The 513,478-nt window shown below is 36.9% G+C and overlaps 9 protein-coding genes and 11 pseudogenes across 20 annotated transcripts; all 20 read left to right on the top strand.

The window, feature by feature from the left end:
* Positions 1-3,754: 3,754 nt before the first annotated feature.
* Positions 3,755-4,690, top strand: LOC306639027 (olfactory receptor 5L1-like; the record flags this gene model as incomplete). The annotated part of the gene is made up of 1 exon (XM_079102469.1): positions 3,755-4,690. The coding sequence occupies one exon, from the start codon at positions 3,755-3,757 to the stop codon at positions 4,688-4,690; it is 936 nt and encodes a 311-aa protein (XP_078958595.1).
* A 71,877-nt stretch (positions 4,691-76,567) lies between these two features.
* LOC306639122 (olfactory receptor 4C45-like) lies at positions 76,568-77,491 on the top strand (annotated as a pseudogene). Its single transcript has one exon. The product of its transcript is annotated as an olfactory receptor 4C45-like (transcript).
* Positions 77,492-92,742: 15,251 nt separating this feature from the next.
* On the top strand, positions 92,743-96,392 carry LOC306639794 (olfactory receptor 4A47-like; annotated as a pseudogene). Its single transcript has 2 exons — positions 92,743-92,748; positions 95,535-96,392. The product of its transcript is annotated as an olfactory receptor 4A47-like (transcript).
* Positions 96,393-109,037: 12,645 nt separating this feature from the next.
* LOC306639139 (olfactory receptor 4A47-like) lies at positions 109,038-109,958 on the top strand (the record flags this gene model as incomplete). Its single annotated transcript, XM_079102555.1, has 1 exon — positions 109,038-109,958. One exon carries the CDS (start codon positions 109,038-109,040, stop codon positions 109,956-109,958), a length of 921 nt encoding a protein of 306 aa, XP_078958681.1.
* A 17,754-nt stretch (positions 109,959-127,712) lies between these two features.
* LOC306639796 (olfactory receptor 4A5-like) lies at positions 127,713-471,523 on the top strand (the record flags this gene model as incomplete). The annotated part of the gene is made up of 2 exons (XM_079103526.1): positions 127,713-128,246; positions 471,125-471,523. 2 exons carry the CDS (start codon positions 127,713-127,715, stop codon positions 471,521-471,523), a joined length of 933 nt encoding a protein of 310 aa, XP_078959652.1.
* On the top strand, positions 139,206-147,168 carry LOC306638478 (olfactory receptor 4A16-like; annotated as a pseudogene). Its single transcript has 2 exons — positions 139,206-140,154; positions 146,237-147,168. The product of its transcript is annotated as an olfactory receptor 4A16-like (transcript).
* On the top strand, positions 168,232-169,164 carry LOC306639050 (olfactory receptor 4A16-like; annotated as a pseudogene). The gene has a single exon. The product of its transcript is annotated as an olfactory receptor 4A16-like (transcript).
* LOC306639168 (olfactory receptor 4C6-like) lies at positions 182,512-183,420 on the top strand (the record flags this gene model as incomplete). Its single annotated transcript, XM_079102573.1, has 1 exon — positions 182,512-183,420. The coding sequence occupies one exon, from the start codon at positions 182,512-182,514 to the stop codon at positions 183,418-183,420; it is 909 nt and encodes a 302-aa protein (XP_078958699.1).
* Positions 205,174-206,080, top strand: LOC306639173 (olfactory receptor 4C6-like; annotated as a pseudogene). The gene has a single exon. The product of its transcript is annotated as an olfactory receptor 4C6-like (transcript).
* LOC306639172 (olfactory receptor 4C6-like) lies at positions 227,871-228,773 on the top strand (annotated as a pseudogene). The gene has a single exon. The product of its transcript is annotated as an olfactory receptor 4C6-like (transcript).
* Positions 250,523-251,431, top strand: LOC306639171 (olfactory receptor 4C6-like; the record flags this gene model as incomplete). Its single annotated transcript, XM_079102575.1, has 1 exon — positions 250,523-251,431. One exon carries the CDS (start codon positions 250,523-250,525, stop codon positions 251,429-251,431), a length of 909 nt encoding a protein of 302 aa, XP_078958701.1.
* LOC306638480 (olfactory receptor 4C6-like) lies at positions 273,286-274,069 on the top strand (annotated as a pseudogene). The gene has a single exon. The product of its transcript is annotated as an olfactory receptor 4C6-like (transcript).
* On the top strand, positions 283,575-284,386 carry LOC306638481 (olfactory receptor 4C15-like; annotated as a pseudogene). The gene has a single exon. The product of its transcript is annotated as an olfactory receptor 4C15-like (transcript).
* LOC306639018 (olfactory receptor 4C15-like) lies at positions 293,096-294,031 on the top strand (the record flags this gene model as incomplete). Its single annotated transcript, XM_079102461.1, has 1 exon — positions 293,096-294,031. The coding sequence occupies one exon, from the start codon at positions 293,096-293,098 to the stop codon at positions 294,029-294,031; it is 936 nt and encodes a 311-aa protein (XP_078958587.1).
* LOC306638482 (olfactory receptor 4C15-like) lies at positions 305,862-306,790 on the top strand (annotated as a pseudogene). The gene has a single exon. The product of its transcript is annotated as an olfactory receptor 4C15-like (transcript).
* LOC306638483 (olfactory receptor 4C15-like) lies at positions 316,274-332,515 on the top strand (annotated as a pseudogene). Its single transcript has 2 exons — positions 316,274-316,354; positions 331,749-332,515. The product of its transcript is annotated as an olfactory receptor 4C15-like (transcript).
* On the top strand, positions 395,735-396,664 carry LOC306639064 (olfactory receptor 4C15-like; the record flags this gene model as incomplete). The annotated part of the gene is made up of 1 exon (XM_079102503.1): positions 395,735-396,664. One exon carries the CDS (start codon positions 395,735-395,737, stop codon positions 396,662-396,664), a length of 930 nt encoding a protein of 309 aa, XP_078958629.1.
* LOC306638484 (partitioning defective 6 homolog gamma-like) lies at positions 397,210-398,771 on the top strand (annotated as a pseudogene). The gene is made up of 2 exons: positions 397,210-397,262; positions 397,684-398,771. The product of its transcript is annotated as a partitioning defective 6 homolog gamma-like (transcript).
* LOC306639233 (olfactory receptor 4C15-like) lies at positions 439,704-440,645 on the top strand (the record flags this gene model as incomplete). Its single annotated transcript, XM_079102629.1, has 1 exon — positions 439,704-440,645. The coding sequence occupies exon 1, from the start codon at positions 439,710-439,712 to the stop codon at positions 440,643-440,645; it is 936 nt and encodes a 311-aa protein (XP_078958755.1). The 5' UTR covers positions 439,704-439,709.
* An 11,126-nt stretch (positions 471,524-482,649) lies between the features above and the next one.
* Positions 482,650-483,582, top strand: LOC306639245 (olfactory receptor 4C15-like; the record flags this gene model as incomplete). Its single annotated transcript, XM_079102640.1, has 1 exon — positions 482,650-483,582. The coding sequence occupies exon 1, from the start codon at positions 482,659-482,661 to the stop codon at positions 483,580-483,582; it is 924 nt and encodes a 307-aa protein (XP_078958766.1). The 5' UTR covers positions 482,650-482,658.
* Between the last annotated feature and the right edge of the window lie 29,896 nt (positions 483,583-513,478).

The following is a 513,478-nucleotide window of genomic DNA, read 5'->3' on the forward strand; positions in this document are numbered from 1 at the left end:
CAGGCCTCTAGGATCTGGCATTTAGTCCACCCTTTCCATATATACATGAGTAGATGCTCAGGATTTCCCCTGCCAAATGTTCTTTCTCCTTCATCAGTTTCCAAAGCTCCTGGCTGGCTCATCAATTATTTCAGGAAAATCAGGTGTATGCAAACCAGCCATAAAAGGTAGAAGGTGCAGAGAGATTGATGAAAGAGGCAGTTAAACAGAATTACATGGAGTCCAAATCAGTTCATTAGGTACTTATGAATGGAGGAAGTCTTGGATGGCAGCAAGTCAGTCTCCATGGCAAGACAAAAGCATCATACACTAAAATAGACACAGGTGGTTCAGCTACATTCCAGCCAACCAGAATGTAGCTGTAACTCCTCAAAACAGAACAAATACTATTAATAGGTTAAAAGTCAGTTAAGAAAAATCCAAGACTTCAGTTGTGGTCATGAATGTTTTGATGAATATCTTAACTTATATTTCTTATCCAATACAGTTTGAAATGCATGCCAGGGATACCTGATGGGCAAGTTGACAGTTCCAAGCAAGATAGCTACACTCACGTCAAGCTGGATACCTACAGCTGAGGCAATCACAGTGTCATCTAGGCTGAAGCCCAGCTCAATCCCCATACTTAACATTGAGCAAAGGAAAGGAGAAATTCCTGGACAGAAATACCAAATGCCCTATTATTCCCAAAATAATAATATCTATTCTTCCCTCTTCCAATCCTTCCTTCCTTTCCTCTTCTTTTCTTTCCTTTTTCTTTTTCTTTTTTTTTTTTTTTTTTTTTATTCCTAGGTGAGCTCTCACTATGTTGTCCAGGCTGATCTCAAACTGCTGGGCTCAAGAGATACTATTGATCCATGTACCTGGAACTCCAAGTCCATGCCTCCATTTTAAGCCATCAATATCCATTCTTAATCAGAATTTGAAGGTATACATACAAGCAAGAGATAGTAACTTGCTGACAGAAAGCAAAAATAAAAATTAAAAGAACCAGATTCAGATACAACATATATGTTAGAAATATATGACAATCAATCTAAAAATAGTTATAATTTCTGTATGCACTAATGAAACAGGTAGGCATCATGCATGAGTATATAGGGAATTTCAAAAAATAGTCATGAAAATTATAATTAGAAATTAAACTAAAAAGAAAACCAAGAAAGAAAGCATTTAAGGAGAATAGTAGTAGTTCCAACATAACCAAGTAGTATTTTAATGAAATTAAAGACAGATCAATATAGCCCGCTTCAAATGAAAAAGAGGTAAAAGAGTAAAGACCACACCTAAGAGCAGTGTAGTAACATCAAGGAATAAGAATAACTATAATTGGTTTTCCTTCAAGGTAAAGAGGTCAAGACAGAGGAAATGTATGTAGAAACTCAGCTAAGAATTTTTCTCAAATTAATCAAAAACAAAACAAAACAAAAAAAGCAAAAATCATCAAGATAAGCAATAAGAGTTCATATACAAGCAGAAAGAATACACTCACAAACTCAGGAAGAAGTTTTAAATAAAAATAGAAAATATTGAAAGGAAGAATCATGACATAGACAGTAGGACTTGTCACTCATAACACTACTGATGTTTCACACTGGACAGTTTTCCATGGGGACCACTACACCGTATCCTTTGAATATGAGCTGCATCCCTGTCTTCTACACACTAGATGACAATAGAATGAAATGTAGGAACTAGAGAAAGGCTGAAAAATTATTTAAGTTTATGACATGTGCAAAGAAGACTCAAAAATTAGCCCCAATACAATATTTCAAGTTGCCCTTTTGTTTGATTTACAGATTTTTACTCAAGATGATAATTCACTATATGCTGGGTTTATGTAAACTTTCCTTTTGTATGTGAAAATGAAATAGGTGTTTGAATAGATAAACAAACTATCTCCTTGGTTCTTCTGAAAACTTCGGCAGATTGACTTTAGAAATATATTGTATAGAAGTTGAAAATATATAAAATATATTTATATGACATTGCTTTTGGATCATGTATACCTTAAAAACCCACATGTATATCCAGTGATACATAAAGACAAGTACAACAGCAGCTTGCTGGCTCTTATCAAGTGTGAAGGGCGCTCACCTAGCAGAGTTCACCGAGTGATTCCCCTGGATGCCTTCCAGCATTGGACCACCACTAGCAGAAATGCATTTCCTATACTGGGGCTGGTTCTGTGTTTCCCCTATATTCAGCCATGTAGTATAAAACCAGGAACCAGAAGAATAATACTTGTACTTCATGATTTAGAATAGCTTTAGACACATAATGTGTACCCCAAAGTGTGATTTTTAATTAGAATTTCTTATTAGTAAGTTCATTATGATAGTTGAAGGAATTTTGGTGTGATTTAAAGTGCCTGACCTGCTGGAAAGTAAAGGACTTTAATAATATAATAAGAAAGTGAATGATTATAAGAAATACACATGTCACTTCAGAATGGAAGCATAAACTCTGAGTCATGTATTTGATATGTGGTTATAGAATTCCAAAAAAGGATTAGAAGTCTGAAAGGAGGCATGTTTGGGTTTAAACAGTTATTTTTTGAATTAGAGTAGCTTGATGAAATACTCAGCTAATTCCACAGAGATTAATTATATTTCCTGTCTTACTTCACATGCCCTTTGTGCCATTTGTATTTGGTTGAACCACAGACATTAATAACAGTTTTACTTCAGGGACCCATTTCCCAGGAGTTTAAAGTGTAGTATAAATCTCTAACCATATACTACTCACCTGCCATCCTTAGGACCTAGGAGGAAATGCTGGTACCTCAGGTTTGTTAGCTGAAACTAGATTCTGGTTATTTGAAAAGGAAATTAAAATATTTTCTGAGAAAAAAAAAATTATTTTAAAATATGTTGAACTCATCTCTCATACAAATAGAATGTTTATGAGAGCTATTTCTTGTATGCTTAATATATAAAATGTGTTTGTCTTTTAGTTTTAGAGGAAGCTGATGGGAATGATTTTCTGTGTATAACATCAAACATTGAATGTATGAAAGATAAAGTAGTAAATGGTAGACTTTGTCTTATCCCTTTCTCTGTCTCTCCTTTTAATATATCTAAACCTTTACTAAGAATAATAGTTCTTCTAAACAAAAGGATGACTTATATTTTATTATTTTATGGATTAAGACTTCAGATGCATATTGCCTACTTACTTTCCAAATAAGTTTGTATAAGAATTCATCTTTATAAGTCATCAGCAATACTGAACATTAATTAATAAAAGTACTATCAATTTTATAAGCAAAATTACTATGATTTTCAGGGTTCCTTTTAACATTTATTCATTCTACATATTTCTGAATTTAAATGACCTATCTTCCTGAGTCTCTAATTGCCCAAATTTGTCATGTTTCTCAATAGTAGCGGTCTGCCATTGTGCTTAGATGCAACATACTAAATATTACAGGGAGTACTATGTAGCTTTGAAATTTAACATGGAGTCTATTTCAAAGTCCCTGGAGTGACCTAACTTAACAGACCACCTAAACCTACTCTGGGAGAAAAAGTTGGAAATAAATATGATTCTCCTGATGAATAAGTTAGTTTAGAACGGTGGCATTCACTGAGATACTTAACTTTTCCTTGATAGTTAAATATTCTAAGGTCAATGATATATTTTTATATCATGTTAAATTTTTCTGATATTAATATAAACTTCTTTTCTCTTTTATTCTCTCTCCAGAAAAAAATACAGAACAGATTATCTTCCCAACCTGACTCAAGCAGGAATGGTGGAAGAAAATTGCACCACAGTGACAGAATTCATTCTGCTGGGGTTGTCAGATGTCCCCGAGCTGAGAGTCCTTCTCCCTCTGACATTCCTTCTCATCTATGGAGTCACTGTTTTGGCCAACCTGGGCATGATTGCACTGATTCAGTTAAGCTCCCAACTTCACATGCCCATGTACTTTTTCCTCAGCCACTTGTCCTTTGTAGACTTTTGCTACTCCACCACAATCGTTCCAAAGATGTTGGCCAACATCTTCAGCAAGGACAAAACCATCTCTTTCCTAGGGTGCTTGGTGCAGTTCTACTTCTTTTGTACATGTGTGGTCACTGAGGTCTTCCTCTTGGCAGTTATGGCTTATGACCGCTTCTTGGCCATCTGCAACCCTCTCCTCTATATGGTGACTATGTCCCAGAAGCTTCGCGTGGAGTTGGTTTCCAGTTGCTACCTCTGTGGAATGGTGTGTTCTCTGATTCACTTGTGTTTAGTTCTTGAAATCTCATCCTACAAATCAAATGTGGTTGATCATTTCTTTTGTGATCTACCACCTATCTTTTCTCTTGCTTGCTCGGATGTGTCAATTAATGAACTCATGGTATTCATTGTGCCCACTGTGAATGAGGTCATTACCATCACCATCATCCTCACCTCCTACCTGTTCATCCTCATCACCATCCTGAAGATGCGCTCTGCAGAGGGGAGGCACAAAGCTTTTTCCACCTGTGCCTCCCACCTCATAGCCATCGTCGTCTTCCATGGAACCATCCTGTTCACTTATTGCCAGCCCAGTCTAGCCCACAGTCGAGATGCTGACAAAGTGCCCACAGTGTTCTACACTGTAGTGATTCCCATGCTGAACCCCCTGATCTACAGTCTAAGGAACAAGGATGTGAAAGAAGCGCTCAAAAAAATGGTAGGATCCAAATTATTTTCTTAACAGTTATTTTCTTAGGTAGATTTCAGGGTTGCATAAGAAAACTTTAAAGGCAATTATATGTGAATGAATGTAGAGAAATATTAAATGGGGAAATATTTTAGGAACCAGGGGATTATGTGTGCTTTCTGGGGACCACTTTCCTGTATGTTAATCCATGTATTATACTGGTTATTGTTTAATTGACTGTTCTACCTTACTTGCTCTTCTTCAATCTCCACCTGGATTGAATGGATTTGTAAGATGGTATAATTAGACCCCATTACTTGGTCTGACATAGGCACAACAAATTCCCATCAAAGTGCATATTGAAATGTTTTTCCATCATCCTTGATGCATATAGCCATTTTTACTAAGTAGAATTCACTTATATTAGAGGAAAAATTATATTTATTTAATAGTCTATGCTTTTTCTTCATAATATGCTATTAGTCTCCAATGTGCTCATATGTATTTCTGGATATCACTTTTAGTAATTTTCCACTATTTTCTATTTTATTACTTCTTCCGCTGTGAGATTACAATTTTGGAACATTTGTAAACATTCACATCTGCAAACAACTTTACATTCTCTACATTTATGGCAAAATAGTTATGAAAATTAAATAGTTTTAAATCCTTACCAGTGTACATGATATGTTAAAACCAATTAATAAACTATTATATTATTATCATTTTTATTGCTTTACTTTTACCTTTTGCTTCAAATTTTATATTTATTCCTGATTAAACAATTAAATTATGTGTTTGATGCCCTACTTTTTACGGTTTCAAAATCTTTGTTAATATTTTTTATTATTTTTATCTGCCAGAAATGATGCCATTTGTTCATTACCTTTTCTAAATCAAAACTCTATCCTAAACCCATTGTATTAGTTTCCTATGGTTTCAGAAAATAATTATCACAAATGTAATGGTTTAAAACTATGGAATTCATTCTCTCACAATTCTGGAAGTCAGAAATCTGAAATTCATATCACTGGGACAAAATCAAGGTGTGAGCCCCCTCAAGGGCTCAGGAGTTTCTAGAAGAGAGTCTATTCTTTGCTGCTCCAACTTCTGGTAGCAGCAGTCATTCCGTGACAGTTCATCCAACTAGACAAACTTCTTCAAAACTCCCTCAGCTCCACCTTCATTGCATCTTCTCCTGTGTGGTGTGTGTGTGTGTGTGTGTGTGTGTGTGTGTGTGTGTGTGTGTTTGAGAGAGAGAGAGAGAGAGAGAGAGAGAGAACTTTTTGCTTCCCTCTTACTGGCAAGATATCTCCTTGAGATTACATTTACAGTACCTCCCAAACCTGCAGGTATTCCAGATACTCTCCCTGATATCAGAGATGGGAAGATTTGAAAAGATGTTTAATATGAATGTGAAGTCAAGTGAGCATGAATATATAGAGGAAGCTCTAATGTGGAAAAGAAAAATAAAGAGGATACAGAGCTTCACCTCCAGATAAATGAGACAACCTTTACTGAAAGAGCTCTCAAAATTGCCCACAAACAAAAGAATGGCTTACACTTTTATGGAGCAGCTGAATCAGGAAGGCTCTAGTAATTTTTTTTTTTTTTTTTTTTTTTGTCAATTCCTTTAATTGTCCTTTAATTCTCCATGAAAGAGACTCTTGAGTCTCTCTGCATGGTCCTACTCTACATGATGTTTATGGTTGATTTAATTATGAACAGGGGGATAAGAAAAGGCACGATTCACACAGTGTGAGAGTGGGGAAGTAGAAAAAGACTGTTAGCAGCAAATTATAAATGAAGGCCTGAGAGTTGGTCTGCCATTTTACCCTCTGTTTAGTCCCTGTCTCATCCCTGTAAAGGTCCTTCATCTAATCATGTTTTCAAATAAACTTTTCCAAACAGGGTAGCAATTATAGTTTCCAGGATTATGCCTGATTCCCCCAACTTTGTCTTCAAGTTCAACACATACATCTTTTAAAGGCTAAGGCATAAGATAACTTTCCTTGTTTCTACATTAATACTGCATTTGTTTTCCTATTCTCTTACGATTGCATTGCTACTTATTTGTGTCTCTATTTTCATGAGTCATTTGTTTAAATGAAACATAGACCTTTGTTACTGTAGTGAATTGGGATGAACATTTGACAAGAGGTTCAAGACCTGTGACCATGTTCTGACACCTGATGAATGACTTTGAGCAAGATGCTTAAATTCAACCCAAGTTCTCTCACATATAATCTGCAAATAAGCTGCTAGCTTCAGACTGCTATTTTGAATTTAAATACTATAATAATAATAATACTAATGACAACAATGACAATGATAATGCCTTCAAAGATCTGGAAAAAAATGCACTCTGATTGATTATTACAAGAAATATTTAAGGTTCAGGGTTATTTGTTATCTATCTAAACAATTTCTATATCCCTGTAATACACAGCTACTCATTTTTTTCTGTCCTGTAAATATTTATATATTGAGATAAAATTGACAAAGATTGTGTATCTTCAAGGTGTACAACTTGATAGTGTAATACACATACAGAGTGTAAAGTAACCACCATAATGTAAATTACTTTATACATAATCCATACATTCATTACCTCACATAGTTATAATTTTTTTTTTTCTTTTCCTTTTTTCTTCTCTTTTTCTCTTCTTTCTGTTCTATGGTGAAAACAGTATGTGCCCAATAAGCAAATTTCAAGTATGCGATGTAATACTATTTACTATTTGATTGTTATACATAAAAAATCACTGACTGAAAGAAGAAGTTAAGTTCTGCTTATGATGAGAATTTAGCATTCAATTGATTTTCAAATGTTTGAACTGGGATGAGATTTTATATATCCCTTGTGAGATCTTGCATGTGAAGATTAATAAAAGAGAAACTTCTTTCACCTTTTCCAAAAAGGACAGTGTTTCTCTGCCTTGACACTACTGACATTTTGAAACAGACCATTCGGTGCTGTGGGAATTGATCCTATGCTTTATAGGATGTTTAGCAGAATCTGGGACCCCTTCTCATCAGATGCCAGGGCACAGCAGCACACACATTTGTGACAAGCAAGGAAATCTCCGCAGATACTGCCACATCTCTCCTACAGCACAAGTGTCCTTGCACCAGTGGAGGTCCACTGGTCTAGAGAGCATCGGAATGTGTTCCTGAAAGCTCAGTCCATGTCCCCAGTGCCAATTCAGGTCCATTTAATAATGAGGACGTTGTTTAGAGAAAAAGGAAAAAGGTGTTCTATTGCTTTGCTAGCAAAGGAGAAACTAAGGGGACTCCTGTCCCAGAGGCTGTGATTCTGCCCATCAGGAGGAACAGGGGGTGCTCTGGTAGGGGTCCCAGGGCGACCTGAGCCTGATGGTGTGTAAGACATTGACTTCTTAGATCCCCTGGCAGACATCGTCTTCCTGTGGTGCTTGTGTTCAAGGACCATTAGCTGGGGGAAGAAAGATACCACTGTGTGCCTGATCTTGTTAGGGAGGGAGAGAGGGGAGAAGAGAGAGAGAGGAAAACAAACACCTCCTTTTAAAAAGCAGCCTCCAAGCAATGAGGGTTATATTCAAAAAGTGAAGTGGCAACCATTACAAGTGGAAGAATTCCACAGTCTCTTCAGAGGAGCCCTCGACATTGAATTCCCTATGTATTAGAATCCTTGCAGCTATCCAGCCACCATCATTTTAGCTGTTAGATATTAGAATGTGTAGATTTTTTTCTCCCTAAATCTACAATCTCCTAAATCTATCAGAGATCCTGGATTTTAGTGAAAATGAAGACTTCACATAAGACTAGATTCCCACCTCATCCATTTTCTCTGGGTTCTTGTTTTGCAAACTTTAAAGAATAAAATCCACAGTCAGGGAAGAGAAACGTAAATGAAGCAGAATTTATTTAAGCAAGAGGAGATAGAACTCTGACCATGTGAGAAGAGGCCTGATAGCAGAAAAAACCCTTTTGGTGTGCCAGTTTATGACTTTTGTGTGGTTCTGGGCAGACCATGGAGCAAAATGTATGTTAAGCAGGCCTTGAAAAGTATTAGGGCTATCACCTTCTTTTCCATCCAGAGTCACCCCACCTTCTGTTTTCTACCTCTGAGGCAAAGGAGTTGGCTGGAGGTGTTCCCACACGTGAGTCTCAAGGTCTTTCATGTAACCGTGGTCCACTTTATGCTTCAAATGCAGCCCTTGCTGCTCTGCCTCTGCAACTTATTTTTAAATAGACATGTTTCTTTCTCTTCCTCTCTCCCTGCTCCTCCCTAATCTCTCCCCATCCCTAATCTCAGAGAGAAACAGAATCACCTTTCTTCCCCATCCTAGGCAGAATTATCTGTCCCTGAGCACACACCCACCATAGGAAAGAAGTCATCCAGATTTTGGGGAAGGTACCAGAAGACCTCAGAAATGACTATCTCCCAAGTTAACAAGTGAATTACAACTCCCAAGAGAGAACATGTGGAATGTACCCTTTTGAGTCACCTCTTGAAAAGCCACCTGTCCCTGCCAATGGACAGAAACACAGCCTTTAGCACAGGAGTCCCCTGTGTTTCTTCTTTGCTAGCAAAGCACTAACTTCTTTTTCCTTTTTCTCAAAATCCATGTCCTCATTATTGGATTGGCACTGGGGACAAGGACCAAGTTTTCAGCAATATTTACATTTGAAGTAGGCCTTGATGGGGTTCACTGAAAGCAAAGAATAACCCAAATGGGAGCAGGTCTCACAGAAGGGATGAAGGATGCCTTTTATTAATCAGCAGAATCAAGCAATCAAGTATCAGAGGGGCACATTTTCAGGAGAGAAAATGGAGATTGATAACAAGTGGGGTGGGCCTGATCTTTATAGGGTTTAAGTGAGAAGTGAATCATGGCAAAAATTGCCTCAGTTGGGTAGTCATGGGGAACAGTTGTGCAAGTTCAAATCTCAAATCAGGAGGAAAAGTTGAAATAGTTCAAAACCCACTGTTGCTAGGAAAAGGTGAATGTCCAGAACCAGAGTCCATCGTTTGCCTTCCCCCACCCCCATCCCCCCATCCAGTCACATTATTTTCCTTTCTCCCTGGGGATTGTTTTTCCCCTTTTTCTTGGGGGTTGCTATTTTTCATAGCCTTCACTCATTAAAACGTCTACTGCTTAGACTCCAGGCACGGTAGAATGAGGCACTGTATCAAAACTACCTAATCACTTTACCATGTATTCTGTTTTCTCTTCATTCATTAGGACTTCAGGCAAACCTCATTTAAATGTGAATAATAATCAGTCTCCATATCCTATGAAAGTATTCGTTAGCACAAAAAGACCAGGACAGACACAAACCTCACAAATCATCTCAGCTGTTTATTCAGGAATAAAGTTTCACACCAAAACAGGAGGTGTGGGGATGAAATGGCACCCGTGGAAGCAATTTCCTGGTGGAAAATGAGCAACTGAACAAAGAAAGGGACTGGATTAATACAAATTATTTTGAGGGGTGGTCTAGTGAGCATACCAGTTTTCTTGGTCACTCCAGAATTTGAACATTTTGGGTTGGGAATCTGTCTGGGGAGGAATTACTTTGAAGGAGATGAATGCCCCCTAGAGACTGTTACTTTAGGGGTGAAAAAACACCCCCTCCCTTTCTGGAGCCAGCACCTGGAAAACATTTTTCTTGGGAGATGAAGGCTGTCAATACACGGCTGCCTTTTCACTCCCTTTTCTCAGGTCACATAGTCTTGGGGACCTTTTCATTTTCCATATTACTGAAGCCAGAATTGGGGACAGGCAGTTAATGTAGAAATAGGGGATCTGGTCAAATCAAGGAAATGAAGGCCGTGAAAGTCATCTGCCTCTGGAAGTTGTGAAAGAATGAACATTTTTTTAAGCTGTTTTAAAGAGTGAACATTTTTTAAGCTGTTTTATCTCAACTCCCTAAGGTCTCCCACCCATTGTCTTAACTCCCTAAGGTCACCCTCCCAGTTATCTTAACTCCCTAAGGTCACCCTCCCAGTGATGGGAGCAAAGCCCCTAAAGCTGTTCCAGGAAATAGCCCCAAACAGAGAGTAAAAGAGTAAATTGAGCCAGATAACTAGATAGTGCTCAAACAGTAGGATTACCAGAAACTATTGACCAGAATCTACGCCCTGTTGTAAAACATTGTAAAACATGTTGTATGTTATCAGACAACTCAGACCCTCTTTGGAATTTCCCAGCAGCTTTGTTCCCCCATTTTTCTTTTTTTTTTCCTTTGTCTCCCTTTCATGTGCGACCCCTCCCGATGTGTGGTTTTCTGCCTTTATAAACTTGTAAGATTTTCTGCTAGGGACCCGACCCTTGGACTCCTGCGTGAGTCACGAGTCGGGTCCCAGCGCGCTGGAATAAACACCTCTTGCGGTTTGCATCAAGTGACGCCTCCTGCGGTTGATTGGGGTTGCCGTCGGTCCGAGGGATAGCGTCGGGGTCTCCTTTTTGGAGGTCCTTCAGTTGGAGACTGCATCTGGGAGAATGGAATATCAAAGATCTGAAGAGCCCATTGATTATGAAATTTACCTGCCCTTGTCAGGAACTACAGACAAGAAGCTGCTAATTAATGCCCCCTGGGTCCTTGCTGAATCACTTTGGTCCTCCCCCTGCCCCATCCCCTTCTCACTTATTACATCTCACCTGTAAAACTAGGCCTAGTCACAGAGGCAGGAAGGACAAATAAGCGGGGAGAGAACTGTAGAAGAAAAAAGACCTTAGCCTATAAAAGCTTTAGGGTGCACTCCCTTCTTGGAACTTTAGAACATCAGCCATGGCCCCCTTCTCCCTCCCAGGAGAAGTCTGTATTATTACTACTTTTAAATAAAACCTGCTTAATATGGTTACCTTGGCGTGCTTCGCTAGTGTTCAAACTTCAACATTAGAGGGAGCAGAACTCGTTACCACTAAACAGTGGTATCATTACTTGCCATGGCATTTCTCCAGCATTCATTATTTGGGAGATTCCCAACAAACATCTTAGTGGTATTGACTCAGACTGCTAACTTTTGCGTACTGCCTTGTTAGGTAGTAGGTAGCAGTGAGCAGTAAATGCTTGATAAGTCATAAATTGTTCTTAAAATTGCTTTAGGATCCTTCTCTAAACTCTTAAGAAGTCAAATGGTGGTAGTTAACTTGTAGAAAATTAACAGAAGCAAGAGAGCTAGATGGAAACCACACCAAGAGAACAGGATTAATGGGACTAACTCTTGACAGGGTCCACTGAGGTTGGTGTAAACTTAGGAGTTACGGCTATAAGTGTCTCCAATTATCTGTGAAGGAAGATTCCTTTACTAGTATAGGTGCACAAATGTAACTTCTGACCAGGTGTTGATGAAAAGGGAGCTAAACCGTGGCCATGACAGGATGCATTTAGGGCATGGAAGATTTCAGGCCTAAATAGCTGATTCCAGGTAGGTTAACAACCAATCGGGAGCTAACAAGCCAATGCCTAGCATTCAAAACCATATATGTCAAAATGTTAAGACCTGAGTACCATAAGCCAATGGAAACATGCCAAACCACACATGTTGGAAGATCAGCCAACTGTGTACTTTGTTTTGTTCAAATTTCCCGCTCTACTGTGGAGCTCATAAAAATCTTACTGATCAAGACTCGGGGCTCTCAGCCAGTACCTACTGTGTCAGTGAACGCTGTGAGTCCAAGCTCAAGCTTGCAATAAAGACCCTTTTGCTTTTGCATCGGAGATGGCTCCCTGGTGGTCTTTGGTGATTCATGATCTGGGCACAACAGTTGACTCCAGGGCCCACATTAATATGGGATTGTCTTCTAGATGAAGCACACCTAAATATGATGGCCACCATAACAGTTCTGGAGAGGACCAACTGAGGTCAAATTCTCTACTGACCAACATGAAGGAGGAGTTGAACACCTGATTGGCAAAGAATACAGAAGGTGGTCCCCAGCTCTGCTGGTAAATATCAAACAGTAACAAATTTGGAGATATCATTATCTCCTTTGTCACTATCTGCTTGGAGATGTCCCACTCTCTTAAGAGTGCTATCTGCTTAAGCCTCACTTTGCTTCTACTTTCCTTTCACTCATGAGAAAGTTCTCTTGCAGGAATTCTGGTGTCTGAGTTTAAATTTTCTTTTATGGGAACACAAGAACCGAGGTTTGAATTTTCAGCTCCCTGCTTTCCTGTGACAACCTGTTTTTTTTTTTTTCTTTTTTTTTTCTTTTTGCTCCATTTTTCTGCCTTTTCTTTAAAATTTCTGCTCATATTCAGAGATTTTAGAGACAGAACTTTCAAAACAATGAAGTTTCTTCTGTTTTCCTTCAAATCTGGCTTGAATTTAAACTTCTTATCTACCAACTTGACTCTGAATAGAGCAGTGAGCACTATTGTTATTGAAAGCTCAGCCCTTGTCCCTGATGCCAATTTAATAACAGGGAGTTTTGAAAAAAATGAAAAAGAACTTGTATTGCTTTGCTAGCAAAATAAAAGCACAATGAACTACTGGCCCAGAGACTGTGATTCTACTCATTAGGGAGAGGAGAATTTTTAAAGAAGCGACCCATTCTCGGTGTTCCCTTTGTGGGGTTATGATTCACTTGTTAATTTTGGAGATAGCCATTCCTTAGATTTTCTGGTGCCAACCCTGAGGTCTGAATTACTTGGTTCCTTGGTGGGTGTGTGCTCAGAGATATATAATTCAGCCTAGGATGGGAAAAAGGTAATATTGTTCCCCACCCTACTCCCAGGTTAGGGAGAGGGAGTGGGAGAAGAGAAAAAGAAAACATCCTGTCCATTTTAAAATAATGTCAGTGGCAGAGCAGCGAGGACTACATTTAAAGCATGAGGTGGACCAAGGTTACACTATGGCCCAGACCCTTTCCTCTTTGGGCAGAATCTTGTACTGCCCAATACCAAAGATGGATATAAGCTGTCTTTTCTGCCAGTAAAACTTAATAATCAGTTTGTGGATGTGAAAAGAATGACCATTTCTAATGGATATGGAAAATGAAAAAAATCCCCAAGATAATGTGGCCTGAGAAAAGGGAGTGAAAATTCAGCCATGCATTGACAGCCTTCATCTCCTAGACAAATGTTTTCCAGGTGTTGACTCCAGAAAGAGAGGAGGTGTTTTATCACCTCTAAAGTAACAGTCTCTAAGAGGCATTAATCTCCTTCAAAGTAAATCCTCTCCAGACACTGCCCACAGATTCCTGACCCCAAAAAGTTGAAATTCTAGAGTGTCCAAGAAAACTGGTATGCTCAGTAGACCACCCCTCAAAATAACTTGTATTACTCCAGTCCCTTTCTTTGTTAGTGGCTCATTTTCCACCAGGAAAGTGGGTCCACTGGTGCCTATCACCCTTGCATCCCCCATTATAGTTTGGATGTTAGGTGTCCCCCAGAAGTTCACAGGAAGGTTCATAGGAGAAATGATTGGGTTGTAAAAATCTTAACCCAATCAGTTAATTAATCTATGATGGGATTAATTGAAGTCAGGGAGGTGGGAATTGGGGCGTGACTATGGGGTATACATTTTGTATATGGAGAGTGGAGTCTCTCTCTGCTTCCTGATCACTGTGACATAAGCTGCTTCCCTACACCACCCTCTCCTGCCATGATGTTCTGCCTTGCCTTGAGCCCGAAAGAATGGAGCCAGGTTCCTATGGACTCAGATCTCTGAAACTGTGAGCCCTCCAATAAACTTTTCCTCCTCTATAATTGTGCTGGTCAGATCCTTTTAGTCACAGCAGTGAAATAACTCGCTAAAACACCTATTTCAGTATGAAACTTCATTCCTTAATAAACAGCTGAGACGATTCATGAGGTTTGTGTCTGCCCTGGTCTTTTTGTGCTAGCAGTTTGTTCACTGACCTGGAATCAAGAGCAAGGTAATATCCCCGCAACCCCTTCCCTTCCCCGGCAAATAAACAGCTGATGAGGCCTGGAGAGTGACTGTGACCTGCCAGCACCTCTAAGGCCCTCTGAAGGTTGGGAGGACTTCCAGCCACTGCTCACAGGAACTATGGTTGAATCTCCAAACTGACTGCATTTCCCTTTCCTGTTGAAAGTAGGCCTCTCCTGCCCTTTGCTGTCCACTTTATGCAGAAGACATTTGATGCAAGATGTGGATGGAGGGCCCAAGACAACTCAGCCCAGTTGGCCAGGGCAAATGTCTGGTGCTGTATGAAGGTCTTAGGTCTGAAATCTAACTCTGACAGCCCTTAGGAGTACCAGATATCATTTGCTATGTGGGAGAAGTTTGGTGCCTGAGACAGGAGGAAGGCTCAAAAGCAACTGAAGGCATCTGTCTGGGGCAACTCCTAGTGTTGTAGGTAGGGCTGTTGGCTTCAGATTTCTGAAGCCCTCAGGGGTACCAGATATCAACCATCTACTAAATTTTGCAGCTTTGTGCCATGTGAACAGTAAAGGGATTTATATCAAACTTGTTGTTGGCATTAAATAAGGCCTACTTCTCTCCCTCCTGAATCTTCTCTTCGCTTGGGCACTCAGCAAACTTCATGAATCAGGGACCTACTCGCCATTTTGCTTCTGCAACCACCACTGGCCTTCTCATCTCCTCAGCGAGGTAAGACTCTATTTATTAACCAGGACCATGTTTCTTATTCATTTCCTAACTTCTGGACAGAGACTCTGCCCTTAGGTTAACCAGGACCCTGACCCTTACCACTGGTATTGAGGAAAAGACTTTTCTCAGTCAATCATGGGGAAGTCCAGTCCAAGACTGGCACATACAGAGGCATAGAGTTCAGGGAACACTTTGCTCTTCATTGTCACCTTCTCTCTCAAACCTCTCCAAAGATGGGAACTACCCAATTGATTCTCAGAGATACCCCCATGGGCTGTCTCCACCAATTTTAAAACACTTTATTCCCATACTGATCTTGAAATTAAATGCCTCATTAGACTCAGTACTCACATCTGGTCACAGTACAAATTTGAAAGCCAGCACACATGGCCCAAATATGAAATGCTCAATAAAGAGAATTTACAAGCTTTAGAAAAATATTTAACCCCAAATGGCAGGTAGTTGGAACTCCTGTATCTCCAGACTTTTCTCCTCCTCCACTTAAACTCCTTCCTATATCAACCTTGTACAACTTTGGAGTTACCAGCTACAAATTGACAATCCCTTTCCTCATTCACAGTCCTGGAAATGGTTGATAATCCCCCTCCTTACAGATCCTGGGGCCCCATAGTCTTCCCTAAGGCCTCTTTCTCCCCTTTGAGTTCCCCCCACCAAAGCCCCATCACATCCCCATTAGATCCTTCTCAAAGTCCTACACCTCCTCCATCAGACTCCCCTTCACAATCTCCACACTCTCCCTTCCCTTTGCCATCGCTTTCCTGTATATGGTCAAAACGCTACCAGCAGGGCTTTTGTTTCCTCTCTGGGAAACAACAGGGACTGAAGGAACTGTCCAAGTCTATATCCCCTTATCCATGACAGATATGTTCCAAATAGAAGACAAATTAGGCTTATTTTCTGAAAACCCTGCCAAGCATAGGAAGGAATTCACCCATCTGACTCAGGCCTATCATCTCACTTGGGCAGACATATTATATATTAACTTCCACCCTGAACCATGATAGGCACACCTGTACCTGGCAAACTACTAGAGATCATGTAAATCTCTTGCATGGAGAAACCGTGAAATCCACCCAGCAGCCAATGCTGCTCTTCCCTCAGTTGAACCTGATTGAACTTACCAACTTCAAGACCTGGGAGTTATCAGGTTACAGCATAAGGTCACTTGCCTCCTTGAGGGAATTTCAAAAAATTCTCACACCTGAGTAAACTAGGAAAAGATAAAGGAAATTACCCAGGGAACTGATGAGAATCCTGCCCTTTTTTTGGCCCATCTTACGGAGGCAGTTACAATATACATATTTGGACGTCAACAGCCCTAGTGACTGACACCCTTAACATTTTAATTTCATTGAACGGTCTACACCTGACACCTACAAGAAACTCAGACACTTAGAGAAGAGTGCCAAAGCTTTCCTGAAGCAATTTCTAAATTCTCCTTTCAAGACCTTTAGCGAAGCAAAGGTAAGGCCAAACAGAAGAAAGAAAAGCATCAGCTCCTAGCCTCAGTTACCCATAGAACCCCATCCCCCCAAAAGCCACTGCTGCTCATGGCCTCAGAGACCCTCTAACACATCTCAAGGGCCCTGTTTCCAATGTGGACAAACTGGACATTAGGCAAAATCTTGTCAAAATCCAAGGCCCTCCACCAAGCCATGTCTTAAATGTGGGCATGGGGACACTGGAATGTGGACTGTTTCCAGGGAAAAGCACCCCTCCCCTCAAGTCCCCTAACACCTCCAAGGAACCCTAAGTTACAGGAATGGTGAATGGTCATGCAGCAGGTAAATATTCCCCTTCTGAAGATATTTTTCAGGGCACAACTAACAAGTAAAATGTCTTCACTTAACTCTAACCAACCCAATAGTCAGTGGCATGTCTCAAGAATAATGTTTCATAATTTTCTGCTTCCTAACCTGATCAGATTATCAACAGGGGTGGGTGGAAGGTTAAAAAATCCCGGGCAACAATTTCTCTGGTCAGGCACACTGAAGCCAGCATTGAGATGTAAACTGCAAAAGTCTACAGGTCCAGCAGTAGACCAAACTGGGGATAAAGGAAAAAAAAAAAAAAAAAAAGTGTCCCTTTTAACATCTGGGCTGCAACACAGAAATTGGTTGCATGACTTTCGACTTTCTCTTTCTTTCTCTCTCTCTCATCCCCCCGCCTTTTTCTTCTTGCCCTCTCATGCTTTTTTACTGAAATAATTAATGATCTTGTATTTTTTTTTGGCTAGGACTCTTGTTTTTCTTAAATTCCTTTTCTAATCAGTCCTATTTTTATTCAATTCTAGAGTCCTTAAAACATCTATAATCTTGCAATGGAGATTTCATGTACAAAAAACTACAAGGCCCTGCTTTTAAGTTATGTGTATACTGTACTATCTGTCAATATACATGTGCTTGCATCCATATATCATGTACATAATATCAAAATTGGCATATAGATAATGAGAAGTCATAAATTAAATTCAAAACTATGGATCCAAATACCTTTAATTCATGTGATTTAAACTGTTCAATTTAAATTGGGTAAACAAATGATGGTAAACTGTCTTTAAAATTACTTAACTCATAAGTCTCTCTATGTGCTCAAATTAATATGATGTTTATTTGAAAATGTCTTATATCCATCTAGGACTTTCCTTCAACATGGAAGAGATGGTAAATACTGTTTAATATATTTGTCTAATATCTTAGGTTTTACATAAAAAAATAAGTAAATTGGATTTGACATATATGGGAATACTTATGAATGTGTTTGCTAGAGACATCTGACAATTTTCAAAGTTAAAATGCTAATGGTTAATGTAACATCAAGTACTCCTAACTTCTTGAATTCCATGAGTTGATATACTTGAGCATTTTTTGTGTTTTCATAAATTGGTAAATGTGATGGACTGTCAGATCTGACTCCATGAGAATGTTATAGGCCAGACTCTAAGGGAAATGACTAAACAGACTCCATTTTGCTCTGAGACTTCATGTTATGTAGGAAATAAGCTTATCCCATGGGAACTCCATGCCTCTGTGCCCATCATCAGTTACTTGGTGTGACATGTTTAATAATATACAATGGCAACTCCTATGTAGTAAGGACTTGCTCTCTTTTGATTCCTATTGCTCCTAAACAATGTGCCATATAAACAGTAATTGTGTGGATGTTAGCAACCATTCTTTAGTTTGTACCTAGGTAAGGGTCATTCTGACCCACTTCCCCTCTGTCAATGATCTCATGATGTTAATGTGTAATTTCAAAACATAGCAACAGACACTTATGATTAATGTGATTTTTTGGTATAAGAACCCCTACAACCCTGTGGTCGGGGCTGTTCTCCCAATAGCCATTTTTGGGGGCATTGTGTGAGACAGTCAGCTGGTCAGCTTAATAAAGACTCTCAAATTAGTAGTTCTCAGTGGTGATCAGTCTGTTCTTAAGTTGCGCCCCATAACAGTAAACAATCAGATGTAATTCTATGCACAAAGGATTCAAAAGTTTCAACTGTGCTTCAATTAGTGTTTTATAAATAATAGAAAGCAATTCTTATCAAAATGGAGCAATCTATCTAAATTCAAAAATTTCATAAGGGTTATTTCAGGGTATAAACCAAAAGAAGGGTCAACAGATAGGAAAGATAAATTAGAAGGTTCTAAGTATAAAAGTATATTTAAATAGAAGAAAGTATTTCTGGGTAAAAATGTCTTTGTGTGATAAAATAAACAACACAAAGGTCTATGTAAGTAAAACACAATCTTAAACAAGTTTATGTGTAACTGAGTTGGTTATATGTATGTGAAACAATCAGTTCAAGCTTTTAAATGTTTTTCTGTAAGGCCAAACACTAATGTACTGATATAAAACCAAGGCTTAATCTATATTTTAAACTGACAAAAGTTTTCTAAAACATTAATTTACTTACTGAGTCTAAATTTTCCTTTAAAAATTAAACTTGGTTAATATGTAAACATCAGTACGATAGTTGTGGTACTGTTACTCTTCTTTGTATATTGAATGTGTTCGTATCTTCCAAGTATTCAGGTCTTTAAAAAAGGAAATTTAAAGAACATCTTCATTAAGCTGCCGATTTTAAAGTTATAAGAATAACACATTTAATTGGGGATTTAGTCATATAATTTAATGTTTTGTAAATGTTACTTTTTACATTGGGATAAAAATATAAGTGAATTTCTAAAAGATAATAACAGCCTAATCTGTTTAACAGTTAATATAATAAAACATAACATGAAAGTTAAAAGTTCTCTGTCTTTCTTTAAGTTAAGTTATGTTTTAAATATAATTTTAACTAATGTTCATAAGATTTGGAAACAATATATGCAAACTTTGTTAATGAATTTAAGAAAGAGGTGACAATCAGCTTCAAAACTAGAATACTTTACCTAAAATTCACCAGGAGCCCCATCTAATTTAAGATAAGGCTCTGCCTACCACCATACTACATGTTTGATTGGCTCCAAAATAGGCCAGACTTCAGCTCATTTAAAGTTGTGTTCAGAAAATTGATGTTTGTTGTAAAGATTACTATGATCTTAAACAGGGATAAATTGTATAATGTAGCAGAAACTCATGACAGCTATTTCACAAACTGAAAATGTTTTTACCCTTCTAAATTTTATTTTGTATTTTTCTTATAAACACTATAGCTGTTGCTTGTTAATTTTTTGTGAGGTATGCTTCAAAAACACACAACCTAGGCTAATTTGAGATAACAAGTAATCACCTACAAGAGAGATAGGATATGAGACGCACATCTAGTACTAATAAAGACCCCAATTAAATATAAGTAAATGACAGTGCAGTTATGGACATTGAAGTTAAAGTCTAGTACTCTTACTTTAAGACTGGTGAAATTGGCTTGCTAGATATTTAACACCAAGGCTTAAATTCTGAGGTTAAAATAAAAGGGCCAAGAAAACTAATATTTGACTTTTGCCCTCTGAGTCAGCTTAAAACCAGGGAACAAGAGAACTTCTCTAAGAAGCTTTGCAACTCTGGGCCACATGACCTCCCAATCAGGCAGATTAATGATACCACTGAAGAACAGAAAGCCAAACAGTTGACCTGCTGCAAATAGAAGGGTCATTGGAGAAGAGAGACATCTCTGATGCTTCTGAGGGAAATAACTTCATCAAGGAGACCCTAACCCAATCTAGCAAGCAGATGACACTAATAGAGCTAAGAAGCTGCTCTTAAGTTCACCAAGAGTGACCCTTATGGGAGCTTAGCTGACTCTTAACAGCAGATAGGGACAAGGTCAATTTTACCAGCTTGATCTTAAATATCTAGTAAAAACAGTTATAATCAAAATACAGCCAGACCTGGATACTTAGAAGAAAAATAATAGTTCTTTTAAATAAACCACAAGTTGTACACTGTGTCAGTCCCACAGTCCTGATACCTCCAAACTTCTGAGGTTTTCTTCTTTGCAAGGCTCATATTTCACCCTGCCTACTAAAATTATACTTGCCTCTTGAACTTATTTCCTTATTCCTCAAACTGATATTTAACCCCATAACCAAAACCTACCCATTGCAATAGCAGCACACACTAGACTAGTACAACCCCCAAATTATTCCCTTACTAATAAGGCTAGAAATACCCACCAGGATTAAAGAATTCTTTCTCACAGCATGTGTATTTAATCCTTACATTTTATTGTCTAAACCTATCCAGGTACAATATAATATAATAATATAATATCCCACAAAACATGTATTACATTAAATATGAGAATCTGATTGGTTCTTGACTAGAAATAACAGGACCCTCAATTTTGTTACATGCTAAAATCATTTTCTGAACACTGATAAGTCTTCCATGCTGGAATTATACCCTTAGCATTAGCAAGCTATTAGTCTTCATTCTTATGTTATAATTGTTTCCCCTAACCTAACAAACTATTTAATCTTTAGATATAACTATAATGTTTGTCTTCTCCCTATTTTATTTTTACAGTTTTTCAATAAAGTGTTCAACTTAGCCATAACTGCTCGGAGACATCCTAGAACATCCCTCCTCCCACTGCTCATTGCCTGAATTCCTGGAGCAGCATAAAGAGAGCTAACACTACTCAAGATGATCTCAGTACTTCTCTCACACAGCCCCCTCTGCAAGACCCCATATTCACTTCCAGAATTCTGAAAGGTCATCCAATCCCCCACATCACCTCCATCCAGCTTTAAGAAGTTAAAAAAGTCATCATTCAAATTCACTTTTCCTTTCAGAGTCTGAAATAATAGATATGGAAAATGACCACCCCTCAAAATAAATTATATAAACCCAGTCCCTTTCTTTGTTCAGTGGCTCATTTTCCACCAGGAAAGTGGATCCACGGGTACCATTTCATCCCTGTTTTGGTGTGAAACTTTGTTCCTGAATAAACAGCTGAGATGATTTGTGAGATTTGCATCCTGTTGGTCTTTTTGTGTTAACAACAAAGACAGCAAAGATGCTTTATTTAAAGGACAGGACAGAGAGGAGATCCAAAATGGTGGACTAGAGGGAGGCTGCAAGTGGGTGTGAGAGCCACTTGCTATGGCTCACCAAGCCAACATGTCTGGCTCTCACTGAACTGGAGCAAACATCAAACTTTGAAGGACCCCGTCTACCAGCAGAGATGGGAAGCTGAGAAATTTTGAAAGCCAAAAGAAACAATTGTTCAGTTTTCCTTTGGGGCTTTCCTTCTTACTATGTGTTTTCTCACATCTCTACCATCTTTGAAAACAAACATTTTTTATGCATTCATTCTGAATGGTATATTACAGTTTGGTTGTGTATATTATATTTTTTTCTTTTAAAAAACATCTGTATATATATTTTTTGTCACTTATATGTCTCCCTGGGTTCTCTTTCTCATTTCTCTCATGCTAAATGCCAATCTCTATTAATTCCTGTTTTGGTCTCACTATAAATTTTTACCTCTATCTTCTCTCCCTCTCTTTCCTAAACATCACATGCTTCACTACTTCTGTTCTCTCTCTCTGTCCATCATTTGAAATGGTAAACCTGTTTAGCAAACTTGCTATTTATATTGTAGACAATAATAGAATGTATCATTTCTGCTTATTGGGAAAAAAACTGTAGATAATAGGATATATTTGGTGTAAGGCTGTATATTGTTTGTATTGAGTGCTGTTAATATTGGTCTCCCCCTTAAAGGTGAAGTACTGGAAGCATTCAGGAAACAGTGTGTTTACAGTGTGGAAAAAGTGCTGCCTCAGATCCAGAGCACTAGCTGGGAAAACACACAAACAACATGAAGAAAACAAGGAAACAAAGTGCCTCAAACAAACCAAGGTGTTTCAACAATGGAATCCATAGACAATGGAGAAAAAAATATATTAGAGAAAGAGTTTAGAATGTACAGAGTTAACTTAATCTTTGAAATAAAGGATAGTATCAAAGGGAAAATACAGGAAGTGAATCACTTCAAGAAAGGAGACATTACCAAAAGGAATGAAGGAGAAATCCTCAAAATGAAGGAAACAATAAACCAAATTAAAAATTCAGTGGGAAGTATCATCAACAGAGAAGATCATATGGAAGACAGAACTTCAGGCAATGAAGACAAAATATAAATCTTGAAAATGAAGTTGAACATGCAGAGAAGACATTAAGAAACCATGAATAGAAATTCCAAAAACTTTGGAATAACATGAACAAACTAAATTTAAGATTTACTGGGATAGACGAAGGTGTGGAGACACAAACCAAAGAAATTTGTAATCTTTTTCAATGACATAATATCAGAAAATTTCCCAAACTAAAGATTAAAATGAATTATCAAATACAAGAGGCTTACAGGACACCAAATGTACAAAATTACAGCAGACCCACACCAAGGCACATTATAATGAGAATGAGTAACATATTGAATAAGGATAGAATTTTAAAGACTGCAAGAGAAATAACAAATTATTTATAAGGGGAAACCAATTTGGATCACTGCTGACTTCTCAACCCAGACCCTCAATGCCAGGAAGTCCTAGAATAATATGTATCAAGCTCTGAAAGAAAATGGATGCCAAACAAGAATTTTATATCCATCAAAACTAAGCTTCAGATTTGGAGATGAAATAAAAAACTTTCATGATAAACAAAAGTTAAAAGAATTTGCACCAGGAAAGTTGCACTATAGAACATTCTCAGCAAAATACTCCATGAGGAGAAAAGAAAAAAAAGAAAACAATGAAAATCATCAGAGGGAGGAACTACACCAAAGGAAAAGTCAATTAAAAATCAATTTTAAGTCAAGTTAAAAACCAAAAATACATAAAAATGACAAGAAATACAAATCATATTTTGATAATAACACTAAAGCTTAATGATCTAAATTCATCAATCAAAAGAAATACAATGAGAGACCAGTTTAAAAAAAAAAAACCAAACCCAATAATATGTTGTATTCAAGAAACTCATCTCTTAGGAAAAAACGCATAGACTGAAGGTGAAATGTTGAGAAGAACATAGTCTGCACGTGAACTGTGTAAACAAGCAGGGGTTTCCATTCTCATATCGGAAAAAAGTTGACTTTGAGTCCAAGTTAGTCAGACAGGATATAGAAGGATATTGTGTATTCTTTAAGGGAATCATATATCAACAAGATATAACAATCATAAATATTATGCCCCAAACAATGGAGAATCTATTAAACAAATCCTTCTCAATTTCAAGAATCAAATAGAAAATAACACAATAATACTGGATGACTTTAACACACCTTTCTCACCACTGGATAAATCTTCCAAACAAAAACTAAACAAAGAAATTATAGAACTAAATAATGCAATTAATAATTTATATTTAATGGACACCTATGGAATATTTCATCTATCATCAAACAAATACACTTTCTTCTCAGCAGCACATGAATCATTCTCTAAAATAAACCATAAGTTATATCACAAAGAAACTCTTAGCAAATACAAAAAAAAAAAAAAATGGAAATACTGCCCTGCATTATGTCAGATCATAAGGGAATAAAATTACAAATCAAAGATAAAATAAAAAGTAGGAGCTAACACAAAACATGGAGAATAAATAACACACTATTGAATGACAAAGGATAGCAAAGGAATCAGGAAGGAAATAAAAAACAAATAGAGATAAATAAGAACACCAATACAACATATCAAATCCTCTGGGATACCATCAAGGCAGTGCTAATAGGAAAGTTCATTGTATTGAGCTTGTTTAATAAAAGAATAAAAGTCAACAAATAAATGACCTAACATTATATCTCAAAGCCCTAGAAAAAGAAGAACAAGTCAACATCAAAAGCAGGATAAAGCAGGAAATAATTAAAATCACAATTGAAATCAATGAAATTGAAGCAAAATAAACAATTCAAAAAACTGACACAACCAAAAGTTGGTTCTTTGAAAAATAAATAAAATCAATAAACCCATAGCTATGCTGACAAGGAGAAAGAGAAAATTCAAATTACAAAAATGCATGATGAAACAGGAAAAATCACAATGGATAGAAGATATTTAGAAACTATTATGAAAATTTATACTCCAATAAAATAGAATTCTATAGACATATGATCTACCCAAACTAAATCAGGAGGACATACCCAATTTAAACATATCAATTTCAATAAATGAAATAGAAGATGCCATCAAAAGCCTACCAACTAAGAACCACACAGATTCTGAGCCATATTCTACAAGTCCCTCAAAGAAGAACTAACACCAATACTCCTTAAATTATCCATGAATTTGAAAAGGAGGAAACCCTTCAAAACTTATTCCATGAGGCTACTATCACCCTGTAACAAAACCAGAAAAAGGCACATCAAGGAAAAACAACTTCTGACCAATATTTCTGATGAACAAAGATGCAAAAATCTCAATAAAATTCTGGCAAATCGCATACAAAAGCACATTAGAAAGATAGTACACCACAATCAATGGGGTTCAACCCAGGGAGGCAAGGTTGGTTCACATATGGAAATTAACATATATAATTCATCATATCAAAAGATAAGAATCATATGATAATCTCAATAGTTGCAGAAAAAGCATTTGACAAAATACTGTACCTCTTCATGCTCAAAACACTAGAAAAACTGGGTATAGTAGGAACTTAGCACAACATTATAAAAGCTATCTATGCTAAGCAAAGAGCCAATATCATTCCAAATGGAGAAAAATTGAAAGCATTTGCTCTAAAAACTGGAACAAGAAAGGGATGCCCTCTTTCACCACTTCTATTCAATTAGTCCTGGAAACTCTAGCCAGAGCAATTAGAGAAATGAAAGAAATTAAATGGATATGGATAGTAAAAGAAGAATTCAAACTATAAGTATTGTTTACAATATGATTCTAAATTTAGAGGATGCAAAAAATCCCACCAGAAAACTTCTAGAAAAAATAAATGGAATTCATAAAAGTATCAGGATATGAAATTAATATTCAGAAATCAAATGCATTTCTATACATCAGTGATAAATCCACTGAAAGAGAAATTTGAAAAACTATCCCATTCATAATAGCCTCAAAAAATAAATACTTGGGAATCAATGTAACTAAAGAGGTGAAATAACTTTACAATGAAAACAACAGAACACTAAAGAAAGAAATTCCCATGTTCTTGGATGCGCAGAATTAATATTTCTAAAATAGTCATATTACCAAAAGCATTATACAGACTTAATACAATTCCAATTCAAATTCCAATGACATTCCTCATAGAAATAGAAAAAGCAATCATGAAATTCATTTGGAAAAATAAGAGACCCAGAATAGCCGAAACAATCCTTAGCAAGAAGAGTGAAGCAGAAGACATCACAATAAAAGATCTTAAATTATACTTCAGAGCTATAGTAACAAAAACAGCATGGTATTGGCACCAAAATAGACATGTAGACCAATGGTACAGAATAGAAGATACAGACGCATTCCCACATAAATACAGTTATTTCATACTAGACAAAGTTGCCAAAAACATCCATTGGAGAAAAGATAGCCTGTTCAACAAATGGTATTGGCAAAACTGGAAACTCGTATGTAATGAAATTAAAGATCTATCCCTCACCCTGCACAAAAATCAACTCAAAGTGGATCAAAAACTTAGGCACTAAACAGAGACCCTGTGCCTAATACAAGGAAAAGAAGGACCAAATCTTCATCATGTAAGCTTAGGAACTGACTTCCTTAAAAAGACTCCCAAAGTGCAAGAAATAAAATTAAAAAATCATTAAATGGGATGGATTCAAACTAAAGAACTTCTTTTCAGATAAGGAAACAATTAAGAATGTGAAGAGAGAGCCTACAGAATTAGAGAAAATCTTTACCATATACACATCAGATACAGCACTAATGTCCAGGATATATAAAGAACTCAAAAAGACCTGACATCAAAAAAAAAAAAAAATCAATAATCAAATAAATAAATGAGCTAGGGAACTGAGCAGACACCTCACAGAAGAAATATAATTGATCAACAAATATGTGAAAAAATGTTCAACAATCTACCAATTAGAGAAATGTAAATCAAAACTAAGATTTTATCTCACTCCAGTCAGAATGGCAGTTACCAAGAACAGAAGCAACAATAAACGCTGATGAGGGTGTGTGAAATGGAAGTTTCATATATTGCTGGTGGGTGTGCAAATGGTGCATCCATTGCGGAAAGCAGAGATTCCTCAGAAAACTTAGAATGGAACCAAATTTTGAGTCAGCTATCACACTCCTAGATTTATTCCCAAAAGACTTTAAATGAGCATACTATAATAATGCAGACACATCAATATTTACAGCAGCTCAATTTGCAATAGCTAAACTATGGAACCAACCTAGATGCCCTTTGACATATGAATGGATAAAGAAAATGTGGTATATATACAGAATGGAATATTACTCAGCCTTAAATAAAAATGAAATTATATCACTTTCAAGTACATTGATGGAGCTGAAGAATATCATGCTAAGGGAAATAAGCCAAAAAACCAAATGCCAAATGTTTTCTCTGATAAGTAGATGCTGATCAATAATGGAAGGACAAGGAAGAATGAAGGAACTTTGGATTGTACAGAGGGAGTGAGAGGAGCACATGGGGTTTGCCAGTGGAAAGGATGGTGGAATGAGACAGACGTTATTAACCTATATCACTTGTATGATTACATGACCCATGAGACTTCACCACTTGCAACCAGAAGAATGAGATGTTTTCCATTTGTTTACAATGTGTCAAAATGCATTCTACTGTCATGTACAATTAATTAGAATGAGTTTTTAAAAATTCAAAAAAGAAAAATCAGACTCCTCTTCAAAGAAGGGAATCCAGAGCTGCTGTCCATGGGAGTGGGGTCTTTTCCCCTTTTATCCTTTTCTTCTCATGCCCCCTCCTTCCCTTGTCTTGCTTATGTGGCCAAAATGTAGGAAAGAAGCCTTCCAGGGGTCCCTTTCCCTGTCTGCCCAAATAGGCAGGAAAGAAGCTGCACAGGAACTACATCATTAACAATTTCTTGGGAGGAACAGTTCCCTTTAGGCAGGTAACTTTGACAAGAGTTTCAAGGGGAGGAGGGAATGTCCTGAAGGTATTAGAACTTATTTCCATTTTCTTTCAAACCAGCTTCCATCTTCCCAATCTGACTGTATCATCTATCTACACCAGCCATCTCTCCTTTGTTCTTACTTCACTATTGTCAGTCAAAAGCCAAGAGATAGACCTGGTATAACCTAAGTCTTATACTGGTGTCCCCTCCTTCACTAAAGAATCTTAATTTAGCTTTTCCAGATACCCTCACCATAATTGTTTTTATTAATAGGACATCAGTAAAATTTTCACAAAAATGATCAAATGTGGTTAGACTGCCCATTTTCTGTTGCTCTGTCTTGTGAGAGCTAAATTTGGCCTGGAACTTCATGGTGTTACTTCCATTTTCATGGTAAAGATGTGACCTCTGCAGAAAGGATTGAGGTTTGTAGTTTCTTCTTTTTGTAGATGCCAGGTTTGTAGGAAAAAAAAAAAAAAAAAAAAAAAAAAAAAAAAAAAAAAAAACCTGCAAGAATCTCTGACTAATTTAACATTGTGACAAAAAGCAGCATGTGAACTCAAAGGAAAAAAATATTTTTATGTAGACTTCTGCAAAAATGTAAACCTTCTATCCTTCTTTCCCCCACCCCCACTGAGTATAAAGTGAAAAGAATTTCTACACTCAGGATTCAGAGGAAATTTTAGTCATGAGCCACTCTGAACCAGTTGCAGGCAATAACCCTGCTTCCTGCTAGTTCCTCAGTAGTCCAGCCTCATCTGTCCCACCTACATCAGGGTGAGACTTTCTATAAACCTTCCTGGGAAATAAAATAACCTCAAAGGGGAGCATGGTCTTTCTCCACTCTTGGAGGATCCACTCTCCCCCTTGAGAGCATTCCTTTTTCCCTTTTCCTATCTCTTTTAATAAACTCATGCCTGTTACTCTGAGTGATATCTGAAATCTTTCCAGTGTGATCTCAAGAACCAGTAAATAAGGACACATGGCCCTCTAGGCTCCATGATGGACCCTTACTATGTAACACTAGAATCCCGAGACTAACCAGATCACCAGAAAATGTCTTGAGACCACCAGATTGATATCTTTCCTACAGACCTCCCAATGATGTTACTGGTTGAGAACCAGGGCCGAGTCCTGGCTCCCCAATGTGAAGATTGAACACCCAAAAAATATAGAGGCAAGTGTAGAAATGAGTTTTATTTGAATGATAGAATAGAGATAGACTTGTCTGAAGAACTGGGTATCGGAGGAAGCGATGGTGTCCTGTCCCTTTTATATATTTTAAACGTCCTTTGTTCTTATCCCTCTCATCCCCCATTATCTTGTCTACATGACTAGTGACCAAAAGATGGTCCAAAATGTGGAGTAAGCCAGGAGGTAACCTTTAAAACAAGTGGAGGAGGGGTAGGGCTCTGGAGGTATTAATATTTCATTTCCTTTCCTTTCAAACCAGCTCCCTTCTTCCCAATCTACACTGATGTCTTTTGGCCCTTCCCACAATACTATGTACTGACGGGCTCACCATTTTTCTTTAAAAGAACATCCTGGGACCTTCATAATAAGTCTCTAATTCATGAAATGGCCTGCATCCTCACTTGAATGTGTATGCTTTGCTTTACCCCTAAGGACATTTCTCTTGAGATTGCCCACATTCTACTTTTAACATATACCTACTTTCTTAAGTTAACTTCTGTCTATGCCTCTGACGGTGCAAGCTGAAGTTCTTTCTATCATGTAAACCCAGAACAACACAGCTGCTCTCACAAGAAAGCAGGGGCTGAAAATTCAAACCTTGGTTCTCGTCTCGTTTAAAGTCAGACACCAACAGTCATGCAAGAGATCTTTACTATAAGTGAAAGTAAAATGAAAGTGAGGTGAAAAGAAAGTAAAAGCAAAGTGAGGCTTAAGCAGCTATCTCCAAGCAGAGAATGATGAAGGAGACAATGATGTCTCCAAATTTATTACTATTAGATATGAAAGGGCTTCTGTTCAATTACTGTTTGATGTTTACCAGGAGTGTTGGGGACCACCTTCTGTACTCTTTGTCAATCAGGTGTTCACCTTTTCCTTCTCATTGGTTGGTGGATATTTTGACCTTACATGGTCCTCTCCAGAACTGCATGGTGGCCATCCTATTTAGGGGGACTTCATCTACAAGTCCATCTCATGCTAATGTGGGCACTGGGGTCAATAGCTGGTCAGAAGTTACCTTAGGGCATCTGCACTACTATAAGCAATCTTCCTTATATGCAAATTTTAAAATCTTGCATTCCACTACATTCAGCCAATAGACATATCTAATACACCTACTCTTTTGGTTTGTATATAGCATAGCCCCCAAAAGTTCCTACAATAATGCAGGGAAGTTCACTGGTGAAATGATTGAAATATGAAGACTATCAATTCCTTAGTCCACATTAGTTTGAATGAACTGACTGGGTGATAACTCTAAGCAGGTGGGGTTTGATGGGAAGACATAGGTCACTGGGGGCATGCTTATAAAGCATCCGTCTTGCCTGTGGCTCTTTTCCCCTCTATCAGCTTCCTGGTCTCCATGAAAAGGACACCTTTCCTACACCACACTCTTCCACTAAATGTGCTGCCTCATGTCGGGTCCAGAGTAATGGAGTTGGCCATCTGTGGAGAGAAAACTCTGGAACCACAAGCCAAAATAAACTTCCTCCACTAACTAGTTGTCAGGCACTGTGTTCATAGTAACATAAAGCTAACTAAAGCACCTACAGTCAGTATCTTCTTGATTAATTAAAATATATTCAATTTCCTTGAAGTAGATTTTAAGACAATTAAAATATTTTAGCTACATGTTTGTGTGTGTATGTTTGTGTATGTGTGTGTGTGTGTGCGTGCAATTGTTTTCCCAGTATTACTTTATTAGGCAACATATTCTTTATTAATCTCATTCTCAAGCCTCTATTCATGCTGAGACAGGGAAAAGGACTGTTCAATGATATCAAAGAAAAGGAAATGGGTAAATAGCTCTTCCCCATCAACTGGTTGCCAAAACCTCCATGGGAGAAAAGAATTGCACTTGCCATCAGAAGCAATCACCCCACTGAAAGGGTCTCTTCCTGTCTTTTGGTCCTACTTTAGGCATGAGAAGAAAGGAAACCTCAAATCTATAAAGGGGCAAGACATTCCCATCCCATGGGCACCAGCTCTGGGGCTCTCCTCTCTGGAGGAGGCTCATTTTCTCTCTTTTCTGTTTCTTAAATAAAATTTACTTTTTGCTATTGCCTCCGCATTTCTCAGGTGTTTAATATTTCACTGCAGGGGAACAAAGAAGGGGAACAAGACCTGATCTTAATTTTTTTCAGGCCGATATCAATGACATGGAGTGTCCAATCTCCATGTAAATTTTTATATTATTCCATCCATCTCACAAAATTGCTCTGTACTTGATAAAATTACTAAAGCATGTCTCAAGTTATTCTCTTCTCTTTTGAACTTTGTTTCTGAAACAACTTTTATTCATAGAGTGACTGTATTTGTTGAATGAAGACATTATGGCCTAAAATTTAACTTTAATATAGATGCAAATATATAATATGCATCAGATTTATTAAATACATTTATAATTGGTTTTTATTTGACATTGATTTTCAAGATCCTATACTTCTAAATTGACAAGTCACTATTGTTTAGTTACACTTTTGTTCATTCTTCCTTGTCTTTGCATAGAATATTCTGCTAGTTGTTTGATAAACTGATTTGTCTTTTAAGTCAAGTGAGATAATAAATATCATAATTCAGTTTTCCATATTAACTGCCATTTTGACAGTCAAAATGTTTCCCTATAGTATTCCCAAGTTATAGACAAACACATTATATCACTTGGTTTTGTGTTTACTCAACTCCTTGGAAATGTTTAATTACTCACATATCTTTTCCCATGGGAGATTTGGATATCAGAGTTAGGATTCTTGTGAAATTAATCTAATGTGAAATTAAAAGCTGACTTGAAAAATCTCACAGCAAACTATAAAACATCTCCCTTCTCCCCAGAAACAGCCTTCCTAAAGGAGGCATAGATTTCTCCTATGAACCTTCCTTAAATGTACTATGACCAATACTATAATGGATAATGTTGTTGTTTTCCTTGAACTGTTGACCTTAATTTTTCTGGAGAATTGACTGGGGCTCACAGCAGTGAAGTAAGAAGGTGAGAGAAATAAAGGCAGTGAGCTGGTAAGTGTTCTTATTATATTTCTGGGAGATCTAAGGCACTTCCCACTCACTTTACACCTTTCTAGTCAGTGATTTGCTAGTAAACATGCCTAGAACCTAGTGGGTTTTCAATCCTCCAGGTGCGTCCAATAAAATTTACAGTAACAGATCATCTCATTGAACACATGATATTCTTGAAACTATTGAAATTATTAAACCCTAACTAGAAATCTAAATGTAAACACAATTTTTATTACGTTATTATTTTTTAAAATGGGAACATAGATATCAATGAAGGCTGAGTTCATTTTATATATAACTTATTCTAACATCATATTGGTGCTGGCAGTTTTCAATACACAAGTAACAGGGCCAGGATGAGGGTTGTATGTTAATCGTAAGGAGAATTTTTTAAAAATAAAGTATTATAATTTAATTTACAGAACTTACTATAACATCATTTTATGGAACACATTCGCAAACCTCCATTCATACCTGCTGATTGCATAGCATGTTTCCTGGGTTCAAGTTCTTGTTGTTGTTGTTGTTGTTTTATATTGAAGCCTGTAACATCCTTCCAAGATTATTACCAGCAGTATTCTTTTTATGAATTTATCATCTTTAATTTATAATGAGAAATAAGATTTCTTAATAAAAAGCATTTTCAGAAGAGAAGTGGTTATTTCCTAATAGTCCAGAAAAGAAGTTCATTTAAGCATTGTCCCTAATGATGAACACATCTTCGTAAGAGTCATTTTTTGCAATTGCCAAAATAGAGGATGGCACAGCACAGAAGCACTTCCATCTGAAGCTCACTTTCTAGAGACAACCATATCTTTCTCTTGCCTTCATGTCATGACCATTGCTCCAGGACTCCACCAGTTTGTAGTCTGTATTCCATGTGTGTAGACAGGAATGGGAGGGTTGCCACTCTATGAGAGTTGATATTTTCTACAGAGGAAATGATTTGCATTACAGGCAAGGAGGAATCCAAAGAGTTGACCAGTAGATCAGGGATGCTTTCTTTCTCCAATTGACTTATCCTTTTAATTTTTCTCTTTACTTTTCTTTCTTTTAAATTTTCTTTTTTAAATGTGTGAAAATTACAAATATTTATGGAGATCTTGCTTCATAATAAGATAACATATTAATGTCTAATGATGCTCAAACTTGTCCCAATAGTTGAATATTAGTAGCTAATATGTATTGAATGTTTGATGTTCAAAATGCAAATTTCAAAGCACTTTACATGAGTTAATTCATTTAATCCTCATTACCCTGCAGACAAGTGCTACTATATGATACAATTTATATATCAGAGTGAAACCACAGAGCATAGCAAATGTGCCTAATGTTTCACAACACAGGTGCCAGAGGAAGGATGCAAGCCCAGGCAATCTGGCTCCAGGTCTGTGAGCATGATACTGTTACTGAATGAATGAAGCAAAACTGACAGCTCCAGGGAGACCCTGAATGGACATTTAAGTTAGTAATTTAATACTCCTGTATCAAATTTACCACATTGCTTTTTCAGGACACAATGAAAGTATTTAATCATTTTGCCAACTTCATCATCTCTGTGTCACTACCTCTCTTGGGAAGTGGTGCTTATTGGAGAGTGCACTAGCCCAGTGATACAGAACTGCCAATCTCTTGCCCTGGTTCCTTTGTAAGTAAACTCCATAATCATGGACTGATTAACTCGCCTGCAAACATCAGTTCCTTTTTCTAAAAAAAAGGAGTGATAATTAGCCTTATCATATTTTAAAAATGGTGAGAATTTAATTAGATTTGACAGTCCTTTAACAATTTCAAAATGAAAATAATAATTCTAGGTATATCACACTCATCCACAAATCATTTGATTTAGCTAGACTTTTTAGAAAAAGAACAAATGTAGAAAAGTGTGACTTTGATGATAACACCAAAACCATAATCATCCTGGTCTCTTATTACACTCTTTGTGCCCAGAGACTTTTAGATAGTTACAGTTTGCTTATTTAATCTTAACTATATACAGGGATTTAAAAAGAAATTGAAGTTTATTAAATAGCTGTACCAATGTAAGGAAAATCAAGTAACAAGGCCAGGGTGAGTGTTGTCAACTCTGGGGTGAGAGTTATATGTTGATTATAAGGGCATTTTTTTTGATAAAGTATTACAATTTAATTTATAGAACTTACTATAATAGCATAATTTTATAGAACTCATTCATAAGCATTTTGAGGTTTTGTAATGTTAGATTAGGTCATGATATAGAATGAAGCATATGAGATATAAATGGAAATTAATGGAAATATGAAGATATTTAAATGTGAATTAATTGAGAAAGAGAATCTTGGCAGTGGTAGAGATACCTATAAGAAAGGGATGACAGCACAGGCATATGTATGTGTGCCTGGTCTATAGTCATTTAATGCAGGACAGATGATTTTGAAATGGATACAGGAAAGTTGTAGTAAAGAAAAGATGCAGTCCCCTTTAGGAAGAGTATATTCCATAAGGAGAGAAGGAGGTTGAGAAGGCAGTCACCAGATGCAGAGGTTGAGCTGGGACACATCAGGATTAGAGAGGAAGCAAGAAGTGACAGGAGCCAGCAGCAGTGAGTGTTTTGAGGATAGAGTTCTGTCATGTCATACTTAAAAACAAAACATATTTAAAAATGTTCGATTTTGAAAGTGAAGATGTAATTTATAATGTTGAAGAAATAAACTTTCTTTAAATTATTGGAACAAAAATCCTCTCTCATGAGTCTGACTTGTGAGTGGAGACATCCCTGCAAATACCATTAGGGAAATATTTATGGGAAACGAAAGGAAATATGAGTAAATAGACGCAGGACTGTATTTTTAAAGAAGAAATTGACAAACATTATCATGTGCTAAAAGTTTATGAAAGATAATCAGTAGAAATAACTTAACTGAAACAAAATGGTTGATAGGATCAACTTCTGAGAGAAGAGGCACATTTTCCCCAGGGAAGAAAGGGAGAGAGTAGGGACACTGGTATGTTCAAATGCCAATTAGATGACTTGATCAGAAAGAACAGGGTAAACTTATTTTCTATTTAATATTTTCTCAATAAATTAGAAATTATTTTCTGGGAGTCAGAAGAAGGTGGAAAAGTAGGGTCATAAGTAGAATTGTAAAGGTTAAAGATTGGTATTCCATAAGGGAAAGAGTTGTGTATAGTATGAATCAAAAAAGGACCTGTCTTTACATACATGGATAAACACACACACACACACACACACATAACCTAAAATTCTGACTCATACAAATGTAAAATGTGCATGTTCAATGATCTTTGTTAGTTAAACTTTTATAATTGGCACAAAAGAGAATTCAAAAACCATAATTTTAAAGATCAGAGATTCTGAAATTAATTACCGATAGATAAAAATCTGTGCTTTTCCATGGAAGAGAGAGAAATCAGTTGTCCCTAAGCTGGAAAAAAGTCACACAGGAAATGATCATTTGTAATGCAAATGTTGATAAACAGCTTATAGAGTTGTAGATAAGGTCAAGAATAATCAAAAGCAGAAATAAAGGGAAAGTAGGTAAACATTTCAAAACTTACACAATTATTCCCTGCAAAGGACATGAAAACATTCCTGTTTACATTTAATATAACTTTCTGTATTAGATATAGTACATTTTTAAGTATGACAAATTGTTATTTAATATCTAGATTCCAGATTTGAAAAAAAAAATAGGTGTCTGGATTTATCCAGAATTATTATAGTGACACTCAATGATAAGAGAGAGTGAACAAGACCCAGAGTGTACTGAGGATGTGGAAGCAAACTAATTCAGCATTTGATAAAAGGTGCTCTCTTTCTCATATTGCAGATGAAGAAACTGAAACTTGGGAAGTACTTGTGCTGCCAAGGTCTTGTAACTACTGAGGCACAGTCGTTATTGAAGTAACTGTTCAGAATCTTTGCTCTTTCTATGTTGTCAGTGGACTTAAGATATGCAGGAGGAACTCCATGGTTCCTCAAAGAGGATACCACATCTCAAAGTGAAAAATACAAATCTACTCCTCTACCCACCAGGCTACTCTTAGAACAGCAGCACTTTTATGTTATAGAAATAAGCAAGACAACACAAAGGGGAACCCAGGCAGTTTATTCAGTTTGCCAAGACTAGGGGCTTAGCGTTAGTCACTCAACATTGACATTAAGGGGCTGGGGAGATAGCTCAGTTGGTAGAGTGCTTGCCTTGCAAGCACAAGGCCCTGTGTTCCATCCCCAGCACACCCCGCCCCCCCAAAAAAAAATTGACGTTACAAAGAAAAAAAGAAGAACATTAAAGCTCATGCACAATCTTAGAGCCCTCAAATGGTTTGGTGATGACCCTATTGAGTGTGGGAACATCGTGTACAACCAGAGAAATAAAAAGTTGCACTCTATTTGTGTACAATGAAAAAAATAAAAATAAAATAAATAAAGAAGTATGCATGAATAATGGTTTGTTGAAATAGAGCAGGGCTCTGCATTTTTCTACCAATAATTTAGTTTGCTGCTGTCCACACTCATTCTTCACAAAATGGAGAATTACTGATAGCTTGACCTTAATAATTTGCAAAAAATCCTCCCAGAAACAAAGTAATAAAATTCCTATATTCCTTGAATCTTGGTCTACCACTGTGATATCTAATTTGACTTGGTTACTTCAAAAGGTCCCAGAAGTTACCCTATATTCACATTGTCTGGTTGACCTGTCTCCTCGTATATATGAGCTCATTGTTTTCTTTTGATTTATTTTTTAAATTTTTATTTGTTCTATTTAGTTGTACATGACAATAGAATACATTTATACATTTTGATAAATCATACATAAATGAAGTGTAATTTCTCAATTTTTTGATTGTACATATTGTATGGTCAAGAGCTATTTTATTCAGTGGCTTCCATAACTATGTGCACAGCCAAAGTGGAAAAGAGATCACACACATGTTCCTTGACTAAAAATGTTGAAAGTTAATAATAAAATAAAATGCAAACTTTCAGAATTCTATATGGGTCAATGATGACAGTGTGAACATGTCTAAGATGTCTACACACTTCAAACACATTTCCCTTAGAGACATGTGGTACTTTATTTTCCCTTTGACATTTCACTGCCATTTAATTGCTTGACCAACAAAAATAGTACAGATAGCTCTATGTCATGCAAATTCTTTAACAAATTAGGTCTCTGCACCATTAACTGATGACAAGTCAAACTAAATTCAGTGTTCACCATGTGACCTGTTTCAAGGTTACTTGAACATGGAAAGAGAATGAGGTGATGGTGTTTTTCTAGCCCTTACCACTATGGTATCAGTTATGAGGCACACTATAGCTTAGACTGTTTGTCAGCTGAACACCACAGAGTGACCGCAGTCAACATGAGGAAGAGCAGAAAAATTGCCCCTCTTATGGTTATTTTTGCATGTATTCTACGATAGTGTTTGTATAGCAAAAGATAACTGAAGTGATGTGAATAGAATATATTCAGAGAGAACAATTTTTAATGCTTTTATCAGTACTTTACAGTAATACATAATTATGAGGTTCATCTTGATATAAACATTCATGCATGGAATATAATTTGTTCCATTTCAGTCCCTAGGGCTTCTTTCCCTGTCTTCCTCGCTGCCTCTATTCCCCTTTATTTATTAGTTGTCTTGTTAATTGGTGCTTTATAGAAATACATAAAGATAGAATTCCTGTGCTACCCTTGCATTTAAAATAGTTCAGTGGTAGAACGGTTGCCTAGCATGTGAGAGACACTAGAACCTATCCCTAGCACCACTGACAACAGGAAGGTGTTTGATAAAATCTGAAATTGTTGCAAATTCCTAATAAGAGTTAGTAATTGAGAAATTGTATTAATCTTAAAAGGCATGTCTTACAAAGAAACTATCTTTGACCTTACAACTTTCTTAGGTGCATGCATTTTTTTGGGGGGTGATGTGGTACCCAGGATTGAACTCAGGGGCATTCAACCACTAAGCCACATCCACAGCCCTATTTTGTATTTTATTTAGAGACAGGGCTCACTGAGTTGCTTAGTGCCTTGCTTTTGCTGAGGCTGACTTTAAACTTGAGATCCTCCTACCTCAACCTCCCCAGTCTCTGGGATTACAGGCATATGCCACCATGCCTGGCTCTTAATTGCATGTTTATTTCTCAAACTGTAAACCAATGGATTCAGTACTGATAATGGTGATGATAATGGTGTAGAACTCTGAGATAATTTTATCCGCATTATGTGAGAGGCACAAGCAGAGAAGGTCTGCTTCTTCCCACCTGCTGAGCAGATCTTTAAGTCTGAGAGTAAGAGGAAATTGTAGGAGATGATGATGGTAATGAAGCAGCTAATTTCCACTGAGCTGCCAAATGTGGAGAGGAACCATTGTTAACTGATGTGTCTGTGCAGCAGAGCTTAAGCAGGGGAGAGAGGCTACAGAAAAATTGGTTATTGACGTTTTTGTTACAGTACTTCAGAATAAAGGCAAAGGATGTGTGAACCAGGGATCTCATATTGCATCCATAGTAGGACAAGATGATCAGCTGTATGCAGATGCCAGGCGACATCACAACTGTATACGTAAGAGGTTGCAGATGGCCACGTAGCGGTCATAGGACATGGCAGCCAACATAAAGGATTAAGTATCTGGGAAAGTACAGAAGAAATAAAAATTCAGGGTGCTTTCATAGTAGTAAATAGATTTGGTCTCTTAGAGGAAACTGATCAGCGTTGTGGGCACAATGACTGAGGGATAACAAAAAGGACAGGTTGCTGAGGGGGTTCAAAGGTGTGAATGAGTCCTAATTAACAGCATCAATCCAATGGTCCCCATTAAAATCATACCAAACAATTTGAGAAATACAGAGACTGGGACAATCAATCTACAGTTCAAGGCGAGCTGGAAAACCCAGCAGAATAAATTCAGTGACCAAGGTCTAGTTTCCGCCTGTCAATTCCAGCCTCTGTGTTGTTTTTCTTTTATGATATTCTAATAATCTCAAGTGTTGATTTGATGTAAAGAGAAAAAATCATTTAAAACATTTATAAAATCATTTTATTAAAACAAAAAATAAGCAATCAAATAAAGACACCATGCCCTAACATCTGTCAAATATACATTCTAAAAGATATACAAAAATTTAGTAGCTAAGATTTCATGGAGGCATGTTTTATTTTATTTGTCTAAATAGTAACAATTTTTGACATTGGAATCTTGATTTCTGTGTGCAGGGATCAGTGTATAATTTAGCTTACACTTTTATTTCAATAAGACACAATAGTTGACTGAGAGAATTGAAGGATATACAATGCGTGGTAAAACAAATAAAATATATATACACATATATATATATGATGTATATGAAATAAATGGGATAAAAGTGTGTGAATTAGAATGCTAATATAGAACAATTTGCTGCTTCTTTTCCTTATTCATTCAATAGATACTAATATGAATATCTTTTAAAGCTGTGAGTGCTGTGGTGTAATGAAACATACAGTGGCTAATTGTGTTTTAAAATGTATATGAATTAGAATTAAAGCTAATGGGAAATTCAGGTGTTTTTTGGTACACACCCATAGTCCCAGTGATGTTGAAGCTAGTATCAGGGACAGGCAGTTAGTATAGAAATAGGGGATTGGCTCAAATCCAGGAAATGGAGGCCATGAAAGCCATCTGCCTCTGGAAGTAGGAGATTACCCTGGGAGAATGGACTACCAAAGATCTGCAGAACCCATTGATTACCAAATTTACCTGCCCTTGTCAGGGACTACAGACAAGGAGATGCTAATTGATGCCCCCTGGACGCTTACCTGCCTGAATTACTTTGGTCCTCCCTCTCCCCCATCTGCTTCTCACTTTTTACATCTCACTGCAAAACCAGGCCTAGTCAAGTAGGCAGGAAGGAGAGACAAAGGCAGAGAGAACTGGAGAACAGAAGAGACCTTAATGTATAAAACATGTACAGTGCGCTCACTTCTTGGGACTTTATAACATCAGTCATGGCCCCCTTCTCACTCCTGGGAGAAGTCTGTGTTATTACTACTTTTAAATAAAACCTGCTTAATATGCTTGCCTTGGTATGCTTCTCTAGTGTTCAAACTTCCACATTAGAGGAAGCAGAACTCATCACTAGTAAACCTTGGTATCAGATTTGGAGGTCCCACCGAGACCTATGCTGAGGTAAGCTTCTCTCTCCATGTATACCACATCTGTTTGAGGTGCATCTTTCTTCTTCTTTCTTTCTGGAGGGCAAAAATGGGCACCCACTGGCTACTTAGATGCAGCTAGTGCAGCTGCCGATCTTCAAGACTCAGGTGAGAGATTTCTGGTCCAGGCAGTTCTCAATCACCTGCTCTGTACAGACCAGGCATGTTAGACTCTGCCAAAGCAGTTTTCTACTTTTCTGTCCAGGCCCGGAGCACAATTGCTGTCAGTACACAGCGTCCCTAGTCCTGATCTACACAGGATGTGTGAAAGTGGAAGAAGTGTTGGAACAACTGCAGGGTTCTTTGGCCCAGGCTACTCTCTACTCTTGGATGAATCCCAAAGATTCCTTCTCCTGACTTCCCCTTCCAAACACCCTAAGGGGTATCTGGGGTGATTGGTTCATGAATGGCACTGAGGGAAAGTGCTGATTGCCTTTGCCTCCATATGGGTCACACAACACTCCCCAGCACATCCACTCCCTCCGGGATGCTCCCCTTCCCTTGCTGGTCAAACATTAGGAATTCAGATTGTAGGATTAAAAGAAAGACCTGGGGTGATTACAATGAAAATGCCCAGGTTCCCTTTGTTCACATAGTTAGCCTTCAGTAGTCTATCTAGAGTCTCCCCATTACTGTTGCTGTGCTTAAATGTGCTCACTGTGTTCTCTTTAAATTGCAAGAGGGAGACATTTAAAATCAACCCTTCCCATAAGATCCTCCAAAAAAAATGGCATTATATGCCTAAGAACCAATAGATGTTCCCTCACCCTCCAGAGATTCCTTTAGTCTACAAGGCAAAAAGATAGGAAAAAATGCACATTTTTTACTTTTTTCATCATTTTTTCATAATTAGGAGTTTATAGTGGCAGGGAGGAAAGCAGTAAGGCCCCTAAGTCTGAATCCTCCAAGGGTCTCCAGCACAGGGCAAACTAGAACCCTAGCACTTTGCTGAAGAAGGCCAGAAATAACTTTGGCAAGGCCAGGTAGTGAGAGATGGGATTTTCTGAACCCTAAGGAAGCTCAGTTAGGGAGACATCCCTAATACTTCTAACTCAGGAGGAAGCTTCTCTCTCAACAGTATTGCCAGGTTCACCACTAGCCTGTATACTGCAAATTACAAATGATCAAAAGTGCCTTTCATATGTTACCATGCTTTACATCAAAAATCTCTACCATGAGAGGAGAAAGCTTTGAGGGATCACCTGCTAAGGGAGGAAGATGAAGAGGACTTCCCCCCAAATTAAGACACATAAAAAAATAAATTTAGGGAAGTTTTTGGAGGATCCTAGTAAATATTGAGATGTTTCAAAACTTATGCCAGATATTTGACTTCACCTGGAAAATTATGCTATTAACCATCTATAGCACAGGTAGTTCCCAGAAACAAGTCTAAGTGGGATTCAAACACTGAGTAGGATGCCTAGAAAACTATAATATGAGGCCTTCAGGAAAGTCTTGCTATTTTCATGGAGAGACTCAGGAAGGCAATAAGAACACTCACCACCCTGAATCTTGAATCTATAGAGGGCCACCTACTTTTAAAGTATAAATTTATCCTTCAGTCAGGACCAAACATTTACAGAAAATTACAAAAATTGGCACATGGCCCTGGTTAATCCTTAGATGATCTTCTCCAGCTTGCATCTTCCATTTATTAATAGAGATCCAAAAGAAATAAAGGGAACATAAAGACAAAAAAGGACTGATTAAATCTTAAAGATCATTCAAAATGACAGAAACTTTTAATGCCTTTCAACATGCCATGCAATTCAACCATTTTAGGAGTTAAAAAGCAAACCGCCTAGTCCAAAACCGTAGAATAATGAAGCAGAATTTGCCCCACCTTATAGTTCTTAATCCATACACTCTTACCTTGGTTTTCAACTGCTGCTAAGTTTACTGTTATATTTAAAAGATGGTTTTTCCTGTATACACTAGATTCTCAATCGCAATTTCTGCTTGCCTTTGAGGCACCAGATAGTGTATCTCGACTAACCTGGAGAGTTTGCCTCAGGATTTAGAGATCACCCTCACCTGTTCCAGACAAACCTTAGCTAAGGACTTAACAAAATTCAGAGACAAAACATCTGTAATTTTTCTCCAGTATGTAAATGACATTCTTCATGTGCCTCCACCCAGGAGGAATATCAAAAGGCCATTACAGAGCTCCTAAACTTCTTAGCTGATAGGAGTTATAAGATCTCAAAAAAATAAAGCTTAATTATGCCATCAACAGGTTCAATACTACAGGAAAATAGCAAAATATCCTCTGCTCCAGGAATAACAAAAAGAGGACTTACTTCAAGCTCCTGTCCTCAGCTTACCTATGAAGCAAGATTTAACCTGTTTTTTACTGGGGAGAAAATAAATCCTGGATAGGCAGCCGTAGGCAGCTCAACAAACAATGGCATATCTCAGGAAGGAGCTTAGCATAGTAGCTTCATTTTCAAAAGTAATGGAAAATAAGGTCTCATAATTTTCTTTGACATCCAAGCCTTTCCTGATAGAAATGGCTAAAATGCCTTAGGGATAAAGTTTCTGCTAAAACCAGTAATCTCATCTCCTTTCAATTTCAGTCAAAGTTTGCATTGAAATGTAAATAGAGGAAGCTGAAGGCTCAGTAGGAGACCGCACTCAAACCCAAGGAAAAAAAAAAAAAAAAAAGCAAAAAGAGTCTTACCCGAACTCCAGCAAAAGTAAAGGTTATGGTGCTTTACTAAAGTAATTAACGGCTGTATCATTTTTCCAGGACTCTTGTATTTTTCCTTTTCTATATTTTTTGAGCTCATGACTTTTTTTGATCAATTACATTTTTTTATATTCAACTAGAGTATTTGACCATATGTTACATGCAAAAAGTTATAAGGCCTTTGATTTTGTGTTATGTGTATGTCATGTTATCTGATATCATGTTGTTTGTGTATCTAAATATCATGTACATAACAAATATTGAAAATTAAAATTAAAAAATGGATCCAGATACTTTTAATTCACATGATTTTAAAAGGTTTAATTTAAATTGGGCAAACTAATAAAAGTAAAATGTCTTTGAAAATAACTCGCAAGTCTCTAGGTGGTCAAACTAATAAAATGTTGATGTTTATAAAATGTCTAATATAAATTGTTTCTAGGACCTTTCTTCAACAGGAAAGAGATGTCAAATACTGTTTAGTACACTTGTCCGATATCCTGTTGTTTTTTTTTTTTTTTACAATAAGATGAGTGAATTAGGGTTGACATGTATGGGATTACTCAAATGTGTTTGTTAGAGAAATCTGATTAATTTACAAAATTAAAATGCTAATTATTAAATAACATCGGGTATTCTTAACTCCTTAAAATCCATGGGGAAACATACTTACAAATTATTGGTGTTTTCATAAGTTGGTATATAAAAAAGGTTTAAAATTGCTTTGTGTCATCACTAAACTAAAAATAAGGTTACTAAGAGTTATGTCCTAACAGGTACAATTCTATATACGAAAGATTTCAAAAGTTTCAACTGTGTATCATTAGAGTACTATAAATAACAAAATATTAAAATGGAATAACTTATCTAAATTCAGAAATTTTATGAGAGTTGTTTCAGAATGTGAACCAAAAGGGGTCAACAGATAGGAAAGAAAAAATAAAAGGTGCTAGACATGGAAATATATTTAGTGAAAAAATGTTTCTAGGTAAGAAAATACTTATGTGGTAAACATGAAGATCTAAGTAAGTGCTAAGAAAGTCTGTGTAAGTATAGGACAAATTTCAACAAGTTTGTGTGTAACTAAGTTGGTCATATGTATGTGAGACAATCAGTTAAAGCTATTTAAGGTTTTTCCTAAGATCAAATACTAATGCACTGATATAAACCAAAGTTTAATCTATATGTTAAAATGACAAGGATTTCTTAGAAACACTAAATTACTCTTAACATTATGTCTGTTAAATTTTATTCTTTAGAACAATTAGTCTTAAAAATTGAGGTTTATACAATTATGGTAAACAATTGTTAGAATATTGCACTATGTTGCAGAGTCTAAATTTTTTCTTCAAAAACTAAATTTAGTAATATAAAAATATGAAGATAATTGTGGAATGGTACTTCTTTGTATATTAAATGTGTTCTTATTTTCCAGATATGCAAGTTTTTAAAGCAGAAAATTTATCAAGCGGCTATTTGCCACATTAAACTTGTATGTAATGGTAAGTTTAAACTTATAAAGAGTAAATTTTATTGGGGATTTATTTCTATCATTTAATGTTCTATTACAGGATCCATTATCAATAGGGTATATGTAAAATTTGTTACTTTTTACACTGAGATAAAAAATTTTAAATGTAAATGTATTTCTAAAAGTTAGTGAGAGCCTGATTTGTTTAAAGGTTAATATTGTGAAACATGAAAGCATTTTGCCACTTTGCCACCAAAAGGAAATTTAAAAGCTCTCGTAGCCTTTCTTTAATTCATGTTTTAGATATAATGTTAAATTTTGTTAACTAATGTTCATGTAGACTCAGTAATCAATATATGTAAACTTCTTAAAATGACATTTAAGAAAAGCAAAGATCAACATCAAAATTAGAATACTTCACTTAAGATTTGTGAAGAGTCACATCTTACCTGAGATAACGCTCTGCCTCCCACCTTACTGAATGTCAGAGTGGCTCAAATATAAGCCAGACTCCAGCTTCTTTAAAGCTATATTCAAAAGATTGGTTTTGTTGTAGATTACTGTGATCTCAAACAGGGGATGTAATATATAGTTCAGCTATAATTCAAGATAGCTATTATATGAGCTGAATATATTTTTACTCTTGATAACTTCATTTTGCAAAACTGTTACCTGTTAATGTGTTACAGAAGTAACTGCTTGAAAAGCACACAACCTAGGTAACTTGTGATAATAAGTCATCACCTACAGAACAGATAGTATATAGTGGTAACTTCCATTACTAATATAGACTCCAGTTAAAGAAAAGGGTAAATGACTGTAAAGTTGTAGACATTAAAGTTAAAGCCCAGTACTCTTACTTTATGACTGGTGAGACTGGCTTGCTAGATGGTTAAACTCAAACTTAGAAATTGAGATTAAATTCTGAGATGATGAAAAACCAGTATTTGGATCTTTTCCGCAGAGTAAGCCTGAATCCAGGGAACAATAGGACTTTTCTAAGGGACTTTGCAACTCTGGGTCACATGACCTTCCAATCAGGGAGATTGATGATACCACTGGAGGAAGAAAAGCCAATCAGTGCACCTGCTGCAGAAGAGGGTCATTGAAAAAGGTAGACATCCCTGATGTTTCCAAGGGAAGCCATCTCATCAAGGAGACCCTACCTAGCAAATGGTACTAAAGGAGCTAAGAATCTGCTCTCAATTTCCTCATGAGTGACCCCTGTAGGAACTCAGCTGACTCTTAACAGACAGGAACAGGTCAATTTGATCAGCTTGATCTTAAACACCTAGCAAAACAGTTAAAACCAAAATATAGCCATTCTTGGGCATTTAAAAAAATAATAGTTAAATGTAACTTATGATGTACACTTGTCTTAGCCCACTAGAATAAGTAAAGTTTGGAAGCTACAAAAGATAAATTCTTAGATATATGTGCCTAATAACTATCAAGAGAAACTGCCAGAGTCAGAATTTTTAGTCCATTTAAGGCCTACAGATCTTCCTAAACAACACAGGTAGCCTTAATGTATGTTTGCTAGTATGATTATCTCGCCCTAAGTACAGAAATATAGAAATCTCTATTAAACACAGCTTATACCAATAAAAGCATATTTTATAAAAATCAGATGACATTAAGTAGCTTAACTATATTCTCTGGGGACATCAATGACATTAAGAGTTAAATGTTGTGTTTACATTCCTGATAACCTGGACAATGTCAAAGTTCCCAAATAAAGGCCTTGTCCTCTCCAGCCTTTGTTAGGCCTTGTTATGGGAAAAATTTCTCAGTTCTTCCACCTCCTGGTGAGAGATTATTGACTTCTGTCATCTTCATGATATTCATTGACATGTTCCAGATTCTGCAACATTTATTTTGTATTAATCTCATTTCAGTACTCATGTCTTTTTGTTCTTCTATCAAAGAAGCACCCACCCCCAGATGACTTACAACCTGCTCTTCGTCAAAGAGGCTTCTAACTTGGATGCCTCAATTTATCCAATTTTTAAAAGGGAACTCCAAACTGCTTGCCCCATGTGGCCCCCTTCCAGCTTGAAGCAGCCAGAGCAGTCGTTACCCCTTTCCTTACAGCAGTAAGGAGTTCCTAAATGAAAAGCAATGAATGAAGCCAGAATTGGGGACAGGGAGTTAGTGTAGAAATAGGGGATTGGCTCAAATCCAGGAAATGGATGCCATGAAAGCCATCTGCCTCTGGAAGTTGGAGACTGCCCTGGGAGAATGGACTATCAAAGATCTGCAGAGCCCATTGATTACCAAATTTATCTGCCCTTATCAAGGACTGCAGGAAAGGAACGGCTAATTAACGATCCCTGGGACCTTGCCTAGCTGAATCACTTTGGCCCTCCCCTTCCCCATCTGCTTCTCACTTTTGACTTCCCACCTACAAAACCAGGCCTAGTCAAGTAGACAGGAAGGAGAAATAAGGGGGAAGAGTCTAGAGAACAAAAGAGACCTTAGTCTATAAAAGATGTAGGATGTGCTCAATTCTTGGGATTCTAGAACATCAACCATGGCCCCCCTTCTTCCCCTTGGGAGAAGTCTCTATTATTATTACTTTTTTTTTAAATTGTAAACCAATGGTATACATGTTCTTTATCTGTTTGTACATGGAGAAAAGGCATACCATTTGTGTGATCATAAATTTACATAGGGTAATGAAGTTTGATTCATTCTGTTATTATTTCCCTTCCTCCACCCCCCACCCCTCTTTTCCCTCTATACAGTATTTCCTTCCTCCATTCTTGTCCCCCTCTTACCCCCCATTATGTGTCATCATCCACTTATCAGCAAGATCATTTGTCCTTTGGTTTTTTGAGATTGGCTTATCACACTTAGCCTGTTATTCTCCAGTTGCATCCATTTGCCTTAAAATGCCATAATTTTATTAATATTTATGGTAGAGTAATATTCCATTGGAGATATATATATATATATATATATATATATATATATATATATATATATATATATCACTGTTTCTTTATCCATTCATCAATTGAAGGACATCTAGGTTGGTTCCACAATCTGGCTATTGTGAATTGAGCAGCTATGAACATTGACGTGGCTGTATCTCTGTAGTATGCTGATTTAAAGTCCTTTGGGTATAGGCCAAGGAGTGGGATAGCTGGGTCAAATGGTGGTTCCATTCCTAGTTTTCTGAGGAATCTCCATACTGCTTTCCAGAGTGGATGCACTAATTTGCAACCCCACCAGCAATGTATAACTGTACCTTTTTCTCCATATCCTCACCAACACGTACTGCTGCTTGTGTTCTTGATAATCACCATTCTAATTGGGGTGAGATGGAATCTTAGGGTAGTTTTGATTTGCATTTCTCTTATTACTAGAGATGTTGAATTATATATATATAATATATATATATATATATATATATATATATATATATATCTGTTTATTGCTTGTAGATCTTCTTATGTAAAGTGTCTGTTCATTTCCTTAGCCCATTTGTTGATTGGATTATTTGTATTCTTGGTGTAGAGTTTTCTGAGTTCTTTTTATATATTCTGGAAATTAATGCTCTCTCTGAAGAATGAGTGGCAAAGATATTCTCCCACTCTGTAGGCTCTCTCTTCACATTACTGATAGTTTCCTTTGCTGAGAGAAAGTGTTTTAGTCTGAATCTATCCCAGTTGTTGATTCTTGCTTTTACTCATTGTGCTATGGGAGTCCTGTTAAGGAAGTCTGATCCTAGACCGACACATTGAATATTTGGACCTACTTTTTCTTCTATAAGATGCAGGGTCTCTGGTCTGATTCCAACGTCCTTGATCCATTTTGACTTGAGTTTTGTGCTGGGTGAGAGATAGGGGTTTATTTTCATTCTGTTGCGTATGGATTTCCAGTTTTCCCAGCACCATTTGTTGAAGAGGCGCTCTTTTCTCCATTGCATATTTTTGGCACCTTTGTCTAGTATGAGAAAATTGTATTTATTTGAGTTTGTGTCTATGTCCTCTATTCTGTACCATTGATCTACCTGTCTATTTTGGTACAAATACCATATCATTTTTGTTACTATTTCTTTGTAGTATAGTTGAAGTTCTGGTATTGCAATATCTCCTGCTTCACTCTTCCTGCTAAGGATTGCTTTAGCTATTCTGGGTTTCTTATTCTTCCAGATTAATTTCATGATTGTTTGCTCTATTTCTGTAAGGTACATCATTGGGACTTTAATTGGAATTGCATTGAATCTGTATAGCACTTTTGGTAGTATGGTCATTTTGACAATATTAATTGTGCCTATCCAAGAACATGGGAGATCGTTCCATCTTCTAAGGTTTTCTTTAATTTCTTCCCTTAGTGTTCTGTAGTTCTCCTTGTAAAGGTCTTTCACCTCTTTTGTGTGATTGATTCTCAAATATTTTATTTTTTCAAGGCTATTGTGAATGGGGTAATTTTCCTAACTTCTCTTTCTGAAGATTCATCAATTATGAATAGAAATGCATTCGGTTTATAAGCCTTGATCTTGTAACCGGCTACTTTTCTGAATTCCCTTATGAGTTTTAAAAGTTTTTTGGTGGAATTTTCTGGTTCCTCTAAATATATAATCATGTCATCATCAAATAGGGATAGTTTGAGTTCTTTTCCTATTCATATCCCTTTATTTTGTCTGTCTAGTTGCTCTGGCTAGAGTTTCAAGGACAATGTTGAAGAGAAGTGGTGAAAGAGGGCATCCCTGCCTTGTTCTAGTTTTTCAGGAGAATGCTTTCAGTTTTTCACCATTTAGAATGATATTAGCCATGGGCTTAGCATAGATGGCCTTTACATGTTAAGGAATATTTCCACTATCCCTATTTTTTCTAGTGTTTTGAGCATGAAGGGATATTGTATTTTATCAAATGCTTTTTCTGCATCTATCAAAATAATCATGTGATTCTTGGCTTTAAGTCTGTTGATATGGTGAATTACATTTATTGATTTCCGGATGTTGAACCAACCTTGCATCCCTGAGATAAAACCCACTTGATCATGGTGCACTATCTTTTTAATATATTTTTGTATGCGATTTGCTAAAATTTGGTTGAGAAGTTTTGCATTTATATTCATTAAGGATATTGGTCTGAAATTTTCTTTCCTCGATGTGTCTCTGCCTGGTTTAGGTATCAGGGTGATATTGGCTTCATAGAATGAGTTTGGGAGGCTTCCCTCCTCTTCTATTTCATGGAATACTTTGAGGAGTATTGTAATGAGCTCTTCCTTAAAGGTTTTGTAGAACTTGACTAAGAACCCATCTGGTCCCGAACTTTTCTTCATTGGTAGGCTTTTGATGACTTCTATTTCATTACTTGAAATTGATCTATTTAAGTTGTGTATGTCCTTCTGATTCAGTTTAGGTAATTCATATGTCTGTAGAAACTTTTTGATGTCTTTGAGGTTTTCTGTTTTGTTGGAGTATAGATTTTCAACATAGCTTCTAATTATGTTTTGTATTTCACCTATGTCTGTTGTGATATTTCCTTGTTCATTCTGAATTTTAGTAATTTGAGTTTTCTCTCTTTCCCTTTGTTAGTGTGGCTTAGGGTTTATCAATTTTGTTTCTTTTTTCAAAGAGCCAACTATTTATTTTGTTAATTTTTTCTATTGTTTCTTTTGTTTCAATTTCATTGATTTTCGCTCTGATTTTAACTATTTCCTGTCTTCTACTACTTTTGGTGTTGGTCTGTTCTTCTTTATCTAGGGCTTTGAGCTGTAGTGTGAAGACATTTATTTGTTGATTTTTTCTTCTTTTTTGAATGCACTCCATGAAATAAATCTTCCTTTAAGTACTGCTTTCATAGTGTTCCACAGATTTTGATATGATTTCTCTTTGTTCTCATTTACTTTAAGAATTTTTTTTTATTTCCCTCCTGATGTCTTCTGTTGTCCATACATCATATAATAGCATATTAGTTAATCTCCAGGTGTTGGAGAAGTTTCTGTTTTTTATTCTGTCATTTATTTCTAATTTCAATCCATTATGATCTGATAGAATACAATGTAGTGTCTCTATCTTCTTGTATTTGCTAACATTACCTTTATGGCATAAAATACGGTCTATTATAGAGAAGGATCCATGTGCTGCTGAGAAGAAAGTGTATTCACACTTTGTTGGATGGTATATTCTATATATGTCCTTTAAGTCTAAATCGTTGATTGTGTTATTAAGATCTATGGTTTCTTTATTCAATTTTTGTTTGGAAGATCTGTCCAGTGGTGAGAGAAGTGTAATAAATCCACCTAGTATTATTGTGTTGTTGTCTATTTGACTTCTGGAATTGAGAAGGATTTGTTTGATGTACATGGATGAACCACTGTTTGAGTCATAGATATTTATGATTGTTATGTCTTGCTGATTTATGCTTCCCTTAAGCAGTATGAAATGTCCTTCTTTATCTCTTCTGACTAGTTTTGGCTTGAAGTCCACATTATCTGAAATGAGGATGGATACTCCAGCTCTTTTGCTGTGTCCATGTGCATGGTATGTTTTTTCCCATCCTTTCAACCTTTAGTCTGTGTGTATCTCTTTCTATGAGATGAGTCTCTTGCAGGCAGCATATTGTCACATTTTTCTTTTTAATCCAATCTGCTACTCTGTGTCTTTGATTGATGAATTCATGCCAGGGTCCAGCCCTAGTAGGAGTCCATGGGTTCCACTCAGGTAAATGGGGGGCGGGGAGACAGTGTCGGTGATGGATGGAGAATGAAAGACACAGACTTTAGTTCTGGTGCAATCAATCCCACTTTATTCTGGGGAAGGCTGTATTTATATACATTTTTCTGACAGGCTTGTGATTAATAAAATCAAAGAAGTTTCTAAAGCATAGGCAGAAATTGTTTTTACCGAAAGATTATGAGAAAACAGTAAACTTACAGATTATCCTTATCTAATCACAAGTATTTTAAGAATATTTAACTAAGCTAATACAATGTTTAATTCCTTAATATCTAAGCTCTATATGACCTAAGACTATTCTTATTACTTTTGTGGTAAAGCGATAGACAAATAATGTCATGTGACCATCTCTACTAGGTCCATCTGGTTATTATCTAAGTTGCTGAGTTTAGGGCTACAGGAGGGCAGCGGTTGCAGTGGTTCTAGTGGTCAAGTTTTTTTTACTGAATAGATTACATTGTCTTATGTAGCTCTTTTTCCCAGAACATGGCATTGTGTACCAATGTTTATTACAGGGATGACCTATTCTTTGTAGAAAGGAAGGAATGGTGTGAAACCTTATTCTTTTACCTTACCACCACACATAAACAAAACCATCATCTGGATTAAACCACCCTGTAGGAGACAGGGGGAGATCTATATCTACCTTCTCTAAGGGCTTGCCTTTAGGGGGGTACCAGGGCTTGCCATTGATAAAATAAGCTGGTCCATATCTAGTAACTACTGTGGGAGGTGCTTTATGCTTAGAACTTGGGAAAACATTGTTATCTATAAGTTTCTGTGCCCCAACAGGTTCTGGCTGTGACAGAATGCAGTGTTTGATTTTTAACATAATAAAAACATTCTTCTGTAGTGAGGTTAACATCACAGGGTTTCAACATGTGTTTTGTCTCCATGATGCTTTTCTGGAAATTTGTAGAATTATTCCCATCACCTCTAGCAAGATCCCAAGACTGAAGTGAGTAATATATTATTAGGAAAACTCCACAGAATAACAACCAAGCTAGGGAGGCATACATCTGACATGCAATCCTTTTAGGATGAGTCTCTGCAATCATCCTTCTGTGGATCTCTGTCAATCACTGCAAGGAGAGTCAGGCACCCCCGCAAATTCAGGCCATTAACATTCAGGGTTATTATTGTGATATGATTTGTATTCCCAGTCATTTGACTCATTTTTGTTTTTTGACATAACTTGGTTTCTCTTTTATTTGGCTATTCCTTTAGGCTAGTCCCTCCCTTTGCTGATTTGCATCATTGTGTTTCATCTCTTCCTCATGAAATATTTTGCTGAGAATGTTCTGTAATGCGAGCTTTGTTTTGGTAAATTCTTTTAGCTTTTGTTTATCATGGAAGGATTTTATTTTGTCATCAAATCTGAAGATAAGTTTTGCTGGGTATAAGATTCTTTGTTTGCATCCGTTTTTTTCAGGGCTTGGTAAATGTAGTTCCAGGCCCTTCTAGCTTTTAGGGTCTGGACTAAAAAATCTGCTGATATTCTTATTGGTTTCCCCCTGAATGTAATTTGATTCTTTTCTCTCACGGCCTTTAAAATTCTGTCTTTATTTTGTATGTTAGGTATTTCCATTATAATGTGCTTGGTGTGGGTCTGTTATAATTTTGTGTATTTTGAGTCCTATAAGCCTCTTGTACTTGATTTTCCATTTCATTCTTCAGATTTGGAAAATTTTCTGATATTATTTCATTGAATAGATTATTCATTCCTTTGGTTTGTTTCTCTAAGTCTTCCTCAATCCCAATAATTCTTAAATTTGACCTTTTCATGATATCCCATAATTTTTGTAGATTCTGTTCATGATTTCTTACCCTCTTCTCTGTTTGTTGAACTTTGTTTTCAAGGTTAAATATTTTGTCTTCAATGTCTGAGGTTCTGTCTTCCAGGTGTTCTATCCTATTGGTTATGCTTTCTATGGAGTTTTTAACTTGGTTTATTGTTTCCTTCATTTCAAGGATTTCTGTTTGTTTTTCTTCAGTATCTCTAACTTTTTATTGAAATGATCTCTTGCTTCCCGTATTTCTTCTTTTAACTGTCGATTGGTGTCATCATTCAATGCCTGCATTTGCTCTTTCATCTCATCATTCAAGGCCTGCATTTGCTCTTTCATCTCCTTGTTTGCTTCCCTTATCATTTTAATTATGTACATTCTGAACTCCCTTTCTGACATTTCTTCTGCCATGCTGTCATTGGGTTTTATTGATATAACATCTAGGTTTATTTGGGACATTTTCTTCCCTTGTTTTCTCATATTGGCCAGATATCAGTGGGACTCTGAGACAGTGCATATTTCCTCTATTGGCTTAATGTGTCCCTGTAGATTTCCAGTATATCACCTCCCAGCCTTCAGTAGTCTGATGTCTTGGAGAAACTTGATAATGCAGTTCTTCTGAAGAAAGCTACCCCTAGCCTGCCTAGTCCTCTGCCAGAGGGAGAAGGGCTGCTTGGGAAAGCCTCTCACTGTCCTGCCCTGGTCCAGAACCTGCCTATGCACCAAAGCCCACTCTGGGTCCAAGGCTGTGGGCCGGCTTTGTGCGGAAAATCTCTCAGTAGGCGGGTCTGCTCCAAGAAGCTGGCTGTGGACCAGACCTGCCGCGGCATGGAGCTTGGCTGCTCAGGAAAGATTCTCTCTCTTATTATAACTTTTAAATAAAACCTGCTTAATATGCTTGCCTTGTTATGCTTCTCTACTGTTCAAACGTCCTCATTAGAGGGAGCAGAAGTCATCACTGGGAAATGGCAGTATCAGTATCTGGTCTCAATGCAGTCATATATTCTGATCCCTGGAACTGTACATTCCATCTCCCATCACCTCCCTAGAACCCCATATCTATGATCTGGGAGAGGTTAGCTCGGCCCAGATATCCTCAAAATCTCTGTTTTTTCAACTCCTTTAATTCTTATACTACAGAACTATGAGTCTTATTCAAAAGGGTGACTCAAGTTTGTAGTCTTTCCTTAGGGAAGATTATTTCATTTTAGGAGCCTCTGCCAAAATATCCAAGTGCATAACCCTTTCTCCTACTGTCTTTTTGAGCAGAGAATGACATTTTGACAAGGCTTAGAATTCATCTATAGAACAGGGATAATTTTCAAGCTGCAGTTAGAACCTGGATTTTTTTTTCCTTTTTTTCTTTTCAACAAATGTACATTAACATCTATAATATACCAGCCTGGTGTTATTAAAGAAGAAAAATGACAGAAATTTTTGACTGCTATACACCAGGCCCTGCCTTAAACATATCATGAGAGGTAATTTTGTGAGAGGTACTGCTATTGATCTTATTTTGTAGCTGAAGAAATTGAAGCTCATTGAATTTAAGTAGCTTAATCAAGACCCAAAGTGAATAGGTTGGGTGGGGGTTGTGGGTCAGTGGTAGAACACTTGCCTAGTATGTGTGAGGCTCTGGATTCAATTCTCAGCTCCATATATAAATAGATGAATAAAATAAAGGTCCATCAACAACAACAAAAAATTTCAAAAAGTGGGTAGATGACTGAATTAAGCTTTTAAACCCAACAAATTTTCAGTATCGCTAATTTCATTATGCAAGAAACCAATCATTAACAAAAGACCAGTGATTATCAGAAAAAAGGACACAGTGTCATATCCTTGTATAAGGAAGGCATGATCTAAGCTGAGGTGGGAGTTGAGTGGTCAGGAAAGATGTCTGGTCCACAGCCCAGTTATTTTTGTAGTGGGTAACTGACCCAGGCTTGGATATGAAGTAAACTGAGAGAGGACACTGCCCAGGGGAATCAAGAGTTCCCCTCCCCCTATTCCCTCCAGTGGGGCTTCAGGGAAACTAATTAGCACTACTTACTCCTTCCTTTTAGAATGTAAAGGACTTTCCCTGGGACCTAATCATATCCCTTTGAAGTATAAATACCCCTCTGAAAGCTTGGGGTTCAAGATTAGAGATACAGAAGAACTTGTAAGCCAGCTTCCTTTACCACAGTCTGCTCTGGTAAAGAACTCCCACATTTTATGCATCATCATGTGTTGTTTTTTGAAACCTTGGGCCCAATTATGTACTGTTTTAGACAAAAAAATTTATGACACTAGACAGCCTATAAATGTCATGAAAATTTGGTCAGGGGTGTTCAGAATTTTGGAGTGCTAATCTCCTCTGGGCCAGCCAGTGTAAAATAAAGTCTGGTTTCTCTTGCCCACAACAGAGGGAGTGATATTGAAGTGGAAACCAAAAGTTATCATTGAAACCCTAGATAGATAAATAATTGCTTGGGAGGCTAAAAAGTTTGGGAATTAAGTTGGACTATGTTATGTGGTGAACAGTGAGAAGATACACATGGTAGCCCACCAGGTGAATTTGTAGCTCTAAGTTTTTATGAGCTGAAGTTAATCAATTTCACTTTCCCAAAGACATCCTAAAATGAATTATAGGCTGTAATTTTAACTATCAATGAGCTGGAAGTTACTAAATATATCAAACAAGTGAGACATTACAGTTATAATTGACTTACATTTGGACAAATACAGTTTAGTATCTAACATCTACCTTTAAACTCTCATGAATGTTCTCTTTCTTTGAAATGAGCTACTTAATCTTTTTAAGCCTCAGTTGTCTCATCTTCAGAGTGGAACTAATAATATATTTCATTGTTTCAAAAATTAAACCTGAAACTGGAATTGTGAGATGAGATAGATTCCCCATTTCAGTTTTGCCAATTTTCTTCTGCATTCTTGTCTCATAAGTATGAAGAATAAGATCCACAGACAATAATGGAAAGGAAGAATAAACAGAGTAGGATTTATTTAAGTGAGAAGAGATAGAAATCCCAAGATGTGGGAAGGGTTCATATTGCGTAAGAAACTCATTTTGGTGTGCCATTTAAAGGATTTATATGACTTTGGGGTATAAATGTGGATCAAAATCTATGTTAAATGGGTTTTGCCTCTGATTTATGACCACTGAATATTCTTATTCAAATCCACAATGAGAAAAGAATCTACTGCTTTTTTTTTCTAATTTAAAAACAAAACAAACACTGGAATACAGTTGAAAATTCCTACCGAAAAATTAAGAATCTGTCTTCATATAATTAAGGAAATCCTCCTTCTCAGATAGTCTTTGGAATTATTTCCAACTGCACAGCAGCTAATAAGATCACCCTTTTCCTGGAGCTGCTTCCCCTACAGGTTTTCAATGCTAACCTCTATAGCTGCTGCATCCTGGGGTACATTCTCTCAGCTCCAGCAATGTTCCTAGTGTTACCAAAAGCTCGGCCTCATGCTGACACCAGTCCCATAATGAAGATCTGGTTTTGAGAAAAAGGAAAAAGATATTTTATTGCTTTTCTAAAGAAGGAGAAACATGGGGAACTCCTGTCCTAGAGTCCATGATTCTGCCAGGGAATCAGAGGAACGGGGTTTTTTAAAGGAGTCGATTCAGAGGAATCCTATTTCCTGAGATTAGGGAGGAGAGGTTAGGAAGAAGAGAATCAGGGAAAGGTTTATCATAGAGGATAGGATCAGGGAGGAGAAGATCAGAAAGGAGAGGATCAGAGAAAGAAGTTCTGGGCAGAGAAGATTGGGAAGAAGAAAACAACATGTCAATTTTAGAGCAGCAAGTAATATTTTCAAAGCATAATGTGAACCACTGTTAAACTACTGATCCTTCGCTGTTGATATTGGTTTATAGACTTCTGGGTAGTTTTCACTTGTCAGTATTACTGATAGTCTTCTATCTGTAGATGCTATCTGTAGACTCTGTACACACCTTCAATTAGCACATGTACATGTGCATGTGGCAATTATTACTTGAGTGTGTATGTAGGCGTTAAACTGCTCAGTCATAGTGTAAGGGGACAAAGAGATGAGGATGGTGGGAGCACGAGGTTAAGAGAGTAATTACATAAAATGAGCCCAGAGTGCTGACTCCCCCCATGCTTTCTTTGCCAAAAAGCAATCTTTCTTGCAGCCCTGCTTGGCCTGAGGGTACAGGATATGTCACATTCCTCAACTCACTGAGGCAGGGGGCCAAGGTTGGGCAGTCAGTGTGGATAATGAATAATGGGAGTTGAGAGAGGGTGAAGACCAGTTATCACTGGTTATCACACTTCCCAGCACAATGGGTTGCTAACAGCAAATCTCCAGATGCACTTCCTGGCCCAAGGTGTCAGTTGCTAAAGAATATCCCCTGTGTTCCAGCTCCTTCCTGCCCTTAAGCACATATGTGGAGATTAACAAGGGAGGGCTGGGGGCTGTAAAAGAGCAAGACACACCTGGTCCTGTGAACTCTCAGCTCTGGGGTCCCTTCTCTTTGGAGAAGTCTGTGGCTGTCTGTTTTCTTAAATAAAACTTGCGTTTTATGCTTGTCTCAGTGTTTCTTTGGTATTTAATCTTCAACACTGGGGAAACAAAGACCTTTCCTGATTTCCAAGCCCAGTATCAATAGAACATATCTATATATTCCAGATTACTGAATAGTGCAACTTATTTCTAAGGTACTTTTAGCAATATACACTTGCAGTCGAAATGTATAAGAGATCCTGTTGGTTCATATCCTCTGTATTACAAGGACTTCTCAAACATTTTAATTTTCAAATGCTGGTGAGGATGTGGGGGGACAGGCACACTCATATGTTGCTGGTGGGACTGCAAATTTGTCCAACCACTTTGGAAAGCAACAGTATGGAAGTCCCCAAAAGACTAGGAGTGGAAATTGGGTGGGATGGGAGCACTCCTGTAATTCCAGTGATTTGGGAGGCTGAGGCAGGAGGATTACAAGTTTGAGGCCAACCTCAGCAAATTTAGTGAGGCCCTAAACAACTCATTGATACCCTGTCTCTAAATAAAAAACGTAAAAGGAGTTAGGGATGTGGCTCAGTGGTCAAGTGCCCCTGAGTTCAATCCCTGATACAAAATAAATAAATAATATAAATAAATAAATAAAAAGGACTTGGGAGGTGACTCAGTGGTTAAGTCCAAACAAGGTCCAGGTTGACCTCAGTAACTTAGAGAAAACCTGTTTCAAAATGATAATAATAATAATAATGAACAGAGGAATGGACAAAGGAAATGTGGTACATATAAGGCAGCTTGGGACCCGCGGTGATAGCCGCCGCTGTGGGGTCCCACTGAACTGCCACCCGCTTGCTTACCTCACCAATAGCTCCCAGAAAAATGCACTGCAGACACGAGGTCTCACACAAGAGACTTTATTATACGGACGACTACATGTCTGCTCAGGGTGAAAAGAAAGGAAAAAAGAGAAAGATGGCGTGTGGCTTCTCCCAGACATTGGAATTTCGTGGGCTGGAAGGAACCAATAGAAGAGGAGAATACTTGCAAGCTGACTGATGAACCAATAGCTATTTAGCATGTTAGGACATAACGTGGGAAGCAGGAAAATGGCAACAGCGTAAGCCAGAAATTCCTGTAACATAAGAGGCGGGCAGAGTGCAGATTGGCAGGTGGTGGGGAGGTGGAATATCAGCTTTATATTACATTCCCCCATTTTTGATTTTATAAAAAAAATTCTTTTGGGGTACATGGATGAAGGTCAGTCTTCTGTAATTACTTCCTGCTGAGTGTGGATGTAGAGCTGATTCAGGAGAGAGATCATCATGGTAGGAAGAGTTGGGGACTTGATAGTTCCTCTGGGGGCACACCTGTAGCAGGGCTCTGATTTCTGTAAGATCCTGATAATTCTGTAATACAAGTTGATTAGTTGACATGGAAGTAAAAAGATAGGGCTCCCCTTTTTCGGCTGGCATTCTATTGGAAAAAAAATTCAGTGGTTAGAAAAATTACAAACAGGAATCCAGTCCTCATGGCTGGGCATGGTTGTCTGGTGTTTCAGTTGTCATTCCCAATTTCTGGAATGGGAGAAAGGGTGGAGGGCTTCATGGTCTTCAATCTGAGATGAAGGGGTCCCATAGGAGTGGCCGAGTATCAGTTGGAAGAAGCCTGTGAATTAGGAGCTGGAGAGGGGTTAGTGGACCAAGAATAGAGCTTAACCCTAGAAATGTGTTAGCCATCCGGTAGATTTTGTACCTTGACAGCTGTTGGTGTGGATAGAATCACTGTATGGGGTCCCTGCCACTTGGGAGATAGAGGGATTGTAGCTTCCTTAGGATGAGAAATAAGAACTTGGTCTCCTATTTGAAGAGGTTGGGTAAGGAGGCCAGATAAAAGTTTAGGTAGGGTGGAGTCAGCATAACCCCATAGAAATGCTCAAATGTGATTTAGGAGACGAATGGATATTTGAGAAGGAAGAAGGGAAGGAAGGGGCACTATCCCAGGGGGCAGGATGGGACGACCATACATTAGCTCAAAAGGGAAAATATTAGTTGGTTTCTTTAGGAGTGAACGAAGATGCAGAAGAGCAAGGGGCAGGAGTTTAACCCAGTCGAGGTGAAGTTCCAAAGAGAGCTTGGTTAAAACATTTTTAAGAGTTTGGTTTGCTCTTTCTACTTTGCCTGATGACTTTGGGTGAAAGGGAATGTGGAAATGCCAAGGGACCCTGAGAGCCTTGGCAAGTTGTTGGTTGACTTGGGAAATGAATTCAGGTCCATTATCTGACTGGAAGAAAGTAGGCACTCCAAAGCAAGGAATGATTTCATGAAGGATGATGGTAGAGACATTTATTGCCCTTTTGTTGGAGGTAGGGATGGCTTCAATCCATCCCGAGAAGGTGTCTATCATAACCAATAGGTATTTAGATTTTCTTACTGTGGGCATGTGAGTGAAATCAAGTTGCCAGTCTACCCCTGGAATGATGCCACAGGCTTGGTGAGTTGTAAATGGGGGGGCCTGACAGCTGTAGGATTTGTTTGCAGGCAGACTTCACATGAGGAGGAGAGTTCCTTCAGAAATGAGATATCAGAGGAGGATAGTTGCAGGTGAGTTTTAGCAAATTGTAAGAGTGAAGAAAGGTTGGGGTGAAACAGACAATGGAGATAGGAAAGTATTTCCCTGTGGGGGGTGGTGGAGGCAAAGGATCATGGAGAGCCATAATAGGGGCTGGCAGGGACGAGAGGGCAGCCCTTTTAGCCTCCTCATCTGCCTTGTTATTACCTGAAGAGATGAATGATTGATTTGTTTGATGGACTCTGCAATGTACAAGGCCTATAGTTGCTGGGAGGCAAACAGCCTCAAGGAGTTTTAGAATGTAACTAGAGTTGGTGATGGAGTTTCCATTTGTAGTAAGAAGGCCTCTCTCTTTCCAGATAGCAGCATGAGAGAGGATAATGTGAAAAGCATATTCGGAGTCGGTGTAGAGTGTGAGGGATTCTCCCTTTGAGAGGGTGAATGCGCGGGTAAGGGCAATTAGTTCTGCCTGTTGGTTGGTGGTGTTGTTGGGTAGTGGTCCTGACTCTATCACCTTTTTAAGAAAGACAATGGCATATCAAGCTCATCGATCACTTTATGGAGAAAAGAGCTTCCATCAGTGAACCATATGAATGTAGGGTTGCGTAGAGCCCCTTCCTGGACGTTAGAGGGGCAGGGGAGTAACTACTCCAGGGTCTCAAGGCAGCTATGTGTTGCAGAAGCACGTATGTTGGAAGGCAGAGGTAAGAGGGTGGCTGGATTTAAAGGAAAGCATGTTTTAAAGAAAATGGAAGAGTCCTCAATTAGAGCAGTTTGCCAGGCCAACAACTGACAGGGTGGTAGCATTTGCAGACCTTTATAAGTAAGAAGTTTAAACAGAAGATGAGGTGAGAGCACTTCAGTGGGAGCCCCAAAAGAAAGTTTCTTTGATTCCTGAATCAAGATAAATGCTTCTGCTAATACTCTAAGACATGACGCCCAGCCCCTTATAGTGGGGCCTAACCTCTTTGACAGGTATGCTATTGATCCAAATGTGGGACCAAACATGTGTCCTAAGACTCCCAGGGTGAACCCACTTTTCTCAGAGACAAACAGGTAGAATAGTTTGGTTAAGTCAGGGAGGCGTAGGGCTGGGGCTTGAAGAAGGGCTTTCCTTAAGATCTGGAAAGGGGCTTTCACTGTGTTGAGGAGAGGTTCAGTGGGAGTACCCTTTGAAGCCTCTTATAAGGGAGCTGCCAGGATGGAAAAATTGGGGATCCAGGATCATAAATATCCTGCTAACCCCCAAAAGGAAAGGATTTCTTCCTTGGTGGATGGAGTGGGCATGTCATGTAGAATGCTTTTTTCTCTACAGTGATGGCCTTAAATCCAGGTGAGAGGCTGACACCTAAGTAAATAACCTGAGGCTGGGAAAGTTGCACTTTTACTGGAGAAGCCCTGTAACCCCTGTCAGCCAGAAAGTTTAAAAGCTTAATTGTGTCCCTTTGGGAGTCCTCAAGAGAGGGACTACATAGAAGAAGATCATCAACATACTGTAAGAGAAAGGAGGAAATGAATGTGAGAGAGACAAGATCCTGAGATAACATTTGGCCAAAGAGATGGGGGCTGTCTTGGAAACCCTGTGGGAGAACTGTCCAGGTCAGCTGAGAAGAAACTCGAGTGAAAGTGTCAGTCCAAGTAAAAGCAAAGAGATCCTGTGAATTAGGGTGAAGTGGGACAGTAAAAAAATGCATCCTTCAAATCTAGCACTGAAAAGTATGTGGTGGAAGAAGGGATAGAAGAAAGGATGTAAGGATTGGACACAATGGGAAAGATGGGGACCACTGTTGAGTTAATGATGCGGAGGACTTGCACTAGACGGTAAGATTCATTAGGCTTCCTAACAGCTAGGATGGGAGTGTTATAAGGTGAGTTGGCAGGGCGCAGGAAGCCTTTCTGCCTTAAATCCTGGATGATTGGTTGAAGTCCTATAAGGCTCCTTCGGGGAAGGGTATATTGGGCCTGGGCTGGGTAGGATGTTGGGTCCTTTAGATGAATGAGGACAGGTGAGCATTTAGCTACAGAGGGTGTATGCATGTCCCAGACCTTGGGGTCAACCAGGAAGGGAGGAAGGGGATATGAGGACTCTGTTTGAGTTGAATATTCCTGTAGAGTCAAAAGGAGAGGAATAGCAGAGGAGTCTTGGCTAAGGCACATGGTGGGTGAGAAGGAAATAGAGGCTCCCAATTTGGTTAGGATGTCCCTTCCCAGAAGTGGAATGGGACATGAAGGAATTATTAAAAAGGAATGAGTAAAGCCAATTTGTCCTATATGGCAGCTTATTGAAGGGGTTTTAAGGGGTTATATGGTTTTTCCCTCTACCCCAACAATAGAGGATTTGGCAGGGGAAGTGGATCCCCAAAATTCCCACAGCACTGAGAAGGTGGCTCCAGTGTCTATAAGGAAAGGGATCTGCCTGCCTGCCACCATAAGGGTCACCTGGGGCTGCTGAGTGGTGATGGTCATTGAGTGCAGAAGTCCCAGGTCCCTTCATTCATCCATTGCCAATCCCAGCAAGTTGCCAGAGTGAGGGGCCAAGGATGACCTGGCATTTCTCTGAGCGCCAGGGCAATCCATTGCCCAATGTCCCGTTGGTGGCATTTTGGACAAGGACTTGGGGGCTGCTGGGGGTTGGGGCAGGCTCGTGCCCCGTGGCCCTCTTGCATGCACTTGAGGTATGAGCTTGGAGGTCTTCTGGGAGCTTGGGTGCCCCTAGAGGTGGACAGTTGGGCAGGTCTATCTGGCTGAAAGGCTTTGGCCAGCATTTGGTATTTTAATTTTTTTTTTCCCCTTCCGTTATAAACCTTGAATGCCACTGCTAGAACCTGTGGCTATGGGGTAAGGGGCCCCCTATCTAACTGCCTCAATTTAACCTCTATGTCAGGGTAACTTTGGGAAAAGTAATAAGTCATAAGTAGCTGCCGTCCCTCCGGGTTTCAGGATCCTGGTTAGTGTACCTGAGCATGGCCTCTGTAAGGCGATTTAGAAATGCTGACGGGTTTTCATCTCTGTCCTGTATTACTTCCTGAAGTTTGTCATAGTTAATGGGTTTAATAGCAACCTTTCCTGGTCATGCAAGGACGCAGGTTTGAAACCTATCCTGCTGTAGAAACCCAGCCTCTATATTATAGTTCCATAGGGGCTCCGTATCTGGTACTGCTTCAGCCCCAATGTGGTGGGTGAGGTCGATTGATGAATCTCATCTGCATAATTGTGCGCCTGTTCCCAAACCCTCCTGCACTCCTCAGGGGTTAGGGTGTTTGACATGATCATGTAAATGTCATGCCAGGTAAGGTTATAAGTGTGGGTAAGGTACTGAAATTCCTTAATAAAGGATGCAGGGTTGGAGGTGAAGGAACCTAGCCACTTCTCTATTTGAGACAGATCGGACAGTGAAAAGGGGACATGGACTCTGATTACTCCCTCCACACCAGCCACCTCCCGTAAAGGAGCTAGGACATGTGCACAAGACCGCGTGGTAGGAGGACTTTGTGGGCTGAGTGGAGAAGCGGAAGGAGAAACAGAATGAGGCAAAGGAGAGGAATGAACAGGGGCTTCTGCAGTAGGAGGTCTGTAAGGAGATGATTCATCAGCTGCATCAAACTCAGAAGAGAAAGAAGGGTTAAAAGGGGGAGGAGAAGCCAAGAGAACGTGTTCGGGTTTTTGAGGAGAGCAGAGATTAGGTTTAGCACGAAAGAAAGGAAAAACACGAAGGGGAAAAGTCTCTTTCCATTCACCAGGTTGCCCACATATGAACTTAATTATACCTAGTATAATTATGCATACAATTATACCTAGTATAAAGCTAGAATTTAGGGTGTCATAAATAGACCATTCTGATTTACTATCTAAAGGACGGTTTAGCTCTAATTCAGGGAACAGGTGAAGGTGTTTGAGATTGTTTAATAAACATCTCAGGGGTGAGTTTGCTGGGGTGGAAGTCCTAGATCCCATGGTGAAGACTGAGAGACGCCTAAGTTAGTGATCGGGCATCCCACGACCACGTGTTAGGCAATGAGAAGGTAGTACACAGGTCTGGTCATCACACAGTACCAGTGTCTACCGGGCATTAGCTGAGAGATTTTGAGGACCTGGCCAGGATTTCAAGAGGGACAAGAAAATAAGCCTCAAACCCTGAGAGAGAATCTCAGCACCATAAAATCAGGAATCCACCTGGCAAATAAGACCACTATAGGGACCAACCGTAACTTTGAAAGTTGTGGCTGGGGGTACCCCCACACCCCAACAACCTCGAGAGCCCTGGATACTCAACAGTTGCTTCTCAGGTCAGCAGAAGTGTGTTTAAGTGGTCTAGGGGACCTGCCTAAGGGGAACTCACCAATTTCGAGTCCGGTGTTGCATGCAGAAAACTGGGCGTCCAGGTAAATGGAAGGTAAGCCTGTATCCACAGGCACTGGGACATTTGGATGGAATTTTGCTTGCTTAGTTAGCGGAAGAACCCATCCCAGGTTTCAGCACCAGATGTAAGGCAGCTTGGGACCCTCGGCAATAGCCGCCACTGCGCGATCCCACTGAACCGCCGACTGGTCGCTCAGCTCGCCAATAGCTCCCAGAAAAATGCACTGCAGACACAAGGTCTCACAGAAGAGACTTTATTATGCGGATGACTAACACGTCCACTCAGGGCGAAAAGAAAAGAAAAAAGAGAAAGATGGTGTGTGGCTTCTCCCAGATATTGAAATCTTGTGGGCTGGAAGGAACCAATAGTGGAGGTGAATACTTGCAAGTTGACTGATGAACAAATAGCTATTTAGCATGTTAGGATTTAATGTGGGAAATAGGAAAATGGTGACAGTGTAAGCCAGAAATTCCTATAATGTAAGAGGCAGGCAGAGCGCAGATTGACAGGTGGTTGGGAGGTGGAGTATGGCTTTATATTACAGTACATATTCACAATGGTGTTTTACTAAGCCATAAAGAAGAATGAAATTATGGCATTTGCTGGTAAATGGACAGAACTGGAGAACATCATGCTAAGTGAAATTAAACCTGAACCAGAAAGTCAAGAGCCAAATGTTTTCTCTCAGATGTAGAAGCTAGAGCAAAATAGGGGGAAAGATGGGGGCAGTCCCATGAAACTGAAGGGAGTTCAGTGAAATAGAGGAAGGGGATGGAGAGGATGAGGGGAGAGGTGGGCAAAGGGAGAAACAGTGAAATTAAAGTGACCAATTTTGCTATGCACACATTGTACATATATGAATATATAAGAGTGAATGTCACCTTCACCTTATGTACACCTACAAAGCACCAACATAAAAAAAAAAAAAAAAAACTAAATAAATAGAAAGAAGACCAGTAGAGCAGAGGAATGGGAATAGGGGAAGGCAGGGAGGGAAAAAGGAAATACCGGGGAATGAATCAGGGCAAATTATATTCCATGCATATATGATTATATCAAAATGAACCCCCCAAAAATATATAACACCATGCAATATAAAACATTTTTTAAGTACAACCAAAAAATAGAATCAATTGCAATTGAATTTTCAACATATCACTTCTAGATTTATAGCAAACTGTAAAAGCAATGGACAATATGCCATTCTAGCCACATCTAGTCAATATAGAACTAGAATCCAACCAGAGAAATTAGGAAAGAAAAAGAAATAAAAGGTTTACAAATCAGAAATCAAAAATCAGTCTGTTTGCTGAAAACATAAAACATAAAACTCCAAAACTCCACCAAAACAACCCTGTTAGAACTAATAAGAAAATTCAATAAAGTTGCATGATACAAAATCAACATACCCCAAAATATTTTACTTCTCTATACTAACAATTACCATAACAGAAATTATGAAAACTATCCCAGTTACAAAAGTATCAAAAAGAATAAAATATTTAAAAATAAAATTAACTAAGACAGTGAAAAATGAGCACTCTTATGGTTTGGATATGAGATGTCCTCCAAAAGCTCACATATGAGACAATGCAAGAAGGTTCAGAGGAGAAATGATTAGGTTGTTAGACTCTTTTATTTCTTAATTCTTTTTTTTTAAGATTTTTTTTCAGTTGTTGATGGACCTTTATTTTTATTTATTTATATGTGGTGCTGAGAATTGGATCCAGTGCCTCACACATGCTAGGTGAGTGCTCTACCACTGAGCCACAACCCCAGCCAAGACTCTTAATTCTTAGTGAATTACTCCCTTGATGGGGATTAAATGAGTGGCAGCAGACTTAGTAGGGTGTGGCTGGAGGAGGTGGGAACTGGGGCGTGTCTTTGGGGTATATAGTTTGTATCTGGCCAGTGGAGTCTCTCTCTCTCTGCTCTCTGATCATCATGTGATCTGCTTCCCTCGCTATGCTCTTCTGCCAGGATGGAGCTGACTATATATGGACTAAGACATCTGGAACTGTGAGCTCTCAAATAAACTTTTCCTTCTCTACACTTGTTCTGATGGGTCTTTAAGGCACAGCAATGAAAAATCTGACTAAAACAAGCACCAAAATCTATAAATGATGAAAAGTACTTAAAAAGACAAAAATAAGTGTAAAATAGCACATACTCATAGACTAGAAAAAAATAATACTGTTAAAATGCTTACACTACCTAATATTACCCACAGATTCAATATAATTTCTATCAAAATCCCAGTGGCGTTTTTCACATAAATGGAATAAATAATCCTAAAACTCTCTTGAAACCACAAAAGACCAAGAATGGCAGTACCAATCTTGGAAAAGACAAAGCAGAAAACATAATAGCTGATTTTTAATTACTCTAGAGAGCTGTAGTTCCTGACATGCTATTGACATAAAAACAGACAAACAAAGCAATATAACAGAACAGCAAATACACATACAAGTTCATGATACATGGTCAACTAAACTTGGGCAAGTACACCAAAAGTACAAAATGGGGAAAGAAAATTCTTCAGGAAGTGGTGTTGGAAAAAAATTAAGAAAAATAAAACTGTATTCCCTTTATATACTATATCCAAAAATAAGCTCAAAATGGCTTAAAAAAATTTAAATGTGAATGTTGTAGAAGAATAAATGTGAGAGAAGCTCTTTGACATTGGTTTTTTCTCAGATAAGACATGAAAAGCAGGCAACAAAAAAACTAAAATAAGCAAGTATGACTACATCAAAGTAAAATGTTTCTATGCAGCAAAGGAAACAATCAACAAAATGAAATCCAGTCTAAAGAATGGGAGAAAATATTCACACCCCATATATCTGATAAGTTAATATACAAAATATGGAAGGAACTAACACCTCTGTATAGCAAAAACAAACAAAACAAAACAAAACAAACAAACAAAAAAAAAAAACAAATTCTTTGACTTAAAATGGAAGAAGACCCTGAGTAGACATGTCTCAAATGAAGTCATATGAATGGCAATCAGGTATATAAGAAGGTGCAGAACATCACTGATCATCACAGAAATTCAAATCAAAACCACATTGAGATATTACCCCATACATGTTGAATTAGCCGTCATCAAAAGGTTTGGAGATAACAAGTCTTGGCAAGGGTATGGAAAATGAGAGCTCCTGTACACTTTTGGTGGTGATATAAATTGGAAAAATTCTAATGGGAAACACTGCTGTGGTTCCTCATAAATTAAGAAGAGAACTTGCATGAGACCCACAATCTGACTTCTGGATACATGAGAAGGAAATGAAATCAGAATCTCAAAGGGAGATGTCTGCACCCCCAGTTTCATTCACAAAAGTCAAAATATGGAAACAGCCTGTTTCCTTTGATGGATGAGTGTACATAATTCCCCCATTTGTTACCCCATAGAAGAACCCAGAGGACATTGTGCTAAGTAATATATGCTAGAAAGAAACAGAAAAACAAATACTGTATCTCACTTATAGAGGGAAATTAAAATAGTCAAACTCACAACAAGGGAGGAGAGAATCATGGTGGCCAAGGGATGGGGTGAGGAAACAGGAACAGGTTGATCCAAGAGTACAATCTCTCAAGAGTGTTAGAAGGAACTGCATGAGTCACTGGAGAGATGGAGAATGTCACTTTGTATTTTTGATCATTATAAGGCATGGGTGTGTGCCAGAACCTGATTCTCTGGGAGTGATTAAAAATAAAAATATTTAATTTTTTTAAAAGTATAATCTAAAACTATTTAAATTTTAGAAAGAGTATAATCTTTCAGTTTTAAGATAAAAAATTTCTGGGGATGTAATGTGCATCATCAGTGATAATATGAGTTGATTTGTAATCATTGTACAACCTGTGCATGTATCAAATCAAATCATCCCATTGTACACCTTGAATATATACAGTTTGTCAATCAAATATTTTTAAATGATAAATAAATGAATACAATAACTGCCATAAGTTATATGCCCTCACTTCTCTGGATCTCAAGCCAGCATGAGTGGGTTTTGAGAAAAGTTGTGATATTGATTTCAAAAGTGAAACAGAAGCCCTTTCTGAATTGTGAGTCAACAGGGAAAGGACAGCAAAAGTCCACCCCTTCTATTCACATGGCTCCAGATTTCCTACCAATACAGGTTCAGTTAGAGAAAGGTTTATGTTACAAGTGTAGGGAATATAATCCCCCATTCAAGAATAGGATTTTTTCCAAACATTTCTCTCCAGAATACCTAATTTGAAGAAAATCTTTTCATCAAAGGAGATTATTAATTCCTGGGAGAGAAGGCAGCAGAAACAGAACAAGCTCCCTCAACCTTTAAATAGCTATGCAGTGCAAGGTGAAAATGTTTTGTTATCATTCACACATCCACAGCAGGATTAATCCATAGCCAGATTAATCCATCTGCATCTGTTCCCTCCACATTTTCTGCTTCTTGCCTAGCAGGACCAGAGCCATATATAGGAACCAATTCTTCATGGGTTCCAAGTAAGTCCATTCTAAATGAAATCCTGGGTTTTCTATGAAGAAGTTTCTCAGTCCTAGACTAGATGGAAATACTTACTCAGAAGAATGTTTTCATTTTTTCATGCAACTTTATTTTGGTAATTGATATGCAAGAAAAGGAACATGTTTAATATATATAATTTCTTAATAGCTTTTGATTTGATATTGAAATTTATTGTTTTCTCTCTCTCTTGGTGTGTTGGAATTAAACCCTGGATATTGTGTATGCTAGGTGAGCACCCTACCAACTTAACTACATCCCCAGAACTGATATTGAAGTTTTTGAACAAGCTCTTTCTATGGAAACATAGCTTTAATATTGAAACTTTTAATTCCACAATGAGGTTAATTTGAGACTGGAATGTTTCTGAATGCCCCCAAACATCACTAGGATCATCTAGGATGACTAAGGTAAGGTTTTCAGTAGTGCTGATACTTATTAACCATGGTTACTTTCCACATACAGTAATAATTATAGTTTGACACTTCCAATATAATTATAGCATCTTTTATCCTCACCCCAATTCTTCAAATATAGTTGGTAAATATCATTAACCTAGTTTTGCAGTTGAAAAATTTGAGAATCATGGAGATTAAGCAATTTGTAGGACAAATTCTCTCTTGACACTAGACACCATGCTTTCTCTGAAACACCTTTAATAATCCAGACAAATCATAGGTGTGAACTTCTGTTTTTCTAATTTTTCTTGATGCATTATCATCATTCATAATACATTATGTACATACATGGACATGCAAATAACATGATTTGATCAATTTCATTTCCTATTAACGCCCCTTGCCCTTTGCCGTCTCTCACTCCAACCTCTTTCCTCAACTCTGCTAATCTCCCTTCTATTTTCATGAGATCCCTTTTGTCATATTTTCTCTTTAGCTTCCATATATGAGAGAGAACACAGGACTCTTGACTGAGGCTTATCTCATTCATCATGATGTTCTCCATCCCACTAATTTTCCTGTAAATGATATAATTTCATTCTTCTTTAGGCTACATAAAACTCTACTGTGTATATTCACTTCCTTTTCTTTATCCACTTGTCTGTTGATAAACACTTAGGCTGGTTCTATAACTTGGCCTTTGTCAATTGCACTGCTATAAACGTTAATATCATGTATTGCTATGGTATAATGACTAATTATTTTGGGTAAGTACCAAGAAGTGGTATAGCTGGGTCACATAATGGCTCCATCCCTAGTCTTTTGAGAAACTCCATCCTGTTTTCCATAAGTGGTTGTACAAATTTACAATCCTACCAACAGTGCATCAGTGTTTCTTTTCCCCCACACCTTCACCATGGTTGTTAGTCATAGTCTTTACCATTGCCATTCTGACTGGAGTGAGATGAAATCTCAGTGTAACTTTGGCTTCCATTTCCCTGATTGCTAAAGGTGTTGAACATTTCTTTTCAAATATTTGTTATCCACTTGCATTTCTTATTTGTTTATAAAAATTTAAAGAAAACAATTTAAAGTTCACACTAATACAATGCTTTCAATTTTAGGAAAACAAGCAAATTGCTAAAAATTTTAGCAATTATTTATGACAGCAGAGAAATAGGTCTGGGCAAATATATGTCGAAATCACAATATAGCAGAGTTCTAGAATGAAAGACAAAATAATATGTTTATATAAGTTTTAACTGTATCAGAGGTGCTAGCTTTAGAAAATTTAAAATTACAGTTAATAAGGTAGTACATTTCTATTAAAAACTATGTATCAAAAATTATAGAGATAATACAATATTTGGTATCAACTCTTAGGTGTAACTGCTTAGGAATTCACACTTATTGAAATATAAGCTCTTTAGTAGTAAAGATTTTTTTTTTACCAGTAGGACCTGGTACATGAAAGTTCCTCAATAAATATTTGTTGAACTAATATAAGTGGATCCTATTAAATTTGGTAATTAAGCAAAAAGAAGACTAATCATAAGGGTTTTAAAATTCAAATATACTTTATACCCACAAAAGACATACATGTGAATATTAAATGGCATGGAATAACTGTTCAGTCCAAATGCAAACATGTAGAACCCTTCCTCCTGTGGATGACATCAGTCTCTGTGGCTTCTGTGAGAGCAATATTGGAAATGATTCTCCCTGAACTTATTCCACAGTTGAATAGTTCCGTTTGTTTTTGAACCATTGATTCTTCTTATCTCCTAGGTATAAACCTACTTATAAAAATAAATGAAAGTCCGATGTGTATCTGAAGCTCTGTGGTGAATGATCATATGTATGTTCTTTTGATAAATTTTCAGAACAAACTATAATGTGATACTATTATTCTCACTTTATAAATGAGGAAACAAGGATGTGAGGTGCCAGGAAATGAACCACAGGTAAAAGAAGCATGTTATGCCACCTGCAATTCTCCTCAGTGCTTCACAAGGATTCTGCTGAGTAATAAAGATGTTTGCAAAGTCTCATCTCATTGGGCATTTGCGTTGTGGGCTTTCCTTCCTTGCTTGCTTAATATGTGTAGGTTTACTAGTAATATTTTATGTGTTTTCCCTGAAAACAGGGGTCTTAACAGAACCAGGGTTAGAACATAAAAACCAGACCTCTTATGGAACAGTGATTTCAGATTTAGTTATTTGTAGTGAAACTCTGAGTAACCAAGCTTGCAATGAGAAAATACAAAAACAGATTCTAGATGCCAATCCCCTGTTGACTACTCTCAGATGACCTGAAGCATGTAGGCAAATAACTCCAACCCCATCAGGAAGGATGAACAGGAACATAAGAAATAAAGGGGGAAAAAAAAAGGTTCTTCAATGTTACGTTCGCACAATATAAGATGATATCATATTATGGTTAGTTTAAACTGTCTAGCATTTATTAACTACAGCAGTAGTCACACGACTGACATTTACTCAACCCTGCTGAACTTACTTTAACCTTTATGATTAGTTAAATATTAATATATCTTACTGTTTAGTTATAGTTTATCACAAGTAAACAATTACTAAGAATAATTAGAACACTTCATTGTCTAGTCTCCTAATGATTATACAAAATATTTTTGTTTTTCTCCTTGTGACCTTTTCCTGTTCTGAAAAAAAGGTGTAACTGCCAACCTTTTAATGTCTAAAAAGTTGGCTAGGAAAAATAAAATTTAGAACTTAGCATCCATTCCTTGAGTTTGTGTTGCTTTGTTCTCCACCATGCCGATGCCTACTCCCTCACTTGAGACCACTATGACCCCTGCTAGGCCTGGACCCTGGCAGAAGCAGAATGGAAAAGAACCATGATTCTAACCCAATACACTTCTCAGTCTGTACTCCAATTTTCCACCAATTCCCTATGATCTATATAGCCCACAAATTTTCTTTGACTCTCAGAAGATTATACTTGCTACTGGAAAAAAATTTTTGCAATACTTGCATCACCCTCTCCCCCAACACCTAGCAACATGGCATGGTTAGAGATCTGCTTTTCCTGGGGAGGCAGAGGAAAGTGAGCACTGAACTTTGCAATGGACACAAAACCAAGCCTGCCTCAGTCAAACCCAGCACTGACTGCACAGCTGGTCTGGTCTCCAAGCTCACAACACCAGCAGGCTGAACCCAGCAGCTTCAGACCATCAGCTTGTTCCATTTCCAGACCATCCCACATAGATTCAGCCTCAGGCCTGCTCACAGCCGCTATGGACCCTATTTGTGGAAATGGTGCAGCTCCTCTGGAAAACAGAAAGAAACTCCTTCAATTGCTTAAAAATCTAATTACCATGTGATGCACAACCCCATTTCTGAGTATTTAAACTGAAGAATTGAAATCAGATTGCAACTTCCTAAAAGACTAAAAATATTTCAAGATGAAAGACCAGTAAGACATGGTGGTGCACACTTATAATCCCAGCCAAATGGGACACTGAGGCAGAAGAGCACAGATTCAAGGTCAGCCCCAGCAACTTAGTGAGGCCCCAAGCAACTTAGTGAGACCCTGTCTCAAAATGAAAAATAAAAAAGTAAAAAAGGGCTGGGACTGTAGCTCATTTGCAAAGCATCCCACAATTCACTGTTCAGTATCCCAAAAAGGTAGAAGGCAAAAAACCAAAAAACCTCTATAAAATAAAATAATTGACCTAAGAAAATATAAGAAAATACCTGCACTTATTGTGTTATTGTGGCATGATTAAAGGAGGTGGAAATTTTCAAATTTATAGGTGAATGGATAAATAAATTGTGGAACATACATACAATGGAATGCTATTAAATCTTATAAAAGAAGGAAACTCTGTCATATGCAACTACACAGATGAAACTTTAGTACACCAGACTAGGTGAAAAAAAGAGGGTATCAAATACCCCCTTATTCCACTCCTATAAAGTATTTCAAATATTCAAACTCAGAAATAGAGAGTAGAGTGGTAGTTTCCATAAGCTTACTGAAAAGAATGGTTCAGAGAGTTTATTCAACAGATTCTAAGTTTTAATTATGCAAATTGTTCAGTATCTATAAAACTGATAGTATATTAAAATTTTTACTATTTATTGTTCTTGGACTTTTGTTGCATTTATGTTTTCTGTCATATGATGTATGTCTGTGTTGCTTGGTTATGGAAATTTACTGTGCATTCAGTCACTAATATGCACTTTTATTATCCCCTTTAACATTAAAGTAAAAATTGACTGATTAACAAAGTATTAAGGGAGAGGTGGACTATGAGTGAGGCTGGGGACACTCTAAGGCAACAAACTGATGACTACAAAGAACAGAGAAGATAGCCCTTCTTTCATTTTCTGTCCTGGACTTCAGAAGTGTCTCAGTTTGCTTTAAAGGTTAATAACAAAGAAAGATGTTTCCAGGTGAGGTGGCAATCATTCTTCATCACCTCAGAAGATGTGGGAGATAAGATAGTGGTGTGGTCTCCTTCCCAGGTGCTCAGTGTGTCTCTATCCACAGTCTTTACGTGACTGTGATGTTCTCAATAGCTCCTGTTGGAAGCATGGTGCCCAAGTCTACCTATCAGTATTCTCTCTCTCCAGTAAGCAGTAAGTGTCCTGTACGAGATTTCCTTTTAAGAAGTTGATATCCTCATGATTTTAAATCATGCAATCTTTGGTAGCTGGGAATCCTGCCATCTAAATCCCTTTAGTCTGTCACTAATAAGCATGCACAATCGCCAGCATACTCAGAGTCTTGATCACTGGCAGTTCCACCCTTCAGAGCAACCGTATCTTTGACACTAGTCATGTTTCACAGAAAAATTCACTCTCTGGTCTTTGATCTATGGTTAGAACCAACCCATATCCTAGGCCATGGTCAACAAGATCACAATTTGCAAAGGAGTTTTCCAAATAGTATTACTTAAGTTTTATCCTAAACTGTAGTCTGGACATGTGTTGAGTCCCACCTTAAGTGCCTTTCTAAAACTAGCCACTAATGATGTTGGTGGACACCAAGGGAGTAAGCAAAGGACTTTTACTGTTGCCTTGGAAAATATTTCAGCAGAGCCAATTACAGATCCTCTGGGTACTTGAGGGGTCAAATCATTCCCAAACCCTGGAGTCTCAGAAAGTCAATTTACACATTTCTCTAGAGTCTATGAGGGGAGTATATAAAGAAGTGTCTGTGAGCAAATGACAGCAGCAGAGCCATCACTGATAAGATGGAGACTTGTTTGTGAGATCCCACTCCTGAGCTGATGGGTTTTCAGGGTAATAGAGTTGAATGGAGAACTAGAATACCCTCTCCACACTGCTCTTAGGCTCGTAGGAAACCAAAGATTGTCCAAATTGATTGAGAAAACAATATCCAACCACAGGATTCATTTGTATGTTTTGTTGATGAAGATAATGACTTTTCCTGATTTGAATAATTAGGTTGTATTCCTTTTGTTTTTAATTTGGATTGACCATACTTCAAAATACCTGAAAATATTTTTATTCTGAAAAATTACTCATTTATGCTTTCATAGGAAACCAAGGAAGTGGGCAGGCAGGAATTAAATACTAGAGGTATCAAAGTTTCCTAACTGAAATGGTTTATTTTTCTGAGTAAATCCAGATTGACAAAGTACCAAATAAACGAAAATGTCCACATTGGAGATTTGTCTAGAGTGACAATAATTACAGTCTCAGCTCATGGACTCCATGGAAAGCTATGTTGCAAACTCTCAGAGGGGAAGAAAACATTGGCAGAGAATTCCACCATCACCAGACCCAGGTCAGTGTAAAAGAAACTCTTTTCTCCAAAATTTTAAGCACAGTAATTTGATAGAGCAAACGTATTTTCTCTGAAGTTGTTTTTGTAAATACACATTTGATTAGAAGTTTAGTGTTTTGTTATGAAAATTACTTTGGACACAAATTTCCAGTGAAGATATCAGTGGAAAACACAATCTGTAATTTTGCAAAGTCAGATGCTGTTAAGAATGACTGGAGTCACCTTTAAGACATTGTGATTAATATTTATCTCTATATATACACTGAATCTGTAGAGTTCTGTTTTAAAGGCTTAAAATATTCCCCTATACTGGACTTTCATGTTGCCACTTTGAAATAAGATTGTAAATTAAGTCCATTAAAAAAATTAGTAACAGCTGTATTTATCATCTACAAGAGCACAGAAAGGAAAGGAAACAATTCAGGGGTAGAGAATTTCTGAAACCAAAGATATTTGTTCACACTTTTATGGATGCTGAGGGGTCTTGTGGCTGACTTCTGCATCCAGGATTTGTTTTTTGAAAATTATTGATGTTTTGGGCAGGGATTAGGAAAAGAAATAGAAAAGACTAAGAGAAAATAAAATACATTATGCTTTTTTGTAACAACATGGATTTAATCTTGAAAACCCACATCTAGATCATTCAAAAAAAGGAATTTTTAAAATTTTTATATATATTCAATATTTAAGCAAGTTAGCCATGAAAATAACAGGTTCATCTTAACTGACTGAATTTATGCCAGCTATGATAATTGCATCCTCTTTATCTGAGCCTAATGTTTATGTCTTGTCAATAGAAAATTCAGGATAAATTCATGTCTCTTTTAATTCTGTTTGTAAAATGTGACTGGGGAAATACAGCTAATCCAGAGTATAACACTGTATCTTAAAATTCCAATGCAAGAAAAATTTATTTGTGAAATACTGTGAATTTTCAGGGGAACATTGTACTGTTTACATCCACATCCAAAGATGTGGAAAGAAGCAGCATGGAAGGGTGGCGTAGAGATATCCACGACATCTGGGGCTTTGGAACGAATGGTTCTCAATGAGCTGTACTAGATAATTCCTTGGCATTCAGGGAAAAAAAATCTACCTACAGCTTTATCCTATGCACATGTGCATTCATATGATGGAGAGGACCACAGGTCAGAAAACAGCTGGTTTGGATTCAGAGAGACGTGGCACTGTTTCATACAATATAATTTACTTTAATAAAATATAGTGTTCATATGTCCATAGATGTCCATGAAGATAAAGAATTACAACTTCAAAATAATTGTTATTGATGATATTTGTTCTCCTCTCAGGAATGAAGGAAAGTCATCCTTCGAGATTTTTTAGAGAAAGAAAAGATGTTCAGAAGTCAAACATAAATCAACATTCAAAACAACAACTTGATTTCTTGTGGCACCTGTAAGATATCATCACTATTTTATTATAGTGTTCTTTACAACTCCCTGCAAAAGAGCTGAGGTAAATAAGGCCTGACTCCATCCATTTCAGAGACCAGGAGACAATGGAGTACTTTAACATGGAATCTGAAATATCATCACTCAGAAATATTGTGTGTTTTTTTTTTTTTTTTTAGATGAACCATGTACCCAAAATACAAACTAAATTGGGAGGAAAGATGAGCAATGTAACAGAATTCATCCTTCTGGGTCTCACCCAAAATCCAGACCTGCAGAAACTCTTGTTTACTGTGTTTTTGGTGACCTATGTGATCACACTGGCAGATAATACTCTCATCTCTGTCACCATCTTCATCAGCCCAGCCCTGGGCTCTCCCATGTACTTCTTTCTGTCCTGTTTGTCCATTATAGACAGTTTCTACTCTTCCTCCATAGCACCCAAAATGATCTTTGACTTGATCTCTGAAAGGAACGCCATATCCTTCAGTGGCTGCATGACTCAGCTCTTCGCTGAACATTTTTTTGCTGCAGCTGAGATCATCTTGCTAATGGCCATGGCCTGTGACCGCTACGTGGCCATCTGTAAGCCCTTGCACTACATGACCATCATGAGGCCGCAGGTGTGTGTTTTCCTGGTGGGGGCGGCTGGGGTCTTGGGGTTTATTCATGGGGCCATATAGATTTTGTTTATGGCCCAGTTACCATTCTGTGGCCCCAATGTCTTCGACCACTTCATGTGTGATTTAATTCCTCTCCTGGAGCTGGCCTGCATGGACACCCACACTTTGGGGCCCCTGATTGCTGCCAACAGTGGGTCACTGTGTTTGATCATCTTCTCCATGCTGGTGGCTTCCTATGTGGTCATCCTGTGCTCCCTGAGGACTCACAGCTCTGAAGGGCGCCGCAAAGCCCTCTCTACCTGTGCCTCTCACGTCACGGTCGTTATCCTGTTCTTCGTTCCTTGCTCATACCTGTACCTCAGACCTGTGGTCTCCCTCCCCAGTGACAAAGCTCCCTCCCCAGTGTTTTGTACCCTAGTGTCACCTATGTTAAACCCTTTGATCTACACCTTCAGAAATGAGGAAGTGAAAAAGGTTATGAAGAAGCTCTGGGGTCAAATGCTGAAAGCAGATCACAAATAATCCCTGTGGTCAGTGCGTTCAGGCAAGAGTATTGAGGTGATGGTCTATAAAGCTCTGTTCTCCTTGACTGATTAAAATTGGAATGGTCAATTATCCTGTATGCATCACAATTTTAATTGGCTTATAATAGTGGGTATTCATGGGGTACAGTGTGATAATTCAATACATGTAGAGCATATACAATAATCAAATCAGGGTACTTAGAATGTACACCTCTGTAAACATTGTTATTTTTTTGTTATTCTTGGGAATATTTAAACTGTTTTCTTCTAATTATTTATAAAATATGTAATAAATTGTCAACTACATTCACCCTCCTGGGCTATAGAACATTAGAACTTGTTCTTCCTACATAGTTTGGTACTCCTTATCCAACCTCCTCTATTACCTTCTCCACATCTTCCTTGCCTTTAGTAAACACTATTCTACTCTCAACTTCTACAAGATCAGATGTTTTAATTTCCTTGACAGTGAGCATGTACAGTATTTGTGTTTTCAGTTTCATCCATGTTGCTACCATTGTAGGAGTTCATTTTTTTATGACTGAATACTTTCATTTTGTATACATTATAATTCTATATGAACATAATTTAATTTGATATACATAAATAACTTAAGTTTTTAATACCTTTACTATGGAAGGACATGTACAGGCAAAACTACCAATGGTTCAGAGCCTCATTATGGTGTGACATGCACCAAGAGCAATATTATTGATGATTTTCATGCTCTTCACTCAAGTCAGGATTAATTTTTATTTTAAAAAGGAATAGAAACAGTAATGCAAAGTCTGTAGAACAGTAGGAAATGTCGTCAAAAGTACGATCATCAAAATATGTTTTTTAATCTTCCTGAATCTGAAATGTTCTGCTACAGTAGTAGAAACATAACACAATTCTATAAAGAGCATGTCTCCCTTCCAAAAAAAAAGAAAAACCAACTTATTTTGACAATTGCATCTATACTGTTCATTCTAGTATACAGTTGTCTACAAAATGATGTGAGAGTAGAATTGGCTGGAGCGAGGAAATAAAGTTGATAAATCTTGGAGAGTTAAAACTTAAAGTATCTGAACTCTAAAGTTGGGCTTTAGACATGAACAAAGGATAAGAAAGAAAGAAAACAGCTGTTACAGGAAATATTAAATGTTGTAAGGACAAGTTGTGTCATGGCACTGAATGATAAAAATCAGAAGCACATGAATGTAATGAAATCCTAAAAGCTTCGGAAACTGTCAAACTCTTTGAATTGATAAAGTAGGAGCTTTAGAGGAAGCGGGCTTCCTCTCATCCTGCCTCCAGCCTTAATCGCCATTGTGTCTGTAAGCCAGCTGCCTCACCTCTCTCCCTCATTCTGGACCAGTGAAAGAGAATAACCATAATGTTATGTCTGTCTTTAAATAGTGAGAATCATATTATTTAAACTGAAACTGTGTCTCAGTTGAGAAACACTAAAAACTTCTCAGACACTGAATGAGCTTCAGGGATGTCAGGAGGGGACAAGGGATGCTGGGGGCCGCAGTTCCTGACAGGAGTCAAAGGACAGTGCTAGTATCCTTCACTAGCTGTGATTCAAGGAGGACTAGACCCCTGTCCTGGCCTCGCTTCACCTCAACTCCTGTCTGAATGTGAGCCAGGTATGAGTAGGGACAGCACAGCAGTGGGCTGTCACGATGGCCATGGTGCTTAATGGGGCCGAGTCCAGGTCTCTGGAAAGGAAGGAGGGGTCCATTCCCAACTTCCCATTGTGGGATTAAAACACCCATGAATATCTCCGTAGTTACAAAGTAGGATGCTGGTGGGAGTGGCTGTGAGATGTTTGGGTCAGTCCTGACCTAAGAACTCATTCATGATTTGATGGTAGTAAATGAATTTCTCTTCAAAGCATTTTATTTTATTGAATTAAAAATTAAATCATATATATTTATTGTGTATAGCATGATGTTTTCAAAATATGTATACATTGTGCAATGGTTAAATTGAAATAATTAACATACACATTACCTCACATCACTATTCTTTTTGTGCTAAGAACACTTAAAAGCTAATTAATCTAAATGAACTTATATTTTATTTAGCAAAAATTTGGTGTAGGCAGAATTCCCCTCTCAGTCAGCTAGTGATTTGTCATGAATGTTTTGATTCTCATGTAACAAGAAATGCCTTTGAATTTAATTTCTTTCTCTGCCTGCACCAGTTGTGTATAAAGCAGCTTGTGGCTTGAAGAGTGGTACTTTCCCCTGATTATAAAAGCAAAAGCAAAATCGCTAAATATATTCGACATAGGTATGAATTCATCCTAATGTTGTCCAAAAAGATAGAAACTCCACTGGATAGACATGAGTTTAGAGAGGAGAAAAAAAAAAAAAACCACTATTTTTAAGTTCCTTGCCATTGAGCATATAACAAAGAGTTGTGGAAGAAAAATCTCAAATGTAGTTTTCCTCTTGTTTTCACCAGTACATTTTCCTTAGCTCTTAAGATCTGGAGGTTGACATTAGTTCTAATCTTTATTCTGCTTCCCTTTTTCCATGTCAGGGAAAGGAGCTAACATTGATCAGGCTCCAATCACTTGTCAGCCACTATTCATTTGGATATACTATTCTTTATTGTAGTATAAACTGGGGAATAAAGTACCCATACAGGGACAAGGAAAATAAGCCTCTGAGAAGTATATCTACTAGTATGCTTTGCAAGTTAAGCAAAAAATAATAATTCATTCCAAGAACATTGTTTTCTCCTCTCTGGCTAGCAGGGGATTAGCCAAGTCCATAGATGAAGTCAAAGTTATAACAAAGAAGCAATAATTCAGGAGCAAAGTGGCCCTGCAGGCATTGTGTTTGGACAGGCTGTTAGGAGCAATGAAAAGACTGGCTTGGAGTAGGAAGGGAAATCAAAGTGAGTGCAGAGTCGGTAAATATGTAGGGACATAAGGAATTCATGGGATGAGGAGCTGGACATCATCAGAATTGCTTTGTCTTGAAGGGGATAAAAATCACCATTTTCTTACCACTAATAAACTATCACTCTAAAGTGTAGTGTATCTATTTTCATGTTTATTTTTCCATTGTTATACATCCATGTATGAATATGTTGTGTTTTAAAAAATAGTATATAAAAATAAAAGTAAGGTTGGAGACAAAGATGGTAGAGTAGAGGAGGTGTGCCATTTCCCGCTATTCCTTGGCTCAGGATTCAAGCAGCAGGAATACTGCTTCCTACAGGGTGACAGAGGAGTGCACCAAAATTCAATATCAGAATCATAGAGACACAGAAATTCAAGCATTTTTGAACAGAGAACAGGAAAGGATGCCTCAAGAATCTAGCCTATAATGCCACTGCTCTAATTCACTGCAGAGGAGAGGGGCCACCCAGACTCTTCTGAGAGAGTCAGACTCTTCTGAGAACTTTTGGCACAGGAAACCCATAGGCACAGGGGCAGTCTGAAACTGAGTGACAAAGAGGCATTGCGGCCAGCTGGTGCAGGAGGGTGCTCCATGCTTCTCAGCTAGAGAGATGAGAGCTGTTGTGGAATGCCATCTTGAAGGGAACACGCAGTGGCTTTTTGCTGTGGGAGCCTGGGGGTCCTTATCTAGTGTTGGCCAACTATTCCTGCTGTGAGATCTAGAGTCCACCTCTCAGTGCTCCACTGAGGTTGCCACAGAAGGCATCGAGCACAGGTTGGACTCAGGCCAGAAGTAGAGACTGAAGTGAAGCTCACCTTCCATTTTGGTTTGGTGTCTTGTGGGATAAGCCACAGAGAACCTTGAAACTGACAAGCAGGCACATTTGCTCTTGGAATTGGATCCTGGTAAGTTCACATTTGTGGGCAGTGGACTGTGAGAGACCAGTGGAGAGTTAATCACATTGCCCTAAAGGCAGAGTTTGGCATCTGCCCAGCAAGAAGGGTGGCTGCAACTATTCACTCTAGAGCAGATATCTCATGACAAATCCACAAGAGCAGTCAGAAGTAAACCCCAGGAGTCTGACTTCAGAGTTAGAACTCTGCCACAGCCCTGCCCTGGGAGTGCAACTTCCTAGTTTGCACAGATGAACTGTAATTGTCACTACATCCCATTCTGTACTAACTTAAATTGGTGACAAGGGGAGCCGAGAGCTATTACAAATAGCTTTGTTTCCAGGCCCCTCCAACTGGTAACTGAGTGAGCAACTCAAGGAAGACAGGTTTGAAAACCTCCAGCCCTTGCTCTCCCAAAGGAGCACACTGCTCAAGAACAAAGAATGGAGTTGGAGAATATCATGCTAAGTGAAATAAGCCAACCCCAAACAACCAAAAGCACAAATGCTCTCTCTGATATGTGATGCTAATTCACAATAAGAGGGGGGGGAGGTGCTAGGGAAGAATAGAGTTACTTTAGATTAGGTAGAGGGGAGTGAAGGGAGGGGGAAGGGATAGGGGAATAGGAAGGGTAGTAGAATGAAACCTAGAGCTTATTACCTTATGTACATATGTGACTGCATGACCGATGTGATTCTGTAACATGTACAATCAGGAAAATGAGAAATTGTATTCCATTTATGTATGATATATCAAAGTGCATAAATGCATTCTACTGTCATATATAACTAATTGGAACACATTAAAAAAATTTAAAATAAAAGAATAAATGGAGAGAAGGACAGACCTTTCTGTCAACAGTTGGGACCACCTCAGTGGAGACAATCCCTCCATTTTTAATTTTTATTTTTTTCTTTTTTCATCAGGTGTGAGTGTGTGTGTGTTTCTATATTTTCCAGTTCTGGTGATTGACTCATGGTTACACACATATTCTTTTTTTTCTTTTTTTTTTTTTTTTTTCATTTTTGTCACTTTCTTCCTTCCTTTCTTTTTTTCTTTTTCCTCAACCATTAGTGAGTTTGCCTTGCTTAAATTGTCAAGGGGTAGGGTTTTACAGTGTTTAGTTTGGTGTAACTTTTTTGTTTGTTTTGACTCTTGTGTTTCTGACTCTTTCCTGTCTTCCACTCTGGTAGCCAAGTTCACCTGGTGTCCCTCTCACTAGTTATGTTTTTTTCTTTTAGCTGTTTTTCACTCCTCTGTCTTTATATACCTCTCTTGTCTTTAATGTTCACCTTTTGAATATTTAAAACTTTTGCCTTCCATCCCTTTTCATTTTGCTCTTAATGAACTGTAATTCTACTGTCTTTAAGAACAATTTAGTTTATATCATTACTGCTCTGGCCTTTCATGCTGCCGTTGTTCTTGGTACTGGGGAGGGCATAACTGACCCCTGCTTGTGTATTTAATGCCAGATCTAGTTCTCGGCTGTTTATTGTAGTTGCTGTTGTTAAATGCTGACCCCACCATTATTCTTTTTGTGATAATTAATGTTGTATATGTGTGAGAAATAGGAGGTCTGGTGTTGCATTTTCAGAATATAGCCTTAATTAGATCCTATTGTAGCCATTTTATTTATAGCCTTTCACTTTGCCCACTCCAATTTTAAAATTAGCCAATTGCACAGATTGTAACCCGAGCTCCTCCAATCAGAGTGAAGGGAAGCACTGCACTAGGGATATAAGCAGGCTTACTGAACCCCTCAAGTGCACTTGCTGGTCAGGTTCTGGTAGCCAGCCCTTCTGGCAGGAGCAAAGGTTTGCCTTGCCCATCCACTTTCAAGCACATGTTTGATTTTTTGTGGGACCTTGATATTTCTAACACATGCCATAGGAGGCACTGCACATTTATTCCCATGCTGAATATTTATTGGTACTATTGCTGCTCTTGATTCTCTCCCTTTTTTCTAACAGGGTCTTGAGTGTAACTTGTGCCCTATGAGTTTGCAGGGTGAAGACTCTGCAGCTGAACTAACCACAACTCAGAAAAGTGACAGCACACCTTTGTTCCCACACAAATTAACCCTGCTCAAGCTTCCACCATACTCTAACACATATAATAGGAGAGAAAAAACCCAAACCAATGACCCGGCTCTAAGCAGGAATGACTACAGGAGGACATCAGGTCCTACTCTTGGACATGTACTCTTACAGAAAAATCAGAGAAATAGTCCAAAACAATGACCCAGAAAAGTCTGAAGTGTTGCAGTGACTCTGCAGCAGTGAACCAAATCAGCAGCTCTGCGGAGGCAAACTGAGAGGCCCTGGCAGTTGAAACTAACCCTCAGATGACGCTGAGCCCACATGTTGAAGCTAAGAGACATCAACATGACTTATTTATTACAGAAGAGAGAACCACACGCCAAAGGAAGCGCTCGCCCAAGGGGAAGAGAATCCATCCCAAGAGATGCACAAGCCCACAACCTCTGAAAACACGAAAGAAAGGGCAAACAATTCTCCCACCCAAAGTTACAATCCCCCAACAAAAGAACACATGGACGTGGAAGGGATGAAATTTCAGAGAAAGATTTTAAACATCAGTTATTTAAAACGATTAGTGAGATGAGAGAAGAGCTAAGAAATGAATTATAGAATTGGTTAAGAAAGCGATTACAGGAAGTAAAAGGCAATTTCAATAAAGAGATAGAGATTCTGAAAAAATGAAACCAATCAGAACTCTTGGACATGATAGACACAAGATGTTAAATAAAAATTTTAACAAAGTAGACTATGCAAAAAAGAGAACGTCAGGGCTTCTAGACTGAGTATTAGAGCTGGAACACTCATACAATAAGGGAATGAAAAAAAAAAAAACTTGATCAGAACATACAAGAAATTTGGGACATTAAGAGAACAAACTTAAAAGTCATCACAATAAAATAGGGCATAGAAATGCAGGTTAATGTCATGACATTAAGAAAAAAACTTTTCAGTGAAATGCAACCTTAGGTCCAAGGGGGCTTCTATATAGAGAAATTACATAGAACCCCAAATGAGTAAGATCAAAAAAGAACCTTCCCAAGACGTCAAGATCATGATCAAAATGCCTGACAGTTAGAATAAGGATAGAATATTACAAGCTGAAAGAGGAAAGTATTAGGTCACATTTAGAGGTGGACCAAAAAGATTCACTTCAGACTTGTCATCTCACACTCTGAAAGCTAAGAGGCTTTGGAAGAGATAATCCAAGCTATTTCCAGAAAAGTTATCATTCAGAATAAAAGAAGACATAAATATTTCCATGGTATGATGAACTAAAACAATTCATGACCATTATACCTGCACTACAGAAAATATTTATCACACAGAGAACTCAAAAACACACCCCAGAAATCTTAAATGAATAAAACCCTATAGAAGAGCAATTAAGCAAGTGAAAACTAAGAAGAAATAAAATATATGAAAAATGCCCAAGTGACTAGAAATAGAAGAATCTCTTCATAATAACTCTGATTGCAAATGGCCTGAAGTCTCCAATTAAAAGACGTGAACTGGATTAAAAAACAAGACCCAACTATACATTCTTTGCAAGAGACTCATCTTATAAAAAGATATCCACAGACTGAAAATAAAAGTATGACAAAAGAGATGACATTCAAATGAAATCCTAAAACAAGCAGGAGTTGTTATTCTCACATCTGACAAAGCAGATTTCAAGAAAGAATTAATTTGAATTCAAAAGTAAGACTGTTGCTTACTGTTAAAGGGAGCAATCCAACAAGAAGACATAATGATAGTCACTTATGGCAAAACTTGGTGATTTCAAAACATTCCTCTCAAAAGGAGATATGTGACATAAGCATAAAATCATTAAAGACATTTCTGACCTAAATGATACTATAAATCAAATGGACTGAAAAGATATCTATAAAATATTACACTGACAGCTGAATTCACATTCTTCTCAGAAGATCATGTAGTCTTTTCTTATACAGACCATATTTTAGAACACAAAGAAAGTTTTAGCAAATGTAGAAAAAATCAGTATTATCCTATGCATCTTATCAGATCATAATGGATTGAAATTAGAAATAAACAGAAAATTTATTGAACTCACATAAACACATGAAGATTGAAAAATATGCTTTTAAATGAGGAATGGATCATAGAAGAAGTGATAATAGAAAATAAAAAATTCTGAGAATCAAACGAGAAAGCAATTCAACATACTAAAATCTCTGGGAAACTATGAATGTGGTCCTAAGATGAATATGCACAACATTAAGTGACCATAATAAAAAAAAAATCAAGCAGAAAAATCCTAAATGAATAATCTAATGCTGCATCTCAAAATCCTAGAAAGGCAGGAACAAACTAATTCCAGAACCAATAGAATTCAGGAAAAAATTAAAATCCAGCTGACATTAGTATAGTGAATTTTTTAAAAATATAAAGGATTAATGCAAGAAAGACTTGGTTCTTTGAAAATATAAATAAGATTGAAAAATCCCTAGCCAACTTATCAAAAGAATGAGAGAGAATACCCAAATCAGTAAAATTAGAGATGAAAAAGGAGTTGTCACCACAGATGTTTCTGAAATCCATTGGATCATTAGGAACTGTTTTGAAAACTTACATTCCAATAAATGGTAAAATACAGAAGAAACTGCAAAATTTCTAGACACATATGACCTACCCAAATTGAGCAGAGATGATATAGAAAACCTAAACAGACAAATAATCAAGCAGTAAGATTGAAGCAGTAATAAAAATTGTTCCAGAAAAGTAAAGCCTGGGACCAGCTGAATCAGCTGAATTCTACCTGACCTCCCAAGGAGGACTAGTGTCAATCATCCTCAAATTATTCCATGAAGTACAAAGGGAGAGGACATTCCCAAACTCATTCTATGAAGCTAGTGTCACACTGATACCAAACATACACCAAGACACCTGAAGGAGAGATAATACACATCAGTATCCCTGAAGGACGTCAATGCAAAAATCCTTAATAAAATACTAGCAAAAATTCAAAAACACATTAAGAGTATTGTATATCAATTCAAATTGGATTCATCCCAGGGATGTAAGGTTGACTGAATAGACTTAAATCAGTAAACATAATTCATAAATAGAATCAAGGACAAAAATCACTTGATAATCTCAATAAATGCAGAGAAAGTCAGTGACAAAATTAATCAATGATTCATGTTAAAACACTGAAGAAACAAGTTATAGAAGAAGCTTACCTTAACATTGTAAAGGCTTTATATGAGAAACCAAAGCCAACATCATACTTAACAGAGAAAAATTGAAAGCATTTGCTCTAAAAACAGGAACAAGACAAGGATGTTCATTCCCACCACTATTCAATGTAGTCTTTGAAAACCTAGGCATTGCAATCAGGTAAGGGAAGGGAATTGAGGGAATACAAATAGGAAAAGAAGAGAAGAAGTTATCACTGTTTGCTGATGACATGAGCCTATGTATGGAAGACCCAAAAAATTCACCAGAAGAACTGACAAATGAATTCTGCAAAATAGCAGCATACAAGATGAACATTCATACTCTCCTATACTCCAATGATATATTTTCCAAGAAAGAAATCAAGGAAACTATTTCATTCACAATAACCTCAAGACAAATAATTGTATAGGAATAAATCTAATTAAAGAGATGAAAGACAAGGATAATTATAAAAGGACTGAAGAAAGTCCTTAAAAGATGAATAGGTAGAGCTAAAATTATCATAATGACCATACAACCAAAAACAATCAACAGATTCAAAGCAATCACCAATAAAACACCAATAACATTCTTCACAGAACTTAGTAACTAGAGTGAAGTAAGAGGCATCACAACTGATTTCAAATTATACCAAAGAGGTACAGTAATAAAAACAGCATGGTAATGAAAACAGATATGAAAGCCAATTGAATAAGCTAGAGGACCCAAAGACAAATTCATTTAAACACAGACATCTGATCCTTGACAAAGATGCCAAGTGCACATGTTGTGAAAAATACAGCCATTTTAACAAGTGGCATTGGAGAAACTGACTGTCCACATGTAGAAGAAACTAGATCCCTCCCTCTGCCTGCACAAACATGGACTCAAAATACATCAAAGACCTAGAAATCAGACAAGAGACAGTGAAACTTCTATAAGCAAACATAGGGAGAATACTGACAACTTGTCACAGGCAGCAAATTCCTTAACAAGACTCCTAAATTTCGAGAAATAAAACCAAGAATAAATAAGTGGCATGACATTAACTTAAAAGGTTTCTGCACAGCAAAGAAAATCATTAATAACATGAAGAAAGAGCGTACAGAATGGGAGAAAAATCCTTTCCAGCTACCATTTCAAAAAAAGATGAATAATCAGAATATATAAAGAAACAAAGAGAAAAAAATCTCAACACCAAAAAAAATTAATAACACAATCAGTAGATGGGCGACAGATCTAAAGATACATTTTTCAAAAGAAAAAATAAAAACAGCCAACAAGTATATGAAAAACTGTTCTGCATGATTAGCAATCAGGGAGATAGTAATCAAAACTATATTGATGAAGAAGATCAACAAAATGGGCTAAGGAAATGAATAGACACTTCACAGAAGAAGATCTACAAGCAATCAACAAACATATGGAAAAATGTTCAACATCTCTAGTAATAAGAGAAATGCAAATCAAAACCACCCTAAGGTTCCATCTCACCCCAATTAGAATGGCGATTATCAAGAATACGAGCAACAACAGGTGTTGGCGAGGATGTGGGGAGAAAGGTACACTCATACACTGCTGGTGGGGCTGCAAATTAGTGCAGCCACTCTGGAAAGCAGTGTGGAGATTCCTTAGAAAATTTGGTATGTAACAACTTTTGACCCAGCTATCCCACTCCTTGGCCTCTACCCAAAGGACTTAAAATCAGCATACTACAGAGATACAGCCACATCAATGTTCATAGCTGCTCAATTCACAATAGCCAGATTGTGGAACCAAACTAGATGCCCTTCAATTGATGAATGGATAAAGAAACTGTGGTTATACAGTTATAGATATATAATGGAATATTACTCAGCCATAACAAATAATAAAATCATGGCAGTTGCAGGCAAATGGATGAAATTGGAGAATATCATGCTAAGTGAGGTAAGCCAATCTCAAAAAAAACCAAAGGACGAATGATCTCGCTGATAAGCGGATGATGACACATAATGGGGGGTGGGAGGGGAGCAAGAATGGAGGAAGGAGAGACTGTATAGAAGGATAAGAGGGGTGGGAGGGGTGGGGGGAAGGAAAAAAAACCAGAATGAATCAAAAACTATTACCCTAGGTAAAGGTATGATTACACATATGGTATGCCTCTACTTCATGTACAGACAGAGAAACAAGATGTATCCCATTTGTTTACAATAAAAATGAATTAAAAAAAAACTATGTTGACATTCCACCTCACCTTAATCATAAGGCCTATTATCAAGAAAAGAAAAAATAAATGTTGCTGAGAATGTGAGAGAATGGAGAATATAAATTATTTCAACCATTGTGGAAAATTGTGTGGAGGTTTCTCAAAAACCTAAAATAGATCTATCAAATCCAGCTATAGCATTCCCTGGTATTTATCTAAAGGAATCAGGGTCAGCACACTAGAGAGACCCACACACACCTATGATTATCACAGCAATACTCACAAGAGCCAAGCTATGGAATTAGCCTAGATAACCATCAGCAGATGAATGGATTAAAAAAAAAAAGTGGTGTATATGCACAAAGGAGTATTAATGAGCCAGAAAGAAGAGTGAAATTATGTCATTTGCAGGAAAACAGATGAAAATGGAGATCATCATGTTAATCAAACTAAGCCAAACTCAGGAAGACAAGTATCAGGGGCTTTCTAGTGTGGAGTACAGGCGTGGGGCTTGTGAAAGGATTGTGGAACTCTGATTCCTTTCTCCCTTTCATTTTCATGTCCCATAAGTGTAGTGAACAATTTTTCAGCATCTTGCTCCCCACCACGATGTGTGACTTCATCAAAAACCCAAAGCAACGAGGCCAAATTGTGATGGACCAAAACATCTGAAACGATGAACCATAATAAACCTATTGTGTTACTAAGTTGGTTTGGCTCAGTTGTTTGTTACAGGAATGGAAAACAAACACACACAGTATGATAGCACTAAGGTTTTTCTAATGGAAGAAATAATTTTTATCTTCATTTTGTTTTCCTACCTATTTTAGTTTAGACTAATTATATGTTTGTTTCCTAAAATTTTTGGTTTAAAAATTTCTTGATCCCTTCCTTAATTTTCAAATATTGCAAACACTGAAGACTAAATTTTCCTCTGAGAACTGGTAATAGTATCCCTTTGTTTCAGAGAGGGTTTTCCTGTGAAAAATTTTCTGCATTGTAGAATTTTGATTTCAATTACCTCTTTCACAAAAGAGATTTTAAAAATAGGATTGTTGGTTCTAACAACTGAAACATAACAGTTAGCTTCTATTCACATTCTCCCTAATTTCTTGATTTATTTTAAATGGAGAAGTCAGGCATCTTTAATATTCTCATTTAAGGAAAGAAAATTGTATTACATACTTCTGTGTATCAGACGTTGCATGAAGAGTCTACACATATTTTTCTGTATTAGCAAAACTTCAAATGAAATAATTCCTTTCATTTCACAAAAAATGATGCTTTCATGTTGAAAATAAGTTTCTCAATGTTATAAAATTATAGGAAAGATAGTTAACCATAATAAATCTTCTCAACCTCTTTGCAGTCCTGTTTAAAATCCTTAATCGTCTATGTTCAAAATGGTATGATTGTTCCATCTTATTTCATATTTTGGTCTGACTGAACTCCAAGTCCAAATATAGGTCCCTGGGTCAGCTAGCTCATCTTCTGGTGTTTGGGTGCTTCCTGAAACTGATTAATTCTCAGAAATTTTATGTTTAAACTTAATGAACTCTATTTTTAAAGAAGTTTCAGAGTCAAAGCTATTTGAGCACAAATTCCCTAGACCTCCTATGTAACCTCTGTCCCTAGTAACTCAGCCTCCCCCACTGCCTTAGTCCATTTTCTGCTGCTGTAACAGAATAACTGAGGCTGATCAATTCATAAAGAACAGAGATTAATTTTTCTGTAATCCTCAGAATGTGAAGGACAAGAGCATGACCCAGTACCTGGAGATGATCCAAATCATCCCATGGTGAAGTTGGAAGGGCAGGAGAGGGCAAGAATGAGACAGCAAGGGAGGGCCAAGCTCACCTTTATCAGGACCCCACTCCTGTGATAACCAACCCACTCCCCTGATAACAACATCAATCCAGTGGACTAATCTCCTCTTAGGGTCTCACCTCTCAACACTGTTGCCTGGCTTTTAGCTCATGAAATTTTGGGAATTATTTAAGACATAAAGACACTTTTAACTTCCTACACCATTGTGGTACATTTTACAATTCCTTAATGAATAATGACATGGTGGTACCATTCACAGTTCCTTTTTTACATCAGGGTGCACTCATGACTCTTGGTGTTGTCCTTTCTATGGACTTGGAAAAATGTACAAGACATGCATCTCTATTATGGTATCACAGAAGAGTTTCACTAAAGAAAATACCCTCCGTGATCCACCCAGTCATGTCTCTCCCTCTAATCCTGACAACTAGTGATATTTTTACTTTCTCCATGTTTGTGCACACTCTGGAATGTCACATGATTGGGACCATACAACATGTAACCTTTTCAGACTGGCTGGTTCACTAGGTTATATACTGTGAAGTTTCCTCAATGTCTTTTCCTTGCTCAGAGGCTCATTTCTTTTTAAGAAATGAATTATATTTTATTTTGTGGATGGACCATGGTGTGTTTATACATTCATGTGATGAAATGCATCTTGGTTGATTCTTTGTTTTGTCAGTTATGAACAAAGATTGTAGAAACATTTGAATGCCTCTCTCTGTAAGGGCTACACTTTTGACTCATTCGTATAAACTCCAAGGTGCTCACTTACTTGATTGTGTGGTGATTTTGCTTAGATTCGCAAGGAACTACCAGTTTTCCAAAGTGACTGACATCTCTGTCCATCCTTTGATCTATTTGTCCACTCTTTTCATCAATTCTACACTGTCTTAATTTCATAGTTTATACTGTCTCGATGTTAGGCATTGTTTATTGTCCACTTTTATTCCTCCCCTCAGTATTGGTTGAGTGTCAAATTTTTTAAATGGTTTAACCGCAACTGTTTATATAACCATGTGATTTTTCATCTTGATCCTTTGGCTTAATTCATTGTCGTAATGGATATTTGAATTCTAAATCAGCCTTATGTATCTAGGATATATCTCATTTGGTCATGGTGCATGACTGTTTTTATACATTGTCAGATTGAATTTGCTAAAAGTTTGTTGAGAATTTTCATTGACTCAGAAATTGGAAGTCCTGTTTACTCTCATTGGAAAAGATCCTTAATAATTTCAAATCCCCAATATCTGTGATGCCCTGAGTGTTTGCTCTAGTCTTGTGTTAGACATCAGTTTGTTCTGTCTACTGTGTTTAGTTTTTCCCATTATTATGTTGTAACTGTGTGACAAGACATAAATCAGATGAAACCAGTTATGATCATGTTTTCTGTTTCAGTACCTCTTATATCTCCATTTACTAGCATAAATATGAAGTAAATAGATGTTCTAACATTGTTTAAAACAATAATAAATACATAAACATCAAGTTCTTATAACTGTATAAATCTTTTAAAAATATTTTCAGTCCCATAAAAATAGTTAGAGAAAATTGATTCTCAGATAAATGGAAAAAAAAATTGATTTGGCAGTGTGGAAATAAGTGGTAAATTCATCTTCAGTGGAAAAAACTAAATGAACCGATACATTATTTTTGTCAGTTATTGTTTTGTCTATTTTCCTATGTTCCTGAAACTTTTTGTTATATCATCTTGACCATAATAATGTGATCAATCTATTGTCATATTTAGAGGTATAAACGTGGAAATTCCCATTGAAAGTGATTACAGAAGAATCAGTCTTCAATACATTCCAGTTGTAGGACTCCTCTGTTAATGTGGTTTTTTGGTATAAAGCCTAAAATGATCTACAACTTTGTTAGGGAATTCTGTCCTTAAGGGCTTGATATAATTGTTTGAACAGATGCTTCAGCAGGTTTAAAGCATTCTCTACATGAAGAAGGATAATGCTGTCTCCTGATATCTCCCACAAGTATTAGACTATACGAATAGCAGCAGACACTGTACAGAGCTGAATGATAGTTATTAATAAAGTTACTGAAGAGAACTTACAGAGAAAACATTACTTGTTAAAAAGTTAGGTGCTATCTTCCTACATGAACATGTGATTTGTTTGCCTTTTTTGAGAAATTATTCTATTATGGAAATTTTTCATTTTTCTATTTTCAACATGGAATTAATTTGTAATTCATCGGCAATGCTGGTAATGATTTTCTGCAAATGTTAGAAGACTCTGGAGGCAATGGACAGACATAAATGTATTGTTGTAAATATATCCACAGGAAAAATACCGATTTATTTCTTCTGCATGTATTCTCGGTTGAAAAGGGATTTCCTGCTCTTTACTAGTGAAGTGAAATGTTCTCATTCAAACTGTAGACAAGATTTCCAAAGTAAGACATTAACAATTGAAAATAGAAAAAATAGAATCTTCAATTATGTGAAATTTTTATTGCAGAAGAAATTTTATCCGTTGAATTTGCAATAATACAAATGTTGGGTAAAATTTCTGTGGGAAGATAATGGCTGGTCTGTTTATATATGAGAGTCATCATGAATACATTTAAAAATTAGAAGAATAAATTCTGCAACCATTTTTTATCCCCAATATTTGTTCTTCATCTGGAACAGTAGAGGTAACAAGGTGTTTGCTTAGTCAACCCTGAGGTTCCATCCAATAGATACATAATCTTGGTGCAGACTGAATTTTAATGAGTTTGTGGACACTTTGTGATGCCTGAAATTTTTTCTTATTAGGCTGATATGATAGAAGGTAGGTGCTATATACACACTAGTTGGTTGAATATAAAAATAAAAGATTGAACATAGAACAGAATTTCTACAATATTCATCTTTATTTTAGAGGTTGTGGTCATCATTTCTGGTCTTAGAAGTTAGTGTCTACTAAAGAACAGATGGAAATAGAGTGATGCAAAATCAGTATGGATGTTTGAGAATTAGGGAAAAATTTGAGAAGATGATCATGGAGAATTCCAAAAGATGATTTGAGACAGTTAGCAGAAAAGTCAGGGAGTCCATGAATACATATTGAGCATGTGACAAAAATCTCCTGTAGGATTTTAATCAAGGAAATGATATGATCTGAATAAGATTAAAAAGATCATTTGTATTGCTTCATGAAATAGGCCTGTTGGAATCTAAGAGGAATGTAGGTAGATGTGGTAAGTGGCTCATGCAGTACATTAGGGATATAGAAGGTTGCAGTGAGAAATCTGCAATATATGAGAAAGAGAGTGTCCCAGTATAGGTCAACAAAATATTATAAGTGTATGAATAAGTAACATGAAAGGAATAATGAATGGAGGTCCATTATGTGTCAGAATATGAGATCTGGGACTAAAAAGTTGTGCTAAGGAAATTCCATTTTATTAGATAAAGGAAACCTGAGAAGGAACAGATTTATCATGAGAAAAATTAAAACTTCACTTTTGTAATATATATGGATATCTAGTTTGTGTTGCAAATTAAATAGTTGTAGTAACCCTTTTAAATTCGGAGATAGACAGTGGTGAAGAGAGACAATTTCATTGTTCTTTGAGCATTTGCAGGTTAGAAAAAGGAGGCAAGTGCATATAAAGACCCTGAAAGAAGGGTTCAGCAACTTGGGAGGATATTTGAAAGTGTGATAGCTAATGGTCATACATTGGATCACATGAAACAACTACTGTTTTATTTTTCTTTTCCTTCCACATCTTCCTCAAATTTATGAGTTTCAAAACTCCACTACCACATAATGTGAATTTTTTGTATGTAGGGTCTTTGCAGAAGTCAACAAATTAAAAAAGTTTCATTAGAGTGGTCCTTGTTCCAATAAGACTGATGGCCTGTCAGAAGGGATATTTGAATGTAGGGAGAGTGACATGTGACACAGAAGTGGTATCTGTAAGCTAAGGAGAAAGGCCTGAGACTCTGCTTTTCCTCAATATCTTCTGAAGAAATCAATACAGCACTATGGTGATTCTGAATCTATAGCATGCCAAACTATCAAACAAAGGATTTCTGTTCTTAAAGAGTTTGGGGTACTGTTACAGCAGCTCTCACAAAAGAACATGAATTTTGCTACTGGAGAGTGAGGTGTAGCTACAAAAATATCTATAACTGTGGGTGAAGCTCTGGGATTGGGTAATGGGTGGATATTCGGGGGACAGTTGTGATTCATGATAGAAAAAGCCTCAAAGAGACTGTGGGTGCAACTGTGAACATCAGAAGGTGGTTGTAGTGAGGGTTGTGAAAGAGAAAGGAGAACTGCTCAGAAGGCACATCAAGTGCTGGAGGACACGCACATCATCAGAGCAGAATGCACCTAGAAATATGAATGGTAAGGTGCTTCTGGTTGAGATGTCCAGGGGATAAGAGAGATGAGCGGAAATTGGAGGAAAAGCTGCCATTGTTGTTGATTTACAGTCATAGAATCAGTAATGAATATACTGACGTTTGGTCTAGAGTTTTACATGTTATTTTTGCCACTATTAATATGAAAATGACCTAAAGTGAATCTTTGGTATTGTACCTTTTTGACACCATGTGTTTATAATAAAACATATTTTCTCATGAAATGCAAGAAATGTGTGAAAATTCATTTTCTCATGAAATTAATTTTTCATTTCTTGTTATTTCACATCTACTTTTAATATACAATTATGGGTTCCTGTGAGAGGGGTACCATAACTCAGTTGATTTACAAATTCCAGCATGTGAATTGATAGCATGATACAAATAAGACACTTATGAGAACGATCATGTTGTCATATAAATCCTGATTCCATCACTATACTTAGGATAGGAAATACCATCTTATTTCATCATTACTGAAATGTGCAGTAGAAAGCTGGACAAAAGTTGATGCTTCTTATACATATTTCAGAGGATGAATGAATTAAGATTGGGATTATAATACTCCTAAAGATTTTTCCTGGTTTTATAGGTGAACTACTTTACTATCTGAAATCAGCAACAATAAAAGATTAGGTGGAATGGAGGAACAATGTAAGTTATTTTGTCCTTTTGTGCTTCACGCAGAATTCAATGGAGCAGAAAGTGCTTTTTGAAATGTTCTTGCTCTTCTACATTTTGGACATGGGGGTAAATCTGCTCTATGACAATAAATTTCAGTAAGACCCTGAGCTCACCAATGTACTTCTTTCTTGCTACATTATCATTTATGGATGCCATTTATTCTACAGTCATTTCTCCCCAAATGATTTCCAACTTGTTCTTAAGTGAAAATATCATATCCTTTGAGTTTTGTATAACTCAGCTATTTACAGGACACATTGTTTTGTGGGTCAGAGTTCTTTCTTCTGTTGGTGATGGCCTATGACCTATATGTGACATTGTATAAGGCCTTGCATTATTTGGTTATCATGAGGCCATGGGTGTGTGTTTTACTGCTCATAGTTTCCTGGGTTGGAGGTTTTTTGCACTCAGTATTTCAGCTGGGCACTATTTCTGGGCTCCCATTCTGTGGCCCCAATATCATTGATCATTTCATATGTGACATGGACCCCTTATTGAAACTTGTCTGTATTGACACCTGTGACATTGGCCTTTTGGTGATGGCCAGTGGGGGTTTCCTCTGCACACCTGTGTTTCTGCTCTTCTCATGTCTTATGCTGTCATCTTGCCTCTCGAAAGAACCTGAATCAGGAAGGGAGGTAGAAAGCTCTCTCCACCTGTGGCTCCCACATCATTGTGATTGTCCTCTTTTTGTACACTGTATTTTCACGTATGCAAGACCAGCTAAGACTTTCCCCATTGACAATTCATTGAGTGTGTTTTACACAGTCATAACCCCCATGCTGAACCCAGTCATCTACTGAGAAACTCTAGTGACATTAAGTAGTACATGAGAGAATTTTCCTCTATGGGGAGAGTGATTTTACCATGAAACTGTCTTCTTAGGAAGCATAACATTTTTAAAACTGATTCTAACTTACTTTCCCTCCAATGTACTTCTGGTAAATACAATAAAAGTATCAAATTATGTGGTCCTACTTCTAATGGTTTCCCTACTGTAATGTCTATAATGTCTTGTCTATCACTAATAGAAAGTTCTCATGCACATGTAGTAGAGTGTTTATATAAATATGTACTAAATTAATGAATAAAATTTTGGAATCATTGCACTGATGTTATTTAATTTTTGCATTTATTCTTATTCCTCACTTTGCTGTTCTCCAGCTTATTTTTAGACTTATTTTTATGTTGATCCTCGTTATTATGTTTAAAAATTTTAATGTTATATAAATACCTTCATTTGATTTCCATTCCATTTGTAAATTTTAATACAGAAATTATAGTTGGTAATGTAACAATGGAATACTTAACAGTAAGTAATATTAAAATTAGAATGCACACAACATGGTAAGTTAACGAAATCTTCATTTCCCTCATCAGAATCTCTCAACGCTTGTCTCATATGCAGGTAGCAAACTGTTTTTCTGTTTCTTCAAATAAGGAGTCTTATCACTTGTGACCACCTGGGTGAAACTGGAGGACATTATATTAAGTGATAAAGACTGGGCATAGAAATCAACGAGTGCATGATATCATTTATTTATAGTATCCAAAAAAGCCACAACCCTGGGGCAGAGAGCAAAGGCTGGAAATTGAGGGGACAGTGATGTTGTTCCAAAAGAGCAATATTTATTACACTGGAAAATGTCTCCTGTGATCTGTGTTATTTATGCTCTGTTATTGACTATATCTATCATGCATGATAGCTATAGTTAATACTATTTTAGATGCTTGACACTTGATAAGAGGGTAGATAAGTGTTCTCATCACAAAAATATATCACATAACTATAATGCACTAATGAAGACATTAAAAATGTTAAAGGAAGTAATTCAGATGATGGAAAATGATACCATGTGGAAATATGAGTTTGTGAAGAGAAAAGTGGTTACCCAAAATAAAAGTATATGAGCAAATATATGAGATTCCTCCTTAAATATCTTTAACATATAATTACTAAACTAATAATAATGAAGCCATATTGTGGACCTTTAACCCAATCCCCAAAAAAACTCAAATAAATATTTATGTTTAATAAGATAAGGAAATAAAAAGAAAAAGAGACAATAAATAATCCAAAAGAATTATAAAAATGGTAAAGAATAAACAACATAAAGAACTCATAAGAAATGATATGTTTAAAATTAAGCATACCAAAAGTTGCATCAATGTAAATGGTTTAAATACTGCCTAAAAATGCAGAGATCACAGGCTCTGAAAGAAATCTAAGACTGCCTTATATGCTGCTCCCAGAAATACACTTTAAGCACAATGTAAGGTATATATTAAAATTTTCCTAGGTGGGAGGTTTTGTGCACTCAGTATTTCAGTTGGCCACTATTTATGGGCTCCCATTATGTGGCCCCAATGTCACTGATCATTTCATATGTGACATGTACCCTTTATTGAAATTTGTCTGCATTGACAAGTTTTGTCTGTATTAAAAGTTTTGGTAGTTAGCAGTTTCCTAGGGAATCATTCATTTAATCCAGAAGACAATTTATTTTACTTAATCTAAATGCCAGTACTTTTTAGAGCTGGTAAAACTTCTAAATTTTTTAGAAAAACTTTCTTTGTATTCTTTGTGTCATTTATAATTTTGAAATCTGTGTCTCCTTCATTATTTTTTGCAATTAGAATACAGAGTGATTACTCATTTCTCATATTGTTCTTATTTTTTATCCAACCAGCTAGACCTTAGATATGTGAATATAGAGTGTTCATTTGTTAAAAACTTAGTCCTCAGCAGGGCGCTAATGGAAGGTGGTTGAAACTTTTAGAGGTGTAACCTTGTGGGAGTTTTTATGTCATGGGGAGACAGGTTCTAAAAGAGGCTTGTAGAAACTGATCTCTTGCTTTCTTTCCTTTTGTATTCTTGAGATGAAAACAGTTTGCTCAGAACATGGTCCCCACCATGATATGCTCCTCACCACAGGTCCAAAGCAAAGAGACCATATCTTGGTCATGGCCTGAAAGCTCAAAACTGTGAGCCAAAATAAAATTTTTCTCTTATTAAGTTGGTGTAACTCAGGTATTTATTACAGTAATGGAAAACATGTAATAGCTCTAATTAATTTTTCTAATGGTGAGACTCTTTTATTTCATTTTGTGCTTGTAAAATACTTTTGTTTTTGTTAATTGTGTGGTTTTCCAACTTTTTTTTTCTTAAAAGGATATTTGATCTTTTATTTCTTTTTAAACAATACAAACTCTACCAATGTTAAGTTGTCCTGAGAGCACTCAGCTCATACCCCATTGTTTGAAATAGTATTTTCATTTGAATCATATTACATATTTTGGGTTTTAATTTCTAACACTGTTTTACCAAAGAACCTTTAAAAATAGGACTTGAGCTGTATCAATTATAAAGTCATAATTGCTTTCTACCACCAATCTCATTCTTTCTTTAAAAGTAATTTTATTTTACTTATTCTAGTTAGTTGTACATGAGAGTAGAATGTATTTATACATTTTGATAGAACACACATAAATGGAGTGTAATCCCTCATTTTTGTGATTATAATCCCATTCATTTCTAGATTTATTGAGAAGCAGTCAGTCATGGTTAATAATCTCATTATAAAAACAAAGTGAAAATCATAGTGTACACTATTATGTATCAGATTGATGTTGTGTGAAGAGTTTAAACATTATGTTGAATTATCAAATCTTCTTGATTTATATATTATTCCCCTCATTGCAGAAAAAAAAAAAAAAAACTGAGCCTTTGGTATGTTTAAAATAACTTTCTCCAAGATACAACATCATAAAGAAGAAGTCTAACCCTAATCACCTTTCCATGAGTTATGTGTAATTTTGCTTAAAATCCACAATAGGCTACTTTGGGAATGTTTCAACCATTGCATCTCACTTTGTATCTCCATCTGTTTGGACTTCAGTTCCATGAAGAAGGCCCTGGGTCATCTAGTTTGCTTTTGTAAAATAAGAAAATGTATTTTTTTAAAGCAGTTTTAGGTTCACAGCAATTTTAGCAAAAATCACAGAGAATTTTATGAAATCTCTTCTACTCACAGTTTCCCACTTGGTCCATTTTCTGCTGCTCTAACAGAATAAGTGAGACTGCTCAATTCATAGAGAATGGAGAATAATTTTGTCATGGTGCTGGAATCTGAGAAGCCCAAGAACATGGCACCGACATCTGGAGAGAGTCTGGGGCCTGTCCCATCCCTTGGCAAAGGGGGAAGTGTAGAAGAAGGCAAGGATGAGGAAGCAAGGGAGGGCTGAGCTGACCTTTATCAGCATACCACCCCTATGATAATCAACCCACAACATTCATCCAGTGGATTAATCCCCTCTTTTTTTTTTTTGTCAGTCAGACATGGATTTAATGATTGTAGAAATCCAAAAGAATCAGCATCAAATCTCCAAGTCAGAGTGAACTCTAGCCAGCAGTTGGCTCAGCCACTGAGCTGCCTCAACCAGCCAAAGGAACTTTGATGTCTAGGCTGACTTCTATATTTTCATAATCTTATCGTTATGTGTCATGTGTTTAGTTTCACAAAGCATTATACTCAAGACACTGCTTGGGGGTAGACTAAGGAATGCCTAGTGATTCTGAGTAAGGTGTGGACCTGTGTGGCACAGGTATTCATTGGAGCAGAGAGAGCAAAGTCCTTTCTGCCAGTATCAGAACAGTCATGAGTGGAAGAACTACCCAGAAGGACCACCAGGGCTATAATGCTGGACCCTGTCCTATGTCTCTAAACTATGACAAGTTCTTGCTCCCCATGGGGAGAGACAGGAGCTTGCAATTGGGAGTTTTCAATGAATGAGCACCAAGACATGGTCCTTCTGATAGCTTCATCCAGCTGTTGTGAAAAGATGAGGCAGAGACAAGAAAATGCTCAATCTAGCAGCCAAGCGAATGGAGAATGGACAGTGCTGACCTTGCTTGTGCTAGACTTTAGTTTTATGCACCACTTTTCAGCTCCATGTTGCTACTTATTTCCCTTCATTTCCTAGTTTCCATTCATTCCTTCCTTTCTGTCATAGTTCTAGAATCCAACAGTTCTGAACTTCAGTGTCTATGGAGCTGAGTGTGCAGGTTGCCTCTGAGGTATTTAGTCACTCCTATTGCTGATGGAGCTGCCACAGACAATGCAGCTTTGCAGAGATCCACCTCCTCACTTCCTGGCAATCAGGGAGTTAATGCTCTGAACCTGAGGCAAGGAACTGTGCCTGCTGCCATTTTGTGGAAGCCATTTCGGCTGGGACATACTCCACAGGACCTGACCAAGACCTGATGACATGAGATCTCTATTGTGAATCATGACTCTGTCTAACAGGAAAGTTTCTGTACTTTGGCTGAGACATAATTCTGGTGTGAGTTCTGTTCTCTCTGAACATTAGAAAGGAGGCCAAATAATATTAAGGAAAGAAAGAACACCAGAATGGGATTCTGGTTCTTTCTAGACTATCTGGGAGACTTCAGGTGACTTATGGAAGGCCTCAGTTACTCTGCCTATCGGAGTTACATTGAGCTGATGGTTGTGAAGTTCCTTTCACAGTCAGAGATTTTGTACAGTCCCTAAAATGCTTGAATGACTTAGAGGTCTTTTAGGAAATAGATAACTTCATTCCTGATTTTGACTGGATTTGCTGAGCATGGTGGTCCCCTAGTCCAGTAACACTGCCTCCTGATCAGCATGGGCTACCCAGGGATCAATTAAAGAAAGGGTTTGTGATACAAAAGTATAGATGAAGTCATAGCTGACCATTAAGTAGCAATGAGCCTTATCTTTACACAACTTAGTATAATGACTAGAAAAGGCTGTTTTCTCTCTCCCCACCACAAGGCGACTCCTTTAGGCCTGTAGGCAACTATACCTCCCCATCTTCTATTTCTTTTCATTCCACCATGGAACCCTGAAAAAGGAACAAGAAGAAGTCCTAGAAAGCAGAGGTCTCAAGTACCAACTGGCAGCCGTTTGAAGATGGCAGGTAAGTCTGGTCCTAAAGGCTGCGTCCAGCAGAAGACAATACCACAGGAATCTGAGCTCTAAGACCTGGGGGCAGCAGGTGCCGTGGACAAGCTCACTGCTGGGAGTTGGTGTGCAGAACCCATTGGAGGATCTTGTGGCAGCACAGACCCTGCACAGCGTTGTCATAGATGATGTTCACACTGGGGGGGAGGGGTTGCTGCAGTATTGTGGTTCCTCCACAGGCAACCAGTCCATCGACCACACACAGCAGTAAGAGTGGCAGTAGCAGCTTCAGCCAACCCAGGACTGAGTGTGAGTCCACAGGTGACTTGCCATGATGGGAGCCAAACTTGGATTTGGTGGCCTGATGTGCTTCCTTCTTGGGTTCCTTCTCCTACTCCCACATGGAAGTTTTGAGAGCATCATACTCCTTTCCCTGATGCTCCTTCTCTGGTGCCTTTTCCTGTTTCTGCAGTTAGGACTCCTGAGCTTCCTTAGCTCTGTGTTTGGCTTCATGCCTATCTCCCCTGATCTGCCTGCACAACCTTCATGTGCTGTGACACCTTGTTTACACACTGCTCACACTGCCTCTCATCCAACAGTCATTGGCCACTGTGGCCAGGACAGGGTCGAAGAGGATGTCATTTAGGTCCAGTCCTTTCAGTTTCTTGAGCTGTGCAACTCTGACAGGCAGGGTGACCAGCCTGTTGTTGAGCACATCCACGTGTTGAAGGTGGACCAGATGGCCAGAGTCAGCCACCAGCTGCAGCTTGTTCTCACTGTTGTCCAGCTTCAGCAGGTGTGTGAGGCCACTACTCATTTTATGGCAGGACAGATCCAGTACAGTGGCCTTTGGAAATGCAGCCTGCTATTGACCAGGACCTCATTCAGGTTCCTGAGGCTCAGGTCCAGTTCCTTGCCATCCAGCTTGTTGCAAAATTTCCTGTCCTTGCTACAGGCATTGTCCTTGGTCATGGTGACGCTGACTGAACTGACCCCGGCTATGGGGGATTGTCCAGCAGGTGAGAGATACTGAAAGCATGACACTCAGCAGATGTGCACCCAACTGACCACCCCCTGAGCCCTCTACCACAATTGCCTCAGGGAGACCACTGGGAGTCTCCAGCCAGAGGCACTCCCAGACCCAGGCCTGTTCTTACCAGTGCAGCCAATGAATGCTATTTATTTATTTATTTATTTATTTATTTATTTATTTATTTATTTACTTCATTTATTCTATTAATTATACATGACAGCAGAATACATTTTGACTCATTATACATGAATGGAGCACAACTTTTCATTTCTCTGGTAGTATATGATGTAGAGATACACCATTTATTCAATCATACATGTACATAGAGTAATAATGTCCATCTCATTCCAACATTTTCCCATTCCCATACCTTCTCCCCTCCCCTCTCTCCCCTCTGCCCAATCTAAAATTCCCCCATTCTCCACAAATCAGAGAAAACATTTGGCCTTTTTTTGTTGATGGTTTTGGTTTATCTTGCTTAGATGATATTCTCTAACTCCATCCATTCAAATGGCATAATTCTATTCTTCTTTAAGGTGAAGTAATATTCCATTGTGTAATCCCCTCTTGAGGGTCTCACCTCTCAACACTGCTGCATTGTTTCTACCACATAATATTTAGGGGATACGTTTAAACCGTAGTCCACACTATCAACCTCCCATAACATATTAGGTCCTTTGTAATTCATTAATCAACAATGATATCATTCAAAGTTCCTACTTTACATATGGTTCTCTTTTGGCTTTTGGAATTGTACTTTCTATAATTTTGGATGGAAATGTAATGATGTGTTCACCCTCATAGTAGCATACAGAAGAGATGAACTGACTTAAAAATTCTGTCTATTTCATGACAACTGAAAGTTTTACTTTTTTCAACAGTTTTTGACTTTTCTAGAAAGTCATATGGTTGCAAACACACAAATTTTCATACTGGATTGTTCATTTGGTATTAAATTTTGAGTTCCTTCTATATGTTTCCATGGCTTATCATTTCAAATTTTTAGTAAAAAATAATACTTTATTATGTAATGGTCCATCATTTATCATTCATCCACTATAGTGGTTAATTTAAATTGTCAACTGGATTGGATTAAGAGATGTCAATGATTAAGAGGCTTCTGTGTGTCAATGAAGGCCTGTCTAGGAATGACTGGAATGTGGGATAGTGAACTGAAGTGGATACCCTCCCTAAGCATGGGCAGCATCACCCAATAGAGTGATGGGTTGGAGGAATAAACATTGTAAGAACAGGGAAGCAGATGCAGATGCAAGCTCAACTCTTCTTGAAAGGGTTCTTGATCGCTGCTTAGATCATCTGACCATATGGACACTTGCTTCTTCACTCTTCCAAAGTGGACTCTGCCACTGTTTCTCCAGGTAGTTTCCAGAATCCTTGATGTTGGACTAGGGTAGCATTGTTGATCCCTCTTGTTCTGAGGCTTCTGACACTTGGACTGCATAGCTACTGGTTCTTCAAGCTCTCCAGCCTACAGACAACCTTGGTGGACTATTTGGCTTCTGGCTGTGTAAGCCAATCTAATAAATCCCCATTTTATAATCATACATCCTGTTGGTTCTGTTCCTGTAGAGAACCCTGACTAATACAGAGCCTCATTGCTGACTGTGTGTTAAGAGCATGTTAGTACATGAGAAACTTTTAAATTGGGCAATGATATTTTTCTCTTCGGAGATCTCCTCCTGCACCCTTTCACCAATACCACATGTCTGGATTACATAGCTTTGTGTCAAGTCTTCATTGTCCATTTTTGTTCTTCAAAATTTGACCTCCTGGGCATGGTGCTATCCCTCCTGTGTTTTTGCCTCAGAATGTAAACTTGGTAATTAGTTGTTAACACCTATCAAATCAGGTCATAAATATTTGGATTGTAGAAAATATAGACCTGGCAAGACCTGATCTTGACAATGTTGAGTCTTCCTGTGCATGAGCAGGGGTAAGTTTTCATTTACTTCCTTTTTCAACAGAGCATTGTAGTTTCTCTCATGGAGGTCTTGTATGTATTTTATTAAAACAATACTCAAGTATTTCATTTTGGGACATACTAGAGTAAGTGCTGCTATTTTTCTAACTTAAACTTTGACTTGGGTATTGCTGGCATATAGGAAGGTCATGAATAGTTGCACATTACTTTTTTGTATTTCAACTTCACACTGATCATTTATTGGTTCCAAAGTATTGTAGAAGTATTTGTGATTTTCTGCATAGATGATGACAACTGCAAAGAAGGATGGCTTTATATCTTCCATTTCTTCAAAACTTTCTAATTCTTGTCTTACTATTGAGTACAATGTTGAAAAGTGGTGAGAGGGAACATCCTTCCCTTCTTCCTGATTGTTATGGGTTAGATATACAGTGTCCTGAACAATCTCCTGTGTGAGTTAGTGCACGAATTTTTGGAGGTGAAATGATAAGCTCATGAGGGTCCTCGTCTAATGAGTGGACAAATCCATTGATGCTGGTTAAATGGACAATAACTGTAGGTAGGTAGTTTGTGACAGGAAGAAATAGGTTTGGATACAGTAGCACAAAAGCTGAATAAAAGTGATTTTATCAGTAAAGCTTCTAGACTCTTACTCTTAAAGATGATGTCAGTTTTTGATTGCTTTGAAAGTACTCTTTTTTTAACCTTAGGAACATTTATTCATAGTTTACACAATTTCCTTACAATGAAGGGGGGTTGAATTTTATTAAATACTTTTTCTGCAAATGTTGATATAATCCTGTGATTTTTCTTCCTCATCCTGTGGTGTGATGAAGGACAGTAATTGATTTTTGAATAATGAACCATGCTTCTACATCTGAAATAATCTCACTTGGTCATGGTGTATAAATCTTGATCCACTTTGGTGGACTTGGTTTGCTAATTGTTGAGCATTTTTACTTAACTAACAGCAAGTCCTGTTTACTCTCATTTCAAAAGAGCTGTAAATGTAGTTAAGATTCCTTAGTAAGATCTGTGATACCCCTGAAGGGCTAGGTTCTCACTCATGTCTTCACCTTCTATTGTTCCATCATCTCCCTGACTTATCCCCCTTCAGGTTCAATGACCCCCATCTTGAAATTGCCCAGCTGTGTCCCACGGTGAATCTTCCCATATGTGACAGTGTAACCACAGGAACAAATGACTTCTCATCCTTGGACAGTAACTTAAATCTCACCTTTAAAAAGGCCTCATTTAATTGCCTTATTCAAAACGTGTCTTACTCTTTATCTTTTTCTGTCACAATAACCTATTGTTGTCCAATCAGAGATTACAGCTCTGTTCCTGAGGCTGACTTTGAAGTCATGATCCTCTTACCTCAGCTCTTAAACTGTTGAGATTACAGGGTTACATCACTGCAGCCAGCACTACCATTTAGTTTTTAGAAAAACACGGAATACATAAATAACTAGTTGCTCCAGCTGTATAAACCTTTAGATAACTCATAACTCATAAGGATAAAATTGAAGATTAAATAAACAGATAATGAGATTGCTCTGATCCAAAAAGGAGTACATGATAAACTCATCTTCATTGGAACAAATTAATGGGACTGATATTTTATTCTTGATTATTTGTCCCATAATATTTAAGAAAGAACTTTTCCTTGTTACACCCTTGTGACTCTACTTATGAGTTTGATGGATTGGGTCTTGAAACGTAGACGTTCCTTTAAAAGTATATGGAGAGTCCCAGGGAGTGTAATTAAGCACAAATTGGCTTGGACACAGTCCAGTTGCAGTGCTCCATGATCAATGTATGTTCATGGTATAAAGTCTTTAGTGATCTTTGTCCCTGTTAGGGAAACGTTCTCTTCTGTTACTGATAGTTATGATGTTTTTAAAAGATGGTGTATTATTCTTAAAGAAGAATTTGAAAAGGCACAGGAGTATCTATCTATATTCTAAGCCGAAGTGGTTACCTTACCAGGACAAGAGGAGACAGGTTAAAAAACTGAATGGCATTTATTAAAGTTATGAAAAAGAACCTAGAAAACTTTCCTTTTTTAAAAAATGCTAAATGTGCTATTCCTTGTTGAAATTATTTGTTTGCACTTTTAGTTGATTTTTTTTTAATATGGAAATGTTAATTTTTCTCATTTTGCCAAAAATTTCCTTTGAATACCACTACAATCACTAATTATTTTTTCCAGTATTTAGTAGACTCCAGAGAAAATGGGTAAAAAGCTTGTGTGATTTTAAATATATTCTCCAAGAATAGCACAGCTTTTTTTTCTTCTGTGCACACACTGGATGAAAGAGGGATTAATCACTATTTCTGAGTGAGATCAAATTTCCTCCTTCAACTGCAGACAAGCTTCCAAAGGTAGGATTTTATAGTCAATAGCAGAAATCAGATTTTGACATTGTGCAACTGTTTTATAACACAGGACATTGTATCACTTGAGAATGTAAGAAAATGTTGATAAACTTCAGCAGCAGAAAGCAGCTGTTCAGAAGGCATAGGAGAGACATCACAAATATATTCAAAAAATTGAAAATTTAAGTCAGGGACCATCTACATCCTCAACACTGTTCCTTCCATTTAGAAAAGTGGATGGTTCAAGGTGAAAAGCTGATTCCTCAGTCAGTGTGGATTTTCCTCTCCTCTGATGACCTGAGCCTAGGTTGGAACCTGAGACTTACTGTGCTAGTGGACACACAAGAAGCTCACCTCCTGTGAACTGCTGACACAATATAGTGCTCTATGAACACTTTTGATTTCCTAAACCAAAGGATTGAACTACCACACACCTTTGTACAATAATCACCAATACTTACAAATTTGTGATGTGTGTTTCTGGTTTCTGAAATTAGCATCTGCCAAAGACTCAATATTACATGTGGCAGGGGGCTCCTGTTGTTCACAGGGGTGTAAGGGGATGAAATGAGAGTGATCACATTTGTAATATATTATAAATAGAAAGCCAGGGGGACTGAACAAACATATACACAAGCAACATAAGAGAAATAAAGGAAGGGAGAAGACTGTCAGAATTTGACTTGAAGGATAAGACAGAAGGAAGTACCTTTTAGTTAGACAAAACCTAGGAAGGAAGAGATTAATTGTGAAAAAATAAAATATTTACTCTTCTAAATACTAAAATCATATCTACTTGAAGATGTCAACGAAATAGTTGTAGATGCCAGGTTAAAAAGTAGGAGTGTGATAATGTTGAAGATATGAAATTCAGAGTGCTTTAGGAATTTATAGGTTAGGATAATGTGGAATATTCAACCAAAGTCTCTAGAAGGAGGTTTCAGGTTTGTGGTAAGCTGAGACGGTGGTAACTACTAGTTTGTCAAGTTATCACATGAAACCATTATGATTTGATTATGTCCACCCCATATAATTTATATGTTGAGATCCCACTTGCAGTACTACAGGAAACAGCTTTATTTGAAAATAGGGATTTTGTGAAGGTCATCCAGTTATAAAATTTTATTAGGATGGGTTCCAATTCCTTATCACTTCTATTCTATTGAAATAGAAAATTTGAATGTAGGGATACAAGTATACAAACTGGTCATCAGCAAGTCAAGGATGGAACTAGTCCTTCCCTCACAGTTTTCTGAGGGATCCACAACAGCCAAAACCTTCATTTTGATTGTCTAGCAGCCGTACTCTGAGAAGACACATATGTGTCTAAATGAAGTGTAGGTCTAGCAGAAAAAGACACCTTTTGGTACCACGAAGTGAGGTGGTGCTGCTGCAATAAATGTCTAATACATGAGACCAGCTTTGTGATTGATTAATGGATACATGTTGGGAGAGTTTGGTAGTCATGATAGAAAGAGCCCATATGGCTTTGAAGAGATGGTGGGTGGAAACATGAACATTGAAAGGTGATACTGCTGCAAGGAAAGAGGAGAGCGTGGAGATGGCCTGTGTCTTGGAGAATGGAGACATCTCTGTGAGCACAATGTCCCTGGAAACAAGAATGCTAAGATGCTTGGAGGTGACATTTCCAGTGGATATGAGGGCCAAAGAAAGTGGAGGAAGGGCATCATTTTCTAAAGACTCAGCACCACTATTGAAACAGTGACTTGTGGTCTGTAGTCTTCCATTAATGATTGATTGTATTCATTCTTCATATGAAAATTATCTTAAGTGAGTCTTCAGTTTTATTCTGTGTCACTTTACACATAGTACATCTTTACAAGGATTTCCCTTTCTTTCTCTCTTGTTATTTCATATCTTTAAATTCATCTAACGAGTAACTTTCTCTGAGAAACTTCCCAAATCTCAAGAGGTTTAGAATGGGTTTAGAATGCCATAAATCAATAACATGGTTTCAAGAAATATATTTATCAACTTGTGTCTCATGTTGGTCATTAGAAGCTACTGTGCCAGCAGTAGATGCTTCAAACATATATGGCAGATGAATAAAAGAGGTTGTAATGTTTCTCAGGAGTTTTCATTGTTTTACAGGTAAACTGCTTTTCTCTCAGAAAATGGCATCAATAAGTGAATAGATGGAACATAGGAACAATGAAACTTACTTTGTCCTCTTGGGCCTCACACAAAATCCAAAGGAGCAGAAAGTACTTTTTGTTATGTTCTTACTCTTCTACATTTTGACCATGCTGGGGAACCTGCTCATTGTCATAACTGTATCCTTTAGTAAGACCCTGGGCTCTCCAATGTACTTCTTTCTTGCTAATTTATCATTTATTGACATTATTTATTCATCTGTCATTTCCCCCCATTTGATTTCAAACTTGTTCTTAGGAAAAGTTGTCATATCTTTCAAGTTTTGTATGTTTCAGCTCTTTGCAGAACACCTTTTAGGTGGGGCAGAGGTTACTCTTCTGTTGGTGATGGCCTTTGACCGCTATGTGGCCATCTGTAAGCCCTTGCATTATTTGGTTATCATGAGACCATGGGTGTGTGTTGTGCTGCTGGTAGTTTCCTGGGCTGGAGGTTTTGTGCACTCTGCATTTCAAATTGGCATTATTTATGGGCTCCCATTCTGTGGCCCCAATGTCATTGACCACTTTACTTGTGACATGTACCCCCTATTGCATCTTGTCTGTGGTGACACCTATGTCATTGGCCTCTTAGTGATTGTCAATGGGGGTCTGATGTGCGTTATTTTGTTTCTGCTCTTACTCATGTCTTATGTGGTCATCTTTCTCTCTCTGAAAAACTTGAGTCAGGAAGGGAGACGGAAAGCTCTCTCTACCTGTGGCTCCCATATTACAGTGGTTGTTCTCTTCTTTGTTCCCTGTATTTTCATATATGCAAGACCAGCTAAGACTTTCCCCATTGACAAGTCACTGAGTGTGTTTTATATGGTCATAACCCCCATGCTGAACCCCTTCATCTACACTCTGAGAAACTCAGAGATGACAAATGCTATGAAGAAACTCTGGACAATAAGCCACATCAGGTAGGAAATCATTGAGTCTCCCACTATGAAGAGAACCATTTCACTGTGAAGCTGTCTCCTTAGGATGTACTATTTATTTCAGACTTAAAACTGAAGCTAATTTGCTAAGGCATTTTTGTTAAGCAGAATTAAAGAATAGATTATAGGTTTTGATATTAACATATTTCCCCAGTGTATTGCTCATTCTTTATTGTCTGATTTATCAAGGGGCCTAGGAATTTTGGGGGCACATATACTAGGAAGTCCATAAAATTATGCAATCTATTTATGAATAAAATTTTTATATAATTACAAGGATGTGTATTTAATTTTTTTACATTCATTTCTAGTAACTATGTTGTCATTTCATTTTATTTTTAATTTTTTGTTCATTTTTCTACTATAGTAAAATTCTGTATATGTCTTTTTTATTTGATTTTACTAGCATTACATTTATAATTTTCAGTCAATAGTTTTATTTTTAAATTAAATTTGGAAGGCATAACAATTATGAATATTACAATGGAACCCTTGCAATAGGGTAAATCTGAAAAAAGGTATATATATGATGAATTCTTCACCAGCATCTCCCAGTACTGATCCTGGGTGCAGGCACTGTTTCCAAGGTTCTCCAAATTAAGAAAGCTTATCATTTGTGTGACCAGGGTGGGCTCAGAGGGCATCATGCTAAATGACATAAGCTGGACACAGAAGACAAATAGTGCATGATGTCATGCATATGTGAACACTAAAATCTTCACACTCACAGAAGCAGAAAGAAGAATGATGGTTGTCATGGCTGCCGAGTGGGAAAACTGGAGATGTTGGTCCAGGAGGACCAAGTTTCATAGAGAAGCTAACTAATTCTGGATTTGAAAACATGGTAGCTATTGTTATATTTGCTGTAGTGTATACTGGACTCCTAATAAGAGGATAGATGTGAAGTGCCCTACCACAAAAAGATTAAAGAAAACTCTAATCATGTGACCTGACGGATATGCCAATTATAGTTGTCATTTCGCAATGTACACATATATCAAAATATCATTGTCCACCCAAAACCTGTATGATTTTTATTTACCAATCTGATATCAGTGACCAAAAAATTAAGGAAACTCAAGATGATACTTCTATTACTACTAAAATATGATTGCTACTCTATGGGGTTTTTTAGTTTTTGCAGTTTTTTGCCTACAAGTTCTCTTTTAGTAGATATTCACAGTTAAATTATTGTATTTCAACTTTATTTAGATTGTTCATTTCTCTGTTTTTATGTTACCGTGCTTGTCAGGGATGCTCACCTCTGAGGGCCCGCAGAGGCAGGCACCCCTGGCCTGATCTTAAAGATGGCGCCTGGCGCGGTGCCAGAAAAAGTTTGAAGCTGTTAACAAGTTTCAGGAAGTACTCCTGATTGGCTGATGTACCTTGTGCTTGGCTTGTGGACAGTACATGTTTTAGGCGTTTACTTGATATGTCCATGCATTTGCTGCAGGGACAACTTTCTGATTAGTCCCTGTATTCTTTATAATCTGGAGTAATTCCGCATTGGAGGCCTTTTGTCTACATTAAAGAGAAGAAGCTTCACTGCACCAAAAAAGGCATATGTGTTATCATTTCCTCCAAGGGCGGTGGGAAGTGATACGTGTTTATGAAGATTATACTCATTTGATGTATCCTTTTCAAATTTAGATGTTACTTGTTTATTCTTTCTTGGTTTTCCTGGTATATTCTCTGGTAGTTTTCATAATCATTAGTATTTCTTTCTTTTCAAATTCTAACACCTGTAATAGATTTCTCTTGGTGAACTAGATTGATGGCTACATCCAGGATAATGTGAAATAATGGTGATGACAGCTGAGATATGTCAGTTTTACTGAAATTATAAAATTAAAATGGTATGCTTTTTCTAAACATGTCTTTTGCAGTTATTTAGGTGATTAAATATTTATACCCTTGTACATGCTAATGTGATCAATTATTACATGGGATTGTATTGTATTAAACTATTTTTGCATTTGTGGACTAAACTTTGGTACAGTTATATTTTTTCCTTATATCAAAGGATTCTTTGATTCTTTTCAGAGTTTTTGCATTGATTTTTATAATATGAGTGTATAGATATCCATATATGCATCACTATTTTGAAATGTTACAGAGAAACATTTTGATCCACACCAATATTTCTCATCCCTATCACCCTTAATGTTCCACTACAGCATTTAAGGTTAGTTCTGTTGACTCACTTCGCTATATATTTTTCTTAAAAATTTTTGGTATTTGTTTTTCTCTAGACTAGACTATGAACTACTACTCAATCCTCAGCACCTGTAATAGTAATAGCCACAGTAAATCATTGTTGAATTTGTGCTTTATAGAAATATTTTCACCATTAAGAATAATTTATTTTCTGAGATAACTTGAGTAGCACTGGGCTGATATTCTCTTTGAAGGTTTGTGAGTAACAATCACAAACTAGCATTTGTAAATGCTTATCCTTTTCAGGACTTGTTCTACCCGTGTTATGTGGGTTTCCTCTTGTTACATTCCAATGATTAAGTCCTTCAGGAACATCATGAGGTAGGCACTCTTACTAGAGCCATTTTACAGTTGCACAAACAAGGGCTCATGGAGGTTGAAAACCCTGTGAAAGGTTATGACCTGGAGAGTGTCCAGACCCAATCCAAGAAGTCCTGCCTGTGCATAGGTATGGCAGGTTTGGTTACCTGGTAAGGACAAGGCCTTCAGACCTATTTGCAAATAAGGAGTTAGAATCCATCATTTCTGTCATTTTTAGTGGTGCTTTAGTTCTACATTTATCATGTATAGTTGCTTGTTTAAAAATATCTTAAGTGTTAAATATTTTCAAACTCATATATGTTGAAAGATATTCTGGAGACACTTTCTCCAGACGTCCCATGTATTAAAATTATTCCACATTTACTTGTTACTTTCTTCTCTCTCTCTTTTTTTTTTTAATCAGGACATATGAATGTGTATATATATATATATGTATATATATATCATTTTATGTGCATATATGTCACTACACACATGTCAATATCATTTTTATTTTTCATTTGTCTTAGTCATTTATTTGTATATACCTATTTATAGTTTTTTAAAGACTGAGGAATCAGTTGTAGACATGATTCCCTTTTAGTCTTAAAACTCTAAGCCTTTCCAAAACTCAAGGTACCTATTGAGCACAGTGCAAAATCAAAGAGTTGTCACTGAGATAGTGCTATTATACAATCCACTCAGCCTATTGCCACTACACCAACTGTCCCAATAATATCCTCTTCGTGGCATAAGAGAATACAAGGTTACTCGTTACATTTTCCTGTCATGTGTAAAGCATGGATTCCTTTCATGTGAAACATTCCTGAGCCTTCATTTTTTGCTGGATCCAAGTGTCCTTAAGTTGTTTTTCAGTCCATTCAAGGTAACCTTGAAATCAGCATTTCAAGAATGGACTTAAACAACAGAAGACCACCTGTCCATATTATAAACTGTGTGTGTGTGTATGTGTGTGTGTGGGTGTGTGTGTTAGTTCATAAGCTCACAATCCTCCACATGACTCATGATAAAACCCCCACCTTGAAAAGTATTCTACTTATGCAGAGGCAGAATGACCATCCAGTCCTGTACAAAAGAGCCCTAAAACACCCTTTCTCGCTCTTCAGAGACTTGCAGACTGCATGACAGTTGTCTGGTGGAAATGCATGTTTGCTCCTGCTTAGGCTTGTGTGCTGTTTCTTTGGTTTGAAGTTCAGGTCATGTCTTTGTCAGGAGGTTTGGCATGTGATCCTGAATTCCTCTTAGATGTAATACCTATGGCCATGACTGTTGTCTAAAAGGTTTCTTGCAATGCCACATTTCACGAGGCTAGTGTATTTTCTTTTGTGCATGCCTATTCTTAAAACACCGATTTGAGCCAACTTTTAGTTGACTCTGGAAGCACTTCCTTAAAACAACTCATAGATAATTTGTCTTCCATGAAATAGCCAGGTACAGTGTTGCATACCTGTAATCACGGTTGCTCAGGAGGCTGAGGCAGGAGGATCACAAACCCAAAGTCAGCCTCAGCAAGGTAGCAAGACCCAGGCTCAATTAAAAAATATAAGAAAGGACTGAGGATGTGTGGTTTAGTGGGTGAGCACCCCTGAGTTCAATCTTTGGTCCAAAAAGAAAGGTAATTTGTTTTTTAGGAAATTATGTCAGGTGTGTCCATTCGTTACCTGGTTCAGTTGATTCTCCATTTGTTACCAAGAATCTCTTCTTGCTTTTGGAAATTACACTGCAGAAGAGAGAATAGTGAATTTATGTAACCCTGTTTATACTAAAAGTCTGAACAAAGAATTTTTCAGGAATAAGAATTCAACCATATTTGAGAAGCCCACATTTTTAACATTCTATCTAGTTTCTACTGGTGTTTGCCCACAAAGGTTTTGAGGGTCTCCTCCAACAGGAACAGTAGCAGGGGCAACTTCTGGGTAGTGTGTGCTGTGGGTACTGAAATCTGCAGAGGGAGACACCGGTGACATTGGGAGAAGCTGGAGGCTGGAAGACACACGTGACGGGGTCCTGTTCCCTCACCTCACGTGGTGCAGGACACACACTCTTCTCACCACCTATTCTCAGGGTATTAGGAGCATCCTAAATGACTAGAATCCCATTTGTGTCCCATGTACTTTTGTTTTGACATGATTCACATAAAGGGGAGGAATATTCTCTTTTAACATGACTTGGATAAAGAATCAGTGGTTTTAGAGTTTTGCTATTAAGCATGGTACTGACTGGGTTTAAAAGTCATTCCTTCACTTTATATGAAGAAATATATATATAAGCATCTTTCAGAAAGTGATATAGTATTAACTAACTATGCTTAAGAACCTATTAAAATTAACTTATTATTTTTATTTTGGATCTATTCATGAGTAGAAATAAAATTTCCAATATTCGATTATACTTGTTCTTGGAATGTTAATTTTGACCATCATGCAGAAACAGAGATGACAAGCTATGACAAGCTAATAAACCAGAGAAAAAGAGACAATGGTTTATGAACACATTTGACAATAAAAAATAATTAACGAGAAACATTGAGAGATGGTAGAAAAGTGGATCTGTTGTAGTATCCCTGCTTCTCTTTACAACTGTAAAGACATATGCATCCAATACCTGACCACCTAACTATGCAAAAGAAATATTGGATCTGAAGGGAGAGACAAACTCTATTGTAAGGATAGATAAGGACTTACATCGCCCACTTTCATTAAGGGACATTTCATGTAGACAGAATACCAACCAAGAAACCTGAGACTTCAACTCCACTGTAAACCAAATGGACATAACAGATATTTGCAGAACATTTCATAAAACAAATGCAGAATATGTGTTATTTTCATTAGCACACAGAACATTTTCCAGGACAGATCACATTTTAGGCCATAAAATAAACCTCAACAGATTTTTGAAATATTAAAATTATATCACGTATATGTTAGGAGATCCAAGATGGTGGACTAGAGGGAGGCTGTGTTCCTTGTCACTCCGTAACTCTGGTTTCAAGAAGAGGATATCTGTTTCTTGATGAGGCAGTTTTTGCTGCTTATCAATGCCCTGCTGTTTACCCCATTTGTCTACTGTGATCACCTGCAGTCTGCCAGCATATCCACACCATTTTTGAGTGCAGATTGCTCACTGTCAAGCACTTATCATCTGCCTTTTGCCTACCTCTCACCTGTCCATCGCCTGCCTTACACCTACCTATCCATCACTCGACACATGAGGTTCACCTCCCGATCATCCGACTAGTGTCAGCAAACTGATCACTGACCGCCAGTGGAGAACCAGCTCCTGCTGTTGCCTGGAAGTTCACCATTACAGTACCTGCAGGTTTGATTACACCTGCCTGCTGCCATTTTGAGACAACAGCCAGGCCCCATAGGACCCCTGTCCAGAATGACTGAGCCCCGTCTCCAGGATCCCTCAGCCCGAACAATCACTCCCTGACTCTGGGGCCCTAACATCGACTGACAACTCACTGCTGCCAGGACCCCAAGACCAACTGACTGCACCCTATCACAGGGACACCAGACTGACTGCACCACCTTCAGGATCCCGCAATGACAGCAAACATATCCGACCTCCAGGACTTCTGCCTGACCAACCACATCCTGCCTCCAGGACCTCCAGCTGATGATGTCCACACCCTGAGCTGCAGCTCCCCATTTGCCAACACATTTGGAAGCCAGAGTGGCCATCTTGGATAATCCTGGAAGGTGTAGCTCTGATCTTTAGGTGGGGCAAAGCCCATCCTGAGATGCCTGCTGGAGACTTGAACCTCATTGTCAGTTACCTCTCATGCATCAGGCTACTGAAGACTGGGAGGTTTCATTACTATATGACTGTTATACTATAGATTTTCTTTTTTCTCCTTATTAAAAAATATTGTTTTTATTTCTTTATTTTTCTTGCTCCCTTTTCATTTTGTTTACCTGTTCCCTCAGAGTCTCTCTCTCCCTTTTTGCATGCTAACATCCAATTTCTTTTGATTACACTCTCACCCTTTCTATTATCTAGAACTTCTGTATATTCTTTTCTTATCCCATTAACAGCCACATTCTACATCCCTCTGCATCCTCTCTGTCGTCCATTAGAAACTGCAGACCTTATTGCAAATCTGTTTGTTTTACTGAAGATAATATTTGAACTCATTCTGTTTATTATGAAAATTTTGTTATTGTCCTCATAGGAGCTCTTTGGTCTAAGATTGCATAGTGTCTGAATTGGGCACTGCTAATATTGATCTCCCCTTAAAGAAAAGGTTTTGGAAATGTATAGGGCCACTATAAGCCTATAGGGGGAAATCTGCAATACCCCAAATCTGCACTGCTAGAGGGGAAGATACATGAAAAACATGAAATAACAAGGGAAGAAAATGATCCAAACAAATCTAGATTCTATATTAATAGAATCCAATGATAGTATGTTAGAAGAAATGTCAGAAAAGGACTTCAGATTATACATGATTAAGATGATTCATGAAGCAAAGGATGAGAAAAGAGAGCAAAGGCAGGCAACGAATGATAATACCAACAAGCTGAAAGAGCACCTGCAGGAAGCAAAAGATCATTTCAACAAAGAAATAGAGATACAAAAAAAAAAAAAAAAAAAAAAAAGGAAATCCTTGAAATGAAGGAAATAATAAACCAAATGAAAAACTCAATGGAAAGCATCACCAAAAGGCTAGACCACCTGGAAGACAGAACCTCAGACAATGAAGACAAAATATTTAATCTTGAAAATAAAGTTGCCCAAACAGAGAAGGTGATAAGAAATCATGAACAGAATCTCTAAGAATTATGGGACATCATGAAAAGACCAAATTTAAGAATTATTGGGATTGAGGAAGGCACAGAGATACAAACCAAAGGAATGAACAACCTATTCAATGAAATAATATCAGAAAATTTCCCAAACCTGAAGAATGAAATGGAAAATCAAATACAAGAGGCTTACAGAACACCAAATGCACAAAATCACAACAGATCCACACCAAAGCACATTATAATGAAAATGCCTAACAATCAAAATAAAGATAGGATTTTGAAGGCTACGAGAGAAAAGCATCAGATTACATATAGGGGGAAACCAATATGGATAGCAGCAGACTTCTCAACCCAGACTCTAAAAGCTAGAAGGCCTGGAACAACATATTTCAAGCTCTGAAAGAACATGGTTGCCAACCAAGAAGCCTATAGCCAGCAAAACTAACCTTCAGATTTGAAGATGAAATAAAATCCTTCCATGATAAATAAAAGTTAAAAGAATTTACAAATAGAAAGCCTGCACTACAGAATGTTCTCAACAAAATATTATAAGAGGAGGAAATGAAAAACAACAATGGAGGTCAGCAAAGGGAGGAACTACTTAGAGAAAAACCACTCAAAGGAGAACCCAAGCCAACTTAAAAACCAAAAATAAGCCAAAATGACTAGGAATACAAATGATATCTCAATAATAACCCTGAATATTAATAGCCTACACTCATCAATCAAAAGACATTGACTTGCAGAATGGTTTAAAAAAAAGACTCAACAATATGATGCCTGCAAGAGACTCATCTCATAGAAAAAGACATCCACAGATTAAAGGTGAAAGGATAGAAAAATCCTACCATGCACATGGACTCAGTAAAAAAGTGGGGGTCTCCATCCTTATATCAGATAAAGTGGACTTCAAGCCAAAGTTAGCCAGAAGGGATAAATAAGGACATTTCACACTGCTTAAGGGAACCATAAATCAGGAAGACCTAATGATAGTAAATATTTATGCCCCAAACAATGGTGCATCCCTGTACATCAAACAAATCCTTCTCATTTTCAGGAATCAAATAGACCACAACACAACAATTCTGGGTGACTTTAATACACTGCTGTCACAACTGGATAGATCTTCCAAACAAAAAACAAGCAAAGAAACCATAGAACACAATAACACAATCAATAACCTGGACTTAATAGACATATATAGAATATTCCATCCATCAATGAGCAGATTCACTTTCTTCTCAGCAGCACATGGAACCTTCTTGAAAATAGATGATATGTTATGTCACAAAGCAGCCCTTAGGAAATGCAGAAAAAGAGATACTGCCTTATGTTTCATCAGATCATAAAGAACTGAGAGTAGAAATCAACAACAACAACAAAAAAAAACCAGAAATTACTTCAATACCTGGAGACTAAATATTATGCTATTGAATGAAACATGGATAATAGAAAACATCAAGGAGGAGATAAAAAATATTCTTAGAGGTCAATGAGAATGATGATACAACATATCAAAATCTCTGGGACACTATGAAAGCGGTACTAAGAGGAAAATTCATTGCATGGAACACATTCCAGAAAAGAATGAAACGTCAACAACTAAATGACCTAACATTACAGCACAAAGCCCTAGAAAAAGAAGAACAGAATAACAGCAAAAGTAGTAGAAGACAGGAAATCATTAAAATCAGAGCTGAAATCAATGAAATTGAAACAAAAGATACAATTCAAAAAATTTACAAAACAAAAAGTTGGTTCGTTGAAAAAGTAAACAAAATAGACAAACCCTTAGCCACACTAACAAAGAGAAGGAGAGAGAACACTCAAATTACTAAAATACATGATGCAAAAGAAAATATCATGACGGACACCACTGAGATTCAGAACATAATGAGAAGCTACTTTGAAAATCTGTATTCCAACAAAATAGAAACTATGCAAGACATTGAGAAATTTCTAGAAACATATGCTCCTCCCAAACTGAACCAGGAGGACATACACAATTTAAACAGATCAATATCAAGCAATGAAATAGAAGAAGCCATTAAAAACCTACCATCCAAGAAAAGCCCAGGACCAGACAGAACTTAGCCAAGTTCTACAAGACATTCAAAGAAGAACTCATTCCAATACTTCTCAATGAATTCCAGGGAATAGAAAAGGAGGGTACCCTACCAAACTCATTCTATGAAGCTAATATCACCCTTATACCCAAACCAGGCAAAGACACATCAAGGAAAGAAAATTTTAGATCAATATACTTGATGAATATAAATGCAAAGATTCTTAACAAAATATTGGCAAACTGTATCCAAAATCATATTAAGAAAATCGTGCACCACAATCAAGTGGGGTTCATCCCTGGAATGCAAGGATGGTTTATCATCCATAAATCAATAAACGTAATCCATCATGTCAATAGACTTAAGGATAAGAATCATATGGTTATTTCAATTGATGCAGAAAAGCGTTTGACAAAATACAACACCCCTTCATGCTCAGAACACTAGAAAAAATAGGGATTGTAGGAACATACCTGAACATTTTATAGGCTATTTATGCTAAGCCCATGGTCAACATAATTCTTAATGGAAAAAAACTGAAACCATTCCCTTTAAAAACCGGAAGGAGATAGGGATGTCCTCTTTCACCACTTCTATTCAACATTGTCCTCGAAACTCTAGTCAGAGCAATTAGGCAGACCAAAGAAATTAAAGGGATACGAATAGGAAAAGAGGAACTTAAGCTGTCACTATTTGCTGATGACATGATTCTCTATTTAGAGGACCCAAAAAACTCCTCCAGAAAACTTCTAGACCTCATCAATGAATTCAGCAAAATAGCAGGCTATAAAATCGACACGCATAAATCTAAAGCATTTTTATATGCAAGTGATGAAACATCTGAAAGGGAAGTGATGAAAACAACCCCATTTGCAATAACCTCAAAAAAAAATAAAATAAAATACTTGGGAAGCAATCTAACCAAAGAGGTAAAAGATCTGTACAATGAAAACTACAAAACATTGAAGAAAGAAATTGAGGAAGACCTTAGAAGATGGAAAGATCTCCCATGTTCTTGGATAGGCAGAATTAATATTGTCAAAATGGTCATCCTACCAAAAGTGCTATACAGATTTAATGCAATTCCAATTAAAATCCCAATGACATACCTTACAGAAATAGAGCAAGCAATGGTGAATTTCTTCTGGAAGAATAAGAAACCCAGAATAGCTAAAGCAATCCTTAGTAGGAAGAATGAAACAGGGGTATCTCAATACCAGAACTTCAACTCTACTACAAAGCAATAGTAACAAAAACAGCATGGTATTGGCACCAAAATAGACAGGTAGATCAATGGTACAGAATAGAGGACACAGACACAAACCCAAATAATTACAATTTTCTAATACTAGACAAAGGTGCCAAAAATATGCAATGGAGAAAAGATAGCCTCTTCAATAAATGGTGCTGGGAAAACTGGAAATCCATATGCAACAGAATGAAATTAAACCCATATCTTTCACCCTGCACAAAAATCAACTCACAATGGATCAAGGACCTTGAAATCAGACCAGAGATCCTGCTTCTTATAGAAGAAAAAGTAGGTCCAAATCTTCAACTTGTTGTCTTAGGATCAGACTTCCTTATCAGGACTCCCATAGCAGAAGAAATAAAAGCAAGAATCAATAACTGGGACAGATTCAAATTAAAAAGCTTTCTCTCAGCAAAGGAAACTATCACCAATGTGAAGAGAGAGCCTACAGAGTGGGAGAAAATCTTTGCCACTCATACTTCAGATAGAACACTAATTTCCAGAATATATAAAGAACTCAAAAAACTCTACACCAAGAATACAAATAACCCAATCAACAAATGGGCTAAGGATATGAGCAGACACTTCACAGAAGATCTACAAGCAATCAACAAACATGAAAAAATGTTCACCACCTTTAGTAATAAGAGAAATGCAAATCTAAACTACACTAAGATTCCATCTCACTCCAATTAGAATGGCAATTACAAGCAAGAATACAAGCAACAATAGGAGTTGGAGAGGATGTGGGGAAAAATGTACACTCATACATTGCTGGTGGGGCTGCAAATTAGTGCAGCCACTCTGGAAAGCAGTGTGGAGATTCCTTAAGAAACTTGGAATGGAACCACCATTTGGCCCAGCTATCCCACTCCTTGGCCTATACCCAAAGGACTTAAAATCAGCATACTACAAAGGTACAGCCACATCAATATTCATAGCTGCTCAATTCACAATAGCCAGATTGTGGAACCAACCTAGATGCCCTTCAATTTATGAATGGATAAAGCAACTGTGGTATATATGTACAATGGAATATTACTCAGCTATAAAGAATAATAAAATTATGGCATTTGCAGGAAAATGGATGAAATTGGAGAATATCATGCTAAGTGAGATAAGCCAATCTCAAAAAACCAAAGGACGAATGATCTCACTGATAAGCAGATGATGACACATAATGGGGGATGGGAGAGTGGCAAGAATGAAGGAAGGAGGGTCTGTATAGAGGGAAAAGAGGGGTAGGAGGGGTCTGCGGAATGAAAAAACAGAATAAATCAAACATCATTACCCTATGTAAATGTATGATTACGCAAATGGTATGCTGTTACTCCATGTACAAACAGAAACAACATGTAACCCATCTGTTTACAATAAAAATAAATTTGAAAAATTATGTCATGTGTTTTCTCTGACTATAACAAAATAAGAAGTCAATAACAAAGGAAATTGTGGAAGTTGTGCAAACATATGGAAAGTAATCAACCATGTTCTGGTTGCATGAAACAACAAATGCTCTGAAACAACAAATGGATTAATGAAGATAGAAAAAGGGAAGTAAAAACCTTTTTAAAACCCTCAAACTAACATAGAACATTCATAAACCTATAGGATGAGAAAAAAGCATTACTAAGAAGAAAGTTGAGAGCTGGGGAGACAGATTAGCGTGAGAGCACTTGCCTGGCATGTGTTAGATCCTCAACCCTGAAATTAAAAACAGAATGAATAAAGTTTAAACCAATAAAAATCAAATGATTTTGAATAATAAAAATCAAAGCATGAAAAACATAATACATGCTTTAAAAGTTCTACCAAAGTTATCTTTAAAAGTTAAAATAATTAACAAAATTGTAGCTAGCCACATTAAAAACAAGACCCAAATAAACAATATCAGAGATGATAAAGAAGGTATTGCAACTGACACCACAGAAATATGGAAGATCATTAGTGATTTTTATAAGACAAAATACACACCAACAAATTGCCAACAAGTAGAAGACACATAAATTCCTGTGCACATACAATACTAAGATTGAAATGTGAAGAAACAGATCTAAGTAAAACAATATTGGGTAACAAAACTCAATCAATAATAAAAGTCACCCAAGAAAGAAAATAAAATTCTGGGACTGGTTGGCTTGATTGAATTCTACCAAACATTTTGAGGGGTTAAGGTACTGGGGACTGATCCCAGGGGTGCTCAACACTGAACTACCTCCACAGCCTTTTATATATTTTTCGAATTTTGAGACAGGGTCTCAAAAGATGCTGAGACTGGCCTTGAACTTGCAGTCCTCCTCCCTCAGCCTCCTGAGTGACTGGGATTATAAGTATGTACCATTGCACCTGGCCCTACCAATCTTTTAAGGAAGAACTAATGCCCCTTTCTCTCTGTTTCAAAAACATTTTAAAAATTATTTATTTTTAAATTTTTTACAGACTGTATTTTGATTCATTGTACACAAATGGGGTACATTATTTTGTTTCTGTGGTTTTGCACAATGTAGATCCATACCATTCGTGTAATCATACATGTACATAGGGTAACGATGTCTGTCTCATTCCACCATGGTTTGTACCCTCGCCCCTCCTCCCTCTCTTTTCTCTGTACATAATCTAAAGCTCCTCTGTTCTTCTCTCACTCCACACACCACCGCCCCCATTATATATCATTTTCCACTTATCAGGGAAAACATTTGACCTTTGGTATTTTGGGGATTGGCTTATTTCTGTGTTATATATACACCATGGAATACTATTCAGCCATAAAGAAGAATAATATTATGTTCCAAAATCTTTTGAGAGATTTATTCAGACTCATTCTATGAGATTGGCATTACCCTGAAATTTGGATTTTTCCTTTTCAAATTAGATGTTTTCTTCATAACACCAGGCAGTTAGCTACTCTTTCTTGGCAAGACCCAAGTCCTCTTCCTCTAGGGATTGATTGTTCAAGGGAAGCGACCTGCTCAGGAGAGATTACTTCATTTGAATTCATTCCAAATATACTAGCAAGCTAGTCTATTAGAAATAGAGATGATATAAAAAATGTCATAGATGATATCTGCACATTTAAGGGGAAGGATTATTTTTCTGTTAGAATGATCCAAGAGATTTCTGAAAATTCACATTCTCCTCAAGCTAGAATATATCTTCTGTTAGTATCTAGCCCTTTGTGTCCCATTTTCTTTTTATAGTCATGGCTGCTTAGAGAAGTTTCCAGAAGGTCTCAGTTTTCTGGGATGAGATTGTGCAGATATAGGGACCTGTTTGAATTAGGAAGGAAGGGGCCTTAGGAAGATGCTTTTGATCTTCAGCAACGAACTGAAGAGTTCTGTGTCTCCTCTGAGAAAACTCCATAATGAGCCTTATAATGAGGTTACATCTCAGTCTTTGCTCTGGTAGGTAAAGTGCTTATTAAATCAGCAATGAATCTTCATAAACACTCAAACTCAAGTACTTTTGTTTTCTTCACAATAATTGTCTAAAACAGACAAAAATATCATGTAACTAATTTTAGAGTTGTTTAATTGTGCCATCAAATAGTGGGTTCAGGCAAGTTAATCTTGATGAATGAGATCATTTTTGTGCTTTCTGATTTTACATAAGAGTGAGATTCATTGTGACATATTTGTGAATGCACATGACATAATTTGATCAATTTCATTTCATTTCATCCTTTTCTTCCCCTCTGCCCTCCTCCATCTTCCTCAGTTGTACTAGTCTCCCTTTTATTTTCATGAGGTCCCTTTTCTTAAAAATAGTTTTTTTTCCCTAGCTTCTACAAGTGAGAGAGAACATATGACTCTTGACTTGAATTTGGCTTATTTTACTCAACCTGATGCTCTCCAGTTCCATTAGTTTTCTTAGAATTGCAATTAGGTTAGTATTTTAGATAGTTTTGTAAGCATAGCATATTATTTTCTACGAAGACATTTTCTCAGCAGGTGAGAATATTTAACCACATTTGTGCTGACATTTTAAAATGTTTTTATATTCAAGGTATTCACTTGGATACATTTACACTTCTCTGAGAGATCGAGATAATGGAGATCTCTGGAAATACTTTTGCTGTAGCCACTTGATACTCTTCATGAATCTACTGATTAGTCATGTATTATCATGTTCTCTAGAAGAAATCATGGGTACATGAGGCATTGCAGGCACCCTCAGTGAATGAAGCATTGAGTTCTGAAGCCAGGACAAGATCCAAGATGTAAGATGTAAGTTCTCGGAACCACTGAAAATGAAGACTCATTGAAAAGTCCTGTGATCTATTGAAATACAGCAAATATCTTAAAGGTCATGTGTTCTCAAAGGAGGTATCTGAATTGGGAAAATTAACTTGGCAATACAGAAATTAATTAAAATGTACCAAGTATATTTGATTTAATGTTACAGCCTGATTAATATTTATTTTTCATTTTGCCAAATGACAAGTGATACATGTTACATGTACAGGAAATAATTAAATGTGTTTATTACTTTATGAGATAGTATATTTTACATATGTAAATAAAAACTATAATTATTTCTAGAACATTTGGATAAGTGACTTTAAAATTGTACATCATACCAAGCATGTGAGAATGTTATGGAATGAATGTCTGTTCTTTCCTGGAAGCACACAGAGTCTTTACTGTGTCAGTATTGAAATTATCCCAGTAAATGTGGCAGGAATACATGCATAAAGAAACCCATGCTCAGGGAAGTATCTCATCTACAGTCACTAGGATTTTTTAAAATTATGATAGTAAAGAACTATATATGATGATTTTAAATTATAAGAGTATCATTTTTAAGAGCCTTTTTCTTTAAAACTATATCAAATTATTTTATGGTATAATGTTAATTCCATGGTTTATAGTCATATTATTTTTTCACTGTTTATAGTATCAAATCTTTTACAACTTAAACTATACATTCAAGTAATTTATATTGTACAGTTTTATACATTTACATAGTGTATATAGTATAGTTTGGGCACTCTGCTTTTGCTGTATGGTCTATAGAATATTCATCCTGGTGAAATCTTACATTGACAATCAATGACAGTAAATACACTAATATTGTAGGAAATAAGATGTGAAACAAAGAGAATTGGGCATAGACTACCTTTCACCCTTGTGTTTTTAAGAACAGTACCTTTATCAGTCTATAACATTAACATCCACAGAACTCCAGAATCAGAAAGAAGCAGTAATGTGAACAAGACGTGTAGAAGGTTCATCACAGCTGGACTCTAGAGAAAACTCATCTTGCACATGTTCTCCCCACTACCAAATCCATGTGAACAGCATCGTCTCACTTTCTTTCTGTCTAAATATGTTCCTCACAGGTAAATATTGCTAGTCCTTATATAAAATTAAATAGGTAATTCTTAGACATGCACTTTTATCTTATACCCCAAAATGTGTTCATAAGTTACAGGAATACTGTTCTTTAAATCCTGGACTCCATCAATAATTCTTATTGATTGATACAGATTCTAATTTGTTTTGATGAAATTTTGGAGAATATTAATAATAGCTTCCATTCATTTAGATTTTACCAGGTGCTCAACAGCACTCATTCTGAGTACTTACATGTTAGAAAAACACCCCTAAGAGGTAGATTTGTGGGTATCACTATGCTAAAAATGATGAAACAGAGGCACAGGGAGGTGTATTCAGTTGCCCATGTTCTCATGCATAGCAAGTGGATGAACCTGGGATTGCTCCAGAATCTACATTATTCATCCAGGTGCTCCATTTTCCATTCATGAATGTCTTGGGTCCTATGTTGATGACCACTGAGTGAGAAATTTAGAGTCATTATTTAGTCACTGTAGTTATTACATCTATTTACCACTAGTTAGCACTTTTAAACAATAATAACCTTGGGTATTTTATTTGATTATACAAACCCTAAAGTTTAAAAAGTAAAACAAATAGGGAAAGTTAGGTCAAAACATTTATAAGGTTGTAGTTGGACAGGAAAGAATTCTTATTTCATGGAGTTCATTCCCTTCATTTTCCAATGTGAAAATGGAGACATATTTGTAATTGCATTTAGAAAATGATAAAAACTCATGCCTTCTCGTGCGAGGTATGGACTTTCCCTCGGGTAGGCTGCCTCTTGGAATCTCCATGATGCAGTGTGCACTCTCTGTACTCAGAAACATTAGAGAAAGCCTTGCCCCACTTTCTCTGACTTTTCAGTTTCCCTTTCTTCCTTCCTTACCGCCCAGCTCACACCAAGAGTTCTGAAAACAATGTCCTAGCAGCTGACACAGTAGGTGGTGATGGTGACACTGAAGGGTTAGTTCAGTTAACTAAAAATGTTTGTTGAAAATCAGGATAGTGTATGTGAACGTGTTAAGAATTTTCCAGAGGCAAGGATAGAATTGAAAGAATTATAGTTCCTGGAAATGTTGACATTCAGGACCCCATGAAGTAACTGGTACACGGGGAAATGTACTCTATCATTTTCATGGTTATTTGACAGTTCAGGTCCAGTTTGAAAATATAATGAGAGGTGTATGAAGACTGAGTCACTAAGACATGCACAGTGGATGTTGAGTAGTGCACTCTCAGAGTATTGAGCTAGATTCTCCAGAAGAGGTGATTTTTGGTGCTACAGAGATTATCTTGTAAAGTTATTCCCTGTGAATACAACCAACTCAAAGGACTAACTATACAAGACTTTGTATAGTTAGGGTTTATTCCACCATATTATCGAATAGGAGTCTTAAAAGCAGATATACTCTTTTCCTATTTATTATTTGCTAACTTCTGTGCAAGAAGAAAGATGATTGAAAGAAATATTAAATGTATGAACCCTGACAGTGGGGCCTTTGTCTACCCTTCTTCACAGAGACCCACTGAGATCTTAAGATGGAGTCTCTTACTTGTAAGTCCATCAGAATCATCCAAAAGGAAATATAATTATCAAGGGAAGACCTACTGGGCTCCTTAAAAGAAGACTTTGACAGGTGCTCACTGAGTGTTCACAGTGTGTTCACCACTGCAGAAGACAGAAAGATGAAGGTGTGCTCCATGACAGAGGGGATTCACGTCCTGTTCAGTTCCATGGCAGGTGCTGTTCTCTGAGCTCTCACCTCTGAAACAAGCCTCATGGGAGAGTGAATGGGACAGAATAACAATGTCACAGAATTTGTCCTCCTGGGCCTCACCCAGGATCCTGATGGACAAAAGGCATTATTTGTCATGTTTTTGGTCATCTACATTGTGACAATGGTGGGCAACCTGCTCATTGTGGTGACTGTCATTGCCAGCCCCTCCTTGGGCTCCCCTATGTACATCTTCCTTGCCTATCTGTCACTCATGGATGCTCTTTATTCCAGTGCCATCTCGCCTAAGCTGATTATAGACTTACTCTATGATAAGAAGACAATTTCCTTCCCAGCATGCATGGGCCAGCTCTTCATAGAACACCTGTTTGGGGGTGCCGAGGTCTTCCTCCTGGTGGTGATGGCCTGTGACCGCTATGTGGCCATCTGTAAGCCACTGCACTACTTGAGCATCATGAATAGGCGGGTTTGCATCCTCCTGCTGGTAGTGGCCTCGGTGGGTGGTTTTGCACACTCTGTGGTTCAGCTTGCCTTTGTGTACAATCTCCCCTTCTGTGGTCCTAATGTCATCGACCACTTCATCTGTGACATGTACCCATTACTGGAACTTGCGTGCACTGACACCTACTTTATAGGCTTCACTGTGGTTGCCAATGGTGGAGTAATCTGTATGGTCATTTTTATACTTCTCCTGATCTCCTATGGTTTCATCCTAAACTACCTGAAATCCTATAACCTGGAAGGGAGGCGCAAAGCCCTGTCTACCTGCATCTCCCACGTCATGGTGGTTATCCTCTTTTTTGTTCCTTGTATTTTCATGTATGCTAGACCTGTTTCAAACTTTCCCATTGATAAATCAATGACTGTAGTTTATACTGTCATTACTCCCATGTTAAACCCTTTAATATATTCTTTAAGAAATGCAGAGATGAAAAATGCTATGAAAAAACTGTGGTTTAAAAAGTTAATTACAGATAGAATAAGAATGCCCCCTGCTTAATGTGATACTAATTCTAAAGTAACAGGCAGTAAATTCTATTAAAGGGTGATATAGTCAACTCTCAATGTACACTGTAGATATGTTTCTCTTTATTTTTACCAAACCAGAGTATATTATTCTTTTACATTAGAGTCAAACTAATAGAGAATATCTGGAACCTGAAAAAAAAAAAAAAAAAAAAAAAAAAAAAAACAATTTTTATTCTATTACAAGTGCAGGTAAATCTAAAGTTTGTTCTTTATTCCATCATTTCAATCAATCATTTGTTCTATCATATTATTATATCATCTTAGAATGCTATATTATAGTTTTACATAGCTCCAATAATATATACAATTTATTTGTAGATCACATAGACACTTACCTCAAATATCATTGATACCATTGAAACTATTTGCGTGTACATTCCTGTTCTCATTCCTCTCTCCCTAGAAGTAAATCAAATGCTAGATATTTTGTTAATCATTTTTTTATTATTTTAAATGTTTTATTCTTTTTAGTTATGTCACAACACCAAGAAACACCTTGACTTAATCAATCAAACAAGCATGGAACCCAACCTACTCCATTTAAATCTCCAGGAAACCCCACCCCTGCTTCCTACTGCCAGTTCTCTCCCTCCACTGCATTGATTCCTCTTGAATCCCTTTACAGCTATTAAAACATTTAGCTTTAAATGTGCATTTTATTAAAACATAAAATTTATATTTTCTTATAACATATTTATTAAAATTGCTGTATATAGAACACAGTTTTCTCAACTTTCTTTTCATGTACCATGTTAACTTTCTAATATTTGATCCTGTTGCTGCTTGTTGCTTTATTCTGATCATTTCCCTGATGAGTTATGCCCTGTGAGCATGTGGTGAGTTATGTAGCCCATTCGGTTCTCTAATACCTGGACTTCCTTTTTCTTCCACATATACTCTTTCTATGGACATCCTCAAAGAAATTACATTGTGTTAAGTAGGATACTTACACATTCACTTGTATAGATGATTGCATATCATGACTCACTTTGCCATTCCTTGTTTTTTTTATTCTTTTATTTTAATTATTTTTGTTATGCTAATTAGCAAGTAATGTACACTATCCTTTTTATTTGTTTATTGCATATGATGTTTTCATTTTAATAGTTTTACTTTTGAAAATATAAAAGGAAAGTATAATAGATAACAATCAACATTAAAAATATTAAAATCAGAAATTATAGGAAATGATAACACTGCAGGATAAACCTCCCCATCCCTCACTAACCTTCCAGTGCTACTCACAGATGCAGACACTGAACTGAGTTTCTGAGGTTCTTCAAGGATTTGTTCTTAATAAATATGAGCATATTCATATAGAGACCTGAGTGATATTTTTCCTGTGTATGAAAGTTGCACTGGTTGTAGTGTCACAGACTGTAATCCCAGTGACCTGGGAGACTGAGGCAGGATCACAAGTTCAAAGCCAGCCCCAGCTACTTAGCAAGGCCTTAAACAATTAACTGAGACATTATCTCAAAATAAAAAATAAAAAGTGTTGGGGGTGTGGCTTAGCAGTTCAGCCTCTCTGGGTTCAATTTCATGTACAAAAAAAAAAAAAAAAAAAACAAAGTTTGCATTTACTTCTCAACCTCGTGAAGATCTAGTTCACAGATCTACTTTTCTACTTTATTTTCAGTTTTCCCTTTACTGAGTTATATTCCTTTATGAAGGAATGATGTGTTCAGTGTTCTTCAGGTTGTTCCCAAAAATTTATACAACAATGATATCGCTGATAAGTGGAGGATGACACATAATGGGGGGGAGGGAAGGGTTAGAGTTAGGGTTAAGGAGGGGGGCAAGTATGGAGGAAGGAACTACTGTATAGAGGGTAAAGAGGGGTGGGAGGGGTGGGGGGAAGGGAAAAAATAACAGAATGAATCAAACAACATTGCTCTATGTAAATTTATGATTACACAAATGGTATGCCTTTACGCCATGTACAAACAGAGAAACAACATGTATCCCATTTGTTTACAATAAAAAAAAAAATTTATACAACAAAAACTTTTTTAAATATATCGTGAGTTCCTAAGAGTTGGAGTGTTGCTGATGGCATACATATTTAAAATGTTGATCTTCAAAGTTATTGCCAAAATGCCACCTGAGATACACTGCTGCCTAGAGTCTAGGAGAATACGTGTGTGTCCATATTCTCAAAAAACTGTGCTTCAAAGACAGTTATATGACAATTTAATTAAAGAATTATTTCAAAGGTGTATTTTAATTTAAATTAGCTAAATTTAATCCAATTTGAACATAGTTTTACATGTTTAAAATAATTCATATTTTTTCTATGAATTGCCTATTAATGACTATTATCTATTTTCTGGGATTGCCAGTCATTTGCAACTAATTTTTCTGATTTAATTGTATATGTGTAAAATTATGCTTTTTAAAATTACACATATAATTATTATTTTCCATCTTGTGATTCATTTTTGATGATTTATGCCACATAATATTTGACTGTGTAGCAATATACAGTATTGTATACTTGTATGGTCTTTGATCAATATTTTCTTTGGTCCTTATATCTTGTTAGGAAGGGTTTTCCTTATTTTATATTTACCAAAATATTCTTTCACTTTTTTTGGAGTATCTTTTTAGTATTTTTATGATTTATATTTTATATTTAAGTGTTGGATCCATTTGGAGTTTATTTTGATATTAGAAGTTTACTAAGGTGTTGAATTTCAGTTATTTTTTTCTAGATGGAAATTTTTATAGGTGTATAATTATTTTTCTCAGTGTTTTGAAATCCAAGTTTTATTGTATTCTAAAACTTACTTGTATTTGAATCAGATTAAGTTTGCCATTCTCATATATCTATATCTATATATCTATATATAGAGAGAGATATATACTGGCAATATACTTTTCCCAATTAGAATTATTTGGGTTGTTTCCACATGTATGAAATTATGAGTTAAATTGTTCTAATATAATACTATGTATACTGATGGATAGGTTGTCTCTTAAATATAAGTTTTTATTCATTTGGATAAATAAGAGTAGAAGAGCTGGTTTTATGGTAAGTGTATGTTTGACTTCATAAGAAATTGCTAAACCATATTCTAAAGTTAAGCCTTCCTATTCTCAGCTATCACCAAATGACACTGAGTTCTCTCCATCCTTGTCAGAAGATACATTGTTGAACTTTTTAAGTGTAGCCATTCTCATTGGTGTGTATTGATACCTTGTGATTTTAATTTTTATTTTTTGAATGACTAATAATATTAAACAACTTTTATGTGCTTGATTGTTATTTATATATCTTCTTTGGTTATTTGTCTAATTCTTTTGCTCATTTTGAGTTATTTACTACTACCAAAAGTTGAGGTTATTATTTATTCTGCAAACAAGTCCTTCGATAAGTTTTATGATTTGCACAGTTTGTCCCTGTGTGTGACTCATCTTTTCACACTCTCTCAAAAACTGTGTGAACAGTGGAATCCATCATTTTTTATGGGGTACAATACATACTCTTCTGTTGATCATGGTTTTATTGTCATATTTAGGAAATTTTGCGTGACTCAACATGACAAAGTTTTTCTCTTATTATCCTCTGTAGATATGTTATAGTTTTAGAATGTTTAAGTCTCTAAACCATTTTGGGTTCAGTATTGTTTATGTTGTAATCAAAGTCCATCTTTGCAAATTACTATTCAATTATTTCCTCACTACTTATTGGAATACTGCTGTTCTAAATTGAGTTGCTTCCTGCACATTTGTCTAACTCACTGGAAGTGTGTATCTATTTCTGAACTATCTCTTCTGTTTCATTAACCTATGTGTGTCCCATCTCCAGCACTTCATGGTGTGTATGGAAATCCAGCAGTGCCAGTCCTGCAACCATGTCCCTATTCAAAATGATTTTGGCTATTCTAGTTCTTTTGATTTGCCATGCAATTTTTTGAAATAGCTTGTCCATTCTTACAAAAAAGAATTATTGAGTTGTTATTTAGAATTTCTTTGAAGTATGGATCAAATAGAGGAGATTTGAAATCTTGGCACATCTTCCAATTCATGGCTGTGGCTTTGTTTCCCCACATATTTTCCAATCCCTTGGATTTCTTTCATCAGTATTTTTGTAGTTTGAACATATTATCACTCTTAGTAACACAGCATATATGGTCCTCAACTTTTCTTGTCAGGTTTTTGAATATTGATTCAACCTTATTTAATATTGACCTGTTTAGGCTTTCTATTTCATCTGGATTCAGTCTTGGTAGGTATTATATTTCCAGTATGATATCCTTTTTTTTTTTGTTATCTAATTTCTTGGTATAAAATGGTCCAGAATAACCTCTTAGAGTTCTTGTCATTTCTGTGGCTTCTATTATAAAGTGTCTTCCTTCTATTTCAATTATTTAAATTTGAATTTTCTCACCATTTTTTCTTAGTCTAGCTAAGGGGTTTGTCAATTCTGTTAGTCCTTATGAAAAACCAACTTTTTGTTTTACTGATTTTTTTCTGTTTTTTTTTTTTTTTTTTTTTTTTTTTGTGTGTGTGTGTGTGTGTGTGTGTGTGTGTGTGTGTGTTCCCTGTTTATCACTGTTTGAGTATTATTTCCTTTCTTCTGCTAACTTTGGGATGATTTCTTCTTTTTCCATTTTGTTTAACGTTATCATTTAAGGTCTGTTTTCTTCTTTTCAGGGGCAGTGGGTATTGGGGATTGATTTCAAGGCACTCAAACACTGAGACCCATCCCCATCCCAATTTTGTATTTTATTTAGAGACAGGGTCTCACAGAGTTGCTTAGCACTTTGCTTTTGCTGAGGCTGGCCTTGAACTTGTGATCCTCCTGCCTCAATCTCCAGAGCTGCTGGTATTTCAGGAGTACACTACCATGCCTGGCTCTTCTTTTTCTAAATGTAGACTTTTATTGCAATAAATTTCCCTCTAGGTGCTGCTTTTCAATTTTCCACATATCTGATAAGGATGAATACCAAAAGAAAAAAATTGAGGAACTCATACAAGATAAGTAGCAAGATAAGGGGGGGGGGGAGGAAAAAGAAAAAAATGAGGAAAATATCTCAATAAATATTTTCAAAAGAAGATACTGGAAAATGAAATTAACCAAATTATGCTATGTGCATGCACAAACATATGACATGAACCATGTTTGTGTGTAATTTTGGTGCACCAATGAAAAATGTAAGAGACAAGTGGAGTAGAGAAAGAGGTAAGGTGAGGGATAAAGGAAGGGAATGGAGAAGTAATGGGGACTGAAATGGAGCTTATTATGTTATGAGCATGTATGGGTAAAAAAATTAAAAAGAATGTATACAAATGGCCAACAGACCTGTCAAGCAGAAGTCTGCATCACTAATCATCTGGGCACACAAATCAAAACTACAAAGACATATCACCTCTTATCTGTTCAAATATCTATTATCAAAAAGACAAAAAGATAACATACACTGTGAAGATGTGAAGAAAAGAACCCCTTGTATAGGAGAGACAGTGTAATGAGCCTGACATCATTTTCCTATGTACATAGACTTATACCCCACAGGGAATCTCAACATCATGTACATCCACAAGATTATGATTTTAATTAGAATAAGTCATACCATGTTTCTATAAATATGTCAAAGTAGATTCTATTTCCATGTGTAACTAAAAAGAACAAATAAAAATTAAAAAAAAATCCTTGCACACTGTTGTTAGTAATCTAAATTGGTATAACCATTATGAAAAACAGAGGGGAGTTTCCTCAAAAAGAGAAACTATTTTTGTGTTCTAACCACAAAAATAAGTGAAAGAAAATATTATTAACTGAGGCAATGGATTTGTTAATTGCTTAATCGTGGTGATCCTTTCACAATGCAATCAGATATCAAAACATCCTGCTGTATGTACATTTGAAGGATATGTGATTTCTATTTGTCAATTATACATCAATAAAGTTAAAAACTTTAAAAAACAGAAAATGTTATTAAATATGACTACTATTCATTGTAGTTTAAAATTTGGGGTGTTCTTTTTACCTATAAAATGTATTCCAGTAGAGTTAATTAACATCTCATTTATCTTGGTATCTTAATTATCTAGCATGGTGGTTTCAGTATTCACATAAAAACACAGTTGGGCTGAGCATGATGGTGCATGCCTATAATCCCAGAGGCTCTGGAGGCTGAGGCAGGAGTATTCCAAGTTCAAAGCCAGGCTCAGCAACTTAGTGAGGCTATAAGCAACTTAGTGAGATCTTGTCTCAAAATTAGAAAAAATAAATAAATAAAAATAAAAGGGGTTGGGGATATGGTTCAGTGATTATGCATCCCTGAGTTCAATCTCTGGTACAAGAAATTTTGATTATTGTCAATCTCCAATTCCCCTGATATCCCTTTCTCCCCCCACCCCATCCTCTACTTGCAGTTACATTATTGTGCTTCCAATTCACTTAGATAAGACCAAGTCTTTCCCTCTAGAGAGTGATTGTTCAAGGGAAGAAACCTGTTTGGGAGAGATTATTTCATTTGAATTTGTTTCAAATATGCTAACAAACTAATCTATTAAAAGTAGTTATGATGCTCAAGGTCATAGACTGTCTGCACATATAAGTGGATGTATTGTTTCCTTTTAGAATGACCTGAGAGGTTTTTGAAGCCTGAATTCTCCCAAGCTGGAGAATGTTTTTAGCTTATGTCTAGTCCTTGAGACAAAACATTGTCTTGTTATATCCATCATTGCTTATCTCAATTTCCTGGGAAGAGATTGAGCAGATATAGAGGGACATGGTTTTAATTAAGAAAGAAGGTGCTGTTTGAATCACTGAAAGATTGAAGACTTCTGCCTCTGCTTGGGAGAAGCCTCCAGCAACAGCTTTTTCATGAGGTTCAGTCCCAGCTTTTGACTTGTTAGCTGCAGAACTTAACAGACACACAAACCACCATGAATACTCAAAGTAAAGCTCTTTTTATTTGCTTCACCATCATTGACTGAAAAATTCACTAAACTAATTTAAATGTTGTTAAACATCTTTTGTTTATTTGTGCCACCCATAATGTGTTTGGCCAAGATAATTTACACTAATTAGATCAGTGTTTTAGAAAATTTGCAGATACAGCATGAACTTTTTCTATTAAGATGTTTTCCCAGAAGGTGAGAATATTCAAATGTTTTTGCCCAAGAAAAACTGACATTATTTTTAAATGTATTGACTTAGGTAAATTTACATTTCTCTAAAAGACTAGATAATGGAGATCTGTGGAAATACATCTGTTTTTTGTAACCACTTGGTACTATTCATGGATCCAATAATCAACCATATATTTTCATGTCTTCATGAAGAATCACAGGTACATGAGGCACCAGCTGGCACCTTCAGTGAAAAAGAATTGATTTTTTAGAAAGAAAAAGACCCAAGATGTAAGTTCTTAGAATAATTCAAAATGAATACTCCTTGGAAAGTCCTGTGATCTATTTAAATAAAGTTCTTACAGTTTATGCTTTCTTGTAGGAGGTATATTAATTGGGAAAATTAAGTTGGCAAAACAGAAATTAATCAGAACAAACAAAATACATTTGGTTTTTGTGTTATAGCCTAATAAAATATTAATTTTTCATTTGAGAGATAAAATTGACACATGTTGCTAGCATAACAAATAATCCAGTGCATTTATTACTTTAATATTATATTTGACATAATGTTAGAAGTATAATTATTTTAAAATTCATTTGAATTGATGAATATAAAATTCCATATCATATGAAGAGTGTTAGAATGTAAAGGACCAAATATCTAATTATGTTCTGGAAGCACATAGGGTCATTTATGTTCATCTTAAAATTATCCAAGCTAACATGTTAGTACACACATATAAAGAAACAGGGAAGTACTTCATCTACCACCACTCAGATTTATACCACTGCTAAAGAACTATTTCAAAATCATAGAATCATGTTATGTATGTATGTATATAATGTGCCAAGGGGAATATCTCCTTTGTGTTTATATAGAAAGCACCAATAAAAATAAATAAGTAAAAGACTGAAAGGAAGATTAGTAGAATAGAAGAGAGAGAAAAGAAAGAGGGAGAATAAGAGGAAAAGGGATGTGGAATGGGGATTAAGATAAAATTCCTGGTATATATAATTTTATCAAAAGGAACCGAATGCTTTTGTAATTATGGTGCTGTAATTAAAAAAAATATTTTACTGAAAAAATGATAGGATTATCATTTTAAGAAGCCATGTTCTTAAAAACTGTATTAAATTATATTTATTTTCCTAGAAAAGAATTAACCTCGTGGGTTAAGTTGAATGCATAATAACAATTTTTATAGTATTAATTCTTCGATAATGCACACTATGCAAAATAGTTTAGTCTATTTTTACACCATTATGTAAATAATTAAACTGACCAATAGAAATTTCCTGCTGAAAGCCTACATTGATAACTAATGACAGAAAGGACATTAACTATGCAAAAAGTAAGATGTAGAAGAGAACTGAACATCTAATTATGTTCTGGAAGCACATAATTAGACTACTTCATACCCTTCCATTCTTTAACAGCTGGGCCTTTATTAGTCTGCAGCTTGGACGGCGACAGGACTCCTGAATCAGATGAAAGAAATAATGGGAGGGAGATGTGTAGAAGGTTCATCACAGCTGGCTTCTGAGAAAACTCAGACTCATTTTGCACACGTCCTTCTCCACTGATGCATCCATGTGAATGGAATCTCCTTGCTTGCTTCTAAATACACTCCTTCACAGGTGAGTATTGCTAGTACTTACTCATGCATAATAAAATCTACAATCCCTAAGACACACAATTTTATCTTATGTCCCAATATGGTCCATGAGTTACAGGCTGTAATCTTCTTTATATTCTGAACTATGTCATTAATTTTTACTGAATGGATAGAGAGCACAGCAATTGCATTTGATCCAATGCTCACGGTGACGCATTCAGTAACATTAATAACAGCTATCATTTTTTAGATTTTATAAGGTTCCTAGCAGTGTTCCAGGATTCCACATATAATTTTTAGAAAACCCCTGGTAGGTAAATGCTGTGGGTATCCCCATACTAAACTGATAAAATGGAGATGCAGCAAGGTACATTCTGTAGCCCAAGTTCACATATACTGCAATCCAAGTACTGTGGCTCCGGAACTCACATTATTCACCAGGCTGTGCTCTCTCTCCAAGGATGTCTTGGGTCCTAGTCAGGCATACAAAGAATGAGGAATTTAGGGTCATTATTTGAACACAATAGTTATCACATCCCATTTACCTAGCCATTTTCAAGAAATAACACTAAGTTCAGAAATTGTTATTTGGTTATAGAAATATTAAAAAAGAAAAATGTCAACAGAATAGAAAAAGGTAGGGTTAATACACAAGTATTGCTGTAGATAGTTGGACAGGCAATGGTGCTGAGATCATTCAGTTCAATTCCTTTATTTTCTGCTGTGCCAATTGAGACCTATTTGTATTTACATTTAGAAAATGACAAATCTATGCCTTCTTATGCTGAGTATGGAATTTTCCCTTGAGAATGCTATCTTTTGGAATCTGGACATGATGTTATTGGGAGCACACTTTGTACCTAAGAAGCATTATGTAATTAGCCTTGCTACACTGTTCTCACCTCTCTTGTTAGTGTCTGTCTTCTCCTCCTTCACTATCCAGCCTGCCCCAAGGGTTCTTAAAGCAACCTACCAGCTGCTCCTGCAGTAGATGGGGACAGTCAAGGATTAGTAAAGTTCAGTTAAAAAATATTGCAAATGTGTTAAGAATTTGGTATAGGAAAGGATAAAATGAACAGACTTACATCTCTTTGAAAAGCAGAGTCAGATGAAATAATCCCTGCAGGGAATAAAGTGATTAATGATTTTGTAGTCATTTGATATACTTCAGGTCTAGTCTCCTGAAATTTAGTGAGAGAGGTACGAAGACTGAAAGTGCTTGGGAAGATACAGGACAGTCATGTAATAGATGTGTAATAGTGCACTCTCATGGCACGGAACTAGACGCCCCAGAGAGGTGCTGGTTTTGGTGTTACACACAATGCATTGTAAAGTTTCTCCCCACAATACTGATGAATCAAAGAGCTAACTCTGTTAGTTTATATATTTAGGGTTTATTGCCACTACTAGAGTAGGACTTTGAAAGCAGAAACCCTTTCCCTGTTTGCCATCGCTGGCTTCTGTACCAAGATGAAACATTTGACAGAAGGAGTAATTAAATGTTTGAATGGTGGTGGTGCCTTTGTCTATCTTCCTCTGCAGAGACCCACTGATAACTTGAGATAAAACCTCTTATTTGTAAGTCCATCAAAATCATCCAAAGGGAAACACAATTGTCAAGGGAAGGTCTACTGGGCTCCTTGGAAGAGGACCAGAACAGGTGCTCACTGAGTGTTCACAGTGTGTTCACCACTGCAGAAGACAGAAAGATGAAGGTGTGCTCCATGACAGAGGGGATTCACCTCCTGTTCAGTTCCATGGCAGGTACTGTTCTCTGAGATCTCATCTCTGAAACAAGCCTCATGGGAGAGTGAATGGGACAGAATAACAATGTCACAGAATTTGTCCTCCTGGGCCTCACCCAGGATCCTGATGGACAAAAAACATTATTTGTCTTGTTTTTACTCATCTACATTGTGACGATGGTGGACAACCTGCTCATTGTGGTGACCGTCATTGCCAGCCCCTCCTTGGGCTCCCCTATGTACATCTTCCTTGCCTATCTGTCACTCATGGATGCTGTCTTTTCCACTGCTGTCTCACCCAAGCCGATTAAAGACTTACTCTATGATAAAAAGACAATTTCCTTCCCAGCATGCATGGGCCAGCTCTTCATAGAACACCTGTTTGGGGGTGCTGAGGTCTTCCTCCTGGTGGTGATGGCCTGTGACCGCTACGTGGCCATCTGTAAGCCACTGCACTACTTGAGCATCATGAATCGACAAGTTTGCCTCCTTCTGTTGGTGGTGGCCTGGGCGGGAGGTTTTGAACATTCTATGATTCAACTGGTTTTTCTTTCCTGTCTCCCCTTCTGTGGTCCCAATGTCATTGACCACTTCATCTGTGATGTGTACCCATTACTGGGACTTGCGTGCACTGACACCACCTTTATAGGCCTCACCGTGGTTACCAGCGGTGGAGCAATCTGCATGGTGGTGTTTGTGCTTCTCCTAATCTCCTATGGAATCATCCTGAACTCTCTTAAAGCTCATAGTCTGGAGGGGAGGCACAAAGCCCTGTCTACTGGCAGCTCCCACATCACAGCGGTTGTCCTCATTTTTGTTCCCTGTATTTTTGTGTACGTTAGACCTGTTTCCAACTTTCCCATTGATAAATCTATGACTGTAGTTTATACCATTGTTACTCCCTTGTTGAATCCTTTAATATATCCTTTAAGAAATGCAGAGATGCAAAATGCTATGAAAAAACTGTGGTGTAAGAAGTTAACTACAGATAGAATAAGAATGCTCCCATGCTTAACACGTTACTAATCCTAAGGTAACAAACTGGCAGTGAATTCTTACAAAGGATTATGTTAGCTCAATGGAATCTCTATGGATGTTTCTCTTTATTTTTACAAAACCATCAAAAAAGCAGAATATATCATCCTTTGGATTAGAATCAAACTAATAAAGAATTTCTGGAAGATGAATAAAAGGCACAGGTTTTTGTTCTATTACAAGGAAAGATTAAACTAAGCTCTGTCTGTTACTCTCTCAGCATAGCAAATTTACATACCTGCACTATGTACATTGTTTTTGGATCATATCTGGTCCTCAGGTCAACCTCTGTGCATTTCAGCTCTGGGTATTTGGATGGCAGATGATGTTGTGTTTAACTGAACACACCACAGTGAGCAGGTTCAATAGATACTTGGGGTTAATGATGAAAGTAGATTCTAGTTCTTGACTAGAGGATAGATAATTAATTTTTGAGATCTATACCAAGTCAAGATGTAAACATTCTTATGATGGTTACATCATAAGTTGTTAACATATGACATTTTGCCATTTTTTAAAAATAATAGACACTTCTTATTTTTTCTTCATAATGCCAAAGTATTAGTAAAGATATGTATTATTTTTCATAAGAAGCATGTTTCCATAGCATTGTATTCAACATCAATATTTCACTTACGTACTTTAGAAGAATTTACTCTCATAAAATCAAACCTGTTTTTCAATTTTACAGAAAAACAAAACAAAGCAAAAACAACCACCCAGTTTTTCTGTCTGTAGCTGTCTTAGAATATCACAAACCATGAAGTTTGAGAGAATTGTTTTCTTTGCTTTTGTTTTTGTGTTTTTGGTTCTAGGGATTGAACCCAGGGGTGCTTTGCCAATGACCCACATCCCCAACCCTTTTTAAAATATTTTATTTAGAGACAGGGTCTTGCTAAGTTGCTTAGGGCCTTGCTAAGTTACTGAGGCTGTCTTTGAACTCTTGATCCTCCTGTGCAGCCTCCCAAACCACTGGGATTAAAGGCATGTGCCATCATGCCTGGCTGCTAGAATTTTCATTGCAATGTGGGAATCTCCTCTGTGCTTCATAAGTTTTCTTTTTTGAAATAAATTTTTGTTGCATTTTGAATACCTGCCACCTGGTAATGTAATTTATCCTCAAATTGTGAAGATAATTTGTCATTTGTGACAACACATGTGTACACAGAGGACATTATGCAAGTCAGAGACAGAAAAACATCTAATGCCCATCTAACTTAAATGTAGAATATAAAATGCCAAACACATAAAGGCAGAGAGCAGAGTGCTATTGTTAGGGCCTGGGGAATAAAGGAGATCTGAAAGGCTCTAAGGAAGCCTTGGTGCTTCGTAGGTTGTGGTAAAGGCTACAGAGTTCCAGTGCATGAGATAAATAATATACAGCATGGTAGCTACAGTTAGCAAGATTGTTTTGTATACTTAAAATTTCCTAAAAGGATAGATTTTTAGTGTTCTAACCATAAAAATAAGTGAAAGAAATAATAACTCTCTGAGGTGATTAGCTTAGTTGTGGTGATCTTTTCACAATGTAAACAAATATCAAAAATCCTAGTTGTATACTTGAAGTATATGTGATTCCTATTTGCCAATTATACATCAAAAGAGTTGAAAATTTAAAAACAGAAAAAATTACCGATGGTACTAGTTAAAATACGACTAATACCCAGTGCAAATTAACATTTCTACACAGGTTTTTATAACTGTAAAATATATTCCAGTGAGATTTACAGTTAGATTATTTTTTAATTTATAGTTGCTGAATTACACAGAATGGTGAGTTTTGTTGTGGTGTAATTGCACAAACATAAAAGCAAAATGGGTCAATTTTACTCCCCAATTCCCCCAAACCTCTTCTGTCTCCCCACCAACCTCCTCTCTCTCTCCACTCTCTCCCTGGACTTCAGTGGTGCTCACTCTTCTACCTGCAGTTAGATTATTGTGTTTCAAATTCACTTGGGTTGCTGAATTTGTAAATGATTAGGGAAAATTTAGTTATGTGTTTTGATCAATAACTAGTTAAGTTCCTTTTTATCAGATGTATGTTCTATATGAGGGAAGTACTTGGAAATATTTATCAATGGGCGATATGCCCCAGTCTATTTTGGTGAACATTCTTTGAACACAGAGAGATATTTAGAGTCATCTTACACCTGTTTCCTCATTCCCAGATCCTGAACTAATACACGTTTTAACAATTGGCTCAATTGAAACTATGTGATAAATGTGAGGTTTTTTCTTGGGAGTGAACCCTGCTTCATCTGCACTCGTATGGGCTTCTCAGTGACTTGTTCTGAAATCAGTTTCCCTCAACTTCTGATTGTGGGTTCAGAGGTCAACTGAAAACCCAGAAGTTAAACTGTATATTCACTGAATTCACCTATTTAGGTCATGATTTTCATAGGAGAGTTTGTGTGATTTCTTTTCTGTCTACACTAGACTCACTCCTTTTGTTGATTTGACCTCAAGTTGTTCATTTAGGATCTTTCCCCCAGAGACCATATTTCTGTAAATCTTATTCTGTATAGTTATTATTTTTGTGGCATCTCTGGAGATGCAGAGTCTACACTAAGAATTATGTTGAAGGTCCCAATGAATTTAATTAGAGAAAAGTCACCCTTGGAGAGGCCGCTCTTGCATGATTGGACAATATCTGCTGTGGTTCAAATCTAAAGCACTCAGACCTCTGCCCTTACTTCAGAGAGTGTAGTCTACATCAGTATTCACTTGACTGCTTTTTACATTGAAATGATAAAATAAAAACAAGATAAAACAGGGATTAAAATTATTCTTCATTCTTTAGACAACCCAAAAATCAGTTATGCTGTATGAAAACAGACTAGTATCCCTGACAAAATCAAAATGTTTCAAAGGCTACTTCATTATTTCACTTGTATTGGTATAAAACACAAATAGCAAATATTTATCTTTAAATATGTGATTCTCTCTCCCACAAAATTCATCTTTTTTAACCTCTGAATGCTTATTCAATAATTATTTTTTATTTTGAATAATTTTGCCAATAATGAAGATTTGGGGTTTCTTTGTTCATTGCCAATCTTCAGATATCTTGATATAATGACATTCTTTTTTTAAAAAAATTTTGGTTGTTGATGGACCTTTATTTTATTCATTTATTTATATGCGGTGCTGAGAATCAAACCCAGTGCTTCACACATGAAAGGCAAGTGCTCTATTACTGAGCCACAATCCTAGCCCAATAACAACATGCATGATATTCATTTTAGAAATGTCAACAATTTAAAATGCAAAACATTTTTTTCTGAAAATATTATGAGTCATATTTCCTGCAAGCATGGGAAGAATTGGTCATGTGGATGCATCTCAAGGTTCACAGATGGTACATGTGAAGCTGTTATCATGTAGGACCAAGGAGAAGGCACCACAATCCAGACCTTGGAGGGAATGACTGCTTATACAGGTAGTGCAGGAAGTGTATTTATCTGTAACCTTCTGAACTTAGCTTTAAGTATATAGCAGTAGATTAGGGATGTAGGAATACACAGTTTCAAAACTTTCAAAATTTTCCTATTTCATTTTAATAATCTATCACATAAGGGGTTCTTTGTGATTGCTAAAATATATGTGGCTTGACTCAAATTTATAATATCATTTTTGGATATTTTAATGTTATAAAATCCCAGAATAAATTTTTCTTCTCTAACTGCAATGTTCTTAGAAACTAATTTCAATTGTAACCATTTGGGAGATATTTTAATATACCAGTAGGTGGTCAGAAATCTCTTCATAGGACCAACTGAATTATTTTCTAAGTATGCTTGGCATGCCAAAATTAGAGGATGACGTAGCATCTGAAGAAATTAAATAAGTGACTTTCAAGAACCCGTTTTAAAACTTAAGTCAGCAAGCCGTTACTCTAGATTCAGAGGAATGGCAGCTCTGCTGACAAGACTGAAGGTGATTATTGAACTCAGTAAAGCAAAGGGGTGTGTACACAGGCCCCTGATGTGGAGTGCTTGCCTGAAAGAGGTGGGGGCCTCCACAGATCCGGATGTTTCTTAAATAGGCTGAAAGAGTTACGCAGAATAGGCAGGAAAACTGATGGTACAGGAGATGAGGTGCAAATGGCAGGAGCAGTGTACTGAAGAATGGTAACCGAGGCCAGATCTGTGGCCTGTGCAGAGAGAGGGGCCGTGGTTAGGAACACAGGCGATCCATGTTTATGAGGAGCCAGCCGGGCAGACTCTGCAGTCGGAGGGAAGTGACCGTCAAGAGAGGATTCTGAGCACTGATCGTCATGACTAGAATTATTTTAGGAGATAACTGGGCTAGTGAATATTGATTGTACTTATGTAGGAGTGTGTGTGTGTGTGTGTGTGTGTGTGTGTGTGTGTGTGTGCAGTCTCTCTCTCTCTCTCCCTCTCTCTGACTCTCTCTCTGGGTTGGATTCTCCTCTCCTGTCATTTTCATCCCTTCACACTCAGTCCCTTGCTTCTCCCTGCATCAGTAGCACAGATGTAAAGCACGTTTGCTACAAATCACATATCCCTCCATGGTTTTCCTAGCTCATATAACCATAGACATTTATAAGTGGATGATGTATGATATTTTTATTAGTACTTTATAACAATATCTTATTATAAATAATTCTATGCTTATTTATTTCTAACTCAACAATCACTCGGGAAAATTTCTTCAAGAATATTAACATAGCTATAATTATTATTTTAAGAGACTGTTTTCCATTTAATAGAAGTTCTATTCTATTCAAGCATTTCTTTAATAGCATTCACTTTGAATTTGAAAGGTTTTTTGAAAAAGCCATTATAAATAACACCTCAAAACCTGCCATGTAAATGTCCTTATGTACTAGGGATTTAATTTTTATGAGGTAGATTTTATGGAACAGAAGTGTAATTACTGAGATAAAAGGTACATATATTTTTACTTTCAATAAAGCTTGTCAAACTATGTCCAAAAGTATTATACAATTTATGTTTCACTAGCATTGCAAGAAAATTTCCTTTACGTTTTTACCAGCTACTTTTTTTTGTCAGTCTGATGGATATAAAGTAATGCCTGCTTATTTTAATTTTTAATTTTTCTGTTAAGAGTTGAATTTCAGCATCTTATCCTATGTTTTGTGGCCATATAAATGTATTTTTCCTGTAATCACTTGTTTATATCCTTGCTCTATATTGCTATTGATTTGTCATTTATGTATTAATTACTTAGAGCCCTTTGTTTATTTTAGATATTACCTCTATGTATGTCTTTTAAAATGTACATCTTGGCTCCAAATAGATTTTGTCTATTGGCTTTAAAGATACCCTTTGCTAAATTATTGAACATTTTTGATTTTTGTCAAATGTGTTTATTTGGAACTTTATTATTTAAGAAGATTGCTTTTCTCCCTCTCTTCCTTTCTTCCTTCTTTCCTTTCTCCCTCCCTCCCTTCCTTCCTTCCGTCCTTCTTTCCTTCTTTCCTTCCTTCCTTCCTTCCTTCCTTCCTTCCTTCCTTCCTTCCTTCCTTCCTTCCTTCCTTCCTTCCTTCCTTCCTTCTTTCCTTTCTTTTTTATGGGACTGAGTTTGAACCCAGGGTCTCATGCATGCTGAGCAAGCACTCTATTGATGAGCTCCCTCCGTAGTCCACAGAGATTTTTCTAACCCTAGAATGTACAAAGTCATCTCTCTTTTATAACTTGAAAATAAATATAAAATAAAGCTTGCTTAATTTTATGTTAGACCTTAAATCCATTTTTATTTTATTTTTACTTAGAGTATTAACCATATGCGCAATTTTAATAGCTACAGGTAGAAATCTAATTGTGGAAGACCTGTTTATTTAATAATCATTTCCCACATCTGCCTTTAATTTCTTACTTCTCTTTCCATTAGTGTATAAGATCCCTGAGGTTATGCATCATGTTTTAATCAGTCTTGTAATTTTAACATCTGACAACTCTGAAACACAGTGAGTCATAATGCCTATTTATGTAACACATAAGCAAATTATAGTAAACTTTCTTAAAGTCAATAGTAATAACTATATTTGCAGATATTTTTGTTCTGATCAGTGAAGTAAGGAAGTCCAGAAGGACATATGGCACAAAGGAACAATGTGACTGAATTTGTCCTCTTAGGGCTCACTCAGAGCCTCCAGGGTCAGAGAATATTATTTGTGGTGTTCTTGGTCATCTACATGGTGACAATGGCAGGCAACCTACTCATTGTTGTGACTGTGGTGGTCAGCCCGACCTTGGATGCTCCTATGCACTTCTTTCTTGGCTACTTATCATTTATGGATGCTGTGTATTCTACTACGGTTACGCCGAATATGATTATAGACTTACTGTATGAGAAGAAGACTATTTCCTTCCAGGCTTGTATGACCCAGCTTTTTTAGGACACTTATTTGGTGGTGCTGAGATTTTACTCCTGGTGGTCATGGCCTCTGACTGTTACATGGCCATCTGCAAATCCCTGCATTATCTGACCATCATGAACCAACGGGTGTGTGTTCTGCTGCTGCTGTTGGCCTGGGTCGGGGGCTTTGTGCATGCGGTAGTTCAACTCCTCTTTGTTTACAACCTTCCCTTCTGTGGTCCCCACATCATCGACCACTTCATCTGTGACATGTACCCCTTATTAAAACTTGCCTGCACTGACACCTATGCTATTGGCCTGACAGTGGTCGCCAACGATGGGGCAATCTGTGTGGTCATCTTTGTTCTTTTGCTCATCTCCTATGGTGGACCTGCACTCCTTGAAGAATCTCAGTCAGGAGGGGAGGCGCAAAGCCTTGTCCACCTGTGGCTCGCACATCACCGTGGTGGTCCTCTTCTTCATTCCCTGCATTTTTATGTATGTGAGACCTCCTTCTGCCTTATCCATTTATAAATCCTTGACTGTGTTTTACACTATTATCACCCCTATGTTGAACCCCTTAATCTACACTCTGAGAAATGCAGAGATGAAAAACGCCATGAAGAAACTGTGGACTGGAAAACGAATGTGAGGTGGCAGAGAAATGTAGACTTATTTTCAGTGAGGAGATGCTCCTTTCGGGAAAGCCATGTGTGATTATTTTGTTGTAGTAAGATTTGCCTCAGTTGTAGTAATTGTACATGATGAAAAACTTTCAGTATGTGGATTTTCCAATGATCAACATAGGTTTTTAAGGTTGTCAGAAATTTTTATGGAAAAAACATGTTCATTTTGGGGGTTTAAAATAGTTCTCTTGAGACTATAGATTTATGTGCCTTAATTGATATTGTAAATTTATTTTACTTATTAAAGATGTTCTCAATTTTTTCTTAAATAAAATTAATCATTTTTCAGAATAGTGCTCATCACACATTTGAAAGAATAAAATAAGAAATAGTATGTAAATATTTTGTAAATAGTTGGTTTATTCCTTCCCTCACTGACACACGTTAATAGATCATATTAGAATTGAGGTACATACTTTATTTTTGTAAGACACTTCAAATAAAACCTTTTGTTCATATTGCTTAGCATATTAAGATTGAAGAGGAATAATACTTCAGTTTTAATGTTCATGGTAAAAAGTTAAGTATATGAAAAGAATGTGAATGAACAAATGCAGAAAAACAGCTAAATCTTACTTACTTTCCCATTTGGAAAATCACATGAATTCCTCAGGTGGAGTAGTTGTGTTTGGTGTCATATTTTCATAAGAATAAAAATACTCCATTAATCTTCCTGGACAGCTAGAATATCTGATGATACCTCTGCCAGTTTTCAACATGCCCATCTCTTTCTTATATGTTTATGGCCATCAGAAAGGGACCAGGCTCTGCCTTTCATACACAAAGTTATAATCCTGGTGCTACAGGAATATAATGCAGAGACTGGCACTAGACATTTTGGAAAATATTGTCAACATAATGCTGGCAATATATGCTGCTTTCATTCTAATCTCTGTATTTTAATTACTTCAAATTATACAAGTTTATGATTTATCCTAAAATTTTAATTCTACATATTTCTAGAAAATATGTGATAATTTGATACAAGTATACAATGTGTAATTAGTATTTCCATTTCCTTAAACTTGACATGAAGAATTGTACATATTTATGGGGTACAGTATGATTTTATACAAGCATACAATAAGGTACTTAATGTTCTATCTCCTTGTCATTAGTTTATGTTTGGAGATTTCCACCTCTTTTATTAATCGAATGCAGATTGTTAGGTAATAAAGAGTTCAGACACATTGTTTTATTTGATAGAAATCTCATTTGTGTAATTTTTGTGAACTTTTTTTCTGATTCAGGCTTGAAATAAATGTGATCTGCTCCTAATCTGGTAAAAAAAAAAAATCAAAGAAACTAACTTTTCCTGTTTTCCCTGTTTAGTTTACATTCATAAGTAACTAAGACTTTGGAAAAATGAATGTTTTTCACTGGTAAATAACACCGTCTGAGTAATTTGTAGTATCATTTTAATCAACATCTTTATTACATGGAGATTTCTTAAATTATTTCAAATTCTTTCCAAATATAGTACTATTCCCCAAATCACATTCAGTCATACCAATGTTTATACAAGCAAGTCCTCCACATTTGAATATGCAATTTATTTTCAATTTTTTTCAGTTATAATGAATGATGAGATAAATATCTTATCCAGTTATCTATTTAATTCATTTGTCTATAAGTTTCCTGAAGTCAGGAAAAATGACTTCTCTGTTCACTCTATTCCTTGAGCAACATTTGGGATATGAAAACCACTGTATGAACTTTGTTAACTGCTTGTATGCTTGAATCCTTAATTTGTTGGAGTCAGAATTTTCACTGATTAATTTTGATGAACTCTTTCTGTATTAGATATGCATCTATATATTCTTTGACATGTGCAATAAATATTTAACTTATTATGTTATCACTGAGTCTTTCATATATATATAGATGTTTTTGCCTTAATATCTTTTAATTTTCAGTGCTACTATCAATACACATAAGATTCCATTTCCTGCCAGTAATGTTATAAATTTTAACATCCAATTTTAAAATAAATTCTCAGAAAATTTTGTGTTCTAACCCATGATTTATTTTGTTTGTTATAAGGATATATCTAAGCATATTTTTCTCAAATAGGTAAGATAATCTATCAATGCAATTTATTCATCATTAATTTATCAGAAATAATTTGAAATTTCTTTTGTTATGTCAAAATTTTACATCTAGAATGTTTAAACTTGGACAATTTCTTTTTTCTTTTTTCTCTTTTTTTTTTCTTTTTAATTTTTTAAAAATATTCATCCCACTATCACTAATACACCATTTCAAAGGTCAAGGATTTTTCATGCTTATTTCTAAATGTTAGGGCTAGTTTCTTCCAAATACTCACCCTTCCCTTAGTCTTCCTGACAAAGCTCTAGGTTGTTTTGCAAAGTTTAAAAACTTCCAATATAGTTAAATTTAGAACCATAGGTCCTTTCATATTAATTTTGAAGATTGTGGTATATAATAATGTCTAGTTTTCCCATCCAGAATGATACATCTATTATTAAGCCTTGATTGATAAATCTCAACTAAGTTTTTAATAACAGTCATAATGTCTACTTATTTGCCTTTTTATTTTCTCATTTAAAAAGGCATTTTATTTATGTTTGATTTCCAGAAAGGACTCAGTAACTTTTACTGCCATGAATTGAAATATAAATCTATGTATACATATGTGTCTGGTCACCTGGCAGTCTGTATCTGACTACATGCTTCTATCTGTGTTTGGCCTTATATTAATCTATATGAGCACACACAAGTGTGTATTCAATGATACTTCAGACCATATCCATCTGAGCACAAGTACCTTTGTATGAACACATTGGTCTATATTTGATAACATAGACCAGTACGTAATATTTTTAAAGTATTACCACACTTTGAAATTCCACTTTTAAAGATTATTTCATAGTACACAACACAAGGCTCCAGTCTTTTGTTACTTAAAAGGATCACCCTTTCATTTTATTTCAAACTTGGTGGGGAGGAGTGTTAATTTGGCATTTCTTCTGCTTCATGTGGCGTGGACTTAAAATGTTCTGTATTATTGAGCTAGTAAGTCGATGAATCTAAAAAAAAATAAAATAAGTAGGAAAGGTCAAATGCATACAGATAGAGAACAAAACAATAAAAATCAGGGTAAGAGGTAAGTGTTATAAGAGAGGTAAAATTTAAGTGTATCTAAGAATGCAAACTACCAAATATGAACAAGTCAGAAGACCTAATGCATAGCTCCAGGATTACAGTTAATAATAGTGTATTATGTTTGTAATTTTTGCTGGATTAGATTATAGTTGATCCATTAACACCATGTTGTTGTAACTTAAAAATATATAATAAAGTTTTTCTCAAGCATTACTCTATGTACTTTGGGTGAATCCACACTTTCCACTTTAATCTTCCCTCAGAACACAATCTGTTCCTGCATTTATTAGTCTACTATTCATTGCATCCTTGATTGCTTTAGCAAATGGTCTAGTCCAGATCAAGACTGAGCAGGCCTTCCCTTGCTCGGGGTGATGTTCTTGGGTAAGATAACCCTGGGTGAGCTTCCTCCACCTAATGCTGGACCATTGATCCAGAGACCCAGAGAGTATCATAGATTCAGAACTCAAGATTGTCTAGACACTACACACACACACACACACACACAAATATATATATATGTATATATATATATATACATATATATATATATATATATGTTGTGTGTGTGGTTTTACACGAAATAGATTCAGATTGTTTTCATGTCTGCTAACCCAACCTCCATTTTGAAGCTTATGGCTCAAGAAGTAACTTTAACTTAATGACTTGACTTAATTATAATTAACATATATTGGTGGTACATATTAATGGGATCCAGTGTGATATTTTCATACATATGCACAATGAGCACTCATCACAGCTAACCACCCCTCTTCCACCCCCACCTCCCCTGTCCCCTAGCAGCCTTCTGAGTCTGTAGGAATCACTATTCTACTTTCAGGTCTTTTTTATTTTACCACACAAGATACTTGTATTTCTGTTTCTGACTTATTTTGCTTAATGTGGTGTCCTCCAGTTCCATCGATTTTCCTCTAAGTGACAGAATTTCATTCTTTGTTATGGATTAATAATACTCCAATGTGTATATACTGCATATTTTCTTTATCTATTCGTATGTTGATGATTAACTAGGCTGATTCCATATCTTCACTATTGTGAATAGTGCTGAAATAAACATGGGTACCCAGGTGTCTTTTATGCTAACTTTATTTCTTTTGAATATATACTCAGGAGTTCTGTAGCTGGATCATGTGATAATTTTATTTTTAGTTTTTTTTCCAGGAACCACCATGCTTTTTTCCACATGGCTGTACTTATTTACATTCTTGTCAAAAATATATGAGAACTCATTTTTATTTAAGAATGCATTTTTCAAAGGCTATTGCTGCCGTAGATAGTGGTTTGTCTTCTAGACATGACAAAATCAATTGAAAACCTTCTGGAAAGGATTAAACATTCTAGACACTACTAAGAACGTTCATGATTCATGGAGGAGGTCAAAACAGCAACATTAACAGGAGTCTGAAAGAAGTTGATTCCAACCCTCATGGATGACTTTGAAGGTAATCCAGTGGAGGAAGTAGCTGCAGATGAGTTGGAAGTAGTAAGAAAACTGGAATCAGGAGTGAAGTCTGAAGAAGTGAATGACGTGCTGCAACCTCATGATAAAACTTAGCAGATGAAACATGGCCACTTAAGAATAAGAGAAAAACAAAGTGATTTCTTAAGATTGAGTCTATTTCTGGCAAAGATGTTTTGGAACATTGCTGAAAGGACAACGAATGATTTGGAAAATTGCATAATTCAACTGGTAAAGCAGTGGCAGGATTGAGGGGCATTGACTCCAATTTCAAAAGAAATTCAACTATGAGTAAAGTGCAATCAACAATCAATGCATGCTACAGAGATTTCATGAAAGGAAGAGTCACTTAATGTAATTTTCCTGAAGTATGCCTGCATATGTGGTTGTACTGCCCCGCTGTTCACTTACAAAAGAAGGATTTAGAATTTATTTCTCCAATTATGACTGCTGTTAGTAGCCTTCCAATGTAATCCTCCTTGAGGTGTGCACGAGTTGCAGAAACCCACTTCACAAAGGACTCACATTCTATGCAGAGTGGTCCCATATTACCTCTATTTCAATAATTAGGCTCTGGTGTCACTAGAATGCAACTAGGATATATGGTCTTGTTCTAAAAGAATGTAGATTTTTCAATTAAAATTGCAGAAGCTAATGATATATTTGGGTAGGAATTAGAAGAATGTGTGTGGAAATTAGCATTAGGTATATCAGAATGGAGAAGGACAAAGTATCAGGCTGCATGGGGGAATGCTCATTAATGTAAGGATAACTTCTCACAGAGATACATGGTGCAAAGCGTTCATAATTCAAACATAATAAGGGGTCTTCTAAGTATCTTCATTTCTCAGCCTTTAGTAGGCCATTCCAAAGTTCAATTCATCTTCAAATTTATTCTTCATTATGGATTAATTACTTCAATTACTTCTAGGTGAAGAGACATGTGTTTACACTGTTGAACTCTATGGTTCTGGGTGATTTGCTTTACATGCTAGAGTAAAATTCTGTGCTTAGCAATGACTTGACAAAGATTTTGAAAAATGTTTCTTGTGCACTTCAAAATAATGGGGACCTTTCAGTTATTTTATGCACTGTTCTTTTACATCAGTGGATCAATTGTGTTAATGATGTTTAAAATTTTAATATCTTTAAGAACATTTATGCATGTCCTTGCATTTATTAAATTGTGGTGAAATCTTGTATTATTGCTGATTTGTCTATCTCTCCTTTTGGCTCAAACAATTAAAAAATATCTTATGAAGCTATGTTTTTGGGTTCATACTGGTTCACAACTGCTGTATCTTTCTGCCACTGACCTTTTGCCATAACAAAATCAAAAACAAACCGACAAAACCTCTCTTTTAAAATGTTTCTTCCCTTGAGCTCTATTTTTTTTTTTTTGTCTGATAATTGCATACAAACAATGTTCTTTTGGTCAGGATGTATGCAGTTTATCCAACTATTTTAACGTTCATTTTTTAGTTTGTTATTTAAGATGTTTTTTTTCCCCTAAGGCTTTTGGCCATTGAATTCTGTTTTGTAAGCAGGGTAAATTTGCTTATTAAGGTTTTTATGTAAAATTGACCAAGCATTTTGATATAACTCCATCAGGTTCTTATTTATTCTGCATTCACTGATGTTATATTTAGTTAATATTAATTTGGATTTATTCCCATGATACCTTTTCATTAATATCAGTTTTTAATCATTTTGGAGTTGGGTGCAGACGCAGGGCTGTGCACCTGCTGAACTTGTGTTCCACCACTGCACTTCATTCCTTCTGGCAGTTCCTTTGTTTTTCAGGTTAGAACTTCCTCTTCTTACCAAAGAGCATTCTGCACTTCTCTCTATGGTATAGTTGGTTGGTCGTAAAATTCTCGTTTTGTCATGTGATCAGAAAAGCCTCTGTATTTTGTGATCATTTCTTTCAGCTTTTAAATCAATGTTCAAGGCTATGTTGAGATTTCATTTTCTGTCAGAACTGTGAAGATGCCATTCCTTCTATCTTTGGGTTTTCCATATATTTTTAAAGAAATTGCCAGTCTTACTCTTCACAAAACTAGAAAAAGAGTCCTAAAATTTGCTTGGAAGGATAAAAGGTTGAGAATAGCCAACGCAATTCTAAGCCAAAAAAGTGATTCTGGAGGCATCACAATGCATGACTTCAAATTATACTACAGAGCTATAGAAACACAAACTGCATGGTACTGGCATGGAGACAGACACATAGGCCGAAGGCACAGAATAGAAGACACAGAGACAAACCCGCATGTCTACAGTCATCTGATCCTTGAAAAAGGTGACAGAAACATACATTGGAGAAAAGACAGTCTTTTAACAGATGTGCTGGGACAACTGGTTATCCATATGTAGAAGAACGAAACTAGATCCTTATCTTGCACCCTGCCCAGAAGTCAATTCATGGATCAAAGACCTAGGAATTAGACCAGAAATGATGCAAGTCCTGGAAGAAAACATAGGGTCAACACTCCAGATTTAGGCACTGATTTTCTCAATAGAACCCCTAAAGCTCATGAAATAATGCCAATAATTAATAAATAAGATGGCATCAAATTAAGAAGCTTTTTCACAACAAAGGAAATGATTACAAATGTAAAAAGAAAACCTACAAAATGGGAGAAAATCTTTGCTAGCTACTCATTTGGCAGAGGATTAGCATCTAGATATACAATGGAATATCATTCAGCCATAAAGAAGAATAAAATTATGGCATTTGCAGGTAAATGGGTGGAACTAGAGAATATTGTGCTAAGTGAAATAAGCCAATTCCAAAAAAAACAAAGGCCGAATGTTTCCCCTGATAAATGGACGATGATACATAATGGGGATGGGGTGGGGAGTAAGAGAAGAATGGAGTAACTTGGATTATGTAGAGGGAAATGAGAGGGAGGAGGGAGCAAGGATATTAAAGATGCTGAAATAAGACAGACATCATTACCCTATGTACACATATGATTATATGAATGTGTGAATCTACATCATGTACAACCAGAGAAATGAAAAGTTGTATACCATTTGTGTACAATGAATCAAAATATAGTCTGTAAAAATAAAAAAAGAAAAAAATTATATCATATCATAGAGAAAAGAGATCCTAAATGCAGTGTACACTCTGATTTTCCTTCAAAATATTGGCCCCACAGATACTTCATTCCTTGATGGTTTTATAATGTTGTCAAGCATGTGCAGTGTACACTTTTTTCTAGCTCTTCTGGTTTATTATACTAGAAGATTTATTGCAGAACAAGTGATTTTTTGCTTTTATTTAAGTTATATTTATTTTCAATAGATATACATATGCACATATACATACATATATACACACAGTGTTCTAGGTTTGACAATAGATATGAGTTAAGTATAAATATGATGTATTATAGCATATTTAGAGGAAGTATCTGTAACTTGATATTTTCAATGTCTTTGTATTTCTGGAGTAAACAAATTCTGATTCTGGGCTGTCATAGGCATCATCTGATCTGGTAAACGCTTTATACCTCATTCAGATAAACAAAATACATTACTAGTTCTTTGAATTTAGCAAAATTCCTCTATTTTGCATTTACAATTTATTCTGCAGTAATGATTGTACAATACAGTTCTCCAGAATTAAATATACATTAATGTGCATTTTATCACTTATGAATAAGTGAGGCACAATGCTTAGATATTTTTTGTATTAGAAGAAATACATACTACATTTGAAGTGGCTGAATCTAATCAATTTGTTAGGTAAGTTTAAAAGAGTTAAATTTTGAGCGAGCTCATCACCTGATAAAGATCTTTACCTGGTTCAGAAAGGCATTTAAGTGACCTCATATCTAAGGCATTATGATCCAGTACATGACTAAATGTACAATGACATTTGCTTGGTGAAGCCAATGGAAAGCCAGGTTTAGGCAATAGCAGAGGAAATTTTTAGGCACTATTCACTTGCTGGAAAATAATTATTTTCATGTAGAAACAGTTACTTGATTAATATTGGAATCAACTGAATGGAGATCATTTTAATTCCATCTGACACAGATTCAGGTCTTGATCAAAAGTCTCCACTCCAACCAAAAGTGCAGAACAATGATGACCTCTATTTTCAAGAATTTCATTACCCTGTGTACATGTATCATTTCATGAATGTATGAATCCACATCATTCACAACCATAGAAACAAAATGATGTGCCCCATTTGGGTACAATGAATCAAAATGCAGTCTGTAAAAAATTTTAAAAATTAAAATTAAATTAAAAATAAGAATTAGAACTTATTGACCTCAACAGACCCTCCAGTTCCAAGCTCACTGCCTCTGACCATCGTTGGTTCTTGTGCAGAAACTCACAGTAAGGCTTTACTTTGCAGGCGTGTGATTGGGGCTGCTTCCTCCTTCAACCTGATTAAATGTCACTGGCTTCACCTAAATGTTTCATGATCTTGAAATCATAGTTTACTAGTCATCACACTCTGGAATTTTTCTTTTCACATGGGATGTTTTTCATAGCATCTGGTAGTCAGCTATTCTTTCTTGGCAAGACCCCAGTCTTCTTCCTCAAACTTGCTCAGGAGAGATTACTTCATTTGAATTTGTTCCAAATATGCTAACAAACTTATCTATTTAAAGGAGCAATGGGGAAAACATTTACAGACTGCATTTGTACATGTAAGTGGAAAGATTGGTTTCAGAAAACTCAAATTCTGCCCAAGCTGCAGCATGTCTTCAGTTGGTGTCTAGATTTCAGGTGGATAAATGTTGTTTTGCTTGATTCATTGCTGCCCTCAGAAGTTTGTGGAAGGTCTCTCTTTCCTGGGATAAGATTACAGAGATACAGGGACAAGTTTTTAATTAGAAGGGAAGGGGCCCTTGGCAGATGCTGTTTGAGTGACTGCAAGATTGAAGAGATCTGCCTCTACCTGTGAGAAACTTGCATCATCAGCCCTTTCGTGAGATTAAGTTCCAGTCTTTGCCTTGTTGGCTGCAGAACTTAATAGGTAGGCACCTGAATTACCATGAGTACTCAAAGTCAAGTCCATTTTGCTTTGCCATAATTGACTGAAAAGAGAAAAATCATGTAACTAATTTTAGTATTGTTAAATGTTTTATTCATTTATTTGTGCCATAGAGTAATGGGCTTGGCCAGGTTAATTTGCACTAACCAAGACAATTTTCATGCAAACATAGAAGCTTTGTTTTCCCACAAAAAAATTTACCAGTAGGTGAGAATACTCAACTACCTTTATACAGTAATTATTTTTGAAGAAACCTGTGTATTATTTTTATTACTGCATTCCAATTCTAAAAAATATTGGGTTAACTTGTGACTTATTTGTACATGCATGTAACATACTTAGATCATTTCTACCTCTCTATTTCCCCTTCCTGACCTCTCCAGTAAGTGACATTTAAATATCCTTATGCCTTAGGCTTATACTTCTTTTCACACTTTTCTGAAAGGTTGAGATAATGGGAAGTCAACATGGAAATATGAGAATCTATAGCCACTTGGAAATATTTATAAATTCACTGATCAGCCATACATTATCATATGTTCTTAGATAACATACAGCTACAAGATATATATAGTCACCCTCAGTGAAAGCAGTATTCATTTTTCTGGATCAAGGAAAAGTCCCAAGGTGTGAATTCATGAAACAACTGACAGTGGATACGAGTTGGAATTTCCTGTGATATACTGAAATATGACTAATGTCGTAAATGCAATATGTTCTGTTTTTTTTAAATTTTTTTGCAATTTTTATTTAAAATTGATTTCTAGCATACATAGAAACATAAAAATTGTATATATTAGTGGATTATCATTATGCTTCAGTACATGTACCCCTTGTGTAATGTTTAAATCAGGCCAAATATAGGTTTCATCAAATGTTTATTACCTTCGTAGTGAAAATATTCAATGATAATTATATTCTTCTAGTTTTAATATATACTTTGACTTTATCCTGAAACAATGGTTAAAGACAGATGAGAAAATAGAGGGGACAAATCATAATTCCTTGAAAGTATAAAAGTTATAATCTTCATCAGGGAATTTTGTTTAATTATTAAACTGTAACATTTTATTTGGCAGCCATTTTGGTTGTAGGTGGGGAGTTGTTTCTCTTGGTTTGTTTCTTTTTCTGGAAACATTATTTTGACTCCTATGTCCAGTGGAGAAAAAGGAACATACTACATACAAGCTTTGAACTTTGAGTAGCTGACTTATATGATATATCTGAGAAATAAGCTTAGTTTCTAAAGAATATCTGGAGATTATTTCATAGCAAGTGAGAGAAATAAGATAGAACTGTCCCTTTAATTTCAGTCTCATGCAGTCTAACATATATTTAATCTTGATGCTTTCAGTGCATATTTTGAAAAACTAATGGTACTTTTTGTGTGTTTTAGTGCAATTGCGAGCTTAACTTATTTATTTATTTATTTATTTTTGCTTAAATCATTAAATAAGTATGACTTGATCTATGTAGCTCTAAGCAGTCTATCAGGTCTTGCTAGTTATGGTATTACAATTGCTTTAGTTTAATGATACACAGTTGATCTCAGAAGTTTTTGTATGCCAAATATGTTAGTTTTAATTTCATCTTAGGTATTTGCTGTATATTTTAAATTTTGGTTTCATATGTGCTTTATTTAAGGAGATAGTGAAAAGCCTAAGAGAACTGCTCAATACTTAATGACTAACTGACTTATTTTGTAGTTATTAGAGCACCCAAGACATTCATATACTTGAATAATTCGTCTGACTATGTGTGTTAATGCTTTATGCAAACAGTCCCTGGGAGATTAGTGCTGTTGAGATGCGGGTTCTGAAGTCCTTTGCCACTGCTGACTCTCCTACAGAATGTGCTGCCCCCTCTCCCACAGTAGCCCCTCTCATGAGTCAGGTCTCCATCAGAGGCCATCTCTACAGAAAAGCCCATCACTCTGCAGAGTGCCCTTCTCTCCTTGCTACCAATTCTCTCTGCTTTTAACTGGCTTCATTACTTTTTAAAACTCTTGTCATTACCTGGTGTTTTAGTCACTGGCTATTACTTTTGATTAGCTCCACAACCAGAATATAATCTCCATGACATGATCTATTGTTGACCAGTTTCCCAAACAAATGTAATTCCCATAGGGTTGGAACCTTGTCTTATAGCTACTTTTTTTTTTTTTTTTTTATTGTAAACAAATGGGATACATGTTGTTTCTCTGTACATGGCGTAAAGGCATACCATTTGTGTAATCATAAATTTACATAGAGCAATGTTGTTTGATTCATTCTGTTATTTTTCCCTTCCCCCCACCCCTCCCACCCCTCTTTACCCTCTATACAGTCCTTCCTTCCTCCATACTTGCCCCCCTCCCTAACCCTAACTCTAACCCTAACACTAACCCTTCCCTCCCCCCTATTATGTGTCATCCTCCACTTATTAGCGATATCATTCATCCTTTGGCTTTTTGAGATTGGCTTATCTCACTTAGCATGATATTCTCCAATTTCATCCATTTGCCTGCAAATGCCATAATTTTATCATTCTTTATGGCTGAGTAATATTCCATTGTATATATATACCACAGTTTTTTTTATCCATTCATCAATTGAAGGGCATCTAGGTTGGTTCCACAGTCTGGCTATTGTGAATTGAGCAGCTATGAACATTGATGTGGCTGTATCTCTGTAGTATGCTGATTTTAAGTCCTTTGGGTATAGGCCAAGGAGTGGGATAGCTGGGTCAAATGGAGGGTCCATTCCAAGTTTTCTGAGAAATCTCCACACTGCTTTCCAGAGTGGCTACACTAATTTGCAGCCCCACCAGCAATGTATGAGTGTACCTTTCTCCCCACATCCGCGCCAACACCTGTTGTTGCTCGTATTCTTGATAATTGCCATTCTAATTGGGGTGAGATGGAATCTTAGGGTGGTTTTGATTTGCATTTCTCTTATTACTAGAGATGTTGAACATTTTTCCATATGCTTGTTGATTGCTTATAGATCTTCTTCTGTGAAGTGTCTATTCATTTCCTTAGCCCATTTGTTGACTGGATTATTCGAATTCTTGGAGCAGAGTTTTTTGAGTTCTTTATAGATTCTGGAGATTAGTGCTCTATCTGAAGTATGATTGGCAAAGATATTCTCCTACTCTGTAGGCTCTTTCTTCCCATTGCTGATAGTTTCCTTTGCTGAGAGAAAGCTTTTTAGTTTGAATCTATCCCAGTGGTTGATTCTAGCTTTTATTTCTTGTGCTATGGGAGTCCTGTTAAGGAAGTCTGATCCTAGACCAACAAGTTCAAGATTTGGACCTACTTTTTCTTCTGTAATCTGCAGGGTCTCTGGTCTGATTCCTAGGTCCTTAATCCATTTTGAGTTTAGTTTCGTGCATGGTGAGAGATATGGGTTTAGTTTCATTCTGTTGCATATGGATTTCCAATTCTCCCAGCACTATTTGTTGAAGAGGCTATCTTTTCTCCATTGCATATTTTTGGCACCTTTGTCTAGTATGAGAAAATTGTATTTATTTGGGTTTGTGTCCGTGTCCTCTCTTCTGTACCATTGATCTACCTTTCTATTTTGGTACCAATACCATGCCGTTTTTGTTACTATTGCTTTGTAGTAGAGTTGAAGATCTGGTATTGCAATACCCCCTGTTTCACTCTTCCTGCTAAGGATTGCTTTAGCTATTCTGGGTTTCTTATTCTTCCAGATGAATTTCATAATTGCTTGCTCTATTTCTGTAAGGTACGTCATTGGGATTTTAATTGGAATTGCATTGAATTTGTATAGCACTTTAGGTAGTATGGCCATATTAATTCTTCCTATCCAAGAACATGGAAGATCTTTCCATCTTCTAAGGTGTTCTTTAATTTCTTTCTTTAGTGTTGTATAGTTCTCATTGCAGAGGTCTTTCACCTCTTTTGTGAGATTGATTCCCAAATATTTTATTTTTTTTGAGGCTATTGTGAATGGGGTAGTTTTCCTAATTTCTCTTTTTGAAAATTCATCACTTACGTATAAAAATGCGTTGGATTTATGGGCATTGATCTTGTAACCTGCTACGTTACTGAATTCACTTATGAGTTCTAAGAGTTTTCTGGTGGAATTTCCAGGTTCCTCTAAATATATAATCATGTCATCAGCGAACAGGGATAGTTTGAGTTCTTCTTTTCCAATTAGAATCCCTTTAATTTCTTTGGTTTGTCTAATTGCTCTGGCCAGAGTCTCAAGAACGATGTTGAATAGAAGTGGTGAAAGAGGGCAGCCCTGCCTTGTTCTAGTTTTTAGGGGGAATGTTTTCAGTCTTTCACAATTTAGAATGATATTAGCCGTGGGCTTAGCATAAATGGCCTTTACAATGTTAAGGAATGTTCCCACTATCCCTATTTTTTCTAGTGTTTTGAGCATGAAGGGGTGCTGTATTTTATCAAATGCTTTTTCTGCATCTATTGAAATAATCATGTGATTCTTGACTTTAAGTCTATTAATATGGTGAATTACATTTATTGATTTCCTGATGTTGAACCAACCTTGCATCCCTGAGATGAAACCCACTTGATCATGGTGCACTATCTTTTTAATATATTTTTGTATGTGATTTGCTAAAATTTTGTTGAGAATTTTTGCGTCGATGTTCATTAAGGATATTGGTCTGAAATTTTCTTTCCTTGATGAGTCTCTGTCTAGTTTAGGTATCAGTGTGATATTGGCTTCATAGAATGAGTTTGGGAGGGTTCCCTCCTCTTCTATTTTATGGAATACTTTGAGAAGTATTGGAATGAGCTCTTCTTTAAAGGTTTTGTAGAACTCGGCTGAGAACCCATCTGGTCCCGGACTTTTCTTTGTTGGTAGACTTTTGATGACTTCTTCTATTTCAGTACTTGAAATTGGTCTATTTAAATTGTGTATGTCCTCCTCGTTCAGCTTAGGCAATTCATATGTCTCTAGAAACCTGTTGATGTCTTCGAAATTTTCTATTTTTTTGGAGTATAGATTTTCAAAATAGCTTCTAATTACGTTTCGTATTTCACTCGTGTCTGTTGTGATATTTCCTTGTTCATTCCGAATTTTAGTGATTTAGGTTTTCTCTCGTCTTCTCTTTGTTAGTGTGGCTAAAGGTTTATCAATTTTGTTTATTTTTCCGAAGAACCAACTATTTATTTTGTCAATTTTTTGTATTGTTTCTTTTGTTTCAATTTCATTGATTTTAGCTCTGAGTTTAACTATTTCCTGTCTTCTACTACTTTTGGTGCTGTTCTGTTCTTCTTTTTCTAGGGCTTTGAGCTGTAGTGTTAGGTTGTTTATTTGTTGAGTTTTACTTCTCTTATTAAATGCGCTCCATGAAATAAATTTCCCTCTAAGTACTGCTTTCATAGTGTCCCAGAGATTTTGATATGATGTTTCTTTGTTCTCATTTATCTCTAAAAATTTTTTAATTTCCTTCCTAATATCTTCTGCTATCCATTCATCATATAATAGCATATTGTTTAATCTCCAGATGTTGGAATAGTTTCTGTGTTTTACTCTTTCATTTATTTCTAACTTCAATCCATTATGATCTGATAGAATACATGCTAGTGTCTCTATCTTCTTGTATTTGCTAACATTAGCTTTGTGGCATAATATATGGTCTATTTTAGAGAAGGATCCATGTGCTGCTGAGAAGAAAGTGTATTCGCTCTTGGTTGGATGGTATATTCTATAAATGTCTGTTAAGTCTAAATTATTGATTGTTTTATTGAGATCTATGGTTTCTTTGTTCAATTTTTGTCTGGAAGATTTGTCCAGTAGTGAGAGAGGCATGTTAAAATCACCTAGTATTATTGTGTTATGGTCTATTTGGTTTCTGAAATTGAGAAGGATTTGTTTGACATACATGGATGAGCCACTGTTTGGGGCATAGATGTTGATGATTGTTATATCTTGCTGATTTATGCTTCCCTTAAGCAGTATGAAATGACCTTCTTTATCCCTTCTGACTAACTTTGGCTTGAAGTCCACATTATGTGAAATGAGGATGGATACTCCAGCTTTTTTGCTGAGTCCATGTGCATGGTATGTTTTTCCCCATCCTTTCACCTTTAGTCTATGGATATCTTTTTCTATGAGGTGAGTCTCCTGCAGGCAACATATTGTTGGATATTTCTTTTTAATCCAATCTGCCAGTCTATGTCTTTTGATTGATGAATTCAGGCCATTAACATTCAGGGTTATTATAGAGATATGATTTGGTTTCCTGGTCATTTGGTTCATTTTTTAAATTTTATTTATTTATTTGTTTGACACAACTTGTTTCCTCCTTTATTTGACAATTCTTTTAAGATAATTCCTCCCTTTGCTGATTTGCTTCTTTGTTTTTTATCTCTTCCTCATGGAATATTTTGCTGAGAATGTTCTGTAGTGCTGGCTTTCTTTTTGTAAATTCTTTTAGCTTTTATTTATAATGGAAGGATTTTATTTCATCGTCAAATTTGAAGGTAAGTTTTGCTGGGTATAAGATTCTTGGTTGGCATCCATTTTCTTTCAGGGCTTGAAAAATGTTGTTCCAGGCCCTTCTAGCTTTTAGGGTCTGGATTGAAAAATCTGCTCATATCCGTATTGGTTTCCCCCTGAATGTAATTTGATTCCTCTCTCTTGCGGCCTTTAAAATTCTGTCTTTATTTTGTATGTTAGGTATTTTCATTATAATGTGCCTTGGTGTGGGTCTGTTGTAATTTTGTGTATTTGGAGTCCTATAAGCCTCTTGATCTTGATTTTCCATTTCATTCTTCAGATTTGGGAAATTTTTGATATTATTTCATTGAATAAATTGTTCATTCCTTTGGCTTGTTTCTCTAGGCCTTCCTTAATCCCAAAAATTCTTAAATTTGGCCTTTTCATGATATCTCATAGTTCTTGTAGATTCTGTTCATGATTTCTTACCATCTTCTCTGTTTGTTGAACTTTGTTTTCAAGGTTAAATATTTTGTCTTCAATGTCTGAGGTTCTGTCTTCCAGGTGTTCTATCCTACTGGATATGCTTTCTATGGAGTTCTTAATTTGGTTTATTGTTTCCTTCATGTCAAGGATTTCTGTTTGGTTTTTTTTCAATATCTCTAACTCTTTATTGAAATGATCTTTTGCTTCCTGTATTTGCTCTTTTAATTGTCGATTGGTGTGATCATTCAATGCCTGCATTTGCTCTTTCATCTCATCATTCAGTGCGTGCATTTGCTCTTTCAGCTCATCGTTTGCTTCTCTGATCATTTTAATTATGTACATTCTGAACTCCTTTTCTGTCATTTCTTCTGCCATGCTGTCATTGGGTTTTATTGATGTAACATCTAGATTTGTTTGCAGCATTTTCTTTCCTTGTTTTCTCATATTGTTCAGGTATCAGTGGACCGCTGAGATATTGCAGATTTTCTCTATTGACTTACAATGTCCCTGAAGATTTCAATATATATCCCCCTTTAGCCTTCAGTAGGCTGAAATCTTGGAGGAAGTTGATAATGCGGTGCTCCACAAGGAAGCTGCCTCTCTAGGAGTGGTGGCCTTCAGATGGGGTATAATCCCTGCTAGTGGGCAGAGGTGCCTCCACTTGTTGACCAGTGGTCCTCCAAAGGGGACCTAGGCTGCGGGCTGAGGCAAGGCTGTTTGGGCCTGAGTCTCTGGTTTTACCGTCCTTGTGGGGAAACCTCACCCGGCAGGGAAGACTCACCTGGTGGGGAGGTCTCGCTGGTCAGTTCCCTCCTAGAGGTTCCCCTAAATTTACAGCTACCACCTGGGCTGGGCTGCCTTCTTCTGCAAAGTTCCCAGGGGCCCGGCCCTACCTCCTGGGCCTGGGAGCCTCACCCTTCGCAGATGAATCTCCTTAGGCTGCCCCTCCTCAGAGAATCTTCCCGCGGGCCTGGAACCTTCGCTCCGCCCTAAGCGTGTCTCTGTGAGGCTCTTCTACCAAGAAGCCTCCTTGATCCTGGGACCCTGCTCTGCACATAATCACCTGGCTATGCGGCCCCTCCTCTGAGCAGCCACCTGGGGCCTCATACAATCGCTCTGAGTCCCAGAGACCCGCCACACACCTCTTCCTCCAGACAGCTGCCCAGTATTCCGGTGCAGTCACTAGGAGTCCAAGAAACTCACTGCGTGCCTCCTCCTCCCACCGACCACCCATATCCCTGGGCAATCAATCACTCCGAGTCGAAGTGACCCTCCCCGTTCCTCCTCCTTCTCCAGATAACCCCCCGGGTGTTCAGGAGCGGTCGCTCTGAGTGGCTCTGAATCCACGTGACCCGCTGCACGCGTCCTCTGGACAACCGCCCGGAGTTCTGGTGCAGCCACTCAAGACCAAGCAACCCACCACGCTTCCCCTCCAGGCAGCCCCCCTGTGTTCAGGCGCTGTCACTTTAAGTCCAAACAACTCACCACTCGCCTTCTCCTCTGAGCAGCCGCCTGGAGCTCTAATGCAGTCACTGCGAGTCCGAACGACCCGCCCGCTCCTCCTCCTCCTCCTCCTACTCCTCCAGGCATGCCCCGGTGTTCAGAAGTGGTCTGAGTCCAAACAGCTCACCACGCAGCCCCTCCTCTGGCAACCGCCTGTAGCTCTGGTGTAGTCACTCCGAATCCAAGCGGCCACACTCCTCCTCCTTCTCCTCAGGGCAGGCCCTGGTGTTCTGAGTCCACACAGCTCTCCTTGCCACTCCTCCCCTGGGCAGCCGCCGGAGCCCCAGTGGTTGCTCCAAGTCCCAGCGCTGTGCTGAGCGGCCTCCTTTACGGCGCTCCCAGTTGTCCGTGTTCATTGCTCCAGCGGGGGGAGGGGTGTCTCACCGGCAGCTCTACTTCACAAAGTTCCCTGCTTTCCAGGACTACTGTCCCATCCGGGACGCCTCCCCAATGGGAGAGAGTCACCCGGCTGCTTTGAGTTGGTCCCAAGTGTCTCAATATCTCCTCTTTTGAATCCTGAGTCCTGGAGCATCATGAAATGCAGCCACCCTCTAGGCCGCCATCTTGAAAAACCTCGCAATATGTTCTCAGTGGAGGTATCTGGGTTGGGGAGATGAAGGTAGCCAAACACAGAAATTAATTAGAACTTCAAAGTACATTTGTCTTAGTATTGCTCTTTACTGGTAGATTATTTTCCCTTTTGTCAAAGAGTGATGTATATTAAATGTTTAACAAATAAACCACTGAATTGACTGCCTTAGTTTATGGGATATTTTAGTCTGCATAATATGCTAACAAATAAGTATAATTGCTTTTAGATACATTTAAATTAAAAAAATGGAAAATCACATAAATGCCAAGTATGTTAGAATATAAAGGAATAAATTTCTATTATGTTCTGGAAGATTATATGATGTTTTATGTATGAATCTTAAATTTATCTGGGCAAATGTGTTGGTACATATAAATAGAGAAATTCATGCTCAGGGAAGTACCTCATCCACTGTTACATGGAGAGATTTATAAAAGTGTTGTAAGGAACTATCTATGGTATTTTCCTATTATGGTTTTATGTTTTGAAAAAAAATTATAAAGCACATTTTGTACACCCTATTTTTAAAATGTAAATAATTTCTAATAGGAGATTTATTCTGGTGAAAGCCAGAATTGATGATTAAAGAAATTAACATTATAGGAAGTAAGATGTGAAAACCAGAAATTTGGTCATGTACTATACTATACTCTTAAGTTCTCCAGCAGATCTAACTTTATTGGTCTATAGCTTCAGCAATTCCTGAATCAGATGGAAGCATTAATACGACCAAGACATGTAGAATGTTCATTAGAACCAACTTCTAAGGAAAACTGAGACTCCTTCTGCACATGTCCTCTTCCATTGCCAAGTCCATGTTACCAGAATCCTGTTTTTCCAATGCTCACAGTGAAACATTCAGAAAATTAAATGGGTATTGTTTATTTAGATTTTACCAAGTGTCCAACTGCATTCTAGGCACTTTGTATGTAATAAAAAAGCAAACTTCAGAGGCAATATGCTAGGGCAATCCCTATGCTAAAAATGATGAAGTGCAGACACAGGGAGGTTTATTCAGTTGCTCATGCACGGACCTAAGTGACATAACACAAGCAATGCATCTCCAAAGTCCATGGTATTCTTCTTGGTGCTTTGTTATCTCTCCAAGGAAGTCTTGGGTCCTGTCTGGTACACAGTGAGAAACTTAAGAGTCATTATTTGGTCACTATAGTTATCATACCCCATAACTACTGTCTGGCACCTTTCAAGCAACAGTCATAATCTTGGAAATTGCTATTTGATTACAAAATACCAAAAAAGAGCAAAATGGCAGCAGAAAAAACAAGTTTAAGTCGCACTAATAATGTTGGACATACTTGGACTGGAAAGGATTCTGGCATCATTTAGGTCAATTCCTGTATTTTCCAACATGCAAACTGAGACAGATTTGTAATTGCATCTACAACATGACTGATACTTGTGATTTCTTACACTGAGTATGGACTTTCCACTTGAGGATGCTGCTTCTCAGAGTATGTACACTGAAGTCCTATTTTTGAGTACTCTCAATCCCTAGGAAACTTTGCATGTACAACCTTGTCCCACTATATGCTACATCTATTTTCAGTTACTATTTCTTTTTCCTTTATTGCCTATGTCAATCTAGGAGTTCTGAAAATAAAGTACTAGCACCTAATATAGTAGTTGATAACAGTCATGAGATAGTTCACTTTGGTTAAAAAATATTTGGTGTAACTTCTGAAAAGGATGATAGAATCAGATGAAGTGAATGCCATAGGCAGCAATGTGACAGTTACTTGTGTATCTATTTGATACATTTCAAAGTCCATTTTTTTGAAATTTAATAAGAGATTCCCAAAGACTAAACATCCTTTGTGAAGTGAAAGACTGGTCATCTAATTAATCACAGTGGGATGCAAGTGGACTGAGTCAGATATTTCAGAAGTATTAATTCTGATGTTATACAGATAGTATTGTAAAGTTACTCCCTTCAAATGCAACCAACTCAAAGGACTATGTCACTTTGTATTTTTAAAATTTATTGTTACTGATAGAGAATAGGTATTGGAAAGCAAGAAATCTTTCCCTATTCATGATTGTTGAGGAACATGTTTTCAATATGCATTATTAAATATGTAAATGACTGTTGGCTTTTGACTACTCTCTTCTACAGAGTATCAACTAAGGCTGAGAGAAAAATCATTAAACTTTAGATCCCAAGTAATCATTAGAAGAAATAGAATAGTCTATAGAAAGGTTACTGGGTTCCTTGGAAGAGGATTTCAACAGATGCTTACTAACCATATTTGTATTTTCACCACTGTAGAACATAGAAAGATGAAGGTGTGCTTCGTGACAGAGGGGATTCAGGGACCTGCTCACAATTTCATGGCAGCTCCTATTCTCCTGAACCCTGGTCTATGAAACAAGTAAATGGGAGAGTAAATGGGACAGAATAACAATGTCACAGAATTTGTCCTCCAGGGCCTCACTCAGGATCCTGATGGACAAAAGGCATTATTTGTCATGTTTTTGCTCATCTACATTGTGATGATGGTGGGCAACCTGCTCATTGTGGGGACTGTCATTGCCAGCCCCTCCTTGGACTCCCCCATGAACATCTTCCTTGCATTTCTGTCACTCATGGATGCTGTCTATTCCACTGCCGTCTCACCCAAGCTGATTAAAGACTGACTCTATGATAAGAAGACAATTTCTTTCCCAGGATGCATGGGCCAGCTCTTCATAGAACACCTGTTTGGGGGTGCTGAGGTCTTCCTTCTGGTGGTGATGGCCTATGATTGTTTTGTGGTCATCTGTAAGCCACTGCACTACTTGAGCATCATGAACAGGCGGGTTTGCATCCTCCTGCTGGTAGTGGCCTCGGTGGGTGGTTTTGCACACTCTGTGGTTCAGCTTGCCTTTGTGTACAATCTCCCCTTCTGTGGTCCTAATGTCATCGACCACTTCATCTGTGACATGTACCCATTACTGGAACTTGCGTGCCCTGACACCTACTTTATAGGCCTCACTGTGGTTGCCAATGGTGGAGCAATCTGTATGGTCATTTTTATCCTTCTCCTGATCTCCTGTGGGTTCATCCTAAACTCCCTGAAATCCTACAGCAAAGCCCTTTCTGCCTGCAGCTCCCACATCACAGTGGTTGTCCTCTTTTTTGTTCCCTGTATTTTCATTTATGTCAGACCTGTTTCTACCTTTCCTATTGATAAACCCATAAGTGTGGTTTTCACAGTTATCACTCCCATGATGAATCCTTTAATATACACCTTGAGAAATGCAGAGATGAAAAACGCTATGAAAAAACTCTGGTGTAAAAAGTTAACTACAGGTGAAATAAGAAGGGATCTGCCACACTGAATCCTTTTGGTACGAATTCTAAAAACAAGTAACAGGTGGCAAATTCTAACAAAGGTTACTGTGGTAAACTCAATGTATTTTCCAGGGATGTTCTTTTTATTTATAATCATCAAAGAGTAGAATAAATTCTCTTTTGAATGTAGTATCAACTTTGAAGAGAATTTGGGATGATGTATAAAAGGTACAGGTGTCTGTTCTAAGTAAAAGTAAAGAGCAGATCACCTTAAAATTCATTTTTTCAATTTATATTAAAATAAGACTTTAAATAAATTAAGTGCTTATTTTTAAATAAAAAAGAAACATTTGAAAATTTGATATCATCCAAAAAATGAGAAAGCAATTTGGCTAATAGATAAATTCATGGAACCAAAAAAATAATTCTTAAATTTTAATATTCAATATTCTATCAGTATGGCACATTTCTGTAGCTGCCTATATATTTTATTTTGAGATTAATTTTATTTGGTAGTCAATATGATTTTTTTTTGTTCAAGACATTAGCAGTGAATGATTTTGTTAGTGGGATGTCACTGAAGAAAACTGATTTGAAATCTTGAGTACAAAGCACGTACTTGGTTTTAGAAAAACCTCTAATCCAGGTTGTAAAGATTTTTGTCTTTCTCTGCTTTAGTGATCATACGTGGTTTTACTGTTCTTTGAAGAATAAGTGAAGCTTATTTCGTGTCTGATTGAAAATATCTATCCCTTGGCCAGCATCTCCTCATCTCCCTTAGTCCAATCTCTGGTAACCACCATTCTGCTATTTCTGAGTTTAGCCTTTTAGATTCCACACATAAATGTGAATTCGCAGTGTTTGTATTTGTGCACCTGACTTATTTTACCTAACATAAGTCCCTGCAGGCTCATTCATGTTACTATATATGAAAGAATTTCCTTGTTTTTATGGCTGAGTAATATTCCCTTGTGCATATACCATCTTTTCTTTATCCATCCATCCATCCATCCATCCATCCATCCATCCATCCATCCATCCACTGATAGACACTTAGCTTGACTGCATATCTTTTTTTATTGTGAATAATGCTACAGTGAAAATAGAAGTGCAGATTCTCTTAGAGATACTGATTTCATGCTCTGTAGGTTTAGACCTAGGAGTTGGATTGTTGGAACTGTGGTGATTTTCCTTTACTCACTTCCTCAGCAACATCTGCCTTTCATATTTTCTTATAACAGCCATTCTATTGCTCTGAGATGTTATCTCTTTGTGGTTTTAATTTCATTTCTGTGCTGATCTTGAGAAATGATCAATCAGATTCTTTGCCCATCTTAAAATCAGATTTTTTTGTTTTTATATCATTACTACTGTAGTTATTAATTTTCTTTTGTTCTAAAACTATTTGTAACACATTCCTAAAAAAATCATCCCATATTCATTGTATCAAATGTTTAATATTTATGCATTCCTACATAACCTTCTTCAGGTTGATTGTTCCTATGCCAATGCCCTTTTAGTTCATCTAAACAGATTTTGATAAAAGTGCCACCTCCAAAACTCTTATTAAAACAATATAGTTCAACATTGATATCAGAATTTCATAATGTTGCATAAATCTAGGATTTTGACCATAATGTATATAATGTATAATTAATTTGGAAAAGAATTGACATCTTGATCACATTCAATCATTCTCTTTGAATGCATAAGCAATCTCTCTATATTTATATTTAAGACTTTGAGATTCTTCAGCATTTCTTTGTGTTTGTTTCCATAATATAAATCTTTCACTTTTTTGTTCGAGTTTATAGTTTGTAATTTGGGTTGCCTTAATTAAAGATATCCTTCCTACATTTTACTTTTTACATCACTGTTATTCGTATTCAAGAAAGTCTCACCTCAAATTCAGTCACTTTACTCACCTCCCTTAGTTAAAATGACAGATTTTCAGTTTACTCTTTTGGATTTACTTGATTAAAAAATGATACTGGGCTGGGGAAATAGCTCAGTTGGTAGAGGGCTTGCCTTGGAAGCGCAAGGCCCTGGGTTCTAATCCCCAGCACTGCAAAAAAATAAAAATAAAAAAAGATACCATCTTAACTACTGATTTTCTTTCCAGTATTTGTCAAACCTGTCATTAATATATATTATAATGGTTAGTGTAGGAAAACAGGGATTCATAACTGCAGAGTTCAAATTCCCATCTCAGCTGGTCCTTTCCCTTCACCACCTTTCTTACTCCTGCCTGGGTGCTCATGAGGACTATGAATTAAATTTTTACTATTCAAAATTTAAAATTATGAAATAGTAATGAGAATCTCCTTATATTTTATTTTTCTTTATTTCCTCAGAACATTTATTTTCTCCTTTCCTTTGCCATCAAATCTCCCAAGAGCACTTTTCACTTGGGCTCATTCTCATCTTCCCCAGAAGCTAAGTCTTTTTGAAAGCAACATCTCAAAGAGACTTTCTCTTTGCTCTTAGATTAGTATTTTTTCTATTAATTTTCCTACAGGAGAAGCATCCAAAAATATAGAATGCACTGGAAGGATCCTGTGAACACATATCCATTCTCTGGGGCACACTTCCCCAGTGAATTTAATTTGAAACAAGCAACCTTGGGGACAAGTTGAACATCTCAGTGAAGTATGTTCATATTCATTGTTTATTAAGTGCCGCGTCATATCTTACCTTACCTGGGAGAAAAAATTCTCTTTGGGTATTAATGTTACTGTTAAGAGGCCACTTCAATTGCAGACATGAGCCATATTAACCCTATCAGGTTGATGCTTTCAAAATGTTCGAAAAATTCCTTGTTTTAGATTCTCCATTACTGCACAGTATGGACTAAAAATAGGCTTGTTCAGTTTGATCAGTGATTTCTTAATTTTTTTTGCTTCTTGATATATATTCTAAATAACAACTCTCAAATTTGATGATACTTAAGCTTATTGACTGATTATTCTTGAGACCATCTCTGATCCATGATTATACTGTAAAATGTTTTTGAGAGTACATGCAGGCTACAGGAATTATATTTCTGTGTGACAAAACATTTATTGCAGTCACATCTGGATTCATATGGTGGCAGTCCTGACTTATCTTCATCAGACTGAGTCATCATCTTTGAGCACCAACGGTAAAACTGCAGAAGCTTGGATTTGGAGCAAGTGATCAAAGAAGAAATAGAAACTCCAGGTAACATATTTATAAAAGCTCATAACTATGATTATTAATAGGACAATAGAGGCTTATGATGAAAGAATTGCATACCTTTCTTAAAAAGCAGGCTTTATAATTTTCCTCAAAAGTTTTATGCCACAACCAAGAAGGGAGTAGATGCATTTTCTTTATTTTATAAAATGTTTCTAGAATAAGTGCAATGGCAATAATTTTCTCCAAATTTTGTATTAGAAATATTTTAAATACATACCAAAATAGAGAAAATACATGGTGCAATAAAAAAATATAGCATGACACATAATTATTATCTTTATAATATATTTTATGGTATAAAACATCATATATGTTTTATTTAGAGAATCTAACAATTACTTGTTTTTATAAATGGTGACCTTGCATATGACATAAAATATCTCTCTCTAGGCATATGCCAAAATTTATTTATCCATTTATTAGTTGATGGATATTTGGGTTGTTTCTACTTCTGTGCTATTGTAAAATATTCTGGTAAGAACATGAGTGTATGAATGCTTTTTTAGGTCTTTATTTGCTATTCTTTTTAGGTATATGCCGCAACTGACATCTAGATATGTAAACTCCATATTTGCATATCAATTGACTATCAAAACGTATATTTTGAAGTATAAGTTAATAACCTCTCATTATAAAATGTGGAACCTCATGTTCAGAGAAATTTAATATTTTGGGGGGATACTGGGGATTTAACTCAGGGGCAATCAACCACTGAGCCACATCCACAGCCCTTTTTTGTATTTTATTTAGAGATAGGGTCTTGCTGAGTTGCTTAGTGCCTTGCCATTGCTGTGGCTGGCTTATAACTCATGATCCTCCTGCCTCAACTTCCCAAGCCTCTTGGATTATAGGCATGCAACACGAGGCCCTGTGAAATTTAATTTATGAACCCACTTTTACCTATTTCAAAAGATGTTTCAATGTGAATAGAAGTTCTGAATTTTGTCAAGTATAAACTCTACAGAATCTTAAAGAAAATGCCTTTCTTACCATGGATATTTTCTTATGTCTATTGTCCTAACAATATAGTGAATGCAACTGGGCACATGACATTATGTACTTCATTAACCCTTTCACTAACCCATGAAGTTTATATTTAGTTTTAATGAATAATTTAAAAGATTGTTATGAATTGTAGAGAAAGAAAAACAATGAATTTTTCTATAGCAGTGTGATTGGTAAAGGGAGGACAGACTTCGTAACTGTATAGAATAGAGATCTAATCAATCCGTCCATCCTCCAGGAATGCTCCACTGGGTACTTAGGAGAGTGGGAGTTGGGAAAAATTTATATAACTCTACAAAGATATGGCTTTAAATAGTTCTATGGGGTAAACACATAATAGTAAAATATATCTTGAACTCACTATGTTCACTATTTACCAGTTTTCTGAGACCTTACGTGCATTATGCTATTTGATCCATAAAATTCTGCTACCTGTTAGATGCTCTAACAATTTTCATTCTGTAGACAATGCTGAGTAATTTATCTAAAGTCCCACTTGGGGAAACAAATTTTGAGGCTCAAATTCCCAAATCAGAATATAGAACCTGACATTTCAAAAGCTACACTGATGTAGGCATCCCAGCCTAGCCATGCAAAATTACTAGGTAAAGCAAAACATTACTGGCAAACACTTCATAAGACAGGCAAATCACACTCCTTGGTTATCACTTTTTTCTATTGGTTCCAAAAGTTTATTCAACTGCATACAGGTTTTCCAACCAGCAATATAATTTTCTATGAAGAAACTGACTAGGAAAAAAAAGTGGTAGTTCTTTAAAATCATCTTGTTTTAAAGATACAAAATGAGTTGATTTGACTTTTAGTAGGACCTGAAATTTTAGTTGTCTCATTTCTATTATTGTTCAATCTTTGGAAAAAGCTAGTGTTTATAACAAGTTCAATCACCACAATGATAAAGGATAGAATTTTGTGACATTCAGACAAATCAATGGTTTGCAACAGTCTAGAGTAATAATTTCCTTAAGAATATTTTTAATACTGAAATATTTTTGGAGCAGTTACAAAGCTGAATCTAAAGAAGTGCTGTAAGAATTTGACAAATCAACAAGAGAGACCCTCCTATGAGAAGGTATCTCTAAATGCTCAAAAAGCATCTGTGAATGGTCTGTACTTTCCATTATAAATATAGATATAGAATCATAACTGTTAATGAAGATAGTCTTATATATATGGAGTATCAGAAGCCATAAAGATGAAACTTTTTCTTTAGGCAGCTGGTCTTTTCTGTTGATATACACCCAAGCTCATAATCTGATTTTTCCATTTTTCTCGTACTTGTAAGTATAAATATTTCCAGAAATAAGTGCTGGTACTAATGCTCCCTTTAGGGAACCTCCTGATTGACAGTTCAAGAGATCTGTGACATCTGTACTCTCTATTAATGCAGTTCACAGCCTCCTCACCAATTTTACCAATTTTAAAGCATGTTTCTTTCATTCAGCTTATATTCTTTGCTGGTCTATCTTCTTTCTTCAGTTATCTCTTATTTCTTTATGCTCACAATTATACTCCCCCTCAGATTCTTGAGTGTAGTTTTGATTACCTAGAAACACAAAACAGAATATTTCCCTGGCTTTCACACATAACCATCCAGAAATGTAACACTGAAAAAAAAAACATTAAAATAATCCTGCCAACAAGAAATTGCACATATCATACATAAGACTAGCCCAGGATCACATCTGAATGGTCTGATACAGGATTCATTTCCCTCAAATAAGAATGTCTTAAATTCAGCATGAACTCAGATAGCCAAGAACTACCACTATAAACAAAGCACTTCATGAAACAATGACTTGTAATAAAGTAATCTTTAAAGTAGGCCTAGCCAACTCAATTAATAAAAAAATGATCTACAAGAAAAATGTGACCATATCATTTCAGACAAAGTTGTCAAAGCATTCCGAAACTCATACATGTAAAACACCACAGCGTTTCCAATTAGGAATAAAGATGGGACACAATTTTCACAGGATAACTTAGGTAAAATAAACAAATATTTCCAGACTATTAGTATAGAGTTTCTTCTACTACCCATGATTCTGCTTCAAATCTTTGACATTTGGAATTGATTTGTGGTAACCATTATTAACTGTAAACAAACTTGAAAAGTGGAGAAAATGTTTATGCAGTGTCCACCCACTTTGATGTACATATGGAGATTTTCCCCCATGATTCTGTTTCAAATCTTTGACATTCTGAATTGATTCCTGTTTAGTTAAAGTCATTCTCCTGGTGGTGATGACCTATGATTGATATGTGCTCATCTACAAACCTCTGACAGGTTTGCAATAACCTAGGTTGCAAAAAATTTCAATTCAATGTGTGTGTGTGTGTGTGTGTGTGTGTGTGTGTGTGTTAACAAAATCCTTTGTTTTAATTGAATTTTCATGACTGGGAATAAGTTAACACATTCATCTTTGCTCATTTGATCTCTGATGAGCTTTGAAATTCAGTATAGTTAAATAAAGTCTTCATGAGCACTCACAGTGTCCCTGGATCTTTAATTGCTATGAGTAATTCCTAGATTGCTGGAACGTATAGGAAAGTAGTAGGTGGGCAAATATTTACAAATTGGCTTATAATTTTATGCTCTATTTAATTATAGGTATTATTTTACATCAATACAGAAGTGAAATCATTACTCATGAGCTTGTTTTCACAAATCTTGGAAGATGAAATTATCATCAGGAAAATAAAAAATATATATAGTGCTACCCATGAAGTCTTCTTGAGAGATGTTCTGGAGAAAGTGACTGCAGACTGAATAATTTGTGATTCACTTTGTCTTATGATACATAGGAGATAAAGTTAATCCAGGAATAAGGATGGTAACAGTACTGAGAAAAATTTCATTTGTACTTCAAGTTAAAAGAGAATGTTTGAAGGGGGAAACTAAGGCCAACAGTTATGTCTTTGAGGTTACACCAACTGCTCAGTGAAGAGTTGAGATTAATGAAATTATAAATTTTCAACAGCAAACTTGGAAGGTGTAGGACTCAAAGGAAAATACCTAAGTAATCCTGACATCCTCAGTAGATGGTCTTACTGGTTTGTAAATATTTTAGGGATTGTTAAGATGATCCTTGGCATTCATCATTAAGAATCTCTCATGCAGACACTGCATATGATTATATCTAGTGCTTGAAAATAAAATAACCTAAAAAGAAATATGTAGGTTTTCTTCTAAAAGTTCTTAAGAGAAATTACATTGGAAGTTGATATATAAAGATTCTTGCTTTAATCTTAATGTTTAATTCAATAACAATATTAGCCATTATTTAAAAAGGAGAGTAAGTGAACTATAGTTAAAGCCAGCTGGGAGGCATGTGCATTGTTAGTTCCTTTACACATTTTATATCTCTTAATGCAGCAGCAGGTATTATTAGTTCAGACTGAATACATTTTCTACAAGAGAAAATGAGACTTAGTGAGGCTAAGGGAGGCTCCACATATTTTGGGCTTTACCCTCTCTGCATTCTTTTTTTTTTTTTTAATGCTTTCTTTTTTTTATAATGTATTTTTTTTTATTGTAAACAAATGGGATACATGTTGTTTCTCTGTTTGTACATGGTATAAAGGCATACCATTTGTGTAATCATAAATTTACATAGAGTAATGTTGTTTGATTCATTCTGTTATTTTTTCCCTTCCCCCCACCCCTCCCACCCCTCTTTACCCTCTATACAGTCCTTCCTTCCTCCATACTTGCCCCCCTCCCTAACCCTAACTCTAACCCTAACACTAACCCTTCCCTCCCCCCATTATGTGTCATCATCCACTTATTAGCGATATCATTCATCCTTTGGCTTTTTGAGATTGGCTTATCTCACTTAGCATGATATTCTCCAATTTCATCCATTTGCCTGCAAATGCCTTAATTTTATCATTCTTTATGGCTGAGTAATATTCCGTTGTATATATATACCACAGTTTCTTCATCCATTCATCAATTGAAGGACATCTAGGTTGGTTCCACAATCTAGCTATTGTGAATTGAGCAGCTATGAACATTGATGTGGCTGTATCTCTGTAGTATGCTGATTTTAAGTCCTTTGGGTATAGGCCAAGGAGTGGGATAGCTGAGTCAAATGGTGGTTCCATTCCAAGTTTTCTAAGGAATCTCCACACTGCTTTTCAGAGTGGCTGCACTAATTTGCAGTATCACCAGCAATGTATGAGTGTACCTTTCTCCCCACATCCTCGCCAACACCTGTCATTCTTGTCACAACACTTCTTGCTGGTGGCATGCAAAACATCAAAACATGGACCTGGTCCCTGGCTGTGCTGTTCTCAGATTTCTCTCCTTGTTTATTTTGGGGGTGACCTCCCTCCCTTTACCTTGGTCTCCACTTTCCAGGTTTCCCACACTCTCTTCGTTACTCTTGGTTCAGGGAAAAGTCATCTGGCCATCTTGTTCCCACCCAAGTATGCACATCATCAAAAGTGAGATGCACTGGACTCCAGGAATGAGTAGTTAGTGGTTCAATTTCAAGGAAGTTGACACATGGGTGAGGGAGACGCTTGGAGGAAGATAAGCCATGCAGTCAGGGAGGTGGCCTGACACCTATGGATATAAGGTTGGGAACTTGAAGAGACAAATGAGTGTCTGCAGGGATTTCCCCAGACTCTTCCATAGCATTAATGTGGTTACTTGAAAGTGGCTCTATGGACAGTTACAATCAGGAAATTTTGACTTATTTTATCAATTTTTATTTAGTGCTTGTAGTAAGTCAGACAATTTCATGGGCTAAATACACAACATGTCCCAGTACAAACAAGGGTTGAATGTATCCTTAAAATTCAACTGGATATAGGAGTAAAATAAACAAATCAATATATTATAAATAACATAAACCAAGGAGAGGAATAGCTGGGTCAAAATGTGTGCCCATTCCAAGTTTTCTTAGGATTCTCCATATTGCTTTTCAGAGTGGCTACACCAATCTGCAACTCCACCAGCAATGTAAAAGTGTGCCAAAGACTGGATGTTTTCCCTGATAAGTGGAGAATGATATATAATGGGGTTTGGGGGATGGGAAATGAGAGAAGAATAGGGAAACTTTAGTATATATAGAAGGAAATGAAGGGGGGGTATAAAAAATGATGGAATGAGACAGACATCAGTACCCTATGTACATGTATGATTACACAAATGGTATGAATCTACATTGTGTACAATCATAGAAATGAAATGATGTACCCCATTTTTGTACAATGAATCAAAATAGTCTGTAAACAATTAAAAGCTAAATAAAAAATAATAAAAAAATAAATAACATAATTTTGTTAAAACAGTAATGAGTATGCTGAATAAAATAGTTTTAAGGTTGTAATGCAGAATCTAAGAACTGGGAGTAGACTTATTTTCTTCTGAAGCATAGCTAGAGAGTTTTAGTTAGAACCCCCCAAATAAACAACCACATTATTATCTATTTCTTCTTAAAAATTAAGTTACCTAGTGCAAGTATTTATAATAGACACGATATTTCATGTCCTTACATATATAAAAATGGCATATTGGGGGATAAAAAATCTTACTGATTTTCTGTTTAAAGCACAGATGTACATAACATGCATAACAGGTAGATATTAAAACTCCAGAAGCAGGCTGATTAGGGGAACAGAAGTCTTTAACACTTCCTCAGGAGGGTCATAATAAAAAGATAATTTTGAAGATACCTGCTCCAATTCATGTCTAAATGGTCAGGTAAGAATATGGAGTAAATTTAGAGTGTTAATAAAGGAATCCAAATGCAGAGCTTAACCTTTCGGCTCTGAGGATCATATCTGATAAAATGGAATCACTTTCTTTTTCCTAGAAGAATCCTCAGGATTTATAGATCAATATGTTAAAGAATATGTGTAATCTGTGAAATATGATATGAATATAGTATATTACTATTTTTTACTATTGAAGTTGAAAACAATTCAGGCATTAAACCCAAATATTCCCACATCAAAAATTTATTATTTGAGAATGCTGCTATGGAATGGGAATTTTTTTTTCTGAGGTACTTAATTTTTTTTTTAATAATGGAAACTATCCTGCAGGTAGATGTGACCCTGTTTCAATAATAGTCTGAAAAGATTGAGTGACAGACTAACTGATATAAAATTTTGATTCTGGAACTTGCTAGGTAGCCAAAATGAGCTATTCCTTTCTAAAATTTTATATTATTAGTCAGACATGGTGGTACATGCCTGTAATTCCAGTGGCTCTGGAGGCTGAGGCAGGAGGATCACAAGTTCAAAGCTAGTCTCAGCAACTCAGAGAGACCCTTAGCAATTCAGTGAGATCCTGTATCAAAATAAAAATTTTTTAAAAAGGACTGGGGATGTGGCTTAGTGATTACGTGCCCCTGGATTTAATCATTGGTATTAAAAAATACATTATGAGAAGATGGTACAGTGTGGCCATTCTCTATTGAAGAGAGTTTAGTTGTGGAGCAAATAACTGAATGGTTATTACTGTGGTCTGTTTTTTGCTTGTGGAGCATCAGCTTGGCCTGGCTCTAGTGAGACTCTGCCTCTGGGGAAAAAGCAATCACTGCAAGTGTGGATGGGAATTTACTGGTGCAGTGATTAGTTCTGTCAGTGGACAAACAGCCACCAAGGGATGCAATTGGAATGATGCAAACACGGACATTTTGGAATTCTGTGCCAGTTGAAACTGGTGCTCTGTCCTCCTTTACCCCAGGTCTGTTACCCAAAGGATAACATTTGTTGATGATGTTTCTTCTAAAATGGGGACTGGAAATTGTTTATAAATTAAGCTCAGTGTGCTGGAATATGGTAGGCACAGTGCCACCATTTTGTAAGCAGGTTGTTGGCTGCCCTTTTTTGTTGTTGTTGTTGTTGTTGGTTTGGGAAGTTATCCTATTTATAGGAAATAAATTCTCTGCCACCTACAGTGGATAATCTTATTTAAGTCTGTGGATACTTAGAGCACCTTTTTATAATTGTTCTTTTCATTAGAAAGTCTATTCCTATTGAAACGATACCCCATGTGTTTGTTCCCTGTGCAGGTCCTGACTTTCTTCAGACCTCTAATTTTCTGAGATTCCTAATCCTGGAGGAGAAAGTTCATGTGAGTACATCTTGGATGGGCTATGTCTTTTGTCAACCTAATGTGATCCTAGACTATTGCCTCACACAATTTTTGCCTTCTACTTACTGGGATCATCAGGTACCAGACCGAATCTTGAAGGTAGTCTTGAAATTTTACTTGAGTTTTAGACATGTTCCTGTTAATTTGAGGAATGAGTTTGAAGTTGTGGAGATAATTGAAACCACCTAACATGTGCACAATTATGTTTTAAAAGTGTCAGCATTTCATTTTTTTTGTTCTATTTATATGCACAAACTGGTCTCAGGAAGAAGAGCCTTGAGCTGTCAATAATTTGCGTTAATTTTACGTTAATCTCTTTTGGCAAGTTGTCAAAATTAATATTACAAGGAGGATTTGATGGTAGTGATTCAACGCCAAATTAAGAGTCCAAGGTATGGTGCAGCTGTTGAATTTGGTTAAAGCATATCTAAGGAAGGAAATGTTACAGATGAAAGATGGTAAACAGGATTTGAGTCAGGATGCCGGAATAATAGCCATGCCCAGAAAACGACACTCTTTTTTTCTGCTGGCAGGAACTGGCAGCAGCAGTGCTTGGGCTGCATGGTTCAATGCCATTTTCCTCAGATGAACTCCATTTTAATGGATTCAATTAAATTTAATTAAATGACTATTGTGTACTAGTGTAGCACAGTATTAGAAATATGACAGAATCATAATAAATTAGCCATCCTTAACATCTCCATTAGGAAATAAAACCAGCATGCAATTGTAAAAAAAGTATGAGCCAAGAAGATAAATGAATTGTTGCTAATATGATCTATAGAGGTGCATGTAATAAAGATTAGGATGACAGGGATGAAGCTGGCAGAGGGGAAGAAGTAACAGATAGAGAAGGTAAAGGAGAAGATTTGCTAACAGAGGGCACAGGCAGAAGTAATAGAAAGCTGGGAGTGACATAGATTTGCCAACAAAGGCTGTGTAGGGATGGTATCAGCTAGGTTGTAGATCTGGGTTTCTGAAGCAGATAAAGATGCTGAGGTCTTAATTTTCTTTATGAGCACATCTGAAAAATGATTAGAATACTTGGAAAGTTTGTTAATGGTTGTAACTCTGAGTTTTACATTTGGAATAGATAGATGATAGATAGAAATACAGATACCAAGCACTTGAAATTATAATAAGATAAAACAAGATGAATTGTTATTAGCATTAATTTTGGAACTTGGAAAATCTGGATTAGAATTCAACCTGAGTATTTACTAGTTGTAGGAACTTAGTGTCATTATATTTCGCCTTTTTAAGTCTCATTAACTAATCTCTAAAAAGGAAATATTTCATGGGATATTGAGACATAGTAGGGACTAGTTGAATATAAGAACTATACAATAATAATAATTCAATTTTTTAATTGAATTGAATGTAGATGGAAACAATATAATCCATAATAAATAGAGTCCTTCAGATAGAACTTGTTTCAGTTCTTCAACTAGCACATTCTAAGTATTCAATTTATATATGAAATATATCAATGGAAATTCATATATTTTCTAAGATCTTGGGTGAGAGAAATGAAGGTCAACAACCTAGCATGATCATCCAAAAAACAGACAAACAGGAGCTGAGAAAAGGGTTTGCATGCAGGTGTTATTTTTGAAAACTGAATGTAAGCACTGGGTAGAATAAGACAGGGAAATAAAAGAATGTTAAGCTGGTTCCATTTATCCATTGAGTCCTATCTACCTATGGTCAGTGGATTCCCCTCGGGTGTTAATGTCTCCTTGTCCACAGGAATAGGTATGTGCAACCAGGATGAAGCAGAGTTTCTTAAGTGTCTCAGGCACAAACAGTGGGACAGAGAGCAAGAGTTATGCCTGTGGGAGGAGGAGGTGGTGAGGGATCAGTAGGGCCAAGCTGCTGTCAGGCTTTGATTATTAACTGGATTCTGTGGCAGCAGCTGGAGACAAAGGCAGGTTAGGAGGGTCTGGGACAGCACCACCTAGTGGTTGCTAATTAAAAATGATAATGCTTCTGCAGATTTTCCAGTGCGGAGTGACATGCTGTCCTCAGCCCACATTCAATGGAGAATCCAAACAACGTGACTGAATTCATCCTTTTGGGCATTACAAAGAATCCAGAGCTGAGGAAAATGCTCTCTGGTTTGTTTCTAATCATGTATGTGGTCACAGTACTGGGAAACCTACTCATCGTGGTGACCATAAGAGCAAGTCAGAGTCTCAAGTCTCCCATGTACTTTTTCCTTGCTTCCTTGTCCCTCATGGATGTCACCTACTCTTCTGTCATTGCCCCCAAGTTGATTGTGGACTCCCTCTCTGAGAGCACTGCCATCTCCCTGGAGGGCTGCATGACCCAGCTCTTCGCAGAGCATTTCTTTGGAGGTGTGGGGATCATCCTGCTCACCGTGATGGCCTGTGACCGCTACGTGGCCATTTGCAAGCCCCTGCACTACAGCAGCATCATGAGTCCTCGAGTGTGCTGCCTGATGGTGGGAGGGGCCTGCGTGGGCGGATCCATGCACGCAACAATACAGCTTCTCTTCATGTACAGAATACCCTTCTGTGGCCCCAATGTCATCGATCACTTTATGTGTGACTTGTTTCCACTGTTGGAGCTGGCCTGCATGGATACCCACGTCCTGGGTCTCTTGGTCATCCTCAACAGTGGGGTGATGTGTGTGACCATCTTCCTCATCCTGCTGGCCTCCTACGTGGTCATCCTCTGCTCCCTGAGGTCTTATAGCTCTGAAGGGAGGCACAAAGCCCTCTCCACGTGTATTTCCCACCTCCTGGTGGTGGTGTTGTTCTTTGTGCCATGTATTTTCTTGTATGTGAGGCCTGTGGTCACTTACCCCATAGACAAGGCGATGGCTGTGTCCTTTACCATTGTGGAACCAATGTTAAATCCCTTGATTTACACCTTGAGGAATGCAGAGGTGAAGAGTGCCCTGAGGAAACTATGGGTGAAGTGAGGGGCCCTGGTGGTCACTAGATTGCATTCCAAGCAGTGCATTTTCCTTACAAAGCTGATGGAGTCTTATCCTCCCCATAATTCCAATCCACTGGGCATAGGCAACCAGATTCATCTTTAAATTTTATTTTATTCATTGTTTGTTTTTAGTTATACTTGACAGCAGAATCCATTTTTAACAGACAAGTCAAGATAGTACACACAAGTCCTGTGCAACCATGATATGCCTCTAGGGCCTCACACAAGTACATTCTGTACTGCCTCTCCTTGTCCTCAAAGGAACACTTTCAAATTGAATTTTATTTTGAACAACCCGAGTCTTCCCAAGTTTAGGTGTTTTAATTAATTTATTTAACCCCCCCCTCATCTCTTTTGTTTTTGTTTTGGTACTGGGGATTGAACTCAGGGGCACTAGACTACTGAGCCACATCCCTAGCTCTATTTTGTATTTTTTATTTAGAGACAAGGTCTCACTGAGTTTCTTAATAGCTCACTTTTGCTGATGCTGGCTTTGAACTAGCAATCATCCTGCTTGAGCCTCCTGAGCCACTAAGAATGGAGTCTTGTGCTACCATGCTAGTCTTAATTTTCTCTTTGAGATGATCTTTCCCAATGCCTTTGCTTGGCTGGTTCCCTGCACTCTTTTTCCCTCCAAATGAACTCCTGCCAGAAAAGAAAAGTATTTCCTGATGACTTTCCCCACTCCTGCCCTTTAGCTGTCCCCCATTTCTACACCCAGGTTGTAACCTCAACATCTGCAATCACATACCTTAAAATACTTCTTGGGATTCAGGTTCTGTTCCTGGCTCCCTAAATCATAATCCTTGTCAAGGCAGGGATTACTTTTTTTCCTTCTCGCTGTAGCCTCAGTGGTTAGAACATTCCTGGTCACCCAGAATATGCTTAATAAATATTATTGGATGCCTCCATGTCCAAAACAGACTTAGGGGTTTCAAATATTTGCGAACAACCATAAAGAGTGGGAAGGAAAATATTTGTAAGCACTTTCGGGATTAGAAGCCCCTCAGTTGACATACTGCCAAGTGTTCCTTTTGGAAAGACTTTTCATTTTTTAATGTGTTGTTTAATACAAAGGTCAAAGTATGCCAAATTCTCAACTATCTCTTGATATTCTTCAGAGAAGCATAACAAGTTTCACTTGTGGTCAAGTCAAGATGCTTTAAAATCAAGGGTCTATGTCTTGAAGTCATGTATTCTCCATGAGAATGGAGAAACTGTGTAGACTTTATTTATTTATTTACTTATTAATTTTATTGGTTCTTTTTAGTTTTGCATACCTAGACCTATTTATTTAACGATGGGAAAATGATTTTGCTGTTGCCTTCAAGATGTATTTCCAAATCCAAAGAATGTTCATCTTCTCCCTGATGCTTCCATAAAAAGGACTAGGAAGGCACTGATGAGGTTTCCAGCCACTTCCCCTGATGAGGTACATGGGAAGCCTAAGGTCCTAGCATGGTTTAGCAAACTGTTTCCTTATTAAAACAAATATGCATGATATATGGGAGGGCAACAATTTCAGCATGAGTTATGGTTTCAAATATAGTACATTTAAATCAAATATTTTTTTGAAATAAACTATGTATGTGCAAGAAGAATCTAGCTCTAATAATCCCCAATCATATTTATAACTTCAAGATTCATTTGTTCATTGATAAACAGTTGCTGAGTTTATACAAATTTCAGATATTTTGCTAGGAGTTGGGTTACAGCAGCGAATAAGAAAACTCACCTTCCTTGTGTCTCAGATCTTATATGTTAGTGCAGGAGACAGACAACCTATGAAGATGAAAATCGATGTCATAGAGCCATCGCGTGATCAGATCATCGTAATGGAGTAGTGTGAAGGTGACGTGGGGGTTCTACAGAGGTGGGCAAGGGGGCTTTCTGGGAAAAAAAAAATTAACTAAAATCTGAATGATGAGAAGAACCATCCTCAAACATATGCCTGGGAAGATAAAATATGCAGAGTGAAACCTGAAGTGAGGAATGTGTAGGTAATCAGTGCACTGCTGTTGGGGTGGGGTGTAGTACCAGGGGAGAGGGGAAAGGCAGGCCAGGCCCTGGAAGACAATGCTATTATTATTAATCCTTAAGTTAGAACAGAGCAGTGGCATCAAAGACTCTATTAGTCTACAACTAAAAATCAGATCTGACATGGATTTATAGATGAATTTAGAAACAGCATAAAAATCTTTGCATACAACTTTCATTTACCCTTTGCTATATCATTAGGAGAACATAATATTTACTGCATGATAGCAATATTTTGGAATTAAATATCTAGATTCATTTTACATTTCTTTACATTGTCACAGAAGAAGAAAATGATCATGATATGATAATTGGTCTGTGTAAGATATTTATGTAGAGCATTTTCTTAGTTTGATTATAAAGTTAAAATGGAAGAATCAAAATGAGATTCCTAATCTTAAATATGTATACTCTGCTTGATGATTTCTAAGTATCACTAGTAGGATCAGAACCTACAGTTTTCTCTTACCAGGAAAAGAGCTGTTCTGGTAATTCATGCTGAAAACATTGCTGACCTTTTAGATTTCAAAAATTTCTTGTCTTCTTGGTTCTATAGATCCGCCATGTTAATTCACATTAAATACTTTTACTCAGTCTATGCATTACTTAGTAGCTCAACACTTTTCTTTTTCTAACACATTCACTTCTGGAAAAAATCTTAATTTTTTCTGTAGTAACTGATTCTTACCAATAATAGCTTTTAAACCATATGATTTTCTGTGTATTAGAATTTGAAAAATTTAATATTACTTGTGATATAAAGATGTAGAAAGGTAGGAGCATAAGGGCACTTTAATTGGAACAATAATATCTACCTTTTGAAAAGGGCACACATAAAACATAATGGTAACTCTTCTGTTTTGGATATGAGATGTCCACTCAAATCTCATAGGTGTGACAATGCAGGACTGTTCAGGTGTGAAAGGATGAGATTATGAGAGTTGTGAGGTTGGGTTAATCAGTGAATTAATCCATTAACATGGATTAATTTGGAGGTGCCCATAGGCAGGTAGGCTACAGGTGGAGTAATCAGGTTACTAGGGACATACCCTTGGGACTTTTATTTTATCCCCAGTGTGAAGAACTGTCTGCATCCTGATCAACATGTCCTGAATGCTTTCCTCCACCATGCCCATTCACCATGATGATCTGCCTCACCTCCAGTTCAGAGCTATGAAATCAATCATCTATGAACTGAAACCTCTGAAACCATGAACCCCAAATAAACTTTTTATCTTCTTTGTTGTTTTTATTCACAGTGACAAAAAAAATTTTTGACTAAAACAGTAACTATTAAGTGGACTTGCCTCCCATTTCATAAGAAAACTTAAGCCATCAAAAAGAACTTCTACTCACCCCACAGCTGCTTGTACTGATCTACCAGCATCTGTTCACTTAGGTCCTACCTGAAGCTGCACATGAATCATCTGTGTACCACTTCAGATCCAGTGAAGCCACTTGGCCTGTGTACTGGACTTAGGTTTCTCCTCCTTGTTTACACAAGGGCGATGATCTAACACTTGATTTGATGTTTCTTCTTTCATTTACCTTTCCTTTTCCACAGGATCATTTATGTTAGAAAACAATCAATCTCTTCTCTTGAAAAATCTTCCTGTGACTCCACTTCCTTCATCAGTTACTACCTTGTGTCCTCTTCTTTATAACAAAACTCAAGAGATCGCCATAGTGCTTGTCTCTCATCTCTCTCCTATTTTTATACAAGCCCTTTTCAGTCATGTTCCCTTATCTAAGACTTCCTGAAAGTCTGTTCTGAAGAATATCAAAGGACCCCTGTGTCATTTAATTTAATAGCCATTGCTCATTTCTCACCCTAAAAAAATTCATTAGAAATTCTTAACCCAGTTTTTGTTGACCTACTATGTTAACATGACCAACGTTCTCAAATTAATATCTCCAGCCAGACTTATTTCTTGATGCTGTAATGTGGAAATCCAACTTTCTCCATGGCATTCTCCCTGGAACAGATAATTTCTCAAACTGAACAAGTCCAAATCTGTCCTCCTGGTTCTACCTTTATTCCCAAGTCTATTCTACACGCAAAATGTTCTGTCAGTTCATGGCACATTTGGTCTATGTCACATGTAATATCTAGTCTGTCGGGAAACCCTGTGGACTCACCTTTCATCTTATTTCCTCAATTCAATCTCTTTTAATGACTTTTAGAGTCATCACCTAGTTCCAAGCCACCACTGACTTTCGCATGAACTATTGCCTACTCTCCCTACTTTTATTTGGCATCCTCTGTTCTTATATTTGATCCTCAGCACAGCACTCAGAGTTGTCTTTCAAACTTGTAAGTCAGATTACACCACACTTCATGACAGTCAGGGTAAAAGCCCTTACGATCATTCAAGTTCTGACAACCACAAAAAGGCTAACCCTTTCTCTCTTTGAACTCCTCTCTTACAATTGATGCCTTGGCATTTTCCCTGAAAACTCTGGTAAATTTCTGGTTCTCCAACTGTTAAGATCATCCTTTCTAAAAAAAAAAAAAAAAATGGTATTTGGGAACTGAACTCAGGATGCTTTACCACTGAGTCACAACCCTGACCCTTTTTATTTTTTTATTTTTAGATGGTATTACCTAGTTGCTTAGGGCCTCACTAAGATGCTGAGGCTGACCTCAGTCTTCTCATTCTCCTGCTTCTGCCTCCCAAGTTGCTGGGATTACAGGTGTGTACCACCGTAAATTTGTGCTCTTGAGGTAGGGCTTACATAGATCATTCTCTTGTCTGTCTGCAATATATCCCCCCTACCTTCTGCATTGCTAACTCACTAAATGTTAACTGATTGAAAGGGACAATACTTTAGACAGTTCTCCCCTTAGACCTAATCCAATGGGCTTGACTCCATATTTTGGATTAATTTTGTTGAAATTTTCAAAGTTCTTGTTAAGCATCTAGAATTGGGCAGTGGTTTCTCATGAAGTATGTCAGTCAACAATCTAGGGCCTGGACTGCATCCTAGATTTTCTCTTTTTGGGTGTGTGTTAGTCAACTTTCAGTCACTCTGAACAAAATAACTGACAATAACACAGAAGGGAAAGTTTATTTTGGCTCATGGTTTCAGAGATTTTGTCCCACGGTGAACCAGCTCCATTGCTCTGGGCCTCAGGCAATGCAGGACCTCATGGTGGAAGGGCATGGTAGAGGAACTCTGCTCAACTTATAGAAGGAATGAAGTGCAGAGAGAAAGGAAGGAAGGGGCTACAGACAAGATATATTTACCAAGGCCATGTCCCTATTGATCTCTTTTCTCCAACCATGTCCCACATGTCTATATTTGCCACTTACTCCCAGTACTCCATTCAAATTGTTAATTCATTAAAGGATTCATCCACTGATGATGTTAGATCCTTCATAATCCAATCACTTCTCAAAAGCCCCAGCTTCAGACATTGCTGTATTAGGAACCAAGTGTCCAATACATGAGCTTTTGGGACAGTCTAGATCCAAATCGTACAGGGTGTTCTCCAACATTATATCCTATCCATGGTGTCTACCAGGTGTCATCAGAAGCTCTTGCTGTTGTACCTAGGAAGTCATCCTAGGTCATATGACCAGAACTATTACTCAAGGATAATTCATTATTTCTTGATATGATTGCACTACATTGGTTGTTAGAGTGGTATTAATATACAGATTTGGGACACATAGGAGAAGTACAGAGTTCTGGACTGCAAATGTTCCTTATTCTCTTAGCATTGATCATGTGTGTATGTGACCTCATGAGTTTTTTCCTGCTTCTACTCAGACTTAATTGCCAACCTCTGTACTGCAGAAGGTAGTAGGATTACTCCAGACATTATTTATCCTGTTTGTCCCTACTATGGACACTGAAGGAAGTCACTCCAGCCCTTCCACTGTCCCTATGGCAAGTATCAGAAACTTCTGTAGGGATTACTGTGTATATCACCTTCGTGTTCTTTCAGGATCATTTATTCTGTGATGCTGACTTGCAACCCTCTCCTCATCCTAAATTGATGAGCTCTGTTTTCTATTGGATGCGATGGCATTATGTGTTCCCATGATCTTCAGTCATGGTGATGAGGGATATAACTTTCATAAATTGGACCACTTTTTTTTTTTTTAAAGTAGTCTCTTCATCTTTTCTCTATTTTACCAGCTGGTGACAGAGCACAGAGGTCAGGTATGTGAATACACTTAAAAAAAATGCATTCTATGAATTTGATCATGACCTTTCAAGTTCAAAGGAAGACAAAGACAGAAAATATGTAGTTTTATACTTTTTTATTACAAGCCCTTTAAATTTGGCATGACCTAGAAAGGAATCACTAGAAAGGAATTCACATTTTCTTGCATTAAGTTATCATTAGATTTACATTATAATCATCATTAAGAAAATATCTTTTAGGAGACTTGGAAGATGGCAGCATAGAATAGTTTGCATGCCCCAGCTCCTCTGCAGTTCAGTATCAAAACAGCTGGAGAATAGCTACTTAGTGAACGTGGGAGATGGACAGAATGTATTGAAGTTCATATTGGGCAATCAGAGTTTTGAGGAGACTCAGAGCCTCTGGTTCCTGGAACAAAGAGTGAGAATTTTTTAATCAAGTCTAAACTGGTACCCTAGCCAGTGCCTGAGCAATTTAAAGGGAAGGGGTTACAGAAAGAAAAATAAAGACACATCTGACAAAATTATGACAAACAGTGGTAGAAAGTAAAGTCAGTTTGGATTCAGCTGAAACCAGAACTACATAATGCTGTGTGAGAAATACTCCATTTTTCCTAATTTATAAGTGAACAATTGTTGCAGGGAGCAATCCTGTTGGGGATCCCTAAGTCTGCACCTTAGGAAGAATATAATCCCCTGCATTTTATCTCCCCTGAAGATAATAGCAATAGCATCATGTAAAAATGGCTTGTTAGCAAGACTTATGAGTAATTTATACACTGAAATCACTGCAAGCCCAAAACTAGCAAAATCTGCTGCCCAACAGAGGCAATGGATCAAGGCCCAGGAGCACAATGCTTCTCCTAACACATTGAAGACTCCCAAGTGCACACAGAGAGCCATTCCCATGTCTGACTAGGCACAGTCTGTTGCTTATGGGATGTCTTGATAACAACCCTCTGCAATAGAAGGGGACCCATGAGTTCCCAGACCAGTCACTGAATTTTCAGAGCTAACTGTATGCTCCTCTGGGACAGAAACAGGGGTGTTGATTTTTGATTAATCCCAAGTTCACAGTAATTCTCCCTGCTCAACAGGAAATCCTTGTGTGCATAGAAAATTGCTGACTGTACCAGTGAGGTCACTGCAAATCTAAAACTTGCAAAACACAATGCCCAGCAGGGGTAATAGAGAGAGATAGGTCAGATCCACTATCCACTAAGGACACTCACCCACTGGATTTTGAGTGCACACAAAGCACCATCAACATCCACATCAGAGAGGGTTCCACTAGACAAGGGACATTGTTTCGCCAGCTCCTCTGCAATAAGTGGGGGCCCACACGTTCCCAGGGCAACTATGGAGTCTTTGAAACCATCTAGATCTGCACCAGTGGAGGATGGGGTGAAATATTTGTGATCAACCCAGTTCTTGGTGCTTCCCACTATACACCAAGGACATGCAAGAGCAGACAAAACTGCTGCCTGCACCAGAGAGGGATCCAGCTATCAGGCTTGAAGGGCACAGTCCCCAGATGGTCTGCTGGCTCACAGGACCATAGTAAAACAACTCAAATTGCCTATGGTCAGATGAGAGGAAGTTGAGGTGAAGACTAGACATACAGGATACAGGGCTGAACTTGCTGAACTTCACAGTTTATTGAAGCAAGATCCTGATCCTGGAAAAAACAAATATAGAAGAACCACTTCAATGATGAACACAGTGTTGAGATGCTGTCTTCCCCTGCCCCACTCTAACCAAAAGCCTTTCAAAGGGTATATAACCAAGGTTTGGACATTGGTCATGTCTCTGACACCTATCTGATTTCAGGTCTGGAAGCACCTGAAAGTATATATGTTTAAAACCTTGGCAAGGGGAACTTTTAGTATTTTTTAAATGTGTTTTTGATTTTGCCTGTTCTTTCCATACTTTTACATAAATTTAAGTATTTAAAATTTTATTAAATTCAATTTATCTTCTCTCTTATTTTTAGTCTTTACCATATTTTTCATTTGTTTTTCTCTTATATTCCAAATTCCTCCCCAATACTTTATTTTTTTTTCATTATTTTCTCCCTCCATTTCCCTTTTTTCCATACTAATTTCACATTAGTTTTATATTTTCTATTATCTTCTATTAGAAGATATTTCAATATAATCACTCCTCCTTTCTTCTCCCTTGGTTAACAAAGCAGTGAAAACACTTTCAATACATTTTTGTTGTATGTTGACAAGTGGTTTGCTTTTGAACTTCAGTTGTTCCTGTTGGCTATCCTATCCTCTCAAAGTGAAGCTGGGAATTAAACACAGCACTTTGAGCACTTTGAATGGGTGCTTTCATGCTAACATCAACCCCAGGCTCCAGGGAATATCATAAGGAAAAAGCATCTCTCTCTCTCTCTCTCTCTCTCTCTCTCTCTCTCTCTCTCTCTCTCTCTCACACACACACACACACACACACACACACACACACACACACACACCTCACATAAAGGTACTAGAGGCATATCCATCCCAGCAGAACAAATTTCAACATACAACAAGATAACAAGTGAAAAAAGGCAATGAGAGGCATCCAAAAGCTCAAAACTCCCCCCAAACTAAATTCAGAGATAATGAAGTGGGGAATGTCAGATGAAGGATTCAAGGAGTTGACTGGTAAAACAATCAATGAATTAAAAGATTTAAGAAATGAAGTAAAGTAGGAAACACAGGATATGAAATAGCATTTCAATAAAGACATTCTGAAAAAGAATCAGAGAAATATTTTAAAAATGAAAAATTCAATTAAACAAAAAATTCAGTACAGAGTGTCACCATCACATTAGATCTAGCATAAGAAAGACTAACAGGGCTGAAAGATAGATGCAATAATTAAAACACTCAGTATTCAGAAAAATAAATAAGAAGCTATGAACATAATTGACAAGAATTATGGGATAACATAGGATGGTCAAACGTAAGAATCCATCCCTTGAGGAAAGAGAAGATACAGACTAATGGCACAGAGCAGTTATTCAGTAAAATGATAACAGAAAATTCCCCTATTCTCGTGAAGAAGATGGACATAGCATTACTGGAGGCATTTATAACTACAAAAGATGGATGACAAGAAAAAAATTTCTCCATGACATTTAGTAGTTAAAATGGCAATACTTCAGAAGGAAGAAAGAATTTTAAAAGCTGAAAGAGAAAAATTCAAAATCTCTTATAGAGGCAAACCTATCAATGAAACAGGAGCTTTCTCAGAAAGGAGGGTATGGAATGACATACTTCAAATTCCCAAAGAAAAGTATAGCTGAGGTAGATTAGTATACCCAGCAAAGCCATCCTTCTGAATTTAATGGACAGTAAAGATAGACATAAGATGCAGGGATTCCTGACCACTAAACCAGAATTTTAGAAGATACATAAGGAACTCTACACAGAAGAGGAAGATAAAAATCACCAATAGATCATGGGAAAGAATAAACTCATGTTATAAAATTAAGTAAAGGAGAACTAGGAATAATTCAAACTTTAGAAATAAAATGATAGTAACACATATTAACACTGAAAGGAAATGGTCTTAACTAACCAATTAAAAAATACAAACTGAATCAGCATACTACAGAGATACAGCCACATCAGTGTTCATTGCTGCTCAATTCACCATAGCCAGATTGTGGAACCAACCTAGATGTCCTTCAATTGATGAATGGATAAAGAAACTGTGGCATATATATACAATGGAATATTAGTCCACCATAAAGAATGATAAAATTATGGCATTTGCAGGCAAATGGATGAAATTGGAGAATATCATGCTAAGCGAGATAAGCCAATCTCAAAAAACCAAAGGACGAATGATCTCGCTGATAAGCGGATGATGACATATAATGGGGGGTGGGAGGGGTTAGCGTTAGAGTTAGGGTTAGGGATGGGGGCAAGAATGGAAGAAGGAAGGACTGTATAGAGGGAAAAGAGGGGTGGGTGGGGAGGGGGAGAAGGGGGAAAAATGGCAGAATGAATAAAACTACATTGCCCTGTGTAAATTTATGATTACACGAATGGTATGCCTTTACCCCATGTACAGAGAATCAAAATGTATCCATTTTGTTTACAATAATATATATATATATATATATAAAATACAAACTGGCTGATTACATTGAGAAAAGAGAATTATATATTGTCTTCAATAAGCACATTTTGCAGGAAAAAACATTCGCAGACACAAAGTGAAAGGATGGAAAATGATATTCCATGCAAGTGGAATCTAAAAGCAAGCAGGAGAATCTTTTCTAATATCAAGAAAAGCAGACTTGAAGTCAGAAGTAACCAGAAGAGACAAAATAGGTCATTATATATTAGTTAAGTGAATAATTCAAAAAGATGCAATAATTATAATTCCACTCTGAAAATTGGAAAACACAATTTCATTAAATAGACATTACTAGATATAGAGACTAACAGACCTCCATTACAATAATAGTGGGAAATACCAATGCATCTCTTTCACTAATAGGCCATTAAAATCAGCAAAGCCCTTTCATATTTAAGCCTTACTATAGATAAATTAGATTGTTCAGATATCTACAGAGTATTTTACCCACTAACAACTGCATATACTTTCTTTTCAAATACTCATGAAACTTTCTCCACAATTTATCTTATATTACATGATAAAATGAACCACAGAATATCCAAAAATATATTTAAATGATCTCTTGCATTTCATATAATAATGGAATGAAATTAGAAAAAAAAATAATGACTACAGGAACTATATAAACACATGGTAATAAACAATATACTTTAGAATGATGAATGGGCCATTGAAGAAACTTAGAGGATAATTTAAAAATACCGTGAATTAACAAAGATGGAAACACAATATCTGGGTTTCTGGCTAATAGCAAAAGCAATGCTATGAAGGAAGTTTGGAGCTGTGAGTGCCTACATTAGAGAAAGAGACAGAGAGAGACAGAGAGCAAGCATACAAGAGAGCTCAAATAAGAAATCTTAAGGTCTTAGAAAAATTGGATCTGTCACTAATGACATACAAAATAAAATAATAATAACAATAAAAAGAATCAATGAGACAAAAGTTAGTTCTTTGAAGAAATAAAGATTAATAAACAGGTCAAACTGAAAAGACCCAAAACAAAAAATAAGGTCCAAATCAATAAAATTGGAGATAAAACTGGGAATATCTCACTTACCCCATTTGTGTACAATGAATCAAAATAAATTAAAAAATAACTGGGAATATTAGACACCATTGGAACCCAGAGAAACATTGGGGAGTACTTTGAAAATGTATATTCGAATCAATTGTAAAATATAGAAGAAATGAGTAAATTCTGAGACACACTTGACCTATCAAAACAGAACCAAAGGGAAATAGAAAGCCTAAGTAGACTAAACAACAAGTTGTTTTATTCAGATTTTTCATGGATGTGACAAAGAACAATTTAAAAGAAGGAAAAGTTTATTTGGGAGATCATTCATTCAGAGGTCTTGGTCCATTGACAACAGGCTCTATTCCTAGGGGCTCAGAGTGAGGCAGGACATCATGTAGGAAGAGTGTGGTAAAAGAAAGCAGCTCACATGATAACTAGAAACCAGAGAGGGAGACTCCACTTTGCAGATAGAAAATCTATATATCCCAAGAGCACATCCCCAGAGACCCACCTCCTCCTGCCACCTTCAGTTACCACTCAGTTAATCTCATTTTGATATAAATTCACTGATTGGATTAAGACTTTCGTGATCCAATCAGTTCTCTAAAGCTCCTAACATTGGCTCATACATGAGCTTTTGGTGGGTACCTCACATCCAAACCATAACACAAGTCATGAGAAAAATATGTAATAAAAGTCCTCCTCACTATCCCCACGCCAAAAGCCTAGGACCTGATCAAATAACAGTTTAATTTTGCTGGATCTTTAAAGAATAACTAATCCCATTACTCTTTACATTATTCCCTGGAATTGAACTTTAGAAAATGCTTATAAACTCATTCTATGAGACCTGTATCACCTTGGTACCAGAACCAGATAACAATAGTTCAATTAAGATAACTGCAGGCCAACTGTATTGATGAACATAAAAAAATGCTGTAGAAAATATTAGCAAATCAAATTCAACTATGCCTTAAAAATATTACACAACAAGAAAAGTTAGTTTCATGCCAAGGTACAATTATCATTGAGCATAACACAGTTAATAAATGTAATATGCTACATAAGTAGAACCAAGGGAAAAAATCACAGGATAATATCAATAGATGTAAAATATCCTATGACAAAATTCAACAAACCATTTATGATAAAAACTTTGAAAAAAACTAGGGATAAAAACAACTTAACTTCGTAAAGAATATAGATGACAAACTCAAAGCAAACATCACACTGAATGGGGAAAAACTGAAAGTATATCCATTAAAATCAGGGAGAAGACAAGAACGCCTACTCTCACCACTCTATTCAATTATAAGTGTTTAAAATTTTAGTCAGAGCAATTATGCTACAGAAATAAGAGTTACAGATAGAAAAATGAAGTCAAATTATTCCTATTTGCAGTTGATATGATCCTGTCTATAACTTCTAGAGCAGACAGACACATTCAACAAAGTAATAGAATATAAAATCAGAATAAAAAATGAGATTTTAAATACTGTAATAAGGAATCCACTGATAAGGAAATCATGCAAAATAGCTAACAAACACAGAAACAACAGCACTGACAACAAAAACAAAAAAAACACCTAGATATAAACCTAACCAAGGAAATGAGGTGAAAGACGTCTGTAACAAAAATCGTAGAACTCTGAGGGAAGAAGACACTAGAGGAGGAAAGCCTCCCCATATACTTGGATAGATAGAATTAATAATAAAATGGCCATATTTCTAAAAGAGGTCAACAGATTCAATGCAATTTCCATAAAAATACCAAAAATGTCAGGAAACATACCCTGGAGAAGACAGGCTTTTTAATAAGTGATCCTGGGAAAACTAGATGACCATGTGTTGAAGAATGAAAGCAGATCCCTACCTCTCATCCTGTACAAATTAAAACTCAAAAGGGATGAAAGATCTAAGAAAAGACCAGAAACTTTGCAAAAGTTAGAAGAAAAAGTAAGGGAAATTCTTCAACATATAGGCTCAAACAAAGACATCTTGAATATGAACTCTAAAGCTCAAGAACTAAGAGAAAGAATTAATAAATTCGATGTCATCAAATTTGAAAACCTCTGCACAGCAAGGGAAAATGGGTAACTGAGAGAATGAGAGAAAATCTTTGCTAGATTCTCTTCTGACAGAAGACTCTTCAAGAATATTTAAAGAACTCATAAAACTCAACATTAAAAACAAAACAAAACAAATAATCCAAACACTACATGGGAAAATAAACCAAATAGATACTTTTGACAGAAATATCCATATGAAAAAATGTTGAACAGGTTTAGTAAATAGGGAAGTGCACTTGAGATTTCATTTCACTCCAGTTAGAATGGCAAGCATGAAGAATACAAATAACATCCTAACAAGGATGCAGTGGGGGAAAAGAACTCTAATACACACCTGGTGGGAATGTAAATTAGTGCAGCCACTATGGAAATCAGTATGGAGGTCCTTCAAAAAGTCAAAGATAGATATTTCTTAAGATTTGATTATACCGCTCCTTAGTATTTATACAAAAGAATTAAATGAGTTTATTTTAGCGATACATGCATATCCATGTTTATTGTAGCACAATTCACAATGTCCAACGTATGCAATCGGACTATGTGTCAATCAATGGATGGATGAGAAAAGTATGCCTGAAGAGCAGGAAGTATCTTTCTGTGCTATGATGGGACAATGAACAAGTACATCAGTGCCTCCACGAAGTTTAAAATTCTAAGTCTCCATTAATAAATCACTACGTGAGACACTGACTCAGAAATTTTGTATTACAATCTTTAGCCTAATGGTTTATTTTTATGTTGAACTAAATGTAAACTAGGGTTCCTGCAAAAAAAATTGATTTGACTGGTTCTGCACATCCTAGGGTTAACCCTGATTTTACAGATGATAATGTTTTGATAAATAAATGACTCTCCCCATTTCCTTCATAATAACAAAATGTTTTTTTCTGAGAAATTGATAAGATAATATTAGATTATATGGGTATATGCCTGGGTTTGAATAACAGGCTTTTTAGCAAAACAATATGAGAACAACAATAAGTACTAGAGAGTTGGATACTGAGTCAAACTCTGGTTGTGAAACATTTTCTATAGACTGAGTAATAAAGAATCCCAAAGAACAGACAGATTCTTCAGATGTTGAGCTATCTGTCTCTCTTTCTCTGGAAAATTATTAGTAATTTTGTGATTAACAAAATGATGATAAAGTATTTTGTAATCACTGGAATGTTGGGTAAATTCTGGAAGAGCAATGATTCTTCTCTTATCCTGAGTTTGTTATAGATCTTTGACTGTGGCTCCCTTGGTCTTGAAATTTGTCTTTTCTGAGATGAAATATTTTTTAAAACTACTTTATTTTTTCACAACTGAGCAAACATTTCTTACATTAGCTTCCCTACTCCATTTCCAATTTATTTTCACTATTACCCAGCTTGGTTTCACTCACAGAAACAGAAAAGGAAGCATTAAGCACGCAGGGCATAGAACAAAAGTAGAAGATGCTTGGCAGTTGGAGCTAGAACCAGGGTTCCATAATGTGTTGAAGTTCTGTTGCCGAGTGATATTTTCAAATATCATCCAGAACAGGTGTGAGACACATGTTAGGTAATTATTCTGTATCAAGACACACAGGTAAAATCTCAACTAAAAAAAAAAAATAACACTTTTAATTCTATACACATTGTAAGTGTTGTACTTCTGGGCTTTAACTTTTCCTATGAATCACACCAATTCTGAATTTTGGTTTGGGGTGCAAATACATAAAATGTGTAGAGTACAATGTTTGCAGACTGTAAAAAAAAAATCACAAAATTATTTGTTATGGATCCTCCTGAAGGGGTTTGAGGAACTAAGTCCACATTTTTCCCCAAGCTTCATTCTCAGTGCTGTGTTCTCTAACATTAAACAGACCTTAACATCTTTTCAAATACTTTTTTTCAAAAAATTTCATAGAACCAGAAAAAAAGTACTAAAATTCATTTGGAAGAACAAAGACCCAGAATACCCATAGCAATCTTGACGAAACAGAGTAATGCTAGAGTTGGGTATGTTGACTTACGCCTCTAATCCAAGCAGCTTGGGAGGTTGAGAAGGAGGATCACAAATTCAAAGTTAACCACAGAAAGTTAGCAAGGTTCTAAGCAATTTAGTGAGGAATAAACAATAGAAATAAATAATAAAATGCAGTTGAGTGGTTAAGTACCTTGGGTTCAATTCCCTGAACCAAAACAACAAAACAAAACAAAACACAAAAAAGTAATGCTGGAGGCATCACAGTACCTGATCTCAAATTATGCTATAGAAGTATAGCAAAAATAAAAAAGAACCAGCATGGTATTGCATCAAAACAAATGTGGTGAAGAGCAGGGAATGAAACAGAAGGCACACAGGCAGACCCACATAAACACAGTCAATTCATACATGAAGTAGGTGCCAAAAATATATGTTGCATAGCCTTTTAAACCAATGGACATGGGAGAACTGAATATTCATAATTAGAAGAATGAAACTAGATCCCTAACTCTCGCCCTGTACAAAAGTCAAATCTAAGTGGATTAAAGACCTAGACTAGAAACTTTGCATCTGCTAGAAGAAAACATAGACTCTATGCTCTAACATATTGGCTCAGGAAGCAACTTCTTTAACAAGACCCACAAAGAGAAGAAATAAAACCAAGAATCAATGAGAGAAATGGCATCAAATTAAAAACCTTCCGCACAGCAAAAGGTTTGATAAATAGCATGAAGACTTAACATATAAAATGGGAGAAAATCTTTGCCAGCCACTCCTGTGACAAGAGATTAATATTCAGAATATATAAAAATTTTTAAAATTGCTTAACATACAACACACACACACACACACACACACACACAAACTCAATCAACAAATGCGCAGAAGAACTAAAGAGATATTTCTCAAAAGAATAAATACAAATGGCCAAATACTATATGAAAAAATGTTCAGTATCTCTAGAATTCAGTGAGATGCAAATCAAAATTACAGAGATTTCATGTCCAGCCAATCAGGATGGCAATTATCAAGAATATAAATAATAATAAATGGTGATGAAAAATAGTACAGTCATTCATACATTGTTGTTGGGACTGTAATTCAATACAAATGCTCTGGAAAGCAGTATGGAGATTCCTCAAGAAACTCAGAATGGAACCACCATATGACCCACCTATTCCATTCCTTAGTATTTGTTCAAAAGAACTGAAATTAGCATACTATAATGATGCAGCTATATCAATGTTTAAGCAGCACGATTCACAGTAGCTAAATTATGGCACAGCTGAGGTAACCATCAACAGACAAATGGATAATAAAATGGGCCATATACACAATGAACTTTACTCAACCAAGGAGAAGAATGAAAGTATGGCATTTGTTGCGAAATGGATGGAAATGGAGAATATCATGCCAAGGGAAATAAGCTTGACTCTGAAAATCAGGTTTCAGTTGTTTCTCTCATGTTTGGAAGCGAGAGCAACTTATGGGAAAAAGTTGGGGGGGGGAATGGATACCATAAAGAAAACGAAGATCAAAAGGAGATTGAGGGGGAGAAAAGCATGAAGGGAAAGGGGAGGATATGGAGAATGTATTTGAATAAATTATACTACTGCATATATAAACATACCATAGTGATTTCCACCTTTATGTATATCTATCTCCCAAATTAAAATTACATAGATCAGTGAAAGGTAAACTAAAAGAGTAGAAGAAGCAGAATATGGGAAGGGAGAAGGGAAGGGAAAGGGGGACACTGGGGATTGAGATGGAGCAAATTAAATTTCACTGTTCATGATTATGTCAGCATGAACTCAATTGTTATGTACAGCTATAACACACGAACAGAAGTGAAACACAAGAAGAAAAAAGAAAAAGTGAAAATATAATCTGTAGTCTTTGTGATTTTAGTTTTAAAATCATGGAATCTCAAATCAACTTCTGAGAGTACTTTTTGATTGACCCTTAAATCTCTGCATATGCATGTGTTCTTCTTTAATAGGCACTCTTTACAACCCCAATTCTAATGCAATAACCATCATCCTATGAATAAACACTGCCCTCTTTCAGATCTCAGGTCTTTTTAAATTTCTGATCTTGGATTTAATAGGTACACAGGCATTACACAAAGGTACACTGTTCCATCCCAGTGTATTCAGTGTTCTATTCCAGAACAGGAAGAAAAAATCTTCAAACAGAAATACAGATATTTAAAAAGAAAGAAAGAAAGAAAAATATTCCTTGGGGACATAGAGATTTACAAACACTTGAGGAAGTGTAAAACAACACAAAATTTTGTCATGGAAAGTCATGCTAATGGAAAAATTCCAAGTCCCATGGGCTTTTGTGAGGTAGCTGTATGAATTTGTGATCTCTCAGGGAAACCTCTTCATATTCCAGTGGAAATCAAGAGAAGGCTTTGCTTTTCTATTTTTTTCCTGAGATGTTGAAGGCAGCACTAAAAGTGTAGTGAAAACACTGTCCCTTTTGACTGCTAGGGATACTCTTCCTGACCCACTTAGAGGCAGAATGAAGAGTTGGAAATAGCCTTCATATTTTTGGCACCATTGAATTGAATTTCTCTTCATTCAGGATAGGAAGTTATCATCACCAGCATTCTCAAGAAAATGATATATGGTGAGATTCTTACTTCACAGATTTGCATTTTCAATGGGAATTTCGAACTGTGATTCAGGGCTAAAAAGTGTGGGTATTGTGGCCAGGTACCATATTTAATGCAGTGGATGAGCCTATCAAGACTGTGTGCACTTGAGGTAACTTACTAATCTTTCTGGCTCTCAGACTCCTCATCTTTAATGGGAACTGAATTCCAAGTTTAAAGAATGTGCATGCGTATGAAACAATACATAGAGGCCCCACAGAACAGCACTTGATCCCTAAAAGATGCCCAATAAAACAAAAAGTCTCACAACAGCAGCTATTTTAAAAGAATCAAATCTTTAAAAGTCCAGATGGGGTTGGTGTAGTTAGAAGAATCTATTTCTTCAAAAGTAATGAAATTAGAGGTTTATTTAGATTTTCATCTTCAAGTTAAATCCAAGTGACTTAGAAATGTTACAAGTGCACATTTTTGTTCTAGATTTCCAAGAGCATGCTATTGATCTTTCTAAACACACTTTCATTGATTCTTTATCTTCTAATGTTTTCTCTGTCCTTATATTTCAGACTAAAATATGGAATTTTCAGAGGCCTTACGAAGAATGCTGATATGTGGGTGTGATAAATTCAAGAGCTCTCAACCATACCTTTCACAGTTATTGATGTAGATGTGGTATTTATTATTTCTACAACCACAAACTGGCAAATGAAAATGGGAGGACTCTAAAGTAAGAAATAGGTACTAAAATCACAGATTAGAGTCCTCTGATTTAGCTCTGTCTATTTAACTTTCCTTAAGTGCATTTGATATCACAAGTAGCATTAGGTTCCTGCCTGAGAATTGTTTAGGAAAGATCACAGTTGGTGGAATTCTAAACTTCTTTGATTTTAGCTGTTGTTTCTTGGTCTTTCCCTTAAAATACTAAGACAAGAGGAAAAAAGCAGGCTCATACATCCATTGGGAAGAAAAGGTGGAAACAGAGAAATGGATTTCTTTTTTCCAAAATCCAGAAATATTAAGAGTATAACATTGAGATATTGAGTGAAATCAACAGAGCTACATTGAAAGGGAAGGAAAGATACTGAAATCTGAAAGGAACCTATTTCCCTGGTAGTTATGAAAAAGAATATGGTGTGAGAGACAAATGAGAAATAAACCATTTATAGGTGAATAATAATCCTGAATAAAAAATATGGCGGATTGAATAAGCTTGCAGGTAGAGTAATCACAAAGGTTTAAAATTATTAAGATTTTAAGATTTTAAATTATTCTTTCAATTTGTGAAAATATTTATTTAGAAATCATTTATTTAGAATACAAATGCAAATGTGAACAATATACACATATATATACATATAAATACAGCTGAACTTTACTGCTTGAATTAGAGTTACAAAGCACTACTTATGTAATGAAGTTAATCCTAATCCCTGTTTTAGGTTTGAATGTTGTATGTGCTTCAACTTGAAACAGAAGTTCTGCTATTTTTTGAAGGATGGTGGTAGAATGGGTTTTGATTAAAATGAATGAGAAGGAAATAATGGGCAAAGTGGGCAGTGGAACACAGGCAGGTAACTTGTCAAGGTCACTGCCCTAGGAGATGGCCCACCACCCACAGTTCATGCTGCCATGGGGTACTGAGCAATCTCAGGAAGACTCAGCCTAACCAAGGGCATGGCTTTTGAGAAGAGAAAGGTCATCAGATATTCAAGGAGAAAGATGAACAGAATGTAATAGAATGTGAATTTACAATTTATATCAAAATACATGCATAAAGCATGGGGAGTAATGGGCCATGGTATAGCTATTCATACAAAGTTTACAAAAAAAGTTTATAATAGTTTAAAATTTCAAGGTATGATTCTTTTAAATATTAGCATGTTAGTTTCAACTTTGCAAACAAATTTTCTTCAAACCTCATGTACTTTCTAAACTGTTTAATTAATTAATTAATTAATTAATTTTACAGACTGCATTTTGATTTGTTGTACACAAATGGGGTACATCATTTTGTTTCTATGGTTGTACAGGATATACAGTCATACCATTCTTGTAATCATACCTATGGAGGAAATGATTCTGTCTCATTCCATGATTTTTCATACCCCCTCCCTCTCCTTTCCTTTCTGAACTGCTTAAAGGAAGAATCTGGTGCTGTGCTTTTAAATTTATGTGCAATATTAGATGATCTTCAAATGATAACCAATTTCCATTGTAAATTTAAACCCTACAATTTTTATATATTTCCCTTACAAATTATAAAATTATATTTAAAATATCTGTTCCAATGGGGGAAATTACTAGAATTTTCTTCTGTGCTAGGCACAGAGGCATACACCTGTAATACCAGAGACTCAGGAAAGTGAGGCAGAAAGATCACAAATTTTAGAATAGTGTGGGCAACTTAGGAAGACCTTGTCTCAAAATAAATGAATGAAGAAATAAATAAATAGGACAGAGGAGGTAACTCAGTAGTAAAGTGTCCCTGAGTTCAATTCCCAGTAACTACCACACACATAACATTCCAAAAAATGCTTTACCTTTCTATCCTTATATGATTAATTTTTGTTTAGTCATAGCATCATGTGAAATTAATGTGCAATAATTTGCAAAATCAGCTTACTCTTATTGAGTATTTTAGATATTCACTGTTTCATATGATAATGCATTATCTTCAGGATTAAAGGTTTTCCATGTCATTTCAATCTTAGAATAAATTTTTAAGATTGGGGTTACTATTACAAGTCTATGACTCTGAAAGTATTTACCCATATTGTTTTGAAAATGATTACATGAATTAACCAGTTTCATTGTGATATTAGTAGATATAACTAATAAACAGCCTGATTTTAAGATACATATTTCATCCTTATGCCAATCCAATTTCCAGCTTATTTGTGTTTGTTAATACTGCTTAAAAACAATGCCAACATTGATATTTCCATTTTCTTTTGATCCACTCTTAGTAAAACTGTTCATAATGACTGTGCACTTGATTCTTGTAGGTCGGGCAGGTGGGCCACCGGTACTACTGCTATGGTCCAATAGAGGAGCGAGGAGCAGGGAGGATTGTTTATGAAATAGTCACACTTGACTATTTCATGATGGAGTTGAAACTGCTAGCATTTTGGTAGTCAAAAATGAACAATTTTTTATTGAATTGTTATTTTTAATAAATTCAGATCAGGACAAACCTTGCTTACAGAGTGTAGAAACTTCCTGAATACCTCTCACTCATTATCTCCTAATATTATCCTCTTATATTTTCAAAGATACATTTGTCAAGATGATGAAATAAACATGGATATTTTAATCTTAACAAATTTTAAATAATTTCAAATAATCTTATTTTATTTATATTTAAGTGATTTCATTCGGCTGCTGTGTTTGTTCTGCTGTAGGAATCTTAATGATAACTGAATTTAAGACAATTACTTTTTAAAGATGTGAAATCATGAACCATGAGCATGCAGTGTTCTCCATTGCCAATATTTTGATGCAAATTTTAAGTGTTTCTTTATATGATTGATGTGTTGGTTCTTTAGATGTGATGTATGTTTCAATTATTTCAATTCCAGAACAGTACTGCTTTTAGAGCACTTCAGATAAAGTAGGGAGAGTGTATATAAGAAAACACACCAAAAATGTCCAGCGCACCTAGTGGTTGCTAATTAAAAAGGATAATGCTTCTGCAGATTTTCCAGTGCAGAGTGACATGCCGTCCTTAGCCCACATTCAATGGAGAATCCAAACAACGTGACTAAATTCATCCTTTTGGGCATTACAAAGAATCCAGAGCTGAGGAGAATGCTCTCTGGTTTGTTTCTAATCATGTATGTGGTCACAGTACTGGGAAACCTACTCATCGTGGTGACCATAAGTGCAAGTCAGAGTCTGAAGTCTCCCATGTACTTTTTCCTTGCTTCCTTGTCCCTCATGGATGTCACCTACTCTTCCGTCATTGCCCCCAAGTTGATCGTGGACTCCCTCTCTGAGAGCATTGCCATCTCCCTGGAGGGCTGCATGACCAGCTCTTCGCAGAGCATTTCTTTGGAGGTGTGGGGATCATCCTGCTCACCGTGATGGCCTGTGACCGCTACGTGGCCATCTGCAAGCCCCTGCACTACAGCAGCATCATGAGTCCTCGAGTGTGCTGCCTGATGGTGGGAGGGGCCTGGCTGGGTGGATCCATGCACGCAACAATACAGCTTCTCTTCATGTACAGAATACCCTTCTGTGGCCCCAATGTCATCGATCACTTTATGTGTGACTTGTTTCCACTGTTGGAGCTGGCCTGCATGGATACCCACGTCCTGGGTCTCTTGGTCATCCTCACAGTGGGGGTGATGTGTGTGACCATCTTCCTCATCCTGCTGGCCTCCTACGTGGTCATCCTCTGCTCCCTGAGGTCTTATAGCTCTGAAGGGAGGCACAAGCCCTCTCCACGTGTATTTCCCACCTCCTGGTGGTGGTGTTGTTCTTTGTGCCATGTATTTTCTTGTATGTGAGGCCTGTGGTCACCTACCCCATAGACAAGGCGATGGCTGTGTCCTTTACCATTGTGGAACCAATGTTAAATCCCTTGATTTACACCTTGAGGAATGCAGAGGTGAAGAGTGCCCTGAGGAAACTATGGGTGAAGTGAGGGCCCTGGTGGTCACTAGATTGCATTCCAAGCAGTGCATTTCCTTACAAAGCTGATGGAGTCTTATCCTCCCCATAATTCCAATCCACTGGGCATAGGCAACCAGATTCATCTTTAAATTTTATTTTATTCATTGTTTGTTTTTAGTTATACTTGACAGCAGAATCCATTTTTAACAGACAAGTCAAGATAGTACACACAAGTCCTGTGCAACCATGATATGCCTCTAGGGCCTCACACAAGTACATTCTGTACTGCCTCTCCTTGTCCTCAAAGGAACACTTTCAATTGAATTTTATTTTGAACAACCCGAGTCTTCCCAAGTTTAGGTGTTTTAATTAATTTATTTAAACCCCCCCTCATCTCTTTGTTTTTGTTTTGGTACTGGGGATTGAGCTCAGGGGCACTAGACTACTGAGCCACATCCCTAGCTCTATTTTGTATTTTTTATTTAGAGACAAGGTCTCACTGAGTTTCTTAATAGCTCACTTTTGCTGATGCTGGCTTTGAACTAGCAATCATCCTGCTTGAGCCTCCTGAGCCCACTAGAATGGAGTCTTGTGCTACCATGCTAGTCTTAATTTTCTCTTTGAGATGATCTTTTCCCAATGCCTTTGCTTGGCTGGTTCCCTGCACTCTTTTTTCCCTCCAAATGAACTCCTGCCAGAAAAGAAAAGAGAAGTATTTCCTGATGACTTTCCCCACTCCTGCCCTTTAGCTGTCCCCCATTTCTACACACCCAGTGTTGTAACCTCAACATCTGCAATCACATACCTTAAAATACTTCTTGGGATTCAGGTTCTGTTCCTGGCTCCCTAAATCATAATCCTTGTCAAGGCAGGGATTACTTTTTTTCCTTCTCGCTGTAGCCTCAGTGGTTAGAACATTCCTGGTCACCCAGAATATGCTTAATAAATATTATTGGATGCCTCCATGTCCAAAACAGACTTAGGGGTTTTCAAATATTTGCGAACAACCATAAAGAGTGGGAAGGAAAATATTTATAAGCACTTTCGGGATTAGAAGCCCCTCAGTTGACATACTGCCAAGTGTTCCTTTGGAAAGACTTTTCATTTTTTAATGTGTTGTTTAATACAAAGGTCAAAGTATGCCAAATTCTCAACTATCTCTTGATATTCTTCAGAGAAGCATAACAAGTTTCACTTGTGGTCAAGTTAAGATGCTTTAAAAATCAAGGGTCTATGTCTTGAAGTCATGTATTCCTCCATGAGAATGGAGAAACTGTGTAGACTTTATTTATTATTTACTTATTAATTTTATTGGTTCTTTTTTAGTTTTGCATACCTAGACCTATTTATTTAACGATGGGAAAATGATTTTGCTGTTGCCTTCAAGATGTATTTCCAAATCCAAAGAATGTTCATCTTCTCCCTGATGCTTCCATAAAAAGGTACTAGGAAGGCACTGATGAGGTTTCCAGCCACTTCCCCTGATGAGGTACATGGGAAGCCTAAGGTCCTAGCATGGTTTTAGCAAACTGTTTCCTATTAAAACAAAATATGCATGATATATGGGAGGGCAACAATTTCAGCATGAGTTAATGGTTTCAAATATAGTACATTTAAATCAAATATTTTTTTTTGAAATAAACTATGTATGTGCAAGAAGAATCTAGCTCTAATAATCCCCAATCATATTTATAACTTCAAGATTTCATTTGTTCATTGATAAACAGTTTGCTGAGTTTATACAAAGTTTCAGAATATTTGCTAGGAGTTGGGTTACAGCAGCGCGAATAAGAAAACTCACCTTCCTTGTGTCTCAGATCTTATATGTTTAGTGCAGGAGACAGACAACCTATGAAGATGAAAATCGATGTCATAGAGCCATCGCGTGATCAGATCATCGTAATGGAGTAGTGTGAAGGTGACGTGGGGGTTCTACAGAGGTGGGCAAGGGGGCTTTCTGGGAAAAAAAAAATTAACTAAAATCTGAATGATGAGAAGAACCATCCTCAAACATATCCCTGGGAAGATAAAATGTGCAGAGTGAAACCTGAAGTGAGGAATGTGTAGGTAATCAATGCACTGCTGTTGGGGTGGGGTGTAGTACCAGGGGAGAGGGGAAAGGCAGGCCAGGCCCTGGAAGACAACGCTATTATTATTAATCCTTAAGTTAGAACAGAGCAGTGGCATCAAAGACTCTATTAGTCTACAACTAAAAATCAGATCTGACATGGATTTATAGATGAATTTAGAAACAGCATAAAATCTTTGCATACAACTTTCATTTACCCTTTGCTGTATCATTAGGAGAACATAATATTTACTGCATATAGCAATATTTTTGGAATTAAATATCTAGATTCATTTTACATTTCTTTACATTGTCACAGAAGAAGAAAATGATCATGATATGATAATTGGTCTGTGTAAGATATTTATGTAGAGCATTTTCTTAGTTTGATTATAAAGTTAAAATGGAAGAATCAAAATGAGATTCCTAATCTTAAATATGTATACTCTGCTTGATAATTTCTAAGTATCACTAGTAGGATCAGAACCTACAGTTTTCTCTTACCAGGAAAAGAGCTGTTCTGGTAATTCATGCTGAAAATATTGCTGACCTTTTAGATTTCAAAAATTTCTTGTCTTCTTGGTTCTATAGATCCCCCATGTTAATTCACATTAAATACTTTTACTCAGTCTAATGCATTACTTAATAGCTCAACACTTTTTCTTTTTCTAACACATTCACTTCTGGAAAAAATCTTAATTTTTTCTGTAGTAACTGATTCTACCAATAATAGCTTTTAAACCATATGATTTTCTGTGTATTAGAATTTGAAAAATTTAATATTACTTGTGATATAAAGATGTAGAAAGGTAGGAGCATAAGGGCACTTTAACTGGAACAATAATATCTACCTTTGAAAAGGGCACACATAAAACATAATGGTAACTCTTCTGTTTTGGATATGAGATGTCCACTCAAATCTCATAGGTGTGACAATGCAGGACTGTTCAGGTGTGAAAGGATGAGATTATGAGAGTTGTGAGGTTGGGTTAATCAGTGAATTAATCCATTAACATGGATTAATTTGGAGGTGCCATAGGCAGGTAGGCTACAGGTGGAGTAATCAGGTTACTAGGGGCATACCCTTGGGACTTTTATTTATCCCGGTGTGAAGAACTGTCTGCCTCCTGATCAACATGTCCTGAATGCTTTCCTCCACCATGCCCATTCACCATGATGATCTGCCTCACCTCCAGTTCAGAGCTATGAAATCAATCATCTATGAACTGAAACCTCTGAAATCATGAACCCCAAAATAAACTTTTTATCTTCTTTGTTGTTTTTATTCACAGTGACAAAAAAAATTTTTGACTAAAACAGTAACTATTAAGTGGACTTGCCTCCCATTTCATAAGAAAACTTAAGCCATCGAAAAGAACTTCTACTCACCCCACAGCTGCTTGTACTGATCTACCAGCATCTGTTCACTTAGGTCCTACCTGAAGCTGCACATGAATCATCTGTGTACCACTTCAGATCCAGTGAAGCCACTTGGCCTGTGTACTGGACTTAGGTTTCTCCTCCTTGTTTACACAAGGGCGATGATCTAACACTTGATTTGATGTTTCTTCTTTCATTTACATTTCCTTTTCCACAGGATCATTTATGTTAGAAAACAATCAATTTCTTCTCTTGAAAAATCTTCCTGTGACTCCACTTCCTTCATCAGTTACTACCTTGTGTCCTTTCCTTTATAACAAAACTCAAGAGATCGCCATAGTGCTTGTCTCTCATCTCTCTCCTATTTTTCTACAAGCCCTTTTCAGTCATGTTCCCTTATCTAAGACTTTCTGAAAGTCTATTCTGAAGAATATCAAAGGACCCCTGTGTCATTTAATTTAATAGCCACTTCTCATTTCTCACCCTAAAAAAATTCATTAGAAATTCTTAACCCAGTTTTTGTTGACCTACTATGTTAACATGACCAACGTTCTCAAATTAATATCTCCAGCCAGACTTATTTCTTGATGCTGTAATGTGGAAATCCAACTTTCTCCATGGCATTCTCCCTGGAACAGATAATTTCTCAAACTGAACAAGTCCAAATCTGTCCTCCTGGTTCTACCTTTATTCCCAAGTCTATTCTACACGCAAAATGTTCTGTCAGTTGATGGCACATTTGGTCTATGTCACATGTAATATCTAGTCTGTCGGGAAACCCTGTGGACTCACCTTTCATCTTATTTCCTCAATTCAATCTCTTTTAATGACTTTTAGAGTCATCATCTAGTTCCAAGCCACCACTGACTTTCACATGAACTATTGCCTACTCTCCCTACTTTTATTTGGCATCCTCTGTTCTTATATTTGATCCTCAGCACAGCACTCAGAGTTGTCTTTTAAACTTGTAAGTCAGATTACACCACACTTCATGACAGTCAGGGTAAAAGCCCTTACGATCATTCAAGTTCTGACAACCACAAAAAGGCTAACCCTTTCTCTCTTTAAACTCCTCTCTTACAATTGATGCCTTGGCATTTTCCCTGAAAACTCTGGTAAATTTCTGGTTCTCCAACTGTTAAGATCATCCTTTGTAAAAAAAAAAAAAAAAAATGGTATTTGGGAACTGAACTCAGGATGCTTTACCACTGAGTCCACAACCCTGACCCTTTTTATTTTTTTTATTTTTAGATGGTATTACCTAGTTGCTTAGGGCCTCACTAAGATGCTGAGGCTGACCTCAGTCTTCTCATTCTCCTGCTTCTGCCTCCCAAGTTGCTGGGATTACAGGTGTGTACCACCGTAAATTTGTGCTCTTGAGGTAGGGCTTACATAGATCATTCTCTTGTCTGTCTGCAATATATCCCCCCTACCTTCTGCATTGCTAACTCACTAAATGTTACTGATTGAAAGGGACAATACTTTAGACAGTTTTCCCCTTAGACCTAATCCAATGGGCTTGACTCCATATTTTGGATTAATTTTGTTGAAATTTTTCAAAGTTCTTGTTAAGCATCTAGAATTGGGCAGTGGTTTCTCATGAAGTATGTCAGTCAACAATCTAGGGCCCGGACTGCATCCTAGATTTTCTCTTTTGGGTGTGTGTTAGTCAACTTTCAGTCACTCTGAACAAAATAACTGACAATAACACAGAAGGGAAAGTTTATTTTGGCTCATGGTTTCAGAGATTTTGTCCCACGGTGAACCAGCTCCATTGCTCTGGGCCTCAGGCAATGCAGGACCTCATGGTGGAAGGGCATGGTAGAGGAACTCTGCTCAACTTATAGAAGGAATGAAGTGCAGAGAGAAAGGAAGGAAGGGGCTACAGACAAGATATATTTACCAAGGCCATGTCCCTATTGATCTCCTTTCTCCAACCATGTCCCACATGTCTACATTTGCCACTTACTCCCAGTACTCCATTCAAATTGTTAATTCATTAAAGGATTCATCCACTGATGATGTTAGATCCTTCATAATCCAATCACTTCTCAAAAGCCCCAGCTTCAGACATTGCTGTATTAGGAACCAAGTGTCCAATACATGAGCTTTTGGGACAGTCTAGATCCAAATCGTACAGGGTGTTCTCCAAACATTATATCCTATCCATGGTGTCTACCAGGTGTCATCAGAAGCTCTTGCTGTTGTACCTAGGAAGTCATCCTAGGTCATATGACCAGAACTATTACTCAAGGATAATTCATTATTTCTTGATATGATTGCACTACATTGGTTGTTAGAGTGGTATTAATATACAGATTTGGGACACATAGGAGAAGTACAAAGTTCTGGACTGCAAATGTTCCTTATTCTCTTAGCATTGATCATGTGTGTATGTGACCTCATGAGTTTTTTCCTGCTTCTACTCAGACTTAATTGCCAACCTCTGTACTGCAGAAGGTAGTAGGATTACTCCAGACATTATTTATCCTGTTTGTCCCTACTATGGACACTGAAGGAAGTCACTCCAGCCCTTCCACTGTCCCTATGGCAAGTATCAGAAACTTCTGTAGGGATGACTCTGTATATCACCTTCGTGTTCTTTCAGGATCATTTATTCTGTGATGCTGACTTGCAACCCTCTCCTCATCCTAAATTGATGAACTCTGTTTTCTATTGGATGCGATGGCATTATGTGTTCCCATGATCTTCAGTCATGGTGATGAGGGATATAACTTTCATAAATTGGACCACTTTTTTTTTTTTTAAAGCAGTCTCTTCATCTTTTCTCTATTTTACCAGCTGGTGACAGAGCACAGAGGTCAGGTATGTGAATACAGTTAAAAAAAATGCATTCTATGAATTTGATCATGACCTTTACAAGTTCAAAGGAAGACAAAGACAGAAAATGTGTAGTTTTATACTTTTTTATTACAAGCCCTTTAAATTTGGCATGACCTAGAAAGGAATCACTAGAAAGGAATTCACATTTTCTTGCATTAAGTTATCATTAGATTTACATTATAATCATCATTAAGAAAATATCTTTTAGGAGACTTGGAAGATGGCCAGCATAGAATAGTTTGCATGCCCCAGCTCCTCTGCAGTTCAGTATCAAAACAGCTGGAGAATAGCTACTTAGTGAACGTGGGAGATGGACAGAATGTATTGAAGTTCATATTGGGCAATCAGAGTTTTGAGGAGACTCAGAGCCTCTGGTTCCTGGAACAAAGAGTGAGAATTTTTTAATCAAGTCTAAACTGGTACCCTAGCCAGTGCCTGAGCAATTTAAAGGGAAGGGGTTACAGAAAGAAAAATAAAGACACATCTGACAAAATTATGACAAACAGTGGTAGAAAGTAAAGTCAGTTTGGATTCAGCTGAAACCAGAACTACATAATGCTGTGTGAGAAATACTCCATTTTTCCTAATTTATAAGTGAACAATTGTTGCAGGGAGCAATCCTGTTGGGATCCCTAAGTCTGCACCTTAGGAAGAATATAATCCCCTGCATTTTATCTCCCCTGAAGATAATAGCAATAGCATCATGTAAAAATGGCTTGTTAGCAAGACTTATGAGTAATTTATACACTGAAATCACTGCAAGCCCAAAACTAGCAAAATCTGCTGCCCAACAGAGGCAATGGATCAAGGCCCAGGAGCACAATGCTTCTCCTAACACATTGAAGACTCCCAAGTGCACACAGAGAGCCATTCCCATGTCTGACTAGGCACAGTCTGTTGCTTATGGGATGTCTTGATAACAACCCTCTGCAATAGAAGGGGACCCATGAGTTCCCAGACCAGTCACTGAATTTTCAGAGCTAACTGTATGCTCCTCTGGGACAGAAACAGGGGTGTTGATTTTTGATTAATCCCAAGTTCACAGTAATTCTCCCTGCTCAACAGGAAATCCTTGTGTGCAAAAAATTGCTGACTGTACCAGTGAGGTCACTGCAAATCTAAAACTTGCAAAACACAATGCCCAGCAGGGGTAATAGAGAGAGATAGGTCAGATCCACTATCCACTAAGGACACTCACCCACTGGATTTTGACGTGCACACAAAGCACCATCAACATCCACATCAGAGAGGGTTCCACTAGACAAGGGACATTGTTTCGCCAGCTCCTCTGCAATAAGTGGGGGCCCACACGTTCCCAGGGCAAACTATGGAGTCTTTGAAACCATCTAGATCTGCACCAGTGGAGGATGGGGTGAAATATTGTGATCAACCCAGTTCTTGGTGCTTCCCACTATACACCAAGGACATGCAAGAGCAGACAAAAATGCTGCCTGCACCAAGAGAGGGATCCAGCTATCAGGCTTGAAGGGCACAGTCCCCAGATGGGTCTGCTGGCTCACAGGACCATAGTAAAACAACTCAAATTGCCTATGGTCAGATGAGAGGAAGTTGAGGTGAAGACTAGACATACAGGATACAGGGCTGAACTTGCTGAACTTCACAGTTTATTGAAGCAAGATCCTGATCCTGGAAAAAACAAATATAGAAGAACCACTTCCAATGATGAACACAGTGTTGAGTAGATGCTGTCTTCCCCTGCCCCCACTCTAACCAAAAGCCTTTCAAAGGGATATATAACCAAGGGTTGGACATTGGGTCAGGTCTCTGGACACCGTATCTGAGGTGCAGGGCGGAAGCACCGGAAAGGAGGAGAGGGGGAACACCGGGGCAAGGGGAAACGGGGAGGAGGGGGAAAGGGGGGGGGACGGGGCCGGGGCGGGCCAGACGGGACAGAAAGGGAAGGAGGGAAAAGGGGATGGAAAGGCACGGGAGCGTCGCGCGTATTGTTTAGTCTGGACCATATTTTTAATTTGGTTTTTCCTTATATTCCAAAGTCCCTCCCCAATTACTTCATTTTTTTCAGGTATTTTCTCCCTTCCATTTCCCTTTTTTTCCATACTAATTTCACAGTAGTTTTATATTTTCTATTATCTTCTATTAGAAGATATTTCAATATAATCACTCCTCCTTTCTTCTCCCTTGGTTATACAAAGCAGTGGAAAAACACTTTCAATACATTTTTGTTGATGTGACAAGTGGTTTGCTTTTGAACTTCATTTGTTCCTGTTGGCTATCCTATCCTCTCAAAGGTGAAGCTGGGAATTAAACACAGCACTTTGAGCACTTTGAATGGGTGCTTTCATGCTAACATCAACCCCAGGCTCCAGGGAATATCATAAGGAAAAAGCATCTCTCTCCTCTCTCTCTCTCTCTCTCCTCTCTCTCTCTCTCACACACACACACACACACACACACACACACACACACACACACCCTCACATAAAGGTACTAGAGGCATATCCCATCCCAGCAGAACAAATTTCAACATACAACAAGATAACAAGTGAAAAAAGGCAATGAGAGGCATCCAAAAGCTCAAAACTCCCCCCAAACTAAATTCAGAGATAATGAAGTGGGGAATGTCAGATGAAGGATTCAAGGAGTTGACTGGTAAAACAATCAATGAATTAAAAGATTTAAGAAATGAAGTAAAGTAGGAAACACAGGATATGAAATAGCATTTCAATAAAGACATTTCTGAAAAAGAATCAGAGAAATATTTTAAAATGAAAAATTCAATTAAACAAAAAATTCAGTACAGAGTGTCACCATCACATTAGATCTAGCATAAGAAAGACTAGCAGGGCTGAAAGATAGATGCAATAATTAAAACACTCAGTATTCAGAAAAATAAATAAGAAGCTATGAACATAATATGACAAGAATTATGGGATAACATAGGATGGTCAAACGTAAGAATCCATCCCTTGAGGAAAGAGAAGATACAGACTAATGGCACAGAGCAGTTATTCAGTAAAATGATAACAGAAAATTCCCCTATTCTCGTGAAGAAGATGGACATAGCATTACTGGAGGCATTTATAACTACAAAAGATGGATGACAAGAAAAAAATTTCTCCATGACATTTAGTAGTTAAAATGGCAATACTTCAGAAGGAAGAAAGAATTTTAAAAGCTGAAAGAGAAAAATTCAAAATCTCTTATAGAGGCAAACCTATCAATGAAACAGGAGCTTTCTCAGAAAGGAGGGTATGGAATGACATACTTCAAATTCTCCAAAGAAAAGTACTAGCTGAGGTAGATTAGTATACCCAGCAAAGCCATCCTTCTGAATTTAATGGACAGTAAAGATAGACATAAGATGCAGGGATTCCTGACCACTAAACCAGAATTTTAGAAGATACATAAGGAACTCTACACAGAAGAGGAAGATAAAAATCACCAATAGATCATGGGAAAGAATAAACTCATGTTATAAAATTAAGTAAAGGAGAACTAGGAATAATTCAAACTTTAGAAATAAAATGATAGTAACACATATTAACACTGAAAGGAAATGGTCTTAACTAACCAATTAAAAAATACAAACTGAATCAGCATACTACAGAGATACAGCCACATCAGTGTTCATTGCTGCTCAATTCACCATAGCCAGATTGTGGAACCAACCTAGATGTCCTTCAATTGATGAATGGATAAAGAAACTGTGGCATATATATACAATGGAATATTAGTCCACCATAAAGAATGATAAAATTATGGCATTTGCAGGCAAATGGATGAAATTGGAGAATATCATGCTAAGCGAGATAAGCCAATCTCAAAAAACCAAAGGACGAATGATCTCGCTGATAAGCGGATGATGACATATAATGGGGGGTGGGAGGGGTTAGCGTTAGAGTTAGGGTTAGGGATGGGGGCAAGAATGGAAGAAGGAAGGACTGTATAGAGGGAAAAGAGGGGTGGGTGGGGAGGGGGAGAAGGGGGAAAAAATGGCAGAATGAATAAAACTACATTGCCCTGTGTAAATTTATGATTACACGAATGGTATGCCTTTACCCCATGTACAGAGAATCAAAATGTATCCATTTTGTTTACAATAATATATATATATATATATATATATAAAATACAAACTGGCTGATTACATTGAGAAAAGAGAATTATATATTGTCTTCAATAAGCACATTTTGCAGGAAAAAACATTCGCAGACACAAAGTGAAAGGATGGAAAATGATATTCCATGCAAGTGGAATCTAAAAGCAAGCAGGAGAATCTTTTCTAATATCAAGAAAAGCAGACTTGAAGTCAGAAGTAACCAGAAGAGACAAAATAGGTCATTATATATTAGTTAAGTGAATAATTCAAAAAGATGCAATAATTATAATTCCACTCTGAAAATTGGAAAACACAATTTCATTAAATAGACATTACTAGATATAGAGACTAACAGACCTCCATTACAATAATAGTGGGAAATACCAATGCATCTCTTTCACTAATAGGCCATTAAAATCAGCAAAGCCCTTTCATATTTAAGCCTTACTATAGATAAATTAGATTGTTCAGATATCTACAGAGTATTTTACCCACTAACAACTGCATATACTTTCTTTTCAAATACTCATGAAACTTTCTCCACAATTTATCTTATATTACATGATAAAATGAACCACAGAATATCCAAAAATATATTTAAATGATCTCTTGCATTTCATATAATAATGGAATGAAATTAGAAAAAAAAAATAATGACTACAGGAACTATATAAACACATGGTAATAAACAATATACTTTAGAATGATGAATGGGCCATTGAAGAAACTTTAGAGGATAATTTAAAAATACCGTGAATTAACAAAGATGGAAACACAATATCTGGGTTTCTGGCTAATAGCAAAAGCAATGCTATGAAGGAAGTTTGGAGCTGTGAGTGCCTACATTAGAGAAAGAGACAGAGAGAGACAGAGAGCAAGCATACAAGAGAGCTCAAATAAGAAATCTTAAGGTCCTTAGAAAAATTGGATCTGTCACTAATGACATACAAAATAAAATAATAATAACAATAAAAAGAATCAATGAGACAAAAGTTAGTTCTTTGAAGAAATAAAGATTAATAAACAGGTCAAACTGAAAAGACCCCAAACAAAAAATAAGGTCCAAATCAATAAAATTGGAGATAAAACTGGGAATATCTCACTTACCCCATTTGTGTACAATGAATCAAAATAAATTAAAAAATAACTGGGAATATTAGACACCATTGGAACCCAGAGAAAACATTGGGGAGTACTTTGAAAATGTATATTCGAATCAATTGTAAAATATAGAAGAAATGAGTAAATTCTGAGACACACTCGACCTATCAAAACAGAACCAAAGGAAATAGAAAGCCTAAGTAGACTAAACAACAAGTTGTTTTATTCAGATTTTTCATGGATGTCGACAAAGAACAATTTAAAAGAAGGAAAAGTTTATTTGGGAGATCATTCCTTCAGAGGTCTTGGTCCATTGACAACAGGCTCTATTCCTAGGGGCTCAGAGTGAGGCAGGACATTCATGTAGGAAGAGTGTGGTAAAAGAAGCAGCTCACATGATAACTAGAAACCAGAGAGGGAGGACTCCACTTTGCAGATAGAAAATCTATATATCCCAAGAGCACATCCCCAGAGACCCACCTCCTCCTGCCACCTTCAGTTACCACTCAGTTAATCTCATTTTGATATAAATTCACTGATTGGATTAAGACTTTCGTGATCCAATCAGTTCTCTAAAGCTCCTAACTTGGCTCATACATGAGCTTTTGGTGGGTACCTCACATCCAAACCATAACACAAGTTCATGAGAAAAATATGTAATAAAAGTCCTCCTCACTATCCCCACCTGCCAAAAGCCTAGGACCTGATCAAATAACAGTTTAATTTTGCTGGATCTTTAAAGAATAACTAATCCCATTACTCTTTACATTATTCCCTGGAATTGAACTTTAGAAAATGCTTATAAACTCATTCTATGAGACCTGTATCACCTTGGTACCAGAACCAGATAACAATAGTTCATTAAGATAACTGCAGGCCAACTGTATTGATGAACATAAAAAATGCTGTAGAAAATATTAGCAAATCAAATTCAACTATGCCTTAAAAATATTACACAACAAGAAAAGTTAGTTTCATGCCAAGGTACAATTATCATTGAGCATAACACAGTTAATAAATGTAATATGCTACATAAGTAGAACCAAGGGAAAAAATCACAGGATAATATCAATAGATGTAAAATATCCTATGACAAAATTCAACAAACCATTTATGATAAAAACTTTGAAAAAAACTAGGGATAAAAACAACTTAACTTCGTAAAGAATATAGATGACAACTCAAAGCAAACATCACACTGAATGGGGAAAAAACTGAAAGTATATCCATTAAATCAGGGAGAAGACAAGAACGCCTACTCTCACCACTCTATTCAATTATAAGTGTTTAAAATTTTAGTCAGAGCAATTATGCTACAGAAATAAGAGTTACAGATAGAAAAATGAAGTCAAATTATTCCTATTTGCAGTTGATATGATCCTGTCTATAACTTCTAGAGCAGACAGACACATTCAACAAAGTAATAGAATATAAAATCAGAATAAAAAATGAGATTTTAAATACTGTAATAAGGAATCCACTGATAAGGAAATCATGCAAAAATAGCTAACAAACACAGAAACAACAGCACTGACAACAAAAACAAAAAAAAAACACCTAGATATAAACCTAACCAAGGAAATGAGGTGAAAGACGTCTGTAACAAAAATCGTAGAACTCTGAGGGAAGAAGACACTAGAGGAGGAAAGCCTCCCCATATACTTGGATAGATAGAATTAATAATAAAATGGCCATATTTCTAAAAGAGGTCAACAGATTCAATGCAATTTCCATAAAAATACCAAAAATGTCAGGAAACATACCCTGGAGAAGACAGGCTTTTTAATAAGTGATCCTGGGAAAACTAGATGACCATGTGTTGAAGAATGAAAGCAGATCCCTACCTCTCATCCTGTACAAATTAAAACTCAAAAGGGATGAAAGATCTAAGAAAAGACCAGAAACTTTGCAAAAGTTAGAAGAAAAAGTAAGGGAAATTCTTCAACATATAGGCTCAAACAAAGACATCTTGAATATGAACTCTAAAGCTCAAGAACTAAGAGAAAGAATTAATAAATTCGATGTCATCAAATTTGAAAACCTCTGCACAGCAAGGGAAAATGGGTAACTGAGAGAATGAGAGAAAATCTTTGCTAGATTCTCTTCTGACAGAAGACTCTTCAAGAATATTTAAAGAACTCATAAAACTCAACATTAAAAACAAAACAAAACAAATAATCCAAACACTACATGGGAAAATAAACCAAATAGATACTTTTGACAGAAATATCCATATGAAAAAATGTTGAACAGGTTTAGTAAATAGGAAAGTGCACTTGAGATTTCATTTCACTCCAGTTAGAATGGCAAGCATGAAGAATACAAATAACATCCTAACAAGGATGCAGTGGGGGAAAAGAACTCTAATACACACCTGGTGGGAATGTAATTAGTGCAGCCACTATGGAAATCAGTATGGAGGTCCTTCAAAAAGTCAAAGATAGATATTTCTTAAGATTTGATTATACCGCTCCTTAGTATTTATACAAAAGAATTAAATGAGTTTATTTTAGCGATACATGCATATCCATGTTTATTGTAGCACAATTCACAATGTCCAACGTATGCAATCGGACTATGTGTCAATCAATGGATGGATGAGAAAAGTATGCCTGAAGAGCAGGAAGTATCTTTCTGTGCTATGATGGGACAATGAACAAGTACATCAGTGCCTCCACGAAGTTTAAAATTCTAAGTCTCCATTAATAAATCACTACGTGAGACACTGACTCAGAAATTTTGTATTACAATCTTTAGCCTAATGGTTTATTTTTATGTTGAACTAAATGTAAACTAGGGTTCCTGCAAAAAAAATTGATTTGACTGGTTCTGCACATCCTAGGGTTAACCCTGATTTTACAGATGATAATGTTTTGATAAATAAATGACTCTCCCCATTTCCTTCATAATAACAAAATGTTTTTTTCTGAGAAATTGATAAGATAATATTAGATTATATGGGTATATGCCTGGGTTTGAATAACAGGCTTTTTAGCAAAACAATATGAGAACAACAATAAGTACTAGAGAGTTGGATACTGAGTCAAACTCTGGTTGTGAAACATTTTCTATAGACTGAGTAATAAAGAATCCCAAAGAACAGACAGATTCTTCAGATGTTGAGCTATCTGTCTCTCTTTCTCTGGAAAATTATTAGTAATTTTGTGATTAACAAAATGATGATAAAGTATTTTGTAATCACTGGAATGTTGGGTAAATTCTGGAAGAGCAATGTTTCTTCTCTTATCCTGAGTTTGTTATAGATCTTTGACTGTGGCTCCCTTGGTCTTGAAATTTGTCTTTTCTGAGATGAAATATTTTTTAAAACTACTTTATTTTTTCACAACTGAGCAAACATTTCTTACATTAGCTTCCCTACTCCATTTCCAATTTATTTTCACTATTACCCAGCTTGGTTTCACTCACAGAACAGAAAAGGAAGCATTAAGCACGCAGGGCATAGAACAAAGTAGAAGATGCTTGGCAGTTGGAGCTAGAACCAGGGTTCCATAATGTGTTGAAGTTCTGTTGCCGAGTGATATTTTCAAAATATCATCCAGAACAGGTGTGAGACACATGTTAGGTAATTATTCTGTATCAAGACACACAGGTAAAATCTCAACTAAAAAAAAAAAATAACACTTTTAATTCTATACACATTGTAAGTGTTGTACTTCTGGGCTTTAACTTTTCCTATGAATCACACCAATTCTGAATTTTGGTTTGGGGTGCAAATACATAAAATGTGTAGAGTACAATGTTTGCAGACTGTAAAAAAAAATCACAAAATTATTTGTTATGGATCCTCCTGAAGGGGTTTGAGGAACTAAGTCCACATTTTTCCCCAAGCTTCATTCTCAGTGCTGTGTTCTCTAACATTAAACAGACCTTAACATCTTTTCAAATACTTTTTTTCAAAAAATTACATAGAACCAGAAAAAAAAGTACTAAAATTCATTTGGAAGAACAAAGACCCAGAATACCCATAGCAATCTTGACGAAACAGAGTAATGCTAGAGTTGGGTATGTTGACTTACGCCTCTAATCCAAGCAGCTTGGGAGGTTGAGAAGGAGGATCACAAATTCAAAGTTAACCACAGAAAGTTAGCAAGGTTCTAAGCAATTTAGTGAGGAATAACAATAGAAATAAATAATAAAATGCAGTTGAGTGGTTAAGTACCTTGGGTTCAATTCCCTGAACCAAAACAACAAAACAAAACAAAACACAAAAAAGTAATGCTGGAGGCATCACAGTACCTGATCTCAAATTATGCTATAGAAGTATAGCAAAAAATAAAAAAGAACCAGCATGGTATTGCATCAAAACAAATGTGGTGAAGAGCAGGGAATGAAACAGAAGGCACACAGGCAGACCCACATAAACACAGTCAATTCATACATGAAGTAGGTGCCAAAAATATATGTTGCATAGCCTTTTAAACCAATGGACATGGGAGAACTGAATATTCATAATTAGAAGAATGAAACTAGATCCCTAACTCTCGCCCTGTACAAAAGTCAAATCTAAGTGGATTAAAGACCTAGACTAGAAACTTTGCATCTGCTAGAAGAAAACATAGACTCTATGCTCTAACATATTGGCTCAGGAAGCAACTTCTTTAACAAGACCCACAAAGAGAAGAATAAAACCAAGAATCAATGAGAGAAATGGCATCAAATTAAAAACCTTCCAGCACAGCAAAAGGTTTGATAAATAGCATGAAGACTTAACATATAAAATGGGAGAAAATCTTTGCCAGCCACTCCTGTGACAAGAGATTAATATTCAGAATATATAAAAATTTTTAAAATTGCTTAACATACAACACACACACACACACACACACACACACAAACTCAATCAACAAATGCGCAGAAGAACTAAAGAGATATTTCTCAAAAGAATAAATACAAATGGCCAAATACTATATGAAAAAATGTTCAGTATCTCTAGAATTCAGTGAGATGCAAATCAAAATTACAGAGATTTCATGTCCAGCCAATCAGGATGGCAATTATCAAGAATATAAATAATAATAAATGGTGATGAAAATAGTACAGTCATTCATACATTGTTGTTGGGACTGTAATTCAATACAAATGCTCTGGAAAGCAGTATGGAGATTCCTCAAGAAACTCAGAATGGAACCACCATATGACCCACCTATTCCATTCCTTAGTATTTGTTCAAAAGAACTGAAATTAGCATACTATAATGATGCAGCTATATCAATGTTTAAGCAGCACGATTCACAGTAGCTAAATTATGGCACAGCTGAGGTAACCATCAACAGACAAATGGATAATAAAATGGGCCATATACACAATGAACTTTACTCAACCAAGGAGAAGAATGAAAGTATGGCATTTGTTGCGAAATGGATGGAAATGGAGAATATCATGCCAAGGGAAATAAGCTTGACTCTGAAAATCAGGTTTCAGTTGTTTTCTCTCATGTTTGGAAGCGAGAGCAACTTATGGGAAAAAGTTGGGGGGGGGGAATGGATACCATAAAGAAAACGAAGATCAAAAGGAGATTGAGGGGGAGAAAAGCATGAAGGGAAAGGGGAGGATATGGAGAATGTATTTGAATAAATTATACTACTGCATATATAAACATACCATAGTGATTTCCACCTTTATGTATATCTATCTCCCAAATTAAAATTACATAGATCAGTGAAAGGTAAACTAAAAGAGTAGAAGAAGCAGAATATGGGAAGGGAGAAGGGAAGGGAAAGGGGGACACTGGGGATTGAGATGGAGCAAATTAATTTCACTGTTCATGATTATGTCAGCATGAACTCAATTGTTATGTACAGCTATAACACACGAACAGAAGTGAAACACAAGAAGAAAAAAGAAAAAGTGAAAATATAATCTGTAGTCTTTGTGATTTTAGTTTTAAAATCATGGAATCTCAAATCAACTTCTGAGAGTACTTTTTGATTGACCCTTAAATCTCTGCATATGCATGTGTTCTTCTTTAATAGGCACTCTTTACAACCCCAATTCTAATGCAATAACCATCATCCTATGAATAAACACTGCCCTCTTTCAGATCTCAGGTCTTTTTAAATTTCTGATCTTGGATTTAATAGGTACACAGGCATTACACAAAGGTACACTGTTCCATCCCAGTGTATTCAGTGTTCTATTCCAGAACAGGAAGAAAAAATCTTCAAACAGAAATACAGATATTTAAAAAGAAAGAAAGAAAGAAAAAATATTCCTTGGGGACATAGAGATTTACAAACACTTGAGGAAGTGTAAAACAACACAAAATTTTGTCATGGAAAGTCATGCTAATGGAAAAATTCCAAGTCCCATGGGCTTTTGTGAGGTAGCTGTATGAATTTGTGATCTCTCAGGGAAACCTCTTCATATTCCAGTGGAAATCAAGAGAAGGCTTTGCTTTTCTATTTTTTCCTGAGATGTTGAAGGCAGCACTAAAAGTGTAGTGAAAACACTGTCCCTTTTGACTGCTAGGGATACTCTTCCTGACCCACTTAGAGGCAGAATGAAGAGTTGGAAATAGCCTTCATATTTTTGGCACCATTGAATTGAATTTCTCTTCATTCAGGATAGGAAGTTATCATCACCAGCATTCTCAAGAAAATGATATATGGTGAGCTTCTTTACTTCACAGATTTGCATTTTCAATGGGAATTTCGAACTGTGATTCAGGGCTAAAAAGTGTGGGTATTGTGGCCAGGGTACCATATTTAATGCAGTGGATGAGCCTATCAAGACTGTGTGCACTTGAGGTAACTTACTAATCTTTCTGGCTCTCCGACTCCTCATCTTTAATGGGAACTGAATTTCCAAGTTTAAAGAATGTGCATGCGTATGTGCAACAATACATAGAGGCCCACAAGAACAGCACTTGATCCCTAAAAGATGCCCAATAAACAAAAAGTCTCACAACAGCAGCTATTTTAAAGAATCAAATCTTTTAAAAGTCCAGATGGGGTGGTGTGTAGTTAGAAGAATCTATTTCTTCAAAAGTAATGAAATTAGAGGTTTATTTAGATTTTCATCTTCAAGTTAAATCCAAGTGACTTAGAAATGTTACAAGTGCACATTTTTGTTCTTAGATTTCCAAAGAGCATGCTATTTGATCTTTCTAAACACAACTTTCATTGATTCTTATCTTCTAATGTTTCTCTGTCCTTATATTTCAGACTAAAATATGGAATTTTCAGAGGCCTTACGAAGAATGCTGATATGTGGGTGTGATAAATTCAAGAGCTCTCAACCATACCTTTCACAGTTATTGATGTAGATGTGGTATTTATTATTTCTACAACCACAAACTGGCAAATGAAAATGGGAGGACTCTAAAGTAAGAAATAGGTACTAAAATCACAGATTAGAGTCCTCTGATTTAGCTCTGTCTATTTAACTTTCCTTAAGTGCATTTGATATCACAAGTAGCATTAGGTTCCTGCCTGAGAATTGTTTAGGAAAGATCACAGTTGGTGGAATTCTAAACTTCTTTGATTTCTGTTGTTTCTTGGTCTTTCCCTTAAAATACTAAGACAAGAGGAAAAAAGCAGGCTCATACATCCATTGGGAAGAAAAGGTGGAAACAGAGAAATGGATTTCTTTTTCCAAAATCCAGAAATATTAAGAGTATAAACATTGAGATATTGAGTGAAATCAACAGAGCTACATTGAAAGGGAAGGAAAGATACTGAAATCTGAAAGGAACCTATTTCCCTGGTAGTTATGAAAAAGAATATGGTGTGAGAGACAAATGAGAAATAAACCATTTATAGGTGAATAATCCTGAATAAAAAATATGGCGGATTGAATAAGCTTGCAGGTAGAGTAATCACAAAGGTTTAAAATTATTAAGATTTTAAGATTTTAAATTATTCTTTCAATTTGTGAAAATATTTATTTAGAAATCATTTATTAGAATACAAATGCAAATGTGAACAATATACACATATATATACATATAAATACAGCTGAACTTTACTGCTTGAATTAGAGTTACAAAGCACTACTTATGTAATGAAGTTAATCCTAATCCCTGTTTTAGGTTTGAATGTTGTATGTGCTTCAACTTGAAACAGAAGTTCTGCTATTTTTTGAAGGATGGTGGTAGAATGGGTTTTGATTAAAATGAATGAGAAGGAAATAATGGGCAAAGTGGGCAGTGGAACACAGGCAGGTAAACTTGTCAAGGTCACTGCCCTAGGAGATGGCCCACCACCCACAGTTCATGCTGCCATGGGGTACTGAGCAATCTCAGGAAGACTCAGCCTAACCAAGGGCATGGCTTTTGAGAAGAGAAAGGTCATCAGATATTCAAGGAGAAAGATGAACAGAATGTAATAGAATGTGAATTTACAATTTATATCAAAATACATGCATAAAGCATGGGGAGTATGGGCCATGGTATAGCTATTCATACAAAGTTTACAAAAAAAGTTTATAATAGTTTAAAATTTCAAGGTATGATTCTTTTAAATATTAGCATGTTAGTTTCAACTTTGCAAACAAATTTTCTTCAAACCTCATGTACTTTCTAAACTGTTTAATTAATTAATTAATTAATTAATTTTACAGACTGCATTTTGATTTGTTGTACACAAATGGGGTACATCATTTTGTTTCTATGGTTGTACAGGATATACAGTCATACCATTCTTGTAATCATAGGGGAAAACCTATGGAGGAAATGATTTCTGTCCTCTATCCATGATCAATTTTCATACCCCTCCCTCTCCTTTCCTTTCTGAAACTGCTTAAAGGAAGAATCTGGTGCTGTGCTTTTAATTTATGGGCAATATTAGATGATCTTCAAATGATAACCAATTTCCATTGTAAATTTAAACCCTACAATTTTTATATATTTCCCTTACAAATTATAAAATTATATTAAAATATCTGTTCCAATGGGGGAAATTACTAGAAATTTTCTTCTGTGCTAGGCACAGAGGCATCACCTGTAATACCAGAGACTCAGAAAGTGAGGCAGAAAGATCACAACTTTTAGAATAGTGTGGGCAACTTAGAAGACCTTGTCTCAAATAATGAATGAAGAAATAAAAAATAGGACAGAGGAGTAACTCAGTAAAGTGTCCCTGAGTTCAATTCCCATAACTACCACACATAACATTCCAAAAAATGCTTTACCTTTTCTATCCTTATATGATTAATTTTTTGTTTAGTCATAGCATCATGTGAAATTAATGTGCAATAATTTGCAAAATCAGCTTACTCTTATTGAGTATTTTAGATATTCACTGTTTCATATGATAATGCATTATCTTCAGGATTAAAGGTTTTCCATGTCATTTCAATCTTAGAATAAATTTTTAAGATTGGGGTTACTATTACAAGTCTATGACTCTGAAAGTATTTACCCATATGTTTTGAAAATGATTGCATGAATTAACCAGTTTCATTGTGATATTAGTAGATATAACTAATAAACAGCCTGATTTTTAAGATACATATTTCTCCTTATGCCAATCCAATTTCCAGCTTATTTGTGTTTGTTAATACTGCTTAAAAACAATGCCAACATTGATATTTCCATTTTCTTTTGATCCACTCTTAGTAAAACTGTTCATAATGACTGTGCACTGATTCTTGTAGGTCGGGCAGGTGGGCCACCGGTACTACTGCTATGGTCCAATAGAGGAGCGAGGAGCAGGGAGGATTGTTTATGAAATAGTCACACTTGACTATTTCATGATGGAGTTGAAACTGCTAGCATTTTGGTAGTCAAAAATGAACAATTTTTTATTGAATTGTTATTTTAATAAATTCAGATCAGGACAAACCTTGCTTACAGAGTGTAGAAACTTCCTGAATACCTCTCACTCATTATCTCCTAATATTATCCTCTTATATTTTCAAAGATACATTTGTCAAGATGATGAAAAAACATGGATATTTTAATCTTAACAAATTTTAAATAATTTCAAATAATCTTATTTTATTTATATTTAAGTGATTTCATTCGGCTGCTGTGTTTGTTCTGCTGTAGGAATCTTAATGATAACTGAATTTAAGACAATTACTTTTTAAAGATGTGAAATCATGAACCATGAGCATGCAGTGTTCTCCATTGCCAATATTTTGATGCAAATTTTAAGTGTTTCTTTATATGATTGATGTGTTGGTTTCTTTAGATGTGATGTATGTTTCAATTATTTCAATTCCAGAAACAGTACTGCTTTTAGAGCACTTCAGATAAAGTAGGGAGAGTGTATATAAGAAACACACCAAAAATGTCCAGCGCACCTAGTGGTTGCTAATTAAAAAGGATAATGCTTCTGCAGATTTTCCAGTGCAGAGTGACATGCCGTCCTTAGCCCACATTCAATGGAGAATCCAAACAACGTGACTAAATTCATCCTTTTGGGCATTACAAAGAATCCAGAGCTGAGGAGAATGCTCTGGTTTGTTTCTAATCATGTATGTGGTCACAGTACTGGGAAACCTACTCATCGTGGTGACCATAAGTGCAAGTCAGAGTCTGAAGTCTCCCATGTACTTTTTCCTTGCTTCCTTGTCCCTCATGGATGTCACCTACTCTTCCGTCATTGCCCCCAAGTTGATCGTGGACTCCCTCTCTGAGAGCATTGCCATCTCCCTGGAGGGCTGCATGACCCATCTTCGCAGAGCATTTCTTTGGAGGTGTGGGGATCATCCTGCTCACCGTGATGGCCTGTGACCGCTACGTGGCCATCTGCAAGCCCCTGCACTACAGCAGCATCATGAGTCCTCGAGTGTGCTGCCTGATGGTGGGAGGGGCCTGGCTGGGCGGATCCATGCACGCAACAATACAGCTTCTCTTCATGTACAGAATACCCTTCTGTGGCCCCATGTCATCGATCACTTTATGTGTGACTTGTTTCCACTGTTGGAGCTGGCCTGCATGGATACCCACGTCCTGGGTCTCTTGGTCATCCTCAACAGTGGGGTGATGTGTGTGACCATCTTCCTCATCCTGCTGGCCTCCTACGTGGTCATCCTCTGCTCCCTGAGGTCTTATAGCTCTGAAGGAGGCACAAAGCCCTCTCCACGTGTATTTCCCACCTCCTGGTGGTGGTGTTGTTCTTTGTGCCATGTATTTTCTTGTATGTGAGGCCTGTGGTCACCTACCCCATAGACAAGGCGATGGCTGTGTCCTTTACCATTGTGGAACCAATGTTAAATCCCTTGATTTACACCTTGAGGAATGCAGAGGTGAAGAGTGCCCTGAGGAAACTATGGGTGAAGTGAGGGGCCCTGGTGGTCACTAGATTGCATTCCAAGCAGTGCATTTTCCTTACAAAGCTGATGGAGTCTTATCCTCCCCATAATTCCAATCCACTGGGCATAGGCAACCAGATTCATCTTTAAATTTTATTTTATTCATTGTTTGTTTTAGTTATACTTGACAGCAGAATCCATTTTTAACAGACAAGTCAAGATAGTACACACACAAGTCCTGTGCAACCATGATATGCCTCTAGGGCCTCACACAAGTACATTCTGTACTGCCTCTCCTTGTCCTCAAAGGAACACTTTCAAATTGAATTTTATTTTGAACAACCCGAGTCTTCCCAAGTTTAGGTGTTTAATTAATTTATTTAAACCCCCCCTCATCTCTTTTGTTTTGTTTTGGTACTGGGGATTGAGCTCAGGGCACTAGACTACTGAGCCACATCCCTAGCTCTATTTTGTATTTTTTATTTAGAGACAAGGTCTCACTGAGTTTCTTAATAGCTCACTTTTGCTGATGCTGGCTTTGAACTAGCAATCATCCTGCTTGAGCCTCCTGAGCCACTAAGAATGGAGTCTTGTGCTACCATGCTAGTCTTAATTTTCTCTTTGAGATGATCTTTCCCAATGCCTTTGCTTGGCTGGTTCCCTGCACTCTTTTCCCTCCAAATGAACTCCTGCCAGAAAAGAAAAGAGAAGTATTCCTGATGACTTTCCCCACTCCTGCCCTTTAGCTGTCCCCCATTTCTACACCCAGGTTGTAACCTCAACATCTGCAATCACATACCTTAAAATACTTCTTGGGATTCAGGTTCTGTTCCTGGCTCCCTAAATCATAATCCTTGTCAAGGCAGGGATTACTTTTTTTCCTTCTCGCTGTAGCCTCAGTGGTTAGAACATTCCTGGTCACCCAGAATGCTTAATAAATATTATTGGATGCCTCCATGTCCAAAACAGACTTAGGGGTTTCAAATATTTGCGAACAACCATAAAGAGTGGGAAGGAAAATATTTATAAGCACTTTCGGGATTAGAAGCCCCTCAGTTGACATACTGCCAAGTGTTCCTTTTGGAAAGACTTTTCATTTTTTAATGTGTTGTTTAATACAAAGGTCAAAGTATGCCAAATTCTCAACTATCTCTTGATATTCTTCAGAGAAGCATAACAAGTTTCACTTGTGGTCAAGTTAAGATGCTTTAAAATCAAGGGTCTATGTCTTGAAGTCATGTATTCTCCATGAGAATGGAGAAACTGTGTAGACTTTATTTATTTATTTACTTATTAATTTTATTGGTTCTTTTTAGTTTTGCATACCTAGACCTATTTATTTAACGATGGGAAAATGATTTTGCTGTTGCCTTCAAGATGTATTTCCAAATCCAAAGAATGTTCATCTTCTCCCTGATGCTTCCATAAAAAGGACTAGGAAGGCACTGATGAGGTTTCCAGCCACTTCCCCTGATGAGGTACATGGGAAGCCTAAGGTCCTAGCATGGTTTAGCAAACTGTTTCCTTATTAAAACAAATATGCATGATATATGGGAGGGCAACAATTTCAGCATGAGTTATGGTTTCAAATATAGTACATTTAAATCAATATTTTTTTGAAATAAACTATGTATGTGCAAGAGAATCTAGCTCTAATAATCCCCCAATCATATTTATAACTTCAAGATTCATTTGTTCATTGATAAACAGTTGCTGAGTTTATAACAAAGTTTCAGATATTTTGCTAGGAGGTTGGGTTACAGCAGCGAATAGAAAACTCACCTTCCTTGTGTCTCAGATCTTATATGTTAGTGCAGGAGACAGACAACCTATGAGATGAAAATCGATGTCATAGAGCCATCGCGTGATAGATCATCGTAATGGAGTAGTGTGAAGGGGGACTTGGGTGGCGTGCTACAGAGTGTGGCAAGGGGGTCTTTCTGGAAAAAAAAATTAACTAAAATCTGAATGATGAGAAGAACCATCCTCAAACATATCCCGCGGGAAGATAAAATTTGCAGAGTGAAACCTGAAGTGAGGAATGTGTAGGTAATCAATGCACCTGCTGTTGGGGTGGGGTGTAGTACCAGGGGAGAGGGGAAAGGCAGGCCAGGCCCTGGAAGACAACGCTATTATTATTAATCCTAAGTTAGAACAGAGCAGTGGCATCAAGACTCTATTAGTCTACAACTAAAAATCAGATCTGACATGGATTTATAGATGAATTTAGAAACAGCATAAAAATCTTTGCATACAACTTTCATTTACCCTTTGCTGTATCATTAGGAGAACATAATATTTACTGCATGATAGCAATATTTTGGAATTAAATATCTAGATTCATTTTACATTTCTTTACATTGTCACAGAAGAAGAAATGATCATGATATGATAATTGGTCTGTGTAAGATATTTATGTAGAGCATTTTCTTAGTTTGATTATAAAGTTAAAATGGAAGATCAAGAATGAGATTCCTAATCTTAAATATGTATACTCTGCTTGATATTTCTAAGTATCACTAGTAGGATCAGAACCTACAGTTTTCTCTTACCAGGAAAAAGAGCTGTTCTGGTAATTCATGCTGAAAATATTGCTGACCTTTTAGATTTCAAAAATTTCTTGTCTTCTTGGTTCTATAGATCCCCATGTTAATTCACATTAAATACTTTTACTCAGTCTATTGCATTAACTTAATAGCTCAACACTTTCTTTTTCTAACACATTCACTTCTGGAAAAAATCTTAATTTTTTCTGTAGTAACTGATTCTTACCAATAATAGCTTTTAAACCATATGATTTTCTGTGTATTAGAATTTGAAAAATTTAATATTACTTGTGATCTAAGATGTAGAAAGGTAGGAGCATAAGGGCACTTTAACTGGAACAATAATATCTACCTTTTGAAAAGGGCACACATAAAACATAATGGTAACTCTTCTGTTTTGGATATGAGATGTCCACTCAAATCTCAGTAGGTGTGACAATGCAGGACTGTTCAGGTGTGAAAGGATGAGATTATTGAGAGTTTGTGAGGTTGGGTTAATCAGTGAATTAATCCATTAACATGGATTATTGGAGGTGCCCATAGGCAGGTTAGGCTACAGGTGGAGTAATCAGGTTACTAGGGACATACCCTTGGGACCTTTATTTTATCCCCAGTGTGAAGAACTGTCTGCATCCTGATCAACATGTCCCTGAATGCTTTCCTCCACCATGCCCATTCACCATGATGATCTGCCTCACCTCCAGTTCAGAGCTATGAAATCAATCATCTATGAACTGAAACCTCTGAAACCATGAACCCCAAATAAACTTTTTATCTTCTTGTGCTGTTTTATTCACAGTGACAAAAAAAATTTTTGACTAAAACAGTAACTATTAAGTGGACTTGCCTCCCATTTCATAAGAAAACTTAAGCCATCAAAAAGAACTTCTACTCACCCCACAGCTGCTTGTACTGATCTACCAGCATCTGTTCACTTAGGTCCTACCTGAAGCTGCACATGAATCATCTGTGTACCACTTCAGATCCAGTGAAGCCACTTGGCCTGTGTACTGGACTTAGGTTTCTCCTCCTTGTTTACACAAGGGCGATGATCTAACACTTGATTTGATGTTTCTTCTTTCATTTACCTTTCCTTTTCCACAGGATCATTTATGTTAGAAAACAATCAATCTCTTCTCTTGAAAAATCTTCCTGTGACTCCACTTCCTTCATCAGTTACTACCTTGTGTCCTCTTCTTTATAACAAAACTCAAGAGATCGCCATAGTGCTGTCTCTCATCTCTCTCCTATTTTTATACAAGCCCTTTTCAGTCATGTTCCCTTATCTAAGACTTCCTGAAAGTCTGTTCTGAAGAATATCAAAGGACCCCTGTGTCATTTAATTTAATAGCCATTGCTCATTTCTCACCCTAAAAAAATTCATTAGAAATTCTTAACCCAGGTTTTGTTGACCTACTATGTTAACTGACCAACGTTCTCAAATTAATATCTCCAGCCAGACTTATTTCTTGATGCTGTAATGTGGAAATCCAACTTTCTCCATGGCATTCTCCCTGGAACAGATAATTTCTCAAACTGAACAAGTCCCAATCTGTCCTCCTGGTTCTACCTTATTCCCAAGTCTATTCTACACGCAAAATGTTCTGTCAGTTCATGGCACATTTGGTCTATGTCACATGTAATATCTAGTCTGTCGGGAAACCCTGTGGACTCACCTTTCATCTTATTTCCTCAATTCAATCTCTTTTAATGACTTTTAGAGTCATCACCTAGTTCCAAGCCACCACTGACTTTCGCATGAACTATTGCCTACTCTCCCTACTTTTATTTGGCATCCTCTGTTCTTATATTTGATCCTCAGCACAGCACTCAGAGTTGTCTTTCAAACTTGTAAGTCAGATTACACCACACTTCATGACAGTCAGGGTAAAAGCCCTTACGATCATTTCAAGTTCTGACAACCACAAAAAGGCTAACCCTTTCTCTCTTTGAACTCCTCTCTTACAATTGATGCCTTGGCATTTTCCCTGAAAACTCTGGTAAATTTCTGGTTCTCCAACTGTTAAGATCATCCTTTCTAAAAAAAAAAAAAAAAAATGGTATTTGGGAACTGAACTCAGGATGCTTTACCACTGAGTCACAACCCTGACCCTTTTATTTTTTTATTTTTAGATGGTATTACCTAGTTGCTTAGGGCCTCACTAAGATGCTGAGGCTGACCTCAGTCTTCTCATTCTCCTGCTTCTGCCTCCCAAGTTGCTGGGATTACAGGTGTGTACCACCGTAAATTTGTGCTCTTGAGGTAGGGCTTACATAGATCATTCTCTTGTCTGTCTGCAATATATCCCCCTACCTTCTGCATTGCTAACTCACTAAATGTTAACTGATTGAAAGGGACAATACTTTAGACAGTTCTCCCCTTAGACCTAATCCAATGGGCTTGACTCCATATTTTGGATTAATTTTGTTGAAATTTTCAAAGTTCTTGTTAAGCATCTAGAATTGGGCAGTGGTTCTCATGAAGTATGTCAGTCAACAATCTAGGGCCTGGACTGCATCCTAGATTTTCTCTTTTTGGGTGTGTGTTAGTCAACTTTCAGTCACTCTGAACAAAATAACTGACAATAACACAGAAGGGAAAGTTTATTTTGGCTCATGGTTTCAGAGATTTTGTCCCACGGTGAACCAGCTCCATTGCTCTGGGCCTCAGGCAATGCAGGACCTCATGGTGGAAGGGCATGGTAGAGGAACTCTGCTCAACTTATAGAAGGAATGAAGTGCAGAGAGAAAGGAAGGAAGGGGCTACAGACAAGATATATTTACCAAGGCCATGTCCCTATTGATCTCTTTTCTCCAACCATGTCCCACATGTCTATATTTGCCACTTACTCCAGTACTCCATTCAAATTGTTAATTCATTAAAGGATTCATCCACTGATGATGTTAGATCCTTCATAATCCAATCACTTCTCAAAAGCCCCAGCTTCAGACATTGCTGTATTAGGAACCAAGTGTCCAATACATGAGCTTTTGGGACAGTCTAGATCCAAATCGTACAGGGTGTTCTCCAACATTATATCCTATCCATGGTGTCTACCAGGTGTCATCAGAAGCTCTTGCTGTTGTACCTAGGAAGTCATCCTAGGTCATATGACCAGAACTATTACTCAAGGATAATTCATTATTTCTTGATATGATTGCACTACATTGGTTGTTAGAGTGGTATTAATATACAGATTTGGGACACATAGGAGAAGTACAGAGTTCTGGACTGCAAATGTTCCTTATTCTCTTAGCATTGATCATGTGTGTATGTGACCTCATGAGTTTTTTTCCTGCTTCTACTCAGACTTAATTGCCAACCTCTGTACTGCAGAAGGTAGTAGGATTACTCCAGACATTATTTATCCTGTTTGTCCCTACTATGGACACTGAAGGAAGTCACTCCAGCCCTTCCACTGTCCCTATGGCAAGTATCAGAAACTTCTGTAGGGATTACTGTGTATATCACCTTCGTGTTCTTTCAGGATCATTTATTCTGTGATGCTGACTTGCAACCCTCTCCTCATCCTAAATTGATGAGCTCTGTTTTCTATTGGATGCGATGGCATTATGTGTTCCCATGATCTTCAGTCATGGTGATGAGGGATATAACTTTCATAAATTGGACCACTTTTTTTTTTTTAAAGTAGTCTCTTCATCTTTTCTCTATTTTACCAGCTGGTGACAGAGCACAGAGGTCAGGTATGTGAATACACTTAAAAAAAATGCATTCTATGAATTTGATCATGACCTTTCAAGTTCAAAGGAAGACAAAGACAGAAAATATGTAGTTTTATACTTTTTTATTACAAGCCCTTTAAATTTGGCATGACCTAGAAAGGAATCACTAGAAAGGAATTCACATTTTCTTGCATTAAGTTATCATTAGATTTACATTATAATCATCATTAAGAAAATATCTTTTAGGAGACTTGGAAGATGGCAGCATAGAATAGTTTGCATGCCCCAGCTCCTCTGCAGTTCAGTATCAAAACAGCTGGAGAATAGCTACTTAGTGAACGTGGGAGATGGACAGAATGTATTGAAGTTCATATTGGGCAATCAGAGTTTTGAGGAGACTCAGAGCCTCTGGTTCCTGGAACAAAGAGTGAGAATTTTTTAATCAAGTCTAAACTGGTACCCTAGCCAGTGCCTGAGCAATTTAAAGGGAAGGGGTTACAGAAAGAAAAATAAAGACACATCTGACAAAATTATGACAAACAGTGGTAGAAAGTAAAGTCAGTTTGGATTCAGCTGAAACCAGAACTACATAATGCTGTGTGAGAAATACTCCATTTTTCCTAATTTATAAGTGAACAATTGTTGCAGGGAGCAATCCTGTTGGGGATCCCTAAGTCTGCACCTTAGGAAGAATATAATCCCCTGCATTTTATCTCCCCTGAAGATAATAGCAATAGCATCATGTAAAAATGGCTTGTTAGCAAGACTTATGAGTAATTTATACACTGAATCACTGCAAGCCCAAAACTAGCAAAATCTGCTGCCCAACAGAGGCAATGGATCAAGGCCCAGGAGCACAATGCTTCTCCTAACACATTGAAGACTCCCAAGTGCACACAGAGAGCCATTCCCATGTCTGACTAGGCACAGTCCTGTTGCTTATGGGATGTCTTGATAACAACCCTCTGCAATAGAAGGGGACCCATGAGTTCCCAGACCAGTCACTGAATTTTCAGAGCTAACTGTATGCTCCTCTGGGACAGAAACAGGGGTGTTGATTTTTGATTAATCCCAAGTTCACAGTAATTCTCCCTGCTCAACAGGAAATCCTTGTGTGCATAGAAAATTGCTGACTGTACCAGTGAGGTCACTGCAAATCTAAAACTTGCAAAACACAATGCCCAGCAGGGGTAATAGAGAGAGATAGGTCAGATCCACTATCCACTAAGGACACTCACCCACTGGATTATTGAGTGCACACAAAGCACCATCAACATCCACATCAGAGAGGGTTCCACTAGACAAGGGACATTGTTTCGCCAGCTCCTCTGCAATAAGTGGGGGCCCACACGTTCCCAGGGCAACTATGGAGTCTTTGAAACCATCTAGATCTGCACCAGTGGAGGATGGGGTGAAATATTTGTGATCAACCCAGTTCTTGGTGCTTCCCACTATACACCAAGGACATGCAAGAGCAGACAAAACTGCTGCCTGCACCAGAGAGGGATCCAGCTATCAGGCTTGAAGGGCACAGTCCCCAGATGGTCTGCTGGCTCACAGGACCATAGTAAAACAACTCAAATTGCCTATGGTCAGATGAGAGGAAGTTGAGGTGAAGACTAGACATACAGGATACAGGGCTGAACTTGCTGAACTTCACAGTTTATTGAAGCAAGATCCTGATCCTGGAAAAAACAAATATAGAAGAACCACTTCAATGATGAACACAGTGTTGAGATGCTGTCTTCCCCTGCCCCACTCTAACCAAAAGCCTTTCAAAGGGTATATAACCAAGGTTTGGACATTGGTCATGTCTCTGACACCTATCTGATTTCAGGTCTGGAAGCACCTGAAAGTATATATGTTTAAAACCTTGGCAAGGGGAACTTTTAGTATTTTTTAAATGTGTTTTGATTTTGCCTGTTCTTTCCATACTTTTACATAAATTTAAGTATTTAAAATTTTATTAAATTCAATTTATCTTCTCTCTTATTTTTAGTCTTTACCATATTTTTCATTTGTTTTTCTCTTATATTCCAAATTCCTCCCCAATACTTTATTTTTTTTCATTATTTTCTCCCTCCATTTCCCTTTTTCCATACTAATTTCACATTAGTTTTTATATTTTCTATTATCTTCTATTAGAAGATATTTCAATATAATCACTCCTCCTTTCTTCTCCCTTGGTTAACAAAGCAGTGAAAACACTTTCAATACATTTTTGTTGTATGTTGACAAGTGGTTTTGCTTTTGAACTTCAGTTGTTCCTGTTGGCTATCCTATCCTCTCAAAGTGAAGCTGGGAATTAAACACAGCACTTTGAGCACTTTTGTAATGGGTGCTTTCATGCTAACATCAACCCCAGGCTCCAGGGAATATCATAAGGAAAAGCATCTCTCTCTCTCTCTCTCGCTCTCTCTCTCTCTCTCTCTCTCTCACACACACACACACACACACCACATACACACACACACACACACACCTCACATAAAGGTACTAGAGGCATATCCATCCAGCAGAACAAATTTCAACATACAACAAGATAACAAGTGAAAAAAGGCAATGAGAGGCATCCAAAAGCTCAAAACTCCCCCCAAACTAAATTCAGAGATAATGAAGTGGGGAATGTCAGATGAAGGATTCAAGGAGTTGACTGGTAAAACAATCAATGAATTAAAAGATTTAAGAAATGAAGTAAAGTAGGAAACACAGGATATGAAATAGCATTTCAATAAAGACATTCTGAAAAAGAATCAGAGAAATATTTTAAAAATGAAAAATTCAATTAAACAAAAAATTCAGTACAGAGTGTCACCATCACATTAGATCTAGCATAAGAAAAGACTAACAGGGCTGAAAGATAGATGCAATAATTAAAACACTCAGTATTCAGAAAAATAAATAAGAAGCTATGAACATAATTGACAAGAATTATGGGATAACATAGGATGGTCAAACGTAAGAATCCATCCCTTGAGGAAAGAGAAGATACAGACTAATGGCACAGAGCAGTTATTCAGTAAAATGATAACAGAAAATTCCCCTATTCTCGTGAAGAAGATGGACATAGCATTACTGGAGGCATTTATAACTACAAAAGATGGATGACAAGAAAAAAATTTCTCCATGACATTTAGTAGTTAAAATGGCAATACTTCAGAAGGAAGAAAGAATTTTAAAAGCTGAAAGAGAAAAATTCAAAATCTCTTATAGAGGCAAACCTATCAATGAAACAGGAGCTTTCTCAGAAAGGAGGGTATGGAATGACATACTTCAAATTCCCAAAGAAAAGTATAGCTGAGGTAGATTAGTATACCCAGCAAAGCCATCCTTCTGAATTTAATGGACAGTAAAGATAGACATAAGATGCAGGGATTCCTGACCACTAAACCAGAATTTTAGAAGATACATAAGGAACTCTACACAGAAGAGGAAGATAAAAATCACCAATAGATCATGGGAAAGAATAAACTCATGTTATAAAATTAAGTAAAGGAGAACTAGGAATAATTCAAACTTAGAAATAAAATGATAGTAACACATATTAACACTGAAAGGAAATGGTCTTAACTAACCAATTAAAAAATACAAACTGAATCAGCATACTACAGAGATACAGCCACATCAGTGTTCATTGCTGCTCAATTCACCATAGCCAGATTGTGGAACCAACCTAGATGTCCTTCAATTGATGAATGGATAAAGAAACTGTGGCATATATATACAATGGAATATTAGTCCACATAAAGGAATGATAAAATTATGGCATTTGCAGGCAAATGGATGAAATTGGAGAATATCATGCTAAGCGAGATAAGCCAATCTCAAAAAACCAAAGGACGAATGATCTCGCTGATAAGCGGATGATGACATATAATGGGGGGTGGGAGGGGTTAGCGTTAGAGTTAGGGTTAGGGATGGGGGCAAGAATGGAAGAAGGAAGGACTGTATAGAGGGAAAAGAGGGGTGGGTGGGGAGGGGGAGAAGGGGGAAAAATGGCAGAATGAATAAAACTACATTGCCCTGTGTAAATTTATGATTACACGAATGGTATGCCTTTACCCCATGTACAGAGAATCAAAATGTATCCATTTTGTTTACAATAATATATATATATATATATATATATAATACAAACTGGCTGATTACATTGAGAAAAGAGAATTATATATTGTCTTCAATAAGCACATTTTGCAGGAAAAAACATTCGCAGACACAAAGTGAAAGGATGGAAAATGATATTCCATGCAAGTGGAATCTAAAAGCAAGCAGGAGAATCTTTTCTAATATCAAGAAAAGCAGACTTGAAGTCAGAAGTAACCAGAAGAGACAAAATAGGTCATTATATATTAGTTAAGTGAATAATTCAAAAAGATGCAATAATTATAATTCCACTCTGAAAATTGGAAAACACAATTTCATTAAATAGACATTACTAGATATAGAGACTAACAGACCTCCATTACAATAATAGTGGGAAATACCAATGCATCTCTTTCACTAATAGGCCATTAAAATCAGCAAAGCCCTTTCATATTTAAGCCTTACTATAGATAAATTAGATTGTTCAGATATCTACAGAGTATTTTACCCACTAACAACTGCATATACTTTCTTTTCAAATACTCATGAAACTTTCTCCACAATTTATCTTATATTACATGATAAAATGAACCACAGAATATCCAAAAATATATTTAAATGATCTCTTGCATTTCATATAATAATGGAATGAAATTAGAAAAAAAAATAATGACTACAGGAACTATATAAACACATTGGTAATAAACAATATACTTTAGAATGATGAATGGGCCATTGAAGAAACTTAGAGGATAATTTAAAAATACCGTGAATTAACAAAGATGGAAACACAATATCTGGGTTTCTGGCTAATAGCAAAAGCAATGCTATGAAGGAAGTTTGGAGCTGTGAGTGCCTACATTAGAGAAAGAGACAGAGAGAGACAGAGAGCAAGCATACAAGAGAGCTCAAATAAGAAATCTTAAGGTCTTAGAAAATTGGATCTGTCACTAATGACATACAAATAAAATAATAATAACAATAAAAAGAATCAATGAGACAAAAGTTAGTTCTTTGAAGAAATAAAGATTAATAAACAGGTCAAACTGAAAAGACCCAAAACAAAAAATAAGGTCCAAATCAATAAAATTGGAGATAAAACTGGGAATATCTCACTTACCCATTTGTGTACAATGAATCAAAATAAATTAAAAAATAACTGGGGAATATTAGACACCATTGGAACCCAGAGAAACATTGGGGAGTACTTTGAAAATGTATATTCGAATCAATTGTAAAATATAGAAGAAATGAGTAAATTCTGAGACACACTCGACCTATCAAAACAGAACCAAAGGGAAATAGAAAGCCTAAGTAGACTAAACAACAAGTTGTTTTATTCAGATTTTTCATGGATGTGACAAAGAACAATTTAAAAGAAGGAAAAGTTTATTTGGGAGATCATTCATTCAGAGGTCTTGGTCCATTGACAACAGGCTCTATTCCTAGGGGCTCAGAGTGAGGCAGGACATCATTGTAGGAAGAGTGTGGGTAAAAGAAAGCAGCTCACATGATAACTAGAAACCAGAGAGGGAGACTCCACTTTGCAGATAGAAAAATCTATATATCCCAAGAGCACATCCCCAGAGACCCACCTCCTCCTGCCACCTTCAGTTACCACTCAGTTAATCTCATTTTGATATAAATTCACTGATTGGATTAAGACTTTCGTGATCCAATCAGTTCTCTAAAGCTCCTAACATTGGCTCATACATGAGCTTTTTGGTGGGGTACCTCACATCCAAACCATAACACAAGTCATGAGAAAAATATGTAATAAAAGTCCTCCTCACTATCCCACGCCAAAAGCCTAGGACCTGATCAAATAACAGTTTAATTTTGCTGGATCTTTAAAGAATAACTAATCCCCATTACTCTTTACATTATTCCCTGGAATTGAACTTTAGAAAATGCTTATAAACTCATTCTATGAGACCTGTATCACCTTGGTACCAGAACCAGATAACAATAGTTCAATTAAGATAACTGCAGGCCAACTGTATTGATGAACATAAAAAAATGCTGTAGAAAATATTAGCAAATCAAATTCAACTATGCCTTAAAAATATTACACAACAAGAAAAGTTAGTTTCATGCCAAGGTACAATTATCATTGAGCATAACACAGTTAATAAATGTAATATGCTACATAAGTAGAACCAAGGGAAAAAATCACAGGATAATATCAATAGATGTAAAATATCCTATGACAAAATTCAACAAACCATTTATGATAAAAACTTTGAAAAAAACTAGGGATAAAAACAACTTAACTTCGTAAAGAATATAGATGACAAACTCAAAGCAAACATCACACTGAATGGGGAAAAACTGAAAGTATATCCATTAAAATCAGGGAGAAGACAAGAACGCCTACTCTCACCACTCTATTCAATTATAAGTGTTTAAAATTTTAGTCAGAGCAATTATGCTACAGAAATAAGAGTTTACAGATAGAAAAATGAAGTCAAATTATTCCTATTTGCAGTTGATATGATCCTGTCTATACTTCTAGAGCAGACAGACACATTCAACAAAGTAATAGAATATAAAATCAGAATAAAAAATGAGGATTTTAATACTGTAATAAGGAATCCACTGATAAGGAAATCATGCAAAATAGCTAACAAACACAGAAACAACAGCACTGACAACAAAACAAAAAAACACCTAGATATAAACCTACCAAGGAAATGAGGTGAAAGACGTCTGTAACACAAACGTAGAACTCTGAGGGAAGAAGACACTAGAGGAGGAAAGCCTCCCCATATACTTGGATAGATAGAATTAATAATAAAATGGCCATATTTCTAAAAGATGGTCAACAGATTCAATGCAATTTCCATAAAATACCAAAAATGTCAGGAAACATACCCTGGAGAAGACAGGCTTTTAATAAGTGATCCTGGGGAAAACTAGATGACCATGTGTTGAAGAATGAAAGCAGATCCCTACCTCTCATCCTGTACAAATTAAAACTCAAAAGGGATGAAAGATCTAAGAAAGACCAGAAACTTTGCAAAAGTTAGAAGAAAAAGTAAGGGAAAATTCTCAACATATAGCTCAAACAAAGACATCTTGAATATGAACTCTAAAGCTCAAGAACTAAGAGAAAGAATTAATAAATTCGATGTCATCAAATTTGAAACCTCTGCACAGCAAGGGAAAATGGGTAACTGAGAGAATGAGAGAAAATCTTTGCTAGATTCTCTTCTGACAGAAGCCTCTTCAAGAATATTAAAGAACTCATAAAACTCAACATTAAAAACAAAACAAAACAAATAATCCAAACACTACATGGGAAAATAAACCAAATAGATACTTTGACAGAAAATATCCATATGAAAAAATGTTGAACAGGTTTAGTAAATAGGAAAGTGCACTTGAGATTTCATTTCACTCCAGTTAGAATGGCAAAGCATGAAGAATACAAATACATCCTAACAAGGATGCAGTGGGGGAAAAAGAACTTCTAATACACACCTGGTGGGAATGTAAATTAGTGCAGCCACTATGGAAATCAGTATGGAGGTCCTTCAAAAAGTCAAAGATAGATATTTCTTAAGATTGATTATACCGCTCCTTAGTATTATACAAAAGAATTAAATGAGTTTATTTTAGCGATACATGCATATCCCTGTTTATTGTAGCACAATTCACAATGTCCAACGTATGCAATCGGACTATGTGTCAATCAATGGATGGATGAGAAAAGTATGCCTGAAGAGCAGGAAGTATCTTTCTGTGCTATGATGGGACAATGAACAAGTACATCAGTGCCTCCACGAAGTTTAATTCTAAGTCTCCATTAATAAATCACTACGTGAGACACTGACTCAGAAATTTTGTATTACAATCTTTAGCCTAATGGTTTATTTTATGTTGAACTAAATGTAAACTAGGGTTCCTGCAAAAAAAAATTGATTGACTTGGTTTCTGCACATCCTAGGGTTAAACCCTGATTTTACAGATGATAATGTTTTGCATAAATAAAATTGACTCTCCCCATTTCCTTCATAATAACAAAATGTTTTTTTCTGAGAAATTGCATAAGATAATATTAGATTATATGGTATATGCCTGGTTTGAATACAGGCTTTTTAGCAAAACAATATGAGAACAACAATAAGTACTAGAGAGTTGGATACTGAGTCAAACTCTGGTTGTGAAACATTTTCTATAGACTGAGTAATAAAGAATCCCAAAGAACAGACAGATCTTCAGATGTTGAGCTATCTGTCTCTCTTTCTCTGGAAAATTATTAGTAATTTTGTGATTAACAAAATGATGATAAAGTATTTGTAATCACTGGAATGTTGGGTAAATTCTGGAAGAGGCAATGATTCTTCTCTTATCCTGAAGTTTGTATAGATCTTTGACTGTGCTCCCTTGGTCTTGAAATTTGTCTTTTCTGAGATGAAATATTTTTTAAAATACTTTATTTTTTTCACAACTGAGCAAACATTTCTTACCATTAGCTTCCCTACTCCATTTCCAATTTATTTTCACTATTACCCAGCTGGTTCACTCACAGAAACAGAAAAGGAAGCATTATAGCACGCAGGGCAATAGAACAAAAGTAGAAGATGCTTGGCAGTGAGCTAGAACCAGGGTTCCATAATGTGTTGAAGTTTCTGTTGCCGAGTGATATTTTCAAAATATCATCCAGAACAGGTGTGCGACACATGTTAGGTAATTATTCTGTATCAAGACACACAGGTAAAATCTCAACTAAAAAAAAAAATAACACTTTTAATTCTATTACACATGTAAGTGTTGTATTTGGGCTTTAACTTTTTCCTATGAATCACACCCATTCTGAAATTTGGTTGGGGTGCAAATACATAAAATGTGTAGAGTACAATGTTTGCAGACATGTAAAAAAATTTTCAATCACAAAAATTATTTGTTATGGATCCTCCTGAAGGGGTTTGAGGAAACTAAGTCCACATTTTTCCCCAAGCTTCATTCTCAGTGCTGTGTTCTCTAACATTAAACAGACCTTAACATCTTTTCAAAATACTTTTTTCAAAAAAATTTCATAGAACCAGAAAAAAGTACTACAATTCATTTGGAAGAACAAAGACCCAGAATACCCCATAGCAATCTTGACGAAACAGAGTAATGCTAGAGTTGGTATGTTGACTTACGCCTCTAATCCAAGCAGCTTGGGAGGTTTGAGAAGGAGGATCACAAATTCAAGTTAACCACAGAAGTTAGCAAGGTTCTAAGCAATTTAGTGAGGAATAAACAATAGAAATAAATAATAAATGCAGTTGAGTGGTTAAGTACCTTGGGTTCAATTCCCTGAACCAAAACAACAAAACAAAACAAACACAAAAAAGTAATGCTGGAGGCATCACAGTACCTGATCTCAAATTATGCTATAGAAGTATAGCAAAAAATAAAAAGAACCAGCATGGTATTGCATCAAAACAAATGTGGTGAAGAGCAGGGAATGAAAACAGAAGGCACACAGGCAGACCCACATAAACACAGTCAATTCATACATGAAGTAGGGTGCCAAAAACTATATGTTGCATAGCCTTTTAAACAATGGACATGGGAAGCAACTGAATATTCATAATTAGAAGAATGAAACTAGATCCCTAACTCTCGACCCTGTACAAAAGGTCAAATCTAAGTGGATTTAAAGACCTAGACTAGAAACTTTGCATCTGCTAGAAGAAAACATAGACTCTATGCTCTAACATATTGGCTCAGGAGCAAACTTCTTTAACAAGACCCACAAAGAGAAGAAATAAAACCAAGAATCAATGAGAAGAATGGCATCAAATTAAAAACCTTCCGCACAGCAAAAGGTTTGATAAATAGCATGAAGACTTAACATATAAAATGGGAGAAAATCTTGCCAGCCACTCCTGTGACAAGAGATTAATATTCAGAATATATAAAAATTTTTAAAATTGCTTAACATACAACACACACACACACACACACACACACACAAACTCAATCAACAATGCGCAGAAGAACTAAAGAGATATTTCTCAAAGAATAAATACAAATGGCCAAATACTATATGAAAAAATGTTCAGTATCTCATAGAATTCAGTGAGATGCAAATCAAAATTACAGAGATTTCATGTCCAGCCAATCAGGATGGCAATTATCAAGAATATAAATAATAATAAATGGTGATGAAAAATAGTACAGTCATTCATACATTGTGTTGGGACTGTAATTCAATACAAATGCTCTGGAAAGCAGTATGGAGATTCCTCAAGAAACTCAGAATGGAACCACCATATGACCCACCTATTCCATTCCTTAGTATTTGTTCAAAAGAACTGAAATTAGCATACTATAATGATGCAGCTATATCAATGTTTAAGCAGCACGATTCACAGTAGCTAAATTATGGCACAGCTGAGGTAACCATCAACAGACAAATGGATAATAAAATGGGCCATATACACAATGACTTTACTCAACCAAGGAGAAGAATGAAAGTATGGCATTTGTTGCGAAATGGATGGAAATGGAGAATATCATGCCAAGGGAAATAAGCTTGACTCTGAAAATCAGGTTTTCAGTTGTTTCTCTCATGTTTGGAAGCGAGAGCAACTTATGGGAAAAAGTTGGGGGGGGGGAATGGATACCATAAAGAAAACGAAGATCAAAAGGAGATTGAGGGGGAGAAAAGCATGAAGGGAAAGGGGAGGATATGGAGAATGTATTTGAATAAATTATACTACTGCATATATAAACATACCATAGTGATTTCCACCTTTATGTATATCTATCTCCCAAATTAAAATTACATAGATCAGTGAAAGGTAAACTAAAAGAGTAGAAGAAGCAGAATATGGGAAGGGAGAAGGGAAGGGAAAGGGGGACACTGGGGATTGAGATGGAGCAAATTAAATTTCACTGTTCATGATTATGTCAGCATGAACTCAATTGTTATGTACAGCTATAACACACGAACAGAAGTGAAACACAAGAAGAAAAAAGAAAAAGTGAAAATATAATCTGTAGTCTTTGTGATTTTAGTTTTAAAATCATGGAATCTCAAATCAACTTCTGAGAGTACTTTTTGATTGACCCTTAATCTCTGCATATGCATGTGTTCTTCTTTAATAGGCACTCTTTACAACCCCAATTCTAATGCAATAACCATCATCCTATGAATAAACACTGCCCTCTTTCAGATCTCAGGTCTTTTTAAATTTCTGATCTTGGATTTATAGGTACACAGGCATTACACAAAGGTACACTGTTCCATCCCAGTGTATTCAGTGTTCTATTCCAGAACAGGAAGAAAAAATCTTCAAACAGAAATACAGATATTTAAAAAGAAAGAAAGAAAGAAAAATATTCCTTGGGGACATAGAGATTTACAAACACTTGAGGAAGTGTAAAACAACACAAAATTTTGTCATGGAAAGTCATGCTAATGGAAAAATTCCAAGTCCCATGGGCTTTTGTGAGGTAGCTGTATGAATTTGTGATCTCTCAGGGAAACCTCTTCATATTCCAGTGGAAATCAAGAGAAGGCTTTGCTTTTCTATTTTTTCCTGAGATGTTGAAGGCAGCACTAAAAGTGTAGTGAAAACACTGTCCCTTTTGACTGCTAGGGATACTCTTCCTGACCCACTTAGAGGCAGAATGAAGAGTTGGAAATAGCCTTCATATTTTTGGCACCATTGAATTGAATTTCTCTTCATTCAGGATAGGAAGTTATCATCACCAGCATTCTCAAGAAAATGATATATGGTGAGATTCTTACTTCACAGATTTGCATTTTCAATGGGAATTTCGAACTGTGATTCAGGGCTAAAAAGTGTGGGTATTGTGGCCAGGTACCATATTTAATGCAGTGGATGAGCCTATCAAGACTGTGTGCACTTGAGGTAACTTACTAATCTTTCTGGCTCTCAGACTCCTCATCTTTAATGGGAACTGAATTTCCAAGTTTAAAGAATGTGCATGCGTATGAAACAATACATAGAGGCCCACAGAACAGCACTTGATCCCTAAAAGATGCCCAATAAACAAAAAGTCTCACAACAGCAGCTATTTTAAAAGAATCAAATCTTTAAAAGTCCAGATGGGGTGGTGTAGTTAGAAGAATCTATTTCTTCAAAAGTAATGAAATTAGAGGTTTATTTAGATTTTCATCTTCAAGTTAAATCCAAGTGACTTAGAAATGTTACAAGTGCACATTTTTTGTTCTAGATTTCCAAGAGCATGCTATTTGATCTTTCTAAACACACTTTCATTGATTCTTTATCTTCTAATGTTTTCTCTGTCCTTATATTTCAGACTAAAATATGGAATTTTCAGAGGCCTTACGAAGAATGCTGATATGTGGGTGTGATAAATTCAAGAGCTCTCAACCATACCTTTCACAGTTATTGATGTAGATGTGGTATTTATTATTTCTACAACCACAAACTGGCAAATGAAAATGGGAGGACTCTAAAGTAAGAAATAGGTACTAAAATCACAGATTAGAGTCCTCTGATTTAGCTCTGTCTATTTAACTTTCCTTAAGTGCATTTGATATCACAAGTAGCATTAGGTTCCTGCCTGAGAATTGTTTAGGAAAGATCACAGTTGGTGGAATTCTAAACTTCTTTGATTTTAGCTGTTGTTTCTTGGTCTTTCCCTTAAAATACTAAGACAAGAGGAAAAAAGCAGGCTCATACATCCATTGGGAAGAAAAGGTGGAAACAGAGAAATGGATTTCTTTTTCCAAAATCCAGAAATATTAAGAGTATAAACATTGAGATATTGAGTGAAATCAACAGAGCTACATTGAAAGGGAAGGAAAGATACTGAAATCTGAAAGGAACCTATTTCCCTGGTAGTTATGAAAAAGAATATGGTGTGAGAGACAAATGAGAAATAAACCATTTATAGGTGAATAATAATCCTGAATAAAAAAATATGGCGGATTGAATAAGCTTGCAGGTAGAGTAATCACAAAGGTTTAAAATTATTAAGATTTTAAGATTTTAAATTATTCTTTCAATTTGTGAAAATATTTATTTAGAAATCATTTATTTAGAATACAAATGCAAATGTGAACAATATACACATATATATACATATAAATACAGCTGAACTTTACTGCTTGAATTAGAGTTACAAAGCACTACTTATGTAATGAAGTTAATCCTAATCCCTGTTTTAGGTTTGAATGTTGTATGTGCTTCAACTTGAAACAGAAGTTCTGCTATTTTTTGAAGGATGGTGGTAGAATGGGTTTTGATTAAAATGAATGAGAAGGAAATAATGGGCAAAGTGGGCAGTGGAACACAGGCAGGTAAACTTGTCAAGGTCACTGCCCTAGGAGATGGCCCACCACCCACAGTTCATGCTGCCATGGGGTACTGAGCAATCTCAGGAAGACTCAGCCTAACCAAGGGCATGGCTTTTGAGAAGAGAAAGGTCATCAGATATTCAAGGAGAAAGATGAACAGAATGTAATAGAATGTGAATTTACAATTTATATCAAAATACATGCATAAAGCATGGGGAGTAATGGGCCATGGTATAGCTATTCATACAAAGTTTACAAAAAAAGTTTATAATAGTTTAAAATTTCAAGGTATGATTCTTTTAAATATTAGCATGTTAGTTTCAACTTTGCAAACAAATTTTCTTCAAACCTCATGTACTTTCTAAACTGTTTAATTAATTAATTAATTAATTAATTTTACAGACTGCATTTTGATTTGTTGTACACAAATGGGGTACATCATTTGTTTCTATGGTTGTACAGGATATACAGTCATACCATTCTTGTAATCATACCTATGGAGGAAATGATTTCTGTCTCATTCCATGATTTTTCATACCCCCTCCCTCTCCTTTCCTTTCTGAACTGCTTAAAGGAAGAATCTGGTGCTGTGCTTTTAAATTTATGTGCAATATTAGATGATCTTCAAATGATAACCAATTTCCATTGTAAATTTAAACCCTACAATTTTTATATATTTCCCTTACAAATTATAAAATTATATTTAAAATATCTGTTCCAATGGGGGAAATTACTAGAAATTTTCTTCTGTGCTAGGCACAGAGGCATACACCTGTAATACCAGAGACTCAGGAAAGTGAGGCAGAAAGATCACAAATTTTAGAATAGTGTGGGCAACTTAGGAAGACCTTGTCTCAAAATAAATGAATGAAGAAATAAATAAATAGGACAGAGGAGGTAACTCAGTAGTAAAGTGTCCCTGAGTTCAATTCCCAGTAACTACCACACACATAACATTCCAAAAAATGCTTTACCTTTTCTATCCTTATATGATTAATTTTTTGTTTAGTCATAGCATCATGTGAAATTAATGTGCAATAATTTGCAAAATCAGCTTACTCTTATTGAGTATTTTAGATATTCACTGTTTCATATGATAATGCATTATCTTCAGGATTAAAGGTTTTCCATGTCATTTCAATCTTAGAATAAATTTTTAAGATTGGGGTTACTATTACAAGTCTATGACTCTGAAAGTATTTACCCATATTGTTTTGAAAATGATTGCATGAATTAACCAGTTTCATTGTGATATTAGTAGATATAACTAATAAACAGCCTGATTTTTAAGATACATATTTCATCCTTATGCCAATCCAATTTCCAGCTTATTTGTGTTTGTTAATACTGCTTAAAAACAATGCCAACATTGATATTTCCATTTTCTTTTGATCCACTCTTAGTAAAACTGTTCATAATGACTGTGCACTTGATTCTTGTAGGTCGGGCAGGTGGGCCACCGGTACTACTGCTATGGTCCAATAGAGGAGCGAGGAGCAGGGAGGATTGTTTATGAAATAGTCACACTTGACTATTTCATGATGGAGTTGAAACTGCTAGCATTTTGGTAGTCAAAATGAACAATTTTTTATTGAATTGTTATTTTAATAAATTCAGATCAGGACAAACCTTGCTTACAGAGTGTAGAAACTTCCTGAATACCTCTCACTCATTATCTCCTAATATTATCCTCTTATATTTTCAAAGATACATTTGTCAAGATGATGAAATAAACATGGATATTTTAATCTTAACAAATTTTAAATAATTTCAAATAATCTTATTTTATTTATATTTAAGTGATTTCATTCGGCTGCTGTGTTTGTTCTGCTGTAGGAATCTTAATGATAACTGAATTTAAGACAATTACTTTTTAAAGATGTGAAATCATGAACCATGAGCATGCAGTGTTCTCCATTGCCAATATTTTGATGCAAATTTTAAGTGTTTCTTTATATGATTGATGTGTTGGTTTCTTTAGATGTGATGTATGTTTCAATTATTTCAATTCCAGAACAGTACTGCTTTTAGAGCACTTCAGATAAAGTAGGGAGAGTGTATATAAGAAAACACACCAAAAATGTCCAGCGCACCTAGTGGTTGCTAATTAAAAAGGATAATGCTTCTGCAGATTTTCCAGTGCAGAGTGACATGCCGTCCTTAGCCCACATTCAATGGAGAATCCAAACAACGTGACTAAATTCATCCTTTTGGGCATTACAAAGAATCCAGAGCTGAGGAGAATGCTCTCTGGTTTGTTTCTAATCATGTATGTGGTCACAGTACTGGGAAACCTACTCATCGTGGTGACCATAAGTGCAAGTCAGAGTCTGAAGTCTCCCATGTACTTTTTCCTTGCTTCCTTGTCCCTCATGGATGTCACCTACTCTTCCGTCATTGCCCCCAAGTTGATCGTGGACTCCCTCTCTGAGAGCATTGCCATCTCCCTGGAGGGCTGCATGACCCAGCTCTTCGCAGAGCATTTCTTTGGAGGTGTGGGGATCATCCTGCTCACCGTGATGGCCTGTGACCGCTACGTGGCCATCTGCAAGCCCCTGCACTACAGCAGCATCATGAGTCCTCGAGTGTGCTGCCTGATGGTGGGAGGGGCCTGGCTGGGCGGATCCATGCACGCAACAATACAGCTTCTCTTCATGTACAGAATACCCTTCTGTGGCCCCAATGTCATCGATCACTTTATGTGTGACTTGTTTCCACTGTTGGAGCTGGCCTGCATGGATACCCACGTCCTGGGTCTCTTGGTCATCCTCAACAGTGGGGTGATGTGTGTGACCATCTTCCTCATCCTGCTGGCCTCCTACGTGGTCATCCTCTGCTCCCTGAGGTCTTATAGCTCTGAAGGGAGGCACAAAGCCCTCTCCACGTGTATTTCCCACCTCCTGGTGGTGGTGTTGTTCTTTGTGCCATGTATTTTCTTGTATGTGAGGCCTGTGGTCACCTACCCCATAGACAAGGCGATGGCTGTGTCCTTTACCATTGTGGAACCAATGTTAAATCCCTTGATTTACACCTTGAGGAATGCAGAGGTGAAGAGTGCCCTGAGGAAACTATGGGTGAAGTGAGGGGCCCTGGTGGTCACTAGATTGCATTCCAAGCAGTGCATTTTCCTTACAAAGCTGATGGAGTCTTATCCTCCCCATAATTCCAATCCACTGGGCATAGGCAACCAGATTCATCTTTAAATTTTATTTTATTCATTGTTTGTTTTTAGTTATACTTGACAGCAGAATCCATTTTTAACAGACAAGTCAAGATAGTACACACAAGTCCTGTGCAACCATGATATGCCTCTAGGGCCTCACACAAGTACATTCTGTACTGCCTCTCCTTGTCCTCAAAGGAACACTTTCAAATTGAATTTTATTTTGAACAACCCGAGTCTTCCCAAGTTTAGGTGTTTTAATTAATTTATTTAAACCCCCCCTCATCTCTTTTGTTTTTGTTTTGGTACTGGGGATTGAGCTCAGGGGCACTAGACTACTGAGCCACATCCCTAGCTCTATTTTGTATTTTTTATTTAGAGACAAGGTCTCACTGAGTTTCTTAATAGCTCACTTTTGCTGATGCTGGCTTTGAACTAGCAATCATCCTGCTTGAGCCTCCTGAGCCACTAAGAATGGAGTCTTGTGCTACCATGCTAGTCTTAATTTTCTCTTTGAGATGATCTTTCCCAATGCCTTTGCTTGGCTGGTTCCCTGCACTCTTTTTCCCTCCAAATGAACTCCTGCCAGAAAAGAAAAGAGAAGTATTTCCTGATGACTTTCCCCACTCCTGCCCTTTAGCTGTCCCCCATTTCTACACCCAGGTTGTAACCTCAACATCTGCAATCACATACCTTAAAATACTTCTTGGGATTCAGGTTCTGTTCCTGGCTCCCTAAATCATAATCCTTGTCAAGGCAGGGATTACTTTTTTTCCTTCTCGCTGTAGCCTCAGTGGTTAGAACATTCCTGGTCACCCAGAATATGCTTAATAAATATTATTGGATGCCTCCATGTCCAAAACAGACTTAGGGGTTTCAAATATTTGCGAACAACCATAAAGAGTGGGAAGGAAAATATTTATAAGCACTTTCGGGATTAGAAGCCCCTCAGTTGACATACTGCCAAGTGTTCCTTTTGGAAAGACTTTTCATTTTTTAATGTGTTGTTTAATACAAAGGTCAAAGTATGCCAAATTCTCAACTATCTCTTGATATTCTTCAGAGAAGCATAACAAGTTTCACTTGTGGTCAAGTTAAGATGCTTTAAAATCAAGGGTCTATGTCTTGAAGTCATGTATTCTCCATGAGAATGGAGAAACTGTGTAGACTTTATTTATTTATTTACTTATTAATTTTATTGGTTCTTTTTAGTTTTGCATACCTAGACCTATTTATTTAACGATGGGAAAATGATTTTGCTGTTGCCTTCAAGATGTATTTCCAAATCCAAAGAATGTTCATCTTCTCCCTGATGCTTCCATAAAAAGGACTAGGAAGGCACTGATGAGGTTTCCAGCCACTTCCCCTGATGAGGTACATGGGAAGCCTAAGGTCCTAGCATGGTTTAGCAAACTGTTTCCTTATTAAAACAAATATGCATGATATATGGGAGGGCAACAATTTCAGCATGAGTTATGGTTTCAAATATAGTACATTTAAATCAAATATTTTTTTGAAATAAACTATGTATGTGCAAGAAGAATCTAGCTCTAATAATCCCCAATCATATTTATAACTTCAAGATTCATTTGTTCATTGATAAACAGTTGCTGAGTTTATACAAAGTTCAGATATTTTGCTAGGAGTTGGGTTACAGCAGCGAATAAGAAAACTCACCTTCCTTGTGTCTCAGATCTTATATGTTAGTGCAGGAGACAGACAACCTATGAAGATGAAAATCGATGTCATAGAGCCATCGCGTGATGAGATCATCGTAATGGAGTAGTGTGAAGGTGACTTGGGGGTTCTACAGAGGTGGGCAAGGGGGCTTTCTGGGAAAAAAAAAATTAACTAAAATCTGAATGATGAGAAGAACCATCCTCAAACATATCCCTGGGAAGATAAAATGTGCAGAGTGAAACCTGAAGTGAGGAATGTGTAGGTAATCAATGCACTGCTGTTGGGGTGGGGTGTAGTACCAGGGGAGAGGGGAAAGGCAGGCCAGGCCCTGGAAGACAACGCTATTATTATTAATCCTTAAGTTAGAACAGAGCAGTGGCATCAAAGACTCTATTAGTCTACAACTAAAAATCAGATCTGACATGGATTTATAGATGAATTTAGAAACAGCATAAAAATCTTTGCATACAACTTTCATTTACCCTTTGCTGTATCATTAGGAGAACATAATATTTACTGCATGATAGCAATATTTTGGAATTAAATATCTAGATTCATTTTACATTTCTTTACATTGTCACAGAAGAAGAAAATGATCATGATATGATAATTGGTCTGTGTAAGATATTTATGTAGAGCATTTTCTTAGTTTGATTATAAAGTTAAAATGGAAGAATCAAAATGAGATTCCTAATCTTAAATATGTATACTCTGCTTGATAATTTCTAAGTATCACTAGTAGGATCAGAACCTACAGTTTTCTCTTACCAGGAAAAGAGCTGTTCTGGTAATTCATGCTGAAAATATTGCTGACCTTTTAGATTTCAAAAATTTCTTGTCTTCTTGGTTCTATAGATCCCCCATGTTAATTCACATTAAATACTTTTACTCAGTCTATGCATTACTTAATAGCTCAACACTTTTCTTTTTCTAACACATTCACTTCTGGAAAAAATCTTAATTTTTTCTGTAGTAACTGATTCTTACCAATAATAGCTTTTAAACCATATGATTTTCTGTGTATTAGAATTTGAAAAATTTAATATTACTTGTGATATAAAGATGTAGAAAGGTAGGAGCATAAGGGCACTTTAACTGGAACAATAATATCTACCTTTTGAAAAGGGCACACATAAAACATAATGGTAACTCTTCTGTTTTGGATATGAGATGTCCACTCAAATCTCATAGGTGTGACAATGCAGGACTGTTCAGGTGTGAAAGGATGAGATTATGAGAGTTGTGAGGTTGGGTTAATCAGTGAATTAATCCATTAACATGGATTAATTTGGAGGTGCCCATAGGCAGGTAGGCTACAGGTGGAGTAATCAGGTTACTAGGGGCATACCCTTGGGACTTTTATTTTATCCCCGGTGTGAAGAACTGTCTGCCTCCTGATCAACATGTCCTGAATGCTTTCCTCCACCATGCCCATTCACCATGATGATCTGCCTCACCTCCAGTTCAGAGCTATGAAATCAATCATCTATGAACTGAAACCTCTGAAACCATGAACCCCAAATAAACTTTTTATCTTCTTTGTTGTTTTTATTCACAGTGACAAAAAAAATTTTTGACTAAAACAGTAACTATTAAGTGGACTTGCCTCCCATTTCATAAGAAAACTTAAGCCATCGAAAAGAACTTCTACTCACCCCACAGCTGCTTGTACTGATCTACCAGCATCTGTTCACTTAGGTCCTACCTGAAGCTGCACATGAATCATCTGTGTACCACTTCAGATCCAGTGAAGCCACTTGGCCTGTGTACTGGACTTAGGTTTCTCCTCCTTGTTTACACAAGGGCGATGATCTAACACTTGATTTGATGTTTCTTCTTTCATTTACATTTCCTTTTCCACAGGATCATTTATGTTAGAAAACAATCAATTTCTTCTCTTGAAAAATCTTCCTGTGACTCCACTTCCTTCATCAGTTACTACCTTGTGTCCTTTCCTTTATAACAAAACTCAAGAGATCGCCATAGTGCTTGTCTCTCATCTCTCTCCTATTTTTCTACAAGCCCTTTTCAGTCATGTTCCCTTATCTAAGACTTTCTGAAAGTCTATTCTGAAGAATATCAAAGGACCCCTGTGTCATTTAATTTAATAGCCACTTCTCATTTCTCACCCTAAAAAAATTCATTAGAAATTCTTAACCCAGTTTTTGTTGACCTACTATGTTAACATGACCAACGTTCTCAAATTAATATCTCCAGCCAGACTTATTTCTTGATGCTGTAATGTGGAAATCCAACTTTCTCCATGGCATTCTCCCTGGAACAGATAATTTCTCAAACTGAACAAGTCCAAATCTGTCCTCCTGGTTCTACCTTTATTCCCAAGTCTATTCTACACGCAAAATGTTCTGTCAGTTGATGGCACATTTGGTCTATGTCACATGTAATATCTAGTCTGTCGGGAAACCCTGTGGACTCACCTTTCATCTTATTTCCTCAATTCAATCTCTTTTAATGACTTTTAGAGTCATCATCTAGTTCCAAGCCACCACTGACTTTCACATGAACTATTGCCTACTCTCCCTACTTTTATTTGGCATCCTCTGTTCTTATATTTGATCCTCAGCACAGCACTCAGAGTTGTCTTTTAAACTTGTAAGTCAGATTACACCACACTTCATGACAGTCAGGGTAAAAGCCCTTACGATCATTCAAGTTCTGACAACCACAAAAAGGCTAACCCTTTCTCTCTTTAAACTCCTCTCTTACAATTGATGCCTTGGCATTTTCCCTGAAAACTCTGGTAAATTTCTGGTTCTCCAACTGTTAAGATCATCCTTTGTAAAAAAAAAAAAAAAAAATGGTATTTGGGAACTGAACTCAGGATGCTTTACCACTGAGTCACAACCCTGACCCTTTTTATTTTTTTTATTTTTAGATGGTATTACCTAGTTGCTTAGGGCCTCACTAAGATGCTGAGGCTGACCTCAGTCTTCTCATTCTCCTGCTTCTGCCTCCCAAGTTGCTGGGATTACAGGTGTGTACCACCGTAAATTTGTGCTCTTGAGGTAGGGCTTACATAGATCATTCTCTTGTCTGTCTGCAATATATCCCCCCTACCTTCTGCATTGCTAACTCACTAAATGTTAACTGATTGAAAGGGACAATACTTTAGACAGTTTTCCCCTTAGACCTAATCCAATGGGCTTGACTCCATATTTTGGATTAATTTTGTTGAAATTTTCAAAGTTCTTGTTAAGCATCTAGAATTGGGCAGTGGTTTCTCATGAAGTATGTCAGTCAACAATCTAGGGCCTGGACTGCATCCTAGATTTTCTCTTTTTGGGTGTGTGTTAGTCAACTTTCAGTCACTCTGAACAAAATAACTGACAATAACACAGAAGGGAAAGTTTATTTTGGCTCATGGTTTCAGAGATTTTGTCCCACGGTGAACCAGCTCCATTGCTCTGGGCCTCAGGCAATGCAGGACCTCATGGTGGAAGGGCATGGTAGAGGAACTCTGCTCAACTTATAGAAGGAATGAAGTGCAGAGAGAAAGGAAGGAAGGGGCTACAGACAAGATATATTTACCAAGGCCATGTCCCTATTGATCTCCTTTCTCCAACCATGTCCCACATGTCTACATTTGCCACTTACTCCCAGTACTCCATTCAAATTGTTAATTCATTAAAGGATTCATCCACTGATGATGTTAGATCCTTCATAATCCAATCACTTCTCAAAAGCCCCAGCTTCAGACATTGCTGTATTAGGAACCAAGTGTCCAATACATGAGCTTTTGGGACAGTCTAGATCCAAATCGTACAGGGTGTTCTCCAACATTATATCCTATCCATGGTGTCTACCAGGTGTCATCAGAAGCTCTTGCTGTTGTACCTAGGAAGTCATCCTAGGTCATATGACCAGAACTATTACTCAAGGATAATTCATTATTTCTTGATATGATTGCACTACATTGGTTGTTAGAGTGGTATTAATATACAGATTTGGGACACATAGGAGAAGTACAAAGTTCTGGACTGCAAATGTTCCTTATTCTCTTAGCATTGATCATGTGTGTATGTGACTTCATGAGTTTTTTCCTGCTTCTACTCAGACTTAATTGCCAACCTCTGTACTGCAGAAGGTAGTAGGATTACTCCAGACATTATTTATCCTGTTTGTCCCTACTATGGACACTGAAGGAAGTCACTCCAGCCCTTCCACTGTCCCTATGGCAAGTATCAGAAACTTCTGTAGGGATGACTCTGTATATCACCTTCGTGTTCTTTCAGGATCATTTATTCTGTGATGCTGACTTGCAACCCTCTCCTCATCCTAAATTGATGAACTCTGTTTTCTATTGGATGCGATGGCATTATGTGTTCCCATGATCTTCAGTCATGGTGATGAGGGATATAACTTTCATAAATTGGACCACTTTTTTTTTTTTAAAGCAGTCTCTTCATCTTTTCTCTATTTTACCAGCTGGTGACAGAGCACAGAGGTCAGGTATGTGAATACAGTTAAAAAAAATGCATTCTATGAATTTGATCATGACCTTACAAGTTCAAAGGAAGACAAAGACAGAAAATGTGTAGTTTTATACTTTTTTATTACAAGCCCTTTAAATTTGGCATGACCTAGAAAGGAATCACTAGAAAGGAATTCACATTTTCTTGCATTAAGTTATCATTAGATTTACATTATAATCATCATTAAGAAAATATCTTTTAGGAGACTTGGAAGATGGCAGCATAGAATAGTTTGCATGCCCCAGCTCCTCTGCAGTTCAGTATCAAAACAGCTGGAGAATAGCTACTTAGTGAACGTGGGAGATGGACAGAATGTATTGAAGTTCATATTGGGCAATCAGAGTTTTGAGGAGACTCAGAGCCTCTGGTTCCTGGAACAAAGAGTGAGAATTTTTTAATCAAGTCTAAACTGGTACCCTAGCCAGTGCCTGAGCAATTTAAAGGGAAGGGGTTACAGAAAGAAAAATAAAGACACATCTGACAAAATTATGACAAACAGTGGTAGAAAGTAAAGTCAGTTTGGATTCAGCTGAAACCAGAACTACATAATGCTGTGTGAGAAATACTCCATTTTTCCTAATTTATAAGTGAACAATTGTTGCAGGGAGCAATCCTGTTGGGGATCCCTAAGTCTGCACCTTAGGAAGAATATAATCCCCTGCATTTTATCTCCCCTGAAGATAATAGCAATAGCATCATGTAAAAATGGCTTGTTAGCAAGACTTATGAGTAATTTATACACTGAAATCACTGCAAGCCCAAAACTAGCAAAATCTGCTGCCCAACAGAGGCAATGGATCAAGGCCCAGGAGCACAATGCTTCTCCTAACACATTGAAGACTCCCAAGTGCACACAGAGAGCCATTCCCATGTCTGACTAGGCACAGTCTGTTGCTTATGGGATGTCTTGATAACAACCCTCTGCAATAGAAGGGGACCCATGAGTTCCCAGACCAGTCACTGAATTTTCAGAGCTAACTGTATGCTCCTCTGGGACAGAAACAGGGGTGTTGATTTTTGATTAATCCCAAGTTCACAGTAATTCTCCCTGCTCAACAGGAAATCCTTGTGTGCAAAAAATTGCTGACTGTACCAGTGAGGTCACTGCAAATCTAAAACTTGCAAAACACAATGCCCAGCAGGGGTAATAGAGAGAGATAGGTCAGATCCACTATCCACTAAGGACACTCACCCACTGGATTTTGAGTGCACACAAAGCACCATCAACATCCACATCAGAGAGGGTTCCACTAGACAAGGGACATTGTTTCGCCAGCTCCTCTGCAATAAGTGGGGGCCCACACGTTCCCAGGGCAACTATGGAGTCTTTGAAACCATCTAGATCTGCACCAGTGGAGGATGGGGTGAAATATTTGTGATCAACCCAGTTCTTGGTGCTTCCCACTATACACCAAGGACATGCAAGAGCAGACAAAACTGCTGCCTGCACCAGAGAGGGATCCAGCTATCAGGCTTGAAGGGCACAGTCCCCAGATGGTCTGCTGGCTCACAGGACCATAGTAAAACAACTCAAATTGCCTATGGTCAGATGAGAGGAAGTTGAGGTGAAGACTAGACATACAGGATACAGGGCTGAACTTGCTGAACTTCACAGTTTATTGAAGCAAGATCCTGATCCTGGAAAAAACAAATATAGAAGAACCACTTCAATGATGAACACAGTGTTGAGATGCTGTCTTCCCCTGCCCCACTCTAACCAAAAGCCTTTCAAAGGGTATATAACCAAGGTTTGGACATTGGTCATGTCTCTGACACCTATCTGATTTCAGGTCTGGAAGCACCTGAAAGTATATATGTTTAAAACCTTGGCAAGGGGAACTTTTAGTATTTTTTAAATGTGTTTTTGATTTTGCCTGTTCTTTCCATACTTTTACATAAATTTAAGTATTTAAAATTTTATTAAATTCAATTTATCTTCTCTCTTATTTTTAGTCTTTACCATATTCTTCATTTGTTTTTCTCTTATATTCCAAATCCCTCCCCAATACTTTATTTTTTTTCATTATTTTCTCCTTCCATTTCCCTTTTTTCCATACTAATTTCACATTAGTTTTATATTTTCTATTATCTTCTATTAGAAGATATTTCAATATAATCACTCCTTCTTTCTTCTCCCTTGGTTAACAAAGCAGTGAAAACACTTTCAATACATTTTTGTTGTATGTTGACAAGTGGTTTGCTTTTGAACTTCAGTTGTTCCTGTTGGCTATCCTATCCTCTCAAAGTGAAGCTGGGAATTAAACACAGCACTTTGAGCACTTTGAATGGGTGCTTTCATGCTAACATCAACCCCAGGCTCCAGGGAATATCATAAGGAAAAAGCATCTCTCTCTCTCTCTCTCTCTCTCTCTCTCTCTCTCTCTCTCTCACACACACACACACACACACACACACACACACACACACCTCACATAAAGGTACTAGAGGCATATCCATCCCAGCAGAACAAATTTCAACATACAACAAGATAACAAGTGAAAAAAGGCAATGAGAGGCATCCAAAAGCTCAAAACTCCCCCCAAACTAAATTCAGAGATAATGAAGTGGGGAATGTCAGATGAAGGATTCAAGGAGTTGACTGGTAAAACAATCAATGAATTAAAAGATTTAAGAAATGAAGTAAAGTAGGAAACACAGGATATGAAATAGCATTTCAATAAAGACATTCTGAAAAAGAATCAGAGAAATATTTTAAAAATGAAAAATTCAATTAAACAAAAAATTCAGTACAGAGTGTCACCATCACATTAGATCTAGCATAAGAAAGACTAGCAGGGCTGAAAGATAGATGCAATAATTAAAACACTCAGTATTCAGAAAAATAAATAAGAAGCTATGAACATAATAGACAAGAATTATGGGATAACATAGGATGGTCAAACGTAAGAATCCATCCCTTGAGGAAAGAGAAGATACAGACTAATGGCACAGAGCAGTTATTCAGTAAAATGATAACAGAAAATTCCCCTATTCTCGTGAAGAAGATGGACATAGCATTACTGGAGGCATTTATAACTACAAAAGATGGATGACAAGAAAAAAATTTCTCCATGACATTTAGTAGTTAAAATGGCAATACTTCAGAAGGAAGAAAGAATTTTAAAAGCTGAAAGAGAAAAATTCAAAATCTCTTATAGAGGCAAACCTATCAATGAAACAGGAGCTTTCTCAGAAAGGAGGGTATGGAATGACATACTTCAAATTCTCAAAGAAAAGTACAGCTGAGGTAGATTAATATACCCAGCAAAGCCATCCTTCTGAATTTAATGGACAGTAAAGATAGACATAAGATGCAGGGATTCCTGACCACTAAACCAGAATTTTAGAAGATACATAAGGAACTCTACACAGAAGAGGAAGATAAAAATCACCAACAGATCATGGGAAAGAATAAACTCATGTTATAAAATTAAGTAAAGGAGAACTAGGAATAATTCAAACTTTAGAAATAAAATGATAGTAACACATATTAACACTGAAAGGAAATGGTCTTAACTAACCAATTAAAAAATACAAACTGAATCAGCATACTACAGAGATACAGCCACATCAGTGTTCATTGCTGCTCAATTCACCATAGCCAGATTGTGGAACCAACCTAGATGTCCTTCAATTGATGAATGGATAAAGAAACTGTGGCATATATATACAATGGAATATTAGTCCACCATAAAGAATGATAAAATTATGGCATTTGCAGGCAAATGGATGAAATTGGAGAATATCATGCTAAGCGAGATAAGCCAATCTCAAAAAACCAAAGGACGAATGATCTTGCTGATAAGCGGATGATGACATATAATGGGGGGTGGGAGGGGTTAGCGTTAGAGTTAGGGTTAGGGATGGGGGCAAGAATGGAAGAAGGAAGGACTGTATAGAGGGAAAAGAGGGGTGGGTGGGGAGGGGGAGAAGGGGGAAAAATGGCAGAATGAATAAAACTACATTGCCCTGTGTAAATTTATGATTACACGAATGGTATGCCTTTACCCCATGTACAGAGAATCAAAATGTATCCATTTTGTTTACAATTATATATATATATATATATATATATATATATAATACAAACTGGCTGATTACATTGAGAAAAGAGAATTATATATTGTCTTCAATAAGCACATTTTGCAGGAAAAAACATTCGCAGACACAAAGTGAAAGGATGGAAAATGATATTCCATGCAAGTGGAATCTAAAAGCAAGCAGGAGAATCTTTTCTAATATCAAGAAAAGCAGACTTGAAGTCAGAAGTAACCAGAAGAGACAAAATAGGTCATTATATATTAGTTAAGTGAATAATTCAAAAAGATGCAATAATTATAATTCCACTCTGAAAATTGGAAAACACAATTTCATTAAATAGACATTACTAGATATAGAGACTGACAGACCTCCATTACAATAATAGTGGGAAATACCAATGCATCTCTTTCACTAATAGGCCATTAAAATCAGCAAAGCCCTTTCATATTTAAGCCTTACTATAGATAAATTAGATTGTTCAGATATCTACAGAGTATTTTACCCACTAACAACTGCATATACTTTCTTTTCAAATACTCATGAAACTTTCTCCACAATTTATCTTATATTACATGATAAAATGAACCACAGAATATCCAAAAATATATTTAAATGATCTCTTGCATTTCATATAATAATGGAATGAAATTAGAAAAAAAAATAATGACTACAGGAACTATATAAACACATGGTAATAAACAATATACTTTAGAATGATGAATGGGCCATTGAAGAAACTTAGAGGATAATTTAAAAATACCGTGAATTAACAAAGATGGAAACACAATATCTGGGTTTCTGGCTAATAGCAAAAGCAATGCTATGAAGGAAGTTTGGAGCTGTGAGTGCCTACATTAGAGAAAGAGACAGAGAGAGACAGAGAGCAAGCATACAAGAGAGCTCAAATAAGAAATCTTAAGGTCCTAGAAAAATTGGATCTGTCACTAATGACATACAAAATAAAATAATAATAACAATAAAAAGAATCAATGAGACAAAAGTTAGTTCTTTGAAGAAATAAAGATTAATAAACAGGTCAAACTGAAAAGACCCAAAACAAAAAATAAGGTCCAAATCAATAAAATTGGAGATAAAACTGGGAATATCTCACTTACCCCATTTGTGTACAATGAATCAAAATAAATTAAAAAATAACTGGGAAAATTAGACACCACTGGAACCCAGAGAAACATTGGGGAGTACTTTGAAAATGTATATTCGAATCAATTGTAAAATATAGAAGAAATGAGTAAATTCTGAGACACACTCGACCTATCAAAACAGAACCAAAGGGAAATAGAAAGCCTAAGCAGACTAAACAACAAGTTGTTTTATTCAGATTTTTCATGGATGCGACAAAGAACAATTTAAAAGAAGGAAAAGTTTATTTGGGAGATCATTCTTTCAGAGGTCTTGGTCCATTGACAACAGGCTCTATTCCTAGGGGCTCAGAGTGAGGCAGGACATCATGTAGGAAGAGTGTGGTAAAAGAAAGCAGCTCACATGATAACTAGAAACCAGAGAGGGAGACTCCACTTTGCAGATAGAAAAATCTATATATCCCAAGAGCACATCCCCAGAGACCCACCTCCTCCTGCCACCTTAAGTTACCACTCAGTTAATCTCATTTTGATATAAATTCACTGATTGGATTAAGACTTTCGTGATCCAATCAGTTCTCTAAAGCTCCTAACATTGGCTCATACATGAGCTTTTGGTGGGTACCTCACATCCAAACCATAACACAAGTTATGAGAAAAATATGTAATAAAAGGCCTCCTCACTATCCCCACCTGCCAAAAGCCTAGGACCTGATCAAATAACAGTTTAATTTTGCTGGATCTTTAAAGAATAACTAATCCCATTACTCTTTACATTATTCCCTGGAATTGAACAGGAGAAAATGCTTATAAACTCATTCTATGAGACCTGTATCACCTTGATACCAGAACCAGATAACAATAGTTCAGTTAAGATAACTGCAGGCCAACTGTATTGATGAACATAAAAAAATGCTGTAGAAAATATTAGCAAATCAAATTCAACTATGCCTTAAAAATATTACTCAACAAGAAAAGTTAGTTTCATGCCAAGGTACAAAGATCATTGAGCATAACACAGTTAATAAATGTAATATGCTACATAAGTAGAACCAAGGGAAAAATCACAGGATAATATCAATAGATGTAAAATATCCTATGACAAAATTCAACAAACCATTTATGATAAAAACTTTGAAAAAAACTAGGGATAAAAACAACTTAACTTCGTAAAGAATATAGATGACAACTCAAAGCAAACATCACACTGAATGGGGAAAAACTGAAAGTATATCCATTAAAATCAGGGAGAAGACAAGAACACCTACTTTCACCACTCTATTCAATTATAAGTGCTTAAAATTTTAGTCAGAACAATTATGCTACAGAAATAAGAGTTACAGATAGAAAAATGAAGTCAAATTATTCCTACTTGCAGTTGATATGATCCTGTCTATAACTTCTAGAGCAGACAGACACATTCAACAAAGTAATAGAATATAAAATCAGAATAAAAAATGAGATTTTAAATACTGTAATAAGGAATCCACTGATAAGGAAATCATGCAAAATAGCTAACAAACACAGAAACAACAGCACTGACAACAAAAACAAAAAAAACACCTAGATATAAACCTAACCAAGGAAATGAGGTGAAAGACGTCTGTAATAAAAATCGTAGAACTCTGAGGGAAGAAGACACTAGAGGAGGAAAGCCTCCCCATATACTTGGATAGATAGAATTAATAATAAAATGGCCATATTTCTAAAAGAGGTCAACAGATTCAATGCAATTTCCATAAAAATACCAAAAATGTCAGGAAACATACCCTGGAGAAGACAGGCTTTTTAATAAGTTATCCTGGGAAAACTAGATGACCATGTGTTGAAGAATGAAAGCAGATCCCTACCTCTCATCCTGTACAAATTAAAACTCAAAAGGGATGAAAGATCTAAGAAAAGACCAGAAACTTTGCAAAAGTTAGAAGAAAAAGTAAGGGAAATTCTTCAACATATAGGCTCAAACAAAGACATCTTGAATATGAACTCTAAAGCTCAAGAACTAAGAGAAAGAATTAATAAATTCGATGTCATCAAATTTGAAAACCTCTGCCCAGCAAGGGAAAATGGGTAACTGAGAGAATGAGAGAAAATCTTTGCTAGATTCTCTTCTGACAGAAGACTCTTCAAGAATATTTAAAGAACTCATAAAACTCAACATTAAAAACAAAACAAAACAAATAATCCAAACACTACATGGGAAAATAAACCAAATAGATACTTTTGACAGAAATATCCATATGAAAAAATGTTGAACAGGTTTAGTAAATAGGGAAGTGCACTTGAGATTTCATTTCACTCCAGTTAGAATGGCAAGCATGAAGAATACAAATAACATCCTAACAAGGATGCAGTGGGGGAAAAGAACTCTAATACACACCTGGTGGGAATGTAAATTAGTGCAGCCACTATGGAAATCAGTATGGAGGTCCCTCAAAAAGTCAAAGATAGATATTTCTTAAGATTTGATTATACCGCTCCTTAGTATTTATACAAAAGAATTAAATGAGCTTATTTTAGCGATACATGCATATCCATGTTTATTGTAGCACAATTCACAATGTCCAACGTATGCAATCGGACTATGTGTCAATCAATGGATGGATGAGAAAAGTATGCCTGAAGAGCAGGAAGTATCTTTCTGTGCTATGATGGGACAATGAACAAGTACATCAGTGCCTCCATGAAGTTTAAAATTCTAAGTCTCCATTAATAAATCACTACGTGAGACACTGACTCAGAAATTTTGTATTACAATCTTTAGCCTAATGGTTTATTTTTATGTTGAACTAAATGTAAACTAGGGTTCCTGCAAAAAAAATTGATTTGACTGGTTCTGCACATCCTAGGGTTAACCCTGATTTTACAGATGATAATGTTTTGATAAATAAATGACTCTCCCCATTTCCTTCATAATAACAAAATGTTTTTTCTGAGAAATTGATAAGATAATATTAGATTATATGGGTATATGCCTGGGTTTGAGTAACAGGCTTTTTAGCAAAACAATATGAGAACAACAATAAGTACTAGAGAGTTGGATACTGAGTCAAACTCTGGTTGTAAAACATTTTCTATAGACTGAGTAATAAAGAATCCCAAAGAACAGACAGATTCTTCAGATGTTGAGCTATCTGTCTCTCTTTCTCTGGAAAATTATTAGTAATTTTGTGATTAACAAAATGATGATAAAGTATTTTGTAATCACTGGAATGTTGGGTAAATTCTGGAAGAGCAATGTTTCTTCTCTTATCCTGAGTTTGTTATAGATCTTTGACTGTGGCTCCCTTGGTCTTGAAATTTGTCTTTTCTGAGATGAAATATTTTTTAAAACTACTTTATTTTTTCACAACTGAGCAAACATTTCTTACATTAGCTTCCCTAGTCCATTTCCAATTTATTTTCACTATTACCCAGCTTGGTTTCACTCACAGAAACAGAAAAGGAAGCATTAAGCACGCAGGGCATAGAACAAAAGTAGAAGATGCTTGGCAGTTGGAGCTAGAACCAGGGTTCCATAATGTGTTGAAGTTCTGTTGCCGAGTGATATTTTCAAAATATCATCCAGAACAGGTGTGAGACACATGTTAGGTAATTATTCTGTATCAAGACACACAGGTAAAATCTCAACTAAAAAAAAAAAAAAAATTACACTTTTAATTCTATACACATTGTAAGTGTTGTGCTTCTGGGCTTTAACTTTTCCTATGAATCACACCAATTCTGAATTTTGGTTTGGGGTGCAAATACATAAAATGTGTAGAGTACAATGTTTGCAGACTGTAAAAAAAAATCACAAAATTATTTGTTATGGATCCTCCTGAAGGGGTTTGAGGAACTAAGTCCACATTTTTCCCCAAGCTTCATTCTCAGTGCTGTGTTCTCTAACATTAAACAGACCTTAACATCTTTTCAAATACTTTTTTTCAAAAAATTTCATAGAACCAGAAAAAAAGTACTAAAATTCATTTGGAAGAACAAAGACCCAGAATACCCATAGCAATCTTGACCAAACAGAGTAATGCTAAAGTTGGGTATGTTGACTTACACCTCTAATCCAAGCAGCTTGGGAGGTTGAGAAGGAGGATCACAAATTCAAAGTTAACCACAGAAAGTTAGCAAGGTTCTAAGCAATTTAGTGAGGAATAAACAATAGAAATAAATAATAAAATGCAGTTGAGTGGTTAAGTACCTTGGGTTCAATTTCCTGTACCAAAACAACAAAACAAAACAAAACACAAAAAAAGTAATGCTGGAGGCATCACAGTACCTGATCTCAAATTATGCTATAGAAGTATAGCAAAAAATAAAAAAGAACCAGCATGGTATTGCATCAAAACAAATGTGGTGAAGAGCAGGGAATGAAACAGAAGGCACACAGGCAGACCCACATAAACACAGTCAATTCATACATGAAGTAGGTGCCAAAAATATATGTTGCATAGCCTTTTAAACCAATGGACATGGGAGAACTGAATATTCATAATTAGAAGAATGAAACTAGATCCCTAACTCTCGCCCTGTACAAAAGTCAAATCTAAGTGGATTAAAGACCTAGACTAGAAACTTTGCATCTGCTAGAAGAAAACATAGACTCTATGCTCTAACATATTGGCTCAGGAAGCAACTTCTTTAACAAGACCCACAAAGAGAAGAAATAAAACCAAGAATCAATGAGAGAAGTGGCATCAAATTAAAAACCTTCCACACAGCAAAAGGTTTGATAAATAGCATGAAGACTTAACATATAAAATGGGAGAAAATCTTTGCCAGCCACTCCTGTGACAAGAGATTAATATTCAGAATATATAAAAATTTTTAAAATTGCTTAACATACAACACACACACACACACACAAACTCAATCAACAAATGGGCAGAAGAACTAAAGAGATATTTCTCAAAAGAATAAATACAAATGGCCAAATACTATATGAAAAAATGTTCAGTATCTCTAGAATTCAGTGAGATGCAAATCAAAATTACAGAGATTTCATGTCCAGCCATTCAGGATGGCAATTATCAAGAATATAAATAATAATAAATGGTGATGAAAAATAGTACAGTCATTCATACATTGTTGTTGGGACTGTAATTCAATACAAATGCTCTGGAAAGCAGTATGGAGATTCCTCAAGAAACTCAGAATGGAACCACCATATGACCCACCTATTCCATTCCTTAGTATTTGTTCAAAAGAACTGAAATTAGCATACTATAATGATGCAGCTACATCAATGTTTAAGCAGCACGATTCACAGTAGCCAAATTATGGCACAGCTGAGGTAACCATCAACAGACAAATGGATAATAAAATGGGCCATATACACAATGAACTTTACTCAACCAAGGAGAAGAATGAAAGTATGGCATTTGTTGCGAAATGGATGGAAATGGAGAATATCATGCTAAGGGAAATAAGCTTGACTCTGAAAATCAGGTTTCAGTTGTTTTCTCTCATGTTTGGAAGCGAGAGCAACTTATGGGAAAAAGTTGGGGAGGGGGATGGATACCATAAAGAAAACGAAGATCAAAAGGAGATTGAGGGGGAGAAAAGCATGAAGGGAAAGGGGAGGATATGGAGAATGTATTTGAATAAATTATACTACTGCATATATAAACATACCATAGTGATTTCCACCTTTATGTATATCTATCTCCCAAATTAAAATTACATAGATCAGTGAAAGGTAGACCAAAAGAGTAGAAGAAGCAGAATATGGGAAGGGAGAAGGGAAGGGAAAGGGGGACACTGGGGATTGAGATGGAGCAAATTAAATTTCACTGTTCATGATTATGTCAGCATGAACTCAATTGTTATGTACAGCTATAACACACGAACAGAAGTGAAACACAAGAAGAAAAAAGAAAAAGTGAAAATATAATCTGTAGTCTTTGTGATTTTAGTTTTAAAATCATGGAATCTCAAATCAACTTCTGAGAGTACTTTTTGATTGACCCTTAAATCTCTGCATATGCATGTGTTCTTCTTTAATAGGCACTCTTTACAACCCCAATTCTAATGCAATAACCATCATCCTATGAATAAACACTGCCCTCTTTCAGATCTCAGGTCTTTTTAAATTTCAGATCTTAGATTTAATAGGTACACAGGCATTACACAAAGGTACACTGTTCCATCCCAGTGTATTCAGTGTTCTATTCCAGAACAGAACAGGAAAGAAAAAAACCTTCAAATAGAAATACAGCTGTTTAAGAAGAAAGAAAGAAAAAAATACTCTTTGGGGACATAGAAAAGTTACACACACTTGAAGAAGTGTAAAACAACACAAAATTTTGTCATGGAAAGTCATGCTGACGGAAAAATTCCAAGTCCCATGGGCTTTTGTGAGGTAGCTGTATGGATTTGTGATCTTTCAGGAAAAATTCTTCATATTCTACTGGAAATCAAGGAGGAAGCTTTGCTTCTTCATTTTTTCCTGAGATGTTGAAGGCAGCACTCAAAGAATAGTGAAAACACTGTCCCTTTTGACTGCTAGGGATACTCTTCCTGACCCACTTAGAGGCAGAATGAAGAGTTGGAAATAGCCTTCATATTTTTGGCACCATTGAATTGAATTTCTCTTCATTCAGGATAGGAAGTTATCATCACCAGCATTCTCAAGAAAATGATATATGGTGAGATTCTTACTTCACAGATTTGCATTTTCAATGGGAATTTCGAACTGTGATTCAGGGCTAAAAAGTGTGGGTATTGTGGCCAGGTACCATATTTAATGCAGTGGATGAGCCTATCAAGACTGTGTGCACTTGAGGTAACTTACTAATCTTTCTGGCTCTCAGACTCCTCATCTTTAATGGGAACTGAATTTCCAAGTTTAAAAAATGTGCATGCGTATGAAACAATACATAGAGGCCCACAGAACAGCACTTGATCCCTAAAAGATGCCCAATAAACAAAAAGTCTCACAACAGCAGCTATTTTAAAAGAATCAAATCTTTAAAAGTCCAGATGGGGTGGTGTAGTTAGAAGAATCTATTTCTTCAAAAGTAATGAAATTAGAGGTTTATTTAGATTTTCATCTTCAAGTTAAATCCAAGTGACTTAGAAATGTTACAAATGCACATTTTTTGTTCTAGATTTCCAAGAGCATGCTATTTGATCTTTCTAAACACACTTTCATTGATTCTTTATTTTCTAATGTTTTCTCTGTCCTTATATTTCAGACTAAAATATGGAATTTTCAGAGGCCTTACGAAGAATGCTGATATGTGGGTGTGATAAATTCAAGAGCTCTCAACCATACCTTTCACAGTTATTGATGTAGATGTGGTATTTATTATTTCTACAACCACAAACTGGCAAATGAAAATGGGAGGACTCTAAAGTAAGAAATAGGTACTAAAATCACAGATTAGAGTCCTCTGATTTAGCTCTGTCTATTTAACTTTCCTTAAGTGCATTTGATATCACAAGTAGCATTAGGTTCCTGCCTGAGAATTGTTTAGGAAAGATCACAGTTGGTGGAATTCTAAACTTCTTTGATTTAAGCTGTTGTTTCTTGGTCTTTCCCTTAAAATACTAAGACAAGAGGAAAAAAGCAGGCTCATACATCCATTGGGAAGAAAAGGTGGAAACAGAGAAATGGATTTCTTTTTCCAAAATCCAGAAATATTAAGAGTATAAACATTGAGATATTGAGTGAAATCAACAGAGCTACATTGAAAGGGAAGGAAAGATACTGAAATCTGAAAGGAACCTATTTCCCTGGTAGTTATGAAAAAGAATATGGTGTGAGAGACAAATGAGAAATAAACCATTTATAGGTGAATAATAATCCTGAATAAAAAAATATGGCGGATTGAATAAGCTTGCAGGTAGAGTAATCACAAAGATTTAAAATTATTAAGATTTTAAGATTTTAAATTATTCTTTCAATTTGTGAAAATATTTATTTAGAAATCATTTATTTAGAATACAAATGCAAATGTGAACAATATACACATATATATACATATAAATACAGCTGAACTTTACTGCTTGAATTAGAGTTACAAAGCACTACTTATGTAATGAAGTTAATCCTAATCCCTGTTTTAGGTTTGAATGTTGTATGTGCTTCAACTTGAAACAGAAGTTCTGCTATTTTTTGAAGGATGGTGGTAGAATGGGTTTTGATTAAAATGAATGAGAAGGAAATAATGGGCAAAGTGGGCAGTGGAACACAGGCAGGTAAACTTGTCAAGGTCACTGCCCTAGGAGATGGCCCACCACCCACAGTTCATGCTGCCATGGGGTACTGAGCAATCTCAGGAAGACTCAGCCTAACCAAGGGCATGGCTTTTGAGAAGAGAAAGGTCATCAGATATTCAAGGAGAAAGATGAACAGAATGTAATAGAATGTGAATTTACAATTTATATCAAAATACATACATAAAGCATGGGGAGTGATGGGCCATGGTATAGCTATTCATACAAAGTTTACAAAAAAAGTTTATAATAGTTTAAAATTTCAAGGTATGATTCTTTTAAATATTAGCATGTTAGTTTCAACTTTGCAAACAAATTTTCTTCAAACCTCATGTACTTTCTAAACTGTTTAATTAATTAATTAATTAATTAATTTTACAGACTGCATTTTGATTTGTTGTACACAAATGGGGTACATCATTTTGTTTCTATGGTTGTACAGGATATACAGTCATACCATTCTTGTAATCATACCTATGGAGGAAATGATTTCTGTCTCATTCCATGATTTTTCATACCCCCTCCCTCTCCTTTCCTTTCTGAACTGCTTAAAGGAAGAATCTGGTGCTGTGCTTTTAAATTTATGTGCAATATTAGATGATCTTCAAATGATAACCAATTTCCATTGTAAATTTAAACCCTACAATTTTTATATATTTCCCTTACAAATTATAAAATTATATTTAAAATATCTGTTCCAATGGGGGAAATTACTAGAAATTTTCTTCTGTGCTAGGCACAGAGGCATACACCTGTAATACCAGAGACTCAGGAAAGTGAGGCAGAAAGATCACAAATTTTAGAATAGTGTGGGCAACTTAGGAAGACCTTGTCTCAAAATAAATGAATGAAGAAATAAATAAATAGGACAGAGGAGGTAACTCAGTAGTAAAGTGTCCCTGAGTTCAATTCCCAGTAACTACCACACACATAACATTCCAAAAAATGCTTTACCTTTTCTATCCTTATATGATTAATTTTTTGTTTAGTCATAGCATCATGTGAAATTAATGTGCAATAATTTGCAAAATCAGCTTACTCTTATTGAGTATTTTAGATATTCACTGTTTCATATGATAATGCATTATCTTCAGGATTAAAGGTTTTCCATGTCATTTCAATCTTAGAATAAATTTTTAAGATCGGGGTTACTATTACAAGTCTATGACTCTGAAAGTATTTACCCATATTGTTTTGAAAATGATTACATGAATTAACCAGTTTCATTGTGATATTAGTAGATATAACTAATAAACAGCCTGATTTTTAAGATACATATTTCATTCTTATGCCAATCCAATTTCCAGCTTATTTGTGTTTGTTAATACTGCTTAAAAACAATGCCAACATTGATATTTCCATTTTCTTTTGATCTATTCTTAGTAAAACTGTTCATAATGACTGTGCACTTGATTCTTGTAGGTCGGGCAGGTGGGCCACCGGTACTACTGCTATGGTCCAATAGAGGAGCGAGGAGCAGGGAGGATTGTTTATGAAATAGTCACACTTGACTATTTCATGATGGAGTTGAAACTGCTAGCATTTTGGTAGTCAAAAATGAACAATTTTTTATTGAATTGTTATTTTTAATAAATTCAGATCAGGACAAACCTTGCTTACAGAGTGTAGAAACTTCCTGAATACCTCTCACTCATTATCTCCTAATATTATCCTCTTATATTTTCAAAGATACATTTGTCAAGATGATGAAATAAACATGGATATTTTAATCTTAACAAATTTTAAATAATTTCAAATAATCTTATTTTATTTATATTTAAGTGATTTCATTCGGCTGCTGTGTTTGTTCTGCTGTAGGAATCTTAATGATAACTGAATTTAAGACAATTACTTTTTAAAGATGTGAAATCATGAACCATGAGCATGCAGTGTTCTCCATTGCCAATATTTTGATGCAAATTTTAAGTGTTTCTTTATATGATTGATGTGTTGGTTTCTTTAGATGTGATGCATGTTTCAATTATTTCAATTCCAGAACAGTACTGCTTTTAGAGCACTTCAGATAAAGTAGGGAGAGTGTATATAAGAAAACACACCAAAAATGTCCAGCGCACCTAGTGGTTGCTAATTAAAAAGGATAATGCTTCTGCAGATTTTCCAGTGCAGAGTGACATGCCGTCCTTAGCCCACATTCATTGGAGAATCCAAACAACGTGACTGAATTCATCCTTTTGGGCATTACAAAGAATCCAGAGCTGAGGAGAATGCTCTCTGTTTTGTTTCTAATCATGTATGTGGTCACAGTACTGGGAAACCTACTCATCGTGGTGACCATAAGTGCAAGTCAGAGTCTCAAGTCTCCCATGTACTTTTTCCTTGCTTCCTTGTCCCTCATGGATGTCACCTACTCTTCCGTCATTGCCCCCAAGTTGGTCGTGGACTCCCTCTCTGAGAGCATTGCCATCTCCCTGGAGGGCTGCATGACCCAGCTCTTCACAGAGCATTTCTTTGGAGGTGTGGGGATCATCCTGCTCACCGTGATGGCCTGTGACCGCTGCGTGGCCATCTACAAGCCCCTGCACTACAGCAGCATCATGAGTCCTCGAGTGTGCTGCCTGATGGTGGGCGGATCCATGCACGCAACAATACAGCTTCTCTTCATGTACAGAATACCCTTCTGTGGCCCCAATGTCATCGATCACTTTATGTGTGACTTGTTTCCACTGTTGGAGCTGGCCTGCATGGACACCCACATCCTGGGTCTCTTGGTCATCCTCAACAGTGGGGTGATGTGTGTGACCATCCTCCTACGTGGTCATCCTCTGCTCCCTGAGGTCTTACAGCTCTGAAGGGAGGCACAAAGCCCTCTCTACCTGTGGGTCCCACCTCTCGGTGGTGGTGTTGTTCTTTGTGCCATGTATTTTCTTGTATGTGAGGCCTGTGGTCACTTACCCCATAGACAAGGCGATGGCTGTGTCCTTTACCATTGTGGAACCAATGTTAAATCCCTTGATTTACACCTTGAGGAATGCAGAGGTGAAGAGTGCCATGAGGAAACTATGGGTGAAGTGAGGGGCCCTGGTGGTCACTAGATTACATTCCAAGGAACAAATTTGCCTTACAAAGCCAATAGAGTCTTAGCTTCCCCATAATTCAAATCCACTGGGCACAGGCAACCAGATGCATCATTTTATTTTATTTTATTTTATTTACTTTATTTTTATTTTTTTGGTTCTTTTCAGTTACACATGACAGCAGAATCAGTTTTTAAAAAACATGTCAAGATACTACAGGGTCCTGTCCAAGACCTCACACGGGTACATTTTGTACTACCTCATCTTCCCCACATGCCACTAGGCACACTTTTAAATTAAATTCTATTTTGAACAAACCTAGTCTTCTCAAGTTTCAGTTTTTAAATTTATTATTAATTTTTTTCTTTTTGAGATGAGCTATCCTAAAGCCTTTGCTAGGCTGGGTCCCTGAATTTTTTTTTTTTTTTTCTATTTCCATTAAACTCCTAAGAGTTACTTCCTGATGACTTTCCTCAAACCTTCCCTTCAGCTGTCCTCCACTGCTATATCCAGGTTTTTACTTCAACATCTAAAATCGAAAATTATACTTTAAAATAATTCTTGAGGTTCAGTTTCTGTTTTCCCCTCACCAAATCACAATTCTTGTCAATGTAGGGATTACTTTTATTCCTTCCTGCTGTAGCCCCAGTGGTTAGGACACTGGTGGTCACCCAGTATGTGTTTAATAAACTTTATTGGATGATTCCAAGTCCAGAATATTTGCAAATAAACATAAAATGTGGGGAATACAAATACATGTCAGCACTATAGGAGGTTAGAACCCCCAGTTGGCATACTGCCAAGTGTCCCATTGGAGACACTATTATTTTTTAGTGTGGTGTGTAATAAGGAGGCCAAAAGTATGCCAAGATTCTCAACTACTTCTTGCCACTAGTTGTGGATTCAGAATGCTTTAAAATCAAGTCTCTATGTCTGAAGTTATACATTCTTTCTGGGACTGGATCAACTGTATCGACTTATTTATTTTATGGGTTCTTTTTAGTTATGCATACCTGGACTAATTTTATTGAATATAGGAAAATGATTTTTCTGATACCTTCAAGATACCTATATCCAAAAAGAAAGGATATTTATTTTAACCAATATTCCGCTATGAAAAAGACTAAAAGACACTGATGGTGTTTTCACATCACTTCTCTTGATGAAGCCTAAGGTCTTAGTATGATTTGGCAAACTGTTTCCTTATTAAAACAAGTATGCATGATATATGTGAGGACAACAATTTCAGCACGAGTTATGGTTTCAAATAAAGCAACATTTAAGTCAAATATTGTTATTTTGAATTAAGCCAAGTACAGGCAATAAGCATCTAACTCTAAAAATCTGTATTTGTAACTTCGAGATTCATTTATTCATTTAAAGAGAGTTGTTCCATTCTTGTCTTACTCCCCACACCCCTACCCACATTATATATCATTCTCTACTTATCAGGGAAAACATATGGCCTTTGTTTTTTGAGGGTTGTCTTATTTCACTTAGCCTGATATTCTCCAATTCCATCCAGGGGTATGAGAAATGGTGGAATGAGACAGACATCATTACTCTATGTATACATGTGATTACATGAATGGTATGAATCTACATCATGTGCAACCATAGAAATGAAATTATGTACCCCATTTGTATACAATGAATCAAAATGCAGTCTGCAAAAAAATTTTTAAAAATTAAATAAAAAATGAATCCTGAAAAAAAAAAAAAAAAAAAAAAAAAAAAAAGGTCATTGCTGAGTTTGTATAAACTTCCCATAATTGGCTAGTAGCTGGTTACAGCAGTGCATAAGAAAAATCATCTTCCTTATGTCTCAGAGCCTTAATGTTAGTGCAAGAAACAGACAGACAACTTATGAAAATGAAAATAAAAACTCATACAGCCATCACAAGATAGGCTAATTTTAATGCAGTAGTGGGAAGGTGACTGGGGAGCTCTGTGGAGGTGGGCCAGGGGCTTTCTGAGGGAAATATCTACACTGAAATCTGAATGATGAGAAGAACCATCCTCAGACATATCCCTGGGAAGAGAAAATGTTATGCAGAGAGGACCCTGAAGTGAAGAGTGTGCACTGAGTTGGGGTGGGGCTGTGGTACCAGGTGAGAGGGGAAAGGCAGGCCAGGCCCTGGGAGACAATGGTATTAGTTTTGTTTAGTTTTGTTTTGTTTTTTTAACTTTTTTTATTTCTTCTAATTTGTATCCTTAAGTTAAAACAGAGCAGTGGCATCAAAAAACTCTACTACTTTGAACCTGGCATGGATGGTAAAGAAAATACAGAAAAATTCAGTACTTATGCCTACAATACTCAGTAGGCATTTTATTAGTGTTGATGGAGAAGGGGAAAATTGACAACAAGTGATCTCTTATCTTAAAAAATCTTCCCATGACCCCGTGTCATTGACTACCCTGTGTCCTCTCCTTTGCAGCAAAACTCAAGAGATTTCTGTAGTGCTTGCCTCTCATCTCCTCTTCTATTAATCTACAAGCACTTTTAAATCATGCTTCATTATCTAAGGCTTTCTGAAAGTCTGTGTGGAAAAATATCAAATGATCCCTATGTTATTAAATTGAATAACCATTGCTCATCTCTCACCCTACGAAATAAAATCCATTTCAATTTTTAAATGAGTTTTTCTGACATACTCTCTTAACGAGACTAAAATTCTCAAATTAATATCTCCAGCTTACAATCATTTCTCGATGCTATGATGTGGAAATCCAACTTTCTCTATGGTCTTCTCCCTGGGACAGATATTTTCTCAAAATGAACATGTTCAAGGATGTACTCCTGGATCTACACTTATCCCCAAGCCTATTCTGCCTACAACATTTTCTGTCAATTAATGGCACATTTGGTTGATCTGTGTCACATCTAATATCCAGTCTATCAGGAAATCATCTGGAATCAACTTGTAGCATATACACCGAATTCAACCACTTCCCATCACTTTTAGAGCTATCTTTGAGAAACTCAGAGCCTATGGTTACTAGAACAAAGAGTGAGACATTTTTGATCAGGTCTTAACTGGCACCCCAGCCAATAGCAGGTTAGAAGGAAGGGTCACACTAAGAAAGAGAGACATGTCTGACAACATTATGACAGAAAACATGTTAAAGGGGCAATCAGTCTGGATTCTGCTTAACCCAAAACTGCATAGCACTGTGTGTGAAATAGTCCACTTTTCCATTCATACATGAGGAACTGTGGCAGGAAACAATCTCATTGGGGATCCCTAAGCCTTCATGGTAGGAAAACAATCCTGTGCATCTTCATCTCTTCTGAAGATAACAGCAAATAATATCATGGAGGAATGAGCTTTTATGAAGTCATCTGAACAATTTCAGCAGTGGAGTCACTGAAAGCCTAGAGTCTGCAAAAATTGTTGCCCAACAGAGGGAACAGAGCAAAGCCCAATCTGTTGCCCAGGAGCACAATGCTTCTCCTAACACATGAAGACAACTAAGTGCATACTAAGGGCCCTTCCCATGTCTGACCAGACTCAGTCTGCTTGCTGCTTAGGGGATGCCCTGACACCAACCTCTTTTCAATACAAGGGGGCCCATGGGTTCCCAGATCAGTCACTGAATTTTTAGAGCCACCTGAGTCCTCCTCTTTTATCAACTTGAGTCCACAGTAATCCTTCCTGCTCACCAAGAAATCCTTGTGAGAAAAACCAGAACTGTTCCCTGTACAAGTGTGTTTGCTATAAGTCTAAAGCCTGCAAAACACAATGCCCAGCAAGAATAAGAGAGATAGGCCTGATCCACTATCCATGTATGAAGGCTAGTCCTCACAAACTGAAGGATTCTGAATGCACACAAAGTATCACCAACACATACATCTGAGAGGGCTCCACTAGGCAGAGGACATTGTTGCATGGGCTCCTCTGCAATAAGTGAGGACTCACAGGTTCCCAGGGCAACCATGAAGCTTTTGAAATCATCTAGACCTGTACAAGAGAAAGATTAGGTGAAGTCTTTTGATCAACCCAGTTATTAGTGCTTCACACTGTACACCAAGGAAATGCGAAAGCAAATAAAATTTCTAACTGCACCAGAGAGGGACCCAGCTATAAGAGTACTGGCTGATAGGGCTACTACTGAACTTCTAAATTTACCTATGTTCACTCCAGATGAGAGGAAGTTGAGGAGAATACTAGATATATAGTCTACAGTGGCTGAGCTTTGCAAATTTTTAAGCAAGTCCCTGATCCTGGATAAAACAAACCCAGAACAACCCACATCAATGCTGAACCCAGTGTTTGGGATGCTGCCTCCCCTTTCTCTCCAGAGCCATTCAGAGGGTGTGTAACCAAATCTGACACATTGGTCATGCTTCTGATACCTAGCTCATTTCAACTCTGGAAGAACCTGAAAGAATATAACTAAGTACCTTGTCAAGGAGAAATTTCAGTAATTTTTAAATGTGTTTTTGATTTTGCCTCTTGTAGTCATACTTGACTGAATGAATTTATTATTATGACTAGATTAACCGTTTTACTCCACCTGTATAACCATTGAATTTTGTAGTATTAAATGATTGCAATTTTTACTTTAATTAAATTATAAAAATATCAGTCAAATATTAAAAAATAGCTGATACTGATAAAGAAATCTTACATATTTCACCTTATTTGTGATTAATGACTTTAGAAAAATGTTACTACATGATCTTATGTCTGCTTATCTAGAAGCCAGGTTAAGAAAAGTTAAGATTACTATTGCTCTTGAAGGCAGAGATCTTAAATGGCTTGCTCAGGGTGATATGGCTAAATAGAAAATTCATACTAGAACCTTCATCTTAAGTTTTATGTTCAGATCAACACTGAAAAAATGGGGGAACATATTATTTTTTAGCAATAATCACATGTGAATGTTGTGGAAAAAATAAGTTTTCAGTGAATTGCTTAATTTCAAAGACAGCTATTAACTTTATAAATGAATATTTCAAAATATTGATTCTGTGAGAAATGATTAGTATGTATTTAGGCATTATGACACTGTCAAGTTTGATGTCCATTCTAAACCAAAGGAATTAAAAAAAAAAGAATTACAAGCTTTGAGGAAAGAGAAGATACAGACTAATGATATAGAACACTTATTCAGACAAATAATAGCAAATTTTCTTTCCAGCTGATCTCAGGAAAGAGATGGACATACCTTTATTGGAGGCATTTAGAACTACAAATAGGACAAGAAAACAACTTCTCCATAACATAGAATATTACAATGCCAAGAATTCATAAGAAAGAAAGAATTCTAAAAGTTTCAAGAGATAAATACCAAACCTCTTAGAGAGGCAAACCCACCAGAAAAATAGCAGCTTTCTCAGAAGAAAATCCAAAGAACAAGGGGGCATAGTGTGATGTACTACAATCCTTGAAAGAAAAGAAAAGCCAATTAGAATACTATACCCAGCAAAGCTATTCTTCTGAACTGAATGAAAAAGAAAGATAAGCACAAACTGAGGGAATTCATGATCACTAAGCCAGCATTTCACTCTACACACAGAAGAGGAAGATAAAAATCACTGAGAGAATATGGGAAAGAATAAACCATATTAGAAACATAGATAAGCAAATGATAAGTAGGAGTAATTAAAAAATTAGAAGTAAAACAAAATGATAGTAAATAACACATACCTCTCCATAATAACAATGGAACTGAATAATCTTAATTAACCAATTAAAAGATATAGACTAGCAGATCATATTGAAATACAAGGCTCAATTATTGTATCTTATCTCCAATAAACACATTTCACAGGCAAACACATTTAGAGACTCGAAGTGAAAGGATGGAAAATGATATTCCATGCAAGTGGAATCTAAGAGCTAAAAGTACCTGCTCCAATATCCGATGAAACAGAATTGAAGTCAAAAGTATTCGGAAGAGACAAAAAGGTCATTACATATAAGTAAAGGTTATAATCCAAAAAGATACATGATTGTAAATACTTATGCTTCAAATATTGAGGAACAAAATTTCATTAAATATTATTGAATATAATGGAACTGATAGTCTCTCAATACAATAAAAATAGGGGATATCACTGCATCTCTCTCATGACAGTAAATCAGCAGAGCCCTGTTATATTTAAACTGTGCTACAGATCAATTGGACTGAACAAACATCTACAGAATATTTTATCCACTAACAACTGAATATAACTTTTTCAGCTACCCATAGAACTTTCTCCACAATTTATCTTATACTAGATGATAAAACAAGCCCTTAGCAAATTGCAAAAATATATTGAAATAATTTCTTGGATTTTTCATATCATAATTGAATGAAATTAGAAAAACAATAACTACTGTAACTATGAAAACACATGGAAATTGAACAACATACTTTGGAATGATTAATGATCATTGAAGAAATTAAGAGAAAAAATCAAAAATACTCAAAATTAAACAAAAATGGAAACACAACATCCAGATCTCTGGGATACAAAAAAGGCAATGCTAAGAAGGAAAAGAAGGAAGTTTAAAGTTGTGAGTGCCTACATGAGAGAGAGAGAGAGAGAGAGAGAGAGAGAGAGAGAGAGAGAGAGAGAGAAAGAGAGAGAGAGAGAGAGAGGGAGGGAGGGAGGGAGGGGGAACTCTCAAATCAGAAACCTAATGATGTATCTTAATGTCTCAGAAAATAAAATAACAAAGCAATTCTGAAACTAGTAGAAGGGAAAAAGTAATAAGCACCGGAGCTGTAACAAATGAAATACAAATTGAAAGAATTTAAAAGAAGGATCAATGCAACATAAATCGGCTTGAAAAAGTAAATAAACCCATAGCTAAACTGAAAAGAAAGACCCAAAACCTAAAAGGAGACTCAAATCAATAAAATTGGAGAGAAAAAATGGGAATAGTATAAGAGATACCACTTTTTCCGGAGAATTATTGGGGAATATTTTGAAAATGTATATTCCAATCGATTGTAAAATCTAGACACATTTCAAGACACATATGATTTATCAAAACAGGGACAAAGGGAAATAGAAAACCTAAATAGACCAACTATAAATCATTACCATATATACATGTATGATTACACAAATAGTATGAATCTACATCATGCACAACCATAGAAACAAAAAGTTGTACCCCCTGTTTGTACACTGAATCAAAAATGCAGTCTGTAAAAATTAAAAACAAAATTATCCTTTCTAGTCCCACCACCAAAAAGCCCAGGGTCTGACCAAATAACAGTTTAATTTAACCAGATCTTTAAAGATAGATCTCAAATTATTCCCTGAAATTAAAGGGAGGAGCTGCTCTCAAACTCATTCTATGAGGCCTGTATGACCTTGATACCAGAAAAAGATAATGATAGTTCAAGTAAGAAAACTGCAGACCAATAGCACTGATGGACATAGATGAAAAAATTCCTCAAAAAGTATTTGTAAATCAAATTCAACTATGCCTTAAAAAGATCATGCAACATGAACTAGTTGTTTACATTCCAGGGTACAAAAATCTTTAGAATAACATAATTGATAAATGTAATATACTACATAAATAGAATAAAGATAAAAAATCAAGTGATCATCTCAATAGATGTAGAAATAGCCTCTGACAAAATTTGACACCCATACATGGGGATGTAGTCCAGTGGTTAGTGACACTGAGTTTAATTTCCACTACCCCAACAAACAAACAAAACAACAACAATAACAAAACAAAACAAAAAAATACTGGAGTAATCATAATTCCTGATCTCAAATTATAATATAGAACTATCATAACAAAAACAGCATGGTATTACATCAAAACAAAGTGAAGACACAGAGACAAACCCGCAAAGGCACACTCATCTCATACTTGAAGTAGGTGCAAAAAATATATGTTGGAGAAAAGACAGCCTTTTAAACCAATAGACATGGGAAAACTGGATATTTATAGGAAGAAGAATGAAACTAGATCCCTAACTCTTACCCTGTACAAAAGTCAAATCTAAGTGGATAAAAGACCTAGACTAGAAACTTTGCATCTGCTAGAACAAAAATACCTATTGCCTCAGGATTCAAGACTTTAACAAGACCCCCAAAGAGAAGAACTAAAACCAAGAATCAATAAGAAGGATGGTATCAAATTAAAAACCTTCAGCACAGCAAAAGGCTTGACAAATGGCATGAAGATAGAGCCTATACAATGGGAGAAAATCTTTGCCAGGGACTCCTGTGACAAGAGATTAATATCCAAAATATATAAAGAATTTAAAAAATTGCTTAATACACCACACACACACACACACACACACACACACACACACACACACACACCCTAATCAACAAATGGACAGAAGAATTAAACAGTCATTTCTCAAAAGAATAAACACAAATGGCCAAATATTATATGAAAAAATGTTCAGTGTCCCTAGCATTTGGGAAATACAAATCATGACTATATTGAGATTTCATCTCACTCCAATCAGAATAGCAATTATCAGGAATATAAATAATTATATATGCTGGTGAAAAATAGTACACTCATTCATACATTGTTGGTGGCAATATAAATTAGTACAACCCCTCCGGAAACAGTATGCAGATTCCTCAAAAAATTTGGAATTGGACCACCATATGACCCACCTTATCTCATCCCTTACTTTTATTCGGAAGAACTGAAGTCAGCATACTCTAGCGATACAGTCACATGTGTTTATAGCAGCACAATTCACAATAGCTGAATTATGGAACCAGACCAGATAACCAAAAACAGATGACTGGATAATAAACTGGGCTATACACACAATGAATTTTACTCAACAAAAGTGAATGAAAGTATGGCATTTGGTGGTAAATGGATGGAAGTGGAGAATATCATGCTAAGTGAAATAAGCTTGACTCTGAAAATCAAGTGTCAGATGTTTTCTCTAACATAGAAACAAGAGCAGGGGGATGGATACCATAAAGACAAAGAAGATCAGTGGAGTAGAAGGAGATTGAGGGGGAGAAAGGAGTGAAGGGAAAGGGGAGGAAATGCAGAATGAATTTGATGAAATTACACTACTGCAGATATAAACATACCACAGTGATTTCCCCCTTTATGTATATCTGTTTCGCAAATTAAATGTACATAGATGAATGAAAGGTAGACCCTAAAGTAGAAGAAGGAGAATATGGGGAGGGATGGGAAAACGGAAAGGAGGACACTGGGAACTGAGATGGAGTAAATTAAATTTTATTGGCACATGATTATGTCAAAATGAACTCAACTATTATGTACACTCACAACAAACCAATAGGGGCAAAAATACAAAGGAAAAAGTGAAAAGTGAAAAATTAACCTCTAGTATTTTGATTTAAAATTTAAAATCATGGAATCTCAAAAATCAAATTCTGAGAGAAAAAATTACATTTTGATTAACACATAAATCTCCCCATACACATATGTGTTCTCCAATAAGAAATCTTAATTATCCCAGTACCAATGCCATATGTCTTTCTATGAAAGTTTGCTGCCCTCTTCCAGAATACTATTGTTCAGAAAATGTTGGTCTGCATTGTGACTCTTGGGAGCGGTATACTGATTTTAGTGACCATTGTCCTTAGCCTTGCACTGCTGGGCTTCCCCATGTACTTCTTCTTGGCGTGATCCTGTCTTTTCTGGATGCATGTTTTTTCTCTACCATGGCCCCAAGGTTGATTACAGATTTGCTCTATGAAAGGAAAATCATCTCCCATAATGGATGTATGATTCAACTCTTTGCTGAACACTACTTTGGTGGGGCAGAGGTGATTATCCTCACAGTCATGGCCTTTGATCTCTATGTGGGCCATTCGCAAGCCCTTGCACTACTCTTCCATCATGAACTGGAGGCTCTGTGTCATTCTGGTGGGGGTGGCCTGGACAGAGTGCTTCTTGCATTCCATCAGTCATATTTTCTTTACTTTCCAGCTGCCTTTTTGTGGCCCCAATATCACTGATCATTTCTTATGTGACTTGTACTCATTACTGGAGCTGGCCTGCACCGACACTTACATCTTTGCACTTTTTGTGATTGTCAACAGGGGGTTTTCTGGATTATAATATTACCATGTTGCTTGTCTCCTATGGTGTCATCTTGCTCTCGGAGAACACACAGTGCTAATGCTGAGGAAAGCTCTGTCCACCTGTGGACCTCACATTGCTGTTGTGGTTTTGTTCTTTGTTCCATGCATATTGACATATGCACAGCCTCCATCTGCCTTCTCCTTTGACAAGATGGTTGGAATGTTGTATACCATGTAACCCCTTTGCTCAATCTTTTGATTTATACTTTTAGGAATATGGAAATGAAAAATGCCATGAGGAATGTGTAGAAGAGATTGGTGGTGGTTTCTGATGACTAAAAAAATTATCAAATTTTATAAAAATAATATAATTAGTAACAAATTCAAAATAGTCTTAAACAAAAAACTTGATGGGACCCTCATTATTTCTAAAGTGGTAACACCATTCTATAGAAAAGTCATATTGTGGGACTGGAGATGATTTCACTATCTTATCAGGTCTCCACTTAAGGTGGCAAGTCAATCTTTATTACATAAATTGAAGATAATTGCATTTTATGATTCCTTAAAATCTAATAATTTTTAAATGAAAAAAAAATACATTTCAGACTGTGGTCCATTGACTCCATGCTTTGAAAAATTTTGTGGAGGGATGGCCAAAGTATCTTAGAAATTAAAGATGGATGCTTGTTCAGTCTTTCAAGTAAGAAGTTTTGATTTAGGCTGTTGATCCCAGTGATGCTGGAGAAAAATCAACTGGAACACAGGACGGACATTCAGAAGAACATTAGTGGAAATTTCACTGTAGGTTTCCTGTTTGCTGTGACCCTGTTCTTTAAGGTGGGTCCATTACCATCTGTACAGGCTTAGTCTTTCTTGAATTTCATGACAGGTAGAACTTGATGACCCAGAGATGCCTGCCTAAGGTGAGTTCCTCTCCAGTCAGCACCACCTCATATCAATCAACTTTGAAGAGTAAGAGGAGGCAGATTTCATGAGGGTCTCAACAATGAGTATTTCTTATTCAAGTACAAAGGGAATTGACATATAGCATAACCAACAAAACCAGGACCAACTGAGACTGTAGAAAGCTAACTCCTCCCAGCCCTAAAGAGGAAGTTCAGTGGCACCAGAGAGTAAAAGGAACTTTAAAACAAGATTATATTTCAATTTATTTGGTATTTTTATTTTTGTGGCTCTCTGTACCCAAGAGAAAATAATCTGATTTCAACAAGTGTCAATAAGGAGATCATTCAAATTTATACAACTTATATGTCATTCTCATAGTGAAGGTTGGTTGATTTCAGGTAGCAATATGGCTTCTGGAATAAATCTATTTACAGTAAAATCATTCAGTTTTCCCTAGCCCATCAACACTAATAAAATACCTATGGAGTAACATGGAAAAAAAATGTTAAATATTTCTGTTTTTCTTTGGCCAGACACAAAGTACAAGAGTTAATGATAATAGTTTTCTTCCCCAGAGTAAATGTAGTAGGAGATAGATAAGATTTCACTGTTGTTGTAAATCCCTGTGGGATTAAGGTGTAGGGTCTTCTGTATGAATGATCTGCAGCAGGCCAGGTGTATGACAAAGGTTTAGGCATTCCGGTGCACCTGTCCTTCACTACTTTTTTCTTCTCCATCATCTGTCTGTTCTTAAAGTAGGGGTGTCATGTACTTTCCATGCCACAGAGGTCCATTCATCTCTACAAACTTTAACCAGTTCATTCATCTCTAAGTGCTAGCTCAAGAAATGAGGATCTGCTCTAATTGCCTCAGTTACTTTAAGAATCTATAAATCCAAACTTTGAAATACTATAACATAATACATTATTCTGGACTGATGGCAGTGACCAGCACAGATTCCCATCTGATTCATGAACTTGAAATAGACTAATTTTTCACTTTAATTCTGAAGCCCTCATTAGGTACTCTAGTAATGATACATGAGTAAAGAAAACAAAACATTCAGCAGAAGCATAAATAAATGGTGAACGATATCTACATAAGGTTTTCATCCTTTCTAATTTATTTAACAGAAATTTTCAAAAATCTCTTTACCAGAGTTATTGCTTTAGCTTTGTTTTCTATTCTATGCTGATTTTGCCTAACTGTGGTGAAATTCATTCTGATATCTTTACTTCTTTGGCAATGTAACCGTTGTTTATAGTAATTTGTCTTATAGTTACTCTAGTTATCAAAATAATTTGTAGAAACATAATGCCAATATAAAATGTGAAAATTTTAAGAAACTAGAAACCAGAAGGAAGTTGATAGGTGATGTCAAGTTTAAAGAATGAACTTATTTAGGAATTATATTTTGTTACATCACAAGTCAGATAAAATCATGATTTTGCTTAAAATCTTATACTGTTCCCCAATTCCAAACTACTGTTTATTCCTACCATGGATATCTGCCCATCCTTGCACTGTGGGTTTTTCCTTATTTCATTACCTGATTATCCTTCCTCATATGGCTTTCGCTGAAAATAACATATATTGTTTTTTGCTTTTGGCTCAGAGTGTTCCCATTATTTTTTTAATATTTCTATAAATTCTCGTTTTTGGAATTTTGCTCTCTGCTAGACTATCTCCTAGTTCAGGCTGAAGCACCAAATAGAACGGATATCATCTTGCTTCACAAAATATGGTAAGAGAATAAATGAAAGATGTTGAAGTAAAAATGAAAGAAGGTTATTCTTAAAGGTAGGATATTCATAGAAAGACTGTACAAAGAAGTAAATCTTATAGTGTGGTCCCACCAAAAAGGGGCCTGAGGTGCTATGTCCCATTTTCCCTTCAAGCTTCAGTTTTAAAAAACAACTATGTTCTTTTTTTTGTATACAACAGAATTATAGTAACTTATTTTCAAATAAAATAAAAAAAGAAAATTATTTTAATCTCCAAAATTGTGCTTTCCGTGTTAAAGTCATATAATCTCAAAATCAGTTTCTGATAGGGGAAAACAGAAAACACAACAATTAACAATTTGAGTAACACAAAAGTTACACATAACATGTGTGTACAGAAATGTGTCTCTTTAACAAGCACATGTTGCTGCCCCAGTCCTAGTACCAACACACATTGTCCTGGTGGATTGATGCTGCCTTGTCTCAGATCTCAGTCTTGCATGTAGTCAGTACCCTGGCATCTTGCCTTCCTTTTACAATCGGTCCCTATATTCTGTCCCTTCATGCACAGTGTTCCTTTCCTGAGCATCAAGGAAAGTGAATGCATCTTCACATAGAAACACAGAAGAGTTTAAAAAGGGACAGGGGAGTCTTTTATGGTGGGGGACATAAAGCTTTGTAAACACTTGAACAAATGAAAAAGCACATGAAATTTGTCATGAAAATCATGCTAATAGAAAAGTTCCAAACCCCAGGAGAACTGAGAAGCAATTCTGCAGGGTCATGAGCTCTCAGGGAAACCTCTTTAAATTCCACTTGGAAATCAAGAAGAAAACCAACTTCTTCATTTTTGTTTTCCTGAGACCATGTTTAAGACCACAGTTGTGAAACTCTGAGAATGTTCTTCACCTTGACTACCAGAGAGGCTTTGCCACCCTCATTTTATATGTATGAGAAAGAACTGGAAAAATCTTTCACATTCTAGTCATCACTGAATGGAATTTTCTTCATAGAGAATAGGGGGTGACCATCATTAGAATTTACAGGGAATCAATATGTGGTAAGATTTATAATTTACACTTTTCAGAGAGATTTCATATTGTGAAGCAGTGTTTAAAAATGTTTGTGCTGTGGTCTGGGTATCAAGTTTAATGCAGTGCCGAGGACTATCAATAACTGTGCCTAGTGGACTAACTACTTAGCCATTGTGGCTATCAGACTCTCATCTTTAATGGACATTATATTATCAAGCTCATTGATAGTGAAGGAAAAAAATAATACATGTGGATCCTGTAAGATAGAGCTTGATAATAACATCAGCTATTTAAGTGATTCAATTATTTCTTTCTGACAGGGAAAGGTGGTGGGAGAATCTATTCTTTCAAATATTATAAAATTGGAGCTATGTTTAGATCTTCATCTTCAAGCTAGAGCCAAATAAGTTAGAAAAACAACAACTTCATATTTTTGTCCTGGTTCTTCTACAACATTTTGTTTTTTTAAGAAATTTTCATTTGTTCTTTATCCTCTAATGCACTCCCTGTATGGTGGTTTAAGACCAAAAAGCAGAATTTTATGCCAGGCATGATGGTACATGTCTGAAATCCCACAGACTCAGAAGGCTGAGGCAAGAGATAACAAGTTCAAAGCCAGTCTCAGCAATAGTAAGGCAGTAAGCAACTCAGTGAGACCCGATTTCTAAATAAAATACAAAAAAGGACTGGGGGTGTTGCTCAGTTGTTAAGTGCCCCTGAGTTCAATCCCTGGTATGAAAAAAAAAAAAATTCTGAGTTGTATAAAGTATACTCAGGTAGAAACATGGTAAATTCAAGTACTACTATATCATCCACAATTATTGATGTAGAATATAACTACAGGGAAGAACATTAAAAGGAAGAAAGAAAGATTCAAGTCACTGAGTCCAGTTTACATTGCATTTACTGCTCAGCCACAGAAAATTGTGAACAAACACAGGCACATATGTATTTATGCATTAAGCTGAACATGCTCTCCAAGTAAAATCCATAGTACATTAGTTCTTATTCACTTTCAGCAATTTAAACCAAATTGCCCAAGCATATGCAAATTGTAACCCCCCCCCCATATTCTCAGAGTCCTGATGTATTTGTGATAAAGCAAAGAATCTTATTTTTTCTTTTAAATTTTTTGGTAGTTATTGTGAATTGAATGAAAACAAGGACATTAAACATGTTTTTTTTTTAAACCTAAAAAAAAAAGAAAAACTGCTTTAATTTCCTTCCTCAGAATAGTTCAGGAAAGTCTAAGTGACTGAATGTCTGAACTGCTTTAGAGCTAGGTCACATGACTTGGTGTCTTCTTTAAAATAAGCTAAAGTACTGAGGTAAGAAGGCTCATGCATGCATAAGAAATGTCAAAGTTGGAAACAAATAAATATATTTTATTTCAAATTTCAGAAATATTAAGTGTATAGATAATGAGATATTTAGGGTTATTATGATGACAGAGAAAATGCATTAACACTTGAAAAGAATATATTTCTCAGCTGGTCACAAGCATGAATATGCTTAGCTAGATAGATAAGGAATAAATATTTTATAGATGAATAATAATCCTGAATCAAAAATATGGGGGCTGAGTATCTTATCAAAAGGGTAATTACAAATAGGACTTTAATCCATTCTCTTAATTTATAATAACAATAATTACTTGGTATAGTAAAATGGATGCACACGTTTATATACATACATCTGAAACTTACAGCCTGAATATAGTTGCAAAACACTACTTATAATAACAACTTCACTACTAACCCCTTTTTTAGTTTTGAAAATATGCACTTTTAAGTTGAAACATAAATTCTATTTTTTCAGAACAATTGGTGATAGAGTTAGTTTTGTTGCTAAAATAAATAGGAAGGGAGCAGTGGACAATGTGGGTAGTGGGACACAGTGAGGTAAACTTCCCAAGGTCAGGGGCCCTAAAAATTTCAGGTACAGCTTCATCATATTCAATAGTATGGGAACCAAGAAAAGAAAGACCACAGAATATTCCAGGAGAAATACGGATGGAATAAGCTGCTGCTTATAAGAGAATCAGTTTAAAATTGACATCGAAATTAGGGCATTCAGGACAGGGAGGGTTTTGTTCATGGGACAGCTTTTTATGGAAAGTTTGCAATAGTCAAACTTTTGGTATAAATTCTATGTTATTCTATGTGAACCACCTATTTCTTCCTATACAAATAAATCTCCCTTAACTTTGCCTTCTTTTGCTGAAGTCTAGATTGTTGGAAATCTGGTATTGTTTGTTTAAACTTCTGATCTATTTTAATATTCTCAAAACCATAACTAGATACATATTGCAATTTAAAAGTTTCTCTCATTTATGTATTTTCTTCAAGATATAAAATTATATTCAATATACCAATGCTATCAAGCTAAACTATTAGAAATTTTATTGCTTTTCTTTTAGCTTACTGTAAAAGTGCTTCAACTCTTTTTAATCAGTTTAGATACATCATATGGTGTTAATATGTAGCCATCTGATTTGCAGCAACCATCTGTTGTTGAATATTTTATATGTCTCCTTTTCTCCATTATACAGGGCTCTGTACCATATTCCAATGTAAAACTTCCTCTCCTCATTTAACTTTCAGAATAAATGTTTAGGGTTGAGGTTGCTAGTACAAAATTACTAGCATGTTTATGATTCTCAAATTATGTACCAATATGTTTTCCAGAAGAGTTAGATGAATGAACCAGATTCATTGCTATTTTAAGAGGTATAATTTAAAATAGTGGAATTAAAAAGATTAATTTTTTAAAGGGATTCAATTTCATCTCACACTGGATATATAGGCAGTGCTTAAAAATACTGCTCATGCAAATTTTTAATGTCATTTTGTCAATTTATCCTTTGAAAAACATGTTATTTATAACTCTTTGGGGTCAGGTAGTTGATGAGTATTCCTTTATTTGAGACTCAAGGAGGTGGGAGGTTGCTACTTTCTTCAATGACACATGACTCCTCATTGATTTCACTGGGATTGATAGTTTTCCAGTAGCAAACACAGAAAGAATTTAAAAATTAGTTATTATTAGGGTAAGTTTAGGTAAACGAAAAATTGCTAAGATAGTTTGGAAATATCTTGTGTACTACTCACTTTCTGCTAATATTGTCATATTAAATTAGTATAGAAATATTTATCAAGAACATGAAATAATAATGTATACTAACTTACTCTTAACTAATTAGTAAGCTTATATTTGACTAATTTTTCTCCTTGTCAAACTGTTATAGGATTCAATACAGAATTATCTATTGCCTTTAAGATAATTATCTTTCAAAAAAATTAAAATGATAGACCTTGTGATCAAAACCATCAGCACATTATATTCTCAGTTGCCAATGTTCTAATACTAATTTAAGAAATTTCCTAATTTGATCAAATAAGTAGGTTGGTGTTTTATATTTAGTGGATATTTAGAATTTAAAATTGCATTACTTAAAAAACATCCTTAAAAAGGAGTGAAAGGTCAAGATTTATTTATTAGATTAACATAGGGCCTGTCTTCCTCTTAATCTCCTGTCCACTTGGCTTTCTCTGCACAATGAATGTATCTGAAACAGGAATGGATGCATGTAGGGCTGAGGGCTACAATGATGTATTTGAGGTTTACCAAATATATTTAAATGTGTTGAAAATTACATAGATAATTTTCTTCTCTGCTACTTGCTAAATAATACATATTTTTTCATTTTAAAATACATTTTGAAGATGAGTTACACACTTATCAGCATTGGTCATCTGAGGCAGGATTTAAGAATAACCATGGTGTCATTTCTGCTCTGGGTCAGGGGCTGTGGCAGTTGTTCTCACTGCACATGACCTTCCCCTGTTCTCTGACTGCAGCAACTTTCTATTTGCAGGGACAATCTGATCACCACAGGAGTCCTATTGATAGACATTCTAATTAAACCTACAGGGAAGTGTAGGCTTACAAAATTTTAAGTAAGATTTTGGAACAATTGTCTAGATGACTCATGGAAAAGTTTTCAGTGGAAAAGGTAACTGGCTTTTCATAGAGTACATAAAAACTGTAATTAGTAAGAGCACATTATTATAAGCAACATTTTCAAGTCTCCAAATATGATACTCAAAATGAACTTGGGAAATAAATTTGAGAGCTATACATGAATATATTGGGGAATTATACTTGATTAGAACCAAATGTAAAAGTTATTGGAAAATGATTAATAGAGTCTTAAGATTGAGCAATGGTGGTTGCCTATTTGCATATGTAACTGATTGGCCATCACCTTCTGAGTCCTCATTCCTTGCTCTCATTACTTCACTAAGATGCACTCTCATTAATGAATCAGAACATGTAATGACTCAGGTGGATAGAAACTCTAGAAAAGTCACCCCAGCACTGAAGTCCTTGATAGAAAAGAGAAATTCCTACTTCTTTCCTGAGTGATCCAGTGAAAGAACTTGGCATGGAGACAGATATTCTGTGTAAAATTCCAGATCAAGCATCTGGTGTTTGCTTGAACTTAAGCCCTGGAAGCATGAGTTTCCTGTCAATGAAACAAGAATATAAATCCTAGAATGTTCCCTGAGCAGTGAGTCTTGTATAATGGCTCCCCTTTCCTTATTTCACTTATGCACTATAACAACACTTGGAGGTAGGCATTGTTTTTGTAAAATTCTCTCCTAATGTCTAAATGAGGTAATTAAAAAGAGCCGACACATTTAGTGTAGCCTTATGATATGTTCTCTATCACTTGGTACTCATAGATCCTTCACTTTGATTAAGAAGAAATTGAATCCTGAAAAGACCAAATTCAGTTTAGACCATAAAGAAAGTTTTTAGGAGTATCCATGCTTTACAACTACCACTTCAATTGCATGTTCTTTCTTCTTGTAGGCTTAAGGGTCTTCAGATCAGAGATGGCTAGTAGTCACCCATGCCAGCTCCCAAAACAAAGGCAAAAATGAATAATACAGCTACAGTCCTCATCTCTTCATTATGGAGGGGAGGTGAATGCTTCCCAATGATCTCCTTAGGCCACTATTAAATAATCAAACCTGTCTTTTGAGATTAAAAACCAATATTATTCTTCTCTACCATATAAGGATGATTTCATTCATCTTTATAGATGCTCTAACAAGGTAATGAATACTATATCACCACTTCAGTTCTGCTTGTTCTCCAGCTCCTATCCTCAATAAATGTCTAAATTGTGTTCTCAATCATAAAAGAAGCACTGAAGACAATAGTGCATTTGGATGCACTGACATACTTGATGACTCTAAAACTACTTGGGTCGGAAGCAAATCTGTATCAAAATTGCAAACTTCAAAGATAACTGTTTCATGTTCACCATTTCCTTGGACATCATGCCCAATCAAAGCTTTGTAAGTGAATTTGTACTCCTGGGGCTTTCACAGAATCTAACTGTTCAGAAAATAGTATTCATTGTGTTTTTCATGGTCTACATTGCAACTGTTGTGAGCAACATACTGATTGTAGTGACCATCGTCTGTAGCCCTGCACTGCTGGGCTCCCCCATGTACTTTTTCTTGGCATTCTTATCCTTCCTGGAGGCCTGTTTCTCCTCTTCCATCACCCCAAAGATGATTGTGGATTCCCTGTATAAAAGGAAAACTATCTCTTATAAAGGATGCATGATTCAACTTTTTGCTGAACACTTCTTTGGTGGCACTGAGATGATTATCCTCACAGCCATGGCCTATGACCGCTATGTGGCCATTTGCAAGCCCTTACACTACTCTTCCATCATGAACTGGAGGCTCTGTGGCATTCTGGTGGGGGTGGCCTGGACAGGCGGCTTCATGCATTCTATCATCCAGATTCTCTTTATTTTCCAGCTGCCCTTTTGTGGCCCCAATATCATTGATCATTTCATATGTGACTTGTATCCATTACTAGAGCTGGCCTGCACCGACACTCACATCCTAGGTCTTTTGGTGGTTGCCACTAGTGGGTTTATGTGCATGATAATTTTCTGCTTGTTGCTTGTCTCCTATGGTGTCATCTTGTTCTCCCTAAGAACACACAGCTCTGAAGGGCAGAGGAAAGCTCTGTCAACCTGTGGCTCCCATATTACTGTTATGGTTTTGTTCTTTGTCCCATGTATATTTATATATGCAAGACCTCCTTCTGCCTTCTCTTTTGACAAAGTGGTGGAAATATTTTATACCATCCTGACTCCCTTGCTCAATCCTTTGATTTATACTTTCAGAAATAGGGAAATGAAAAATGCTATAAGGAAAATGTGGAAGAGATTGGTGTTAGTTTCTGATGAAAAATAAGATATTAGACTCAAAACATAGTGTAAAGAGCAAAGCAATCTAAATGGACATAGACAAACTTTATGGGATGTTCAGCACATATTAAGAGGTAATACACTTCTATAGAAAAAAAAAAACATTTGAGTAGTCAAAGATGATGTTTTCATTTTTACAGCAGGTGTCTAATCTGAACTGGCAGGTCAATGTCCATACATGTGTATTTTTATGTTTACCTGGAATCTAATCAAGAAAGAATGAATCTAAAAAGTAAAAGAAAGTTTTGAAAGATTACATCTCTATTTACTTGATTATTAAATTTTTTGTGTTTGTGTTGCCAGTTGAAAATAATTTTATTTGAGTAATTATCATTAAAGAGATCATTCAAATTTAGACAAATCTTAATTGTCATTCTAGTAGTTAAGGTTGTTTACTCTCAGGTTGACATGTGGCTTCTGGAATAAATACATTTATAGAAAGAAATTTCAATTTTCCCCTAGCCCATCAACACTAATAAAATGGCTGTTCAGTATTGTGGGCAAAAATACTGACTTTTTCTGTTATTTTCATAATCATCCATGCTAGTTTGAAAGTAGAAGATTGCATACACAAGTTTTCTTCCTAAGAAGAGACATAGCCAAATATAAAAATATTTCATTGCTCTTTGGGATAAGTCCGAGAGGTGTTCAGATTGGGTCTAAAACACCAACTGGAAAATGTGTGGATCTGCAGACCAGGTGTGTCACAAAGCTTTAGGCATGCCAATGCCCCTGTCCACCATTCCCTTTCTTCTCCACCAGTTGTCCTCTCATAGCAGGGGTAGCTTCATGTTCTTTCCTTTCACACAGTTCTCTTCATTAAGTAGTTCATGTATCTCTAATATCCAGCTTGAGAAACAAGGAACTGATATCATTGGGTCAATTAATTTATGGATCTGTGAATCCAATATTTGAAATAGCATAAAATAAAACATTATTCAGGACAGGTTATAGAGACCACTACAGATTCATATCTAATCCATCATGCACTTGAATACAAACACATTTTATCATTTTAACTCCCAACCTCATATTATATACTTAGGTAATGATATACATGTGTAGAGAAGATATAATATTCATTCAAGAAATAAGTACTGAAAGACATCTACCCAATATTACATGTTTTTTTTTTTATTCTCACAAGCCTGCTTATCAGAATTTTGAAGAATCCTGGCTATAATAGTTATTTTTACATTCCATTTTCAATATTGATTTTTGCCAAACCATGGTGACACTCATTCCAATGTATTTATCTTTAGCATTATATCTGTTGAGTTAGTGTAAGTTTGGCTAATGTCATTAATTTAGTTAGAAACACTATATCAATATAAAATGTGGAAATATATTTTATATATTTTATATAAAATATAAATTAATGGAGAGCTGGTTTATAATTTAATTGATTCAGGAATTTTATTTGCTACCTCTTAAGTCAGATAAAAATCACCATTGTACTGTAAATCTTGCAATGGTTCTCCCTCCCAACTACTGTCTATTCCAGCCATAGATCTGTTTCCCCTTTGGACTGTGGGGTTTTCCTTATCTAATGCCCTGCTGTTCTTCCTTTCTGGCTGTTGCTCAAAATGACATTTTTTTTTTTTTACTCTTATTCTCCCTCCTTTCTCTAACCTTTCTGCATTCCTCAGTATAATATTTTAAATACATATTTCCAGTGCTTTTCTTTTGGGTGGAGGTCAAGACGGCTGAGTAGAACTCTGGTAGTATTCTCATTTCCTCCACTATTCAAAACTGAAACAGTTGGAGAGGAGCTTCTCATAAGGCAGGTGACTAAGGGAATGCAGTGAAGTTCAGTATTGGACAGTGAGATATTTGGAGATTGTCAGAGGTTCTGGTTATTAGAACAGAGGGAGATAATGCACACTGGACCATTCCTATACTGGCACATCTGGAGTCATGCAGGGGAAGGTGGTGACAAAAAGGGAAGAAAAAGAGACATAGAGAACAAAATTGGTATAGAAACATCTGCGTATCAGAAAATAAGTAAATAACTTAGCTGATCTGGGAGCTGAATAGTATGTGAGAAGTGCTCCGAGTTTCGGCACTTATGAATGGAGAGCTGCTGTAGTGAGTCATCTGTGGGGTCAGACCTGGGCTTGTTGCTTTGGGAAACATAAAGTCCCCACATCTTCATTTTCCCTGGAGATTACAGGAAATATTTCTAGGCTGACAAAGCCAGCATCTACCTTGTGGCATAGTTTAACCCTGGTCTAATGCCACTGAAGCAAGATGTTATGATGTGAATATGAGTCTCCACACCCAAATCTCCTGTATTAATGCAGAAATGAGGAATGATTGGATTATGAGAGCTGAAACAATCAGTCCATCCTAGTTTGAATGGGTGGTAACTGTAGGTGATTGGGTTAGGCCTACAGGAGTTGGTTCACTGGGGGTGTTCCCTGGAAGGCTGCATCTTCCCTGTGGTCCTTCCCTGCTGCTCTCTGCTTTCTTACTGCCATGAGGGGAGCAGCTTTCCTCTGCTAGATCCTTCCCTCATTATGTACTGCCTTACTTGGGTCCAGCGCAATGTCATTGGACATCTGTGGATTGAGACCTCTGGAACTTTCAGTCCCAAATAAGTTTTTCCTCCTCTAAGTTGATCTTGTCGGTTATTTTGATCACAGTGATGCAAAAACTGAATAAAGCATAAGCTCTTTGAATAATATATAAAAAGAGATGGTTGAAAGCCAAGGCCACCAAAACCCACCTTCCAGTTGGCAGCTGGAACAGATCCTAGGGTACTCTCTATCATCTGGGCATGTTGTGCTTCTCCCTGGGAACTGAGGATTATGCAGTGGGGGAAAGGGGTGAGTTTCACAGAGCTGCCACTCATGCTAAGGAGGGATACACTGAGCTCACTGAGCTTCTGGAATCACCTCAGGGCTTTGCGGATGGGCTGTGGAGCCTGACTGTCTCACGATTTTAAAGTAAGGATGCTGGTTTAGATGAGGTAATAAATAAATATGGAATTCTCCAACCCAGGGCTGACATGGTCACCACCTCCATACCAACACACATTCAGAAGTTATGCTGTTGTACCTTGGACATTTGCAACCCCTGGATACCTGGCGTGTTCCAAAACCAGAAATTCTCAAAATGGTCTCACCATCTTAAATATGTTGGCCAGGAGGAGTTTTAGTCTTTCTAATTTGTTTTTTTATTTCCCTCTCATTGTATTTCTGTTGTTTGGTTTTGTTTTGCCTCATTCTTTCTTCACACAGTTAAGCCTTTTACATATTAAAAAAAATCACTAGTTGGATTTTTTCCATTTCCTTTCTTTTATCTCACTTTAATTCCCTTCCCTTCTCTCCTTTGTTTTTTATCTTATAATTTTTTCTCCTCTCTTTTTCTTCTTTCTTGTGTTCATTTCCTCTTTCTATATATTTTAATGTGAATATTATTCTCATTAATGTCTAGTTTTTCAGCCTATTATACATTAATATTTCCCCTGTCTTTTCTTTGGCTAATGGAGATGTAGAGAGAAAAAGTGTAAAACCCACACAAAATTGTATCTTGACAAATCATACTGATGGAGAATTTTCAAATCCTAGTTGGGGAAGAGAGAAGCAGTTCTACAGGTTCATGAGATTCAGGGAATCTTCCTTAAATTGCCATTGAGGAAATTTTGGCTTCCTCAGTTTCTTTTTTTCTTTTTTTTTTTTTTTTTACCACATGGAAGGCAGAACTTGTGATGCAGGGGAAATATTTCCCATCCTGACCAACTGGGATACTCTTTCTCTCTCTCCCTTAGATATAGAAGGAAGATAGGGAAACCATCTTTACAGTTTGGCCATCACAGAATACACATTTTTCCATGGAGAATAGGAGAGAGTTGTCACTAAAATTTTCAAAGAACTGATAGGTGATGAAATTTACAATTCACAGCTTTGCATGGAAAATTTCTAATTGTAATGTGATTAAAATGGTGGGTATGGTGGTCAGTTTGATGCAGTGCTTAGTCCTATCCTAAACTGTATATTTGTGCTAATTATTCAGTGTTTCTGTGTTTCTGACTCAGACTCCTCATCTTTAGCGAACATTATGAAGCTAAAAAAAAAAAAAAAAAAAAAAAAAAAAAAAAAAAAAAAACAATAGAAGTAATTGGGGTAATACATGTGGAGCCCAGGGGACAGTGCTCAATACAAAAATGGCCAATAAACAACAAGAACTGTTTTAAAAGATTCAGATCTTGTTTCCAATTGCATTGTGCTGGTTAGAATTTAGTCCTTCAAGTCTAATAAAATTAGACCTGTATTTAGATTTTCAACATCAAGTTAAAATAAATTAGAAATACAATAAGGGCATATTTTTTGTCCTGACTTTCAAAGAGCATTTTATTTTTTTTTCAAAATATATGCTCATTTATCATTAAATCTCTAATAGTTTCCCAAATCTGATGTTTTAGATTAGGAAGTGGAATATTTGAGGCTATCTAAAACTTACCAATGTTGGGATATACCTCAGGAGAAGATGTTAAAGGTAAGAAGGAGTGACTCAAGTCTTAGAGTACAATCTTCTGATTTTCCTGTGTCCTCTCAATTTTCCTTGAGTTCATTTGATGCCAGAAAGACTGTCAGTTTCCTGCTTCAAAATTTCTTAGGACTTTGGACACTGAAATTCTGAACTGCTTTACAGCTAGTTGTCTGCTAATTGTAGAGGTGTAGTCTGTCCTTTGAAAAGAGACAACAGAAAGTGACACAGGTTCATGCATCAATTAGGATGGACAAGAATAGGTTTTTTTTTTCTTCAAAGTTTTTTTTTTTCTACTAAGAGCATAAGAGTTGATACACTTACGGAACTCAGCAGAGCAGCACTGTTGAGAGACAATAGGTACTGAAATTGGAAGCAAACATATTTCTCAGATGATCAAAAGGAGCATGCTTAGCTACTTAAGACAACAAAAAAAACTTTCGTTGATAAATAGTAATCCTGAATCAAAAATATGGTGGATTGTACAATCAAACAATGTGCAATTACAAATAATATATTGCTTTCTTCTTTCAATTTATAATAGGAATATTTATTTAGAGAGTTGGCTGCAAATGTGATTGATATGCACGTGTATGTATTTTGAATGTTTATGAAATTCATTGCTTGAATAGAAGTACAAAAACCTACCTATAGCTCTTCTTTTAATTTAAATGTCATATGTACTTTGAAGTAGAGACAGAATTCCATTAGTTTGCAGAAAAATTTGTGCTAGAATTAGTATTGCTGTTAACATGCATAGGAAGAAAAAAAAATGGGCAATATTTCCCAAGGTCACTGCCTCAGGAGATGGTCACAGGTTTTGCTGTGAGGGAGCCCTTAGCTATCCTAAGTGCAACTCCAGCACATTTGAGGGTATGGCAATAAAGAAAGAAAGGACTGTGGAATACTCCAGAAATATTATGGATGCAGTAAGCCATCACCTGTGAGAGAATGTGAGTTTACAAGTGACACCCAGGTGAGTACATAGGAAAGAGCTCCATCTGAGACATGCTCATTTATGGAAAGTTAATAGTTTGAACTTTTTCATAGAAGATTCTATGTTAACCACTTAGCTCCACCTATACAGATGGATATTCCTTTAACTTCCTATTATTTTTCTGAATTGAATTGTATGTAGATGATGGACAATCTGGTATTATTGGGGGGTGAAAGAAGAATGGAGGAACACTTATTGCAATTTTAAGACATCAACAGGTTTCTAGAGACATATGAATTGCCTAAACTGAACGAGGAGGACATAAACAATTTAAATAGACCAATTTCAAGTACTGAAATAGAAGAAGTCATCAAAAGCCTACCAACAAAGAAAAGTCTGGGACCAGATGGGTTCTCAGCCGAGTTCTACAAAACCTTTGAAGAAGAGCTCATTCCAATACTTCTCAAAGTATTCCATAAAATAGAAGAGGAGGGAACCCTCCCAAACTCATTCTATGAAGCCAATATCACACTGATACCTAAACCAGACAGAGACTCATCAAGGAAAGAAAATTTCAGACCAATATCCTTAATGAACATCGACGCAAAAATTCTCAACAAAATTTTAGCAAATCGCATACAAAAACATATTAAAAAGATAGTGCACCATGATCAAGTGGGCTTCATCCCAGGTGTGCAAGGTTGGTTCAACATCAGGAAATCAATAAACGTAATTCACCATATTAATAGACTTAAAGTCAAGAATCAAATGATTATTTCAACAGATGCAGAAAAAGCATTTGATAAAATACAGCACCCCTTCATGCTCAAAACACTAGAAAAAATAGGGATAGTGGGAACATTCCTTAACATTGTAAAGGCCATTTATGCTAAGCCCATGGCTAATATCATTCTAAATGGTGAAAAACTGAAAGCATTCCCCCTAAAAACTGGAACAAGGCAGGGATGCCCTCTTTCACCACTTCTATTCAACATCGTTCTTGAGACTCTGGCCAGAGCAATTAGACAAACCAAAGAAATTAAAGGGATACGACTTGGAAAAGAAGAACTCAAACTATCCCTGTTCGCTGATGACATGATTATATATTTAGAGGAACCTGGAAATTCCACCAGAAAACTCTTAGAACTCATAAGTGAATTCAGTAAAGTAGCAGGTTACAAGATCAATGCCCATAAATCCAACGCATTTTTATACATAAGTGATGAATCTTCAGAAAGAGAAATTAGGAAAACTACCCCATTCACTATAGCCTCAAAAAAAATAAAATACTTGGGAATCAATCTCACAAAAGAGGTGAAAGACCTCTACAATGAGAACTATACAACACTAAAGAAAGAAATTAAAGAACACGTTAGAAGATGGAAAGATCTTCCATGTTCTTGGATAGGAAGAATTAATATTGTCAAAATGGCCATACTACCTAAAGTGCTATACAAATTCAATGCAATTCCAATTAAAATCCCAATGACGTACCTTACAGAAATAGAGCAAGCAATTATGAAATTCATCTGGAAGAATGAGAAACCCAGAATAGCTAAAGCAATCCTTAGCAGGAAGAGTGAAACAGGGGGTATTGCAATACCAGATCTTCAACTCTACTACAAAGCAATAGTAACAAAAACAGCATGGTATTGGTACCAAAATAGAAAGGTAGATCAATGGTACAGAATAGGGGACACGGACACAAACCCAAATAAATACAATTTTCTCATACTAGACAAAGGGGCCAAAAATATGCAATGGAGAAAAGATAGCCTCTTCAACAAATGGTGCTGGGAGAATTGGAAATCCATATGCAACAGAATGAAACTAAACCCATATCTCTCACCATGCACGAAACTAAACTCAAAATGGATTAAGGACCTCGGAATCAGACCAGAGACCCTGCAGATTATAGAAGAAAAAGTAGGTCCAAATCTTCACCTTGTTGGTCTAGGACCAGACTTCCTTAACAGGACTCCCATAGCACAAGAAATAAAAGCTAGAATCAACCACTGGGATAGATTCAAACTAAAAAGCTTTCTCTCAGCAAAGGAAACTATCAGCAATGCGAAGAAAGAGCCTACAGAGTGGGAGAATATCTTTGCCAATCATACTTCAGATAGAGCACTAATCTCCAGAATCTATAAAGAACTCAAAAAACTCTACACGAAGAATACAAATAACCCAATCAACAAATAGGCTAAGGAAATGAATAGACACTTCACAGAAGAAGATCTACAAGCAATCAACAAACATATGGAAAAATGTTCAACATCTCTAGTAATAAGAGAAATGCAAATCAAAACCACCCTAAGATTCCATCTCACCCCAATTAGAATGGCGACTATCAAGAATACGAGCAACAACAGGTGTTGGCGAGGATGTGGGGAGAAAGGTACACTCATGCATTGCTGGTGGGGCTGCAAATTAGTGCAGCCACTCTGGAAAGCAGTGTGGAGATTCCTTAGAAAACTTGGAATGGACCCTCCATTTGACCCAGCTATCCCACTCCTTGGCCTATACCCAAAGGACTTAAAATCAGCATACTACAGAGATACAGCCACATCAATGTTCATAGCTGCTCAATTCACAATAGCCAGACTGTGGAACCAACCTAGATGCCCTTCAATTGATGAGTGGATAAAGAAACTGTGGTATATATATACAATGGAATATTACTCAGCCATAAAGAATGATAAAATTATGGCATTTGCAGGCAAATGGATGAAATTGGAGAATATCATACTAAGTGAGATAAGCCAATCTCAAAAAGCCAAAGGACGAATGATATCGCTAATAAGTGGAGGATGACACATAATGGGGGGGAGGGAAGGGTTAGTGTTAGGGTTAGAGTTAGGGTTAGGGAGGCGGGCAAGTATGGAGGAAGGAAGGACTGTATAGAGGGTAAAGAGGGGTGGGGGGGGAAGGGAAAAAATAACAGAATGAATCAAACAACATTACTCTATGTAAATTTATGATTACACAAATAGTATGCCTTTGCGCCATGTACAAACAGAGAAACAACATGTATCCCATTTGTTTACAATAAAAAAAAGAAGTATAATTTAAAATAACAGGATTTTAAAAAGATAGATTTTGACATGAGTGATTCAATTTTTGTCTTATTTTGCATATGTAGAAATGTAGAAACTGCTTAAAATAATTCTGACACCAATATTTTATATCATCCTTCTGATTTCTGATTCTTCAAGGTTAGGCAGCTTGACAAGTGTTAACTGTTTTATAGCTGAAGAGTTAGAAACATGGTATTTTAGTTTAATGACAGAGTATTAGACAAGTTCACAGTGATTCTAGTTTCTGATGCAGATATGGAATGACTTTTAAAATTAATTCATTAGAGTAAGCTTAAATTAACAGAAAATTTACCAAGATAGTCATATTATAATTTTAAATGACAAGAGGAATATTTATCAAGAATATAAAATAGTAAATAGGTTGCTCTTTACCAAACACTTGATGATGTTTCATTTTTTTTTCTACTTCTGTGCTATTTTTGTTCTAAGATTCAATGCAGGATAGCCCATTAAATTCAAGACAATTATCTTTCAAAGATTAAAAATCATAAACCCTGTGATCATAAACTACAAGCACACTATATTCCCCATTGTCCATGTTTTGACACTAATTTTGGAAGTCCCCTTACTTGATAAAAGTACTTGTTTTGTTTACAGCTAATAATTTAAAAAATTTAAATAGTAATGCTCTTAGAAAGCCCTGTAAAAAGGAAATGAAGCAATAAGAATTATTTAATTATTAATTTAACATAGGACCCTGTTTTTATTTAGGACTCCCACTCCATATGGTTTTATTTGTACGAGTCTGTCAAAACAGGAATGAATGCATGTGGGTCTGAGAGCACAATAATGCTTTCAGAGTCCACCAGGGACATTTAAAACTATTATGTACTTAAAAACATATTTTCATTACATCTGAACAAATATGATTCATTTTCATGCATATTTGAAGATGAGTAATACACTTAACATCCTTGGTTCTGGTGAGGCAGGGATTAGGAGTGAACATGAGGTCATTTCTGCTCTTGTTCAGGGGCTGTGGCAGCTTGTTCTGACCACATATCACCTTTCCCTGTGTTATTGACTGCATCAAGGTGTCTACCCGTAGGGTCTAATCTGATCCTCACAGGATGGTCCACACTACAGAACAAGAATAAGATCTTGGATTTGCACACAGGTCTGCATAAGTCTGGAACCAATATTCTCACTGATTTCACTTCATTCTCTTTCATGCTTATGTCTATAGTAAGCTGACAGAACTCTTATATTTGTCCACATATTCTTTTATAATAAATAATTATTCACTGACAATTGGTAAAGGATATTGAGTTCATAGTGCAGACATTGGTTAGGAATGGCCCTGAGACCACAGTGAATGGTTGTTTTAAAGTAAGCAGAAGGACAGACAATAAAGTAACTATTTCATGCTTGTTAGTTTTATTAGCACTTTAAATTGTAAATTGTAGCATTCATAAAATGAGTTTTTTTAATTCTCAAACTAAACACCTGTTACCATTTTTCAAACAACATATATATATACAGATTTATGCATATGAAATTATTCACACACATATACGCTGTTTTCCTGATACATTACAATAGTTTCTACAGGTGAAGACATAATCACCTCTTGAAGCTGTGTCAACCTGTGGAAATCTGACATCAAGAGTTTAGGCAGGCATGGTGGGGCATGCCTGTAATCCCAGCAACTTGGGTAGATGAGGCAGAAGGATTGCAAGCTTAAAGTCAGCCTCAAAAATTTTGCGAAGTTCTAAGCAAATTAGTGAGACCCTGTCCCAAAATAAACAATGAAAAAAGGGCTAGGAATGTGGTTAAGTGGCTCAGCATCCCTGGGTTCAAGCCCTGGTACAAAAAAATAAAAAACAAAAACAAAACAGAGTTCAGATAATTATCGGCAAGAATGATGGAAACATTTTTGTGGCTAAGGCAGCTGGCTTTTAAAGTGAACACATAATAACCACAATTGAGAAGAGCAAATTACCATAAGAAACATTTTCACATTTTCAAATTTGACCCTCATCATAATCCTGGGAAATGAGCAGTAAGATATATAACATCTTTGCTTGAAAAGAAAGTCATAAAATGTGAGTTGCATCTTGGGGAGTTTTACTTGATCGGACTGGGCATATTCTATCAAAAATTAGAAGATGATCAATAAGTCCTGAAGACTCACATTGATATTCAACACTTTGCTTCTCTTTCTCACCTATGTGGTCAATGCCAATTGTCATATGGAGGTGATTGGACTGCCATCTTCTGATTCTTCATCATTTGCTCTTTCCTTTATTGAGATGCTCCATTCACACAAGTGTGAGAAGCCTATAATTTTCAGATGGAAATAGGCTCTAGAAAGGTCACCCCTGCTCTTAAGTTCCTGATAGAAAGAAAAATCCCTACCTCTTTCCTTGTTGATCTAGTGGAAAGGGACTGAGTGTGGGGAAGAAATGTTCTGTGTAAGATCCCTGATCCTGCATCATTTGCTTATTTAAACACACTTGAAGCATGTGATTCCTAACAGAAAAATAGAGTTAACAAGACCTGGACTACTCCCTAGACAGTGAGTTTTGTGTGATTTCTCTCTTTGCCTTATTTCACCTAGTCATTAGTACACTTGGATCTAGGCTTTTTTTCCATGAATATCTGTTCTTCGTTTTAAAGATGATTGTTTTTAAAGACCTCAATTCAATGATGTGCTAAGTGAGTAGACACATTTTTATAGATATCTGTCTTTTATGAAAAAGGAAATGATCCAGGAAAGGTCAAATTCAGTTTAGACTTTGAAGAAATATTTGAGGTATAGATGATTTTAAGTGCCTCCTAAAATGAATGGTGTCTCTTCTATTTGTAGGATATGAGAGTCTTCAGAAAAGAGATGGCATGCTACTCACACTGCCCTTCTCATGACAATGACAAGCAGAACTAATAAAAGCAGTGTCCTCATTTTCTTGTAGGTATGAGTCTTAAGAATGCCTCCCAATAATCCATTTATGAAAGACACTAGAAAATTATCAAAACTGGCATATGAGTGGAAAAACCATTAATCTTCTCATCCATATGAGGATGCTTCCATTTCTCCATATAGAAGTTCTAGCAAATTTAAAGCACAGAATAATTGATCTCCAAATTAATTCTGCCTAATTTCCAACTCCTATCCTTAATAAGTGTCTAAATTGTGTTCTCAATGACAAAAGAAGCATTAAAGATAAAGGTGCATCTAGGTGCACTGAAATATTAATGACTATAAAATAATAATCTGATATAAAGCAAATCTTTCTTGATTATAATTACAAAATGAATGTTAGCTGTTTATTTTCACCATTCCCTGGAAAATGGTGCACAACCAAGGTTTCATAACTGAATTTGTCCTACTGGGGCTTTCACAGAATCCTACAATTCAGAAGATAGTATTTGTAGTGTTTTGTTGGTCTACATTGCGACTATTGTGGGCAACATGCTGATTGTAGTGACCATCCTCTGCAGTCCTGCACTGACCCATGTTCTTCTTCTTATCAGTCCTGTCCTTCCTGGATGCCTGCTTCTCCTCTGTGATCACACCAAAGATAGTCGTGGACTCCATTCATGAAAGGAAAACCATCTCTTATGAAGGATGCATGATTCAACTTTTTGCTGAGCACTTCCTTGGTGGGGCAGAGATGATTGTCCTTACAGCTATGACTTATGACCGCTATGTGGCCATTTGCAAGCCCTTGCACTACTCTTCCATCATGAACTGGAGGCTCTGTGGCATTCTGGTGTGGGTGGCCTGGACAGGGGCCTCTTGCATTCCATCATCCAGATTCTCTTTACATTCCAGCTGCCCTTCTGTGGACCTAATGTCATTGATCATTTCATGTGTGACCTGTACCCATTACTGGGGCTGTCCTGCACTGACACCCACATCCTAGGCCTTCTGGTGATTGCCAGCAGTGGGTTAATCTGCGTCATCAACTTCTCCCTGTTGCTTGTGTCCTATGGTGTCATCTTGTTCTCCCTGAGGATGCACAGTGCTGAAGGGCGGAGGAAAGCTCTGTCCACCTGTGGATCTCACATTACTGTTGTGGTTTTGTTCTTTGTTCCCTGTATATGTACCTATGCAAGACCTCCATCCATCTTCCCCTCTGACAAAATGGTGACAATATTTTATATCATCCTTACTCCCTTGCTCAATCCTTTAATTTACACTTTGAGGAATAAGGAAGTGAAAAATGCCATGAGGAAAGTGTGGAAGAGACTGGTGGTTGTTGCCAGTGAAAAATAAAATGTTAGACTTCACAAAAAAACAGGTAAAAATAATGAAAACAAAATGGTATTACACCAAAATTTTATAGAAAGCCTGTTATCTGGGAATTGGGAAAGCAATTCTATAGAAGTGGCAATATTCACGGGGTCAGAGGTATTTTCACTTTTGTATCAGACATCTACTCTGAGTTGTCAATTTAATATTCCAATATGCAACTTAAGAAGAATCCAGTTTTATTCTTATATATACTCTAATAATCAATAAAAGAGATAGAAAAATGACTTTTTAGATTGCTGGCTATTAATTCTGCATTTTGAAAAAAAAATATGTGGAGGTAGACAAAAAATGTTAAATATTCAGGACACAAACAGTGTATTTCATGTGAAAAAAATATATTAATATTTATTATCATTCTTTTTGCAGTGCTGGTGAATAATCCCACAGCCTCATAAACCCTAGTTAAGCACTCTCCTGCTGAACTATGACCCCCAGTCAGCACAAGGACTTTTTTTCCCATTGACACTTTTATTCTTTTCTGTTTTTGTATACATTATTTTTTGTTATATATAACATTAAGGCTCCTTTTGACACAATTTAAAAAACATGGAATATAATTTCCTCTAGTTATGTCTTCAACATTTCTCCTTTTCTTCTTCTCTGCCCTTTTACTCCCTTCTCTCTACTGATTTTTTTTTTTTTTTTTTTTGCTATTTACTTTTAGTTATTTTTGTTTTCAAATTAGAGTCCTGTGGATGTATGTGGTGGTGAGATTTACTGAGGACTGTTCATAAATATACAAGAAAATCATGTCAGAGTCATTCTTCTTTCTTCCCTTATATCATCTCTTCTTCATCCCTCTCAGTCCCCTTCATCTAGTTCATGGGTCTTTCTTCTATTTTGATGAAATCCTTCATCCATTTTTCCTTTCTCTCTCTTTCTTTTTCTCCTTTATTCTGGACTAGTTTCTGCATATTTGAGAAAAAAAAATCAATCCTTGGTTTTCTGAGTATGATTTATTTTATTTAGCAAGATAGACTCCATTGTATACATTTACCAGCAAATGCTATAACTTCATTCTTCTTCATGCCTAAGTAATAATCCATCATGTCTATATAACACTTTTTTTTATCTTTCCATCTGTTAAATGCCACCCAGCTTAGTTCCATAGCTTGTCTATAGTAAATTTTGCTTATCTAAATATTGATGTGACTCTATCACTACTGTCTGCTGATTTTAGATCTTTTGGATATGTACCAAGGACTAGGATAGCTGCACCAAGTGGTGGTTTCATTATCAGTTTTTGGGGGAATTGCCATACTGCTTTCTAGAGAGGTTGCATTAATTTGCAGTACCACCAACAATGTATGAGTGTACTTTTTTAACCACATCCTCATCAGTACTTATTATTTTTTTCTTGATAATTGTCACTCTGACTGGAGTGACATGAAATCTTGGTCAGTGTAGTTTTAATTTGCATTTTCATGATTGCTAGAGATGGTGAACATTTTTTTAAATGTAATGGTTGGTGAAAGGTATTTCTTCTTTTGAGAAGGGTTTGTTCAGTTCTTTTGCCTGTTTATTGATTGGGTTATTTTATTTAGGTGTGAAGTTTTTTATTTTTTTATATATTCTGAATATTAATTCCCTATCTGAGGAGCAAGTGTCAAAAATCTGCTCCTGTTCTACAGGCTCTCTCTTAATGCTCTCGTTTCCATTGCTGTATGGAAGTTTTTCAATTTGATACTATCCGAGTTATTGAGTTTTGGCTTTATTTCTTGCACTTTAGGAGTCTTGTTAAGAAACCCATTTCCTGTGCTGAAATGTTGATGTGTTGGGCATACATCTTTTTCTAGTAGTTCAGAGTTCCTAGTCTAATTTCTAGGTCTTTGATCCATTGAGTGTAAAATTTTTGGTTTAGAAGGGTGGACTCAGTGACACTGGGGTGACCTGGGTCAGAATAGGCATAGAGAAGAGCAATAATAGGTGTTCTAGTAAGCTTCTTTGCCACTGTAACTAAAGGACCTGACCAGAACAATTGTAGATGAAAAAGTGTTTATTTAGGTTTCATGGTTTCAGAGTCTTAATCCATAGAAGCCTGGCCCAATTCCTCAGGGATCAAGATGAGGAAAAACATCACTGTGGAAAAGTGGGACAGAGGGAAAGAAGTTCACATCTTAATCAGGAATCAAAGAGAGGCTTCAATCACGAGATACAAATATATACCCCAAAGCCACACCCCTAATTCCCACCTCCTCCAGTCACACCACACTACTCCGGTTACCACTCAGTTAATCCCAATCAGGGCATTACATGAGCTTTTGGGGGACAACACATTTAAACTCTAACAATAAAACCTCCACTGTAGGAACTACTGTATCACAAGACTCTATCATTTAATGTGGGTATGTTTGCTGCAGAATATGAGTCACTTTGAATTTCTTAACAGATGAAACTAGGTTGAAGTAGTACTACTATAGATGAGTTCCTCTGGTTAGGTGACTTTCTTCTACCAATTAGCTTTGTGAAAAAAAGGGGCAGAATATTTCAAGAGGGAGTCATTAATGAGTATCTCCTATTCAAATGCAATCAGAGAGGATTCTTGAGCTACCACATTCCCAGCACACTTGTTGCCTGGGAATGTTTCTGTTCAAGGGTATAAAAAAAGAAAAAAAAGAAAAGAAAAACTTAGGAGTCAAGGTAATGAAAGAGGTTAAAGTGCTCTACAATGAAAACTATAGAACACTAAAGAATAAATTGAATACCTTAGAAGATGGGAAGATCTCCCATGTTTTTGATTGGCAGAAATAATTTTGTCAAAATGGCAATATTGCCAAGCACTATACAGATTTAGTGTAATGACTAATAAAATTTCAATGACATTCTTTATAGAAATAGAAAAAGCAGTTATGAAGTTCATTTGGAAAAATAAGAGACCCAGATTAATCCAAGAAATCTTCAGCAAGAAAACTGATGCAGGAGGTATCAATAGTTATAGAAGTTCATTCACAGTAGCAAAGTTATGGAACCAACCTAAGTGCCCTTTGACATATGAATGGATGAAGAAATGTGGTATATAAGCACAATGGAATATTACTCACCCATAAATAAGGTATCTTTGAGAGTGTCATCAGATGTCAGTGAACATAGGCAGCTGAATAAATAATGATCATAACTAAATAAAGTGTAATCAGTGGTACCAAGGAAATTCAGAGACATCACTTCAACAGGAACAAGCTCTACAGAGAGCAGTAAAAGGTGACTTCTGTAGCTGATATGTAGTCTTTAAAAATATCTCACTATATAAACTAGTTACCTGTGACTGGCTTTACCTGTGACTGACTATAGATGAGTCACTGATTTTAGAGATAATTTTTGATGAATTAAATCCCAGTACTTCTCCCACAAAGACAGTTTTCACAAAGACTGATAAGCCAAATCTAAACTTTATGTAGCTATCAGCCTGTATCTGAAAAGCAGTCTTGTTAAAAAAATGTGTAAATACAAATGGAGGTCAAGCTCTCTTGTATCAGAAAAAGACATTAAAACTTTGCTTTAAAAGTTTTGCTTTAAACTGAATAAAGTAATAGGGTATTCAAAACACAGAAAAAATTGCCCTGGAAGTCACATGTTTTACTTGGCTTGTAGTCACTGTCACCAAAAGACCTGACAAGACTACTTTAAGAGGAGAATATGTTCATTCTGGTTCATGGTTTCAGAGGTTTATTCTATAACCTTTAAATAAGGAAGAATGTTAGGGTGGAAGGGCATGGCAGAAAAGGGAAAGCAGCTCTCAACATAGTAGCCAGGAAACAGAGAGAGAGGGAGAGAGAGAGAGAGAGAGAGAGAGAGAGAGAGAGAGAGAGAGAGAGAGAGAGAGAGAGAGAGAGAGAGAGAGAGAGAACTCTACTCAACAGGGACAAAATAGAAACCCCAAAGTCATAGCCACAGTGCCTGTACTAATCCACTGATTAGCTTCCATCTCTCATAATTATTTTACCCCTGAAAATTCTTACATTGTCTTCAACATGAACTTTTGGGGGGCATCTCATATCTAAACCATAACATCATATATCTGGAAATATCTGTGGTTTAATGATGATGAAGAACAAATTTTCAATCAGTTGGGAAATGTAGATCATTGGGCAAATTCTGGAAGGGCAAATTGCTAGTTCCTCTTCCTGTACCTCACATCTCCTTGGCTATGAGTCCCTCCATCTCTCTTTCTAATTCCTGATTTGAATTTGAGGGGAAAGAACACCCCATTGTTTTCATATTATGCAAAATAATATTTTAGTTAACTGTTATAATTCATCTTCACAGTATTATTTACATATATGGCACACTTTCTCTAAGAGAAACAAATAAACAATAAAGAATTAAGCAAAGCAGTACAGGGAATAAGAATAAGATGCTAAGGATGTTATCAAGTGAGAACCAGGGTTGCAGAAAGCTTTGATAGAGTCTAATTGCTGAATGATATTTTTAAAATATCAACTTAATCTAGAATATGATTCATGCCTGGAGAATCTTCTGTGTCAGAAACCACATGTAAAATTTTAATTAATGGAAAATTACCCTTCTTTTAAGTGTATGGACTGTGGAAGTAATGGTCCCTTGGGGTCCCAACTTGTTTAACATGTCACTTAAATTTTGCAATTTTTGTGAAGTATGAATAGACATTAAAAACATCTCTTAGATGTAGAGCAAAGACTGGATATTACCCTTTGGGGCCCACTGAGTGAAATTTTCTCCATAGAGATTAGGAAATGAGCATTACTGGAAGTTTCAAGGAACTGACACATAGTAAGACTTTTAGTTCAACTTTTTGGATAGGTTGTGGTGCAGTGCTTAAAATTGTGGGTACTGGGGTGGTATGAACTTCCATGCACAAGATGCCTATGTCAGCAACTCTGCACTTGGTATAACTGCATGACCTTTACAACCTTCTACTTCTTGAGTTTAATGAGGGTTATCACATTAGAAAGGTCAAGGAATGTGGAATTGAATAAAATAATATACGTGAAGAACACAGTACATAGTTGATGCAGAAAGTGTCCAGCAGGTCTCAGAGTGCATTGTTGTGAGCGGCAGTGACTTGGTGCATTGATGACATTAAATCTAATCAAATAAGACCCATTGTCAACTTTTTATATTCAAGGTAAATCCAAACACTTAGAAAGACATCAAATGCATTTTGTGCACGTGTGTGTGTGTGTGTGTGTGTGTGTGTGTGTGTGGGGGGGGTGAAGGGGGGAATTTATAATTAATTGGGTATTCCAAATGATGAACATGGAATATTATTCTAAATATGTAGATATTTATTCTTACTTCTTAATTAATTTTTTAATTATCCATTTTTAATAGACACATGGTGATTATAGATAAAGGAACAATTTGATCAGATCAAGGTAATTGACATTATCTGTCACCTCAAACATTTATCTTTTATTTGAGTTGGAAAATTAAAAAAATCATCTCTAACAGCCTTTTAGAAATATGCAATGAGTTGGTTTCAACCCTGGTCATTGTACTTTGCTGTTCTTCCTATCCTGAGGCATCACTGTACCTTTTATCCATGCCCTGTCTGTCTTCCCACCCCACTTTCCCAGGCTCATAGAAATAGGATCTTACACTCTGCTTCTTTAAGATCTATTCTTTTAGCTTCCACATATATGTGACAACAGGTGGTATCTGTTTATGTCTGGCTTTTTTCAAGTGCATATTATTGTGTTACTTCTCTGACAGAGTTTTTCTGAGAGTATTCTCATTTATAATGTACTTGCTAATGTTTGTACCACTCTGACATTTCAGATTAAAGTGATTTTTTCAGATGCTATAGAAAGAACACAGGCATATTAACATGTTAACCATAAGTCTTACAGGATTAGTCACAGACTCATTAATACAGAATGTGACATTCCCTATTTCCATAACATGCCACTAAAAAGCACAGAGAAAAATATTAAGGCCAAAAACAAGTGACTAAGCCACAGAATGGAGTTTTAAATTTTAACTCTATTTGCTGAATTGTTCCTATGTGCATTTGATGTCATAAGTAGCATTGGTTTCTGGCCTCTGAATTTTTCAGAAAAATCTAAGTGGCTGAGCTCTGAACTGCTTTATTGCTGGTGGTTTTGGCTTTGTCTCTACCTTAAAATGAGCTAAACCAGTGAGACAACGCAGGAGAAGACTCAGGTATTCATCTGGAAGTGAACCTTTGGAAACAAAGAATTTTTTTTCTCAAATTCTAGATGTATATTATATGTGTGTATATGTAAATATATATATACATATATGCAGATATCTGTCTTAAATATACATCATACATATAGAAGATTTAAAATAGGAAATCAAAAAAGGAATCTAAAATCTGAGAGAATTTATTTCTGAATAATTAGACTGAATCAAAAATATAGTTCATTTAAATAAATTATAGGGAAGGTAATACAAATAGGATTTCATTGTTTTAATTTGCAATAAAAATATTTAGAAACAATATGTAAATGTAACTGGTATGCACAAACACATATGTATGTAAATGAATCTGAAATGTACTGCTTGAGATATGATTACAAAACTATGATGACAACCTTACTTCTAATCACTCTTTTAGGTGTGAATGTTATGTAGGTGTTTGAAAGTTAATAAAGAAATTGTATTTCTTTTATAATGGTCCTAAATTTATTTGTGCTGATAAAATTAGTAGGAAAAAAAAAAAGTAGACAAAGGGAAGCACACTTCTCCAAGTCACTGCCCCAGGAGATGATCCAGTGCCCACAGTTCATGCTGTGAGGGGCCATGAACAATCACAGATGCACCTCCAGCATATTTGAGGATATGGTTATGGAGAAAGGAAAGACAACAGAACACAGATTCCACTGAAAGTTTTAATACTAATATTTGAAATTACTTTCATCAAGAAAAGAAGGGATTTGATTTGTTTACCTCCAACAACATTTTAATTACCCAATGATATTGCTTTTAGGCCACCCAGAAAAAAGGAAGTGGAGCAATAAGATTTATGTAATTATTAGATTAATTTAGGACCCTGTCTTCACCTTCCCACTCCATTTGGTTTTCACTGCACAATGAAGCATCTGAAGGAGGCATGGATACAGGCATGGATAATATATGCAGGTGCTACTATGGACATTCAGAAGTGTGTGCATTTAAAAATACTATTTTTTCACAGCTAATGACCATTGACAGTATGATGTTTATGACCCATCTGATTTCCAAAAGAAACCTACTGATTGACATTCTTATTAAACCATAAGCACATTATAACCTGAGGCTTACAGAATTTTAAGGATTTGAAGTAACCTGATCCTTGTCATAGAACAAATAGAGGGATCTGAATTTGAACAGAGCTCTACACAACTCTGGTGCTGATGTTGTCAATCACTTGTTTACTTTGTCTTTCCTGCTTTGGTCTAGATTAAGATCTACACTGTTAGATGATGGATTGCTACCCTTTAATCTGTAATCAGTAGTTTCCAACTGATCCAATGAAGTGCCAGAGTTTCTTCTATATTACTGTTTTTTTGTAAATGACTATGGAGTTCAAAGTACAGATATTCATCAAAATAAACTGTGAACAAAATGCAAATGATTACTTTAAGATAAGTAAGTGAATATTAATTTATAGAAATAAAAATTAACTAACTGTAAAAATTTTAAATTGCTCTGCTTACTCTAAATTGGAGTCATGAAACTCTGTTCATTTTTTATTCTCATATAAAACCCATTATTCACTGATTTTTCATCTTTACACACACACACACACACACACACATATTTTAATGAATTCAAATGAATTTTCCTGTTCTTGTATGTATACATCATAATGAATCCCACCAACATGTACATCCATAAGAATGGGGTGTTAATAAAAAGAAGACATATTTCATGCTTGTATAATTCTATCAAAATGAATTCTACTGACAAGTATCAGTAAAAAGAACCAATAAGATTATATATATTTACATATACATGTGGAAAAGTTTATGTGAATGCACACATATAATATTTCACTGATACATTTTGGTTGTGCATACAGGTAACGGCACATAATTCTCTGAAGTTTTGTCTATGGACTGTGATATTAAGCATTCAAGTAGTCATCTGTATGACTCATGGAGGAGATTTCTCCAGGCAAGGCACTGATTTCTTTAAGTGAGCCCATAATAACTACAATGGGTAAAGGCCCATCAGCATAAGCAACCTTTGCACACTTTCAAATTTGTACTTCATGATAACCCTGGGAGATGAACAGGTAAGTTATAAATGAAAATCTCTTCCTGACAAGAAAGCCTCATCAGTTTGGAAATTTTATCTTGAGTTATCCCTGTTGTAGTAAACATTGGCTAAAGATTAAGCCTCTGGGTGTGGCTGACATCTAGCATTCTCTTCCTTACCTATGTGGTTGTTGCTGCTTTGCATGTTTAGGGGATTGGCCATACATTCTCATTCCCCATCATTTGTTGGGTTTCCATCATCAAGGTGCCTCATTCAAACATGAACAAAGAACCAGAGGCTTCAAGGATTACAACTGAAGAGAAATTCTAGAAAGATCAGTCTGTACCAAACTGCATGTTGGAAAAGAAAAATCCCCAGATCATTTCTTGTTGATCCAAGGTAAAGGATTTGTTGTGGGGACAGAGGTGCTGTCCGTGACATTCTGTGTCAATCATCTATTGTTTGGTTGAACAAAGGGTTGTTAAGCTTGTGTTTCCCATTAGTAAAATTGGGATGATAGTGTCTAACAAAGACCGGCTTCTAGATAGTGAGCCCTAAGCATTGGCTGGCCTTGAATATATCAGAAGGACACCCAGGATTAGGTATCATCAACTTGTTAATGTGTATTACAGAGCTGGACACTTTCCCATGAATCCTCCTCTTACAAAAAGAGGAATGATTTAATTAATTTAAAAACCAATTCACTTCAGATTTTTAAAGAACTTATGGAGGAATAGTCATTATTTTTGAGACTCTCTTAAAGTACATGCTTCTCTCCTTCATTTTATAGAGGAGACTGTTTTCAGATGATTATCCAGGTAGTAACCACTGTTGTATGCCCATGACAAGCAAAGTTAATAAATCACAGTCCCTTCTCTTATATTTGTGCTCAGTTTCAGAATGGTTCTCAATAATTTGCCCTGGAAGTCACCATTAAATGATCAAGATGGTGCTATTACAGAAACTACTCTTCTTTAGCACATGTGGATGCTTACCCCTCATTAAAACTCTGACATTTTGAAGTATTCACTTGTGCCTCCCAATCTTTATTTTTTCAGACCTCTGTTACCTTCAAATATAACTAATTTTGTGTTGTTAAGATAATAACTCAGTAAGTAGTACTCATAATAACAATACAACACTCATGAAAGCCATCAACATGTTGTTGATTACAATATTATGAACTGATCTGAAGACACTGTTTTTTATCATACTTGCAGATTTACATGATCACTGTAATATTTTCACCCTTCCTTGTAAATCATGCAAAATCAAAGTTTCATAACTGAATTCATCTTTGTGGGGCTTTCACAGGATCCTACTGTTCAGAAAATAGTATTTGTTGTGGTTTTGTTGGTCTATTGTGGGCAACATGCTGATTATAGTGACCATCCTCTGCAGCCCGGCACTGCTGGGATCCCCCATGTATTTCTTCCTGGCATTCCTGTCCTTACAAGATGCAGGTTTCTCCTCAGCCATCACATCAGAAATGATTGCAGACTCCCTGTACAAGTAGAAAACCATCTCTTATAAAGGATACATGATTCAACTTGCTGGACACTTCTTTGGTGGGGCAGAGATGATTATACTCACAGCCATGGCCTATGACTGTTATGTGGCCATTTGCAAGCCCTGGCACTACTCTTCCATCATGAACTGGAGGCTCTGTGTCATTCTGGTAGGGGTGTCCTGGATAGGGGGATTTCTGCATTCCATCATACAAATTTTCTTTACTTTCCAGCTGCCCTTTTGTGGACCTAATGTCATTGACCATTTCATGTGTGACTTTTACCCATTACTGAAGTTTGCATGCACTGACACTCAACATCTTTGACCTTTTTTGATCACCAACAGTGGATTAATCTGCATCATCAACTTCTCCCTGTTGCTTGTGTCCTGTGGTGTCATCTTGTTCTCCCTGAGAAAACACAGTGCTGAAGGGTGGAGGAAAGCTCTGTCCACCTGTGGATCTCACATTATGGTAGTGGTTTTGTTATTTGTCACATGCATATTTATATATGCACAGCCTTCATCTTCCTTTCCCTTTGACAAAGAAGTAGAAATAGTTTACACCATCCTAACTCCCTTGCTCAATCCTTTGGTTTATACTTTGAGAAATAAGGAAGTGAAAAATGCTATAAGGAAAGTGTAGAATAGTTTGTTGGCTTTATTTAAAGAAAAATAAAATACAGTACCGTGGAGAGCAGATGAGCCTCTGTTCATCAGGTGACCCTGCTGGGTCAGCAAAAAGCCAAAGGCAAGGATGCTCTCGGCATTCACTCTCACCTCTGGTACTAGCAGTTATCACAAGTCCTAGGAAAATGGGTCTCCTGGATACAGAGGATAGTAGCAGAAGGTTCTTAGGACCACAACAGTAGGAAAGGTGCCAAAAGTGTTTCTAGCTCTGTAACTTTTTAGTGAGCAATGAAACCTCTGAAAACTTACAAGCCTTGAACAATTTACACTGTCCCCGTAGTTTAACATCCTGATTGTGAGACTCCATAGAACAAACTTGGAGAACTAGTTCTGGGTCACTGCTTCTCCATCAGAGTGCACTGTTGCACTTGACCCAGGTTTTCAAGAAAATATCTCTGTGTCTTCTTTGTCTCTGTGGTTTTCTTCATCTTCTGTCTCCCCTACTTGAGAATCCTTAGTTGATGTTGTGGGGGTCATGGAATATTACCAAAAGTATAATGTAAAAAGTAAGAGTACTTATTTAGATAACTGGTTTATCAGGTGTCCTTCTTTGGAAAGAGATTACATGATTCTAAAGAGAAGGCAATAACATGCCAGGGATTTAAAATTCATGTTTTCATTTTGAGATCACCCTTCCCTTTGAATTTACAACTCAATACTCTTATATGTAAACTAAAGATAGTTCAATTAATACTTTTTGAAATTTGTGTTATAAAATGGAAGTGATTTAACACATCAGAATGATTTTCATTCCTAAAAGTTTTGAAGAAACAAAAAAAAAAAACTTCTGAAAGAAAATATTAGAAATCAAGGAAAGAAATATAAAATTTGATGTGAAAAGATACAATTCTCTGATACTCCTATTAGTGATCCTAATATAAAACCTCAAGACTTAGGAAAATCAGACAAGAGCTTTCCAGTCACCTGCATTTTTTCACTGGGTCCATTAATGTCTGTTGGAATTTGAGTTATTTCCTGAATTTTGAGAGATAGTATCTGATTGGTCTAATCCTACGTATGGGGTGGTCCCCTTGGGTCAAGTGACCACTGTTAGCACAAAATGACTGGACTGGATACAAACTTCACAGATCTGCACAGCTTTTATCCAGGAATGGAATGACACCTCTGAAGGACCACTTTCCTGGTTGAAAATGAGCCATTGGCCCAAGGGGGCACCTGTGCTTATATAGGTGACACTGAGAGGTGACTTAATTAATGAGCTTGTCAGTTTGGGAAACTTAGGAACTTGGGGTTTGTTTATTGGGTGAGACAGATGGAGTCTATGGTCAATAGTCAGTTTGGACACCAGGAAACAGGTTTGTGAGCATTTGAAAATTTGTTTTCACTGGGCAATACTTTTTACTTGGAGAAGAATGGAGGGTCTGGAGTCAGTATTCAGTGCTTTTGTCTTTCGCTTCAGGGTCGCATTGTATTGTCACTGAGAGGATTTACATGGGGAAGTATCAATGTGTTGACTTCCTTTGTAGGGATTGTTCTGTCACTGGGAAAGAGTGAAGTGGGAATGGAAAAATACCATCAATGTGCTGCTTTCCTCTTCATTTCCTCTTCCCAGTCTACACCATTGTGTGGTTTGTCATGTTCCGTACCCCAAAACCACCTTACATCAATAGGATCTGAGAGAGTAGGTGAGGAAATTCCACAGGGGGATCAGCAATGAGAGTCTCTCATTTTAATACAAACAAAAGCAACTCCTGAAAAACACACTACTAGTAACCTCAAAGCTCAAAGCTACAGATATAGTGAGCACACGTTCCCCACACTCCCATGGAGGGAATAGAACCCAGAGAAACCAGGTGTAAAACCAGATTTTCTAAAGATTATTAATTACAGTTTACTTGGTGATTTTCATCTTCTCAACTTAATATACCCAAGTGCAATTCTTTCATTTGTGTATTTACCAATAAAGAGATGATTCAAATTCAGAAACTTATTTGGTGGTCAGTTCTATGTTTTGTTAGTCTCAGGTTGTAAAGTGTTGGGGGATCAATGTATTAATAATAAAATATTAAATTTTCCCTTAACAAATCAACACTGAAAACATGCCAGTGGATTACTGTGGGAAAATTATCTTTTTTTCCTCTCTTTTCACTTTACTTGCCACCCCAAAGTAAAAGAGTTTATGATATTAGTCTTAATTGTTATAATTGGCATGCAAAAGATACATATAATTTCATTGATAACCAATGAAAAAATCCATGAAAGATTAAACTGTGAGTCTAAAACATCACCTAGACTATGTGGGTGCTCAGCAGACCAAGATATTGACAAGGCTTAGACATGTGTTTACCTTTCTTCACATCAGCCATTCGTCAAATCAGAGGTAACATCTTCATGTACTTTCACTTCGTAGGTCTTGGTATTTAATTTCATCTATTCATAAGAACTAGCTCAAGAAGTGTGGATCTGCTAGATTAGCTCCATTGCTTTATCAACTTGTGAAGTCAAAATTAGAAATGAAGCCATAAAGTGAAACACTATTCTGGCCAGATTGCACTGATCAACACCAACCAGTTAATGTCTGCTCCATCATATGATTAAGTTCAAACTTTTAAAAAATTATTTTAATGGTCCACATTTTATTGTGGACTCTGTAGATATATACAAGGGAAAAATCCACTAACATTCAGTCGAGGGATAGATAACAAAAAAAGGCACCTACTAAACAGTTGTCATTCCCACTCACTTGGGAATAGATAAAAATTCTCTTCAAAATAACTGTTTCTTTAACTTTCCATTTTCTTTTCCATGTAGGTTGTCTCAGGCATGATGAAGCACATTCCAATGCTTTTAGCTGTTAGGCAATCTAACTGCTATGCATCTCATCATGAATATTTAGTCTGTAAGCTCCCATGACATTTACAATGAAAACCAAGAATATCTCACCCAAAGAGAAAGTTTTTTGTCTGCCATTGAACTGTGTGCAACATTTTATGTGGATTTTATGAGTAACAAATACTGTGCAAATCTTGTTTTTCTATATGTGATTAAAAAAAATGATCCTCTTAAAGCTGGGAAAAGATGTTAAGTTTTTATTTTTATACTCACAGATAATGCTCAATAGTAAGCTTTTCTGAGCTTTCAATGAGAAACAAATGGGCAAGTCCAGGACCACTGGTTGATGGTACTTGGAAGCCCTCATACCAGTCTTTATTTTATGGGAATCACCATGAGTCAGTTTGTATGTTTTGCCCTGAATTACTGAATGCAGGGAACAGAATGATGGATGTCATTCAGTAGGTGTCTGGCATCTGAAAAGGCATAGCCTCTTCATTGTGGATGATTTCTAAGTCCAATCGTATATAACTTAGGTGAGAGAGAGAGAGAGAGAGAGAGAGAGAGAGAGAGAGAGAGAGAGAGAGAAAGAGAGAGAGAGGAGAGAATTCAGTTAAATAATTCTGAGTGACTTTTCTACTTTGGTAATGACATAATATTGAAAAATCTGCTATTATTTTTTATGCATCCAAATTTTATACTTGCTTAATGAAAAGTTATCTAAATTTCAAAACCTCACTTTAATGGTTTACCTGCATAACCTGTTTCCAAGTTTTGTTATTATTTTTTTGTTTGACTCTGGCATTAGAATCTGTCTAAATGTAAATTTCAATAAAACACATTATTCTTTTTATTTCCATTATAGCTTGGTTTCAATTTTCTCATCCAAAATGTCTTTAATCCTCTGATTTTTTTATATCTCTAGATACGAGCCTTTCACAACCAAAGATTTGTTTTATTATTTTTATTTATACCAGTATTGAAGATGCCATGCACTTTTAATTCATTTTGTTTTTTATATTTACTAAAGCTATTTGGATATGTCATTTATACTTTCTCATCTTTGTTAAAAAATCTAGGATGATCTAAGGTACCAATATAACTTATGTGACTCAGCAAAGGAATTTTGTGTTTTAAAACAGTTGTACAGACATCTGTATTATAAGTAAGTGAAAAACTGAAATCAATATTTGAATAATAAAATTTTCCTCCTGGAAATCCAGGGCTAACAATCATAATGAATGTAATTACCCCAGTTGTACACTGCGCACAGCCACGTCTTTTCTACACTTTGTGGACATTGTATAATCTAGCCATCCCAGCACGACTTAAAAGTAGGTATTAGAATCATTTATGTTTTACAGGGGAAGATCAAGGGACTGGTTGAGTGACAGGTCCCTGGTAGGCAGTAGGTGTGGTTTGACAGGAGACAGTGTGGCTTCGGACTATGTACTGATCACTGAGTTAACACACTTTATAGTCTGGTTGCATCTGTGTGTTTCAGAATCTAGTTGAGAACTTAACTATCTGAATTGAAGTTTGCATAATTGTAAATTATTTGACCAATCTCTCCTCCTGCTGATTTCAGGGTGTGGTTGCAGGGCTGTGGACACAGTCAACAAATATCACACCACTGAATGCAGTTATTAAATCCATAGACTCTGGATGTGATGGTCCTTTAGTGTCTCAACCTTTCTCATGAATCACTTAAATATGGCATTTTTACCTCTTTATTGTACACAAATGGGGTACAAATTTTCATTTCTCTGTTGGTACATGAAGTAGAGTCACACCATTTGTATAATCATGCATGTATATAGGGTCCTAATGATTGTCTCATTCCATTATCTTTCCCCACTCCCTCCCCACCACTCATTTCCCTTTACACAATCCATCCTTCCTCCATTCTTCCACTACCCACCCCCACCGTGTATCATCATTCACTTATCAGAGAAAACATTCAACCTTTTTGTTTTGGGGATTGGATTATCTCACTTATCATGATATTTTCCAGCTCCATCCATTTACCTCCAAATGTCACAATTTTATTCTTCTTTGTGACTGAATAATGATCTGTTGTATATATATATACCACAGTTTCTTTATCCACTTATCTATTGAAGGGCATCTAGGTTGGTTCCACAATCTAGCAATTGTGAATTGAGCTGCTACAAACATTGATGTGGCTGCATCACTGTACCATGGTTACTTTAAGCCCTTTGAGTATTAACCGAGGAGTGGGATAGATGGGTCAAATGGTGATTCCATTCGAAGTTCTGTAAGAAATCTCCATACTTGTGTTTTACTCTATTTGGTTTCTGGAATTGAGAAAAAATTGCCTGATGTACATGGATGCACCATTGTGCATCCATTGGGGCATAAATATTTATGATTGTATGTCTTGCTGATTTAATGCTTCCCTAAAGCATTATGAAATGTGCTTCTTTATCCCTTATGACTAACTTTGGCTTGAAGTCCACTTTATCTGATACGAGGACGGAAACCTCCACTTTTTTACTGAGTATGTGTGCATAGTATGTTTTATCTCATCCTTTCACCTTAAGGCTGTGTCTTTTTCTGTGAGATGAGTCTTTTGAGGACAGCATATTGTTGGGCCTTTTTTGTTATACAGTCTGCCAGTCTATGTCTTTTGATTGATGAGTTTAGGCCATTAACATTAGGGTTATTATTAAATATGATTTGTGTTCCTGCTCACTTTGGCTTATTTTTAGTTTAAAACTTGAGTTGGTTTCTTCTTGCTTGGCTTTTCCTTTAGGGAATTTCCTCCCATTGTTAACTTACATTGTTGTTTTTAATTTCCTCCTGATTGAATATTTTACTAAGAATGTTCTGTAGTTTAGGCTTTCTACTTATAAATTCTTTTAACTTTTGTATATCATGGAATGATTTTATTTCATCATCAAATCTGAAGGTAAGTTTTATGGCATATAAGATTCTTGGTTGGCATCCACGTTCTTTCAGAGCTTGAAATATGTTCTTCTAGGCCTTTCTAGCTATTAGGGTCTGGGCTGAGAAATCTGCTGATATCCCTACTGGTTTCCCCTATATGTAATCTGATGCTTTTCTGTTGCAACCTTTAAAATTCTTTATTTTGTATGTACCTTGGTGTGGATCCTTTGTAATTTTGTACACTTGGTGTCCTGTAAGCCTCTTATATTTGATTTTCCATTTCATTCTTCAGGTTTGGGAAATTTTCTGATGTTAGTTCATTGAATAGATTGTTCATTCCTTTGCTTTGTATGTCTGTGCCTTCCTCAGTTCTGATAATTCTTAAATTTTGTCTTTTTATGATATTCCATAATTCTTGGAGGTTCCATTTATTATTTCTTACCATCTTCTTTGTTTAGTCAATTTTATTTTCAAGATTAAATACTTTGTCTTCATTGTCTGAGATTCTGTCTTTCAAGTGATCTAGTCTGTTGGTGAGGCTTTCTATTGAGTTTTTAATTTGGTCTATTGTGTCTTTCATTTCAAGGATTTTTTTTCAGAATCTCTGTGTCTTTATTGAAATGATCTTTTGCTTCCTGTCTTTGCTCTTTTAAGTGTTTATTGGAGTGATCATTCATTGCCTGCATTTTCTGTTTTATCTCATCTTGAGTTCATGGATCATTTTAATTATGTACATTCTAAACTCCTTTTCTTACTTTTCTTCTACTGTGCTGTCACTGTGTTCTATTAATATAGCATCTTGACTTGTTTGGGACACTTTCTTCCATTATTTCTTCATGTCGTTTGCGCATCTTCCTCTCTAGCAGTGCATATCTGATATATTAGAGTTCCCCCCCATAGGCTTATTGTGTCCCTGCAGGTTTCCAATATCTCACCTTCAAAGGGGAGATCAATATTAGCAGCACACAATACAAACAATATTCAGTCTTATCCCAAATAGCTCCTATTAAGTTAGTAACAGTATTGTGTAATAAACAGAGATGAGAAGTTTAATTATTATCTACCACATAAACAATAGGTTTGCAATAAGGTCCACAATTTCTAATAGTGTACAAAGAGGATGTGAAGGGTTGAAGGATGTAATGTTAATGGGATGAGAATTGAGTGTATAGAGGTACTAGATTATAGGAACTGTGAAAGTAAAATCAAAAGAAGTTGGCCATTATCATGAGAAAATATAGAAAGAGACTCCAAAGAAACAGAGAAAAATACAGATTGAGAAATATAATAAATAAAAAGTACAAATAATAATAATAATATTAAAATAATAAGTAATAATAATAATATTAAAATCTACAACAAAACTGTAAAATACTATTCAAACCTCTCAGTCTTTGGTATCCTGATGCATTAAAGATACTTGATAATGTGGAGGATGGGAGCTGCCCCAAATAAAGATGGTCGGATCAAGGTCAGGGACAATCCATGATAGTGGGCAGAAGCATCCTTATATGTTGGAAGATGGGGAGCCTCAGTATGGCTCCAAGTCTTTGAGTGGTTTGGTGGGTGGGTTTCATGCATGGTCTGGCCAAGAGGCGCTGGAGATCAGTGAGCTGGGACTGGGCCTGGGCCTGCGCGGTGCAGCACTGGAGATCTGCATGTGTGCAGGCTGCAAATTTGGCAATTTTTTTTAGAGTGTGAATAGATATAAAATTAGATAGGATGCAATATTTAGATATCAGAAAAGTAGAAAATTATTGGTGAGGGTTCTCCTGAGGGGGCTATGTTCAAGTTTCCCCCAAACATCCTTTTCAATGCTATGTACCTTTACGTTAATTACATCTGCCATACCATCTTCCAAATAAATGAACAGAGAAAAGTTCCTTTGATCTCCTCTGCAATTTGGTTTTTGTTTTAAAAACTGTTTTATATGTTCAGTTTGAGATAAATGTAACATTTCAAGTCATGCATACCCCTTCACATATTTTATATGAAATATTTTTCTTTAATAAGTACTCCTTGCCATAGTACATGTTTTCCACATGGACTGGTGGATGGATGGTTTATCACACAACTCTCATTTTACATTTAGTAGATACACAAACATTTGGCCTGAATCCCGCAGGAGATAGTGCATTCTGTGCCCTAATACCCAGTGTTATATTCATAAGTATGGTGGAATATGACAGCATTTTTAGATATAAACCCAAGAGAAATAAGAAAGAAAAACAGAAAACAAAATCTCTAATTGCTTGGGATGAAAGTTTTGCAGATACATAAGCAAGTAAAAAAACACACAAAATTGTGTCTTGGCACATGATGCTGATGAATAATTTCTCTCTGGGGAGAACCAGACAGTAATTCTACAAGTGCACGACCTATGACCAAACACTTTTAAAGTCCAGATGGAAATCCAGGAGGAACTTTTGTTTCTCTTTCATTTTGTTCCCGAGACTGCTCTCAAGGAACAGTGGGGATATTTGACTGTAAGAGAGGCTCTTCCTCTCTATCTTAAGTGTTGAGCAAACATTGGATAAAGACATCACAATTTGGGGGACACAAGTGAACTTTTCTCCAGAGAGAACAGGAGAGGTCATCACTAGAATTTTCAAGGAACTAACATATGGTGAGATTTATCTTTTCACTTTTTGGATTTTAATGGTTTCAAATTGTGATGCAGTGCTTAAAATTGTGGGTCATGTGGGAGAGCTGAGAACTGTGCACAGAATGAGTCTGTCAGCAACTGTGCACTTGGTATAACTGCATGACCTTTACAACCTCAGGATTCTCATGTTAAATGAGGATTATAAGATTAGCAAGGTCAAGGGATGTGGAAGTCCACACAATAACAGAGGAGGAACAGACAGTGCATAGTTGACAGAATGAGTGTCCAATGAGCAGTGGCTCTTAGAAGGCATTGTTTTTGTGGGAGAGTTTTAAGGTTCACAGATAGCATCAAGCTTAATGAAATAAGATCCACTTTCTGATTTTTATCTTCAAGGAATATCCAAACACTCAAAAACACATCAAATACATATTCTTTTGTGAGAGTAGTAGAGGAGAATTTCTATTTCATTGAGTGCAACACCCAGTGAATATGGAAGTTCAATCCAAATATGTAGATATTTTCATAACTTTTAATTAATTTTTTAGTATCCATTTTTAATGGACACAATATGATTGTACTTATTTATGGGAAGAGTTTGATCAGATCGATAATCAGCATTATCTATCACCACAAACATTTATCATTTCTTTGTCTTGGAAAAATATAAAATCTTCTCTACTAGCTTTTGATTTAAAACCTGGTTATGCTAAGGTAGAAGCTAAGATAGGCAGCACTTCACCAATTAACCATCCTCCAACCTCCTGCCTCACTTTCCCCAGCCTCTAGGAACCATTATTCTATTCTCTACTTCTCTGATATCTGCTCATTTAGCTTCCACATACAGTGAAAACAGGTCATTTGTTTGCTAATGTTTGCACTATTGTGATGGTTTAGAATAAAAAGTGGTGTTTCAGATGCTGTACAAAGAATACTGACATTTTAACATGGTAAACATAAGTCTCGTGGGACCAGTCAGATTCATTGATGAAGAATGTAGTATCATTAATGTTACATTAGTAATATTACTAATATTCACAACATCACACTACTAAAAACACAGGGGAAAACATTAAGTTTAAGAAAGAGTGACCAAGTCACAGAATGGAGACTTCAGATTTCAACTCTCTCTGCTAAATTGTCCCTGTGGGTAATTGTTGTCATAAATAGCACTAGATTTTTGCTTCAGAATTGTTCATAAAAATGTAAGTGATTAATCCCTGAACTGTTATAATGTTTACTATTCTGTCTTCATCTCTACTTTAAAATGAGCTGAAGCATTGGCATAACAGAAGAGAAGTCTCAGGCATTCATCTGGAAGCGCACCAGTGGAAAAAAATAATTCTTTTCTCAAATTCCAGAAACATATCACACACACACACACACACACACACACACACACACACGTATGTATGAATATATATATATATGTGTGTGTATATATATTCATATGTATACATACACATACATATTTGAAAATTTATTTATATATACATTTTAACATTTAGAAAAATGTTAAAGTAATATTGAATATTGAGGAGAACAAAAAGGACTTCAGATCTGAGGGAAGTTATCTTTTGCTGCTGAATAATACCCTGGATCAAAAATATGTTTTAAAAAATCTATAGCAGAAAGATCAATAGAATAGAGGAAAGAGAATGGGGGAAGGTGAAGGGAAGGGAAAGGGGAAGCTCTAGAGATTGAATTAACATCAAATTGCATTTCATGCTTCTGTATTTGTTGTAAAATGAATCTAATTTTTAACTAAAGGAACCAAAGAAAATTGTGGTTCATTTAAAGAAATAACAGGAGACTAATTTCGAATAAGACTTTACTCTTTCAGTTTGCAATAACAATATTTAGAACAGTGTATGCAAATGGAACTGATATGCTCATATATGTATAAGTAAATGCACATAAAATTTATTGCTTGATATATGATTACTTAACAGTACCTTAAAGGAAACCTTACTATTAATCTCTCTTTTAGGTCTGAATGTCATATGTGTGTATATATATATATATATTTGAAAGTTAATGAAGAAATTTTATTTCTTCCTGAATTATGCTAAAAATATTTTGGCTGATAAAATTAACAGGAAGAAAACAGTGAACAGTGTGCATAGTTGTGCAAAGGGAAGCAAAATTCTCAAGGTCACCACCCCAGGAGATGTGCACCCCCACAGCTCATACAGTGCATGTTGTAAGGGGTCCTCAGCAATCTCCTGTGCAACTCCAGCATATTCTAGGATATGGCTGTTAAGAAAGGAAATACAACAGAATGTTCTGCGACAAATACAGACACATTATGCGTCTACCTGTAGGAGAATGTGATTTTAAAACTGATGTCAGTAAATGCATGAAGGGAGGGGAGGGGTGAGCCTATTGTAGGACCATTAGTGGAAAGCTTACAATGTCACAATTTGGATTAAATATTCCCTGTTACGGTAGTGTGTAGCTTGCACCTTTGTAAATGAATTTTCCTCAGACCTCACATTCTCTTTCTGAGCTATTTTAATTATGAAGAGTCTTGTGTGGGGTTTGTAAATTATGTGCAGTTATAAATATTCTCATCATAATAACCAAATATTTATTGCAAACTAAAAGACTATACCATTGTAATATTTTATCTTCTGGATGTTAAAACTATATTTAAAGTAGAAATACGAATGGGGGAGGGGAGTTAAGAAGGGTTTTTATTTCTTTCTTAACATGTTGCAGAATGTTTGAACTTCTATTTCCTTATATCATTAATTATGGTTTTATTCATTACATCATGTGATATTAATGCAATGGTGTGACTTAAATAGATATCTTTCCCATTGACTATCTGAGTTGTGTTTTTGTTTAGAATACTTCAGCATTTTCCATTATAAAAGTTTCCCATGTTATTTCTATTTCATTGTGTACTTTTCAGATTTGGATAATTAGTAGAATGAATACAGACATAATTCTGGAAGTATTTTCCAATTTGTTTCCAAAAGGATAACATTTTAAAAGAATTTTTATTACAACGGATAACCTTGTGATTCATTTAATCTTTACTTCACTTTGTGTATGTTTGTGCTGCTGAAAAATGGTGACATCAGTATTTTTTTATATTCCTTTTGAACTGTGAACCCCATGTTCATAATTCCTCTGTATCCAGCACTGTGCTCAGGCAGCTTGAGGCACGGCTTTGTTTAATGGCCCATTGCTGTTAGACAGAGACTGGAATTGTAGTTATTTGATAGTAGAAAAAGGTCACTGTTTTTCTACCTATTAACTTTTATAAAACTGTGGAATAGTTTTAGATTAAACAAAGAGTTATAAAAAATTTCTGTACAATTCCTGTAGAATTGTCAATTAGCTTTAATACTGTTGGTTTACATTATTATGGGTATATTTGTCAATGTATGAAATGAACATAGGTACATTTTTATAAATAAATGACATATTTTGCTCATATTTCAATAATTTTGCCACTATTGTCCTTTAGCTATCTCAGGATTCAATGCAAGACAACTGATTAAGATAATTAACATTTAATGATTTAAAATTCTTAAACCTTGTGATCATGAACCATGAGACACAGCATATTCTCCATGTCACATATTTAACACTAATTTTGAGAATTACTTTCATTTGGGAATAAAGGGATTGTTTCATTTACATTCAGCAACATTTCAGTTATGCAGTGGTATTGCTATTAGACCATCCAGAAAACAGAAGTGGAGAGATAAGATGTCTGTAATTATTAGATTAATTTTGGATCCTGTCTTCACCTTCCCACTCCATTTTATTTTCTTTCACAATGAAGCATCTGAAGGAGGCATGGACACAGGTGGATCTGAGTCCACAATAACATAGTCAGGGGTTACTAGGGACATTCAAAATGCAGCACATTTCAAAATGTTATTTCTTCCTGCTGATAAACACCAGTGTTTTTGTGTTTATGATTTTATCTAACTTGCACAAGAAGTCTATTTATAGACATTAGACCTTAAGTAGAAGAAGTATAACAAGAACTTTAGAGAATTTTAAGTAATTGATGTTTCTAGTGGGTGACTTCACTGGATGCTGCAGAAGATCCATACAGTCATTCCTAATAAACTCATTCACTGAGCAGAAACTTGAGGCTTTTAGAATTTTTAGGATCTATGAATAAACTGATCTGAGCCTCAGAAAGATTGAAAGCTAGGTAGGTCTGCATGAGTCTGGAGCAGATGTTCTTCCTCATTCTTTGCCTTTCCTGCTTTGGTTCTTGGTTTAGCAGACCTCTGCTAAATTATATATTGATCTTCCAGGGTTGTTGTCTGACCCTATGACATTTAGGGTTTGCTTACACTCTCGTTGCCTTAGTGATAGTCTGTGAGCTGTAGACACAGAGTTCAAGGTACAGATACTAGTGAGGAATGAACTGAAGGAATGGTGACAATGGCTGCCTTCAAACTGGTGGAGGACATGTGCTAAGGCACACAGTTGTATATGTTAACTTTATTAATATTCCAAATTTTTTCTGTTGCCTCTAAGGGGAATTCATAAAAATCAGCTCATTTGTCATTCTTGAATAAACCCAATGATTGCTTTATTGCCCTATTTTAACAACCAAAAATACATGTGTATGCATATATGTACCTATAAATATTTGCAAACACCAAAACCATTTACATTTCAGTTATGTGCATAGGTAAGGATACAGTCACATTTGAAGCTGTGTCAACCAGAGGCAAATCATTTCAAGTGTTGGGAGTATTTGCCTGGAGAACTCATGGAAAATCTTCCTGTGGGTGAGGCCACCTGCTTTTCGTGTAAGGATGCTTTATCATTTATATTTTTTATTTCCATATTTGACCATCATTATAATCCTGGGATATGAGTACATAAGCTGTTTATGAACTCTTCTATCTTAAAATGAAGTCATATAAGTTTGAAACTTTTTTTTTTTTTCTGGAGAATTATAGCTGCTCAGATAGGGTCACATTGTATAAAAAATAAACATATAATAAAGTCTCACATTTAAATTACATTCATTCTTTGTTTCCATATCTTGATAAGGTAAGATAAGGTACAAATGTCAATGTGCATTTGTAGTTTGGTGGATAACTGCTTTCTGACTCTTCATGATGTGCTGTTTGCTTTATCAAGACTTCTCATTCAAATGAGCAAAGGAATAACATGCTTTAAATTCTAACCTAGACTGAAACGGTAGAGAGACCATGCCTGCTCTGAACTTTCTGCTGGAAAAGAAAAAGTCCTATTCCTTTTTCCTGTTGATATTCTTGAAAAGAATTGAAGTTTGAAACTAGAAATTCAGTGTTAAAATTCCAAATCAAGCATCTGTTGTTTGCTTCAAATTAACATCTTTAATTACAAATTATTCTCCAATAAATAGGGATCATAAGACCTCACCCAGCTTGTGGACCTTGAGCAACTGGTTTCCCTGCATTGTTCCAGTTATTCATAATAAAACAGGTTTTATATTTATCAACCTTTGTTCACATTTTTAAATAAAAAACTGCAAGGAGAATCTCAACATTTTGTATGTATTTGTGCCTCAAGTATACTAGAACTACACACATTTTTGTATTTCTGTTTTATAAAGAATGAATTATATCATTCAAATGACCAATTCTTTCCAAAGTTTTAAAGAAAGTTTTGAGGAGTAACCATGATTTTCAGAAACCACCTCAACTACCTTTCATTTCTTCTTCTAATGGTAGATGAGGCTTTCTTCTGGTCAAACATGGCAGGTTACTCATCCCTGCCTCATTCCATGCCTATGGAATGTGTGATTAATAAATAATAGTCTTTGCTGGTTTGTAACATGAGTGTGGCTTTAGAATACCTTTCAATAATTCAGTGTAGGCAGCTACTACACAATAGTGAAAGCTGGACTTTGAAATAAAAAGTAACATCTCTACCATGTTGAAAATCTGGTTTTATTAAATGTACAGTAATTTCTCTGTACCTCAGTTTTGCCTGATCTATAGTGCCCTTCAGTAAATGTCTAATATTATGTTCTCAATGATAATGAAAGCACTCAAGATAAGTTCATATAATAATGCATCAACTATTTGGTGACTATGGTATTACAAACAGCTTGAAGCAATTTTTTTTCCTATTTGTAGTTTAATATGATTACTGTTTTATCTTCACCTTTCCCTTGAGAATCATGCAAAATCAGAGCAATGTAACTGAATTTGCCCTCCTGGGACTTTCCAATATTTCTAGATCACAGAAGATAGTACGTTTGTGCTTTTGTTGATCTACATTGCAATTGTTGGGGGCAAAAATTTGATTGCAGTGACCATCCTCTGCAGACCTGCACTGCTGGGCTCCCCCTTGTACTTTTCTTGGTAGTCCTATCCTTCCTGGATGCCTGCTCCTCCTCTGCTATCACAGCAAAGATGATCACAGGCTCCCTGTATGAGAGAAAAACCATCTCTTATGAAGGAGGCATGATTCAACTTTTGGCTGAGCACTTCCTTGCTGGGGCAGAGATAATTGTCCTTACAACCATGGCCTATGACTGCTATGTGGCCATTTGGAAGTCCTTGCACTGCTCCTCCATAATGAACTGGAGGCTCTGTGGCATTCTGGTGGGGGTAGCCTGGACAGGGGGCTTCTTGCATTCCATCATCCAGATTCTCTTCACTTTCCACCTGCCCTTCTGTGGGCCTAATATCATTGATCATTTCATGTGTAATTTGTACCCATTACTGAAACTGGCCTGCACTGACACACTTCCTATAAATTTGGTGATTGCCAACAATGGGTTAATCTGCATCATCAACTTTTCCCTGTTGCTTGTCTCCTGTGATGTCGTCTTGTTCTCCCTGAGAACACAAAATGCTGAAGGGCGGAGGAAAGTTCTGTCCACTTGTGGATCTCATGTAACAGTTGTAGTTTTGTTCTTTATTACACTCATATTTATGTATGCATGGCCTCCATCTGCCTTTCCCTGTGAGAATATGGTGGCAATATTCTGCACCATCCTGACTCTGTTGCTCAAAATTTGATTTGGGATTTGAGGAATGAGGAAGTGAAACAAGCTGTGAGGTAAGTGCGGAAGAGATTGTTAGTTTTCTCTCGTGAAAAGTCGACATTAAACACTGTAAATAAAATCAAAGATTTGAATTAATAAGTAAACACTGTTTTTGATTAAAAACTTTTTAGGATTTCTTTTGTGTAGGAGTATGGTAATGTACATTTATATACAAACCTTCCTGTGGGAGTCAGAAAGTGGTCTTTACTTTCATATCAGGTATCAGATCTGAGCTGGCAACTTGATATTTCATATGTAAATTAAAAATAATTGAATTGTATGCTTCTTTAGGATATCATAATGAAATAAAGAATTGAAAGAGCAATTGTGTACGGTTACGCTCCATTTACTCCATTCTTTACAAAATCTTGGCAGAGCAAAGACAAAAGTATTTTGCCTATTAGTAATTATCCTTAGAGACTGGCATAACAGACTGGACAGTCCTCCTTCTCTTTGCTTTGTTTCGGGTGTGCAATACCCCTGGCTCCCTCAAGCTAACTCCTTTTGAAATCCTTTATGGGACTCACCCCCCACTCATTACCATACAACACCTTCCTTCCCCAGAATCTTACCCCTCTCAATCTCTGCACACCAGATTAAAATCCCTTGAGACTGTGCAGAGGGACGTGTGGAATAGGTTGGCCGAGGCCTACAAGCCTGGGGACCTGCAAGTACCTCATCAGTTCCAGGTCGGAAACTCAGTGTACATCCGGCCCCACAGTGTGGCCAGTCTGGAACCAAGGTGGAAAGGACCACACATAGTGCTGTTCACTACTCCACCTGCAGTAAAAGTCAATGGCATCACCGCCTGGATTCACACTTCCCATGTCAAGCCTGCACCACCACCAGACCCAACGTGGAAAGTGGAAAAATTGGACAATCCCCTCAAGCTCCGCATCCACCATGTTCCTGCTCCTGTTGACGCACCTCCCGCCGATAAGTAGTCCTAAACCCTCATGCCCCCCAACGACTAACATGGCAGGTCCTAACCCCAGACATCTGTGCCTTAGTAGCTGGGTTAGATAATTGGGACATCCCTACCCTGACTTCTGAGGAGGCCCTAAGACGTTGGCCAACATCACCCAGGCCCTTCGGGGGAGCAGAATACCGCCTAGTTGAAGGGTACGACCCAGGCTGTAACTACCCACGCTCCCGTGACAATCTAAAACAGACCCCTTTCTATGTCTGCCCCCAGGATGGGAGGTCACAAAATATGGCAAGGATGTGAGGAGGTATAGACCATTATTATTGCTCCACATGGGGGTATGAGACTACTGGCAACACTTATTGGTGCCCCACCTCCTCCTGGGATTTAATAACCATACAGCAAAATCTTATGGCAGCCAACTGTAACAACCAAGGGTGGTGTAACCCTGTGAACATCTCCTTCACGGAAAAAGGAAGGCTATCACGTGAATGAATAAAAGGGAGAACATGGGGATTCCATTTCTATATGTCAGGATGGGACAATGGATTTACCTTTTCTATCAAGTTTAAGATTGAAACCCCAATCACCATCCAGGTAGGACCTAACCTAGTACTATCTGAACAGCGGTCATCACCCGCCCATATCAGGCCGCCTGTTTCCTGAGCCCCAACAAATAAGCCAGTTGTAACCCCCTCAGCCCCCAATCTAGCAAATACACCCGAGATACTGAACACAGGGCAGAGACTCCTTAATTTGATACAGGGAGCTTTCAGTATCCTCAACGCTTCCAACCCTAATCTGACTGAGTCTTGCTGGCTATGTCTGGTGTCAAGTCCTCTGTATTATGAAGGCATCGCCTTCTCAGGGACCTTTAATAACACCACCTCCCATGACTCCTGTAGCTGGGAGTCGAACAGAAAACTCACCCTTACAGAAGTCTCTTGGCAAGGCACTTGCTTAGGTACAGTTCCTGCAAACCGTAGACATCTGTGCAACCAGACAATAGAAAGCCCTCAAACAACTACCAACTACTATCTGGTTCCCCCTGTAGGCAGATGGTGGGCCTGCAGTACAGGACTGACCCCATTTGTATCCTCATCAGTGTTCAGCACCACCAAGGACTACTGTGTCCTGGTACAACTGGTACCTAGAGTTATCTACCACGAGGCAGGTTCTTTTGAGGCTGAGTTTGACCTACAGCCCTGTAGACAGAAGAGGGAACATATCTCACTCACTTTGGCTGTCCTGCTGGGCCTAGGAGTAGCGGCCGGCATAGGGACAGGGACCACTGCACTTGTTCAGACTCCCCAGTACATCGAAGGGTTATGGGCAGCTGTAGATGAGGATCTGAAGGCTATAGAGCAATCAATCACAAAGCTAGAGGAGTCACTGACCTCTCTATCCAAGGTGGTACTAGAGAATAGGTGAGGCTTAGATCTCCTATTCCTTAAGGATGGTGGATATTGCACTTCACTAAAAGAAGAATGTTGTTTTTACATAGATCACTCTGGTGTAATAAAAGATTCCATGTCCAAACTTAGAGAAAGATTAGAAACAAGACAACGAGATCAAGAAACACATCAAGGATGGTTTGAGAGTTGGTACAGCCAGTCCCCCTGGTTCACCACCCTCATGTCCACCCTGATGGGTCCCCTTGTTATACTGCTTTTATTCCTCACTTTGGGGCCCTGCATCCTAAATCACTTAGTCACCTTCATCAGGGAGAGAATAAGTGCTGTACAGGTACTAATGCTCAGGCAACAATACCAGTCCCTCCGCCAAGGAAATAGCTTTGGAGAAGAGTATATAGAGACAGAAGTTCCATGATTAGAACTTACCAAAAAGCAAATGGGGGAATGAAAGAATGGGTTTTTTTTTTAAGCTGTCTGTTTTATCTCAACTCCCTAAGATCTCCCTCCTAGTGATGGGAACAAGGCCCTTAAAGCTGTTCCAGGAAACAGCCCCAAACAGAGAGTAAATTGAACAAGACAGTGCTCAGACAGTTAAGATACACAGGATATAAGATTACCAGAAACTGTTGACCAGAATCTACATCTTGTTGTAAAACATTGTGAAACATGTTGTATGTTATCAGCAAACCCAGACCCCCTTTGGAATTTCCCAGAGGCTTTGTTCCTCTTTTCCCCTTCCGTGTGTGACCCCTCCCGATGTGTGGTTTCTGCCTTTATAAACTTGTAAGATTTTCTGCTGGGGACTCAACTCCCCAACTCCTGTGTGAGTCACGAGTTGGGTCCCAACATGTTGGAATAAAGCCTCTTGCTGTTTGCATCAAATGACGCCTCCTGCGGTTGACTGCGGTTGCTGTGGATCCATGGGACAGAGTTAGGGTCTCCTTTTTGGGGGTCGTACACTTGAATTAAGAAATGTTGTTTTTTTTTAAATGTAGGGGAGTAAGAGCTGCTGAGAAATGAGCCCACAAAAACAATGCGGTTCCATCATGCTGTCACCAAATTCCTTACAGTTGGGGCAAGGTGAATCACTGGAGAAAAACAGTTCAAATGCAAATTATAGAGGTCTCATGCTAACTCATCCTCCTTTGGTTTTGAATGCTCTCCAATCTTCTGAATAGAGATTTTATCCCCACACTTCAGTATCTCTTTTCTATGGGGAACTACTTAATTACTAAATACTTTTTAAATATGGTCCCAGAAGACAAAAAGGTCCTGGAGGATGAATATTTATGACTCTTAGATTTAAAGCTCTTAATAGCGGAGTTTTCAAGATGGCGGCCTAGAGGGTGGCTGCATTACGTGTTGCTCCAGAACTCAGGATTCAAGAGAGGAGATATTGAGACGCTTGGGACCAACTCAAAGTAGCCGGGTGACTCTCACCCCCTGGGGGGGCATCCCGGATGGGACGGGGGTCCCAGAACGCAGGAAACTTTGTGAAGTACAACTGCCGGCGAGACGCCCCTCCCCCCGCTGGAGCGCCATAGAGGAGGCCGCTCGGCACAGCGCTGGGACTCGGAGCAGCCACTGGGGCTCCGGCGGCTGCCCGGGGGAGGAGTGGCGGGGAGAACTGTGTGGACTCAGGACACCGGGGCCTGCCCTGAGGAGGAGGAGAGGAGCGTGGCCACTTGGATTCGGAGAGACTGCGCCAGAGCTGCAGGCGGTTGCCAGAGGAGAAGCCGCGCGGCGAGCTGTTTGGAATCAGAACGACGCTTCTGAACACCGGGGCCTGCCCTGAGGACAAGGAGGAAGAGGAGCGGCCGCTTGGATTCGGGTGACTATACGGGAACTACAGGCGGTTGCCAGAGAAGGGGCTGCGTGGCGAGCTGTTTGGACTCTGACCACTTCTGAACCCCGGGGCCTGCCCGGAGGAGTAGGAGAAGGAGGAGAAGGAGCGCGGCGGGTCCTTTGGACTCGCAGTGACTGCATTAGCGCTCCAGGCGGCTGCTCAGAGGAGAAGGCGAGTGGTGAGTTGTTTGGTCTTAAAGTGACAGCTCCTGAACACAGGGGGGCTGCCTGGAGGAGAAGCGTGGTGGGACGCTTGGTCTTGAGGGACCACACCAGAGCTCCGGGCGGTTGCCCAGAGGACCCGTGCAGCGGGTCACGTGGATTCAGAGCCACTCAGAGGGACTGCTCCTGAACACCCGGGGGGTTATCTGGAGAAGGAGGAGGAACGGGCAGGGTCACTTCGACTCGGAATGATTGATTGCCCCGGGCGACGGGTGGTTGGTGGGAGGAGGAGGCACGAAGTGAGTTTCTTAGACTCCTAGTGACCGCACCGGCATACTGGGCGGCTGTCTGGAGGAAGAGGCCTGTGGCGGGTCTCTGGGACTCAGAGTGATTGTTCGGGGCCACAGGTGGCTGCTCAGAGGAGGGGCCACGCAGCCAGGCGATTAGGTGCAGAGCAGGGTCCCAGGATCTAGGAGGCTTCTGGGTGGAAGAGCCGCACAGAGACAGGCTTAGGGCGGAGCGAAGGTTCCAGGCCTATGGGCAAATTTTCTGAGGAGGGGCAGCCTAAGGAGATTCATCTGCGAAGGGTGAGGCTCCCAGGCCCAGGAGGTAGGGCCGGGTGCCTGGAAACTTTGCAGAGGAAGGCAGCCCGGCCCAGGCAGTAGCTGTAAATTGAGGGGAACCTCTAGGAGGAAACAGACCAGCGAGACCTCCCCACCGGGTGAGTCTTCCCTGCTGGGTGAGGTTTCCCACAAGGACGGTAAAACCAGAGACTCAGGCCCAAACAGGCCTTGCCTCAGCCCACAGCCTAGGTCCCCTTTGGATGACCATTGGTCAACAAGTGGAGGCACCTCTGCCCACTAGCAGGGAATATACCCAACCTGAAGGCCACCACTCCTAGAGAGGCAGTTTCCTTGTGGAGCACCGCATTATCAACCTCCTCCAAGACTTCAGCCTACTGAAGGCTAAGAGGGGATATATATAGAAATCTTCAGGGTCATTGTAAATCAACAGAAGAAATCTGCAATATCTCAGCGGTCCACTGATATCTGAACAACATGAGAAAACAAGGAAAGAAAATGCTGCAAACAAATCTAGATGTTACATCAATAAAACCCAATGACAGCATGGCAGAAGAAATGACAGAAAAGGAGTTCAGAATGTACATAATTAAAATGATCAGAGAAGCAAACGAGGAGATGAAAGAGCAAATGCAAGCATTGAATGATGAGATGAAAGAGCAAATGCAAGCATTGATTGATCGCACCAATCGACAGTTAAAAGAGCAAATACAGGAAGCAAAAGATCATTTCAATAAAGAGTTAGAGATATTGAAAAAAAACCAAACAGAAATCCTTGACATGAAGGAAACAATAAACCAAATTAAGAACTCCATAGAAAGCATATCCAATAGGATAGAACACCTGGAAGACAGAACCTCAGACATTGAAGACAAAATATTTAACCTTGAAAACAAAGCTGAACAAACAGAGAAGATGGTAAGAAATCATGAACAGAATCTACAAGAACTATGGGATATCATGAAAAGGCCAAATTTAAGAATTATTGGGATTGAGGAAGGCCTAGAGAAACAAGCCAAAGGAATGAACAACCTATTCAATGAAATAATATCAGAAAATTTCCCAAATCTGAAGAATGAAATGGAAAATCAAGTTCAAGAGGCTTACAGGACTCCAAATACACAAAATTACAACAGACCCACACCAAGGCACATTATAATGAAAATACCTAACATACAAAATAAAGACAGAATTTTAAAGGCTGTGAGAGAAAAGAACCAAATTACATTCAGGGGGAAACCAATACGCATATCAGCAGATTTTTCAATCCAGACCCTAAAAGCTAGAAGGGCCTGGAACAACATTTTTCAAGCCCTGAAAGAAAATGGATGCCAACCAAGAATCTTATACCCAGCAAAACTTACCTTCAAATTTGACGATGAAATAAAATCCTTCCATGATAAACAAAAGCTAAAAGAATTTACAAAAAGAAAGCCAGCATTACAGAACATTCTCAACAAAATATTCCATGAGGAAGAGATGAAAAACAAAGAAGCAAATCAGCAAAGGGAGGAATTATCCTAAAGGAATTGTCAAATAAAGGAGGAAACAAGTTGTGTCAAACAAATAAATAAACAAAATTTTAAAAATGAACCAAATGACCGGGAAACCAAATCATTTCTCTATAATAACCCTGAATGTTAATGGCCTGAATTCATCAATCAAAAGACATAGACTGGCAGACTGGATTAAAAAGAAAGATCCAACAATATGTTGCCTGCAAGAGACTCACCACATAGAAAAAGATACCCATAGATTAAAGGTGAAAGGATGGGGAAAAACATACCATGCACATGGACTCAGCAAAAAAGCTGGAGTATCCATCCTCATTTCCGATAATGTGGACTTCAAGCCAAAGTTAGTCAGAAGGGATAAAGAAGGTCATTTCATACTGCTTAAGGGAAGCATAAATCAGCAAGATATAACAATCATAAACATCTATGCCCCAAACAGTGGCTCATCTATGTATGTCAAACAAATCCTTCTCAATTTCAGAAACCAAATAGACCACAACACAATAATACTAGGTGATTTTAACACGCCGCTCTCACCACTGGACAGATCTTCCAGACAAAAATTGAGCAAAGAAACCGTAGATCTCAACAACACAATCAATAATTTAGACTTAACGGACATTTATAGAATATTCCATCCAACCAAGAGTGAATACACTTTCTTCTCAGCAGCACATGGATCCTTCTCTAAAATAGACCATATATTATGCCACAAAGCTAATGTTAGCAAATACAAGAAGATAGAGACACTAGCATGTATTCTATCAGATCATAATGGATTGAAGTTAGAAATAAATGAAAGAGTAAAACACAGAAACTATTCCAACATCTGGAGATTAAACAATATGCTATTATATGATGAATGGATAACAGAAGATATTAGGAAGGAAATTAAAAAATTCTTAGAGGTAAATGAGAACAAAGAAACATCATATCAAAATCTCTGGGACACTATGAAAGCAGTACTTAGAGGGAAATTTATTTCATGGAGTGCATTTAATAAAAGAAGTAAAACTCAACAAATAAACAACCTAACACTACAGCTCAAAGCCTTAGAAAAAGAAGAACAGAACAGCACCAAAAGTAGTAGAAGACAGGAAATTGTTAAACTCAGAGCTGAAATCAATGAAATTGAAACAAAAGAAACAATACAAAAAATTGACAAAATAAATAGTTGGTTCTTCGAAAAAATAAACAAAATTGATAAACCTTTAGCCACACTAACAAAGAGAAGACGAGAGAAAACCCAAATCACTAAAATTCGGAATGAACAAGGAAATATCACAACAGACAGGATGGAAATACAAAACATAATTAGAAGCTATTTTGAAAATCTATACTCCAACAAAATAGAAAATTTCGAAGACATCAACAGGTTTCTAAAGACATATGAATTGCCTAAACTGAATGAGGAGGACATAAACAATTTAAATAGACCAATTTCAAGTACTGAAATAGAAGAAGTCATCAAAAGCCTACCAACAAAGAAAAGTCCGGGACCAGATGGGTTCTCAGCCGAGTTCTACAAAACCTTTAAGGAAGAGCTCATTCCAATACTTCTCAAAGTATTCCATAAAATAGAAGAGGAGGGAACCCTCCCAAACTCATTCTATGAAGCCAATATCACACTGATACCTAAATCAGACAGAGACTCATCAAGGAAAGAAAATTTCAGACCAATATCCTTAATGAACATCGACGCAAAAATTCTCAACAAAATTTTAGCAAATCGCATACAAAAACATATTAAAAAGATAGTGCACCATGATCAAGTGGGTTTCATCCCAGGGATGCAAGGTTGGTTCAACATCAGGAAATCAATAAACGTAATTCACCATATTAATAGACTTAAAGTCAAGAATCACATGATTATTTCAATAGATGCAGAAAAAGCATTTGATAAAATACAGCACCCCTTCATGCTCAAAACACTAGAAAAAATAGGGATAGTGGGAACATTCCTTAATATTGTAAAGGCCATTTATGCTAAGCCCATGGCTAATATCATTCTAAATGGTGAAAAACTGAAAGCATTCCCCCTAAAAACTGGAACAAGGCAGGGATGCCCTCTTTCACCACTTCTATTCAACATCGTTCTTGAGACTCTGGCCAGAGCAATTAGACAAACCAAAGAAATTAAAGGGATTCGAATTGGAAAAGAAGAACTCAAACTATCCCTGTTCGCTGATGACATGATTATATATTTAGAGGAACCTGGAAATTCCACCAGAAAACTCTTAGAACTCATAAGTGATTTCAGTAAAGTAGCAGGTTACAAGATCAATGCCCATAAATCCAACGCATTTTTATACATAAGTGATGAATCTTCAGAAAGAGAAATTAGGAAAACTACCCCATTCACAATAGCCTCGAAAAAAATAAAATACTTGGGAATCAATCTCACAAAAGAGGTGAAAGACCTCTACAATGAGAACTATACAACACTAAAGAAAGAAATTAAAGAACACCTTAGAAGATGGAAAGATCTTCCATGTTCTTGGATAGGAAGAATTAATATTGTCAAATTGGCCATACTACCTAAAGTGCTATACAAATTCAATGCAATTCCAATTAAAATCCCAATGACGTACCTTACAGAAATAGAGCAAGCAATTATGAAATTCATCTGGAAGAATAAGAAACCCAGAATTGCTAAAGCAATCCTTAGCAGGAAGAGTGAAACAGGGGGTATTGCAATACCAGATCTTCAACTCTACTACAAAGCAATAGTAACAAAAACGGCATGGTATTGGTACCAAAATAGAAAGGTAGATCAATGGTACAGAATAGAGGACACGGACACAAACCCAAATAAATACAATTTTCTCATACTAGACAAAGGGGCCAAAAATATGCAATGGAGAAAAGATAGCCTCTTCAACAAATGGTGCTGGGAGAATTGGAAATCCATATGCAACAGAATGAAACTAAACCCATATCTCTCACCATGCACGAAACTAAACTCAAAATGGATTAAGGACCTCGAAATCAGACCAGAGACCCTGCAGATTATAGAAGAAAAAGTAGGTCCAAATCTTCACCTTGTTGGTCTAGGACCAGACTTCCTTAACAGGACTCCCATAGCACAAGAAATAAAAGCTAGAATCAACCACTGGGATAGATTCAAACTAAAAAGCTTTCTCTCAGCAAAGGAAACTATCAGCAATGCGAAGAAAGAGCCTACAGAGTGGGAGAATATCTTTGCCAATCATACTTCAGATAGAGCACTAATCTCAAGAATCTATAAAGAACTCAAAAAACTCTACTCCAAGAATTCAAACAGTCCAGTCAACAAATGGGCTAAGGAAATGAATAGACACTTCACAGAAGAAGATCTACAAGCAATCAACAAACATATGGAAAAATGTTCAACATCTCTAGTAATAAGAGAAATGCAAATCAAAACCACCCTAAGATTCCATCTCACCCCAATTAGAATGGCGATTATCAAGAATACGAGCAACAACAGGTGTTGGCGAGGATGTGGGGAGAAAGGTACACTCATACACTGCTGGTGGGGCTGCAAATTAGTGCAGCCACTATGGAAAGCAGTGTGGAGATTCCTTAGAAAACTTGGAATGGAACCACCATTTGACCCAGCTATCCCACTCCTTGGCCTATACCCAAAGGACTTACATACTACATACATCTGCATACTACAGAAATACAGCCACATCAATGTTCATAGCTGCTCAATTCACAATAGCCAGACTGTGGAACCAACCTAGATGCCCTTCAATTGATGAGTGGATAAAGAAACTGTGGTATATATATACTATGGAATATTACTCAGCCATAAAGAATGATAAAATTATGACATTTGCTGGCAAATGGATGAAATTGGAGAATATCATGCTAAGTGAGATAAGCCAATCTCAAAAAGCCAAAGGACGAATGATATCGCTAATAAGTGGAGGTTGATACATAATGGGGGGGAGGGAAGGGTTAGAGTTAGGGTTAGGGAGGGGGGCAAGTATGGAGGAAGGAACTACTGTATAGAGGGTAAAGAGGGGTGGGAGGGGTGGGGGGAAGGGAAAAAATAACAGAATGAATCAAACAACATTGCTCTATGTAAATTTATGATTACACAAATGGTATGCCTTTACGCCATGTACAAACAGAGAAACAACATGTATCCCATTTGTTTAAAAAAAAAAAAAAAAAAAAAAAAAAGCTCTTAATAGCATTTCTGTCTCATGATTAAATTTCCCAAAACACATAAATCAACATCTAGGTCTGAATATAGGAATGTTTCTATTACAGTCCAAACTCTATATACTTTGAATTGTACTCCTAGCATGTTAGTGGAGGTACAACCTACGAACAGTTCCTTGCCTAGTTTTTCACAAGTATGCAAATCAAATGATGCTTCCTCAGAAAACCATGGACAAATTTTCTGAATTGCCTCTAAAAATTGAGCAAGGTCAACTCTTTGTACATAATGTCCCTTCTGTTTTAAGATTACTTTCAGGATAGCTAAGTAACTTTCCCTCTCTATAGAGATTTACCCTGAAATCCTTATTAGGATCTTTTCTTCCCAGGATTCTAAACTTTTGCACCTGTTTCAGCCAAGTTAGTTCTCATTTTCATACAGCCAGAGACTCAGGCAAATCTGTCTGATTGAGTGTGCAGTATTAAAGTGACCAGGTTTCTGTTTACTTTTCAAGAACTGTAGGAACTGTATTCCTTCCACTGAATTTTCACTCTGCTTATGTATCAATATGGCTGAATACATTTTATATCTCTCTCTGTACAGAATGACTTCCCCAGGCTTAATGTCACACAATTAAATTCCTTTTCATTTCTTACTACTAAAAGTATTCATATGCATATGCTCCTCATGGGAAAGGGGCCAACATGTGCACCAAATGTGGGGGGCTATGTCAGTCACATCCTGCATGGATGAGGAAAAGGTTAACTGCAGGAGAATGATGATAGCTATTTATCAATCAATGGCCCATAAACTTGTCTGCTCAAAAAAACACAAAAGAGCCAGTACTCTTTTAAAAATAAGAGGGGACATGACAAATCTGGCCATACCAACTCTAGCCTCTAACAACAACATGGAGTAGCCCAACTCTTTCATTTATAGACATACAGGTAAATGGACCAAGACCTGGAGGAGGTTTTTCTGTGATGGATAGGATATGGTGGAGTTAGGGGAGCCATTTTCTTAGGGGGACTATTCCAGAAGGATACAAGGAACCACTTCCACACAGTGCTGATACCGCTGTTTACCAGTGATGAGTTCTGCTCCTTCTAATGTTGAAGTTTGAACACTAGAGAAGCAGCCAAGGCAAGCATATTAACCAGGTTTTATTTAAAGGTAATAATACAGACTTCTCTCAGCAGGAAGAAGGGGGCCATGGCTGATGTTCTAAACTCCCAAGAAGTGAGCACACCCTACAACTTTTATAGGTTAAAGTCTCTTTTGTTCTCCAACTCTCTCCCCCTTATCTCTCCTTCCTGCCTACAGTGACTAGGCCCAGTTTTGCATTAAGTGAGAAGCCATGGACAGGGGGAGGGCCAAGGTGATTCAGGCAGGTAAGGGCCCAGGGGGCATTAATTATCAGCTCCTTGCTTGTAGTCCTTGATAAAGGCAAGTAAATTTGGTAATCAATGGGCTTCGGAGATACTTGACATTCCATTCTTCCAGGGGCAGTCGCCAACCTCCAGAGGCAGATGGCTTCATGGCTTAATTTCCTCTAATTGACCCAATCCCCTATTTCTACACTAACTGCCTGTCCTTAATTCTGGCTTCAGTGCCACATGCTTCCTGACAGTTCCTAGAAGCCAGACATATGTGTTCCATGGCTCAACCTAGTCTGATTCTGTTAAATAAGGATGACTTCCCACAGTGGGCAACTTAGGAAGGACCTGCCTCAAAACAAGCAAACAAACAACCAACCAACTAACTAACAAATAGAACAGAAAATGTGACTGAGCAGTAAAGAGCCCCAGGGTTCAATCCCCAATAACACATACATACACACACACACACAGCATACTGCAAAATATTTCACCTTCTCAAATCTCATATTATTTATTATTGCTTATTCATAGCATCAAGTAAAATTAATGTGCCATAGTCTGGTTTGCATAAACATCTTACTTGTGGGCGCATCTGGAATTCCATCCATTGCTTGACAAAGATCCTCTGGAGGATGATTGCAAAGGCTCATCCTAAAGGGAATTGCTGGATGTTTTGCTCCGAAGCATGGTGTTTTTTCTGCTGTGTTTTTCTGATAATATATTACTCATTTCAGTCTGAATGGATTGCTTAAGGAAATGAGGGGAATACAACAAAAAATCCAGAAAATGTTACCTACAATCTGAAAAACAATGGGTCTTTACCACTAACAAAATTAAAAATGATTTTGCAAACGTCCAATGAGTCCCTGAAAGCATCTGTAGAAAATAGTTATAGATCTGCCTTTGTCTCCACAGGCTGGTTAAATTCTAACGATGGTGGTGGGGTAAAAGAATAAGGTTTCACAACATTCCTTCCTTCCTACTAAGAATAGGTCACCCCTATAATAAACGTTGGTGCACAATGCCCTGTTCTGGAAAAAAAGAGCTACATAAGTCAATGTAATTTATTCGGTAAAAAAAAAGATATAAATAACGTGGCCATGAGAACCACTGCGACTGCTGCCCTCCTATAGCCCTTAACTCAGCAATTTAGATATTAATCAGATGGACCTAGTAGAGATGGTCACATGAGATTTCTTGCCTATCACTTTAACCACGAGAGTAATAAGAATAGTCTTAGGTCACATAGAGTTTAGATATTAAGGAAATAAATATTGTATTAGCTTATTGATGTAGTTAGTATTCTTAAAACAATTGTGATTAGGTAAGGATAATCTGTAAGGTTACTGTTTTCTCATAATCTTTCTGTTCCTTGTTAAAAACAATTTCTGCCCATGCTTTGGAAACTTCTTTAATATTAACCACAAGACTGCCATTATAGCCTGAATAAAAAAATGTATATAAACCCAGCCTTCCCCAGAATAAAGTGGGATTGATTGCACCAGAACTAGAGTCTGTGTCTTTCATTCTCCATCCATCGCCGACACGGTCTCCCCATGCCCCGTTTATCTGTGTGGAACCCATGGACTCCTGCTAGGGCTGGACCCCAGCACATACTCATTGAATATTTTAAATACTTCATTGTTTCATATGATAATGCATAATCTTCTATAATGAAACTATTACATGTCATTTGAATTTTAGAATAAAGTCTTATGTTTGGTTGCTAGTACAAAGATTATGATTCGGGAAATATTTACCAACATATTTTCAAAAGTATTGTATGAATGAACAAGTTTCATTATGATTTTAATAGATATAACTAATAAATATTCTGATTTTTAAGATGCATATTTCATTGTTTTGCTAGTTCAAATTCCAGCTTTTTGTTGTTGATACTGCTCAAAACTAATGCCAACTTTGATATTTCCTGTCCTCCTTTTGATGCATTCTTTGTAAAAATGTTCTCAATGACCATGCACTTGATTCATGCAGGTCAGGCAGCAAGGTCACTGGTACTATTGCTATTGTACAGTACAGGAGAGAGGAGGAAGGTGGTTTGTTCAAGGACACTTGGCTATTACATAATGAAGTTGAAATCACTAGCATTTTGGTAGCAGAAGATGAAAAATTTTCAGTGGAATTTCTATTTGAAATAAATACAGACCAAGGAAAAAGTTGCTCAGATAGTATAAAAACGTCCTACACACCTCTCACTATCTCCTAAGATTATCAAAGGTACATGAGTCAAGATTATAAAATAAAAATGGATATGTTACTCTTAACTACCAAATATTATTTATATTTAATTGATTTTTTAATTATGATTTTTCCTGCTTTAGGAGTCTATCCCGGATAACTCATTGCATTTAATACAATTACTTTAAAAATATATGAAATCATGATCCATGACAACACTACGGCCTCCATTGCCAATATTTTTTGGTGCAGCGGGAACCATGGATTAAACTCAGGGGCACTCAATCACTGAGTCATATTCTCAGACCTTTTTTGTATTTTATTTAGAGTTAGGGACTTGCTAGGTGATTAGGGCTTTGCTAGGTTGCTGAAACGGCTTTAAACTCCTTATCCTCCTGCTTCAGACTCCTGAGCCTCTGGGGATACAGGCATGCACCACAATGCCAAGCTTCATTGCCAATAGTTTGACACTAATGAAGCCAGAATTAAGGACAGGTAGTTAGCATAGAAATAGGGAATTGGATCAAATTGAGGAAATAAAGCCATGAAGCCATCTGTCTCTGGAAGTTGGAGGCTGCCCCTGGAAGAATGGAATGTCAAGGATCTTCAGAGCCCAATAATTACCAAATTTACCTGCCTTTATCAAGGACTACAAGCAAGGAGCTGATAATTAATGCCCCCTGGGCCCTACCTACCTGAATCATCTTGGCCCTCCCCCTGTCCATGGCTTCTCACTTAATGTAAAACTGGGTCTAGTCACTGTAGGCAGGAAGGAGAGATAAGGAGGGAGAGAACTGGAGAACAAAAGAGACTTTAACCTATAAAAGTTGTAGGGTGTGCTCACTTCTTGGGACTTTAGAACATCAGCCATGGCCCCCTTCTTCCTGCTGAGAGAAGTCTGTATTATTACCTTTAAATAAAACCTGGTTAATATGCTTGCCTTGGCGTGCTTCTCTAGTGTTCAATCTTGCCGGGGTCCAGTCCTAGCAGGAGTCCATGGGTTCCACACAGGTAAACAGGGTGTGGAGAGACAGCGTCAGTGATGGATGGAGAATGAAAGACACAGACTCTAGTTCTAGTGCAATCAATCCCACTTTATTCTGGGGAAGGCTGGGTTTATATACATTTTTATTCAGGCTTTGATGACAGCTTGTGATTAATAAAATCAAAGAAGTTTCCAAAGCATAGGCAGAAATTGTTTTACCGAAAGATTATGAGAAAACAGTAACCTTACAGATTATCCTTACTTAATCACAATTATTTTAAGAATATTTAACTAAGTCAATGAGCTAATACAATGTTTATTTCCTTAATATTTAAACTCTATGTGACCTAAGACTATTCTTTATTACTTTTGCGGTAAAGCGATAGACAAATAATGTCATGTGAGTGAAAGAATGGGCATTATTTTTAAGCTGTCTGTTTTATCTCAAATCCCTAAGGTCTCCCTCCCAGTGATGGGAACAAAGCCCTTAAAGCTGTTCCAGGAAACAGCCCCAAACAGAGAGTAAAAGCGTAATTGGAGCAAGATAGTATTCAGACAGTTAAGATATATATGATATAAGATTACCAGAAACTGTTGACCAGAATCTACACCCTGTTGTAAAACATTGTGAAACATGTTGTATGTTATCAGCAAACCCAGACCCCCTTTTGAAAGGGGTTTCCCTTTCATGTGCAACCCCTCCCGATGTGTGGTTTCTGCCTTTATAAACCTGTAAGATTTTCTGCTAGGGACTGGACTCCTCGATTCCTGCATGAGTCACGAGTTGGATCCCAGCGCTCTGGAATAAATGCCTCTTGAGGTTTGCATCAAGTGACGCCTCCTGCGATTGATTGGGGTTGCCATCGATCCGTGGGACAGAGTTGGGGTCTCTTTTTGGGGGGCCTTACATTTGGGGGCTCGTCCGGGATAAGACGGCCCCCCCTCATCCGCGGAGTCGACCTTGGAGGTAAGAAGGGGTACCCTGAAGTTGTCTGTCTTTGTCTTGTGTTTTGTTAGTAGGTCTGGTCCTGTGAGTGCGCTTTCGGTTTCGGTTTCGCAGCCATTCCGCGACTTGTGAGGGTGAGCGAACAGTGGTCGGTAGAAGTGCCTGGAGGGCCACAGGTTGCAGCCCTGGGGGATGCCCCAAGGGTGGAGGAGAGCCAGGGACACCTGGTAGTCTCCTACTGTCAGGGCGCTGATCGGGTTCAATTGTTGGATCAGAGATTGTCAGGATCACGCCCGTCTGATTCTGTTGCATGTTTGTGGCGGACAAGGTGGAGTAAGTGGGTCCTTGTGTCTGTAGCATTTTTGTTGTTTGTGTTTCTAATGATGGACGAACTGATGATGGGACAGACTGTGACAACCCCTCTTAGTCTGACATTAGACCATTGGGCTGAAGTTAAGGGAAGAGGTCGCGACCTATCAGTTGAGATCAAGAAAGGCCCATGGCGGACCTTCTGCTTCTCAGAATGGCCTGCTTTTAATGTAGGATGGCCAGCAGAAGGGACCTTTAATCTATCTGTCATTCTTGCTGTTAAAGAGATTGTTTTTCAGGAGGAACCTGGAGCCCATCCAAATCAGCAGCCCTACATCGTGGTCTGGCAGGATCTGGTGCAAAATCCACCCCCCTGGATTTGACCTTGGGTTGCAAAACCCAAGACCCTGCCAGCCACACAAATCCTAGCTGCCCAATCTCCCAGTTCTGGGGGGAAATCCAGTCACTCAGATCCCCCCAAAAAGATTTATCCTGAAATCCAGGCTGACCACCTTCTCCTTGACTCACCTCCCCCATACCCTCTTGCCTCGGTACCCGTAGGGGGTCAGGAAGAGCCAGAAGAACCGCCGGCCCCTGCAGTCGCCCCCTCTGGTCCCCCTAATGAGTCTCTGCCGGGGCCCATGCAGGGCACCATGGGACCTGCACGGGGTACCAGGAGCCACCGTGGAGTAACTCCCGACACCACCATTGCCCTTCCCCTAAGGGCTTATGGGTCCCCGCCGGTGGCAACGGATGGTGGACCGGCTCCTCTTCAGCCCCTCCAGTACTGGCCTTTCTCCTCTGCAGACTTGTATAACTGGAAAATTAATCATCCTCCCTTTTCAGAGGACCCCCAGCGCTTAACTGGGCTGGTGGAGTCTTTAATGTTCACTCATCAGCCACATGGGATGATTGCCAGCAGCTACTGCAGACCCTTTTCAGTACTGAGGAGAGGGAGAGGATTTTATTGGAGGCAAGGAAGAATGTACCAGGAGCAGATGGACGACCCACCCTGCTCCCCAACATCATTGAGACTGCCTTCCCCATCTTCAGGCCTGACTGGGATTTCAACACGGCAGAAGGTAAGGAGTGACTGACAGTCTATCACCAGACTCTAGTGGCAGCCTCTGCGGGGCAGCGAGATTCCCCACTAATTTGGCTAAGGTAAGAGAGGTTATCCAGGGGGCCACAGAACCCCTATCAGTATTTCTCGAGCGCTTAATGGAAGCTTTCAGGTGCTACACCCCGTTTGACCCTATATCTGAGGGGCAAAGGGCTTCCGTGGCCATGGCTTTTATAGGGCAGTCAGCAATAGATATTAAGAGAAAGTTGCAGAGAATAGAAGGGTTACAAGATTATACCCTACAGGATTTAGTTAAGGAGGCAGAGAAAGTGTATCATAAGAGGGAAACTGAGGAAGAGAAGGAGCAAAGGAAAGAAAAGGAGAGAGAGGAAAGAGAAAACAAAAGGGATCATAAGCAGGAGAAGAACCTAACATGGATTTTGGCTGCAGTAGTAGGTGAGAAAAGCCAGGAACAAACACAAGGCAGGGCTAAAAAAGGGTCAGGTAACCTGGGCAACCGCACTCCATTAGACAAGGATCAGTGTGCCTACTGCAAGGAGAGAGGTCACTGGGCTAGAGAGTGTCCTAAGAAGAAGACCGGACCCTCCAAGAAAGTATTAGCCCTAGAAAAAGAAGAATATTAGCATGGATGGGGCTCGGAACCCCTCCCCGAGCCTAGGGTAACACTAAAGGTGGAGGGGAAGCCAGTTGAGTTCTTAGTAGATACTGGGGCTCAATACTCGGTCCTACTTGAACCATCTGGGCCCAACTCCCACAAGAAATCATGGGTCATAGGAGCTACAGGGCACCAGCAGTATTCGTGGACTACCTGAAGAATGGTAGACTTAGGAAGGGGACGGGTAACCCACTCGTTTCTAGTCATCCCCGAGTGCCCTGCGCCTCTACTTGGGAGAGATCTCCTAATCAAAATGGGAGCTCAGATTACCTTCACCCCTGATGGTCCAGAGGTGACCCGAAGCAAGAGAATAACTACTGCCCTGACTATGCGTCTGGATGATGAACACAGATTTTTTGAGAGACAGGAAGCAAAAATATGTCATATAAATAACTGGTTGAACAGGTATCCAGAGATGTGGGCTGAAACGGCTGGAACAGGACTAGCCACAGAAAGACCACCCATAGTTGTAGAGCTTAAGGCCACATCTACTCCTGTGGCTGTACGTCAATACCCTATGACTAAAGAGGCCCGGAAAGGAATTAGGCCCCATATCCAGCGCCTCCTTCAGCAAGGTATCCTAGTGAAGTGTCAGTCACCATGGAACACTCCCCTGTTACCTGTTAAAAAGCCTGGCACAGGAGACTATCGCCTGGTACAGGACTTAAGAGAAGTAAACAAGTGAGTACAGGACATCCACCCCACTGTACCTAACCCTTACAGCTTGCTGAGCTCTCTTCCCCCGGATCATATTTGGTATACTGTCTTGGACTTAAAGGACGCTTTCTTCTGCCTGCGACTACACCCTTCCAGCCAAAACATCTTCACATTTGAGTGGAGGGACCCTGACTCTGGGACAACAGGACCATTGACTTGGACCCGATTACCCCAGGGGTTCAAGAATTCCCCGACCCTCTTGGATGAAGCTTTCCACCAGGATTTAGCCCACTTCCATGCCAGCCATCCCCAGGTAACACTTCTGCAGTATGCAGATGACTTACTATTGGCTGTGGCCACAGAGGAGGAATGCCAGCGGGGCACGGGACTACTGCTAGAAGAACTTGGCCGCTTAGGATATCGGGCCTCATCAAGAAGGCCCAGATCTGCCAAAAGGAGGTAATGTACCTGGGGTACACCCTCAAAGTGGGGCAGAGATGGCTAACGGAGGCCAAAAAACAAACTGTGACTCAGATACTCGTTTCTCGCTCACCACGCCAAGTGCGAGAATTTTTAGGGACTGCGGGGTTTTGCCGCCTGTGGATCCTCAGGTTCGCTACCCTGGCAGCTCCCCTCTATCCTCTGACTAGAGAGGGTGCCTCATTTGAGTGGGGTAATGACCAGCAGTAGGCCTTTGATGACATCAAGAAGGCATTACTGTCTGCCCCAGCCCTGGCATTGCCGGACGTAGCAAGTCCCTTCGTCCTATTCGTGGATGAGAGGAAGGGAGTAGCCCAAGGGGTGCTGACCCAGCCTCTAGGGCCATGGAAGAGGCCAGTGCCTACCTCTCCAAGAAGCTAGACCCTGTTGCTAGTGGCTGGCCTGCCTGTCTGAGGTCCGTGGCAGCAGTGGCAGTATTGGTGAAAGATGCTGACAAATTAACTATGGGACAAAAGCAAATGGTCATTGCCCCTCACTCCTTGGAGAGCATCATCAGACTACCCCCTGACTGGTGGAGTTCAATGCCCGCATGACGCATTACCAGAGTCTCCTACTGAATGGAGACAGGATCCAGTTCGGCCACCTGCCATCCTCAACCCAGCTACCCTACTACCTGACACGTCCACCCAGGAGAGTGTGCTGCATACCTGTCAAGAGATACTAGCAGAAGAAACAGGGACCCGAAGGGACCTCCAAGACCAGCCCTTACCAGACACTCAGCTGACCTGGTTCACTGATGGAAGCAGCTACATAATAGACAGTAAAAGTGTAGCCGGGGCGGCGGTAGTGGATGATGAACAAACTATCTGGGTAAGCAGCCTACCCGAGGGGACGTCGGCTCAGAAGGCCAAGTTACTAGCTCTGACTCAGGCTCTGCAGTGGGCAAAAGGGAGAAAAATTAACATCTACACTGACAGCAGGTGTGCCTTCGCTACTGCCCATGTCTACAGGGCCATCTACCGGCAGCAGGGGCTGCTGACCTTGGCAGGGAAGGAAATCAAAAATAAAGAAGAAATTCTAAGCCTGTTAGAGGCCATTCAACTTCCTAAGAAAGTAGCAATTATTCACTGCCCCGGACACCAAAAAGGGGGGTCAAAAGTTGCCAGAGGGAACCAAAGGGCTGACAGGGAAGCCAAGCAGGTGGCTCAAGGATTTACCATCCTATCCTTGTCGGGGGAAAAACTGATGTCTCACCATAAGGTTGCGGTATACCCCTCTATTAGGAACTTTGAATATTCAGAACTAGACCTTGAGGAAATGGACAGATTAGGATTTCACCTGGAGACTCCAGAGGGGATCCGGGAAACCTCAGAAGGAAAAAGAATCCTTCCTGAAAAAACAGGCGATCATTTTTCTCAGACACCTTTACAAGTTAACTCATCTGGGCCCAAAACATTTAAAAACTCTTGTCCAGTCTTCACCGTATTACATCATGAAGCTCGGGGAGCTTGCAGATACAACTGTAAAAGAATGCAAGTCTTGCCAGATGAATTCCTAGCCCAGCAAGCTACCTCACAGCAAACGGCTCCGAGGAGACCATCCTAGGAGTTACTGGGAAATGGACTTCACTGAGGTAAAACCAGCCAGATATGGATACAGATACTTATTAGTATTCATAGATACATTTTCAGGATGGGTTGAAGCCTTTCCTACCAAGAAGGAGACTGCTCAGGTGGTGGCAAAACAATACTAGAAGACATCTTCCCGAGGTTCGGGGTGCCCAAGGTAATCAGGTCAGACAACAGCCCTGCGTTTGTTGCCCAGGTAAGTCAGGGACTGGCAAAAATCCTGGGGCTTAATTGGAAATTACATTGTGCTTATAGGCCCCAAAGCTCAGGGAAGGTAGAAAGAAGGAATAGAACTTTAAAAGAGGTCATGACTAAATTATCCTATGAGACTGGCAAAACAGACTGGACAGTCCTCCTTCCCTTTGCTTTGTTTCAGGTATGCAATACCCCTGGCTCCCTCAAGCTAACTCTTTTTGAAATCCTTTATGGGACTCACCCCCCACTCATTACCGTACATAGTGCTGCTCCCTACTCCAACTGCAGTAAAAGTCGATGGCATCACCGCCTGGATTCACGCTTCCCATGTCAAGCCTGCACCACCACCAGACCCAACTGGAAAGTGGAAAGTGGAAAAATTGGACAATCCCCTCAAGCTCCGCATCCACCATGTTCCTGCTCCTGTTGACGCACCTCCCGCCGATAAGTAGTCCTAAACCCTCATGCCCCCCAACGACTAACATGGCAGGTCCTAACCCCAGACATCTGTGCCTTAGTAGCTGGGTTAGATAATTGGGACATCCCTACCCTGACTTCTGAGGAGGCCCTAAGACGTTGGCCAACATCACCCAGGCCCTTCGGGGGAGCAGAATACCGCCTAGTTGAAGGGTACGACCCAGGCTGTAACTACCCACGCTCCCGTGACAATCTAAAACAGACCCCTTTCTATGTCTGCCCCCAGGATGGGAGGTCACAAAATATGGCAAGGATGTGAGGAGGTATAGACCATTATTATTGCTCCACATGGGGGTGTGAGACTACTGGCAACACTTATTGGTGCCCCACCTCCTCCTGGGATTTAATAACCGTACAGCAAAATCTTATGGCAGCCAACTGTAACAACCAAGGGTGGTTTGAGAGTTGGTACAGCTGGTTCCCCTGGTTCACCACCCTCATGTCCATCCCAATGGGTCCCCTTGTTATACTGCTTTTACTCCTCACTTTTGGGCCCTGCATCCTAAATTGCCTAGTCACCTTCATCAGGGAGAGAGTAAGTGCTGTACAGGTACTAATGCTCAGGCAACAATACCAGTCCCTCCCCCAAGGAAATAGCTTTGAAGAGTATATAGAGACAGAAGTTCCATGATTAGAACTTACCAAAAACGAAAATGGGGAAATGAAAGATTGGTCTTTTTTTTTTAAGCTGTCTGTTTTATCTCAAATCCCTAAGGTCTCCCTCCCAGTGATGGGAACAAAGCCCTTAAAGCTGTTCCAGGAAACAACCCCAAACAGAGAGTAAAAGCGTAATTGGAGCAAGATAGTATTCAGACAGTTAAGATATATATGATATAAGATTACCAGAAACTGTTGACCAGAATCTACGCCCTGTTGTAAAACATTGTGAAACATGTTGTATGTTATCAACAAACCCAGACCCCCTTTTGGAATTTCCCGGTGGCTTTGTTCCCCTTTTTTTCCCTTTCATGTGTGACTCCTCCAGATGTGTGTTTTCTGCCTTTATAAACCTGTAAGATTTTCTGCTAGGGACTGGACTCCTCAACTCCTGCGTGAGTCACGGGTTGGGTCCCAGCGCGCTGGAATAAAAGCCTCTTTCGATTTGCATCAAGTGATGCCTCCTGCGGTTGATTGGGGTTGCCATTGATCCATGGGACAGAGTTGGGGTCTCCTTTTTGGGGGCCTTACATGACCATCTCTACTAGGTCCATCTGGTTAATATCTAAATTGCTGAGTTCAGGGCTACAGGAGGGCAGCAGTCGCAGTGGTTCTCGTGGCCAAGTTTTTTTTACTGAATAGATTACATTGTCTTATGTAGCTCTTTTTCCCACAACAGGGCATTGTGTACCAATGTTTATTATAGGGGTGACCTATTCTTCGTAGGAAGGAAGGAATGTTGTGAAACCTTGTTCTTTTACCTTACCACCACACATAAACAAAACCATCATCTGGATTAAACCACCCTGTAGAAGACAGGGGGAGATCTATATCTACCTTCTCAAAGGGCTTGCCTTTAGGGGGCTACCAGGGCTTGACATTGATAAAATAAGCTGGTCCATATCTAGTAGCTACTGTGGGAGGTGCTTTGTGCTTAGAACTTGGGGAAACATTGTTATCTATAAGTTTTTGTGCCCAACAGGTTCTGGCTGTGCCAGTAAATGCAGTGTTTGATTTTTAACATGATAAAAACATTCTTCTGTAGTGAGGTTAACATCACAGGGTTTCAACATGTGTTTTGTCTCCATTTTGTTTTTCTGGAAATTTGTAGAATTATTCCCATCACCCCTAGCAAGATCCCCAGACTGAAGTGAGTAATATATTATTAGAAAAACTCCACAGAATAACATCCAATCCAGGGAGGCATACATCTGGCATGCAATCCTTTTAGGATGAGTCTTTGCAATCATCATTCAGTGGAACTCTGTCAAGCACTGCAAGGAGAGCCAGGTGCCCCTTCACAATCTTCAACATTAGAAGGAGCAGAGCTCATCACCGATAAATGGCAGTATCAGATTTGGAGGTCTCACCGAGATTTACGCTAGGGTAAGTAAGCTTCTCTCTCCATGCATCCCACATCTGTTTGAGGTGCATCTTTCTGTCTCTTTATTTTTGGAGGGCAAAATGGGCACCTATCAGCTACTTAAATGCGGGGTTAGTGCAGCCGCCATTCTTAAGACTCGGGTGAGAGGTTTCCCGGCCCAGGCAAGTTCCAATCACCTGCTCTGTAGGTATGTTGGACTCTGCTGAAGCTGTTTCCTACTTTTTGTCCAGGCTGGAGCACAATTGCTGCCAGTACACTGTGTCCCTAGTCCTGATCTGCCCAGGATGCATAGAGGTGGAGGAAGGGTTGGAACAGCTGCGGGGTTCTCGGCCCGGGCTACTCTGGGGTGGACCCCAAAGGTTCCTTCTCTCTACTCCCCCTCCCGTCTGCCCTGAGGGGTATCCAGGGTGATCGGTAGACAAATGGCACTGAGGGAAAGCGCCAATTACCTTTGCTCTGTATGGGCCCTACAGTGCACAACACTCCCACACATCCACTCCCTCCTAGATGCTCCTTTTCCCTTGCTGGTCAGATATTAGGAATTCAAACTGTAAAATTAAGGCCTGGGACGATTAGTATGAAAATGCCCAGGTTCCCTTTGTTCACATAGTTAGCCTTCACTAGTCTAGACATCTAGAGTCTCCTCATTACTGTTCCCATGCTTAAATGTGTGCATGGTGTTCTCTTTAAGCTGAAAGAGGGAGGCATTTAAAAACTTTTCCCGTGAGACCTTCCAAGCAAAGGGCGTTTTATGCCTAACAACCAATAGATGTCCCCCCACCCTCCGGAGATTCCTTTAGTCTACAGGGCAAAAAGATAGGCAAAAGGCACACTTTTTGCTTTTGTCATCATTTTCATAATTAGGAATTTATAGTGGCAGAGAAGAAAGCAGTAATGCCCTTAAGTCTGAATCCTCCCGGGGTCTCTAGCACAGGGCAAACTAGGACCTTAGCCCTTTGCCAAAGAAGGCCAGAAATAATTTTGGCAAAGCCAGGTAATGAGAGATGGGTTTTTCTGGACCTTAAGGAATCTCAAAGTTAGGGAGATGTCCCTAATACTTCTAACTCAGAAGGTAGCTTCTCTCTCAACAGTATTGCCAGGTTCACCACTAGCCTGCATACTGCTAAATTGCAAATGATCAAGAAAAGTGCCTTTCGTATGTTACCATGCTTGACATCAATAATCTGTACTATGAGAGGAGAAAGCCTTGAGGAATCACCTACTAAGGGAGGAAAATCAAGGGGACCCTCCCAACTTAAGACAGACAAAAATAAATTTAAGGAGGCTTTTGGAGGATCCTAATAAATATTGAGATGTTTCAAAACTTATGCCAGGTATTTGACTTCACCTGGAAAATTATGCTAGTAACCATCTAGAGCACAGGCAGTTCCCAGAAACCATCCTAACTGGGATTTAAATAATGAGTAGGATGCCTAAAAAACTATTATGTGGTCTTCAGGAAAGTCCTGCTATTTTTATGGAAAGACTTAGGAAAGCAATAAGAAAACACACCACTCTGAATCCTGAATCTATAAAGGGCCACCTACTTTTAAAGTATAAATTTATCATTTAGTCAGCCCCAAATATTTAGAGGAAATTACAAAAATTGGCATGTGGCCCTGATCAATCCTTAGATGATCTTCTCCAGCTTGCATTTTCCATTTTAAATAGAGATCAAAAAGAAAGAAAAGGGAGCATAAAGACAAGAAAAAGAACTTATTAATGATCATTCAAAATGACAGAAACTTTTAATGCCTTAAAATAGTCCATGCAATTCAACCATTTTAGGAGTTAAAAAGCAAACTGCCTTGTCCAAAACTTTAGAATAATGAAGCACTAATTTCCCCCACCCTGTAGTTCTTAATCCATACACTTTTATCTTGGATTCCAACTGCTGCTTGGTTTACGAAGTTAGATTTAACAGATGGCTTTTCCTGTTTATGTTAGACTCTGAATAGCAATTTCTGTTTGTCTTTGAGGAACCAGATACTGTATCTCAACTAACCTAGACAGTATTGCCTCAGGATTTAGATGACCCTCACCTGTTCTGGACAAACCTTAGCTAAGGACTTAACAAAATTCAGAGATAAAACATCTGTGATTGTTCTCCAGTAAAGGACATCCTTTATGTGCCTCCACCCAGGAGGAATATCAAAAGGCCATTATGGAGCTCCTAAACGTTTTAGCTAATAGGAATTAAAAGATCTCAAAAAAATAAAGCTTAATTATGCTATCAACTGGTTCAATACTACAGGATATAGCCACCATACGACAATATTCTGCCCCAGGAATATCAAGAAGGGGCCTTACTTCAAGCTCCTGTCCTCAGTTTACCTATGAAGCAAGATTTAACCTGTTTGTCACAAAGGGGAAAATAAATCCTGGATAGGTACTCATAGTCCTCACTAAACTAAAAACAAGGTTACTAAGAGTTATGTCCTAACAAGTGCAATTTTATATACAAAGGGTCCCAAAAGTTTTAACTGTGTTTCAATTAGAGTACTATAAATAACAAATAGAGTATATAAACAACAAAATATCTAATCTTATTAAAATAGAGTAATTTATCTAAATTCAGATATTTCATAAGAGTTGTTTCAGAACAAGAACAAAAAGGGGTCAACAAATAGGAGAGAGAAAATAAAAGGTTCTGAGTATGGAAATATATTTAGTAAAAGGGAAAAGGAAATGTTTCTGGGTAAGAAAGTGCTTGTATGATGAAATACATGAGGGTCTAAGTAAGTGCTAAGAAAATCTGTGTGTAAGTAAAGGACAAGTTTCAACAAGTTTGTGTGTAACTAAGTTGGTTGTATGTATGTAAGACAGCTAAAGCTATTTAAGGTTTTTCCTAAGGTGAAATACTAATGTTCTGGTATAAACCAAAGTTTAATCTATATGGTAAAATGACATGGTAAAATGACAAGGATCTGAAACACTAATTTACTCTTAACTTTGTGTCTATTGAGTTTTATTCTTTAGAACAATTAGTCTTAAAAATTGAGGTGTAGGGTTATAGAAAGAGAGGTTTTCAAGATGGCGGCCTAGAGGGTGGCTGCATTACGTGTTGCTCCAGAACTCAGGATTCAAGAGAGGAGATATTGAGACGCTTGGGACCAACTCAAAGTAGCCGGGTGACTCTCACCCCCTGGGGGGGCATCCCGGATGGGACGGGGGTCCCGGAACGCAGGAAACTTTGTGAAGTACAACTGCCGGCGAGACGCCCCTCCCCCCGCTGGAGCGCCATAGAGGAGGCCGCTCGGCACAGCGCTGGGACTCGGAGCAGCCACTGGGGCTCCGGCAGCTGCCCGGGGGAGGAGTGGCGGGGAGAACTGTGTGGACTCAGGACACCGGGGCCTGCCCTGAGGAGGAGGAGAGGAGCGTGGCCACTTGGATTCGGAGAGACTGCGCCAGAGCTGCAGGCGGTTGCCAGAGGAGAAGCCGCGCGGCGAGCTGTTTGGAAACAGAACGACGCTTCTGAACACCGGGGCCTGCCCTGAGGACAAGGAGGAAGAGGAGCGGCCGCTTGGATTCGGGTGACTATACGGGAACTACAGGCGGTTGCCAGAGAAGGGGCTGCGTGGCGAGCTGTTTGGACTCTGACCACTTCTGAACCCCGGGGCCTGCCCGGAGGAGTAGGAGAAGGAGGAGAAGGAGCGCGGCGGGTCCTTTGGACTCGCAGTGACTGCATTAGCGCTCCAGGCGGCTGCTCAGAGGAGAAGGCGAGTGGTGAGTTGTTTGGTCTTAAAGTGACAGCTCCTGAACACAGGGGGGCTGCCTGGAGGAGAAGCGTGGTGGGACGCTTGGTCTTGAGGGACCACACCAGAGCTCCGGGCGGTTGCCCAGAGGACCCGTGCAGCGGGTCACGTGGATTCAGAGCCACTCAGAGGGACTGCTCCTGAACACCCGGGGGGTTATCTGGAGAAGGAGGAGGAACGGGCAGGGTCACTTCAACTCGGAGTGATTGATTGCCCCGGGCTACGGGTGGTTGGTGGGAGGAGGAGGCACGAAGTGAGTTTCTTGGACTCCTAGTGACCGCACCGGCATACTGGGCGGCTGTCTGGAGGAAGAGGCCTATGGCGGGTCTCTGGGACTCAGAGCGATTGTTCGGGGCCACAGGTGGCTGCTCAGAGGAGGGGCCACGCAGCCAGGCGATTAGGTGCAGAGCAGGGTCCCAGGATCTAGGAGGCTTCTGGGTGGAAGAGCCGCACAGAGACAGGCTTAGGGCGGAGCGAAGGTTCCAGGCCTATGGGCAAATTCTCTGAGGAGGGGCAGCCTAAGGAGATTCATCTGCGAAGGGTGAGGCTCCCAGGCCCAGGAGGTAGGGCCGGGCCCCTGGAAACTTTGCAGAGGAAGGCAGCCCAGCCCAGGCAGTAGCTGTAAATTGAGGGGAACCTCTAGGAGGAAACTGACCAGCGAGACCTCCCCACCGTGTGAGTGTTCCCTGCTGGGTGAGGTTTCCCACAAGGACGGTAAAACCAGAGTCTCAGGCCCAAACAGGCCTTGCCTCAGCCCACAGCCTAGGTCCCCTTTGGATGACCATTGGTCAACAAGTGGAGGCACCTCTGCCCACTAGCAGGGAATATACCCCACCTGAAGGCCACCACTCCTAGAGAGGCAGCTTCCTTGTGGAGCACCGCATTATCAACCTCCTCCAAGACTTCAGCCTACTGAAGGCTAAGAGGGGATATATATAGAAATCTTCAGGGTCATTGTAAATCAACAGAAGAAATCTGCAATATCTCAGCGGTCCACTGATATCTGAACAACATGAGAAAACAAGGAAAGAAAATGCTGCAAACAAATCTAGATGTTACATCAATAAAACCCAATGACAGCATGGCAGAAGAAATGACAGAAAAGGAGTTCAGAATGTACATAATTAAAATGATCAGAGAAGCAAACGAGGAGATGAAAGAGCAAATGCAAGCATTGAATGATGAGATGAAAGAGCAAATGCAAGCATTGATTGATCGCACCAATCGACAGTTAAAAGAGCAAATACAGGAAGCAAAAGATCATTTCAATAAAGAGTTAGAGATATTGAAAAAAAACCAAACAGAAATCCTTGACATGAAGGAAACAATAAACCAAATTAAGAACTCCATAGAAAGCATATCCAATAGGATAGAACACCTGGAAGACAGAACCTCAGACATTGAAGACAAAATATTTAACCTTGAAACAAAGCTGAACAAACAGAGAAGATGGTAAGAAATCATGAACAGAATCTACAAGAACTATGGGATATCATGAAAAGGCCAAATTTAAGAATTATTGGGATTGAGGAAGGCCTAGAGAAACAAGCCAAAGGAATGAACAACCTATTCAATGAAATAATATCAGAAAATTTCCCAAATCTGAAGAATGAAATGGAAAATCAAGTTCAAGAGGCTTACAGGACTCCAAATACACAAAATTACAACAGACCCACACCAAGGCACATTATAATGAAAATACCTAACATACAAAATAAAGACAGAATTTTAAAGGCTGTGAGAGAAAAGAACCAAATTACATTCAGGGGGAAACCAATACGCATATCAGCAGATTTTTCAATCCAGACCCTAAAAGCTAGAAGGGCCTGGAACAACATTTTTCAAGCCCTGAAAGAAAATGGATGCCAACCAAGAATCTTATACCCAGCAAAACTTACCTTCAAATTTGACGATGAAATAAAATCCTTCCATGATAAACAAAAGCTAAAAGAATTTACAAAAAGAAAGCCAGCATTACAGAACATTCTCAACAAAATATTCCATGAGGAAGAGATGAAAAACAAAGAAGCAAATCAGCAAAGGGAGGAATTATCCTAAAGGAATTGTCAAATAAAGGAGGAAACAAGTTGTGTCAAACAAATAAATAAACAAAATTTTAAAAATGAACCAAATGACCGGGAAACCAAATCATTTCTCTATAATAACCCTGAATGTTAATGGCCTGAATTCATCAATCAAAAGACATAGACTGGCAGACTGGATTAAAAAGAAAGATCCAACAATATGTTGCCTGCAAGAGACTCACCTCATAGAAAAAGATACCCATAGATTAAAGGTGAAAGGATGGGGAAAAACATACCATGCACATGGACTCAGCAAAAAAGCTGGAGTATCCATCCTCATTTCCGATAATGTGGACTTCAAGCCAAAGTTAGTCAGAAGGGATAAAGAAGGTCATTTCATACTGCTTAAGGGAAGCATAAATCAGCAAGATATAACAATCATAAACATCTATGCCCCAAACAGTGGCTCATCTATGTATGTCAAACAAATCCTTCTCAATTTCAGAAACCAAATAGACCACAACACAATAATACTAGGTGATTTTAACACGCCGCTCTCACCACTGGACAGATCTTCCAGACAAAAACTGAGCAAAGAAACCATAGATCTCAACAACACAATCAATAATTTAGACTTAACGGACATTTATAGAATATTCCATCCAACCAAGAGTGAATACACTTTCTTCTCAGCAGCACATGGATCCTTCTCTAAAATAGACCATATATTATGCCACAAAGCTAATGTTAGCAAATACAAGAAGATAGAGACACTAGCATGTATTCTATCAGATCATAATGGATTGAAGTTAGAAATAAATGAAAGAGTAAAACACAGAAACTATTCCAACATCTGGAGATTAAACAATATGCTATTATATGATGAATGGATAACAGAAGATATTAGGAAGGAAATTAAAAAATTCTTAGAGGTAAATGAGAACAAAGAAACATCATATCAAAACCTCTGGGACACTATGAAAGCAGTACTTAGAGGGAAATTTATTTCATGGAGCGCATTTAATAAAAGAAGTAAAACTCAACAAATAAACAACCTAACACTACAGCTCAAAGCCTTAGAAAAAGAAGAACAGAACAGCACCAAAAGTAGTAGAAGACAGGAAATTGTTAAACTCAGAGCTGAAATCAATGAAATTGAAACAAAAGAAACAATACAAAAAATTGACAAAATAAATAGTTGGTTCTTCGAAAAAATAAACAAAATTGATAAACCTTTAGCCACACTAACAAAGAGAAGACGAGAGAAAACCCAAATCACTAAAATTCGGAATGAACACGGAAATATCACTACAGACAGGATGGAAATACAAAACATAATTAGAAGCTATTTTGAAAATCTATACTCCAACAAAATAGAAAATTTCGAAGACATTAACAGGTTTCTAGAGGCATATGAATTGCCTAAACTGAATGAGGAGGACATAAACAATTTAAATAGACCAATTTCAAGTACTGAAATAGAAGAAGTCATCAAAAGCCTACCAACAAAGAAAAGTCCGGGACCAGATGGGTTCTCAGCCGAGTTCTACAAAACCTTTAAGGAAGAGCTCATTCCAATACTTCTCAAAGTATTCCATAAAATAGAAGAGGAGGGAACCCTCCCAAATTCATTCTATGAAGCCAATATCACACTGATACCTAAACCAGACAGAGACTCATCAAGGAAAGAAAATTTCAGACCAATATCCTTAATGAACATCGACGCAAAAATTCTCAACAAAATTTTAGCAAATCGCATACAAAAACATATTAAAAAGATAGTGCACCATGATCAAGTGGGTTTCATCCCAGGGATGCAAGGTTGGTTCAACATCAGGAAATCAATAAACGTAATTCACCATATTAATAGACTTAAAGTCAAGAATCACATGATTCTTTCAATAGATGCAGAAAAAGCATTTGATAAAATACAGCATCCCTTCATGCTCAAAACACTAGAAAAAATAGGGATAGTGGGAACATTCCTTAATATTGTAATGGCCATTTATGCTAAGCCCATGGCTAATATCATTCTAAATGGTGAAAAACTGAAAGCATTCCCCCTAAAAACTGGAACAAGGCAGGGATGCCCTCTTTCACCACTTCTATTCAACATCGTTCTTGAGACTCTGGCCAGAGCAATTAGACAAACCAAAGAAATTAAAGGGATACGAATTGGAAAAGAAGAACTCAAACTATCCCTGTTCGCTGATGACATGATTATATATTTAGAGGAACCTGGAAATTCCACCAGAAAACTCTTAGAGCTCATAAGTGATTTCAGTAAAGTAGCAGGTTACAAGATCAATGCCCATAAATCCAACGCATTTTTATACATAAGTGATGAATCTTCAGAAAGAGAAATTAGGAAAACTACCCCATTCACAATAGCCTCGAAAAAAATAAAATACTTGGGAATCAATCTCACAAAAGAGGTGAAAGACCTCTACAATGAGAACTATACAACACTAAAGAAAGAAATTAAAGAACACCTTAGAAGATGGAAAGATCTTCCATGTTCTTGGATAGGAAGAATTAATATTGTCAAAATGGCCATACTACCTAAAGTGCTATACAAATTCAATGCAATTCCAATTAAAATCCCAATGACGTACCTTACAGAAATAGAGCAGGCAATTATGAAATTCATCTGGAAGAATAAGAAACCCAGAATAGCTAAAGCAATCCTTAGCAGGAAGAGTGAAACAGGGGGTATTGCAATACCAGATCTTCAACTCTACTACAAAGCAATAGTAACAAAAACGGCATGGTATTGGTACCAAAATAGAAAGGTAGATCAATGGTACAGAATAGAGGACACGGACACAAACCCAAATAAATACAATTTTCTCATACTAGACAAAGGGGCCAAAAATATGCAATGGAGAAAAGATAGCCTCTTCAACAAATGGTGCTGGGAGAATTGGAAATCCATATGCAACAGAATGAAACTAAACCCATATCTCTCACCATGCACGAAACTAAACTCAAAATGGATTAAGGACCTCGGAATCAGACCAGAGACCCTGCAGATTATAGAAGAAAAAGTAGGTCCAAATCTTCATCTTGTTGGTCTAGGACCAGACTTCCTTAACAGGACTCCCATAGCACAAGAAATAAAAGCTAGAATCAACCACTGGGATAGATTCAAACTAAAAAGCTTTCTCTCAGCAAAGAAAACTATCAGCAATGCGAAGAAAGAGCCTACAGAGTGGGAGAATATCTTTGCCAATCATACTTCAGATAGAGCACTAATCTCCAGAATCTATAAAGAACTCAAAAAACTCTACTCCAAGAATTCAAACAGTCCAGTCAACAAATGGGCTAAGGAAATGAATAGACACTTCACAGAAGAAGATCTACAAGCAATCAACAAACATATGGAAAAATGTTCAACATCTCTAGTAATAAGAGAAATGCAAATCAAAACCACCCTAAGGTTCCATCTCACCCCAATTAGAATGGGGATTATCAAGAATACGAGCAACAACAGGTGTTGGCGAGGATGTGGGGAGAAAGGTACACTCATACACTGCTGGTGGGGCTGCAAATTAGTGCAGCCGCTATGGAAAGCAGTGTGGAGATTCCTTAGAAAACTTGGAATGGAACCACCATTTGACCCAGCTATCCCACTCCTTGGCCTATACCCAAAGGACTTAAAATCTGCATACTACAGAAATACAGCCACATCAATGTTCATAGCTGCTCAATTCACAATAGCCAGACTGTGGAACCAACCTAGATGCCCTTCAATTGATGAGTGGATAAAGAAACTGTGGTATATATATACTATGGAATATTACTCAGCCATAAAGAATGATAAAATTATGACATTTGCAGGCAAATGGATGAAATTGGAGAATATCATGCTAAGTGAGATAAGCCAATCTCAAAAAGCCAAAGGACGAATGATATCGCTAATAAGTGGAGGTTGACACATAATGGGGGGGAGGGAAGGGTTAGAGTTAGGGTTAGGGAGGGGGGCAAGTATGGAGGAAGGAACTACTGTATAGAGGGTAAAGAGGGGTGGGAGGGGTGGGGGGAAGGGAAAAAAATAACAGAATGAATCAAACAACATTGCTCTATGTAAATTTATGATTACACAAATGGTATGCCTTTACGCCATGTACAAACAGAGAAACAACATGTATCCCATTTGTTTACAATAAAAAAAAAAAGAAAAAAAAATTAAAGAGAAAGCATAAACAATAAAAAAAAAATAAAAAAAAATAAAAATTGGCTATAAAAAAAAATTGAGGTGTATACAATTATGGTTAAACAACTGTTAGAGTATTGTACTATGTTACAGAGTCTACATTTTTCTTTAAAAACTAAATTTGGTAAGATAAAATTGTCAAGGTAATTGTGAAATGGTCACTAGTTGTGTGTTAAATGTGTTCATATTTTCCAGGTATACAAGTTTTTAAAGCAGGGAATTTATCAGGCTCTGCTATTCTCCAGATTGAATTGTCTGTAATGGTAATCTTAAACTTATAAAAAGTAAATTTTATTGGGGATTTATTTCTTTCATTTAATATTCTATTATAGGACCTGTTATCAATAGGGTACATTTAAAATTTGTTACTTTTTACACTGAGATAAAGAATTTCAAATGTAAATGTATTTCTAAACATTAGAGCCTGATTTGTTTAAAGATTAATATTGTGAAACATAAAAGCATTTTGCCACTTTGACACAAAAGGAAAGTTAAAAGCTCTCTCAACCTTTCTTTAATTCATGTTTTAGATACAATGTTAAATTGAATCAATATATGTAAACTTCTTAAAATGACATTTAAGAAAGAAGCAAAGATCAACATCAGAATTAGAACACTTAAGATTTGTAAAGAGACATGCCTTACCTGAGATAAGGCTCTGCTTCCCACCTTACTGCATATTAGAATGGCTCCAAAATAAGTCAGACTTCAGCTTATTTAAAGTTATATTCAAAAGATTGGTTTTTGTTGTAAAATTACTATGATCTCAAATAGGGGATATAATGTGGTTCTCAATCAAAATTCAAGATAGCTATTATACAAGCTGAATATATTTTTGCTCTTGCTAATTTCACTTTGTAAAACTGTTACCTGTTAATGTTTTGCAGAAGTAGCTGCTTCAAGAACACACAAACTAGGTAACTTGTGATAATAAGCCATCACCTATAGAACAGATAGTGGTAACTTCCAGTACTAATACAGACTCCAGTTAGATAAAAGGGTAAATAACTGTAAAGTTATAGATATTGAAGTTAAAGCCTAGTACTCTTACTTTATGACTGGTGAGGCTGGATTGCTAGATAATTAAGATCAAACTTAGAGATTGGAGTTAAATACAGAGACCAAGAAAAAAAACAGTATCTTGCTCTCAGAGGCTGCCTGAATCCAAGGAACAAGAGGACTTCTCTAAGGAGCATTGCAACTCTAGGTTACATAACCTCCTGATCAAGGAGATTTTTGAGAGCACTAGAGGATGAAAAATCACTCAGTGCATCTGCTGCAGAGGAGGGTCATGGAAAAAGGGATACATCCCTCGATTCTTCCAAAGGAAGCCACCTCATCAAGGAGACCCTGCCTAACCAATGACACTGGTGAAGTTAAGAAGCTGCTCTTAAGTTCTCTATAAGTGACCCCTATGGGAAATAAGCTGACTCTTTAACAAGACAGGCACAGGTCAATTTGACCAGCTTGACATTAGACACACAGCAAAATAGTTAAAACCAAAATATAGCCATTCTTGGGCATTTAAAAGAAATAATAGTTAAATGTAACTTAAGATGTACACTTGTGTTAGTCCACTAGAGTAAAGACTAAAAGCTACAAAAGAGAGATTCTTAGGCAAATGTGCCTGATATCTATCAAGAGAAACTGCCAGAGTCAGAAGTTTTTAGTCAGTTTAAGGCCTACAGACCTTCCTAAGCTACACAGGTAGACTTAATCTATGTTTGCTCATATGATTTTCTAGCCCTAAGTAACAGAAGTATAGAGATTTCTACTAAATGTTGTGTTTACATTCCTGATAACCTGGACAATGTTAAAGTTCCCAAATAAAGACCTTGTTCTCTCCAGCCTTTGTTAGGCCTTGTTATGGGAACAACTTCTCAGTTCTTCCACCCCCTGATGAGGAATTATTGACTTCTGTCATCTTTATGATATTCACTGGCATATTCCAGATGCTGCAACATTTACTTTGTACTAATCTCCTTTCAGTATTCATTTATTTTTGTTCTTCTCTCATAGAAGCACCCACCCCCAGATGACTTTACAACCTGCTCTTCCCCAACCAGACTTCCTGGACCCCTCAATTGACCCAATTTTTAAAAAAGGAACTCCAAACTGCTTGCCCCTCGCTGCCTCCTTCCAGCTTTGAAGCAGTCAGAACAATCAACGTCCCCTTTCTTTTCCTTACAGCAGTTAGGAGTTCCTAAAGCAAAAGGGGGGAATGAAGGCAGAATTAAGGACAGGTAGCATAGAAATAGGGAATCGGGTCAAATCGAGGAAATAAAACCATGAAGCCATCTGCCTTTGGATGTTGGAGACTGCCCCTGGAAGAATGGAATGTCAAGGATCTCAGGAGCCCATTGATTACCAAATTTACCTGCCTTTATCAAGGACTGCAAGCAAGGAGCTGCTAATTTATGCCCCCTGGGCCCTGAATCACCTTGGCCCTCCCCCTGCCCATGGCTTCTCACTTAATGCAAAACTGGGCCTAGTCACTGTAGGCAGGAAGTCTGTATTATTACCTTTAAATAAAACTTGCTTAATATGCTTGCCTTGGCTGCTTCTCTAGTGTTCAATCTTCAACATTAGAAAGGGCAGAACTTGTCACCAGTAAATGGTGATATCACTAATCTTAGATATTTCTTTATTTGATTAATGAAATATTTGGTTTGTTTAGATTTTATGTATATGTCAATTATTTCAATTCTAAACTGGCATTGTTTTAAGAATACCTCAGAAAAGTGGAAACATAGAAGTATTTATTAGACTAACATAGGACCTTGTCTTACCTCCCACCTCCAACCTTCTTGGCTTTGTTTTTTTTTGGACAATGAGGCCATCTGAACAGGAGTAGATATAGGTGGGTCTGAGGTTACAGTGATTTAAGATCTATCAAGTATTCAAATATTTAGGGTCTATCAAGGACATTTAAAAGTGTCACACCCTTAAAAATGTTTTTCACTGTGAATACACAAAGAAAATATTTTGCATTTCATACACATGAGAAGAATAATAAAATACAAGCCTAGGATATAGTGAGGCTGGAATTAAGAGTAAACATGATGCCATTTCTGCTCTGGGTCAGGGGATGTGGCAGGTTATTCTCACCACACATCATCTCCCCACTGGTACTGACTATAGTATTATTTTTATATGTAAGTCTTTTTCTGATTTTCACAAGAAATCTATTGACAGACATGCTTATTAAATGTTAGTAGGAAAAGTTTTAGACCCGTATACCTTTAAGTGATGTGATACATGCCATGGAGCCAGCAGAAGAGCCTGATGCCATGGTTCTCTCTCCTTTCACTTCATTCCGTTCCTGCTTTGGCCTTGGGGTGAGTGTATCAAAGGTGCTTTCCATATGAAAATTAGTTCCCCTTATTAAAATAATTGTAAATTTTTAAAAAACTAGATATGAGAAGGAAGTTGATAGCTGACTTCAAATGCAAATCATGAAATTATTCAGGAATTATATTGTGTTATTATCACAAGTCAGATAAAATTATGATATTGCTCAAAATCTTACAGTGTTCTCCAATTTCAAAATACTATTTATTCCTAACATAGATCTTTGCCCATCCCTGTACTGTGAGATTTTTCTTATTTCATTACCTGATTATCCTTCCTTGTCTTGATTTCACTGAAAATAACATTTTTTTTTCCTTTTGGTTCTGCATGCTCCCATTGTTATTTAATATTTTGTGTCTTTCTTGCAGTAATTTTCAAACATGCACATGACATGCTGGTCAGGTGACTCATCCTAAAGTTTGCATCCATGTTAAGAAGTACATGTTCTGAGCATGTCAGGTGTGTCCTTCATTATCTATGGTTTCTTGGGTTTAGGTTTGCTCCACCTGGATTGTGAGGCTTTGCATGCCAGTATGGGACAGAGTCTTAGAGATTTCCATGTTGTATAAGAGCTTAAATTTTGGTTCTGGAATTCTTCTCTGCCAAACTCTATCTCTTAGTTTAGGCTGAATCCCATTAAGAATACTGATGTCCTTTTCCTTCACAAAATATGGTAGAATCAAATAAAGGAAAAATTTTGAAGCAAAAATGAAAAGAAGGATATTCTTAAAGGTAGGATATTTATATAAAGACTCTACAAAGTAACAAATCTTTTAGTGTGGTCCCACTTTCCCTTCGAGCTTCAATCACTCCAGGAATTATAAATTTTTCCTTTTTTTAGCACTGAGAGTGGGGCAAAATTTAACCAAAGGTACCTGTAGGTAGAGGTCCTTGAATTTGAAAATTTTACAAATTTTCCCAGGGAGATGTATTTGAGCATCCTCAATAGTAATCAAATCTATCCCTGTGCTCCCTCTAGTGGCATGGAAAGATTTGTGTAAGGACCTTCTCTTTGAGTTGGAACCATTTGTGAAGGAGACATCTGCATCTGCAGGTGAAAATGGTTCCTCCTCCTTTGACACTGGGTCAGGAAATGACCCATAATTGGGTTTCCTGACATGTCGGTTTTAGATTTGCACTGATTAGCCCAATGAAATCCTTCATGACAGATTGGACATTTCTGATTGGGCTGTTTTTGTGAGCCTTTTTTACTCTTACAGTCCTTTTGAAGATCATCAGGGTTTTACAATTGTAACAAAATTTATCAGGGGGCTTTACAGCAGTAGCAAGGAAAGCCACTTTATGAGTTTCAGTTCCTACATTCTAACATGCCTTTATTAAACCAGAAATTGTAGTGTCCACTTTATGGTAAACAGTTTTCATCACTTCCTTACAATCTTAGTTGGCATTTTCATAAGCCAGTTGTTTGATCAGAATATTGGCAGTCTTCAAATTGTCTACCTGTCTTTCAATAGCTTTAGTCAATCCATTAACAAAAGCAATGAAAAGCTCCCCCAAGGCTTGTCTAATTACAGCAAAAGATTTGGAAGAATCCTGAGTGTCTGGGATCCTTCTCTGTGCTTTACAAACTAAGGTTTTATGCTGGGCAAAGGTGGCTGTGGGCAAATGAGCTTGTTGTTGTATTGTACCTTTTTGATCCATGCCAAACAAGTCATCATAATCAATGTTAACATTTCCTTGAGCATTATCCTCAGCTTGAACATGGGCTAAATCAGAGTATTCTTGTAAAAACACTGTATTTTGGGCAGGAGAAGTAACCATTTTCACCAATGCTTTCCAATCATTGGGAACAAAGGCATAACCCATTCCCAGCTCCTCTATCATATTAAGCATGAAATTACTATTAATTCCAGTTTCCAACACTGTCCTTCCTAATTTGTTAAACACAGCAAAAGGCAATTTTTTATATTTTGGCTGACTAGCATTATTTTATCTAGTGGGGCAGACAGCCAAGGTATGAGTTTCTTTCTCCCTCTGCAGGTTCTCACCTGAGACATTCAGATAAATGAGACTGGACTGAGGGAGGAAAAGGAGGAGGGGGAGTAGGAGGAATGCAAGGAGAGGACTGAGAAAAAAACTTTAGTCTTAGAGACTACCAGAGAAGTTTGTGGCACTGTCAAGGGCATTTTTGAGAGAGCATCTCAACACAAATGCCAAGCATGTAACCCAGGTATAGGGGTCCTCAGCTCCTCTTGCAATTCTTTACCTATATATTCCCAATCTTTGAGTCTTAAGGACCCACTTTCTGGATACCATGGGCAGCAAGAATTTATTTCAGACAGCAAAGTAGCAAGATCAGCATCAATTACAATATGTTTAGCCTTAAGAAGCAAATGGGACAGTTAAACCTGATGACAACATTGAGTGTCATGCAGAGAATTCCCCATAGCTTACCAGTGGGATCAGTACCAGCCAGTGAGTGATTTGTGTCAAAGCCTGTTCCAGGTAGTAAGCTATCCCCTTCTCCCATCAACACGTCCAGAAGGATCACTGTTTGGATGCCAGTAGTGAAGATTAATTGGGTTCCAGCTATAAAGGCCCCTGTGAGAAAGCCAGTTCAATTCTATTATCTATAGTAAGATAATGTCTCCAGACTTCAAGGGCAGAGGAATTGCAAAGTGTTTCTAAGCTATTCAAACAGCAGGCCTATTTGTCCTGAGGGGTTTGCTGAACTCCAAGGCTTCACTCCTCTGTACCTTGACTGACCTGAAAGTCCTACACTTTTTCTAATTCCTGATTTGAATTTGAGGGGAAAAACACCCCATTGCTTTCATACCATGCAAAATAATATTTTAGTTAATTGTTCTACTTCATCTTCACAAAATTATTTACATGCTATGGCACACTTTCTCTAAGAGAAACAAACAATAAGTAATAAAGGATTAAACAAAGCAGGACAGACAATAAGATGCTAAGGATATTATCAGGTGAAAACCAGGGGCATAGAAAGTTTTGATAGTGTCTAATTACTGAATGATTGTTTAAAAATATCACCTTAGTCTAGAGTATGATTCATGACTGGAAATTCTTCTGTGTTAGAAAACATATGTAAAATTTCAACTAATGAGAACTAACATTTCTCTTAAGTCTATAGATTGTGGAAGTAATGGTCCTTTAGGGACTCAACTTTTTTAATGAATCACTTAAATTTTGCAATTTTTGTGGAGTGTGAATAGACATAAAAACAGTTGGTCTTCAATATTTAAATAATGTAAAAATAGCTAATTTTTGGTGGGGATCCTCCTGAAGAGGCTTGAAGGACTATGTGATGTTTTTTTCAAACTTCATTTTAAATGCTATGTTCCTTTACATTAATTACATCTGCCATACCATCTTTGAAATAAAGGAAAAGTGAAAATTTCCTTCAATATCCTCTGTAAATTTTGTTTTTGTTGTTAAAATTATTGGTTTACATCATCTGTTCCTGAAAGAAATAGTAACATTTCAAATAATGTATACCTCTTCACATATTTCTTTTAAAATATTTCTTTTTAAGAAGTAATTCTTGCTACTTCCATCTCAGAACAGTACAGGATTTTCATATGGACTGATGGATGGATGATTTATCACAGAACTGTTCTTATGTTTATCAGATACACACGCATTTAGTTTGAATCCTGCAGGGGACAATACATTCTGTGCCCAAATACCCAGTGCTCTATTCCTGAGTGTCATGGGAAATGAAAGCATCTTCAGATAGAAACCCAAGAGCAGTAAGACAAAAAAAAAAAAAAAAAAAAAAAAAACTAAAAAACAAAACAAAAACAAAAAAACCTCTAGTTGCTTGGGAAAAATATTTTGAAAATACTTGAGTGAGAAACCATGCAAAATTGTGTCTTGGTACATCATGCTGATGGAAAATTTCCAAGCCCTTTGAGAACCAATCAGTAATTCTGAAGATGCCTGACCAGTGATGGAGGACTCTCTAAAGTCCAGATGGAAATCCAGAGGAATCTTTTGCTTCTCTCTTTTTCTTTGAGAGAAGTGAGATCATGGTGAAAATAGCTCTGGAATAGCAGTGAGGACAGTTTCTACTTTGACTGTCAGAGAGGTTCTTCCTCTCTCTCTTAGATGTAGAGCAAAGACTGGATGTAGATAAGAGAGTTTAGGACCCACCGAGTGAAATTTTCTCCATAGAGATCAGGAGATGACCATGACTAGAAATTGTGAGGAACTGATACATGGTGAGGCTTATAGTTTAACATTTTGGATTTTCATGGATGATTATAAATTGTGATGCTGTACTTAAAATTGTGGGTGTTGTGTTGGTATCAAGCTCAGTTCAAAGGAGACCTATGTCTGTAACTATGAACTTGTATAATTGCATGACCTTTACAATCTCTGACTTCTTATGTTCAATGATGATTATAACATTAACAAGGTCAAGGGATGTGGAATGGAATAAAATAATACATGTGAAGAACACAACATACAGCTGATGTAGAAAAATTGTCCAGTGAGCAGCAGGTCTCAGAGTGCTTTGTTGTGAGGGGTAGTGACTTGGTGCTTTGATAACATTAAATCTAATGAAATAAGACCCCTTGTTGACTTTTCTATATTCAAGGTAAATCCAAACACTTAAAAACACATCAAATGTATTGTGTGTGGGGGGGGAGGGGACTTACTATTTATTGGGTACTTCAAATGAAAAACATATTGTTCTAAATATGTAGATCTTTATGTGTACTTTGTAATTAAGTTTCTATTATCTATTATTGATAGATGTGTAGGACCCCCCAAAAGGAAGACCCTTACTCGAGTCTCAGGATGGCACGCTCCAGGAAACACGAGAGACCGGCTTGATGCAAAAGCATGATGCACTTTAGTAACTGAGCTCTGGGCCAACAGGTATCTCACACAGGAGATAGAGGAGTTGACCCTGAGGCTCAGAAATCAGGGGTTTTTATAGGAAAAGTTAGGGAGTTTGGCGCGGGTACACATAATTGGCTGATTCAAACATAAGCGGGCACATGACTACATTGATTACATCAGCAAGTAGTACGTGCAAATTGGCATTCCAGCAATATGGTAAGGCAGTTTATTTTGGTTAGTAGGCGGTCAAGTTAACCTTAAAGAAAAGGGAAGAAGGGGGAAAGTGGGTGACACCAGATGGTCCACAGCCTTGTGGAGATTGTTTATCCTCCATGGCCAGTTAGTTTTTGATACTTTGGCAGTCTTATTTTAGGCTTGTTTAGGATATGTTAAGGCCTCAGGCCTGTCCCTCTTTGTTCCTTTTCCTAAGTTCATTTGCTAGACTACAGATTCTGTGCTTTAATTATGGGCACTTAAATTTTAACTCCTTCAGATGCATGATGATTGTAGATATTTATGGGAACAGTTTGATCAGCTGAAGGTAATTGGCTTGTCTTTCAACTGGAACATTTATCTTTTATTTGACTTGGAAAATTAAAAAAAATCATCTCTACAAGCTTTTAAGAAATATGCAATTAATTGATTTCAATTCTGGCCACGCTAATGTGCTGTTCTTCCTATCCAGAGGCACTGCTCTACCAATTAACCATGCCCTATTCTTTCCACCCCACTTTACCCAGCCTCAAGGAAATAGAATTTTACACTCTACTACTTTGAGATCTATTCTTTTAGCTTCCACATATAAGTGACAACAGGTGGCATCTGTCTTTCTATGTCTGATTTTTTCAAGTGCATATTATTGTGCTAGATGTCTGACAGTATGTTTTTCTAAGAGTATTCTCATTTTTCATTTGCTTGCTATTTTTTGCACCATTCTGATGTTTTAGACTAAAGTGTTTTTCAGATGCTGTACAAAGAATACTCACAATAATATGCTAAACATAAATCTTGCAGGAAAAGTCAGTTTCATTGATATAGAATATAACATTCCCTATTTCCACAAAACACTACCACAAAAAGCACCGGGGAAAACATCAAGGCTAAAAATGAGTGACTAAGCCACAGAATGGAACCATGGAACCTTAGATTTTAACTTTTTTTTTTTTTTGAAGCATAATTATGTGCATTTGATGTCATAAGTAACACTGGGTTCTGGCCTCTGAATTGTTCAGAAAAATCTAAGTGGCTAAGAACTGAACTGCTTTAGTGCTTACTGTTGTGGTTTTCTCACTATCTTAAAATGAGCTAAACCATTGAGACAACAAAAAAGAAGGCTCAGACATTCATTTGGAAGTGCCACAGTGGAAACAAATAATTCTTGTTCTCAAATTCTGGATGCATATTTTGTGTGTATATGTATATATGTAATTTGCAAATATCCATCTGAAATATATATATATATATATTTATAAGATTAGACATTTAGGAAAAGCATCAGAGCAACATTGTCACAAAAAATATCTGAAATCTGAGAATTTATTTCTGAATTATTAGCCTGAATCAAAAATATAGTTGATTTTAATAAATTATAGGGAAGGTAATACAAATAGGATTTTATGTTTTAATTTGCAATAATTATTTAGAAACAATGTATGCAAATGTGACTGATATGCACACACACACACACATACATAAATGCATCTGAAAGTTACTGCTTGAAATATGATTCTAAAAAACTGCTTATGATGTCATCTTTACTTCTAATCCTTATTTTAGGTTTGAATATTATGTACATGTTTGAAAGTCCAAAAAGAAATTAGAAATCCAAAGCACCAGAGCCTGACCCAGGCAGGTTAAGCCCGGTGCCACCTGATCTACAGTCCCAAGTGAATCAGGCCTAGCCTTGTGCACATCTAGAGCACCAGCCCACCCCAAGTGAACTCAGCACCCATGCCCTGTGACTCCCCATCTACCAACACTTTGGGATGCCTCTGTGTTGGGGGCTATGCCGTGCAGACTGTGCCCGACGGCGCCTGGCAGCCAGCCAGAGGTTGCTTTGATCACATCTGCAGTGAGGAGGTTGATTAACATAAGCACACCCAGGTGATTTGTCAATGGCTGTATCCAATTAAGTCCACCCACACAACGCGTGCACAGGTGTTCCCGAGTACTTCTGATTGTGCCTGCTCGTTTTGACCTCTACCATGATTGGGCAGCTAGCTCCTTGCCTAATCTTTGCATAATTGGCATCAGCCCTACCCTTCACCTCCTGTAGGAGATATAAGCTGGCTCTCCTTAAGCACTGGGGTTTGAGGTTCGAGGCCCCAGGTTCAAGGTTGTAGGTTCCAGGTTAGAGGTTCCAGTTCCCGGGTTTCCTGATTCATCCATATCAAGAGCTTGGCTACTTTTTTGTCCCCCATGCCAAATTGACTCCGATGGACGGTGTCAAATGATGGCCTATATGGGGCATTCTGAGTTCTTCTCCCCTCCCAAGAACTCAAACAGTGAGTAGTGAGGTAAGTCACAGCCTCTGTCTCTAAGGCAGTTAGATGCTCAAGATAGCTGGCCAGGTAGTGAAGTGCAAAAGTGTGTGTATTTTGTGTTGTTTGTGTGTTTGTGAAATTCAAGAGTCTTGCTCTAAGTAGCAAGGTAAGCTGAGGCAGTTAGGTGCTCAGGTAAACTGAGACCCTGTCTCCAGGGCAGTTAGGTGCTCAGGTAAGCTGAGACCCTGCCTCTAGGGCAGTTAGGTGCTTGGGTAAGTTGGGCCCCTGTCTCTAGGGCAGTTAAGCACTCAGGTAAGCTGAGGCCCTGTCTTTCTAAGGCAGTTAGGCACTCAGGATAGCTGGCCAGGTGATGAAATATAAAGGAGCTCTGGAGTGCATGTATTTAGTGTTGTTTGTGTGTTTGTACTACTGTTAGTGTGGTCTTTGTTCTGTATCAAATATATTTATTAGTAGAAGATGGGTTTGGAAATATCACAAAATCAGTCTGAAAGGATAACTCAAAAAGAGGCATAAAAAATATATTACAAGAAGGACAAGAAGTGCTAGAAGAGATTGAGGAGGAAGTTAGCTGGAGTAACCAAAAACAGGGAGGAGGTTCTGAAGAGGAAGGAGATACTGGGGAGGAACTAGAAAATAGGCGAGTTAACACTGCAGAGTTGCTAAAAGGCAGGAAAGATCATGAGATAATTACCCCTTCAGCTCCCCCTTATGATAAAAGGTGGGAAGACCCGACATTTTGTGGGCTTTCTTGTTGGTCTTGTTGTGGTGGAGTCCCAAGTGATACTGGGGATCGCTGGGACCCTGTGGAAGGCCCATTAAGACTGTCCTGCGCAGTCTTGGTGGATGGTCAGGGGCAGCAATTTCATCAGGCCCTAGAATTTAAAACAGTAAAAAATATTAAAGAGGTAGTTGCTACTTATGGGCCCCAAGCTCCATTTACCATGAGTATGGTGGAATCCATCACAACACTTAATCTGACTCCTAGTGATTGGGTGAGTATGTGTGGAGCAGTTTTGCATGGTGGACAATATTTAATGTGGAAAGTAACCAATCAAGAGCTCTGTGCAGAGACAGCTCGTAGAAATGCAGCTGCAGGTTTCCATCAATGAAACCTGGATATGTTGCTGGGACAAGGACCATAAGCTGAACAACAGCAACAAATTATGTATGATCCAGTGGTCTATCTTCAGATAGCTACCGCCACTGTTGGAGCGTGGAAAATGTTACAAGGTCGTGAGGACTTGCAAGGGCAATTATCCAAGGTTACACAGGGCTCAAATGAACCATATGCAGAGTTTGCAGACCGTCTGTTACAAACAGCAGGCAGAGTGTTTGGGGATTCAGAACAAGCAGTGCCTTTAATAAAACAGCATATGAACAAGCTAATAAATGGTGCAGGGAAGCAATTAGGTCATGGAAAAATAAGGATCTAAATATACCTATTTAAAATATGCAGAGATATTAATGAGTCAGCTATACAGGGCCAAGTACTAGCATCTGCTGTCACTCAAGGAGTAGCTCAAGCTATGAGGGCCAAACCCAGAAGCTGTTTTTCATGTGGACAGCCAGGACATTTTAAAAGGGACTGTCCAAACCCAAGTCATAGTACATACAAAAAAATACCCGGAGTATGTCCAAAATGTAAAAAAGGAAAACATTGGGCAAGTGAGTGTAAATTTGTAATTGACATTAAAGGAAAACAAATCCCAAAAAACGAGATGAGGCCCTTGGGCTTGGGCCCCACAAATACTTGGAGCCCTGAAGGAAGGACAGCCAGTGGTGGATCCCATCAGAATGATCCCTCGAACCCATTATCCATTAATTTCCTCATCAGACATACAACAGGAAGTGCAGGATTGGACCTCTGTGCTGCCACAAGAATAGTATTAACTCCAGAAATGGGGGTTCAATTAATACCGACAGGTATCTATGGACCTCTTAAATTGGGAACAGTAGGTTTACTATTAGGATGCAGTTCTCTGCCCTAAGAGGACTCCATGTAACACCGGGAGTAATTGATCCAGATTATGAGGGAGAGATAAAAATAATGGTCAGTTCCCCAAAAGATATTTCTGTTATAAATCAGGGGGATAAAATAGCACAAATACTGGTGATACCCAGTGAACATGACAAATATTTAGCAAAAAAGAATGAAAGAAATAAATCAGGGTTTGAATCCACCGGGGAACCTATGACCATGCTTGCCTTAGGTCTAAACACTCGCTCCATGTGTACTATAAGAATAAATGACAAGGAATTTAATGGGTTATTAGACACTGGAGCTGATCTTAGTATCATAACATTGACCTAATGGCCAAAAGATTGGCCTCTTCCTAAGGCTGACCAGACCTTATGAGGTTTGGGGGTTGCCTCAAACCCACCCCGGAGTGCACAGTTATTGAAATGGACAGATACAGAAGGAAATTACAGTACTTTCCAACCCTATGTCTTAAGAGATTTACCCATTAATTTATGGGGGAGAGACATATTAAGACAATTACAGATCAAGTTGACTAATGAACATACGCATATTAACCAGATAGCTTGTAATATCTTGGTGAACCAGGGATCTATACTTGGAAAAGGACTGGGAGCACATTCACAGGGAGTAATTGGACCCGTCTAAGCTATGAGGAGGAGTAATAAAGAGGGACTGGGTTTTCAGAGGGGGCCACTGAGCCAATAAAAATTACATGGAAATCACAAAAGGCTGTTTGGATACCTCAGTGGCTCCTCAATATTCAAAAGTTATAAGCAGCCAGAGAGTTAGTAAGACAACAACTGGTCTTAGGCCATCTACAATCTTCTACATCTCCTTTCAAAACACCTATCTTTATAATTAAGAAGAAATCAGGAAAGTGGCAACTCCTCCAAGATCTTAAAGCAATTAATAATCAAATGGTAATAATGGGAGCAGCTCAATCCAGCCTCCCTCAATTGTCTGCTATTCCAAAGGATTGGAGAATTATAGTTTTAGACATAAAAGATTGCTTCTTTTCTATACCACTTCATGAGGAAGATACCTGCAGATTTGCTTTTACTGTACCAGCTACTAACCATGAAGGACCTGATCAAAGATATGAATGGACAGTATTGCCGCAAGGCATGGCCAAGAGCCACACTATGTGTCGGGTCTATGTAGACAAAGCTTTACAACCTATTAGAAAATCTGATAAAGATCTAAAGATCTATCATTATATGAATGATGTCTTATTAGCTCATCCTGATCAAGACAAACTTTTTAGAGTATATGATGGGCTGATCAAAAATCTTCTTCAATTCGGATTAGAGATAGCAGAGGATAAATTATAGAGTTCTTGCCCCATTACCTACCTTGGTGCCATTATTGACAAAACCTTAATATGACCCCAAAAGGTTACCTTTAGGATGGATAGATTAAAAACATTAAACAATTTCCAGAAACTTTTGGGAGATATAAACTGGCTAATACTATATTTAAAATTAACAACTGAAGACCTTGAACCATTATTTGATATTCTTAAGGGAAGTGGCGATCCTGCCTCACCCTGGGAAATTATCACAGAAGCTAGAAAAGCATTGTGTGAAGTAGAAGGTGCCATTACTAAGGCACATTTAGATGAGGTAGATATAACTAAGCCTATATTACTGATAATCATAGCCACCATAGGAAGTCCTACAGGAGTGTTCTGGCAACAAGGACCTACTTATTGGGTCCATCTTCACTATAGCCAAAAGATAACTCTAGCAAGTTATCCAGAATTAGTGGGAAAGTTAAAAAAAAGACAATAACTAATGCTATAGGAATTTTTGGCATTGTTCCAAAAAACATTATCACTCCTTATAAACCAGAAACTATAATTGAGCTTGCACAAAAATCAGAAGTATGGGCTACCATTATATGTAATTATAATCCAAATTTTAATAACTACTACCCCAGGGACCCGATGATCTAAATTTTGTCAGACACCCATTCATATTTCCTAAGGTCACCAGAAAAGATCCCATACCAAATGTTATAACTTGTTTTTCTGATGGGTCCAATAATGTAACAGCTGCTATAGTCATGCCAACACATTTACTTTTCTTTATCCTTTACACTCTGCCCAGAAGAGAGAGCTTCTAGCCATTTGTCAAATTTTCCAAATGTTCCCAAATCAGCCATTTAATCTATTCTCTGACAGCAAATATATAATCAATGCTCTAAATATCATAGAAATTGTACCAAAAATATCCTCAGCATCTACCATTCATTCCTCATTATCTACAATTCAAAACTTAATTTGGGACCGTAAGGAACCATTTATTGTTGGACATATTAGGGCTCATACAGGGTTACCAGGACCTTTCAGTATGGGTAAGCCTTTAGCAGACTTAGCTACTAGAGACGTACATATTTTTTCCACGATCTTAGAAGCAGAAAATTTTCATAAAAACTTCCATGTTAACACTAACACTCTTCAAAAACATTTTAGATTAACTAAGGAACAAGCCAGAACTATTGTCAAAAATTGTCAACATTGTGTCACTTATCTCCCAGTATCTCAAAATGGTGTTAACCCTAGAGGATTACAAGCCAACCATATATGGCAAATGGATGTTACTCATATCCCAGAATTTGGAAAGATTAGATACATGCATGCGTCCATAGATACTTATTCAGGATTTATTATGGCCTCCTTACAGTCAGGTGAAAAAAACAAAAGATATTATAAATCACTGCCTATATACGTTTTCTATTCTGGGCATTCCAAAAACAATAAAACAGACAATGGTCCAGGCTATACACCCTTAACCTTTAAACAGTTTGGTCTGAAGTTTTCTTTCTATGATGTGTCTTTGTCTACATTTGGTATCAAGGTGATACTACCAACATAGAATGAGTTTGGAAGGGTTCTCTTCTTTTTCATGAAATACTTTAAGGAGTATTGAAATTAATCTCCTCTGAGGTTCCAGTTCCCAGGTTTCCTGATTCGTCAATAAACCATTCCAAATTCAAGAGCCTCGCTACTCTTTTGTCCCCCGCACCAAATTGACTACGCTGGACGGCATCACCTCTGCCCCTATCCTAGGTTATTTCTAACATGGCTGCCACCATCTTTAGTGTGTGCAACTCTCATCCTGCAACACCTGCTAGAGACTAGAAGGTAATTATCTAGTATCTCTCATGCATTAGCTCCTGCAGACTAGGAGGTTTGAGAAGTATATTACAGTTTTGCTGTTTTTTTAATTTTTCACTCTATTTTTCTCTTATTTATATATTTTTGGAGTCTCTCGCATTTCTAATGCTAACAATCAACTTTTTTGAATCCACTTTTGGTCTCCCGTGATCTAGTACCTCTATGTAGTCCCTTCTTATCTCATTAACATTACATCCTACACACCTCCCCATCCCCTTTGTCCACCATTAGAAATTGTAGACCTTATTGCAAACCTATTGTTTATTCTGTAGATAATAATCTAACTCATCATTTCTCTTTATTACAACAATATTATTAATATCTTCATGGGGTTATTTGTTTAAAGCTGCATATTGTTTGTATATGGTGCTGTTAATATTGATCTCCTCCTAAAAAGGAGAGGTATTGGAAATCTGTAAGGACACTATAAACCTATAGGGGGAAACTATAATACCTCAGATCCACACTGCTAAAGGGAAAGATAAATAAACAACATGTTGCCCCACACAAACCAAGATGCTATTAATATAGCATGGTAGAATAAATGTCAGAAAAGAAAATCAGAATGTACATAATTAAAATGATCCATGAAGTGAAAACTCAATAGAAAGCATTACCAAAACACTAGATCACTTGGAAGACATAACATCAGACAAGACAAAGTAATCTTGAGAATAAAGTTAACCACACAGAGAAAATGGTAAGAAATTATGAGCAGAACCTCCAAGAATGAGGGGAAAATATGAAAAGACCAAATTTAAGAGTTATCAGGATTGAGGAAGGCATAGAAATGCAAATCAAAGGAATGAACAATCTATTTAATGAAATAATATCAGAAAATTTCACAAAACTGAAGAATGAAGTGGAAAATCAAATACAAGAGGCTGATAGGACACCAAATGCACAAAATTAAAATAGATTCACACCAAAGCACATTATAATGAAAATGCCCAAAATACAAAACAAAGATAGAATCTTAAAAGCCATGAGAGGAAGGTATCATATTACATATAGGTGGAAACCAATACAAATATCAGCAGATTTCTCATCCCAGAACCTAAAAGGTAGAAGGGCCTGGAACAACATATTTCAAGCTCTGAAGAACATGGCTGCCAACCAAGAATCTTCTACTTAGCAAAACTACTTCAAATTTAATGATGAAATAAAATTCTTCCATGATAAACGAAAGTTAAAAGAATTTACAAATAGAAAGCCTGCACTCCAGAACATTCTCAGAAAAAATATTTCCTTGGAGAAAATGAAAAATAACAATGAAAGTCACTAAAGGGAGGAACTGTACTAAAGGAAAAGCCAATCAAAGGAGAAGCCAAGTCAACTTAAAAACAAAATAAGACCAAATGACCAGGAATACAAATTATATCTCAATAATAGTCCTGAATGTTAATGGTCTAAACTTATCCATCAAAAGACATAGATTGGCAGATTGGATAAAAAAAAAAAAAAAAAAAAAAAAAAAGACCCAATAATATGCTGCCTCAAGAGACACTAGAAAAGGACAACCACAGACTAAAGGTGAAAGGATGGGAAAAAAATGTTCTATGCACACTAATTCAGTAAAAATCAGGGATTTCCATTTTAATATCAGATTAAGTGGACTTCAAACCAAAATTATTCAGAAGAGATAAGGAAGAACATTTCATATTGCTTAAGGGAAACATAAATCAACAAGACATAACAATCATAAATATTTATGCCCCCATAAGTGGAGCATTTATGTAAGTTAAACAAACCCTTCTCAATTTCAGGAATAAACAGACCACAACACAATAATACTAGGTGACTTTAACACACCTCTCTCACTACTGGGCAGATATTCCAAACAAAATTTGAACAAAGAAACCATAGAATTCAATAAAACAATCAAAAATTTAGATTCAACAGACATATATAGAATATTCCATCCATCAATGAGCAATACACTTGATTCCCAGCAGCACATGGATATTTCTCTAAAATAGAACATATGTTGTGCCACAAAGCTACTCATAGCAAATACAAAAAAAAAAAAAAAGATTAGAGATTCTACCTTGTATTCTCTCAGATCATAATAGAATGAAATTAGAAATCTACAATAAAATAAAAAATAGAAACTATACCAACACTTAGAGAAAAAATAATATGCTGTTGGATGATGCATGGATAGCAGAACACATCGTGGAGGAGATAAAAATAATTCTTAGAGGAAAATGAGAACAATGACACATATGACATATCAAAATCTCTGAGACACTATGAAAGCAGTACTAAGAAGAAAACTCATTGAATGAAGAGCATTCAAGAAAAGAATTAAAAGTCAACAACTAAATGACCAAAATTACATCTCAAAGTCCTAGAAAAAGAACAGATCAACACCAAAGGTAGAAAAGACATTAAATAATTAAAATCAGAGCCAAAATCAATGAAATTGAAAAAAAAAGAAAGAATTCAAAACATTAACAAAACAAAAAGTTGGTTCTTTGAAAAAATAAACAAAATTGATAAACCCTTAGCCAAACTAATAGAGAAGAGAAAACTTGAAGTACTAAAATTCATGAAGAAAAAAGAAAAATCAAAGCAGACACTACTGAGATATAAAACAAAATTAAAAACTATTTTGAAAATCTATACTCTAACAAAACAGAAAATCTTGAAGACCATTGGCCAGCATGTAGATACATATGATCCAAACAAACTGAATCAGGAAGACATACACAATTTAAACAGATCAATTTCAAGCAATGAAGTAGAAGCCATCAAAAACCTAACAACCAAGAAAAGATTGGGATCAGATGAATTCTCAGTCATATTCTACAAGACCTTCAGAGGAGAATTAATTTCAATACTCCTTAAAGTATTCCGTGAAAAAGAAAAGGAGAGAACCCTTCCAAACTCATTCTATGTAGGTAGTATCACCTTGATACCAAATGTAGAAAAAGACACATCATAGAAGGAAAACTTCAGACCAATCTCTTTGATGAACATAGATGCAAAAATTCTTAACAAAATTCTGGCAAATCACATACAAAAACATATTAAGAAGATAGTGTACCAGGATCAAGCTTGGTTCAACATCTGGAAATCAATAAATGTATTTCACTGCATCAAGAGATTTATTGTTAAGAATCGTATGATTATTTCAATAGATGCGGAAAAAGCATTTGATAAAACACAGCACCCCTTCATGCTCAAAACATAGGAATAGTAGGAATATACTTCAACATTGTAAAGGCTATCTTTGCTAACCCCATGGCCAATATCATTCTAAATGGAGAAAATCTGAAAGAATTCCCTCTAAAAACTAAAATGAGGCAGGGATGCCCTCTTTCATCACTTCTATTCAACATCATCCTTGAAAGTCTAGCCAGAGCAATTAGACCAAAGAAATTAAAGGGATATGAATAGCAAAAGAAGAACTCAAATTATCAGTATTTGCCTGTGAGATGATTCTATATTTAGAGGATCCAAAATGTTCCACCAGAAAACTTCTAGAACTAATAAATGAATTCAGCAAAGTAGCAGGATATAAAACCAACACTCAGAATTCTAATACATTTCTGTTAATAAGTGATGAATCCTCTGAAAGAGAAACTAGGAAAACTACTCCATTCACAATAGCCTCTAAAATAATAAAATAATCAATCTAACAAAAGAGGTGAAAAACCTTTATGACAAAAACTGGAGAACACAAAAGAAATAAACTAAAGAAAACTGTAGAACATGCAAAGATCTTCCATGTTCTTGGATAAGCAGAATTAATATTGTCAAATGGCCATATTACCAAAAGTGCTATACAGATTCAATGCAATTTCAATTAAAATTCCAATTACGTATCACATAGAAATAGAGAAAGCAATCATGAAATTCATTTGGAAGAATAAGAGGCCCAGAATAGCTAAAGCAATCCTTAGCAGGAAGAGTGAAGCAGGTGGTATCACAATACCACACCTTAAACTATACTACGAGCAATAGTGACTAAAATGGCATGGTATTGGCAGCAAAATAGACAGGTAGGCCAATGTTGCAGAATAGAGAACACAGAGACAATTGTTTCATTGTCTAGTATGAGATAACTAGACAAAGGTGCCAAAAACATACAAGGGAGAAAAAATAGCCTCTTCAACACATGGTGCTCAGAAAACTGAAAATCCATCATTAGCAAAATGAAATTAAACCCTTATCTCTTCCCTTGCACAATACCCAACTCAAATGGATCAAGGACCTAGAAATTAAACCAGAGACCCTGCACCTAATAGAAGAAAAAATAGGTTCAAATCCTCATTGTCTTCTTTAACAAGACTCCCAAAGCACAAGAAATAAAAACACAAATCCATAAATGGGATGGATCCAAACTAAAAAGCTATTTTTCAACAAAGGAAACAATAACATGAAGAGAGAGCTTATGTAGTGGGAGAAAATCTTTACCACATGCAAGTCAGAGAGAGAGCATTACTCTCCAGAATTTATAAAGAACATGAGAAATATTACACCCAAAATACAATGAATCCAGTCAATAAATGGGCTAAGGATCTGGGCAGACACTTCAGAGAAGAAGATATACAAATAATCAATAGATATATTAAAAAATATTCAACAGTTTTGGTAATAAAAGAAATGCAAGTCAAAACTATCCTCAGACTTCATCTCACCCCAATTAGAATGACTATTATCAAGAATACAAGCAACAATAGGTGTTGGTGAAGATGTGGGGAAAAAGGTACACTCATAAATTGCTGGTGAGATTGTAAAGTGGTGCAGCCACTCTGGAAAGCAGTATGGAGATTCCTCAGAAAACCTGTAATGGACTCATAATTTGACCCAGCTATCCCACTCCTTCATTTATACACAAAGGACGTACAATCAGCATACCAGAGTAAAGCAGCCACATCAATGTATATAGCAACTCAATTCACAATTGCTAGATTGTGGAACCTACCGAGATGCCCTTCAATAGATGAATGGATAAAGAAACTGTGGTATATATACACAACAGAATATTGCTCAGCCATAAAGAGGAATAAAATTATGATATTTGCAGGAAAATGGATGGAGCTGGATAACATCATGCTAAGTAAAAATAAACCAATCCTAAAAAAAAAAAAAACACTTCACAGATCAGCACAGCTTTTATCCAGGAATGAGTGACACCTCTGAGGGACCCACTTTCCTTGTTGAAAATGAGCCATCAGCCCAAGGGGGAGTCTATGCTTACATAGGTGTCACCGAGAGGTGACTTAATTACTGAGCTTGTCAGTTTTGGGAACTTAGAAATTTAGGGTCTGTTTTTGGGTGAGAAGGGGGTGTCTAGGGTCAGTGGTCAGTTTGGGCACTCAGAAAACAGGTTTGTGAGAATTTGAAAATTTGTTTTTACTGGTCTGTATTTTTACTTGGAGAAGAATGGAGTGGGGCTGGGGTAAAAGCTCAGTGGTAGCATGCTTGCCTAGTCTGTATGAAGCACTGGGCTCAATTTTTAGCACCACATATAAATTAGTGAAATAAACATCCATCAACAACAGAAAGAAAATTTTTTAAAAATGAATGAAAGGTCTTGTGTCAGTGTTTAGTTCTTATCTCTCTCCCTTGAGGGTCCCTTTGTACTATCACTGAGAAAGGATTTGTTTGGGAATGGATTAATGCTTTGGCTTCCTTTCTAGGGATTGTTTTGTCACTGGGAAAGAATTAACTGGGAAAGGATCAATGCCATCCAGGTACTGCTTTCTTCTCCACTCCTTCTTCCCAGGCCACGCTGTTGTGCACTTTACCAGTTTCCATAACCGATAACCACCTTACATCAATAGGCTGCAGAGAGTAGGCTGGGCAATTCCACGGGGCGGGTCGCCAATGAGAGTCTTTTATTTTAGTACAAACAAAGGCAAATCCTGAGAAAACACACTACTAGTAACCCCAAAGGTCAAAGCTACAGGTGTACTGAGTACACTTTCCCCACACCCCCACAGAGGGAATAGAACCTAGAGAAATTAAGTGTAAAGGCAGATTTTCTAGAGCATGAATTACAGTTTACTTGATGATTTTTATTTTCCTGACTTAGTGTACCTAAATGTGAACCTTTTATTTGAGTATTTATCAATAAAGTAACGATTCAAATTTAGAAATGTATTTGGTGGTCCTGTCTATGTTTTGTTATTCTCAGGTTGTCAAGTGTCAGGGTGATCAATTATTTAACAATGAAATATTAAAGTCTCCCTTGACAAATCAACACTGATGACATGCCAGTGAATTATTGAGGGAAAATCATCTTTTTTTTTCCTTTCTTCAATTTTACATGCCACCCACAATGTAGAAGAGTATATGATATTAGTTTTTATAATAGTCATGCAAAATATACATGAAATTTCATTGATCACCCATGAAAAACCCATGAAAAAGTAAATTGTACGTCTAAAACATCACCTGAACTACGTGTGTATTCAACAGACCAGGACTGTGACAGGGCTCAGGCATGTGTTTGCCTTTCTTCACATCAGCCATTCCTCAAAGCAGAGGTAACTTCTTCATGTCCTCTGCCTTCCAAAGTCCTGTTATTTGAGTTAATTTATTCCTAAGAACTAGCTCAAGAAGTGTGGATCTGCTAGATTGGGTCCATTGCTTTATAAGTCTGTGAAGCCAAGATTTGAAATGCAGCTATAAAGTGAAACACAATTACTATTCTCTCCAGTTTATACTGACTAACACTAATTCATATTTGATGTATCATACAATCAAACTCAAACACGTTTTTATTATTTTAATGCTCAACATTTCATTGTGGACTCTGTAGATATATACAAAGGGGAAAATCCACAAACATTCAGTAGAGGAACAGACAACTATGAAAGGCATCTACCCAAAATTTGTCATTCCCACTGGTTTGGTGAACAGAGTAGATCAAAATTCTCTTCGAAATGACTGCTGCTTTCACTTTCCACTTTCTTTTCTGTGTAAATTGCCTTAGGCATGATGAAGCACATTCCAGCATTTTTAGCTTTCAGGCAACCTAACTGTTGTGCTAACACTAAGTTCACCTGGTACAGTTTCTATAGTTGTTCAAAGAGTTTTTAGAAAAACAGTTTGTTAATGTAAAAAGTGTGAATTTATAAAAAATTTTCTTAAAGTTATTTTAATCTGTCATTCATACATTCTCATCTTTGTGAAAATAAACTAGTAGAATCTAAGGTAAAAATATAACTTATGTCACTCAGCAAAGGAACTTTGTGTTTTATAGCACTTGACCAGGCCTCTACATTACAGGTAAGTGAAAAACTGAAATCAATATTTTGAATAATAATATTTTCCTCCTGGAAAGCCAGGGCTAACAATCACAATGAATGTAATTTCCCCAGTTATACACTATGCATGGCCATGTCTTCTCTATACTTTGTGCACATTGAATTATCTAGTCATGCTAGCATCCCTTATATGTTTTAGATTCACTTATGTTCTACAGGTGAAGATCAAGGGACTGGTTGAGTGACAGGTCCCTGGTGGGCAGTGGGGTGTGGTTTGACAGGAGACAGTGTGGCTTCAGACTATATACTGATCACTGAGTTAACATACTTCACAGTCTGGTTGCATCTGTGTGTTTCAGAATCTAGGTGAGAACTTAACTATCTGAATTGAAGTTTGCATAATTTTAAGTTATCTGACCACTCTCTCCTCCTGCTGATTTCAGTGTGTGGCTGCAGGGCTGTGGACACAGTCAACAAATATCACATTATTGAATGCAGTGATTAAGTCCATACACTGTGAATGTGATGGTCTTTTAGTGTCTCAACCTTTCTCATTAATCAATTTAATTTTGCACTTTTTGTGGAGTGTGATTAGATATAAAACTTGATAAGATGAAATATTTAGATACCAGAAAAATGGAAAATTGTTGGTGAGGGTCCTTCTGAGGGGGATGAAGGAACTATGTCCAAGTTTTCCCCAAACATCCTTTTAAATGCTTGCTCCTTCACATTAACCACATCTGCCATACTATCTTCTAAATAAATGAAAAGAAGAAAAGTTCCTTCAATCTCTTCTGTAATTTTTTGTTTTAAAAATTATAAGATCAGTTTGAGAGAAATGTAACATTTCAGATAATGCATTCTTCTTTATTTTTTTTTAATAAGTACTCCTTCCTATAATACGTGTTTTCCATACAGACTGGTGGATGGATGGTTTATCACATAACTCTCATTTTATATTTAGTAGATGCACAAGCTTTTGGTCTGAATTCTGCAAGAGACAGTATGTTCTGTGCCCAAATACCCAGTGCCCTATTCCTGAGTAACATGGGAAATGAAGAACCTGCAGATAGAAATCCAAGAGCAGTTAGACAAGAAAACAAAACAAACAGAATCTCTAATTGCTTGGGATAAAAGCTTTGCCAATACTTGAAGAAGTGGAAAAACCAAACAAAATTGTGTCTTGGCACATGATGCTGATGAATAATTTCTCTCTGGGGAGAACCAGATGGTAAGTCTACAGGTGCATGACCTATGATCGAAGGCTCTTTAAAGTCCAGATGGAAATCAGGAGGAACTTTTGCTTCTGATGTTTCTTTGTTCCTGAGAATGTTTTCAGGGAGCAGTGGGGACATTTGACTGTCAGAGAGGCTCTTACTCTGTATCCAAGGTGTTGAGCAAAGATTGGACATAGACGTCGCTGTTTGGGGAGCCCAAGAAAATTTTTCTCCGTAGAGAACAGGAGAGGCCATCACTAGAATTTTCAAGGAGCTGATATATGGTGAGATTTATAGTTTAACTTTTTGGATTTTCATGGATAATTTCAAGTTGTGATACAGTGCTTAAAATTTTGTGTCGTGTGGGAGAGCTGAGCCCTGTGCACAGAATGAATCTGACAGCAACCGTGCACTTGGTATAACTGCATGACCTTTATGACCTTAGGATTCTCATGTTGAATGAAGATTATAAGATTACCAAGGTCAAGGAATGTGGAAGTCAATAAAATAATACATTTGGAACAGACAGTGCATAGTTGACACAGAATGAGTGTCCAATGAGCAGCAGTTCTTAGAGTGCATTGTTTTGGTGGGAGAGTTTTGGGGCACTGATAGCATCAAGCCTAATGAAATAAGACCCATTTTCTGATTTTTATCTTCAAGGCAAATCCAAACACTTATGAACACATCAAATACATATGTTTTTAGAGTAGTGGGGAAGAATTTCTATTTCATTGAGTGCAACACCCAATAATATGAAAGATCTCTTCAAATATGTAGATCTTTTTATAACTTTTAATTAACTATTTACTATATATTTTTAATGGACACATGATGATTGTGCATATTTATGGGAACAGTTTTGTCAGATCAAGGTAATCGGCAGTATCTGTCACCACAAACATTTATCATTCTTTGACTTGGAAAATATAAAATCATCTTCCAGCATTTTAGAAATATACAATTCATTGGTTTCAACCCTGGTTATGCTAAGGTAGAAACTATGCTGCCTATCCTAGGGCACCACTACACCAGTTAACCATACTCCATCCTCCTGCCCCACTTTCCCCAGCCTCTAGGAACCATTATTCTACTCTCTATTCTGTGAGATCTGCTCTTTTTAGCTTCCACATATAGTGACAACAGGTCATTTGTTTGCACCATTGTGATGGTTTAGAATAAAAAGTGGTGTTTTGGATGCTGTACAAATACTGACATTTTAATATGGTAAACAAAAGTCTTAGAGGATCAGTCACAGATTCATTGATAAAGAATGTAATATACAATATTTCCACAACAACACACCACTAAAAAGCACAGGGAAGAACATTAAAGCTAAAAAAGAGTTACTAAACTACAGAAAAGAGTCTTTAGAATCCAACCCTCTCAGATGAATTGTCCCTATGGGCATTTGCTGTCATAAATAGCATTAGGGTGTTGCTTTAGAATTGTTCAGAAAAATCTAAGTGACTAAGCTCTGAACTGCTTTATTGTTTACAGTTGTGTCTTTGTCTCTACCTTAAAATGAGTTAAAGCATTGACACAACAGAAAAGAAGTCTCAGGCATTCATCTGGAAACACACCAGTGGAAATGAATAATTTTCTACTCAAATTTCAGAAGCATATCATACACACACACATACCCACATCATAGATATACATATATCTGAAAATGTCTGAAATGTTATGCACATATAAGTTTCAACATTTAGAAAAACATTAAAGCAACATTGAGGGGCAAAAAAAAGGATCTTTAATCTTAGGGAACTTGTCTTTTGTTGCTGAATAATAACCTGGATCAAAAATATGGTTAAAACTATCTCCAAGTAAAAACCAGAAAGATCAGTAGAATAGCGAAAAGGAATTGGGGAAGGAGGAGGTGAAGGAAAGGGGGAGTACTTGGGACTGAATCAACAGTAAATTTCACTCCACATGCTTTTATATTTATCTCAAAATGTATCAAATGGTTGCGTATAACTTAAAGGAACCAAAAAAAAAAAGTTGTGGTTTAATTAAAGAAATAGCAGGGAGGCTAATTTTAAATAGGACTTTACTCTTTCAATTAGCAATAACAATATTTATAACAATGTATGCAAATAAGACTGATATGCCCATGTATGTACATGTAAATGCATATGAAATTTATTACTTGATATAAAATTACTTAATAGTACTTTAATGACAACCTTACTATAAGTCTCTCTTTTAGGTTTGAATGTCATATATATATGTCATATATATATGTCATATATATATATATACACATTTTTGAAAGTTAATGAAGAAATTTTATTTCTTCCTGAATCATGCTAAAAATAGTTTTGCTAATAAAATTAACAGGAATAAGAACAGAGGAAGGAAGGACGGTATAGAGGGAAAAGAGGGGTGGGAGGGGTGAGGGGGAAGGGAAAAAAAATAACAGAATGAATCAAACAATATCACCCTATGTAAATTTACGATTTTTAATTAAAATAAATAAATAATAAAAAAATTAACAGGAAGAAAACAGTACACAGTGTGCATAGTTGTGCAAAAGGAAGCAAACTTCTCATGGTCACTACCCCAGGAGATATGCAGCCCCCACAGTTCATGCAGTTCATTGTCAGTAGGGGCCCTCAGCAATTTCAGGTGCAGCTAGAACATATTGAAGGATATGACTATTGTGAAAGAAAAGATCACAGAATGTTCTAGGACAAATAAAGACTCATTAAACTTCTATTGGTAGGCAAATGTGAATTTAAAACTCATACCAGTAAATGCATCAAGGGTAGGGTGGGGTGGGTCTATGGTAGGGCCATTAGTGGAAAGCTTACAAGAAGCCACAATTTTAATTAAAGATTCCTTATTATGGTAGTGTGTAGCTTCCATCTTTGTAAATTAATTTTCCTCAAACCTCACATCCTCTTTCTGAACTGTTCTGGTAATGGAGAGTCTTGTGTGGTGTTTGTTAATTATTCTATTCTAAATATTCTCATCATAGTAACCAAATATTTATTGCAAATTTAAAGACTATACCATTGTAATATTTTATTTTCCAGATGATGAAACTCTATTTAAAGTATCAATATAAATGGGGGAGAGTTATTAAAATGTTTTTGTTTTTTGTTAATATTTTGCAAATTGTTTTACCTCTTATTTTCTTAAATCATTAGTTATAATTTTATTCATTACATCAAATGATAATGCAGTGGTCTGATTTAAACAGACATCTTTTTCATTGACTATCTTAGCTGTGTGTTTTTGTTTCTTATGATACTTTACACTGTCCATTCTAAAAGTTCCCCATGTTATTTCATTTTCATTATGTACTCTCAGGGTTTGGATAATTAGTAGAAAGAATACAAACAGAATCATGATACTGAAAGTATTTGTCAATTTGTTTTCAAAAGGATTACACTTAAAAAGAATTTGTATTACAATGGATAACCTTGTGATTCATTCAGTCTTTACTCCACTTTGTGTATGTTTGCGCTGCTGAAAAATGGTGACATCAGTATTTCTTATATTCCTTCTGACTTCCACTGAGAACCCCATGTTCATAATTCCTCTGTTTCCAGCACTGTGCTCAGGCAGCTTGAGGCACAGGGCTTTGTTTAGTGGCCCATTGCTGTTAGACAGAGGCTGGAATTGTAGATATTTGACAGCAGAAATCTATCACTGTTTTGCTTTCTATTAACTTTTATTTTGGAATAATTTTAGATTAACCAAAAAGTTTCATAAAGTTTCTGTAAAATTCCTGTAGAATTGTCAATAAGCTTTAATACTATTGGTTTACATTATTATGGGTATATTTGTCAATGTATGAAATGAACATAGGTACATTTTTATAAGTAAATGTAAATATTTTACTCATATTTCAATAATTTTGCCACTATTGTCCTTTAGCTATCTCAGGATTCAATGCAAGACAACAACTGATTAAGATAATTAGCATTTAGTGATTTAAAATTCTTAAACCTTGTGATCATGAACCATGAGACACAGCATATTCTCCACGTCAGATATTTAACACTAATTTCAAGAACTACTTTAATTTGGGAATAAAGGGATTGTTTCATTTACATTCAGCAACATTTTAGTTATGTAGTGGTATTGCTCTTAGACCATCCAGAAAACAGAAGTGGAGAGATAAGATGTCTGTAATTATTAGATTAATTTAGGATCCTCTCTTCACCTTCCCACTCCATTTGATTTTCTTTCACAATGAGGCATCTGAAGGAGGCATGGACACAGGTGGATCTGAGTCCACAATAACATAATCAGGGGTTACTAGGGACATTCAAAATGCAGTGCATTTCAAAATGTTATTTCTTCCTGCTAATAAACACCTGTGTTATTATGTTTATGACTTTATCTAACTTGCACAAGAAGCCTATTTATAGACATTAAATCCTAAGTAGAAGTATAACCAGAACTTTAGAGAATTTTAAGTAACATGATCCATGCCACAGAACAAACAGAAGGATCTGGATTTGAACCCAGTTTACACAATCTGGCACAGATGTTCTCACTCATTTCCTTTCTTTGACCTTCCTGCTTTGGTCCTAGGGCAAGATGAACACTGCTGGATGACGTACTACTGTTCTTAATTCTGTAACATGTGGTTTCCAATGCATCCAAGAACATTCAGAGTTTGTTTTATATTGTTTTCTTTTATGTGGCTGTAAAGTTGGAAGTATATACATTGGTCAGGAATGACCTGAGAACACAATTAAAATGATGATTTTAAAGAAAACAAATAAATATTAATTTACATAAATACATTGTAAAAATTTTTGTTTCTGCTTACTCTAAATGGGAATTATAAAAATAGTTGAGTTTAATTCTCATAAAAATCCCCTTATACTTTAATTCATCTTTTTAAAATAAACATGTATACATATAAATATAGAAAAGTTTATATGGATACTCAAATATGCTATTTCATTGATACATTTCAGTTATACCTACAGATGAGGACACTTTCATTCATTCTCTGAAGATGTCTCCTGTCATCCTAGAGGCTCAGAAGGTTGAGGCAGGTGGATCACAAGTTCAAAACTGGCCTCAGTAACTTAGCAAGACCTTAAGCAACTTAGTGAGACTCAGTCTCAAAATAAAAAATAATAAAAGGATGGGGATGTATCTTAGTGTTTATACACTACAAAGTTCAATTACAGATAAAAAAGAAACAAAAAATAAAGAAACAAAAATCTCATAAATCATAAGCATATAACAACTTGGTGATGTGAGTCTTACTACTGAAACTATTTTCATGCAATTTTTTAATTCTACTTGCAGAGCTACATCACCAGTTTGACGTTGATCATTTCATAAGATCATGAAAAATCAAAGTTTCATAACAGAATTTGTCTTCATGGGGCTTTCACAGAATCCTACTATGCAGAAGATAGTATTCATTGTGTTTCTGATGGTCTACATTGCAACTGTTGTGGGCAACATGCTGATTGTAGTGACCATCCTCTGCAGCCCTGCCCTGCTGGGCTCCCCCATGTACTTCTTCTTGGCAGTCCTATCCTTTGTGGATGTGTGCTACTCCTCTGCTATCACACCAAAGATGGTTGTAGACTCCATTCATGAGAGAAAGACCATTACATTTGAAGGATGCATGATTCAACTTTTTGCTGAACACTTGTTTGGTGGAGCAGAGATGATTATCCTCACGGCCATGGCCTTTGACCGCTATGTGGCCATTTGCAAGCCCTTGCACTACTCTTCCATCATGAACTGGAGGCTCTGTGGTGTTCTGGTGGGGGTGGCCTGGACAGGGGGCTTCTTACATTCCATCATCCAGATTCTCTTCACTTTCCACCTGCCCTTCTGTGGGCCTAATGTCATTGATCATTTCATGTGTAATTTGTACCCATTACTGAAACTGGCCTGCACTGACACTCACATCCTAGGCCTTCTGGTGATTGCCAACAGTGGATTAATCTGCATCATCAATTTCTCCCTGTTGCTTGTCTCTTATGCTGTCATATTGTTCTCCCTGAGGACACACAGTGCTGAAGGGAGGAGGAAAGCTCTGTCCACCTGTGGGTCTCACATTACTGTTGTGGTTTTGTTCTTTGTACCATGCATATTTATATATGCAAGGCCACCATCTGCCTTCTCTTTTGATAAAGAAGTAGAAATGTTTTACACTGTCTTGACTCCCTTGCTCAATCCTTTGGTTTATACTCTGAGGAATAAGGAAGTGAAAAATGCCATGAAGAAATGGTTGAAGAGACTTTTGGTGACTTCTGATTAAAAGTTATATATCACAGTACAAAAAAATAGAGAGTGTAAAGAAGTAATTAATTTGACACTTTTTGGTATATTCTTTATATGGAAGGAGATTACATAATTCTAATAAGACATTATAGTGAGTGGGGGAGTAAAAATTAATATATTCTTCAATTTGACATCACGGTTTGGCCCAGAGTTGCTTACTTAATCCTGTCACATCAAAAGTAAAGATAGTTCCATTTTATACTTTCTTAAATTTATTAAATATTGGAAGGGTTTTAACTTCTAAGATTGACTTCGAATCACATACTTTGAAGACTAGAAAAGTCTTGCGGAAGAAAATATAAGTAATTAGAATCTTTCAAGTGAAAAGAACATTTCCTCTGATACTGACATCAGGGATTCTGGTGTAAAACATCAGGACTTAAGAATATCAAAGAGAAGAGATTCCAAGGCACCTGCATCATTTCACTTCATCTTAAATGTGGGTCCAGTATCACCTGCTACAGTAGAATCACTTCTTGAATTTGAGAGATAAAATCTGATTGGTCTATTTTGCCTACGGGCATGGTCCCCTTGGGTCAGGTGACCACCTCCTACCAATCAGCTATTGTAGAGAAGTTTTAGCTATTCCACAAGGGAGTCAGCATTGAAGGTCTTTTATTGCATTACAATCAAGGTAACTCTGACACACCTCATTAGTAGCTACACTGGTTAAAGCTGCAGGTGTAGTGAGCACACTTTCCCCCACCCCCGCCAGAGGGACTAGAACCCAGAAGAACCAGATGTAAAAGCAGATTTTCAAAAGAGGTTTAACTTCAGTTTACTTGTTGATTTTCATTTCTGAGTTCATGTACCTAAGTGCAAATGATTCATTTGCGCAATTATCAATAAAGAGATCATTCCAGAGGCGCGGCCAGGCCAGCTCTGGCCTGTGGCACACCAGGCAATCCATCGCTCTAGTGAGCGCGGGCTGAGGCCGGAGCCCGGGCCGATGGTGGGGGCGACATTCCCAAGAGTCTTTCTGTGACCCCTGAGCAGCGAGGGCAAAGTGAAGCTGACCAGGGCCGAAACCAGGAACGGGAGTTTTCACAAGTCTCAGACCCTGCGCTTCTAGGACTGCAGCGCGGTGGAAGTCAAGAGCAAGTTTGGGGCAGAATTCTGAAGGTTTTCCTTGAACCTCCACAAGCCCGGGAAGTTTGAAGATTTCTACCAGCTGGTCGAGCACACCCACCACATCTCCAACACCGAGGTGACTATTGGCTACGCAGACGTGCTTGGGGACCTGCTTCCCATCAACAATGATGACAACTTCTGCAAGTCGGTCTCCAGCGCCAACCCCCTGTTCAGGGTCTTCATCCAGAAATGAAAAGAGGCAGACCACTACAGCTTCGAGGCTGGCACCCTGTCCTGGAAGAAGAAGCTGCAGGTGACACTGAGGGACGAGGGCCTGAGCCCGCATGCCCACCTGAACTTTGGCCTGCCCCACGACTTCCGCCCTGTGTCCTCCATCATCGACGTGTACATCTTCCCCGAGACGCACCTCCGAGTGAGGCTCTGCAGGCACGGCTGCGAGAAGCCTCTGGGTTTCTACATCTGAGAGGCACCAGCGTGCGTGTCATCCCCCACGGGCTCGAGAAGGTTCTAGGCATCTTCATTTCCTGTATGGTCCTGGGTACTTGCAGAGAGCACGGGGCTGCTGGCAGCGAATGACGAAGTCCTGGAGGTGAACGGGATGGAGGTGGCGGGGAAGACACTGGACCAGGTCACCGACATGATGATGGCAGACAGCCACAACCTCATCATCACTGTCAAGTCTGCCACCGGCTGACCACGTCATGCAGAACTTCCACCCTGATGAGATGGAGAGCAACGAGGAGGCCGACGTTGTCATCAAGGGCACTTTGGAGCCTCAGAATGTCCCCAAGACTCAGGGCACACCTTCAGGCAGCCTCTCCCCCGCTAGCAGCCTCACACAGGCTGCCGCAGGACCTGGCTCTGCACGGGGCCGAGCGGGAGAGCAATGGTACATGCCCAGACTTTTCTGCTCCCTGAAGGAAGACCCCTGCCACTGCCTGGTCCTGCCACAGGGCGGAGTGGAAGAACACAGGCGGGCCATTATGCTCTAGACCCAGGCCGCACGACAAGTGCTGCCTGCCCCGTGTGGAGGGCGTGGGAGCCAGTGTCCCAGGAAAGCACTGTGATTTCAGACGGAAAACCCCCAGCAAGAAACATGCTGAGGATGTATACCACCCAGAAGTAGGACTGTCGGTGTGATGTGGTCCCTTCCTTGTTGGTCACTGGCACAGCCTCTTCTCTGTGTCAACTCTGCACTATTTCTATAGAATTTTGCCCAGAACTTAACAGACATGTGCACACCTCAGGCCAGGCCCCATGCAGGTTCCAGGGCTTCTGAAAGTGAAAGAACTGAGTGCAGAAATACTTAGTTTTTAAACTTTAAAAAACTTCATTTTTAAAATTAGGCTTTTAAGATAACTTTTTTTACATAGTGAAATTCACATTTCTAACTCAGCTCACGGGCAAAGACACCCCTTTATGCTGTGCGAGGTTTCCCCTGACTTGCACAAGACCGCGATAAGAGGACCGAGACCGCACGCCTGCTCTGGCCCAGCTGCAGCGTTGGAGCGTTGGAGCCAGTCCAGAAGCCCATGGGCACGTGAGAACCGTGCAGCTGTGGGTTGCCACTGCCGTTTAAGAAAGCAGGTGGGCTGAGGGTGATGCCGGGACATCCAGGTGCGACTGAAAGTCGCCTGCGCCCATCTTATCCTGGGGTGGTTTTGGGGTGTTTCCTGCAGAGGTGGTGGACAGCAAGCCCCAGGCAGCAGGGCTGGGGTTATCTGCCCCCGCAGCAGCCAGCTCTCCCCGAACACCTGCTGACCTCCATTCCTACCGTGGTGGTCAGCGGCAGGGGTTCTCTTGCTTTTGACCACCAGCAAGTCGTCACATGAACATTATGGTTTTGACAAATATTAAATTGTCACTTCCCTTTAAACTTTTAGAGGGTGATTCATGTTTGATTCAATTATATTTTATTTGAAGTGTGTTTTCTGCATGAATCCAGTGTCAGGGAGAAAATATTACATTTATGCCATGAGAACAAACGTTGGCCAAATAAGCCTCATGCAAACAAGAGTATTTTCCAGGTTTTCTAGGCATGAGCATGTGTGCTCCAGCACCACCTGCTGGCCAGTGGCAGGACCGTCTTGATCCCTGAAGATCAGAGATATTTAATGCAGCGCAGTTGCCTTTGTCCCAAATTCATTAAGTGTAAAGGAACTGATTTTCCTTTTGGAAGTTATTTTTTAGGCAGAGTAGCTTTTGCTGAGTAGCTTCCTGCCTGTATCTGTTTCTCGTTTTGTGCAAGGGGTCACAGTACACCTCCTGATTACAGGACAGAGAGAGGCACCCCTGGGCAGGGTTCAGGCCCCAAGACACTCAGAGCTCAAGCAGGGGAGGTGCTGCCCAGTGAGGGAATGCCCAGGAATATCACCAGGACGTGTGTTTTCCCATGGTCTGTGCTGGTAGTAGTGTTAGCGGAATAACTGTGTCCACTACCAAGAAGGGAAGCTGTATTTCTTAACCAGGTGTTAAGTTGTTACACAAATGTGAATTCGTGTTTTGAAAAGAACAAGCCTTACTCAGCTTTGTGCCTGTGACTGGTAGCTGCAGGCATCGCCGGCTGCTTGGAAGAGCTGTGCAAGTGTATTTTTCTACCCGGGTCTATACTTCTGCAATTTCCTTCTTTAAATAAAGAAAAGCAACAAAACTATGTTATTATATATTAAAGTTATTTTGGTTTTATATATTGGAAATTTTTTTTTTTTGCCTTTGAGTTAAAAAAATTATTCCAATTTATAAACATATTTGGTGTCATTACCATGTTTTGGTACTCTCAGGTTGTTGTCAATGGGGAGTAAATTTAGTGAGTTACGTATTTAATTTTTTCCCTAGCAAAAAACACAGATGACAACAGATGATATGCCAGTAGAGTTTTGGGCAAATAAAGTAAATCCTCTCTCTCTCTCTCTCTCTCTCTCTCTCTCTCTCTCTCTCTCTCTCTCTCTTTCTTCCTCTCCTTAATTTTTCATTCCACTCCCAAAGTGCAAGAGTATGTTAGCAGTCTTTCTCATAATGGACATGCAAATGACACTTGTAATTTCATTGATCATCCCTGAAAAAGTACTTCAAATATTACATGGTTAGTCTAAAACCTCACCTGGATAATGTGGGTGTCCTGCAGCAGACCAAGAGTGTGGCGAGGCTCAGACATGCAAGTGTGCTTCTCCTCGACCTTTCCCTTTCTTCATATCTGCCTGACCTCAAAGCAGGTGGACCTTCTTCATGCCCCTTCCCTTCAAAGTCCTCGTATTTTACTTCATTTATCCCTAAGTACTAGCTGAAGAAATATGGATCTGCCAGACTGGCTCCATTGCTTTAGATAACTGTGAAGCCAAGATTTGAAATGTAGCTATAAAGTAAAACACTGCTCTGGCCGGATTGCAGTGACCAATGCCTGTTCTGTCTGCTGCAGCATATGCTCAAATTCAAACATATTTTTATTATTTTAATGCCCAACATTTCATTGTGGAATCTGAAGTTCTAGACAAGGAGAATATCTACTAATATTCAGCAGGGGTAAAAAAAAAACTAAAAGACATCTACCCAAACTTTTTCAGTGCCACTTGTTTGTTGAACAACAGTAATTTAAAATTCTCCCCAAAACAATGGTTGCTTTGGCTTTCCATTTTGTTTTCTATGTTGATTACTTTAGGAATGGTGAAATTCATTCCAATGTTTTCAACTTTTAGGCCATTTATGTTATGCTAATTATAATTTAACCTCCTCTGATCTTGCAGTTATTCAAAGAGTTTTCAGAAACACATTATGAACATGTATAAAGTGTGAATTTAGAAAAATATCTTTGAATATCTGAAAGAAGACAACACATTTTAGAGCAAGATTCTAATTTTAAAAATTATTCAGAAATGACACTTTGTGAAATCATAAGTCAGACATGTTCTTGACTTTGTTTAATGTCTTGCAATGGTTTTATGCACTGTGGCTACCATGGATCATTGCTCACTCTTGCACTGTGGGTATTAATCTCTCCCAAATTAACTTTCTTCTCTGACTCTTAGTAAAAATGTCACTATTATCCCTTTGACTCTTAACCCTCGCCTTATTCTCTAATCACTTAAATATTTTCTCACTATCATTTTTCAAATATGCATATAAACTGAAATTCTCTGAGTCTTCCTGGAGATTACATCCATTAGTGTTCTAAACATGCAAAAAGTGGATTCCTCTCTTATCTGTCTATGGTTTCTTTGATTTATATGGGCTCCACCTGGATGGTTGGAGAGCTGGTTTTGTGTGGCATATGGGGAGATGTATCTGAAAGTCATTTCATGAGTTTGAAAACTCAGGTTTTCATCCTGGATCTCTGATTGCTTCCTATAAAATTCTATCACTTAGTTTATCATGAGCTGTGCACAGTGGCTTTAATATATCATAAAATATTTTATATAACTAATGTTGAAGCAAAAAGAGAGAATAATGACTTAGAGATTATAGGATTCAAGAAATATGCACATATTTTAATAGTTGACAACCTTAGCAAGTAAGTTACTTGCCTGGTGCAATCTGGAACAGCTTTTCTGAGGACCTGGTAGTTAACCTGGTGCTTTGTCCACAGTAGAAATGGAGAGTGGAGGTGAGAGCAGAGGAAGTGTTGATGATGTGAGACACGGAGCAATCAGGGAATGTGTTGAGGAGGGACTGCAGTAGTTAGCCTGGAATATGAATGAGCTCAAACCCTAAGAGAATAAGTAAAGGCAGATGGTATAGGGAGCTTTGAAAGTCATGGTGAGCATCTCAACCAGAGCATCTGAGAATTGTAGTAATTGTTTATGTTTAGGAATCATTATATTTTCAAATGCTTTTTAAAATATACACTCACACACACATTTATATAGTTTTGGTATGAGGGATTGACCCCAGGGGTGCTTATCCAGTGAGCCTTTTCTCCAGCCTTTTCTTCCTTCCTTCCTTATTTTGAGACAGGGCATTTCTATGTTTCTTAGGGCCTCGCTAAATTCTTGAGACTGGCTTTTAACTTGTGATCCTACACCCTTAGCCTCCTTTGGATTATAGGCATGCAAAACATGCTCAACTTACTTTTCTTTTTCAAATGATAGAAATGAAGAAAAAATTAGTAGAGATTGGAAAAAGTGAGGAGAATAGACAATACCTGAATTTTTTTGTTGTTTAGAGAAATAAAATAAGCATCTCAATAAAGCCCTGTGAGGATCTACTTAAAGGATTCTAGAATTGGAAACTATCACATTATAATTTATGACATGTTGGTCTGAATATTTGGTCTTTATGATCTATTGATTTTCATGATAACATCATGTGGGTTTCTACCCAAATGGAGAGTTTTTTTTTTTTTTTCAGTCATTAATTTGTGTGAAAAAATTTTTAAAAGAATGTACAAGTACCAAATACTGTGCAGAAATTTTCTGTTTTGTAACATACACCAATTCTCTTAAAGCTGTGGGAATATATTTAGTTTTTATATTTACCACAAAGAATATGTCAGAGTAAGCTCTTTTGAGTCTTTGATAAGAAACAAATTGGCATTGAGGATCATGTTTGGGATGCCCTGCATGCCAGTCTTTATTTTATGGTGACCACCATTAATCTGCTTGTATTTTGAATGAATTAGTAAGTGCAGGAAAAAGAAAGATGGATGTCTTCATGGTCCTCTGGTATCTGAAAAGGATAAGCTCTTGGCTATGGATAATCTCCAAGTCCAATTGTGTGCAAATCAGGACTTAAAGGAAGATAACATTTGATTAAATTAGTCACTTTTTTTTTTGTTGTTGTTGTTGTTTTTGTTTTGTTTTTTTTTTTGTGATACTGGGGATTGAACTCAGGGCCTTGTGCTTGCGAGGCAAGCACTCTACCAGCTGAGCTATCTCCCCAGCCCAGACTGATTTTTGCTCTCAGATGACTTGATGAAGACTCTATCACATTTCTCTGCCTCCAAATTTTATACTTCACTAATGAAAAGATATCAAATCATATCCTTGGTTTAATGTACTACAGCTAAGAAGAAAACTTATTTCCAAGTTTTCCTTCCATGACCTTGGAGTTTGACTAACTAGAGTTTTCGTCTTGATCTATCTGTCCAAGAAAGCTTTTTTATTTTTCCTTTTTTCTCGTGCCAATGTTCTAGATGACATGCACTTTTAATTCATTTTCTTTTTTATATTTACTAAAGCTATTTGGAGCTGTCATTTGTAACTATTATCATTTTGAAAAAAATGGAAGATCTATGGTACCAACATAACATATCACTCATCAAAGGAACTTCATGTTTTAAAATACTTTTGTAGCTATATTATTGGTAAGTGAAAAATTTAAATTAACATTTTTGAACAATAAAATTTACCTCTTGTGAAGCCAGTGCTAATAATCATAATGAGTGTAATTGTTCCAATTGTGCATAGTACACAGCCACATCTTCCATATGCTTTACACATATTGAATTATTTAGCTATCCTACTGTCACTTAAAGGTAGTTTTCAGAATGATTAATGTTCCAGAGGTGAAGATGAAGGGACTGGTAGAATGTCAGTTCCCTGGTGGGCAGTATGGTGTAGTTTGGCAGGAAGCAGGGTGGCTTCAGACTATAAGCCAATCACTGAGATAGCATACTTCTCAATCGGAGTTTGTTTGCATGTCTGAGCATCTAGTTGGGAACCTGATTATCTAAATTAAAGTTTGCAAGGTTTTAAATTATCTCTCTTCCTGCTGGTTGCAGTGTGTGGCTGCAGGTCTGTGAACACAGTCAAAAACCACATTATGGCAGGCAGTGATTAATGTCTAAAGAGTTCAAGGACTAATATGGTCAGAATGAGTAGTTCTATCCTTGTACTAAAAACTTCTAGATGTCCAATTTGACATGAACAAGGAATAAGTTATTGTTCATATATTCTTGCATATTCTGGTCATTATATTTGTGTCTGTGATCAGTGTCAAGAAAGTACATGTTAAGAGAATCCCTGGAAGACATTAATCTTGAACAGCCTGATAAATGATGGGTTGTCTTGAGTGTGATGGAAGACGGAGTTTAGGAATGGTAGTAAAGGAACTTCAGAGGCCTCACTTCAACATAAAGAGGTTTTGCAGAGAAAAAGAAGAGATGATTCCTGGGTGTGATGGAGACATGACGTCTCAGCAGGAAGAGTCTTCACGTGCTCTGATTTATACCACCTGTTTGCTCATTGCTCTAAATCTTCATCCATAAATCACGACATATGACACTGTTTCAAGAATTTAAAAAAAAAATGTGTGAATAAATGGAGAACTAAGTCTGCTCAATCTCAGAACATAGTTTATTGCTTATATTTTGCTGTAAACTAAGTCATATAGAATTCTTAAGAAGAAATTTATCAAAAATTAAATATTTGTCTCTGGAAAACTTTTATAACTTTTTATATTTTAAATTTAATGTTGAAGGTGGAATTTAAAGATAATAAATAAATAAATAAATAAGTGGAGGACCAGTAGGTTAGAGGAAGGGAACCAGGGGGAAGGAAGAGGAGTGGGAAAGGGGCAGTAATGGGGATTCAAAATGAGCACGTTAGATTATGTGCATTTAGGATTATGTCAGAATAAACTCCAGTATTATATGTAATTATAGTCCATTAACAAAAATATCAAAAGAAAAAAAGATTGACAAAATGATTTAACTATAAAACGTATCATCCATAAACCTAAAATGCATGGGAAAGAGTGGAATACTGGCTGAATCGTGGAAGGGTTAATCGCTACCCCATACCTCCTTTCAGTTTTCCCTGAAGCATTATTCTCCATGCTGTATTCTCTGTCATCACACAGATCTGCTTTATCATCTTTCAGATTAAAAGAGAAAAAATTCTGTTACTCTCCAGAAACCATGTTTTAGTTTTAAAGTCATGGATTATCCAGATCTGCTTTCAAGAAAAAAAGAAAAATTCAATTTGTATGTGCTTTATATACTTTTTAAAATTATTTATTAATTTTTAATTTTTTATGGACTACAGTTTGATTCATTGTACACAAATGGGGTACATCATTTTGTTTCCATGGTTGCACATGATGTAGATTCATACCATTCGTGTAATCATACATGTACATAGGGTATTAATTTCTGTCTCATTTCACCATTTTTAATACCCGTCTCCCTCTCATTTCCTTCTACATAATCCAAAGTTCCTCCATTCTTCTCTCACTCCCCACAAACTCCCCCTCAATGCTTTTCTCTAGTAAGCACTCCTTGCTACCTTGCTCCACAAATAGTACACATTTTCCTCATGAACTGATGAAGGATTTCTTATCATAGAACTCAGCTCTTATGCTTAGTAATATGAGTGCTTTGCCTGAATACTGCATAGAGATACTACATCCCTTCCTCTTGTACACTGTACTCTGTATAGCCCTGTACTGTATACCACTGTATCTTTATCCATTCTTCTGTTGAAGGGCATCTAGGCTGTATGATTACACAAATGGTGTGACTCTACTTCCTGTACAAACAGAAAAATGAAAGTTGCACCCCACTTGTGTACAATGAATCAAATTCAAAGAATATAAAGCATGATATATATTACACAATATTTTACATAAGCTGTCACTACTATGTTGAAAATTAAATGAATGCATAAACATCTAAAAAAATGTGTTATCAGGCTAATGGAAAAATTCCAAACCCAAAGAGACTGAGAAACAATTCCAAAGGTTCATGGCATCTCAGGGAAACTCCTTTAAATTCAAGTCAGAATTCAAGGCAGAAATGTTTACTTCATTTTTTTTTTTTTTCCCTAAGACCATGTTGAGCAGCAGTGGGAACATTCTCCATCTCTACTGCCAGAGTTGCTGTTCCTGTGTTAGATAAAGAATAGAGTTGGAAAAAAGAGCATCATGCTTTGGTCATTACCAGAATGGCTAAGAACATGATGAATGGTGAGATTTCTAATTCAAACTTTCAAATTTTCAGAGAGGATTTGCAGTGGTGATGTAGTGCTTCAAAGTGCAGGTGTTGTGGTCAGATTCTCATGGTTAATGCCACGCACTGTCCTTTTGCTTAATAACTGTGTACACTTGAGTTAGCCACATAACATTTCTGGCCCTCAGATTCCTCGTCATTACAGGGGATTGCAACCAGATGAAAGGATGTGGCAGTGGATGAAGCAATTCATGGGGAGCTAAGAAGACAGCACTTGATGGATGAAAGTACCCAAGAGACAGCAGTTGTTACAGAATTAAATCTTTCTCCTAATTTCCTCCCATCCTTCCTTTACTTTAGGAACTCCTAAGAAAATAAATTCATACTCAGTTTTGTATCTCTGAGTAAAAGCTGAGTAACTTAGGAATTTAAGTGAATATTTTTCTATTACTGGCAATAACATCCTATTTGTTCCTTCTAAATACATTCTCATTTATCCTCTAATAAAACCCCATCCTAATGCTTTAGATGAAAAGGTGAATATTATGAATCTGTATCAAAGTCCAGTGTAGGTCCACAGAAAATTTAAGTAGTACTGTGCCATTCATAGATACTGATAGAGAATATAAAATTCACTATTACCACAATCACAAACTAACAAATGGCACAGCAAAGGACAGCAAAGATAAGAAAAGGGAACTCATAACACAGAATGGAAGCTTCTGATTTCACTGTCTGTGTAATTTACTAAGTGTACTTCATGTCACAGATTGCATTAGGCTTCTGCTGCAGAATTATTCAGGAAAATCTAAGTGACTGATGTGCAGAACTGCTTCAGAACTAGTCTTCCTAACTTGGAATCACCCTTGCAATTAGCTAAATCACTAAGACAAGAGAAAAGAAGGAGGTTCAGGCATCTGTTAAGAGGGAAACCAGCAGAGAGAAGGAATTTTTTTTTCACCCACATTAAGTATAAATGTGGAGCCGTCTATGGAAATCTGCACAACAACACTTAGGAGAGAGGAAAGGACCAGCAATCTGAAAGTATGTATAACTTATGTATGTATTCACTTAGGAAAGGAAATATGCTTAATTAGACTGGACATGGTTAATTATACAGGACAAGAAATAATACATCTTTAACTGGTGAAGAATAATCTGAGTCAAATATATGGTACCCAACTTACCAAGGTCACTGTCCAAGGAGGTGACTTGGTGCCCACAAGTCATTATTTGAGGGACCCCTGAGCAATCTCAGAAATAGCAATAGTATATTCAAGAGTAAGCTATCAAGGAAGAAGAGACCAAGGAGTGTTTAGGAAAAATATGGAACGGTGTAACCTGCTACCTACATCAGAATATAGACCTAAATTGATACTGAATAATACATGGAGATTAGAGAGGGCTGGATCCATGGTATGGTCATTTATGGAAAGTTTAAAATTTGTATATAACATGCTGGGTTTTGTCAGCCTGTTAGTTCCACCTTTGCAAATAAATTAATCATAAACCTCACATTTTGTTTCTGAACTTTAAGGAAAATTGATGTTGTAGGTTTTGATCTTAATATTTATTTCCAAACATTCCCATAATAGTAACAAAACACATTTTTCAAATAAAAAGTATATCATTGTTATATGTTACCTGCTTAATTATAAAATTTATAAATGGTAGTGATTTTTCTTCTCATTTCTCATTTTTTATAAAATGCTTCATATTTCATGTCCTCATGTTACTAATGTTTTATTGATAATATCATGTGATGATAATTTGTAACAGTTATATAAATGAATATTTAAATTGCTGAATATTTTAGCTAGTTTCTATTGTCAATATTAACACTATATAATTTCCAATGAATAATTTCCCCATTTATTTTTATTATTAGAATAAATTTATATGCCTGGGATTTTAGTATAAGCAATATGAGCATGCTTATGATTCTGGAATCATTTGAAAATATATTTTTCTGAAGTATTATATGAATAAATCAATTTTGTTGAAATTTTAGAGTAGAAATCATTTTTTTTGGCAGGGAGCAGGCAGTACCAGGGCTTCAACTTGGGGCACTTAACCACTGAGCAACATCCCCAGCCATATTTTATATTTTATTTAGAGACAGGGTCTCACTGAGTTCCTTACTGCCTTGCTTTTGCGAAGGTTGGCTTTGAAATCCATATCCTCCTGCCTCAGCCTCCAGAGCCCACTGGGAGGCTATGGGAGGAGCCATTTCTTAAAGCATGATTTTAAAAAGGCATTTCATTCTTATGACTGGTTGTCACTTTGTTTATGCAGACACCACTTAAAACTTTACTGACTTGAATACTTATACCTTTTTTTGATTTATTTTTTCATGGATCAGAAAGTTTAGTCATATTAGGTCATGAAACTGGGATTGCTAATTTTTGGATAAAAAATGAACAAAATTTTCTTTTTGCTTAACTATTCAGAATAATTTTAGATTAACAGAAATAAGATGTTATAGCAGGTTCTAGTATGTTACTCACTTAATTTCCTTTAATACTGTTTTCTTATATTACCGTGGGTAAATCTGTCAAGACTAAAAGATACTTGTAAATATTAGAAGACTTTTCCAGACACATTGGTGCATGCCTGCAATCTCAGTCATTCAGGAGGCTGAGGCAGTGGGATCACTAGTTTGAGGACAGACTCAGGAACTTAGTGAGGCCCTTAAGCAACTTACAGAAATCTGTCTCAAAATAAAAAAGAGTGGAGATGTGGCCCAGTGGTTATATGACCCTGGGTTCAATCTCTGGTATCAAATAATAATAAAAATAACAACAACAGTAATAATAATAGCAATAACACAAGATTTATACTTAAATAATTTTCCACTTACTGTTTTTTCCTCATAGTAGGAGTCTATACAGAAGAGCACAGTACATGTAAGACAAATACTTTCTAAATAATTTAAAATCATAAAACTTGTGGTCATAAACCATGAGCATACTATACACTTTGTTGTTACTATTTTATCACTCAGTTTGGCAATTTCTTATTTGATAAAAGAAAGTGTTGGTTGGTTTGGTTTGTATTTTATGAATATTTAATCAAAAAATGGTATTGCTCTTAGAACACCTCCAGATAAAGACAATGAATTATAAGAGTTCCTAAATTATTTGATTAACACAGGGACCTTTCTTCCTTTCAACCTTGGATTTCTTGGTATAGGAAACAGAAATGGAACCAGGTGGGTCTGAGGGCCACAGTAATGCATTCAAGGAATTCTAAAGACATTTAAAGTGTTGTAAATGTAAAAAGTATCATTTCTTCACTGCAAACAACCATCAGAATACTTGACATCTGTAAATCAATAAGAGGAAAAGCACCCAGGCCTGTCAAAGTAAGCAAAGGTTGTTATTCCGCTCTGTGTCCTGCTGTGGCAGGTCATTCTCACCCCTGCCCACCATCTGTGCTCCTGACTGCACTGATGTTTCCAGTGGATGGCCTCACTGGACTCTCACATGAACAGTGCAGATAGCCCTTCCTATTAAAATCATTCACAGAGCATAAACTTGAGGCTTTTAGAATCTTAAGAGCTATAAATAACCTCATCTCAGCCTCAGAAAGATTGGAAGCCAGGTCTGCCTGAGTCTGGAGCAGATGTTCTTCCTCATTCTTCGTCTTTCCTGCTTTGGTTCTTGGCTAAGCTACCCCTGCTAAATTACATATTGAACTTCCAGGGTTGTTGTCTGACCCAGTGACTTTGTAGTGTTTGCTTATACTCGTTTCCTTGGTGACAGCATGTGAGTGGTAGACAAAGCTCATGGTGCAGACACTAGTGAGGAATAAACTGAAAGCACAGTGACAATGGCTGTCTTCAAGCTGGCAGAGGACATATGCTAAGGCACACGATGTATATGTTAGTTTTATTAATATTTCAAGTTGTTTCTGTTGGCTCTAAGGATAAGACATAAAAATCAGCTTACTTTTCTTTCTGGAATAAACCAAATGATTGTTTTATTCCCCTATTTTAACAACCAAAATACATACATGTACATATATGTACATATAAATATTCACAGACACAAAAACCATTTACACTTCAGTTATGTGCACAACTGAAGATAAAATCATCTCTTGAAGCTGTATCAACCAGGTCAAATAATTTCAAGAGTTAGGAGTATTTATCTGGAGAATTCATGGAAAAGCTTCCTGTGGGTGAGGCCACCTGATTTTCATGTAAGGATATTTCATAATTTATATTTTTACATTCCCAAATGTGAACATCATTATAATTCTGTGAGATGACTATATAAGCTTTCAGGAACATTTCTGTCTTATAATAAAGTCATATAAATTTGAAACCATATGTTTTGGAGAACTATAGCTGCTCAGACAGTTGCCTCCTGACTCTTCATCATGTGCTCTGGTTGCTTTATCAAGACTCCTCATTCAAACATGAGCAAAGGAATAATATGCTTTAAACTTTAAGATGGACTAAACTATAGAGAATGGTAGAAAAAGAAAAGTCCTACTCCCTTTTGTTGATCTTCTTGAAAGAAATTGAATTTTGAAGCTAGATATGCAATGATAAAATTCCAAATCAACTATCTGTGGTTTGCTTCAAATTAACATCTTTAATGACAAATTCCTCTCCAATAAATAAGGATCATAAATCCTCAACCAGGTTGTGGATCTTGAGCAATTACCTTCCCTGCATTGTTCATTTATTCATCATAAAACAGGAATTATTTTTTATTAACCTTTGTTCACATTTTAAAATGATAAATTGCAAGTAAATTCTCAAACTTTCTATATATTTATGCATCAAGTACACTACAAGTATACACTTTTTCATATTTCTTTCTGTTCTATAAAGAATGAATTATATTTTTCAAATGACCAATTCTTTGCAAAGATTTAAAGAAAGTTTTGAGGAGAAGTCATAATTTTCAGGAGCCACCTCAACTACCTTTTATTTCTTCTTCTAATGGTAGATGAGGCTTTCCTCTGGTCAAGCATGGCAAGCTGCTCACCCTGCCTCATCCCATGCCTATGGAAGGTGTGATTACTAAATAATAGTCTTTCTTGGTTGGCAACTTGAGTGTGGTTTCAGAGGTCTTTCAAAAGTTCAGTGTAGGCAGCTACCACACAATGGTAAAAACTGGGCTTTGAAATAAAATGTAACTTCTCTACCATGTTGAAAATCTGACTTTCTTACATGTGCAGTAATCTATCTGCACCTCGATTTTGCCTAATCTACAACAACCTTCATTAAATGTCTAATATTATGTACTGAATGATAATAAAAACACTTAAAAGAAGTTCCCATAATGATGCACCAACTAGTTGGTGACTTTGATATTACAAATAGTGTGAAGTAATTTTTTTCCAAATTATATTTTTATATGATCACTGTTTTATCTTCACCTTTTCCTTGGGAATCATGGAAAATCAGAGCAACATAACTGAATTTCCTCTTGGGGCTTTCCAATAATCCAAGATTTTAGATGATGGTATTTGTTGGTTTTTGTTTGTCTACCTTGCAACTGTTGGGGGCAAAAAGCTGATTTCAGTGACCATCCTTTGTAGCCCTGCACTGCTGGGCTCCCCCATGCACTTTTCCTTGGCATTCCTGTCCTTTCTAGATGGCTTCTTTTCTGCTATCACACCAAAGATTATCACAGGCTCCCCATGTGAGAAGAATACCATATCTTATAAGGGATTCATTATTCAACTTTTTGCTGAACATGTGTTTGGTGGGGCAGAGGTAATTGTCCTCTTGGCCATGGCCTAGGACCATTATGTGGCCATTTGCAAGCCCTTGCACTACTTTTCCATCATGAGCTAGAGGCTCTATGGCATTCTGATTGGGGTGTCCTGGACAGAGGACTTCTTGGATTCCATCATACAGATGCTCTTCACTTTCCAACTGCCCTTCTGTGGGCCTAATGTCATTGATCATTTCATGTGTGACATGTACTCATTACTGGAGCTGGCTTGCACTGACACGCACATCTTTGGGACTTTTTGGTTGCCAAAAGTGGGTTTACTTGTTTTATAATATTCACCATGTTACTTTTCTCCTGTGGTGTCATCATGTTCTCCCTGAGAAATCATAGTGCTAAAGGGCGGAGGAAACCTCTATCTACCTGTGGATCTCATATTACTATGGTGATTTTTTTCTTTGTTCCATGCATATGCACCTATGCAAGACTTCCATCAGCCTTCCCCTCTGAAAAAATGGTGGCCATATTTTACACCATCCTGACTCCCTTGCTCAATCCTTTGATTTACACTTTGAGGAATAAGGAAGTGAAATATGCCTAAGGAAAGTGTGGAAGAGATTGGTGGTATTATCTGATGAAAAGTAGACATTGAACACTGTAAAAAAATCAAAGTTATGAGTTAATAAGTAAAAACTGCTTTTGATTAAAAACTTTTTAGGATTTCCTTTGTATAGGAATATGGTAATATACATTTATAGAAAAACCTTCCTGTGGGAGTCAGAAAATGGTCTTTACTTTCACATCAGGTATCAGATCTTTAATGTAAATTTTAAAAAACTGAATTGTAGGCTTCTTTAGGATCTAATAATGAAAGAAAAATAGAGAAATTATCTACTGTTACCTTCTTTGAAAAATCTTGGCAGAGGAAAAACAAAAGTACTTTGCCTATTAGTAACTAAAATTTACTCACACCATTTAGTCATGAGAGGTTGATGAGAGTGATTTTAGTACCTGTAGAGGAACAACCAGGACTCAAGATAAGCAGAGAGTAGAGCCTTCACAAACCTCTAGAGTAGAACTTCCTGTGTCAGGTGGCTTCGGCATTCATTGTGGATTTCAGAATTAGAGTCCTTTCTCATATTTCCTGAGAGATAGGATTTGATTGTCTAGTCCAACCTATGGATAGCTCCTTTCATATCAGGCAACCACACTATGCATACCAATCAGCTATGGGAGAGATAGTGGGGAAAACCTCCATGTAGGTGTCAGCAATGGGTATTTCTTATCCAAGTCAAAGAATCCTGTTGGGACACCACTATACCAGCCATGCTTTACTAAAGGTGCACATGCAAGCCATGACTTTTCCTGTTTGCAGAAGAAATAGTAGTCACAGGCACCAGAAAGAAAAAAGTCAATTTAAAATGAGTATCAGATTTCAATTTGGGTTTTTTAAATTTTTTTGACTTTGACTTTGACTTCCAAGTGAAAATAATTCTAGATTATAATTATCAATAAAGAGATAATTAAAATTTAGATACATCTGTCATTCCAATTATAGTTTCTGGAACAAACCTATTACTAAAATATTTCAATATCTCCTAACAACAATTGCAGCTTTCTTTCTTTTTTTTCTATGTAGATCTGCTTAGCCATGATGACACTCATCTCAATGATGTTGTTGGGCTAACACTAAGTTAGATCCTTGTAGTTACCAGAATTATTCAAAGAATTTTCAGGAATACACTGCCAATGTAAAAACTGGGGATATTTTTTAAAAAAAATAATGTTTCTGGAAATTTGAAAGAGTAACAACTGGTTTCTAACTTTAAACAGGAAATCTTTACTCATAATCTTACAATTGTTCCCCTTTTCATTAGAGAAGAAGGTGGAGTCCTTTTTTGTTTTGTTTTTGGGTGCTGGGGATCGAACCCAGGGCCTTGTGCTTACAAGGCAAGCATTCTCCCGACTGAGCTATCTCCCCAGCCCCAGAAGGTGGAGTCCTGATTGTGACCTCTGAGACTCTACATAGCACAGAATGAGCTATTTCAAATAAATTTTATTTTTAGTTCTTTCCTCACACTAAAATTCAAATAGGAAATAAAAGTATTCTTTTCTACAAGTTTTTATTCTTCATTCTTTTTGCCATCTCTTGCAAAAATAAGAATTGCTCTCAGTTATCTGGAAGTATTTTTGGTGGCAGTAAATAATCTATTGCTTTAAATATTCATTTTATTTGTTAGATTTGACCTAAACAATTTCTGTATTATTCATTGGAGCTTGAACCCTAGTAGGATATGACTTTATGTGAACATCATCTTAATTCATTCTGATATTTTATAAGAGACACAGGTATATCAAAAAAATAAAAGAGAGATGGGCAGAGTAGTGTATATCTGTATTACCTTGGGAGGCTGAGGAAGAAGGATTGCAAGTTCAAGGCCATGCTCAGCAATTTAGGGACATCTTGTTTGAAAATAAACATAGATAGTGGCTGAGGGTGTAGCTCAGTAGTAAAGTATTCCTAAGTTTAATTGTTAATAAAAAAAAAAAAAAAGACTTAAGAGTGTGAACCTGAGAACCTCAGTTGTCATCTGTTCTGATTTCCATTGCTTCCATGATTGGATGCCCAGAATTCACTGCCCTCAATAAACCATGGCTAGGCCTGGCTTTGACTTTGTGTGGAGTCGTTAGGTATCCCAACTGTTCTGTCTACAAGAAACACTTAATGAACATTCACTGAATTAACTCAGAGCCTGAGGGACTTGGTGAGATCCTTGACACAGGTTCTTACTGAGTTAGCTGATCTTCATTTTCAGGTCGAGAAATCTTATGACTTTACTATATACATCTTATTAAAATAAATAAGAGCTTTGGACTCCTAGCTGGAAGATTTAGATTGTAGATTGGTTCTGTTACTAATTGATTGTGTTATTTTTTGATTGAGACATCACTTTTTCACCTCAATTTCTCACACTTAAGAAACATTAATAAGAACACAGTCATTTCTTCTGCACTCCTACTTACTAAGGGATATCCTTTTTATGTTACATCTTTAAGTCTTTATAAAATTATTTTATGGTTAAATTATAAAATTATGAATTATAAATTTATCTTCATATGCCCATTTAATTGATGGAAGGTTGAGGATCAGAAACTTTACCAAAATCTTTATCAAGATTCTTCCAGTCCATTTGTAACAAAAAAAAAGGCCATATTGGCAGTATTATTTCTCCCTTAGATGTTTCTCTCAGACACTGGGCTTGCTGGTTGGTGCTCAGACACATGAGCAAAAGTGTGAAGCATTGTACGGTCTGTCTCCTGCTTCTGTCCTCCCACCCTCACTCTGGATCTGTGACATAAACCTCATCATAGCTATCCCAAAGCAAAGTCATGCCAGGCAGATATGCTGGGTAGTAAACCATGGTCTCCATCCATCCTAGGAAAATAATTTTGTAATGTCCCAACTTCAACAGCTTATGATCACATTCAAAATCAAATGTATAGCTTTCTTCCTTGTGAGGAAGAAAATGTAACTTTACCAAAAAAATGCTTAAGTATTCAGTAATTACCATCCCCTTTTGTGTTCTACTCTGTGCTATTTTAAAACATAGTTAGGATTAGAAATGGGGTAAAAAATATTACAATAGTTGACTTATGGAAAAGATAAAATTGAAAACTGAAGAGCTTAAGGCAGCTGATTAAATTCTGAGAGTGAATAGTGGTGGGGCAGGGCTCTTGTAGGGCCAGGTATCCAACTGGCTTTAATGAAGTGCATGATTCCAAAAGAGATGAATTTAAGGCAATTTATAAAAAACGGAACAAAGTTTCTCAGTTGTAATTCATAGTGAGTTGAAATTTAACTATATTTCTCCCCATATTTGACTTGTCTTCACACTGTGTCAACTAGGTAACTCATTGACATCTTTTGGGACTGTGTTCTGAATACGGCTTTCTAGGAGTTCCTGAGGATAAAAGTCTTGGGCATCTAAAACCTTTGTGGAATTACTACAAATATTCAATGCAATGATAATAATAAAAGAAAGAAAACATTTATTGCACTTTTACCAAAGATAATCTGGGACAAAAGCTGGTTTCAGAGGGTTTCTCAGAGCACAGGAATAGTTTCTTCCATAGTGTTTTCAAGAACCACATTAAGAAATTTCTGCTAATTTTTTTACAACATTCTTCCTTGCTCCAGTATAGAAATTATTATTTTCATCTGACATAGTACTTTTGGAGAAACCATGTATAACAAATATGTCCACTCATATAATCTCCTCTCTACATAATATCTCCACATCCTATAACCTCTATGATAGAAAGCTGTACCCAGGTTTCATGTAATTCAGCTTCCTGTAATAGTTTAAGTTATTTGGAAATCATCTGTTTGCTTAAAATAAAAGAGGTAAGGATTTTAATCTCTCTGAAATACTCTCTTCACATTACCTTTTCAAGACTGATTTGATGGACTCTATACTGACTGTGTCTTCTATGAAAGGTGCAATTCCTAGGGAGTAATTTCCCAAACAAGTGTTATGGTGGTATAGGGTTTCTAAAACTGCCTTAGTCTCAGCAGAAAACTATACTATTTCTTGAATGACTCTCTGCTCACAGAAGGTGGAATTAACAACACGACATTAAGCCTAGTGTGGCAGAACATTTTATCTTGGGAATCATCTCATTTGAAGAGTTTAATATCAGTAATGGTGTTTTAGGGACAGAGTATGTATTAGGACTCCACTCTTCACCCGCCTGGAGTTTCAGGACCTTGGTCATCCTTGCTCAAGATGCACAACCACATCCCCTCTCTGGTTTAGGGATTTGTGGTACTGCATTGGTTTGGAGAGAAAGAGGCTAAACTTTGTGGTGAGATCTTGGGTCGTACAATCCCTTTTACCTCCTCTCCTCCTCTACTCTGTAGCTGTTCACTCCTTCTTCTTTCATATACTCTAATTCATTGAGTCTCTGCCCTTTCCCCTTTCACTATTTATTACTCATTAGCTATCTAAATTGTGCTTTGATAATTTTCTCACCATGAAATTTCCAGAACTTGACTTTGCAATTGTGTCAGGAAAAAAAAAAAATCAACTAGCATCTTCTGATGGCTCAAGATTGCTCCTTTTAAGGATGCAACCTACATGAATGCTTGTGATTTGCTGTTTAATATGGCAATGTAATGATTAATTTGTATTGTCAACTTGATTGGATGAAGATATGCCAATGATTAAGTCTTCTGGATGTGTCAAAAAGGGCGAGTCTAGGAATGATTGGCATGTGAGATAGTGAACTGAAGGGGAGCCCCTCCCTAAGCATGAACAGCACCACCCAGTAGGAATAGAAGTTGGAAGAATAAGGAAGCAGATACAGATGCAGTCTCTGCTCTTCTTGAATGGGTTCTTGATTGCTGCTTTGATCATCAGAGGATATTCGACTCTTGCTTCTTCACTGTTTCAAAGTGGACTCTGCCAGTGAGTGATTCTCCAGGTAGTTACCAGAAGCCTTAGTCTTGGACTAGGGTAGCACTGTTGATCCTTCTTGTTCTGTGGTTTCTGCCTCTTGGACTGAGAAGTTACTGGTTCTTCCAGTTCTGTAGCCTGCAGATGGTCATTGTGAATTATTCAGTTTCTGGTTCTGTAATACAATCTAATAAATTCTCTTTTTATAATCATACTTCCTGTTGATTCTATTTCTCTACAGAACCCTGAGTAATACAGACAAGTAGGGTAGATGAGAAAGAGAATATCTATTTAGTATCAGTATTCCATTCTTGTTTTGGCTCAGTAAAACTCTCAGGGTTACAGGTCACATTTTGTGCACAGAAAAGAACAAGTCCAATGGCCATATTTACCTTGCAAGAATATATTCTTGTCAAATTAAATGACAAAAGTAAACTTTAGTTTAAACTATAAGTTAATAAAACAAGGAAAATATGTAATATAGGGTATTTTATTCAAGTCAATACAAAGTACATAGTAATATTAATGCAAAAGCAATAGAGGTAGATATTTATTTCTAGACCATAACAGGAAAGGGATTGGGACACAGATGTTGGGACTAATGACACATTAACTAACTCAGGCTGACTCCTTACTCCCTGGCGGGTGAGCAAGATCAAGGCTCAAAGGCGGTTTCAAAGGTTAATGACAATAAATCGGACCACTGTCAGGGATTGGTTAACAACAGTTCTGACAACGTAATCAGCTCGTGCTTGCCATATAGTCCTATGGGACTCTTGCCTGCATGAACCCCCCATGCCTTGCTGACCTTTAAGCTAATTGGTTCCTGCCTAGCCCCCACCCTACATAAAAGCTGTGTGATTTCCTCAATAAACGAGTTCCTGCTGTGACTGGTCTCCCGGATGCGTCTGATTGTCCTCCACCAGAGGGCTGGGAGTGGGCTGTCAGTTGGCCCTACCTATCCCAGTCTGACCTTGTTGGGGAGTGTTCCCTTCCCTTGTTGCTGGTCGAGAAGAGCAAGGAGGTTTAAGACACTGACACACAGATATAATTTGAGCTTGCTAAAAATTTAATGTGTAGAACTAAAAATTAAAGATTAAAGAAGAGTAAATGGTATGCTCCACTACCAGAGTAGTCTCCTGAATCAGAGAGGAAAATAGTTCAGGAAATTATTAAATACTGACTGGTTTCAATGGAAACCTGAGGCAGTGTTGATCTGAGCTCATGCACATATCTTGTCAAACTGTTGCTTTCCTGTCTGTCACCACATATTTCTTGTTCTTATTAAAATAATCAAAATAGGATAGCATGGCTTAGATATCATGGATGTTCTTTATTTGTCTATGACTATATCTCCAGCTGCCTTTGTATTTGATGAGAATGTAGTTCTTTTTGAAGATTGTCTGAGGCAACTTTTTTTCTCCTTCTTATAATTTCTTACGGGTCTTCTTAGATTCTTTCTATTTTTCTCTTATCAGGAACCTGATGTATTGATATAAAGTAATACTTAGTTCATTTTCTTCTTCATACTGTCAGAGATAACTGCAATTGAAATCAGACTTATAGTTTTATAACAATCCTAGTTTATCACATAGGACTAATGCTATTTTAGTTGGATGGCAAAAAAAATTAAAATTTTATTCATATTGAGTTTAATGTAAAAGTAAATGGACAGTTTGAATTACTGGTTCTGAGATACTGATTTTACTAGAGAAATCCAGTGTATACACATACTGAGTATCTGTACTTCAGAAAACCTTGTTGGAAACTTTGTTGTAATACATTTTAAGTCCAAACTACACTTGTTTCTAATGTTTGAAACTTCGCTAACCAAGTGACTTCTCATTCTCTAAGGATTTTTAGACTTTGTGGAGAAAATTATTGATATAATTAATGTATATATAAATATATTACTTAATATATCTTATATTAAATATGCTATATTATATATAAATAATTATATACATATTATATTGTATGTATACATAAATTATGTGTTTAATTTTTAAGTAATTATTCATCTTATCTGGAAGTGTGTAATCCCTCCATCATGAGAGCAAAGTGCGTATGGACATATTTCTATATCCAAATATAGTGACCACAGATCTGTGTAGGTCTGGTGACAGATGTAACTGTGTGCTAAATTCATTGATGGATTGCTAATTAATCAGATGCAGGTAGAATACCTCAAATTTCACACTAAAATAAATACTAGAAATATTATGAGATAGAAAAAAGATGACAACTCCCAAATCAAAGTAATATATTAAACCAGACAGGGAAAAATCATAGATTCAATAATATAAAATACAAAACAGGAAAGCGCTCAAAGAAAATATATTAAAAAAAGTTGAGAAGACATGTAAAACTTAGAGATGATGAAACATGAGAAATAGAAATATACAAAAATGTTGTACTATCTTTAGTTAACAAAAAAAATCTTTGATTTTATCCTATTAGCAAAATAAACAAGATAATGCTTCAAGTTAGAATTTTACTTTTAATAAGTGCCATTTTGATAGAATTTTGAAAACTATGGCACACGATGATTCAATGTGTACATAAAAGGAACATTTAACCAAACTATATATATATATATATGCTATATCTATATATATCATATAAATATAAATATGTTATACATATTTGTTTTATATTTATTTGTTATATATACATATATACATATATATGTTATACATCCATTTGTTATATATATAATAATATGTATATTCACACCTATATGTATATATATGTATAGGTATGTGTGTGTGTGTGTGTGTATATATATATATATATATATATATATATATATGAAAAATTTGAGTGTATAAGAAACAGCCAGTTACCTATGGAAATATAGAAAATTATGAATTGTTACTTTGTAATTCACTGTAAACTTTGGATATTTTATTGTGAAAATAAAATGTCAAAATATTATTAATAAACATTAATGCAACAAAAGTGGAAGGATATTTGACAATGGTTATCAATGAATATTAAATAATATGCATTTTATGCCTGAGAAATCACTTTTTAATTTATTTTAATAAAATTATTACAAATAAAGTATGCAATTAGTCATTTGTTCAATAGTTTATATATGAGTTAAGAGATGAAAACAACTTTAAAAACAAAAAAAATTTATACCATGAAATTTTGAATGTTAATTTAAAATGAATAAAATAAATAATTGTTCCAAGAATACTATTTTCAAAAACTAGAAAGTAAAGAATTATAGAATGAATGAAATTGTAGAGATATGTGTTCATATAAAGGAGGATAGAAAAAACAATGGGGACCTATCTACATATTGAAATCTGCAATTTAACATTAGAATTATGATTTGGATAAGCTAAAATAGATAAATACAAGAAATTCTGAAAAATATGTTAGAAAAGGTCATGTATAAGTGAAAACACTATTGGGGTTCTAGGCATATTCAATGTGGCACACTAAGTATGATGTATGAGGTGTGAGACTCAATATCATACATCCAAATGACTAATATATTAAATATTGTTTTAAATATGTTTTTAAATATGTATTGTTTTAAATATGTAGTAACTTTCCTTAATAATTCCAAATTTAGTAGATCCAAGATGGCGGACTAGAGTGTGACTGCATCTCCTGTTACTCCAGAAGTCAGGATTCAAGAAGGGGAGGTATTGAGAGACTCGGACAAACATAGAGCCGCGGGGTGAGTCTCTCCCACCGGGTGAAACTTGGCCCGGGCAGCAGGCCCCGACAGGGGTAGGTTCTTGGAGCAGGGCAGGGCAACGAGAGACTTCCCCAAGCACCTCTGCTCCCTCCGTCGGCAGGCTCCATCCACAGCCAGCTTCTTGGAGCAGGCCCGCACAGTGAGAGCTTTTCCACAGAGCCAACCCCAAGCCCTGAACCCAGTGGCCGGTCCAGGCCCACAAGCAGCTTCTCAAACCAGGGCAGGGCAGCGAGAGACTTCCCCAAGCAGCCCTGGTCCCTGCCATGACAGGCCCAGTCCACAGCCAGTTTCTCAGAGCAGGCCCGCCCAGTGAGAGCTATTCTGCACAGAGCCAACCCCAGGCCCCAGACCTAGCAGTAGGCCGAACCCACAAGCAGCTTCTGGGACCAAGACAGAACAGGGAGCGGCTTTCCCCGAGCACCCTGGCTCCCTCAGGTGGGGGCAGGCACAGTCTATAGGCAGCTTCTAGGAGCAGAACCATCGACTGAGAGGATTTCCACACAGAACCAGCCCCCAGCCCTGGACCCAGTAGCAGGCTAGGGGCAGCGTTCTTCAGAAGCACTGCATTATCAAGTTCCTCCAAGACTTCAGGCTACTGAAGACTGGGAGGTGATATACTGGAAATTTACAGGGACACTATAAGCCAATAGAGAAAATCTACAATATCTCAGAGTCCCACTGATATCTGACCAATATAAGAAAACAAGGAAAGAAAATGTCCCAAACAAACCTAGATACTATATCAATAAAACCCAATGACAGCACAGCAGAATAAATGTCAGAAAGGGAGTTCAGAATGTACATAATTAAAACAATCAGGGAAGCAAATGAGGACATGAAAGAGCAAATGCAGGCATTGAAGGAAGAGACGAAAGAGCAAATGCAGGCATTAAATGATCACACCAATCAACAGTTAAAAGAGCAAATACAGGAGGCAAAAGATCATTTCAATAAAGAGTTAGAGATACTGAAAAAAACAAACAAAGAGAAATCCTTGAAATGAAGGAAACAATAAACCAAGGTAAAAACTCGATAGAAAGCATAACCAATAGTATAGAACACCTGGAAGACAGAACCTTGGACATTGATAACAAAATATTTAATCTTGAAACAAAGTTAAACAAACAGAGAAGATGGTAAGAAATCATGAACAGAAGCTACAAGAATTATGGGATATCATGAAAAGGCCAAATTTAAGAATTATTGGGATTGAGGAAGGCTTAGAGAAGCAAACCAAAGGAATGAACAATCTATTCAATGAAATAATATCAGAAAATTTCCCAAATCTGAAGAATAAAATGGAAAACCAAGTACAAGAGGATTATAGGACTCCAAATGTACAAAATTACAACAGACCCACACCAAGGCACATTATAATGAAAATACATAACATACAAAATAAAGACAGAATTTTAAAGACTATGTGAGGAAAGAATCAAATTACATTCAGGGGGAAACCAATAAGAATATCAGCAGATTTTTCAACCCAGACCCTAAAAGCTAGAAGGGCCTGGAACAACATTTACCAAGCCCTGAAAGAAAAGGGATGCCAACCAAGAATCTTACATCCAGCAAAACTTAGGATGAAATAAAATCCTTCCATGATAAAAAAAAAAGCTAAAGAGATTTACAAAAGAAAGCCAGCATTACAGAACATTCTCAGCAAAATATTCCATGAGGAAGAGATGAAAAACAATGATGCAAATCAACAATGGGAGGAACTAGCCTAAAGGAATAGCCAAATAAAGGGGAAACCAAATGATGTCAAAAAAAAAAAAAAAAATGAGTCAAATGACTGGGAATACAAATCATATCACAATGATAACCATGAATGTTAATGGCCTGAACTCATCAATCAAAAGACATAAATTGGCAGATTGGATTAAAAGGAAAAATCCAACAATATGCTTCCTGCAAGAGACTCATCTCATAGAAAGAGATACCCATAGACTAAAGGTGAAAGGATGGGAAAAAACATACCATGCACAGGAACACAGCAAAAAAGCTGGAGTACCCATCCTCATTTCAGATAATGCGGACCTCAAGCCAAAACTAGTCAGAAGGGATAAAGAAGGGCATTACATACTGCTTAAGGGAAGCATAAATCAGCAAGACATAACAATCATAAATATGTATGCCTTGAACATTGGCTCAACCATGTACGTCAAACAAATCCTTCTTAATTCCAGAAATAAAATAGACCACAACACATTAATACTAGGTGATTTTAACACATCTCTCTTACCACTGGATAGATCTTCCAAACAAAAATTGAATAAAGAAACCATAGATCTCAATAACACAATCAACAATTTAGACTTAACGAACATATATAGAATATACCATCCAATAAAGTACAAATATACTTTCTTCTCAGCAGCACATGGATCCTTCTCTAAAATAGACCATATTTTATGCCAAAGAGCTACCGTTAGCAAATACAAGAAGATAGAGATACTACCTTGTATTCTATCGATCATAATGGATTGAAATTAGAAATAAATGACAGAATAAAAATCAGAATATTCTCCAATATGTGGAGATTAAACAATACACTATTATATAATGAATGGATAAGAGAAGACATCGGGAGGGACATAAAAAAATTCTTAGAAGTAAATGAAAACAAAGACACATCACATCAAAATCTCTGGGACGCTATGAAAGTAGTACTTAGAGAAAGATTTTTTTCATGGGGCACATTCAACAAAAGAAGCAAAAATCAACAAATAAATGTCTTAACACTACAGCTCAAAGCCCTAGAAAAAGAAGAGCAGACCAACACCAAAATAGTAGAAGACTAGTAGAAGACACTTCGAGGAAAGTAAATTTCAGACCAATATCCTTAATGAACATCAATGCAAAACTTTTCAACAAAATTTTAGCAAATCACATACAAAAATATATTAAAAAGATAGTGAACCACCATCAAGTGGGTTTTATCTCAGGGATGCAAGGTTGATTCAACATCTGGAAATCAAATAAATGTCATTCACCATATCAACAGACTTAAAGTTAAGAATCACATGATTATTTTGATATAAGCAGTAAAAGCATTCAGTAAAATACTGCATCCCTTTATGCTCAAAACACTAGAAAACACCGGGATAGTGGGAACATTACTTAACATTGTAAAGGCCATCTACGCTAAGCCAATGGCCAATATCATACTAAATAGTGAAAAACTGAAAGCATTCCCCTAAAAACTGGAAAAAGGCAGGGATGCCCTCTTTCACCACTTCTATTCAACATCGTCCTTGAAACTCTAGCCAGAGCAATTAGACAAACCAAAGAAATTAAAGGGATATGAATTGGAAAAGAAGAACTCAAACTATCCCTGTTCACTTATGACATGATTATATATTATAGGAACCCGGAAATTCCACCAGAAAACTTTTAGAACTCATAAGTGAATTCAGTAAAGTAGCAGGTTACAAGATCAATGCTCATAAATCCAATGCATTTTTATACATAAGTGATGAATCTTCAGAAAGAGAAATTAGGAAAACTACCCCATTCAAAATAGCCTCAAAAAAATAAAATACTTGGTAATCGATCTCACAAAAGAGGTGAAAGACCTCTACAATGAACTACAGAACACTAAGGAAAGAAAACCTTAGAAGATGGAAAGATCTCCCATGTTCTTGGATAGGAAGAATTAATATTGTCAAAATGGCCATACTACCAAAAGTGCTATACAGATTCAATGCAATTCCAATTAAAATCCCAATGACATACCTTACAGAAATAGAGCAAGCAATTATGAAATTCATCAGGAAGAATAAGAAACCCAGAATAGCTAAAGCAATCCTTAGTGGAAAGAGCAAAGCAGGGGGTATCGCAATACCAGATCTTCAACTCTACTACAAAGCAATAGGAACAAAAACACCATGTTATTGGTACCAAAACAGACAGGTAGATCAATGGTACAGAATAGAGGACATGGACACAAACCCAAATAAATACAATTTTCTCATATTAGACAAAGGGGCCAGAAATATGCAATGGAGAAAAGATAGCCTCTTCAACAAATGGTGCTGGGAAAATTGGAAATCCATATGCAACAGAATGAAATTAAACCCCTATCTCTCACCCTGCACAAAAATCAACTCAAAATGGATCAAGGACCTCGAAATCAGACCAGAGACCGTGCATCTTATAGAAGAAAAAGTAGGTCCAACTCTTCAACATGTCGGATTAGGATCAGACTTCCTTAACAGGACTCTCATAGCACAAGAAATAAAAGCAAGAATCAACAACTGGGATAGATTCAAACTAAAAAGCTTTCTCTCAGCAAAAGAAACTATCAGCAATGCAAAGAGAGAAAATCTTTGCCGCTCATACTTCAGATAGAGTGCTAATTTCCAGAATATATAAAGAACTCAAAAAACTACACCAAGAATACAAATAATCCATTCAACAAGGGGCTAAGGAAATGAACAGACACTTCACAGAAGATGTACAAGCAATCAACAGTTATATGGAAAAAATGTTCAACATCTCTAGTAATAAGAGAAATGCAAATCAAAACTACCCTAAGATTCCATCTCACCCCAATTAGAATGGCGATTATCAAGAACACAATCAACAATAGGTGTTGATGAGGATGTGGGGAAAAAGGTACACTCATACATTGCTGGTGGGGTTGCAAATTAGTGCAGCCACTCTGGAAAGTAGTATGGGGATTCATCAGAAAGCTTGGAATGGAACCACCATTTGGCCCAGCTATCCCACTCCTTGGCCTATACCCAAAGGACTTAAAATCAGCATACTACAGCTATACAGCCACATCAATGTTCATAGCTGCTCAATTCACCATAGCCAGATTGTGGAACCAACCTAGCTGTCCTTCAATAGATGAATGGATAAAGAAACTGTGGCATATATATACAATGGAATATTACTCTGCCATAAAGAATGAGAAAATTATGGCATTTGCAGGCAAATGGATGAAATTGGAGAATAGCATGCTAAGTGAGATAAGCCAATCTCCAAAAACTAAAGGACAAATGATCTCGCTGATAAGTGGATGATGACATATAGTGGGGGGTGGGAGGTGTTTAGTGTTATGGTTAGGTTTAGGGTTAGGGTTAAGGAGGGTGGTAAGAATGGAGGAAGGAAGGACTGTATAGAGGGAAAAGAGGGGTGGGAGGGGTGTGGGGAAGGAAAAAAATAACAATGAATCAAACAACATTGTCCTATATAAATTTATGATTACACATATGGTATGCCTTTACTCCATGTACAAACAGAGAAACAACATGTATCCCATTTGTTTACAATAAAAAAATAGATGAATAAAAAAATAAAATGATATTCAGAAAAAAAAAATGAATAGGTAGCAGAAGCACATGGTACTAGTTAAAACCGACAAAATATAAGCATTCCCTGGCCCTCAGCTACACTCTTTCCCTCCCTGGAGGCAGCCACAGTTCTCTTTCTGTTTTATGTGGATTTTATATTACCCATTGAGGCAGGCACACAAATCATATAAATGATAGCATACATTCCGATGCTTTTTGACTTAGCAATATGTCTTGGCGATTTTCCTTATTAGAATGTACAGAACGGCCTCATTCCTGGAGAGAATTACATGGAATGGATTTATGGTCTTTTGTAACCAGTCCCCCTACTGCCTCAGGGTTACATTCTTTCAGCATTCTGCTAATTTAAGCAGTGCCAAAACAGTTAATCTTATGCATATGCCATTTTGCACATGTACAAATACATTTATAAATTTAAAATCCTAGAAGTAAAAACACTAGTCGAAAGACATAGGCATTTATTTATTTATTTGATACCAGGTGTTGAACCCACGGGTGCTTTACCACTGAACTATATCCCCAGCCCTGTTTATTTTTTTATTTTAGACGGGGTCTCACTAAGTTGCTGAGACTGGCTTAGAACTTGAGATTCTCCTGCCTCTGCCTCCTGAGCCACTGGGATTACAGGCATGTACCACCATGCCTGGCATATTTAACACTTTCTGTAATTCATTGACCCTTTTTTTTTGACATCTGGACTCTGTGTCAGTTCAACTTGTCTTCTCTGCTCAGAGAGTGTAAACACATTCTTTTGTTTTCTTCTAATGCTTTAAGGTTAAATTTTAAAATGAGTACATTTATTTTGAGTGTCTAATTTTCTCGTATTGCTTCTTTCTTAAACATGAGACACTGTGTGAATTTTCTTGTTGTTATCACCTTCTACCACTCTTAAGCCAGATATGTATCTTCTGAAGTGAGAAGTTGAAGGGGATCCAGGGAATCCCAGTGTATTTCTGTAGGGATGACAAAGATCTTCATGTTGTCACAACTTTGCACTGCATTGAATAACCCCCACCCCACCCCCACCCAATCTGTAGATAGTTGTTGTATCTATGACACTTCACTTAATTGACCATTCACTTGACAAATATTTATTAAGTGTCCTCTAAAGCATGTCCAAATACTTGGTTGATAATGGCACCTTTTGATGCGGTGGTGATGATCTAGATGTTTAGCAGGGCATGGGCAAGCACAGAGACTGACTGTCTCTTAGGTAATCACATTGAAACCCAGGAAGCAGCAGTATCTCTTTGTGACTCAAGATTAACCCTTCTTATCTTTGTCCAGTATCCAACAGTTGTGTTCTTGGCAGCATTCTTTTGTCCCCACCCTATAGGTCAAGAGATTCTTGATCTCCTTCTCATGTTCTTGTTATTTTCCTGTTCATATCATCAGTGATTTTGGGGAGATAATACTTCAAGTATACGATGTTTTAAATATGCAGTTGAAGGCTGACATAAAATATGGTACTAGGTATCCTCTTACGTTAAATTTTTTTCCTTATTAGCTTTGAACTGAAAATGTATTTTTGTGATTATATGTCAAAGCATTTTTCTAAGTAACAGCATATTTTGTAAATATGAGAAAGCCATTGTAGTGTAAGACATCAGTGTGGTTTCACTATGTAATTTTTAGGGGAAATAATGAAATAGTTCAACCATATAACAAATACCAGTGTGCCCACCACTTGCCTTATCTTGCCATATTTACTTTAAATATACATGTGTGGATGTATATACATATTCATGTACATATATATCATATATAATATATATATATATATAACCCTTTATAATTTTTTCTAATGAAGTGGGTGCATTTTGTGATTTGATTCCATGGGTACTTTATTATGGTAATCACACACACATGCCTATTTTTTAAAATAAACACTCCTTCAGATTAAAAAAAAAATTCCAACTTTAATGATTCATTCAATATCTCGCATGTGTTGACTGACAATATAGATAACATTAGGACTGTGTGAGCCAAATGTTGAAGAAGTAATTTTGCCTTAAAGCACAATTTGGTCAAGACATGAAGAAGAATGGGCACAACCTGGGGTCCATGCCAAAACCAGTGTTTTCTCAAGAGGTCATCTCAAATTTAATATTTTGATATTATGTATAGATATCGGTTTAGTAACTTAGATGCATGTATAGTATTTGCACATATGTATCATATACATTTGGTGCAAATACGTGTCCATTGGCATCTTTAATCATTATATGAATGAAAATTTCAAAACATTAAGATGACTTGAGTAAAGTGCTTCAGCAGTGTCACTAGCTTTCAGACATTGACAGAGAGCACATTCTCTTGTATGTTTTTTTTTCTTTCCTACTAAATATTTTTTGTCCCACATAAGAAAATCTTGCATCAATGCTCCTGCTTATACTAAGTGCATCAACTGAAAAAAAATTTCCAAAATCATTAATACATGAAAAAACACAAGAAACACTATATTATGTTGAAGGTTTTGTATCTACAAAGTTATAATTAAGCACAGTCCACTTCATCTGCCAAATTATCATTTGGTCAGTTTTATTTGCAGATAAACCATTTCTAAGATGTACCTTTTAATTATGGAACTATGGAGTTGAATCACAGTGTGAATCAATTCACTCTGTTTGGGCTAAGACAGGATATTAAATACAGTTATAGCCCAAATTTTCTCATTACATAATGAACTTCAAATAGATTCTGAAAAAGTCACTTCAGGAAGTCACAACTATAAAAGTTGCCACTCTAAATTTAACTACACATCTTCTCTATTACATGAGGATGCTTGTATTCTCCTTTTTAGAAACTCTAATAATTTAATTCTCAAAGATTCATCTCTACCTTCAGTTTACCTGATCTCCAACTCCTACCCTCAGTAAATGACTTAATTTGTTTTCTCAGCAAAAAAAGAAGCACTGAAGATAATTTTTCATCTGAGTACACAAAACTATTGAGGACTATAAACATATAAACTTGTCTGAAGGAAATATTTTTATGATAATAGTAAATTAACAGAATAGCTTAATTTAGGGTAGACATACCTTTAATTAGAATACATTTTTTTCTCAGAATCATGCATGATCAAAGCTTCCTAATTCACTTTGTCCTCCTGTGGTTTTCACAGAATCCTACTGTATAGAAAACAGATTTTGTTGTGCTTTTCTTGGTCTACATCATGTCTGTTGGGGGCAATGTGCTGATTGTAGTGACCATCATCTGTAGCCCTGCACTGCTGAACTGCCCTGTGCACTTCTTCTTAGCATTCCTGTCCTTCCTGGGTACATGCTTCTCCTCAGCCTTGGCCCCAAAGATGATTATGGATTTGCTTTATGAGAAGAAAACCATCTCTTATAAAGAATGCATGATTCAACTTTTTGCAGAACACTTCTTTGGTGGAGCAGAGATGATTATCCTCACAGCCATGACCTATGACCACTATGTGGCCATTTGCAAGTCCTTGCACTACTCTTCCATCATGAACTGGAGGCTCTGTGGCATTCTGGTGGTGGTGGCCTGGACAGTGGGCTTCTTGCATTCATTCATCCAGATTCTCTTGATTTTCCACTTGTTCTTTTGTGGTCCTAATGTCATCGATCATTTTTTATGTGACTTGCACACATTACTGGAGCTGACCTACACTGACACATCTTTGAACATTTTGTAGCTGCTAACAGTGGGTTTATCTGCATTGTAATATTCACCATGTGGCTTGTCTTCTATTGTGTCCTCTTGCTCTCTCTGAGAAAACTCAATTCTGAAGGGCAGAGAAATGTTCTGTCCACCTGTGGATCTCACACTGCAGCTATGGTTTTGTTCTTTGTTCCATGCATACTTACACATGCATGGCCTCTATCACCCTTCCCCTGTACACCATGCTAATCTTCTGCTCAATCTTTTGACTTAGACTTTTAGGGACATTGAAATGAAAAATTCCATGAGGCATGTGTGGAAGATAATGGTGGTGGCTTCTCATGACAAACAAAATTATAAACTTTATAAAAATAATATAATGAGTAATGAATTAAAAATGGTCTTAAACAAAAACTTTATAAGACCCTCATTACCTCTAAAGTTATAACATAATTATAGAAATGTCACTAGTGTCATGTCAGAGATTGTTTCACTATCTTATCAGGCACCCAGTTGTGGTAAGTCAATATTTTATTATGTAAATTGAAGATAATTGAATATTGTGCTTACTTAAAATCAAATAGTTTTTCATAAAGACAAGAAAAAATACAAGTCATATGGTGGACAATTGACTCCATCCTTTTAAAAAACTTGTGGAGGGATGACAAAAGTACCTTAGATATTAGAGACAGATACTTATTAAAATTATTTCAAGTAAGAAGAAATTTTGATTTAAGCTATTGATCTCAGTGATGCTGGAGGAAAACAGACAGATATCAGGAGGGGTATTCAGAAGAACATTGTATGTTTCCTGTTTCCTGTGACCCTGTTTTTTAAGGTGGGTCCATTACCATCTCTACAGGTTAAGTCATTCCTGAATTTCATGACAGGTAGAACTTGATGGCTCAGAGCTGCCTGCCTAAGGTGAGTTCCTCTCCAGTCAGCACCGCCTCATATCAATCAACTTTGGAGAACAAGATGAGGCAGATTTCATGAGGGTCTCAACAATGAGTATTTCTTACTCAAGTACACTCAAAGGGAATTGACATGGCATAACCAACTAAACAAGGACCAACTGCGGATGTAAAGATCTGACTCCTCCCAGTCCTAAAGAGGAAGTTTAGAGGCACCAGAGAGTGAAAGGAACTTTAAAACAAGATAATATTTCAATTTATTTGGTATTTTCATTTTTGTGGCTTTCTGTACCCAAGTGAAAAATAATCCTATTTCAACAAGCATCAATACAAATATCATTCAAATTTATACAGCTTATATGTCATTCTCATAGTGAAGTTCAGTTGATCTCAGATTGCAATGTGGCCTCTGGATCTATTTACAGCAAAATCATTCAGTTTTTCCTAGCTTATCAATACTAATAAAATACCTATTGAGTGTCATGAGAAAAAATGCTAAACCTTTCTGTTCTTTCCTTTGCCAGGCCCAAAGTAAAAGAGTTAATGATAATGGTTTTCTTCCCCAGAATAATGTGGTAGAAGATAGATATCACTGTCATTGTAAATCCATGAAGGATTAAGATTTAAGGTCTTCAGTGTGAGTGCCCTGCAGCAGTTCAGGTGTGTGGCAAAGGTTTAGACATACCAGTGTACCTGTCTTTAACTCTCCCTTTCCTTTTCCATCATCTGTTCTTACAGTAGGGGTGTCATGTCCTTTTCATGCACACAGAGGTGCATTCATCTCTACAAACTCTAACCAGTTCATTCATCTTTAAAAAAGTTCAAGAAATGAAGATATTCTCTAATTGACTCAATTACTTTAAGAATTGGTAAATCCAAAATTTGAAATACTATAAAATAATACATTATTCTGGACCAATTGAAGTGACCACCACAGATTCCTATCGGTTCCATCATATACTTGAAATAGACCAAATGTTTTCACTTTAATCCTAAACCCCTCATTGTGTATACCAGTAATGATACATGATTAAAGAAAACAAAACATTCAGCAGAAGAATAAATAAATCCTGAAAGACATCTGTAAACAGTTTTCAACCTTTCTAATTTACTTAACAAAATTTTGCAGAAGGCTCTTTACAACAGTTCTATGTTGATTTTGCCTAGGTTGGTGAAATGCATTCCAATGACTACTTCTTTGCAATGTAACTGTTGTTTATAGTAATTCAACTTATAGTTATTGCAGTTATCAAAATAATTTTCAAGAGCACAATGCCAATATAAAAATTGAAAATTTAAAAGAAACTAGATCCAGAAGGAAGTTGATAACTGATGTCAAGTTGAAACAATTAAATTATTTAGAAATTATATTGTGTTACATCACAAGTCAGATAAAATCATGATTTTACTCAAAATCTTATAGTGTTCACCAGTATCAAACTACTGTTTATTTCTACAATGAATCTCTACGCATTCTTGCTCTGTAGTTATATCCTTATTTAATTACCTTTAATTACCTGATGATTCTTCCTTGTCTTGCTTTCACTGAAAATAACTTTTTTTTTTCTTTTGACTCTGAATTCTCCCATTGTTATTTTATATTTTTATGTCTTACTTACTACCATTTTCAAATATATATATCACATGCTGGTCAGACTGACTCATCCTGAAGTTTGCAACCGTGGTATGCAATACATGTTCTAACATGTCAGAGGTGTCTCTCATTTTCTGTGGTTTCTTCAGTTTAGGTTGGCTCCACCTGCAAGGTTGCAGTGAGTCTTTGTGTGCCAGTGTGGGGAAGAGTCTTACAGATTTCCTTGTTGTATAAAAGTTGGGATTCTGGTTTTGGAATTTTTCTTTCTGCTAAACTCTATCTCCTAGTTCAGGATGAAGCACACAAATCAAATGGATATTATCTTGCCTCACAAAGTATGTGAAGAATAAATGAAAGATGTTGAAGCAAAAATTAAAGAAGGATATTTCTAAAGGTAGAATATTCATATCAAGACCCTATAAAAAACAAATATTTTAGTGTGGTCCCACCAAAAAAGGGGACTAATGTGCTTTGTCCCGTTTTCCCTTCAATCTTCAGTTTTAAAATCTATGTTCCTTTTCATCCAACCAAAGTATAGTAACTTATTTTCAAATAAAATACAAAGTGAAAATGATTTTAATCTGTAGAAATTTTGCTTTCAGTTAAAAGTCATAGAATCTCAAAATCAATTCCTGAAAGAGGGGAAAAAAACCAATTTGATTAATGTAAACGTTTCCATATATGTACATAAATGTGTCTCTTTAACAAGTACATGTTGCTGCCTCAGTCCCAGTAGAACACCCATTGGCCTGGTGGATTGGTGCTGCCTTGTCCCAAAACTCAGTCTTGCATCAGTCCCTACATTACATCCCCACATGTAGTGTTCCATTCCTGAGCATCAAGGAAAGTGAATGCATCTTCACATAGAAACCCAAGGGAGTTAAAAAAAAAAAAGTGGGAGGAGGGGGAAGGGAGTGTATTTAAAGGTGGTAGGCATAAAGTTTTTTAAACACTTGAGTAAATAAAAAGTCATGCAAAATTTGCCTTGGAAATCATCTCTTTGGGGAGAACTGAGGAACAATTCTACAGGTTCATGATCTCGCAAGGAAATTTCTCTAAATTCCAGCTGAACTCCAAAGAGGAAATCTGCTTCTTCATTTTTCTTTTCCCTAAGACTATGTTCAAGACCACAATTGTGAACCACTGGGAACATCCTCCACCTTGAGTGCCAGAGAGACTCTTTGTCTCCATCTTACATATATAAGGAAGAACTGGACACAACTTTCATATTCTGGACACCAATGAATGGAATTTTTACCATAGAGGATAGGGGGTGGACATCATGAGAATTTTTAGGGAATCCATATATGGTAAGATTTATAATTCACATTATTTTATTTTCAAAAGTATTTCAAATTATGAAGCAGTGTTTAAAGTGTGTGTGTTGAGGTCATGGTACTAAGTAGAATGCAGTGCCTGCATATTGGACAATTTAGATAGCCATTGAGGCTGTAAGACTCCTTGTCTTTAATACACATTATATAACCAAGTTCAATGACAGTGAAAGTGAATAAGTAATACATGTGGAGGCTCAGACAGCCCTTGATAGAAGCTAAGTGCTCAGAAATAACAATCGCTATTTGAATGATTCAAATATTTTATTCAGTCAGGATATGGTGGTGAGGAGAATCTATTCCTTCAAGTATAATAAAATTACACCTATGTTTAAATTTTCATCTTCAAGCTAAAACCAAATAATTTTGAAAGTCTACAACTTCATATTTTTGTCCTAGTTCTTTTACAGTATTTTCTTTGTGCCTTTTAAAAAGCAGGTCAATTTTTTCGACTTTGTCTGCATATGTCTGGAAAATTAAATATAGTATTTGTCAGCAAAAACTACATTGCATTTACTGTTCATCCATAGAAGGTTGTGAAAACAGGCAGATATGTATTTATGCATTAAACTCAACATATGCTCCAAATCAAATCCATATTAGTTCTTATTTACCTGCACTAAAATATACCAAATTGTCCAAACATATGCAAAATCTCAACTCCTATGTGGTTTCAGGGTCCTGATATGTTTGTGATAAAGCAAATAATCTTATTTTTTTATTTTAAAAGTTTTGGTATTTATTGTGAATTAAATGAAAACAAAGACAGCAAACATTTTTTTTAAAATCAAAAAAGAGAAAAACTGCTTCAGTTTCCTTCCTCAGAATTGTTCAGGAATATCTAAGTGTATAAATTTCTGAACTGCCTTAGTGCTAGTTGACAAGGCTCAGTCTCTTCTTTAAAATAAGCTAAATCACTGAGATAAAAAGGTTCCTTCATCCATAAGAAAGGTCAAATGTGGAAACAAAAATGTTTTCTTATCAAATTCCAGAAGTACTAAGTGTATAAATAATGAGATATTTAGGGATATCATAAAGACAGAGAAAAGGGTGCTCAATTCTGTAAAGAACACATCTCAGTTAGTCACAAAATTGAATATGGTTACCCAGATAGACAAGGAATAAATATTTTATAGGTGAATAATAATCCTGGATCAGAACATATGAAGGTTAAGTAATTTAACACAAAAGGTAATTAGAAACAGAATTTTAATTCATTCTCCTGATATGCAATAGCAATATTAGTAAACTGGAAGCAAATGTAATTGAAATTTACAACTTGAATATAGTTGCAAAACACTACTTATAATAACAACTTTACTACTAACCCCCTTTTCAATAGTGAATATTACATGTACTTTTAAGTTGAAACAAATTCTATTATTTTCAGAACCATTGGTGATAGAGTTAGTTTTCTTGCTAAAATGAGTAGAAAGCAAACAGTAGACAATATGAGTCATGGAACACAGTGAGGTAAACCTCCCAAGGTCACTGCTGAGGAGATGGCCCAGTGTCCACACAGTCCATGCTGCCAGGGGACCCTGAGAAATCTCAGGTATAGTTCCATGATATTCAATAGTATGGCAATCAAGAAAGGAAAGACCACAGAAGGTTCCTGGAGAAATATGGGCAGAATAAGCTGCTGCTTGTAGGAGAATCTGTTTAAAATTGGTATCAAAATTAGTGCATATAGCTGAACCCAAAAACCCAAAGCAGAATGTTTTCTCTGGTATGTGGAAGCTAACTCACAATAAGAGGAGCCCAATAGGAAGAATAGAATTACTTTATATTAGGTATAGGGGAATGAAGGGAAGGAAAGAGGTATGGGGGAAGGATTGATAGTAGAGTGAAACAGACATTATTACCTCATGTACATGTATGACTGCATGACCAATATGATCCTGCAATATGTATAATCAGAAAAATAAGAGATTACACTCTATTTATGAATGGTCTATCAAAATATATAAATGCATTCTACTGTAAAGTACAACAAATTAGAACAAATAAAATAAAATTTTAAAAACTACATTAAAAGTAAATTTAAAAATTAGTGCATACAGGACAAGGATGGTTCTGTCCATGGAACAGTTTTTTATGGAAAATTAACAATAGTTAAAAATTTTTTATATAAATTCTGTGTTATATTAACCAGTTATTTCCTCCTACACAAGTCAATCTGCCTTAACTCCACTTTCTTTCATTGAACTTTAGATGGTGGAAAATCTGGTATTGTATGTTTAAACTTATGATTAATTTAAAATATAGTTAAAACCATAAACAGATATATATTAGTTTAAAAATTTAGTTTTCTTTTTATCATTTTTATGTTTCCTTCCAGATATATTATATTCAATTTATCAATGCAAATAAGCTAAGCTATTAGAAATTTTCTTGTTTTTCTCATTTAGTTTACTGTAAAAGTGTTTCAACTATTTTTAAAAAGCTTTGATACCATCATATGGTATTAATATGTAATCATCTGATTTGCATAAACATCTTTCTGTAGTTGAATACTTTAGCTATGTCCCCTTTTCTCCATCACACATGACACTATGCCATCTTCCACTATAAAGCTTCCTCTCCTCATTTCACTTTCAGAATAAAAGTTTAATGTTGAGGTTGCTAGTATAAGGTTAATAACGTTTATGATTCTCAAATTATGTACTAACACATTTTACAAAATAATTAGATGAATGAACCAGTTTCATTATTCTTTTAAGAGGTATAATTTAAAATACTGTGATTTTAAAAATATAAACTTTCAAAGTGACTTGATTTCATCTCATTTTGTGTTTATATATAGGCCTGGCTTAAAAATACTGCTGAAACCAATTTTTAATGTCATCCTTTCAATTTATACTTTGAAAGTCATGTTATTTATAAGCAGTTGACTCTTTGGGGTCAGGTAGTTGATGAGATTTACTCTAATTTAGAGTCAAGGAGGAGATGGGAGCAGGCTGGATTCTTCAATGACACATGACTACTGGGTAATTTCCCTTGGATTGATAGTTTTCCAATAGCAAAAACTCAAGGAATTTTAAAATTAACATTTTGTTAACATAAGTTTAGGTAAACAGAAAATTGCTTAGTTTGGGTATGTCATGTGTACTACTCACGTTCCCCTAGTATTTTCATCTTAAATTAGCATAGAAATATTCATCAGAAACCTGAAATAATGGATACTAACTTAGTCTTAAATAAATACTAGATTTATATTTGACTCATTTTTGAACTACTCTCTTTTTTTCTGTTCTAGGAGTCAATTCCAAATAACCCATTGTCTTTAAGAAAATTGCTTTTCAAAAAAATTAAAATGATAATCCTTGTGATCAAAACCATTAGCCCACTAAATTCTCTACTCTGAATATTGACACTAATTTATGAAATTTCTAAATTTGGTAAAAGAAGAAGGTGGGTGTTCTATATTTAATGAACATTTAAAATTTAAAAATGCATTACTTGAAAAACATCCTTAAAAAGGAAGTGAAAGGGCAAGATTTATTTAATTATTAGATTAACATAGGGCCTGTCTTCCTCTTAATCTCCTGCTCCACTTGGTTTTCTCTGCACAATGAATGTATCTGAAACAGGAATGGATGCATGTAGGGCTGAGGGCTACAATGATGTATTCAAGACCTACCAAATATATTTAAATATGTTGAAAAATTACATAGGCAATTTCCTCTCTACTACTTGCTAAATAATATATATATTTTAATTTTTAAATACCTTTGAAGGTGAATTACACACTCATCAGCCTTGGTCATGTGAGGCAGGATTTAAGAATAAGCATGGTGTCATTTCTGCTCTGGGTCAGGGACTGTGGCAGTTGTTCTCACTGCATATCACCTTCCCCTTTTCTCTGACTGCAGCAACTTTCTACTTGTAGGGACTAATCTGACCACGACAGGAGTCCTATTGATATACATTCTAACTAATCCTGCTTACAAAATTTTAAGTAAGATTTTGAAGCCATTGTCTGGATGACTCCTGGACAAGGTTTCAGTGGAAACGGCAACTGACTTTTCACGGAGTACATAAAAATTGTAATTAGTAAGAGTATATTATCATAAGCAACATTTTCAAGTTTGCAAGTATGATGCTCAAAATGAACCTGGGAGATGACTGTGTAAGCTAAATATGAATGTGTTTGGGAGTTTTCCTTGATTAGATCCTGTCATATTGTATAAATTATTGTAATATTATTAATAGAGTCTGAAGACTCTGGAAGATGGTGATTGCCTATTTGCATATGTAAGTTATTTGCCATCATCATTTGATACCTCCTCATTTCCTTTTTCCTTCATTAAGATGCCCATTCACTAATGAACAAAGAATCAGAAGCTTTGATGATTCAGGTGGATGGAAATTCTAGAAAAGTTAACTGAGCACTGAAGTCCTTGATAGAAAAGAATTATTCCTACGTCATTCGTGAATGATGTAATAGAAAGGGTTTGGGTGTAGAGACAGATATTTTGTGCAACATCCCAGATCGAGTATCTGGTTTTTGCTTAAACTTAATCTCTTGAAGCATAAAATCCCTGTCAATGAAATAAGAATCCTAGAGTACTCTCTCAGCATTGAGTCTTGTATAATTGTTCCTCTTTTCTTATTTCACTTATCTGTCATTATAATATTTGGAGGTAGGCAATATTTTTTTTGTAAGAATCTCTTTGAATGTCTAAATGAGGTCATTAAAAAATAAACCCCTAAACATTTAGTGTAGTCTTGTGGTGTGTTGTCTGTCACTTGGTACTTATTCATAGATTCTTCATTTTGATAAAGAAGAAATTAAATTATGAAAAGACAAAATTCAGATTAGACCTTAAAGAAAGTTTTGAAGGGTAGCCATGATTTAAAACTATTGCTTAAATTGCATGTTGTTTCTTCTTGTAGACATGAAGTTCTCCAGATCAGAGAGAGCATGTTAGTCACTCCTGCCTCTTTCCATGACAATGGCAGAAATGCATAATACAGCTCCAGTCCTCCTCTCCTCATTCTGGAGGTGAAGTGAAGAATGCTTCCCAATGAGCCACTGAGTGGAGTTACTAGTAAATCATAAAAGCTGTCTCTTGAGTTCTTCTGTTTCTTTGTCTCTTCTTCTCAATTACATATGGATGGTTCCATTCATCTTTATAGAAACTCTAGCAATTCAAAGATAATGAATACTATTTCTCCATATCAGTTCTGCCTTATCTCCAACTCCTATCCTCAATAAATATCTAAATTTGTGTTTGCAAAGACAAAAGATGCACTAAAGACAATAGTGTATTTAGGTGCTCTGAAATACTTGATGACTAAAACTATAAACTGGTCTGAAGCAAATCTTTATCATAATTGCAACTTCAATGATAAGAGTTCTACATTTGCCCTTTCCTTGAAAATCATGCAAAACCAAAGTTTCATAACTGAATTTGTTCTTCTGGGGCTTTCACAGAAGCCTACTGTTCAGAAAATACTATTTGTTGTATTTTTGTTGGTCTACATTGCAACTATTGTAGGCAACATGCTGATTGTAGTGACCATCCTTCATAGCCCAGCACTGCTGGGTTCCCCCATGTACTTCTTCTTGGCATTCTTATCCTTCTTGGAGGCCTGTTTCTCTTCTTGTATCACACCAAAAATGATTGTGGACTCCATATACAGAAGGAAAACCATCTCTTATAAAGGATGCATGACTCAACTTTTTGCTGAACACTTCTTTGGTGGGGCAGAGATGATTACCCTCACAGTCATGGCCTATGACCGCTATGTGGCCATTTGCAAGCCCTTGCACTACTCTTCCATCATGAACTGGAGGCTCTGTAGAATTCTGGTGGGGATGTCCTGGACAGGGGCATTCTTGCATTCCATTATACAGGTTCTCCTTACTTTCCAACTGCCCTTCTGTGGTCCTAATGTCATCGATCATTTCATGTGTGACCTGTACCCATTACTGGGGCTGGCCTGCACTGACACTCACCTCATAGGCCTTTTGATGATTGTTACTAGTGGATTTATGTGCATTATAATCTTTTGCTTGTTGCTTGTCTCCTATGGTGTCATCTTGTTCTCCTTGAGAACACACAATGCTGAAGGGCGGAGGAAAGCTCTGTCCACCTGTGGATCTCACATTGCTGTTGTGGTTTTGTTCTTTGTCCCATGCATATATGTATATGCAAGACCTCCCTCTGTCTTTCCCTTTGACAAAGAAGTAGAAATAGTTTATACTATCCTAACTCCCTTGCTCAATCCTTTGATTTACACATTTAGAAATAAGGAAGTGAAAAATGCTATAAGGAAAATGTGGAAGAGATTGGTGTTAGTTTCTGATGAAAAATAAGATATTAGACCCCCAACGAGTGTAAAGAGCAAAACAATAAGAATGGTCTTGGAGAAAAATTTATGGGATTCTCAGTATCTATTAAGAGGTGTATACTTCAGAAGAAAAACATTAGGACTATTAAAAATGTTGTTTTCATTTTTATAGCAGGAGTCTAATCTGAGTTAGCAAGTCAATACCCAGACATGCAAATTAAAGAGAGTGATTTGTATGCTTACCTGAAGTCTAATAAAAGAAAAAAGAAAGAATGGAGAGAAAAATTACTTGTGAAATGTTGGGAATTAACGTTATGCTTTCCAAAAAACTTGGGGAGGCAAAACAAATCCTCTTTGACGTGAGGATTAGAAGTTACCAATTTCAAGTGAAAAAAAAAAGACTTATTTAGGATGGTGAGCTCAGTGATTTTGAATCAAAAATAACCTGAATTGAGGAAGAACATAGAGGAGAGCAAAAGAACTTCTGCTGCCAGAGTTCCGCATCGTATGACTCCATCATTTATGTTGGGTTGATTACCATTTGGACAGAATTGGTGTAGCCTCATGAATTTCCTCACAGATAAATCCTGAGTGGCCCAGTGCTGCCTACAGTGTGTTCCTTCTGGGTAACAATCAGGTTCAGAAGGCGAAGAGGAGGCAGATTCCATGAGGGAGTCAACCATGAGTATGTCCACTTCAAGCACAATAAAAGGGTATTCTTGGCATCGCTGCATTGCCAACAAAACCAGGACCAGCTGTAGATGTGAAGATCTGACTCCTCCTAGCCCCACAGAAGGAATAAAACTAGAGGCACCAGAGAGTAAAAGGAAGTTTCAAAAGATTATTTCTCAATTTAATTGGTGGTTTGAAAATTTGTGAATTTGTGCTACCACTTGATAATAATTCTATTTGAGTAATTATCAATAAAGAGATCATTCAAATTTAGACACATCTTATATGTCATTCCCATAGTTAAGGTTGTTTAATCTCAGGTTCCCAGGTGGCTTCTGGAATCATGCATTTACAAAATACATTTCAATTTCCCCCTAGCCTATCAACACTAATAAAATGCCTATTGGGTATTATGTGCATACTGAATTTTTCTGTTATTTTCTTAATCAGCCAGGCAAGGCCCAATCTAGAAGAGTACATATGCTAGATTTCTTCCCAAGAACCAACATGGCTGAATACAGATAATATTTCACTGATCTTTAGGGTAAGCTCTCAAGGTATTAAGGTTTGGTTTAAAACAGAAACTGAATAAAGTGTAGGGCCTCCAGCTGACTAGGTGTGTCACAAAGCTTTAGGTATGCCAATGTACCTGTCCTTCACCATTCCCTTTTTTCCCCATCAGCTGCCCATTCTCATAGAGGGGTAGCTTCACATCCTTTCCTTTCACACAGTTCTCTTCATTAAATAGTTCCCATATCTCTAAGTTGCAGCTTAAGAAACAAGAAACTGATTTAATTGGACCAGGTAATTTATGGATCTGTGAGTATAATATTTGAAGTAGCATGAAATAAAACATTATTCAGGACAGATTGCAGTGACCACTACGGATTCATGACAGATCCATTTTGCACTTGAATACAAACACCTTTTATCATTTTAACACCCAACCTCTTATTGTATACTTATTTAATGATATACGTGAGTAAAGAAAATAACTTTCAGTCAATAAACAAATACCAAAAGACATGTACACAACATTTTTTATTCTTTCAAATCTGTTTACCTGAATTCTTCAATCCTGGCTACAAAAGTTATTGTTTTAGTTTTACATTGCATGTTCAATATTGATTTTTTTTCCTTACCATGGTGGAATTCATTCCAATATATTTAGCTTGGCATTGTAACTGTTGTGTTAGTGTAAATTGTCTTATGTCATGCATAAGTTCATTTAGAAGCACCATGACAATATAAAATGTGGGAATTAGTGCATTTGAATATCTGAATAAGATAAAGGAGAATTGGTTTATAACTAAATTGATTCAGAAATTCTAGTTGCTGTATCATAAATCAGATAAAAATTACCATTTTACTGCAAATCTTGCAATGGTTCTCCCTCCCACCTACTGTCTATCCTGCCATGGACTGACTCATTGTGGGTTTTTCCTTATCTCATCCCCTGCTATTCTTCTTTCTTGCTGTTGCTCAAAATGACCTTTTTTCTTTTTGACTCTGATTCTCCCACCTTTCTCTAATATTTTTGTCTTCCTTAGTATAATATTTTAAATACACGTATCCAATGGTGTTCTTTGGGGTGGAGGTCAAGATGACAGAGTAGAACCTGTAGCACTCACAGCTCCTCCACTATTCAAACCTGAAGTGGCTGAGATGAGCTACTCAACAAGGTGGGTGACTGAGAGAACACAGTGAGGTTCAATATTGGACAGTGAGATACTTGGAGAAAATCAGAGATTCTGGTTATTAGAACAGAGGCAAAAGGGTGCACTGGCACCAATCCTGTACTGGCATATTGGGAGCTAGGCAGGGGAGAGTGGTGGCAAAAAGGAAAAGAGAAAGAGACCTAGAGAAGATATTGGTATAGAGACATCTGCGGAACAGAAAGTAAGTCTGAACTTTGCTGATCTAGGAGCTGCATAGTAGGTAGGTGTGTGACAAGTACTCTGAGTGTCAGCACTTACAAGTGGAGAGCTGCTGTGGAGAGCCATCTTGTGGGGTCAGGCCTGAGCTTGCTGCTTTGGAACCATAAAGTCCCATCACCTTCATTTTCCCTGGCGATTACAGGAAATATTGCTGTGCTGTCCTAGCCAGCATCTACTTTGTGGCATGGTATGGCCTTGGTCAAATGCCAATGAAGGAAACTGTTATGATGTGAAAATGAGGTGTCCACTCCCAAATCTCATGGATGAATGCAGGAATGAGAATTGATTGGATTGTGAGAGCTGCAGCAATCATTCCATCCTAGTTTGAATAACTGGGTGGTAAGTGTAGGTGGGTGGGTTAGGTCAATAGGAGTTGATCAATGGATGTGTTCTCTGGAAGGCTGCATCTTCCCTGTGGTCCTTCCCTGCTGCTCTCTGCTTTCTTACTGCCATGAGGGAAGCACCTTTCTTCTGCTAGGCCCTTCCTCCATGATGTTCTGCCTCACTGGGGTCCAGAGCAATGTCATCTACCAACTATAGACTGAGACTCTGGAACTGTCAGCCCCAAATAAGCTTTTCCTCCTCTAAGTTGTTTTTCTCAGGTATTTTGGTCACAGTGATGCAAAAGATGACTAAAATGCAAGACTTGTAAGTAATATATACAGTGAGATGACTGAGATGCCAAGGTCACCAAAGTCTACCTACCAATTGGCAGCTGGAACAGATCCTAGGCTACCCTTGACCAAAGGCCTCTGTCATTCGGACATGTTGGTCTTCTCCCTGGGAACTGAGGATTGTGTGGTGGGAGGATGGGGAAGGCTTCACAGAGCTGCCACTCATGCTAAGGAGGGAGCTATTGAGCTTACTGAGCTACTGGAATCTCCTTAGTTGTGCCAGTGGTGGGCAAGCTGAGGGCTTTGTGAATAGACTCTAGAGCCTGAGTGTCCCACAATTTTTGAAGCAGCATGCTGATCTAGATGTTAGAAACAAAAATTTTATAGTTTTCCATCCCAGGGCTAATCTGGTTGACTTGGGTAGCAGCTCCACACCCACATATATTCAGAAGGTATGCTGTTGTAGCCTGGACATTTACAACCCCTGAATACTTGGTGGGTTCCAAAACCAGAAACCCTCAAAGTGGTCTCTTTATCTTAAATACCTTGAAACAAAGGAGTTTTAGCCTTTCATGTTTGTTCTTTTATATCCCTTGTTTTGTATTTATATTGCTTTGCAGTTTCCCCTCATTGGTTCTTCAAACATTTAAGTCATTTTACATATTAAAAAAATCATTAATTGGAGTTTTCCAACTCCCATCATATCTTATTTTAATTCCCTTTCCTTCTCTCCTTTCTTTCTCTATAATTTGTTCTCTCTTTCTTTCTGCCTTCTTATGTTCCTTTCCTTTTTATTTATATTTTAATATTTTATTCTCATCAATGCCTAATTTTTCAGCCTATTCTTCATTATTACTCCCCTTTTTTTTCTTTGGTTAATGGACTTATAGAGATCATTTCCACATAGTTGTATTAAATGTAGTTGTTCTGATTCAGATATGAGAGATCCCCCAAAAGCTCATGGGTGAGACAATGCAATAATTGTTCAGGGGTGAAATGATTGGGTTATGAAAGACCTAACCTAATCAGCACATTAATTCTCTTATGTGCCTTAACTAGGTGACTATTGTCGGCAGGTAGGATGTTGCTGGAGGAAATAGGTCACTGAGGGCAGGGTTTGGGGTGTTGTGTTTTTCCTCTGGTGAGTCGAGGTTTTTCTGATTGCTGGTTGCCATGTTGTGAGCTGATTCCTCTACTACACACATCTACTGTGATCCTCTGCTTCTCCTTAGGCCTAGAGCTATGGAGTAGACTGACCATGGAATGAAACTCTGAAACACTGAGCCAAAATAGTTTTTCCTCCTCTATGAAGTTCTAGTCAGCTCTTTTGGTCAACTAACTAAAACAGAAATGTGGTTGTTGCTGTGACTCACCTGCCTATGTGGTTCAGAAGACTTTGGACACTCCTCAAGGGGTCTGAGTAGTTATATCCCTGTTTTCCCTTCAGTTTGCTCAATGCTCTATTTCCTTATATTAAACAGACCTGTCATAACATAGTCAAATAAATTTACAAAGAAATATTAAACTCTAGAAATTTTGCTTTTAGTTTTAAAGACATATAATTTTAAAATCTATTTCTGAGATTAAGAACAACATTCTGATTAACATAAATTTTTTTTCCGTACATATACATACATTTTTAAAATAAGAACTTTTTGCTGACATAGTGTTGAGTCACTATGTTCTGTCCTTATAGACTGCTGCTGTCTTATTGCAGAATTCAGCTCTTAGCATTTGGTAAGTGCACTGGCATCTTTTTCTACTTCTGCAAGCATACACTATCATCCACCCCACCATCCACAATGTCCCATTTCTAACATGATTGGGAATGAACATATTTTCAAGTAGAAACCCAGGAGAAGTTAACTGAAAAGACAAAAATAAAGTATTTCATTTTTGGGGATATAATAGTTTTATAAACACTTGAGCAAGTGAAAAACTACAAAAAAAAATCTGTCTCGGCAAAGTATGTTGATGGAAAATTTCCAAATTCTGAGGGAAAATGATAAGCAATTCTACAGATTCATGAGCTCTCAGGGAATCTTCTTTAAATTGCAGTTGCAAATCAAGGAGAAAACTTTGGGTTCCTCAGTTTCTTTCTTTCTTTGACATGTTGAAGGCAGCTGTGATGCTGTGGGAACATTCCCCATCCTGACCATCAAGGATTCTCTTCTTCTTTCTCCCTTAGATACAGAAGGAAGACCTGGAAACAAATCACAGTTTGGCCACCACTGAATAGATGTTTCTCTGTGAAGAATAGAACAAATCTATCACTAGAATTTTCAAGGACTTGACAGGTGGTAAGATTTATAATTCACAGTTTTAAGGATTTCAAGTTGTAATGTTGTCATTAAAACAGTTTGCGTTGGTTCAGGGTTGGAATTTTTGAGGTTATATAAAACAGATCATTGTGGGAAGATGGTAAATGCATGTGCTGGTGCACCTTCATACTTATTGGAAGAGAATATACATTGACTATTTCTACACCACACACTAACCAATGCCACAGGAAGGATATTAAAAGTAAGAAAGTGTGACTCAAGTCTTAGAGTACAGTCTTCTGATTTTGCTGTGTCCCCTTGATTTTCCTTGAGTTCATTTGATGCCAGGAAAACTGTCAGATTCCTGCCTGAAAATTGCTCAGGGGAACTGAATTTCTGAACTACTTTACTGCTGGTTGTGTGATAATTGTAGAGGTGTGGTCTCTCTCTTGAAAAGAGACAACAGAAATGACACAGATTCATGCATCAATTCGGATGGACAAAGATGGAAATAAAGGCTTTTTTTTTCTTTTTCCGGATTCTACTAAGAGTATAAAGTTGAAACATGTAGGGAACTCACCTGGGAAGCAATGAAGAAAGAGATCAGGTACCGAAATTGGAAGCAAACATATTTCCCAAATAGTCATGAAAAGGAACATGCTGAGTTATGTAGACAAGAAAAAAACTTTATGGGTGAATAATAACCCTGAATCAGATATATGAATTATGGAATTAAACAGTGTGTAATTAGTAATAGTATATTAGTTTGTTCTTTTAGTTTATAATAGCAATATTTATTTAGAGTATTGGCTACAAATGTGACAGATACACACAAGTATGTTTATTGAATGCTTGTGAACATTGTTGCTTGAATATGGTTTACAAAAAGCTGCCTATAATCCCTCTTTTAGTTTTAAATGTCTTATGTAATTTGCAGTTGAAAAAGAAATTATGTTATTTGAAGAACAATTGGCGCTAGAATTAGTTTTGATGTTGAAAGGAATAGAAAGGAAGTAATGGGTAATGTGGGTAGTGGGGCCCAGAGAGGTACTTCCCAAGGTCACTGCCCCAGGAGATGGCCACAAATCTTGCTGTAAGGGAGCCCTTAGCAATCCCACCTGCAGCCCCAGCACATTTCAGGGCATGGCTATCAATAAAGAAAGGACTCTGGAATATTCCAGAAAACTTATGGATGCATTAAATCATCACCTCTGAGAGAATGTGAGTTTGCAAGTTATACCCAGGTGAGTACATAGCAGAGAACTCCATCTGTGGTATGCTTATTTATACAGGTAAAAGTCTAAACTTTTTCATACAAGATTTGATGTTGGCCACTTAGTTCTTCCTATACAAATTTTCCTTTAACCTCATTTTCTTTCTCTGAAATGAACTGTATGTACATGATGGGCAATCTGGTATTGTATAATTTAATTTATGTTCCATTTTAAATTTTTTTATAATACCAAGCCAGACATATTTTGCAATTTAAAAGTCTGTTATTTTTATTTTGATTATAAAGTTGTATGATTCATTGATGCAAATAAACTCAGTTGTTAGAATTTTTCACCTTTTTCATTAACATGTTGTAAAAAGGCTAACTCCTCATATTTTTAGTGTTTTATTGATCATGTCATGTGAATTTGTAATAACCTGATGTATATCAAACATAATTTGGTATTGAACTCTTAGATATTTCTCCATCCCTCTATTTTACATGATACTGTAACATCTTCCACGTAAAGCTCCCTGATCTTGCTTCACTTCTAGAGTACATTTTTTAGGATTGAGGTCACTAGTATAAAACACAAACATGATAATGATTATAAAAGTATTTACTAATATGTTTTCCTAAAGCATTAGATCAGTGATCCAGTTTCACACATTGCAATTTAAAGAGGTATATTTTCACAGAAAATGATACTATTATGAGTGACTCAATTTCTGTTTCACATTGTATATGCAGAAACTACTTAAAATAATGCTAACATCAATGTTTTATATCATTCTCTTGATTTATACTTTTGAAAACATTCTAATAATAAATGCTTGATTATTCAAGGTCAGGCAGCTTGACAAGTGTTAACTGTTTTATAGCTGAAGAGTTGGAAGCATGGTACTTTGTTTAATGGTAACATTAGACAAGTTTGAAGGAATTATATTTTCTGATGGCAGACAAGGCATGATTTTCAAAATTAATTCATTAAAGTAAGTTTAGATTAACTAAAAATTTACCAAAATAGTAATATTATAATTGACAAAAAATATTTATCAAGAATATGAAATAATAGTGGATACATTGCTCTTGTTTTTTGGTTCTGGTTTTTTTATTTTCTGGTTTTTTTAGATTCTGTTTTTATTTTCATTTTTTAAAATTTTGATTCATTGTACACCAGTGGGGTACAACTTTCATTTCTCTGGTTGTACATGAAGTAGAGTCACACTGTTTGTGTAATCATACATGCACCTGGGGTAATGATGTTTGTCTCATGCTATTATCTTTCCTTCCTCCAGCCCCCTCCCCAACTCTCATTTTCCTGTATATATTCCATTCTTACCACTACCCCCTCAGGCTATGTATCATCATCCACTTATCAGAGAAATTATTTGGCCTTTGATTTTTTGGGGATTGGCTTATTTCACTTAGCATGATATTCTTCAACTTCATTTATTTACCTGCAAATGCCATAATTTCATTATTCTTTATGACTGAATAATTTTCCATTGTGTATATATACCACAGTTTCTTTATCCATTCATCTATTGAAGGGCATCTAGGTTGGTTCCACAATCTAACTACTGTGAATTTAGCTGCTATAAACATTGATGTAGCTGCATCACTTCAGTATACTGATTTTAAGTCCTTTGGGTATAGGCCAAGGAGTGGGATAGCTGGGTCAAATGGTGGTTCCATTCTAAGTTTTCTAAGAAATTACCATACTGCATTCAAGAGTGGTTGCCCCAACTAGCAACCCCACCAGCAATATATGAGTGTACCTTTTTTCCCACATCCTTGTCAACACTTATTATTGTTTGTATTCTTGATAATAGACATTCTAATTGGGGTGAAATGAAATCTTAGGGTAGTTTTGATTTGCATTTCTATTATTACTAAAGATATTGAACTTTTTAAAATATATCTGTTGATTGCATACAGATCTTCTTCTGTGAAGCATCTGCTCAGTTCCTTAGAGCATTTATTGATTGGGTTATTTATATTTTTGATGTAAAGTTTTTTGAGTTCTTCCAAAGGAGGAATGATCTCGCTATAAGCGGATGACGAAATATAATGGGGGGTAGGAGGGGTTAGCGTTAGGGTTAGGGTTAGGTTTAGGGTTAGGGATAAGGAGGGTGGTAAGAATGGAGGAAGGAAGGACTGTATAGAGGGAAAAGAGGGGTGGGAGGGGTGGGGGGAAAGGGAATAAAATAACAGAATGAATCAAACAACATTTCCCTATGTAAATTTATGATTTTTAATAAAAAAAAAGTTTTTTGAGTTCTTTTTTTTTATTGTAAACAAATGGGATACATGTTGTTTCTCTGTTTGTACATGGCATAAAGGCATACCATTTGTGTAATCATAAATTTACATAGAGTAATGTTGTTTGATTCATTCTGTTATTTTTTCCCTTCACACCACCCTTCCCACCCCTTTTCCCTCTGTACAGTCCTTCCTTCCTCCATTCTTGGCCCCCTCCCTAACCCTAACTCTAACCCTAACACTGACCCTTCCCTCCCCCCATTATGTGTCATCATCCACTTATTAGTGATATCATTCATCCTTTGGCTTTTTGAGATTGGCTTATCTCACTTAGCATGATATTCTCCAATTTCATCCATTTACCTGCAAATGCCATAATTTTATCATTCTTTATGGTGGAGTAATATTCCATTGTATATATATACCACAGTTTCTTTATCCATTCATCAGTTGAAGGACATCTAGGTTGGTTCCACAGTCTGGCTATTGTGAATTGAGTAACTATGAACATTGATGTGGCTGTATCTCTGTAGTATGCTGATTTTAAGTCCTTTGGGTATAGGCCAAGGAGTGGGATAGCTGGATCAAATGGTGGTTCCATTCCAAGTTTTCTAAGGAATCTCCACACTGCTTTCCAGAGGGACTGCACTACTTTGCAGCCCCACCAGCAATGCATGAGTGTACCTTTCTCCCCACATCATCGCCAACACCTATTGTTGCTTGTATTCTTGATAATCGCCATTCTAATTGGGGTGAGATGGAATCTTAGGGTGGTTTTGATTTGCATTTCTCTTATTACTAGAGATGTTGAACATTTTTCCATATGTTTGTTGATTGCTTGTACATCTTCTGTGAAGTGTCTGTTCATTTCCTTAAACTCATTTGTCGATTGGATTATTTGTATTCTTGGTGTGGAGTTTTTTGAGTTCTTTACAGATTCTGGAGATTAGTGCTCTATCTGAAGTATGATTGGCAAAGATTTTCTCCCACTCTGTAGGCTCTTTCTTCGCATTGCTGATAGTTTCCTTTGCTGAGAGAAAGCTTTTTAGTTTGAATCTATCCCAGTTATTGATTCTTGCTTTTATTTCTTGTGCTATGGAGGTCCTGTTAAGGAAGTCTGCTCCTAAGCCGACATGTTGAAGATCTGGACCTACTTTTTCTTCTATAATCTGCAGGATCTCTGGTCTGATTCCGAGGTCCTTAATCCATTTTGAGTTTAGTTTCGTGCATGGTGAGAGATATGGGTTTAGTTTCATTCTGTTGCATATGGATTTCCAATTCTCCCAGCACCATTTGTTGAAGAGGCTATCTTTTCTCCATTGCATATTTTGGCCCCTTTGTCTAGTATGAGAAAATTGTATTTATGTGGGTTTGTGTCTGTGTCCTCTATTCTGTACCATTGATCTACCTGTCTATTTTGGTACCAATACCATGCCGTTTTTGTTACTATTGCTTTGTAGTAGAGTTGAAGATCTGGTATTGCAATACCCCCTGACTCACTCTTCCTGCTAAGGTTTGCTTTAGCTATTCTGGGTTTCTTATTCTTCCAGATGAATTTCATAATTGCTTGCTCTATTTCTGTAAGGTATGTCATTGGGATTTTAATTGGAATTGCATTGAATTTGTATAGCACTTTAGGTAGTATGGCAATTTTGACAATATTAATTCTTCCTATCTAAGAACATGGGAGATCTTTCCATCTTTTAAGGTTTTCTTTAATTTCTTTCTTTAGTGTTCTGTAGTTCTCATTGTAGAGGTCTTTCACCTCTTTTGTGAGATCAGTTCCCAAGTATTTTATTTTTTTCAATGCTATTGTGAATGGGGTAGTTTTCCTAATTTCTCTTTCTGAAGATTCATCACTTATGTACAAAAATGCGTTGGATTTATGAGCATTGATCTTGTAACCTGCTACTTTACTGAATTCACTTATGAGTTCTAAGAATTTTCTGGTGAAATTTCCAAGTTCCTCTAAATATATAATCATGTCATAAGTGAACAGGGATAGTTTGAGTTCTTCTTTTCCAATTCATATCCCTTTAATTTCTTTGGTTTGTCTAATTGCTCTGGCTAGAGTCTCAAAAACGATGTTGAATAGAAGTGGTGAAAGAGGGCATCCCTGCCTTGTTCCAGTTTTTAGGGGGAATGCTTTCAGTTTTTCACCATTTAGAATGATATTAGCCATGGGCTTAGCATAAATGGCCTTTACAATGTTAAGGAATGTTCCCACTATCCCTATTTTTTCTAGTGTTTTGAGCATGAAGGGGTGCTGTATTTTATCAAATGCTTTTTCTGCATCTATTGAAATAATCATGTGATTCTTGACTTTAAGTCTATTGATATGGTGAATTACATTTATTGATTTCCTGATGTTGAAGTGGGTTTGCATCCCTGGGATGAAACCCACTTGATCATGGTGCACTATCTTTTTAATATGTTTTTGTATACGATTTGCTAAAATTTTGTTGAGAATTTTTGTGTCGATGTTCATTAAGGATATTGGTTTGAAATTTTCTTTCCTTGATGAATCTCTGTCTGGTTTAGGTATCAGGGTGATATTGGCTTCATAGATTGAGTTTGGGAGGGTTTCCTCCTCTTGTATTTCATGGAATACTTTGAGAAGTATTGGAATGAGCTCTTCTTTAAAGGTTTTGTAGAATTCGGCTGAGAACCCATCTGGTCCCGGACTTTTCTTTGTTGGTAGTCATTTGATGACTTCTTCTATTTCAGTACTTGAAATTGGTCTATTTAAATTGTGTATGTCTTCCTCGTTCAGTTTAGGCAATTCATATGTCTCTAGAAACCTGTTGATGTCTTCAAAATTTTCTATTTTGTTGGAGTAGAGATTTTCAATATAGCTTCTAATTATCCTGTCTGTTGTGATATTTCCTTGTTCATTCTGAATTTTAGTGATTTGGGTTTTCTCTCGTCTTCTCTTTGTTAGTATGGCTAAAGATTTATCAATTTTGTTTATTTTTTCGAAGAACCAACTATTTATTTGGTCAATTTTTTGTATTGTTTCTTTTGTTTCAATTTCATTGATTTCAGCTCTGAGTTTAACTATTTCCTGTCTTCTACTACTTTTGGTGCTGGTCTGTTCTTTTTCTCGGGCTTTGAGTTGTAGTGTTAGGTCGTTTATTTGTTGAGTTTTACTTCTCTTATTAAATGTGCTCCATGAAATAAATTTCCCTGTAAGTACTCCTTTCATAGTGTCCCAGAGATTTTGATATGATGTTTCTTTGTTCTCATTTACCTCTAAGAATTTTTTAGTTTCCTTCCTAATATCTTCTGTTATCCATTCATCATATAATACCATATTGTTTAATCTCCAGATGTTGGAATAGTTTCTGTTTTTTACTCTTTCATTTATTTCTAACTTCAATCCATTATGATCTGATAGAATACAAGGTAGTGTCTCTATCTTCTTGTATTTGCTGACATTAGCTTTTTGGCATAAAATATGGTCTATTTTAGAGAAGGATCTATGTGCTGCTGAGAAGAAAGTTTATTCGCTCTTGGTTGGATGGTATATTCTATAAATGTCCGTTAAGTCTAAATTATTGATTGTGTTATTGAGATCTATGCTTTCTTTGTTCAATTTTTGTTTGGAAAATCTGTCCAGTGGTGAGAGAGGCATGTTAAAATCACCTAGTGTTATTGTGTTATGGTCTATTTGGTTTCTGAAATTGAGAAGGATTTGTTTGACATACATGGATGAGCCACTGTTTGGGGCATAGATGTTTATGATTGTTATATCTTGCTGATTTATGCTTCCCTTAAGCAGTGTGAAATGTCCTTCTTTATTTCTTCTGACTAACTTTGGCTTGAAGTCCACATTATCTGAAATGAGGATGGATACTCCAGCTTTTTTGCTGAGTCCATGTGCATGGTATGTTTTTTTCCCACCCTGTCACCTTTAGTCTATGAGTATCTTTTTCTATGAGGTGAGTCTCTTGTCGGCAACATATTGTTGGATCTTTCTTTTTAATCCAATCTGCCAGTCTATGCCTTTTGATTGATGAATTCAGGCCATTAACATTCAGGGTTGTTATTGAGACATGATTTGGTTTCCCAGTCATTTGGTTCATTTTTTAAATTTTATTTATTTATTTATTTATTTATTTATTTATTTATTTATTTATTTATTTGACACGACTTGGTTCCTCCTTTATTTGACAATTCCTTTAGTATAATTCCTCCTTTTGCTGATTTGCTTCTTTTTTTTTTTTCATCTATTCCTCATGGAATATTTTGCTGATAATGTTCTGTAGTGCTGGCTTTCTTTTTGTAAATTCTTTTAGCTTTTGTTTATCATGGAAGGATTTTATTTCATCGTCAAATTTGAAGGTAAGTTTTGCTGGGTATAAGATTCTTGGTGGCATTCATTTTCTTTCAGGGCTTGAAAAATGTTGTTCCAGGCCCTTCTAGCTTTTAGGATCTGGATTGAAAAATCTGTTGATATCTGTATTGGTTTCCGCCTGAATGTAATTTGGTTCTTTTCTCTCACAGCCTTTAAAATTCTGTCTTTATTTGGTATGTTAGGTATTTTCATTATAATGTGCCTTGGTGTGGGTCTGTTGTAATTTTGTGTATTTGGAGTCCTATAAGCCTCTTGAACTTGATTTTCCATTTCATTCTTCAGATTTGGGAAATTTTCTGATATTATTTCATTGAATATATTGTTCATTCCATTGGTTTGTTTCTCTAAGCCTTCCTCAATCCCAATAATTCTTAAATTTGGCCTTTTCATGATATCCCATAGTTCTCGGAGATTCTGTTCATGATTTCTTACCATCTTCTCTGTTTGTTCAACTTTGTTTTCAAGATTAAATATTTTGTCTTCAATGTCTGAGGTTCTGTCTTCCAGGTGTTCTATCCTACTGGATATGCTTTCTATGGAGTTCTTAATTTGGTTTATTGTTTCCTTCATGTCAAGGATTTCTGTTTGGTTTTTCTTCAATATCTCTAACTCTTTATTGAAATGATCTTTTGCTTCCTGTATTTGCTCTTTTAACTGTGGATTGGTGCGATCATTCAATGCCTGCATTTGCTCTTTCATCTCATCATTCAATGCCTCCATTTGCTCTTTCATCTCATCATTCAGTGCCCGCATTTGCTCTTTCATCTCATCATTTGCTTCCCTGATCATTTTAATTATGTACATTCTGAACTCCTTTTCTGTCATTTCTTCTGCCATGCTGTCATTGGGTTTTATTGATGTAACATCTAGATTTGTTTGTGGTATTTTCTTTCCTTGTTTTCTCATATTGTTCAGGTATCAGTGACCGCTGAGATATTGCAGATTTCCTCCACTGACTTATGATGTCCCAGAGGATTTCTATATATCCACTCTTAGCCTTCAGTAGGCTGAGGTCTTGGAGGAAGTTGATATTGCGGTGCTCCACAAGGAAGCTGCCTTTCTAGGAGTGGTGGCCTTCAGGTGGGGTATATTCCCTGCTAGTGGGCAGAGGTGCCTCCACTTGTTGGGCTGCCTTCCTCTGCAAAGTTCCCAGGGTTCTGGCTCTACCTCCTGGGCTTGGGATCCTCACCCTTCGCAGATGAATCTCCTTAGGCTGCCCCTCCTCAGAGAATCTGCCCGCAGTCCTGGAACCTTCGCTTCACCCCTAAACGTGTCTCTGTGCAGCTCTTCCACCAAGAAGCCTCCTAGTTCCTGGGACCGTGCTCTGCACTTAATCACCTGGCTCTGCGGCCCCTTCTGTGAGCAGCCACCTGGAGCCCCATACAATCACTCTGAGTCCCAGAGACCCGCTGCACGCCTCTTCCTCCAGACAGCTGCCTGGTGTTCCGATGCGTTCTCTAGGAGTCCAAGCAACTCACTGCATGCCTCCTCCTCCCGCCAACCACCCGTAGCCCTGGGTAGTCAGTCTGAGTCCAAGTGACCCGCCCCATTCCTCCTCCTCCTCCAGGTAACCCCCAGGTGTTCAGGAGTGGTCGCTCTGAGTCGCTCTGAATCCACGTGACCCGCTGCGTGCCTCCTCTGGGTAGCCGCCCAGAGCTCTGGTTTGGCCACTCAAGACCAAGCAACCCATCGCGCTTCTCCTCCAGTCAGCCCCCCAGTGTTCAGGAGCGGTCGCTTTGAGTCCAAACAACTCGCCAATTGCCTCCTCCTCTGAGCAGCCGCCTGCATCTCTAATGCAGTCACTGTGAGACCAAACGACCCGCCGCCCTCCTCCTCCTACTACTACTACTCCTCTGGGCAGGTCCCGGTGTTCAGAAGCGGTCCCTCTGAGTCCAAGCAGCTCGCCACGCAGCTCCTCCTCTGGCAACCACCTGTAGCTCTGGTGCAGTTACTCTGAATCCAAGCGGCCGCACTCGTCCTCCTCCTCCTCCTCAGGGCAGGCCCTGGTGTTCAGAAGCAGTCGCTCTGAGTCCAAACAGCTCGCCGCAGCCGCTCCTCCTCTGGTAACTGCCTGTAGCTCTGGTATAGTCACTCCGAATCCAAGCGGCCACACTCCTCCTCCCCCTCCTCCGGGCAGGTCCCCGGTGTTCAGGAGTGATCGCTCTGAGTGCAAACAGCTCTCCTTGCTGCTTCTCCTCTGGGCAGCCACCGGAGCTCCAGTGGTTGCGCCAAGTCCCAGTGCTGTGCTGAGCGGCCTTCTCTACGACTCTCCCAGTTGTCCGAGTTCACTTCTCCAGTGGGGTGAGGGGTGTCTCGCCGGGCAGCTCTACCTCACAAAGTTCCCTGCATTCTGGGACTACTGCCCCATCCGGGATGCCTCCCCAATGGGAGAGACTCACCTGGCTGGTTTGAGTTGGTCGGTATTGTGATACCACCTCCTTCCCTCTTCCTGCTAAGGATTGCTTTGGCTATTCCCAAATTCCATTTGACCCTGGATGAAGAGGATCCTGATTAAAAGAAGGAACATCCAATAAGAACAAAAGCCCCAAGAGACCCTCTGTCTTCTAATCATCTAGTGACTTGGGGAGATATAAAGAGTATAACAACATCTGCTCAACCATTGCTAGCCTAGATGGGTTTAGAATGTACCCCAGAAAACTTGGTTACAACTCTGTTTGCCAAACTTACCCAAAATTCTATAACTATACTGGCTCTTATTGTTTTCTCTGTTATTGTATCCCTGTTGGTAGTGGCTCCATACTTAGTGGAAATTGTTAATTCCTCTAAAATTTGTATTATCAAGCTATTCTTGATAATAGGGCTGCTATTGATTATTTGCTGTTATTACATCATAAGGGATGCCAAGATTTTAACAATATTGTTTTTTTCAATTTAACTGATATTATTAACCCCATTCAAAGAGAATTGGATCATCTTAAGGACATTGTGAAGAAAGTACCAAAAGATGATGGAGGTTGGGATTTATTAGATTTTTAACCTCATGGCTGCTAAATTTTACATGGATCAAACAGGTTTTCTTTGGAAGATGTTTATTTGTTCTTGCCTTAATATGCTGTGCTTTGCTTTGCCAGTATTTGACTTGCTTTCTCTTTCCGCCTTCCTTAAACAGAAAACAAGTCATGTCTGTTCAAAGGCCAAATAAAACAAAAGAGTGCAGTTGTAGGGATCTCAGGACTGTCAACATACAGAGGAGCAGAAGTCTTTCGAGTCAAGTAAATGCCTCAGGACAAAAGGCTCTGTTTGAATGGCTTAGAGATGCTCTGCAACTCCTCTGTCCTTGAGGCCTGGAGACGTTATCTTATTATAATAACCATTGGTAGTAGTGGACTCTGAGAAGCAAGCAAGTTATGTGATCTGCACACACACACAGATAACTGTACTATGTAACCCAAGTAACTTGATATGACCATGGAATAGATGATAACACTGGACTGTCTTTCCCACGGAAACCACTTCTTGCTCTTCACCATCCTTTGTGCTTGCCTTTTTATTGCTCTCCTCTTAACCCTTATAGCTGGACCCCAATTAACCTTTACATTCAACTTCTATCCTTAGTAAATGTCTAAACTTCTGTTCTCAATGGCAAAAGAAGCATTAAAGTTAAAGGTGCAGCTAGGTGCACAGAAATATTGAGGACGAAAAAAATGATAATATGATATGAAGCAAATCTTCCTTTATCATAATTACAAATTTTGTTTCTGCAATTTCAATAACTGTTTATTTTCACCATTGATTTGAAAATTATGCAAAATGAAAGCATCGTAAATTTGTTCTTCTGGGGCTTTTACAGTATCCCACTGTTCAGAAAACAGTATTTGTTGTGTTTTTGTTAGCCTATGTTGTGACTATCGTGGACAATATGCTGATTGTAGTGACCATCCTCTGTAGCTCTGAACTGCTGGGATCCCTGTGTACTTCTTCCTGGTATTCCTGTCCTTCTGGGTGTGTGCTTCTCCTCCACCATGACACCAAAATAGTTTTGGATTTGCTGTATGAGAGGAAAACCATCTCTTATAAAGCTGCATGATGGAAGTTTTGCTAAACACTGCTTCACTGGGGCAAAGATGACTATCCTCACAGCCATGGTCTATGACTGTTATGTGGCCATTTGAAAGCCCTTGAACTACTCTTCCATATGTACTGGAGGCTCTGTGGATGCCATTTTGTGGCCCCAATGTCATTGTTCATATTTTATGTGATTGTACCCATTACTGGAGCTGGCCTGCACTGACACATCTCTGGACTTTTGGTGATTACCAACAGTGTATCTATCTTCATGATAATTTTCTCCTTGTTGCTTTTCTTCTATGGTGTCATCTTGCACTCTCTGAAAACCATCAGTCCTGAAGGGCCAAGTAAATCCTCTGTCTTCCTGTGGATCTCACATTGCTATCAAGGTTTTGTTCTTTGTCCTGTGCATATTTATATATGCAAGACTACCTTTTGCCTTCCCCTTTGACAAAAGGGTGGCCATATTCTACACTATCTTAACTCTCTGGATCAATTCTTTGATTTCTACTTTGAGGAATAAGGAAGTGAATAATGCCACAAGGAAAGTGTGGAAGAGACTAGAGGTGGTTTCCAATGAAAAGCAAAACCTTAGACTTTACAAAAAAAGGGTAAAATATAAAGAAATAAAAATGGTATTAGACCAAAATATTATGGGCTGCTCATTATCTGTAAAGTGAGATGCCAATTCTATAAAAATTGCAATATTATTAGGTTCAGAGAGGATACTTTTACTTTCACATAAGTCATCAATTCCAAGTTGCAATTCAATATCCCGCTATGTGAATTAAAGAGTCATAAATTTTATCCTTATATAAACCTAGTAATCAATAAAAAAGGATAGAAAAATTACCTCTCAGATTGTTGTTGTTGGCTATTGATTCTATGCTTTAAAACATGTGGAGGGGAAACAAAATTCCTTAAACATTCAGGATACAAATACATTGTATTAGAAGTGAAAATGTTTTAAAATATTTATTAATATTATTACTTTATGCAGAACTGGTGATAAAATCCAGGGGCTTATAAACCCTAGTCATGCAGTCTATGGCTGAGTATGACCCCAGCTAGCATGAGGACTTTTTATCCATTAATGTTTTCTTTTATTTCCCTTTTTATTGTTTCTTTTTTAGTTATACATAAAAGCAAGATTCTTTTTGACATAAGTGAAAAAACATGGAGTATAATTTGCTTTAAATCATTCCCCAGTATTTACCTTTCCTCTCCCTCCTCCTTCTCCCTGTTCCCTTCCATCTACTGATCTTTCTGCTATTTACTTTTAGTTATTTTTTTCAAGTTAGTGATTTGTGGATATACACCCTGATGGGACACACTGTGTTATATTTATATATGTGCATAGGAAAGTTAGGTTAGACTCATTCCTCTGTTCTTCCTTTATCCCATCCTTTTATCCTCTTCCTCATTCCCTTTCATCTAGTCCATCAGTCTCTGTTCTACATTTTCTCTCTCTCTTTCTGTCTCTCTCTGTCTCTGTCTCTCTCTCTCTGTGTGTATATATATATATATATATACACACACAAATATATGTGTATATATACACATATATTTGTGTATACATATATATACACAAATATGTATGTTTTTTCTCTTATTTTGGAGTAGTTAACACATATCAGAGAAAATATTTAAACTTTGAGTCTGATTTATTTCACTTAGCAGGGTAGTCTACAGTTGCATTAATTTACCAGAAAATGCCATAATTTCATTCTTTTTTATGGCTGAGTAATACTCCATTATGTGTATACCCCATTCTCTTTATTCATTCATTTGTTGAACAGCACTTAGGTTGATTCCACAAGTTGGCTATCGTAAATTGTTCCAGCACATTGAGGTGACTGTATCACTATAGGATGCTGATTTTAGATCTTTTGGATATATACCAAGGAGTGGGATAGCTGGATAATATGGTGTTTTCTTTCCTAGTTTTTAAGGAATCTACATACTGCTTTCCATAGTAATTGCAGAAATTTGCAGACCAATCAACAATGTAAATGTGTGCACCTTTTGTTTTTGCCACATTCTCATTAACACATTATGATTGGTATTTTTGATAATTGTCATTCTGACTTGAGATAAAATCTAAATGTAGTTTTGATTTGCATTTCCCTAATTAGTAGATAAGTTGAAATTTTTTTCACATATTTGTTGACCAATTGTATTTCTTCCTTTGAGAAGAGTCTCTTTAGTCCTTTTGCTCATTTATTTATTTTTTTGTATGTATGTGTGTGTGTGTGTGTGTGTGAAGTTTTTTGGATCTTGATATATTCTGGATATTAATACCCTCTCTGAGGAGCAGGTGGAAAAGACTTCCTCCCATTCAGTAGGTTCTCTCTTCATGCTCTTTTTTCTTTGCTGTGCAGAGCTTTTTAATTTGATGCCATTGGTTTAATGATTTTAGGTTTTATTTCTTGTGCTTTAGGAGTCTTATTAAGGAAGTCAGTTCTTTTTCCAATATTTTGGAATATTGGGCCTACATTTTCTTCTAGCAATTACAGTTTCTGGTCTAATTCTTAGATGTTTGATTCAACAAGTGAAAAATGTATATGATTTAGAACAATGAACTCAGTGACACTGGGGGGGTGGAATAATTCAAACTCAGGAAATTCATAGAGAAGAACAATGATAGACCCTCCATATAGCAGTTCCTCTATATGACTGTATCATTTAACATGGGTCCAGTACCATTTACTACAGAATTTGAGTCACTCCTTGGATTTCTTGGCAGATAAAATCTGATTGACCCAGTGCTACTTATGAAAAGCTTTTCTTGGATTAGGTGACTTTCTTCTACCAATTAATTGGCTTTGGGAGAAAAGGGGCAGAAGATTCCATGAGAGAGTCAGGAATGAATATATCTTATTCAAGTACAATCAAAGGGAAATTTTGAGATGCCATATTACAAACAAAAACAGGACCAATTGAGGATGTAGAGAGCCGAATCCTCCTATCACCAAAGAATGAGTAAATCTAGAGGCACCAGAGATTAAAGGACTATTTAAAAGATTACATTTCAATTTACTCAATGATTTTAGTTTTTGTGAATCTTTGTGCCCAAGTGAAAAATAATTGTCAAGAGATCAAGAGATCTTTCAAATTTAGACACATTTTAGATGTCATTCCCACAGTTAAGGCTGGTTAATCTCAGGTTGTCATATGGCTTCTGGAATAAATATGATTACAGCAAAATATTTCAGTTTCTTCTAGCGCATCAACAGTAATGAAATGTCTATTATGAACACAAATCTAAATCTTTCGTTTCTTTCCTTATTCTTTCATGTTAGGCCCAAAGGAGAAGAGTGCAGATGTCGATTTTTCTTTCTCAATCTTCTCATGGATTTTTGCCCTTCTTTGCACTGTTGGGATTTTTTTTTTTTTTTTTTTTTTTTCTTTCTTATTTGACACCCTGGTGATCCTTCATTCTCTTGCTTTTACTCAAGAGAAGTAAGGATTGGCTCTGAATTCTCCCATCATTCTTTAACATTTCTATTTCTTCCCCCTTTTATTTTCAAATATATGCATAAAATTCTGATCTCTTTGAACCATACTAGTGAGTGTATGTTTGGTACTCAGAACTTATTTAGTTGTAGCACATAGCCAAATCATCTGTATGTTTTGCTAATACTGGACAATGTAACTTTAAAGCAACCATAAAATGATAGAATTTTTATTATTTCTGTTTCACATGCGAGTATCAAGGGACTTGTTAACTGGCAGACCACCATTGTGCAGGGAAAGAGTTTGAGACTAGGCAGTGAGGCTTCACGCTATGCACTGTTTTCTCACAATGGTCTAACTTTGGATTCATCTGCATTTGGAAGAACCAGGATTGGAACCTGAATCCCTTTTCATTATACTTCAGTAAGTTACATAATTTTTTATTCTTCACTAGACAACCTATCCTCCCTGATGTTAACAGTATCTGGAGAGCAATAAAGTGGACAATGTTAAAGGACTTCACACTTGAGGAGTGTAGTAACTATGGCCAATACCATGGAAGACACAGGTAGAAGATGCATAGTTCTGCATTTGTGCTGTAAAATTCCAGTCGATTTAACATTACACTGAAGGGAATCATTGCTTCCATTTTCTTTTGTACTCTAGCCATCAGATTTGTGTCTGTAACCATGATTTAAGTATCTTTGAGACAGTCATCAGAAGTCAGTAAATATAGGCAGCTAGATAAATAATTCAGGATCATGGATAGAGTGAAGTAAATGGTGCTAAGTAACATCAGAGACATCACTTCAACATTAACAGGCTCTACAGGGAACAGTAAAAGATGACTTTGGTAGCTGACATCACTTCAACATTAACAGGCTCTACAGGGAACAGTAAAAGATGACTTTGGTAGCTGATATATAGTCTTTAAACAATCTGACTTTATAAACAGGTTATCCGTGAGTGGCTATAGATGAGGCACAGATTTAACTTTTGATAAATTAATACCCTAGTATTTCTCCCACAAAGACAAACAAGTTTTCACAAAGATCGAGAAGCCAACTCTAAACTTTATATAGATATCAGCCTGTATCTGAACAGCAGCCTTGTTAAAAACAATGTGAATCTAAATAGAGGTCTACATCTCCTGTATCAGAACAAACATAAAAGCTTGTACTTTAAAAGTTTTGCTATAAACTGAATAAAGTAATAGGTCATTCAGAACACAGAAAAAAATTAACCCAAAGGCCACATGTTTTATTCAGCTTTTCGTTATTCTGACCAAGTGAACTGAGACCAACTAAAAGGAGGAGATGTGCATTTTGGTTCATGATTTAGAGGATCTAATAATTTTATCTCAAAATTCTTGCATTGTCTCACACGTGAACTTTTCAAGACACCTCTCATCTAACATCTAAACCACTGTGTCTCTCTGGAAACTTACTAGAACTTCTGTGATTTAACAATGGTGAAGATGGAACTTTTGATTAGTGGGAAGTTATAGACCTTTGGACAAATTCCTCAAGGGCACATTGCTAGTTCCTCTCCCTGTACCTCACATCCCCTTGGCTGTGGTTTCCATCTATCACTCTTTTTCTAATTCCTGATTTGAATTTCATGAAGGGTGGAAATTACCCAGTTATTTTCACATTGTGCAAAATATTTTAGTTACAATAACTGTTGTATTTCATCTTGCAAAATTATTTACATAATATGGCACACTATCTAACTGAAACAAATAATACCCAATGAAAGATTAAATAAATCAGGACAGTATAAGAAAATGATAAGAATGTTACATAGCAAGAATCAGGGTTGTAGTACATATTGATAGATTTTAATTTCTGAATGGTATTTTAAAAATATAACCATAGTCTGGAGTTTGAGTCATGTTAGGTGATTATTCTTTGTAAGGAAACACATGTAAAATTTCAATTAATGGAAATAACGCTTCTTTTAAGTCTGTAGGATATGGAAATGGTTGTCCTTTGGGTTCTTAACTTTTCTCATGAATCACTTAAATATTACAATTTTTATGGAGTGTGACTATATATAAAAATACATAGAATGCAATATACAAATACTGCACAATAGCAAATTATTGGTGAGGATCCTCCTGAAGGGGTTTGAGGAGCTAGGTACAAGTTTTCCCCAAACATCATTTTAAATGCTATGTTCCTTTACATTAATTGTATCTGCAGTATCATCTTTCAACTAAATGAAAAGTGCAAAGTTTCTTCAAACTCCTTTGTAAATTTTGTTTTTCTTTTTAATGTTTATGTTTTATAAGATCAGTTTATGAAAGGAAAAGTAACATTTCAAATAATGTATACCTCTTCACTTTTATATAAAATATTTCTCTTTAATGAGTACTCCTTGCTCAAAACAGAACATCATTTCCCTAAGGATTGGTGAATAGATGATCTATCATGGAACTCTGTTTTTATGTTTACAAAATGCACAAGCATTTGGCCTGAATCTTGGAAGAGACAGTGTATTCTATATGCAAATATCCAGTGCTCTATTCCTGAGTATGAATGGAAGTGAAGAACCTGCAAATAGAAACCCCAGAGGAGTAAGTCAAGAGAACAGAAAACAACAACAACAACAACCAAAAATTTCTAATTGCTTAGGACAAAAGTTTTGTAAATACTTGAGCAGGTGAAAAACCACACAAAATTGTGTCTTAGCACATCATGCTGATAGAAAATTTCCAAACCCTGGGGACAAGCAGTAATTCGACAGGTTCATGAACTAAGACAGAAGCCTCTTTAAAGTCCAGATGGAAATCCAGGAGGAAACTTTTGCTTCTCTCTTTTTCTTTGTTTCTGAGACCTTGGTGAAAATAGCTCTTGAGTAGCAGTGAGGACATTTGCTACTGTGACTGCCAGAGAGGCTCTTCCTCTTTCCCTTGAATGTAGAGCAAAGACTGGGTACAGATATTACAGTTTGGGGACCACTGAGTGAACATTTATCCATTGAGAACAGGAGATGGCCATCACTAGAATTTTCAAAGAACTGACACACGGTGAGATTTATAGTTTAACTGTTTGCATTTTCATGGATGATTATTATACATTGTGATGCAGTGCTTAAAATTGCGGATGTTGTGGTAGTGTCAACTTCAGCCACAGGATGACTCTGTTAGCATCTGTGTACTTGGTATAACTGCATGACCTTTACAACCTGTGACTTCTCAAGTTTAATGAGAATTATAACATTAGCAGGGTCAAGGGATGTGGAATTGAAGAAAACAATATATGTGAAGAACACAAGACCTAGTTGAGGCAGAATAAATGTCCAAAAGCAACACATCTTGGAGTGCATTGATTATTTTTGGGAGCAGGGACGATAGATTGGTGCATTGATACCATTAAATCTAATGAAATAAGACCCATTTTCAACTTTTTATATTCAAAGTAAATCCAAACACTTACAAACACATCAAATGCAGTTTTTGTGTGTGTATGTGAGAAGAGGGGAGAATTTACAATTCATTGAGTTTTCCAAACAATGAACATGGAATATTATTCCAAATATGTAAATCTTTATTCATACTTCTTCATTTTTTCATTACCTATTTTAATGGACACATGATGATTGTTAATATTCATGGGAACATTTTGACCAGATCAAGGTAATTGGCATTATCTGTCACATTAGGGATTTATATTTTCTTTGATTTGTAAAATTAAAAATCAACTCTACAAGCTTTGTAGAAATATGCAATGAATTGGTCTCAACCCTGGTCACACACTGTGTTGTTCTTCATATCCGCTGTCCCATTTAACCATGCCCTATTCATCTTCCCATTCCACTTTTCCCAGCCTCTAGGAACCACATTCTAACACTTTGCTTGAGAACTACTCTTTTAATTTCAACATACTCATGAGAACAGGTGGCATCTGTCTTCTGTGTGACTTGTTCAGGTTCATAAATGAGAATACTCATTTATGAATAGTTGTTCTCATTTATCATTTGCTTGCTAATGTTTGCAGCACTCTAATGTTTCAGATGAATGTGGTCATTTTGGATATTATACAAAGAATACTGACATATTAACATGTTAAACATTAGTCTTGCAGGAACATTCACAGATTCATTGATACAAAATGTAATATCCAGTATTTCTACAACAACATACTACTGAGAAGCACAGGGAAAAACATTAAAGCTAAAAAAAATGCAGAATGCAGTCATTAGGTTTAATGATTTAATTTTTCCTATATGTATTTGATATCATAAGTATCATGAGGTTCTTGCCTCCATTGTTCAAAAAAATCTAAGTGGCTAAGCTCTTAACTGCTTTAATACTTGCTGTTTTGACTTTGTCTCGACCTTAAAATGAATTAAATAAACCATTGAGACAAAAGAAAAGAAGGCACAGGCATTCATCTCGAAGTGCACCAGTGGAAACAAAGAATTTTTTTTCTCAAAGCTTAGAGATATATTATATGTGTGTGTATATATATAAGCACATATATGAAGATTTCCATTTGAAATACATTATGCAAATATAAATATACATAAATATACATTATACACATATAAAATTAGACATTTAAGAAAAGCCTTGGAGCAACATTGACATTTGGAATAGTATCTGAAATCTGAGAGAATTTATTTCTGAATAATTAGCCTGAATCAAAAAATATAATTGATTTAAATAAATTATAGGGTTGGTAATACAAATAGGATTATATTGTTTTAAAATACAGTTGCAGTATTTAGAAACAATGTATGCAAATCCAACTGATAAGCACACACATGCACGCACACACACACACACACACACACACACACACACACACACACATATATATACACATAAATAATTCTGAAAGTTACTGCTCAAGATGTGATTACAAAACACTATTTATGAAGACAGCCTTACATCTAATCACTCTTTTAGGTTATGTATGTGATTTAAAGTTAATAAAGAAATTGTATTTCTTTCACTTTGGTCCTAAAATTATTTGTGCTGATAAAGTTAGTAGGAAGACAGTGTGCACAGTTGTGAAAAGGGAAGCAAACTTCTCCATGTCACTGTCCCAGGAGATGAACCAGTCCCCAGAGTTCATGCTGTGAGGGACCCTGAACAATCAAGTTTCACCTCCACCATATTTGAGGATATGGTAACTGAGAAGGAAAGGCCACAAGATTCTTCCAGGACAAATATAGACACATTAAACTTCTACCTGTAGGAGAACATAAATTTATAATTGATATCAGTAACTGCATAAAGGATGGGGAAAGCTGGACCTATGGTAGGGCCATTAATAGAGAGTTTACAATAGGTTACAATTTTAATTAAAGATTCCCTATCATGAGAGTTTGTAGTTACCATCTTTGCAAATGAATTATCTTCAATCCTCACACCTTCTTTCTGAACTGTACTCATGGTGGAGAGTCTTTCGTTGTGTTTGTTAATTATGTTCAATTATAAATTTATTGCAAATTAAAGTCTCAATCATTTAGAAATTTTCTCTTCTGGATGTTAAACTGTATTTAAAATATTAATATAAATAGTGAGGGGTATTAGCAATGATTTTCTGTTTCCGACTTAATATATATCAAATTGTTTCACTGTTTATTTATAACATTAATTATTGTTCTGTTCATTACATCATGTGATATTAATGCAATGGTCTGATTTATATTTATATAGATGTGTTTCTCACTGAATATTTTAGATATGTTTCTGGTTCATATGATACTATAGCATTTCACATTATAAAATGTCACTATCATTTCACTTTCATAATAAATATTTAGGGCTAGGGGAATAAGTAGAGAGAATAAAAACATTTATGATTCTGGAAATATCGATCAATATATTTTAAAAGAATGGCATGAATGAAGTTGTTTTATTACAATTTTAGTAGGGATAGAACTTTAAAAAATAGAATAACTTCAAAAGGCATTCTTGTGATGCAAACTTTAATTTCATTTTGTGTATTTACATACTCCTTAAAAACAGTGGCATCAGGATTCCTTGTATTCTTTTTGACCTCTAATGCACACAACAAGTTCATAAATGCTTTCTGTTTGTCCCTATGGTCAGGCATCTTGAGGCACAGGACTTTGATTAATGTTGCATCAATATCACACACTGAGGCTAGAATTATAGATTTCTGATAGCAGAAATTGATCACTATGCTTCATTCTATTTAACTTTTTATTTGGAGTAATTTTAGATTAATCAAAAAGTTGTGTAAATATGGAAAATTCATGTGGACTACTCAATTTTCCTTGACTTTATTACCTTACATTATTCTGAGTATATCTGTCAATGTATGAAGTGAATGTAGATACATTATTGTAAGTAAATGGCAAAGTTTATTCATATTTCATTAGTTTTGCCCCTATTGTCCCTTTGATGTTGCAGGATTTGATCCATGACAATTACTTTTATTCAAGACAATACCAATTAACTGTTCTAAAATCCTAAACCTTGGGACCATAAACCATGGGGTACAACATAGTCTCCATCATCAGTTTTAATACTAATATTGCTTTCATCAGGAAAAAAAGGATCCATTTCTTTATATCCAACAACATTTTATTTATGCAATGATATTGCTTTTAGATCATTCAGAAAAAGGAAGCAGAGAGATAAGATTTATGTAATTATTAGATTAGTGTAGGACCCTGTCTTTACCTTCTCACTTCTTTTGGTTTTCTTTGCACAGTAATCTGAAGGAGGCATGGATACACAGTATGTTTGAGACCACAAACACATATTCACGGACTACTAGACATATTCAAAAGGGTAGTGCATTTTAAAATACTATTTATTCACTGCTAATGACCATCAGTATTTTTGTGTTTATGACCTATATGATTTCCACAAAAATCCTATTGATACAAATTCTTATTAAACCATATTTAGAAGTACAACCTGAGGTTTACAGAATTTTACTAATTTTAAGTAATCTGATCCATTTCATAAAACAAATAGAGATATCTGGATTTGAACCCAGGCCTACATAAGGCTGGTGTTATTCTCACTCATTTCCTCTTTGTCTTTCCTGCTTTGGTCCTAGGCTAAGATGTACGCTGCTGGATGATAGACTGCTATTCTTTATTCTGTAATCAGTGGTTTCTGACTGATCCAATGAGCTTTCAGAGTTTCTTTTATATTAGTGTTTCATTGTAAATGGCTATGGAGTTCAAAGTACAGATGTGGTCAGAAATAACCTGTGAACAAAAAGGAAAAGATTGTTTTAAGGTAAATGAACACAAAAATATTAATTTACAGAAATATATACTAGTTAATTATAAAATTTAAAATCATTTATGCTTACTCTAAATAGGAGTCATGAAACTATTTACTTTTTATTCTCATATAAAACCCATTATTCATTGATTTTTAATTCATTTATATACACACAGAGACACACACACACATACAGACACATGCATTGGAATGAATCTGAATTAATTTTTCTATGTTCTTATACGTATACATCATAATGAATTCCATCATCATGTATATCCATAGGAATAAGGTACTAGTTAGAATAGGACATATTCCATGCTTGCATAATTCTATCAAAATGAATTCTACTGTCATGTATCGGTAAGTAGAACCAATAGAATTATATATCTATGTACATATATGTACATATATATGTAGAAAAGTTTTACGCACACACACATATGCTCTTTCACTGATACATTTCATTTATATGTACAGGTGAGGGTACATCATTCTCTGAAGCTATGACTGTCTGTGTTTGTGGTGTCAAGAGTTCAAGTAATTATCTTGCTGATTTCTGGAGGAGATTGCTGCAGGCAAGGCAGCTGTCTTCTTTAAGTGAGCACACAATAACTACAATGGTAAAGTCCCATTGTCATAAGCAACCTTTGCACATTTTCAAATTTGATCCTCACGATAATCCTGGGAAATGAGCAGGTAAGTTACAAATGAACAACTCTTCCTGAAAAGAAACTCTCATCATTTTGAAACATTTATCATGAGATATGTCTGATAAAAGTGGGTCATGTTGGAGTAAGTATTGGAAAATGACTAACTAAGCCTCTGGACTATGACTGACAGCTAACATTCTCTTCCTTACCTTTGTGGTTGTTGCTGGTTTGCGTGTTTAGGGGATTGGCCATACATTGCCATTTCTCATCATTCATTGTGTTTCCTTCATCAAGGTGCCTCATTCAAACATTAACAAGAATCAGAGATTTCAAGGTTTAAAACTGAAGAGAAATTCTAGAAAATCAGTCTGTACCAAATTCCTTGCTGGAAAGGAAAAATCCCCGTTCTTTTCATGTTGATCCATGGTAAAGGAATTGGTGTGGAGACAGAGGTGCTGTCTGTAACAATCAGTATCAGGCATCTGTTGTTTGCTTGAACATAGTGTTGCTAAGCTCGTGTTTCCCATTAGTAAAATTTGGATGATAAATCTAACAAAGACTGACTCCTACATAGTGAGCCCTAAGCCAAGAGGGGCCTTGAATATATCATTTAGGGATCTGGAGGACACTCAGGATTATGCATAATTAACTTGTTACCTGTACTATAGACCTGGACACTGTCCCATGAAACCTCCTCTTATAAAAAATAATCAATTCATTCATTTAAAGTTCAATTTGCTTCATATTTTTAAAGAAATATTGGAGGAGTAATCATTTCCAGATTGTATTAAAGTGCATGTTTTGATGGATGAGACCATTTCCAGATAATAGTTGGCTTGGTAGTAACCACTGTTGTGTACCAATGACAAGCAAAGTTAATAAATCATAGTCCTCCTTTTCTTATATCTTGGGTTCAGTTTCAGAATGGTTCTCAATAATTCACCCTGGAACTCGCTAAAAATCATCAAGGTGGCACTTGGTATAAAAACTACTCTTCTTTAACACATGAGGATTATTATTTCCCCTTATTAAAACTCTGATAGTTTGAAGTATTCACTATTTCTTTCCAATCTTTATATTTTCCGACCTCTGTTACCTTCAAATATATCTATTTTGTGTTGTTAAATAACTCAGTAAGTAGAACTCATAATAGCAATACAATACTCATGGTAGCCATCAACCTGTTGTTGATTGCAATATTATGAACTGATCTGAAGAGATTCTTTTTTTATCATACTTGTAGATTTACATGATCACTGTAGTACTTTCACCCTTTCCTTAAAAATCATGCAAAACCAAACCTTCATAACTGAATTCATCTTTGTGGGACTTTCACAGGATCCTACTGTTTAGAAGATAGTATTTGTCGTGTTTTTGTTGGTCTACATTGCAATTATTGTGGGCAACATGCTGATTGTCGTGACCATCCTCTACATCCTGGCACTGCTGGGATCCCCCATGTATTTCTTCCTGGCAATCCTGTCCTTACAAGATGCAGGTTTCTCCTCGGCCATCATACCAAAAATGATCGCAGACTTCCTTGTACAAGCAGAAAACCATCTCTTATAAAGGATGCATGATTCAATTTTTTGCTGGACACTTCTTTGGTGGGGCAGAGATGATTATCCTCACAGCCATGGCCTATGACCACTATGTGGCCATTTGCAAGCCCTGGCACTACTCTTCCATCATGAACTGGAGGCTTTGTGGCATTCTGGTGGGGGTGTCCTGGAAAGGGGGATTTCTGCATTCCATCATATAAATTTTCTTTACTTTCCAGCTGCCCTTTTGTGGACCTAATGTCATTGATCATTTTATGTGTGAGTTGTACCCATTACTGAAGCTTGCATGCACTGACACTTACATCTTTGGCCTTCTGGTGATCGCCAACAGTGGGTTAATCTGCATGATCAACTTCTCCCTGTTGCTTGTGTCCTATGGTGTCATCTTGTTGTCCCTGAGAAAACACAGTGCTGAGGGACGGAAAAAAGCTCTGTCCACCTGTGGATCTCACATTACTGTTGTGGTTTTGTTATTTGTCCCGTGCATATTTATATATTCACGACCTTCATCTTCCTTTCCTTTTGACAAAGAAGTAGAAATAGTTTACACCATCCTAACTCCCTTGCTCAATCCTTTGGTTTATACTCTGAGGAATAAGGAAGTGAAAAATTCCATGAGGAAAGTGTGGAAGAGATTGGTGGTGGTTTTTAAGGGAAAATAAAATACTGTACCATAAAGCCTGAATAAGCCCTGGTTATAGGGTGATCTGTTGTATCGGCAAAAAGTCAAGCTTGGGAAACATTTCTTGCCAAAGGTGAGAATGTTATCAGCCTTGACTCTGGACTCTGGTGCCAACAGTTACGAGATGTCCAATAACAGATGGTGTCCTGTTTACTGAAGGATTATAGAAGAATACTCTTAGACTGCAATGGTAGGATGGTTGCAAAAAATGTTTCTAGCACTGTAACATTTTAGTACAAAAAGAAGCCTCTGACAACTTAAAAACCTGGAACAACTTATAGTGCTCCTTAGTTTAACTTCTTGATCAACTTGAGGAGCTAGTTCTGGATCACTGTTTCTTCATCAAAGTGCAGTGTCCTACTTGGTCCAGCTTTTTGCAAAAATATCTCTGTGTCATGTTTTTCTTCATCTCCTCTTTCCCCTACTTGATAATCCTTTGTTGATGCTGTGCAGGTCACAGAACATTACCAAAAGTACAATATAAAGAGTAAAACAGTTATTATTAATCTACAAAAGAATTCATTAAATGTCCTTCTATGGAAAGAGATTACATAATTCTAAAAAGAAGATGTTAATATGAAAGGGATTTAAAATTCATGATTTCAATTTGAGATGGCCTCTTCTCTCTGAGTTCACTACTCATCATTGTTATGTAAATTAAAGATAGCTCAATTTTGTACTTTCTGAATTTTACTTTGAAAAATAGAAGGTATTTAACCCATCAGAATGATTTCCAATCATATAAAGCTTTGAAAACAACCCTTGTGGACGAAAATATTAGAGATCAGGAAAAGAAACATAAGATATGATGTAAAAAGATACAATGTTTTGATACTAGTATCAGTCATTCTGATATGAAACATCAAGACTTATGAAAATCAGAGAGGAGAGCTTACACCTTTTCAGTTCCTCTTAGAGGTGGGTTCATTGAAGTCTGTTAGAATTAGAGTTATTTATTGACTTTGAGAGAATCTGATTGGTCCAATTCTGCCTATGGTGGAGCCCCTGGGCTCAGGTAGCCACGTTCTATCAATGGGCTCTGGGAGAGTAGGTGGGGCAATTCCACAGAGTCTCTTACTCTAGTACAAACCAAGGCAGATCCTGAGACACTGCACTACTAGGAACTCCAGGTCAAAGCTACAGGTGGAGTGAGTATACTTTCCTCAAACCACAACAGAGGGAATAGAACCCAGAGAAATGAGAAGTAAAAGCAGATTTTTCTAAAGATGATTAATTAGTTTACTCATTGATTTTCATTTTCTTGACTTAGTGTACCTAAGTGCAAATAATTCATGTGATTATCAATAAAGAGATCAATCAAATTTAGAAACATATTTGGTGGTCATTTCTATGTTTTGTTAGTCTCAGGTTGTCAAGTTTTATGGGCAATACATTTATTTAGAGTAGAATATTAGTTTCCCTTGGCAAATCAACACTGATAACATGCTAGTTGAGTATTGTGAGGAAATTATCTGTTTTTTTTTCCCAGTCTTTAACCTTATATGTCACCCCCAAAACAGAAGAGTATATGACATTAGTTTTCTTTCTCATAGCAGACATGCAAAAAGTACATGTAATTTCATTGACCACCCCTGCAAAAGTCTATGAAAGTTTAAGCTTTGAGTCTAAAATGTTACCTGGACTACGTAGATGTTAGCCTACCAAGATTATAACAAGGATCAGACATGCGTTCCCTCTTCTTCACCTCTACCTGTCCTCAAAGTAGGCAGAGCTTCTTTAGGCACTCTGCATTCCAAGGTCCTCATATTTCAGTTCATTTATCCCTAAAAACTAGCTCAAGAAGTATGGATCTGCTAGATTGGCTCCATTGCTTTATTAATCTGTGAAGCAAAGATTTGAAATGAAGTTACAAAGGAAAACACTATTCTGGCCACATTGAACTAACCAACACCAATTCATACACTCAAATTCTAACAGGTTTTTATTATTTTAATGCCCAACATTTCATTGCCAACTCTGTTGTTGTATAAAAGGGGAGAATCCACTAACATTCAGTAGAGGAATAAACAAGTATGAAAGGCATCTACCCAATAATTTGTCATTCCCACTGGTTTGATGAACAGAATAAGTAAAAATTCTCCCCCAAATGACTGTTACTTTAACTTTAGCTTTCTTTTCTATGTAGATTGTGTTAGGCATAATAAGGCACATTCTGATGCTTTTAGCATTTAGGTATCTAACTCTTGTGTTAATACTAAGTTCACTGATGACAGTTTCTGTAGTTATTTAAAGGGTTTTCAGAGATACAGTTTGTTAATGTAAAAGCATGAATTAGTAAATGTCTCTGGATATCTAAAAGAAGACAATATAGAACAAGATCCTAATTTCAAAAATTATTCAGAAATAACCCTTTGTGAAATCATAAGTCAGATATTTTCTTGACTTTGTTTACCATCTTGCAATAGTTCTCTTCCCAAACTACTCTGTGGCTACCCTGGATCATTGCTCAGTCTTGTACTAGAGATATTACTATGTCTGATTCCCAGATTATGTTTCTTGTGTAGCTCTTAGTGAAAATGTCATTATTTTCCCTTTGGCTCTGACTCTTCCCCTTATCCTCTAAGCACTAACATATTTTCCTCACTATTGTTTTTTAAATATAAACTGACATTCTCTTTGACCCATTCTGAAGATTGCCTCCACAATTATTAGTCAAGAAAGTTTGTGAACAAGTTAATAGCTTCCTCAATTAATTATCTATGATTTCTTGGATTTATGTTGGCTGTACCTGGATTGTTGGAGTGTGCAGCTTTTTGTGGCATGTTGGGTGTTGTGTGAGAGTGTCATTTAATGGAGTTTTAAATCTCAGGTTCTCATTCTGGACCTCGGATTTCTCCCTAAAAAACTCTATAACCCAGTTTGACCCCAGCGAGGAAGAGCAGTTATATTATAAAGTCTTATAAAGGAAATCTGTTGAAACAAAAATGGGGGAATGACACATTAAAAGATTATATGATTCAGTTTATACACATACATTTTAATAGTGGAAGACTCTATCAAGTATGTCACTTGCTTGGGAGTAATCTGGGAAGGCTTTTCTGAGGAGATGATATGTAAACTGGTGTTGTGTCCACAGAAGAAATGGACAGTGGGATGCGGGATGGCAGAGGCAAGGTTGATGGTGAGATATTGAACAATTAGTGAATGTATTCAGGAGGGAGAGCAGTTGTTAGACTGCAACTTGGATGAGCTCAAGCCCAAGAAGGACAACTGGAAAGGCAGATGGTGGTACAGGGAGCTTTAAAAGTCATGGATAGCATCTCAACCAATGAATCTGAAAACTGTAGTATTTACTTCATTATGTTTATGAATCATATTTTAACTTCCCTCTTTTACTTCTCAAGTGATAGGAAATAAAAAACTGGGAGTGATTGGAAAATGTGAGGATAATTGGTATTATCTGAATTTTCTCCTCTAGAGAATTAAAATAAGCATCTCAATAAAAGCCTGTGAGGATTTACTTAAAGGATTGTAGGATTTACTATATCATATTGGGACTGATGACATGTCTTTGTGAATATCTGGTCTGTAAGCTCCAATGACTTTCTCATGGAAAGTGAGAGAGATTTTTGTCTGCCATTAAACTGTGTGCAACATTTTATATAGAATTTATGAGTAACAAATATTGTGAAAAGCTTGTTTTTGATGTTTGCTAACATAAAAAGATCTTCTTAAAGCTGGGGGAAGATATTATGTTTTTTTTGTTTGTTTGTTTGTTTTTAATACCCACAGATAACACTTGATAGTAAGCTCTTCTGAGTGTTCAATGAGAAAGAAATTGGCAAGTCCAAAGCCACTGATCGAGGGTATGTGGGAATCCCTGCATGTCAGTCTTTATTTTATGGAAAGCACAATGAGTCCACTTGTATATTTTGCACTGAGTTTCTAAATGCAGGGAACAGAAAGGTGGATGTCTTGAGTGGGTGTCTGACATTTGAAAAGGGATAGGATCTTCATTGTGAATGATTTCTAAATTCGATTGTAAGTAACAGGTAAGAAAAGTAAAATAAAATTCAGTTAAATAATTTTGAATGATTGTTGTTCTTTAGTGAAGACTTAATCTTGAAAAGATGCTATCAGGATTTCATTTTATACTCACTTAGCCAAAAGGCTTCCAAATCTCACAATCTTGTTTTTGTGGCCTCTTGTTAGGAGGGTGACTTATTCCAAGTTTTATTATTGTTTTCATTGTATGTCTTTGACATTGGAATCTGGATAACTGGAAAATTCATATTGAACTTTTTGCCCAGAAAAGTGTTTTCCTTATTTCCATTATAGCTTGGTTTCATTTTTCTCATTGTAAATTCCCTCATTCCTAAGGTTTTCATATATGTAGATAGCAGCCTTTTCTACAACCAAAAACCTATTTTGTTTTTATTTTATATTCATACCAATCTTCAAGATGGCATGCACTTTAAATTAATTTAATTATTTTATAATTACTTAAGTTTTTTTGGATCTATCATTTGTACCTTCTGATTTTGTGAAAAGACTAGGATGATCTATGGTACCAATATAACTTATTTCACTCAGAAAATAAACTTTTTGTTTTAAAGCAGTTGAACACCCATCTGTTTTATAGATAAGTGAACAATTGCAATTAATGTTTTTTAACAATGAAATTTACCTCTTGAGAAGTCAGTACAAATGATCATAATGAATGTAATTACCCCAAAAGCACATGGTGCACAGACACATCTTCTATAGGCTCTGCCTACATTGAATTTTCTAGCCTTCATAGCATCCCTTAAAGGTAGTTTTTAGAATCATTTATGTTCTACAAGTGAAGATCAAGGGACTGGTTGAATGACAGATCCCTGGTGGGCAGTGGGATGTGGTTTGACATCAAACTCCATACGGATTACTGAGAAAACACACTTCTTAGTCTGGTTTCATCTGTGTGTCTCAGAATCTAGAGAAGAACTTGATTATCTAAATTGAAGTTTGCATGGTTTTAAATTGTCCGACCACTCTCTCTTCCGGTAGATTGCAGTGTGTGGCTGCAAGGCTGTGGACAGTACATTAAGTCCGTAGACTGTGAAATTAATAGTCCTTTTAATCTCAATATTTCTCATGAATCACCTAAATTTTGCATTTCTGTGGTGGGTCAATGGACATAAAATTAGATCGGGTGCTATATTTAGATGCTGCAAAGATAGAAAATTGTTGATGAGGATCTTCGTGAAAGGGGTTAAACAGTCATATCCAAGTTTTCCCCAAAATATCATTTTAAAGGCTATGTTCCTTTACATTAATTACATCTGTCATACCAACTTCCAAATAAATGAAATTAGAAAATTTCCTATGTAATTTTTTTTTGTTTTTAAAATGTGTTTTATAAGCTCAGTTTCTGAGAGAAAAATAACATTTGAAATAATGTATACCTCTTCACATATTTTACATGAAATATTTTTCTTTCATAAATACTCCTCAGTATAGTACATGTTTTCCATATGAACTGGTGGTTGGATAGTTTATCACAGAACTCTGTTTTTATATTTACTAGATGCACAAGCATTTAGCCTGAATCCTACAGAAGACAGTACATTCTATACACAAAAGCTCAGTGCTCTATTCCTGAGTATGGTGGGAGATGAAAGCATCTTTAGATAGAAACCTAAGAGCAAAAAGACAGGAAAAGAGAAAACAAAATCTCTAATTGCTTGGGACAAAAGTTTTGCAGATACATGAGCAAGTAAAATACCACACAAAATTGTGTCTTGGCACATGATACTGATGAAAAATTTCTCCTTGGGGAGAACCAAAGAGTATTTCTTCAAGTTCATGACCTATGAGGGAAGACTATTTAATGTCCAGATGGAAATCCAAGAGGAAAATTTTTCTTCTGTTTTACTTTATTTATGAGACTGCTCCTGAGGAGTCTTTCTCTACCTTGACAGTCATAGGGTCTCTTCCTCTTTCTTAAGTGCAAAGCCTTGGATCAGACATCACATTTTGCAGCCCACTGAGCAAACTTTTTTCCACAGAGATGGCCATCATAGGAATTTTAAAATAACTGATGCATGGTGAGATTTATGGTTTGGATTTTCATGAATGTTTTCAAGTTGTGATGCAGTGATTGAAATTGTGGTTGTTTTGGTAGGACTTAGTTCAGGGCACAGAATGAAACTGTCAGCAACTGTGCACTTGGTATAACTGCATGAACTTTTGGAGCTCAGGTCATGTTGAACAAGGATTATAAGATCAGAAATGTCAAGGGATGTGGAAGTCAATAAAATAATACATTTGGAGTGCACTGTACATAGTTGGCTCAGAATAAATGTCCAATAAGCAGCAGCTCTTAGAGTGCATATTTTTTTGGTGGGAGAGATTTGGTAAAATGATAACATCAAGTCTAATGAAATAAGGTCCATTTTCAGTTTTTTATCTTCAAAAGAAATGCAAACACTGAAAGAAAATAACCATCAAAGGCCAATTTGTGTGTGTGTGTGTGTGTGTGTGTGTGTGTGTGTGTGTGTGGGGAATGGGGGAAAATTTTATTTCATTGAGTGCATTGTAAATTGATATGGAATATTAATCCAAATATGTAGATCTTTATTCACACTTCCTAATTAATTTTTTCATCATTTATTTTTAGTGGGCACATAATTATTGTACATATTTATGGAAACAGTTTGATCAGGTCAAGGTAATTGGCATTATCTGCCAGTTCAAATATGTATTATATATTTGAGAAAATACAAAATGTTCTCTACCAGCTTTTCAGAAATATACAATTCATTGATTTCAAACCTGGTTGTGCTAAAGTAGAAGTTTTTAAGATTAGACATTTAGGTTAGGCAAAAGAGCAACACTGAGGGGCATAAGAAGGACCCCAGTCTGAGGAAATTTATCCTTTATCACTGATTAATATCCTGGATCAAAAAACGGTTAAAAAAATCTTTAAGTAAATAGCACAAAGATTAGTGGAGTAGAAGAAAGGGAATGGGGGACAGAGGAGGGGAAGGAAAGGGGGTACTGTGAACTGATAAAGCAAAGTATATTCCATACTTTTACATTTCTGTCAAATGAATCCTATCATTATGTGTAACTAAAAAGAAGTGATAAAATATGTTTGATTTAAAGAAACTACAGGGAGAGTAATCAGAAATAGGACTATTCTTTCAATTTGCAGTAACAATACTTAGAAACAATCTAGGACAAATACAGGCACATTAGACTCCTACCTATAGGAGAATATGGATTTAAACTAAAATTAGTAAATGCACAAAGGGTGAGGTAGGCTGGGCCTATCATAGGGTCATTAATGGAGAATTTACAGTAGGTTGCAATTTTAATTTAAGATTCCCTGTTTTGGGAGTGTGTTGTTCCTCCCTTTGCAAATAAATGTTCCTCCAACATCACATTCCTCTTTCTGAACCTTTCTGATGATGGAGAGTCTTGTGCGGTATTTGATAATTATGTTCAATTATAAATATTTAAATAACTGTAACCAGATGTTTATAGCAAATTAAAAATCTCTCACTATAATATTTTATCTTTCTGATTTTAAAACTCTATTTCAAATGTGAATACTAGTGGGGAAATTATTATAATGATTTTGTTTCTTCCTTAGCCTGTTGCTGTCTTTTACCTTCTATTCCCTTAAATCATTAATTATATTATTAAATGGACATCATTCATATTGAGCTGAAATTCTCTTTCATATGATACTGTGGCATTTTCCATGATGAACTGTCCCCATGTCATTTACCTTGATGATATATTTTTAGAATTTAGAAAATTAGTTGACAGAATACAAACACATTTACATTCTGAACGTATTTGCCAATTTGTTTTCAACACCATTACATTTAAAAGATATTTTTATTACAATTGATAATCTTGTGATTAATTCAGTTCTTTACTTCACTGTGTATATATTTGTGCTGCTCAAAAATGGTGACATCATTATTTCTTCTATTCCTTTTGACTTCCACTGTGAACCCCACATTTATAATTCCTGTGTGTTTGGTGTCATGGTCAGGCAACTTGAGATATGGGGCTTTGTTAAATGGCACGTTTATGTTAGACAATGAGACTGGAATTGTAGGGTTTTGATAGCAGAAATTGATCACTGCTTTTCTTTCTATTAACTTTTCCTTTGGAGTAATTTTAGACCAACCAACCAAAAAGTTGCATAAATATAGAAAATTCATGTGGAATACTCAATTTCTGTTAACATTATTACACTGTTATGGGTGCATTTTTCAATGTCTAAATTAAACATAGATACATTTTTATAAATACACACCAAATTTTATTCATATTTCACTAATTTTGCCACTATTGTGCTTTTGATATCCCAGGGTTCAATCCAAGAAAATAACTTTTATTTAAGATAATTGCAATCTAATGATTTAAAATTCTACACTTTGTGATTATGAACCATAAGGCAGAGCACATTCTCTATGTCAGATTTTTAACATTAATATTGAGAATTACTTTCATTTGGGAGAAAAGGGATTGTTTTGTTTACATTCAACAATATTTCTATTGTGCAGTGGTATTGCTCTTAGACCACCCAGAATACAGAAGTGGACAGACAAGATGTCTGTAATTATAGATTAATATATGACCCTGTCTTCACCCTCTCATTCTATTTGGTTTTCTTTCACAATGAAGCATCTGAAGGAGGAATGCATACACATGGGTCTGAGTCCAAAGTAACATAATTAGGGGCTTCTAGGGATAGTCAAAATGCAGTGCATTAAAATAATATGTCTTCACTGCTAATGAGCATTTTTATGTCTATGACTTTATCTGATTTCCACAAGAAATCTATTTATAGGTATTAATCCCATAATTAGAAGAAGCAAACCAGAGTCTTACAGAAATTGAAGGATTTTAAGTAACCAAATTAATGCTGTAGAACAAACAGAAGGATCTGAGTTTGGGTCCATATCCACCAATAATCTCACTCATTTCCTTTCTTTGTCTTTCCTGCTTTGGTCCTAGCCTAAGAAATACACTGTTAGATGATGTATTACTATTCTTTATTCTGTAATCAGTGGGTTTCTTACTGATCCAATGACTTTTGAAAGTTTCTTTTATATTATTGTTTTCTTTTAAGCAGCTATGAAATTCGAAGTGCAGACATTGTTCAGGAAGGACCTGTAATCCCAATGGAAATGATTGCTTTAAAGTAAGTGAACAAAGGAGTATTAATTCATACAAATATATATTATTTATGTAAAAATTTTATATTTGTTCTGTTTACTCTAAATAGAAGTCATGAAAATCAGCTTGTTTTTTATTCTCACATAAACCCCTATTAATCTTTGTGAATACATATATATGTAAAAAAATTTATATGGACACACATATGCTGTTTGACTGATGCATTTCAGTTATACATACAAGGAAGGACACATCGTTCTTTTAAACTGTGTCTGTCTGTGGACTGTGATATCAAGAGTTCAAGTAATTATATGTGTGAACCATGGAGGAGCTCTCTGCAGGCAAGACAGCTGGCTTCTTTCAGTGAGCACATAATAACTACAATTGATAAGCAACATTTCCACACTTTCAAATTTGACTGTCATGATAACCCTGGAAGATGAGCAGGTAAGCTATAGAAGAACAACTCTGCCTGACAAGAAATGTCTCATCTATTTGAAACATTTGAGTTATACTTGATGAGAGTGGGTCATGTACTAGTAAACATGGGCAAATGATTAAGTCTCTAGACTGTGGCTGATTGCTATCATGTTCTCTTCCTTCCCTATGTGGTTGTTGCTGGTTTGTGTGTTTAGGGGATTGACCATTCCTGATCACTTGTTAGATTTCCTTCATCAAGGTGCCTCACTCAAATGTGAACAAAGAATCAGAGGCTTCAAGATTTATGAGTTAGAGAAATTCTAGAATGGTAAGACTGCAGTAAAGTCCTTGCTGGAAAACACAAATCCCATCCTTCCCTGTTGATCCAGGACAAAGGACTTGGGTGGGGAACAGAGGTGCTGTGCATGACATCCCATGTCAAACATCTGTGTTTGCTTGAACTTAGGGTCGTTAAGCTTGAGTTTCTCATTAGTAAAATCGAGATAATAACACTAAAAACAGACCGGATCCTAGACTGTGAGCCCTGAGCTCTGACTGGACATGAATATATCATTCAGGGGTCATGATAACACACAGCAGTAGGCATCATTATTTGCACAAACTTGCATGCTTACTTTTAAGTGATGAAGTATTGAAAATAAAATCTATACTTGTTTCATGCTTATTATAGAGCTGGATACTTTCCCAAGAATTTTTCTTTCTAATGAAAAAATGAATTCAGGTGAATGGCCAATTCACTTCAAAGTTTTTAAAGAAATATTGAAGGAATAAGTCATCATTTTTCAGTACCTCATGAAATGAATGCTTTTCTATTTCTTTTATAGATAATACTGTCCCCAGTAGTAATTGGCATGCTGTTCTCCACTGCTTCATTCCCTTAGTAGGTATGGTTAATAAATCAAAGTCCTTCCATAGTTTCAGAATGGTTCTCAATCATTTACCCAAGAAGTCACTGTTAATTCATCAATGTCACTTGAAACAAAAACTATTCTTCTTTAATATATGTGCATGCTTTCTTTTCCCTTTATTAAATCTCTGGAATTTTGAAGCATTTGGGATAATTCATCCCTATCACAGTTTTATCTTGACCTCTGAAAACTACCCACAACAAATTTCTTGCTTTTGCTCTCAGTGATAATATCTCAATAAGTAGTTCTCATCATCATAATAAAATATTCATAAGCAGTGTACAATGTGAGCAAACTTTTCTAATTTCAGAGGCTCAGGAAGCTGAGGCAGGTGGATCACAATTTCAAAGTTAACCTCAGCAACACAGCAAGACCCTAAGAAACTTAGTGAGACTCTGTCTCAAAATAAAAAATAAACAAATGCTGGGAATGTGTCTCAGTGTTTAATCATCTCAGGCTTCCATTTCTGGTACCCAGAAAAATAAACAAAGAAGGAATAAAAACCTCATGAGTATGTATCAGCTTGTTGGTGTGACCGTTATAAACAACTGTCATGTAAACTTTTTTTTTTATTGTACTGCAGATTTACATGATCAGTTTTACTTCAACCATTTCATTAGAAATCATGAAAAACCAAAGCTTCACAACCGAATTTGTCCTCCTGGGGCTTTCACAGAATCCTACTCTTCAGAAAATAGTATTTGGCGTGTTTTTGTTGGTCTACATTGCAACAATTGTGGGCAACATGCTGATTGTCATGACCATTCTCTGCAGCCCTGCACTGCTGGTGACTCCCATGTACTACTTCTTGGCAGTCCTATCCTTCCTGGACGCCTGCTTCTCCTCTGCCATCACACCAAAAATGGTAGTGGACTCCATTCATGAAAGGAAAACCATCTCTTATGAAGGATGCATGATTCAACTTTTTGCTGAACACTTCTTTGGTAGGGCAGAGATGATTATCCTCACAGTCATGGCCTATGACCGCTATGTGGCCATTTGTAAGCCCTTGCATTACTCTTCCATCATGAACTGGAGACTCTGTGGCACTCTGGTGGGGGTGTCCTGGACAGGGGGCTTCTTACATTCCATCATCCAGATTCTCTTTACCTTCCACTTGCCCTTCTGTGGGCCTAATGTCATTGATCATTTCATGTGTGACCTGTACCCATTACTGGGGCTGGCCTGCACTGACACCCACATCCTAGGCCTTCTGGTGATTGCCAACAGTGGGTTAGTCTGCATCATCAACTTCTCCCTGTTGCTTGTCTCCTATGGTGTCATCTTGTTCTCCCTGAGGACACACAGTGCTGAAGGGCGGAGGAAAGCTCTGTCTACCTGTGGATCTCACATTACTGTTGTGGTCTTGTTATTTGTCCCATGCATATTTATATATGCAAGGCCACCATCTGCCTTCTCTTTTGATAAAGAAGTGGAAATATTTTACACCATTCTGACTCCCTTGCTCAATCCTTTGATTTATACTTTGAGAAACAGGGAAGTGAAAAATGCCATGAGGAAATTGTTGAAGACTATTGATGGTTTCTGATTAAAACATAATATATTACAATTCAAAAAATATAATGTGTAGTGTGAAAAACTTAGTATTTACTTAGATGAGCATTCAAGTACTTTCTGGCATGTCCCCTACTTGAAAAGAGTTTACATAATTCTCAGGAGAAATTATGCCATGTGGGGGAGTTAAAACTTATGTTTTCAATTGGAAATCACACTTTTACTGGGAGTTGCCTACTCAATATTCTCATATGTAAATTAAAGATAGTTCAATTTTAATACTTTTTTGAATTTTTAAAATTAGAAAGTATTTAAATTATGAGAATGATTTCCATTCATAATTTGAAGAACAAAAACCTTTGTGTAAGAAAATATTAGAAAGTACACATTTCAAGTGTAAAGAACATATTCTCTGACCATGAAATCAGTGATTCTGATGTAAAACATCAGGACTCAGGAAAATCAGAGATAGGAGTTTTCAAGGCACCTGCATCATTTCGCTTCATTTTAATGGTGGTTCTAATACCATCTGCTAAATTTGAGTCACTTTTTGAATTTGAGACATAGAATCTGATCAGCTCATTCCTACCTATGCAGGTAGGCCCCTTGGATCAGGGGGACACCTCATACCAATTGGCTATAACACAGAAGTTGGACTGATTCCACAGGAGAGTCAGCAATGAGGGGATTCATTCTCCTACAATCAATGACAACTCCTGAGATACCACACTACTAGGTATCCTAGGTCAAACTACAGGTGTAGTGAGCAAACATTCCCCATGCCCCTGCAGAAGGAATAGAACCGAGAAGAACTAGATGTAAGAGAAGATTTTCAAAAGAGGGCTAATTACAGTTTACTTGGTGATTTCCATCTTTCTCATTTCTTACACCTAAGTACAAATAATTCATTTGAGCAAATATCAATAAAAAGATCATTCCAAGTTATGAATATATTTGTTGTCATTACAATGTTTTGTTAGTCTCTGGTTGTCAAGAGTCACAGGTGATAGTTTGTTGAGAAGTAAATATTTAACCTTTGCCCTAGCAAACAAAAACACTGATAACATGCCAGTTGAGTATTATGGGCAATCAAAGTAAATCATCCATTTTGTCCTTCTTTAATCTTACCAGCCACCCCAAAGTAGAAGAGTATATATTAGTTACCTTTCTCATAATAGACTGTAAAAGATAAAAGTAATTTCATTGATCACCCTTGAAAAAGTTCATGAAAAACTGAATTCTGAGTCTACACCTCACTTTGACAGTGTGAGTGCCCTGCAGTAGACCAAGTGTGATGAGGCTCAGACATGTGAGTGTGCGTCCCCTTTGCCTTTCTGTTTCTTCACACATTCCTATCCTCAAAGCCTGGGAAGCTTCTTCATGCCCTCTGCCTTTCATGGTCCTCCTTTTTCATTCATTTATTCCTAAGAATAGTTCAAGCAGTATGGATCTGCTAGGTTGACTCCATTGCTTTATGTACCTGTGCAGCCAAGACTTGAAATGTAGCTATAAGGTAGAACACTGTTCTGGCCAGATTGCACTGACAAACACCAAATCATATCTGTACCAGCATACATTCGAATTCAAATATGTTTATATTATTTTAATGCCCAACATTTCACTGTGGACCTGTAGTTCTATACAAGGAGAACATCCACTAATATTCATCAGGGTGGTAAACAAATAGTGAAAGTAATACTTAGGAAGTAAGTGACTTTCCTGGTGCAATTGGGAAGGCTTTTCTGAGGTGGTGGTATTTAAATTGGTACAGTGTCCACAGTAGAAATGAAGAGTGGAAATGAGACCAAAGGAAGGGTATACAGTGTGCAACATGGATTGATCAGGGAATGTGTTCAGTAAGGACAGGAGCTCATGGAGCATGCATGAACTCAAGTCTAGGAGGACAAATGGAAAGGCAGATGGCGGCACAATGAACTTTGAAAGTTATTGAGAACATTTCAACAATTGCATCTGAGAACTGTAGCAACTATTTCATTATGTTTATCAAGCATCATACTTTTTTTGGGGGGGTATCAGGAATTGAATTCAGGGGCACTCAATGACTGAGCCACATTCCCAGCTCTATTTTGTATTTAATTTAGAGACAGGGTCTCACTGAGTTGCTTAGAGCTTTGCTATTGCTGAGGCTGACTTTGAACTCACAATCCTCCTGCTTCACCTCTGGAGCCCCTGGGATTACAGGCATGGGCCACGGAATCTGGTCTGAATCACCATATTTTTAAATACCTATACACACATGTGTGTATGAACACACACACACACACACACACACACACACACACACACATTTTAAATCAGGGGTTGAATACAGGGGTACTTGTCCATTGAACCCTATCTTCAGCCCTTTACTTTTTTTTTTTTTTAATTTTGATACAGCTTATTGCTAAGTTACTTAGGGCCTAACTAAGTTGTTGAGGCTGGCTTTGAACTTGGGATTCTATTGCCTTAGCCTCCCAAACCCTTGGGAATACAGACATCACAATGGTACCCAGCTTACTTTACTTTTCCAAATGATACAAATGAAGTGAAAAATTAGAAGAAGTTGGAAAAAGTGAGAAGAGGAGATAATACCCGAATTTTTTCCTTGTTTAGAGAAATAAAATAAATTTCTTGATAAAGACCTGTGAGGATCTATTTAAAGCATTATAGGATTGGCGAGCACAATATTGGATTTATGACATTTTGGTTTTCTGACCTATTGATTTTCACAAAAAATCATGTGAATTTCTCAGTTGAGGGAAGATGTTTAGTTTTTATATACCCCATGAGTATATTTGAGAGTAAGCTCTTTTGAGTCTTTGATAAGAAACAAATTGGCATTGAGAAATCATGTTTCAGATGCCCTGCATGCCAGTCTTTATTTTATGGGGACCACCATGAGTCTCCTTGTATTTTGCACTGAATTACTAAATGCAGGAAACACAAAGATGAATGTCTTCAGCGGGCCCATTTCATCTGAAAGAGGGTAGGCTCTTTCTTTTGGATAACCTCCAAGTCCAATTGTGTGTAATTCAAGTTTGAAAGGAAGATAAAATTCAATTAAATAAATCAGACTGATTTTTGTTCTCAGATGACTCAATCAAACCTTTATCATGTTTCTGTGCCTCTAAATTTTAATGAAAAGATATCAAAATTTCATATCTTTGCTTTCATAGATTACAGCTAAGAGGACAAGTTATTTACAACTTTTCCTTCTATGACCTTGGATTCTATCTAGAGTTTTCATGTTGATCTATCTGTCCAAGAAAGCATTTTTGTTTTTGCTTTCTTTTCATGCCAATCTTCTAGATGGCATGCACTATTAATTCATTTTTTAAAATATTTACCAAAGGTATTTGGAGCTGTCATTCATACCTTTTGAACACAGTGAAAAAAAATAAGATTATCTATGGTACCACTAAAACCTTATGTCACTCATCAAAGCAAATTCATATTTTAAATGACCCCCCCACACACACTGCTTTTGGTACTTGAGCCACTGGGATTATAGGCATGTGCCAAGACATCAGGCTTGAAACACTTTTGTAGCTGTACTATTGGTAAGTGAATAATTGAAATAAACATTTTTAAACAATAAAAATTACCTTTAGGAATGCCAGTTCTAATAAATATAATGGATGTAATTGCTCCAATAACAAACAGTGCACAGCTACATCTTCTATATGCTTTGCACATATTGAATGACCTAGACTTCCTAGCATCCCTTAAAGGTGGTTTTTAGAATCATGTATGTTCTACAGGTGAAGATCAAGAGAGTGGTTGGATGACAGATCCCTGGTGGGTAATGGAGTGTGGTTTGACAGGAGGCAGGGTGACTTCAGACTACAAGCCAATCACTGAGATAACACACTTCTCAATCTGATTTTGTTTGCATGTCTGAGCATCGAGTTGGTAACCAGATTATCTAAATTAAAGTTTGCAAGATTTTAAATTATCTGACCAGTCTCTCTTCCTGCTGGTTGCAGTGTGTGTTTTTAGGGCTATGGACACAGTCAACAAATACCACATTATGGCATGCAGTCATTAAAACCTAAGGAATTCTAGGAAGAATACAGTCAGAATGAGTAGTTCTATCCTTGTGCTAAGAAATTGTAAATGTTCAATTTGACATGAACAAGGAAAGGGCTATTATTCACATTTTCTTGCATACTCTGGTCATTGTATTGTGTCTGTGATCATTATCAAGAAAGTATAAGTAAGGAGTCCCTGGAGAACAGTAATCTCAGGCAGCCCAATAAAAGATGGGCTGTCTGAGTGTGATGTAAAATGGGGTTTAAGAATGGTGGTAAAGGAACTTCAGAGGCATTATTTCAATGTAAATAGGATTTGCAGAGAAAAAGGAGAGTTGATTCCTGGATGCGATGGAGACAGGCTGACGCAGTAGAAATAGTCTTTATGTGCTCTGATTCATACCTCCTGTTTGCTCACTATACTAAATATTCTTTCACAAATCACTGCAACTGACACTTTCTAGAATTTTAAAAATATGCTCTTTAGTCAAATTGTTTATTATTTTTCATCCTGCTGATTATATGAGTATTCCTGTAAGAACATTTATCTGGCCCTGCACAACACAGGAGAGGCCCTGATATGACCAATGATAATTTTCTAATGAACTGATATCCACCCACAAATTCCCTTCATAACAACAAAACATGTTTTCCCATGTATTGATTAGACAATTCTGAATATGTTTGAATGTTTGCTTGATTTGAAAAACAGCCCTGGTAATTTAAAAAAATGTTTTTTGAAGAAATAGAGAATCAAGTCTACTCAGTCTCAGAACATAGGTTATTGCTTACATTTTACTGTAAACAAAGTCACAAAGAATTCTTAATAAAAGAAGAAATTGCCCAAAAACTAAATGATTTGTCTCTGGATACTTTCTTAATTTTTAAATTCAATGGTGAAGAAGGAATTTAAAATTGATAAATAAATAAAAGCAGTAGAATAAAGGAAGGAAATCAGGGAGAAGGACCATGAGAGAGAAAGGGGCATTACTGGGGATTAAAAATGAGCAAACTAAATTATATGCATTTATGATTATGTCAGAAAGAACTCCACTATTATATCTAACTACAGTGCACTAACAAAAACATAAAAAAGAAAAAAAAAGATGCCAAAGTTATCTAATAAAATACATTGCTGTCCATGAACATAAAACATGTGGGAAAGAATGGAATATTGACTAAATCCTGGAAGGGCTAAATGCTACCCCACACCTCCTTTCATTCACATTTCTCTGATCCTGCCTCCCTCTGTCTCTGTTTATTTTCTGAATCAAACTTAAAAAAAGAGATCACGCTATTTTTCACAACTGCATAAAACTTTGATGTTATACTATCTGCACCGTTCTATATTTGTGATCCCATTTCCATGTCATCCAACTCTATTTTTCTAATAGAAACAAATAAAGCATCAAGCAAAGCAGGCCCAAGATACAGTGGGAGTTGCAGTGTAGTCTGAAGTTCAGATGTGTTGGTAGCGTGTTGTTACTGACTGGCATTTTTGGAATCTCCCCCTGACCAGGAGTGTGATCCATGTCAGGTAATTCTTCTGTATCAGCACTCACACGTAGAATTTCAATTAAAAAGAAGAACACTTGTTTCTTAATTGTATGAACAATTGACAAGGTTGTTTCTGAGCCTTAACTTTCTTTTCATAAATCACTTTGATTCTACATTTTTTTCCTTTGGGTAGTAAACAGCAATACAAAGAGGACACAATGATTGAGGACTGTATAAAGTAGCAAATGGTCTGTTGTGGGTCCTCCCAGAGGAGTCTGAGGAGCTACTTCTGAGTTTCCCTCAAGCATTAGTCTCCACGCTGTATTTCCTGACATCACACACATCTGCCTTATGATCTTTTAAATGAAAATAGAAAAGATTCCTTTAATCCCCAGAAATCATGTTTTAGTTTTAAAGTCATGGATTCTCCAGATCAGCTTTTTTAAAAAAAAATTCAATTAATGTATACCCTTTATATATTTTAATGTAAGTTTTGTTTTTTTTTTTGTTTGTTTGTTTGTTTTTTCTCATACGCACTTCTTGCTACCTCAATCCAACAAATAGTATGCATTTTCTTCATGGACCAAAGAAGGGATTTCTTATCATAGAACTGAGCTCTTATACTTAGTAATATAAGAGTACTTTACCTGAATACTGCAAAGAAATACTATATTCCATCCTCTTATACACTATATTCTATTCCTGAATAAGATAGGAGATGAAAACATCTTTCATTAATGCAAGAGAAGTTTTTAGAAAAAGAAAAAAAATCCTCATTATTTAAGAACATAAGTGTTTTATAAATTCTTGAAAAGCCACACAAAATTGTGTTGATTAATCAGGCTGATAGAAAAATTCCAAGCCTTGGAAACGCAGAGGAACATGGCCTCTCAGGGAAATCTCTTAAAATTCCAGTCATAAGTCAAGGTAGAAATTTTTAATTCATTTTTCTTTTTTTCCTAAGATTATGTCAAAAGTAGCAGTGGAGCAACAATGGGAACATTCTCCTTCTCTGCTGCCAGAGATACTGTTTCTCTCTTAGATAAAGAATGAAGAGTTGGAAAAAAGAACATCATGCTTGGGCCATTACCAGAATGGTTAAGGAACTGATGCATGTCGAGAATTCTAATTCACACTTCTAAATTTTTAGAAAGGATTTGCAAAGGTGATGTAATGCTTCAAAGTGCAGGTGCTGTGGTCAGGTTCTCATGACTAATGTCGCACACTGTCCTTTTCCTTAATAACCATGTACACTTGAGTTAGCTGCATAAACTTTCTGGCCCCCAGATTCCTCATCTTTAGTGACGATTGTACCAAGATGAATGGATGTAGCAGGGGACGAAGCAATGCATGTGGAGTTGAGAGGACAGCACTTGACAGCTGAAGGTACCCAAGAGAAAGCAGTTGTCACAGAATTCAGATATTTCTCCTATTTCTTCCTGTCCTTTCTTTGTTTTTGGAACTCCAATACTTCCATGTCTAATGAAATTAAATCCATACTCAGTTTTTTATCTTTGTGTAAAAACTAAACAACTTAGGAATTCAAGTGCACATTTTTCTACTATTTCTTGAATAACATCTTATTTGCCTCTTCTAAATATATTCTCATTTATCCTCTATTCATACTCCCATTCTTGTGCTTTAGATTAAAAGTTTAATATTATAAATCTGTATCAAATTACAGATGTAAGACCATGGAAAAATCAATTACTACTCTGCCAATCATGGATACCGATAGAGAATATAAAATTTACTGTTGCCAAACCACAGACTAACAAATGGCACTGGGAAGGACACTAAAGATAAGACAATGGGACTCATAATACAGAATGGAAGCTTCTGATTTAACTGTCTGTGTAGTTTACTAAGTATGCCTGATGTCATAGATTGCACTGGGCTCCTGCTGCAGAACTGTTCAGGAAAATCCAAGTGGCTGATGTGCAGAACTGCTTCAGGTCTAGTTTTTATAACTTGGTCTCATCCTTGCAATTAGCTAAATCACTAAGACAACAGAAGAGAAGTTCAGGCATCTGTTAAGAAGGAAACCAGCAGAGAGAAAGGATATTTTTTCACCCACATTTAAGAAATAGCAAATGTATAAATGTTGAGACATCTAGGGAAATCAGCAGAGTTACAGTGAGGAGAGAGGAGAGGACTGGCAATCTGAGAAGAATGGATATCTTAGATAGCCAGGGAAGGGAATATAAATATTAGGACAAGATAAATCTTTAACTGGTAAAGAATAATCCTAGATCAAATACATGGTAAATTTAAAGAATTACAGATAACTTAATTACAAGTAGAATTTGAATTTATTGTTAAATTTGTAAAAATAATTATTTAATAAAATGTATGAAAATGTTACTAATATGTACAAATGCATTCATGTAAATTTTCTGAGATTTATTGCTTGAAGTACAGTTAGTAAAACAGTGCCTCTAATGGCAGCCCTATTAGCGATCTCTCTTATAATTTTGAAAGATCCATATGTATGTATAAATAATAAAATTTAAAACACCAATTCTATTGTTTGCAGAGCAATTGATGCAAGAAATAGTTTTGTTGCTAAAGAATTAGTTTTGTTAGGAAGAGTAGAGTGAGTAATGTGAATATTGGGGGCACAGAGAGGCCAACTTCCCAAGGCCACTGTCCCAGGAGTTGGCCTGGTGCTCACAAGTCATGATTTGAGGAACCCCTGAACTATCTCAGGAACAGGACCAGCAATACAAGAGTAGACTACCAAGGAAGAAGAGGCTGAGGAGTGTTCTAGGAGAAACATGGACAGTGTAGCCTGCTACCTACATCAGAATAGAGACCTAAAATTGATATTGAAGATTATATGGAGGTTAGAGAGGACTGGGTCCATGGTGTGGTCATTTATGGAAAGTTTTCAATAGTTTAAAATTTTTATATAAGATGCTGGATTATTTTAGCTTGTTAGTTCCATCTTTGCAAATAAATTAAGCATAAACCTCACATTCTCTTTCTGAACGTTAAGGAAATTTGATATTTAGGTTTTAATCTTCAGGTTTAATTCTAAATATTTCTATAACAGTAACAAAACATATATTTCAATTAAAAAGTCTATCATTATTATATATTTCCTTCTAATTTATAAAATTACACTTATATATTTATAAATGGTCAGTGATTTTATTTTACTTCTGCATTTCTCACATATTATAAAATGCTTCTTATTTTATGTCCTCATGCTATTAATGTTTTGTTGATAATATCATCTGAATGACAATTTGTAATAGTCATCTTTATATCAACATCTGAATTGCTGAATACGTTAGATATTTCTCAATTGCCAATATTAACATTGAATAATTTTGCAATGTAAATATTCCCCATCTCTTAATTTTTATAAATTTATATGATTGGAGTTACTAGTATAAGTAATACATGCATACATGACTCTGGAATTATTTAGCTGTATATTTTTCAGAAATATTACCCAAATTGATCAATTTTGTTGCCATTTAGGGAGTCATTTTTTAAAGAAAGTTTTTTTTTTTTTTTTTTGGTGGGGGGGTTACCAGGATTGAACTCAGGGGCATTTGACCACTGAGCAACATTCCCAGCCTTGTTTTGTATTTTATTTGACACAGGATGTCATTGAGTTGCTTAGGGTCTTGCTTTTGCTGAGACTTGCTTTGAAATTGAGATCCCCCTGCCTCAGTCTCCCAAGCAGCTGGGATTATAAGTGTGCAGCACCATGGCTGCTAAAGTATGCGTTTTTTTTTTTTTTTTTTTTTTTTCTTTTGGCAATGATGGGGATTGAACCCTGGGCCTTGTGCTTGCGAGGCAGGCACTCTACCAACTGAGATATATTCCCAGCCACTAAAGCATGCTTTTTATTATTTCTTTTTTTTTTATTGTAAACAAATGGGATACATGTTGTTTCTGTGTTTGTATATGTAGTCAAGGCATACCATTTGTGTAATCATAAATTTACATAGGGTAATGTTGTTTGATTCATTCTATTATTCTTTTTCCTCCCCCCACCACTCCCACCCCTCTTTTCCCTCTATACATTCCTTCCTTCCTCCATTCTTGCCACCCTCCTTAACCCCAACCCTAAACCTAACCCTAACCCTAACGCTAACACCTCCCTCCCCCCCATTATATGTCATCATCTGCTTATCAGCGAGATCATTTGCCCTTTGGTTTTTTGAGATTGGCTTATCTCACTTAGCATGATATTGTCCAATTTCATCCATTTGCCTGCAAATGCCATAATTTTATCATTCTTTATGGCAGAGTAATATTCCATTGTATATATATGCCACAGTTTCTTTATCCATTCATCAATTGAAGGACATCTAGGTTGGTTCCACAATCTGGCTATGGTGATTTGAGCAGCTATGAACATTGATGTATCTCTGTATCTCTGTAGTATGCTGATTTTAAGTCCTTTGGGTATAGGCCGAGGAGTGGGATAGCTGGGTCAAATGGTGGTTCCATTCCAAGGTTTCTGAGGAATCTTCATACTGCTTTCCAGAGTGGCTGCACTAATTTGCAACCCCACCAGCAATGTATGAGTGTACCTTTTACCCACTTCCTCGTCACCACCTATTGTTGCTTGTGTTCTTGATAATCACCATTCTAATTGGGGTGAGATGGAATCTTAGGGTAGTTTTGATTTGCATTTCTCTTATTTGTGGCGGGTGAAACCCGGGTCCCAGGGAGACACCATGTACATCTAAAAATGGCAACTGGCAGAGAGCAAAGGGCATCCTGATTATGCCTGGAGAAGGGCAAGAAGCATTTACAATTGGCTGTATGATAATCAGTTCAGCAGCCTAGCGCCTGTACAGATATACTTTACATGTATGCTTGAGTGAGTGATTGCTTGACCTTTAACAGGATTGGATGGACATATCTGGTTACAATTGCTTATGCATGAGACTGCTTATATATTGAGGGTGTTATTTGAATAAAGCGGAAGCTGCTTCATGAACCTCTGAAGTGTATGTGTCTTTCTTCCCGCTGGTCAGGCCGTAAGAGCAAAAAGCTGTGACGTGGAGCCGCTTGGAGCACCCGGGCTGGAAGCAGCGGTTTTCCGTAAGTGGTGGCCCGGACTGCGATCAGATGAGGATCAGACTGGGAATTGGTCAGCGCTCAGGTATATAAAAGACAGTTTTACTAGTGTAATTAATGAGGTTTCCGTATTTGAGGAAACCGTTACCTTAACGTTTCAACGGAAGATTCTCCTAGAGAGGGAATATTAATGGAAGATTGTCCTAGAGAGAGAATATATTGAAAGGCTGTCCCAAGAGACAGCAAAGGATGTCCCATAGCAAATATGTGTAAGTTGCTATTTGTGTTACCTTTCCTTGTTTGGTTTCTGTTTGTTGTTGTTATAGCGATGTGTACATTAGTTCGTTTCTGTCTGACTTTCAAAAAACCAAAATCTCAAAAACAGTTAAGAGAAGGGGAAAAGATATTAGAAACTGTAAAAAAAGAACAATCAAGTCAAGCTGCTGAAAGATAAAGTAGATGTTCAGACCTCTGTGCCTCCTCCAGAGCAGTATTAACTCCAGAGATGGGAGTACAACCATTACCAACTTCAGTTGTCGGCCCATTACCTAAAGGAACAGTGGGACTAGTTCTGAGGAAGAGTTCTGCTTTAAAAGGATTAAATATTATCCCTGGAATTATAGACCCCGATTTTACAGGAGAAATAAAAATCCTTGCTTCTTCACCAAGAGGTGTAGCAAAAATAGCTCACGGTGATCGCATAGCACAATTTTTGGTCTTACCCAGTTGCTATGATCAATATCCATCAAAAAATATTATTAGGGGAAATAAAGTGTTAGATTCTACTGGCCAAAATATGGTCATGTTAACACGGGGTTTAAAAGATAGGCCTATGACAAAGTTAGTGATAGAAGGCAAATGTTTTGAGGGCTTATTAGATACTGGGGCTGACAAACGTATTATCAAAATTACAGAATGGCCAAAAGCCTGGCCACTTCAACAGGCAGATCAGACTTTAAGAGGATTGGGTATAGCTTCCAATCCTAACAAGAGTGCAGCCATATTAAAATGGGAGGATAAAGAAGGTCATAGTGGTGTCGTCCAACCTTATGCCTTGAACATCTCCCAGTAAACTTATGGGGGAGAGATATCATGGAACAGATGGATTTACATCTCACATCCAAGATCCCATATGATAATCCAAAAGCTAATCAAATGATGTTAGCCCAAGGACACATATGAGGAAAAGGTCTTGGGAAAAATAGTCTAAGACCTATTTCACCCATTTTAGTTACTCCAAAACAAGATAGAAAGGGATTGGATTTTCATTAGGGGCCACTGAAGCAATTAAAATAACATGGAAATCTGGTAAACCTGTCTGGGTCCCTCAGTGGCCCCTCTCAAAAGACAAATTAGAAGAGGCCCAGCAATTGGTTAACAAACAACTAGAGGCCGGACACGTGAAACCATCCACCTCTCCTTTCAACACACCAATATTTATAATAAAAAAGAAATCAGGAAAATGGAGTTTCTTACATGACCTAAGAGCAGTAAATTCTATAATGGAGCCCATGGGACCTATTCAATTAGGATTACCTACTTTATCAACTATTCCAGTTAATTTGCCCTCCATTGTAATTGACATAAAAGATTGTTTCTTTTCCATTCTGTTACATCCTTCAGACACCAAAAGGTTTGGATTTACTGTGCCCTCACTTAATAATAGCTCTCCTAATAAAAGATATGAATGGATAGTCCTCCCGCAAGGCATGGCCAATAGCCCTACCATATGTCAAATATATGTAGGCAAGGCTATTGAACCTATATGCCTAGCAAACCCTCAACTTTTAATCTATCATTATATGCATGATATTTTGCTAGCTCATAAGGAAAAACCTGTCTTAGAGCAATGTTATAATTCCTTACTTAAGTCACTTGAAGATGGGGCTTACATATTACCATTAATAAAGTACAAATCACAGACACCAAAAACTTCCTGGGATCTATCATAAATCAAACTATGGTTAAACCTGCAAAAATTACCATTCAGGTGGACAAGCTTAGAACTTTAAATGATTTTCAAAAACTTTTGGGTGATATTAATTGGATTAGACCTTACCTTCATTTACCCACCTCAAGTTTGGCCCCCCTGTTTGATATTCTTAAAAGTGATTCTGACCCTCTTTCTAAGTGAGTGCTTACCCCTAAGGCTCGAACAGCCCTCAAGCTTGTTGAAACAGCTATGGAAAAGGCTCATCTTGATCATATTGACCTAGCTAAGCCTTCATCATTCATTGTCTTGGCCACAAATAACTTACCCACAGGAGTGTTTTTGGCAAAAGCGTCCTATTCTATGGGTTCACATGAATTATGCCCCTAACAAGGTCTTAGCCTTGTCTACTGAATCTGTGGCAGAATTAATCCTTAAGGTGTCAAAAGTATCCCTTTTCACCTTTGGATCACATCCCTCGACAATCAGTACTCCATATACTACTGATCAGATACAATATCTTATTAATAATTCAAATTCATGGGCTATAGTCTTTACTAGTACTTCTGCTGTGTTTGACAATCATTTGCCATCTGATCCTCTTCTCCAATTTTGGAGTCAACATCCTATAATTTTTCCTAAAGTCACCCGAAAAGAACCTATTACAGGAGCTACCCTTATATTTACTGATGGATCAAAAAATGGTACGAGTGCTATTACTATAAATAATGTTACAGAAAAATTGTTGTTTAATACTCTATCTGCACAACAAACGGAACTATTAGCATCTATAGAAGTATTCAAAACCTACCATGAGCCTTTTAACCTATTCTCTGGTAGCAAATACGTTGTTAATGCTGTTCAAAATTTAGAATTAACTGGTCTGATTTCCCTCACCTCCACTATTACTAAATATTTGCAAAGTTTACAAAAACTTATTTGGGACAGAAAAAAATCCTTTTTTTATTGGGCATGTTTGAGCTCATACTGGCCTTCCAGGTTCTTTACATTTACACAATGATTTAACAGACAAGGCCACTAGAGACCCACACATCTTTAATAAGCTTGAAAATGCAAAAATGTTTCATTCCAAATTTCACGTAAATGCTTCCACTGTACGCACACGCCATAAATTTACTAAAGCAATAGCTCAGGACATAGTCAAGTCTTGTGCTAAATGTGTTACATTTATTCCTAACTCCTCGTTAGGAGTAAATCCAAAAGGGCTTCAGCCCAATCATATATGGCAAATGGATGTAACTCATTATGCAGAATTTGAAAAACTACAATTCATTCATGTGTCTATTGATACCCTTTCAGGATTTATTATGGCCTCTGCTCTTACTGGAGAAAAAACAAAAGATGTAATAACACACTATTTACACTCTTTCTCCATCCTAGGAGTAAAACAGATAATGGTCCTGGATATATGTCCCAGGCCTTTAAACAATTTTGTTCCACCTTTGGTATTCAACATGTCACAGGAATTCCCTATAATCCTACCGGACAAAGGATTGTTGAGTGTGCCCATTTAACGTTTAAAAACATGCTTTATAAACAAAAAGAGGGAATAGGGGCATCATACAGATCCTCAAAAGACAAATTGTCTGTTGTCTTGTTCATTTTAAATTTTTTAAATGTTGATTCTGAGGGCCGATCAGCTGCTGACCATCATTCAGAGCCTAATAAAAAGCATCTACCTCAAGTGCTCTGGAAGGACAGTCTATCAGGACAATGGAAAGGCCCAGATCCGGTATTAATCTGGACCCGAGGGGCTGTTTGTGTTTTCCCACAGGACACACAACCGCCGATTTGGGTGCCAGAGAGATTGGTCAAGGCCTCAACAGAGACCCCAAAACAGGAAGAAGATGAGGAGGCTTCTCCTGCTGATGGTGCTGATGAATTCTCACCAAATTAATGGAGGAGACTCGCGTGAACTATGGGGGATAGTGAAGATGTAGCCCTATCCTGTACCCCTTACCAACTCCTCTATTCTATATCCTCCTATTTTTATAACATTTGGCCACATTTCAGCATTCCGCTGTTCTATGGGGAAAAGAATCCTTTGGGTTTTTGTCCAGGGGAGGTCTCTTGTGTGTTGTATCTGTCCTGTGCATATACAAAATGCATATACATCCGCACAGAGAAACAGCCATTATTCGCCAAGCTCTCGTCGCAATTGATGCTGGCCGATCCCCCAAGCCTGGTTAAATATGCTGGACCGGTAGCTAATGATGGATAAGATTCATGGGGAGCTCATACCAACCTAAGACAGGAAATGAGGGCTAGAGCCTCATTGTCCAATTATGGGTAAGGCTGTTGCTCTGCCGTGGACAACCTAAGACAGGCACGGTCCCTTTTATAAACAGAAAGGGGGAGTTGTGGCAGGCGAAACCCAGGGCCCAGGGTTACGCCACGTGCATCTAAAGATGGCGACTGGCAGAAAGCAAATGGCATCCTGATTATGCCTGGAGAAGGGCAGGAAGCATTTACAATTGGCTGTATGATCATCAGTTCAGCAGCGTAGTGCGTGGACAGATATACTTTACATGTATGCTTAAGCGAGTGATCGCTTCATTTTAACAGGATTGGATGGACATATCTGGTTACAATTGCTTATGCATGAGACTGTTTATATATTGAGGATGTTATTTGAATAAAGCAGAAGCTGCTTCGTGAACCTCTGAAGTGTACGTGTCTTTCGTCCCGCTGGTCAGGCCATAAGAGTGAGAAGCTGCGTCCCGGAGCCACTTTGAGCAGCCGGGCTAAGAAGCCGCAGTTTTCTGTACTTATTACTAAAGATGTTGAACATTTTTTTTATATATCTGTTGATTGCTTGTACATCTTCTTCTGTGAAGTGTCTGTTCATTTCCTTAGCCCATTTGTTGATTGGATTATTTGTATTCTTGGTGTAGAGTTTTTTGAGTTCTTTATATATCCTAGAAATTAGCACTCTATCTGAAGTATGAGTGGCAAAGATATTCTCCCACTCTGTAGGCTCTCTCTTCCCATTACTGATAGTTTTCTTTGCTGAGAGAAAGCTTTTTAGTTGGAATCTATCCCAGTTGTTGATTCTTGCTTTTATTTCTTGTGCTATGGGAGTCCTGTTAAGGAAGTCTGATCCTAAGCCAATAAGTTGAAGATTTGGACATACTTTTTCTTCTATAAGATGCAGGGTCTCTGGTCTGATTCTGAGGTCCTTGATCTATTTTGAGTTGAGTTTTGTGCACGGTGAGTGATAGGGGTTTAATTTCATTCTGTTGCATATGGTTTTCCAGTATTTCCAGCACCATTTGTTGAAGAAGCTATCTTTTCTCCATTGCATATTTTTGGCACCTTTGTCTAGTATGAGAATATTGTATTTATTTGGGTTTGTGTTGACTCATTTTTGTTTTTTGACCTGATTTGATTTCTCCTTTATTTGGCTATTCCTTTAGGATAGTTCTCCAGTTGCTGATTTGCATTTTTGTTTTTCATCTCTTCCTCATGGAATATTTTGCTGAGAATGTTCTGCTTTCTTTTTGTAAATTCGTTTTGCTTTTGTTTATCATGGAAGGATCTTATATCGTCATCACATCTGAAATTAAGTTTTGCTGGGTATCAGATTATTGGTTGGCATCTGTTTTATTTTAGGGCTCGGTAAATGTTGTTCCAGGCCTTTCTAGTTTTTAGGGTCTGGATTAAAAAATCTGCTGATATTCTTATTGGTTTCTCCCTGAATGTAATTTGATTCTTTTGTCTCACAGCCTTAAAATTCTGTCTTTATTTTGTATGTTATGTATTTTCATAATAATGTGACTTGGTGTGGGTCTGTTGTAATTTTGTACATTTGGAGTCCTATAACCTCTTGTACTTGGTTTTCCATTTCATTTTTCAGATTTGGGAAATTTTCTGATATTATTTCATTGAATAGATTGTTCATTCCTTTGGTTTGTTTCTCTAAGCTTTCCTCAATCCCAATAATTCTTAAATTTGGCTTTTTCATGATATCCCATAATTCTTGTAGATTCTGTTCATGATTTCTTACCATCTTCTCTCTTTGTTGAACTTTGTTTTCAAGGTTAAATATTTTGTCTTCAATGTCTGAGGTTCTGTCTTCCAGGTGTTCTATCCTATTGGTTATCCTTTCTATGGAGTTTTTAACTTGGTTTATTGTTTCCTTCATTTCTAGAATTTCTGGGTTTTTTGTTTGTTTGTTTGTTTGTTTGTTTTCAGTATCTCTAACTCTTTATTGAAATGATTTCTTGCTTACCATATTGGGTCTTTTAACTGTTGATTGGTGCAATCATTTAATGCCTGCATGTGCTCTTTCATCTCCTCCTTCAATGCCTACATTTGCTCTTTCATCTCCTTATTTGCTTCCCTGATTGTTTTAATTATGTACAGTCTGAACTCTCTGACATTTATTCTGCTGTGTTGTCATTGGGTTTTATTGATATAGTATCTAGGTTTGTTTGGGACATTTTCTTTCCTTGTTTTCTCATATTGGTCAGATATCAGTGGACTCTGAGATATTGCAGATTTCCTCTATTGGCTTATAGTGTCTCTGTAGATTTCCAGTATATCACCTCCCAGCCTTCAGTAGCCTGAAGTATTGGAGGAACTTGATAATGCAGTGTTTCTGCAGAAAGCTGCCCCTAGCCTGCTACTGTTTCCAGGGCTTAGAGCTGGCTCTGTGAGGAAAGGCTCTTACTGGGCTGTCTGCTTCAAGAAGCTGGTCTTGGAAGGAGCCTGCCACCAGAGAGAGCAGGGCTGCTTGGAGAAGTCTCTGTCTGCCCTGCCTGTTCCCAGAGGCTGCCTGTGGGCTGGAGCTTGGGGGTGCCTCTGGGACTTGGAACTGGCTCTGTGCAGAAAGGCTCTCATTGGGCAGCCTGCTCTGAGAAGCTGGCCATGGAAGGAGCCTGCCACCAGAGGGAGCAGGGCTGCCTAGGGAAGGCTCTAGCTGCCTGCCCTGCTCTGAGAAGTCACCCATGTCCGAGCCTGCTGCTTGTGCCGAGCTTCACCTGGTGGGGGAGGCTCACCCCATGGCTCGATGTTAGTCCGAGTCTCTCAATGCCTCCCCTTCTTGAATCCTGGGTTCTGGAGCATCAGGAGATGCAGTCACCCTCTGGTCCACCATCTTGGATTGCCCTCTGAAATCTTTTAGACTATTGCTGCTTCCTTGGAGTCCTCAGTGGCTAGATGCACGGATTTTTTTGTAGAGGGGTTGAGGTCAGTAGGTTGTCCTAGGATACCTATACTTTACAGACGGTTCTCAATGGATTTACATTCTTTGCTGAGTTTCAAAGCTTCCAAGATCTTGGCAGTTGGGTATGAAAGAGGAAGGAGCATAGGGCTGGAGAGCAGCCCAAGCATGTGCTCACTGGGGTAGCATCCTGAGGGACATGGGGTCTGAGGTCACAAACTCCCTCACAGGGAGAGCCAGCATGCTTTTAGAAGACACATAAAATTCTTATGACTTAAATTTTACTTCACTTTTTTTATGCAGACCCTGCCTAAAATATTGCTCACCTGAATACTCACATTTTCCTTTTGATTTATTCCTTTCATGAATCAGAAAGTTTAGACATGGTAGGTCATTCAGTGGCACTCAGGTATTAACCATGAAACTTGGATTGCTACCTGTTGGATAAAAAACAAACAAACAAACAAACAAAAAAAAACAGAACAGATATTTTCTTTTTTGCTCAACTATTTGGAATAATTTTAGATTAACAGAAATAAGATGGTATAGCAGGTTCTAGTATGTCACTCACTCAATTTCCTTTCACACTGTTTTCTTATGTTATCATGGGTATGTTTGTCAAGATCAAGAGATACTTGTAAACAATATAAGACTTTGCTGTGCATGGTGGTACATGCCATAATCTCAGCCACTGGGGAGGATGAGGCAGGAGAATCACAAATTTCAGACCAGCCTCAGCAATTTAGTGAGGGCCTAAGCAACATAGTGAGAACAGTCAAAAAATAAAAAGGACTGACTGGGGATGTGGCTCAGTAGTTTAGTGCTCCTGTGGTCAATGTTTGATATTAAATAATAATAATAATAATAATAAATGACAACTATTTATATTTAAATAATTCTCCACTACTTTTCATTTTCTACAGTAGGATTCAATCTGGGAGAGCATAGTACATTTAAGAAAATTACTTTTAAATGATTTAAAATCATAAAACTTATGGTCATAACCATGAGCACAGTGTAATTTTTATTGTTGCTGTTTTAGTACTAATTCTGGAAATTAATTATTTGAAAAAAGAAAATTTGTTTTTATTTGATGATTATTTAATCCAAAAATGGTATTGCTCTTAGATCACCTCCAGGTAAAGGTAATGAATAAATGAGTTATTTAATTATTTGATTAACATGAGGACCTGTCTTCCTTTCAACCTTCCCCTCAGATTGTATTTCTTGGTACAGGAAACAGGAACTGAACCAGGGGGGACTGAGGGCCACAGTAATGCATTCAAGGTATGCTCAAGACATTTAAAATTGTTGTGTATTTTTAAAGCATAATTTTTTTCATGGCAAACAATCATCAAAACACTTTACATTTGTAAATCAGTAAGAGGGAAAGTGCTTATCAGCCTTGTCAAGGTGAGGCTGGAATCAGAGGCAAAGGTTGTCATTCTACTCTGTGTCCTGGGCTGTGGCAGGTCATTCTCAGCCCTCCCCACCATCTGTCCTTCTGATTGCATTGAGGTCTCTAGAGAATGACCTCACTGGTCTCTGCAGAAGAACGATGCAGATATCTTTACCTATAAAACTCATTCACAGAGCATAAAACAGGATTTTAGAATTTTTAAGAGCTATTAATAATCTGGTCTCAGCCTCAGAAAGATTGGAACCCAGGTCTGCATGAGTCTGGAGAAGATATCCTTCCTCATTCTTTTTCTTTCCTGCTTTGGTAATTATATATTGATCTTCTAAGACTGTTGTCTGACCCAGTCACCTTGTAGTGTTTGCTTTATACTCTGGTTTCCTTGGTGACAGTATGTGAGGGGTAGACACAGAGCTCATGTTGCAGACACTAGTGAAGAATGAAGTGAAAGCACAGTGACAGTGATTGTCTTCAGACTGACAGAGGACACATGCTAAGGCACACTGCTGTGTACGTTAGCTTTATTAAAATTTCAAGTTGTTTCTGCTGGCTCTAAAGGGAAGTCATAAAAATCAGCTCACTTTTCATTCTTGAAAAAAACCAATGATTGTTATATTCTCCTATTTTAACAACCAAAAATGCATATGTATGCACATATGTACATATAAATAGTCACAGGTACAAACATTTGCATTTCAGTTATATGTACAGGTGAGAATACAATCACATTTGAAGCAGTCAGCCAGTGGTAAATGATTTCAAGATTTGGAGTGTTTTTCTGGAGAATTTATGGAACATATTCCTGTGAGTGTGGCCATCTGGTTTTCAAATAGGAACATTTTTATCTTTTATATTTGTACATTTACAAATTTGACCATCATTATAATCCAGGGAGATTACAAAAGCTGTTTGTGAACATTTCTATCTGACAATAAAGTCCCTTAAATTTGAAACAATGTGTTTTGAAGAATTATATCTGCTTAGACAGGGTCACATTGTATAAATAATTAACATAAAATAAAGTCTCAAGACTCTAAATTAAATTCCCTCAGTTCTTTCTTTCCTTACAGAGGAAAGGTAAGGAGATTGCCAAAATGTATTTGTATGTGGCTCGAAAATTGCCTTCTGACTCTTCATTGTGTGCTCTGCCTACTTTATCAAGACTCCTCATTCAAACATGAGTAAAAGAATAATATGCCTTAAATTGAAGATGGACTGAAACTATAGAGATCATGCCTGCTCTGAACTTCCTGCTGGAAAAGGAAAAGCCCTACTCCTTTCTTTGTCGATCTTCTTAAAAATAATTGAATTTTAAAGCTAGAAATTCCATGCTAAAATTCCAAATCAAGTATCTGTTGTTTGCTTCAAATTATCAATTTTAATTATAAATTCCTCTTCAGTAAATATGGATAACAAGACCACACAGATGTGAATCCTGAGCAATTGTTTTCCTTGCATTGTGCCAGTAATTCATTATAAAAAAGTATTATTTTTATTAACCTCTTTCAGATTTTTAAATGATAAGTTGCAAGTAAAATCTCAACACTTTGTATATACTTACGCTTATAGGACAGTACAGCTAAGCAGGTTTTCATATGTCTCTGTTTTATAAAGAATGAATCATCTCATTCAAAGGACCATTTCTTTCCAAAGTTTTAAAGAAAGTTTTTATTTCTCCTTCTAATGGTAGATGAAGAAGTCCTCTTGTCAAGCATGGCAGGCTACTCATCCCTGCCTCATCCCATGCCTATGGAAAACATGATTAATAAATAATAGTCTCTTCTGGTTTGCAACTTGAGTATGGGCTTCAGGATAGCTTTCAGTAACTCACTGTAGGCAGCTACTACACAGTGGTAAAACCTGGACTTTAAAATAAAAAGTAATATTCCCACCATGTTGAAAATGTGTCTTTCTTCAAGTGTACAGTAATTTATTTGCACCTTAATTTTCCCTGATCTACAACAGCCTTCAATAAATATCTAACATTATTTTCTCATTAATCACAAAAGCACTCAAAATAAGTTCAAATATTGATGTACCAGTTAGTTGTTGAATATCATATTACAAATAACTTGAAGCAATTTTTTAATCCTAATAGTATGTTTTCATGATTGCTCTTTTACCTTCACCTTTTCCATAGAAATCATGTAAAATCATAGAACTATAACTGAATTTGTCCTCCTGGGGATTTCCAATCATCCAAGAGTTCTGAAAATAGTATTTGTTGTGTTTTTTTTGGTCCACATCTCAACCATTGGAGGCAACTTGCTGATTGTAGTGATCATCCTCTATAGCCCTGCACTGCTGGGCTCCACCATGTACTTTTTCTTGGCAGTCCTGTTCATCCTTGATGATTGCTTTTCCTCTGTAATCACACCAAAGATGATCACAGGCCCCCTGTATGAGAGGAAAACCATCTCTTACAAAGGATGCATGATTCAACTTTTCTGCTGAATGCTTCCTTGCTGGGACAGGAATTGTTACCCTCATCATCTTTGCCTATGACTGCTATGTAGCCATTTGCAAGCCCTTGCACTACTCTTCCATCATGAACTGGAGGCTCTGTGGGATTCCGATGGGAGTGGCCTGGACAGGGGGCTTCTTGAATTCCATCATCCATATTCTCTTTACCTTCCACTTGCCCTTCTGTGGGCGTAATGTCATTGAACATTTGTTATGTGACCTGTACCCGTTACTGGAGCTGGCCTGCACTGACACCCACATCCTAGACCTTCTGGTGATCACCAACAGTGGGTTAATCTGCATCATCAACTTCTCCTTGTTGCTTGTGTCCTATGGTGTCATCTTCTTCTTCTGAGGACACACAGTGCTGAAGCATGGAGGAAAGCTCTGTCGTGGATCTCACATTGCCGTGGTGGTTTTGTTATTTGCTCCATACATACTTACATGTGCATGGCCTCCATCTTCCTTCCCCTATGAGCAAATGTTGGCCACATTTACACCATCCTGACTCCCTTGATTAAGTCTTTGATTTATACTTTCAGGAAGAAAGAAGTGAAAATGCCATGAGGAAAGTGTGGAAGAGAGTGGTACTGGTTTCTGATGAAAGGTAGACATTGAACACTTAAAAAATCAATCACCATGTAAAATGTTTTTGATTAAAAACTTTATAGTATTTATTTGTATAGAAATATGGTAATATATATTTATAGAAAATCTTCCATGTTGGGATCAGAAAATGGTTTTTACTTTCACAACAGGTATTAGAGCTGAGCTAACAACTTGATATTTCATAGTTATTAAAAAGGATTGAATTTTATGTTTCCTTAGGATATAATAATAAAGAAATTAAGAATGAAAAGACAAAATACCTACTGATTACTCTCCTTTCACTCTATTCTTTGCAAAATCTTTGCAGAGGGAAGACAAAAGTCTTTTTCCCATTACTAACAGAAATTTACTACCACTATTTCATGTTATAAAAGATTTAGGTCAGCGATTTTAATGACTGTTGAAGAACAACCAGGACTCAAAACAAGCAGAGAGTAGAGATTTACCAACCCTCTACTGTAGGACATCCTGTGTTAGGTGACTTCAGCATTCAGTGCGGGCTGCAGAATTTGAGTCCCATCTTGCATTTCCTGAGAGATAGGAATTTATTGGTCCATTCTGCCTATGGATAGCTTCTCTCAGATCAGAAAACCACCAGTCAGCTATGGAAGGACAGAGGAACACACTCCATATGGGAGTCAGCAATCAGTATTTCTTATTCATTTGCAGTCAAAGGAAACTATTGAGGCATCACTGTACCAACAATTGCCATATTATTGTGCATATGTAGTGCTGTGAATTTTCCCCCTAGCATATGAAATAATAACCTGGGGAACCACATGAAAAAAGTCATTTTTAAAAGAGGATCACATTTCAAATTGTAAGATTTTAATTTTCTTAACTTTGACTACTAAGTGAATATAATCCTATTGGAAAAATTATCAATGAAGAGGTAATTTAAATACAGATACAGATGTCATTCTCATGGCTAACATTTAGTAACCTCAGGTTACCCTGTAGTTTCTGAAACAAACCTATGTACTGAAATATTTCAATTTCTCCTCTCAACACTTATAGCTTTAGATTTCCATTTTGTTTTCTAGGCAGCTATGCTTAGGCATGATGACACTCATCCCAAAGATTTTGTTGGACTAACACTAAGCTGGCTCCTTGTAGTTACATTGTAGTTTCAGGAATACATTGCAAATGTAAAACATGGGGATTAAAAAATATTTCTGTATATTCAAAAGAATAACAGGAAGTTTCTAACTTTACACATGAATTGATTCAGGAGTGATGCTGTATTAACTCATAGGTAATAAGAAAATATGACTTTGCTCATATTCTTGCAATTGGTCTTCCTTTCATTAGAGGAAAATGTGGAGTCCTGACAGTCACCTCCAAGGCTCTACAAATTGGCTGAATGTGACCTCCCCAATTGCTTCTTTCTCAATCTCCCTCCCTCTGGGTCTCTTTTCATTTCATGAACACACAGGGGCATCTCCTAGCTCACAGCCTCTGCACATATTTCTTGCCTTGGACCCTTCTTCCATCAGTGTGCTGGCTCACTCTCTTACTCTCTCTTCATCCAACAATGCCTAGATTTTAAAAAGCAGAACTCTGTACTGTGACTTTTGTTAAGCCTCATCACCAACTCTCTGTTCTTTGACAGCTGTATCAATCACTCTCTTATCCTCCGTATAATTTGTATACTTGCACTTTTGTTTGTCTCCTTTGATAGACTCTAAGCTCCATGGGAGGGGATTTCTTTCTGTTTGGTTCACTGATGTATCTGTCTTACTAAACATCCTTTGGCTGAATGAATGCATGTTATATCTTCCCTTAGAAAAGTTTAAACCCATCTCTGATATTAACCCCCTTGAAATATTTGCAAAGTGAATATAGTCATTGTGGGCATTATCCTGAAAATGTTGATAAAAATTACAGCTCATACTTTAACATACTATAGAATGGGATCTTTCAAATAAATTCTATTTTTAGTTGTGACCTATATCTATACTATGTTATTTTCTATAAGCCTTTTTATTCTCCATTTATTCTCCCACTCTTTTCAAAAATAAATGTTGGCCTTAGTTATCTGTATTTTGGGGGCTGTGCCATGTTGATCACATTGGCAGCAAGGAGGTTAATTGACATAAGAACACTCAGGTGAATTTATCGTCCACGCACACAATGTATGCACATATGTTCTCCAGCACTAATTGCCTGCTCAGAGTGTCTCGCCTAATCTTTGCGTAAGGGACATGGCCCTGCTCTCTGCCTCCTGGAGGTGATATAAGCATAGGCGGAGCAAGACAGAGACTCAGCAGCCATTAGCAGAAAAGCAGCAAGATACACGGAAGCAGCTAGACACCTGCGTGGCAGCAGCGAATAGGGGAAGCAGCAGAAGGCAGATCTCAGAACGGAGAACTGAGACGCATCACTAGGGCACCTTAGGTAGACACACCCTTAGTTCACAGGATGCAGGACGCACCAGTAAGCAGCAGACCTTAAGTGAGGAGTAGTAAGTCTCTCTTCCTCTAAGCTCTAAGCAAAGTCTGTCCTTCTCTCAAAGTCTCTCTTAAGCAAAGTCTCTCTCTCTCTCTCCTCTCAAAGCAAGTAAACCTCATTTCCTCTACCCTCTATAAACAAACAAGCAAGAAAGCAGTGCACTAAAGAAAAATATAGAAGTGCCTCAGTTTCCACTCCACCACCCATAAGACCCGTGCAAGTTGTTGCTGTAAGCGGTGACAAATATCCACAGATTTTTGTACCGCAAAGAGCCAGCGACATCTGTAGATATTTCAGATCTCAGTAAAATATTGTTTCAAATGTCCATTTTATTGGTTAGGTTTGATCTGAACAATTTCTTTATTATTCATTGGAAGGTTTACCCTATTAAGATGTAATTTTAAGTGAACAGGTTTTAAAGTAAGGTCCTAATTCACTTTGAGATCTTAAGTGAGACACACATGGATCAAAGACAAAAGAGTTCTGGGAATATAGTATACATCTGTAATCCCAGAGGTTTGGGAGACTGAGGAAGGAGGATCACAAGTTTAAGGCCAGACTCTCCAATTTAGTGAAAACTAAAATAAATGGTTTAAAACTACATCATTAAAAAAATGACTTAAACTGTGAATCAGTGGTAGAGAGCCACACCTCTTTTTAATTACTGGTACAAAAATAAAAGACAAAAGAGTACAAACATCAGTTGTCATCTCTTCTGACTTGCATAGATTCCATGACTGAATGACCAGAGTTCACTGTCCTCAACAAAACCTTAGACTAGCCCTGGTTTGGCTTTATGTGGAGTTGTTAGGTATCTTAACTGTACCATCCACAAGAAATATTTAATGAGCATTCACAGAATTCACTCAGAGTTGGAACTGACTTGGTGAGATCATTGACCCAGGCTCCTGTCGAGTCGATATTGTTTTACAGAACAATAAATCTTATGACAGTGCTATAGATATCTGATTAAAATAAAGAAAAGCTTTAGACTCCTAGTTGGGAGATTTAGATTCTAAACTTGTTCTGTTAGTAATTGGTTGTGTCACTTTGAGGGATTCTTTTCACTCTCTCACCTCAATTCTTCATGTTTAAGAAGGACTAATAAGAACATAGTATTTTCTTCTGCATTTTTTTCTGAGTCAGGGACTACTTGTTTTATTTTATATCCTTGGGTCTTTGTAAAATTGTATAGGGGTAAAATGATAAAGTTAAATTTGTCTTCATACCCCCATTTAATTGGTGGAGAGCTCATAGTCCAAAAGCTTTAGGTGACACATCAAAAAATGTTTTCAAGAATCTTCCAGTCTGTTTTTAACAAAAAAGACCAGGTTGGCAGAATTCTTTTCCCTAAGATGTTTCTCTCAGAGACTTAGTCTTGCTGGTTGGTGCTCAGACACATGAACAAAAGTGTGAAGCATTGTGCAGTCTGTCTCCTGCTTGTGTCCTCCCACCCTCACTTTGGATCTGTGACATAAACCTCATCATAGCTATCACAAGGACAATGGCATACCTGGCAGGTGCACTAGGTAGTAAATCCTGGTTTCCATCCATTATAGAAAAGTAATTCTGTAATGCTTCAACTTTAACAGCTTGTGATCACATTAAAAAGGAAATATCTAGCTTTCTCCCTTGTGTAGAAGAGAATGTATCTTTAAAAATAAAAAGAAAAAAGCATAAGAAAAGTATTCAATGATTCTCATCCCCTTTTTCCCTCTACAGTGTTTTAAAATTATAGATGGAATTAGAAATGGGGTGAGTAAACATTATTATTAGTTGATCTTTACAAAAGATAAAATTGAAAATTGAAGAGATTAATGTAGTTGATTAAATTCAGATAGCTGACAGTAGTGTAGCCAGGGCTCATGTCCACCAACATCTAACTGGCCTCAATGAATTCTGTAATTCCAGAAGAGACTGTTTTAAGCTAATTTATAAAAAGGGATCACTTTTTTTTTTTTTTTTTAGTTGTAGTTCAGAGTGAATTGAAATTTAACTACATTTCTCCAGTTCTTGAATTGTCTTCAGACTGTGTCAGGTAGGTAACTCACTGACATCCTTTGGGACTGTGTTGGGAACATGGCTTTCTTGGAGCTCTTGAGTGTGATGGTTTGACATATTTGATTCCATGGAAATTTTATAGGCCAGGCTATATGGGCAATGACTAAAGAGACTCCATTTTACCTTGAGACTTCGTGTTATTAGGAAATGCTTCTCCTGTGGGAACATCCCACCTCTGTACCCATCATCAGTAGCTTAGCATGACATGTTTTGCAACAAAAAATGGCAATTCTTGTATAATGAAATGTGGCGGGAAACCCGGGTCCCAGGGTTATGCCACGTGCATCTAAAGATGGCGACTGGCAGAGAGCAAATGGCATCCTGATTATGCATGGAGAACGGCAGGAAGCGTTTACAATTGGCTGCATGATAATCAGTTCAGCCACCTAGCGCATGGACAGATATACTTTACATGTATGCTGGAGTGAGTGATCGCTTAACCTTTAACAGGATTGGATGGACATATCTGGTTACAATTGCTTATGTGTGAGACTGCTTATATATTGAGAGTGTTATTGGAATAAACGGGAAGCTGCTTCATGAACTTCTGAAGAGTATGTGTCTTTTGTCCCACTGGTTGGGCCGTAAAAGAAGCGGCTGCGGAGCCGCTTGGAGCAGCCAGGCAAAGAAGCGGCGGTTTTTCACAATGAAAAATTGTTCTCTTTTTAATTCCTATTTTCCTAAATAATATACCATGTCAACAGTGATTGTCTAGATGTTAGTAACTATTTTGAATTTGTACCTAAGTAAATCATTTTGACCCACTTCCCCTTTTTGCTAATGATTTTACTGGGCAGGTTTGTAGAGACCTATGATTCACCCAAACTGAATCTGGAGGGTGTTTCTTAACTTTTCTTTCTGTATATATCTTTTGAACAGTTTCAGACTCCAACATTACAAACTCTCATGGGTAATCAAACCATGTTCTTAATTGAAAAATAATTGAAAATGTATTGGAAGGAATATCATCTGCCTGTGAAAGACCATATCAGTGATCCAGGTACCTGCACAGTACTAGAGTTACTTTTTAAAGAGGGGAAGAGTCTCATGTATATTTTGAGTTTTGTAACTACTTAGAGAAAGCATCAACTTCTATCAGAGAGACTTGCAATGACCTAGTGCTTTAAAAAGTAAGAAGTTTATTCTTTTTGATGTAATAGTCCCATGTAAATGGTCCAACTTGCAAAGCATTTTCTCCTCTTCCTTTGTGGACCCAGATTCCTCTCAATCTTTTGTTTGATCACCAGTGAAGCTGTGCCTTCTGGTTCAAATTATAACCATAGCTAGAACCATTAGCATTTCCTGGAGCTCATTAAAAACTCAGAATCCCAAGCCTCATCCTAGAACTGATGAAGCATAATTTGAGTTTAGCCCTAAATGTCTCAGGTGTTCTTTGCACATTGAGAAGCATTAACAGAGCACTGTATTTTGACACCATCTGTCCAGAAGCTGAGATAAATCCGAGGAAGACACATCTAACATTTTAAATTTCACCAGGAAGTACACATATGTTTTCTTCTTATATCCAATTGATGAAACCTCCACTACAGAGCTATCCCTATGTGTAAAGTAGGTCTGAGGAATATAGTGGCCTGAAAGCTGATACCCTTTGTTACTGAAAAGGGTGATTTTCTTTAAGTAGACAAGTAGCAGTCTGCCACAGGCACCTGGTATCAGAAGCAGTGAAGAAATAGTTTCATTAAAAATTTAATTCAATTTTGTTGACTCATTATTTTCAAGAGCTATTCTAGGAAGCATTGACAAAATTGTGTGTTCCTAGCTAACATTCTAGTGAATTCCACTTTTTCTAAAGGCCCAATAGCAAGTCCAGGATCTGAAGAAACCACATGAATGTCTCCCCATCAAGGGACTGCCCTTTTTAAGAGATTATTTCAAATTCATGTTTTAAATCTCCTACAGCAATACAACCCCCCCCCTTTTAAAAATCATAACTCTCATTCCTTAAAAGCCACTTTCATTAGAGCTTTTAGATCTCAGGTCAACAATGGGCAGAATCTCCTACCTTTTCATTTTTTTTTTTTTTTTTTTTTGTGAACATTTGTTTTCTTGCCTCCCTGGTTCTCCTGGCATTGTGCTTCTACTTAAGTGAAAAGTGTTTTCTCTCTCACAGGTCTCATGCCAACATCTTAGAGGTGAGATTTTGTGATTACTTTTAACTACCACTTCTAGCACACACCCTTCTCCAGTTAGTTTTTCCTCTCCATCTGATTATGCTGAACTCCACTCTTCCTTAGAAAAGTCATCAAGGGCTTCCAGGGTCATTACACCTTGAAGGTGTTGGCTCTCTGCTCACCATCATTCAACATGCTTCTGTTCTGCCTCACAGTTATTTTAATATCATAGAGAAGGTCCTTCCAATGTAATGGCTCCTAAGTGGAACAGTTGACCATGTTCTTTCCAAATAATTTTGTCCTTTAACCTATCTCAGCTCCTTACTTCCAGAGTCAAAAACTAAGACCTTGCCATAAACATGAAATTCCATATCCATTAATTTTCAACCACATCTCAGTTACTTTCTGCTTCTTGGTACTAGTGCCGCTAACTATATTATTTAACCCCATCACAACATACAAGCCAACTTTAAAAGCTTCTGCCTTAGTGACTTTGAATGGTTGTTTTCTGTCTCAATTATTCCTCCTCCAGATATCTGCATTGTTTGATCCTTCACTTCCCTTGGATTATAATCCAAATGTGTCTCTTTAATAATGAATTTTTCATCTTATAGAAATGCAAATCTTATGCACTTTATGACTTATGTTTTTCCTTACTATCATCTACCATGTTATATAATTTATTATTCATGCACAAGAATGTTATTTATAAAAATGTTGGGATTTCTTTCTTTTTTTTTTTTAATCTTTAGTATTAAATTGCCTGCCCCTAATACGAAATATAGTGCCCCTAATATGTAATATAGTAATATAGTGAATGTTTGACAAATACTTATTAAATTGATAATAACCTAATACATGAGTGAACTTTTGCAACTTGTGGTGCAATAACTTGTGGCCACATTTTTTCTAGTTATTAACAGCTAGAAAATCTATAGACAATAGATAAATTACCTGTGTGGGTCCTGGCAGTTCACTAAGGAAAGCAAAACTGAAGGGCAAAGCTCTAGAGAGACAACAATTTTAATAAATTGATTTTAATTCTGGAACAGAAAGCAAGTGACTGATTTTTCCCTAGGAGGAGTTCTGATTCTGGGCACAAACAGGA

The sequence above is a fragment of the Sciurus vulgaris genome (genome assembly GCF_902686455.1).
Source record: "Sciurus vulgaris genome assembly, chromosome: 11".
Lineage (NCBI taxonomy): Eukaryota > Metazoa > Chordata > Mammalia > Rodentia > Sciuridae > Sciurus > Sciurus vulgaris.